At 42.9% G+C, this 566929-nt stretch overlaps 2 protein-coding genes and 1 long non-coding RNA gene across 11 annotated transcripts; 1 reads left to right on the top strand and 2 right to left on the bottom strand.

Moving 5' to 3' along the window:
- Window positions 1-105535: 105535 nt before the first annotated feature.
- Window positions 105536-145392, top strand: LOC308555207. The gene is made up of 4 exons (XR_013998519.1): window positions 105536-105774; window positions 107425-107542; window positions 134121-134231; window positions 145099-145392. It is a non-coding gene; the product is annotated as an uncharacterized lncRNA (long non-coding RNA).
- MRTFB (myocardin related transcription factor B) lies at window positions 120866-383601 on the bottom strand. 9 transcript variants are annotated; one of them, XM_081133187.1, is made up of 20 exons: window positions 383427-383584; window positions 382879-382962; window positions 296509-296572; window positions 282564-282601; window positions 246165-246381; window positions 239393-239455; window positions 171811-171876; window positions 169682-169737; window positions 168514-168589; window positions 163704-163865; window positions 161884-162062; window positions 150605-150742; window positions 147357-147604; window positions 142366-142498; window positions 140620-141663; window positions 138964-139101; window positions 136271-136429; window positions 135856-135993; window positions 129106-129166; window positions 120866-126654 (listed from the first exon to the last, which is right to left on the bottom strand). In XM_081133187.1, the coding sequence occupies exons 4-20, from the start codon at window positions 282567-282569 to the stop codon at window positions 126119-126121; spliced, it is 3420 nt and encodes a 1139-aa protein (XP_080989313.1). In that variant the 5' UTR covers window positions 282570-282601; window positions 296509-296572; window positions 382879-382962; window positions 383427-383584; the 3' UTR covers window positions 120866-126118. The 9 variants fall into 9 exon arrangements, with proteins under 9 accessions (XP_080989313.1, XP_080989317.1, XP_080989321.1 ...); XM_081133191.1 differs by lacking the exons at window positions 239393-239455; window positions 282564-282601 and having other exon boundaries at window positions 383427-383601; XM_081133195.1 differs by lacking the exons at window positions 163704-163865; window positions 239393-239455.
- Window positions 383602-390892: 7291 nt separating this feature from the next.
- ERCC4 (ERCC excision repair 4, endonuclease catalytic subunit) lies at window positions 390893-418022 on the bottom strand. The gene is made up of 11 exons (XM_081133255.1): window positions 417782-418022; window positions 416244-416424; window positions 412785-412980; window positions 411670-411877; window positions 409415-409595; window positions 408302-408430; window positions 406789-406899; window positions 404337-404934; window positions 402540-402632; window positions 395705-395817; window positions 390893-392712 (listed from the first exon to the last, which is right to left on the bottom strand). The coding sequence occupies exons 1-11, from the start codon at window positions 417986-417988 to the stop codon at window positions 391979-391981; spliced, it is 2751 nt and encodes a 916-aa protein (XP_080989381.1). The 5' UTR covers window positions 417989-418022; the 3' UTR covers window positions 390893-391978.
- Window positions 418023-566929: the final 148907 nt, after the last annotated feature.

Here is a 566929-nt window from a genome sequence, read left to right as displayed (position 1 = left end):
CAGGAATTGAACAGCGATCTCCTGGATCCTAGGTCGATGCTCAATCGCTGAGCCATGCCTGGCTGGACTGACTATATATACATATATATATATATATATTTTTTTTTTATCACAGATTAGTTTGACCTCTTCTAGGGCTTCATGAACGTAGAATCGCTCTCTGAAGTGAGGCCTTCACTCCGCCTGTGGTTTTGAGATTCTTCCCTGTCCCTGCACGTATCAGTGGTTCCCTCCTTCCTTTTTATTGCCAGGTGCACACCTACCGGTGATTGTTCGTTCATTCTCCGGTGGGTGGACACTTGGGCTCTTTCCAGTTTGAGGCTACTCTGAGTAAAGCTGCTGTGAAGATTCTAGTACCAGTCTTTTGAGAACAAAAGCTCTCATTTTGGAGAGTAACTATCAAGGAGTAGAACTGCTAGATGATGGGATAGATACATGTTCAGTTTTATGAGAAACTTCCGGATCTTTTCCCAAAGTGGTCGGATCATTTTTCCTCTCATCCAGCAACGTATTGAGAGGCCCAGTAGCTCCGGTCCTTGGCAACACTTGGTGTGGTCCGGCCGTCCCGGTGCGCATGCAGCGTTATCACTGCAGTTTTCCTTTGCGGTTCCCTGATGACTGAGGATGATGTGCTTATGGGCCGTTTGTATATAATCCTCCGTGAGGCATCTGTTCAGCTTGCTTGTCTCTGTATTACTGGGTTGTTTGTGTCTCTGCTATTAAGTTGTAGGGGTTCATTATACATTCTGGACATCAGTCCTTTGTCATAGTTGGAAATTTTTAGTCCCAGTCTATGGCTGGCTTGTTTCTTTTTTTCCAGGCTCAGTAAGATACAGCTGACATATAACGTTGTGTAAGTTTAAGGTGGACAACGCGATGACTTGATACATCCATATGTCACCGAAGGATCACCTCCGCAGCACTAGCCAACACCGCGGTCACACCACACATCACTGCTCCTTTGTGGTGGGCATACTCATGATCCATTCTCCCAGCAACTTGCTTCTTTCCTTCACAGCATCTTCTACTGGGCAGATGTTTTTAATTTTTAATGAAGTCTATGCTGTCAGTTTTTCTTTCCGTGTCCTTTCTAAGAAACCCCCAGGTTGTACAGATACTCTTTCATGTTTCTTCTAGAAGCTTTAGAGTTCTAGCATTTGTGTTTAAGTCTACGGCCCACCTTGAATTAATTGTTTGTGTGTGTGGCGTGAGAACAGGAGTCGGGGTCCTTCGATTCCACGTATTCGAATATCCAGCTACGCCAACAGCGTTTGTGGAGAAGACCTTTCCGATTGGATTGCTTTGGCGCCTGGTGCAAAACTCTGTTGACCCAGTAACAAGTGTGGGTCTTGAGTAGGTGTGTGTTTAAAATGTGCTGTTTTTATTGCTGAACATCCAGACAGAGGGGATCTCATCATTCCTATGTGTGCAGTTCCCACTTGGATGGTTTTGCAGCCTTTCTCATCACATGGAGAGGAAAATGCTGTGACCCTTGGTTACTGCTGAGGCCAGGTCACTCTCTCCTGACCTGGGAAACTAGTCAGTGTTAAAAATAGTGCAATCTTTTGGAATCCTTTTTTGTTTTTAATTTCATGACTTAAGTTTCATGACTTCAGCTGAAGTCTTTCATGCCCCAAGCGATTCATGGAGTAAAGCTACGCGTCCGATTTTGTCGAGGAGGGGAAATAGAATACCTGAGGGCCAGTTCGTGTTTCTCTTGCTTGTCAGCCAGCCACCCGCTCCCCTAAGCTGTCAGGTCCCTGCTGAAAGCAGTTCAGTTTGTCTCGGTCTCCTGCTTTTTCTAGTCATGCCATGAACCTGAACTTGAGAAAGATACTGGTGCCACTGGGCCTGGTGAAACCACCACCAGCTGAGAGGATCTTTTAAAATCGAAACGTTCAAGATGAGATAATCCCATCGAAAAGGAAGGACAACGAAAAAGAGCCCTTTTATTGGGGGGAGGGCTTAATATTTCATAAGAGAAGAAATTGAATTTTTACTAATCCTCATTGGAGGATATTTTTTCCATTGATTTTTAGAGAGAGTGGAAGGGAAGGAAGGAAGAGAGAGAGAAAGAGAGAGAGAGAAACATTGATGTGAGAGACACACGGATTGGTTGCCTCCGGTGCACCCCAACCAGGACCGGGAATGACCTGGAACCGAGGTACATGCCCTTGACTGAGAATCGAACCCTCAACCCTTTGGTTCATGAGCCGATGCTCTAACCACTGAGCAACACCGACCAGAGTGAAATTGAATCTTCATGGCTATTTTTTTTTTTTTAAGGGAAATATTAGACCAGAAAGCTTGAAGCCAAAGAACCTTGCCTGGGTGCCCACATTGTGGACTTACCCAGATCCCTGCCTGGCCCGTGCAACGTGTCTGCGGAGACGTCTTGCCGTGTTTCTGAGACCAGCCAGGGGACAGACCAGCTTTTGACGCTTGCCTCCCCAGCACAGGACAGGCGGGGGACAGCACTCCTCCCTCCCGCTGCCCTCACAGGTGCTCTGCGCCCGGATGGCCGAGCCCTAGACCGAGGGGGTTCCCCAGCGCGTTCCCGTTGGCCACGAGGAACGCGAAACCTCTTCCCGCGTGCCCCCTCTGTGCCCTGCGTCCAGCTGTCCCAGTCTTATTGTCAATACCCACGATCCGGGAGTTCAGAGTCCTTCGCTTTTCAGGAAGGACTAATCTCACCCAACAGGCTGTCCTTCACTTGTTGAACGGGGCAAAAATGAAACAGCGCCTCGGAGGCTGTGCCTGTAGGTTCCCTTGACAGATGACTGCGCCTGTGACTCAGAAGCTTAGGCTCTGCCCACTTTTGGAGGCTGGGTCTAAGTGGGGGGGATGGAGGGTCTTTTGGGAGTGTGGTGGCTTTTACGACTGCCTTAGTTCTCCATTGCCCACTTGGCTTCATCTCCCGCGGCGTGAATCAGCAAGCACGCAGCGCCCCGATGGGTGGTGTGACCGGAGCACCCACCTTACGCAGCCTCGGAGCCCTCGTTGTCCCCCTTTTCCATTCGCTCATTTCCACTGAGCCTCTTGAAAGAGTTTCCATTCATCACAGGGACTGAGGAAACCACACGTTAGAGGCAGTGTGCTGCGGTGCTCCGCGCCTGGACTGGGGACTGCCGGGGCCTGAGCTCAGCTGTCAGCTATTCCAGCCTCCTCGGCTGTCAGGGGAGGGCATGGCCACCCTGCTCACAGGGTCACTGTGAGCTGCTGAGACAGCAGGAAGCACCCACGGGGAGTGAGCGCTCGCGGAGGGCTTTCCCCGCTTCGCCGCGTCTCTCGTTCACTTACACTAGCAGAAAGCAAGAGGCTCCTCCTTGCAAGCACAAAACCCCCGCTCTCCAGGGCTTTTCCTTTTCTTGTAAACCCACCCTCCAGTATTTAATACTTGCTTTTTGAAAGTAGATTTTCCTGTCCACTCCACTGTGTGTTTTCTGTACTAATAACAGGAAAGGTATGTTAGCACCATACTGTGATTTTTGAAGTGTAGGTTCCCTCTTTCCCTTGAAGATAAAACTGAGGCCCAGGTGGGCTCAGTCTCTTGCCCTGGAGGTCATGGTCAGGGGCAGAGCTGGAATGCAGACCTCCGGATGTCTGACTGCAATGGCATGTCCCTAACCAAGACTTGTTTCTGCCACGTGTCCATAGGAAGGGAGACAAAGAAATGACGGCAGGAGACATGCTGAGGGACTCGGGGTGTAGGAATCCCTCTGTATCCCGGAGTCTCACCTGTGTGTGTCCTGATTATGTCAGGATCAGGGCCCCGGGTTGGGCCCCGAGTCCCTATCTTTGCACACTCTGCCCATCCCCAGCTCCAGGAACCGAGAGTTCTGCACAGACCTGCAACCTCCCCCTCACTACCACAGGCGATCAGAAGGCTCTGTCCGTGTCTTAGACTCTTTCCTACGGGACAGCTTCCCAAAAGAGGGGATCTCAGCACCAGGGAGCAGAAATGTTTTAAAGACTCTCGCTCTACATTGCCGGATTGCTTTCCAAATTACCCTCCTTCCAGAGGGCTACAAATCCTGAGTGTGGTGTCTTAAAACCCCCACCTCCTGAGCCAGGGAATCATTTCACTACAGAGGAGGCCACGGAGGCCCAGCTGTGAGCAGACACACCCAGGTTTTTGAAGCTCGGGTTCCCAGCAGCAGCAGCAGCACCTGAGAACTCGTTAGAAATGTAAATTCTTGGGCCTCACTCCAGTCCTACTGAGTCAGAAACTCCAGGGGTGGGGCCAGTAGTCTGGAAACAAGCCCTGCAGGTGTTCTGGTGCCGGCTCAGGTCTGGGAGCTCAGGTCTGGGAGCCCCGGGTCTTGGGAAAGCTGCCTGGGCTGCAAGAGAAAAGCACACACTTGTTATAAACCAGAGCCGGGGCCGCTGGGAGCACACCCAAGGGCAAGGTCACAACCGTCTCTAGTTTGCGTTAGGAGCCGGTACCTCTGAGCTAGTTCGCATCTTTAGTTTGGGTAATTGGAAGCATGTGAGAAATGTCACTCTTTCTCTGATGTTGAGGGTCTAGCTCTCGTTGAGGCTTGTTATTCAGACTCAGAGGTTCGTTATGTGCCGGCTGCGTTACTATTACCCGTTTCGTTCCCTCGGGCGGGAGGGGAAAGCTTGGAGCAGTTTAGAAACATCCTCAGCTCACGCAGCTAGTGAGTGGCAGGCCTGAAATTGGAGCTCTTCATGGCCGCGCTGCCTGAGAGAAGGAATTGAGGTACATAATGTGGGGGTCTTTCAAATAATTATTATTGTTCTGGAATCTTTTGAAGCTGTCTTAAGTGCCTCCAGAAAGCAAGTGGCTTTCCCCTGCCTCTAACCTCGGACTCCGACAACCAAAGCCGGTCTCGGCACAGGTTGACAGGTTAATGAGGCGATCTCTTATCTTCCCCACTTATTTCAGTTCAACTTGCGGGGATTGCTTCTAGAGTGTTCCGACTCCAAGCATCCCCTGGCAGGTAAGTGTCTCAGTTGTAGATCACTTGCTCATGACACTTCATATGACGAGTTTTCAAATCCTGTCTCAATGACAAGTGGGGGCCAAGGGCACTCGGAAGGGTTGGGGGTCTGGGGGGACAAGGACACTGAGTTGTGGGTGCCGGTAGTTGGTCTGTTTTTCCATCTCATTCAGGGCTGAGCCTGAGTTTTGGTGCACACTGGCGCTCCGGCTACCCTGGGGCTTCGCAGCTCAGCTTCCGGGCGTGGCGGTGGGGTGCACCAGAGGCCCGAGCCAGAGTCATCGCCGCCCCAAAGGAATCCCCCTGGAGAGCCTCAGAGGTGCCTGCAGTCACAGCAAAACAGAAGGGGCTCCAAATAGTCCCTTTTGAGGCTGGGGAAGGGAAGCCAAGTGAAATGTGAAGAGGTGTCTGAAAGCCCGGAGGAAACCAGTAGGCCCTTCCAGAAGTTCTATTTGTGGTAAGGAACCTTGGCATGGGGCAGCCAGCTCGACTGCAAAAATAGACCGATGTGCCGAGAAACGGCTCAATTCTGGAAGCAAGTGTCCCTCCGCAGAGGGCTGGAGCTGGGACCGGAAAGCTCTGTCCCCCACTTCTGCTTTCCTCTGGACCCCAGCACCAAAAAGAGAGAAGAGAAAAGCTATACGTCCTAAAATGGACCCCTGAGTATAGCATGACTTTACTGTCTTAAATGGGGCAATGGAAACACAGGGCAAAAGGAAGTTTTCAAGTAAATGCCTGGAAACCAAATGAACCTACAGCCCATCCCTGGGTCTGCCAGGACCGGCTCTCCTTCACTGTGTTCATTCTCTCCTTTGCCTCCAAATGGACGATTGGCTAAGACAATGGGGTACAAGAAGCAGCAGGAGGGAGTGTGGCTCGACAGAAAATGTAGACCTTGGCACTGATGCAAGACGGGACCCCGACAAAAGGTGGTCTGGAGACCGTCCTTTAAATCACCAGGCTGACAGCCTAATTGGGGTGGGGTGGGGGTGGGTGTTAAGATGTGTCTGTGAAAGAAGAAAACAGGACAAGATAGACTCCTGGGGGCCACCCTGACTCTGGAAAGTCCTCCACTGGCATGGTGTGTGCCGGGCGCTCACCTGGACATAAACCTCCTCTCTCAGGAGTGCTGCCCGGGCTCCACAGCAGCAAGTAGCTGTACATGTTGACCAGCTCCTGACGTCACTGGAGCCACGCCTCAAAGCTCTCTGGGTGGTCCAGTAACCCTACCACATTTTCCTGCCCTGACTCCTGGCCACGCTGAGTGGAGACACAAATGTGGAGGGTCACCGATAAAGAGGTGTGCTCCTTGGAAGGGGAGCTTTATTTAAGGTGCAAGCAGTTTGCGGGGGGAAAGCATAAATGAGCTATTACCCAGTGTGTCCTCAGCTAGAACTGAGGTTCATCAAACAAATTAGATCCACTTTCCCCTTCTGGCCCCAGAAGGTGGGTGGGATCTGCACACCCCCCCCTTCTCTCTTTGAGGCCAAGAGCTGTCAACGTCCAGCCACGGCTTTACACTCAGCCGCCACTCAGCCATTGGAGTTGAAAGGTCAAGTGTCATCTGAAATTGGCAGCCCGGCTGACCAGCAGCTCTTCTGTCTTCAGAGGCTCGAGGACAGCTCTCAGAGGGCTTGGGCAGGGACTACAGAGGGAATTCCCTCTCTGCCAATAGAGAGGCTCACCCTTGGTTGGAGGGAGAAGGGCAGATACTGACCCAGGAACTTTATAGCTGGTGGGTAGGATCCCCGTGCAAACAAAAGAGGCGGGAACATGAGGGGAGTTTGTCCGGCAGACAGAAAGCAGGGCACAGGGTGGTGAGGCGGGGGAGGAATCAGGGGTGGCAGTGCACCGACAGATCCTTCAGCAAGCTGGTTTCGGAAGGGCGCTTGGTTCTGCAAGAGTGTGCAGGAAGATATTTGCAATGTTGGACTGCAGTAGAAACAGGCTGCTTTTTTTCTGGAAGCACCCGTTTCTCTGAGCCCAACTTCTTCAATCACATGATTCTGGTAGGGCCTGCCCTTCAGAGCACCCCACCCTCCTAGCCGCAGGAGGCGGGCACATGATCCAGGCCCAGCCAATCAGAGGGCCTCCTCTCCCTGGTGCTGGAAGAACTTGATCTGGGGTGGCTGGCAGCCTGTTTCCAGTGCACATTGAGAACCCCGTGCAACAGGAGAGACGGCCAACCCAACCTGACAGCGTATGGATGGCAGCATTTGGGGCCTGGATCCATTTGTGCCCAATGCTAGATCCACCCCTTCCTTTCCCGTTACGTAAATCAATAAACCATATCATTCCTTTGCTAATCTTAGTTTGAGTTATGTTTCTGTCACTTGCTACCACAAAAGCCCTGGCTATTACAGGAAGTATTTGGATACAGGAAGGGCCCTGCAGATTGTGAAGAGACTTGCTAGTACAGAGTATTGTAGACTAAAACAAACAGTAAAATAGAAATGTTAAATATTTAGCTTAACTTGAGAAAGTCAAGTCTTTTCAGACCCTTGAGAAGCACTCATTGGCCTATGGCTGATAGGCCAATAACAAATCCTTCAGAAAGGTAGGTTCATGAAGGGGGTTAATGTTCCGTCTGCCGGGACTGCTGCAGGTCAGGGGAGTAAAGGAAAGAAGAAAGTTCTAACACGTGAAAAGGCTGCACAGACATTGAGTTGATGAGCGTCACTCCACCACCAGCTGAAAGCTGGTTTCTCTGGCAGGTCCTGGGGTTTGAAACAGAATTCCCTGGTCAGGGGATGACCCATCTCAGCCAGAGCCTCCAACCAACTCTAGTGGGCGTCTGGTTAGGCTCTTCTCCAGAGGGAGGTGGCTTTGTGCCTTGGAGCATTTTTTTGTCCCTGCTCTGAGAAGGCGTTATTAAACACTGCCTGTAGCCTGAGACAGCCTGCCTTCAAACACACACCATCTGTTATCCAGACCTTTTGCTCTTTAAGTTCATCCTTCCCCATCACTTATTCTGAAATTGGGAACGTTTCCCAAACCAACAATTGCCCAGTCCACAGTGTTCCTTGCTGAGTGTCCCCAGGAAAGACGGGGAACATGGTGAATTAAGCAGCAACCTTTGCTCCCTGGCCTAGTAAAGGGATTGTTTTGCCAGGCTGCTATCCCATACCACTCCTGTCCCGTTTGACATCACATGGTAAAGATTGTCTAGAAGATGGGGCAGGAGCTCCAGATGATTCTCCCCAATAGATCTCTCTCTAGAAGCCTTGGAAGAAGGATATGTATTGTAATGAAACAAATTATAAGTCAATACCCAGGCTCAACCACTTAATTGCTTTTGACCTTGGATAAGTTCTATGTACCTATGAACCTTGGTCTTCTGTTCTGCACAGTGAGGATGATAATACTGCAGTGTTTAAGACTGGGCTCAGCTGTGAGAGACAGAGCTCTGGATACGGTGGCTTAAAACACTGATATAAAAGACTCCCAAAGCAGGCAGTCAAGACTGGCGGTGTGGGTCAGTGAAATCATCACAGACCCAGTCTTCTTTAGTTTTCCTATGTTAGCTCCTATGCCAAAGGTCACATCATGGTCTAGGGTGGCTTCTGGAGCTCCAGCCATTGTGTTCCAGACTTCAAGAAAGAGGAAGCACATTCTGACTCATTTTTTTAGGAGTCTTTCCAGAAGTCTACCACAAAACTCCTGCTTATATTTCACTGGCTAGAATTTAGTCACATGACTATATCTAGCTGCAAGGGAGTCTGGGAAAGGTAGTGTCTAATCTCTTCCTCCTGATATTCACTTTGTTGTGTAATTCCCTCCTCTCAAGTGTGGGCTCAGCCTAGTAACTTTCTTCTAATCAACAGAATTTGGCAAAAGTGATAGGATGTCACTTCTGAGATTAGGTTACAAAGAGATGGTGGCTTCTGTCTTGGGCACCTTCTCTTGCTCTCTTGCTCTGAGGAAAGCCAGCTGCCATGTTGTGAGCTGCCCTATGAAGAGGCCCATGTGGCAAGGAACTGATGTCTCTGGCAAACAGCTAGTGAGGACCTGAGGCCCTCAGTCCAATGACCTCATGAGTGAACTTGGAAGAACAGCCTCCCCCAGCCAAACCTTCAGATGACTGACGTTCTGGTGAACATCTTGACTGTAATTTTTTTAAAATATGTGTTTTATTGATTTTTAGAGAGAAAGGGAGAGAGAAAAACTTCAATCAGCCACCTCCTGCACACCCCCTACTGGGGATCAAGCCCACAACCCGAGCATGTACCCTGACTGGAAATAGAACCAGCAACCTGTTGGTGCATGGGACAGTGCTCAACCAACTGAGCCACACCAGCCAGGGCTTGACTGCAATTTCTTGAGAGGCATGATCCTGAGGACCCACAGAAACTGTGAGATAATAAAGTTTCTTGTTTTCAGCTGCTAAGTTTGGGGCTTATTTGTTATACAGCAATAACTAACTAATACAGTATTTTTCCAGATGCACACATTCCCAGAGTTCTGTTAGTAAGAAGGAAAGGAAGGGTGGAGATTGGGAGGCAATCAACAGTTGCTACCATCTGCACCTGCCTCTCAGGACTGTTGTGAGAATGAAACGAGGTAAATTTATTTAGTGTCCACCAGAATCTGCCAGCATCCAGAAAGTGCCCAAGGAGAGGTGGTTAGTGAAGGAGCGCCACTACTCACAGTCTACCTCCCAGGCTTCTCACCAAGCTCTTCTAGGAGACGCAGCTGTGCTGTGTCTAATATGTGATTTTACCTGGCTCCCTCTCCCCTTTTATAATTCAGACACTCCCTCCCAAATCAAAGAATGGCACTCCTGCAAAACCAAAGGTCCCCAAGCCAGCTGGTAGGCTCCCAGAATGGTGAGATTTAGCAGGAAAGGGGCTTAGAGCCTCTCTATTCCAGTCCCCCATTTATAATGTGAGCCAGGCACTTGCTGAAGGTCCCCCAGCCTCAAGGTAGAGGTGGGAGCTGGACCCCCTCTGGAGAGATACCCTAGCTCTCTGTTCCAATTTCCTTCCCCACTGCTATCGCTGAGGCAGAACAGTCAGGGGTTATTTGTAGAGTTCCTTATCAAAAAAAATTGCACTAGTTCAACCCAGTTTTCTCTCCCTAAGAGGAGTCAAGGTCAGGTTTATGGGACATGAGGTGCTTTTTGAATGAAGGAGCATCATATTTCCCTTCTGGTTTTCTCTTAGGCTACTGGGACCTTTCTTCTTGTCTGTTTAAAGAGGCTGAAGTCCTGCAATCTCCCAAGAGTCTTCCCCTCATGGGCGTAACTGGGAGAAAAATCTAGAGAATGTCCCCTGGGTCCTGTGGTGTCGTGTGCAAGAATTGAGTGAGCCCCTCCTTGGATTACCCCTCTTCCCCCCGGAATGTAGGGATCTCGTCATCCTGGAAGAATGTGGGCGCCTGGAATCATTTCACATATAATCAAATCCCAATTTTTCAGAATGGAGTGAAACCAAGGCATGTCAGTGAAAACAAATGTTCTGGGGAGAAAAACATTGACGTTAAGTCCAAAGACTTATTTTTCCCCTTTTAACCACCATCAGTAATGATGGAAGAGAAAAATTGCCAGTATTCTTGCTCCTAATTTTTATTAGCGAACTAGGATGTATGAGAACTTAATAAAATATTCACAGAAGGTTCCACTGCATTATTAAAAATCTCCTTTACCATTTTTTTAAAAATTTCATAAAACAGCAATTTATTTAAAGGGGGAGTGGGTGCATACCTGGGGTACTGTTCTTGTTTAATGTTGCATGAGCAAGCTTTTATAAATTTTAAAAATTGACCTTAATAAGTTTTTAGCGTGAGGTTGCAGAAGCTCCTCAGGATCCTGCTTGTAAAGTGCAGAGGAACCCTATGGGTGTGAAAGCCGTGTGAGCAGAGGCTGGTCGCCAATGTCCCCGTGAGCGCTTAACGTGAGCAGGCCCGCGGGGACTGGCGGGATGAGGCACCGAGAGGCGGGGCGCTCTCAGCTTAGAAAGTTGTCACAACAAAATGATGCACAGAGAGTTTGAGCACCTTCTCCCTCTGGAGGGAGAGCAGCCTGAGCCGAAAGCACTGTGTGTGCGTGTGTGTGTGTGTGCATGCGTGTGTGTGTGCGCACACGTGCGCATGTACGTACATAGGGGAGCTTTGGGTGGGAGGAAAGCGTGAAGGAGGAAATTAACTTTTTCTGATAAGGAGCAGGAGCATGTATTAAGCATGTGGGAGCTGGGGCTGTGTCCTGCTTGAGGTTTCAAGATGAGCGATCGATAGCCGTTTAGCGACAGTTACAGGCTGGCCCCTGGGTGACTGTTTTTCTTGACGCCGCCCTCTGCGGTTATATTCTCTATTAGGAATTTGATATGCTCAGAAGATACAGTGAGTTGGCTGTTTGCTAACAGCCGGCCTCTTTCAGATGGTGTTGGCCACAGGAAACATAACCAGGGTGTTTTTTTGTGTGTGACCCTGGCATCGCTATTTAGCTGGTGGCAACTCCCTGGCACTCAGCTTTTCTGACCTCGGGGGGTGGCCCAGAGCTAAAGCTGCATGCACAAAGGTCACGGGTCACAGGGTGTCAGCGTGGGGACCCAGGGCACACCAGGATTCATTTGGGACGGTTTCCCCCTCAGCCCGTTCCCTGGCCCCTGCTCTGCGTGCCCACCTCTGTCCTGCCCAGGAGCATGCGTTTGCAGTGAACTGTGGTGCTCTCCCCTCTGTGTCTTCAGACTGGGAGAACCGGCCTGTACTGGAAGGTAGCCGGGGCCTGGGGAGATGGCTGTCTCCGGCGGGGTGGGGCTATTGGGGGTCAGGGGAGAGAACATGGTGGACTCGTCCTTGCTCTTTGGGGGCAGAGGAGGTCACAGGATTCACTGTGTGAAGCTGCGGAAAAACCTGGGCCCTGAAGAGGCCCTAAGGAGAGGCACCAGCCTGGGGATGGCAGGAGGAGACGGGCGGCCACTGGACATGGTTACTAAGAGCAGTGGCCTGAAGAAAGTGAGCAACGACAAGACGGCTGCTTGGTCCTCAAGCCAGTGGCCGGAGCGGGGAGGTTAGTGATAGGATGTTCCTGAGACTCACCCACACAGCTTTTCATTTCTCTCCTTATGCATTTGAAAGAAAACTCATCGATTTTCTTTTCTGTCATATGCTCAGCACTCTAAGAGATTTTTTTTTTTTTGGTCCTAGGAGGACATGCTGGTATTTTACGCCCCACCTGAAGCTTGTAAAGGACTAGATAGATCACAGCAGTGACAGGGACAGGCGCTTCTGCAGCTGCGCCGTGAGCCGGGGTGGTCCTGAGGCCTCTGCAGGTGTAGCAGCCGGTCCCTGGCCGAGGGCAGGCAGCCGGAGGGCCCTCAGGCTGGGGGGAGCCAGCTGCCTTCCTGTGGGATCCTCCAGCGCAGGTGAGATGAAGGAGTTTCAATCCACAAATGTGGGTTTTTTAAATGTCACAATTAAAAAAAATATATATATATATATCTTTATTGATTTCAGAGAGAGGAAGGGAGAGGGAGAGAGAGAGAGAGATAGAAACATCAGTGATGAGAGTCATTGATCGGCTGCCTCCTGCACGCCCCTGACTGAGGATCGAGCCCCCAACCCGGGCATGTGCCCTGACCGGGAATCGAACCGCGATCGCCTGGATCCTAGGTCAATGCTTAACAGCTGAGCCATGCCGGATGGGCTAAATGTCATAATCCTTAAAAATTTTTTATTTAAAAATTTCCAGCCGGGCCAGGCGTGGCTCAGTGGTTGAGCATTGATTATATTAAAACAAAAATTTCCAGCTTTATTAAAATATAATTGACATATACCGTTGTGTAATCTTAAAATGTACATGTTGATTTGATACACGCATATATTGCAAAATGACTGCCACCGTGCGTCAGTTAGCACTGCCTCATGTCATTACCCTTTCTTTTTTGTGTGATGAGAACATTTAAGATTTACTCTCTCAGCTACTTTCAAGTACTGTACAACACTCCCCCATTATCTGCGGTTTCAGTTCCCACAGTCAGCTTCCATCCAGAATTATTAAATGAAAAATTACAGAAATAACAATTTACAAGCTTTGAATTGAGCCCTGTTCTGAGTAGCATGATGACATCTCTCACCGCCCTGCTGAGGTGTGAATCATCTCTTTGTCCAGAGTATCCGCGCCGGAGACACACCCCACCGGTGAGTCACACAGTAGCCGTCTTGGTTATCAGATCGACTGTCAGTATCGCAGTGCTTGTGTTCAGGGAGCCCTTGTTTTACTTAATAATGGCCCCAACGTGCAAGAGTGGCGATACTGGCAACTAAGAGAATGCCCGAGAAGAGCCGTAAAGTGCTTTCTTTAAGTGAAAAATTATGTACGTATAGGAAAAACAGTAAATACAGGGTTTGGTACTTTCCATGGTTTCAGGAATCCACTGGAGTTTTGGAATGTATCCCCACAGCTAAGGGGGGACTACTGTATGTAATACAGTATTATTAACTACAGTCACCATGCTGTATATTAAATCCCCAGAACTCATTCATCCTATAACTGGAAGTCTGTACCTTTTGACCAGCATCTCCCTATTTCCCCCACTGCCCATCCCCTGATAACCACCCATCTACTCTGTTTCTAGTTCAGCTTTTTAAAATTCCACATATAAGGGATATCGGGCAGTGTTTGTCTTTCTCTGTCTGATTTATCTCACTCAGCATAGTGCCTTCAAGGTTTATCCATATTGTTGTAAATGACAGGATTTCTTTCTTTCTCATGGCTGAATAATGCTCCGCTGTGTATATAATACACACGCACACACACATATGCTGGTCTCAGTATGACATCAAGCGCCACTGAGCCATCCCTCACCACCAGCTCCTGGCCTGGCCACTGGTGCACCTTCACCAACTGCTCCTCTTTCTCCTGCCGGGTTCACCCACCTTCAGCCCAGCGCAGGCCAAGGCAGTGGGCAGGTGGAGAGGGGGGCGGGTATTTCAGCGCTTGGGGGCCTGCCCCTGCCCCAGCTTCCAGGCATGGTGCAGGTGGATCCCTTTCCACAGGAGGCTCTGCTGAGTTGAATAGTGTCTCCCCCGCATTCATGTCTACCAGCAACCTGTGACTGTGGCCTTATTTGTTAGTAGGGTCTTTTGCAGATGTAATCAAATGAAGATCAGGTCATGCTGGATTAGGGCGGCTCTAAACCCAGTGACCGGTACCTATTAGAGGAGGGAAATTTGCACAAAGATACGCACAGGGAGAAATGCCACATGATGACAGAGGCGGAGATTGGAGTGATGCTGCCACAAGCCAAGGATTGTTGGCAAACCTAGAAGCTGGAAGAGGCAAGAAAGGACTCTCCCCTCGAGCCTCAGAGGGAACACGGCCCTGCTGCCGCCTTGACTTTGGACTTCCAGCCTCCAGGACTGTGAGAGAATATCCTGTTGTTTTAAGGCACCCAGTTTGTGATTCTCGGTGACAGCAGCCCTGGGATTCTAACACGGGGCACACACAGTTCCTGTCCCACCCCCAAGGACTTCAAATGGGAAACTGGCCCTCTTCCAGGAGGAGAAGAAGATTTTAGCAGAAAAGGCCACATGTGTTTGCAGCGGGGCCACCTCAGAGGGAAGACAGCCTCTCATGTGCCTGGGGACAGCTTTGGCCAGCATCGGACTCATTCCCCTATGAGCTCTCCCCAGGGCTCTGCTGAGAAAGTGGCTTTGGGCAGCGAGGCTGGGGTGACAGCTGGTCCCTGTGCACTGGAACTGCCCTGCATCCCGAGAGCCCCTCGGTTCTGAGCAAGCCAGGAGGGCCAGCTCCCCTGCTGGGGCTGGGGTCGGTTTTATTTCCTTGGGAACAAGGGACAGGCTCAAACACTGTGTGTCCTATCCTATACGACCATAGGCCTTTATGATGTGCCCGTTTGTGCCTGGTGCTTTGTGAACTGTCCAGGCCTCGCCGCATACCTGAGGATGTCCCTATTTTACGAGCTCGGCCCCAGGAGAGGGGAGCCCCAGGTGTGCAGACCGCAGGTCCTTTGCCAGCTGCATCAGCGGGCCGGGCGGCTTCCTCATTCTGTGCCCTGCCCATTGCACTGACTCACTCGGGGGAAATGCTGACTCCTGCACCCTTTTGGTACCTACTGGATCCTGTCTCCTGTGGATGGAAGTGGCACCTCCCTTCAACATCTCCCTTGCCTGTGATCCCACCTGAGGCTCTCAAGTGGCATCGTAGCAGCAAGAACTCAGGAAGCTCATTGCTTGGGTTTCATTTCGAATTGGCCTCTTGCTGGCCCTGTGACCTTGGGCAAATCATTGCTTTGTGCTCCAGTTCCCTTGCCTAAAAGATGGGGGGATTTGGCAGCATCCTCATCGAAGGGCTGTGTGGGTTCTAGCACAGGCGTTGGCATTATTGAGAGGTTAGGAGCTGAGAGGTGTGGACCTCAAGTCTCGGAGTCTGATGGAGTCACGTGCAAATGGCAGTGATTCTGGGCACTTTATCCTGAATTTCCCCGCCCCCACCTGTAGGGTGGGGATCAGGCAGCACTCTCCTCAAAGATGAGGGGGGGCTTGCTGTTGCAGGTTACCCTTGCCAGCTCCAGGGCCATCACCCAGCAAATGTGTGTCATGGACACTCGGCCAAACCTGTGAGTCATTTAAATTGTTTGCAAAGTTCCCACAATTGTTTTCCTTCTGATCCTTCAGTGGCCCCAATGCACATGTTTTGAAGTGACCTCAAGCTTGTGAGAGGACCAGCACCGGGTGGAGTTGTGAGAGTTGCTGCTGCCAAAGGTTCAGAGGAAAGGCCAGGAGCGAGGAAGGGGTCAGGGCGCAGGAGATGAGGGTTCCGGCTCTACCCTGGCTGACCTCACGCATCCTTGACTTCTCAGGCCTCGGTTCCCCATCTGTAAAATGGGCAGAACTTCAGATTCCTTGCCTGGGGCTTGGGCTGGAGATAAACTTACCAGTCGTTCTCTAAGGTGACTCTAGAGGTAAATAGTTTTCAGTATTCGTCATTCACTCAACCAGGGCCAGCTTCACGGGAATGTAGCCTGTGCGGTCAGGGTCCCCTCTCAGGAGGGCCCGCACTTGGTTGAATGCTCTGCTGTTGCCATCCTGAAATTCTTAATTTTTGAACAAGGGGCTCTGCATTTTCATTTTCACTAGTCTCCACAAATTACATAGCCAGTCTTGTCTTCAACAAATATTTACTGAGTGTGGAGGGAGTGTGAGGTTGTGTGGCAAGTACCAGGCTACCCTGATGAGAATAGTTGGCCACTGTCTCTGTCCTCATGGGGTTTAAATCTAAGAGGGTTATAGTGGGCTGAGCAGTGTTCCTCCCAAAAGACACACCCAGTCCTAAGCCCAGGCAGCTATGAAGGTGACCTTATTTGGAAATAGGGTCTTTGCAGATGTTAAGTTAAAGATCTTAGGACGAGGTCATTCTGGCTTTAAGGTGGGCCCAAAACCCAATGGCTGGTTTCCTTATAAGAGGAAAGAGAGAGATTTGAGACACAGACACAGAGGAAAACACAGAGGGAAAGGCCAGGTGAAGACCAAGGCAGAGATGGGAGTGATGCGTCTACCAGCCAAGGACCCCCAAGGACTGCCAGGACTGTCAGCAACACCAGAAGCTAGGAGGGAGTCACAGAGACTCCAGGAGGAACCAGCTCTGACAACACTTTGATTTCAGGCTTCTGGCCTCCAGAACTGTTAGAGAATAAACTTCTGATGTTTTAGGGTTACCAAGATTGTGGTAATTTGTTATAGCAGCTCTAGGAACTGAATATAAGGGTAGGCAGACATTGATCAACTTATCACAAAACCAAATGTGAAATTGCTAGTGTGACAAGGGAGATGTGGGTGCCTGTGTTGGGAAAGGCTTCTCTGGGACTGGAAATCTGAGGAGTTAACTAAGGGGGCAGGAAGGGCATTCCATGTTGAGAGAACAGCATGGGCAAAGGTCCTGGGGTGGGAGGCACTCTGTAAAATTGAGGGGAGACACATCTAGCAACTTTCAAGCCACATGGGTCTCTCTGAGGTGTTGTCGTGGCCACAGAGGGCTTTAAAAGCCGTGGAGCTGGACAGGTGTTCCCGATTGCAGCAGCAGCAGCAGCAATTTGGCGCCCGTGGTTTCAACCCCTCTGGTTTCACATGTTTATGTTACTAGATTGGCCGCTGACAAGAATGTGTTTGCCAGGCTCTGACCTGGTGGAGCCTGTGCCTGGTTGCCCAGCCTGGAACTGTGGGGTGTTTGCTGTTCCCAACCAACAAAGGAGAGAGTTTTCTGCTGCCTTTCATTGCCCTGGGAGAGCTCCACGAGACCTGGCTCAAGATGTGGCTGTGTGAAGGGCCTGGACCTGCCGTGTGGGGAGAACTTTCCTTGCAGGAGCCATGATGCCCTGTGGCTGCAGGGAAGGGGCCCCTAGGCTGCAGGGAGGACATAGGTGGGGTCAGAGTGGTTTTGGTTCCTGCAGGAGGCCAGCAGCATGGCCTCCTAGACACCATCCCTATGCCTTTTTTTTTTTTTCCCTATCAGTAAATCCAGAGAAATTATTCTCATCAGAGCCTCATCTGTAAAACAGGGTTCATAACTATACCTCCTGGGTAAAGCGGTTGTGAGAATTAAATGAGATGATTTGCTCTTTCATTCAACACATATTTTTTGAGCAGCTATGAGGTGCTAGGCACTATTCTAGATGCAAGGGATACTGTGCTGAACAAAATCAGACAGAAATATATGTTCTTCAGAACTGACATTCCAGATCAGGGCTCTGCAAACTACTGCCCACAGGCCAAATCTGGCCCAGCGTTGTGTTTGCATGGACCATAAACTAAGAATGGTTTTACATTTTCAAATGGTTCAAAGTAATCAAAAGAAGAATAACATTTCCTGAAACGATATGGAATTCAAATGTCAGTGTCCATAAATAAAGTTTTATTGACACTCAACCATGCCCATTGGTTCTTGTATTGTTTATGGCAGACTGGAGTAGTCTCAGCAGAGATCACAAGGCCCTCGAAGCTGAACATGGTTACTACCAGGTCCTTCATAGAAAAAGGTTGTCAGCCGCTCATCAAGATTCCTGCTACTCGCAGTGTGGTCTCTGGACCACAACATCAGCATCACCTGGGAGCTTGTTAGAAAGCCAGACCTCCTACGCCAGAATCTGCACTTTAACAAGACTCCCCCGAGGATGTGTGCACATTAAAGTGTGAGATACGTTGCTCTAAAATGATGCAGCAACACGCTAAACACCGGGCCTGGCACTGAGAGTCCAACAAATATTATCTGCTGTGGTGGGCTGGGAAATGGGCCCCAAAGATGTCGCGTGCTCATTCCCAGAACCTGTGACTATGTTCATTCACGTGGTCAGGGCCCTTGCAGACGTGATTAAAGATCTGGAGATAAAGGTAGATCCAGGGTCTTCCAGGTGGGCCCAATGTGTCAGTGATCATCGCCGCCTTCTGGAGGAGGCAGAGCAGCTAAGGAGGCAGGGCTGTGAGGTGGCCCAAGAGGTTGGAGTAATGCACTGCGCAGGTGGAGGAAGGTGCTGGAAGCCAAGCTGTGCAGGCGGCTTCTAGAAGCTGGAAAAGGCAGGAAATGGACTCTCCTTTGGAGCCCCCAGGAGGAGCGTGGCCCTGCCGACACCCCGATTTTAGACTTCTGGTCTCCAGAACTGTAAGAGAACCCCTCCGCCCTGTTTTAAGTCCCGGGTCTGTGCTGGCTGTTGCAGCAGCCGTGGGAGAATGATGTAGCTGCTGTTACTATGACCATCGCTGTTGTTACATGTTGAGCGCTGGCTCTGCCATCTACCCATGAAGTTGTTTCAGGTGTTGTTGACTCTCTGCAGAATGGATGATAATCTTTCCTCCTCGGGTCATTGTGGGCTTAGGTGAGGTGTGTACAGTAGCTCAAAGTGTCAGCTGCCATAATTGTTGTTGGCCTGATATGAATAGAGGTAGTGGCCAGGGCTGGCTCTGTGTGACTTTAGGTGAGTTACTTAACGTCTCTGAACTTTAGTTTCCATGCCTACACTGTGGCGTCTATCCCCGGGTGCAGCAGCTGTGAAACCGGGCGGAGACCATGAGCATGATGCGGGACCAGGCCTTGCGTAAGGAGGGCGCTGCTGCTTTGGTGGCTAAACTGGGGAAGGGGAATCAGATCTCTGAACGGGGTGGGCCCCTCTGAGGTGCCCTGATTCAGGGTGTCTGGATCCTGGCCACAGCCAGCTGATGGGAAGAAGAATTGTACTCCCTCTGTTGGCTTTGCTCTTCCCCTGAGTGAATACCTGTTGCCTTTTGCTGTGGCTGCTGCAGACCCTCTGGTGAGACTTCTGCCCTCACAGGGCCAGGGGTTCACGCTGGCTGACTGAGGAGGGGCCTGGGGCTCCGGACTCCAGGGTCTCCCTGCGCTGAGGCCCTGGCTCCTCTGGGCCCAGGGGGAAGCAGCATTCTGAGGCCTGGCTCAGCTTCCTAACCAGGCTGGTGGTGTCAAACTTTACTACTCCAGGTTCCCTCAGGGCATTGGTTCCACTGGGTTGGGACTGTGTCTCTGGAGGGGTTTCCTTAAAGGCAAGGACCTGCTAGATTTAATGGGTGGGTTCCCTGTACCCAGCACAAGTCCTGACTCACAGAAAATATTTCCTGGAGCAGCAAATGAATGACCAAAGGGACTGAGAGGCTCTGGTGCAAACAAAAGGGAGCTCTTATTAGTGGAAGCTCTGCCAGTCCTCATGAAATGCTGGTTGACCAGGCGGCCCAGAATCTGGGAGTCACTGAAGTGGACTTGGAGCTCTAAGGAGGCAGCATTTACTGAGCACCTACTATGTGCGGTTGTGATGCTGAGTGCTGATCTCATCCCGGCCTCTCCACTGCCCCATGAGGGGCACTTGGTGCCCTATGTGTCAGGATATGAGGCTTGTAGAGGTTAAATATGCACCCAGGGGTCTGAGGCAGGTGCTGGCTGGATGCCCAGCTAAGGACTCGGAGGTGTTCTGTAGGAAATGAGGGCCACTGAAGGCTTACTAATATGGGGGGACAGGGTTGCTACTTACTTTCCAACATTTTATTATGAAAATTTTCCAGCAGATAGTAACACTGATTCGTTAACATTTGAGTAAACTTGACTTATCATGGACCCATCCATTCCTCTATCCATCCATCAATCCATCCTATTTTTGGTGCATTGTTTTTAATTTTATTTGGAACATTTTCAATATATACCAAATAAGGGAGGTAATGCGACCAATTCTGATATGCCCAGATTCAAACACATCGACATTTTGCCTTTTTTTGTTTCCTCTATTTTCTCTGTCCCCATTTTTTTTCTTCTGGAGGATTTTAAGCAAATCCCAGACACTATATCCTTTTACTTGTAGGTTTTTTATGAAAAGGCTTGCTATAGAATCTCTTTGGTGACCTCCAGGTAACTGGGCTCCCAGGGCCTGTCAGGGGTTGAGAGCCCAGAGCCCACCGGCCTGGAGCGTGGGCTGAGCTGACTGGCCTGCACCGAGCGTGGAGTAAGGGAGGCTGAGACAGCAGGGCCCACGCGGGTCAGACTGTGACCACCCACCCGGGGGGGCTGCTTTTGCACCTGTCCTGCAAGCCGGCCCTTGGATACCTGCACATGGAGACAGGGCCACGTTCAGGTTGAACTGGGGGTCTTCTCACTTTCCCTCTGCTCAGCCACACTATTACTTCCTCATTTTCTTTTGGGGACAGGGCTGGTCTGTCTTGTTCCCTGTTGGATCCCCCTCTCTGACACTGAGTAGTTGCTCAGGAACTGTTTGTTGAATGAATACAAGTGAGAATGACTTACTGCTCTCCTGCCAACCCCTCCCCTCCCCGCACATCATGTTTCAACATTTCTGACTGACTGAGGGCTTCTTCTGTGCCAGGCGTGTGCTAAGCCTTTTATGTAGCAACCCTCTGGTGGAGGTACCCCGAGTCCCCACACTTCACAGATGCAGCGGCTGGGGCTCAGGGAGGTGAGGGGACAGGCCCCAGATCACACAGCAGTGGAATCTGACTGAAGTTGCGCCAGCCCCGAGCCCATGCTCTGAGTCCCTACCCGGCCACCCTGAGGTGAGTCCCCATCAGGGCCCTGCCCTCTGCAGAGCAGGAGCTGGAGAAGCCCGAGCGGCCCAGGGGCCCCCTGGACAGCGGCCTGGCTCAGAGGAGACCCACCTCCAGGCTTACGTTCCGCCATTCCTCACTACCTCCCAAATTAGTTCCATGTTTAGCCCAGGGCCTGCAGTTTCTACTTGTTTTCTGTAACCAGAGCTTCCCCAGTGCTTGGCGCTGAGGTCCAGATTTTGGCTTCAGCTCAGGTTCCTGATTTCCTTGGATGTCGAGATGATGTAAAATTATTTCACTGGCGGAGAAAAACCCAGCTGAGGGTCAGCGGGCAGGTCATACTCAGGTAAGGAAGGAGCACACTGAATCAGCAGTGCCTCCTTTTCTCATTTCTTCCTGGCAATAGATGCTCAGAGAGGTTGGGTGATTTGCCCAGTGTCACACGGCAAATAAGTGGCAGGGCAGAATTTGCACCCAACACCCAAGCTCTTCCTCCCAAGTGCCTTTCCAGCTCCAGGCTGCAGACAAAACGACCCTGGGGACCCAGAGTGACGAAAACCCAGACCTCGCCCGCAAAGCGCTCAAAAAAAGACCAGATTGAGTGCAAACAGTGATCAAAGCAGAACTGGTCAACATGAGACAATATGTATTTTTAGACAGAGAGTGAGTCAATCCGTGATGATTCACAGGCGGGCTGGGCTGGTGGGGCAGCTCCCGGCCACCAAGGGCAGGGCAGGAGATCAGCCACCCCAGGGGCCGGGAAGGCCAGGAAGGGGCCGGGGCCACACCAGGTGGAGCCCCCTGTCCTCCTTCATTCCGTCCAGGGTTGGATCCTCACTGATTTGTCTGGAAGATGCATTTTTCAATAAGTGCTTGAAAATATATCACGTTTACAGAGCTAGAGAAGGATGTTCTAAGCAGCTTGCCATCACTTTGTAACCATCTACAGTGGGCCGGACATTGGGCTAGGTGCTTTGGAGACGGCAGAGAACAAAAGCAACAAAGCCAGAACCTCCTGCAACTTCTAAAACAGGTGCAGGCATGCTCTCCCTGTGAAGGGCCAGATAGCAGTAAATATTTGAGGCTTTGTGGGCCATACAGTCACTATCACAACCACCCAACTCTGCTGTTGTAGCAGAAAAGCAGCCATAGACATTATGTAAATAAGTGAGTGTGGCTGTGTTCCAATAAAACTTTATTTATAAAAACAGGAAGTGGGCCAGATTTGTCTGGGGAGCCCTAGTTTGCTGATCTCTGTTCTCAAAGATGCCTTCACCCAGCCCCTAGTTCCCCTCATTTGCCCTCTGCACTGTGACTAATATATACCCTCTCCCACCATGAGCCTCCTGAAACTTCTACCTCCCAGGTGGCTTGCTAGTTCTGAAGGTAAAAACTATAAAACTCTACTTTCAATGAAAAAGGGCTTTTGTTGGCCTCATGAGTTCCCTACACTCAGGGATTTATGAACCATATTGGATTGTCGCCTCCTGGAGCAGCAGAATCCACATATCACTCTGTGTCCAGCCTAGTGCTTGGGACATAGTAGGGGATGGCCCAACATTTGCAGAATGGACACCCCCAAGGCTGTGCCCAGCCCTCTCTATTTTTCACTTTAGTTAGAAACTAGCAAAAATAAAAGAGGTATGGGGGTATTGTGACAGACTAAGACCCCCTTTGGTCTTCTCTGTCCCTAGGGGGTCTTTGTACCTCAGTGTCCCTTCCCCACCCACCCCATGTTCACACAACGAGAGTCCAGCAGGAAAGCAGGCAATGGGAAGGACCCTGACGCCGGACCCTAGTCAGGTCAATGGTGGGCACTCAGCCCTGGGCCTCAGCTTCCTCCTCGGTGAAATGGACGGGGTCAGGCCCATGCCTCTCCCTGAGCTTGTTCAGAAGTGAGCGTGAATCCCTGTGGCAGCTCCGCCTCTAAAATTCAAGGTGCACTGTCCCAAGCGTGCCTCTTGGCCCTTCTGAGCAGTGGGGTCAGCTTCACTCTTATAGACCAGCTAACAGGAATTTGGGGCATCCAGTGGCTGGATTGAGGGGCTGGCTCAAGGTCACAGCCAGCTAGTGCAAGGCAAGTTTCAAACCTGGCCTCTCTGGGTCTCCCTTGACCCTGAGCCACCTTCTTGAGTCAGTGACATGTGACTGGCCACCTGTGAGTCTCCCTTTGCTGGCACCTGCTTCTCCAGGCAACAGACAGCTTTTTCTCTTACACCCTCTTGCCCCCCAACCCCAATCCCTACCGTTCAGCTGGGGCTCCTCACCACCTGGTGGGTGTTTCCAGAAAGAAACAGCAGCATGGTTGAGCAGTCAAGAGGAGCCCCACCCCCAAAGGTTCCAGAAGCCTGCACTCTGGGGGAGGGGCTGCAGAACTGGCATCCACAGGCCTGGGTTCGAATCCCATGTCTGAGGATGGCTGGCCTCATGACCTTGGAAAGGGACTGAACTCGTCCAAGCCTGTTTTCTCTCTGCATAACAGGAACGGTAAAACACACACAGACACACAGACACACAGACACACACAGACACACACACACACACACACACACACACACACGGTTCTTGTTACTCCCCTTAGTTATATTCTATAAAGTTACTGTGAACACTGAATTAGCAACTCCTGAACCATTGCTCTTAGGGGAAGCACAGGGTTAGGTTCCTGAGAGCCTCTGGTTACCTTTTTGTCAACTGGCCAATATACAACCTGCTTTTATGTGTGTTTCTGTTTCAAGACACCTGGTTTACTTTATTTAAAATACATCGTTGATTCATTAACATTGAACTCACAGCCAACAGCTCTGTAACTTGTACCTGAAAAAAGTTTATCTGATATGTATTTTCTCTGTAAAGTGCATCCCAGCCTCCTGGCTCTTAGGAACACTAGACAGCAATTCAGCACTCTGCGCGGAGCCATTTTAAATATTGAAATCAGCCCTGGCAGGTGTGGCTCAGTGGTTAGAGCATCAGCTTGTGCACCAAAGGGTCACCAGTTCAATTTCCGGTCAAGGGCACGTACCTGGGCTGCAGGTTCAATCCCTGGCCTGGGTCAGGGAGCGTGTGGGAGGCAACCGATCAATGTGTCTCTCTCACATCAATGTTTCTCTCTCTCTCTCCCCCTCCCAACTTCCTCCCTCCTTTCCTCTCCCTCTCCCTCCCTTCCATTCTCTCTAAAAAAATCAATGGAAAAAATATCCCCTGGTGAGGATTAACAAAAAACAAAACAAAATATTGAAGACACTAACAACAAACATACACAAAAATGCGAAAAACATGCTAAGTAGATTTTTGCTCCCAGCGTGAGAGCTGAAACAAGGCCGAGTGTGGCTTTGCTTAGACCCAGCCGGGATTGTGCAGGTGGGTGACTCAAAGTTGTTGCCATTTTGCACGTGTCTGTGGATGGCCACAAAAGCACCATGAGTATTAATTTGGGAGTTGTAAATAAATTCTAATGAGGTAGGCAATTTTGCAAGTACAGGATTTGCCATTAAATAATGAGGATTAATGATATGTGTATACATATATGTGCATAAATATAGGAGATATATAAATATGGGCTATACATAACTATAGTAGTATTCATCCCCCTTAGGAAGAAGCCTTAGTGGTCCTGCTGCACTAACTCATTGGTTAGAAGCAGCCTATGAAAAGGTGACCTGCTCTTTCTGCATCTAAAAAGCTATAACATTTTTGAGAACTTACTTTGTGTCAAACTGAGCCAAGCCCTTCACAGGCCTTATCTCATTCAGTCCTCAAATGGTCCTGTGAGTTTGGTATTATTATAATCAACATGTTACAGATAAGGCACAGAGAGGTTAAGTAAATTCCCCGTGGTCACACAGCCAGCAAGAAGGATGCAAACCTGGGCAACTGGGTACCATGGGCAAAGAACGCCTCATTGAGTGGTAGTAACAATAGCTGACACGTTTTGGCCAGGAGTTGGACCCAGACCCGTCTGGACACAAACGTACCATACAGTGGGAAATGAACACGTTATTATCACCGAGAAATTTAACACCATTTCGGGATCACCTAGTAGCCAGTCCACATCCAGATGTTCCCAGCGGTCCCACTAAATAAAAAATATTTTATAGCTGCCTTTTAAAACCAGGATCCTGTCACACATGGTTCATACCTTGCATTTCGCTATGTCTTTTCAAACTTTTAGGCTATTTTCACCCTGCCTTCCTTTTCCCCCAGTGACATTGACCTTTAGAAGAATCTAGGTCTTTCATCTTATAGACAATCTCAAACTCTGTATTTGTCTAATTATTTCCTCATGAGGTCATTTGTTGTTCCTCTGTCCCCTGTATGTCCTGTAGCCTGGAAGTCAGACCTAGAAGCTTAACTAGACCCTGACACAGCGTTTTTAGCAAGAATGCCCCCTGGGAAACATTGCTACGTCGCATGTAACATGACATTCGGCGATGCTGAGTTTATTGCTTCATTTAGGTGTTGCCGGCCGGTTTCTCCGATTGTAAACTCTGTTATCTGTCCCCTGTGTAATAAGTAACCTGTGGGGTGATGCCTTGGCACCCAGTGAGTACCCTGCCCTCAAACGGGCTTTCCCCACCCCCGACCCCGCCTCTCATGGCCCGCAGCCGTCCAGGCCTGCGTCATTACTGCGCTGGCCTTTACTGTGACGTTGCTAACGTGGCTTCTACACGTTCAGCTGGTGTTCTTCTGTGGAAAAGAGCTTTTCCACCACTTGTGTTTTTTACATACAGTCAGGTCTCATTACTTATGTTCTGTAGAGTCTCCATAATCAGTGAACCTCTGCGCCTAGAGGAAATTTAGGGTTAGGTTCCTGCGAGCCTGCGGTCCCATTTTCATCAACCGATCAATACTTAACCTTGTTTTATGTGGGTTTCTGTTGAAAGGCATCCCATATGTGCTGTCGATGGATTAGCATTGAACTCATGGCCACCAGCACTGTCATGTGCGCCTGAAGGAAGCTTCTCTAGCACACATTCTCTACAAGGCACACCGCGGCCTCCTTGCCCTAGGAGTACACAGCCCTGCAGCACTGTGCTCGAGGGCCACATTAAGCAGCAAAATCACCAACAAAACCCACAAAAAAATGCAAAACTCATGGCAGTAAATAGACCACAAAAAGGACTTTTGCTTTCGGCTTTCCGTGTAAGAGCTAAAACAAGAAGCAGGCATGGCCTTGTTCAACCTCAGCTGGAAACATGGGTGAGGCAACTCGGGCCTTTTTCTGCTCTGGGTGTTTCAGTGAATGACTGAAAGTATTGATTCTGAGGTCGCAGATAAATTGTAGCAAGTGGGCAAAGTTGCAGACACTGAACCTGAGAATTATGGACTGTATACAGTTCATTATAGTCACTATTCTTTCCGATGTTCAAAAGTCCCAGTATGGCCGAGGGGAGTCCCTTCCAGCCGGTCTCTGTGTCCTTTGGAGGGGATTCTTTCAGGTTTTGACAGCTTTCTCACTTTTTGATACAAGCTATCCTAAGCTCACCTGCAATCAACCAGGCCTTCAAGAAGCCTCAGTTAAGAGGACATGGTATTTAGAAACCAAGACCCGAGTAGTAGGTGTGCTCATTGCAGTTGTCACTGCTCCTTGGTCATTGCAGTGGATGGAGACAGGACATGTATTTGTAAAAATCGTGTATGCATATTAATAAATTTATACATGTATACACATCAGTATTTCCAATTCACATTTCACAAAGCAAGAGTGTTTTCTTAACTACCTTTTTTATTGCGGTGAAATATATGTAACATAAAATTGACCATCTTAAATATTTTTAAGCATACAATTCAGTGGCATTAAATACATTTATAGCCCGGCCGGGCGTGGCTCAGTGGCTGAGCGTCCACCTAGGATCCAGGAGATCGGGGTTCGATTCCCGGTCAGGGCACATGCCCGGGTTGCGGGCTGCAGCCGATCAATGACTCTCTCATCATTGATGTTTCTCTCTCTCTCCCTCTCCCTTCCTCCCTCTGAAATCAATAAAGATATATTAAAAAAACACAAACATTTATATAGTTTTGCAACCATTACCACCATTCATTTTTTTTTTTTTTTATCATCTCAAAGTGAAACTCTATACCCATTAAATAATAACTCCCCATTATCTTTTCTGCCCGGCCCCTGGTAACTCCCATTCTACTTTCTATGAATTTGACTACTACTAGGTGCCTCATGTAGGTGAAATCATATAATGTCTGTCCCTTTGTGACTGATTTCTTACAATTAGCATGTTTTCAAGATTCATCCATGTCGTAGAATGTGTCAGAATTTTCTTCCCTTTTAAAGCAGAATAATGTTCCATTGCATGCTTTTACCACATTTTGTCTATCCATTCATTCATTGATAGAGATTTGGGTTGTTTCCACCCTATTTTTAAAAAATTATATGTTTTTATTGATTTCAGAAAGAAGGGAAAGGGAGAGAGAGATAGAAACATCAATGATGAGAGTCATTGGTTGGCTGCCTCCTGCCCGCCCTCTACTGGCGATCAAGCCCACAACCCGGGCATGTGCCCTGACTGGGAATCGAACTGTGACCTCCTGGTTTATTGGGCAACACTCAACCACTGAGCCACACCGGCCGGGCTGTTTTCACATTTTGACTGTTGTGAATAGTGCCGCTTTGAACATGGGTGTACAAATATCTGTTCTTTTAAACTATTTTTATATTTATTTGTATCTCTTTTCTCTTACACTGAAGATTTCGTTTCCTAAAAACATTAGTATTTACTCTCTGCTTTATCATACAGTATGCAGAAGAGAGTTCCGAAATGATAACAGCGGTGGCTTCTGAGAATATGTGGAGGACAGGAAGCAGACTGGTGGCTGTCAGCGGGGGGGAAGGGACAGTGATTGCTTAATGGTTATGGGGTTTTATTTGGGGTGATGAAAGAGTTTTAGAACTAGATAGTAGTTAGTGATGGTTGCGCAACATTGTGAATGTGCTAAATGCCGCTGAACTGTAAACTTTACAATGGTTAACTTTATGTTTTGTAAATTTTACCTCAAGGTAAAAAAATCCCTACTGCGTGCTCTTTAAGATTTCTCTGCAGTTCTTTGGTCCTTAAATGGATCACTCTGAGGAGATGCACTTGAGTTGTGAGAAATGCTTTGTCCAGTGTGGCTATGCTGTCAATTTGATGTACAATTAGGCTTGCTTGTTTCTCTTTTGCGTTCACTTTGGGGGTTGGAGTTCTTTTTCTTTTTTTATTTTATTGATTGATTATGAAACAATACATGAATAAAATAAAAAATTAAAAGCCCACTCCCATCCCTCTTCTCCCTACCCCAACCCAAACAGCTCCCTCTGAGTGACCGTGTTCTTTAGCTTCTATTCATTTTCCTTTGTTTCCTTTTATAAAAATGAAAGTGATAGGTAAAGGTAGATACTCTTATTTCTTCTTGTCTGACACAAAAATAAGGTACCGTATGCCCTGCTCTATGCTCTGTTTTTCTGCACTTATAATAACAAGAGATGATAGCTTATCAGATGCTGTGAACATGTTTGCCAGAGTTTGGGCCTTGCCTTTCCTGGTGTATGTGGCCCATCTTACCCTTTGCCTTGAACGGCTTCTCGCCCCTGGTGGGCCCATTTCCTTTCAGCTCTTCTGCTGTGTCTCTTTGTGTTTAAGTGTCTGTTTGCCCCTCGCCAGTGGTTCCTAGGTGCACGAGGGCCCTCACGTAGGTCATCTTCCTAACTGGCCGCCACCGTGAGCGATGCAGCCTTGGCGGGCTGCCTGGGATGCCGCTCCCTGCAGACTCGCTTCTCTCGGACCCTTGGGTCGTTCTGGACTCTCTCCCAGTCCGTTGATCTGTCCATTCATGTGCTTACAGTTGTTGCCGCTCTCTGTCATGGGTTCTCTAAACGCCCCCCTGGCGCACAGAGTCAGGGTGCTGGGCCCACTTAGCGAGGGTCTGGTTCAAATTAACCCACAGGCTCGGGCCACCCGGGGGGCGTCCCTGGCAGCGCTTCTGTCCGGGCGCTATTTTCTAGGCCAGGGAAACGGAGGCGATGAGGCAGGTTCCCAAGGCCATCGTGGATGGCTGCTACAGGGTTGGAGCTGAGTTTTGAAAGTTCAATCGAATTTTCTGGATGGAGAAGAGGAAAGGGCAGTTGGGAACAGTGTGTGGCAAAGCAAAGAGGCATCCAAGAATGGGGTTCAGGACCAAGTCCCTAATTAATGCTGACACAGGGGTGGGGGGGAGGGGGTATCCCCAGTGCTGGGTACAAGGGAGACACTGGAGGTGTTTTTGTTGTTAATCTTCACCTGAGGATATTTTTCCCATTGCTTTTCAGAGAGAGTGGAAGGGAGGAAGGGAGGGGGAGAGAGAGAGACATCGATGTGAGAGAGACACATTGACTGGTTTCCTCTTGCACACGCCCCGACCGAGGGCAGGGAACAAGCCCACAACCCAGGTATGTGCTCTTGACTAGCACTTGAACCCGTGACCTTTCAGTGGGCAGTCTGAGGCTCTAACCACTGAGCAACAATGGCCAGGGCAACCGCTGAAGGTTTTATAGCAGCAGAGTGGCCTGGGGGATCTGGTTTGGTAGGATGGACGCAGGGCTAGAGAGCAGCTGCTCAGGGGGCAGCCCAGGCCTGTCTGAGAGGTCCCTCTGGGCCAAGGTCAACTCTGGTGTGTCCTGGGGCCTCTCCCTCCCCTCCACTACCTCTGGGATGGGTTAGGTACCATCTCCACCCTGTGGCCTGAGGTCTTCTCCCCACATCAGCCACCCCAGGGCCTCCCTGTACCCCAGAAAGATCTAGGCCCAGTTGAAGGGCCTTTGCCATCAGGCTCACACCTCCTCCTCACTCCTTGGCAGGAGCCTTGACGTGTGTCCTGTGATGGGTTCCTGGGGCCCTCCCAGTGGGGCAGGGCATAACTCCAGGCCCGGAGGCACTGGGGGAGTACCCGGAGGAGCTGTCCAAGCCCAGAGCACCTCCCCTGCGACTCTTTCAAAAGGACCAGGAGACTCAGTGGGCAAGGCCAGGAATTTAGCCTGGGGACTCGCCCAGGACCCTCAGGGATGGTGAGTGCAGGGCAAGACTGGCCTCAGGCCTCTGCGTGGGAGTGGACAGGAGAGGTGGTTGGCTCCTGGGTTTCGAAACCATCTTTTGTGAGAGACCACAGTGGGCCCGGAGCAGGGTGGAGAGGGCCGCCGGGCTCTGACTGGATTCAGGGCCCCTGTGACTCATGGTCCCACCACTGGTTTGCCAGCCTGCCAGCTCAGCGGAGAGATCCCCTGCCCGTCCCACCCGCAGCCTTGGTGAGTGGCCCTTTCTCAAGGGGAGGCTGAGTCAGCCCGGGAGCAGGGCACCCCTTCCGTCTGTGGGGTCTAGGATCGCATAAGCACAGCTCCGCTTGGGGCTGTGTCCTGCCTGTTCCATGACCTTGGCCAGGTGAGCCCCTTCACCTTAGTGAGTCTCTCATCCTCTGTAAAATGAAAGGGTATTGGACACGCCTGGGACATAGCTCACCTTCTGTCTAGTCTCAGGGATGTCCACAGGGTTTCTTCCCTGGTAGAGATGAAGGGCACTGCACTGCTGGAAGGATCGGGGTAGGGGTTAGGGAGCCTGCAAAGAGCTCCCCAGCTATTCAACCAAGAGACATCCACCATTCCTGTCTTCCCACCACCCTCCAGGTGAAGGACATGTCGCACTTGCCATACCCTTCCTCAGGGCCAGCAGGAGATCCAAGGTGGGGACTGAAGCCCTGAGTGACCCTGGGCAAATCTTTCCCCTCCCAGCCTCAGTTTGCTCATCTCTAGGGACAGAGTTGGACCCAGTGGCTTCTTCCGTGTCCAAATTCCAGGATTAAAAAAAAAAATAACAAAAAATAACAGTTCTATTCAGATATAACTCACATTCCATATATTTCAGTAAATTTAAAGTATAATTCAAAATGTGGCTTTAGTTAATATATGTGTATATAAGTAAATGTGTTTGTTTATGCACATACAAACATATATTTTGGCTCAGCAAGTAAAGTATATTTCATACTGTATTTTATAGTTAAAATGTTTGAAAGTCACTTTGTCTGTTGGGTGATGACTAATGGAATTGTGAAATGACAGCTTGGGGGAAAAAAGCACCAGCACTGAAAGGGCTAATGGAAATGTTAAGACCTACTAGTGCATCCTGAACCTCTCATGGGTTTCTGTTCCCTCCACTGCAGTTCTGACTTTAAATCTTTGATCATTTCACTTGTGGTGTTGCATGGCCTGTGCTACCAGAAGTCTTTCAGAGCACAGCGAGGCCGCACCAGTCGATGAACAGGAAGTAGGCTTGATAGTTTAGACTGGATCGGCTTCTTCCCAGGCACATAGTTTAGCAGACACCAGCCCCTCCCATACACACTTGCCAGTGACTGACACAAAGCTAAATCTTTTAGGATGCAAAATGTTCAAAAGTTCATAGTGTGCATGAAAGTATTAAGATACAAAAGAAGTTGAAATCCAAGATTGAATGTTATGTAAGCTAGCAAAACTACTTTCTACTCACCCTGTATCTTTGGCTGGACTTCCCTAATTGAGATGCAGTAGTCCCTTAAAAAAAAAAAAGTATAATTCAATGACTTTTAGTATATTCACGGATACATGCAACCATGAGTGCAATCAATTTTAGAACAATTCAGTGTCTCGAAAAGAAACCCGGTGCCTGTTAGCAATCACCCTCCTCCCTCCCCCGCGCCTTCCCGACAGCTCTAGACACCCACTAATCCATTTTCTGTCTCATAGATTTTCCTGTTTGGACTTTCATACAAATGGAATCCTGGAATATGTGGCCTTTTGTGTCTGGCTTCTTTCATTTAACATAATGTTTTCAAGGTTCATCCATATCATAATATGTATTGGTACTTAATTCTTTTTTATGGCTGAATACTATTCCATTATATAGATATACCACTGTTGTTTATTCTTGATGGACATTGGGGTTATTTCTACTTTTTGGCTTTTATGAATAATGCTGTAATGAACATTTGTGTACAAGTTTTGTGTGGACATCTGATTTTATTTCTCTTGGGTATATACCTAGGCATAGAATTTCTGGGTCATATGGCCAAACTCTGTTTAACTTTCTGGAGAATTGCCAAACTGTTTTCCAGACTGGCTGCTCTGTTATTTTACATGAGGGCTCCAGTTCCTCCATCCTCACCGACATTTGTATTGTCTGTAGTTTTTATTCTAATCATCCTAGTGGGGGTGAAGGGACATCTCATCGTGACTTTGATTTGCATTTTCCTGATGTTGAGTGTCTTTTTGTGTTCTTGTTGGTCCTTGAATATATTTTTTGAAGAAGTATCTATTCAATTATTTTGCTCATTTTTTATTGGGTTATTTGTTTTCCTATTGGGTTGTAAGAGCTCTTCATATATTCTGGATATAAATCCCAGGAGGGTATCGAATGTCTGTGTCCAGTGTATGCCCAGGCTAGAGGGTGGTAAGACCCCATAGTGGGCCTCTGCCTGGACCACCGAGCCAGCTCCTTTCAGAGCCGGAGACCCATGCTGGCTCAGCTGGAGAGGGCTTGCAGGAAAACCTCAGGGCCCCGGCTGACTTGGGATTACAGTCAGAGTGGAGTGGGCTGGGTCTGTCCTCTGACACCTAGGAGGGGGAGATCCTTACCTCTGGCCCTGACCCCTCACCCTTCTCCCTTCCAGGGACGGGGCCTCCCAAACCTTGCCCTTGTCTACTTCAGAGCCTCCAAGCCTGACCTTCACCCTGGCTCTCATCAGAGGGCCTCAAAGTGGCGTTTGGAGTTCATTCCCCAAAGAAAGCCCCGGGTGGGGGGGCCATCAGCTTTCCAAGGCATCCTTTCTTCCATCTTCCCCCTACCCCCGCCCCCCCAGGCGTTAATTTCGGGGTGAGCCCTGATTGTTGTGGCCCAGCTGGTTGAGTGTCATCCCATGCACTGAGCGGTCCCGGTTTGATTTCCAGTCAGGGCCCATGCCCGGGTTTGGGACTTGATCCCCAATAGGGGGTGTGCAGGAGGAAGCCTATTGATGTTTCTCCCTTTTCCTTCCTCTCTCTCAAACAAAAAAAAAAATAAAAAAAATCAATAAAAACATATTTTGTTAAAAAACGAAGATTTCAGGGTGAGCCCAGAGGCAACCAAACCCCATTTCAGAAACAGACTTGGGGAGAAGGGGTGTGTCTGTCCCTGAGGGCAGCAGGCTACCCTTCCCATGGCGCTGGGTCCTGTGAACACGTGACTCTTTGCTGGAGAAATACCCCCTCCCCCCAGGAAAAGAGTCTTTCCTGGGCCTGAGCAGGAGGCCCGGCTTTGGCTCTGGTGCCTGATGTGAGTTGGCTGAGAGTGGCAAAGAGAGGCTCCCTGAGCAGAAGACACAGTCCTTTCCCATAGTGATGGGCTCAGAAGACCCGTCTTCATATATGTTCCCTGCCCCGGTGGGTGAAGCCATTAGCTCTCTCCATGTGGGTCTCCTCTTTGGCAAAATGGGACCTGATTCATCTCACAGCACTGGCCGTGGTCAAAGAATTAGGGAGTCCAGCTGGCTGAAAGATAACCGACAAGGCACTTCTGGGGTGTCCCGCTTCATCACCTAGCAGCTCATCCTCGAAAACCACCTGGGCATCACCTCTATCACCCTCTCCAGGTTGGGCAAGGGAGCTCCCCTCTGGATTTCTGTGGCCCCATGTGTGGCCCAGGGCCCAGCACTGGTCACACTGTCTGCCCTAGTGTGTGTCTCCCCTGTGGCTGATCCAGGGCTCCTTGGGGCAGGGATGCCACGGCCACCTCTGTGTCCCCAGCTTCTTGCTGGGCCTATCCTGGAGCAGGTAAGCCAACAGCCCCTCCTCCCATGGTGGTCTGGGTTCCAGGATTCAGAAGGCTAGACCCGGGGTCTCAGGGTGGGTGGGTGGCTTTCATCCTTTCTTAGGTAGCCGGGGACTGTGCTGGCCTGGGCTCAGGGCCAGCAGGGGAGGCCTGGTGTGTTGGCTCCCTGTCCCTGTTGGTGTGTGGGGGTGGCACACGTGTGTGTTCGATTTTCTTAGAATAGGCTCACTGCCCCTCTGGGGCCTGGGTCTCACCATCCCAGCTTGTCACTGATGAGAGTTTCTCACCCAGCCCCGCCCTGGGTGGCCCACACCCCCTCCTTATCAGACTGGGTTCCCAATGGGATGCACTACCCCACTGTGGGGTTTGCTGTCACGACTCTTCCATTCCTAAAATGGGGAGAATCCAGTGGGAAGGGGACTGGGACAGGGTGAGTTCATCTTAGATCTGGCTGTCCCTCTCCGGGACCTCAGGTGGAGGTCCTAGAGTCCCTGTTCCCATCCCAAACTCAACAGGTGCCATGGCCCCATTATGCTCTGGGTGTTTCCTGAGCCATAAAGTTCAGGGCAAACACATGTTACTCACCAGCAGTCCACACCCCTGCCCCTCATACCCACTTGTGTAAGGTGAGGGACCTGCAAACATCTCAAAATGCTAGTGCTGTGGCTAAGGCTACTCCCCCCCGCCCGCCACCCCCACCCCCAGGAGCTGAGCCATCTGGATTTGAATCCAGCCTCAGGCATTTGTCAAATGACTCTCTGAGCCTCAGTTCCTCACCTGCTTGACTTTCTTGTGAAGATACAAACATTTAACATGTGCTCAGTGCAGCACCTGGTCCATTAATAAGTGAATGCACCCCCGGCAACAGCGGAGGGGGCCCAGCAGAGCCTCGCTGTCTAGGCCTCCCTCTGTTTCCTCTGTGTGCTGGCTGCTGCCTTCAGTGCCCTCCCCCATGGAGGTGAGGTGCCAGCCAGCCGCAAGGGGGCCACCCGCTTCTTGTTCATTGTCCTGGGGTGGAGGTGGGAAGAGTCCTAAGTAGGGTTGCCAGATGAAATACAAGGCACCCTGTTATTCAGATAAACAAGGAGTACAATTTTAGTATAAGTATGTCCCGAATATTACATGGGACATACTTATACTAAAAAAAAATAAAATTTATTTCTCATTGATCTGAAATTCAAATTTAACTGGGCTCCCTGTATTTTTCTTTGCTAAATCTAGTCCTGATTACCCTTGACCCCCAGCCTGGGCTTTGGGCCAGCTCAGGGCTGAGTGATTTAAGGCTGAGTCACTATAGATCCAGGCAATGTTTGAATCTCAGTCCCTCCTTGCTCCTGTTTAAACAGGAGTCTCGTCCATTTCACAGATGGGGAGTCAGGCGGGAGCCTGGGCATGGCAGTGGCCAGCTGAATGGGTACAGCGGTGTCTCATCTGACATCTCTTAATCTGTTAGTGTCTGCGATGTTTCCAGAGCTGGAACGGTGCTGCTCACTTCCATGAACTACGAGAGCATGAACAGCCCCCACTTCTGTCTGGTAACGGGGAGTCATCATTGTGCCTTACTAGGGGTCCAAGATGGGCCAGCCATCCTGGGGGCTATAGAGAAGCAAAATCCCCTTTGGGAGGCCATTCCTGCTTGTGGTGGCAGCCCAGATTAGCAAAATGACCAGCCCAGGCCCCAAGGAGACTCAGCCGCAGGCTGGGGCTTGAACTGGGGGCTCCTGGCTTCTAATCCAGGGGGACTTCTTTCTACTCAGCAGCCCACACCAGCTGGGCTTGGTTTCACAGGCCCTTCCCAAGAGAACATGGTATCGCTCAGCCCTGCAGCTGCACATCTCATGCTTGCTGCACTAGGGTCGAAGGAATGTGCTGGAACCTCCCCCCTTTTTTTGAAAGCCTGGGAAGGAAGCCTCCCAGGTCTGGGGTGCAGAAGGGAGCGACCGAGACCCTCTTCCTGGAAGTTGGCCAGAACAGGGCACTTGCACTCCTGGTGAAATGTATGAAGGTTTTGGGGTGCACTGGTGAGCCCTGTTTTATTTTTAGAGTTATTTATTTACCATAAAGCCACAGGGGGTGAAGGGAAAGAAAAGTAGCCCCTTGGACTATAATTTCACCAGCTATTAGTAGAATATTTCCATTTCAAAATGTTTTGATTGATTTATTTTGGAGAGAGAGGAAGGGGAGAGAGGGATTTATTGTTCCACTTATTTGTACGTTCGCTGGTTGATTCTTGGACGTGCTCTGGCCGGATCGAACCTGCAGCCTTGGTGTATCAGGAAGAAACTCTAACCAACTGAGCTACCCGGCCAGGGCTGGGATATTTCCATTTCAAATGAATAACGAATATTTGTTTGAAGTGGCTCTATTGTGAAGAGTTTTAGGCAAGTGATGGAGATAACAGATGCGGTGTGGCATAAGTCAAGGGGCTGGGGAGCCTGAGGTGAAGTCTGGCAAATGTGGCCTCCGTGGAAGTGGCTGAAAGCAAAGGCCCACAGTCTCCTCCACCCTGCACCTCCCACTGTGGCTGCAGCCAAGCTCTGCTGATGGGGTTGGAAAGAGTGACTCCCAGCTGGCCTGCCTTAGAGGTCAGGGTGACCGTGAGCTGGGCCCCATGCCCGCCACTCAGACACACCCACCCAGCCTGGCCAGCAGCTCCCAAGCCCCTGGAGCTTCATCCCCATGACCCTCCTGTGGGTTCCCTGGGCCCAGTCCCCATGGAGCAGACTCCTTCCGCTGACAACTGAGGAGCCCCTCAAGGATGAAGCGACTCCCATTTGGGACCCCCCCCACCCCACCCCACCGCTTGTGTAGCCTCAGCCGGGTCCACATGCACAGTGTCATTCTCTTGGCAGGGCTCTGGGGGGGGGAGGGGTGCAAGCTGTCACCCATTTTACAGATGGCCCCTGGCCAACTGGTGAGTGTAAAGTAGGGTAAAGTTCGGACTGCCAGGGACTGACTGGGGTCCCCGGCCTTCCACCTCCTCACCAAGTGTCTCTGAGGCCTTATGCAGATTAAACAAGATAAAGCAGGAAGGCACTGCTAGCAGGGCCTGGTATACAGTTAGTGCCAGATAAGTGCATATTTTGGTGTTGCTATTTTTCAGCCTCTGGACACCCAACCTGTGAGTCTTCCTTTGTTCTTCATTCATACCCATTTTGGGAGTGTGTCTAGATAAGAGGCCTCAGGCCTTGGATGTGTGCACACAGGCAGGTGATATATTTGCGGTCACAGGTGACAGGATGGCATTTCCACCATCTCAGCCCCTTCCTTGCTCTAGCCTGTGCCAAGCCTGGGTGACAGGATATGGTGTCGAGGAGACCAAGGAATGAGACAGAGACCCTGGGGTCAAACACTCTCTCTCTCCCTTTTTAAAAAAAAATATATTTTTATTGATTTCAGAGAGAGGAATGTGGAGGGAGAGAGAGACAGAGAAACATCAATGATGAGAGAGTTATTGTCCGCCTCCTGCACACCCCACTCTGGGGATCAAGCCCGCAACCTGGGCATGTGCTCTGATCCGGGATCGAACCACGATCTCCTGGATCATAGGGCGACGAGCAACCACTGAGCAACGCTGGCTGGGCTCAAGTGCTCTCTTAAAGGAGGGTCAGCTGGCCAGGGGAAGGGGTCACCATGTCAGAGATTTACTCTGAGGGTCAGAGATGCCTCTTCCAGGGAACAGGTCCCCAAGAAAAGGCTGGGAGGAAGGGGGGGCTCCCTTGGGCCTGTCCCATGGGTTTGATGTCGGCTGAGGGCAGCTCTCTGGGACGCGTCAAGACCTGGTGTGCCATCCCCTGGACACCGCACAGTGTGCCGTCCTTTGTCCTTCCATCATGGGAGTGTCTTCCTGATAACAAATGTGCCCTCAACTCCTCCCATGTGTCAGGAGCATGGCCAAGGGCTGCAGATGAATGCACTGCTAAATGGGATCCACTGTTAGAAGCACTATGATAGAACCAACCTTGGGGGTACATAGGGACTAATTCTACCAGGGGAGAGGGGCAGGAAGGAGTCAGGGACAGTTTCAGGGGGAAATGTCTGCAAAGGAGTTGGGCTTGAGACAAAGAAGAGAGGTGTTCCAGGCAGCGAGAGAAGCCTGTGCAAAGGCCCTGGGGTAGAAAAGAGCCCATGATGTCAGCCCAGTCCGGTGGATTGAAGCCCATTAAGCTGTTGTTGCCTTACAGATGGGGTAAGGCTGGGGTTAACTCAAAGTTGGGCACTGTGTATCTCTCTGCTCTCGCTCGAGTTACAAGATTGCTGGTTTCTGCAGACCTATCTCAGTCCCTTCACCTGGGGTCTAAAGAAGACAAGACCGAGTCTCTTCTTGCTTCTTGCATTTAAAGACCAGCCAGAGGGCAGTCCTTCGAGTCTGGGGGCAAAGATCGTGTCCCCTAGGGGCTGGCTGTCCCTGGCCAGACCCTGCTGATCCACTGCTGGTGCCTGTGGATTACAGCTTTGCCGCCTCCGCAGCACCTCACAGAAGCTGCTCCCTGGCCTGGGCTGGGGCTGCCACGGGAGGGCTCTCGGCTTCCAGCTGGTCCTTTTCTCCTCCCCTTCTCCCCCCACCCATGTAGATGTGGGGCTAGGTCCTGAGCCTTTTCTGTTGTCAGAAAAGATGGGGTCCCAGCTCTGCCCTTGGAAGGTGCGTGACTTTGGGTGTGAGACCTTTGGCCGAAGTCCCTGGCTTAAAAATGAGGGCAATGCTGCCTTTCTCCTGAGTCTGTCACAAGTGCTAACGGAGGCAGTGTTTGCCCAGAGCCCACACAGCTGGACTGGGGACCCAGGCAGCTGGCTCTGGGGCAGATGCTTCACCCTCTGTGGAGGGAATGGCCTGGAAACTGACATGGAGCCACCGCAGATGCCTCCTGGCCAGGTCTGGCGCCGGGCACCCAGAGGAAAACAACACAGGCGTGTCCTCTCCTGGTGCAGGGCACTGAGGAGGCACATATTTCAGACACAGTATTGTCTTGCCTCTAAGATGTATTTTTTTCTCTGATGTGAACAATTTCCAAAATCGGAATGCCTTCCAAATAGCATGCCTGTTTGATGGACATTGGTATCATGTGCGTTTACTGGCTCTCACTGATGGCAGGTGCTCACTCGTGGGTCCCGTAGGGGATGGCGCAGGGGACAGATGAAGCCCCTGGCTATGTGGAACCTACATCCATGGGGGGAGATGGTGAGAAAGAAGTATGTTAACAAGATGATGTCAGGGAGCCCCAAATTCCAGAGCCCTGAATAAAATAAGGTAAAGGGGTGGAAGTAACTGGGGACCTGCCCCTGGAGAGTTTGGAGGGAAAGCTTCTCTAGGGAGGTGACTTTTGAACTGAGCCTTGAAGGGGGAGCATGGACACAGGGTTTAAAGGGGTGAATTTTACTGGAGGTGGGAGAGGAAATGTCTGAGGAGGAGTTGGTCTTGGGACAAAGTGAAAACAGACATCCCCAGCTGAGGGAACTTCCTGGGAAGAGGTCTCGAGTTATGAAATGGCTTGTGATGTTGGCCTGATTGGGTGGCTTGAAGCCAGTGAAGGTGTCACATTACAGAGGAGTAAGGTTGGAGTCTGCTGAGAGATGTGTGCTCCCCCCATATTCACCCCCACATGCAAGCCCTGGCAAGACCTGCTGGGAAAGCATTTCAGGCAGAGGGAATGGTATGTGCAAAGGTCCTGAGGTGGGAGGGAACTTGGCACTTTCCAGAGCTGAAAGAAGGTCAGTGAGGCTCTTGCAGAGTGAAATGGGGGAGGGGGTAAAATTCAGAGGCAAGGGCCACATCACACTGGACCTCTAGGCCTTGGGGATAAGTTGAGACTATACATATATGGTCTCCCTAGAATCAACAGTGGCTTAGAATAGAGGAAGAGAGTTAATTCAGTCCCACGTGCTACATGCTTTTAGTAGAGGCCCCCTAGGGGCCCCTTACCCTAGGGAACCCAGGGTACATTTCTATGGGCAGCAGAGAAAGCCGGAAATCACTGGGTGTGTCCAGGGAGATGCTGCTACTTCAGGATTCCTTGAGGGCAGGAGAAAGAGGAGAGGGACCTGGGGAGGTGGCCAGAAATTGGGCCACCAGGGTTCCACTTTATTTGAGTCCAAAGCACAGAGCTGACCACAGATAAGCTTCGTGTGGCTTGTATAGCACCTAGATTTCTATTTTTGGGGGAATTGCAATGTTTAGAAATCAGGATTATAAAAAACAATCCATATTTCCAACTTGCCTGAAGGAGCTCTGGGAGTCCTGAATTCACATTCCCCCATGGCAAGCACTAGTTGCAGCTGAGTGACAGCTGCTGTGTTGGGGACCTGTGATCTCCTGTTATCCACAGTCTCTACCATTCCCTATTATCTCCCACCAGCCTCCATAGCTCCTTTGTCCCCAGCCTGGATCCTGAGGGCATGTGATTTATGGTTCCTGCCATGGACAACACGTTAGGATGGGCCATTGAGGCTGGAGTGGGGGCTCAGAAGGGACAAGTGCCAGGAGCCCAGGGTGCTGTGGTCACCCCACCCCCAGGTGCCAAAAATTCTTGACCTCAGGCAGTGGGTGCGGGATGGAAGGATGGCTCACGCCAGCCTCTGTCCCGGACTGGTCCTGCTGGGCTTCTCATGATGACACTCTGAGGCTTTGTGTCCTTTCCCCACGCCTTCTCTGTCCCCTGCCCCATCACGCCCTTCTAGCTGACCTTCTATCCCACAAGGAACTTCTCCATGTCTGCATCAGACCCTCCATAAATTAAGCCGGCAGAAAGGTTGTCATCAGCAGTAATTGAAGGCTTTCCACCCGGCTCCCGGGCTCCCCTTGTGTGGGAGCCTTCACTCCTGGACTCGAGGGTGGCAGGAGGCCTCTGTAAGGTCCCCAGGGCATTGCTATCCTCGTGTTTGCTCTACGCCTGCATGCACCCACTTCCCTTAGTCGCAAACCACTGACCTAGGTTCCCGCGGCTCAGCACCCGCCCTGCCAGCGCCCGTGGAGACCGGAGCTCCTCCGAGCTGTGTGCACCGAGGCTGTAGGGCCCGCGGTGGGGCTTCAGTCCAGCGCCTGCTCAGCGCCGCCGTGGAGGGCCACAGGAGGGAGCTGAGCGGAGGTCAGACCGTGTGTGGGTCTCACCCTGAGCACAGGTATTCTTGTCCCCACCCGGCTTCGGGGATGGAGTTCCTGCCCCTGCCAGCTTGGGGGCTGGAGGCGTCGCTTCTGGTGGCTTCTTGCTGTTAATCAGCCTGCACAGGGCCAGAGCCCTTCCATTCTCGCTGAGAGGAAGAAGTGCTTCAGCAAGGCAGGGACGGCACTGACGGCTGTGGGGTGCTGTGAACAGATCTCAAAGCCACCTGAGTGGTGAGCCTGGCTAGCCCACTGCACAGAGGGGGAAACTGAGGCTCCATCACATAGTGATGAGCAAGGGGTCCTTGCTTCTGAGCTGGGCAGCCATGAGTCCGCCGCCCCTGCCGCCATCCCCTTGCTCTGTGACATGTGACACGGAGAGGGCCAGGTACTGTGGTGGGCTGACTGAGGCGCCCTGCTTGCCCCGCAAATCCAGCTTGCCAGAAGGGACTAGTCCTTTCTGGTGGGAGTGTTGGTCTGTGGCCCAGGCTGGGGGCTTGGGGCTGGGGCCTGGGCTTAGCCAGGCCCTTCGAGTCCCCAATCTTTCCAGCCGGGACCAAGCTACTGGCAGGTCTTTAAGTGGGAACAGAGAGGCATCTACCTTGGATTTCCCTCCCAACAAGTGCTTCAGCTACGAACATGCTCTGCAATTTAAAATCATCATCATCACAGTTACTGAGGGCCTTGAACTCAGTGCTCTACCTGCAGGTTCAAATCACAGCTCTTCAACCCTGGACGCCTTTCTCAACCTCTTGTGCCTTAGTTTTGCTTCTGGCAAATGGGGGTGTAACCATGCTACATGCTGAAAGGTTTAATATGCACAGTGTCCTAATGCAGGGCCAGATGCTTGAGTCAGCTCGGTGCATGGCTGTGGCCATTGACCTTCCCAGCAATCCTGGGAGATTTGTGTTGTCATTGGACCCATTTTCTAGGTGAGGAAGCTGAGGTTAAGAGCAAGAAGTGACTTCCCCCAAGGTCAACTCATCATTTTAAAATCTCTTGAAGTGCCCGGCTGGTGTGGCTCAGCGGTTGAGCTGACCTATGATCCAGGAAATCAAGGTTCGATTCCCAGTCAGGGCCTGGGTTGTGGCTCGATCCCCAGCAGGGGGCATGCAGGAGGCAGCTGATCAATGACAACTCATTGATGTTTCTCTCTCTCTCTCTCTCTTCCTCTCCTTTCCTCTCTCTGACATCAATAAAAAATAATAAAATAAAATCTCTTGAAGTAATTAAGCTGTTGAGGGGATCAGGCAAGGTGATTGGCACTAGCTGCCTCCCAGGCACTCTGAGGGGCCACCCCCACCCAACAGTGACATGCCACCCACCCAACCTCCGCCTGCCTGGGAGCCAGCTCCTCCCCAGCACCCAGACTCTGGGGCCCCTTGGGGAAAACACTATATATCGCACATCTTCTGGGGAGTCTTCCCTTCCCAACACCCTCTCTCATTAGGAGCCATCGCAGTCACCCACCCCCTACGCAACTTCCAGAAAGTTCTCTCTGGGAGTTCAGACAACCCTGGAGCTCTTTCGACCCCACCCTACAGTTGGCTTGACAAATGTGTGACCTGGCGTGGCTGGATTCCACAGCAGAGGTTAGAGGTTGTGTTATCTGTTTCCCGATGCACGTGTATACACGTCCAGCTGTCTGGAGAATCCCTGGCCAACAGTGAATCTGAGTCAGCGCTCTGGGCACAGGCCTGCGCACAGGTGTCTGGGCAGACCCGAACCCACCCCTGCACATCAGCATTTTTCTTTTTAATCCTCACCTGGGGATATTTTTCCATTGATTTTTAAAGAGAGTGGAAGGGAGGAAGGGAAGAGAGAGAGAGGGAGGGAGAGAGAGAGAAAGACACATTGGTTGGCTGCTTCCTGCACGTGCCCGTGATGGAGCCTTGACCAGGAATTGGACACGCGACCCTTTGGTGCAAGGGCGGGCGCAGGGCCATCTCAGCATTTTTGATTTAACACCATCAGTATGGAAAATTTCAAAAATGAACAGAAGTGAGAGGACCAGACAGTGATTCTGGCCTCCGCACCCCTCCATCTCACCATCCACAATATTTTGCAATCTTGTTTTGTCTCTTCCTTGTGAGCTCCCTCTCCTGCTTTCTCCTCAGTTTGGCTGGAGGGTTTGAAAGCCAACTGCAGACATCACACCATGCATGTCATTTTTAAAAACTTTTAATTTTGAAGGTACAAAATGTAGAAACTTCCAGTTCTAAAATGAGTCCCGGGGCTGTCACGTGCAGCATGGTGACTATCATTAATAACACTGTATTCTGTATCTGAAAGCTGCAAAGAGAGTAGAACTTAAAAGTTCTTAGCACAAGAAAAACCCTGCAGGATTGGGGGCTCACCACCCAGCCCTATCTGCGCCTGGAACCTCCAGTCCTGCTCTGTCAGCCTGAGAAGCTGTGGGCACCACACAGAAAACCCGTCCTTCGCTTTTAATCCTTTCTCAGCAGAATCTGGGCCTCTACCCTCCCGGCTGTGCTGTGGTGTCACCATGGTGCGACTGGCAGCGAGGATGCTAAAACCTACCATTTGTTGGGCACTGTGGCTGGTGCTTGAATATGTGATTTTGTGTGATTGGCTTGACTGCCCTGCAGGCATGGCAATTACCAGGGCTTGAGAGAGAGGCAGTCAGAGGCTCACCCAGCTTGCAAGAGGCAAAACTGGGGTTTGAAACGGGTCCTTTGACCAAAACCTGGGTGTCTCTCAGTTGAGCCAGTTAGGAAGGTCTCTCACCAACTCTGCTGGAAACTTGTCTTTCCTGCCCAGGATGGGGCACCCTGGGACCCCAGATATCTAAACTTGGCACAGTGGCCCATTTGTGGGTCTTCGGTGGTCCAGGTGACACAGAAGGGCCCTTGGGATGAAGTCTCTACCCCACCCAAGGTTCCAGGCCTGCCCTTCTCTCCAACTGGCTGCCCTTTACCTCACACCTCACCTTCCTACTTGTGTGAGGCCAGGCAGGTGACTTGGGCCCCCTGACCCCCCTTGTCTCCTCTGTGTGGGAAAATCAGTCTTTCCCCTCTTGGGCAGGGCCTACCTATCAACAGATTCCTAGCCTCAACACCCCATGGTCAGAGGGAGGACAGCAGACTGGCAGGTGAGGTCCCTGCACTGGGGTCCCAGCCCTGGCCCTGCTCCCAATACCCGCTGTGGCCCTGGGCAGGTTGCTTTAGCTCAGGGCCCCTGTTCCCACTCAGCAAAGGTGGCTATTATGATGGGATCTGCAAAGGTGACTCATGTGACAGCTCTTTGTGAACCATGAGACACAACATAAATATGGGGCTTTTCTGTTCCATCAAGCCCAGGTTCAGAGCTCTGTGGCTTCATTTCTGAGCCTGTTTCTCTTTTATGGCTCTGATTATATTACTTAAAGTTGATTGGGTAAATGTATTTCTGATCTAATCACATAATCTGTACACCCGGGGAGTGGGGAACAGAATTCCTTCCTCCTGCACTTGGTTTGGTTCAGCGGCATTTCCTGAGCACCGCTGTGTGCCAGGCTCAGCGTTGGGGACAGCAGGGATCCAGCATGGTCTCTGCCTTCCAGGGACCCACCGCCCACTGGGGAGTCAGGAGGGAACAAACAGACCATCACGATACAGGGTGGTCTGCGTAGCGATGGAGGGGTGCTGTAGTGTGGAAACCAGCCCAGGCAGGCTGGGGGTGAGGCTTCCTGGAGACACAGAAGCCTGAGATGAGTCATAAAAGACTGAATGGGAATTGGGCAGAAAAAGAAGTGGAGATGGTGTTCCAGGCAGAAGGAACAGCACAGGCCAAGGCCTGGAGGTCTGTGAATGCAGTTACATACTCCACCCCTTCTCCATGTGCCCCAAGTGTGTGATTGCCCAAATCACCCCCCACTGTGCTCTCTGTGTTGGATGCTGAATTTTACCGTAAGACTGGGCTGCTTGTATCATGCCCCGTTTGCACCTTAGGCCTGCAAAAGGTCCTTCTCTATCTTTAAAGAGTTACAACTCTACCTATCCATGCATCTACTTGTCTGTGTTTGTCCATCCATCCATCCATCCATCCATCCATCCATCCATCCATCCATCCATCCATCCATCTATTCATCCATGCATCCATCTGTTCATCCATCCAGACATCTATTCAGCCAGCCAGCCAGCCAGTCATTCCTTCAACAAGTGCTTACTGGGTGCTGATGAAGGCCAGGCCTCACTGGGCAGAGTCTTCTCTGGGGAGGTGCAGGGCAGGTGATGAGCAGCCGTGGGCTGAGGTTGGCTTCACTCCCTGCTGGGGCCCTGCCCACAACGGGCACAGACTTGCCCTGGAATCCCTCCCCATGCTGGGCTGCCTGGTCTTGTTAGGAGGGAGGTGGCCCTCGCCTCTAAGCTTGGGAAACTGTCCTTGACAATCCGCTCTTGAGATCATTACCTCCCCAGATGGAGGGTGAGAAAATCGACCCAGACCACAGGCTCTCCAGGCTGTGGGCCTCCTGTCACCCCTTCTGAGAACCCCGCCCCACCTGCCTTTGTAGGGCTGTGAACGCTGGGCAGATTTAGTCATAGCTTGTCTCCCCACCCCAGGATTGTGGGCTTCCAGACAAAACTTCAAATGTCCACTCTGCCATCGGGCATCTCCATAGCTCATTCCCAGCTGGTCCCAGAGGCCAGAAGTCTGAAATAAAAGTGTCAGCAGGGCATGCTCCCTCTGAAGGCTCTAGAGAAGAATCCCTCCTTGTTTTGTCTTTTTTTTAAAAATATATTTTTATTGATTTCAGAGAGAGAGGAAGGGAGAGGGAGAGAGAAATAGAAACATCAATGATATAGAATCATTGATCGGCTGCCTCCTGCACCCTCCCATGCTGAGGATCGATCCCAAAACCTGGGCATGTGCCCCGATCTCCTGGATCATAGGTTGATGCTCAATTGCTGAGCCACTCCTTGTTTCTTCTAGCTTCTGGAAGATGCCAGCAGTCCTTGGTGTCCCTAGCTTTGTAGCCACATCACCCTGCTCCCTGCCTCCATCATCACAAGGCCTTCCTCCCTGTGTGTTTCTGTGTCTCTTCTTATAAGGACCCCAGTCATTAGATCAGGGCCCACTCTAATCTAGTAGGACCTCATCTTGGCTTGATTACATCAGCAATGACCCTATTTCCAAATAAGGACATGTTCACAGATACCTGGCATTAGGACTTCAACATACCTTTCGTTTGGGAAACAATTCAGCCTATAACACCATAGTATCTCACTATGTTTAAAAGGCACACATGCCTGGCTGGCGTGGCTCAGTGACTGAGTGTCAACCCATGAACCAGGAGATCACAATTCAGTTCCAGGTCAATGCCCTCTTGTGGGCTTGATCCCCAGTAGGGGGCGTGCAGGAGGTAGTTGATCCAATGACTCTCATCAATGATGTTTCTTTCTTTCTCTACCTCTCCCTTCCTCTCTCTGAAATCAATAAAAACTTATTGGAAAAAAAATAAAACACACATGCACGGTTGTGTTCTGTTTCTTAATCTGGGTGCTTGTTATGTGAGAGATTTCATGCTGAAAATTCATCAAGCTAAACAATTATGATCCACGTACTTTTCTGTACATGTGTTAGATTTCAACTAGCATATTCACACATATACACAGGCTGAAAACAGAGACTGGCAGCTACTGTACCATGATATTAATAGAGTTTTCCCCTGGGTGGTGGGTTTATGGATTAATTTCATTTTCCGGTATGTCCCAAATTTTCTGCTATAAACATGCTTTACCTTTATCAAATAATAAATCCATGCATATCATAGAAGGAGAGCTGGGATGGAACCCTACTCACCAGTCCTTCCCTGTCCCCAAAGCAGGGGACAGGAGGTGGGGGTCTGAATGGGAATTTGACCTGCCCTGAGAATCCCTTCCAAATAAATATTTTTAGCCACATGACCCACCCCCTTCAAACGTCTTGCTCATGATTTGTGGCCCTGATGATGCTGCGGAGCTTGGGCTTGGCAGTTACCTCACCTGTGTCCTCTCCAGGGGGATGGCGGAGGAAGGTAATAATAGAACTGACCTCATGGGTGGCTGGGAGGCTCAGTTGGGATAATGCACGTGAACCCCTTTGCAGGGGGCCCTGGCACAGGGACCGGCTGCCACGAATTCCCTCCTGATTAGAAAATGTCCAGAGGACGTGGCAGGCCTCTGATGGTTCAGCTAGTGGGGGAAAGTCCAGGAAAGGATACCTCGCCCTGTTGCATAGAGTCATCCCTGGGGGACGGGCAGGGGTGGCGGAGGCTGCCCTTTCCAGGCGAGCTTTCTAGCTTTGCTCCCTTTTAACACATCTTGGAACTGTCCCCGGTGGTCCCCCTCACCTGCCTGTGTGTGTGCTGTTTCACGGCGTGCGCGTGTAAGGCAGTGGATCCCCAGGGCGGTGAAGCCATCCCGGGAAGATCTAGAGGAAGCAGGTGGGCGGTGAGGGGACGGGCGGGGGCGGGGGTGGGGGTGGGGGGCGTTCTCTCTGCCCCGCAGACCCCGCCCCTGCCTTGGCCCCGCCCCGGACCCGCCCCCTTTCCCTGACCACGCCCCTGCCCCGCCCTGCTCCCACAAGCTAACACCCCCCACCACCCACCCCCACCCCACACCCCGGGCTTTGGAATTTGGGCTGCGCTGGGCTTGGAACTTGGTCTCCTTTGGCACTATGTGTCCAAATTACAAATGCAGGAACCCTCTGTCCCAGCTGGGCTGCTGCCCGACAATAAACCTACAGATAAACTGGGACTTGTGGGACATTATTTAAATACAAGGTTATCTTTTGCAACACTGTTTGTAGAAGGGCAACCAAAAGCAACGGAAACCGCCAGCAGGAGGGGGCTGGCTGGAGAAACCGGCCCAGCCCCTGTGCTGGGCCACTGTGTGCGCAGTCGTGCAGAACCACTTTAGTAGGTGAGAAAAGCAAGGTTCGAACTGTATGTATCTCTGCATGAAAAAGCAGGGTAAGAATATATATTTGTATTAGCTAATATTTGCATAGAGAAACTGTGGCTACCCACTGAATGACTAAATATTACCTGAGGAAGTGGGGGCAAAACTTCATGCTTGGGGGACACAAGGAGGGAGAGGACACCGATTTGTTCATTGCCTTGTTTCTTTATTTGGACCCATGAGAACTTACTACTTTTCAAAATCTCAAATTTACAACAATGTAGTATCTTTGAAACAAAGCATGTTTTAAAGCAGCAGCTTTGGGCTCAAGTGCCACATTAAGTCTTGCTTCAGCCTCTCCTAGCTGTGTGACATTGGGCAAGTTACTCAAGCTCTCTGTTTCAGTTCCTTCATTGAAGAAATGGGGGATAAAAACAGTTCCAACCTTAGGCTGTGGGAGGGTTAAATGAGATCAGCTGTGCTCAGTGTCTGGTATGCAGCAGGCAGGCAACAGGAGTGAATCAGTGGTGGTGGTGGGTATCCTGAAAAGAAACCACAGGCCTCAGGCGGCAGGATATGAACCCCAGAGCTCCTCTGAGTCCTCTGTCTGGTGTCTGTGTCTTCCCTCTGCCGCAGGGTCCTGGGCCTGTTGGGAGCGACTTGCTAAATGACAGTGGGGTCTCCTCCTCTCCTTCCCTTGCTCAGTGAAGGCAGCTTGGGGAGACTTCTAGGCTTGAGTCCTGAGTGTGCTGCTGGAAGCTGGGGAAAGGAGTAGAGTCAAAGGCACTGGGGTGTCAGATTGCTGGGGCTCTATGCTTGGGCCAGGGCAGTTTCTATGAGGACACAGAATGGTGAGTCCTCCTTGGAGCCAGCTCTGGCCTCCTGCCCTGTGTGGTCCTTTGGAACCCCAAGAGTGAGGAGCCCAGCGTGTAATCCACGGCATCACACCTTGTGACTGTCCCCAGCCCTCATGTTACACCAATGACACCAGCAGAGAGGGGCGCCAAACTCAAGCAGTGAACAAACAGCGTGCCAGACCATGGCACTCAGCTCCTGCTGAGGCCATCTCAATTCCTGCCCCGCGAGGGCTTTTTCCAGAAGGTTCTATCCATCATGGCTTTGGGGGCTGGTTTTACTGAATAAACAGCTTCTGTACCTCATTTGTTTACCTGTAAAACGAAGGGCGATAACCATCCTGCCTCCTCCCCATGAGGACAAGGCAAGGCTGGCAGTCACTTTGGAGGGAACAGGGGCGAAGGGGCCTGCAGTCTTGTTTGTGTGTCTGCCTTTACCCAATGGAGATGTTCCTGAACTATGAGTCAACGTGACTCTGTCATGTGATTGTTCATTAAAATAAGGTGGACTTGGGCAGGTGCGTGAGACACAGCTCCAGACTTGGGTACGTTGAAATTCGAGTTTTGTATAAACTCATTTAACTTCTGCGGAAGCCTCCCTCCTGCCAGGCTGGTGGGAAAGTCCGCCCTCTGTATTTCCGGGCTGATCTACCTCTCGGAGTTGACACCGTAGTCCAAGTGCTGGCCCTGACTAGGAGAGGTGACTCAGGGGCTTAGGTGTGTCAGAGGTTCCTCAAGATCTGGACGTCTGGGGCTGCTTGGGACAGGACACTATGGTCAGGGTCCTCCCTTTTCCTTCTTGAGGCCTCTGTCACTCAAGAATCAGAATGACTGTCCCCTTCCTCCCATTTTTTCCCTGCTCAATGTCATCTTTACCCTTTTGCTTCCAACATGTTCCTGGCCCCAATGTGGTGCCCTGGCCTCAATTCCCTGAAGCCCCAAGGGCCTGGACAGGGGCCGGCAAACTTTCTGTAAAGTTCCAGATAGTGGATATTTCAAGTTCTTTAGCAATGACTCAACTCTGCAATTCTAGGTCAAAAGCAGCCCTGGGCAATACGTCAATAATTGGGCATGGCTGCATTTCAATAAAGCTTTATTTACAAAAACAGTTCAGCAAAAGAAACAATCAACTTGGAAAATGGTGTGGAAGGTCCTAAAAAAATTAATAATAAAACTACCATATGGTCCAGCAATCCCACTTCTGGGTATATATCTGAAAAAAATGAAAACACTAATTTGAAAAGATATCTGCACCCGTATGTCCATTGCAGTAATATTCACAATAGGCAAGACATGGAAACAACCTTTGTGTCCACTGATGGATGGAAAGATAAAGAAGAGGTGGTAAATCTATACAATGGAATATTATTCGGCCTTAAAAAGCAAAGGAGCCTTGAGGACGTGATGTTGAGTGAAATTAGCCAGACACAGAAGGACAGATACTGCATGATTCCCTTACATGAGGAACTGAAACAGTCAGACTCAGAGAAACAGAGAGTAGGATGGTGGCTGCCAGGGGCGGGGAAGGGGAAATGGGGAGTTATTCATCAATGGGCATAAAGTTCCAGTTGAGCAAGATGAATAAATTCTAGAGATCTGCTGTACGCATTGTACCTACAACAATACTGTGGTGTTCACTTAAAATTTGTTTAGAAGGTAGATCTCATGTGAAGTGTTCTTACAACAACAACAATAATAATAATAAAGGGGGGCAGCGGGCTGAGTTTGGCTCCCAGGGTGTAGTTGGCTGCCCCTGGCCTGGGCCTTGGAAGCGAAAGCCCCAGAGGCCCAGTGTGTTTGTCCCCCTCCCGTCGCAACTCTCCTGGAAGCAGTGAGGGGGGCAGGCTCTCTGTTCAGTGACAAGAAGGAGAAATGCCCAGAGGGTTGAAAAGAGAACCAGATACTCAACCTTGAACACAGCTTATTCCTGAAGACTTTATAAATCAAATTTCACTCCCCTATTTACCTTGCGGGGAAGATACATTTCCCTGCGGGGTTTACCTAAAGCTCCTGCTGCTGGATGCGGCCAGGCCGCAGGATTCTCCACAGCTCTTCTGTGAACATCTGAGCCTTTGCCTGTGCCAGGCACTCCCGTGTGTGGCTAGGGGCTCTTGCCCCGAGGTCCTGCTGGGCTGGGGTGGAGTCCTGGTCCTGCCACTTTCAGCTCGGGTGACCCTGAGCAAGGGATTCCTTATCTCTGGGCCTTGGTTGGCTAATCTGTAAACTGGGAAACACTCACCAGTGCTCAGGGTTGTCACAAGGCTCCCATGACACAAGATTTTCCAGCTGCCCAGCACTGGGCCTGGCCGAGGTGGGCATTTAACAAATGGGAACTGAAAACCCAGCGTCACACTCCAGTTGCCATAGGGAGAGAGTTGGGCAAGTGGAATCGTTCACATGCCACTTAATCCTGTGTTCGTAGGCTAGCTGTGTAATTCTTGCCGAGCCTCAGTTGCCTCCTCTGTGAAGCCAGGGTAATTAGTAGGACTAACTTTTTGAGGACTTCAGTGAGAGAGTGCTCAGTGCCTGGAATGTAGTAGGTGCTCAATAAATGGGGAGCCATTTAGTGTTTACCTCTGCTGGGTCCCTTCCTCACTGCCTTGTGCTTATGTTGACCCATTTAGGTTTCCCCACCAGCCAGTGACGCCTGAGGACAGGATCTGGGTCTCGGTTGGAGCAGGGAGGCTGCTCCACCTCTTAAATCACTCGGGGAGAAGGTCTTGTGCTGGGGCACCACTGGCCTGGAGCCCGGACACCAGATTCGGCCGGAATTTATACCATCGCTCCATCCACATGTCTCTACTTGATCAGTTACCTTCTACTGATGGCCAGTGGCCCAGGCTGTCCACTATGATCGACGTGTGATGAATCCTTTAATAACTTTTTTTTGGTGAGAAAAAAAAAAGAGTTTGTTTTAAAAATATATTAACCAAAGAAAGAGGCAAACTGATCTATGACTCAGGTTTGGGAAGCCCTGGAGTAGAGTAGAAAGCAGGATTGGCGGTGGTGGGGGTGGGAGGGTGTGATGGGAACCAGATTTAAGGAGCGGGGCAGCCTGAAGGCCCTGTAGTTTCTTACCATCTCTGGGGCTCAGTTTCCTCACCTGCAAAATGGTGACAGTGATGGTGACAGGAATTCATCGAGGCCAAGCACAGGGCCTGGAACGCCGCAATACTCAGGTATTAGTTTTACGGATGGGAGGGGGAGCTAAATGCCATGTGGTACCCTGGATTGGGTCCTGGAAGAGAAAAAGGGGCATTGGAAATATAGGGAAATCTGAATAAAGTGTGGAGCGTAGTTAATAGTAATGTACTAATGTTACCTTCTTAGGTTTGATGAAAATACTGTAGTTATGCAAGATGCCAGCATTAGGGGAAGCTGGGTGTGGGGGGTGTGGGAATTCTCTGTGCTATCTTTGTAACACTTCTGTAAATCCAAAATTTTCCAAAATAAAGTTTGTTTACAAATATTAAAATAGATGGGGGCAAAATGCTGTAGTTAATCAAGGAAGGGAGGTGCTGAGTCCTGCTTAGGAAATTTAGGAAACATTTTCTGGGGAGCGGGAAGGCTGAGTCTTGGAGGAGAAAAGGAGAGAAGCGTGGTCCTCATGGAGGGCATGGCTGTCTCCGGCTGAGGAAGCCCGGGCCAAGCTGGCCTTGCAGCCACTGTTCCCTAGGCCTGGAGCACTCTTACCACGTCCAAAGCAAGTGTCACTCCTTCAAAGAGCTCTTGGGTCCCATTCACTGTCACACACTCTGAGGGGCCCTATCCTTTCACTTCTTGGTCTAATGTCACTATCGTAATGAGCTGGTTCTATATGAGATTCAGGGCCGGCTTTGTGGGTGCAAAACCTGTGCGGTGCACGTGGCCCCCCACTTCAGTGAATGTTCTGCTGTCACTGTTTTGAAATTCTTTTTTTTTTTTTTTTAAATATATCTTTATTGATTTCAGAAAGAGGAAAGGAGAGGGAGAGAGAGAGACAGAAACATCAGTGATGAGAGAGTCATTGATCAGCTGCCTGGCCCGCAACCTGGGCATGTGCCCTGATGGAGAATTGAACCCCAATCTCCTGGATCCTAGGTCGATGTTCAACCGCTGAGCCACGCCTGGCCGGGCGAAATTCTTAATAAGTTTTGAGCCAGGGGCCCTGCATTTTCATTTTGTGCTGGGCCTCTCCCCCAAATTACATAGCCTGCCCTGGCGGGGCTTGTGGGCTGAGCGTCTCCCCCTGCTAGACCATTCCATTAGTTTCCTGTGGCTGCTCTAACAATTTTCCTCAAACTTAGGAGCCTAAAACAACATAGAGGTTAGTATCTTACAGTTCTGGAGGTCTGCTGTCTAACACAGGGCTGCAGGGCTGGCTCCTTCTAGAGGCTCAGGGTGCGGGGAAGGTAACCTGTTTCCCTGCCTTTTCCAGCCTCTAGAGGCAGCCTGCGCTCCTTGGCTCATGGCCCCTTCCTCCACCTTCAAAGCTGGCAGTGAGGCATCCTCTCCTCTCTGACCTCTGCTTCCACCCTCACATCTCTCCGACTCTGACCTTCCTGCCTCCCTCCCTAAGGACCCGTGATCAGGCTGTGCCCACCCAGATAATCCAGGAGAACTGCCCCATCTCAAATCTCTAATTTATTCTCACCTGCAAAGTCCCGTTTATCACGTAATGTAGCATAGGCACAGGCTCCAGGGATTCGGATGGGGACATCTTTGGGAGGCTATTATTCAGTCTGTCACAATTGTGATAGCTGGGAGGGCAGGGCCTCATCTGCTCACCACTGTGTCCTCCTGGCCTAGCATACTGCCAGCTTATAGTAGATGCTCAACAAATAATTGATGAATGAATGAATGAATGCATGAATGAGGCACTGTGTATGACTGGAGCACCCGTGTGAGGACTGGGAGGGCAGGAGACTGGCTTGAGCAGGGCCCAGTCACTTTGCTGGCTGGAACTCTACCTGGTGTGGGCAGGGTCCACCAAGAAGCTGGCCTTAGGCGACAGAGCCCAGTTGTGGGGCACGTATGGTAGTCCTTGGCCTTTTCTAGTTGGCCCTGAAGGCCTTGAATGCCTTTGGCCGCCTGGGGAAAGGACACATGACCTTTGCTTCCCTCTCTCGACCCTGTCACCTCCTCTTCACCAGGGTCACCCCTCCTCTGCCTTCTGTGGGGTGGGTGGGGGTGGGAGCAGTGAGGCAACCAAGATATGGCAACACCCTGCTCTGAGAGGTACTGCCAAGGGAGTTGTGTCATTGCAGTGGGGAGGCGACCCAGTGACTCTGAGGTCATGCCCTAAGCCCCTGGCCCTCTCCTCACACCAGCTGTGGGATGGTTTTTCTTTTGGTTACATTAATTGCCGAGCACCCACCGCGTGCGCAGTGCCATGGCCAGTCCAGGAATAGTACAGTGAAAAAGCCAGCGAGTCCCTGCCCTCCTGACGCTCAAAGTCTCCTGGGGGACACTCGGCACGGTCCATCTCATGGATTAGAGGAAGAGGCAAGGACACATTTCAAGGTCATTTCAGAGAGAGTAAAGTGCTGGCTGAGGGGTGAGGGGTCTGAATGAGACAGGCTCACGCAGGCCTTTCTGAGCAGGTCCCGTTTGAGCTGAGCCCTGGACAGAAGTGGGAGCCCAAGAAACGGATTCAGGCGGAGGGAGTGGCAGAGGCAAAGGCCCCGGGGCAGGCATGAGCAGGAATGAGGACAGGTGGTGGGGGGGGGCCAGCCCTGCAAACAAGGGGAGCTGGGCTCTGGGAGAACAGGGCAGGGGAAAGTGCTTGGTGGCCAGCTGGGGGAGGTGGCTTTAGGGAGAGCTGCCAGGAGGCTGGGAGAAGTGGGCTTACTGAGAACACATTCTGGAAGTCAGCTCACCACGACTGTTAAATGGGAGCCTGTTTCCCTCCGAGACACTCCCCTAGGGTCCTCCAGCCAGGCCCCCATCCCAGTGCCAGGCCTGTGGGGTGTGACACAAGAGCCTGTCCCTTTCCAGCCTCAGAGAAGTGCTGGCACCAGGGAAATGTCAGCTGTTCATTCTGAGGCAGGGCCACCGTCCCAGGCCAGGGTGGAGGGCTGTGTCCCCTCCCCTACTTCTCTACCTCCCTCTCCAAACCATTTGTCCCTTAAATAGATGCTTTGGGGACATTGAAAGCCATGGGCTCCAGAGAGGGCTCCTTCCCATCTCACCCTGGGTAGACAGAGAGCACCAGGGGCACCTGGGGACTCCTAGAGTAACCTCCCCTCTGGAGGGTCTCAGTGGCCTCCAGCATCAGCTGTGCTTCCCCATCACCCCAAAATAACCCTCCCAGGGAGGGCACAGCAAGCTCCACCAGGGTGATGCCAGGGAGCAAGCTTGAAGGTCTGACCAGGGGGGAGAGCCTGGCCTGGGTATCCCCCAGGACCTGGTGATCAGCTAGCTAGGGGCCCCTGGCATAAAGCCTTTGCCCATGGCAGTCCCTCCTCTGGGCTCTGTCTTGCAACACTGCTGACTTGGGTCACTTTTGTTCAAATATTGAAATACTTCCAGGCCATTGGCCAAGAGCTGCAACCCAGTGACCTCCTGGAGTGTCCTGACCAGCCCAGCCACCCTGGAGCACCCATGACGCAGCACCGAAGGCTTAGTGCTCAGAGTGGCTGGGGGCCCCAGGGTGATGGTGATGCCCTGATGATCATCTGTACTGTCAAGGTCAAATACATCCAGTACCACCCCTGTCACTGTCCCCTCCCTGCCCACCTCCACTGCCTGCCTCCCTGCCTCCCACCCCTCCTCCAATGGCTCGTCTCCTTGTCTTGCCCGGGCAAGTCCCTGGTTTATTTTGCTCCCAGCACCTCATGTGTTTGAATGAATGAAGGAAAGAGATCGTGCAGGCCCTTCAGTGCTTACTCTGTGCCCAGGGCTTTCCCTACCTCACCTTGTTCTGGACTCTTGGGGGAGCCTTTGCAGACACCTCCTTTCTAATGAACCTCTTCCCCAACTTCCTGTCGGAATGTGGGCCTAGTGCTGTAGCCCAATTCTTGTTTATTAGTTGTACCGTTATTCATTTATTCATTCATCCGACACAGACTTACTGTGGGCCTACTATGTGTCAGCTGCTGTTCTGGGGGCCGAGCTTCCCGAAGTGAGGGGAAGGGTGCGGCGGTTAGAGAGGGCAGGCTTGGAAACTGGAGGGCAGAGTGCAGCTGGTGAGGGGGTGTAACTTCCAGTTACTGGTCATAGGAAGGAAGGGCTGGGGTGTAATCCCAGGCGTGGGTAGTGACACAGGGTGAAGGATGGCACGCTGGGGCCAAGGAGATCAGAGACCCTAGAGCTTCATGGATGGTCGCCAAGGACTATGGCAGAGTGGAGGCAGGGAGAGAGGCGGGCTGGAGCTCCTGGCACCAGCTGCAACCCACCGCCTCTTGCTAAATCCTCCCGGCAAACCTTGGAGGGTGGGACACGTGACTACTCTCCCCATTTCACAGATGTGGAGACTGAGCAACTTGCCTGAGGCCACGCCTTAGTCTCTCACTGTGTGAAAGTCCGCCGACACCTCTTCTGGGCTATGGCGCTGCGCACACTCAGCCTGCACCCGACTTTCTGGCCCCTCAGGTCAAAGAACCTTGTTCGGAGGCCTCTCTGACCACCCGCTTCCTGGGGCAGGCGGCCTTCTGCTTTCTCCATATGATCTAATCTTACGTGCATTTCTGCTGGAGCCACCGCCTGTCCTCCGGAGCACTGGCAAGGGAGGAGGGTGACATGTGTCTTCATGTGTGTCCAGCCTGGAGACAGCCACGGGACCAGCCTGGTGCCCAGGAAAACCCAGACGTGGGGGCACCTGCAGTGCTCACGGTGCGCTTGGTTCTCCGCTTCTCCAGGGCTTTCCCAGGCTAGCGCACAGGCCCCCCCCCCCTCGGTGGGTGCAGCTGTGTCCCTTTGGTTGACTGGAGTGGGTATCTGCCCAGTGCTGAGACCCTAGTGGGCTTGTGGAGAATAAATGCCCAGGCTCAGTCAGTCACTCAGCACACTCGCTGAGCAGCACCTTTTAAAATTAAAACCATAAAACAGCACTGTGCCCGTTGATCCCCTGACCACACTTTGGGGTACCATCCTATAGAAGTGAGGAGACGGACCTAAGGGTGCCAGTACAGCGCGGTTGGTCGAGTGAAGGACTGGAAACAGCCTAAATAGCCATTAGTGAAGGATGGGCTGATACCTTGGACTGCGTGGAGGCTCATTGCCAATGGGGAATGTTAGGAAGCTGCTGAAAAGATTGAGGTTGGTTTCTGTTGCAGCGGCCTGGGAAAATATGGATGGAATTAGCTCATTTCTGTAAAAATGACACAAGTAAACCACATGTATGCAAATGTGTGACTGTGCAAGGAGAAATGTTTGGAAGGACAAATGCTCAGCCCCTCCCGGGCACGTGGGAGTGTGGGAGGGGTTCGAGTGAAGGGAAGGGAGGAGATTTGGCTTTTTTTCTCTTCACCTCTGCTGTTGGGCTTGTTTCAAGGAGCATGTATTGCTTCTGTAGCTGGGAAAGAAGATCCAATAAAACATATTTTTAGAAATTGACCGCACCGGGCTCTGTGCTGACAGCAGGGCCTGCTGCATCTGTCTGCGCTCCCTGCCCAGTGCTGTGTTCAGCACTCACACACCGCATGAACACTGTGGGCGGGTGCTCTCGTCACCCCGATTTTTCAGCTGAGGAAACTGAGGATCGGGGAGGTTGAGTGACTTGCCCAAGAGGACACAGCTGGCAAGCGTCAGAGCTGGTGCCTGGGGACAGAGAGGTCTTCCAAAACACTGTCCAGTGACCCTATTTGGGGGCCACCGTGGGTTGAGATGTAAGAAGGGCCTTGGCTATCTCGGGGTTGGGTGGGAGCACCTGCTTCTGTGGTGTCTGCTGGGGGACTGGGCTGTCCCACACATGGTGGGAAGGGAAGGGCCATTCATATTTGATTGAGGCTTAAATGTTCCAGCCTTCCCACTCAGCTTAGGGTCTCTTAGCATGTCAGTGTTCATGCAGCCAGGAGGAGAAAAGCCACAGTGTACAATCCTTTCCTTTCCTCAGCCCCACTCCAGGGACTTGCTCAGAAGCCATGTGGGTCAGGCTCTGGCCGGGTGGCTCAGTTGGTTAGAGCATTGTCCCGATACACCAAGGTTTCAGGTTCAGTCCCTGGTCAGGGCACATACAAGAATCAACCAATGAATACATGAGTACGTGGAACAACAAATCCATGTTTCTCTCTCCCTCTCTCTCTCCCTTTCTCTCTCTTTCTCTCTAAAATCAATCAATAAAATTTTTTAAAAAAAGAAGCCATGTGGGTCTGGGAGGCAGAGCTTCCCTCTCTCCCCATCCCACATAGCCACAGGATCCCAGTGCCCAGGGTCCAGCCAAGGAGGGCGATGCCAACAGGGCCATGCCATATGTAGCTCCAGGAAGCGCGGTGAGGTGGACTCAGCTGTGGCGGTGGTTGTCGAGTTCGACTTCTCTCCAGAGCCTGGGCAAATGGTACTAAGGGGGCTGGGTCATATATAAGAACCATGCCAACATGCTCACTTCCGGATGGGGCAAAATTAGAACTTGGCTGTCATCAAGAATGGTTGGAAATATCTAGCCCTGGTTAGAAACCATGTAGGGAAGTAAGGTCTTTTGCCACTACTATAATAATTCATTTACTATTTTGAGTGTCTACGACACCTCAGGCATGTCGTAGACACTGCCTACTGTGTATGGTGGTGACGGAGAGTCTCTGCCTCATGAAGCTTATATCCCCATGTGGGGAGGCAAAAACACCCACCACATGGACAAGTGAGTAAGTTGGCATTTGAGTTGAGACATAAATGATGAGAGGGAATCAATTCTGCAGGGAGCTGGAAGAAATGAAATTCCAGGTAGGAGGAATGGCACATGCAAAGGCCCAGGGGCAGGACTGAGCTCGATGCACTTGAGGAATGAATGCGCACCAGTGCTGGAGCAGAGTGAGCTAGAGGAGAGTGGTAGGGGTTGGGGTTGGAGATGTGGGCAGGACTTGGTTGTGTGAATTAGTGGGCCCAGGTAAGAGCTTAGAGTTTATTATCACAGTGGGGGGCCACTGAAGGTATAAGCAGGGTGGGACATGCCTGGTTCACCATAAATGATCACTCTGGCTGATTTGCAGAGAATGGATTGAGGAGACCAAGGGTGGAAGCAGGGAAGTGAATTGAGAGGTTGCTCCAGGCAGAAGGTGGTAGGAGCTTAGATGATGATGGTGGCATCAAAAGCAGAGAAACTTGGTTGAATTCAGGATATTTTGACTCAATAGGATTGGACTTTGGGGTGTGGGAAAGAGAAGAATTTCATGAATGACTCCTGGGTTTTCAGTCTGAATGACAGCATTGAATGGACAGTGGAGCCGCTGGCCTGGGGAAGAGCAGGTTTGGGGGCTGGGTGTCCGAAATAATGCGATCCAAGTCCAGTGACAGCAGGGCTGCAGTGGGGCAAGAGAGAGCCACTGAAGTGGGGGAAGGATGTCAATAGACCATATGCCTGACAGCATCTGAGAGCCACAAGAACCTAGAACTTACTTCCACTTGTTCAAACCAGTAATACAAACCATTGCTGATGGTGACCCGCCTGCATCCAATCAGCCTGTCCTGCTTCAAGGGCCCTGGCCTGGCTTCCGACTGTAGCACCTGCATTTCTTTGCCTGAGGACATTCCCTGGTTGCTGGAGCCTGCTCTGCCCTCCTTACATGGCAGGAAAGGGTGAGGAATTAACATGCTCTGGGAACAGCCCTCAACCAGTGACTGGAGAGACCTGGTGTGTAAATACCCCAGCTCCCTCACGTCTCAGGTGGATCCGCTTTGAGGTGTGTGATGCCCAGTTGCCCGCAGACATAGCTTCCTTCGTGGCAGGCCCTTCCGTTTCCTTTCTTGTCTCACTTCCCCCCTCCCACCCACACTTTCTCCCTGTCTTTAACTGCGTCAAGCTCATTCCTGCCCTGGGCCTTTGAATAGATTACTCCACCACTCAAACCCTTGTCTCAGAGTCTGCTTCTCGGAGAGCTTGAGCTGCTATCTGATATTTCTTTCATCCCCAATCCAATCTCTAAGTCCTATCGGTTCTTCTTCCAACACACATCTCAAATCCCTTTCTGGTCCAAGCTACCAATGTCTCTGCCAGGACAACAGCAGTGACATCTTTATTAATATCCCTCCTCTCATGGGCTTCCTTCAATCTGTTGCCCACACAGCGGAGGTATAGATGAAAACCTATGTAAAATCATGGCCCCCCTTCTGCTCAAAACTTCCCATTGCTTTCCTAACATGTGTGGAGAAAATTTCCAATTCTTTCCCATCCCCTCTGCTATAGACTGAATGTTTGTGTCCTCTGAAAATTCATCTGTTGAAATCGAATCCTCAATGTAATGGTATTAGGAGTGGGGGTCATGAGGGTAGAGCCCTCATGAATGGGATCAGGGCCCTTATAAAAGAGACCTTCTGTTTCCGCAGAAGGACATGGCTGTAAAATAGAAAATGGGTCCTCACCAGACACCGAATTGGCCAGCACCTTGACCGTGGGCTTCCCAGCCTCCAGACCTGTGAGAAATAAATTTAGTTGTTTATAAGCCACCCAGTCCGTGGTATTTTGATTATAGCAGCCCAAACGGACTAGGACAGCCTCTGTGGCCACACGACCTGGCCTGGCCCACTCTCCCTGACCCACTCTGCTCCTACCTTCCTAGAAATTCCAGTCTCTGTTCTTCCTTGGGACATTTGCTCATGCAGTTCTTTCGACTGGGGTTATTTGTCCTATAACTTTTTGCATGTCTTTTTGTCATCCTGGTGGACCCACTTAAATATCACCCTCTTGGAGAGATCTTTCCTGGTCATCTTGTCTAATGTCACTCCATCCCCTTATTTTCTCTCCCCAGGGCCTCTTGGTTTCTTTCACAACACTCTCCACAATTTTAATTGCTTGGTTACTGGTTTACTTTTGTCTGTCTTCTTCCTTAAATTTTAAGCTTTGTGAGATCAGAGATCATGTCTGTTGCTTGCTGTCACCTACTATAGTGACTGTTGCTTGGTAGGTGTGCAGCAATTGGTTGCTATATAAGTGAAACACATAGGCCAAAGTCCTGGGAACCCACCCACTGGGACACACCTCCCTTCTCCTGGATGACCCAGCAAAGTCTTTGTTGTAGAGTCTGTTCCCCAGAGTTCCCCACACTCAGCGGCTGTGTCCTCTTTAGCTCTGTGGTCAAATCTCTGCCTCTGGGAGGCCCAGATTCTAGAATTGGGAGACCTGGTTTGGCCTCTTACAATGTGTCTCAGTGAGCCTTGGCTGCATGACAAACAACCCCCAAAACATAGCAGCTTAAAACAACAATGTATTATTTTTCATGATTCTGAGGATTAGCTGGGTAGTTCCTCTGCTGGCTACACCTGGGCTCACTCGGTTAGAGGGTTAGTTGGGCTGGAAGGTCCAGACAGTCTCCCTCACATGTATGGCAGCTGGTGTTGGCTGTTGGCTGGGTGGCCTCAGTTGACCTCTCCTCTTCCAGTAGGTGAGACCTGCTTCCTTTTTTGGAGGCCTCAGGTCAGCATATCAAATCAGCAAAGACAGAAGCTGCCAGAGTTCTTGAGACTTGTGGCTCGCACAACACTTCTGGCACATTCTATTAGTCAAAACAAGTCATTAGGCTAGCCTAAGTTTAGGGGAGTGGAAAAATAAACTCTACCTCTTGGTGGGGGGAGCAACAGAGAATATCTGACTATATTTAATCTACCATAGTAGGTTGTGAAGTCTTAAGCCAGTGATCTAACCTCTCTGCGCCTCTCTGTGAATTGGGTTTATTGGCATCTATTTCTTATAATTGTTTGTGAGAATTAAATAGATGATGCATGTGAAGTGCTTAGCACACAACCTGTCTCTTAGAAAGTGCCCACTGAAGAGGAACCATTGTCATTATTGCTATTGTTAATACTATTACAGTAATTATAGTGTGAACTTAGCTATTGGATAGGTGAGTGGATGGATTAACAGACAAATGGCTTTTGGCATTCAAATAGTATATAGTCCTGGCTTATCTGATGAGGAAAAGTCATCACAGTTCATGGAGTTTAGAATAAACAGCAACTCTGCTGCTGAGTTCAAACACTTTGACTTCTAAAGAGACCTGACTTCTTGCTCATCTGTATTTGGGAAGGGGTGGTGGTCAGGCAATTCTGCTGCAGGCTTTGTGCACAAGAGATGATATACAACTCTGTCTCTCTGTCTCTGTCTCTCTCTCTGTCTCTGTCACACACACACACACACACACCCTCCACGGCCTTGGTTAAACATAACCAAACACTAACAATTGTGACAAACACAGCTTCCCACTGGAAAGCTAAGCAGCAAACCACATGTGGTTGGAGCACAGAGAGTTTGTTGACACACATTCCTCCAGGCACTGGCTGCTGGCTGGGTGAGGCCGGCTGGGCAGCCGTGAGGGGCTCCCCCGCTGGCCCTTCAGGGACCAGGCAGAGAAGCCTGGAGCCAGGGCACTGCCATGGGCAAGTGTGGAAAATACGGCCTTTCAGAGCATTTTGGCTCTGGGGTTGACCAGGTGAGTTGTGAGGTGGTGGGGAATGTTGCCACCTGCTAGTGACATCTTTCCCTGCACCAGGCTGACATTAGTTGGGGGCGTGGCCAGGAGAGGGAAGGGCTGGGGAGCGAGCAGGGAGGTGCGTTCCTTTGCGAGGGCTGCCACGACAGACTAGCACAACCCTGGGGGGATAAAACAACAGAGACTTACCCTCTCACAGCTCTGGAGGCTAGAAATCCAAAATCAAGATGCCAGCAGGGCTCGTGCTCCCTCCAAAGGCCCTAGGGAAGAGCTTTTCCTTGCCTCTTCCTGGCTTCTAGTGGCTTCCTGTAATCCTTGGCTTCCTTGGCTTGTAGATGCATCCTTCCAATCTCTGCCTCTGTCATCACACCGCCGTCTCCCTGTGTGTGTCTCTGCGTCCTCTCTCTTCTTAGAAGGACACTAGTCTTTGGATTTTGAGCCCGCCCTAACCTAGCATGAGCTCATCTAACCTTCACCAGGACCTGCTGGACTGCAGGCAGACTGACTTCCCAGCATGAGCACTCCTAAACTGAGGGGGTTTGGGGCAGCTGGTTGGGGGACTTGGACTTTTGGGCTGGGGTGCCTGTGTGTGCACAAGGCCCTTCAAGGCGCAGAATGGAGGAGGCTGCGGAGAGAAGGGGGTGCTCTGTGGAAGCCCAAGGAATCTGGGAGAATTTTGAAGTCAGACCTGGCCTTCCAGGTTGTAGCCAAGGCATGTTTGTCGGGGAGGGAGGTTGGAACATCTTTTATTTACCTGGCTTCTTAGCTTGACTTATAACTTTTAAATCTGTAGTCGTACAGTACATGGGCCTCCATTTTCACTCTCTCCCTGGTCCCCACGTAAGCTGAGTTGAGAGGGAGGAATCTGGAACCTTCCAGACTCAGAGTCTGAGAATCACCCTTGTCCCATCACTCTCTGAACTGTGTGTGTGTGTTTAACTTTTCAGCTCGTTTTTGCAAGTCTCTCTCACTAGCATATAAACTCCATGAAACCAGGGATCTTTTTCTTCCCATCTGTTAAATGGGATTAATAATAGTCATGGCTTCAGAGGGCTGCTGGTGGAGTGAGCGAGGCAGTGGACGTGAAGCGTAGTGCGCAGGGCCGGGCCTGCAGCTAGTGCACTGAGAGGTCCGCTCGGGTTGCCCTGGTCATCCCAGAGCCCCGCACAGTGACCTGTGCCCAGGAGTGCCAGCAACCACTTGTGGAATAAATGATGGCCTGGCTGATGGATGAAGGAAGCTGTGTCCTGCCTACTCTTAGGCCTTCAGACTTTGTGCTCGAAAGTCGGGTGGGAACGAAGGGTTGGGTGATTCTCAAAACATCTCAGAGGCAAATGTGTACCATCAGATCATCAAAGCCAGCCTCCCCCAGCAAGAATATAGGATGATTGGCATTTTGAGAAAATTCCTGTGGGTGTCCAGGGGAGCCATAGTGGAGGAGAGGGGAAGAATGGATATAGGAGAGCCAGGAGGGAGGCAATTCTTAAAGGCCCAGGTTTGGGGAGATGAGGCTGGGCTTGGGGTGAAGAGGTCAACAGAGAAAGAAATAAACTGCTTCCAGGGCTGCCGAGGAGGTTAGTGGACAGGACTTCCTGACTCTTGGGTGTGTCAGTGAGGGATCAGGAATGACGTCTAGTTTCTAGTAATCGCCGCCAGACTGAAGGGGGTGCTGTCCCTGAGAAGGGGGACCCAGGAGGGAAATCATGTTGGAGGGGAGGCTCTTGGATTCAGTTTTGGACAAGTTGAATTTGAGGGACCACCAAGACATCTAGGAATTAGACAGCCTAGTATGTCATCCCTGAGCACACACTGGCAGTATTATCTGGGCAAGACTCCTTCAACTTCTCTTTGCCTCAGTTTCCCCATCTGCAAAATGGAGTACCTCACCACGTGATTGTGAAGACCCTATGTGGAATGTATGCAATTTGCCCAACCCAGAGCCAGGAACCATGAGGAGAAAGTGCCTGTCTGTGCTATACTCTGTCAGTTACACACAGGGACACACGGGACAAATTGGCTTTAACAGACAGAGAATTGACTGTCCCTGTAACTAAGAGCCAGGGAGTAGATCTGACTTCCCCTGTCTGCACCTGGGGCTCAAGCGTTGTCACAGGGGCTTTGTATGTCCTGCAGACACCTTCATTCCACGTATGTTCACAGTGGTCCCCAGCTCAGCAGATCCGCTGGCAGGCGTGTGGGGGGCTGTGGATGTGCTTTCCTATAGTCCTGGCAATAAAGACGGTTCACGGAAGATTCTGACTGGCCCAGGTCATGTGCCCACCCCGGAGCCAATCACTGTGGCCAGGCCTGGGTCGCCTGGCTCCCCTGATGGGGACTAAGGTGGGAGCAGTACAGTCAAAGCTGGCAGACCTCCAGCAGGCTCAGTCTGTCCCACGGGAGTTTCAGGATGGCAGATGCGTACGTAAAGTTTCTGGCACAGTAGCCAAGACATGGAAGGAACCTAAATATCCAGTGATAGATGACTGGACAAAGAAAACATGGTAAATACATACGAAGGAATATTATTCAGCCATAAAAAGGAAATCCTGACTTATGTGAGCACATGGATGAGCCTGGAAGATGTTATGTGAGTAAAATAAGCCCGTCCCAGGACAGTATACTGTTGATTTCACTTATTATGAGGCACCTAAAATAGTCCCTCTCATAGAACCAGAGAGTAAAACGGGGAATTGCCAAGGGCTGGGAGGAGAGAGAAACGGGGAGATTGGCCAAGGGGCGCAATGTTTCAGTTGTGCTCAGTGAGTAAGTTCCGGGGCTCTAATGCACAGCATGGGATGGCAGTTAGCACTGGACTGTATATTGAAAATTTTGCTAAGAGGGTAGATCTTATGTCAAATGCTCTCATCACAAAAATTAAGACTAATAAGGAGGGCAGGAGGAAACTCCTGGAGGTGATGTTTATGGCATAGGTTTAGGTGATGTCTTCACAAGCGTGTGCTTATCTCCAAGCTTATCAAGTTGTAGGCATCAAATATGTAGTTTTGGAAGTATTGAAGTAGATTTACTTCAATAAAGTGGTCTAAAAAATGAAGTTTCTGGCGCTCAGTTTCTGGTGGCTGTTTGCATTTGGATTCTGGAGGTAGAACACCACGATGGCCCTCCATCCACATGTCCTAAAGTCTTCCACTGATGTGGACTCCACTCCAACCCCCCCCACATCCTTTGGGGTGCACTTTTCCCCAGCCTCCTCCAGTCTTTCACCAAGCTCAGCTCTGGGAGTCTGAGCCATCCCGAGCCCACGGCAGGGCATCACACTGTACTCTGTGTTCAGCCATGAATGGGTCCAGGGCCCCTCTGTCACCTGCCCCCAACCAGGCAACCCAGGGACACCCTGTTAGCCCAGGGGGCATTCCGGGACCTCTGGTATTCCCCCAATAGCCTGCAATCCAGGGAGAGGCAGACAAGACTGAGAAAACAGGTTTTTCAGAGTTAGACAAAGATCTTTATGGTTCATAACGTCAGCGTGAAAATTCCAGAACCCCCCGGGCGGGCGAGCTGCGCCGCGGATGCTCCTTTCAGCAACCTGCCTGTGACTGGAGCTGCCCGGGAGCTCCCTGCCAATTGGCATGGGTGCTGTGGAAGCTGGAACTTTACAGCTTAGCAATGAGAAATCTGGAGGAACTCTGGAATTAATTTCAGGGAAGGGGAAGAAAAACCAACAAGGTAATCAGTAGCCAAATAATCAGGCTGCGCAGTTTCCTTATTACCTTTGCAGCCAAAGCAAGTCGTGAGCATTTTCAGTGCTAATTACAAGCAGAGAAGGAACCAGCCAGCTCTCTCGTCTCAAACTCTGCAGCTAACGTTTTGTTTTGTTTTTTTCCTGAGCTGGTGCTGGGGTGGGAGTGTGAACAGAGCCAAGACAGAGTATACAGACAGGTATAACAGTTAACGAAGAAAACACACTGCTCCCGGCTGCCATCGCTCCTTCCAGGAGCCCCTTGGCCAGTCTTTTTCTAGGATCATCTCGTCGTGTGACATCATGGACACCAGCCTGTCTCTCATGGAACCAGAGGTCAGGGTGGCTCTACAGGCTCTGCGATTTCAGAGGGAGGCCTCGTCAGAGGTGACGATGGCATTGGTTGGTCCATTCAATGACTGCTTATTTTTTTATTTTTACTTTTTAAACCCCCACCTGAGGATATGTTTTTATTGCTTTGAGAGAGAGGGGAAGGGGGAGAGAGAGAAACATCGATGTGAGAAACATGGATCTGTTTCCTCCCCTACGCCATCCTATGGGATCGAACCTGCAGCCTAGGTATGTGCCCTGACCAGAAATCAAACCCGCAACCTTTGGGGGAGGATGGGACAACATTCCAACCAGCTGAGCCACCTGGCCAGGCTGATGACTGTTAACTGAGCACCACTCATGTGTCACCACTGAGTCAGGGGCTGTAAAACAGAAGTGAACGTCACATCCCATCCCTGTGGGCTGACAGTCTAGCCAGGGGCGGGAGAGACTAGATATTAATAATCCGTTAAATATACAAATAGCTATGTGATTACAACTGTGCTGATTCTGTGGGAGAAAAGGGCGGGGTGCTGGGAAAAGGGTATGTGGGTAAGGGGGAGATGGTTAGGTCTCTGGCTCTCCTGGTCCTGCTTGGAATATCATAGCGGGAGGGTGGATCAATAGGGAAGCTCCCTGGGCAAGCCCACCCAGGGGGCCTGCAGGCCTGGGAGGTTTCCAGTTTGTCCTAAAGCAAGGGGAAAAATGAGGAACTATTTCGACTTGTAGACTGAGGCATGGGGCAACTAGATTTACAGTTCAGGACGACCATGCTGGCTGTTGGGTGGGGAACAGACTGGAGAGGTGTAAGGAATGATGCTGGGTGACGGCCCACTCCAGAGACCACGGGCATGACACATGGGTGGTACCCCAAGGGACCACAGGCGTGAAACTTAGCGCTTCTACACGGCCTTGTTGGTGGTTCCATCCCAGGGCCTTGTGTCCTGGAAAACATCCATTTAGACACCTATGAGACAGCGTGACCAACTCATCCTGGTTAGCCCAGGACTTCCCTGGTTTTAGCACCTAAAGTCCCTGGTCTGAGGACAACCTGGATGATTTGTCACCACACTCTGGGACAGGATTAAATGGGGCAGTAAGAGTCAGCTTCCCTCACTGCATGGGGCTTCCCCTCACCTTCTCCTCAGGCAGGCTGAATACAGGCTTAACAGCTTATTTGCTGTGTGGCCCAGGAGAAAGTTGCTTGGCCTCTCTGGGCCACTATTTCCTCATTTGTAAAATGGAGTTTGACCGGGAGAGCTTGTTGGTCTCCTAGCTTCTCTGATTTCCCGGCCCTCCGGTTGCATTTCAAAGCTTAGTCAACACAGAGGGCCAATTGTAGAAGACAGGGCCAGTACCCTTGGCATAGCCTTGGGAAGGTCCCCTTGCCTCTCCCTGCTTACTTTACTCCTCCACAAAATGGGAATACTAGTACTTAGGGCTGGAAACGTACGTGCTAAGTGAGATTATTCTGTGTATTTACATAGCCGCATACTCAGTAGTTAGAAGTGTGGATACTCTGGTTAATGAAAAGTATGATTGAGAGGTATGGTATTTCCTGTGTACTGACTGCCAGTTTTCAAAAAAATTAGGATGTGACTAACCACCCTTACATCTCACATTTTATAAAATGAGCTTTATCATGGTACTTATATTCTGTTAAGATTGCCTTTCACCTCTGAGTGTCTAGTTCCATGTGGTGGAGACTAGGTCCTTTTTGCCACTACCCCCCTCCTCATAATATTTATTTAGTTGAGGTCACATTATGCCCATTTTACAGATGAGAAAAGTGAGGCTCAGGATGGTTAAATGTCCTGCTTTTACACGGGGAAGTCAGAATTTGAAGCTAAGTCCGATTCAGGGTCCTGTTCTCTCCACTAATGGGCCTCTATTTCCTGAAGGGGTACATAGGGAGGGCAAGAGTGATGGGGAGGGGGTGCAAGGAGGCAGGTCTGGTGGGCGTGCCCCCTGTGAAGATCTAACAAGGACTAAAGAGAGCCCTATGGTGGGCCTGGCATGACACTGGCAGCCTGGCCTGATCCTCAAGAGGACAGGAACCTTTTGGATGCTATCTCACCTCACTGGTTGCCATGGAGAAAGGAGGAGGGGTGTGTGTGTGTGTGTGTGTGTGTGTGTGTGTATGTGTGTGTGCTGAGATGTATGTCAAATCTGCTACCCAGGTTTGCCAGCAGTGGGTGGGCAGACCAACCCAATACCTTTGAGAGAAGGGAAGGGAAAGGCTAGTCTTCACTTTTTAATTTATTTTTATTATGAAAAACTTTAGGCATATACAAGAGTAAAGCATATAGTATAATAAACCCCAGTTACCCATCACCCAGCTTCAACAATCACCAACTCTCAGCCAATCTTGTTCCACTTATACCCCTTCCCTTCCTCCTTCATGTCAGGTATTTAGAAGCAAAATCCAGACAGCAGTCATTTCTTTTGCAAATATTTTAGTATATGACTCCAAAAAAGGGGGTGAGTTTTTTTTATCATTGTCACCCCTAACTAACAGTATTGCTTTAATATCAGCAAATATCTACTCAGTGTTCAAATTTCTTTGGTTGTCTCATGTTTTCTTTACAGTTGGATAAAATTGGGATCCATACAAGTTTCATTTATTGCGATTGGTTGATGTGTCTCTTACGTCCCTCTTATCTGTAGGTTCTCTCTCCCTCCCCTTTTCTTCCCTTGCAGTGTCTTTGTTGAGAAACTGGGTTGGTTGGTCTGTAGAGTCTCTTTCAGTTTGGATTTTGCTGATTGCGTCACCATATTGGTATTAGACGTGTTCCTCCCCCACTTATATTTCTTGTAAATCAGTAGTTGGATCTAGAAGCTACTTAGATTAATGCTTGTTTTTGTGTGTGCATGTTTTTTTGATGACTTCCTAGTGGCTGTTTTGTATTTCCATTTGAAGGCACATGTCTGGTGATGTTAGCAGCACTGACGATCACTGTCTGGACCCATTAGAGGTTGCAAAATGGCAACAAATAAATTCTATTCTTCTTTGTGTGTTAGCTAGAATACTTCTATAAGAAGAAACTTCCTGTATCAACTATTTGGTTACTGGAAGGAAATAATGAGTTGGTTTTTCAACATCCCCCAAAGAAGACAAATGAGTTCATGCTTTTTTCCTAAGAATCATTGTGAACGCGTAGATTTGGATCTATATAACACATTTCGGTCCAGAGCAGTTATTATTCTTATTGATGCTCAAACTGTCCCATCTGGCCAGCTGTCCTATCACACTGTCCCCTCTCTCTTTTCTGACATGACCCAGAGTCTTTGAGAGCTTCCACGTTGCCTGGGTGACAGGATGTTCCAGGCTTGTCTTGCACGTGTCCTGCCTCAGACCTGGAATCAGCTGTATCCGCATAGCACTCGATTTCTCATTAGAAGTGGGGTTTAGAGACTCTAATCCAAGGGCTGGCGGTGCTCACTGCTACTGAATGGGTCATGACTTCCAACGTTTTCAGTGGACAGGGCCAAGAAACACTTGCTTTATTCTATAAGGCAAATTATAGCATGAGTTCATCCCAAGGCTTCCGATTCAAATTTGGGACTGCAAGTTCCACTTTGTCTCTGTGATCTTACATCCCCACCTCCTTCCTCCCATGACGGCGTGACAAGGCCTTTGTCTGCAAGCAGAGGCTCCTCACTGCGTCTCCCATCAAGCAGGAAGTGTGTGAGGAAGCACTCAATTCTTTCTGCAGAAATGAACCTGAGCTGTCTGATGAAACGCTTGGATGTGGCCCTAGGGGAAGTGTTCCCACATCTGGGTCCACAGGGACCCCATTCTCATGGCGGATGAACCAGTTCTTCTCATCTTACTGTGTATGGACCCGCACTTCTAGCTGCTCTCAATTCTGGCTGTGCACATGGGGAATTATAAGAACCCCTCATGCCTGTCTCCCCCTCCCCCTGATCACAGTTAAGTCAGAATCTCCAGGCCTGGGACCCTATCATCAATATTTTTTAAAGCAGTTCAGGTAATTTAAAGGTGCGGCCAGGGTTTAGAATCACATATCTAGTCCTTCTCAGCCAAAGGAAGGGAGGAAAGAAGCAAAGGGTAATGATAGAATAGCACTGCCTCTGAAGCCCATTGGCTCTGGTTTGAATTCTAGCAGTGCTAGTTCCTACCTGTGACATCCCTGGAATATCACTGATCAGTAGAACTTTCCATAGTCATTGAAATGGTCTACACCCGAGCTGTCCAATGTGGTACCCACTAGCCACACGTGGTGAGCGGGCTCTTGAACTAGTAACTAGTGCAACCTAGGAAGTGAATTTTTTTATTTTTAAACTTTAAACTAATTTAGACATAAATAGCCACAAGTGGCTAGTAGCTACAGACTTGAACATCACTCTGGAAAATTACTTAACACCTGCAAACCTCATATCTGTAAAATAGGGGCTAATAAGAGTTACTTCATTGGGCTGTTGTCAGGATTAGAGATAACGTATATTAAGTGCCTGGTGCACACAAGGCATTCAATAAAGTGGCGCTTACTTCCTTTCATTCCTAAAAAAAATTTTAAATAAAAGACTTGACTGGAAAAATGAGTGCTCAGAAGCTACCCTACCACAGAGACAAAAAATTCTAAGCTGTTCCAGAAAAATCCTTGGAAAATATTTCTTAATTGTCAAGTTCAATTGCAGCAGGAGGTTATCAGTTGCAAGGGCTGTCTTTCATTACAGATCTTGCCACAGCTCAATAAATTAAGCAATCACTCACAATAACATGTTGCTTTAATCCCCTCTTGGAACTGTTTCAAGTTGTTTGGTTTTTATATTAGCACAGCCCTTGAAAGGCAACTCACATTGGCCTCGTTTCTTTTCCCTCAATTCATCAGCTCCTCTGGATATATCTTTGCGTCTCCTGACCAGCAGGAGGGAGGATTCGAAGCAGAGCAGACCTCCTTTTATCAAAACTGGAGCGTTTTCCATCCTCTGGCTTTTACATGGTCCGTGTTTCATTCGCTGAAATTACTGGCAGGTTTATCTGCAACTAAGACAGAAAGCGACACCTCTCAGCGGCCCAGATCTCAATGCAGAAAGCTAACTTGCCACGGCTTTTCCACTCTCCTCTTCTCTCTAGCGGTTTATAATCTCACAGTAGAATTTCATTTCCCCTAGAAACTTGGCACCAGAGGTGTCAGCCCGGGAACATATTTGTTTGTGTAAATTAAAAGGAAAATATGTTTTGACCATATTTAAGTTCTAGCTGTACAAAAGAAATAAATACTGAGTTACAAAACGCTTCTCACTGCATGATCCTGGCTCACCTCCCCAAACTCTGCCTTGGTTTATGAAACCCAAGCTAACGAGAACTCTGAACAGCTTATTGCCTCAGAAAACTACAGGGATGACCTCAGAGGCGGGTCCACCCCCACCCAGGCCCACATGGCAAGTCTACTTACCTCATTTGGGATTTGCTTCCCCTGACACACGGCGTCCTTGCCAGGTTGTGTGAGGGCTGGAAACAGGCACCCTCACGCGTGCATGGTTTATGGGTGTGGGGATGATACCAGCGTTTTGAAGGATACTGGGCCAGAGCTGTAGAAATTAAAAATGCACACATCCTCTGATTGAGAAGCTCCACTTCTAGGAATGTATCCTATGGGTACACTCGAGACGTGTCAAAGAGCATATATTTTATAGCAGCAAAACCCTGGAGGTAACTGAAGTGTTAGCCAGTCGGGGGCAGGTTAAGCAGGTGCAACACTAGAAGTCACTAGAAAGAATGAGGTGGGTGGGAGGGCTGTCTTGTCTTCAGGATATATGGTAATGCCCCTGATTTTCTTAACTTTATGAGCAAAGAAAGTGTATGCCCTTGAACATGCTTAGGAAATGGATGAAGATTAGGCTAACTGCCTACAGTGGTTACTTTTTAGAAAGTGCAACTGGAGTTCAAGAAAAATTGCAAAGGGGCTCCTTTATTTCCCGCATTATACTCTTCCGTACTGTTTCTCTTATCATAAGCATGCTGTGATTTTAAAAAATTGGGATAATTAAAAAACATAAAATGGTATTTTAAAAATCATTTCCACGCTCTGATTGGAGCAACATAATACAACAATAATACCTTTTTGTTGCTGTTGTTAATCTTCACCCAAGGATATTTTTACCATTGATTCTGAGAGAGAGTGGAAGGGAGGGAAGGAAGGAGGGAGGGAGGGGAGAGAGAGAGAAACATCGATGTGAGAGACACATCGATTGGTTGCCTCCCGCACGTGGCCTGGCCATGGCTGGGGATGGAACCTGCAACCTAGGTATGTGCCCTTGACCGGGAATTAAACCCTCCATCCTTTGGTGCACGGGGTGACACTCTACCCACTGAGCCACACCAGCCAGGGCAATACAATACTCTTTTCATTATGTGTCTGTCAGGCCAGTGGAGTGGTAGTGGGAATCTTTGCTTTTCTGGTCTTTGTGCAAATAACCTGTAGTGGGCTGAATGGTGGTCCCTAGAGTGACAAGACCATTTCCTATTCCCCGGAACCTGTGCATATTACCTAATATGGCAAAAGATGAGACTAAGTTAAGGGTCTTGAGAGAGGAGTTGTTAATCCTGGATTATCCAGGTGGGCACTAAATGCAATCTCGCATACATCCTTAGAAGACAGAAGCAGAGACAGGCACAGAGAGAAAAATGCATGAAGACAGAGGCAGAGATTGGAGTGATGTGGCCACAAGTCAAAGAATGTTAGAGCCACCAGGAGCTAGAAGAGGCAAGGAATGGATTTTCCCCTGGAGCAGCTGGAGGGAACGTAGCTCTGCCAGATTTTGGACTTCTAACCTCCAGAACTGTGGAATAACAAATTTCTGTTGTTTTAAGCCACTTAGTTTGCAGTACAGTTGACACTTGAACAATGCAGGGGTTAGGGGTGTGACCTCCTACAGAGTCAAAAATCTGTATTTAACTTTTGACTCTGAAAAACTTAGTTGTCACTCAGTATTCATGGGGGGATTGTTCCCAGCACCTCCCCCATGGATACCAAAATCTGCAGGTGTTCCCTTCTATAAAACAGCATAGATCAATGCATACACTTGGCCCTCTGCATCTATGAATGCCCAACCATAGATCAGAAACAGTGCAGATACTTACTGAAAAAAATAAATGTATAAGTGGACCCGTGCAGTTCAAACCCATGTGTTTAAGGGTCAGCTGTCATGTGCTATGGCTGCCCTAGGACACGAATACATCCCTGACTTTCTCAACACCTGTAAAATGCATGAAGTGCTTAGGCCTTTAAAGAAACAAGTTTAGTAGAGCTGTGGTTTGGGCGAGCACAAAGAATTCATGCATTCATTCCAAAGATATGTATTGAGCATCTACCAGGTGACTGGCAGAGTTCCAGGTGCTGAGGGTACAGCAGAGAAGAAAACAGAGATGCCTGCCCACCTGGAGGTGACATTTCAGCGAGAGATAGTAAGTAAAAGAAATGGAATGTAGAAAGAACTGAAGGTAGTAGAAGGCGCTAAAAAGAGTAAGAAAGCATAAAAGAGGGAAGGGGTCAGGAAGGGCCTGGGAGAGTGCAGTTTACTGGGAAGGTGACACTGCAGTAGAGGAAACTAATATAAAACCTGACCTTCCGAGCGACCCATTGGTTGGACCAGAATAAATAGGGATGAGCTCCCTTTCTCCCTTCTTCCTCCCCTGCCTCCCTCCTTCCCACGCTTGCTGCCTGCCTGTGGTGTGCCAGCAGCCGCGGGTGCAAAGATGAGTGAGACCTGGGTCCCCATGCTCAAGGTCCCCACTCATGGGGGGAACACTCATAAACAAATCGTTGCAAATATAACATGGGGGGCATCAGAGCAGAGGCCAGGAAAGGTTCCTGCTCTGTCCATGGTGGAGACCAGGGTGGGAGGCGTGGGTGTGTGCTGTGGATGCGGTTGTGGAAATGGAGACCAGTAGGACTAGGGTGGGAGTGTTTAGCTCTGATTCAGTGGGAAATTAATTGGGAGGGGCCCATGAAGTTGTGTCTAGGGATTTTCTTTTCTTTTTTTAGCATTTTAAAATTGATTTTTAGAGAGAGAGGAAAGGAGAGGAAGAGAGAGAAACGGTGTGAGAGCGAAACATTGCCCGGCTGCTTCCTGCATGCCCCCTACCGGCGATCGAGCCCACAACCCAGGCTGCGCCCTGACCGGGAATCCCACCAGCAACCTTTTGGTGCACTGAGTAATGCTCAACCAACTGAGCCACACGGGCCAGGGCTAGGGATTCATTTATTCTCAAGGACAGCAGGCACACCTAGAGGAGAATTGAGTTCTGAGGATAACCCACCCTTTTTAATTTCACACAATCAAAGAAGGAAACAGTCTCCGAGACCGGAATTGGGATGCTTTGGGCCACACAGAAACCAGGGTTGACCTTATTGGGGTAAAAAGGGGGAATTTATTCACTTGGGAAGCTATGATGAAGAAAGAGAGAAGCTGAGCTGATCCAGGGACTGGAAGGCTCTGGGGTCGGAACACAGCACTAGTCTCTGCCCCTCTCCTCTACCTCCACCCCATCTCTCATTTCTGCTCCCCTCTGCTTAGTGGCCTCAATATCTGGGGCCACAGGCAGCTCTGGACACCCTAGAGAGGGAAAAGCAGCCTGCCCACCAGCTCCAGGTAGGACAACCCTGGGCTGGCCCTGCTCGGGCCACACGACCTCCCCTGGACCTATCCCTGCAGCCGGGCTCAGCAGTGGGCTGCTGTGGGCGGCACTGGGTCACGGTCCGCGCCTGGACCGGTTACTACCGAGGGATGGGTGTAAGGAGCCGTCATCTTCAGCCACTTTGCACCCGGAGTGGGAGGGAAAGTGCAGGCAAAACAGAAACACCAAAAAGCGAAAACAGAGCCACCTACCTGTGGAGACGTCTCCTGGTGGCGCTGCTCCTACTGTCGCTCCACTGAGCTGGGCTTCGCTTTAAGGTTCACTCTGGCCGTCTAGAAACCCCAGAGCTGCCAGAACTTACCTAGACCTCGTCGTTGTAGCTGTGTTTGTAATTGCTACTGCATTCCTTTAATCACACTGAAAATGTTTTGTTCATCTTTGGTTTATGATTGCCTCTCCTGCCTCGACGGGGAGGGGCTGTGTCTGTCTTTGGTTACTATCCTGCTCACGGCCAGGACACAGCCCCTTGTGTATAGAAGGTGCTCAAATAACTGATCCAATGAATGAACATTCGCTCGTTCATTGAGTATCCCACAGAGAACAGGAGGAGCTGCAATATCTTTATCTGTTCCTGCCTCGGGGAGTCCCTCTCCTCCCGCTTCCCAGTCATGACAAGGCCGTTAGCGTAAGTGCATCCTTGGGTGACACCCTGACACTGAAGGCTTGGAATCTCTGGATGGATTCTTGGGTTGAGAGTCTAGACAAGTGCAGGAACTAAGGTTCACTTGGTTGGTAGAGGCTACTCTTTGAGGAGGAGAATGAAGCTCTGTCTGAGCTGGGCGGGATTGGGTGCCATGACTGTTTGTTTGCCAATGTCTGCCACGGCCACCTGCCTCTAACGGGCATTTCTGGTCCTCCTGCTGCTCTGGGTTGTTTGCTAACCAGCGGGCCTCTGTTCTGAAGACTGCAGGCCTGTCATCTGCTGTGATATCAGAGTCCACTCAGAGTCCAGGGCACAATGGTGTGGCCAAGTCAAACAACTGGAGGCCCTTAGGGAAGAAAGCTTAAGACAAGTGGCTATTTTTTTAAAGTACGTATAATCCGCATGTCAGCTGGGGTCATCTTATTTTTGGAGACTCAAATGCAATGGGTTTAAACCCTGTCCCACATGCCATGGGAGACCCAACTTTCTTTGGGATTTTTCCAGGGATTGGGGGTGACGGGTGCGTATGTCTCTCCCTGGCACCAAAGGCTCTAAATTCCTGGGTCCAATGAATCAGCCCTGCTTGGGCAGCCTTTTGCTGGTTTCACGTGTAGGTGACCTGTGCAGTTACACAGGGCCAAAGTGTGGTTTTATGCTCTGCTGTTGTCATTTTAAATTATTAATAATTTTTGAATAAAGGGCTCCACACTTTCATTTTGCAAATTATGTCACCAGTCTTGCTTCACTCAGGAAATATTCCTTTTCCACCCCACACCGACCCACTCTAGACTCTGCTCCAATTCTTCCGTTCTCCCCAAATTCCATCCACACAAGGATGGCGGTGTAGGAGACTTGAACTGAAGGTTTGGGGCAAAAGAAAATGCTGACCTCTCAGACGAGTTAACAGCATAAAGTGAAGCATTTAAACTGGCATCCAACCGCTCAGTGGGAAACAAAGTGGAGAAGAAGAGGCTGAAGAATCAATACGGACAAAAGGTTGATAATTATTGAACCTGGATGATGAGTAGGGGTGCTCGTGCTTTCTCTGCTTCCAGTGGTAGGAAATTTGCAGAAGTGGAAATTTGGAAAAGGTGATATAAGACGTGCCTCTGGCAGTTCCCCAGAAACTTAAACATGGAGTTAGCATATGACCCAGCAATTCCACTCCTAGGTATAGACCCAAGAGAAATGAAAACATATGTCCACACAAAAACTTACACAGGAATGTTCATAGCTGCATTACTCATAAAAGCCAAAAAGTGTAAACACCCGAAATGTCTACCAACTGACAAATGGATAAATAAGAATGTAGCTGTTATTCGGCCATTAAAAGGAATGCAGTTCTGATATCTCCTACAGCATGGGCAAACCAACAGCACTGCGCTAAGTGAAAGAAGCCAGTCACGAAGCACCACATAATTTATGATTCCAGTTAGGTGAAATATCCAGAACAGACAAATCTACACAGAAAGTAGATCAGTGCTTGCTTAGGGCGGGGGAGGGGGTGAGCTGGAGGATCAGGGTTGAGGGCAATGCCAAAGGGTATGGAGTTTCTTTTTGAGGTGATAAAAATGTTCTAAAATTGATCATCATGATGGCTGCCTAAGTCTAAATACACTCAAAGCCACTGGATTATATACTTTCAATGGATGAACTATATGACAAGTGAGTTATATCTCAACAAAACTGTTTTAAAAAATCATGCCCTTGGGGCCTGGCCCTGAAGAACACTTGCTTCTCCAGGCCTCTCCTGTCCCTCAAGTTCTTGGAAGCAACCACATTGTGTTTTAGCTCCACACTGTGTGACAAATAAAACTTACACTTAAAAAAAAAGAAATCATGCTACACTTAAAAAAAAAGAAATCATGCCCTCCCCCACCCTCCTGACAGGAACCCTTAAGTGCCAGACTCCTGACTGTTGGGGAAATCCTCCCCCTCCTCCTGCTCTATCCTTTCCCCACACACCCAACAGCCGTCCCCACTTCTGGTTACCTTTTTTTGTGCCTTAAGATGTTTTTCATTCTCTGAAGAGATGATATTTCCACAACCCAAGTACCCACTGAGGTATTTGCCTTAACTGCGACACTTTCTACTTTGAAAGTTACTCAGTTGACAGCTATTAAAATTACAATTTAAAATCCCCATGGTGGCCCTGGCTGGTGTGGTAGAGCGTTGGTCTGCACACCGAAGGATCATGGGTTCGTACCTGGGTTGCATGTTTGATCCCATGGCCGTGGTCCAGGTGAGTGCAGTAAGCAGCCAATCGATGTGTCTACCCTCTCACATTGATCTTTCTCTCTCTCCCCATCCCTCCTTTCCACTCTCTCTACAAATCAATGAAAAAAATATCCTCAGGTGAGGTTAAACAACAACAAAAATCCCCATGGTGTTCCTTTATGGCAGTCACTAGTAAAACATAACAGTTGTAAATTCCAAGAGCTCCATAATTTCTTCAAGGACAGAGAGGCCTACTCAGCCTCTCCAGAGCCAGCGGTCTTTGTTCTGAAACATAATTCTTAGTCCGCTCACAGGTGGGGAGAGACAGTGGCAAAGAATGTTGCCAGGGCCAAGTTCTTCCTAACTGGAAGGCTGGTTTTTTGGATCTGGAACACGGGAGGGCAAACTATAGCCTGGGGGCCAAATTCGACCCACTTCCTGTTTTTGTAAATAAAGTTTTATTGGAACACATGGACACATCTGTTCATTTACATATGTTTATCTATGGCCAGTTTCTTGTTATAATGGCAGAGCGGAATAGCTGGGGCAGAGACCGTATGGCCTGCAGTGCCTGAAATATTTAGTTGCTGGCTACTGGGATAGAAGATCCGGGATTGAAGCCCAGCTCATCACATGCTGGATGTGTGACCTTGGACAAGTCAGTTCCCCTTTTGAAGTGTGTTTCCTCATCATAAAGGCAGAGATAACAACGGTGCCTCCTTTACATGGTGCTTGTGCAACTAATATGACTTCATACGTGTAAAGTACCTGGTACTCAATATATGTTGGCGATTGTAACGTTGTTTAGAAAATGAGGATGGTAATTCCTCCTTCACAGGGTTCTCTGAAGCAACTGATGCCAAAAACCGGCTAAATGTTGATTATTGTTATAAATCTCTTAAAGGTTTTTTGAGATGATTCTTTGCTTAGTAATTTTTGAGAGTGTAGAAGAACTCTAATTTCAGAGGAAAAAGGGACATTTAATCCAGAAGTTTAAACCCGTTCATAATCAGTTCAGGCAATTGTGCTCCCTGACCCCTGGCTGGGACTTGAACCTGCCCAGAATGAAAACTTGAGTATTCTTTCAGCTGAGCACTGCATTTTCCTCAATCACTGGTGCTCAGGAATCCAGGCCCTCACGCCTTTAAATTCATGTTGTCTCTGAGCTCCTCACAAGAACCTGTTAAACAGTAATCTGCTACAGGCTTTTGGCAAACAGATTTGGGGCAGGGAGAGGAAAGAGACCTGTCTCCACACTCTTCAGGGGCTCTCCAGAGCCTGTTGAGGTGGCCACGGCTGACACTGCACCTGCTTTCCTGGAAGATGTCATTTAAATAGGTTTGATTCCAGAGCTACATCAGCCTCCCATTCTTTGACTGAATCACAACTATTAACTGAGCAGCTAATACATGCTAGGCCCTGGGGATATAGCAATGAGTGAGTCAGGGTTCTTGACCTTGGGAATTGCCCTGCCTGCTTTCTAACAAGGGCAACAGACAAATACGTAATCGGACAATTCAGCCCCATAATAAATCTTCATATTCTCCCAAGAATTTCAACCCCACACTAAACACTGTGCTGATGATCTGGAAAATGACTCTGGACCCGGCTGCATGATGTATGGATGGTAGAAGTTCAGCTATGAGTGGCAGATTTGGAGTAAGTCAGAACTGGGCAAAACTGGCTCCATAATTTGCAAAATGAAAACCCGGGGCTCCTGGTTCCAAAATTATTAAGACTATCAAGAATAACAACAGTAGAGCATTAAAGCCAGAGCAAGGCCCCCAACCATGAAGCCGGCCCTGCACCTGGGGTCAAAGACACATTTCTTCACCTGCCTGAGCCCCAGTTTCCTCATCTGAACAGATGTTAAGGCCCAGCTGCAGGCTGGTTGTGGCTAATCAGTGAGACCAGGCACGGAAAGTGCTTAGCGAGGAGGGTGGGCTCACCGATCTTACCAGTGTCCTCAGCCTGCTGTGACTGTCGCACTGCCGCCTAGAAGGATCGTGCGCATTTATCATTCTCAGAGAAGAGCTGAGACTTGTATAGCACATGGTGGATGCCAGGCACTGCCCTGAGTTCTTTTGGGATGTTTGCTTACTTCATGCTTGCTGCAGCTCTACCGCATAGATGCTTTTATTCTAGCACCTAGACAGGGAACCTTGGAGTGAGAACTTGCCTGAGGTCGCCTGAGTTCACATACCAGTCGGTGGAAGAATCCAGATTCAGACAGGGGACATCTGGCCCCAGGTCTGTGTTCTTAATCTAGCTGTGTGTCCCAGGAGGCGACACATTACTGACATGCACATGTGCACATGTAGGCATGTACGAACCCCCCCTCCCTGAGGTGCTAACGCCAAGCGTAGTGTGGAATTTTCTCTGCAATGTGGGATTCCTTCTTTCTTTGCCTACTCTTTCATCTGTCTCCCCCAACCCCACTGGGAGCCCCAAGAGGGCAGGGGTTGTCTTGCTCCCTGCTGTACCTCCGGCACCTGTCACAGTGGTTAGCACACAGTAGGTCCTCAGCAGACAAGTGCCCAGTGAAGGAGGCAGAAAGTAGGTGTCCCATCAGAGAGCTCTCATCCAGAATCAACAGAAACCATCTCACCCCCTTTCCTGGCTTTTCTCATTTGAGGGTCTCCCCACTATGTGGGATAGATGCATTTAAGGGGTTGCCCAAGGGCCCAGCCTCTATCCTGGCAGGCTGCTGGCAGGAGTGGGTGTGGGTTGTGCTCTGGTAGCTGGGCTGGCAGCTGTCTCTTGGCCTCTAGGCACCCGCCCCAGCTGGCAGCTGGGCCCCAATGCCACCCCCCACCCCATGACACAGCAGAAAGTGAAACTGGACTCTGCCCCTGCCCAGCGGGGACCCAGTGCTTGCTGCTTCCCCTTGAAGCCACCACCCAGGGGTGGCTGGGAAGCTGGTGCCAGTGCAGGAACAGGGTGGCCTGTTTGGGGAGTGCCCCTCCAGGCCAAGGTTAGTGCTGTGTCCCCTGCCCATCCCAGGGCTGCTGGTGCCCCTGTGAACCATCTGCCTGGTGGAGCCCCTGCTCTGAGACAGAGGGTTTATTATTCCATTTTGCTGAGAAAACTGAAGCCCAGAGAGATGCTCTAGCCAGGAAGAGGGTGCTGGGGCATCACGGTCCTAAAATGAGAGACAAGTAAGAGCTACGGGTGTGTGTAGGGGCAGAGATCTGAGGGGTCTCCTTAGTGTTGGGGAGCAAGGAAGGGGTGGGCATGGGTGCGCCCACCCCATCAAGGGAAGACAAGTGACAGCCAGGCTGTCATGGGTGTAGCCCTCCACAGATTTCAACTGGCGACCTACCCCTCTGTCCGACCCCTCCCCACCCCAACTACATGGGGTCATCTTGAAAATCCCTAAAACGAAGAACTCTTAAGTGGACCTAGGAAACTTTACGCACTACCATCTTGATTTCTGCTCCATCCTCAAACCACCTGTACTCTTTAATATTTTTTTTCAAGCAACTCACCCTTCTTTACTTACATAAATTGATGTAAAAGGGAGAGGGCTTATATCTCTACCTGAAATTGAAAACCAATCGATTGCCATGAATAGAAATTAGCTATACAAAGAAATACCTATGAGAATAATTTAGCCAGGTGCACATCAGGCTTGTGAAACTTCTATTCCTAACTGTGGGCTTCCTGTATGAGGGCATGAAGGCTCAGGGAGATTGGGCCACCTGACTGGGGTGACACAGAGAAAGAGTCGCAGAGCTGGGGGTGGCTGGTTCCAGAAACCAGAGCTTACTGCGGGGTTGCAGTCTCCCCTCCTGTTTGAGCTATCTCAGCAACTCAGGCAGGTATTAATAAATAAATATCAGCACTAACACCTTCCTGTTGAATGCTTTAACCGCCCCATTTTCAAAGCACCTTCGGAGCTAGCATACGCCTTGAACTCATTATAACATTGGGAGCAACCGAGAACCCTTTGAGACCAGAGCATGGGGTGTTGCCCCTCCCTTGGCAGATAGGGAAACTGAGGCAGTGAGTGGGAAAGTGGTCTGTCTCAGGTTGCCGGTGAGCAAGCCAGGACTGCCCCGGGCCCCTGCCAAGGTGAGGATCCCAGAGGCCCTGCTGGAAGGCACCAGGCTGAGTGTGAAGTTCGCCTGGTCAAACAGGTGGCACTTATTTCTTGCCTACTTTCCCCACCTTCCCCCAGGAACCCCCATTGCGAACACTGACGGTAGCCACAGCCGCCCGTATCCCAGGCCTGATATCCAACATCCTGCCCGGTGTCTGTGGATTGTGGTAACCGCTTCTGAGCGCTGTGGGGGGAGATCTATCAGGGACCAGGAGGGAGAATTAGTGCAGGGGGGGGGGACATCTTCCTCTCTTCCTTTAGTTGCTGGAGGAACTCAGACCTGCCATCTTCCCAGCCGTGCGGGGCCAGCTCAGGGACCCCCGAGGAATACTGCAAGAGCAATAAGGATTTTTAGGGGCATTATGATAGTGGAATGGAAACACATCTGCCCCCAAAAGTCCCTCATTTTCCCTGCGGTAATGAACCAGCTGGGCAGGAAGTGGTGGCTCTCTGAGCACCAAGAGCCAAAACTAAAAAGGAAAAAATGTACAAAGTTAGAGCAAATTTTCAACAAGCCAAGGCTTTAGTGGTATACGGTGGCTCCACCCAGGCTCCCGAAGGCTGATCGTGATTGGCTGATATTTGGCTAAATGCATCTACGCACCTTGGCCTCACTACAGATGTGCCTCCTCTGTGCCCAGAAAACCAGGATCTGGAACCCCAGAGCAGGTTACAGGGATCATTCCCTAATGCCAGGCCACTTGCTGGAGCTGGCGACACTCCCCAAGACGCCCAATGGTTATTCCAAACTCTCTTTAATGATCTAAGTGAACCATGATTCCAGACCCCCTGCTCTGGAATGAGGGAAAGTGAGTCAACTGGGAGACCCAGATGAAAATATCAGGAAAGCGAGCAGCTGTTTCCTCGGCTGTCCAACCAACAGAAGCGTGAAGGCTCAGGCAGGGGAGACTAGTGGTTATCACCGATGGGGCAAAAAGGAGAATCACTGCTAAGGGCCATGCGCTATCTTTCTGGTCGCACCACCAACGACTGGGGGCTAAGGAAGGAGTCCAGGGCCGTGGCTCCCACGGGGCATGTGGCCTCTAAGGTGTCTAGGCCGGGGGCCCCTGTGCCCGCCAGCACCCCAGTCTGTGAAAGGGTTAACCCCTCCAACAGTCACTGACACCCGAGGAGGAGCCTGCTCACTCAGCAAGCTGGCTATCGCACTGGGCCATCGCAGAGGAGAGGGACTGAAAACAGCCTCTGTGCCTTCTGTGAATGGAGGCGCCCTTATCGCCAACCGAACGAAAATGGGGCGAAAAGCTTCCCGACACAGAACCAACTACCCGGGCGCTCGTTGGCTCCTTGGCACCTGTCGCGTGGCCCTGGATCTCTGGCGGGGACTCCAGCACAGATGCCAGCGAGCGCTCGGCTGTCTGGGCCAGGCCTGTGAGCGAGCGAGCCACACTCGCCATGTGACAGCTGGCAACCAGATCTGTTCTTTCAAGCAGCACCTAAAATATTCTTTGGGTGAACCTAAGGCTAAATATGGCATGGCCTGTGAGTGCCCTGTCCAGGCCTTTTAATGCCAATCAGGAACCCACGAGGCCTTTTGGTGGCCTGGTGTCCAGTTACTGGGGCCAAGTGGGAGTCCCATGGGAATGGCTGACTCAGGACTGGGTGCTACTTCCTTCCCCAAGCGGGTTCATGCGGTGCCAAGGCAGAGCAGGCTTCTTTCCCAGACGCTCATCCAGCTCTCCCTCCCTCTCTCTCTTTCTGGACAGGGGGACTCAGACGGAAGTCCCCTTATCTGCCCAGCTGGCCCACTGAGGGTCCCCCAAAGCCTTCTCCCACTCCAAGGCTACAACCCTGCCCTCCTTGCCCGGGTTTTCCCCAGTGATGAGAGGACTCAGCTCCTCCATGGACGGGAAGCCGGCTGGCTGGAGAAGACAGGAGCAAACCCCCGCAGGCAGCGTGCAGTTGGCTTAGCTGTGTGCGTGCTCTGTTGCTCCCCCTGCATCTCGCCCCCTTGGGCCACCCCAAATGAAAGGATCTCTGGGGAGCCCTGTTGCTAGAGAGCAGAGAGCCTGAGCCTGGGCTGCCAAAGCACAGTTCTGCTCCCGAACCTTCGAGACTGGAGTCTGCTCCTGCACAGGCAGATTTGCTCGGAGCCCTTAGGACCGCCCCATCTGCTTCCCTTGAAGCATCTGGGAGACCTGCTTCAACTCTGTGCTTATTTCGCAACGTGGATTCTGCCCTCACTTGAGCCCACGTGGTAACCAGATAGTAAACCCTGCAGAGTCTCAGAGGAGGCTGTCCTGGGGAGCCAGACACCCCCCTTCTGGCCAAGAAATGCTGTGGGCTGGGTCCCAGGAGAAAAGACCCCAGGGCACCTGTCCAGGGCATGTTTGGGCTCCGGTGGTGGCTCTAAGGCCACGGTCAGGCCTGTGCTGGCAACAGTCCAGGCTGTCTTGGGCAGAGATGCCAACAGGCCTGGGCACTGATCTTGCCCCTGATTCCAACAAGACAGCCTCGCTTTCGGCACACCTCTGAGGAAACTTTCACACCAGGCTGCACAGCTCACCGAAAGCTCAAGCCAGCCACGCACTCCTTTCCCTGCCCAGGGCCAAATCCTCAGGCAGAGGCTGAATCTGCCCCCATCTTCCCAGTGCATTTTTAAAATGGCTTTCTGGTGACACCAGCATGAGTTTTCATTTCCTAGGTGTGTCTCCCTTTCATCTACTGGTGCAGCCATTCAAGGACAGAGAAATGATTTGGCTTTGTGGGTCCTTAAGCTCAAATGTTTTATATAAGGAAGATGATGTAAAATCAGAAACTTTCAGGCTTTGTAAATATTTGCTCATGCCCCCTACAACCGAGGATGCTGAGAAAGCAGCATCTGATGACTGGCTGCTCTGAAAAGAGACCACGAGGAGGGCTGTGGGGCTCGGGGTGATGGAGGGACCCCCCAATTCCACTCCTAAACTCTCTTCCGCACCCACCCTTTGGCCTAAAAAGCCTGCGTGGCCACTAGGCCTGAAAAGTCCATGGTTGTTTACATGATGTTTATGTAGCTGTCTTTATTCAGGGTTCATTTTCACCTCCTTCCAAAAATAAGAAGCAAAAAGGACTTTGCATTTTCCTGAGTTTGGGATGCTGGGCGAGAAAGAAAATTCCAGCTTCAATAACTCTACTCAACAATGTTTTCTTTTGTTTGTGGGTGCCCCTATTTTCTGGCAAGTGATTCTAAGTACGTAGTCAGCTTTAACTTTTCCATCAGACTAATTTCTATTCTCACGTCTAAAATAGCTGTATTTACTCTACAATCCCAATTAAAAGAGGGTGAGCCAGCCTATTAGGAAGCTGTATGTTTATTACCTGGCAAGAATCTTCTTTCTGTTCTTAATATAAGGTGGGAGGGGGGCCTGGGAAACAAGAAATAGAGGGAGTGTTCCCTCGTGGGGACTCTTCCAGCTTTCATTGGTTTGAGTCACACATGCATGTTTTATTTTTAAGGAACTATTAGTTTCACTGCAGCAGCACCTCTAAAAATTTTTCCCTCGGCTATACCATATTGTTTCTCTCAAAACATTTTATTTTTCTCTAAGAAATTCACTATGGCTTGTGTATAGCTAAGAACAAAATTCAGAGTTGCTATTTTTTTTTTCTAAATCCACACTTCTTGGGGGCAGTGGGATAGCAACTGCTTAATGACATTTTATGCAGAGGAGAAAAGGCAAAAGGTAATCAGTGTGTACATCAGTTCCACCATGAGGTTTTTTCCTTCTTGGGTGGGGGAGGGGATGGCGGTCAGAATTTGAAAAGCAACTGTGATTCTTTGCCGAATTAATGACAACTTCTCACTTGCAAAGTACTGATTTATAATCTCTTCATCATACTGCTTCGCCTGTTTCCAGAGTTGGAGGGGGAAAGTCTGCTAAAATGTATTCATAATTACATGCCTGGTTTCAGAGGGCTGAGTTGAAGCAGGGGCTGTACTGAGCAAACGCTCGCCTTCACGTTTAGCACCGAATCCTGCCTGACTTTCCACACTTAACAATTCAGTCATTTCAACATACGGCTTCATCGCCTCGATTATAACTCAGGATCTTGGCGCAGCCCTCGGTGTTCCGGCCTGGGTAATTCACGGAAAAAGCCCTATTTGTAGAAGTATCATTAAAGGCTAATTCGGTGAGATATCCTTATTTAGCAGAGCAAATAGGATCTGACAGTCAGCTCGCCGGTGCTCCAATGGCGGTGACGATTCAGCAAAGCACAAGCACTATTTTACAACGCGACAATTTCCCATCGCCCAAGCTCGCTGCAACTGTGGGCTCCGGCAAATTGTGCTGTTTCATCGCGTCCCGTAACAAAGAGAAAGAACTCTGGAAGTAAAGAAGTGCTTTTGTGAAGGCCCGGGAAGCGCAGCTCTCTGTCCTCTGTGTGTCCATGTGCCCTGTCTGCTAACCTAATAGCAAGGACTTTGTGTTCAAAAACTTTTCAGGTACAGCTCACTTTTCTATTCCCTGTTGTGAACACTCGATTAAAATCCGGGTTTGCACATAAACTTAAGGTGCATGGATATCTGAAGGTTACAGATGGATGGCAGGTGTGTGTGTGTGTGTGTGTGTGTGTGTGTGTAAATTAATGCAATTTAATAAGGTTCATGTTCTGGGAGGGGTATTTGTCCCCCACCACCCCTGCCTTAAAAATTCCCTGTGACCACCTTACGCAAAGTTTCTTATAAAATGACTTAGACTGAGGTAGCAAAGAATCGCAAGGAAGTATCGTGATTCCACGTGGAAGCAAGCAGAGCGCTGCTCCTCTGACAAATCTAGAGGCAAATCTAATATAATTATGACTCTCGATTTCAGCAGTGCTTGATTTTGGGGGTGTCAAGGGACCAATGTGCTACTGATTTCCTGCAAATCCTGTCCACAAAGACATCTCATCCAACCATTGGGGGAAAAAATTGTACTTTTGCCTTTTCATATCTCCTTTTGGCCTTCCAAGCAAAGAGGCCCTTGAAAACACAGCAGGTTCAACAAACCGAGAAAAACACACGCACACACAGGACTATCTCCCCAAACAGCCTTTCACTTTTACCAAAAGTAGTAAACCTCCCCACTTTCCTCTGACTTTCCAGGCTGACGTGCAGCCTGGGGGTGTCAGCTCATTCCCTCACATTCCAGGGGCTGCTGGGACCGGAATCCCTCGCTGTTGAGAATGACCCCAAAAGCGGGACTTTGTGGGCCAGTTGGATAAAACATAAACTCATCTCGCCCTCAAAACCCCGATTCTGGGACCACAGCGTTCAACATCTTCTGGAGAAGGGACCCCTGCCCAGCTCACAGCACTGGGGCAGGCTGTGTTGGAGACAGGGTTTGGGAGAACCCTGGATAATTGAAGGAATCCGTATAGGGTTTTTCTGCAGGCAGGACAGTTTATCGCAGGGAAAAGCTGGGGTCCTGGTAGGGAGAGGGTGTATCCGCCTGCCCCATGGAGGGATCTTTTCCCTCTCTTGCGTCCAGACCCACAGTTGGGCCTGAAATTTTTCCCAGGGTAAGACACTGGGTGCCCAAAGCGTCCCTTAGCAAAGTGCAAAAGGACTGCCCGGTACACTTTCACCCCGCACCACCACCCCCGTCAAGCTAAAGTTTAGGTATTTGTGCCCTTAATTGTCTCTCATTAAAGTCAAATTTGCTGCTTGCCCAGAATGGGGGAAATTATTTCCATCTTAATAGCTCAATTAGCTTCTGGGTTCTGAAAGGCCACCCGGTACTTACACCTTTTCTCCCCACCTTACACCTCCTCCCTTTTCCACAACTTCTCCTAAAAATAAATTATAAATATGGATGTGTCCTCAGAGGATCCGAGCGGCACATTCCAATGCTCCTCGGGAGGGGACTGGAAGCCAGAGAAACCAGAAACGCCACTCCCCCACCCCCAAATCAAAATGCCTTTTGCTCCCCCCCCCAACTTTTGCCTGAGCAACTTGATTGGTCTCCGGCCCTGACACCCCGATCTGCACCCCGGAATCTAATTTTATTTTATTTTTTGACTCCTGCCCAGCAAAAGCTAAAGTCAACGTGCTATGGCCGCCTGCTCCTGGGAGGAAGGGAGGGACGGAGGGAGCGGGCGGCCAACTTTACTTCGGGGAGGTGGTAACTCTCCGGGGACTGTGCTCCCCGCTCTCCCCGACGTCCCCGGGAGGGTGGCGCGCGCCCCTGTCGGTGCCAGCGCAGCCCCGGGCGCACGTGGAGCGGCGGGCGCGGGGGGCGCGGACCGCGAGCGGGCGGCCTGCTCTCGCGGCGGCATTGATATCGGGGTCACGCAGCGAGTCAGTTTCCCGAACGGGCTTTCCGGGGTGGGGGCGGGGTGGCTGCCGTTCGGATTGCCTCGTTCATTCCCCAGCCTGAGCGTCAGCGAGGCGGGGGGCTGCCTCACCCCCATCCCACCTCCTGGTCTAACACACCCCTCTCGGGAGCCGGGGAGGGGGCCGGGGTGGTCCCCCCACCGCGGCGGGCGGCGGCGGCGGCGATCGCGGTCCAGACAAGCGTCTACCCCGGTCCCGGGAGAGCGGCGCGCGGCTCCGGCCGCCACCTCCCCGCGCCCGTTCCCACCCACCCCGGGCAGCCGCCCCGCACCCCTCCCAGCTCAAGGGGCCTGGGCACCCACCTGCCGAGGCCCCTGCCCGGCCCGGGGGAAGGGTGCCATGAAGCCAAAAGGGGAGACTCACCGCCGCTGCCTCCTCCGGGGGTGCAGGGGGCCCCCCGGGGCTGCGCCTTCCGGGGCTCCGGGAGGCGTGCGCGGAGCGGTGTGTGGGGGGTGCCCCGCGGGCCCTGCAGCCTCCGCCTTGATTGGAGCCCAGGCTCAAATCCTTCTTCGGGGGGGGGGGGGGGAAGACTTCCAGAAAAAAAAAAAAATCCCACCCCTCCCACACGAGATCCAAGTGATGGGGGGGTAGGAAACCCTTTCCTGCAGAGAGCAGGAGCCGACGGGGCTGCACCCGGCCTCCACGGTCCGCTGCCGCCACAAAGCCGCGCCCCCGGCCCCCCCTCCCGGCCCGGCCCCCCTCCCCCGCTCCCCCCACGCCCTACGGCCGGCCCGGGGCGGGGGCTGGGCCAGCCGGGGTTGGCCGTGCCGGGGAGGCGGCGGTGGCGGAGCGGGCTGCGGGGCGGCTCCTCCCCGCGGTCCGGAGAGGGCAGGAGCCTGGAGCCGGCGCGCTCGCCCGCCGGGGCGGGGGCTGCGGCTGGACCGGGGGTGCCTTCCTAGAAACCCTTGCCAAATATAGTCAGCGGATAGGGGCATTCCTAGAAATGCGGCGGCGACGTCAAGCCTCTACCCGTGGGGGCAGAGGCTGGGGTTCTCCAAACTGGGGTGCGGATGAGGGGGGGGACATTCCCCACTTCCAATACCCTCTTGCCCGGGAGGAGGAGAGAGCCCAGGCTGGGCCTCCTTCCTCAGGGGTGGGCAGGATTCCACCAAATGCGCTCCAGGGATCCCTCAGATGGGGTGCAGGAGTGCCCGAATGGGGACACAGCTACTTAAGATTCAGACCCGCCCCCAGATCTGCCTCCCCATTTCGGCAACACCGGTGACAGTGCCAGCAGGCGCTTTTAGCCCTTCTTCCAATTTTCAACTCTCCCCCTACCCCCATGAACCAACAGTAGAAGTTGAGCAGCACCCAGACTGTCCCCACACCTGCCACCCACCCCTTGGTGGCCTAACTCCTTTAGGAAGACCGGAGTCCCCTGGAAACTTCAGTTTGAAATAGGACAGACATCTCTGTTCCCAAGAACTCCCCAAAATACCAACCCACCTTGAGGCCAAAAGGTAAAGTTGTGGCTTCCCCTTCCTCATTCTAATGTTGCTTTAATGCTGCTTTCACAGACTTGGGCTCTGGGAGATACTTGGGAAACTGGGGGTGGCGCACGAAGTTGCCCTCTCCACCTGGCAAAAATCTGGCCTCTGGCGCTGACATCCCCCAAGCTACTCCCCGCCATAAAGTACACAAGGTTCCAACAGTAAAGCCACACTCAGCCACCTCCTAAGGTCTGTCCCAGCTGCACCCCTTGCCTAGAGACCCCCAGATCATGGTAGAAGTGTCCCCTCCTGCCTAAAGATGATCCAAATAACTGAAATAAGACTTGTCCCCCTAGACCGCCCAACCTCTTTTCAAGTGAACGTGACTGGACAGAGCTTCCAAAGATCATAAAAAATGTATGTGCTGTCCTCTGTTGGCCGATGGGTGTCACACTCAGAAAACACATTACCCAACCCAGTGGGCATTCCTGATGCCAGCGGGAGGGTCCCATGGACCCCAGCCAGAGGGAGTGGTCCAGTCAACCCCCACCTCTCCTTCTGCACCAATTGCACTCCTAACCCCCCCCCCCATGGGGCAGGGGAGGGGTGGTCCTGGCTTGCATCCACTACACAAAACGTTGACCCACTAGCATTGCTAATGCTCCTTCTCCCTTGTTGAGCCTTAATTCCAGAAGCCTGGAGGACCCTGCTCAAGGGGTGGCAAGAATGGCTGCAGTGGGGGTCTCTGAGTTCACTCTGGGCTGGGGGACTCTTAGGGGGTGGTTTCTTTAATAGCAACATGGAGGGGAAATGTGGCAGCAGGGAAATGGGTCAGACCCCTCTAAGACAAAGGACCGATCACTGATAACTATTTCTCTCCATTTTTTTCTGAGGACCTACTATGTGCCAAGCACATGAAGTATACTATCTCACCAAACTCACCCTATTGTTCAGATGAGAAGACTGAGGCTTAGAAGTCGGTTGTTCACTGAACTAACACTTGCTTGCCCTCCATGTGCCAAGCACAGAGCTGGTGCTAGGGCTACAGTGGCAAACAGGACAGGTCCCTGCCCTCAAGGAATTCATGGTCTCAGGGAAAGACCGAAATCAGCAGGTGATTACCATGCTGCTCTTGTGGTCTGGAGCGCAGCTGCCTTGGCTCAGGGCAGCAGGAGAGACCAAGGCTGGGCTGGGCTGTCCCACCTGGGCCCTCCCTGCTGGTCCCACTTGAGTGCTGTCTCCATTAAGGCCACATTGTCCTCACTTTCCTCCTGTCCACTTCTCACCAGCTGGGTGACCCTGGGCACTGCTTAGCCTTTCTAGGCCTCAGTTTCCTCATCTGTAAAGCAGGAATTAGAATACCTGCCTTTATAGAACTTTCAGGGAGATTAAATGAGACAAAGTTCGAGGAGGGATATTTGGCAATTTTCCCCCCCTTTCTCCTACACATATTTTCTTTTTATTTATTCTGTGTTTAGAAGTTGCAGTTCAAGTACTATGAACAGAAAATACATAAAAGCTTCCTAACAAGTGAAAAACTAATTACAAATGCTGGAAGAATTGGCTTTATTAACATATTTAGACTTGTACTTAATACATACTCCATTGGAAATTGATTATATGCATTTATACAAGCATTAATATTTCCAACCCACCCTGAGCAGTGAGCACTTCAGCTCTTTACTGTCTATCCCCGATGTAGAAAGTCACCCAGTTTCTGGGGGCAATACGGACAAGCGGCATAAATGGTCAATCTGAAATACTGTTGACATATGTCCTGTATTGACATATGTCCTGTATTGTCCTACCCCTAAGGATGCTTCTGTTGTGTCCTTACGCTTCTCTTTCCTCTCTGTTCTGCTCTTCCTTCAGCTTCAGAATTATGTTTTGGATTTCTTCTCTTTTTGTTCCCATTCTCGGGGAAGGAAGTCGGTTTGCCAAATTCATAGGTAGCTCCGAATTGAGAATTAGATTATTCTTAGAATTTGAACGACATTTGACCAAGAAGGGCCTCTGAGTGAGTTCACAAGATGGTTGTTCTTGGTATTATTACCTGGAGGAGGGATTGGGGGTGGGGTTCTGAGCTGACACTGGAAAGAGAAAAAAACTGGGCCAGCGGGAGGGGTGGAGTCCAGGCAGCAGGGACAGCACGTGCAAAGGCCTCTCTCACAGCTGAAATAGCTCCTCCTGTCTGAGCAGCAGTGGCTCAGGGTCCTGCAGGGGCTGATCCCCACCCATGTCAGTGCACTGAGCCACAGGCTCTGGAAGCTCACCTCGTCCCCCCAGTTCAGGCTGGATGCAGGAGGAAAAAGGCTCTGGGGCCAGCAAGGGCCCTGGGCGAGGCCCCACTGAAGGCAGCCAGGGCCCTGCCTTTAGCTTCCACTTTAAAAGCCTATAAGACCTGGCCGGGTGGTTCAGTTGGTTGGAACATTGTCCCATACACCAAATGTGGTGTGCTCGATTCCCAGTCAGGGCACATACCCAGGCTGCGGGTTCGATCCCCAATAGGGGTGCATATGGGAGGCAACTGATCAATGTTTCTCTCTCATGTTTCTCTCTCACATTGATGTTCCTATCTCTCTCCCCTTTCTTCTCTCTCTAAAAACATCAATAAAACATATCCTCAGGTGAGGATTGAAAAATATATATATTCTCCCCCCAAAATGTATGCACACACTTTGAATACGTATCAAGGCAGTGTTTATTAAAATACATTTCATTTTCAAAATTGAGCTATCGGCTGTTAAAGTGTATATACATTTTTTGGGACACCCTATATACATATATAAAAGCTCCCAACAGATGCCCCCGATCCCTCCGAGGCCTGCCCTTGCCTTGGCTGGATTTCTCATGACTCAAGCTAGTGGCGGCCTGAAAGCCAGTTAAGCACCGGAAGCGCCGCCAGACTCCGGAAAACAGCCCGCTCTCGCCGGAAGCCCCAGAGGCCGCCCTGGCCTTCTCCCAGGAAGGGGCCCCACCCGCACCCAGGTTCCTGGCGCAGGGATGATGCCAGGACCTAGGCCAGAAGCACAGAGAGGCCACACCAGCCAGGAGCAGCCTCTGGGAAAGGCCTGGACTCCTGACTCCCAGGCAGAGAGAGAGGAGAGAGAGAGAGATGCAGGCCTCTGAAGTGTGCCATCTCCTGAGACTTCAAGAATACAAAAAATGAAAAACTTCCAAAGTAGGCATTAAAAAATTCTTGTGCCGTAGATTTTAAATGCTTGCATTAAACGAATGTATGTGCTTAAAAAACAGACACCCTATTAGTAATGCAGTAATAGCAATGTAGTGATGCTAGACAGGGGATAATGGCAGGATTTACAGCGGGGTTCATGGGACACAAATCTGAAGTGGCGTGAAGCCGTCTTCCTGTCCCAACCCCACCAGAAGGAGGCTGTGGCCACCCTTGTGACATCTTCTGGAAATAATGTTAAGAATCTAGCCTGAAAAAATATTTCTGACAATGAGGACTTAGGCCAGATGGTCCTTACAAGTTAGGTGCCCTGAAAACCAGAGGTGACCCTACCCTCACCCCATCCTAGCTTCCAACACTTGACAGGATGCTGAGTGGTGGGAGCAACTCCAAGTCCTTTTGTTTTGCCCTGCCTGGCCCCCTGTAGGAGACAACAGAAATTGGGGTCAAGGACAGTGCAGGGAAACCACAGTTTCTGTGGAAACCCGGCCCTCAGGCTCTGTGATGTTAGGTGGGGAGGGCTCCTGGCCAGCCCAAGTTTTCATAAGGCCACCCGGAGCCACAGGCCCCTGTGGGCCTCCAGCCTCACATTTCTGTATAAAAGAAAGAACATGAGCAACCGACACCCCATCTGTGAGGATGCCGAGGTCCCCAGGAGGTGGAGAGCTCTAGGTCTGAGGTGGACAGAAAGACAAACTGCCTTCTGAGGGGTCTGTGGTTCCTGGTGGGCTGGGAACAAGATCCTTACCTACCCAGGGGATCATGACACAGGCACTCAGAAGGCTGATTGAGAAAAGCTTTGCAACGAAAAGAGAAGCCAGAAATCAGGCTGCGATCTGGGGCAGATCCTCAGCCCTCCTGAGTTTAGTTTTCTTGTTGGCAACAATGGGGCTGTTAAAAGGATTAAACTGCATGATTTGCTTGTCCGGGTCTGGCACATACTAAGCACTCAATAAATTGTAGCAGTTATTACTAGTTATTAAGTGGAGGTGATGAACCAGCCATGCCAATGGATGGTGTGTGAACAGATATACAAGAGTGAGGGGTTCTCCCCTTCTGTTCTTTAAGATGTGGTTGGTGTCCCTGGCACCAGTTTCATCCTTGCTCTTCAGCCCCGTGGAACCAAAGTAGAAGTGGCCCCGGGGTCTGAGTGGGTGGGCCAGCCTGGCCCAGTTGGACCTAGTCACCTAGAAATGCAGAGTTGGCTTCTTGGAGTTTCAGCAGGGCGACCAAATTGTGGCAAGAAACTAGAAGAATGCTTCACCCATCCAGCCCAGGGGGAAATGAAAGAGTTGATCAACATGTCCATCATCAAAGACCTTTTCTCTGGAACCCACATGACTATGGGCCTAGCACCACCTCTCAGACCAACACCAACTTAAAATCAATGCTGTTGGCTTTGAGCTTTTTGACCAGAGGTTGCAACTGGCAGCCCACAGGCCAACTGGAACCCACAGATGTGTTGTCTTTGGCCTGCAGAGCATTTAAAATTGTAATAATAAATTTGATTTGGTTGCCAACATTTTTAAATCCGGAAATTTCATTTTGAAAAAATCCAGATTTCTGGCTTCCCTTAAAAAAAGCAGCCGATCAAACGATTTGGCAACACTGGGCCTGCATTCCCACAGGGCAACAGCTGGTCAGAGCAGAATAGTGGGAATAGAGTATTCGTTAGGGAAGGCTAGCTGCTGTAATGCACGACCCCAAGCTTTCAATGGCTTACCACAATGCAATTTTATTTCTTGCTCATATCCAAGGAAGTGGGGCAGGGTGGGGTGTCCATAAGTTTCTTAGGAACGCAGGTGCCTTCCACTGCATGGCTCTGACATCTTCTATTATTTAATTTTTTTGGCATTGAGCTGGGAGATGGAGAAGGAGGTTGTGAGGAAAGCAGACCAGCTTTTACCTGTGTCAGCTAGGAAACATCTCCACCTTGGTGGGAACCAGTCATGAGGCCCAACAGGGACCCAAGGGGGCTGTGAAATGAGGTCCCTGGCTCAGGAGCCTTAAAAACACCAGCATCTCTATTTCAAGTGGCTGCCCTACACGCTTCCTCTATTGGACGTGGAAGTTCTATTCTTCCCATTGCCCTTCCTCTCCCCACCCCAGGACAGTCATTTGGCTCAGGGGAAACCACAAGTCATTGGCTGAAGGATGGTCATATGATACAATCCCAACCAATGAGAAAAGATGAATTTGGATGTGATGTCTGGAACTGCAGCAGCCATTCTGGGACCAGCCTTGGGTTGAAGCCAACACAGTCATGGCAGAGAAGACCGAGGAAAGGAACCTGCATCTCTCGTGGCCTGATGGAGTTGCTCAAACAACCAATCCAGAAACCCACCCTAACTCTATACATCCTGATGAATGCATAGTAAGTTCCCTTACTGGGTAAGTCAGTTTGAGCCAGGGAAGTTCCTGTTCCTTGTAAAATAAAGTATCCAAACTGATAATAGAGCAGTCCTTGCCTTGCTGGAGTCATATAGGTCACCTGCCTGGCCATGTAGGTATTTGAGTTTTGACTCCTTGACTTAAAATTCTTTCTACCTCAATGCAGAGCTGAGGTCAGATTGGCCAGCCCTGACCTGCATGGCATGGAATAGAAATTACCCAGTGTCTACCACCTGAGGGTGCAGTGTGCAAGTACTTGTGCTCCCTAGGACAATGTGGAGCCATCCAGGCTCTGGATCTCCACCTGCATCGTGGAGACACAGCAATCCACGTGTGACTCTGACCACAAGATGAACAGGTGTGGATTTGAGCCTGGGCTACGCCACTCCTTAGCTGTCTGAACTTAGGCAAGCCAGTTAACCTCTCTGAGCTTCAGTTTCCTCAGCTGAACATGAAGCTAGCCCTTGGATTGCTGTGATCATTGCCAGAAAGTTCAATGACTCGACACATAGGGACTCTTTCCCAAGGCTCAGCACACAGAGAGTTCACAGTAGATGTTGGCTGGCAGTGTGGTCACTGTCCAGCAGCTGAGACTGCTGAGTGATCACATGGTGGGAGGTCTGCTGCCAACTACTCGGTCATTAGCCCTAAAAAACGAGGCCCATATGTTGGAACAAAGTTGATTTTAGAGCCTGGACGGAGGTGGCATTAGATAGTTCTCAATGACCAAGTAGAAATGTATTCCCTTCTTGCTTTCCTTTTACTCCTCCTGATCTTGGGAAGGAGAAAGTCTCAGTTGGTGTTGCTCCCTGTTTAATACCTTCCCAACGCTTCCCAAGCCTCTGTTAAGAGAGGGAGCTCAGGCTTCTGGCTCAGAATATGTCATCGGTGGCAATATTGAGATGGCATGTATGAACACTGTTTTGTTTTCGCTGCATTTAAAAATAACCATCTATTTATGGCAGATGGTGCTCTTTTTTCATTTGTGAAAGTGAGATAAAATTTTTATTTGAACTAAACTTGTCCGGGTTATAAAGGTGAGTTAAGTTAAATAAAAATATTAGTGGCATATAGTGCAGGAGGTACATGGTGTGGCAGAAATCTAGAAGTTGGGGTGTGAAAGACTCACACTTGGGCAATCATCAGAGAGAACCACGGGGGCTGGGGGTCCAGTGTGGGCAGGGCCTTCCCACGTGGTCCATGGCTGTTGGGCATTCCTAAGAGGAGTGATGAGAGCTACGAGAGCCAGTCCCCAAACCTCTTAAGAGAGTCCCTGAGATGACACGCAAAATGGCTTCGTTTGGAAGGAAGCACAGGTAGGACGACCCATCATTGGGGTCACGGGAAGCTGAGGGGTTTCCAGGGTTATTGGACTTTCAGTGTTAAAACTGGGATAGTCAGTCCAGGTAAACTGGGGCAGTGGGTCATCCTACCAGTCCTGAGCGGGGGATGTGGGGGAGCAGAGCATCGCTGGTTCAGGTCTGTGAGAGTGGCCGTCACTGTGAAAGGACAGAAAGGAGTCTCTTTTGAATACCCACAGCCTCCCCCCAAAGGCCCAGAAGAATCCTCTTAGCATTGTGAACAAGGCTTGACATGCACATAAGGATAATGGGTGAGGGGACCAGTACAAAGGAACGTAGACAGGCTGGAGGTACATTGGGACGGGACAGAGAGTCTGAGGGGCATCGGGCATGCATGTGACAGTGCGGAGCTGTCACAGGAGAGTCTGCCGGGCTGGGTTGGAAAGGAGCCTGGGGACAGGCCAGAGGTGGCTTCCTATTGCGATGGGCGGCCATGGAGAAAGAGGAGAGGAAGCATTTTTAAAGCCATTGAGTTGTGTTATGACTGGAACCCCTCCCTACCAACACCCCCTCTGACATCTTCTGGAAGTGCATAGTGGAGATTTAAATGGCTGTTCAGTTCCTTTCTGATCTTGAGCTGATGTGGCCCTGGGATGCCACACTCTCCAAAGGTCTGTCTGGATAAGTCTGACCAGGGAGGGCTGGTTCTGGGGCCCACACTTCTCCAACCCTGTACCCAATACCAATGAATTCTCCAGAACCTGGGAAAGCACCTCCTCTCTCTTTCTTTCAATTACCCCACTTGGAAAATGAAAGCAGTATTTTTCTCATCATTTATGTGCCAGGCTCTGTGCTGGTTCAGGTCTATGAGAGCGGGAAGATGTGAGTTAGACCACAGTAGACCCACTTTTTCTTCTTTTTTTTTTTTTCTTTTAATTATGAGATATTTCGGGCCAACAAAAAAATAAATTAACAGCTCTGGCCGGTGTGGCCCAGTTGGTTAGGTGTCATCCATCCCATGCACTAAAAGGTCACGGGTTTGATTCCTGGTCAGGGTACACGTCTGGTTTCAGGTCCATCCCCAGGAGGGGTGTGCAGGGGGCAGCCATTGATGTTTCTCTCTCATGTCAATGTTCTCACTCTCCCTCTGCCTTCCTCCCCTCTAAAATCAATAAGAACATATTAAAAAAATAAAATAAATGAACAAACACTCACGTGCCTACCAGTCAGCTTAATTAACACATGAGTCAAATCCAGATTCAACTAAGACCCCTGTGTGCCCTTTCTCCAGCTCAGCCCGTCTTCTGACATTCCACTGACAGCACCGTCCTGAATTCAGACTTTAGCTCTCTCAGTTGGGTTTTGAAGCTTTTCTTACCCGTGTAGCCAGAAGCAACAAGTAGGGCATTGTGCCTATAACGTTGACTCTGTATAAATGGTGTCGTGGCGTACCATCTTTCTATGCTTGCCTTTTTTTGCTTCCACACTTTGTGAGTTTTTTCCATGTCGAGTGATGTAGTTATAGTTTATTCATCTGAACTGCTGAACTTAATTCAACTCTGTAAGCACACCACAGTTTGCCCGCCCCTTCTCCTCAGTGCTGCTGTGTACACGCGTGAGAATTTCCACGGGGCTTCATCTCAGAGTAGGATTCCTGGGTCTGGTCTACATGGGGTTTTCAGAGACGTTGTGGCCTTTAGCCTGGCACTTCTCTCAAGTTTCCCTCAGTCCCCAACTAGGCCCTGTTGTCTTATATTCAAGTGGCTTTATGTTCACATGATCAGTCTGGCTCCTGTGGGCATTTGAGCTTTCAACCTCTGGTCTCTAGGGAGATAAAGTGGGCACGTAAGCTAGTAAATGCAGTATCTTGTGATAGGTGCTACATAAGCGATAAACCCAAGGTGCTGGTGGTGTGTAGAGGAAGCAGCAACTAACTCTGACTGAGAGGTTGAGGAATGATTCGGATTAATAGTTAATTTAGTAATAATAGTAAGGTAAGGTTTTGTGGCATAAGTAGGAGTTTTCCAGCAAGATGAGGGTGAAGAAAGGACCTTAGAGGCAGAGGAAACAGCATATGCACAGGCACAGAGGACTTAGGAACAAACAGGTGAAGGCATAACACAGGCTAGTGTGCCAAGAGCAGGGGGAGCGTGGCAGGAGGCACAGGTGCCTCGGAGCGCCATGCTGAGGGCTTGGGGTTTATCCTGGTGGCGGTGGGCCTCCTGTGAAGGACTGAAGGATGAGAGGGACATGTTCACTGCTGTGTTTGAGAGGGGTCAGGTGACAGAGGAAGGGGGATGGAAGAGAGAGGACTTAAAGCAAGGGGTGCTAGTTAGGAGTCTGTTGCCATAGTCCAGACACCAGACATCAAAGAAGAAATGGCACAGTGAAGGTTGGAAGCAACACAGAAGTGACTGTTTGGAGCGAGGATTAGGTGGTGACCAACTGGATGAGCAGGTGAGGATGGAGGGGTGAGTCAAGGGTTGGGGCAGGCAAAATAATGCTCTCCCAAACACCTCCACCTCGAATCTCTGGAACTTATTGTTTCATGGCAAAAGGGACTTTGCAGATGTAATTAAGGTGATAGAGACTTTTTCTTTTCTAAATGTGACTCTGCTTGTGGACATGCATTTTTAAAAAAAGACTTTTTATTGATTTTTAGAGAGAAAGGAAGGGAGAGGGAGAGAGAGAAACATTGATGTGAGAGCAAAACATCCATCAACCGCCTCCTGCATGTCCCTGGGGATTGAGACCGGGAATGGAACCCCCAACCTTTCTGTGCACAGGGTGATGCCCAACCAACTGAGCCACACCAGCCAAGGCAAGGTGATAGGCTTTTTTAAAGAATATGTTTTTATTGATTTTTTAGAGAGAGGAAAGGAGAGGGAAAGAGATAAAAACATCAGTGAGAGAGAAACATTGATCGGCTGTCCCTTGCACTCCCCATGCTGGGGATCGAGCCCACAACCCAGGCGTGTGCCCTGAATGGGAATGGAGCTGGTGACCTCTCGGTGCACAGGATGACACTCAAACAACTGAGCCACACAAGCCAGGGCAAGACTTTTAAATAGGTATCTTAGTCTGGATTACCTAGGTAGACCCAATCTAAATCCACGAACCCTTAAAAACAGAAAATTTCCTTTGCCTTGCGTGAGAAAGGGGCAGTAGAAGGGGAAGTCAGAGAGATTTGAAATGTGAGCCACAAATGTAGGGACACGATGTCCAAGGACTGGAGAAAGGCCTCTAGAGGCCAAGGGGACAGAGAACTCAGTCCTAGAAGTGCGCAGAACTCAATTTGGCCAACAACCTGAGTAAACGTGGAAACAGATTCTTCCCAGAGCCTCCTGATGATGGCCCCGCCAGTCAACACCTTGACTTTGGCCTTGTGAAACCCGGAGCAGAAAAGCTGGCCAAGCCAACCTGGGCTTCTGACGTGCAGAAACTGTGCCGCTAAGGCTGTTGTAAGTTGGTATGGCAACGGTGGAAAATGAACACAGGGATGCAACCCAGGTTTCTAGCCAGGCTGTGGGCAGATGTTGTCCTGAGCCGTGGCGGGACCTGGATGGAAGGTGAGATTTTGGTGTAGTTATCTATTGCTGCATAACAATCTTACCACAAACTTAGCAGCTTGCATTACAAATAAACAACACACATTTATTAGCTCCTAGTTTTTTGGGCTAACCTTAGGCACAGGTTAGCTGAGTCCTTTGCAAGACTGTAGCTGAGGCACTGGGTGGGTTCACCCCTGAACACTCAGGCAGTGTCTTCGTCAGTTTGGGCTGCAATACCACAGACTAGGTGGCTTAAACAAACATTTATTTCTCACAGTTCTGGAGGCTGGGGAGTCTGACATCAAGGTGCTGGCAGATTGAGTGTCTGGGGAGAGCCCTCTTCCTGGCCGGCAGACGGCCGCCTTCTCACTGTGTCCTCAGGTGGTGGAGAGAGGGAGAGCTTCGTGTCTTATTCTCTTTTTACAAGGCATTGGTTCTACCATGAGGACCCCACCCTCCTGACCTCATCTAGCCCTAATCACCTCCCAAAAGCCTCACTTCCAAATACACTGGAATTAGGGCTTCAACATATGAATCTGGGGGAGACACAAGCATTCAGTCCATAGCAGCCAAGGAAGGACTTGCTTTCAAGCTCACATGGCTGTTGACAGAATTCAGTTCCCTGTGGCCTGTTGGGCTGAGGGCTTCAGATTTTCCCCGGTTCTTGGCCAGAAGGTGCCCACTGTTTCTGTCAACATGGGCCTCCCCATCACGGCCACTTGTTTCACCAAACTAGTAAGAGAGACAGCATGCTAGCAAGATGGGTGTTGCCATCTCATGTAACAGACAAGTGACACCCTGTCACCTTTGCTGTACTCTCTTGGTTGGAGGCAGGTCACAGTCGCACTCACACTAAAGAGGAAAGAATGGCACAGGAGCGTGACTACCCAAGGCAAGGATAAGTGGGGATCTCTTAGAGTCTATCCCCAACACTTCTCAAAGGGAGAGGCGGGCTTCTTATCTGGGTATGTTTCAAGAATTGTTAAGAGATTTTGCATCCAGCTGGGCCTCAGGTTCAGAGGCTCTTTTTGGCCCCCAGTCAGTAAAAATCTACTCCCCTCACCTGAATTTGAAGGGCAGGGAGGGGGCCGAAGGGAACGCAGCCTCGAGAAGTGTTTGTCCTGCGCCCGCCTGGTGATTTGCTAAGCAAAACTCAAGTTGATGTGACATAAACAACGTCTGCTGCTGCCAGAGGCCTGCCACAATATTTTCCTTTAAGTGCTACTCATGCCTGAAATACGCTTCTGGTTTTGAAATGTGGTTCTCAGCTCACGCACCACAATAAACCACTCACTCACTTGTTAAGAGTCCCATTTCTTATTCTTTAATGTTGGTTTTCTAAGCACGTGATGTCAGCCCAGAGGGGAGACGTGCCAGGGCAGTGGCCCGGAGGCCCCTCCTTAGAGAGGGTCAGTTTGGACGACAGGAGCCAGCTTTTCCACTGCAGACTTGGCGTCTGACCCATGCACTGCCAGCTCCGTGTTAATGCCTGTGCTCTCCAGAGCCCTGACATCTGCTTACGCTTTACATTTTCTCTTTTTTGCTATTGTTAACTATTTCCTTTTGCTGCAAAAAATGGTGAATCTGAAAGTAACATAGATTCTGTTTCCGATATCATGATATTAGGAAAAATTAGTAATTTTCTGTGCAATTCCTCTCCAACCTCTCACCCCACCCGAAGGTACTCATTGCCAATAGCATGGTGTGGAAGCTTCTGCGTGGGGTGTGGACTTTACATTCTGAGAAACCAATGTATACATTCTTATGTGTAGTGATAAATATGCTTATTTACCTTTACAAAAACAGGACATCCACTAAAGTAACTGTGATATAAGATGAATACATTCTAGAGATCTGCTGGAAAACATAGTGCCCATACCTAACAATGCTGTGCTATGTGCTTACGCATCTGCTAAGAGGGTTGAGGTCAAGTGTTCTTATCACATATGCAAAGAATGCAGAGGAATGCACGAAGCTTGGAGGTAATAGTTGTGTCCGTACCTTGGGTCATGGTATCACAAGTATATGCATGTAGCCAAACTCACTAAATTATATACATTAAATATGTGCAGTTTTTTTTGTTATATCAAGTATACTTCAATAAAGCAGTAAAAAAACAAAAAACAAAACACAGGACATCAACTTTTCTTACTTAATTGTATCTCATTACCACCCCTTCAGATCAATAAATCAATCATTCTTTTAAAAAAAATTTATTTATTGATCTTAGAGAGAGGAAAGGAGAGAGGAACATTGACTTGTTCCACTTATTTATGCATTCATTGGTTGATTCTTGTATGTGCCTTGACGGGGGATCAAACCCACAACCTTGGCATATTGGGGTGACACTATAACCAACTGAGCTACCCAGCCAGGGTATTCTAACAGCGGCCCATGATGCCATGAGGTGGATGGATCAGCATTTACATCCTGGCCAGTGGATGTTTGCAATGTTGTAGTCAGAAGAACTCCATGAGAGGGGAAGCAGTGAGTGTGTGTCATTCCAATTTTAGAATGGGGGAAACTGAGGCACAGAGCGGTTCAGTAGCGGGCCTACGGCTCCCACTGGTTCCTGGTAGACGTGCCGCAGGGAGAATCCATCTGGCGTTGCTCTGGCTTCATGCTGCCACAAGGCCGCACTGTTAACACTTGCTCCTCCGCAGCCTCTCCTGCCAAACAGCCCCTGCTGACGCTGGGATTCTGGTCGTTCCTGTTCGGTTTCAAAAGTCCAATTAAACCTTTTTCTGCCACTGACCGTCATGATCTATTCTTACAGGTCTCCCTAACTTTGAATAACAGGGATATGGGTTGGAAAAGTTTAATTTCTCCTTTTCCAGAAAGCCCTGGGCTCCTCGTGCAAATCCACTTTCTCCTCGATGGACAAGTTTGCACAGCAAGGTCTCAGAGGGTCCCTCTAGGCTCAGTTACACCTGCCTCTCCTCCCAGCCCCAGCATCAGGGGCCTTCTCTCCCCTTTACGTATCTAAGGGAGACCAGGGACTGATTTTTCACAGAACAAAGGCTGCCGACTTCCAGGTGACTTTCAGACATGAAATTCATACAAAAGTTGCAGAAATCCAAACACAGCTTTATATGTCCATGAACACAAGCGGCTTAGATCAACATATAACGTCTTGCTTATTCAGACACATCGTCGGCTTTCCCCATTTAAGTGTCTACAGGACCCGATTCAGAATTTTGCTCCCTAGTTTCTGATTCTGCAGCCTGTGCCAAATTGGTTTTACAGCTCTGTGGCACCCCCAGCTTTCAACCAGAGGTGACGTTTTGAGGTTCCTGTGTAATTTCAAAACAAAACAGCAAGCAGGTCTCCACACAGGAATATATACCTTTAGATACCTTGTGCAATTTCTCTTTTGGCATAAGCGGTGCCTACAGTACATTATGTAAACTGCTTTTTTCTAAAGTCCATTCACCTGGGGCAGAGAGTGGGGTGGGGGCAATGGTGGGTGTGGATGACAACGGGCGTTTTCCTAAGATGGTATCACAGGGGAGTGCTGCTTCACTCTGGGACACGAAGATCTGTGTGGACATGCTCCCTAGACACTGGCCTACCTGTGAGGGGCAGTGTGGTCCTTTTCATTTTTATTTTTTAATGGGGAGGACTACAAGTGCTCTTTTGTGGCACTTCTTAAAAAAGAAATGAGTGGATGCCGTAGTGGAGAGAAGAGAACACTCAGTCACTTATCTGTCTTAATTCTGGATGGTTTTAATTTGCCTGCTTTCTAATAGGTTATCTTTGTGTTTGTGAGCCTTGAAGGTTATTCTGGAAAGAAATTACACGTAATAGAGTCATCTTGAAGAAAATCCAAACAATGCGAAAATTTACAGGGTAAGAAATCCTTTCAACAGCTCCCCACACTCCTTCCCTCCCTAGAGGCAAGGACTGCTACCCTGGTGTGGCTCCTTCTGTCCTCTGGCTGCTACTCAGTGAGGGCAGGGACCAGCCACACCAGCATAGCTCAGATCAAAGTTAGAAATGCAGAGTCTTGGGCTCCACCCCAGACCAACAGAGTCAGAACCAGCATTTTAACAGGATCCCCAGGTTGAAGTGTGAGGACTGGCGTTGACTGTTTTTATGTCTTAATTTACATATTTGTATACGTGCAAACACACATGCTCCGGGGTTAGAATGTGGCTTTAGTTATGGCTCCTGGGACGCTAGCAACAGCACCACCACCTGGGAGGTAGGTGGACATGCACAGGATCGGGCCCCAGCTCAGAACTGCAGAATGCAGACGCAGTGGAGGGGGCCCAGCGATCAGTGTTTTAGCAAGTCCTCCAGGGGTGCTGATGAACTCCACGTGCGAGAAGCACTGCAGAGGAGTCAGGACTCTTACTCTCTGGAGGATCCTGCCAAGCTCCCGCCTCCCATGACCCCCCCCCCCGCCCCCAACGGAGAGAGCGCATCCTGATCTGGCTGCTCCACCGAGGTACCCCCAGATCCAGCTCCGCCAAGCATACACTGGGAGCTCCATTAACGCTTCCTTCAATAAGGCATCTCTGGCTGATACAGGTTTCCCCAATTTAGGTCAGGCTGGTTTTCAGATTATACAATTTCTGGAGGTTGATTGAGGTCCTGGCATAATTTCTATAAACTCATTCGAGCAGGCCCGTGTGCATCCTTTCGTGGTGCAAAGGAAACAGGTGCTATAGGACCCGTAGTCCATTTACTTAGGCCTTTCTCCTTGACAGCTGCTTCACCAAAGCCAACGCTGGCAAGAGACCCATTTTACATAGGGGCAAACGGAGGCCCAGAGAGGGTTCAGTTTTCATGCCAGAGGTGCTCCAGGCTGGGCACGATTTCCTCTCTGTAGTGCAGGGCCTGCAATGGATTTTCTTTTTAAAAGTGCAAGCCAGACGCCAGTTGACTCTGGGTGTGGGCCCGGTGTTAAGCAACAGCAGTTCTCCATAGGATAAACCTGGACTTCAGTGTGCGGAAAAGTGCTTAGTGGCTCTTGGGTCAAGTGCCACCCGCTGTAGGTGTCTCGCCCGAAGGGTGTTGAGCCTCCGCGGGGCTCACGGCTTCCAGGTGACCCCTGGGGCACCGGAGTCCTCCCCCTTCCCCAGAGGACCAGGCGCCAAGGGACTGAGGGGCCGCGGTGCCCGGCGGGCCACCCGGGGTGCAAGGGCGGGAGGCGAGTTTGAACGCAAACTGAGTGAAAAATAGTCGGCCGGGTCGGGGCCGCAGCGCGGAGATCGGAACGCGGCGGGCAGGGTCCGCAGACCGCTGACGAACACGGTGAAAAGGAGATTCACCCTTAAAAAGTCTCCCCCGCGGGAGGAAGACGGGACCCTAGGCACGGACGGGGTTCGAACCCGTGATCTTCGGTTTACGAGACCGACGCCTTACCACTTGGCCACCGCGCCTGCGTTAGAATGGCGGCTCGGCGAGCTCTATCCTGTCTGCACTCCCGAGAGCTCGCCCCGCGGGCACGAGCCGGAGCTGCGGCGAGCGCGAGCGCGAGCACGGGCGCGAGCACGCACGCCCCGCCCCCGCAGCCCCGCCCCGCAGCCCCGCCCCGCAGCCGCCGGCGGGATAAGGCGGGGCTCCAGCGGGCTCGCGGCCGCCCGCCCGGCGCGGAGGTTTCCCCGGAGGTCCGTGGGCTCCCGCTTGTCGCCAGGACGCGTCTCCCGGGTCCCCGTGGCCTCAAGTGGAGGCGTGTCTGGGACGCTGCCGGCGTCTGCAGAATGGCTCGGCGCCTTCGGACGACCGGCCCCGCAGCCTCAGTTTCCCCGCTAGGGCGAGGCCGCCGGAGGCGGAGGTAGGGTGGCGGCGCTCCTCGCCAGGACCCCGAGCGGGCGCTCTGCGGTGGTGGTTGAGTGAAATCAAAGTTTTCTGAAGTTAAAAGCCGCGACTCGTGTCCCCGCCCCCCCCCCCCCCCCCCCCCCCCCCCCGGTTGCCGGCGTGGCCCCGGGGTGTGCTGCCCGGGACCCGCAGCCTCACCTGCGGCCTGTCGGAAGCGCGGCTCCCCCCGCTCACGCGGCCCCGCGGCCCAGCAGTCTGGGCTTCAAGGCCTCCAGGTGGCACTGAGTTGCGGGAGAGCCGAGCCCCGCTGCTCCGGATAATTGACACGCCTGTTTCTGCTCGTGCGTTCAAACGTGCCCTCTAATTTTTAGCCAAATGGGATGACTTGACCTTCTCTGCACTTTGATTTTTCATGAATTAATGTACGATGTGTTAACTAATACAGCGGCCTGTAGTACATAACACAATATAACAACCTTAAGTAGTAGCATAATTTATTTAATAAATCACATTCTATTCTTTAATGGGAACAATATTGTATAGTAAATTATATATATATGGCACTATGTACTATAATGTATTATGCATGGATGCGTTACTTTTATTCTCTTTAGTAACTGCATGGTGTTCTACTGAGTGGCTGTATCACAGTTGATTTAATCCGTTTCTGGGAGTTAGGCCTTGGGTTGTCTGCCGCTTTTTTGCTGCGCAGAACATTCTGTTACATGTGTCTTTGCTGCCTGGCCCAATGATGCTTGTAAGGTATACGGAGACATATCAAGAATGCCCGCAGCCCACAGCCAGGGCTGTAGGCAAGTAGGAAACTTAAAAGTACCAGGAAGTTGTGTTCACCAAGTTGCTCTAAATGTCAAGGTTTGGGCAGGTGGGTGGGAAAGGCCCTGACATTTGCCTTCAGACACCGGACGGGAGCCCTGAGACACTGCACCTGGAGTGCTTGAGATCTGCATGCAAACCTCACTGCAGCTCCCTAATTTAAAAAAATTGAAGGTGCACTGGGGCGGGGGAGCAGACAAAATTGAAATTGAAGACCATTTCAGGATTGAAAAATGCATTACTAAGCATTGCTTCTGACTAGTTTATAAACTTGGTTACATTGTCCTCCCCCCTTTTTTGGGGTGTTCATTGAGTTGAAATTATTGTGCAGAAAGTGATGGGCTTATAAAAAGTGAAAAGAAATTAGCAAATTAGCTGAGCCCAGAACTAACTGGCAGGTGGAATGGGAATCAGAGTCTAACAGGTGCTTTTTCAGCTTTGTCTCCTGAGGGAACGGAGGGAGTTGAATGATCAAGGTGCATTTGCACTTTGATGGGCGGGTGGGATGCCAAAAGTATCCAGGGTCTGGGGGTCGCTCAGATAGGCTGATCCTCTAACCTTCTGTGAGCCCTAAAGTAGAGAGTACAGCCTGGCTGGTGATGCTCAGTGGTTGAGAATCGACCAGTGAACCAGGAGACAGCAGTTGGATTTCTGGTCAGGGCACATGCTAGGGTTTCAGGCTCGATCCCCAGTGGGGGGCATACAGGAGGCAGCCGATCAGTGACTCTCTCTCATCATTGATGTTTCTGTTTGTCTGTCTATCCATCCATCTACCCCTCTTTCTCTCCCTCCCTCTATCTCTGAAATCAATAAAAACATTTGGAAAAAAAAGAATACAGGTGCTGGGCGCTCTGACCCTACTTATCTTCTGAGAAGCCACAGATCTTGGACACCTGGATGGAGGATCTGCTTGTCCTGGCTCCTGCGTCTTAGAGTGGTGCTTGCACAAGGTAGGTCTTTAAAAAGTATTGCACAAGGAATTAACATGTGGGGTTCCTTTCCACCTGGTCCTCCATGTGGTTCTGCAGGACCTTCTTGGCCGGCAGCCTCCAACCACTGTGCCAGGACAGTCTGGCATTGAACTTCCTCTAAGCCCTTCCCTGACATAGCAGAAACTTTTAACTTCTTGGTGATAAGATGTTCCATTGTCCCCCTTTAGGGAAAGAAACGTTTTTTACCCCCCCTTACAGAGTCCCTGGGGCAGGTAGGTGCTAATGGCACACAAATAATTGTGACCCCATCCCAAATGCAAGGGTGAGAAACCAGGGTTGGGTGAAGCAGATGGTGCTTTGAGCCTGGGAGGGTGACGGTTTAAGTGAGAAAATGTCTAAACTAATCTGGTGACAAAGGTGACACAATAGAATACTTTTGATCTTTTCGTTTCATCTGTATAATTAAGTTGCCTAGATATGAATAACTTATAAGCATCTACATTTCTTTTGTGTTGAAACTTGGTAACTTTTTTCCATTTTAGAAAAAAAAAGTAGTTTTCAATCTTTTTTTTTTCTTCACCTGTTTCTTTGTGCCTGTCTCCAAATCAGGAATTCCTAGCCTGCACTCAAGACCAGGAAGTCACCGAATTCCCCAAGAGAATGTAGAATGGGTGTGTGTGTTTCTGGGAAAGAGATGGTGTCACATTTTTGATCAGGTTTTCAGAAAGGCCTCCTGAAGGTCTTAGAAGGTTTTAAGTGTTTTTACTTCCGTGCTCCTCTTTCTATGGTTCGTGACTCACCCAAACCCCACTGAAATGCAGTATCTTAGTTGTTTAGCCACAGCGGAGGTTATTGAAAACGAATGAAGATGCTTCCCTCTCCTGGGACGCCTCCTCCTGCCCGCCCTGCCCCACCTACCGCCTCCCCGGAGCGAGGAGAGCATCGGTTTAACCTCCCCCTCCGAGGGGCTTCCACTGTGGTATCAGCTGTGGCCCCACCGTGCTCCTCAAACCTGTCATGAAGGTGCAGGCTCATCTGGGAGGTCTGGGCTGGGCCCCAGGTCTGCCTTTCTAACCGCCTCCCGGGTCATGCTGAGGCTGCTGTTCCTGCCCTGGCTCTGACCACAGCTGCTCTCAAGTATTCTTGGAGAAATTCATTTGCATGGGGAAGAGGGGGGTGGGGTGACATGACACGCTCAGGCTTAGATAGTTAGGCCACGTGAGGGTAATGACAGCAAGCTTTTTACTAATGACCTAAATCAGGGCTTCAGCTCAGGAAAGCTCACTTAGCCACTCATAGCATCCCAGTGAGCGCATTGTTAGCGATGGTCGATTTCGAATCCAGGACCGGAGCCAGAGAACACAGTCCCCTTTCATTGCTTGATCTGATCAGGTCAGTGATTTGGAGCAGGCTGGGCACTTCAGATGCTAGTGAGGCAGGCAGGTTATGTGAACCTGCCTACTGATCGGGTGTAGGACAGGGAGTAAGGGGCTATTGTACATTCCACCAAAAATATATGCGACCCGGTGACTTCATGTCTTTCTCATCCTCTCTTTAATTTTAGCTCTTTTGTTGAGTATATGGTGGTATCTCTAAATTGCGTTTCCCTGATGACTAATGATGTCAAGCACCTTTCCATGTGCTTGGTAGCCATTTGTTACATCTTTTGTGAAGGGTCTGCTCATATCTTTTGTGCATTTTTATAGCTTGTTTGTCTTCCTATTATTGGTTATCAGAGTTTGTTGTGTATTCTGGATACAAGTCTTTTGTCAGGTGTATTGTGAATATTTTCCCTTCTCTGTGGCTTGCCTGTTTGTGTTCTTAATTGGGTCATTCAAAGTGCCAAAGTTTAAAATTTGGATGAAGTCCAGTTTATCAGTGTTTTCTTTTTGTGCTTCTTGCTTTCTGTGTCCTTTCTAAGAAATCTGTTTACCTAGGTCATGAAGGTTTTCTCCTAGAATTTCGATAGTTTTAGCTTTTATGTTTAGATCTGTGATCCATTTTGAATTAATTTTTGTGTATGGCGTGAGGTAGGGCTTGCTGTTCATTTTTTCCCATACGGATATCCAGTACCATTTGTTGAAATGGCACCTTTGTTAAAATTCAGTTGACTGTGTACGCGTGGTCTGTTCCTGGAGTTTGTGTTGGTTTCCACTGATGTGTATGTTTATTTTTAAGCCAGTTACCACAGTCTTGTTATATTTTACAGGGAGTACTGAAATCAAGTATTATAAATCCTCCAACTTTGTCTTTTTATAAAATTGTTTTGCCTGTTCTAGTCCTAGGTGTTTCTATGTAATTCTTAGAATTACATAGAATTCTTAGAAGCTCATTAGTTTCTACAAAATGCTGGCTGGGATTTTGGGATTGCGTTGATTTTGGGAAAGTTGCTCTCTTAACTCTACTGAGTCTTCCTATCGAAGAATATTTTAGTTTGTTGCTGGTGCCAATGAGTCTTGGATTATAAAGTTATTTCTTTAGCATTTCATTACGTGAGTTTCCTGTGGTAGAGTAGCTGGAATGTTCGTGGTAACCGTGTTCACCTCCTTTGGCTCTCTATCCAAGCAAAGATCCCTGCCACATGTAGGAATCATGTGGGGCCCCCACAATGCCCCAAGGTGAGGTGTGAAGCAAGACATGTAGCCTGTGTAACCACTGTGACCAAATCAGAAGCAGCAAAGGTCTCCCAGCTTAGGGAGAGAGGTGATGATTGTTTCAACTTTTTTTTTTTTTTTTTTTAAATCCTCAACTGAGGATATTTTTTCCATTGCTTTTCAGAGAGAGTGGAAGGGGGAGAGAGAGAGAAACATAAACATCGATGTGAAAGAGACACATCTATTGGTTGCCTCCCACACTTGCTCCGACTGGGGTCGGTCAAGCCTTCAACCAAGGTACATGCCCTTGACTGGAATCGAATCCGGGACCCTTCAGTCCACAGGCCGATGCTCTAACCACTGAGCAAAACCAGCTGGGGCTGTTTCAACACTCTTAACACGTCATGCCAACCATATACAAAATGTAAAGATGAAAAGTAAATTTTTCTGCAAGAGAACGACAGTTGTACAGAATGCCCAGGTGTCACCTCAACAACTCAATCTTAGAACCTTTAACCTTGGAAAGTGTGCTTTAAGTGGTTCATTCTGGAGCCAGAGTAAGATCAAGTTGGCAGCTATGAATTATACAGTTTTGTTCTTTTTTCCTGTTTATATTTTCAGATAAACTCTATAAAGGCCAACCAGGTCTGAGATACAAATTGGCAGGCAGAGTTGACGATGGTTTATGTAAAAAGCAGTGGACAGTGGCAGGGAATGAAACTGCTGATCTCTCATCCCTCCTGCAGCTGGCAGAGGGTTCCCAATCTCCAGCTCTCACTTCCCTCCTACTCCTCCCTCCTTTCCAAAGTGACCACTATTATGAGTTTATTTTGAATTTTTCCATTTTTTTCTTTGCTTTTCTGCTGTTACATGTTTATACAAAGGAAATGTAGTGTTTTGGGTGGGATATTTCTCCCCACAAATGGTATCATATTGTACATGTTTTGTTTTGTTTTTGACTTTTTTTTTTTTTTTTAACTCGACAAAGCATTGCAGGCCCAGCCCAATCATTCCTTATTTTTTTAACTGCTGCGATCTAGCCTGCTGGGTGACGGTAGCAGAGCTTTTGATAAATCCCGTTGCCGGCCACCTAGCGTGTTTCTGAGTTTGCTGCGTTACGAACACAGCTGCTCGTCCTCTCTGCACATGCCCCCTACGCACACGCGGGAGGGTTCTTCAGCGGAGATGCCAGGCGCATTGCTTTCCCAAGGTAACTTTTCTGCTGTATGTTAGCAGCCTTGAGCACAGTTCTGCAAATACCTGCTTGCTGGTTATCGGGCCCACCATCAGTGCCACTGGACTACAGGAGGGATACTTGCTCTTGTTTGTCTTTTTAACTTTGTGTGGAGTTGGCTGGGGGGAGGCAGGAACAATGAGCCGCCCACTTTGTGCGACGGCAAGGCCGACTGTCGTGGTGGAGCCGCGTGTCATGGGTGTGAGTGTGTTGGTATCAAACTGAACAAATTCCTTGGGATCTTTTCAGTATTACGAGCTTCTAAGGAACAATATGCAAATGTCCCAAATTGGTTTCTATACGTGTTACCACTTTCTATAAAGTAGCTCACACGTGAATGATACATGAATGTGTTTCCCAGTACAGCAAAGGATCCTTTCTTTCCTGTAGATTTATTAGTATCATATCATATTTCAAAAACTCAAATCTTCACTCGTATTAATCAGGAAGTCAGTCTGATAGACATATAGATTGATAGTGATCTCTTTGCTAGGCCTTCTTTTTTAAGATTGTTATATAAATGACACTTGACCTAATTTTAATCTGACACTTGCAAATTTTTCTTAACTAGTACAAAGTTGTGATAAATTAATGCTTGCTATTGGGCATCTTCCACATACATTCCCTTCCCCCGTTTAAAATCTGGGAGTTAATGCAGCATATACATGGTTAAAGGAATATATATTATAAAGTGGAAAGTGACTATTTAAAATGCCATTTCCCATCATCAGATGCCAATTATCCCGTCCCAGCGTTTGGTGTGGGCGATGATTATCCCCAGGTCTGTTCTTGGCAACGCGAAAAAGATAAATGGGTGGAAGGAAATGAGAGCAAATGTGATGATAAATTGACTTGCAGAGAACATACCTTTCACATTTCCCCCGGTGGCTTTGCTTTAAGTGCTATTAAACCACAACTGTGTATGTAAAACTCAGGTGCGGAAGTGTCTCACCTGAAATACGGCTTTTCCCTTTCTCCTCATTCTGTTATACACACTTAGAATTTCTTTTGTGGAAACACAAACAAGATTTTATGGGAAACATTTTGTTGTTCTTTCTCGTGTCACCATTCTTAAAACGCTGTCGCTGTGTCCCTTGCAGCGCTTTCTGCCCCGTAGCCGCTTGTCGGGCCAGCAGGGCGCCCTGGAAGTGAGTGGTTCCCCTCGTGTTTCCCTCTGCGTGCCTGCCACTTGCCACGATATATTAGTGAGCACTGCTTAATCCTATGTTATCTTAAAAACAGCACAAGGGGAAATATTTAGAGAAAGTGTAGACACGACACCCAGAGCTCATCCTATCTAAAATAAAAGCCCCTAGTTCCATCCAGCTGAAAGGTCCTATGGCAATCCAGGCAGCTTTTCTTTTAAATGCGCTGTTTGATTTATTTGGTTATTTTTTTCATGCCCTTTTGCAGACCTTTGCTCCCACCCCCACAAAACCACCATTCTGCTCTCTGTCACTACATGCAGGTTTGCATATCCTAGAATTTTATATAAGTGGAATAAAACAGTATGTTGTTGTTTTTTTTTGGCTTCTTTCACTCAGCATAATTATTTTGAGACTCGTCCATACTGGACATTATTGTGTAGCAAGAATTCATTCCAAGTCATCACTGCGCGGTGTGGATATTTGAGTTGTTTCCTGTTCTAGGCGATTATAAATAAAACTCTCAGATTCATGTACTAACCTTTGAAAGGACACTAAAAGGCTTTTGTTCCTCTTGGGTAAAGTAATAGGAGTAAAATGCCTGGATCATACCTTTATCTTTTAAAGAAATTGACAGGCTGTTTCCCAAAGTGGTTGTGCCATTTTGTATTCCCATCAGCTTTACAGGAGAGTTCCAGTTCCTCCACATCCTTGCCAACACTTGGTTATGGTCAGTCTTTTTATTTAGCCATTCTAACAGGTGTGCAGTGGTATCTCATTTTGGTTTTAATTTGCATTTTTTTTTAATGACTAATGATGTTGAGTATTTTTTTCATGTGTTTATTTACTATTCATCTCTCCACTTTGGAGAAGTGTCTGTTCAAATCCCTTGTGCATTTTTATTGGGTGGTTTTCTTATTATTGAATTTTCAAAGTTCTTGATGTATTATAAATAAAAACCCTTATTAGATATATGATTTCCAAATATTTTCTCTTGGTTTGTGACTCTTAAGTTGTTTTTTTTTTTTTTTTAAGAGCAGAACTGAAATTTTTTTTTTTTTTTTTTAATATCTTTATTGATTTCAGAGAGAGGAGAGGAGAGGGAGAAAGAGAGATAGAAACATCAATGATGAGAGAGTCATTGATCAGCTGCAGCCCGCAACCTGGGCATGTGCCCTGACCGGGAATCGAACCCTGATCGCCTGGATCCTAGGTTGATGCTCAGCTGCTCAGCCACGCCCGGCCGGGCAGAACTGAAATTTTGATAAAATCCTATTTATTTATTTGTTCCTTCATGTATCATTCTTTTCCTATGTCTAAGATATCTCTGCCTAACTGAAAGTCGCCAAAGTTTTTTTCTTCTGGAAGTTTTATGATTTTAGATTTTACATTTAGGTGTATGATCCACTTAAAGTTAGTTTTTATATGATGTAAGTTATCACTGTTAAGAATTACTACTATCAAGCTAATTAACACAGCCATTACCCCACATGGTTACCCTCTTTTTGTGTGTGGTGAGAACACTTGAGATCTATCTTAGCAAATTTCAATACAATACAGTATTATTAACTATAACCATGCTGTAGAGTAGATCCTTAGAACTTATTAATCTTATATCTGAAAGTTTGTACCCTTGACCAGCATCTCCCCATTCCCCACCACCTCCCAGCCTCTGGCAACCGCCATTCTAGTTTGTGCTTCTGTGAGTTTGGCTGTTAGGTTCCAGATAATGAGTGAGGTCACACGGTATTTGTCTGTCTCTGTCCGACTTGCTTCACTGATCACAATGTCCTCCAGTTCACTCATGTTGTGTGAAATGGCAGGATTTCCTTCTCTTCTGAGACTGAAAAAATATTCCATCGTGTGTGTATACAGATGTATATACAGGGTGGGGCAAAGTAGGTTTACAGTTCTTATGGAAAATAATACAATAATTAATAAATAATACAAGAATAAACTGTTTTTCATACAACTGTAAACCCACTTTTGCCCCACCCTGTATGTATGTGTGTGTACATGTATGTATATATGTGTATATGTGTTTTCTTTACTCATCTGTTAACAGACACAGGTTGTTTCCATATATCTTGGGTATTTTGAAATGAGCATGGGGGTGCAGATATCTCTTTTAGATACTGATTTCATGTCTTCTAGAAATATATCCGGAAGTAGGATTGCTGGATCATATGGTAGTTTTATTTTGAGATTTTTGAGGAACCTCCATACTGTTTTCTATAATAGCTGCACCAATTTACATTCTCACCAACAGTGCCCGAGGGTTCCCTTTCTTCACACCTTTTCTGACACTTGTTATGTCTTGTTTTTTTGGTAATAGCCATACTAACAGGTGTGATGCATGCAGTAGCTCATTGTGATTTTGATGTGCATTTCCCTGATGATTAGTGATGTTGAGCATCTTTTCATATTTGTTTTAGCCGATTATATGTGTTATTTGGAAAAATGTCTATTCAGGTCCTCTGCCCAGCTTTTAATCAGATTGTTTTTTGCTATGAAGTTGTATAAGTTTATATATTTTTGATATCAACCCTTTATCAAATATATGGTTTGCACATATTTTCTCCCATTCTGTATGTAGGCTCCCTTTTCATTTTGTGTTTCCTTTGCTGTGCAGCAGCTCTTTAGTTTCATGTAGTCCCACTTGTTTATTTTTGCTTTTGTTGCCTGTGCCTTTGATTTTATATCCCAAAAAGTCTTTGCCAAGACCAATGTCAAGGAACCTTTTTCTTGTTTCCTCATAGAAGGTTTATGGTTTCAGGTCTTACATTTAAGGCTTTAATCCATTTCGAGTTAATTTTTGTGTTTGGTGTCAGATGAGGGCCCAATTTCATTGTTTTGCGTGTGGATGTCCCGTTTCCTGACATCATTTATTGAAGAGACGATCTTTTCCTCATTGCTTGTTTTCGGCATTCTTTTCAAAGGTTAATCATATGTATATGTGCGGATTTATTTCTGGGACCTCTGTTCTGTTCCATTGGTCCGTGTGTCTGCTTTGATGCCAGTACCTTACTATAGTTTTGTGATACACTTGGAAGCCGGGAAGTGTGATACCTCCAGTTTGTTCTTTCTCAAGACTGTTTTGGCTGTGTGGTCTCTTGAGGGTCCATATGAATTTTAGGACTGTTGTTCTATTGTGAAAAATACCATTGAAATTTTGATAAGGATGGCATTGAATCTGTAGATTGTTTTGGGTATTATGGGCATTTTAACAATATTAATCCTTCTAATCCATGTACATGGAGTATTATCGTACCATTAATTTGTTTTCACAAATTTTCAATATCTTTCGTCAGTGTCTTACAGTTTTCAGTGCAGTTGTCTACCTTCTTGGTGAAATATATCCCTAAGTACTTCACTCTTTTTGATGCTATTGTAAATGGGATTGTTTTCATAATTTTTTTTTTGGATAGTTCATTGTTAGTGTATGGCAATGATACCGATTTTACTGTGATTGTTTTGCATTCTGCAACTTTAGTGAATTCATTTATTAGTTGTAACAGTTTTTAGGTGGAATCTCTAGAGTTTTCTATATAAAATATGTCATCTGCAAAACAGAGATGATTTCACTTTTTCTTTCTGTTTTGGATCGCGCTTGCCTAATTGTTCTGGCAAGGACTTCAGTACTGTGTTGAGTAGAAGTGGTGAGAGTGGGCGCTTAATCTTGTTCCCGATCTTCGAGGAAAAGCTTTTAGCTTTCTGCTGTTGAGTATAATGTTAGTTGTGCGCTTGTCGAATATGACCTTTATTATGTTGAGGTACATACCCTGTATTCTCCGTTTGTTGAGAACTTTTGTCCTGAAAGGTGTTGAATTTTGTCAAGTGCTTTTTCTGCATCTACCAAGAGGATCGTATGATTTCTATCCTTCATTGTTAGTGTGGTGTATCACATTTATTGATTTGCGTGAGTTGAATCAGCCTTGCATTGCAGGGATAAATCCTACTGGATGGTGGTGTACGATCCTTTCAAGGTGCTGTTGAATTTGGTTTGCTAGCATTTTGTTGAGGATTTTTGCATCTGTGTTCATCAGGGTTATTGGCCTGTAATTTCCCTTTTTTTTTTTAATGTCTTTATATTGCTTTGGTAGAGGATAATGCTGGCCTTGTAGAAGGAGTTTGGAAGTGTTCCCTCCTGTTCAGTTTTTTGGAAGAGTTTGAGAAGGATCGGGATCTTTCTTTAAATGTTTGGTAGAATTCACCTGTGAAGCCACCTAGTTTGGGGCTTTTCTTCGTTGGCAGGTTTTTAATGATTGCTTCAATTGCTTTACTTGTTATTGGTCTGTTCAGATGTTCTGTTTTTTCATGATCCAGTTTGGGTATGTTGTATGTCTCTGGGATTTTATCCAGTATTTGTAGGTTATCTAATTTGTTGGTGCATGACTGTTGATAGTTCCTTATGAACCCTTGTATTTCTGTGATGTGTAATATCTCCTCTTCCATTTATAATTTTATTTGAGCTCTGTGTTTTTTTTCTTGATTAGTCTAGCTAAATGTTTGTCAATTTTATTTATCTTTTCAAAACCAACTCTTGGTTTTATTGATCTTTTCTGTTCTTTCTAGTTTCCATTTTATTTTTGCTCTAACCTCTTTATGTCTTTCCTTCGGTTAATTTTGGGCTTAGTTGTCTGTTCTTTTTCTTAGTTTGTTCTTTTTTTCTTGAGGTGTAAAGTTAGGTTATTTGAGATCTTTCATAATTTTAATGTAGGCATTTATCATGATAAACTTCTCTCTTAGAACTGCTTTTGCTGAATCCCATAAGTTTTTCTATTTTTATTTTTTAAATATATCTTTATTGATTTCAGAGAGAGGAAAGGAGAGGGAGAGAGAGATAGAAACATCAATGATGAGAGAGTCACTGATCGAGCCCTCAGGCATGTGTCCTGACCGAGAATTGAACCCCGATCACCTGGATCCTAGGGCAACGCTCAACCTCTGAGCCACCCCCGGCCGGGCTGTATCCCATAAGATTTGATACGCTATTTGCATTTGTCTCAGGATACTTTTTAATTTCCCTCTTGATTTCTTCTTTGACCCACTGGTTGTTCAGGAGTGTGTTGTTCAATTTTCAAATGTATTTGAGAATTTTCTATTTTTCCTCCTGGTATTGATTTCTAGTTTCATGCCACTCTGGATGGAAACATATCAATTCAATATACTTAAATTTAAGACTTGTTTTCTGGCCTAACGTATGATCTACCTGGAGAATGTTCCATGTCCACTTGAGAAGAATTTATCTATTGCTATTGGGTGGAATGAGCTTTGTGTGTCTGTTAGGTTCTTTATATATTATGTCTTAATTTTTAAAAAAATATATTTATCATCAATTTCAGAGAGAGGAAGGGAGAGGGAGAGGAAGACAAACATCAATGATGAAAGAGAATCATGGATTGGCCGCCTCCTGCACGCCCCCTGCTGGGGATCGAGCCCACAGCCCGGGCATGTGCCCCGACAGAATGGAACCGTGACCTCCTGGTTCATGGGTCGATGCTCAACCGCTGAGCCACGCCAGCTGGGCGTCTTCCTCCGTTTTTATGTTCCTGATTTCTTTGTTGAAGTTCTCACTAAGTTCATCTTCCCCTGAGTTCCTTGAGGAACCTTGTGTCCAGTGTTTTGAACTCTGCATCTGGCAGATTGCTTGTTTCCACTTTTATTTCTTTCTCTGGAGCTTTGTTCTGTTCTTTCATTTGGGACATGTTTGTCTCCTCATTTGGGCTGCCTCCCTGTGTGTGTTCCTGTGTATTAGGTAGAGCTGCTACGTCTCCCATTCTTGGTAGAGTGACCTTATGCAGTAGGTGTCCTACAGGGCCCAGGCGCGTAGCCTCCTTGGTCACCCGAGCAGGCTGCTCCAGGTGTGCCCCCATGTGAGCTGTATGCACCCTCCTGTTGTAGGCCCTTCAGTGGGAGGGACTGACCCCCCAGGCCAGTTGGCTGTGAGGACTGGCCACCATGGAGGAGCTGCTGTGCAGGGGCTGACCTGATGGGGCAGGACTTACTTCATCAGGACTCTGGTGCCTGCTGAGTCTGCCCCTTCTGGGTGTCCCTTGTGGAGGATGCCGGGTGGCGCTTCCACATGGTCTGGAGCTATCCACCAGGTGTGCTGGCTCTGGGGCCTCCTGGGAGGTGCAGGCCACGGTCAGCCACTGCCTGTGCTCTGCCCTGGGCCATCCAGCAAGAGCTACAAAGCGACCGGCAGATGGCTGTTGCTTGTGCTGGGCTTGGAGATGCCTGGGAGAAGCCAAGGTGCGAACCAAGGCCAGCTGCTACCAGTGCTGGGCGGGGGCCTCTTAGCCAGAGGTACCGGGCACACCGAGGCCAGGTGCTGCTTGTCTGAGAGGTGTTAGGAAAGTCTGCAGCATGAGCCGGGAGAGGACATTTGTAAAGAAAAGCCACTGGAAACGGCCTTGGTGGGCCAGAGAAGTTGGGTAGGGCTGGATCTCAGGGAATCGCCAGGGCTGGATGGTGTTAGCCAGGCTGATGGAGACTCAGATGTGGTGTTCCCTGCTGGCTCTGTGGGCAGAGGGCTCAGGAAAGGAACAAAGGACTCTGCCGGTACTTCTGCCTGGGAGAGAGTTGCTCCTCTAGCCCTTGCCCCAAAGCCAGACAATTCAGTTCCTCCCCTTATGGCCTGGGTGCCTTTCAAGCTGCTGCCCCCACCCTGGAGCTGAGAGCGCGCGAATCGGACCGAGTACGCCCATGCACTGGCTCTTTAACAGAAACACAGTCCCTGCTGGGGTTAACCGCCTCGGCCATCTGCAGGTTTCCCCGGCAGGACCTGCCACACAGTCCTATCCAAGAGGAATTCAAAAATTTGATGAGTGCCCGTGTTTTCTCCTAACCATACAGTGTGGGTTTAGTTTTAATAACTTGCCATGAAGTCAGCAGGAGACAGTGAGGGTGTCAGGATGAGGTTTCTTTCTGAAGTTGCTACCCATCAGAAATGGAGATTAGCTATTTGTAGGCGGAAGGGTGAAGGAATGGTGATTAGGGGACTTGGGGCATCTTCAGGATTATGTGACACATGGAATTGTTGGTGCCACTTAGTTTGCATGTCCTGAAGTTGGTCTTGTGTTTTACTGTATTGTGGCCCAACTGTCATTCATTCCTGCAGTCACCGTGTGGGTGTGCCTGCCCTTCCAAGGGCTTTGGTATTCACCTCAGTTCTAGAACAAGTTGCTGCAGAGGGCGATACAGATGCTAATGACGACTGTGTCCAATGTATGAGCTTCCCAAGGGCCTGTACTACCCAGTGAAAACCGCTAACTATAGAAGGTGCTGCGCCTCCAAGGACTGGGGTCCTTGGGGCCCGGCTGTGCCCCACCTTCCCACACGGTGTCTCAGCACTTCCTGCGTGGGTTGTCCTGTGGCTACACCCCAGCATCCAGCCGGGCAGAGCAGGGCCTCACCTCAGCCACGCTGCTTTCTCTGCTTAGAATGTCCTCTCCGTGTCCCAACACCATCTCTTCCTGCTCAGTCCCTGACTTTCTGAGTGCCCTCCCAACATCAGTTTCTCTCAGATGAGTGATGTTCGTATTTTCTCTCCCTGAGGGCAGGATCTTGGCTGATAATGTGTGATGTTACAAGTGTTTTAGCTCCTTGAAAGTGTAATCCAAGGCTGCTCTCTTGGTCTCTAAATATCATGGATAATGAACATTTTGTGGTATTTAGGCAATCAGTGATCTTTTCTCTCTTCCTGTGGTTGATACAACACTCATTTTCCTAATCAAATATTGATGTGAAAGTTATGGTTGTCAATAAAATTCACTCACCATTTTATTGCATCAAAGCAAGGAGGAAAATATAATGCTGTTCTCCTCAAAACTATTTTAACCATGGGCTTCTGGGTTGAAAATTAAATGCCATCTTACAAAAAAAAATACTGAATTCTAAAGACCCTTTTGTATGCTCTATAAAAACACCTCACATAAATAGCTGCTTTTGGAACTTGGCTGCATTGAAGGGTTATCTGGGTCTTCCAGGAATTCTGTTGGAGGTGCAGTTATTACTGTCAGAGCATGAGTCAGTCTTCACCATGCATGCACGTGTCTATAGTTATCATGTCTTTTGTTCAGTTTCCTTATGATGTGGAAGAATGTGATTTTGGTGTAAATCTTGTCAGGTTCAAGTTCAGCCAGTACTTGTTTCTATTGTGTGTCCCTGGGCCTGGGCCTGGGCGGCTTCCTTGATGTGTGATCTACAAAGCCAGCCTTGATGAGTCCATTTGTTTTGTGTGGTGACTGTCTGCTGTGATGTGTTCTAAAGGCAGCATCTCCTCCCAGCCCCCACCCCACAGGTCTATAGTGGCTCTCCTGACCCAAAGATAGGGTGGTCTTTTCTCTGTGTAGCAAGAATCATAGTACATCAAAATGCTTTTTATTTGAGACACAAAAATGCAAAATTGCTGAGATATCAAACATTTTCCAATCCGCTACAATACTGCCACTATGTACAAAATTTCTGATGATAAATGTGCACACATATAAAAATACAGTATGCATTACTATGTACAGTACATGTGCAAAATGTATGGCATTCAAACATGATATGGAATTGATTTCAGGGGTGCAAACAGCAAATACAAAGGCATCATGGTTCTTTTAGAAAACAACATAAAGGCAATACATGAATGGACCCCCGACTGCCATAATTTTTTGTTTCTTAAACGAGTGCTTTAATAAGCAGGGCTCTGTAGATTGGTATTTTCTCCTTTTTTTCATAAAGTGAGATGCTAAGACATAATGTGACAATGAAAATAAGAGGAGAAACACCTATCACGTTGCATTTCTATTGCAAGCAAGAAAAGTAATTTGTATGTAGAAAGGAAAAAACTTTGTATTACTACTAAATATGTACTATTCCTAAACCAACAAAACAAATCTATACTATTTTACATGAAAACAATAGAGAACTATCTACACCTTTGTGAAAATTATAACCTTAAATGGATAATACACTTTTGGGACTGATTTTTGAGAGCTCATTAGTCTCAAATTTTAAATAAAAAGTGCCTCCTTTTGGCAAATACTTGGCAATGCCTTTGGTTCCTTTAAAGCAAGTTTGCATTACTATTGGTTACTTGAGGTTAAGTACTTTTGGTAGATACTAAACCCTTTCCTAAATGCTTCTCCCTCCTATCGAATCAGCACGTTTCTACAGCGTAATGTAGAGAGGTAATTGTTATGAGTCTCTGTGATTCGTGAACTTGGTTAAAGCTTCGTTTTAGTAGTTGGCACAAAGCTCTGTTAAACATGACAGCTGTGTCGATTATCACTGGTGACATATTTTATCTGATTCCAGACAGCACCTTGAGGATCTGAGATTGCCATCCTGTTGTTACAAAGCTGTGACACTTTTTCAATGATTCAGAGCAATGTGTTTGCGTGGAGGGTTAGAGCGCTTTGTAAACATGTGCAGCTTTTTAAATTACAGGCTCCAAATCAAAGGTTCCCAGGAGAAACGCTTTTCAGGGATGCATTTCCTCCAATGCTGAGAGAAGGGCGAGCAGGGAAGACATACACTGCCATGCAGCCACTTCACATGTAAAGAGTAGCCTAGAAAGATCACTGAGCAAGCTCTCCAAAGTTTGAGAAGGAATTACTACATCTGAATTAATTCCAGTTTTGACCGAAACCACCGAAAAGATGAGCTGCACTGCAGGTAGGATGCTCTCCAAACCACACAGGTCTGCACTTGTAAGCTGTGTTTCTTGATGACCCTGACCTTCCAGTTAAGGTTTTTGATAATCTGGGCTAACTCTGTGGCCTCTAGGGCAGTGGACAATCTGTTTGGTGTCTGCTCAGCTGCCCGTAGCCAGGATTCATGTTTGCAGTGATGGATGGAAGAGCGGAGGGTTGCTTGTGAATGTGGTTAATGGACCTGTGCTGCTCGCTGGTAGACACCCAATAGCTATCCTCCCTAACATTCTCTAAAAGTCCCCAGGGGTGCTGGACACCCCCACCCGACCGACAGCGGCATGGGGAAGGCCTGCCACTAGGCGGCCCCCGGAAACGGTGTGAGGTGTGCCCTGGTCGCTGCCAGAGAGCTTTACCACTTCGCTGCGGCCAGTAGAGGGACTGTCCTGGCACTTGTGGGGACAGCTGTCTTGTCAGCTGCTGTGGCTGGTCAGTGGGAAGTCTGAAAGGATGAAGCTCTGTGGCCTGGAATGGTCTGGGGTTGAGGGTGAAGAAGCCTGCATCAGCTCTGGTGACAGAATGGGTGACATGCTCTTGACATAGCTCAGTGTCACTGACTGCAGTTCTGTGGCGCTATCTTATTACCATGACTTTGCCTACAACAGGCGCAGTTTGGAGGCAACACCGGACTGCCTTGGCCACTTGTTCTTGCTGACCAGTCACGAGTATACCCATGTTTCTGTGTCTGAATGATGTTGACTGGTCACGAGATAACTCGTGTCTGTGTGTTAATTTAAGTAATTTCAAGGTCTGAAAGCAGTGTAGAGTTTTCAAAGAGCAGAAAAGTAGCCTGCCATCTGGGCGAGTTCTGGCTCGAAGTAGCTGGTCAGCAAGGTGTTAAACTGCACTTACAGGAGTGTCAGTTACATGGGCCACAGAACTGTGCAGTTTTTAAAAAGGAAATTTAAATAAGATCTCTTTAGTATTATAAAAATATTCATATAAAACAGATATAGTATCTGAACGAGAAATTCCACGAATTCAGAATATATCTATGTACAAGTACGTGGCAAATACTATACAGTAGATTGCACAGTTCAGGAAAAACACTAGGACCTGAACCATCAGCACTGGGCCTAAGGTTTTCTAGCACATGCTTTGCTGAAATGTACAAGATGACACACCCTGGACTTCCAAAGACTGTGTAGAAGCTTTGGTACAACTCCTGTGCATCCCATCCCATGACATGACCAGACACCTATATACACTAGAAAGGTAAGCTTGACACTGCTGTGTTTCAGGAATATTTAGGGAAATAAGACTGATGTGAGATAACACATTTCTGGGAGTTGTTTGGCAATAGGATATTCTGCAAGATGATCCACAGCAGTACCACCTCTAAACTACACACTGAAAATCCAGCTGGCTGTCTGACCTGGGTTTTAAAGGCTGTGAACCTCACCTCCAACACCACAGTCCTCTTTAGCAAACACACGCCTTTCCCACTACATTTACCTCTAAGTACACTGAGTGAGGGCAAAGGAGCCTGGATTACAGAGCATCATCTTTGGTCACGTCACATGCTGCACGTGGTCTGTGTCCTCACTCTGACCTGGAACATGTAGATGGGACCCGGGAGAGCAGCATGGTGCCCAGCTTGCTGCTCAGGCCAGGCCAGGCGGGCCCAGTGGAATGGTGAGAGTAGGTGGCTGGTAGACTTAATAACCAGTCTCCTTGCCTGCCTGCCTTTGAAGGAAATTCTGGTACATAAGGTTTGAACACAGATGTAGAGTGGGCACAACAGCAACATAGTCCAAAGAGCAGGCTAGTGAGATGGCATTCTTTGCACTGTGGAGTATGTTTGGAGAGCAGCCTTCCTGTGGCATGTGTCAAACCCTATTTTAAAAAGGCAACAAGGGGGCCTGAGGGCCAGGAAACGATCTTTGCACACAACTCAGGAAGATGGAAACAGAAAGTTCTTTAACGAAAAGTTCTTTAACAAGAGTCAGCAGCACTAGTGTTCAGTTGCCTCCTATAGTCCCACTGATATTTGGTGCTAATAAGCCATTTAAATCTGAATAAAGATGACACGTAGAGTCCAAGTATGGACCAGATAAGCTCCAGAAAAAACCCATTGCTAAGACCTGCCCTAAGAAAGTACCTTTCTGAGTCCACAGCCCTGCCCTGGAGACAGGCCCTTCTGAAAGGAAATGACTCGAAGATGCACATCGTGCCCACGACAGAGCTCTCGCTGGGCTTGGTCAGACGGCAGCGTTCTGGGCCCCGTGCACAGGATTACCGACTGCTAACAGTTAAACTACTCACCCGGACCACACTGAACACCGCCTCTGCCCGGAACCGTTCAGAAGCCTTCGAGTTGGGAAGTGCCATTTAACAGAGGGCTCCAGGGTTCTGGGTGACTGAGTTCTGGAAAAACGGACTTTTCTTACATGTAGTGAAATTTACAAACTGAAATAAAAATTTGAAATAGTATCAGCTCTTAGGCAAAACACAAACCTAGAAATGATTCACAAATTCTTTCCAAATAATGGGTCAGGTTGCCTCTCCATGACCCAGAAAGAGCAGCCCGACCCCCAGGCTCACACAGGCGAGGTGGAGAGCACGAGAATACTATTTAATGAAAACCTCCACACTTTTTGGTAGATTTCAGGATTTTTTTTCAGTTATATACATTTTGTCATATGCTTAAATGACTATTTTGAAATCATTTTGGAAATCCTGTGATAGTTGGCATTTTAGAAAATTCTTAAGAAACTACTCAACAAGTGTGATAACTTTCTATATAAAAAAACTAATAAAACCTCCAGTTTTTTGATCTTCGGCTTGATCATATAGCGAGAACTCAGGTATGTCCAGTTCCAAGCCTGTAAAACGATGACCAGGATGAGCGACAGAGAAGAGGGCAGCCAGAGCTGGAGTCCACAGGCCAGTCTAACCTGTAACCGTTGTGGGAATGTCCTGGGAACGAGAGACTTCTCCCTTGCCTCGTTTTGCGACTCACCAGCTCAGAAAGATATTTTACACTGAAGCCTTTTCTTGGTTCTTTGAGATGGGTCTGGTTACCTGAAATACATGTGGCTCAAGTACTCTAGAAACGTTCGCGTTATTAAAAGAAGTAGGGCCACTGGATACCCAATTCCTTACCCCAATGCAGGCTGTACAAATCTCAACGCAGAGTGCAGATATAAATGTCTAATTTATACATTAAGTCAATCTAATCAACCCAGAGGGATGCTAACAGAATTTTCAGTGTTATCAATAGACCTGGACTTTTTACAGGAGATTGTTTTTGATAGTATTTTGAAGACACTGTCTGGTTATGGTGAAAGAACTTACATTTAAATTTAAATTTGGAAATCTAAAGATTCTAAAAACCACAAAATAAACTACAACACAAATTACATTGGTTTCTGAATGGAACCAAGTCTTCAGCTGGAAGCTGTCGCTGGACTGGCTGGTGCTCTCCGCGGCCTTGGATCCCTGCTGTGTCTTGGGCCGGCTCAAGCCACGTCTAGAAACACACGGTGGTGATCTCTCACCTCCCTCACACCGGCATTCTTGTTTCATTGGAGCTGTCTGCCTTGTATTTAGGGCCTGAAAGTGACCACAGAGGTTTAAATGTAGTTGATTACCAGAGAATCCGTACTTGGTTCTCCTGTGCACATTACTCTGTTTTTATCTAAAGGTACTTTTCATTCTTTACTGGTTTGGAGAAACAGAGGTCTTCTTTGACTAGTGATTTTTCAGAAGGCCCTGTGCTATATAAAACCGTAGACATTCACTGCTGGGTGCAATGAACGTTCTCAAACTTGGTTTCCAGGCTGTGACCATCTATCTGTTCTTTCTGTGACAATATATTTTCATTGCAACGATGCAACTATGGATCTGTCTCTTAAAAACTGACCTTTTAGACTCATCCTCTTAAACCTTGTGACCTCAGACAAGAATCTGTGATGTTAGTCCCATGGCAACGGCAGGTCTTGTGGGTCTAGAAAGTCAGCAGAGAACATGCTTGGGGCAGTGGCACTGAGAGGTGTGAGTCCCGACGAAGTGTTGGGCATGGTGATGTCTAACCACTCCATGTTGTCCAGGTTTGAGTCAGAGAGGTCAAGTGACAGACAGGGAGTACTTGCGGCAAACTGGGCCTCGGAGGTTTCCATGGGTGAGTGCGAGTGGTCCAGCATGCCCGAGTGACTCAGCAGGTCATTATGGAGATCCTCAATTAGGGAGAAGGGCTCTCTGTCCTCGCCGCTGCTTTGTAGTGGAGTAATTTCATTGGCTGAAGGTAAAGTCCCATCCAGGAAAGCTTCTAGTTGGTTCTCTAAGCTGGCAGATAAACTGCTCATAGGTTCTAAGGATATGGGTGGTGCCATTTGGACTTGGGGTGGTGGCCGGGACACCACTGTGTTGACTGGCATTGTGGTGATGCTGGCTGTCACTGGTCTCATTTTGGAAATAGGAGAAGGCTCTTCCTTTATAGGGAGGGAAATCTCTGTGCAAAATGAAATAAGTAATTAGTAAAGATTTACTATTTAAAATTTGTATTACTAAGACAGCTATTTTTGCACTGACTTAATACACAGTCCATCTTAGAGGTAGGAAGAGAATGCTATTGGTCCTTGATAACCTTTAGGATGATGGGTCATTTTAGTTAAATATTTACATTGATAACATTTTGATATGCTTTTACTTCTTTTTCATACGAGTAAGCATTAAAAGCAGTTATATCCCACCAGGCAGGAGTTGCTGGTTTTAGATGATCTGATCACTGGGTCCTATTCTTGGTAGTTTTAGGTGTAAGATAGCGCTCGAATCTGCACCACGAATCTGCGATTACGGCAGCACACCACCCCGAAGGGAATGTGCAAACGTGTATCCTCAGTGTCATGAAAGATCTAATTATATGTGTTCTTTTTTATCATTGTAGTTGAACTGTGTATCCCATTTAGCTATATAAATGCTATATAGAGTTCTGAAAAGATACAGTGTCATCTTATGTCACTTTTCTTTCTTTTTGTTAGTCTCCACCCGAGGATATCTTTTCCATTGATTTTTGGAAAGAGAAGGAAACATCAACGTGAGAGACACAGTGATTGGTTGCCTTCCGCATGTGCCTGGACTGGGGCTGGGGATCAAACCCCCGACCCTTTGGTCCACAGGCCGATGCGCTAACCACTGAGAAACCCAGCCAGGGCAATCTTATTTCAGAATTAAAGCTAATGGCTCTTTTGACCTTATTTAAGATGAAGTGGGTCACCTTATTTTTCTCACTTTTTTGTCTTGTTTCTTGAGTTTATATAAAATCTTGAGGATTTGGTAAATGTGGCAAATTAACGGACCATCTGCTATAGATATCAGTGTTCACTTAACTACATATATTTAAAAAGTGTATTTTTCACTCTTATGAGTATCTGATTTCGTTTCATTTATATGTAGACACACTAAAAACTTGACTTAATAATAGCTCTTACAACTCAATGAATGACTGGGATGTGTAAACAGGTGAGAGAAAACATTGCAGATTTGATCCCTCTGTGTAAACCATCAACTGTGTGCTGTATGCGCTCTCAGGACAATTTGTTACTTTTCAATATCTGTGAGTCATCTATAGAATTGTTTTGAAAGCTGAAAGTATAATCTAGGTAACTAGTCTTATAATCAACTATTTAAATCTCTGTTCTCATTGTTACTGGTATTCACAATAAGATGAAATAATATTAGATACTCTGCCATAAAAAATCATTCCTTTGAGCCCTGGCCCGTGTGACTCAGGGGTTGGAGTGTTGGCCGGCACACCCAGGTCACAGGTTTGATTCCTGGTCAAGGGCATGTACCTGGGTCACAAATTCGATCCCCAGCCCTGGTCGGGCGCATGTGGGATGCAACCAATCAATGTATTTCCTCCCCCTACCCCTCTCCCTCCGAATCAATGGAAAAAATATCCTTGGGTGAGGATTCACAAAAAAACCAAACCAAACAAAAATAGTCATTTCTTTGATGACTGTCACATTTTAATTTCCAAGTTTAAAAATTATTCTTTTTAATCATTTAAAAAGGTACTTTCACCAGATTTGGCAAAAAAATTTTTAAAAATTTTAAATTCAGGATATGGAATGTCTGTTTCTCTAATTATAGTTTAGATATTTAATGATTTAAATTATTTTCCAAGGCTAATATATAGTTCTTTGGAGGAAAAAAAAAAAAAAAAGCTATTCATGCTATTGGTACCCATAGATCTGCAGTCAAATATCAAAAATTTTCTATATTATGCCAAACACTGTGATGGGATCATTAATGTCAAAATCAAGTAGTACCTTGTATGAATGGAGAAATTTTGATAACTATTTAAAAATCTGAATAAAACTCCTTTCCCTGGGAAATTTAAGACTACTTTAAAATAGTTCAAAATAGCATTTTAATTTTTGAAGTATTTGTAAGCTGAGGCAAAGATATCTTTGATTTTGTGTGGTTTATATCCCTTTTTAAGACGACACATGTAAAATCTAAGATTTTCAGTTATATGTAGAAAGTTAGTTTTAGAATTGCCTTGGCATATTAATAAAGTTACTAGACCCCAAGCTAGGTAACTTGGTTGTCTCCAAATTAACTCATGAATTGGAATGTTTTTATCCCATTGCAATGACTGATACAACATATGGAATAAGTTTTGAAGTTTGCAATGTGGAATTTAAATCTGTCTATTTTGCTATTTTGAGATGGTTTATCTTTTTCAGCAGGTATGTACCTGTGAGTAAATATAACATTATCTCACTATTTTAACCTGAAACAATGGTTCTTCCTCCATTTGTAAGTAAGTTGTTTTAATGGCCTAAATTTAACAGATTTTAAAACAGTAAATTCAGTTAGAATATGTGAGCTCTAGAGGAAAACTTTCATAAACTTGTGATAAGGGATTAGGGGTCTGATGTGGCTTTTGACTTACCTCCACTCTTAATGAGGATATCAAAGAGGTCGTCCATCTGCTGACTATGTGCATTGGAAATCTACAGCCAAGGAGAACATAAATTAGCTTTCATACAAACCCGAAGTGTTACAGCACCAAGGGGCCTTACAGATCAGCTAGTTCTTATCAATCCATCATTTTGAAAACACTGAGGTCCCCTGGGAAGTGAAACCATTTACCCAAATGTCACAGCTTGTTAGCTGACAGAGCAAAAATGGGGCTAATGCCCAGCTCAACTCGGCTCAGCTCACCTTTACACTGACTTGTACATTGATTGCATTTTGAGAGGCTTCTCATATTTTAAAAAATGTTTTAGTTCACTTGCATTCTGGTAAAAATATACAGTATGGTATAAATGTGATCATGCTGTATTTTTTCAGCTTTACTGAGAGTAACTTGACATATAGTAAATTGCAGTTATATGAAATACACAATTTGATAAGTTTTGACATGTATACAGCCATTAAACTATCAGCAAAATCAAGACAATATTCCACTGCTCCTAGTTTCCTCATGCTCCTTTGTGATAGTACTTCCTTCATCCCTAGGCGACACTAATTTGATTTCTTACATTATAGATTGGTTTACATTTTCTGGAGTTTTATACAAATGGGCTCATATAGTATGTACTCTTTCTTGGGGGTGTGTGTGGCTTCTTTCACTAAATATGATTTTGAGGTTTATCCATGTTGTAGATTATACCTTAGGAATAATTTACTCCTTTTTACCACTGAAGTTTTTTATTGTAAGAAACAGAAGTCTGACTGGGTTGTTACTTGATTTTGGCCATTACAGATAAAGCTGCTATGAACATCTGTGTACAAGTCTTTGAACAGACATATGCTTTCTTCTCTTGGGTAAATACCAAGTGGTATGACTAGATCATAGGGTAGGTGTGTTTAAGAAATGGCTGTTTTCCAAAGTGACTGCACCATTTTACAGTTCCAACAGCAATGTATGAGGTTTCCAGTGGCTCTACATTCTCTTCAACACTCGGTACAGTTGTCCACTTTAATTTTAGACATCTAATAGGTGTGCTGTGGGAGTTAATGTGTATTTCCCCAATGACTTGGTGTTGCATCTTTTCATGTGCTTTTCTGCCTTCTGTGTATCTTCTTTGGTGATGTGTCTGTTCAAATCCTTTGCCTATTCCAGACTTTTCATGCTTACTGTTTTTATGGTATGTTTTTCTAACCATTTATTTTCAACTTGTGTCTTTATATTTAAAGTATGCTTCTTGTAGAAGCACACATTAGTTATCTATTGCTCTATTATAATTTTTCTAAAACAGTGGCTTAAAACGCTAAACGATTACTATCTCACAGTTTCTGTGAATCAGGAATTTAGGAATGGTTTAGATGGGTAGTTCTGGTTTGGGGTCTTCCACCAGGTTGTAGTCAAAATGTTGGCCAGGTTACAGCTATCTCCAGGCTTGGCTGGAGAATGTTCTTGTAAAGGTGGCTCACTACACGACTGGCAGGTTGGTGCTGGTTGTTGATGGGGACGGGGGCGCTTCAATTCCTGTCCACATGGCCTCTCTCAGATCTGCTGGACTGTCCATGTGGCATGACAGCTGGCTTTCCCCCACAGCCAGCAGTCCAAGAGGGAGCAAGGCAGGAGAGGTGTGCCTTTTATCAGTCTGTTTCAGAAGTCACACACCATAATTGCCTATTCCATTCATTAGGTGCCAGTCACTAAGTCCAACCAGGGAGGACTATCAGAGAATTTGCAGACATATCTTAAAACTACCATACAGCATGTAGTTGGTTCTGTGTTGTTGTTTTTTAACTCATTCTTTATTATATTGTTTACTAGTGTGTCTTGTGTAATCATTGCTATGGTCAAGTTTATATTGCTATTTTACTGTTTCTGTTTGTCCTGTTTTCTGTTTCTCTTTTCCTGTCCTTAAAAAAATTTTTGATTTCTTTGAATTCTAAATTTTCATTTTTAAAAAGCTATAGTTCTTAACTTACTGTAGCTATGCAATATACACCCTTAATTTTTCATAGGCTACTTAATGCTGCATATAAAATATAAACCCCTGTAACCATATAGATCTATTTATTTCCTGCATCCTTTATTAATTTTAAGTAAATATCATACCTATATATTTTATAAAGCCCTCAGGACATTATAATACAGGTTTGCTTGATCTGAAAATATCTCTAGTTCGCTTACATTTTTCAGGGATATTTTTACTTGATACAGAATTCTGGGTTGATAGAGGGGAAGAGGTGTGAGGGACTAAGAACTTTCAGGATGTTTTTCCACTCTTTTCTAATGACAAGTAGACCACAAATCAGATAGTTGTTTCCCTGTGTGTCCTGTATTGCTTTTTTTCTTGATGCTTTCAAGATACACCCTTTAACTATGGCTTCAATAACCTGAATCTGATATGAGGAGACCTTCTATTTATCCGGCTTGGTACTCACTAACCAGCTCAAAGCTGTGAACTTGTCTTTCATCATATTTGTGAAAAATCCAGCCATTATTTCATAAAATATCTTACCTGCCTCATTCTTTCTCTCCTCTCCTGGAACTTCTATCATACTATGTTGGATTATTTGATACAGAATAACAGGTTTCTGAGTTTCTGTTCACCTTAAAAGTTGTTTTTTCTCTGTTATTCAGATGGATAAGTTCTACTGATCTATCTTCAAGTTCACTGACTTTTTTTTAACCTCTGCCATCCTCATTCTGCTAAGATCACCTATAATTGTTCCATTTCAGAGACTGTATTGTATAGTTTTAGAACTTTCATTTCATTAAAAAATAATTTATATTTGCTTACATTCCCTATCTTTTCTTCCCTTATGAATATAGTTTCTTTTAAAAATATTTTCCAATTACAGTAGACATACAAATATATTAATTTCAGGTGTACAACATAGTGATCAGACATTTATATAACTTACAAAGTGATCACCCCAGTAAGTCTAATACCCATCTGAAATCATACGTAGTTATTACAATATTATTGAATATAGTCCCTTTACTATGCTGTACATTCGTGTGACATCTTAATCCCTTCCCCCTTTTCACTCATCCCCCCAAAGCTCTTCCCATTTGGCAGCCATCAGCCTGTTCGTATGAGTTTTGTTTGTTCAGATTCCATATAAGTGAAATCATATGGTATGTGCCTTTCTGTCTGACTTATTTTACTTAGCATGGATGGACTAGAGGGCGTTATGCTGTCACAAATGGTAAGATTTGGTACTTTTTTTATGGCCAAATATCCCATTGTGTATATGTACCACATCTTTATGCACTTGTCTATTGATGACTTGGGTTGCTTCCATATCTTGGCTGTTGTAAATAATGCTGCAGTGAGCATAGGGGTGCACATATCTTTTTGAATTAGTGTTTTGGATTTCTTCGGATACATACCCAGCAGTGGAATTGCTGGGTCATATGCTAAGTTCTGTTTTTAATTTTTTGAGAGAATGCTATACTGCTTTCCACAGTGGCTTCACCAATTTTCACAAACAGTGCATGAGGATTCCCGTTTCTCCACATCCTCGCCAACACTTGTTTGTTGATTTATTGACAGACATTCTGACAGGTGTGAGGTGATATCTCATTGTGGTTTTCACTTGCATATCCTGATGGTTAGTCATGTTGAGCATTTTTTTATGTGTCTATTCGCCATCTGTATTTCTTCTTTGGAGAAATGTCTATTTAGGTCCTCTGTCCATTTTTTAATTAGATTGTGTTTTTTTTGGTGTTAAGTTATATAAGGCCCTTATTGGATGTATTATTGGTGAATGTCTTTTCTCATTTAGTAGGATGTCTTTTCATTTTGTTGATGGTTTACTTTGCTGTGTAAACCTTTTAGTTTTTTTCTTTTGTTTCCCTTGTCTGAGGAGACATATCGAAATAAATATTACTAAGAGCAATGTCAAAAAGTTTACTGCCTATGGTTTCTTCTAGGAGGTTTATGGTTTCAGGTTTTACATTTAAGTCTTTAATCCACTTTGAGTTTATTTTTGCATATGGTATAAGAAAGTGGTCTAGGTTAGTTTTATTTCTGTCCAGTTTTCCCACTACCACTTATTGAAGAAAATGTCTTCACCCCATTGTATGTTCTTGCCTCCTTTGTCATAGATTGACCACGCAGGTGTGGGTTATTTCTGGGTTCTCTATTCTGGCCCATTGATCTGTATGTCTATTTTTATGCCAGTACTATGCTTCCACCCTGGAGAAAGCTGCCCTCCAGCTCTCTCCCTGAAATGAGTTTCGTTCCTTCCTGTATACCCCTGGTGCTTTTTGAGCTGCTGCCCCAGCACAGGAGCTTGAAGTGAGTTTGTGAGCAAGTGAGTCAAAGGCATAATCTCCTTACAATATATAACATTTCCTAATGTCTCTTAGCACCAGTAGCCAAATTACATGGCCATGACCATCCCGTTTTACATATGATACTGGACGTTCTAAATGACTTATCCTCACTCCCACCTCTCCAAGAAAGCAACTGCTCAAGTGTCAGAATGCAAATGAAAACCCAGATATTTTCCCCTCCAAATCCTGCCCATTTTCCATAACAACAATGGCCAATTTGTAGCAGCCAATTTTTCACCTCTTGTGTATATGTATTTATTTTCTTATAACTAGCTCTAACCATTTCAGTTTCAGGGTATTGGCTCTCTGCATATTTCCATAATCATCACCATAACAGCTACCATTTATTGAGTGATTGAAATTGCTAGACACAATACAAGGTGGTTTAAAATACACTATCTAGTTTAATTCTCAACCCCGTGTAGAAGGTAATATTATATATCTTAAAGATAGAGAGACAGAGATACCATTGGAACACTGACCACAAGCAGGCCTGACAAACTCAGGGACGGGAAGTAATCATACAGGACAGTTGATCACAATTCCGTCAGAGCAGGTAGTTACGTCCTAGCCTATAGCAAAGGTCAGTGAAATCTGTCCATTGTTTTTATGCTTCTAGGATAACATATCAGAGCAATTTTCTTTTCCTCCTTCTAAAGACACAACCATTGGCAGCAGCATGAGACCATGGAACCCCTCATTGTTACCTTGTCCCCGCAGACCATCTCTAAGTGTGAATTAACTACCGTTTACCCACCAACGTAAAAGAGGTATGTGTTTCTCCATATGATTTCTCCCACCTCCTTAACCTACCAACAGTGGATTGCAGGTTGCTCTTTAATTTTCATCCCTTGATTCTAATGTATAAAATAAGCTGCAAAACTACTGTTCTTGTGGTGATGAATTTGTAAGTTATAAAAATATGTAATAAGTGTGTTGCATACCTGAAAGTAATATAATAACGCATGTCAATGTGAATAAAAAATAAAATAAGCATTGCCCTTTCCAATCCATGGAGGTTTTCATACCTGGCATCATGTGTTCCTTGTGCAGGTAGGTCCTCTCCTTCTCCCTCCCACCTTCAGTAATCAACTACTATATGATCCCACTTAAATGTAGAATTTGAAAAAATCTAGAAACAGACTCACAGATAGAGAGAACAAGCTGATGGTTGCCAATAGGGAAGGTTTGGGGAATGGAATTTAAAAAAATGTAGTTTCAATAAAAGAAGTTACAACAAAATAACTACTGTATATAGTCCATCCATTCAATAAACATTTAAAAGATTGAGTTATGTTAAAAAAAATTCTACGGACATAAGAATGGATTTTACATAGCAGAATGTTAATAAAACGACTCTGGGGCTGGAATGGCTCAGTGGTTGAGCATTGACCTATGATGCAGGAGATCGAGGTTCGATTCCCAGTCAGGGCACATTCCCTGTGTTTTGGGCGATCCCCAGCAGGGGGTGTGCAGGAGGTGGCCAATCAATGACTCTCCTCTTTCTGAAATCAATAAAAAAATATTTTTAAAAAAGACTCTGGGTGGTAGGACCACTGGTGATTTTTTTCTATTTTATATTTTTCTGGGATTTCCAAAATTTCTGAATGAACACGCAAAGATTTTCAAGAGACTAGATGTGAGCAAAACATAAATGTTAAGTGAAACATCACTAACAACTCTTCAGGAGCACAGAAATGAAAACTGGCATCAGATTGTTTTAAAACCTCAGACACATCAACATGTCTCTAAATCTATGAGAACTTAGGAGACATGGTCAGAGCTGAATTCAATTTTTTCCTCACTTTTCCATAACTATCAACTTGTCAAGTTCCCCTAAAGGAGGATCTCACATAGGGAAAAATGGAAAAAGAGGGACCTGAATAACAATCATATCTATCCTAACATGACCCATTCCTTGGCCCCAAAGAAAAAGTTAAAAGACAAACCCTAAATTTCCGAGTAACTGCAGGTTACACAGCTGCTGGAACCTGCTTGGAAGTCTTCATAGGAAAGGATAGTGTGATTTTAAATAGCATTTAAAATGTAAACAAGGCTCCGAGCCATGAACTTAGTATTTCTTTTCTTTTTTTTTTTTTAAATATACTTTACTGATTTCAAAGAGAGGGGAAGAGAGAGAGAGAGAGAAACCAATGAAGAGACAGTCACTGATCAGCTGCTTCCTGCACAACTCCCACTGGGGATCAAGCCCGCAACCTGGGCCTGTGCCCTGACCAGGGATTGAACCGCGATCTGGATCATGGGTTGATGCTCAACCACTGAGCCATGCCGGCCGGGTGATGAACTTAGTATTTCTTTTGAGGCGAGTCCTTCTTAGAAAAGGGATTCAATTTGAGGATTACAGACAAAATAGAAGCCACTGGCCTCACTTACCTCTGGAAGTGAGGGCTGGGCACTGCGTGTCTGCTTGATGGCCTCCTCGTAGCGGGGAGGGTCTTTCGTCTTGGGGACTGGGCTCCCAAACAGCGAGTGCTGGACAACAAACTGCTGGGGTGGAGGGGGCGAACTCGGCTGTGGCAAGCAGAGGAGGAAGTCAGCTCTGGGCAGTAAGCTTCCTTCCACGGCAGACAAATCATGGACCTCCTAAGCCGGTGAGGCTGATAGCACAGGTGGGCCATCTTGTGTGGGGAGGGCCGTCTTCACTGTGATAACAGCTAAGCTGCCCCTCACCAATGTCACCCCAGTATTTTCTGAACACTGATCTTCAGTCATTCCAAGCCTAAAGCTCTGGGCTTTGGAATGGTCTGTACCCAGTCAGTGTGTCACGCTGCAGTCACCACAGGCTTACCTTGCTAGGAGGGCTCGGTCCGTTTTGCAGGGATGGAAGGGGTGCACTTCTGGGTTGGAGAACGCTGCTGGGTGTCTTGTTAACAAAGGGCTGCTGGGCCGTTGGAGCGGGTGGTCTCTGATGTGAAAGAACTGCACTGGATGCCGAGCTTGTGAAAACCTGTAATGAATAAATATTTCCCCATCAGTTTGTCCTTTTGCTCTTAGTACTAAAGGAAACCATGTTTTAAAACGGTCGGCACACTTTTTCTGCAAAGGGCCACGGAGTATATGGTTTAGGGTTTGCAGGTCCTGCTGTCTCTGTGGTGACCGCTCCCCTCTGCTGCTGTGGCACAGAAGCAGCCTGGACAACGTGAAAATAAATGCGTGGGGCAGGGTTCCAACACAGCTTCACCCACAAACAGGCGGGGATGGATTTGGCCCTCAGGCATGGTCTGCCACCCCGTCAAGTGTCAGTGGCCCCTCCGCTCAGTGGCCCATCTTTGACGGCAGTGGGGACAGTGCTTTGTGGGAAAGCAGCACTTCCTAGGTGTGGTTTCCCTTGCGAATGAAGCTGAATTTTTTCTGTTCCTCACTAAGGTGATCGCATCTACTCTCCTTGCTTTACTGTTCACAGTGCATCTAATGATCCCCAAGCCAACCTCTCTCTTCTAGCCTTGTTTCCAAGTTTGTAAACCACATTTACAAACGTACATTTGGGACATTTCAAATGTAATATCTTCCAAACTAAACTTTTCCCTTTCTTCCCTTCACCCCCAGTCTCTGAGGGAAAGTAATTCCTGGTTTTGCCTTCATGTTCTTTTAAACTTCAGTAAATTTTAAACCAGTCTACTGTCTCCTCCCTTCAGAGCTCATACTCCTTAGAAATGGCTCTTGGATCAGGCCTCTGTTCTGTGCTGTCCTAATCCAGGTCCTCACTATCTAACACTGGATTCCTGCCAGAGCCACTTTGCTGTGCCCCCACCTATCAACCCTCCACCGCAAGTACAGTCTTGGCATGCGCCTGACAGCTCCGCCACACTGACCAGCTTCTCTGTCTTGAGGGTAAAAGTTAACCTTTGGCTGGTGTGCAAACCTTCTTACTACCGGACTGGCCCTTTTCCATCCTACCCAAAAGGTTACACGTGCTGTGGACACACTCAGGTTTCCAGTTGCTTGAAAACCTCCAAATCCTGGCAAGGCCCTATTTAGAATCTGCCCCTTCTGAGAAGCGGTCTCTGCTCCGTCAGGCAGAGGTGAGATTTGTTCCTGTGGGACTACAAAGTTCTGTTTAGCCCCCAGTGAGAGCCAAAGGCTTCAGGACTTTTTACAAATGTATGGCCAGACTACTGGTATTGTAACGGTATTTCACAGAACTGGTTTGCTCATAAAAATATTTAATATACTTTATGCCACTAACATCCCGAGAGAGAAAAACATATCCTCTGTGTTTTTATTATAAATATACATAAACATTTCTTAAACGTGCAAGTATGTGTGTGTGAGCGTTTATATTCCTCCAAACAGTATGATGTCTCCGGGGTGATGAGTTCTATAAATATATCCCTCTTTTAAAAGGTTGAATACCCTAATATTTGGTAAAAACAAAATTCTTCCTTTAAGTTGGAAATAATGATTCCTAATTCTAGTGTTTTGAGAGTCAGTGAATAAGTCCTTATTTATCCTGTCCAGATGTTTTTCTCTTTCCCCCTAAAACAGACAACTGTCTCAACATTTGAACATTCGCTAAGCTTATTACTGCACTAAAATGTTACTTTGAGCCCAAACTAAGTAATATGCAACTAGAACTTACGTATTTCTCATAGGAGAGTCCAAAAGAGAGCATGTGTGTTAATGTCTTTCTCACCTGAGAGGTGGTTTCTGTCTGTCCCTCAAGCTGTCTCAGCCCAGACAGCTTATGGAGCATATTCTACAGGTCCATCTAGTTATCCAGGTCCCTTTATGTAGAAGATGGAAACTCTGGGACAAAGACTAATTCTCAAGGTTTGTAACAGTAAGTCCTACTTTTGAGGCCTTAGGATTTTCCTGGCAAGGATATGTGCACACAGCTCCACCTACTGGATGGTGGGAATTCTGGTAACTTTTGGGATTATTTAACATCAGAACTTTTGGGTGGAACTCGTATAGAGGACACTGAGCCCTAGATCAATACCAGACTTTTAAAGATGAGGAAAGTGACACTAAGAGAAAGAGAACTGTGCACAAGGCCCACCACATAGGTGAACCAGAATGATAGCCAGACCCAGGCCTTCTGGTTCTCAGTCCGCGAGATGGCAAACTCAAAATAAAGAAGGATCTTACTCAAGAGACACATTTCAGGAAGCACCTTTTTCATTTTCAAATATCTCTTCCCAGAGAACAGCACTTTTTTTGCCCTACAATAAATGGTTAATTTCAGAGTTTAGACCCCGGAAAAATTCTATATATGAAGAATGAAAAAATACCTTTGAAACTTTTACTTAGGAGTTTAACTGTTAACATGATCTATCTTTTAGCGATAAAAAACTCTTTCTCTTTCCCAAATAACTGGATAATCTGTAGCCAAATGGCATCTGACCTGAGCCTTCCGGGGTAGGAGATGGATTGTGGAAAGAACCAAGGGAGCTCCTGGAGGAGGCTCCTGTGAAGATGCCAAGTGGCCGAGCAGGTGAGGGACCAGTTAGCAATGCCTGTCACCCATTAGCGTTCACCAACCTTTCTGATTTGCTGTGGCTGACCGAGCACGTGTGGTGTGAACATGCCTGGTTGCTGAGATCCAGGCTGGGCCAAGCCCGAGGACAAGGTGGTAGTTGCTATCTGAGGCTGAGTCTGGACGCTTGCTTGTGGGGGAGTCTAGGAGGAAAAAAAAAAATTTGTCACAGTCAAAGTCAGAATCAAGAGTCATTTGATTCTGGTCATTTGGGGATCATATCTGGAATAAGGTAAAATGTTCAGATACACACTTCAACTCATAGGCATCTAAATTTGAGCCTTAACAATTCTAAACCATAGAGTTAAAAAGATCAGTTATTTTCATGCTCTTATTCCTTAAGTGATTAAGGTGTTCACTTAAAACTTTGTGGAAATAAGAACCTGTAGCAGCTCTACACTTAATAGGTCAGGTGTTACAATAATTTTACTAGCAGCAAGGAAATCTGTGATGCTAAGAGTCTAAATCCCTGCGTTTAAGCTGCAATGAGTCCACTCTCTGGGGACAGTCAGCCATGTGCCGGCACACACAAGCCCAGCATGAAATGCAGTTCTCCTAGGTCAACTCCCATGGAAGATTTGGACAGAAAAAAAAGTTTAGAAAAGCTACATTAAAGAGAATTTCCATTTCACAGTCTAAAGATTAAACATGGGAATTAGGATTTTTGCAAATGCCAAAGGCCTGTGGGTCATGCCTCCTAGGCCAGGGTATACTCTGCTCAGGATGTCTGGGCAGTCAAGGCTGAGGAGCACTGCCTATGGCCCACATTGTGCGAAAACCTATGGAAGTCACGTTACATAAAAACAACTTAAAGTCAGTGCAAAGGTTATGGGGCATAAAGGAAATTCCACCAGTAGCAACTCAACATCTTTACTCCTAACCTCTGGTCACCTTTTCCTTAGTGTGTGCATCTTTGCATGTATAATGCCTTTCAGGGATGACATACAGGAGGCAGAACATAAGAGTGGACATGAGAGTAAGAGCTCTGGGGTCAGAAGGCCGAGGTTTAAACACTAGTTCTGTCCTCAGGCAACTTGCTAAGCCTTCAAGGGCCTCAGTTTCCTTATCTAGAAATGGGCTTCATCACCTGGGTCTTTCGGGAAGGGAGGGTTAAAGGAAGTGAGCCATGTAAAGTGCCTGATGCTGTAGCGTGTGCATAGAGTCCTCGGTGATAGGAGCTATTATCATCATAATGTCAGGGGTGTAAAAGGTGCCCTGGCTCAGTGGCATTGGCTCGAGCACTGAAGGGTCACAGGTTCGATTCCCGGTAAAGGGCACGTACCTGGGTTACAGCCCCCCCCCCCCATTGGGGCTTGTGCGGGAGGCAACCAATCAATGTGTCTCTCACATCTCTCTCTCCCTCTCTCCCTCCCCTTCATCCCTTCTCTCCCTCCCACTCTCTCTAAAAATCAATGGGAAAAATACTCTGAGGTGAGGATTAACCAAAAAAAAAAAAAAGTAACAAATAGAAAAGCACCCCATTTTTTACTACATAAAAACAGTGCTGATGGCTCAAATTTTAAATCCCCCCCCCGCAACAGTTTTCTGCCACTGTGAAACCTGATTTGGATGCATTTATGAAAAAGCTCAGGTGTCTGTTACTAGCAGTGTCCATTCCAAGCAGGCTGCAAGGCAAAGTAGTTAGAAGACACACTTCACACCTGGAGTTTGAGGCTGCCTACAGGGAGCTGCACGGAGGTGACACTGGAGCCCTGGATAGATACGGGGAGCAGCAGCTGAGCAGTTTGCGTGGTCAGCAAAGCCTGCGGCTGAGCGACAACAGCAGGCGGTGGCTGTCCCTGGGAACTCACGTAAAACTGCGAGACAATGCTTGGCTGCTCTGCCTGGGCCACAGGGACCTCTTGCTTGATCACTACAGCCTTTTTGGCAACAAGCGTCTGGCCACCCGCAGAAAGAGGCTGGCCCACAGAGTGGCTGGCCCCTGGTACAGGCTGCCTGGGGCTGGAGCAGTCAGTGAGCGAGGTCTCATCTTTGATGGAGGATCCCCCGCTGCCCTGCTTCTGCTCTGCCTGACTGACAGAATTAGCTGGGGCGCTGGGCTGGGGGTCCAGTGGTCGCCGCTGCTGTTGCTGCTGCCCTCGTTTTTCCACCTCCAGTTGCATTTTCAGAACTTCCACGAGCTTCTGCTCTTGTTCCAGTTTCCTTTTCAGCTCTTCGATCTGCTTCTCTTTTTCCTGAAGCTTGCGATCCTTCTCAGCTGCATCCAGTTCCAGTGAGGACAGAGTGCTGCTGGTGGGACTTAGGCTGTCTTCGTTACTGGTCACTCTCAAAGGAGATGAGCACAAGAACTGGGACGGAGACATCATGGTCATGATCTCGGTGAAAGTGTCGGCCATGTTTGTGTCCTCGGTGCTGAGGCTGGACTGTTCGGAGGGAGACGGCGAGATAGGCAGAGGTGAATTAACATTTTCCACGTGGGCCACATTGCTGGTTCCAGCAGATGGCAATTCTGGCTTGACAGTGGAGCCCGGGCTCGTCACACAGTTATGCAGTGTGGTGACTGGCACTGCCATGGTGACTTCTGGGTTACTGGTGACAACGGCAGATGTCGACACCGCTGTGATGCCATCAGCAGCACCACTGCTGTTCATTTCCTGGTAAGGTTTCAGGCGCTCGATAAGGTTCGGTTTGGTGCCCGACACAGGAAGACCCCTTAACTTCAGTTCTGTCTTCAGTTCTGATACCTGGAAGTACAAACAAATCAGCTCTCTTTATGTGGCATTATAGCTTTCTAACAAGTCTACAGGACACCTCTGTGACCAGGAAAAGTGCCTACATCTGCCAGACAACTCCATATTACCGCATAGCTGAAAGTGGGAGTTTTTCTTTTTAGCACACAGAAACACACACACTACAGACCTGAAGAAGTTGAAAGGCAGTAATAATAAAGCAAGGGTTTTTAGAGGGTAATTCCTCTGTTATATCAAAGAAAAGATTTACTACCAGAAAGGATACCAGCTACATTTACTGAGTAATTACTATGTGCCAGACACTGTTGGAAGTGCTTTATTCTTTCAGTTAATCTTAACATGAGGTGCAGGTATTATTATTCCCATTTTAAAGACGAGGAGATAGAGGCAGAGAGAGGTTGAATCGCTTTTCCCAAACTTGGTAATGAGCAGGGAAGAAAAAAATCTGCCTCTGGAGTCAGAACAGGTATGGTGCCACAACACAGTATATGCTCAATAAATGAGAGTTATTACTGGTCATTGTAATAACATTATAAAGTAAACTTAATGGACGTAAAAGGAAAGTACCTCTATCAGAGTTATCATATTGTTGGTAAAGTTGAATGTCTACTGAAAACCACCTGCTAGACAAATCTAACAAGTCATTTACACCTCCGTGTCACTGATGGGTGAATAGACTCTACTTGGAATGATTACCTTTAGGTCGTCCAAGCTGGAAGGCAGAGGCCCTGGTTTCCTCACAGGAATGGACGTGTTCTGTCTTGGTGTATTAGGTGTGGTACTGTTCAAAGCTGAATTCCCACTGGTGTTATTTTTGTCATTGAGTGGCCTTCAGAAGAAAAAGAAAATTAGTTTTTAATAAAATAATTTCTGGATTTGACATCGCATATGCTAAAAATTTGACTATTAACTTAGGAGGAGAAAAATACCACGGTTATGATCTAGAAGACTCAATATGGTAAAGATGTCAATCAAATCAGGTCCCAATAAAAATCCCTGCAGCTTTTGCTTGCTTGCATGCTTTGTAGAGATTTAGAAAGTGACTCTAAGCTTTATATGGACATGCAAAGGACCAAGAATGGCCATGCCATCCCTGAAGCAGCAAAGCAAAGTTGGGAGAGCCATACCACCAGATACCAGCACTTATTACAAAGCCAGTGGTTCAGATGGTGTGGTGCTGGTGCAAGGACAGAACAGACATATCGAGAGACCAGAGAATGAGAAACAGACCCCCACATACATCGGCCTTATCACAAAGGTGACACACCACTGCAGTCCCATCAGATAGTATTGGGCCACACTGGATATTCATACAGGAAAAAAACAGCACTCTTGATTGACCCCCACACCTCACATCATCCCCCAAAACCTAAATGTGAATTTTGAAAACAATAAAGCTTTTATGAGAAAACTAGTATAATATCTTCGTGACCTTTGGATAGGAAAGATTTCTTCAACAGGACACACAAAATACTAACGAAAAGGGACACCTTTAAAAGGGTGAAAAGTTAAGCCATTGGAGAAATACTTATGTTTTTCTTACAAAGACCTCATATCTACAATATACAAAGAATCTTGCAAATCAGTAAGATAAGACAGAAAACCCAATGGGAAAATCTTGAATAAGCATATCACAAGAAAGTATATCTAAATGGTCAATAAACATGTCAACAAGGCCTTAACCTCAACGGGTATGAGGAAAATGTAAATGAAAAGCACAAGAGAACAGCATGGCACGCCCAGAAGGACACTGCTATACCAACACTGCTAATACCAACTACTCAGAACAGCCAGGACTCTCCCATACACAGCCGGCAGAACTGTGCACTGGTACAACCACACTGGAGAACTGTTTCATAGTATCTCCTAAACAAAACCCCACTCCTCTTCTCTGACTCAACAATTCTACTCCTACACAGACACCTGACAAAGACATGTATTTGTCAGGCAAAAGATGTAGGCTATCTATTATGGCATTTTTCATAATAGCTCCAATTGGAAGCAACCCAATTGTCCATCAAGAGTATGATGGGTGGATAAATTGCAGAATACTAGACAGCAATAAAAATGAACTCCTATTTCCACCAATGAAGATGCATCTCACAAACATAATGTTGAGCAAAAGCAGCCAAACATACGTGTACTATAGGGTTGCATTTATACAATGTTCAGAACAGGCAACAGCAATCTATGGGCTAGAAGTCAGGATAGTCACCGAAAGAGGGACTGATAATGTTCTATTTCTTCCTTTCTTTTTAAATTTTGATTTACTGATCTTAGAGATGGAGAGGGAGTGAGGGAGAAGGAAACAATGACTTGCTGTTCCACCCACCTATGCATTCATTGGTTGATTCTTGTATATGCCTTGACTGGGATCGAACCCACAACCTTGGCGTATTGGGATGATGCCCCAACCAACCGAGCCAGGGCTAGTGATAATGTTCCATTTCTTGATTTAGGTGGTTACAGGGGGATGCTTACTTTGGTGTCAATTTTCACTTATGATTTACGGAATTCTCTGTAAGTTATACTTCATTTTAAAAAACTTTATTTAAAAATGTTGGTTAATCAGTTGTCAAGTTCCAAAATTAGGTGCTTTTGAACTCATTTCCTTAAATGCCTGTCCACATCAAACCAAGGTCCCCTAACTTCTTTCAACTGTGATATTCCTGCCAACAATGGCATTTCCTTTTCTGGTGGCTGACACCTATTAAAGAGGGGTGACATGGTGGCTGACATTGTACAGTCAACTCCACTGCAGCCCAAGGCTTTACTATCATAGAAGCCCTGGTACTGACGCCAACGAGACTCTGAATTCCACCTTCTGAAATGGGTCTGAGGTGACGTGGTGTATGGGGCGAGGCCCACAGTTGGATGAGCTTTCTCAAGGGAGTTTTAGGAAGCCTGTGCTTGAAGCCAGTTCTGGCCTTGTCAACAGCTAACTCTTTACGTTCGAGTCTTTTCAAATTTTGTCGAAGTATTTGAAGTATTGATGAAATGACAAATATTTCTGTTATTCTCCTTTCTAAAAATTCAACTCTTAAATCTTACTTTTGAATTATGAAAACATTTTATTCAAATCAGTTTCTCAATCTTATATTTAATATTGTTTCCACAAGGAGCCTTTTTAGAAACTTTTTTCCTAATTGCTCTCCCTGTGAAGTTTTAATTCCATAGATATACTGCATATTTATGTATTTTATCTATGTGCTGTATTAAATAAAAAGTGTAAGATTCCCCTCAACCAACTTGTGCGCCCTTGTGAATGAGATCGTCTCCTTGAGAATGCATAATTTCAATGAATTATTCCATTCATGCTCTTTTTGGTTGAGATCCTACAATATTCTTGGTTACTATGATGAAGAGTTCAGTGTTTAATTCAACCTTTAAAATAACAGAAATAAATTATCTATTTTTTCCCCAAAACAGGAGGAAAAAAGTGGGGTTTGGAGGGCTGACGGATGTGATCACTGTGTTGGTGAGAAACCTGAAGTTGAGAGAGATGATGTGACCTTCTAGGACCTTTCAGCCAGTGTGTGGCCACACCGGGACTATAGCCCTGTGTCTTCAGGCTCTTGGTCCTTCCATGGTACCAAAGGTGCGTCATCAAGAAAATTCCACTACTGTGGGTGCTACAGGACTTCAATAGTTTCTTGTAATGGAGTTTTGGTAAAAATAAAGTGTGTTAAAAGCACCTCTACTTTTAGGACCTGGAAGTTAAGCAGAACTGGTGTTCCGTCTTTGTGTGGTGAAATAATACTCAAAAATGAGTGGTCCTTCCTCCTCCTGGTCCCTGGATCTTTTTGTGTGATATTTTCCGTGGGCAGGTTGGCTTGGTCACTTCAGCAGTGGGAATGTTTGAGGACGGGGAAACTGAAGTCTTGATGGAAAGAGTTCAGAAACCCCACTCCTCAGATGTATTCTTTCCATCTACAAAGCCGGCCCCATGCAGCCAGTTTCTTTCATTTCAGGAAAGGCTTTCATAGAGCAAAAAAAAGTCCTTTTATGGGGTTTCAGTTGAACAGTTTCCTCATCTGGGAGTGGGGTCACTAATATCAATCCTCATAGACTAACTGTGCGGATGATGATGATGTAAGTGCTGAGCACACTTCTTGGGGTATCGGAAGCACACACATGTGAGCTATCGCTGCTGTTCTTGTCACGGTGCCCAAGGCTGGTGGTGGCAGTGGGGATGCCTCCCTCGGACCTGGACAAAGCTGCAAAGCAGTGCAGTTTGTCTCTGACGCTCTTTCAGCTCTCTTGGCCTTCCTGGTCCCCTGCCAACGTCGACAGCTGTCTGAAGCCTGCTTGCTCTTAAAATAACAACACGCTACCAGATTCTTCCCTCCTTCATCTCTGTGCCCTGATGTTGCAGATTTAAGTGCTTCACAGTAAGGGCTGAATGACTAATTGGTCTAACCTTCCTTGACATATTTGGTTCTTGAACGAAAACAGTGAACTGATAATCATTAGCATATGAGGAGATCTTTCTTACACAGAAGCTTCTTAGAGGGTCTTAACTGTTTTCTCCTCCTAGAAAACAGGGGCTCCCCATGGAGGAATGCTTAACCTGCATGCAGAAAACAAGTACAGTGTCTACGGACCATGTGATTATACATCGAGGGGTTTGATCACAGAGAATGATTTTTCCTTGTATGAGATTTGATCATTTCTAGATTTTCTTTTCTCAAGGTAATGTAAATATCCCTTTCTCCTAAAAAGTGAACAAAATGAAGAACAGGGGCTTTGCATCTTTACCTGTTTCCCAGAAAAAACACATTGAGGATGTATAACTAGAAGTTTTCTTTTATTACATAATTAAAATAAGCTATGGATGCCTTGCTATGGATTCAATTGCAGAAACTATCAGAACTCACCCCCACTCTCCCTCCCAATTAGGCTCAAACTTTGGAAACATATTTCTTCTCCACAGTTGTTGGTCACAAAGGCCTTTTATTCACCGTCTTTTGGAACATCTAGCCTGTTTCTTCCTTTCTACTATCAGTGCCCTTTCATCTTCTTGCATCTACTTTACTGCAAAATTTCTAACTTGTTTTCCGATTTCCAGACTCCCCTTCAGTTCTGGGGTCAAACAATTCTTTCCTGCGAGATTAGATAGTCGGCCCAACTTCAGATTCCTCCGGACATTGGCTCTACTCAACTCTGTCCTCCAGTTTTCTTAAAAACTAATCATATTCATTACTCACCAGGCCACAATTCAACAGGCATTGCACTCCGTACCTCCACTCGCATCATTCCTGTGCTTGGAGGGCCCTTCCCAAGTTTCAGGTTCTTTCCCACAAACATATCTTGCCCTTTTCATAAAACTTCCTTTGACCACTGCAGGCTTTATGGTCACCTTTTTTTTTTTTTAAAACTGTTTATACCATGTCTTATACTTCTTATGCTTTTCTCACAGCACTTAATACTAGGCAAATCTTTCTTGGATGAGTAATTGTGAAAAGTCACTTCTAACTTGAAAATTCAGAACCAACTTTGGGGACAAAAACCAAACAGCATGAAGGCTACTCTCACTATGTTCACTTTAGACACTGTCGAGAAGCTTTGATGGCAACAAAATGAAAATGGTCATTAAGCACAAATAAATCACAACATCCAACCTTCAGAAACTAATGGGTCCTCATAAAAAACCCACAGTGAAATCCACTTTAGCCCCCAGCCCGTACTTGAGTGGTGCAGGCAGGATGGTCTGGTAGTTGTAGTGCTGCTGCTGTTGGCTCAGGATCTGTAGCTGCAGGAACAGCTGCTGCTGCTGGAGCAGGCGGGCGTAGTTGGAGTCCAGCTGCGGCTCGCTCTTCTCACCTTTCTGGTCTGGTGGAATGTACTGGTGGTACTTCAACTTCTTTACCCGTGGTTTGGGGTCTTTGCATTTTTTGCTACGGTGCTTGTCATTCGGATTCTTGGGATGGCTTTGCTATTTGTGAGAAAAAGGGAATAAGAACATTTTAAGAGACACCACCGTGTACAATCTATTTTCCTGTGCCCCAGTGATTTGAAATGAAAAAGCATCACAGCTCTGGAACTAGTAGAGCCACTTTGGAAAGCAATGTACTAGATACTTAGTCCCTTGACCAAGAAATCCTGCTCCTAAGAACTCATTTCTCCTGCTGCCTTGTTCCCTCAGACTACGGGCAAGATGCTCAACTTAGCATCATCCATTCAAATTCAACAACATTCACTCTGAGTCTTCTGTGTAGACACACTGCCAAGTGCTTACATATATTATCTCCTAGTGAAAAACAGTTCATACATTAAATATACAAATATAGAAAAAAGATTAAGTATATAGTTCACTAGAACTATGTAATATTTTAAAGTAAAAAATTAATGGAGACTATGCAAAAACAGAAAAATGCTTATAATGAGAATAAAGCAGAATAAAAGGCTACGTATTTCTATGAAAAGTATACACACAAAAAATACTGAGCAATGTGAATATGAGTTAAAAAATTTTTTTTCAAAAATATATTTTTATTTTGAAAATGGGGTGTGAGACTCATTCTTATGATTAAGACTCAGATGACTCTTTCCTGAGGTTCTTTCTCTTCCATTTATAAGTTATCAGATCACTTTCTACTTTTTTAGTGTTCATATTATAACTTCATCTGAAGATATATATCCATAAAACAAGGTATAAAAAATTATTCCTAAGCTTCCTTAGGTAAATACTCAATAAGAAGGCCTTGAGAAGTAATACATTAAATATAGTTATTGGTGTGCTTGTTATATATGTTCATATTCAAAGAATTAGGAAATTAAAAAAAAATAATAAAATAAAAATCACCATATTCTACAGACCAGAAATCATCACTATTAATACTTATTTTTTACCTGCAGATATCCACATGGCAACTCCCTCACCTCCCTTAGATCTCTGCCCAAGCACACTATTTGAAATAGAAACGTCTCCCTTTGTTTGCCTGGCAGCCCAGTCCTCACTTTATCTTCATGGCCGGCCCCTCTGTTTTGCTCTGTTTACTTCCCACTTCTAATCCAAGTGGGGTGCTCTGTGATGTTTCCTTCACTGCTTTACTGATGCTCGTTGCCTGGCACATAGAAGGTGCGAGATAGTAGCTCCTGAATAAGTTAATGATGAATGTGTATGCAATTAGAAGTCACTTGAATGATCAGGGACTTTAAACACATGACACTGTCAGAAAATATCCTTGCCTGCTAAAAATCCTCCTATAATCTCACAATATTAATTCACTGTCATCTGCTTCTGTTATCAATAATATATTTTATTTCTAGTCTTTTCAAATAGCTTAACAATGAATGGGGTCTGGGTTCCAGAGGTGTGGCTCTAACTGTTATGTAATGGTAAAACACTGACCCGGCTGCAATCAGGAAAGGACCTGCTGACAGGGGAGGGCCCACAAACACAAGAACCAGTGTTCCGCAGACCAAATCTGCTATTACCTATTAGCCGGCACAAGTCTATTCTCTCAGGAAGTAAGGATGGGAAACAGCTTTCCTCATAGAAAAAGTCAAACAATTGTGTGGTCTGTTTCCTAATACATACCGTCCTTTCTTCCACTGGCAGAGTCCTAGGGTTCCCTCCCCAGCCTCTGAATCTCACATTCTTAAACAAAGCCTCCTGCCCTAGAACCAAGGCCCTCTTTAAAGACAGACACCAGCGAAGGGCAGAACTTCGAAGATTAGGAGAGGCAGAGAACAAATTTTCAGTATCTGCAAGGAGATGGTTGGCATACAAACGCTTTGTGCCATTAGTGGTACAGGCCTGGGGATGTGGGAAGTGGAGGTAAGAGCTGATTTTATTGAAATAGTTGCCACTTGGCACCCTCTGGAACTTCTGGCTTCAATACTAAACAAAGAAAGAAGGTGAAATATGCTGCCAGATGCCCTTGAAGCCACACAGACTCGGCCACACTGACAAAGAGAGCCAGGAGTAGAAAGAGAGCCTCTGTCTAGGAAAGTCAAGGACAAGGACAGGCAAGGAAGGGGACAGACAGAGAGGAGGACTATGCACAGGCCAGCTGCCTCAGAAGAGGCCTGCAATGGGCTAAGAAGGCAGAGGGAAGGTGGGCCTGGGCCTCCGAGGGAGGCTGCGACCCGCCTGGCCACTTCTTCACTTCTCTGGGTCTCAGTCTCCTCATCTGAAAGGTGGTGAGAGGCTTAGCTAGCTTTCTAATGTCCTTTTTTAGTTTGAGACCTGTGTTCTGCTTGTTTTGGCAAAAGCCACATCTGAAATGATTACACTATCCTGCAGGTTACTCCCCCCCCCCCCTTTATTTAGCAGTTCTAAGTACACTTCAAAAAACTTCAAAAATGTATTATATATTACAAATTTTAATCTTCTTTGGGACTTATTCTAACTGAATTGTTTTGACCAAGTAAAATGTAGGGAATAGTGCCACAAATCTGCAGCTTATCTGAAGAACAAACCAAGCTTCATCGAGCCAAATCTACTAAATCAAAAAAATGTATTTGCTTCTATAAAACCTTTAACCTATCATGTAATATATCTGGATACCACTGAGTTCAACCTTGTGTAGAAAGTTCAAAATCATGTTACCATTAAAGACATCTGTTTGTGAGGTTCAGGACTCAAGTGCTGTGTGAAAGCACCTCCATCTACCTATTTCCCCTGGTTCCGCCTTCAGGGCCTGGATGGGGGCAGAACTGGGGAATGCTGATAGAACCTTTCTCACTGCTCGAGGAGTTTTATACACACTATATTTTGTGCTGTTCTGTGACTGCAGAACAAGAGGTCATGTGCTGAAGGTGATAGTTTCGGCCTGGTCTAGCAAGTCTTCCCATGGTTTTGTTTTCAAGGCTTCAGGCTAAAAGGCAGGCTGGGCAACGGGGACACATGCCTTTGTCTTCTATGTGTGCGTCTACAGACAAGTCATAAGTAAAAACATTCAAACCAGTGTGTATGCGGGGTACCCACCTTTACCAGTGCAGGCCCAGGCTTTGCTGAGGACACAGTGTTTGTGGGGAGCACAGGAGCTGTGGACCTTGTGGGGGGCTGATCTGTAGTAGTGGGAGTTTTCAAGAATTCAGGAACTGCTGGGGACACTGTAGTAAACTGGTGGAAAAGGCAGAAAGGGAACAAGTCTGTGAAATCAGTGACAGTAAAAATAGAAAAACCAGAATTATAAGGGAGTGACTTCATTTCTTAAAAAAGCCTACTAGAAAAGAAACAAAAGGAAAGTATACTATTATGTCTGAGACCCAGATGGAAGAATAACATTAACATGCCTTACCTCCGTGAAGCCAATTATTTAGTCTTTGCCCCAATAGTATCCAAAAGCTAATGCTAAAAAGGGTTAGATTGACTAAACTGTAGTGTTTTTTCAGGAATATGGTCAGAACCACCCTTTTTGGCAGGAAAAAAGTACAAGACTCTTGTAAAAATTATCAAAACAATACATGGTATTCATAAGGTTTTCTTGCCATACAGGTCACACTAATCCGGGCTAATTCAAATGTCATCTTTAGTCTTTGTTACAGGGCCTAATGAACCCCACCGCCATACCCAGATCAGTCAGGAGGCACCACGAGAAGGCTCCCGCTCCCTGCAGGCCACCCCACCCACGTGTTCCTAAATGTGCCTCAGCTTATGTGCCTACCTCTAAACCCAGCTGGTACTCATTAACCCCCATGTCTTGCAAAGAACAAAATATGAAGACTATATTCTGGTAAGAATGACCTGTTTCACTGACAGTACCCTCACACTTAATGCAAGAAGCTAATCTGTTACCTGGGCAATTATCCAATCTCAATCTGGAAACATATTAACAAGAAACTGCAGAAGGCTTGGTTAGGTTTTTTATCAACCACCTAACAGCCTACTCCCATTAGCAATCTACTTTAAAGTATTCATTTACTGGAAAGAGATATTACTGTTACAAAAGGAAGCTGTATGTTGCCTATTGATTACCACTTGGACTTACTATTACCAGCCTAATCTTAAGGAAAAATGTCTTTATCACTCACAGTTCTCTGAACAACTCTCAAATTCATTACAACAATCAAATTCAGTTCTCTTGTTGAAGTATTTGGGTTTAAAAATAGCAAACTATATTTTCCCTCCTTAAAATAAATGACCTGAAAAGTCAGAGGGCTAATAGTCGCAAGAATTATGAAGCTTGGTGCATACTAGATACTCAATAAATATTTGTTTAGTGGGTGAATGGAAATTCCTTGTGGCTTTACTCATGCTAGGTCACACTCAAGCCTGCTGGGACTGTATGTGTGTAAGTGTGCAATTAATTGTGTGTGCCCGTGTCAGCTCTCTCTAAGGTTTTATTTCACCATTGACTTTAGCTTTTAAGTAATTATCAGTAATCGTAAGTGCTGACAATATAAAAGACTTGCCTTTTTAAAAATGGCTCTACTCAATTTCATTTTCAAACAGAAATGAAGAACTTATGTAAAGTTCTGACACGTATGTTCCAGGCTGACTTTTGCCCCTAAATGGCCTGAGACAGCCAGCTCCTCAGTGAACCTCTGACATGATGTGAAAGATGACAGCCAGCTGATCACTGCCTAAAGTACAGGGTTTTATGTTATTTGTTTTCCTTTCACTTTGCACATTTTTGGGAAATGATACTTATCTCTGGGTCAGTTTTCACACAGGGGAAAAACATTCCTTGGCTATTAAATAATTGGCAATTCAGATATTTGAATTTTAAAATATATATTTCCTTGCAGATAAATTCTACTAACCTAGCAGCTATTTTACCAGTCCAGACCTCACTGGCTGATTTGACAGCCAATGATGCATTTGAGAGCAGTCAGTGTTAATAATCTGAAAAATAATCTAGGAACATGAATGTGGTATTAACCGTAATATCTATGAGAATGTTTTGCCTATATTTTGAGACCCTGCCTAACTGACTTCAGCCCTGAGTACTAGGATTCCCATCTTCTTAGCTCTTCTGGTACTTCAGTGTGACTTTGCAACCCAGAAACCTCAGACTCCAGCATAACACAAGAATAACTACTGAGATACCAGTGATTAACTTTACCTAACCTGAAAACAAATTCTGGTCAAAAAGGGAGAAATATCTAAACTTTGCTTTACATTTTGCCAGTCTTTTTCATGTGCCTTAGAAAGGACACTCCAAAAAACCTTGGATCATATCTAGATGTTCGGATCCTAGTGGCTAGAGTTACCAAAAAGTAAAAATAAAATTCTAGGTATTAATGCTTCTGAAATGACAGTATTCCAAAAAGGATTGAGAATATCCAAGCAATAAAAAAATACTACACTTACTTTGTTTCACAGTAGGTTGAGCAGTATGTTAAAATCTTAAAAGAATGCTTTAAATATGTTTAAATTGCCACTGAGACCTAAGCTCACCTTATGTATTATCAAAATTCAATCTCAAAATGATTCAGAATCTTTTCTCCAAAGAAACAAAAAAGCTGCCAACTTTGCTTTGTTTTCCTGGATCTGATCATTGTTCCTGACACAAGTAACAGGTCTCATGACCACCAGAGTTCTTTGTTATCATAACGTTGTGAAAGGAAATGTCAGGAAACACTGTTGTTTAACAGTGGATATTTCTGCGTTAAATAAAATTCAAAGGAAAGCACTTCTGATCTTAAAGATGGACTTCTCTCTTATTAGAAACTGCTATGGAAAAGTACTGATACTAAAGAAAAAAACAAGTCGGAGCAAATGTTTAAGCTGACTAAAGTTTCATAACACTGAAGGCGTCTGCACTGGTTCCTTTTGAAAAGATGATATACTTGCCAAGGACCAATCACTGTTCTCTGGTAAATTCCTTTTTTATTAGAGTTTCTTTACGCAATTTAACAGGACAGATATAATTTTTTTTGTACTGTTGATTTAAAATCTATAATAAATGTGTTTTTAATTTAGAATGCAGCAGAGATCTTAATTATGATGGTAATATGCAAATAAATTCAAAATGCAACTATTTTAAAACTACTGTTTCTATATTCTAATCCCCAGACAAAAAAAATGAACATTAGTCAATTAATGAGTTGAATATAAATAAAAAATGTGCTTTGTATATTTAATAGATGGATTGACATTTTATGTTTATGTTTAAACATTTCATCTGTAGAAGTAGTAGTTGAACATTAAAAGTGAATTAACCTATTAGCACAACATCTAGTGAACAGTTAGTTGTTACTTGATTTCCTAGTTAGTAGCGAGGATCTGCAAGTATCCCTCCCATTAAAAAATATTTTTAAAATAAATTGTGGTAAAATATACATAACATAAAAATTTCCATTTAAACCATTTAAAATGGATAGTTCTACGGACTTAAGTACATCTACACTGTTCTACAGCCATCATCACCACCTATCTCCAGAACTTTTACTGAAACTCTGTACCCATCAAACAACTCCCCAGGCTCCCCTTTCCCCAGCTCCTGGCAACTGCCATTTACTTTATGTCCGTATGAATTTGACTATTCTTGATACCTCACACTGTGGAATCATATGACGTGTTTCATCCTGTGGCTGGCTTATTGCACAATGTCCTCAACGATCCTCCATGTTGCAGCGTGTATCAGGCATTCTCGAAAGTGTTCGCACCATTTCACAATCCTTCCAACAGTGCACAACGTTCTAGTTTATCCATGTCCTTGTTGACGCTTGTTCATTTATGTCCTTTTGGTAGCTGCCATTTTAATGGTGTGAGATGAAGTACTATCTCATTGTGGTTTTCATTTGCATTTTTTTTAGTGATTAGTGATATTCAGCATCTTTTCCTGTGCTTATTGGCCATACGTTTATCTTCTCTAGATAAATGTCTATTCCAGTCCCTTTTTAAATCATGTTTTGTTGTTGAGCTGTGGGAGTACTTTATATAGGCTGTCCCAAGAAAGTGTATACGCACTTTAACAGCTGATAGCTCAATTTTGAAAATGAAATGTATTTTAATAAATACTGCCTTTATAATTATTCAAAGTGTGTATACATATTTTTGGGGCACCCTATATATTCTGAATATTAACCCCTTATCAGATATATGATTTGCAAATATTTTCTCCATTTTGTGGGTTGCTTTTCACTCTGTTGATATTGTCTTTTGATGCACAGAGGTTTTTAATTTTGATGGAGCCTGGTTATCTATTTATTTGTTGCCTTGGTGTCATATCCAATAACTCACTGCCAAATTCAATGTCATGAAGCTTTACCCTATGTTTTCTTCTGAGGGTTTTATAGTTTTAGCTCTGATGTTTACGTCTTTGTCCATTTTGAGTTAAACTTCACATATGGTGTTAGGTAAGGGTTCAGCTTCACTCTTTTGCATGTGGATATCTAGTTTTCTCAACACCATTTGTTGAAAAGATTGTCTTTACCCACTGAGTGATCTTGGCACCCTTATAAAAAATCATTCGACCATATACATAAGGATTTATTTATGGGCTGTGTATTCTATTCCATGGGTCTATATGTCTGTCTTTATGCCATAATCACACTGTTTGATTACTGTAGCTCTGTAGTAAGTTTTGAAATCAGGAAGTGTGAGACATTCAACTTTGTTCAAGATTGTTTTGGCCATCAGGGGTCCCCTGAGGTTCCATATGATTTTAGGATAAATTTTCCTACGGCAAAAAATTGTCATTAGACTTTTGATAATCTCTGAATCTGCAGATTGCTTTGGGAAGTACTGACATCTTGACAATACTAAGCCATCTAATCCATGAACATGGGATACTTTCCATTTACGTGTTTGATTGATTTTTTGTAGTTTCTCTTTTCTCATTTCCTTTGTGGTTACCATGGGGATTACATATAACACCCTAAAGCTGTGACATTTATCTTATATTGATACCAACTTCAGTTACATAAGAAAACTTTACAGCTACATCCCCCCTTTATATTACTGATTCACAAATTACATCATTATATATTGTGCAGCCATTGACATAAACTTAAAATAATTTTGTGCATTTGCTGCTTAAATCATGTAAAAAAAAAAGTGGAGTTACAAAAAAAAAAAATTATACCCCAGGAGTCTGTGGGGCTACAGTCCCCCTGTAGTTTCACATGCCATGGCTTCTAGTGCCTGAGATCCAAACCATGCACTTTTCCCTGAGTTCTGAGTCAGACAAGACAGAAACCAGTCTCTCAGGCAGCCCACAGACAGACCAGATTGTTGCAAACAAGTTGTGCTCTGCTCCTTTCATCCTGAAGGAGGGAACCGGGTATTGGGCCACTTCTTTCTGACTATGCCATGTTGGGGAGGGGGTGGGCAAGGGTGAGTAAAGACCATGACATTTTCTACCTTCTTGAATGTGGCTTTTTCTTGATTGGATATTGTTTGGTTGGTATAGATTGCTGCCTGGTTTCCAGAGCTCTTCTGAAGTCTTTTTAGTCAGTCTGTAGTTTATTATGCTTCTGTGGGAGAATGAGAGCCTGGACCTTTCTATTCTGCCATATTGTATATAGTGAGATTTACTATCACTTGTGAGACAATGGTAAGCATGCAAATATGTGCACAAAAATACAAAACGTGAGTTTTCATTTAGTACCTGTTTTTTTAATAGTTTGATTATAACCAATACTACAACAACTAAAATAATGCCACAAAACAGAAGGGTGACTAGTCAGAGTACCACCAACCTACTCTAACCATTAATGAATCTATTACTTTTGGTGGTAACTTCACAGAAGGATTAACATAAAAATTTCATTAATACTTTAGATCAACTGTGAAAACCCCAAAGCTAGCCAATGTCCATCTTATTTAAATATAGTCCTCTTTATAAAGTTGTCACACATATTACCTATTATATTCTCCAGAATCATGCAGAATGTCTATTACAACTGTGGTGTGATCCTGTTGGTAATTCACAAGTTAGTGAAAGTGGCCATTAGGGGTCAGAATGCAGAAGCATAATAAATACTAGAATTACTATTATTCAATTTTTTGGTAACTGAGTTATAATACCTGAGTGGACTACATAGCTGAGGAAACAATGTTATGCATGCATTTCCTGAGTAATACAAGTAACAGTTGTCACTATGAGTCATAACAGGATGACACAGGGTGATGTGCTGCAAAATGGTCTAAAGAAAAATCTCAAACTGTTGGCCTAACAAGAACCAGATCATTAGTTCAAACCCTGTGTGGGCCTGACAGATGCTCTCTTTTCATGACATCTGCCCCAGGTAGCTCAGTGCCTGGTTCAAGTAAGTGCTTGGCACATGTTGGCCATTATTTTTTATCATCAACTCAATTATATTCAAAACACATTTATTTACAAATAATCGAAAAGGTCTGTTCTGATTAATGCCCTTTTTTAAGGTACTTTCCTACTGGTCATAGGAGAATTAAGAATTGGGATGGAACACAACTTCACAGTTAATGCTGGAAGCTAACTCAAAATCTAAGTATTAAGAGGGGCAGAGTCCTCTTACGGCAGAAGTTAAACAAAGCATAACTGAAAGGGTAACAAATAGAAATTACAGTCAACATCTTTGCTATTCTATTCAGGCCTGTATTGGTAAGTATTTGTAATACAAGTTAGAGTAAAGCTGATTATTTAATGCATGTGTGCATGGCTTACCTATTAGAGCTTACATTCTCTCTGTTAAATTAAAACTAAGGTTTCTATATTATTTGGCAAAAGGTGATCTACCTGAAAGTTATTGGTACAATGAAGAAAAATAGATAATAGATAGTGTACTGAATTTTCCTAAGGTTGTCTTTCTGAGAATACAGAGTAACTGGCCAGCAAGGTTCCTTTCAGCACTGCTTTGAATTCAGCATGGGCTTTGTCCTTATAGCACAGGCTTGAAAATGAACACATCTTGTCAGGCCACACTTATAGTTAACATCTGTGTTTATAATAATTAATTAAATGACTTAAGAAATTGTTGAGAGAAAAGAAGACTTGAGAGGAAAAGAAGCAGTATAACAGCTCCTGGTACCCACATGTGGCTGGCTGTCCTTAATTTTCTACAGCTTTTCATTGTTCAAGAGCTGCTCAAGCACAAAAGAAACTGAGCTCCAATACGTGATGTGTGTTCCATTTATATTTCGGTAAATTCCTTTCCAGCTGTACTTTAATCAGAATTGAAAAGACAAAAGTCCAAGGGAAAGCAGTTTTAGTCTTTTACAGACCACACAGAAATACATATTAAAGAAGAATCCTTTTCACTGTAACAATCTACATTTTAAACGAAAAACATGGTGGTGTACTGTACTGTCCACACTGCAGGGTCATTAGCATTTCAGCACTGGGATTTCAAGAAAAGTGCTTGGAAAATCTGTTCTTTACTTAGATATTATGTGTTAAAATTTTTTTGGTAAGGAATGCTTCTTTTATTTGAATACTTTACTGTAGGACTTAATCCTCTGGCACCTCTGCTCTGAAAAGAATTAAGGAGACTACATGTCAATAGACATTTTGAAATAAAGCAAAGCCTTAAGAAATCTTGAGCTTAATTTTCTCTCAAATAATTATCTGTAAATATAACTTTTTTAAAATAAAATTTTTAATGTATTTTTGTTTTGTTAATCCTCAATGGATATTTTTTCCATTGATTTTTTTAAGAGAGAGGGGAGGGGAGGGAGAGAGGGGGTAAAGAAAGAGGGAGAAAGAGGGAAAGAGAGGGAGAGAGAGAAAGTAACATCCATGTGACGGAGACACATTGATTGGTTGCCTCCTGCATGTGCCTTGACAGGGGCTGGGGATCGAACCTGCAACCCAGGTATGTGCCCTTGACCGGCAGGCGAACCTGTGACCCTGCAGTGCTTGGACCTATGCTCTAACCACTGAGCCCACTGGCCAGGGCACATTTTAAAAATGTTTTTATTGATTTTTTTTTTTTAGAGATAGAGAGAGGAAGGGAGAGAGGGACAGATAAAGAGCAGACTGTTAATGGTTTGTACATAGCTGGCAGAACTGGTGCCATGGTAACACTGAAGGGTGTTATAAAAACTGTTTAAGTTCAGGAATGACCCAAGGCTTACTGTGTTGCACTGGCAATAAATAGAGCATATTTATTCTTCAAGAAACACTGCTATTCCTTTTTTCCTTCAAGGAATTCTGGAATGTCAGCCCACTGGGTGGAACTGTCTCTGGTTAAAGTTTCTGACTTACAAACTTAGTGGGAGACCAAGTTTCAGGAGCAAAGTAAAAAACCTAATAGTATAAGCATGCTGAGAAAAGGAGAATGCCAATCTCCTACACAGGAGGACCTGTCCTGAAGCCACTACCAGGTAGGCCGCTGAGCCAACAAAAATTCTGTTATTAAAAGCTAAGGCCATGCTATTGTCTGATATCCTGACCTACTCAGAAGCAGAAAACAACCCTAATGGATAAGTAGAACTGTTTTTTATGTTATTTACTTGCATACTTGACATTCTTTTTAGCCCTATTTTTAAAGCTCAAAACCAGGGTGCAGCAAATACGTGGGAATACAGTAGGGTCTGGTTTCCCCTTGCTCTCCCTCTCTGCCTGCTTAGACCTAGGACCGTGGGCTGGTCCTGACCCTCATTCTTCTAGGCCAGGTTCCAGCAACGCTGAGGGGTTAGTCACTCTTGCCCTGTAAACTCTGACAGGAGCATAGGAGCTGTAGCTACCCACACTACCTTTGACGAATCCAAGCTGGAGAGGCTCTGCTCCCAAAGGAAGAACACAAACATCACTTCTACAAGCTGATGTCAGTTAGCTTCATGGTGCTGAATTCAGTTCAGTGTTTACTGAGCACTTTTCCTGAACCAGGCCCTGTGCTAGATATTGAAGATAGACACACACACACACACACACACACACACACACACACACACACACACTCTCACACTCTCTCTCTCTCTCTCTCTCTCTCTCTCGGCTCTTGTCCTCCAAGAGTCAAAGTCCTTCTCCTCATAGGCTCACACTTTCACATTTTATTTAGAGGCGTAGACACAATAAACAAATTAATATATTTCAGATTATAGTGATTAGTACAAGGAAGAAAATAATGCTGAAAGACACAGTCCCTACCAAACAAGTAGATCTTCATCAATGAGAAGAAATGCTATAAGAAAATATGCAAATATTTTTAATCCCCAAACTTCCATATCTCTCTGAATCTAGGCCTCCCCTGGTGTAAGAGTTAAGGCAAATGATTGCTAAATTCCTTTCCAGCTTAAAAATTCTATGATGCTAGGCTTTAACAAGTACATTTTCTACTGAATTCAACCAATCCCATTACATAGCTCAATAGTTTGACTTTAAAATAACAAAAACACTATTAAAACTTCAGTAAGTAAAAAACACCATGTGAACTCTAAGAAAGAGGACACCTACTAAGAAAGGCACTTGGTGGATAATGGCTCAGTTTTTAAAAAAACAGAGCCTAGGGGCCATTTCTATAAAGGGACCTCTCATGCAAACTGCACTTCCAGAGATGCCTGCACTGAACTGCCAGCCTGCCCTGTGTTCCTGCTGCCTGAGCCCACCCTTATAAAGGAGCTCCTGGGATCCTATTGCAACCAACAGGACTGAGGCTCTCCCCATCCAATCAGAGCTGCACAGCTATAGCCCCATCAACATCCTCAGTGACCAATCAGAGCAGCTCCATTCTGACCAGTCAGTAAAGTGTCTTCTGAACCAATCAAACTTTGAGGATTTGAAGTCATCATCTGCATGAGGACAGACCAAACAGGAACCAGGGGCAGGGACTTCTGTCCATATAGGCCAGTTTTCCTCTGGCTCTGAGAGTCTACTTTCCTTTTCCACCCGAGACTGAAGACTGCATCTCCCTCGCAGAGCTAAAGCACCAAAGGTGTCTCAGAGCACAGCATAGCAGAGCAGAGCAGAGCAGCACAGCACACAGCTGACCCGCAAGCAGCAGAGCAGAGCTGTCTAGTTGGAGAGGGGCCTGGCCCCAGGGCTCCTCACAGTCCTGCTGTTTTCACAGCCATGCTATATCAATTGAGCTGTTTTGCACTGAATAAAGTTCTCTTCTTCACTGCGCCCCAAATTGACGCAAATTGTAGCAAATATGTGAGAATACAATGGGGCTCTTAGTGTGTGTATGAATGAAAAACAGAAAACAACTCCAAATAACCAACAACAGAGAACTAGTTAAAAGAGATACCAGGATATCAGTTCAATTGAATACTATGTAGCAGTTCAAACTTTTACAGCTCAACAATAGAAAAACAAATAAACTGATTAAAAAACGGGCGAAAGACTTGAACAGACATTTCTCCAAAGATAATACACAAATGGCCAATAAGCACATGAAAAGATGTTCAACATCACTAGTCATTAGATAAATGCAAATCAAAAGCACGATGAGGGATCACCTCACACCACTAGAATGGTCACTATTAAAAGAACATAAATTAACAAGTGTCAGCAAGGATGTGGATAATTGGAACTCCTGTACACTGCTGATGAGAGTATGAAATGGTGCAGCCACTCTGGAGACCAGCACGGAGGTTCCTTAACAAATTAGAAGTAAAATGACCATATGATCCAGCAATCCCACTTCTGCGTATATGCCCAAAGGAACTGAAAACAGGGTCTTGAAGACAGATTTCCACACCTATGTTCACAGCATCAGTATTCATAATAGTCAAGAGGTAGAAAGCAGCCCCATGTCCCCTGACGAATGGATAAACAAAATGTGGCAAATCCATACAATGGAATATTCCTGAGCTTTAAAATAAAGGAGATTCTGTCACATACAACATGGATGAAGCTTGAGGGCATTATATTAAGTGAAATAAGACAGTTACAAAAAATAAATACTGTATGATTCTACTTATATGAAATATGTAAAGTAGTCAAATTCATAAAGATAGAAACAGAATAGTGGTTGCCAGGGCCTGGCGGGGAGGGAAAACTGGGAGTTATTTACTGGGTATAGTTTCAGTTTTGCAAGACGAAAAAGTTCTGGCAATCTGTGCACAACAGTGTGAGTATATTTAACACTGCTGAACTACAGACTTTAAAAGGTAGACTTTACAGTATGTGAATTATATCTCAAAAAAAAGTTATGTGAAAAAAATTTGAGTCACAAAACTGAAAATAAAAATGTGTATATAGAACAGAAATAAAATGCAAAAATCTATTGAAAAATGTTAACTGGTTACATTACAGGTGAAAAATGGATATTTCCCCACATTTTCAGACTTCTTCTGGTCAGAATGTGCTGATACATAAAATATAAGATACATATTTGATATACAAAGGTACTTTCTCTATTTAGGGGTGAAAACAAGAAGGATGATACCTGGGCTGGAGTGTTTGTAGTCACAGGAGACGGCGACTCACTAACTCTTGGCTCACTTGGGGATGCGGCTGAGCCCTGAGACTCCTGGCTGGCAGGCTGATCTGGAGACAAAGCATCACTGCTGTCTTCGTCAAATGAGAAATCGCCCTGAGTTTGGGGATAGCCCTCCTTCCCAACGCCTAAAGAAAGAAATGATTTGTAACTGATCTTGGTCTTGGAATACCAAGCTTAAAATGAAAAAGGAGAAACATTGTTTTTCTGTAAGGACAGTAAGAAGCTGGTTTAAAAAAAAAGAACATCATGTACTTCCCAATGGAAGAACCCATTACTACCCACCATAAGTAGCTGGGAGGGAAAAAATCAAACCTGAATAAGATCAAGCCTTTGGATTCAACTACGAGTTTTAGAAAGTACAGTAGACAAGAAAGTTTTTAATGACACCTGGGGATGCAAATGCTTCCAGTAAAATCTGTGGAAATGCTACAGATAAAACAAGCACGTTCATCAACAAATACACAGTAAAAAAGGAAAGGAGGAGGAAGACCCACCTCAAAGGTTAAGACTTAAGAGGCTGGATCAGCCAAAGGCAATGTGTGGACCTTGTCTGGATCCTGATTTGGAATCCAACTGTTATAAAACATTATGAGGCAACAGGGAAAGTGGGGCGATGACTGGCTATCTTGGTAAGTCCCACCTCATGGAGCAGCCCATTATACTGACACCCTATTTTTGGGAGCCCATTTCCTTGGGATTGAAAGGAATTATGGTTGATAGTACTATTTCAAATTATGGACTACAAATTGCCTAAGATTAAAACTCATACTAATGCAAAACAGACAGTCCCCATGAGTAATGGAAACTATCATAGTTTTTCAAGCAGAATATTAACTTTTAAAAATTGCTTGCTGAATAAGTGGCATTATTCAGGATTTTTTTTTTTTCCTGCTAATGCTTATGCCAGAAAAAAAGTGAAAGCATTGGTAACTAAGTATGATAAGAGCAAGATAAAATGGATAAATACTACCATTGATAATGAATGTATCTATACTCATCTGTTTACCTTGCCGAACTAACACTCAACAAACTATTTTTTATTTTTTTTTGAAAGTAAATAGAATGAAAATAATAAAACCGTTAAACAGAAAAACAGAAACTAAATAGTACAATACAGTAAGTTTAACTTAGAAAATGTGATAATGAAATCAGAACTTAAAGACTTAAACCTTGGATGTAAGGATAATCTCTGTATTAATTGGTAAGAGATACTATTCTTACAATATCTAATATACAGTCGGCCCTCTGTATCTGCAGGTTCTGCATCCACAGATTCAAACAACCCAGATCAAAAACATTCCAAAAGAAGTCATGTTTTTGCTCACATGTACTATGTAGTAGGCCTAACATGGTTGTGTCTGTACTGAACAGGTACAGACTTTTTTCTCAGTCATTATTCCCTAAACAATATAGTTCAACAACTATTTACATAGTACTTACACTGTATTAGGTATTGTAAGTAATCTAGAGATGACTTAAAGTGTATGGGAGGATGGTGGGTAGGTTAACTGCAAACACTACGGTATTTTATTTACGGAACTTGAGCATTCAAGGATTTTGGTATCCATGGGGGGTCCTGGAATCAATCTACCTTGGATACAGAGGGACGACTGTAATAACAACAGTAATAATAGAACCAGTGCAAGTGTTAATTTCTAATTCACCCAGAAAACAATACTTATGATTGGTGCTGGCCTTTTAAATTCAATTTGTTTTCTCTAAAACTGCCAAGGTTTTTCCTCCCAGAATAATGTTTAGAGTCTTGCCTATAATTGCTTCCTTAACACTGGAGTCTACAGGCAGGATGTTTTTCTCTACCAGTTCCATAGGACCAGGTCTCTGAGCAATCTTTTCATTCAGATCATCAGCTAGGCGAGCTCTTTTCAACTTCATCTGAGTGGCCTGCAGGGATGGCTCTGCAAATGTTTCTAAAAGAAGAAACACAGTTTTAACCATTACTTGAATTACTATCTCTAGTCCATAACGCTATTTCAGGCCAAGTAATTTAAGTTAAACTGGTTTGAACATATTGATGTGTTCTTAATGTATTTATGGAAAAAAAAAATGACTCTTTAAGAATGTTCCAGTATACATTTTATGTTTTTAGCCCTGGATAGCTTTATACTTCCTATATAATATGGATAACCAAAGACTCAAATTAATATGAACTCAAGCCAGACATGGGGTACTGCTATTGTTCCTTTATGGCAGGAGGGTCATATTCACATTTATTACGTATTGGGGATACAGAGGGTGAACAAGACAGATGTTGTCCATGGCTCAAGATAACTGTTTTAGATTTAGCTTCACTGCAAAGTCAATTCTTAGAAGGAAAGACATTGTATCTTAGGATAGAAATTTCTCTGCAAGAGTCATTGAGAAGACTTTCAAATCATATTCTTTTATTGATTCCTGTGTGTCTCAGAGTTGATCATCATAATTAAGAATTTGGGTTTATTTCTGATACATAACTTGTGTCTGTTAGGAACATTCAATTACTGTACATAGTTAATTAATGGTCATATGGAAACATCAACTCATCTACTTATAAATACATGAAGTTGTGAAACAGATACTATAAATATCATAACTTGCTCATTTGAGTAATTCTGTCAACTACTTGTGTTTCTCATAATTCTAACATTTTATTTCATTGATCTAAGTAATGTTTATAATTGATTAAAAATAATGATGAGGTGTTAACGCAAAATTCTGAGTTGAAAGTTGCTTGCCTCTTAAATTACACAAGAGAAGGTCTTTTAATGAAATTCCCCATAAGTATTCCTCATTTTGTAGGTAAAATGTCCTTGTCGAAGCCCGAAGGACACTGCAAGCCCAAGGCCGATAAACTACACTTGGCACATCTGACCCTTGACACAGTAAAAAATCCACATATAACTTTTGATTCCTTAAAACCTTAACTACTAATAGCCTACTGTTGACCAGAAGCTTTACTGATAACCTAAATAGCCGATTAACACATATTTTGTATGTTATCTGTATTATATGCCATATTCTTATAATAAAGCTAGAGAAAAATGATACTAAGAAAATCGTAAGGAAGACAATATACATTTATAGCATTTACTGATAAAAACTGTGTGTAAGTGGATCTGTACAGTGCAACCTGTGTTGTTTATGGGTCACTGCACTTCTCTTTCCACCAGCTAACCAAGAGTCACCCTTGATTCACCACAAAATAGTTCGTATCTGTTGGAATTGCTACTGTGAATAAATACATCATACAGCTAAATGTTATAGGGAAAGACAAACCTCAAAAATAAAATGATTATTTCTTGGAAACCTGTATAAATGCTTTGGAACAACTTGATAAAGGTGAGTCATTAAAAAAAAAATCATTGTAAAATGAGGGCAATCAATAACTGTAAAAGATTTGGGGGAAAATTGTGAAACCTAGGATTTTAAAAGCACTTAAAAAGTGCTTTTTAAGGTCCTTTAAGTTTCTCTTTCACTGTAAATGGAAATTGCAGACAGTGTACAATGGTTGTGCTTTATGCAAGAAAGATGAAGAGAAATCCATTCACTAAAGCCTTCCCCAAAGTGAAGGCCCTAGCCCTCAGTCAGAATTTTGGCAAGTATTTGCATGTTTATATGTTAAAATAACATGTGTGGTCATCTCTTTATGATTTTTTTGTATAACTAACTGTGGCCCCAATCATGCCACACTGGAATGATAGGTGGGAGAAATTAGATCATGCAAACCACCCTTAGGTTGATATTTAAATGCTTCTGTTAAGATCCAGGTAGGATGGTCTTTGGCGTTTCTCTTTCCCATCAACACCATCTAAGTGATCAGGAATATGTTTGGAAAGAAAATATTCCAAAAATAAATAACCAGAGGCTGGCATTTTGGTATGTTTCTGTTCCCAGTCTTATTACCGCCTCATTTCCATTAGGCTGAGGCTGGATTTTAGCTGCTGAACTTCAGAAGATAATTTAGACTTTTGCCTGCCAAATATCCAACCCAATCAAAATTGGGATAATGGTAAAATAAGTTGGGGGTGGTTTTAAGGTATTTTAAAAATTGCAGATGACACATTTTTTCTTACTTCAGAAATCCCAACTTGAGAACAGATGTCCTAAAAACATCACTTACAGTTCATTCATGTACATGATTAGATTTTTAAATGTTGGGCAGCCTTCTTTACAGAAAGCATATATGATTGCTTTTGATACTTAAATGTATTTGCCTTGGTTTTAATTATATTAATAAAGCCTGTTACAGTTAGGAGGTAAGTTGAAACAGGCAGCACTGTTCCTCCAAAAATGTCCCTTAGAGGTCAAGATATTTGCAGGCAGAGAAGGAGCCATTTACCTAGTCACTTACCAGTAAATTTACTTCTTTGGAGATTCATTTATCCCTGATGGTTGGTAGCTGCTTCTACCCTATCACTGGAGTTCTGGAAAAGCCTTTTTAGTCCAGTGGACTTCTGAGAACGCAACCCAAAGTAGAGTCTATTGGTCGGGGGCTCTTACTTCTTGCCCCAGATATGAAATAGTCACATAATCATAGATTCTTCAGACTAGAAGAGACCCTACTTGGGGTTACAGAGGCTAACTTCATACTTGGAACTTTTTTACAACATCCTTAATGTGGTGTTAGCCTGTGCTTATTGCCTATCACAGCAGCCTGTTTATTCCCTATAGAGCACTTTTCTGATCTGTAATTCATCTGTTTTGTCTGTTTATATGTCTGTGCCATTAGAATGCAACTCCATGAAGACAGGCTCACCAGCCAATGAATAAACACCTTTGATAACAGCAACCATGTGGCTTCTTGAAGATTTTATATTTGGACATGTCTAACCTTTAGGATATTATTCCTTATGTTGAGCTACAACCTAATACTTCATAATGACAACCTAATTCTAATACTAAATCTGTCATCAGGCCAGAGAGATCAAATCTAATCTTCCTTTTACCTGATAATTGCATCTAAATATTTGAGAAGTTTTCAGATTCTTTCTGTATCTTCTCAAAGTTTAACACACCGAAGACTATCACAGGGTCACATTCCTAGTCTTGCTCAATAAATTAGAGAAGCAAAACAATGAAAGAAAATGTAACTTGAGGAATTTATGGTTCAAGAATGCTCTGTCTTCAGCCACTGTGGAAAACAGTATGGAGGTTCCTCAAAAAATTAAAAATGGAATTGCTGTTTGACACAGCGATCCCACTTCTGGGAATATCTTCTAGGAATCCTGAAACACCAATCAGCGAGAATATATGCACCCCTATGTTCATAGCAGCATTATTTACAATAGCCAAGATCTAGAAACAGCACCAGTGCCCATCAGTAGATGAGTGGTACAGCCCTGGCCAGTGTAGGTCAGTTGGTTGGAGCACCATCCCATACACCAGAAGGTGGTGGGTTCAATTCTCGGTCAGAGCAAATACCCATGTCGTGGGTTCAATCCCTGGTCAGAGCATGCAGGAGGCAACCGATCAATATTTCTCTCTCACATTGATGCCCCCCACCAAAAAAAGTTAGAAAAAAAGTTGGAAAAAAAGATGTGGGACATTTACACAATGGAATATTATGCGGCTATAAAAAAGAAGGAACTCTTACCCTTTGCAACACTATGGATGGACCTTGGAGACTATTATATTCAGCGAAATAAACCAGTCAGAGAAAGACAAATACCATATGTCTCACTTACATATGGAATCTAATGAACAAAATAAACTGATAAACAAAATATGACCAGATGCATGGATACCTGGAACAGACTGACAGGTCTCGGGGTTGGGGGGGGGGGGGGAGGGAGGAGGGGAGGGCTGGAAGAAATTAGCCAAAGAGCTTATATGCATAGCTTATGGACACAAACAACAACGTGGTGAAGGCCAGAGGTGGGGGTTGAGTGGAGGGAGGCAAAGTGGAGGGAAAGTGGGGGATATCTGTAATAGTGCCAACAATAATAATACAAAAATAATTAAAAAGAGAATGCTCTGTCTTTACAGAGAAAAACATCCTGGCCTTAGCCATGCATTTCACCAAAGATGGAACAGAACTGTCCCCACCAGCTTCCTAAGTGATGAGGCCAGATCATCGAGAAAATCTGGTGGGCTGAGTGGAGGGTGTTTAAGATAATGGTCAGATCAAGTTGGATTGTTGTGGACAAATAGCAAGAAAGAGAAAATGTTAGGTGTGGAATTCGTACCAGGTAGATATAATAGAGTCCAAGTAGCTGAAAATCTATGGTTAGACTTGTGGTTATTGTACCCTTTTATAATTTAATGAGTGGGCACAGGTGCCTCACTGATGAAGAAATCCTCTGGACTGAAAATGTTTTTCCAGAACAGTACAGTAGAGACACCTATGACACCAGCTGGTGGGGAGGAGTCAGTCAGCCCATTAGTTGGTTATCTGGAGAATCAAACCTTCCTCATGTATCTAACATAGCATTTAACTTTGGATGTTCATGTTGCTGTCCAATCTGGAGGATTTCAGCCTGAGGGGCAAAAGTTATTAAAATGGGAATAAACAGAAAGGGTGGCATTCTCACTTATATTCTTGAGAAAATGCAGTAAAATAAACAGAAATAAAACTTTTACCTTCTAAAATGTGCATCCTGACAAGTTCAGAACGATCTGGTCGGCTTCGAATCTTGTGCTTCAAAAAGTTTTCAGTCTTAAAAAAAAAAAAAAGAAAAGAAAAGAAAAGGAGAAAGTCTTACCATAAATTGATTATGACTTATTGTGGTTTTACATATTTTTCTCTCAAGGTACTCCATTTAAATTAATTGATACCCTTTTGGTCATGATTTTGAGAAGAAGAAAACAGAAGTTAGTACTTTGAGAAACTATTATCCAATATACGATTTAAATTGCAGCCTTCAACATTGTACAAGGACTTAAAGTAACCAATTTATAGACCTTTACTTTAAAACTTGGGAAAGGCAGAGGCTCACAATTTTGAAACTGATTTTTGAATAGACATAGAATTTTGAACATTTAAATATAGAAAATCTAAGCTTCAGGACAAATAAAAAAATCCACCTAGATAACAAACTTCCTAAAAATTTCTCATGTATCTCCTTTGATGAGCTCATACCCTTGATCATAGTTTCTTATTCAGAACTGTGCTCAACTCTAAACAACAGGGTTTTATATTTTACAAGACTCTAAGAGATCATTAGCGCATCTTGAGAAAATTCTAAAGGATTTTTGGAATATGCTTTTCATAAAATATGTCAGAAGTTTTCCCTAAAACAAAAAGAAAAAGCATGCATTATGGTACTTTCAAAGAAAAATAAATATAAATTTGGTGTGCAACTATGATGGAATCAACTCAAAGAATAAAGCAGACTGGAATGTGGCCATGCTCCTTCACTTGGCCAGATTCTCCTACCCTTGGTCAAATGTACAGGTAACATAGTAGGGTCTGTGTCCATCTGCTGGGGTAACAAATGACAGAATCTATTCATTAATATTCTAAAAACTGTGGTTATGCCCAGAAAGCAAGAAAGTGAAGAAGTATCATTTGTCCTGTATGTACAAAATTAGTCACTAGTTTTAAAAGAAAAATATTTGAATGTCAAGTATTTTCCACCAACCTCCAGGATAAAATTACCCCAGAACAGATTACTCTGTATGCCACGTATCCTGAAAATTCACTGGATTTCCTCTTTTGACATTTTTAGGAGTAAGACTGATACTTGTCCACAGGTACTTTGAAATAAGAGAAGCAGAGAAGTAAACATTTTAAACGGATATTTCTTACTCTGGCTCGTTCCAAGCTTTTTATCTGCTCATGGAATGCCGCTGGGCTCTTCAAAGCTGTGAGAGGAAAAAAAATTGGTTCCGAGGTATAAACAGAGGAGTTAATACTTCAGTCAAACGTTACAGTATTTCTTGCTGATGCTCCTTCTTAATCTTATTAGTTTGCATTTACAGTTCCATTTATTTACTAGTTTCTTTAGGAGGTCTGCAAAATTTGGAACCTTAAATATTTCCGAATTAAAATTATGTATTTCACAGGGGCATTTGAGATCTTGATCCCAGCCATATGTCGTAAGTTTGGCTCAAATAAACTCTCATAAAATTTTTAAAAAATAAATGTATTTCACAAATAAAACAAGCAAACATTTAAATGGACTAGTATATATAATGACAATCAAATATCAGGTTAGACTAGTTCCAACCAATAGCTGGAGCAAATTACCATCACCAAGGAACTGATTTCTTGACAGGTCTTTGGTTTTAATGACCATATAAGCTACTGGAAAAAGCCCAAATGTCCTCAGGACATTGAACCTTAACTGATCTAACCTTGAACATGAGGACATGTTGCACTCCATGTCGTACAGATCTGATTTATTATTTACTGAGAACCCACAACAGTCTAAGCCCAGTGCTCTGTGGTCAATCACATGTATATTGCTGTTGATCATCACAACAACTTGCAAGGTAGGCATCAGCCCCAGTACAGGCAAGACTCCAAGAAATAAAATGAATTCCTGAAGTCAATAGCTAGATGGTGGTCAAAGTGGGGTAAAAATCTAGAATTCTGAATTTGAAATGTTCATGCTCTTTCTACCACACAATGCAAGTCACTCTAAAGACACAGTGATTCTTTTAATACCTTAACTGCTAGTACATTAAATATTCCAGAATCCCTCAGTGAGGGTAAGCAGTGCTTATTCATTATAACAATGCCTATTGCAGTATTTCTATCAATTATCTTTTCAAAATCTTTTGTGTGTATGCCCACCACTGTCTGCTAACAACCTGCACTTATGACTATGGGCAGTCAGATAATGTGGGTGAGATATAGGACTAGGCTCACTTGGGACGTCATCTCTAAAATTTGGCCCATCAGCTCTGGTACTTGAAGCGCTGCAAAGACTCCCAGCAGCCCAGTCCCAACAAGTTTGACTAGGGACCAGCTTCTAAAACCAGACTACAGCTGGCTTAGCAGTGGTGTCTTAAACATCATAATTTGATCCTATTTGACTGATCCTGTTCATAGTCAGGAACGTAGTGGTGGAGAAATCTGGCAGATTATTAAACCAGCTTTGACTCTGTCACAATGCTAGCTTTAAATACTTAGATAAATGCATTCTGTAATTTCGTGGGTTTTTTTGTTTGTTTGTTTTTTAAAGCCGAATAAGTTACTTCTTGGAGAAATCAATTTTTAGACAAACTCCATATAAATAATTCTAATGGCCTACACAAAACAATCACTCTTCCCCTCTAAAATATAACATCATCTTCAAATTTGGTGATTAAAGCTAAAGAAGACAACCTGGACAAATATTCTAAAATTAATCAGCTCTCAAAAATGAAGGACTGAAGCTTAGAGATAGCTAGTTGGAAAATATCTGTACTTCGGGAAGACATATTTTATTAATTATAAAGAGAATGTTTATTAGTCCTGTAACTGAGACACACTTAATATTATAGCCCATTCTATAACATCAAAGATAATTTATTTAAATTAAATAATGTAAAGTAGAATAAGGTTTTGACTTAATTTTATCATGCTACTTTTGCAAGTCTAAGTAACAAGGGATTCATTATGTAGAACAATTACTTCAATTATTTAAAACTAATACAAATGTTGCAGTTTGAAGAACTGATGTTAGCCTAATAACAGTTTTAAAGGTGTTCTTTTTATAATATAAAACTCAAATCCATCTTTTAGATGGCACTGGGTTTTCAAAATGTGTTTTAAATGACTCTCTTAGGTTGGCAATGCTGAAGCCTGGTTTTTCCTTATGAACTTATCTGGTAATTAATTATATATTGATTACATGGATACAACAGCAAGTACAGTGTGATACAGGTTCTTCTTGGACATGCGCATTTTGTTACATCACATTAGAGATGACAAGGACACTTAAATCTTACGTGGCATGATGCCCTGGTCCACTAGTTGTTCTCTTGTCCTCCTTTGTTGCAGCCTCAGCTGGAGCACTGTGAAAACAAAATAATTACCATTGGAGTTTAGAGGCAACTGCAGAAGTCAACTTTATTAAACATCTTCTAATTCATAACTGAATAAGAATACTACCTGGTACCATCCAAACTGTAAAAAGAAAAATCAGTTCCTGACTTCTGCCTGGTTTGGTAAACTCCAAAGTTCTCTCAGAATACTTTTTGTTTAGTTATTCATAATCTTAATTTGATGAAGAAAGTGACGTACTTGTTGTTTAAATACAATCACAGAGTACTTGGCAAATAAGCAAATATAATTGGCTCATACACTGTCTTTTTTTGTAGGAACAGAAATGTGAGATTCCTTGATATTCCTTAGGTTTTTTTTTTTTTGTTAAAAACAAGTTATAGCAAAAATGTATTTTAAGGAAAGGGTGAATTATTTGGAGGGATTTACTCCATCTGGAACAAATTTTAAATAGCTTTAATGAAGGTCAACTGCATAATAAACATTAGACCTATGAGATACTACTAACAATCCAAGGGGAAAACCTCTAAATTAAGAATTTAGAGTTTAATAATCTTTGCACAAACAAAACACCATATCTCATTCTACAAGTTCTAAGAAAGTCACAAATCAATCAACACCATATCATTTTAGTAAAAAGAAGAAACAAATCATTAGAACTTGTAGAAAACAAGGTATACATAACAAAATGTGGAAATTCAGTTTGCCAAGTTAATAAAAATAATTTTTTCTCCTCAGTTTTTTAAGCAGATTCCTTTCATAGCATTTCTGTAGTTTTAGTTGGAAAATGAGCCAATTTCAAAAGAAGAATATATAAACTAACTTTAAAAAATATTTTCCGCGGTTTACCTTACATTAAATTTTAAGTTTCCATTTTTATTTTTGTTTCAAACCCTGGATGAAAACCAAGGTTAGGATTATTAAGTATCTGTTTAAGGGTTGTCAATATGCAAAAATAAAAAGTAAAATAAAATAAATTTCCATGTGTATTTCTTAAATGTACAGAAGGAAGACAGAATTTTCTAGCAAGGGGGTGATGGCTGGAACAGGGGCTGGCTTAGACCAGTCTCTTACCCAGGCTCAAATGCAATGCATGTAACGGCTCCTACTTGCAACAAGCCCGAGGCCTGAAGACGCAGGGCCCGTGGCCCTCACAACCTTTGTTTTTTGCTTGCCCTTGTGCTGACTGTAGAGCAAGACACAATCTTAGAAATACTTCAAAAAAAGGCCAGGCTGTAAAATAGCTTTTTATATTTTTAAATTCACTGCTAGATATGAATGTCATTCTTTATTAAGTACTGAAGGAATTTTTTTGCTTCTTTTGGGGGGCCACAGTATCACAAAGCTTCACGACATTCCATTTAGAACTTAAGCAACTAACATAAGATTCTATTACACAAGCAAAATTTAATGAGTCAAAAAAATATATGTACGTTTCTCACATTAAAATGCTTTGTGATACTTTGGATCAATTATGCTCTAACACAAAGATCTTTTCCCTGATAACTTACAGTTTATTGAGGATAGTATGTTCCCACTGTACTTTACTAGGAACAAAAATAACCAAAGAGTTGACCTGTTAATCTGATAGTACCCAAATGGCTGCCTACTCTAACATTCTTCTATGAATGCTAAAGTTAATGCTTGTCTGAAATTAATGGTCATATTCAAGAAGTAGAATCCCAAGAAAAGGAATACTGAGAGGAGAAAGGGGTCAGAACAAAGTCCAGTTCAAAGGCTGACACTTCTGGAACACGGTGGTCCACGTCTGTTGGAGAATCTCTAGCAGTATCTTTCCTTTCTCCCAAGGAAGTCCTCAAAGAAAGGAGTAAAATAGAAAGGGTAATGCAAACATCAACAGCCCCCTTCTTTGGTTTAAAACAAACAAACAAACAAACAAACAAACAAAGCACCATACTTGTGAGACAAATGTATCAAACGCAATATATATTTTTGGGTGATGGTGTCTTGGAAAGATGGATACATTAGCAACAACCTGATTTGTAAACCAACACTGAAGACAACAGCTCGTTAGTCTGGAAGCATCTCCGGAGTGTGCACTGGTCAGCTGCCCTCATGCACCTTGACCGCAACCCTGTCCACTATGTCATCCTTGATTAGAAGTCATGCTTTCATGCTGACGTGTAAGGTATCCGCTACCACAAGGGTAACACACAAAATTAATGCATGTTACCAATTAATTGTTAAAATAAAACAAAAACCAAACGCAAAAGAGTTGTGTTTTCCATTCAGTTTGTTTGATGGCAAAACAATCTAACTTATGTAGTATCGCTTGAAGATAGGAGAGCAATCTTCCCAATCAATGCTCTCATCATGGCCTGTATGTTCTTCCCAAGAAGCAGTATCATTACACTACAAGTATTACTCAGAACAGTATGGCAGGCAGCCTTCCCCAGGCATGTTCACTTATTAAGACATTAGGAAGAACATGAATGGAAGAGGAAGCATATCACTAGTCATGCTGTTAAGACTGTTGATGACCCTGCTTGATTTAATCTATACCAATTTAATCTATACCAATAGGTGGGCAGTATTGGACATATTACAATGAATATGAGGCACAATGCACCATCAAGAGGCTTGAATAATTGCTGCTTCGGGTAAATGTTAAAACACAATTATAATATTCATTCATATTAAATATAACCAGCCACTCATAACTTGATAGAGGTTCTTCTGAGAACAACTAATGGTTATAAAGGGTACCGATCAAACAGGTACAACCTTGTAATTCTGGAAATTATCAAAGTTTCTTTTAGTACTTCCCACTCATCATATTCATAAAAGAGTTAATATACAATAAATGACAACTGATATCTGCGTCTTACAGAACATCAAAGGCCAGGAAGAACAAGGCTTAACTGATGTGGACAGTTTCACTGTCCCACAAAATTGGAAAACTGGAGTTGGGCAGAACTGGGTGGTGCTTATCCAGGACCGTGAAGGGAGACCAGGCTCTCAGTGATTCGAGGCATTCACGGCTGTGGGATCAAGGTGCTTTCTCAAGTTTCCCTGGGACATTTATGAATTAAGCCTGGAGATCATCTTCCTCCCTCTGTAGCCTCCATATTCGTGTCTGCATGGAGGGAGGAAAGGCCCAGGTCACCGAACGCTACTGGCCTGTTGCACAGTTGGAGTCTCTTAGGAACAGTGAATAACCTGGTGCGCTGGCTGATCTCTGGAAAATGTGCCACTGCATGTGTCAAGATAGCACTGCTGGAAGCTAAAGACCAGGCACTGGTCCAGCACAACTTTTCTGCAGTGGCAAATGGGTGGTGGTACAGCTGCCCAAGAAGACAGCTCCCTGGGCAATGGCCTCGTGTCTGAAGACTGAACCCAAGAGCATTCTCCCATGGGTGCCTAGCTGAGTTGACAAACTATGCTACTGGGCTGACAAGGCTTCCATCCTAATTAGGTAACTGACTAAAATTTAGCATCCTCCATGGCCATCTTGCCAGTAATTACAAAGAAAAGAAAACATGTAAATCTATATAATTCTCAGGGAGGAAAAAGTTCAAAACACTAAGAAGCTACATCCTTTCAAAAAACAAATGACACAGAAATAGAGTTGAATTAGAATTCATGCTATAATTGTTCATATTTGAACATTTTCAAAGAATGTCTTTATCTTTGAAAAATGTATAAACAAAAATAATCCAACTTATGGCCCTAAGAAGTCCTTAAGTTTAAAATGTTTGGGTTTAAGCCTGTTTAATTTTCTCCAAAAAGGGGGGGTAGGTATAAAGTATGTGCATCTCATTATAAAGCTAGCACTGTATCCTCTGCAAAAACAGTTCCCATGAGTTAACAATTCTTTAACAGTCTGTATTTCGTGATGATAAAACTCACAAGAGGCATGCAAAGGCCCTCATCAATAGAACGAGATGAGGCTCCAGAGCCACTTGCTTACCATATATATGTATCACATCTTTAACTGGCCTGAGTTCAAGGCTTTATTTTTTAGTAAAAAAAACCCTTTTCACCTATTATAAAAATGAGGTATTTTGTCTATTCCTATGTGGTCCATATAAACCATGGCCATAAAGGAGACAAATTTCTTTGTGTGCAAACCATCACCTTTGAAATTACAGATGTGTGAGAATATAAATACTACTTTATATCCACTGCATTTAAAGATAAAAATTTTAATTAATTGTTCAATTTTTTCAAGATGTGTCATATTATCCCTTAGGGCTAACATTCATGGAGCCCCATTACATTTCCACAAAGAAAAATACATGTAATTTTGAAAATTCTACTTAATGTTTCTTCTTGTTAGAACACATAAAAACAATGCTGTGTCAACAAAGTGTTTTGAACTTGCTTTATTTTATACAGGAAAAGTAAAAATTCGATTTTAACTACCAGTCCAAAACATGAAATGTGGCTTATCTAATGGTAAAGATAAAATGTCATTCTTATTCAGAATGATAAATTGTTCAGATATTTAAAAGTACCTTCTTTTAGGTCCTTCCCCTGCTTCTGAAATGGTTTAAAGTGCTTTTAGAACGAAATTTTAGGATTAGTTTCCAGTATGAAAAACCTTAAAATACCATACTGCCTTTCACATAATACTTTTACCCCACTTCAAAGTTTCCAGCTGGCTTGTGAACCAAAATGATAGGTCTATTCTTTTTTGTTCCTATAAGTAGAATGTTTCCTTACTGTGACGCAATTAAAGTGCTTTTTCACTCTAAAGAAAAAGAAAACCCTATTGTGCAGCATTTTAGTAACATACAGCAATTTAGCATGAGTTGAATAAGCCGAAACAAAGCACAGTTTTGGCCCAGGGTTGCAAGAGGACATCTGAGGACGGTATATTATAAAAACAAGGCAGAAATGACACTTTCTGGGAAGCAGTATGGCAGGCAGCCACGGTCTTGGAAATTCTTTACAAATAGCTAGTGATGGGGTATGAAGGAGGGTGGGATGAAGAGGGAGGGGAGATGAGCAGCTGTCTGCAAGCTAGAGAGGGGATCCGGTGTATATCACTTAATTATAAAGATGCTGCACAGCCCCGATGGGCGTGGCTCAGCGGTTCCAGGAGATAGGGATTCGATTCCCGGTCAGGACACATGCCTGGGTTGCGGGCTAGGCAGCCAATCAATGACTCTCTCATCATTGATGTTTCTCTCTCTCTCTCTCCCACCCTCCTTTCCTCTCTCTGAAATCAATATGTTTTAAAAAAAAAAGATGCTGCACAGAAGAACTGCAGAATCATGAGGGGTGAAAAAACAAAAATCTGAGCAGTCAAGTGACAGCTGGGTAAGCCCGAGGTAAAAGCAAGGATGGAAAACTAAAGAAAACCCTACCCTTGGAATTGACTATGTATTGACTCTGAAGTCAATACCAGGCAAAAAACAGACCCTGGTTTCAGGTTTTTGTTTGTTTGTGTTTTGTTTTGTTTTTAAATATTTTCAAACAGATATTTGAGTAGTTGAGAGAATATAGTGGTTGATTGGTAAAAATTTATTATGTACTATTTAAGTAGCATTAAATCAGGGGCCTGGGTCCTATAAAAACAAGACAATTTAGAAAAGCCATCGTTCTCATGTTATCTTTTGGACTTAGCTATAGGTGGGATTAACCGGTCCCTAAGTAACACCCTAGGACAGTTAAGTTTGAGGCCCTACACCATCCTGGTTCAGTGTTTTATCATGAAGTAGTTTAGCAGTCAAGCTTACAATTGTATTTGTTTACACAGGCAGGGGCAAATGCCATCTTAAAAATTTCTACTGAAAGGGCAGATAGTAAGAAGTTGAAGTTTTTAAAGCTCCACTATAAATGAATAAAAAAATAGGTATTGCTCTCTATATAGTGAAACTTTCAGTATCCAAAACAATTAGTTGTCAGTAATTTTAAGATATTTATAATGAGTTTGTCAGGGCAACAGATCTAAAAACAAAGAAGGCAACATATTTTAACATTTTCATCACACTTAAAGTCCAGGAGTGTCTCACACATGAGAATCACAGATACATTCTCAATAAGGAAATTTCTTTTTTTTTTTAAATTTATCTTTATTGATTTCAGAGAGAGCACAGGAGAGGGAGAGAGAGAGATAGAAACATCAATGATGAGAGAGTCACTGATCAGCTGCCTCCTGCACGACCCTGACTGGGGATCGAGCCCGCAACCCGGCATGTGCCCTGGCAGGGAATCGAACCCTGATCGTTTGGATCCTAGGTCGATGCTCAACTGCTGAGCCATGCCCGGCCGGGCAGGAAATTCTTTATGTAAATAATAATATCAAACGAAAGAGGTCTTTAAAAACATAAAAAGTTTATTCTAGGTAAAAACCTTGCTATTTCAAAAAGATACCATTTTTTCTTCCTATTGATGGGAGAAAATTAAAAACTCAGTGTGGGCAAGGGTATGGAAAACAGGACCCTCATGAACTTTGCTGGGGGTAGGGGTGAGGTGGGAGGGTGGGCGGTAATAAACTGGTAGTCTTTACAGAGGGCACTTTAGCCATATGTATCAACATTTAAAATGTGTATAATCTGCCCAGCCAGCATGCCTCAGTGGTTGAGCATCAACCTATGAACCAGGAGGTCACAGTTCAATTTCCGGTCAGGGCACATGCCTGGGTTTAGGGCTCAGTCCCAGTAGGCAGTATGCAGGAGGCAGCCGATCAATGACTCTCTCATCGTTGATGTTTCTCTCCCCCTCTCCCCTCCTCTCTCTGAAATCAATAAAAACATATTTAAGAAAAACAAAAGGGCAAAAGACTGATGAACTGCCTTTCCTTTACCTTAAAAATAAATGTTAAATTATTATTGTTACTATTACTACTATTACTTTAGAATACTTACTGAAGGTAACCACTTTTGTTTTCAAATATAAAACCATAAGGATTTTTTAAAATGATTTTATTTTTTTTAGAGCAGTTTTAAGTTTACAACAAAACTGAGGGGGAGATACAGAAGTTTTCCACATATCCCCCATTATCAACAGGTACAGAGGTTTTCCACATAGAGAGCCTCCCCCATTATCAACAGGATTTTTAAAAAATGTAATTTTACCAAGACTCATGTATTTACAGTTCTTTGCTGTGTATGGTTTATTTTGCGGTCAAAGTGTAAGTCACATCCTGAAGGGTTTACTTCTGAGCCTGGAACTCAGAAATACTCTACTATATGTACCACTAATACCTCTATTTAAAAATCCATGTTTTAGAAAAAAAATTCTATTTATTTATTAAAATGACTGACATATGCAGATAAAAAGGGATTAAAAAGAAAAGTGAAAGTCAATCCATCTACCCTAGAAGGCCAGTACTTCTCCACAAAAGTAACCACTGTTAAATTGCTAGGGCTCCAGAGAATGTTTTGTGAATATTCTATTATTAAATATAAAATATGCAAAGGAAATAAATACATGCAGTGGGATCAAACTAGTCATGTACTTTGTGGTTTGCTTCCAGAACCATGAAATCTAGTTCATTCTTACTGGCTGTATTAATGGCTATATTTAACGCATGGATGCATCAATCACATACTCTTAAGTTTTGAGATTTTTTGCTATTATAAACAAGGCTGCAATGATCTCCTGATTCATTCTTGGCATCTTTTGAGTTTATACATACACACACACACACACACTACATTTCTAATAATTTAAAATTTTGATAGGGGCGCTTTGCAATACAAATGGTTATATCAATCTATATTTCCACTTACAAGGTAAAAGAGTACCTTTGTGTTCATCCCTTCCCCACAATGTACATTATATATTTTAAAGTAACTTTAAATTCACTTCCTGTTACCTAAAACTGGCACTATAATCCCCAAATAATAGTAAAATTTTTTATAATAAGCAAGCAGTAAGGGACCAAAAGATATCAAAGGAATTAGTAAGGTGATGGGGCTAGGTTTTTGACTGGTTGTCAGAAGCTTGGGTTAAGCTTTCTCTTGTAAATCACATATTTACTTATAAATTTGGTAGAATTTTTCTGATGTTCCAGGGTAGAAAACTTAAGCATAAGACTTCTCATTTTTTTTCTTCATCTCCAACACAGTGGAGAGATATAATGGCCAGATTTGAAATCTATTTAGAATAAAACTAAAAGTATGTGGGGTAAGGAACTGGATGTTGTGTTTGAAGGAAAAAGAGAAAGACGACTTCTGGTTTTCTGGCTTAAGCACCCGAGTAGACCATTTGCTGAGATAAAGAACACAAGCTGGCAGTTAGGGAGTTTAGTCTTGGACATGTCTGAATTGGAAGTGGAAATGTGCAAGTGACAACTGGCTCTATGGGTCCAGATTTCAGAAGGAAGGTCTTGGCAGGAGACTGAAATTTGGAAGTTGTCACTTTTGTAGTATTTGCTGAGGTAGAAAATATAAAAAAGGTTAAAAAAGGTTAAAAAAGCCCAGGGCTGTGCGGTTAGGAAAGTTAACAACTAAAAGCCCATTTATAAATCAACTAAAAAATGAAAGATCCAACAAAGAAGTCAGAGGAAGCTGCTTGGGAGGAGGAGGAGCCTGAAGGGTTGTGTAAAGTGTTTCTAGAAGGGGGTCAGGATCATAGGGTTAATGGCTGCTGTTTTACTACATGGAGGAGCTACTTTTGGAGTGATGAATGGAAGTCATACTGGAGAAGGTGAAGGAAAAAAGAGGGCTAAGAGTGTGAAGATGTTAATGGAAGCAACACTTTCAAGATGCTGCCCATGGAGGGTGGGGAAGAGAAGGTATGGAACTTCAGGCTGGAACAAACCTGAGCAAGGTTATAAGCAATGCAGAGTGCGAGAGAGGAAAGCGGAAGACAGGGAAAGGAAGGGAAAGAATGGGAATGACTACGGATGAGAGTGAACAGGAGACAGAGGCAGCAGGACCCTTGAAGGGGAGGGGGCACAGAGCATACAGGGACAGCCTTTGGGAGGGCAACAAGGATTGCATGTAGCTGCAGATAGGTTTACAGATTTGGTCTGGGACATCCAGGGAGTTCCCAAATGATAGCTTTTATTTTCTCAGAGAAGGAGGAAGAAAGGTCATCTATTGAGAGTGAGATGAAGGAAAAGTTAGTTTTGAGGCCAGTGAAGGATGTTTGAAATATCACTGCAGACTATGATGAGCAAGTTGAAAAGGAACATGGTTATTTAATGCAGAAAAGCCCCAACTAATAATGGCAACAGCTTCGGGGCGAGCAGTCAGTCAGGGAACTGGCAAGTCACTCCCTGGCTCTGAACTGTATCCTTTTTATAAGAGAAGACAACCACAAGATCAGAACATGTGGCAGTTTTTCTAAAGCTCATTATAAAAATTTTAGTTAAGAACAGCTGCAGCCCAGCAATTCCACTTCTAGGTGAACTGAAAACTGGTACTCACATACATGTACACAGCAGCACTATTCACAATAGCTAAATATGGGAACAATCAAAAAGGTAGGAAAAGATCCACAGATGCATGGATAAACAAAAGATGATCTATCCATACAATGAAATGCTATGGTACATGCTACAACACGGATGAACCTGAGAAACATTATGCTAAGTGAAAGAAACCAGACGCAGAAGATCACATATTATATGGTTCCAGATATGTGAAATATTCGAAATTGGTAAACTCACAGAGAGCTCAGGAAATGGGGGGGAAAGGGCATGGGGGTAAATGCTTAATGGTGACAGGGTTTTCTTTTGGGGTAATGACAATGTTTGGGAACTAGATAGAGGTGTGGTTGCACAACATTGTAAATATACTGGATGTCCCTGAATTATTTTATTTTAAAATGGTTAATTTTATGTTATGTGAGTTGAACTTCAATTTTAAAAAGATCAATTGCTAGAAGAGAATTTAAGAAACTAATTACAGCCTGGCTGGTGTGGCTCAGCCGTTGAGCACTGACCTATGATCTAGGAGATAACGGTTCGATTCCTGGTCAGGGCACATGCCCAAGTTGAGGGCTCGGTCCCCAGTAGAGGGTGTGCAGGAGGCAGCCAATCAATGACTCTCTCATCACTGATATTTCTCTCTCTCCCTCTCCCTTCCTCTCTGTGAAATCAATAAAGACATATTTATTTAAAAAAGAAACTAATTACACAGTAATTAGATTTTCTTATTTCCCACCCACCCTCCCTCCCACCAAATTCCATTAAACCACAAATAGTTGCTTCACTTTTTAATGATTTGATAACTACAATAACAACTACATTATATATTCCTGGTCATACTGAATTCTAGGTTTTGTTGGGGGTTTTCTGGCCTCTATTTCCCCTTATAGACCTCATTCTATATTCTAGTACTTTCTACAATACTCACCATATAGAAGTTTTAATAAACATGCTTTACTCAATTTTGCATGGTATATTTACTAATTTTTTGAGAGAGAGGAAGGGAGAGGGAGAGAGAGAAAAATATCGATGTGAAAGTGAAACATTGATCGGCTGCCTCCTGCACACCCCCTACCAGGGATCAAGCCTGCAACCCAGGCATGTGCCCTGACCAGGAATCGAACCAGCAACCTTTCCATTACGGGATGGCGCCCAACCACCTGAGCCACACCAGCCAGGGCTGCATAGTATACTTAAAGTATATAACCGAGTTACTATTTTCTAAGGAAAGAGAACACTATGCCCAATTTAAGAAAATATCACCAAGAGGATTTTCTATGAGCAAGTGATTATCATGGTGTGAACCAACACCGTTTTGCTTTGTTGTATGAATCTGAGGCTCGAGGTATTTTTGAATTGATGTTGATGGCAGCACACAAGATGAAATCTAATTACGTTGTTTTGAAGGGTAGAAGGCGGCTAAAAAGGGCAGGCGAAGGGAAAAGGAGTAAAGAGCACCATGAAAAACTGGTAGGCAGTGATTTCTTTTGATCTCCACTTAAAAATAATGTGAAAATCATGCTGCATTAGAGAAAAAACACTTAAGTACTCTCATAGATGATAAAAAGTAGCAGCCAAAGATTACAGTCCTTTGGTTGTATTTTCAGGGGTCTAATTTGCCAATTAAAAATAATGTACTTCAAGTAATTTTAAGAAATGGAAAGCAAGAGGCCAAAACTAAAACAGTGGTTTGTCCTGTAAGAGCCATGCTATCTGTCCTGATAGCAAACTTCCATCACCACTCCCTGCCTGAAGCAGACAGCAGTTACAGTGTGCACATAAATCCAGACCTCCAACATGACGAACAGCAAACTGCATTCTGATCAGGAATTTTCATATTATGATTACTTTCAATTTAAAAAAGGGAGAACATAAAGTTAACCAAAAAAACCCCACCAAAAACCACTCAAATTAGTGGTTGGAAAAGTTAGGCCTTACACTACGTAGAAAACACTGCCTTTCGTCCCAATGTCAGGAAGTCTACTGCACCTGTGTGAAGCCCACTGGCGTAGGGAGTGTGGGGGAGGCAGGGGGTGCAAACTGCAGATTTCCAAACCTCAGACCAACCCTTGCTGGTAAGGAGGTCACAGTCCAGAATGTAGCATTTACCCTCTATTAGGAATTAGCAAAAATGAAGTAGAAACTAAAAAGCTGACAGTCCACGCTAACACACTGTAGGTTTCCTGCATTAATCTACAGCATGAGGTCAGGAAGACTATGTTTTTAATACTGTGCCTTGGAAATTTACAGGCACTTTGAAAACTCCGGTTGGCTGCTGCTTCTGTTACCATGGAAACAGACTGCTAAAAATGGGGCATATTTCTTTAAACTGATCATACCTTCACACAAATTCCCTTCTCCTTTTTGTCAAAAGTTGGAATGAACTTAAAGTATGCCTCTCGTGGTATGACAACGTGATGTCAAGCCAGGGGGCCTAGTACAGAATGGCAGGGATAACATGAGCCTGTGGCAAACATACAGAAAGATACTATACATACATGCACTTTAAAAAATCTCATTTGGTTAAAAAGTAGTGAAAATAAATACACAGTGGGATAAACTGAAGTATAACAACACAAATAACATTTCAAAAGCAAAATCACCCACTTAATTGCCTGATCACCAGCAATGCAAAGAGGTTAAAGCAATACTTGATTTTATCTGAAAATTTTTAATCTGTTGAAACATGCTGGTTCTGCACCCGAACTTCTAGATTTCTTATCCTATATGATTCCAAAAGAAGATAATGTTTATTTTTTCTTATTTTGGGGGCAATCAGAAATTCTATATTTTACTCCTATATTAGAATTCGAGTGTGCAGCTATAGATAGAGGTGCTTATGGGTTAAAGCTCTTTCCTAATTCCTTGGAAATGGGAAAATGTTATGTTGTATAAAATATTCTGAAATGTCTTAATGTAAAATTCCTAAGGGAAGCTCCCTGAAGGGCAATTAACAATGAGATAGGAAATTAATAGAATGCTTTTTACCTCCAATTTTCCCCAGAATGTAAGTATATGCTACTCTCTTGAGGTCACTTCACCCTGGCTCATATCTTGGTCTTTCTTCCCATTTTGTGGATTCAGGAGTGGGACTCACACACACGCACATGCATGTCCACATATAGTTATTCATATATATATCTACATGCACACACACACACACACACACACGCATGCCAATCTGCCCACCAAAACATAAAGAGAACCTCAAACTGTCATAACTTGTGTGCTATCCTATTATCATAGCAACCGTTCATGATGATGCAGGTGGAAGGGTGAGCTGCAGTTGTTCAGGCCAATGGGATGGGTTGGGGGTAGGGGGGGCAGGGAGAGGCATTCTGGGGGAGAGCAGCAATAGGGGGAGAGAAGTACCACATGATTTCTAGACAGAGGCAGGGCCTCAGTAAAGGGGCCAGAGCGGGTGGGGAGGGATCAGCTGTAGGTCTATCTCTACTTGAGTAAAGATTTCTATGAAGACTCCATGTGAGGAAGGGTGGTAGCTGTGGTGGAACGGTGCTGTGGATAAATGAAATGTTTTTTGAGGTAGAACTGACAGGTTTGGTAACAGGATTTGGTGATGAGGAGGAGGGTAAGGAAAGTATCAAGGATCACTCTCATTTAGGCTCCTGGTGTGAGCCAATGGGGAGACAGAGGTGCCATCAATTGAGACAGGAAACCCTGGAGGAGTATGTTTCATGGAAGTAGTATGGGGCCCACTGGCCACATCAGGGGTGTAGATGACTATACAGGCCTGGAGCACAAGAGACAGGCCTGGCCCCCAGTCTGGAATCCTCACTCATTTGGACCAAAGCATACATGGTTCTCTTCTGTATCTCCCTTATGTGTGTGCATATTTCAACTCCTATATTATCACTTAGTTTCTTGACTTTTAGGCTGTGAGCTCCTTGAATGTTATGGCTAAAAGAGATTTACAACTTCTGGCATGATGCTGTGTAGAAGCACTCAAATTTCTGCCAAATGAAATTATTTCTAATAAAAAACTAAATTATATAATTTCATCTCAAAAGTAGCATGCTCCATTTAAAAAAAAAACCACTGAATCATGTCTGGGAAGAGGAAATGTTTTATAAAGATGACCTTACTTTTCAACTTTATTTTTAAAAAACATTAATTTAGTGATACCTCACTTGTACAACACTTCAATTATGAAGAACATTGGCAGAAAGCAAAGAAAGAAGAAATTCCCAGAGAGATAAAAAATAGTTGTAAAATTCATGTGCCTATGTGACTGTTTCCCTGCTATTGCTCAATACATTGTAGCTGAATCAACAACAGCATCAGGATTCCACTATTACCTTTTGTTAACTGTTGCTTACTTTAAAGAAGATTAGAAGGAGCAAATCGGAAAAGGGAGAGCAGCCAAAAGTGGCAGATGACAAATACCAAACAATAAATAACAGTTCTAGTAATCTAGTAATGATCTAGGGATCGTACTGTGCAGGGGCAAACTATTTTATACATCTCAACAGTGCCTTAAGGCACCTATACTTTACATTTTGGGCTAGCCAGTAACTTATAAATGAATTATAAATTTTATCTGAAGGTAATAGTTCAAATTATATTCTGTTTAAGAAGGCAGGAAGGAGTATAATACTCTTTAAATACTTCTGCATAATAATAATGTGTCTGTGAGATGCAGGACACTGGGGGTCAGGTATTAAATGAGCCAAATAAGGATTCTATCTCCAAGAGATACTATGGTCTAATAATGAAGACAGTACAGATATAGATCATAATGGCAAAAGGTGAAACATCTTAAAGAGATGCAGATCAAGTTATCAGGAATATACAGGAGAGAAGAAATTATTTTTAGCTAATAAGATCAAGTGACTCTGTAGGAAATGGCATGGGGATTAGGTTTAAAGACACTTCAGATCAGCAAACTGGGGTGAGAAGAACATTGTGAGCAAAGGCACAGAGTTTGAGGAAGTGGGGAGCAGTGCTGTCCAACAGAGCTTTCTGCAGTGATGGAAATGTTTTATAATCTACACTGTTCAATAAAGTAGCCACTAACCACATATGGCTATAGAGTAGTTGAAATGTGGTTCATGTAATTAAGGAGCTAAATTTTTGAAAATTATATTTTATTTTAATTATTTAAAATTTAAATTTAAATAGCCATATGTGGCTAAAGGACAGCACAGGTAGAGTATGTATGAGATAATTTCCATCCCTTAAAAAAGTTTTGGTGCTTCAATAAAGGTCTTTATTTAATCTATTTCCCCAGGTTGGATTACTCCGAATATGTCAGACAAAGGTACATTTTTTTCATAAACAGATCTACTATAGCCATGTTCCAGGACACCATGTTACTCTACTACACTGTCTGCTATGCAATGCACCACAAACATTGACATATTTTCTCTCAGCTGTTATTAACCAGCCTGTGCCAGATCAGGAGTGTGGCCCTCCAAATCTGAGGGCCAGATCCCCAAGTCACTTCTTGGCGGACAGCTGACTAAGCTGTCCAATCCACCTTCGACTATGTTTTGAGCAAGAAATCACTTTGATTGGCTAAAAAACACTGAGTTTAGGGGTTGTTTGTTAGAGCAGTTAGTTTAGTCCAGGTAATTAATACACAACCCAGTTTTCTTTCTGTGGCATTTCATTTTTACCATTAGAGAGCTCTGTATATTGAACATCAATACTTCTTTAAATCCATTTGCTACCATTTTGTCTTGATAAATATGGAATATAACTAGGTGGTAGCACTGGTATTATGATTCATTATCTTAATGACTCATATTAAACCATTTATCTGAATTAAATAATCTCAATTTATTTGATTTTCCCTAAAATTCATAATTAACTCTTAAGTCATCAAGTCAATGATTTTGTAATATCCTTCTTTAGCTGCAGAATCAGAAATTAAACTTAAATCTCATCCATGTTGAACATTATCTGAAAATGTTTCTAACCCTTTTGTGGCTAAGGGAAAAGTTAGGATTGCTCATCGCTGCTTTGACAAAAGAAAGTAGTCTAAGGAAAATTCCCTATTTTGAATTTGATCAGCATTCATGGCATTTATTGCTATTGTCACCTAAAGCAAAAAAGAATTAAATTCTCCAACTACACACATGGGTTGATAGTTATCAGAAAGTTTATATAAGCATTAACAAAACTGTGAGGTGATATGCTTCATTATCCAAGTGGTATGCGATGACAATTCCTCATAGGCAGCAGACACAAACATTTTCAATAGGTATTACTAAATTTTCTGATGAGGTGTCACATAAACTCTTGAAACCTATGATTGCTGCTTACAAAGTCTGTTTTTCCCCCAATAATAATTTCAGCTAACTAGTACTCTCAACAATAATACGAATTCCAAAATATCCCAATATAAGCAAGAACTAGACCAACTACTTGAGAAGCAGAGTGGACTTCTAACCTCTACAGTAGGTATGTCAGAAACACCAGTGATACCAACTGTGTCTCTGATTAGAACTAAACGGACCCAAATTTATTCTTTCTTCATTACCTAGAAACTTATGATCCAGACATTAAAAATAATCTCAAAGGTTGTTCTTTCAAAACAAACAAAAAATAATTTTGCCAAAAATGAATGGAAAACCAAACAGTGTTGATGTGAAAGATAATATTTTGTGTCCCTTAACAGATGAGGCATAAACCATTAGACATCACTAATAGTCATGTATATGTTTGTCTCTTTTGACAAAACAGTATAGGATCTAATTAGACTCTAGGGCATTTTAGTGTTCCAACAACTGCAGCCAACTTGTGTACATTAATACAACTGATGGCTGACCCCATGCTTAAAAGCAGATGAAGCTTGGCAGTCAGTGGCTTGTCCCTTGTTTTATTCTACGAGTCTGACAAGCTGACCACTGGTGCTCATCTGTAGGCAGTAACTGTGACACACTAAACTCCAAGAGTTCAATATTGCGTAGGAACCAAGGTATTTTCATACTCTTTCAGTAACAGATCACCCTTCGTATCTCTGTATGTTTTTTTGCCCTCAGTGCTATCTGTACCAGAAAGTGAGTAGAAATACAGTCTGTTAGGATATAAGTAAAACTTGGTTAGTGCAACTGTGGTAAGACAGATGAATTTTATCATCCAGGAATTTCTGTGGAGTGTTTTAAAATATGAAAGTTCTCTCCCCTTACCTCTTTATATTAATGGATTTACATGAAAGTAAAATATAGAATAGTTCTTTATTTTGTCAATATATATATAAGAATTTATATATATATATATATTTATTTATATATATATTTAATTTTAAACAGGGAAAAATAAAGGGTTAAAGAAATAAATAAGCTGACATTAAACCAGGCATCTCATAAAAACACTATGAAGTACATATTGTTTCTCCTCATTGTACAAAACTTGTCCAGGGTCACAAAGCTAGCAAATGGTATGCCTGGGATTTGACCCCAAGTCTATATCTCACTTGAGAGTCCATGCTCTTGCTCTTCTGACATTATATTATCGTACATGTATAAATGGAAAGCGTGATCACGGTTGTTAGGGCAACAATCTACACATTATGTAATCATCTCAACTCTACTTTGCTGTTCCTGTTGATAGTTCCCCTATACCCTGTTCTTATATTTTTAATCCTTGCTTTCTATGCTCCTTTATCACATTCTGCTGTTGTGACATCTTTTTCTTCTTCCTATTCCATTTTCCTCTACTTTCTCAGTTTTTCAAGTAGCACAAAAATTATTTTAAATTTAAGGTAGTTATAGTAGCTTAACACTTGAATTTGACTTAAATGATGTATAGATCATTCTAAACTTTTTTTAAGTGAATGATTTAAAAAATTTTAAGTTCCCCTGTAAGTCTCCGGAATGTGTCCTAAAAAAATTCCACCGGTATTTCTTCTATAACGACCTACGGTAAGGCGTGCTGTGCACAAGCTGAGGCGACCCATTGTTTGGTTCCTGGCAACAGCTATTTATACCTCATTGTGTGTCCTTTGCTTCGATCTAGATGTTTTTCTACCCATACCTAAAAGTAGTTCAACTCTAGCAAGTCAAGTCCAACTATTGTTTCTTATTATTATCTTTTAAATCTGTAACAATCTATCATGTTCATATTCTAAATGAGAAAAAAAGGAGGGATATCCTTTTGGAAGAAGCTTCAACTGCTACTTAGGCAGATAACTCAACATTTACTCTCTGGGTTCCTATAAGATGAGCAAGAGCAAGTGGAGAGGTGAGGGGGTGCAGGAGCTGAAAGCAAATCAAATGAAAAAGAGATTATTGTGGGTTTTTTCCTCCCAAAGAACACTAGAAAATCAAATTTCAAGTTAAACAAGGATTGAGAGAGGTGATTGGCATATCTCAAATTTAGGTAAAACTTATTCTCTGTAGATCCTGAATTTCTTGCACCATAGCCTTTGATCCCAGCTGCTACAGTAAAGGACGCCATGCACTAGTCCTGCCACAGTTAGTAGGCCAGGACACAGGACAGCAATGCCCATACCTTTGGCCATTTTCTTAAATGAATCAGCGGGGTATCTGTGCAGTGGCCACTAACAATAATTGATGGTATCCGTAAGCTTATTCTTTACTTTGTTACAAAACCACAAAACTATGCAATGTGCATTTAAATACAAAATAATGCAGTATGCATTATAACCAATTACACCAATCATTTAAATATATAATTAAGAAAGAGTTAGCTACCTTCCTTGTTTTAAACACTAAAAACCATAAACATGTTAATTAGAAAAAATTAATTTCCCTGGAATTATGTGTTTGTAAACCTAAAAGAAGCAATGTTCTGAATAATACTGAAATGGAAATGGCCTCTCCTAAGGAGGGAGGGGGGACAAAAATTTGGAGAACATGAGAAAACATACAACATGAACCTGGAAGGATTTTAGTGAAATGAGGATTGGCTTCATAAATCCCCTTACTGTACTAATTTTTGCAAAATCCCTAGAGCTCTATCAGTTAATGAATCTTTAGAGAGAGCTACTGAGAACAGCATTAAGCTTTCATTTCGAAGAACTTAGACCATGTAAGGCACAGCAGGGAACAGAGAGAGACATGGCATGGTAATCAGACAGACACGCTCAGCCTGGTTGAGGGGAATAGGAATTTGGCAGTTTTGGCCCTTTCCACAGAAACACTGACCTTCCTTGAGACTTTTCTGGTTGCTCCCCTCAAGGCATTCCTTTTCTTTTAATGGCTCGAAATCCCCAGCAGTTAAAATCTCTGCGAACCCCTGTTGCTGCTTCTTGGAGCTATCGATCATGGTGAGAGGCTTCTGGAGACAGGCAGCATCAAGCAGGAGAAGAGCTCAATTTGCCGATCAGCAGAGGCTGGCACTCAAAATACTCTGGTCCCTGGGTCCTGCGCGCTTCGTCACAATACACCAATCACCAGTGGGCAATTATGTCTTTAAGCAGCTGAAGGCATCCATCAATCAGCCTTTGGTTCCCGGCCTGACCTGCACAGACACTCATGCTGCTGGAAGCCCTAAACTCTCTCCCACATTGGGAGGCAGAGCCCTGGAGGCACGATGCTGCTGAAATCCCACCCCTTTTCCCAGCCAGCCCCTTTCCTCTGCCATTCCAGCTTCCCCCGCACTGGGCACTTCAATCTGCAGTTTGATGGTCCGAATCATCTGACAAACACTGAGTCAAGCAGTTAAAAATAAATCCTCTAGTTGTTAAAAGAGAAGACTTTGCCGATACCTAAGACGACAAATTGCTGCCTGTGGTCTCTCTCTGGCTCTCTATAAACACAGCCGCAGTCTGTGGAAATACTTTCTATCAGCCAGACAAGCACATTCATTACTCATTAAGTTCCGCAGCTAAACAAACAGGAGCCCAGGGCATCTGAAGGAAGCGGGTCTTATCTCAGCAGAGGCACCAGGCTGAATAAACACGCTACTAGCCTATCTGGAGAAGAACAGAGGCACTGCACTACCAAAGTTCTTTTGTGCTGTGCTTTTTGCTGCGTCTAGCTCTCCCTGGCAAAGCAATGCTCTTTGTAATAGGGACATGTACTGTCATTGTGGCTTTGTGCCTCACAGGTTCAGACCTGAGCAGCATTTTTCCTCTGTGCCGCTAGTCGGCTGAGAGAGTTAACATCGCCATGATTGTTCTAAGGAAAAATCTCTCCCCCTGTATTAAAAGCAGAGGCACCGAGAGCTTCTATTTCTTAACAGATTCAGCCAGAGACCAGCCCAAGTACATTTCACAAGCTATCAACAACGGACACCTCTTTTGAAGATCACAGACTGCTGTCCACTAGATGCGAGGGATACTGCTTGAAGAAATCTCTAGGGATGGCAATTCCAGGCAAAGCGTTTTAGTACACCCCAAACATTTATCGATCTACAACTGTAGCCAAAAGAATATATATTTTTTAATGACTCAAAGTATGCTCCTCTGCAAAGAGCTCCTATAAAGCCCATCAGAGGTTGTAAGGGCAACAGACCAAATCCTCTTCCAGGAGGGACCTGTTTTGTTCATGTTTTTATAACCAACATGTAGCAGGGTGCCTGGAATACTAGTTCTCAATAAATACTTGTTGCATGACTGAGTGAGTGAATTAAAGCAGAAGAAAGTGCAACAGGAAAACTTCCTTTAACAATACTCAAGAGGTTTAAAGAAGTCCTATATCAACCATCAAGAATCACTAATTTTAGATGAACTACTAAATGTTCTCTAAAGGAGGCACATTTTCTCTTTAAAAGAAAACACTCTGACACGATCCTTCTGTGGGATAAAGAAAGGCTTACATTTTTAGAGCCAGAAAAGTCAATATTCTCTCCACCATTTAAACATAGATGGGAACTAGATGAAGTCTATCCTTTGTCCCTGGTTCCAAGCCTGGTGTGCGTGAAACCGGTGCTGTTCTAGAAAGATAGTTATCAGGCCTTCTCCAGCGTCTCTCGAGAATGGGATTACACAACACATGACATGTTTCTTGTCAACTGAAATTCCTTCTGCAGCAATTTAAGCCCAGTGCTGGTAGTCTAAACCTCTGCAGGAACAAAAAGACACAGCGAGCTTATCACGCTTCTCAAAAATGCCCTCCGATGCTCAGCTACTATTTCTGCTCCTAAGACCTTTATTTTTCTAAACTAACTGTTCCTGCACCTTTAAAGAAGTAAGAAAAATAGCCATCATTTTTTAAAGACATTATTTAGGGTGGTCCTTCTATTAGTATTGTGAAGTTTCTCTCATTTGAACCCCATCCGTCCTTGCGATCCCTATGATTATTTGTATATTATAAACATTTTACAGACTAAGACCAAAGTTACAATGCTGGTAAGTGGAAGGTCTAGAATTTAACCAAAGTATGAGTTCTCCAAAACCCAAGTCTTTTTTCTGTTGCACTGCAATGCCTGCTGTCTTTTAATATGCTCCATTTCCAGGCTTTGGTTTGATCTTGGGACAGGTTTAATAGCTGAGGACATAACTTTGATGGCTTCCTACTAATTCTCCTCCTGGCGAGGGAGAAGGAAGCCAACATAATCATACAAGAGGGCTTTTATGAAAGCATTTAACTTTTCCTGAAATAATAAAGCAGCAGCCAGCTTTACTTACTGGTACTTACAGTGCACCATGGTCTAAGTGCTTTGCATGTATTATCTCATTTATTCTGTTGACCCATGAGTTCAACATTATTATCCTGATTTACAGATGAGAAAACAGAGGCCTAGAAAAATCTAGGTTATGTCTTACAAATTGTGGCCAGAATTCCAAACTGAAAGCTTGGCTCCAGGGCCTACATTCTTAATTACCTTGCAAAAGGAACAAAAACAATAAACTCCAACATTCTCCTTTTCAGGATGTTGCTTTTTAAATCCTGTCCACCTGATTTTAGACCACAAGTTTAGAAACCTGAGTATATATACACAGTTACACCCGTCACTTTCAAACTCTTTACTGGCTTTGTGTTTTTTTGTTATTTGTTGTTGTGTGTGTATTACAAGTGTGTTGAATGGATCCTCTGTAAGTTTATCATTTTTGTATCTGCTAAATATAAAAAACCTCAATAAAAAAACCACATTGTCCTGCTGTAGGTTTATACCAAAAGTTTTTTCTCTGCAGTTTTGAGAGGAAATAATTTCTTTCGTGATGAATATGCCTGACAGAACATTTATTTTGCTATTTTTAAAATTTTGAAATAATTTCAGGTTCACAGAGCACTTTTTCCCTAAACCATCTGTGAGTAGGCTCTGCTATGATACCTCTCTATCTTCAGTACTCTGGTTAATCCCCACAAACAAGGATATTATCTTATATAACCATAACATAACCATCAGTATCAGGAAATTAACATTGATATATCATTACCACCTAATCTACAGTCCATTTGAGTTCCACCAACTGTCCCAACAACATCCTCTATAGCAAAAGGATCCAAACCAGCACTGTCTGGGGCACTGAATTATCAAGTCTCTTTAGTTTTCTTCCCTTCCATCTTTCCTTTCCTTTCCTTGAACTTTGAAGATTACAGGCACATTATTTTGTAAAATTACCTTCAATTTGAGTTTGTCTAATGTGTCTTCATGTTTAGATGCAAGCTACAGCAGAAATATATTTGGCAGGAACACCACAGAAGAAATGATGTGTTCTTTGTATCCTATCAGGTGGTGCACAAATTCAATTCATCTCATAACTGACAATATTTATTTTGATTAATGATGCCACTTCCTCTTCATAATTATTTTGTGGGGCTAAATTATTTATGACTATGATGATTGTCAAATGGTGATTTTGAAAATTCTATCATTTCTTCTACAATTATTAATGGTACATCCTACTATAAGAGAAAGAATTTTCTTTATCCAGTTTACGGTATCTTTTTCTATCAGCATGTGCTTATGGATTTCTATTTTATTCAATTGGTTATGGTAGGATCCTATCATCATTTATTTTGATGCTAATTATTCCAGATTTGGCCAGTGGGTACAGCTTCAAGTTGGTTTCAGTTTCTTACTGTCATGACCCCATTACCCTCTGAGCACTTTCTTCCTTTCTGGACAAGATGTTCCAGGCTCACCTTTTATGTTTTCTGCTCTGCTGAGAAACCAAGATCTGAATGTGAGGTGTGCTCACGGTTATTAGGGTGTTACTATTCCCTTCTCAACCTTCTCTGTAGATTCAGTTAGGGAATATGTCTATGAGTTCCTGTGCATGTACATATGCGCACACACACACATCTCTACATATTAATAGATATAAAATATAAATCTATATTTAAATATACACATCTACAGTTATCTGCATACACTAAAAACCCTGAGTTCACCCTGATGGTTCCAATTCTAATCCAATGCCACAGGTTCACTTAATTTTCTCTCCTTTCTATACTTGTAACCCTCTTCTCCTATAACGAGACCCTTGTCTCCCACGGTCTCTGCTACCTTACTCATGAATACCCTGCTCACTGGCACTGCTACAGCCAAACCCTATACAGATGTCTCCCCATCCCATGCAGCCTCTGAAGCCCTATACTGGGTCACTGCCTCACTCCCACAGAGCCACTGCCTTGCTTGGCCCCACATAATGTCTTTGGATTGTTAAGGAACAAAGGACAGGAGGAGACTTGTAGTCTCTGAGTCAGGGAAGCCCACAGTTGTCATATGGACTACTTTCCAGTAGGCCTGCCCTTGTTTCTTACTATACATGCTACATCATCTCCAGTGTCATTTGGTTCTATTGTCATGAGTGACATTTAACTTCAAATGATAGGTGATTAAAGTCACTTTGGCTATGATAAATTTGCTTCCACAGGGTTTGTGTGTACACACACTAAAAAGAGCTGCTTTAGTATAAAAGAGAGTACCATAAATCAAGTCCATTTTCTCACTACAGATATTTAATAAGCGTGAGAAAAACTATGGCTTGGAGACTAGGAACAATCCAAGAAAGGCTTCAGGGAATCAGAACAGAAACAAACTTGGCTCAGGGGACCTACACTAAAACTTGGCAGAGTCAATCTATGCTAACAGAACTGCTGATAAAAAAGATTATCGCTGTGATGACGCTGGACTTCAATAAGGAAAAACTTTAAACTTATTGCCAAATGGGCAATGTTCACCAATGTGAAAACATTCAAAAGTAATGAATAAAGTAATTAGTAACAGAATGGAAAGAGACTGCTAAATACTGAGTCTTGTTTCTCCTGTGGCATCCCTGACACTGTGATTGAGAGGCACTGCCCTTTTTCTTTCCATCGTCCACGTCTTGCTACTTATGGGGGTGCACTGTGGGACTGCCTTCACAGTGTGAGCCACAGTATTACAAAATTTATGTAGACATGGTCAATTAGATTGGACGTATTTAGGAAGAAAAATTTCAGTCTAGGTTACACCTATATGTTTTCCTAATGATACCGTATTTTTAGTAAAATATATATTTGATCCTTAATTTATCCATAATAAATATCACTATAAATTATATCTTTAGATAATTACTAAATGGTAATGATAAATCCCAATAATTTAACAATTATTAAGCCTAATTTAATAATCCTGATAATTTAAAATATTTTTTGTAAAAAAGGAAGCTTAAAGGGTGCTATATCTGAAATCAGACAGCATATCTTATTAAGTCCTTCATTTTTTACAATTTTTAAAGACACATGGATATCAAATATGTAGTACTTCAGATATAAAAAAATTAGCAAATTAGTTCTTATGAAAGCCACTATTACATGAGGAAGGACAAATTTTTCTGCCATTTCTAAGATAATGAGATTTTGAAGGAATATCAATGATCTGAGCAATTAAATACTGCAACATAACTGAACACCACAACAGGGCGAACAGCCTGATAATTTGGTCTGTAGTCTGTGCTTTTCATCAGCTGTCATCCTAGAACACGACAGTCGTGGCACAGCTGGCACTACCCTCTTGGGTTTGCTTCCCCCTCTTGAAGATGGGAGCTGCGACCCTGGCCAGGTTTTTCAGGACTGGAATATTACCATCCACGCGCTGGCGAACCTCTGCTTAGATGGACAGAGAACTTTCTGTGGGGTGTGGCAAGAGGCAGGTGAGGCAGAGGAACACTTGTCCCAGCTCATTCTCCATCAGGATGACACATTATGACGGCATCCCTCAACTGAAGGGATCTGACTACACATCCAGAAATGACCAGTGCCATTTGTCTTCTCCTGCCCAAATCTTCGGTATGGATAATCAACAGATGACAGAATACACTTTATCAGCTTTAAAAAGTCATTCAGGTCCTTTCTCTATTTCTAAGCTTTATAGTTAGGACTTATAAACATACAAATACAGACAACTGGCTGGAACATTGACAACAAAGAGCTTTCCTTAGATTATGTATCTTCAGCAGTCTTCCTCCAATCCCGAGTCATGAGATATAAGGGAGAATGAGATGACTACAGCGCGAAGTTTAGCAGAGACAGACGAGGGTAATGAAAGGAAGAGGGTCGGATCCCAGCAAAGTCTAGAAGGCACATCATTAAGTTCTGATCAGTGTGATGCTGAGGTCAGCACTTGTAATAAAAAAACTGTCTACACAGCATTTCTGAACCATTTTTACTTCATTGTCCCTATCTCCTGACCTTTTTTTATAGAATTGTTTCCTAATCACTTTGCATGAAATTTTAATACCACTGATTTATCATATGTCTGTTTATGCACTGTGTGTCTATGTATCTACACACACACACACACACACACACACACACACATATATCTACGCCTTATACGTGAAAAAATGATGTTTTTGCCTGGTCTCCAAAAACCAATTTTCCCCCTTTGAGAATATACAAGAAGGAAAGCCAGTATTTCCTATTTTGTTGGGGAAAACATAGGATAATAAAAGTGAACTATAAGTCGGAACCCACAATAAGAACAAACGTTCACCACCTGTGATAAGGATTTTAGGTTACAAATAAAGTCAGAGTATCTTTTGAGAATCTTTTGCTCCTCAGCAGCTCTGAGGAATGGGAAACACGTTTTGACATTTGTTTTACTAAGAAAAAAAAAGAAACTGCAGCTCAGATATGAAGCGATGTGCTTTCAAGTTGCTTTACTGCTGAACACAGATCTTTAATCCTGGGTTTCTGAATCCAACATTCTTTTCACCAAAAGCAAAAGCCTGTACGTCTTTTTTCTCCATTTTACTAAATTTATGTGTGATTTTCAGAGGCATGTATTAAGAAAAATTGGTCATTTAACTTCAGATGGATAACACTACAGGCAGATTTATGAAGGTGAGAGGCAGGATAGTCTTGTGGAAGGACCACGACTTCAGAGTTAACATAATTCAGTTGTGAGATCTATGAGATCTTGGAAAAGAGGCAACATCTTGTTCTGTGGCTGCCTCACCTACAGATATGTACAAACAACAACAGATGTTTTCTGTGATTATAAAAATCAGGAAAAATGCATTTAAAATACTCAGCACAGGCAAGACAGGCACTCCCCAAATAGCAGTGTCTGTTAGGACTCATTCTGGAATGACCTCCCTTGTCTGTTATCTTCCAGGGCTGCATGTTTCCTAGGTCTGGGGTTCTCCCATCAGAGACAGAGACAGAGACAGAGACAGAGACAGAGACACACACACACACACACACACACACACACACACACACCCCGCAAGCACACTGACCACACCACCACACACATGTTCTACATTTTCCAACCACACCCTTTAAGGCTGCAGCAGGGTGCAGGTAAAGTTCATTATTTTCTGGTGTGGCACTCAGTACCTTCTGGTGACTTCCTACTACTTATTAGGTTATATATGCAGAGAACCCTGCTGATACTTTTTCACTTCATTGGAATAATGAAATAGAAAAACTGCCCCAGGTGACTATTCACAGCTAAGTAATCAGCTATTGGGTCTAAGAATTGGGTAGAACAAACACTAGGTCACCTTCAGTCCAGATGGCAAAGTAGGTAAACTCTGTGCTCGCCTCCTCCCACAACCACATCAAAATTACAACTAAATTAGAGAATAACCATCATTGTGAACCACCTGAAGATTACCTGAACAGAAATTCTATTACTATGGATATAAAGAAGCCACGATGAGACTGGTAAAAGGGGAGAAGACTTGAAACGGGCTGGTCCCATACATACGGTGTGGTGATTAAGAATAGGGAGGGATATCTAGGCTGTGGAGGTCCCCCTTGAGGAATGAGGGGTCCCAGAGCAGGGAAGAGGAGTACACACAACATCTGGCTGTGCAAACCGGCGAGTACTGCATCCAAGTGAGCCAGAGGGCTGGTAGAGTCCCAGATTTTCCTTTTGAGGGGCCTGCACATGGACTCACCTGGTCACAAACTCACTTGCTCTGTGCTACAGCTGAAAAAGCACCAGGGAAATACAGGGAGGAGCTGAATTGACTTGCTTAAGGGCAAGGGCTCAAGGGGCAGGAGTCAGAGAAACTCCCTCAGGGGACGAAGGTGTTGGCTGGTGCCACTGAGCCTTTGTTGAGTCACCCCAACCAGCCAGAGGGTGAAGGTGGGAGACAAATCAGATCTTTCCATTAACCTGGCTAACATGGTCCCACCTGTGATTCCTTGAGACCCGGCCCCGTCCAACTCATGTGCTCAAGCTGCTTCCAGTGGTTTTTCTTTTCTTTTTTAAAACTGTGGTACATTTAAAAAACATATACATGTCTTTATTGATTTCAGAGAGAGGAAGGGAGAGGGAGAGAGACAGAAACATCAATGATGACAGTCATTGATCAGCTGCCTCCTGCACACCCCTACTGGGGATTCAGCGCGCAACCCGGGCATGTGCCCTGACCAGGAATCGAACCACGATCTCCTGGTCAACCGCTGAGCCACGGTGGCCAGGTGTTCCAGTGGCTTTTCAACACAAATGGCCTGCCTCAGTTCACGCTGCAGACTTTCCTAAAATCACTCACAAGTACACAAACCCCAAACAAGCACCAGCTGGCCTTGGTGTGCCCTGTACCTCTTACTAAGAGGCCCCAAGTCTGGCACAAGCGGCAACCAGTTTCAACTTGAATGTAGCTCCCATTGGGTGGGCCCAAGCCTGGCATAAGTTGCAACCAGTGTTTGCTTGGAACGTAGCTTCAACTAAGCAGCCAAATCCTGGCACAAGTTGTGGCTAGCCTCAGCTCAGATCATGGTCCACACTAAAGGGTCTCAATCCTGTCACTAGTGGAGGCTAAACTTGGTTTGTAGCACAGCCTCTCCCAAGTGCCTCCAAGTAAAGCACAAGTGTCAAACAGCTACAGATCACTTTGTAGCTGTGACCAGGTGGCCTCAAGTTGGGCACAAATGGCAGTTCATCTTGACCTGCACAGAAGCCCCTCCTAAAAGGCTCCACAATCAACACACCAGACAGTCCGCTTCAGACTACACCCGATCACCACCTAACCAGCTCAATAAATGACATATGTGAAGGACGGACTTGGCTGTTACCAGAGCCCTGCTAAAAAGACTTCTTCTATGTGGGGTCAGCGGCCCCCAAAAAGCTTGTCTGCTGTTTTCACAGCTAGCCCTCACAGCCATCAGCCTAAGAGTCAACCTCACCCAGTGATGTGCCAACCGCTATCAAGGCTCAACTAAAATAGGAGCGCACACACAACCCACACAAGGAACATTGCTAGAGCACCCAGCTCAGGTGAACAGAGAAAGACTGTGCCACTGGGCGCCATACAACACTTAACATAAGGCAACTCAGCCAAGATTGGGAGATGTCGCAGATATACCTAATACACAGAACAAAGAGACAAGGAAACATGTCCCAGATGAAAGAGCAGGACAACACTTGAGAAAAACAATGAAACAAAATGGAAACAAGCAATCTACCAGATACAGAGTTCAAAACACTGGTTATAAGGAAGCTCAATGAATACAGCGGAAGAACAGATGAGCTCAGTGAGAACTTCAAACAGAAACCGTAAGAAAGAACCAGTTAGGAATGAAGAATACAATAATTGAAATAAAGAGTACATTAGAGGGCATCAACAGCAGATTAGATGAAGCAGAGGATCAAATCAGAGATCTAGAAGATAAGAAAATGGAAAACACCCATTTTAAAGAGGATAGTTCAAGGGATGTCTGGGATAACATCAACACAACAACATTCACATCATAAGGGTACCACAAGGAGAAAAGAGAGAGAAAGGGATTGAAAACCTATTGGAAGATAAAATGACTGAAAATTTCCTTAACCTGGTGAAGTAAATAGACATTCAAGTCCAGGAAGCACAGAGAGTTCCAAACAAGATGAACCCAAAGAGGCCCACACCAAGACACATCATAATTAAAATGCCAAAGGTTGAAGACAAAGAGAGACTCTTAAAAGTAGCAGGAGAAAACCAGTTAGTTATGTACAAGGGAGCTCCCATAAGACTGTCAGCTGATTTCGCAACAGAAACTTAGCAAGTCAGAAAGGGATTCACACAAAATATTCAAAGTGATGAAAAGCAAGGGCTTAGAGCCAAGATTACTCTACCTAGCAAGGCTATCATTTAGACTCAAAGGAGAGATAAAGAGTTTCCTATACAAGAAAAAGCTAAACAAATTCATCACCAGTAAACAAGTATTACAAGAAATGTTAAAGAGATGTCTTTAAGAAGAAAAGATCTAAATATGAATAAGAAAACATAGGAAAGAAATATAGGATAAAGGCATATACTTAGAAAAAACAGTGAGTCAACTGACTATAAAACTATTACAAAGATTAAAAAGCAAAATAGGAAGATCATGTGCAATTGCAACAATAAATTAAGGGATACATACAAACATGTACAATCACAAAAAGGTAAAAAATAGTGATTGAAACATAAATGTGGAAGGGGAGAGTAAAACTTGTAGTGATTTTAGAATGTGTCTGAACTTAAGAGGGCTTCAACTTAAAATAGACTGCCAAAAATGTAGTTTGGTATATAGGAAGAACAGGGTAACCACAAACTAAAACTCTACAAAAGATACACAAGAAAGAAAGAGAAAGGAATCAAAACACAACACTATAGAAAGTCATCTGCATACAAGAGGGCAAGTGAATAAGAAAGGAAGAGAACTACAATCAGCAAACAATTAATAAAATAGCAATAACTACACACCTATCAATAACTACATTATTATTTTTGTTTTGTTAATCCTCACCTGAGGATTTTTTTCCATTGTGTTTTAGAGAAAGTAGTGAAGGAGGGAGAGAGGGAGGGAGGGAAACATCAATGTGAGAGACAAACTGATTGGTTGCCTCCTGCAGGTGTCCCAATGGGGACCAGGGATTGAACCTGCAACCCAGGTACATGCCCTTGACCAGAAATTGAACCCAAGACCCTTTGATGTATGGGCTGATGCTCTAAATGCTGAGCCACACTGGACAGCACTCAGTAATTACTTTAAATGTCAATGTACTAAATGCTTCAATCACAAGACACAGGGTTTAAATGGGTTAAAAAACAAGACCCATGGATATGCTGCCTACAAGAGACCCACTTTAGAATGAAAGACACACACCAACTGAAAGTAAAGGGATAAAAAAGATATTTCATGAAAACGGAAATGCAAAAAAAAGCTGGAGTATAAGTATTTATGTCAGAGAAAATAAACCTGAAAACAAGAGCTGTAAAAAGAGACAAAGAAGGGCATTTCATAATGATAAAGGAATCAATTCAACAAGAGGTTACAACTTTCAAAAGTATCTATACACCACACAGGAGCACCTAAATATATAAAGCAAACATTGATGGACAAAAAGGGAGAGGTCAACAGTAATAAGGTAATAGTAGGAGAATTTAAAACTGCATTGACATCAATGAATAGATCATCTAGACAGAAAATCAACAAGGAAACAGTGGTCTTAAATGACGCATTAGAAGAGATGGACTTAAAATTGAAAACACATCAAGCATCTACTCCAATTACAAAGCTATAAAACTAGAATTCAATTACAAGAAGAAAACTGAAAAACACACAAACATGTGGAGGATAAATAACATGCTACTAAACAATGAATGGGTCAACAATGAGATCAAGGAAGAAATCAAAAGATACCTTGAGACAAATGAAAATGAAAACAGAACAACCCAAAATCTATGGGACGCAGCCAAAGAAGTTCTAAGAGGGAAATTTATATCAATAAAGGCCTCCCTCAGGAAACAAGAAAAACCTCAAATAAACGGTCTAGCCTTACAACTAAAGGAACTAGAAAAACAACAACAAAGCCCAAAGTGACTAGGAGGAAACAATAAACATCAGAGAGGAAATAAATAAAACAGAGTGTAAAAAAATGAATCTCTAACCACTCTGATGTATATCTGAAACTAACATAAATATTGGATGCCAACTTTAATTGAAAAAAAAACACACCTAAAATTAACAAAAAATAGAAAAGATAAATGAAACCAAGAGCTGATTCTTTGAAAAGATAAACAAAATTGGCAAGCCTTCAGCCAGAATTATCAAGAAAAAAAGAGGGCGCAAATAAATACAATCAGAAATGAAAGAGAAATACACAGGATTATAAGGAAATACTATGCACAATCATATACCAACAAATTGGACAACCTGGGAGAAATAAAGAAATTCCTAGAAACATACAATCTTCCAAGACTGAATCAAGAAGAAACAAAATCTGAACAGATTAATAACAGCTAATGAAATCAAATCAGTAATAAAAGAACTCCCAACAAACAAAAACCCTGGAATTTTATTAAACATTTTATTTTTATTGATTTCTTTTTTTTAGAAAGAGGGGGAGGGAAAAGGAGAGAGAGAGAGAAACATTGGCTGGCTGCCTCCTGCACACCTCCTACCAGAGATCGAACCCGTAACCAAGGTATGTGCCCTGACCAGGAATCGAACCAGCAACCTTTTGTTGCCCGGGAAAACACCCAACCAAGCCACACCAGTCAGGGCTACATATTTAGGTTTGTGAAACACTATTTCATGGTGCAACACAAATGGGGAGAAGGGACCCATTTACTTCACTGGTTGGCTTCTACAATGGTTCCTGAGGTGGGGATTAAACATTTACCTCTGTTTACCTAATCTGACTAGGTACCCTATTTTGCCATCTTGGAAGTCAGGACAAAGGTGGAGATAACACCAAGCATGGCTTGAGAACTTAAGGAGGCAAAATGACCATCATAATCTAATATAAAACCATGTCATGATCTCTCACATGCTCCAAAATGTTTGTCTCTTACTGAGTCTACTTTGACTTAACTGTGCCAATATTCCAAAACATTTCCATTTCCCTCAAGACTGCACCACATTACCACCCTCAGTAAGTAACCTGAGTGTCCATATTAACTCATATTGAAGTCTTCAGACATTAAACTCTGCTCCATTCTCTCACTCCCATTCTATCTCCAGTCTTTAAGGAAAAGGTAATCTTTTCTTTTGCCAAGGGGAAACTCAGACTTTTTTTTTTAGGTGATAGTTCTCTCCCACCTACTTACAAAAATATGATCAATAAATTATACTTCTCCACTAAGATTTTTTTGTGTCTACCAAGATGTTGCAGTTCCTCTGTTTTCTCACTTCCTCCCTTATTAGTCTCATCCTTTGCACTGGCATCAGCTATTAATTCTAAACATCCACCAATGCACACACAAACACACACACCCTACCTCTGGATCAGGCACTTCTTGCTTTCTCAATCTGCTGTAGTTAAGATACTCTTGATTTTAAAAATATATGGTATACTGAGGACTAAATCATCTATAATTTTATAAGATAGGCTTTGCTTGACTTTCATGAAAAAAGATTAAAAAAAAGGGGGGGGGGCTCCAGACAATGTATTTAAAAACAAGCCCATACTGTCTTACTCACCTTTGCAGCCCCAATGCCCGGGACACTATAACCACTCAACTAATGTTGCCACATGAATAAATGAATGTCACTTAACTGACTCAAAATCACCTGGGCCTCTTCCCTACTTACTAATTCTGCCCACATTTCTTTAGCTTGGTATACAGAGTCATCAGTGTTTTGTCACCCATTTTCTAGAGCAGTATTATTAATCCCCTACATGTTCCCTATGTTTCAGCAAAATCAAACTGCTTAATATCTTCAAATATGCTAAGTTTCCCTTATCTTTGCTCAAATTAAAAAAAGTTTTTATTGAATTTATTGGGGCGATATTGGTTAATAAAATTATATAGGTTTCAGATGTACAATTCTGTAACACATCACCTGTATGTTGTATTGCCGTTTTTTCTTCTGCCTAAAATTCCCTATTTCTGATCTCTGCCTGTGGGAACTGTAGTCAAGCAATCTTCAAGAACTAGTTTCAGTACTGATTTCTCTCAGAAGCTTTCCAGGATGTCTGTCAATTCCCCCAAAGAGTCAGGTCTTTTTCCTCTGCACACTCTGTGCACTCATACCTATCATGAGAGGGCACAGCATTCTGTGAATGATGATGATGACGATTCTGGTCACTAAGATTTATATGTCACTTACTGTGTACTGGAGCATATTTATGCATGGTGCTAAGTGCTTTCCATATATTTATTCAGTTTCCTCTTCTCAATAACTCTATCTATGACTGTCTCCACTTTATAGTGAGGCACCGAGAGGTTAACCTGTCCAGCTACACTGCTTTAAGGAACAGAAGATACTTTTAACCTAAGCAGCACAGTAGTCTACTTGCTTTTTTCAATGGGTTCAGTGAGAGAACTGAACTCTAATGCCCGAAGCGTCCACTGTATAGGATGAATTAACTTCTCTCCTATGTATCTAAAATGGTATTAGCTATGTCATCCTTGGGATAACTGAGAAAATAGTCACTCCAATCACATTTGTAGGAACTGCACAGAGCCTTGGTTGAGAAAGACTGGGTGCTTTTAACCATTTATCTAAGCTTTCTCTCAGCACTTGTCTGAATACTTTTCATATTCCTGATATCCCTTCTCCATCTTAGTAAGTAAATTTTACAATCTTCAAAAGCTAGAACTGCAGTTCATTCATCTTTTTATTTCCTATGAGCTCTATTCCAGTGTTTTAAACATGTGGATATGGTCAAGATTCTCTTTAATTAAGTAAATTCTTATACTCAGTAGTCCTAACTAGATGATAAGCACCTTCCTTATAATAAACTAATAACAAAAACTATGTGTTATCATTATTTGGTTGTGCCTGACATTTACAAATGATATTACTGAGAGTATAAAGAAAATAAGATACATCCCTTTAAACTGTATAATTTGGTGGGTTGTGATGGAGGTATACACCTGTGAAACCACGGTCACACTTGAGATACAGAACATTTTCATCATTCCCAAGTTTCTTCTTGCCCCTTTGCATACATCCTTCTAATACACCCAGCCCCAGTTCATCACTGATCTGCTTTCTATCACTATAAATTAGTTTGCCTTTTCTAGAATTTCAAGTAAATGAAGTCATACAGTATGTAGTCCTTTGTTTGAATTCTTTCACTACACCCAATGATTCTGAGATTCATCCATATTATTGCATATAATTGGTAGTTGGTTCTTTTCTACTCTCGAGTAGTAATCCATTGTATGAATATACCATATTTTGTTTATCCATCTGTTGATGGACATTTGAGTAGTTTCCAGTTTTGAGCTATATGAATAAATCTGTCATGGACATTTATATAGATATTTGCATAGATACTTATACTCCTTTCTTTTTAAAAATTTTATTATTTTTTTAATCCTCACCTGAGCATATGTTTTTATTGATTTTGAGAGAAAGAGGGAGGGAGGGAGAGAGGGAGGGAGGGAGGAACACTGATGTGAGAGAGAAACATCAATCAGTTGCCTCCTATATGTGCCCTGACTGGGGACTGAACCTGAAACTTAGGTACGTGCCTTGACCGAGAATCGAACTTGCAACCTTTTGGTTTATGGGATGATGCTCCAACCAACCGAGCCACCCCTTTCTTGTATGTAAAGGCTTTGTCATATAGTAGGTGAATGCTTAGCTTTCGAAAAAGCTATGGTTTCTTCAACAGAATTTGACTGGCAGTTTATTTGTAATAGCCCAAAACTGCAAATAACCACCCATACCTAGGCGAATGAATAAATAAATTTTGGTATATCCATACTAAATACTACTCAGCAATAAAAAAGAATAATATACAACAATATGGATAAATCTCAAGATAATTATGCCAAATGAAAGAAGTCATACAAAGAAGAGCACATGTTTATGTTTCCATTTAAAAAAACATATAGAAAATGCAAACTAATGTATAGCGACAGAAAGGAGATCAGTGGTTGCTTGGAGCCTGTGCTGGAAAGAGAAATGGATTACTAAGGGGCATGAGGAAATGTTTAAGGGTGATAAAAATGGTATCTTGATTGTAGTGATGAAAAAAATTCCTCAAGCTGAATCCTTGAAATATGTGCATTTATTGTATGTCAATTACATGTCAATAAATTTGTTAAAAAACACACACACAATGGTACTTATGGGAACAGACAGAAAAATTCCTTTATGTAATATGATAACTCTGAAAAAGTCTCTATTTACAAAACTTTAATGCAATAGAATTATCTGGGCATCTAAAATCTGAAAGCAACTGAGCAGCAGAATTTCTCTAAATAATCTTAAAAGAAAAAACAAACAAACCAACAACCCTATTTATCCATTTAAAATAAATAAAATGTGTAATCACAATGATTTCTCAAGTACATGCTGTGGTGTGACCTGGTACACCATGACCAATTGATGGGCTGTTACGATTTTGGTGGACTGATATGTGTTACATATTAGGATGGTAAAGGGGTAGTGTTCCTGAACACAGAAACATAGAACTCAAGGAAAAAACATTACATGTGACAAAGAAGGATATCTTTTAACGCTAAAAACCATAATTGGTAATGAGAATATACCAATTAGGATTATGCCCAAAACAACATAACGAGTGTTACAAAACAAAAATCACAGGAGATGCAATATGACATAGTGAGAAAGATGCAAACAATAGGAGACTTTAATCTCCCACTCTCAGTACAAACAGATGAAGCAGTCAAAAAGTAAGGATATATATACAAGGCCAAAACAGCATAATCAGTAAAAAGATCTTATTGATAATAGTGAACTTTACATCTTGTTGATAGAGAAGATACCTTCTCAAATATACATGGAATATCTAAAAACAATCATATATTAGGTCGCAAAGAAAAACTGAGCGTGTTCCACAAAATAAAAAATGTTACAAACAACACTCTGATGTCAATGTAATAACACTAGAAATTATTAAAATAAAAAATTAAAAAGGTCTGTCTATATAAAAATTAATAACATCTATTAAGTCACAGAAAAGAGGAAAAATTTAAAAATGTAATGAAAGAAAAAGATAGTTTTTTATATAATTGGAATATACAGCATATGTTAGAGCAGTGAACAGAGAACAACTCAAATCCATAAGCCATTCCATCAATGAAAATGAAAATAAACTATGTGCCTAAGGGAAAAAACACAGAAAAAAAACAAAGACAAAGAACAGACTCACGGGACGATAGCAGGTCTATCTTATGTACAATTGGAGTTCCTGAAGGAGGGCAGAGAGAGAATGAGGCAGAAAACATATTTGCCAAACTAATGCCTAAAAATTCCCCAAATTTAATGAAATACACAAATTTACAGTCAAGAAACCTGGCAAACTTCAAGTGGGATAAATTAAAACACAAACAGAAATCAATAGCCTTTAGATACACAAACAATAAGCAGTTAGAAAGTAGAATAGTAGAGAAAACCCCATCAATAACAGCAACAGAGATAAAAACTCAGGGTTATACTTAACATGAGATGTGCAAAACTCCTGAAAAATGCAAAAGTAGGCTTGAACAAACAGAAAGACAGTCCTTGTTTTTTAATAATACATCATAAAAATGTTGGGTTTTCTGTAATTTACAAATTTAATGCAAGCTCAATAAAAATACCAAAAAGTGTTTTAATGGAGCTAGATTAGCTGACACTTAAGTTCATATGGAAAAAAATAAAAACATGCAAGGGAAACCAGAAAGCACAGAGGAAGAAAACAGTGCCATGTAGGGGAGGAAGAAAGATCCTTATTAGATAAAAATAAACTCCAAGTGGATCAGGGATAAAAATGTCTTAAAAAAAATCAGACCATATAGTACTCAAAGTAAATATTGATGGATACTTCTACAATGTAGATATGGAAAAAAGCTTTCTAACTATGACCCCAAAACCAAAGCAATAAAAGAAAAGACTGATAAATTTTGGCCATGTTAAAAAAAACAAAACAAAAGCATTATAAGAGGAAGGGTAATCTCCCCACTGCAAAGATGACTTCAAAAATTAAAACGTTTAAAAACCTGACAGAGAAATGAACACACAATTCACATTCTCCTCCAGAAAAAGAGTCTGAAATAGCCCTTACATATATTTAAAAATGTTCAGTCTTATTCATAGCGAGAGAAAGGCAATTAAAATCACAACCAAAGCCAGCCGGGCGGGGCTCAGCAGTTGAGCATCGACCTAGGATCCAGGCTATCAGGGTTCGATTCCCGGTCAGGGCACATGCCTGGGTTGTGGGCTGCAGCCGATCAATGACTGTCTCATCATTGATGTTTCTATCTTTCTCTCTCCCTCTCCCTTCCTCTCTCTGAAATCAATAAAGATATATTTAAAAAAAAAAAAATTACAACCAAATACCTGATGGCAAAAAGTGTGACAACACATTCTGTTCGTGAGGCTCTGGGGGAAATAAATATTCTCATACTCTGCTGTTAGGAATGTAAAATGGTATAACCCTTTGGGAGAGAAACTTGGCAATATCTAATAAAACTACAAATGAATTTACCTTTTGACACCACAATCCCATATTTAAGAATTTACCTGAGTATTATGCTAAGTGAAATAAGCCAGTCAAAGAAAGGCAAGTATCATATGACTTCATTTATATGAGGAATCTACTGAACAAAATAAGCTAAAAAACAAAATAGAAACAGACTCATAGATACAGCAACAGACTGACAGCTGTTAGAAGGGAAGGTGTTTGGGAGGCTGGGTGAAAAAGGTGAAGGGATTAAGCAAAACCAAAACAAAACCTCAACAGCCACAGACAACAGTATAGTGATTACCAGAGAAAAAGGGCGGTGGGGGCAAGGAGAAGAGAGTAAAGGGGGGCTAAATGGTGACGGAAGGAGACTTGGCTTCGGGAGAACATATAATACAATATACAGATGATGTGTTATAGAATTGTACACTAGAAACCTATATAATTTTATTAACCAATGTCATCTGAATAAAATCTAAAAATAAAAAAAGGGGAAAAAAAAGAATTTACCTGAAAGATACATCTCCAACATTATCAAATGGTACATGCCAAAAGTTCTTTACTGCAGCATTGTTTGTAGCTACCAAATACTGGAAACAATTGAAACGCGCCCCAGGAGCCTGGCTGAATGAACCACGGTGCGCCCGCACCAGGGAATGCCACACAGCCGTGAAGGGACTAAAGGCCTCTACAACTGCTAGGAAGGGTCTTCTGATGTCACACGAAATGAGCAAACAGAAAAACTCTATCAATGTTACCTCTGGGGCAAGAAAAAAAAACAACAAAAAAAATATATACTTATAGCTGCTTACTTGAGGGGAAAAATGAAGGGAAGGACAAACTGAAAGTCATCTGTGGGGAAACAAGGCAGGAAGGCCTGGGGAAGGGAAGGGAGGGCACAGGAGAGGTGGGCAGTCAGACTTCCCTGAGGACATCTTCTAAAAATCTTTTATCCTCACCTGAGGATATGTTTTTTTAATTGACTTTTAGAGACACAGAGAGAAGGAGGGAGAGGGAGGGAGAGAGAACGAGCATGAGAAAGAGAAATCGATTGATTGTCTCTGACCAGGGATTGAACCCGCACCTTTTGGTGTACGGGACAACGCTCCAACTAACCAAGTCACCCACCAGGGCTCTGAGGACACCTTTTTTCATGTAGCTTTGACTTTTAGAACCTTGTTAATATATTACATACTCTAAAACAAATTAATGAAATCTGCAAGGATAGGGTACACCCAAATTTGAATACAAACACAACAAATGAGTTCAACTGTTTTCAAATAAATAACATGGATACCTTGAAGAGGGGATAGAACCAACCTTATCAACTTTTGAATACAATATTTTAACTATATAACTTTGGGCTAAAGACAAAAAAGAATATAAACAAATATTCAACTCCAGGTAGTATTTTTAAAACAGCTTTACTGAGATACAAGTTACAGACTATAAAATTCACCTGTTTAAAGTATAGTAGATTTGTTTACCATAATGGTATGAGTTAGCAATTCTGAAACTAACTTAAGTGTATTCTAGAATTAAACACATAGGGAAATCTATTATGGATGATGGGAGCAGGGCTTCTCACAGTCAGAGAAGTGAGTTACAAATATGGAAAAAGAAAAGGCTAGAATAAACACTGTGATGCTGGGTTAGAATTGGAAGTATCAGAAAGGCTGCATGCTCTTTAATATATAAAGTCATGTAGGTAAACAGGAACAGATAGAGAGGTATGTGCATGTATGTGAATAAACATGTAGTTCCTATTTCTGTCTACTGACAGGATCTAAAAGCCATGAACAAACAGTAGCAATGAATACACCTAGCTCCCAAGATCTAGGTTTATAAACATTCCACTAAAACGAACCAGACTTCCCAGGAGAAAGGGCTGATTCCAGGGCTAGGGCAGAAAAAAACAGAAGTTGAGCTTAGAACATCTTGCTGTGCCAGAAAGCAAATAAGTATTCAAAGAATGACGGGAACCTGTCAAAAGAACATATAAGCCAGCCTGAAGGAGTTGAATCTAGGATAATTTGAGCATCGAAATAAATAATAACAGTAACAGAATTACTATCAGCAAATAGTGTTATTTACTAATAAACAGAATAAGACTCCATGATTCCACACAGATATAAATTAATAAAGGGGGCATACAGAAAAGCTTATCTTTAAAGTAGAATGTCATCTAATAAATGTCATTTTCAAATGGCTATATTCTTAATGTTTAAACAAGAAATGTCAGGCATAACTTATTTGCCAAATAACACAGAGAATGACGATAGTGTGTATTATATCAGAGTCATTTCCTAGAACAATATCAGAACTACATGAGGTAAGGAAATACCTATTTTGCAATGAGTCAGAATATAATGATTTGCTGACAGTTCTCATGAAATGAATTACTCATTTCTTCTCCATCTTAAAACCTTAGAAATGCTTTAAAATTGCTGAGTACTTTCTCAGTAACTGTCTTACTTCTTTTTATAACAGAGGTATATATTTGCTTATTTGTAATTATAATACCTTAACATTTGTTTTAATGAATTGTAGACAGGTCATTACTAAGAGGAGACAGTTTGGATTACCAATTCAAAATCATTTCAATTTAGAAAATATCTTTTTTCATTATAAATATAATGCATGCTCATTTTACACTTAGACCATTTTTAAAATTCAGAAAGCTAAAAAGAAGAGCACCTAAGTAAACTATAACTCCTGCCTCTCAGAGTATTTTGTCCTGATATATTTTCATTTGTGTAATTTTTAGAAAACACAATAGGGATCATACTAAACACTACATTTTTTATAAACTTCTTTTCTCCTCTCACCATTAGGATGAACATTTTGCCATGTTATTAAATATTACTCTGAAAACAAAATCACTTTTTACTTCTTTGGTTCATTGTAAGCCCCTAATAACTATCTTTTAATTTTGAAGTAATTATTTTATTGGTTGTACATTATTTTGTACGTGCCATATTTAATTACTCCCTTGTTGATTCATATTTGCTGAGCTTTGCCATTATGGTTAATTCTGGGATAGACAGCACTGCACATAAATCATTATACCCCCCCGCCCCCATATATATGTTCCAGAATATTTCTTTAATTGTAGATAGTGAATTACAGAGTCAGAGTTTAAACCTCTTTCTGGGTTCTTTAACATATTTCCAGTGGCTTTCTAGAAATATGATACCAGCTTTTATTTAGTTACTGGTAGTGTTTGACAGTATTCACAGCATTCTTATCTACTTGAAAAAACTTGAAAAATTTTTGTCATTAAAATTTTAAAAGTTGAGCTATATTTTAGACATGCTAAATGCACATATCTAAAATGTACAGTTTGGTGGCTTTTTTAAAACTTTATTTTTAAATTATTTCTGACTTACTATAAAGTTGCAAAAATAGTACGAAGAATTCCTATATATCCTCTACCCCAACTTGCTTTATCATGCTCTTTCCGTATCTACACACAACGTTTTCCCCTGAACCATTTGAGAGTAAGGTGCAGACAGGTTGCCTTTTTACCTCTAAACACTTTGATGTGTGTTTACGAAAAACAAAGATATTCTCTTATAAAACCACAGTACAATTATTTAAATCAGGAATTGACACTGATGCAATACTATTTAGTAATCCCAGACCTTATTCAAATTATGCCAGTTGTCCCAATGACATCCTTTAAAGCAAAAGAAATATGTTTTCCTGGTTTCACTATTGAGTCCAGGATCACATGGTGCATTTTACTGTCACGTCTCTCAGTCTCCTTTAAAATGGAACAGTTCTGTAGTCTCACTCTTTTTCTTTTCTTTTAATTAATTATTTTTTTAAATTTATCTTTATAGTTGAGACTATTACAGGTGTCCCCTTTTTAACCCCACTGATCCCCTCCACCCCACATCCATCCCACCCTCAGGCTTTCCCCCATACCAATGTCTGTGTCCACAGGTTATGCTTATAAACATATAAGTTCTTTGATTAATCTCTCCCCACCCACACCCCCCTCCTGGCCTTCCCTCTGAGATCTCTCAGTTTGTTCCATGCTTCTATGTCTCTGGATCCACTTTGTTCATCAGTTTATTTTATTATATTCCGCATATAAGTGAGCTCATGTGGTACTTGTCTTTCTCTGCTTATTTCACTTAGCATAATACTTTCTAGTTCCCTCCATGCTGTGCCAAAGGCTAAAAGGTCCTTCCTCTTTATAGCTGCGTAGTACTCCTTGGTGTAAAAGTGCCACAGCTTTTTTATCCACTCATCTACTGATGGGCACTTGGGCTATTTCCAAATCTTAGCTATTGTGAATTGCGCTGTTATGAACATAGGGGTGCATAAGTTCTTTGTGATTGGTGTTTGGGGTTTCTTAGGATATATTCCTAGAAGTGGGATCACTGGGTCAAATGGCAGGTCAGTTCTTAAGTGTAAGACATGAAACCATAAAAATCCTAGAGGAAAACACAGGCAGTAAAATCTCAGACATCTCTCATAGCAATAGGTTTGCTGATACATCTCCTAGGGCAAGAGAAACTAAGGAGAAAATAAACAAATGGGACTGCATCAAAATAAAAAGCTTCTGCACAGCAAAAGAAACCATCAACAAAACAAAAAGGGAGCCCAGTGTACGGGAGAACATATTTGCCAATGACACATCTGATAAAGGGTTATTAAGCAAAATATATAAGGAACGCATACAACTTAACAAAAGGAAGACAAACAATCCAATTAAAAAATGGGCAAAGGACCTAAATAGACACTTCTCCAAAGAGGACATACAAATGGCTAAGAGACATATGAAAAAAACACTCAACATGCAAATTAAAACCACAATGAGGTGTCACTTCACACCTGTCAGAATGGCACCATCAACAAATCAACAAACGACTTGTGCTGGCGAGGGTGTAGAGAAAGGGGAGCACTAGTGCACTGCTGTGGGAATGCAGACTGGGGCAGCCACTGTGGAAAGCAGTATGGAGTTTTCTTTTTTTTAATCCTCACCCGAGGACATGTTTTTATTGATCTGAGAGAGGAAGGGAGAGAGAGAGAAATGTCGATGTGAGAGAGAAACACTGACTGGTTGCCTCCCGTGCGCGCCCCAACTGGGGATCAGACCTGCAACCTGGGCATGGGCTCTGACCATAATCGAACCCACAAGCTTTTACTGCTTGGGATGATGCTCCAACCAACAGAGCCACACTGGCGAGGGCGTATCATTCTCTTTTTCTTTTTTTCTAATCCTTTTCACATATTTGAAGAGTACAGGTCAGTTATTTTATGGAACGACACTCAATTTGGGCTCATCTCTTGGTTCTTCACGATTAGATCAGGTTATGCTCTTTGGGCAGGAATACCATGGAGGCGATGCTGCGCCTTCTCAGTGGCACAGGACATCAGTTTGATCCAATACTGGTGATGTTAAGTTTGGTCACATTGTTAAGGTGATGTCCTCTAGGTTTCTCCACTGTAAAGCTATTATTTATCCCTCTGTAATTTTGTAATTAATAAGTATACTGTAAGAAAATATTCTGGCATTACATAAATATCCTTTCCTCATCAAACTCTCACCTATACTAAATAGTTTTAGTATCCATTGGTAATTCTTGCCTGAAATAATTATTATGCTGCTAATTGCTAAGTCATGATTTTCTAATCTTTCTGAATCTTAAAAATGGTCTAAATGTAAAATGAGCATGCATTATATTTATAATATAAAAAAAGACTAAACCCTAATAAGATATTTTCTAAATTAAAATTATTTTGAATTGGTAATCCAAACTGTCTCCTTATAGTAACAACTGTATGTAATTCATTTAAATAAATGTTAAGGTATTATATAACAGCTACTGAGAAAGCACTTAATTTTAAAGCATTTCTACAGTTTTAAGATTGAGAAGAAATGAGTTATTTCATGAGAACTGTCAGCAAATCATGTTCTGACTCTCTGCAAAATGGGTATTTCCTTACCTCATATAATTCTGATATTGTTCTCGGAAATGACTCTGTATAATACACACTATCGTCATTCTCTGTGTTATTTGGCAAGTAAGTTATGTCTGACATTTCTTGTTTAAACATTAAGAATAAAGCTGTTAGAAAATAATTAATAAGATAAATAAAACTTTCCTATATAGCATGGATTCCACCTAGCTTTACTATCTGAGGGACAGTTGGAAGACATAGTACACCAGCAACCCCAAAGCTTTATTTTTGTAAAGCAGTCTTATAACGCTAGACAAAAACATGTTAGTGAAGTCTATGAAAAACGCGTTAACAAGCATTCCAGAATTTCTAACTACAAAATTAATTTACAATAAGAGGACTTCCGCCATCTCACAAACTGAAATTCTCTCATTTACTATGGAAACATATTTTGATGACCCACTCAAACAGAGGAGAGGGCATAGTAGGCGTAATATATAAATGAGACTAGATTTCATTTTAACTCCTTTATTCCTGTAAAATATAAACAATTCAACAATTATTCCAGATTTTTATTTAGCACTGTGTATAAGAAACTGTGCTAAGAACTTTGTTTCATTTCATTTAATTTCCTCAACAACCCTAACAGGTACATTTATTACATTTTCATCCCAATTACAGATGAAGAAACCAAGAGTGGTAAGGTTAGGATTCTTAATCTTAGAACTGTCTGTGCCCAAAGTCCATGCTCTTAGCCAGGATAGACACCTTAAAATGTTATCCAAACTAATGAAATAAGGAACACTTTAAGAAATGGAACTGAAAATGTTTTTTAACAGGTTCAAAAGAGGTAGTACAAAGATTAAGAAATAAAGAAATAAAAACAATTTAAGTGTCCAAGAGTAAGGATCTGGTTAACTGTGCACTCACTTGAGCTAGTATGCAATACTTAAATTGCTGCTTATAAAACAAAAATTTTTTTTAAAATTACAAAAATGTAAAATTGAGGGGGAAAAAATCAGGAAATAAATTTACATTATTGACTTTTAAAAAACAAAAGAGCCTATACAGAAAAAATATTAAATGGACACTAAGAAGTTTAACAGTGATTATGTGGGTAGTAGGAATACGTATTAACTGTTTTGTCTCTCCTTTTCTCCTTTCTGACAAATCTGCCATAGTATATAGTAGTACAATTTTAGAATGAATAATCAAACTACCTTTTATTTACTTATTTTTAATCCTTGCCTGAGGATATTTTTTCCATTGCTTTTCAGAGAGAGTAGAAGGGAGAGAAAGAGAAAAAGGGGGGGGGGCACACAGATGAGAGAGACACATTGACTGGTTGCCTCCTGCGTATGCTCTGACCAAGGGCCGGGGATCAAGCCTGCAACTGAGGTACATGCTCTTGGCTGGAATCAAACCCCGGACCCTTCAGTCCTTGGGCCAATGCTCTAACCACGGAGCCAAACCAGGTAGGGTTCAAACTACTTTTTAAAAAGCTAATAGGCTAAGTAGCAGAAAAAGATAAAAGAAAACGCAAAACCAAGAATGAGAAGTGCAACAATGATTGACAATGAAAACACTTCTCATAAAAACTGATATCAGCTATTTGTGTAAGATCACAACGGTTTTCCAGAGTTGTGTTTCTTGTGATTTCAATTTTTCCCTAACTATTATTTTTGAAAACAAAGGTTTTTTTTTAAACCTTAGAGGACATTACTTACATGTTAATAAGAGCATTTGGAAGTTTCAAAGAGGAGGATGACAGCTTCTAACAAGGAAGAGAGAAACAGGAAAGAAAACAGGAAACAGGGCAAACTTACCTAAAGCATTGTCAAGGAAAAACACTTTCTTAGTCACAACAGTAGAGACCACTCATACACAGAATACAAATATAAACAAGAGTTTCAAAAGAAAGCAAGAAGTGGGGTATGAGGTATATTCAAACTATATTAAGAAGATTTTATATATACACATACACACAAGCAATATTTAACAAGGAAGAACAAAAAACTTTGGGAAATAACATGACGAAGTCCATCTCTATTGTTTTTATGAGGTTACATACAATTTTCTTTTTTTTGTTTTGTTTATTTTTGTTTAAAATATTACAGATGTCCCTTTTTCTCCCCAATGACCCATTCCACTCCATCCCATCTCCTTCCCCACCACTGTCCGAGTCCTTGGGCTGTGCATATAGAGGTTACATACAATTTTCAAATAAGCCAAAAAAAAGAAGGCTGGAAAACTGGAATATTATAGAAACAGTCTTAAAAATAACAGGGCAATTTCACGAACATAGAGATCTGTAAAGTGCTAAATTGTGTGGATAGCTACATAAATGCAGCTTAGAACTATATTAATTTCACCAATGACCAATTCTTTTCAAAATGAGATTCATTACCATTTCAGAATAGTCATAGCAGCGTGGAACAGCATCTACATGCAACTAAATAGATGCACATACTCTCTACGGCCTAAGCAGAGTCTTTTCATTTCTAGAGTCTGGTGCTAGTACTATGAGTCATGAAAAAAAAAAAACCCACAGAAAAGCTTATTTCCTAAAAGCATGTGCCAGTGACCGCAATTTCAGTCACAAATGGCAAGGCTGCTGGTAGATGTTCACTGACTGTATATAGGGTCATACTGAAGCATTGAAACAAGTTAAAATAATGAAAATAGTATATGTTCAGTAATAATAAAGAGGCCCTATTTTTATCAGATAAGGAATATTTCCAAAAATGTGGATTTTTATTGGGTTTCTTTATATTTGGTTGCTCTGTTTCTATAGCAAGTACAACACCAACGACTCTTATCAATGGTTATGGAATGAACTAAACTGCTGGGGACTGTTCCTTGAGAAAGGAAACTATGAATTTCCCCATTTGCAGCCCTTAAATCATATATGCTACATCAATAAACAATAAAAAAACCAGATAAGTCAAAATGCATCCACTGACAATGATGGTAATGTAACAGTTATCTATTATTTTCTTTAAAATACACATATCTACAAACACACTTATATATGAGCATAACACATAGGCACAAATAAACTCACTCTAGGAGGTTTCTCAGAGTTTTGGCAGACATAAATCCTTATCTGAATTGATGCAGAAGAAATGTCTTTCAAAGGGGTTTTTACGTGATGCTCCACAGAAGCATAAATTAATACGTAACTTCCTACATCAATGACAGTTAAGAAAAGGTTATTAGAAGTCTACAAAATCACCAGCAAAGCAGAGCAGAAAGCAATATTTAGGACATAAAGTCAGTGTCTAAAATGAAATTTAAAAACCAATTTCATTGACATCACTGTCAAAAATAGATTTATGTACAAGACCTCTATACTAAAAACTAGAAAATTCTGCTGAGAGAGATTAAGGAAGGCCTATATAAATGGAGAGATATCATACTGATGGACTAGAATTAAGATGTCAGTTTACCCTAAGTTAACATACAGATTCAACATATATACCCAATCATATTACTGCTAGTTTTTAAAATTTTTTATTTATTGATTTGAGAGAGAGAGAGAGAGGAAAGGAGAGAGGGAGGGAGGGAGAGAGAGAAACATCAATTTGTTGTTCCACTTATTTATGCATTCATTGGTTGATTCTAGTATGTGCCCTGAGTGGGGACTGAACCTGCAATCTTGGCATATAGGGAAAACGCTCTAACCAACTGAGCTACCCAGCCAGGGCCCTGCTAGATTTTTTTAAACAAGCTGATTCTAAAATAGAAATGAAAATGCAAAGGACCTAGATAGAACATCCAAAGCAATACTGTAAAAGGAGAACAAAGGTGGAAGACTTACCCTACCTGATTTCAAGATGGACTGTAAAGCCACAGTAATCAAGACAGTGTAGTGTGGGCATAAGGATTAAGAAACGTGGAACACATAAGATTAAGATCAATGGAACACAATAAAAAGTCCAGACACAGATCCACACTTAAATGATCACTGGATTTTAGACAAAGGTGTCAAAGCAATCTAATGAGGAAAGGGAGTTTTTTAATAAACGGTGTTGAAACAACCAGACATTCAAATGATAAAAGATAAGCCTCAACCACTACTTCATAGTAGACACAAAAGTTAATTTGAAGTGTATCATAGACATAAATGTAAAATCAAAATCTATAAAGACTTTAGAAGGACATAAAAGAGAATACTTCCATGGCTTGGGGATAGGAAAAGATTTTTTTATGACACAGAAAGCAATAATCATAAGATCTGATAAATTAAATTACATCAAAAATTAGCACTTTACAGACAACAGTGTGGTGATTTGGGGGGGCAGTGAGGTGTAAGTGGAAGAGGGTATGGGAAGATAAATGGTGATGGAAAAAACAAAGATTAAATTAATATTTTGCTCATCAAAAGATACTTTAAAAAAAGAAAAGAATAAGGTTCCAATCAAGACGGCAGCATAAATAAATAACAAACTCGCATCCACCCACAACCACATCAAAACTGCAACTAAATTAGAGAACCACCATCATTTAAAACCACCTGAAATCTAGTTGAACAGAATTCCCATAACTAAAGGTATAAAGAAGAAGCCACATGGAGACTGAGACAGGTAGGAGAAGCAGAGACACTGTGGGCTGGTCCCACCCCCACAAGGGTGGATAAAAATTGGGAGGGGTATCTCAGCTGTGGAGGTCCTCCCTGAGGAGTGAGGGGGCCCCAATCCTACCCCAGGCCCTCCACCCCAAGGTTCCAGTGCCAGGAAAAAAAGTCCCCATAACTTTTGGCTATGAAAACCAGTGGGGATTGAGGCTGAGTGGGATGGAGGGGTGCTGGAGTCCCAGGCAGTTCCTCTTAAAGGGCCCAGACATGGACTTATTTGGACTCACTCCCTCTGAGCTCCAGCATTGGGGCAACAGTTTGAAAGGTACTAGAGACATACGGGGAGGAAATGAATTGTCTGGCATAAGGGCAAGAGATGGAGGGGCAGCTTTATGCCAGACAAAAGTGCTGACAGAGCCCATTGTTCCTATTCTGAACGCTTTCCCCACAAACCCAGCAGACAGACACCCTATCTAAAACTCTACCAACTTGGCTCACACTGTTCACCATGCCCTGGTGATTGCCCAACACCCAGCCCCAGCCCCATCCCACTTGCTGGCCTATGCAAGCTGTTTCCAGTAGCTTTTCCATTCAAATGGCCTGTCTTGGCTCATGCTTCAGACTTCCCTAAAATCTCTCAAACAAGCAGCATCTGGCCTCAGCACGCCCAGCACCTTTTGCTAAGTGATCCGGCACTAGAGGCAGCCAGCCTTGGTTCACAGTTTGGCCTCTCCTGGGTACCTCCAAACACCCAGCATAGGTAGCAGCCATCTGCAGATCACTTTGTAGCTCAGCCTGGGTGGCCCCAAGCATGACGCAGGTGGCGGCTGACCTTGGCTTGCAACTCATGGGACGCCCCAGAGCCAGGGTATCTGGTGAACAGCTTCAGACCACATCGAAACACCACCCAACCACTTCCGCAAGCAACACACTCAAGGGGTGAACTTAGTGGGTACCAGAGCCCTGCTGAAGTCAGTCCTGCTCCTGGGGTCAGTTCTTGGCACAGCTGATCCTCCATGGTAACAGCCAGTCCTTGCAGCCAAACAGCCTTCCATTTATGTGCCAACAGCAATCAGGCTCAACTATAACAGTAGAGTGCACACAGCCCGGGGGGAGGGGGAGAGCGCACCTGCAGTACCCAGCTCCAGTAAATGGGGAGGCTACGCCACTGGACGATACAGGACACCTACTACGTAAGACCACCCTACCAAGACCAGGAGACATAGCAGCTCTACCTAATGCATAGAAACAAACACAGGGAGGCTGACAAACTGAGGAGACAAAGAAACAGGTCCCAAATCAAAGAACAGAACAAAACTCCAGAAAATGAACTAAACAAAATGGAGATAAGCAATCTACTAGATATAGAGTTCAAAACACTAGTGATAAGAATACTTAACGAATTTAGGGGAAGAGTAGATGAACTTAGTGAGAATATCTACAAAGAGAAAAGAAACATAAAAACAGACCTAGAAAACAAAACAGAACCAGTCAGAAAAGAAGAATAGATGAACTGAAATGAAGATTACAGTAAATCAACAGTAAAGTACATGAGCAGAGGATAAGAAAGCAGAAAACACCCAGTCAGAACAGCAAAAAGAAAAAATTATCCCAAAAAATGAGGATAGGTTAAGGAGCCTCTGGGTCAACGTATGCATCATGAAAGTGCCAGAAGGAAAAGAGAGAGCAAGGAATTGAAAACCTGTATGAAAAAATTATGACAGAAACCTTTCCTAACCTGGTGAAAGAAATAGACATACAAGTCTAGGAGGCTCAGAGTCCTAAACAAGATGAACCCAAAGATGCCCACACTGAGACAGCATAAATAAAATGCAAAGGTTAAAGAGAGGGTCTTAAAAGCAGCAAGAGAAAAAAGCAATTAGTTACCTACAAGGGAGCTCTCATAAGACGGTCAGCTGATTTCTCAACAGAGACTTTGCAGGCCAGAAGGGACTGGCACGAAATATTCAAAGTGATGAAAAGCAAGAACCTACAACCGAGATTACACCACCCAGCAAAGCTATCATTTAGAACTGAAGGACATATAAAGAGCTTCCAAGACAAGAAAAAGCCAAAGGAGTTCATCACCAGCCACTTTGGAAAAAAGTCTGCAGCTTTTATAAAACTAAACAAACACTCAGCAATTCCTCTCCCGCATATATACCTAAAGCAAGAAATACTTATAGAAGAATATTCATGGAAGCTTTATTCACAATAGCCCCTAAATGAAATAATCCAGGTTTCCATTAAAAGGAAAATGGATTAAACAAATTATGATACACTTATACAGTGGAATAACACTGAGCAATAAGAAAGAATTGTGTACTGATACATACAATGAACCTCAAAAACATTATGCTGAGTTCAAGAAGCTTTACTTACACAAAAGAGTACATACTGTATAATTCTACTTATATAAAACTCTATCTAAAAAGATAAACCTAATCTGTGGTGAACAAAATCAGAACAGTGATTGTTTCTGAGGGGCTGGGGTGAAGGCTGGTTGGGAAGGGGCACAAAGAAAGTTTCTGAAGTGACAGCGATGTTCTGTATCTTGATTGATAAGGATGTGTATGCAAAAACTCATCTAATGGCGTACTTTAAATTTGTGCACGTCATTATACACACACGTAAATTTTGCCTTAGTGTAAACCACTACTGAATTTTACATAATAATGCTCATGTTGAAATGTTTGGAGGTGAAGTATCTACAACTTTTTTTAAAGTACACCAAAATACTGATGGAATGATAAATGGATAAAGGATGTATACATAATAAAGCAAGTATAGAAAAATATTAATTAGAGAATGTAGGTGTCTACATATGGGCATTTGGGGTACAATTCTTTCAACTTTTCAGTATGGTTGAATTTTTTCAAAATAAGACGGCCAAAATATAAAACAAACTAAAAACCCAGGTTAAAACTCAGGTTATCCTTTAACTTCTGTAATAAGTAATATGTCATTCTACACTTGTTAATTTTTAAACAAGACATGTGTAACTGGAAACAATTGCTCTGATTTGCATAGAAAGCAAGTATCACAATTTCTTTCTTCAAAGTTATTATGCTCTACTTCTTACTTTAAACTATGGGGAAGAGGAAATAGAAACAGCTTTAAATGCAGAAAAACTATGCCTCTTGTCATTTCAAATAAAACACTGAGAGAAGGTTAAATTTAAAAAAAATAGTATCTGCACTAAATATTTTATATGACGAAGTGTACCGGAACTGAGAAGACACACATAATGGTAATCACAAATTCAGGTTTAACACTTGAAGATTGTTAACTGTTTTTTGGTTTAGAACAACAAACTAACGAAGATATATTCTAAATCATCTCTTTGGATGAAAGCCATTTATGGTACAGTGCAAGAAGTAGGAGTGTTGGAAGATGGTGCCACACGAACAAGGCTGTGGGGGTGAGAAGGGAGAAAGGCAAGGGCAGGGAGAACACACACAAGAAGGCAGAGAGGAAAACAAGTACAAAAATCGTGAATAATGTATGAGAAGGGGCTAGTAGGGTTCAGCAAGGCCAGAGTGCAGGTGTGAAGGGCACAGGAGAAGACTGGATAGCTAGGCAAGGTTCGAGGCATAAAAGGACTTACAAGTCCATCAGGAGTTTGGCCTTTAGCCTAAAGGCAACATGCAGTCACTCCTCAGTGGGCAAGGGTGCCATGCCTAAATATGCGCAGTAGAAAGATCACCTAGCAGCTGGGTAGAGTGGAGGAGGGTCAGGCTCCAGAGGAACAGACCAGTTAGCAGCCTGTTACAATGCTCCATGGCAGCAACATGGAGGAGGGACACATCACACATTTTCCTGTGGTTTTTCAGATAATCCTTATATTATCCATGTGGTCTATCCTCTACTGGCAGTGCTGACTAAACTATGGAGTGATATATCAAGTTTAGATTATCTAAACTTACAACCTACTAATACTATACCTCCCTATCTTAAAGGAAACTCAGTACTGGGACAAAAGGTCAGTAATTCATCACGAAAACTACATTTCCAGGGGCCAAGAGAGCAGCAACAATCTGACCTTTTTTAGCCTGAAAAGAAATGCTAAAATCTCAAAGCTGAAACCTGAAAAGAAAGGAAGACATAATTCAAAATACAATTTTCTTTGTCATTAGTTTTTCTCTTTTCTTCTTTCTCACAGTCAACTCTAAACCTCAATTAAAAGGGATTTTACTTTGAAAACAGGAAAAATGCTTATAACTGAAAATCTGCCGTGGAGTCATAAAGATCTGGGTTCAGACAAATCCCAATCTGCCACTTCCAGCCACACCACTTTGGGTAGGTTTCCAATCTCTCAAAGCTCTGCTTCTATTCGCTCCTTATTTGCAAAACAGAAAAGACAGCTCTTGCCTATCCTGCAGGATTCCTGGGAGGATTAAACGGGGCAATGCAAGTAAAAAGCAAGTGCAGTGCCCACCACAGAAGGAGCCATCACTAAACATGGGTATACGTTCCATTTTCCCAATGTTCTGTTTTCTAGTAAAAATAACTAAGAGGCTAAAGGTTTGTTCATTCATGTGCCATGCAAATATATGTGAACTACTTGGAAAAATGTTTTTCACATGGCCTTTTATCACTTAAACATTACTGAAGAGTAAACACCCTCATTTAGTAAAAATGTAGCTTGGGCTTAGATTTAGGAAAAATTGATACATAATGCTAAAATAGTGGGAAATGTGTTAATGACAGAAGTCAAGACTGTAATGACTACTGACTTCCCTGCAAATTAAAATATTTTGTCTTATTTGAGAAGTTGAACCACCTCTTTAAAAAGTCTTTTTAAATGGTTATACTTGACTTGCTTCCAACTTGGTCTCAAGAAAATTTATCCAAAAGAATGAAAGTATAAAATGATAGTACAGTATGAAATCTGTTATTTATTTCAATAACAACAAATAATGTGCAAGGAATGATAATTTTTTTAAAAAAAAAAGCAAAAAGGGGTAACTGTGGGTGGGAAAAGAAAAGAAGGGAATGAGTCCTTTTGGGTTATCCTTTTTAAATACTTCTGACTTTTGGACCATGGTAATTTTTTACATATTTAAAAAAAAAGTTAAATCAATAATGATGGGGAACAAATTAAAATTGAATAGAAATGGAAATGAACCTAATTAAATACCAAACTGATAACATCACAAAAGAAAGAATCCAAGATAACTTTAAACACAGTCATGATTGTACACCTTCAATGGGAGATAGTCTAAGGACAAAACAAACTGCAAAGAAATCTTGAACTTAAAAGGTTTCCTGTTAGTAGTATTGGATGAATCCTGAAATTAGCTTGTATATTGTAGGACTGAGCAAATGTAATGCTTTGGGAATTAAGGTTTTCATTTTGGAGAAAATAGATACAAATAAAAAATGAGGGAAAGGAGAGGGAAAAACCTATGGTGTTGGATTAAAATTAGGTTTAGGATTTTTTAACTTTTAATTTTAATGTAAAATATATACAAAAACCCCAAACATTTCTCGTACTCTAAGAGCTCCTGCTTTGTGCTTCTCTTCTAGTCATTTCTCCCCAGACAAGGTCTAACTACTATCCTCATTTCTAACTCCACAGAGTAGCTTTGCCTGTTTTTTGTACGTTATATAGATGGAAACATACAGTATGCAGTCTTTTGTGACTAGCTGCCTTTGCTCAGTCTTACTTTTGCATGATTCGCGCATTTTCTTAAATGGAGCTACCTAATGTTCACTCTCATTGCTATAGTCTACCTGTGACATGTCACGTTGATTTAACCGTTCTATTGTAGGTGGACATTTGGTCGTTTCCCGTCCTTCCCTATAACAAATAGTGCTGCTCTAAGCATTCCAGGAGATGGAACCATATGAAATTGCTGACAGTGCCTACAAAAAATGGCCATTTCATGTAATTCAAATAAAAACGTCATCTTCTGAGGAACATATGTATATATTAGTGTTGAGTAAAATTTAGAAGTGGGATTGCTGATACTTAGAATTATGCAAAACAATTTTCTAAAATGGTTAGAGCAGTTTACATGCCCACTGATTGCTCAATACCTTGATACACCTAGTGCTTTCTTTTTCATTTAGCCATTCTTGTAGGTATGTGGTTTTCATTTGCACTGATCTGATGATGAGTTAATACATATCCACATATATGCACACCATTTGCATTTCTCTTTTGTGAGGTTTGTGCTAAGGCTTTTTTGTCCATTTATTTTTATTGGCTTGTATCTGTCCTTTCCGTATTCTGGAGAAAAATCTTTTGTTAAATATATGCAATTAAGAATGGTCTCTTCCCACTCTGTGGGCTGCTCTTTCTCTCTCAGTGATGTCTTTCGGTGTACAAGAGTTATTAATTTAAATACAGATTTTTCTTTTTATGGGTAGTGCTATTTGTGTCTTATTTAAGAAACTTTTGCTCACTCCAAGTTTATGGAGATATTTTCCCCTAAAGTGCTTTACCTTTCATAGTTGGACTTTTTGGGTATGGTATGAATTCCAGATAACTTTCTTTCCACTGGATATTAAACTAATCCTGACCTGTTCATTTAAAAAGACCACCCTGTCCCCACTGCATGTACATGGCACCTTTGTGATGAATTAGGTAACTGAACAATACTGTTTCTTCCTGGTTCTCTATTGTCTTCCACTGGTCAGACTACTTATCTGTCTAAACTACTATCGTGTTATAGTACATCTTGATATTTGGTAATGTGAATCTTCTAGTTTTGTTTATCTTCTTTAAGACTACATGGCTATTCCTGGCTGGAATTCATAATTTTTTCTTTAAAAAAATTTTTTTTTATTTCTGACCACTTAAAAGACCTAGAAGCAATCACACCCAAGTAACAACAGCAGGTCTAGTTCTCAGATCTTGGTTTCTAAAAACAACGCCTCACTAAAGGAACCAGGAATCCTTAGAGAAAGTGCTAATTCCAGGATTGGGGCAATGGGGCATAAAGGAGATCCTGAAATGACCAAAATTTAAGAGGGACGGGTCAAAGGGAAACAAAAGCCCCCTCAAACAGGCTTTCATTGGCCAAATTTGGGACAATCTGTGCATAAAAATGACAGTAATGGATAGCACCTTTCCAGTTTTAAAAATAAACAATCTACAAGTTCATAGGGATACTTCTCTTAGAAAAGAAGATTCTTTGCAGAGGCATGCCAGGTAGCAAATAGAAAGGGAAGTCAGGATTAGAAAACCATAATTTCCAATTATTTTTACAATAATTTATTTCGGTAAGAATCATCATTAAAATCATGGATGAAAGATAGCTAGGAAACAGAATAACCAGTCTCAAAGTACTACCCCACATACTACTTTGTATTGTAAATAATTATTAAGTACAAAGAAGAAAAAGCACATTACATAAAAGAAATAGGAGGTGAGGGGAAGACTATCTTAACCAACTGATCAAACGGAGTATCACCAATAATGGGACAAACTGTCGTGTGACTCCTGATGTGATTCACTGAGGACACAATGTCACCTATGTAATATTCCCACCAAAATCAGTTCTAACCTGGACTGATCATAAGGACACAAACCAACAAATACAAAATAACTGGCCTGAACTCTTCCAAAATGCCAAGTTGTGAAAGATTAAAAAAAAAACACAAAACTGGTTGGGAATGCAAAATGGTACAGCCACTTTGAAAAAGTTTGGCAGTTTTTTATAAAACTAAACATACTATTACCATACAGTCCAGTAATCATGCTCCTTGGTATTACCCAGAGGAGCTGAAAACTATGACTCTACAAAAACCTGCACAGAGATGTTATGTTTATAGCAGGTTTCTTCATAACTACCAAAACTTGGAAACAACTGAGGTCCTTCAGTAGGAAAGGGAATAGATAAACTGTGGTACATCAGACAATGGAATACTGAATATCAGCACTAAATGGAAATGAACTTTCAAGCCATGGAAAAGACATGTAGGAACCTTAAAAGAAGCCAATCTGAAAAGGCTACATATCGCAGGATTCCAATTATGTGGCATTCTGAAAAAGGCAAAATATGGAGACAACAGTGGTTGCTAGGTTGGGAGGGGGGTGTAAGGAGAGTTGATGAACAGGCAGAACACAGAGGATTTTTTTAGGGCAGTGAAAATATTCTGTAGGATATTATAATGATGGATACATGTCATTATACATTTGTCCAAACCCACAGAATGTACACCACCAAGAGTGAGCCATAAGGTAAACTATGAGCTCCGGGTGATTATGATGTGTCAATGTAGGTTCTTCCTTGATAAAATATGTACCATTCTGGTGAATGATGCTGATAATGGGGGAGGCTATGCATGTGTTGGGGGTAAATGGGACATCGCTGTACTTTCCTTTCAATTCTGTTGTAAACCCAGAAATGCTCTGAAAATATCAAGTCTTTTTTTAAAAAAGTAGGGGAGCTGTTCTAGAGGAGAGTAAAGAAGGTACATGACAGCTAAATGCAGTAAGTGATACTTACTTAGATCCTGGACATTATTGGGAAAAGCGGGGAAATATGAATATGGGCTGTATACTTATACACTACTGAATCAATGTTCATTTCTGAGGGTGATTATTTTATTGTTGGTAACTGTATATTTTTATTCTTAGAAGATGCATGGTGATATATTTAGGCATGACTGTAGCTTACTCATAAATGATTCTTAAATAAAAGGTCAATAAATTGCTCTAAGTTCAGGAGTTAAAAGGAACATGTAAAAAGATTGTTACCCTGCTGTAAGAAATTAAAGAGAAAAATATCCAGTTCTATTTTTTTCTACGGAAAAGATACAATTGATTTATAGAACAAGTAAAAGTAGATTTTTATTTTAGTTTTTAAATATCAAAACTTTATTATGAAATAAATTGCCATTAACAGGTTGATCTCTTATTAGGCTCTCAGTTTTACTAGCAGATGTAAAAATAATGTTTAAAAGGTTAAAAAGAATAAAATGACTAGTTGAACATCTTCCACTAGAGGAATTTATCAAATTTCTTCATTTGTTTGGCTGAGTATCTTCTAAAGTACTAGGTCAGAATTAACAGACACACAAAATTGACTAGAGTTCTCACTTCTAAACTACAAAGGTGCCTGGCTGTAATTCCTCCTGGCATGCAACCCCTGAGAGGAGTGCAAAGTGCAATGTGACATAAGAGTCACGAACGTGCCTGTGCATCTCTCTGTATTTGTGTGAATGTCCACGTGAATAAACTTCACCTAGCACCCATTGTGTATGTTGGTTAAACAGGAGGCAATCCTGACAAATTCAATGAGGTTGGTGGTGACTGTAAAATATCTTAATTGTCAACAAGCTTTTAAGGTAAAACTGTTCTGCTCAAGCAAAATTTTAACATTTTACATTTTAGTTTCATATGTGGTTACATTTATACCTTTTGTAACTACTTAATATAAAAAGTAAAAGCAATAATCTATCTTAAAACAGATTTTAACTCTTTAACTCTTTTAAATAAAACTTATCTTTCCTATTGTAATAGTACTCTTTATAACCTTGGAGGTAACCTTAGAGCCAAGAATATCTTTAAAACTTTATTCCTTTTTAGCAGCTTGTCCTTGCATTAGTTAATTTCTGTGACCCTCAGAATATGGATTTTATAAAATGGAAACCATTAAAACCTACCTCATAAGGTAAAATGCCATGATCTATTCAGGGAATCAAACCTCTCTACTGGTAGAATTTAGTCCTTTAACTTGGCTATTTACCGCTCTAGGTTCTAGGCCCACTGTGTGGGAAAGGGGGAAGAACGTGTAATACGCAGACACACAGAAAATCGAACACAGTGCCTTGTTTGTAGGTTGATACAAAAAAATGTGTGTTAACTGCTTATATCATAGAAGAGAATGAGAAAAAAGCGGCTTGTTTTTGTGAGAAGAAGGTCATAATATAGTTAGTCGAACCCCTTATCTGTAGGGGATATGTTCCAAGACACCCAATGGACACCTGAAACCATGGATAGTACTAAGTCCTACATACACTGTTTTTTCCTACACATACATACCTATGATAAAGTATAATTTATAAATCAGGCACACTAAGAGATTAACAATAATGAATAATAGAATAATAATAATACATTATAATAAAAGTTATGTGAATGTGGTCTCTCTCAAAATATTTGTACTGTACTCACCCTTCTTGTGATGATGTTAGATGATGCAATGACTGGGAGATGAGATGAAGTGAGATGAATGATGTAGGCAGTGTGACATAGTGTTAGGCTTCTATGAGAGTCACTTGAACACAAGCACTGCAAGACTATAAAAGTTGATCTGATAGCCAAGATGGCTACTAAATGACTAAAATGTGGGGAGGGCATACAGTGTGCATACATTGGACAGAGGGATGATTCACATTCCAGAAGGGACAGAGGGGATGGTGCAAAATTTCATCCTGCTACTCAGAACAACATGCAATTTAAATTTTATGAATTATTTCTGGAATTTTCCGTTTAATATTTTTGGGGCACAGCTGACTGCGGGTAACTAAAACCATGGAAAATAAAACCACAGATAAGGAGGGACTACTATGTATGTGTTAGGTATTTAATTTACATAATTATATTCCTTAAAAAGCAAAGGTGGGGGGCAGCACCTTATAAAAAAATAGCTTAAAAATAAAATTTTACTGGAAAAGTATCTGCAATAGCATATTTAAACCACTTTACACATTAATTCAAATAATTATGTTTTCAAACATTTGGGCCAATAAAATGCAATTGTATATATGAAACTTACTTGATAAAAAACCAAATATAATATATTCTAAAGTGTACAGTATGAGTATATATTAATGATTCTTATTTGCAAAAACATAATTACTCTCTTACTTTCCATGTCTTTGATGGTGTCTTATTTATTTGGTTTCCATCTATTACTGACAACAGGTCACCCGGACCATATAAGAGTGAGAATCAAGCTCCATGGCTCTTTAGCGGAGCTGCACACCTGCTCCAGGCTCTGTCTTCTGTCTCTCTGGGGTCAGTTCTGACAGGAAAGCCTCATTCACCCTGATCATTACTGGTGACTTACACCTGTTCTTTGTCTCCTAACCCACTCAGGCTTCTCAGTGACAGTAAGATAGCCACACAAGGCACAGATGGGTCACCAGGGTGGCCTTGAGTACTGGGGTAGGAGCCTTCAGCCTCTTGGCCAAAGGGAAAAGCAGGAAGTATAGACCACAGAGCTTTTGATCAAATTTTGTTTCTATGATTCCCAAATCTCCTCAGTGATATTCTACTTTATTTCTATTACAACACTCAAAACATTATCAACGTAAATTCCCCTTCTAAAGCTGTTTGCCAAAAAAGGATGAGAATTTGTGGTGTTTGTTGTGTGGATTCACCTTGATATTTAGTTGGCTCTAAGTAGAATTTCTCGCCAGTATCCTAATATAATCATGAGCTACTAAATCATGCTGATATTCCCCATTATATAATATGGTATTTTAAAAAGAAGGTTTTTTATTCCTTCATTAGTGTAAAGTACTATAAGTGCATTATGAAAATGCAAACTACAGGGAAAAAAGCAGGCAGAGTAGTGTATATGTATGTAAATTGCCAAAAATAATTTGATACAATTCATTCCAGGACATTCCTGCCCCTAAGCATAGGCTTCCTGTATTGGAGGGAGGTGGAAAGGTCGATGGGAAGATACAGAAAGAACAGTCAGCTACACTCATAGTAAATCTACAACTCTATGCTTTTTGGCCTGATATAACCTATATATTCCTGACAAGAAAATTTCTATTACTACACATGTGAGAAGAAAAATATAATCTTTAGCTATCTCTTATAAAGGCTGACTCTTTTGCCGAGTTGAAATAAATTCAAATACTGAGTCAAAATTTTTTTCTTAATTTTAATATTTTTGTAAAGAGACATTAATATCTAGTCAGTCCTTTATTAATGAAGAATGGATTCTGCTAATCAGTGAGGCCTTTCCTTCTTGATGATCCCCCCACCACCAAAATGACTTCTTGAACCAACTTACTAACTATGCCATTGGCTCCAAGTGACCCAAGAGGCCCTACCATGATTTCTTTCATGAAAATCTTGATCATTCTGTGCCCACAGCAAAAGCTGGAAAGCTACTTGCCAAGAGAACCAACTATTGCCCGGCTGGGCGTGGCTCAGTGGTTGAGCATCGACCTAGGATCCAGGAGATCGGGGTTTGATTCCCCGGCAGGGGCCATGCCCGGGTTGCGGGCTAGATCAATGACTCTCTCATCATTGATGTTTCTATCTCTCTTTCCTTTCCTCTCTCTGAAATCAATAAAGATATATTTAAAAAAAAAAGAGAGAGAACCAACTATTATTATAGGCTTCAGTCTCTAATCAATAATTTGGTTTCATTCATTCATTGATCAAAGCCAGGAGCAGCTTGGTCTGCCCAGTAAGGTCTGAGGGTTTGGGTGGACCCAAAATTAAATGACCCCGCTGCTGTAGTTGAGTCAGAAAGCTGTTACGTGCACTTGGAAAGGTGTTTCAGTGGAACAGCACAGGCCTTGTGTTAAAATCCCAATTCCATACTCAGCTAAGATAGACTTCACTTTCTCTCTCACCATAAAAAAACTAGAAAACTGGACAAAGTACTTGAAAATTTCCCAAACTGCTTTGGGAAACAAGCAATGCAGGACTCTGACTCCTAACAGGAGAATAAATTAGATAAGCCTTACAACTGTCGTAGCTTTCTGCCTGGAGGGAATTTCCAGACTGAATCCAAGGAAGGGTAATTCAAACACAGCTAGTCAGGCTGGCTGAGTTAAGGAGACAGAGGTGAGAGCATGGCAAGCTAAGGCAGCTGGAAGCTGCAGGGCAGATTCTGAAAAGGAGAGACCAATGATGAAAAAGAGCTCTAGAAATCTGCATAAGGGTGCCTTTGAGTCTGCTGAGTACTAAGTTATAAGTGCATAGCGTGAAACTTCACAAGGCTGGGCAAGAAATGAAACATAAGCTCACCACCACCCGAAGTGCACACCAAGTTGGGGGATATTCAAGCTCCCACCAGCCAGAATGAAAGTTCTCCCTGGGGGATTTAGTGGGTATTCAGCAGAGATTCCAAAGGAGGTCAAGCCCTAGTAGTTAAGGCACCATCTTTGGTGTGAATGCTACCCTACATCTTTTCTAAGGAGTTTTCACGAGGCCTTGATAGCGATCCAAAAGTCCATGATTTTTACCAAACCGAAGTGCAACACTTTAAAGGAACACAGCAAAAGAAAAATCCAGCCACTCTGCAATGTAACATTCACAATATTACACCCTGCTTCCCCCCCCGCCCAATCACTGACTTCTTGCCAAGAGGCAGGAAAATGTCTCTTTAATAAGCAAAAAAAAATTTTCAATAAAAACACCCAGAAATGACAGAAAAAAAATGGAACTACTAACAGCTATTATAACTATGTACAAGTATTTAAAGGAAAACATGCATATAATGACAATAGAAATGGACAATGCAGAAAAGAAATGGAACTTTTAGAGATAAAAATATCATACCTAAGATAAACATTTTATTAGACAGTATTAGCTTATTAGACCTGCATTAGAAAAGATCAGTGCATTTTTGAAAAAAAAATACAGTTAAGATGTAAAAATAATGAAATGATATATTGTACTAAAAAAGTAACTTAAAAAGGTATGAAAAAAAGAATAAAGAAACAGAAGAGGCTGGATAAACACACAGCAAAATGACAGACTGAAACTCAATTATGGTAGGTAGTGCATAAGACAGCCCCCAGTGATCCCTGCCTTCTGGTATTTATGGCCTTATAGAATCCTCTCCCCTTGAGTAATCTGCTTCTAATCAATAAAATTGGGCAATGTTGAGGAAATGTTGCAAAGAATTGTTACTTTGTCTTGCTAGCAGACTTTATCTTACTGGCTTTGCTAAAGTAAGCTATCATGTCGGAGAGGCCCACGTGGCAAGGGACTGCGGGTCCAAAAGCCCTTAAGGAACTGAATCTCACCAAGAACAACGCAAATTTAGAAATTGATCCTTCCCGGAATGCAGGCTTGTGAGAAACCTTGAGGCAGAGGTTCCATCCACGCTGTGCCTGAATTCCAGACCCACAGGAACTGTGAGGTGATAAATGTGTCTGTGTTACACTGCTAAGGTATAAAGTAATTTGTTACACAGAAGTAGATAACCACTTTACCAGACACATCACTAATTACCTTAAATGCAAACCATCTAAACTCTGCAACTGAAAGACAGATTGTCAGACTAGACTTAAAAAAAGATCCAGTTCTATGCTTCTAAAAGAAAGGTACTTTAAATATAAAGGTACAGATGGGTTAAAGGTAAAAGCTGGGAAAAGATTTATCATACAATGCTAAACTTAGAGCAGCTATATTACTATCACACAAAGAAGACTTTGATAGAAGAATAATTACCAAGGATGGAGGAACATTTCATAATGTAAATGAGTCAATTAATCAAGAACACCTAATAGAGTCTCAAAATACAGGAAAGAAAAACAATACTGAAAGGAGAAACAAACAAATGCAATATAGTAGGTGGGGTTTTCAACATGCTTCTCTCTAAGTCATTGATAGTACGAGTAAAAAGAAAACCAGTAAAGATATATATAAGATGTGAACAACCTTATAAACCACCTAGATCTAACTGACATTTATCTCATCCTCAAGGGTACATGAAACATGCATGGTCATTTAAGAAATGTATGTGTACATTTTCATGAGAGAGTATACCTTAAATAGTTTTAGTGTGATAGGTGAAGAAAACAAAAACCGAAGTACAGTTGACCCTTGACGAATGTGGGGGTTGGGGATTCTGACTCCTGGGCAGTTGAAAGTTCACAAATAACTTAAGTTGACCCTCTATATATGTGGATTCCAAACAGAGAATAGAAAATTTTGATTCATAGAAACATGAAACACTAATTCAAAAGAATATATGTACCCCTATGTTCATTGCAGTATTATAAGCAGCCCAAGTGTCCATCAGTGAATGAGTGGATAAAAAAAGCTGTAGTAGATTTACACAAGGGAATACTACTCGGCCATAAAAAAGAAGGAAATCTTACCATTTGCAACAGCAGGGGTGGACCTGGAGAGCATTATGCTAAGTGAAATAAGCCAGTCAGAGAAAGACAAGGACCGTATGATTTCACTCACATGTGGAATCTAATCAATAAAATAAACTAATACACGAAAGAGAAACAGGCTCACAGATACAGAGAAAAGACTGACAGCTGTCAGAGGGGAGGGGATTGGGGTGAAAAAGGTGAAGGGATTAAGAAAAAGAAAAAAAAAATACCCCTCATAGACACAGCCAACAGTACGGTGACTACCAGAGGGGAAGGGGGTAGCGGAGAGTATGGGGTGATACATGGTGACGGAAGGAGATGAGACTTGGGGTGATGAACACACAATACAATATATACAGATGATGTATTATAGAATTGTATATCTGAAACCTATATAATTTTATTAACTAATGTCATCCCAATAAATAAAAAAGGGAAAAAATGAAATAATTATAAGCATATTCACAACAGAGGAGAAAATATTTTAAGGATTCTTTTATAATGTTCTTTTTAAAAGCAAATAAATATGCTTCTGAGGATCTGTTAAAAAATAAAGAAAGAAATAAAGAAAATTTCTATCAACAGTTGGTTGAATCTACGATATGAAACCTGGGGACACAGAGAGCCAACTATATATTTATTAAAAAATCCACATGTAGTGGAACCACACAGTTCAAACCTGTGTTGTTCAAGAACCAATTGTGCTGTCTAAAACTAGTGGATTCCAAAATTCAAAGTTCAGAACTAAGTACTTAGATTCTTTTTTTTTTTTTTTTTTTTAAACATATCTTTATTGATTTCAGAGAGAGGAAAGGAGGGGGAGAAAGAAGAATAGAAACATCAATGACGAGAGCGTCACTGATCGGCTGCCTAGCCCGCAACCCGGGCCTGTGCCCTGACCGGGAATACCGGGAATCAAACCCCGATCTCCTGGATCCCAGGTCGATGCTCAACTGCTGAGCCACACCTGGCCGGGCAGTACTTGGATTCTTAAAAAAAATTTTTTTAATTGATTTTAGAGAGAGCAGAAAGGAAAGAGAGAAAGATTTGTTGTCCCACCTATTTACGCATTCATGGTTGAATCTTGTATGTGTCTTGACTAGGGATCGAACTCGAAACCTTGGTGCATGGAGATGACACTCTAATCAACTAAGCCACTCTAATCAACTAGGGCTTGAGTTTCTTTAAATTTCAATTTGTTCAGTCCTAACTTGATCTGATTGGTATAAGTTTAAATTCCTTTATCTGGAAAATTCTCCAAATTATAATATTTGAGTGTCCAAATAAAATCTTCAACTTTTTGAAGGTGTAAGCATTTTGTTTCTGTTGAGTGTTCAGAAAGCATTCAGCAATCAATCAAGCAGCTACTCTCTTCTATGCACACATAAACAAGCACACAATTATGCAACCAGAGATTTTACTAGTTTATCAGCTAGTTGCTATTTAACCAAATCCATTTATTTGAAAAATGAAGAGACTAGCTAAGAGAAATAGATAACAAAAGTCTGAAAAAACCTATGTTAGAAAAATATAGTATCAGAAAAGTATTACTTTCTTATATTAAGAGCATGTCTAGTTAAATATCACTGTTATTCCTGACCTGAGAAAACAGTAACATAAGCATATATATATATATATTTCATTATATATATTTTATACATCAATCAAGAGCCACACAATTTTTAGTACATTCAATAACTATTTGTGATCAATTACTAAGCAACTTAATATTTCACATTTGCTTCCATTTTATTTTACTAAGAGACCTCTGAAATATCCTGGGTTCCTGACAAGTTATTAGAATATTTATAATAAAACAAGTTTTATTTTTACTACCGATTTTGAGAGGCTTGGTTGAGATCATGTATCAATTTACTTGCCTGTGTCCCATTTTTAAATCTGTTCAAAACATAATCCTACAACAGAATGAGGTATCAAATCATAAGAAATGTTTCAATGTATAAGGACTCTTTCAATTGCTAAAACTTTGCATATTCATCCAAAGGATTATCTCATTGAAAAGAAACATGCAAGAAGGAAACAAACCATACAAAATCTGCCAATAAACCTGATAACAAGAGCACTCCCTTCAAATGAGGAATGCTCTTCACCTCTGGAACTTCACACATGCTACTCACAGACTTCAGACTTGGACAACCATGAGGCTGTGGCATTTAAGGCCAACTATAAACCAAGTAAGTCCTAATTACCCATTTCCTTAAGTTGTCCAGGCTCCAAATCTCTTGGGTTCTGACCTTCTCATTTATTTTTAGGAGTGTATTCTTTTTTTTAAAAGAGAAATATATAATAATACACAGTGAAATATTTTTAGAGGATTCAGAGTGATTGAAAAACAACTTATAGATTTTCCCCCACCCCAGTAACCTTAAAGCCTCATCTAAACAGCTGCTATCACACCAAGATTTTGCAGGAAATTTCTACCACACTAGAACTGTTTGTTTTCACATATCCCAAAGGTCACTGTGAAACAAGTAATCATATACATATTTTCATGTATGTTTGTTTTATAAAAGATTGTTTCTGAATTTAGTCTATTTCTTTGTTAAATAATTGGGTTAATAATGAACATTTTTAGTTTAGAGATATGGTTATGACATGAATTTTCTGGAATCAAAAAGAAAAAGAATTTAAAAGACAACTCAGAGCAAGAAATTTCTTTCAACATAATAACTTTTATTATTTCAAAATACCAAAAGTCTTCTGTATAGTACTTATCATATACATCAAATACCTTATAAGAATCTCAGCAACCATATCTACTATCTTAATCTCTTCAGAACAAGTACATAAGGAGAAAAATCTGTAAATCAGTCCTCGATGACAGAGCGTTTGTTTTGGAGTTTACCAAATGGAATGACCCTGCTGGAATTCCTTCAAGCAGCCTGTGAAAATGTCAGAACGGAGTCTGTTTTGGAGGTCGTAGTCCCTAGAGAGCTCTGAGTTTTGGCCTGTTTGTCTTTTCACATGCTTTAATATTTGAAAATCATTCCTTGTAGACACTGACTGATGCCCAGGGAATGCTAGGATTGTGGGAACTGGCAGTACCAACAAGAGAAACGAACTTCATGGGAAATCAGTGCCTACTACATTAGCCCTCTCAGCTCTCATCAGATAAGTTGCTCTTCAAATGTTCTGCAGGCACACAGTGAGACATTAAGAAATTGCATGTCACTCTGACGTCTTTAAAAAAAACAACTTGCAGAAAATGGGGGCAAAAATTACTGGGATTATTGAAAGAAACATTAAGTTATAAAACACCATGGCGGAACCCTGACAAACTATATTCACTTAGTATGAACTGAAATGCTCCATTCTCAAAACATACATATTTAAAAAAACAGTACGAGTGTGCTAATTATATGCCCACACTGTTCTAAATACTTGACTTATATGAACTCATTTAATCCTCAGCAACCCTAAGAAGCAGGTATTAGTACGATCCCCATTTTGTAGATGAAGGATCAAGGCAAAGAACACATATCAAATTTGTCTAAATTCACATAACTAGTGGTGTTGTAGCCGGGATCCAGACACACAGGGCGGCTCCAGAGTTGGTGCTCTCCACCCCTGTGCCTCTTCTGGAATGTTTACATCAAGCATGCAATGCTGACTGACTGACATGTACTAATGATGTGCTGGTTACTATAAATGCTTTATTTCATTTAATCCCCCAACAACCTATATGGTACATCTAACATGGTTACTATTTATAGATGACAGACTTTGTGCGGCCTGACACCACACACCTAGAGCTACAGAGCAGGCTCTAGGCTTGACTCTGCAGTTCTCTTTCTTTAAAACTAGGTTTTTCTTCCTCTCAGTTATCTGCAAGAATCATCTCTAAATTAATTTTCTGTATATAGTTGAGGGAATTACTTTCAAAGATCTGTGTGTCCAACAATTTTATGAGAGTATACTAAATTTTGAATTGCCAATATTGTACTAGAGGCTTAATTATTTTAAGGTAACAGACACAATGATCATTCAATAAATGTTTTCTAACAGTAAAAAGTATCCCCATTTCTACTCTTGAATTTTTTTTAATACTTTAGGAGAGCTAAATATTCTGATATGGTAAACTTTTTTTTATATAGTACTGTACATGTTGTTTGATTACTCAAACTGATAAACTTCTTAACGGATCTGTTGGGATCAAAGCTTCTGTCAAAGGGGGTCTCCTATTTTGTAGCTATAAATCTCAAATCTGCAGAGTGCTGAATAACTCCAAAACTTGTTAGTTCTTAAACTTAGCCTACAAGAACCAATCACAAGTTGTGAGTCAGACTTTTTGCTTTTCTTGTTATATCATTATTAAATAGAGAGGTCGTATATCAAAAATTTAAGTTGGTGAAACAGGCACTCAACTATTAACATTTTCTTAATAAAAGTAATAACATAAATGACCAAAAAAGAACGTGAATAATTTGGGCTTAAAAAAAGAAGCTAAAATACTGTCTTTTAACTGATAATTTAATGCTATTATAAAAATGTTAACACATACCTGCCAACCCTTGAAAACCATGAATAGGAAGATATGGCATATTCTAAATTAGATACATCATTTTTCAGGATAACACAAACTTAGTCAATTTCTGCTTCCTTTTCAATATGGGGGAATGTCTGACCAGTTGAGAGAGCTGGCATGTATGTTTAATAATATATCTGTGAGGAGCGTATTTAACAGCAACATTACTAATTCCTATCTATAGAAAATTCCATCGGTTAACTGAGATGGAAGTTACCTTCCATTCTTTCAATTTCTGCTGCCCAATGAATAGCACAAGGCAAAAATGGTAATGCGAGATAAGAACACATGATGCAATGAGGGAGGGCAGCCAGAGAAAGACACATGGGCTGAAAGCTACCACACGAATTTACAATAAGCGTACCATGACAGAGAGCTTCTGAGACTTACCCATGCTCACAGACTGAGTCAGCAGAGGAGACTGGAGTCCTGACTCCCAAAAGACTACACTTCCTGTTAATAATAGTGAGGGTAGCAGGTGAGGGTAGCCAACAGTATGGATTACTTAAAGGATTTAGAAAAACACTGGGTATGATATTTATTAGTTAGTCTGGGTGATTATTAACTACAAACCCAAGAGAAAATTCAAATACATTTGTTATTCCGACATAACTGTCTTGTTGCTTTCTGTCACAATAACACTTTATTACTGATGTCTTAAAATAAAGTAATAAAGGAAGAAAATTAATCATGGATCACTTTTTTCCCAGTACATTCCCTATGTCTATCCTTTCTCTTCCTTTTTAGCTAGAAGAGGTGACTGTGGTTGGGTTAGATGGCTGATACAAGTAAAAAGAGCATTGACTTAATTTGAACCAAGTCTCTTGGCCCAGCATAGGGTCTGATTCAATTATTCAACTATAAATTATTCAATTCCAAGTAGCCCTAAAAGGTCTAAGGAGTTAGGGGATTGTAGTTGAGTAATATTTATTAATTAATCATTTATATTTTATATGTTACCTTTTAAAATTGCTTCCTGAGAAACAGGAGACTAATAACTCTTGAAAAGCCTTGTAAAAATTTTAGGCAAACATTTTTATAAGTTTAAAGTAATGTGGTCTCATGTTGGATTAAACTGCTAATTATGTTCTAAATCTTATTTTTAACATAAATATGTTAACTGCTGGTCCTCAGGGTCTTTCTGGGACAGGACACAATCTAAAGACTGAATTAGCTCAAAATGAGGCTTCGGGGTGTTACATAACTGGGGCCTATGGTCTTGCTGATGCACTTCGGAAGCTGTAAGTGATAACCAAAACACGCCTTTGTTAGTGTTCGGATCATGCCAGCTCTCTCTCTCTCTGCTTGGGTGTGTTCAGCAATCCACTGAAGCAAACTAAATCCTCAGTAACAGCAAAACTACCTAAATAAGAAACCGCGAATAGAAGAAAGAAGGTGGAAAGGGTTATAGGTGCTTATTTACATTGTGAAACAAAACATGCTATTTAATAGATTTTATAAAGCCCAATGTGAAGGGACAGCACCTCACCTTTAAGCTACTTACCTGGCTTTTTCATTCGACAGGGTTTAAGAGATTGTCACAAAAACAACAGTATGAGAGCTGCCACAATTAATCAAGGACTTCATTTTGCAGTTGTCAAGAGGTTCATAGTTGGCTCTTAAACTTTATAATTATGGTTAGTATAAGTCCTAAAGCCTAATTTTAAAAAATATTCAAAACTAACTAAGGAAAATATTTAAGGAGTATATATTTCTCTTCTAAGTCTAAATATTCTTAAGTAACTCCTGAAAGCAGGAAAAGAAATTATCTAAATATATCAGAATATTTACTAATATCTTTGAGAATTTTAAATATTCAAGTTCCTAAATATGTTAACAGTAAAGCTAATGACAAGACAATTTTAGATAAGAGAAAGCAAGACTCCATAGTTCCCTGTCTCTAATGATTTCTTTTCCATTTATGACACTGAGAATTTTATGCCTGGCTGTCTGCTCCAGAGAAAAACAGCTTCTTCCTCTCTTTCCCTCACCAGTCTCCATTAGGCCATACCACTCCTGGACATTCTAAGGAGCAAGGTCGTGCTCAAGACAAAAGCTCATCACCTTTAGACTACCAGTAAGCCTAACAGGTTAATGAGGGGTGGGAAATGTTTTCAAAGTAAAACCCCCCAAAAAAGACCCACTGCAAACATGTGCCATTTATTTTCCATGGTACAGGGCAGGCAGTCTTTTTGGCTGGGTTCCATGGTGAGGCAAAGTTCATGTGACTGTTTGCGAATGAATTAATACCATATTGGATGCAACACAAAGAGCCACCCTGTATTCCCTTGTGTGCAACAGACTTTTGAATAAATTATTTTCTTTCTAGTAAGAACAAGAGATGGTCTAAAATTGTTCAGTGTAATAAATTTAACAGATGGAAATTTTAGGAAAAACACTTTTCAAGATGGGACTATAAGCTCAAAAACCTAACAACTGTAGTAACTAGTAATACCAAAGTTTAAAATAAGAACAACAAATAAGTCTCCTTTTCACTGAGGCCTAAAACATGCTATTTCATAGTAAGTACAGTTTCAAAAAAGCCGGTTAATTTAGGAAGAGGAGTTAATTTAGAGAGAAAAAGGTGGCAGGTGCTTATTTGCCACGTACTTGACACTAATACTAACAGCTGGCCTGGTATATCTGTGGCTGTGTTAACATGATTGAGCCTCATCTTCAGAGACATACCAAGAAGTAGTGAAATACCAAACAGTTTTATAAAAGGGGAATCTGTATCTACTTATCCGCTTACTATATGATACTGCTGGCAATGACTTAAAAGCTTAAATTCACCAACCAGCATAGATTAGTCTTGCAAATGGCCTCATGAATGAAAAGCTTCTTCTTCATCGTCTCATCCACGTGTGGATCCCAGCAAAGGGGCTGCAGCTCTTTCAGGTATGTTGTCTCCATCAACTTTGCCTTTTCTTCCTTTTATAAAGCTACACTCAATTTACAGCACCTGAGCTTTCCTATTTAAACAATAAAAGGACTGATTTCCCCTGACTGATTTCCCTTTAATTCCCACCATTTGAAGGAATGTTAATACTGAAACACGAAAATGAGTCTGCTGTGTGTATAAAATGTCAAAACAAAGCTCAGTACCCGTGTGTGCACTGTCTTGTAAGGTACATTAGTTATGTGTCTCTGCATATCTACTTCCTTTTATGAAGGACTCACTTGTTGGGAAGAGTTAACTGCCTAAACGGTTGCCTTACTTTTGAAGTGCCACTAACTCCAGAATTATTTTGGCCACATTCACAGATAAAGGAAACCCTAGCTTATCTTTTCTAAACATCTATCATGTTTACTCCAGTAGTGGGAATATTTTGCCAATCCACTACCAATGCCAACATAAATATTAATAAAAAATAAGGGGAGATCCTGGAATCATTACTTAAATGTCAAGTTCACGTTCCTTGTAAAGTTTATTTATAAACTATTTGGTGACATAATCCTTCTACACACTAAACCCAAATTGAAATGTCATCATTTTCCCCCAACAGAAAAGAAAATAATTCTAACAAGTGAAATTCAAATACTTAGGAATGACAAAACACAAAAATCAAGAAAATATCTAAACCTGATTATCTCAAAGCATTTAAACTGTACTTTGTATTAATTAATTTTTAGGCTAATACCTACATTTTGTATATGATATGATTTAAACATGGCATTAAGAAGACCTAAAAAATGAAGAATAAACTTGAAAAAGCATTAAGGTAAGAAAGTTATGGTTCTTCCATCTATATGTTATTCCATGTACTCACATAACTGCATCGGAAACCTAGACTTCTGATAGCTGTACAGGGATTCCATTTATGCTTCGTAATGTATACATGAACTAGGCTAATATAGCATAAACCTAAAATTAGAGTGTATGCCTAAGTATAAGGTAAGGTTTTTAACTTCCTGAAGTCACTTGTTAGAAAAAAGGAGATTATCTCATATTTGAGTGCTTATACAATATTTTATATTATGAGATGCTCTTTCATTTACTTAATAGTAAACAAAAAAGTATTTGAGAAAAACACATTAGCTATGGAAAACAACATGGAGGTTCCTCAAAAAATTACAAAAAGAGTAAAACATTTATTCGTAAAGATATATGTATGTAGCCCTATGTTCACTGCAGCATTATTCATGGTGGCCAACACATGGAAACAACTGAAGTGTCCTTCTATAGATGACTGGATAAAGAAATGTGGTACATATATACAATGGGATAGTACTCAGCCATAAAAAAGATGAAATACTGCCATTTGCGACATGTATCAATTTTGAGTGTATCATGCTAAGCAAAATAAGTCAGATAGAAAAAGTCAAAAACCACATGATTTCAATCATATGTAAGATATAAAGGTGAAAGTAACAAATGAACAAACAAAACAATCGATAACTCATAGACCCAGTCAATAGTATGGTGGTTACCAGAGAGAAAGGGGACTGGGGGAGAGGTAGTAAAGGGTAAAAGGGGTCAAACATATGGTGATGGAAGGAGATCTGACTTTGGGTGGTAAACACACAATGCAATATACAGATGATGTATCAGAGAATTGTACGCCTGAAACCTATACAACTTTATTAACCAATGTCACCCCAACAAATTTAATTAAAAATATATATTTAAAAAAAACTTTTTTTTATTGATTTCAGAGAGAGGAAGAGGGAGAGAGAGAGAGAGAGAGAAACATCACTGATTGGCGGCCTCCTGTATGCTCCCTACTGGGGATGGAGCCCACAACCTGGGCATGTGTCCTGACCAGGAATCGAACCATGACCTCTTGGTTCATAGGTCAATGCTCAACCATTGAGCCATGCCCGCCAGGCTAAAAAATTTTTTAATCCACTTCATTAGAAGCTGGTTTTAGGATGTTTACAGAAATATCTTAATAGAATCAGGAAAAAAAAGTGGGAGGAAAAAAATCAACAAATTATTCCTAGGGTATAACCTTAACATTCAAAGTGTTGGATGCTGTTACAAAGACTTTCAAAACTGCTTTTAAAAATGTCATCAAATAGTATTCTCCAGAAGGGACACAAGTGAACAGTTGCTAATTCTGGGGCAGGAACTGGGTAGCTAAGGGACAAGACTGGGAAGGTGACCTACCTTTCACCATGTACCCATTCGTAATCTCTACTTTTTAAACTCTGTGAATGTATTACTACTTTAAAAAAGGATTAGATTCAGAAACAGAAACTACAGCCCCTTAAAATATTATAACAAATCACAGATGAAACCTGAGTAATTATGTTATAGAGATTATGAATATATAACTATAAGACACATACAAAAAAACAAAAAAAACCCCTGCAGCCCCACTGTTTTGTAAATGATACTTGTGGTTTACACATAAAATCTTCGGTGTCAGATTATGCATATATTCAACAACTGCTGTAACTCAAACAAAGGAGACAGAAATGAAGATGCACCCTGGATTTTCATGCTAGATGGATGATGCAGAGGTTCTACTGATGATAAAAACACCACAAAGATTCATGGACAGAGCTTGAGCAACACTCATTTTATGAAATATGAGCGTGGATAAAGCAATTCTTCTATATTATTGTACTGCTTCATAAAATGTGACTTAAATTATATATATGTAACTAAATTAGTTAAAACTTTTACCATTTCATCTACCTCCCTGAAAGTTTACAAGCAGAGACCATCTTGTCTTTGAGCTTACCTTATATTCAGGCATACATACTCAAGAGAACATTCTTGCAAGAGAATGTGGTGAGCTGGATCAAATAAATCCTCACAGAGTAGAAACCTATTCCACACACTTCACTTCTCTCCTCTGCTACACATGACCACTTTCTTGAGCAACTGTATATTAGGGCAACTTTATATCTGCTCAACTCTCTTTTTTGTCAGATAATAATTTGAGCATTATTATACTGATCCAAGTGTACTGTGTAAATTTGATCACATTTAGTCATGTTTCAGAAAATGTGATTCTTCTCTCTCAACCACTAAGATAAAGCTAGGCCCTAGCTGATGGAAGGTTCTAAAGCCATCATCCGTCAACCCCAGCTTCATGAAGGCTTTGGCAGCACCTTAGCCAAAATATTGCTGTATACCAATTAAACTGCACAAGGGCTGTGCCTAACAGCAAGTATCACATATAAGAATCAGATATCTTATTTGAAGGGAGAGCAATTTATACTCCAAAGACATGTATTAAAAAACTAAGACTAGTAGGGTATGTATATCTTTTATCCATTTTCCTAAATAAGATAAGGCCAATAATGAAAAGAATTGGGAAACACTAGGAAACAGAAAAATAACAACCTAGTACATATGGAAGTGTTTTACAGGGAAACTTTTCTTTCTTTTAAAAGTGAAATTAAAAAAATATATTTGTGAATATAAGGCTTATCAGAAGTGAGAAAAGCACAATAAATCCAGTTGAAAATTCTTAATTCTGCACTTTTAATATGCATATGTGTAAATTTTAATATTTTATATTTGTTAGTTTTTATGTTTTAAGTATTACGTTATATCATCTCTCTCCATTTATGTTAAAAATTGGCAGTATTGTGTTTTCTGGAAACTCTGGGATGCCTCTGTGATCAATGAAAATTTCCTGAACAGATAACAAATACATAGAAAATATTTATTTTATATACAAGGATGAGCCAGCCAAGGACTGGAAATATGGCCATATCTTATACCGATTAATATAAAAAATACTCAAATAAAACACCCTTGTTTTCTTAGTGATCATTAAGATAGCTCAAATTCTGCCAATTCTGAAATTGAGCTGCAACACATTGGAGATGGGAAAATTGGGAAGGAAATCTATTTAATTCCACAATCTATCTTCCCTGGAATCACCACAAGAAGCTACTTTCCAATACCATTCTAGCATGAAATCTGCTGCTGGTGTTAAAATGGTTGAATCTAAAGCTCATTTCCAAAGAGAATGTTGCTACTAAAGACACTGGGGAAATAATGGAAGAATTGGATGGAAAATGAAAATCTGCCTATTACTCAAAATCAGGTAGTACCCCTATAGGCTCTCTCCTGTGTGACAGACTGTCAAATGTAACTGGCAAAAAAAAACCCAAAAAAAAACCAAAGAAAAATAAATTGGGCTCACAAAAAGGTTAATCTTCAAATCAAAGTCCCCATAGCACATGCTGAAGAACTCACCATTCTTCCTTTCATTCAGAGGGGGTAAGTATTGACTGGACTGCAAGGAGAGTTCCTGGAATTCATGAGCAACGGCTTCACTTTGAGGACTTGGAGCAAGATGGGCTAAAGGTCCCAATTCATCCTCAGTGTCTAGTGCCCCTGTGTGATCCATTGTGTTCCAGCCACTGGCAATAGGGAGTCCGAGACACCTCTTAAACGTGGTCTGTTGAAAAGACTGTCAAAATAAAGAATGTGTAAGCACGTGGTACATTTATTTTTCTCTAATTTACACAAAAGTATTAAAATGGGATCCCTTGGTTCTAGTTCAGTTTCACTGCTGTGTGATAGCTGCCGTCTCTGGACTTCAGGTTCCTTGTACAACACACAGATATAATATATTTCCCACCTAACAACTAGATAAATAAAAGTTGAAAGTATTTTGTACAATTTTTTAGTATAGTGTAAAGAGAAGTTATAGTTATTGGTGTCATTAAAGATTTTAATGCATCCTAAGATGAGACAAAAGGCAACTAATGCTGATGAAAATAAAAAAGCAGTCTGGCTTGAAAATCTATCTTAACTGCTATAAATTAACCTAATTGACAGAGAAATCAGTAACTAAAGTGCCAAAGACACAACAAAAACCCTAAATATGTGACACTGGCTTAGAGGCTGAGTGGTGGCCAGCAAGAAAACTACTATGGGAAGCTAGAAGGATGGTGGTCCATATTATGCAGTGGCAAAACATTTGATAAAAGTGTTGCCTGCTCAGTAGCATTTCATACCATAGTTTGTTTATCCATTTATCTATTGGTAGACATTTGAGTTGTTTACAGTTCTTACTTAATAGAAAATAAAGATGCTATGAACATTCTTGTACAAGTATTTATATGGATACATGCTTTTACTTCTCTTGGGTAAATATCTAGAAATGAAAGGGTTGAATCATATGGCAGCTGCATGTTCAAATTTTAAAGAAACTAGCAAACTGTTTTCCAAAGTGGTTGTGCCATTTTGCATTCTTACCAGCAGTGAATTACAGTGGTATTTCATTGTGGTTTTAATTTGCATTTCTCTAATGATGTTGAGCATCTTTTAATGTGCTTGCTATATGTGTATCTTTGGTTAAGTATCCGATCGAATATTTTCATTTTTAAAATTAGGTAGTTTATTTTCTTATCGTTTTGAGAGTTCTTTATATATTCTGGACAAAAGACCTGTATCAGATATGTAACTTGCAACAATGGCTTATCTTTCTATGCTCATAATAGTGTTTTGTAAAGAATGGATGTTTTGAATTCGATGAAGTCCAATTTATCAATTTTTTCTTTTATGGATCATGTTTTTAGTGTTGAAGCTAGGAAATCTTTGATTAACCCAAGGTCACAAAGATTATCTCTTATGTTTTCTTTTAGATATTTTACAGTTTTTGTTTTACATTTAAGTCTACAATCCACTTTGGGTTAATTTTTACATATGCTGTGAGATCTGAATCAAAGTTTTCTGGTTTTCTTTTTGACATAAGGATATCTGATTGCCTCAGCACCATATGTTGAAAAGGTAATCTTTTCTTCATTAAACTGGCTTTGCACCTTTGTTGCAAGTCAACTGACCATGTATATGTGGATCAATTTCTTGACTCTATATTTAGTTTCCAGAAAGGAGAAAGCCACAAAAGAGGAACCCCTAAATTCTGTGTGTAAACTCTGCTCAAGCCTCTGGTTGACCCCTAAAATTATGCACACACAGGGCAGACTCCTAACAGCCCAACTAAGGCAAAAAGAACAGAATTGAGATTTCAGCTGCTGCTCACCATAGGAAAGATGGAGTTTGCAAAAGTGAGTTCAGCAAGGTTAACTGTGTGTTAAAATATAACAATACTCTTGAGAGGGAACCTTACAAAATCCAGGGTCTCTTATAACTATGCATCCAAAATTCCACATCCAACAAAAATACCCTTTAATAGTGAAGGCAAAAGTGTCACTAGCAGACACATACTGCAAGTAATGCTAAAAGAATTTCTTCAGGCTGAAGGGCAGTGTTACCAGATAAAAACTTGGATATTAGGAATGAAAAGCATCAGAAACAGTAAACATGTAGATAAATACCAAAAACTAGTTTTCCCTCTTCATTTCTTTAATATTATGATTCAAAGTAAAAATTGTAACAGTTATAGGGTTTATAAGGTAAATAGATGTATATATGGCAGTTATAACATAAAGGATGAGAGAGAGGTGACCATATTACAACATTCTTACATTTCTATACATTATATAAAAGTCGGAAAATTTTAACTTAAAGTAGGCTGAGACATTAAGGTTGTATACTGTAATTCCTACAGCAACCATTAAAAATACAAATCTTTTTAGTTAAAAAGCCAATAGGGAATTAAAAGAAATTCTAAAAATATTCAATTAAGCTAAAAAGAATAGAGAAACAAACAAATAAAAAATAAGAAAAACAACAAACACAGTAAAATATTAGACCTAAATCCAACCTTATCAATGATTATGTTAAATGTAAATTAACTAAACACTATTATTAAAAGACAGAGATAAACAGAATAAATTTTTAAAAGTCTAACAATACATGCCAATGAGTGACATACTTTAAATAGGAAGATATAAATAGGATGGAAGTAAATGGTTAGAAAAAGAGGTCATGCAAACAAAAAGCCCAGAAAGGCTGGAATCTCAAAAATATGTGTTAGGTAAGTGAGTATGTAAGTAAAATGACTTACTTTTCTAGGGAATATAAAAATATGATTTCTTGATTTTTTTCAAAACTATGAATTTTCATTTCAAATTATTTATTCATATAGAATAAAGTACATTCACAGAAAATTAATTCTAAGCTACAAGTACCATAATGCCTTATAATGTTAAGATGTACAAACTGTCACATAATTTCAAAGATCCTTTAGGCACAAAATTTTAAAATGTCTCCATGGAATATTATCTGTTCTTCATATTGAATAATTTCTTTCACCCTACTATTCCTTGACATTATGCTCACCCTAAACTCCCACACATCCCTTCAAGTTAAGAAAATTATAAACTAAGAAAATCTTTACAAAACGTAGCAAAAGGAAAAGAATAAGTGTTAGCCTATTCTGAAATCCTACTACCAAATTTGCAAGCTGTCACCTAATATCTACTTAACTGCTTGATTTTATTTATTTTTTGAAACAGAAATCAAACATCAAACATAAAGAAACACTCCCTGTCCAATAGTCTCTGACTGAGATGTTTAAAATATGGCATTAGAAAAGATTTTTTCATTGGGTCATAATTTAATTATAAAAGTAAAGCAATCATGTAGCTTTAACTAGACAAACTGTGATAAAATATTAATTTGTCTAGAACTGACAAAATGAATATCAACTTAATATCTTACATATCCCAATAGCATAACTTCATTCTAAAATGAAACTAATCAAACATTTATCTAGCACTAGATTAAAACACAGCAGAATAGGAATATCAACCTGGCACATGGCTTCTACTCTCCAAAAACAAACCATTGTCAGATACTACACTTAGAGACAGAAAATATAATACAGGAAAAAAACAAGAGGCATCACATTTTATTTGTTCATCTATTGATTCACTCATATCTTTTTTCTGAATGGAATCAAGATAACACCAATAATGATATAATATTTAAAAAGATGCTAGGCTATTAATAGGCTAAGATAGTCCCAAAACCAGTGCTAACATTTAATTTGAATCAAATGAAGTCTCAGGGCAAATCTCTTTCCACTGTACTTTATTGCTCATAATGACTAATTTACATGAAATATTAGTAAATAAAATGATTTGTAATCACTGTTATATTAAAAATGCTAAATAAGCCCGGCTGGGCGTGGCTCAGTGGTTAAACGTCGACCTAGGATCCAGGCGATCAGGGTTCGATTCCCGGTCAGGGCACATGCCTGGGTTGCGGGCTTGATCAATGACTCTCTCATCATTGATGTTTCTATCTCTCTCTCTCCGTCTCCTTTCCTCTCTGAAATCAATAAAGATATATTAAAAAAAAAAAAAGCTAAATAATAATGGAATTCAAAGAATGTCAATATCAAACTACAGAAGTTTAATATATAATCAGCCAAATGCAGACAGGTAGGAGATCCAAACATACTCAACAAAAAATGTTTAGCAACAACAAAACTGTTGTCTCTGGCCTTTAAAGCGTCCCTGAATTACAAACAGGAAAATATCTGCCTGACAGCCAGTAAAAATAAATTTCTAAATTCAAACAAGATAAAACTTGGATTAAGAAATCCAAAGGCAAAATTTTCCACACACACAAAGTAATTTCCTACATTAGAAGAGTGTTTACAATGAAGTCCTATGATCAAACAAGTTGAAAATTTCATATTAAATGCACTTTTGAGAAACAGAATTATGTGTCACTGGGTTGGGTAAATTACTGATGTCAACACTGTGTTATTTTATGTTATCTGTTCTTCCTTCAAAGCTCCTGGTGACAATTGTTAAATATTAAATGTTAGAGTTCAAAATTAATATTAGAACAAACTCTTGTTAAATGTGTGTGTGTATGTGTGTATGTGTGTATGTGTGTGTGTGTATTCTCTTAATAATATTGGGGGGGGGAAGAGAATTGCAGAGAGAAACACTTTAACCAATCTGGCCATATTCAGTTTTAACAATTATTACAGAACGAAAAAATCAGAGCTCTAAAGTTACATGTTTCTACACAAATATTATTTCACTACCTACTACTTTTCCTTAACTATTATCATAAAAAGTGTTTTTGTTCCCCTATTTTTTCTAATTTAATTCCTGGTTTGATTAGTCGAATGTTCTTATATTTCAAAAGACTATGTAAGCCTGGCCGGGCGTGGCTCAGTGGCTGAGCGGCAACCTAGGATCCAGGCGATCGCGGTTCGATTCCCGGTCAGGGCACATGCCCGGGTTGCGGGCTCAATCCCCAGTCGGGGGCGTGCAGGAGGCAGCCGATCAATGACTCTCTCATCACTGATGTTTCTGTCTCTCTCCCTCTCCCTTCCTCTCTCTGAAATCAATATATATTTGAGAAAAAAAAAAAAGACTATGTAAGTTCACAGAATAACAATATTTTAGCTGAAAGGTACCTTAGAACTAAGGTCTAGTATAAGTGGTTCTCAACCTTCTTCACAATATGATAATCATTTGAGGGGAAAAATCCCTGATGGGTGCGGGCAAAGGGAGAGGATCTGCAGAGATTTTGATATAATTGGTCTTAGACAGAGTGATTCTAATGTGTAGCCAGGTTGAGATTCATTCATCTAGTAGAACCACCCTCCCCCCCCCTTATTTTATAGAGAATAAGTCATTTGCCCAATGAGGGAAGAGAGGTCAGTAGCAAACTATTCCAGCATGTGTGAAAAATCATAGAATATAAATAGGTATGAAGTGCTATGGGAACCTAAAGAATTAAACACCTAATTTTATTTGGGTAAACTAGGAAAAGTCTTCAAGGATGAATAAGAGTTGGTAGGCAAAGAAGTTTTTCTCATCAAAGCATAGTGGCATGAACAGTTTTTGCCTACCAGCAAAGGTTTGATGGGGCCAGTGTAGAAAGGGCATGGCATGGAGGGGCAGAAGATAAGGCTGATGTGGTAAGTTAAAGCACAATTGTGAAGGAATGTGGACTCTACAAACAGTGATATGATTGGATTGGTATTTTAGAAAGATAATTCTGGCAGAGGTAGGTGACTGGTAAAATCTCATGCTAAAATGCTGAGGGACTAAGTTAAGATGGTAGAAATGCAGAATAGGGAATAAATTCAAATTAATATTTAAGAGGCAAAATTTCTAGGCTTGATGACTGGCTCATTTGAAAGGTAAAGGAAACAGAGAATTGAGAGTGGTGGAGGTTCTTAGATTTGGGCAGTTGGAAAGGCTGGAATGAGTAGTAGGAAAGATGAATCTACAGGCCCCTTGGAGGGAACTCTAAAAAAGGGTGTGGCTAGAGATTTTAAATTTTGGCAAGTCACTTAACCTCTCAGGGACCCAGTTTCCTAATTTAAAAAATAGAAATGACAAGTGAAAATAAGAAAAGGGAAGAATATTTACTACATTTCTACTAAGCTTGGCACTAAGTCTTGTCTATGCCTTCCTTAATTTTGCCCTAATGAACTCTCTGTAGGTAGGGTACGTATTATTCTCATTTTACAGATGAGAAAACTAAAGCTTGGAAAAATTAAACAAATTTGAGAGAATAGCATCAAAGCCAGGATTCCCAACCTTAGAGCCCATATTCTTTCACAGTAACACAACATTTTTGTGCCAAAAATGTAAATAAGTTGGAGCAAATTAGGAGACAGAAATATCTGGGGGATGAGGGAGTCATGAGAAAGTGGGAGGTAAAGCTGTGAAAAGATCCATTTGTACAATTCTTTAACATCCCATATTGAAAATAAATGATTCTCAGAGAGTAAGAATTGATTGGGGAAAGCCTTAGGCACTGGGATGGGCATTGGGGTTCCCTCATTATCTCCTAGAGGTCAAGACTTTGTCAATTAGACAATTATAACATTAGTGCTTAATAGGAGTTAGTAGCACATGTTTGCTTCGTGACAGGTGAAGGAAACCCTATCCTCTTATTGTCCCATTTTAGAAAACTCAGAGAGCGTAACTGAAATTAAACTCCAGGCCAGAACAAAAAGAAATCTACAGCTGTAGATGTACTGAATATAAAAGGACATGTATTTGACATCAGGTTAAAGTGTTTCAAATAAACAACTTCTAAGCAGGATTCTTATTTGTAGCGGCTGGATTTTTATGTTATCGCCATAAAATACATAGCAAAAATGTACTATACCAAATTCTGATAATACACTATATAGAAAAAGTTACATAACTGTTCTATGCTTGAAGTGGCTGTTATAGTTCTAAAAATATCAGTGAGATGATTTATTTAACTTGTTTACTGTAGATTTGTTTCAAATGAACAGGGAGCAAATTTCATTCTTAACATCCTAAAAACTGATGCATTCTTAAGTACTATAACTAATACTTAAGTAAACAGTATTTCTGAAATATTCATTGTGATCAATCTCTAAATAAAAATTTGAATTAGCAAAATTTAAAACAAATGTGGCTTTTAAATTGGCATATAAAAAGACAAAGAACTAGAAATTTTTATCAGTTCTCCAAGTAAAATGACCAAAACCCAAGTCTTTTAATAGCCTGAACAGCATTTTCCAAGTTTAGTGAAAATAAATGATTCTCAGAGAGTAAGAATTGATTGGAGAATTAATTTTAAGCTAAGATGATTTCCATATTTAGCAACTATTGGGTTAAAAACTCTAATTTTCTTGAAAAAATTACCATCTGATTTAAATGGGAAGTAAATATTTGCAACTACATTAAATAAATGCTTTATTTAACAGATAAAAACTACACTGTACTCCAGTTTCCCAGATCTGCAAGGCAGGGAGGAAAGGACAACGGGAAGAGGGAAGAGAAAGAAAGAAGAGAGAGACACTAAAAAGAGAGAAATCTCTTTGTTTTCTAGTTCTTTACTCTTCTTGATATTAGGAATTATCACAATGTAAACAAAGGCATTTTGATAAATTCAAAAGTATTGCAAAATACATGAAAAAAAGTTAAAGTTTAATTTACTTGTCCAAATTACTGTGGCTAGTTAAGTAGCGGAGGTGGGACCATGAGTCCCCTAAGTTGTACTCCTGTTCTTTGGTTTCTAATTAACCAGAGGAGAAACCCTCTTATCTGAGGCAACCATGCCAGGTAGTTCACTGGTAAAGTGAGAAACTCAGTTAGAGGAGTCATTAAAAATGATATACTAAAGTCTTAAAACATTTTCTTTTAAATTAGACTGCATAAATGTCCATTTGTCTGCCAGTCTTCCAATACAGGGTCAAGACTTTCTCTTTCTAGACGTGCCAGGTCACTAGCATAAACCATGACTGACTGTAATTTCTAGTTTCCATTTCTTTCAAGTAGAACAAAAATTTAAAAGATTTTAAGCACAGAATGCATCATTTTTATAATTTTTAATCCAATATTTTTAGTTTCTCGCCCACACTCAATTCAATAGTATTAAGTAATGTGTTTCTATGTTCCCAAACATTTAACTTCTTTTGCACTCTAATTTCATCAGTTTACAAAATATTTAGTCAAACTACATAATTATGATTACTACAACTACTGGCATAAACAGATTTAGAAATAAACACAGCTGACTTTTGGTTAGCATACAAACTTAATTAGTGAGAACAGATGTGTCACCAGACTTCAGTGTCATTTCCTAGCCGTGACCATTCACTATGTCCTGGGACAAAGGGACTGAAGAGGGTGGTAATTCAATAAACTGGAAAGGTGGAAGATAGATAAAAGGTTCTTCCACAAAGCATTTTAAAGATTTATGTTGATGCCAAGGACATCTCAAATTAGAAATTTGTTTTTTTTTTAAGTTTTCTGGAATCTGGTAATACAAATTACTACTTAGCTATTATTTCATTACTGCCTAACTTTATGCAAATGTGTTAATATTGTACTCTAAACCAACAGTTTAGCCTGGCCGGGCGTGGCTCAGCGCTTGAGCGTTGACCTAGGATCCAGGAGATCAAGGTTCGATCAGAAATGTGAATAAGAAAATATAGGAAGAAGTAAATTCTCACTGACAAAGGCAAATACTTAAAAAATGCAATTATTTGACCAACTATAAAGCTAGTACAAAAGTTAAAAGACAAAAGTAGAAAGATCATGTGTAATTACAACAATAAATTAAGGGATAGGCGCACACACACACATAAAAGAAGGAAACAATAATGAAAAAACATAAATATGGAGTGACTAAGTAAAAACTGTAGTGACTTTAGAATGGTTCTAATTTAAGTGACCATTAACTTAAAATAGACTGCTATAAACATAGCTTGGTATATATGAAGCACACACTAACCACAAACCAAAAAAACTACAAGAGATATACAAGATATAAAGAGAAAGGAATCCAAACACAACACTACAAAGTCATCAACATAAAAGAAGAGAGCAAGAGTGTAACAAAGGAACAGATAAGAAATACAAAAAGAATCAGAAAACAACAAAATGGCAATAACTTCATACCTATTACTTTAGCCCTGGTTGGTGTGGCTCAGTGCTTAGAGCATTGGCCTGTGCACTGAAGGGTCATGGGTTCAATTCCCAATCAAGGGCACATACCTTGGTTGCAGGTTTGATCCCAGCCCTGGCTAGGGGAGTGTGCGGGAAGCAACCAATCGATGTATCTCTCTCACACCGATATTTCTCTCTTTTTCTCCCTTCCACTCTCTCTAAAAATCAATGGAAAATATATCCTCAGATGAGGATTAAAAACAACAACAAAATAATAATAATTATATTACTTTAAATGTAAATGGACTAAATGCTCTAATCAAAAGACCTAGGGTGGTTGAATGGATTAAAAAACAAAACCCATGCGTATGCTGCCTACCAGAGACCCACTTCAGATTAAAAGACAAACACAGACTGAATATAAAGGGATGAAAAGAGATATTTTATGCAAATACAAACCAAAAAAGGCTCAGGAAGCAACATTTATATCAGATAAAGACTTTAAAACAATGGCTATAATGAGACAAAGAAGGGTGTTTCATAATGATAAATGGATCAGTCCAAAAAGAGGCTACAACTCTTGTAAACATTTTAAGCACCCAATGTAGGAGCACCTAAATATATAAAGCCAACATTAATGGACATAAAGGTAGAGATTGAAAGATACAGTAATAGTAGGGGACTATAACACCACATTGACATCAATGGATAGGTAATACAGACAAAAAATCAACAAGGAAATAGTAGCATTAAATGACACATTATATCAAATAGAGGTAACTGATATTTTAGAACATTTCACCCAAAAGCAGCAGAATACACATTCCTTTCAAGTGCACATTTTCCAGGACATACAACATGTTAAGCCACAAAGCAAACCTAAATAAATTTAAGAAGACTGAAATCATATTTAGCATCTTCTTGGATCATCACGGTATGCAATAACTCTCAGCAAAGTGGGACTAGAGGAAACATATCTTGACATAATGGTATATATGACCAGAAGAAAACTGAAAAAAGGGGGGGGGGCTAAATAACATGCTACTAAACAATAACTGGGCTAACAATGAAATCAAGGAAGAAATAAAAAGATACCTTGAGACAAATGAAAATACGACCCCAAATCTATGAGACACAACCAAAGCAGTTCTAAGAGGGAATGTGTATCAAGCAAGCCTACTTCAAGAAAAGAAAGAAATCTCAAATAAACAATCTAACCTTACACCTAGAGGAACTGGAACTAGAACAAGAACAAACAAAGCACATAATGAGAAGGAAAAAAGGATAAGATCACAGTGAAAATAAACAAAATAGAGTCTAAAAAATGAACAGAAAAGATCAATGAAACCAAGAGCTGGTTCTTTGAAAAGATAAGCAAAACTGACAAACCTTTAGCTAGAATCATCAAGAAAAAAACAGAGGGGGCTCAAATAAAATCAGAAATGAAAGAAAAGTAACAAATGACACCACAGAAATACAAAAAGACTGTAAGGAAATAAATGCCTACAAATTGTACAACCTGGAAGAAATGGATAAATTCTTAGAAACATACAATCTTACAAGACTGAACTGGAAAGAAACAGAAAATCTAAATAGACAGATAACTACTAACAAAACTGAAACAGTAATAAAAAAAACTCCCAACAAAGAGAAGCCATGGACCAGATGGCTTCACAGGTGAATTTTACAAAACATTCAAAGAAGAATTAATATCTAGCCTTTTCAAACTATTCCAAAAAAATAAAGAAGAGGGAAATTCCCAAACTTATTTTACAATGCTAGCATTACTTTGGTACCAAAACGAGATAAAAATCCTCAAAAAAAAATTAGTAAACTGAATTCAGCAATACCTTAAAAAGATCATCTACCGTGATCAAGTAGGATTTATTCCTGGGATACAAGGTTGGTTCAATATCTGCAAGTCAACATGATATACCACATAAACAAAATGAAGGATAAATAGCATATGATTATATCAACAGATTCAGAAAAAGCATCTGACAAAATCCAGCATCCATTTATAATAAAAACTCTCAGCAAAGTGAGACTAGAGGAAACATACCTCAACATAACAAAGGGCATATATAACAAGCCCACAGCTAACATCACACTCAATGATGAAAAGCTGAAAGCTTTTACTTTGAGATCAGGAAAAGACAAGGATGTCTACTTTCACCACTTTTATTCAACACAGTATTGGAAGTCCTAGGCAGAGCAATCAGACAAGAAAAATAAATAAAAGGCATCTGAATTGAAAAGGAAGAAGTGAAAGTTTCCTTATTTGCAGATGACATGATACTATACAGAGAGAATCTTAAAGAGTCCACCAAAAAACTAAAAACTATTAGAAATTAGAAATGAATTCATTATAGTAGGATTCAAAATTAATAATATTCAGAAATCAGTTGCATTTTTATATAGCAATAACAAACTAGTAGAAAGAAAAATTAAGAAAACAATCCCATTTACAATTACATCAATAAAAAACTTAGGAATAAATTTAACCAAGGATGTAAGAGACCTGTACTCAAAAGACTATAAGACACTGAGGAGAGATATTGAAGATACAAATAAATGGAAGGCTATACTGTGCTCATGGATAGAGAGAATTAACATTGTTCAAATATCCATACTACCCAAAGCAATCTACAGATTCAATGCAATCTCTATCAAAATGCCAATGGCATTTTTCACAGAACTAGAACAAATAATCCTAAAATTTATATGGAACCACAAAAGACCCTGAATAGCCAAAGAAATCTTGAGAAAGAAGATCAAAGGTGGAGGGACCACAGTATCTGATATCAAACTATACTACAAGGCCATAGTCATCAAAACAGCATGGTACTTGCATAAAAACAGACACACAGAACAATGGAACAAAATAGAGAACCCAGAAATTAACCCACCCCTATATGGTCAACTAATCTATGACAAAGGAAGCAATAATATACAATGGGGTTAAAATGGTCTCTTCAATAAATGGTGATGGGAAAATGCAACAGATACATACAAAAAACTGAAACTAGACCACTTTCTTATACCATATACAAGAATAAACTCAAAATGGATTAAAGGCTTAAATATCAGTCTTGAAACCATAAAACTCCTAGAAGGAAACACAGACAGTAACTCTTTGATATTGCTCATAGTAATATTATTTTGGATATGTTTCCATGAACATGGAAAAAAAAGAAAAAATAAACAAATATATCAAACTAAAAAGATTTTACACAGTGACGGAAACCATTAACAAAACAATAAGACAACCTACTGAATGGGAGAAGATATTCGCCTAAGCCATTTAAATGTATAATCACTATGTTTTACATCTGATTGCTTCCAGGCTGATAATAGTGGCCTATATATTGTATGTCAAATATAATTGAAAAATAAAATAAAAAATTTAAAAAATAGGAGATAAGTTAAATTATTGTATATCCATACAATATAATTTTACACAGTCAGTTATAAGAAATAATGAGGAAGTTCTCCAGGTAACACTGATACGAAAAAATATTGCTAATAAAACAGTGCATTAAAAAAAGAGAAAAAGAATATAAATATATTCATTTTTGCTAAAATAAAATTCTGGATGAATATACAAGAAAACAGTAGGGCATTCTGAACTGTGTGACTGAGATAATGCAATGAAGTGGTTGCTGGCAGAGGTGAGAGTGAATTTTTTTATTTTAGAGGATATTTATTAAAGCTGGGGACAGTGAAACAAAGAAGGGCCTAGGATAACAGGAGGGGGAGTAGGTGGGGAAATGAGCCTAGGCTGGGCTGCTGTGGCTCACTAAGAAGTCAGAGAAAAGGGGGCCTTGGGGACAGATTCAGGGAGTTTGCCCAGGATGAACGGCTGCTATGCATTGCTGTCCTAGCTGCAAGCTTCTTGGGGTCCCTTAGACTTTAGGAGATGGAGGGCTGTGGGGGAAGGGAAGGGGGATGGGGAGGGGAAAGGTGTGCATGTGCTCCTGGGAGGGAGAACTCGCTGAGAATGAATTTTAGTATTGTTTTATTATTCTCCCTGAACAAGTAAATGTATTAATTACGTGTAAAAAGGAAACAAATCAAAAACATCTTTTTCAATACTGTCCCATCCACCAATATATATACTCACTCAGTTTTTTGACAATTGAAATTTGTCTTTTGTATATTCGTCTTAGTCAATAACTAAAATATTAAACTGAACAGAGCTCGGCAGGTCTTTGCAATAAACTAATAAAAATCTTTCCTATCATTGTTAACCCATTACTCTGCACTATCCCAACTTCAGAAGTTACAAGAAGCACAACTAAAGGCAAATAATTAAACCTCCCTAACCTCTTTGTAAAATGGGTAAATGTAATATTTCCCTCGTAGGGTGGAAATGAACTGAGACAATATATACAAGTGCTTGGAATCATGCTTGGCACTGAGAAAGGCATTCAATAATTGCTCATGGGCTTCATTTTCAGTTATGGTTGTTTCCTGTCTGATGTAGTCACCTAAGTGCCATTACATTCAGCCCACATTTCATGACAGACCTTGTCACATAAGACCTGTGGTGCTGGAAGCTTTCTCCTTTGTTTGTCAGCCTGCGAGGATTTAATTTCCAGCTCTGAAATTTTCTACTTGGTGGGCAAACCACTTAAACTTTCAAAGCCTCAGAATCTTTTTTTAAAAATGGGGGTGACAAAGGTACTCACTTCACAGGATTAAAGGGAGAATTGAAGAAATATTAGATGTGAGGTGCTCAGGAGAGTCTTGGGCACATAGTAAGTAGTCAATAAATGTTAGCAATTACTGTTATTATTTTGTCAACTACATTTCTGGCTCCCTATTATGTGAAATAACATAAAAAGTATTTCAATTATGAATCTAAATTTTGTTTTTAAAACCTCATGCTAAACCTCATTTCTAGCTTGTCTTAACTTTCTAATTGTACTTCAAATTTCCAAATAAAAAAAGTTTATTCCTACCAACTTTTCTGACACGCACACAAATATTCTGATGAATAAATGATGATAGGCTTAAAACTTTCCCTAACACAGGCATAATACAGGCTAGTTCTGAAAGTAGGAGAGGGTGAAATCAATATCAGTATTTTTTTTTTTATTGTTTTCTCTATAACATTTAGGATTTAACAGGCTTTGGATTTCTAGATATTTGGCAATATAGCATGGCTATATGTATAAACTAAGGCTTCCTGAAAGAAAAAAACACAACTCTGATTTTTAAAGAAAGGGTAATTTTCCTATAGTTACTTCTTAAAACTAAGTATGCAAACTAACCTCAGCAGATTACAAGAATTTCCCAAAGTGTTGTTTTTTTACTACAATCAGTAAAATAAAAGCTCTCTGTATACTTTTATTCCTTATAACACTGTCATCTCTTTAGCTTTTTTGTAGGATTTTGAATTTAGTCCTTGAAAGTAATTATTTAAGGGCTACAATTTCTGTACTGGAAATGACTAAACTAATGAAGGGGAAGGCGAAGGCGGCTCAGATTTGTGTTCCATGAGCCCTTTGTTTTTCAAGCAGCATTATTTTAATTATTTCCTATAAATACATCATTGTCCTTAAGGAAAATATTTTTCAGATAAACATAAAAATCTTTAATCATCCCTTGGAACATCACTTGGAAATGACCTCAGCATATTATAAACCTTCAAAGCAGATTTAGTGTATGAAAGCCCATTTGCCAAATAAGAAAAGTAACTATTACATGAAATTTCATTAAACAAGTTGTTTTAGAAAGATGTAAGGGTTTTTCTCAGATGAGTGGCAACAAAATATTTTTAGAAAATTCTAGGACATATGGCCAAAAAAATCACCAACTGCACAGAACTGAGGTGCTGGCCAGAGAGGGATTCTGCTGACCCCCACCCACCCCTAGTGCTACCCTCAACTTCTCTGAGGCTCCCCCTCCAAGCTGCTTCCTTTGATGGACATGACTATTCTCTTTGCCAGGCCAGGATTTCAATTAGACCTTGGGTAGGAATTAAGACTTCCTTCTAAATCCAAGAGAGACCTGGAGCCCCAGGTATTTTTCCCCAGTGGAATTCTGACCATGAAGAAAGATGGAGGGGTTGGACAGAGGGTGTGCCTGCTGACGCCTTCACATACACCCTTGCCAAGGCGGCCTCAGGAAATGTGGAGGCTATTGCACCTGGCTGACCTGAGACAGACAGCAATGGGCAGACAGTCATGTCAATACAGCATTCTAGCCTCTTTCTCCTCAGCACACTGCACTGTTAAAGACTTGCAACCTTAATATGGCCCATGAGGCTGTAGGTAAGTGACTCTAAGAGGGGTCTTTATTTGAAGTGCTAAGGGAATTTCAACAGGTACCAAAGCACACAATGAAAGGCAGATTTCACAGTGTTGAACAACCCAACCCCATGCACAACAACAAAGTAAATATTCAAAGAACACACAGGAAAAAGTATAATAGGAATAACTGTAGTTAAAAATATACATATATTTATAGTGGGAAAAACTGAAAACAACCCATTGCCCATCAGGTTAAATAAGTACTGGTATATTCCTTCCACTGAAATTATGCTATAATTGAAAAAAACAAAACAAAAATCCTAGATAGAATTATATGTACTGAAAAAGGAAGCTGTCCATGATATATAATTAAGCAGAAAAACCTGCCTACTGAACAGAATGGATTATGTGTGTATATAACACATATACAGAAAGAGCAAGAGAAAGAATGAGATAGGTAAGGAGAGCAGCAGGTAGGCTGGCAGACAAGGGTAGGCAGGGAGAGTATGTGCAAGGCAGGCTGAAAGCCAAAGAAACAGAGAGAAGGTGAGAGGAAAAAAGATAGGTAAGAGACAGAAAGAAGAAGTGGGCAGGAGGCAGACAGAGACCAACAGATACATAAGGACAGACAAGGAAGCGTATGCGCCAAAATGGCTATCGCTCTGAATGTCCCATACAATAGCCACTAGCCACATATTAAAATGGAATTAATTAAAATGAAATAAAATTTAAAATGCCATTCTGCAATCTCACTTGTCACGTTTCAAGTGCTCCATGGCCACACGTGGTCAATGGCTACTATACTGGCCACACAGAGAAGAACATTGCCATCACTGCAGAAAGTTCTGCTGGGCAGTATTGTTCCATACCCTTTGGTAGTGTGTCAATTTTTTGTACTTTTACAGTCTGTAAAGAGAATAAAGACATTTCCAATTTGGAAAAATATAGTTTTTGTTTTACTCCCTCCCTCCCCATTCTGCATCTCTTTTAACAGTTCTTTTTCAAACAACACAGAAGCACCAGAGGTTTCATAAGGGCTTAATGGTCTGTATATTGCCCATTTTCTCTAAGTCATTTGATTCTTACTAACTCAGTTCTACTTAATAAGAGTTCAAATGCCACCAAAACAAGAAAGATGACATACATTTGGAGCATCGTGACATCGCTCTTGTTCTCTAAAATCAAAAAAAGGTCATGTTACTCATTCTTAGTAGCAGCAGCACAGCTGACAGAAACCCCCTGCAGTGTAGACAAACATTTTAAACTGAACCTTTTCTTCAAAAGAATAGCAGCATTTAAAAATAGCATTCTTTTTTTATGACTCAATTCAGTACAAAGTAGAAAAGAAATAGACGTTAAGTTAAAAAATAAAAAAAGTGCCGCATTAACTAAAAAAGAAATGGCGATGCTAAGAACCAGTTTTCAAATGAAGGCTGTAACACCAAAGCAATGAATGTTCATAATAACCAGTTTCTAAAGGCTTTCTCAAATGATGCAAGTTTGAAGCATCTGGTGAGGTTTTAAGAGGGTAACATTCTAAGAAAAAGTTAACAGAAAGGTCTACAGAAAAAAACATAAAGCATATATACAAGTTTGTGGGGAATGCGCAAATAACAACATTTTGATACTCTTAGACCCCCTCTGAAAAAACCACTGGTTGGTGCTGAAATATCACAGCCCGGTTCCTATTGCTATCCCCACCAGCATCCAGTGACCAACTGGGCCCCACTGTGTCCTCAAAGTTCTGCTCAAAACCATTCACAATATCATGCCCATCTATTTTCCTAATGCAACCTACCCACTATTCTATCGCTAGAACCTAAGTTCCAACCATAACCATCTATTTAAGGTTCTTACCACAGGGCCTTACATAATATATCAGTCTATAAAGCCCAATAAGTAAGACAGTGTAGAAGTGACACAAGAATATATTACAGACCAATGGAGCAGAATCCATATGCATATTGAGCAAACTGACTGACTGCAAGACTGTGGCATTACAAATCAGCAGGGGAAAAGATGGACTATGCATCAGACACGCTGGCTTGTGCAACTGGTTTATTCACATGGAAAATCGTTCGTTATCTCATACCCACACACAGAAATAAATTCCATGTGGATTAGACTTACTCTGAAGAGAACAAACTTTTAGGAAAAAATATGGTAGAATCTCTTTATAACCCCAAAGTACTCAGAGTAAGATTTATTAAACATGATGCAAAAAGCACCAACCTATAAACAAGCAGACTAATAAATATGACTTGATTAAAATGTAAAACTTGAACACAACAAAGCACACAATAAACAAAGAGGAAAGATGAGTTACTGGGAGAACATATTTGAAGTTTCAAATACCAACAAAAGATAACTAACCAGAATATATAAAGACATAAAGACATATAGAAGGGGGGAGGCAATCTAATAGAAAAACATACAAAACAGGTACAAAACATAACAAAAGAGGAAAGTGAAATATCCAAATAAACATAAGAAATCATGCCCAAACACACCAGAAATCAAGGAAATACAATATTTCAAATTAACAAAAATCTGAAAATACCAAGGCTTGGCAAGGATATGGAGCAATAGGAACTCCCAGACAGTGATGTTAGGTGCTGGAATTTGTACAGCTCCTCTGGAGAATGATCTGGCAACATCCAGTGACCTCAAGGATGCAAATATCCTATGTACTGGAGAAGCTGTTAACCATGCACCAGAAGATAACGTACCAGAGGTTCAGAGCAACATTGTTTAATAGCAAAGCATGGAAATATCCAAAATTTCCATTGACTGAATGAATAAACTATAGTATAATCCTAGAATACCATACAGCAAAAATGAAGGAATTACTGCCACACGAATCTGCATGGATATATTTTATACAGAATGTTAAATGAAAAAGCAAATTGCAGAAATACATACACAGTATGATACCATACTGTATGAAGTTTGGGATCCTCAAACTAAACACACTGCTTATAAATACTTATGCATATAATATAAGTGGAAAGTCATGCAAGGGAATGACACACACTTCAGGACGATGGTTCTTCTGCAGAAGGAAAAAGGGGAATGGCATCTGAAGGGGTACACAGGGAGCATCCACTGTATGTGCAATGTTTTGTTTTATACCATTTTAAGCTTTTTGTGTAAAGCAAAGATAATACTATAGTTATAGTGTATAGAGGTTATATTATTCTATTTTTCTGTATTCATGAAATATTTCAAAGTATGAAGCAACTTGTATTTTACAGAATGAGAAAAAGCAGAGGCTGAAATTTACCAAAGTGGCTGCCTCCTGATATTGAGCCTTTGACTATGAATAGTTTTTATTATTTTTCCTAGCCTTCTATATTTTCTAATTTTTTTCTTTCATAAAGCCAACCCAGATACTTCTAGCCCAACTTATTCTCCAATTTTATTCCAGAATTCAACACTGTACTTTCTTGCTCGTTTGGTGGAGAACCTGGCAGTGAGTATGCATTGTCTCCTCCACTTTAACATGAGTTCTTGGAGGGCATACCACATACATTCTCATTTTTATATAAATTATGTACTGAATGCCTACAAGGTGCCAGTTACTGTGCCAGCAGCTAGAGAAACATAAATGAACAAAACAGGCATTTCCCTTCCTCCACAGAGTTTAGTCTCAATGAATAGAAACATTAAATAAACACAGAAAAAACTATATAATTAAAATTGTAAAAAATGTTATGAAGGAAAAGAATAGGTGCTGTGGGACACACAGTAGAAAGGCCTAATGTAATCTGGATTGGGTAAGAGAAATAGAAACAAGTCAGGAAGGGAAGGGTGGAAGGGCCTTGTGGACAGATACACAAAATCCACCAGTGTCTTCATCATTGGGCCCGAGCACACGAGGTAGGAAATGCTGATTCACGTCTGTACCCATTATTTGCATGGTGCTTAACAAATACCTCCTGGTTGATTCTAAGGCAGTCTCTAAGCAATCCAGAGATTCTGTGCTTGCAGCTCTAAGGCAGGAAAGCAGTCCTTGGGGGATGGCGCCACAGGCAAAAGGATTAATCACTTAAAGAGGCAGAACAGAATCTGAGTCCACTGTGTGTGGTAGCTCAGCCCCTCAAAAAGTGCTTGCTATACGTTCTCTCATCCCCACATCATGAGAGAGCTCATCTACATCTTTCTTCATCTGTCCATTCATCCCCTTCCTGTCCAGTACCCTCATTTCCACCTTATTCAACAATTTAATTCAATACATTTAAGGGGACCTATCTATGTGTGCCAAGCTAGGGATATGAAGACCCACACAAGCACAGCCTCTGCCTCAGAAAACTTTCCTCCTAGACCAGTAGATCTCAACTAGGGGTGATTGTGTCCCCAGGGGACATCTGACAATGTCTGGAACCATTTCTGGTTATCACAGTGGGGTGGGGTGGTGCCATTCGCACTGAGAGGGTAGAGTCCAGGGATGGTGCTAAACATCCTAAAATGATGCTTATAATGATGGCCCCCACAAAAAAGGTTTATCTGGCCCCAAATGTCAGTAATGCCAAGGTAGAGAAACCTAGTACAGGTTATTTAGAACCATGTCTAGAGTTGACTGCCAAAAGCAGGGCAAATGTTAGAGCTCAAGGACCAGAGGCAAATAGGTCAAGTGTCAGAGGAAAGTATTAAATATCAGGTCATTAGATAAGCATATAAAAAAATCCATAGTGCCCAGGCTGAGAAACCTACTCCAGAGAACTAGTGACATAATTATATCACAGTATAGCAAGAGTATAAGGTGTTGACCAAATACAAAGGTGGGGCATCTATTCTAGATCTGGGGTAAAAAAAAGCTTCCTTAGAAGTGACATTTAATTCAAAACCTGAAAAAGATGAGATAGAAAGGGATGTAAGGATGGAGGCAGGATAAAGGGGCTATTCCAGACAGAAGGTACAGCCAATAGTAAGGAGGACTATGGAATGAAAGATACATTTGTACAATGGAAACAAGGGGGTGGCTATTGAAGAACTGAGAGACAAACAGCCCAGATCATAATGAGCTTGTACGATATAGGTTAAGAAATGTGGACTTTATCTTTAGGGCAATAAAAGCCACTGAGAGGATTTACACAGAGGAGTGATATGACCAAAACTTGTTTTAGGATGTTGACTCTGAAGAATGGATGGTTAAGGAACTGAGCAGGAGGAGACTCCTGCAACCTAGGTGACAGCTGTGGCTTGATCTAATGGGGGTTCTGAGGATGGAGGGGAGGCATTCAAAAGATTCTTAGACAGTCAGCACTGCACCAAGATGTGTGCCAATCATGGCGCTCTGCCTAGTAATTCCAAAGCCCCCAAACTCCCAAACCTAAACTTTTTTTCATAATTCATCAGCGGCCCAATTTACCTAGAATTATATGGCAGCAAAACCAGAACCTGAACTGACTTGAGGCTATTTATAGTATATTTATCCTATTTTATGTGAGTATTTAAAGGCAGAAGTATTAATGTTTGGTTATGGGGTCCTCCCCCGCCCCGCCCCCCCAGGTAGCATATTAACTTCCTGATGTTCTGGAAGGTGCTTAGCACCTAAACATAAAATAAATCTGGGGAGTGGGGTTTAAAACACTTAAACATTTATTTTGTGCTCATTTGGGCTGGGGCAAACAACCCTTCTGTGTAATAAAGCACACCTAAAATGCACTGCAAATGGATGAAATGACTAGCCTATACTGAAACACTTAGAACACTTACAATGAGTTTGAATAATTTATGTCATCAGCAATATGCTGGCACCTTTGTAATGCACTAGGGTCTGGCAGGGTGTTTTAAAATAAATTGATCAGAAACATAATTGAGATACTCAGATGTCAACTGGGAAGATTTTGGCGACATTAAAGTTTCCAACCACATACTCTCCATTTTGAACTTATGACAGCTTGAAAAGCAAATGCTAGTACTCTACCTCAAAGATCCGAAGGAACTAGCACCAACAGCAACCAGTGTTAGCACATTTTAGTTCTAATACCTTTGATGCTAAAAAAATTCAAGAGGCCTACTAAACTAAAAGTGTTCACATTTAACTAAATGCACTGGGGAAAACTGGAAAATCAAGCTTGATGTTAAGGGAGAAAACACTTCACATCTGTTATTGAGTTTCTTTGTGGATATGCTGCTGCTTCTTTTTTAAAAAACTGTCTCCTCCCCCAATATTTATTAGTCATCTACTGGCCACCCAGACCCTCCTAAATTCCTCAGTCACTGGGCCTGATTGGCAGCTTCTCTCTGCGCAACCTCCTGCCATCATACTAGAGGAGTTGGAATTCCCTCTACGTATCCAGTGTCCCAGTAATTCAACTTCCTCAACAGCAGGAACCTTCCCATTCTCTCCAAACTCCACAATAACAATCACATCCTAGACCCACCCTAGAACCTGATTTCTGAAACCACCTCCTCTGAATACATCATTTCCTCCTCCTTTATGCCTCCTGCACCTGTTTGTTCATCCCTCCCACATTCAACTAATATTCATTAAATACCTGCCTTTTGCCAAGTCTCTTCTAGGTGCACGGGGGGAAACATTATTAAAAAATAAAGATATAACAACCAGGACAGAAATCTCTGCCCCCATGTAACATATAAATAAGCAAATACGTAAAACGTACACTATCAAATAGTGATACACGCTGTAGAGAAAAATAGAAAGGCGGAGAAGGGGGGTGTTAGCACTTGGCAAGAGGAACACCATTTCAGAGAGGGGGACCAGAAAAGCCCTGAGGAGGAGACATGTCAACAACCCTAACCCTGAAGGAGGTGAAGGATCAAGCTATAAAGAATACTGTGAATAAGATGGAAATGAGAAAACTGGGCTTCTACTGTGAAACGATCACTCTGGCTGATGAATTAGGAACAGTCTACGGTGGAAGAAAAGCAGAGGGAGGAAAACCTGGCTCACCTTGCTTCCTTTTCGGCCCTTTCACGTGGTGGTTTTTTACCCTTCCCACAGCCCTCATGCTACTGGGCTTGGAAGGAGGACAGGTATCATCCTGCTCATCACTGCTGTTTCCAAACCACTCTCTCCCTCCTCCCTAAAGTCTCTCACCTTTGAAACTCAGATCATCAGACTCCATCACCTATTTTGAATGTCATTGTCATCAAACTCTGTCACCACTATTATGGCTGTTATCCAACAACCTCTCACCCAATTACCCCCATGATCATTCACTAAACCAAGAATATGCCTCCATCATTGCAAGTTCCTGCACCAACTAGATGACCACCTGCCCCCCCTAGATTTCCAGCTCATTGTCTTTAAAATTCTGGACCCAAAAATCCATTCACCTTCCTGAGGTCTCCATGCCACTGACCCTACAACCTTTATACTGTTCCTTGTTCCTTGATATGGTCTCTTGACTCTTCCACTTCACGTCAGTCACTTAAACTCCACTGCTTCTTTGTGCCTGTTTGGCAGACCCTCAATACCGGTTGACTACCAATCCACCTCACTCCACACCTGCCCCTGAATAGGGAAAATTTTGGGGTTGGAAGGAAGCCAACAAACAATGTTCTTGAGTTGGTAAGAGGGGACAGGCGCAGAGAACGCTCACTGCATTAAGAGGAGGGAAGGCTGAGTGCAGGGCACAGGTCTATGCAGGTGGGAGAGTTTGGCAGAAGCTGGTGGGAAGGCCTGGCAGAAGCCTGAGGGTATTTTCTTCTGGTTGTTTCTATATTCTCAGTGAATGGGAGCAAGGCCATCAAATGAGTGTGAGGTGAGGAAAGAGGTGTTGGAAGACTGAGAAAACAGAGGGGGAGAATGAGTGGACGTGGTACCTCTCTGAGGGTGCAGCACCTCTCTGTTCTAAGTTAACCAGTCCTCTCCTGCCCTCACCTGCCCCTTTATCCAGCCTAGAACCAGGCAGGGTGTGATAGAAGGGATATAAAACTACTTCAACAATACCAATACCAACTCTGGGTCTCCCTACTCAGACCCCTAAAGCCAAGGGCTGCTGAACAAATCCAGAAAACTAATATGAGTCCATCGCACACATGTTAATTCATTTCAACTGGATTCTCAATGTTTCTCAGTAAATCTTTTATTCATCTCTGGTTAATGCCCATCCCAAAGCCCACTATCCTCACTAACAACAGTATGAAATGTCCAGATTCCCCACATATACATACCATATGATTCATTTTAGTGAACTTTGCCTTAAAGACCTAGAAATTTGGCATGTGATCCTAGCAGACTCACAGTAGTGAGATTTGGAGATAGAACTAAAAAAACTTATTTCACAGAAATTTATTTATTTACTTCATAATTCCTCCTCCTGGGACTGCCACACAGAAAAAAGAGTTAGCACAGCCACAAACACAGTAGTGACCTAACTTACTCAGCAGAGGAGACCTGGCTCTTTCTGTACTTGTGTCAAGTACTGCAAATACTTGTGTCAGATGGTCACCGGCCACACAACTGCAGTGGCAAGGACGAAGGGCCCAGGACTCATTCTCACTCATTCATTCCTTCACTCAACACCCATCTGTGAAGAGGTTTCTGTACTAGGCACCGGTTATTCTAGGTGCTGAGGATACAGTGATTCATGAGACAGACATGGACCCTCAGAGGTAATGGATTTTACTGGGGCACATGGACATAAAGCATATAATTACAATAAGGAGTAAAACTTATGATGGGAAAGCATAATGATCACTATATAGAGCAGAGGGATCGAATGTCATAGGAAGGAAAGAATCTAGAAAGATCTGAGAAAGTGATATTGAAACTGAGAGTACTTAGCAAGTGGGAACTTTCTACTTTCTCCAGGTCTTTAGCAACTCCCCCCCCCCCCCCCAAGTCACTCTGAATAGATGAACTTGGTTTCTATTTTATGGAGGGCAAAGTCCACTTAATGTGAGTGAGGGTCTTTCAAAACTTCCTTCCTCTATTAACCAATGTCACCCCACTACATTCAATTAAAAAACAAATCAAAAACCAGACTTCCTTTTTCTGTGACTCAAAATCCCTGCATGTTAACATTTACTTGTCCTTCCCTCCTGGGTCCCAAATGTTCTTCCTTCTGTTCCATGGCTAACCCCCCCCACCACCACCACCATCACTCCCATGCCTAATCCATAGAAGTTTATTCAGTCATCTTACCTTCCTTGAATTTTGAATTTGTTAAATATACAGGTTATGAAGAAAAAAAGAGTATTCCAGATGTAAGAAACAAAATGAACAAGTTATATAACTCGGAAAGAATAGGGAATATTTATGAAAGCAGTGATGAAACTGGTCTTATTGCATAGCAGGGTGCGTTGGATGGTGATAGAAAATAAAGGTAGATGGATAGAGGGTGGGACAGATTACAGAGTATGTTAAAAGCCACACAGTGTAGGTTGATGGTTTTTGAACAAGAAAAAGCTCATGATTAAAGTAATATTTAAGGGAGATTCAACTGGGATGGGACTGGGATGGGATGGGATGGATTGAACCTTGGAACAAGAACAGGATGAGGATTAGGGGAAGGGAGCGTGGAAGGCAAGAGGGTGAGGCAATCATCCTGACAAGTATATTGAGAACCTGCTAAATGTGTAGATAGTGAGAAGGAAAAAAGGAAAAGACAAAAGACGTTTCCCAGAGAAATGGACATAACCTGGTGACTAACAGCATACTGTGGATCAATTTCAACCTAAGTTCTTGGAGAGAGGCAGTGTAATTGCTACAAGATGGAAGGCACAGTGTTATACTAGTAAAGTTCCTAGAATCCTAGCACTTGGAGGCTGGAAGGGGCCAGGACCTCTGAGATCATGTGATTCAGCCCACTCACTTTATACATTAGGAAGCAGAGGCCCAAAGCAGTGAAGTGATTTGTCAAAAGTCACAAAGCAAGTTGCTGAGAGAGCTGGGACTAGAACCCTGCCTCCTGTCTGCCTTTGGAGTTCCCTCCACCACACCCTCCTGCCTCTCCTAGACCCCATTCTCAGCTTCCTATTTGCCCACTGAGACCCTCAGGTGCAACACTTCCATTGATAAAAGCCATTGATTTCGGCCTCTGCACATATCTGGTCCGGGAGAGTTAACTCTCGGTCATCTGGGCTTCAAAGCTGCTATACTGACTCTACCCCAGGACCTTCCTGAAGATAAGCCTGCCCTGTTCTTTCATGAGGAGCTCAGCCCAGACTGTGCTACATCTCCAGACACTGTTTTGAAATTTCTAGTAAGTCTCAAAGCAATAGAGTAAATAAGATGCACGCCTTACTCAGAGCATTAAAATGATTTTGGGACTAAAGGGCAAACCATATTGACCCTTATTGTTTCCTCCTTCCCCTCCTATTCCGACTCAGTAACAGAATTTAAGATGCTGTTTGCCTCATCTGAGATGTAAATCTCAAGCCATGTGTATGATTCCTTGGCAAAGGCTGGAATTTGTGTTTGGTAATCTTCATACTGCCAGTTCACAGAACTCTGCTGATAATAAAAGTAGTCTATTATATTTCTAGCGGAGCTTCTACATTTTTTTCCAGACAACATTCACTAGTAAAATAGGAGTTTCTAGGTAATTTCCTAGTGAACTTTGAGCCTTAAAGTAAGTTAACATGAATACAGCCTCCAATGTGTTATGGAAACCAAGTATGATAATTTATACTAAATAAATATGGACAACTTGGCTATCTCATTTCCTCTGTCTTTATCAAGAAGACCTTTACCAAGGTACCATGGACTTGACCACGCATCCATATTAAGAGAGATATTTAGATGGAAACAGCCTAAGTGCCGATCAGTAGATAAGTGGATAAAAAAGCTGTGGCACTTTTACACCATGGAGTACTATGCGGCTGTGAGGAGGAAGGACCTTTTGGCCTTTGGCACAGCATGGAGGGAACTAGAGAGTATTATGCTAAGTGAAATGAGCCAGTCAGAGAAGGACAAGTACCAAATGATCTCACTTATATGTGGAATATAATAAACAAAATAAACTGATGAACAAAGTGGATCCAGAGACATAGAAGCTTGGAACAAACTGAGGGATCTCAGAGGGAAGGCGGGGAGGGGGGTGTAGGTGGCAAGAGATTAATCAGGGAACTTGTATGTTTATGGGCATGGCCCATGGAAGTGGACATTGGTGTGGAAAAGGCCTGGGGGTGGGATGGATGTGGTGTGGAGGGGATCAGTGGGGTTAAAAGGGGGACATCTGTAATGGTCTCAACAATAAAGAAACGTTAAAACAAAAAATAAATAAAAATAAAATCATCTTAATTTCATGGTAAATTAAGATGTTAATACATTCACATAAAGTTAAAATAAAGTTAAAAATTAGCTATCCTAAAGGTGTTATTAGATAGCAGTTGTTCAAAAGCCATTTAATGTACTCTCAGTAGGATTTTTAAAAGACTGTTTACATTTTAGAAGAAAGAGCCTCTTAATAAATATGTGCTTATATGTTGGAGAGGTAAGCTTACACATAGAAAGTTAATGTGGGTTAAACAATTTATTTTAATTATCTTATGAAACTTACTGTAAAATAAATAAAAGAGATATTTAGAGTGAATTGTCCTGAACTATTTGAACTTATTAACAGCTGCCTGAATAAAGTCAATAGATAATACCAAATAACTTTATAATAGAAATATTTAATATTGTTTATGTTTTCTCCTCTTGCTTTTTCCAAGAGTTGCAGTAAGAACATTTTTTAAAAGAAAGAAAAACTATAAAATATGCCAAATCCTTCTTTGGGAAAATATTGACAATTCTATGTTTTGAAGGGCAAAATTTCCAAAGTACCAGTACACAATTCAGGTACCAAACTTGACCCCTTGGCTTATGTTTTCTTCTAACTTTATTTCCTCATACTATTCATTTTGACATTTTTTTTTTTTTACCACATGCTTTGAGCATCTCAAAAGCTTAGACTGAGTACATCTGTTTGCTTAGCAGCTTTAAGATACTCTCTTTTATGACTAAGCGGCAGGTGCTGTTCAGTTTATTATCATGCATGTAAACTAAGCCCTTGAACTTGGAGTGAGGAAAAGCATTCCACTTAAAATTTAGAAAGGAAGGAACTACACAACAGCTTCCTTTAGAACAGCCTGCTTTTTCAGCTTCCTGTATGAAAATAATATTGTATTTTTACAGGAATTTCTAAAAACAATGAAGAAATTATATTTAAGCCTTTAGACAGTTAAGCTTCAAATCTTTTAAAGAGCAAGCAATTTCTTCTAATAACTTTGATATTTAAATCAAGCCAGGAACAGAAAAAGAGATTAATAAAATAGAAATGTGGTACAAAGTTTAAAGTGGATTATACAATTTTCAGATTATCATGCGTTCACGTTTTCTTCCAGTAAATGACAAACATTAAGACTTTGGGCTTTAAAAGCCCCAAATATCAAGCTACTGTATTTGGTAGAGATGATGAGGGAAAGATTTTCTCTGTTGGTGTGGTTGCTGCTATTGCTGTTATGAAACAATTTTGATTAAATCACAAATACACCATGTTTATTATTAAACGCAGTTTCTCAGACTCTAACTGAACCGGAGAAAATTGACTATTCTCTTTAAAAATAAAAATAAAATGCATGCAGAACCTCAAATTCCAGGGGAGAGAGCAGTAACCTCCTCAAAGCACAGACCTTAAATGTTCTTTCAAACTTCTATGAAGTCACCAAGTTACCCAGCAGGCTGCTTCCATGGCCATCTCTCACATAGGGATTTCCACAGCTCACGTGTGTAGAGTCAGAAAGATGATTACGCTGTCCATCAGCGCTAGGCTCTCTCCGTGCATAATTCAGCCTGTCACTAGTATGCATTTAGAAATTTTCTATCAAGGGCTGTTAAATGAACTAAAAGCTAATCATGAAATTCAACCTATCCTTACAGTACTCTTTCTTGAATGCTAACATTTCATCTTATTCAAATAGTCAAGATCGAAGTGTGTCAGAAAATTCCAATCACTTGGACTGTTTAGGACAGAGCAACACAGATGTGGGAAACTATAGCTATAGAAACTATAGTTTCCTGGATGTTCTCTAACCCACCCCAGTCTTACCCCTGCAGAGCATCCAGCATCAGAAGCAGCAGCTGTTGCAAATCCAGGGCTCAGAAAAGCATATGGCGCTGGCCTAGGAGACCAAAGCCAGATGATTTGAACAGAAGTGGTGGCGGGTGATGTCTGGGATGAGAACTCAGGGCTTCCTGTTCCTACCTGAAATCAGACACGTGGAGGAGACAGCAACAGAAAGTGTGTCTTCAAGAGCTCCCAACATCCCTGACTGTGCCCCCTCTCCGGTGCACTCTGCACGATACTGCCACTGACCTTTTTGCACCTCCCCTTTCCAGTAACTGCCATCCCATGTGCACTACATTTATCTGTGTATCTTTTTATCTGCCCATAAGATTATAAGGTCATTGAAGAGAAGGAGCTCATCTTTTCATCTGTATCTACCGCTAGTTTCAGGAAGAGAAATTGGCACAAAGCAGTCATTCAGTATTTGTTCTTGAACCTTTAGTCGGAGAGTTAAGAGAGCAAAATAAAGTCTGTCTTCTAGTATGTTCACACCCCCACTCAACTGCACCTCATCCCTACTCTATGCCTAGTATTCATTCCTTATATCTGATCAAAAACTACTATCAGGAAAGGATATAATAAATCTATTCATTCTAAAAGGAAAAAGATATGTGGTTGACCTCTCTCAGTGGCCCTGCAAAACGAAGGAATTCCAATGATCTAGATGTGAGATTCCAGGTGGTAGCCCTGGAATCACACCAGGCAGGTCCACCACACAGAAAGGTTTTTAAGTCTTCAGCTAAGCCTTCAGCTCCTTTGGGTCTGCCTAACAGCTATCTCCATCTGCTGTCCTCTCTCTGGTAAGCCATGCCGGGACTCCCCTGAAAACAGGAACTGGGCCACACAAGCAACCATACTACTTTAATTAATATATTGAACACGCATGCAGCCATATAGTACAGTTCAGTGTACACTTACTTTATTTCATATTTGCCCATTTTCTTTCTCAACTACGTTGGAAGCTGCCTAAGGAGAGGAGCTACATATACTTCTCCACATTGAGTCCTAGTCCAATGCTGAGCACATAGTAGGTAGGTATTCAGTGGTGTACTACAAATAAAATTTGTAATCCAGCAAGCACAGAAAATGTTTTGCATAATAACTTTACTGTTACAAAAGCACTCAAAATTATCAGCAAGTTAGAATGAACAATGGTAATACTGAGGCTGTTAAAAAGCAAATCACATTTATTAAGAGTTTATTAAATGTCAAACTTTGACCTATGCCCTTCACAGGTCTCTCATTTAATCTTTATGAGGTTTGGAGACCTTACATACCTCCCAGTTACACTGTCAAGTGGGACAGAAGGCAGGCTGATTCCAGACTCTATATTCAACCAGCTCATCAATTTAAAAATTTAAGTTCCCCAAATATTTCCTAACAGTATGGCTAAGAAGATGTACAGTGATTTCAAAAAACTGTTTTAAAATAACTCTTTGCCTCTTAGCCCCTACCCATGCAGTTTCTTCTGTGGGAACATCTTCGTTCCACCTCCCCTCTATTGGGCAAATTTCACATCCTTAAAGTCATCTCAAGCATTCCTTCCTGCAACACCTCTCATTGCACCTTGCACACACTGACTTTCCACCAACAGTCCTGCTCTAATCCATGTGTCTGTTTATTATTTTCCCATGAGAGTCTGAGCTCCTAGAGTTGAGAACCTTGTCTTTTCATTTGAGTACCTAGGCTCTAACAGAGTGAGTACCTAATACACAACAAGTGCAAGGTCAATATTTTTTCTTGAAATAGGAGTAGCATTAAGATTCTTAGTTTGCAACATCTATCTTTCACAGCAGATCTGTATCAAGATCTACATTATAACTTTCAACTCAATAATTTAAATTTGTTTCCATAGCAATGAGACAAAGTGCTTCTTATTATACTGAGAAAGGCAAGCTAAAACTTAAGGTTCAACCCACTGAAATACTTCACAATCACCTGCTTTTGTTCTTAGTATGAAGAGACAGAATGACAGCATTTAACTTTCTGTAACTTCCTCTCTCTTCAAGAACACTCTAACTTTACCACTAACAATAAACCAAGACTTATTTTTTCAAACATAACTACACTATAATTTCCATTAATAAAAGGACAGCATCTTATTCCTTCACAAATCTAAAATGTCTGCAAGAGAACAATACATCTAATCAATCCACAGCTCTATTTCAGACTCTGACAAACCAAAAGATATTTTTAAAGTAAACATCACTCCTTCTCACAACTGACCTTTTAAGAAAGATGTCATGGACAATTCTATAAGAGAGAGAATGCAGGGGAGCCCTCTCTGGGCTGATTTAAAACATGGTCTAAATTAGGCAAGGGGGGGTGCTATAAGAACTTCTCAAGGCCTGTTCCAGCTCAGTAATTTTAACTCAAAAGAAAAGAAAAATGGGTTCAATTTTTCATTCTTAATTAGGCTCCTTACTTTCTGAAAGTCTGCTGAATTCCACGATATTAAATTTCAATTTCTGGACATTTGTTTACATCTTTCTTTAAAGAAAAAAAAAAAAAAAAGATTGTCTCCTTCCTTCCATCCACTCCCTCCAACCCTAACAGACCAATAAAAAGCACTGGTGGAACCTAGACAGGCCTGCGTTCTTATGAGGATAACAAAGTAGAAATGTAAATATGCCTCAGCTCAAGGGAAGAAAACTAACTACACTCAGCTATAATCTGTTCAGCAAAGAAGCCAATGAAACATAGATGGTGATTACACATCCTAACTGAGAAAGCTACCCAGTGAAAATGGACTGGGGTGCCTAAGGCTCTGAGTTCATTATATCCTAAAAGAAAAGATCTCGTCTTAAATTTACCGAGTCTCTCAAAGCTTACATTAAAAGAAAAAATCTTTCTCAAAATTTACTACTGGAAAAAATATTTATAACATTAACCAAAACAATTCTCAGTTTTTGGTTTTGCTCTTTCATGATAAACAGAATGTCTTCAAACAAGACTGAGACTTACTGATATGTTTAAAAGCTAAGATTCAGCTAAATCAATAAACTAATAGCACTTCCCTATGTTATCCTGCTGAAAGCAAAATATCAGACATTCATCTACTTATCAAGACTCACTTGTCACGTTCATTCATCAGCATCTCTGCTGCTTCTGAGAAGCATCTGGTGAACATAAATTTCAGGAATAAATGAGGAGAGTATCAGAGAGTCCCTATCAGAACCTCTAAGAAATGGTGAAAAGGGAAAGAATGAGGAAATATGCTCAGCCGAGACAGTCAACAGATCAGGCCTTTAGAGGTTCCTCCCTATCTGAGTAGGCAGACAATGTTCAGTCTTTCTGGCTAAGTTTCGGCAACACTCTATACCATGAGTATAGTATATCATGACAAATGAATATCAAAATTAAGTTATTTTTCCATTCTGGTTGAAGAGCTCATTTTGAGAAAACATTGTCAACCATTAACTAGGTAGAGTACACGTTAATTCATGTCACATCATGATGTGGTTTCAGTATTTTTTCTTCCAGTATTACATGTTAATAAATCATGGTTTCTATGCCTCAGTGTCCAGAGACCAGGCACAAACCTGTAGGGAAGTTAACCATTTACCTGATCCAGTACAACAGAGCTTTAATTCTCTATATTATTATTCTATAGTGCAGAAAAGGGAAGCAGGGGCCAGGTGCCTCTTTAAAAGTGCTATTCTTTCAATTTTGATAATTTCCAATTCAACACCTAATTTACTGGAGCTTTCTGGATTGGCTTTGTGAAGGCACTGAGAGAGACTGTATTTGTAGCCAAATGGTCTATATGCTTAAATGCAAAAATGTAGCTGCATCACTGCAAGATTCCGCTGTGATCACAGCAGTGGAAAGAGGAATCCATGGATGTAACCGGGGTTCTGCAAAGGCCCCTGGATCTAACAAGCACTGAGCAATACCGCAAAGGGTGTGAATGACACTAAGAAACCCTCTGAACTCATTCTTGTAGCTCAAGCATTTCCTTAGTGAAAAAAACAAGAGTCTGGAGTATAGAAAAAATATCTTTGTTAGAGAAATAGTATATTCTTATTCTCTGAACAGAATACATCAAACTCAAGGCTTCCTATACAACACAACTTCCCTGAGCACCTTAATCAGGAGTTTTGCTGGGTGCTGGGATATGGAGATGAGTAAGACCAATTCCCTGACTTCATGATTTGTCAGACAGACAGACAAGAAAACAGACAATCACAACATAGTGTAGAAAATAATACTAGATGACAGCCAGGTATTATGGGAGCATTGGGGGGTGAGGGCTTTAGGGTCAGCAAAGGGACCCCAGAGGAAATAAGGAATGCAGCTAAATCTTAAAGAATAAATTAGGGAAAGCATAAGGAAGTGAGCAGGGAGGGAGGGAACAATCCAGGCACAAGGAACTGATGTGCAAATGATCTACTTCAAGACTTTTTACCACGCAACATTCTCCACTCAACATACTCCTTTAACCTGAAGGCTAAAGCAACAGGAAGCTCCCAAATAGAGAAAAATGCACAGTCCAAGTACCTTCCTTACAGTGTGTGACTATTATATAAACTTAAAGACTTGTGACATGAGAAAAAGCAATATTTGTGTTAGGACATACTGTTTGCTGGACACATCATTACAAAGTTTGAGGCCAAACAAAATTGAAACATTAACAGGTTTAAAAGCAATGATAAAGCATGGAAATTCAGCTGCATTTGTTCAATTAGAAAAAAGTTGCAGTAGATGAGTTTTTAGGAAAAACCCTAAATTAAGCAGCCTCTTATCTGCACATATGACCCTTAATTATTTCCTTGAGAAGGGAAAAATGATTCCCTACCCAAAATAGTATCAAACATTTACTGAGTGATAACTCACCCATTTTATCATTTAAACCACAGCCAGAAAAAAAGTACCATTATCATCTCCATTTTACAGATGAAAGAGGTGAGGCCAAGTTCATGGTCACACTGAGTATAAAGGAGAGAGGCAGGGTTAGAATGCAGGTTTTCTGACTCAAGAGTCTTGGTTCTGGTCCTGGCACTATCACAAACTTGCCACTTAATCCCACTGCTGTTTTCTCCTCTACAAAAGTAAGGAACTGAAAATTTTATAATGTTGAGAAGCAAACTGTTTAAGGGTTAGCTTGCTCTTTCAATGATAAATTTTTAAAAAAGGATCAGGTTCACATTGCCGTTATTATTATTATACTAAAAGAATGCACATAGCCCTTGGCCCTCATGGCCATTTGAAAATAACTCCTCTATTTTTTCCCCCTTTTGTTTCTTCCCTACAACTGACCACCAGCCATACTGGTGCATCCTAGCAAACAGCTGTTATGTATTTTCAAAATTCCTAAATATAGTACCTTGATTCAGATTGGAGAGAAACTCAACTTTCTAATATGGATGCTGAGATGATGTTATTACATTACACTGGTTTCCCTCCATTTGTAAAATAATTATAGAAGGCTTTTTAATAAAAAATACTTTTATAAAAATTCTAACGTGTTAAACAAGGAACAGTTTGTTAAATATTCATTTCTAAGTGAGACTAAGTTTGCAGTGAAATACTGATGTAAATCTTTAAAACAATCCCCCACATTCCACCCCCAGATTTTCCTCCTATTCAACATAATCCTGTCAGCAACACCTGCCACTACTGTTACACTATAGTTACCATGACCACTGCTAACAGTCTTAATAGAAATAAAAAGCAGATTTGACAATTAAACCCAAGGGAACATTAGCTGTATGCAGAATTACTTTTGGAGTAAGTCTCATTCTACAGAACACAATAACCAAAAGGGAGATCTGCAGCCAGTGAAAAATAAACTTTAGTAACTAACCCTTGGACTTGGTCTCATAGATTTATCCTAGACTCCAACAAAATAAGACCCTTAGACATTGACTTCTCCCCAAAGACCCTCTTAGCCCACTCTGTATAGGCTGAGCCCCCTCTTATTCAATGTGCACTCTTCCTGGGCTTCACTACAGCATTTACTCCACTATAAGAATATAAGGCTGTGCATTTTAACTGTCTGTCTCTCTTAACTTCTCTGAGCCTCAATATCCTCATTTGTCTTGGGGAAGAAATAGTTTAAACCAAAACCTTAAAAGAACCATATTGTATAAAGTTAGAAAAATTTAGCAAAAGAAAAAATAATTAAAATTATACACAATACAGTAAGCAGAAGAAAGGAAATAATGAGGATCAGAACAGAAAATCAATGAAATATAGAGAGAAGGAAATGAGAAGGGACATTATTATGTCCCTTATGAACACAGATGCAAAAATTTTAAACAAAATTTAGCAAATCAAATCCAAAAATATATAAAAAGAATAAATACATCATGAGCAAGTAGGGTTCATCTCAGGAATGCAAGGCTGGTTTACCATTCAAAACACAATCAAGGTAATTTACCATATTAACAAACTAGTAAAAACCATGTAATCCTAATAAATGCTGAAAAATATCTAACAAAATCCATTCCTGATTAAAAAGCAAACTAAGAATAAAAGAGAATTTCCACAATCTGACAAAGAGCGCGCACACACACACACACACACACACACACACACACACACACCCCTATAGTTAACATCACACAATGGTGAAAACCTAAATGATTTCCCTCTAAAATGAGAAACAAGATGAGGATGTCCACTCTCATTTCTATCCATGACTTCTATAGTAGAGGTTGGTGCAATAAGGCAAGGACAAGAAACACAGGCATCCAGATTAGAAATAAATAAATAAAGTGTCTTCATTCAAAAAATAACATGATTTATATAGAAAATCCAGTGAACTCTACAAAAAAGCTACTAGGGCTAATCAGTGAGTTTAACAAAGCTACAGGATATAAGATCTATATACAAAACTGAATTGTATTTCCATGCTAGTAATAAATAATTTTATATTGAAAATTTTTAAAATATGATTTATAGTAATGCCAAAAATCTGAACTACTTAGAGATAAATCTGACAAAAGATGTGAAGATCTATACTTTAAAACACTACTGAGAGAATTTAGACATAAATGGAGAAAAATAACATGTTCATGGGTTGGAAGACAATATTGTTAAAAAGTCAATTCTCTCCCAAATTGATATACAGATGCAATATAATACCAAACTAAATCTCAGCAGGCTATTTTGCATAAGTTGATAAGCTGATTCTAAACTTCATATGGATATTCGAAGGACCTGGAATAGCCAAAACTGGGGGGGAAAAAGTTGGAGGAATAACACTACCAAATTTCAAGACTTGTTATAAAGCTACAGTAATTAAGACAGTGTGGCACTAGTTTAGGGACAAATAGGTCAATGGAACAAAACAGAATTCAAAATGACCTGCACATATGGACAATTGATTTTTGACAAAGGTGCAAAGGCAATTCAATGAAGAGAGGACAGTAATTTCAACAAATGGTGCTGGAATAACTAGATACCACATCCAAAAAATATGAACTCTGATGCACACCTTGCACCACATGCAAACATTAAGTCAAAAGGAATCGTATTCCTAAAATGCAAAACCTCAAACCATAAAAATACTAGAAAAAAACACAGGAGATAATCTCTGTCATTTAAGATTAGGTAAAGCTTTCTTAAATATGATACCAAAAGCATAACTCACAGAAGAACAAATTAATAAACTGAATTTCATCAAAATTGAGAACTTCTTTTTGAAAGACACCATTAAGAGAATTAAAACACAAGTCAGACTGGGAGAAAATATTTGCAGATCATATATCTGATAAGGACTCTATATCAGAATATATAAAGAACTCTCAAAACTCAATAATAAAACAATCCAATAAATAAATGCAAAAGAGCTAACACTGCAGAAAGAAACGGTGAACACATGAAAATATGCTTAACTCAATCATTAGGAAGATGCAAATTAAAAACACGAGTTACCACTAAACACTTATTAGAATGGTCAAAAATTAAAAAGACTAGCCATACCAACTGTTGACAGAGATGTGGAACAACTGGAACTCTCATGCATTGCTGATTGGGTAAGTAAAAGGATACAACAACTTGAAAATAACTTGCTAGTTTTTACAAATTTAAACATACACCTACCATCATACGATCCAGCCATCCCACTCCTAGGTATTTGCCTAAGAGAAAAGAAAGCATATGTCCATACAAAGATTTATATATAGCTGTTCAGATCAGTTTTATTTGTAATAGCCAGAAACTGTAAACACCCAAATGGACATCGACAGTGAACAGATATACATATTGTGGAATATTCATATTCCTCAGCAATTAAAAGGAATAAATTATTGATATACTCAGCAGGGATGAATCTCAAAATAATTATGCTGTGTGAAAGTCAGATAAAAAAGAGTACATACTATACAAATCCACTTACATAAAACCCTGGAGTAGGCAAACTAATCTATCGGGACAGAAAGCAGATTAGCTGTTGCCTAGAGATGGAGGCAGAGGGGCATAAGGGTAAGATTACAAAGAGTTACAAAGAAACTTTGGGGGAGATGATAAATATTTTCATTATTCTTATTGTGGTGGTGGTTTTATAGGTGCATATATGTGTCAGAACTGATTAAACTGTACACTTGGAAGGTGCCATTTACTGTATGTCAATTACGCCTCAATAAAAATGGGGGGGAAAAATAACAGCCTAAGCTTTATAATATCCATTTTAAATTGCCCCCTTTTCATCAGCACCTAAAAATCATCATAGCAAAGCAACTGATGTAACTGTCTCAAATACACCCTTTCCTTTGACCTTTACTCTATATAAACACAATTGTAAGAGTAAATTACTACTGGATGGAAAAGTGAACAAACTGGTCTCTCTGGATTGCACAGTGGTCTGTTTACTGGCTTCCAATGAAGCCTGAATATTTAGCTAAACTACCAGTTCTGAAAGCTTGGTCACTTAATATTGAAAATATTACAACCACAAACTGCCCTAGAGCAATTCATTAATTCAAATAAACATTTATTGCACATGTATTCTGTCTGGCACTGTTTTAAGTGTTGGATTTCATGCAGAACATTCAGCATGAAATCAAAGAGTCATTCCCTATCTACTCCGGGAATAATTTGTAAAGTTTTAGTCACTGCATTTAAATAACACGACTAAAGAATAACAATGGAAATAAGCTGATTCTTCTAATACAGTGAAAGTTAAAATAATAAATGCTAATGATAAGATGACTAAAGAATTGTATATTCACAGCTTAGAATTCCAGAAGAAAGAAAACCTAAGTGAATTCAGGACAAATATAAAAAAGTACTTCCACACACAGCCACAAGAGTGGAGCTTCTCAGTGCCAAGTCCTTCCAGCACGGAAATTAAAAAAAAAAAAAAGTGTGAAAAATCTAGGCAGACAGATCCAAAATGATATGTATATATATATAAAAAAATAAGTAGGAAGCTTTAAGTAAATCCCTAAATGTTGGTATCAAACACAACACTCTGTGCCACATCATATTCTTTACTGTCCGTTTTAGGGAATTCTATGCTAACTGGACCAAGGAAGGTAATTACACCTGATAAAAAATGTAAACTTATTTACTTATCACAAACAAAACTCAAGAGGTCTACATATCTGACCACAGATATATAGGATATTTTACAGTTTATCAAGGGTAAGCATTTGAAAACCTTTTACAATCTTTTTTCCCCCCTGAAGTGGTATTTCTCTTTTAGGCTTTTTCTATAAAAGAATCAATGAATTCATGCAACAGACATAAAATCAAATAAATATCCCTTGTCAGAGATAACTGTTGATAACCCTGTGCTTCAGATTCCCTTAGAAATTGTATTCCTTTAATAAAGTGCTCAGGTTGCCTCTGAACTGTCACATTTTGTGTCCTCAAAGGAACAATTTTACTAAATAAGCTTTTAGTGAATTTTGACTGACACAGTGATCCTGTATCACATGTTCTAAACAAATCATACCCAATTCATATCCACATTATAAACCACTGCTAATATTATAAATATTCAGTAATCCACAGCATTCCAGAACACAGGTTGTGAGAGCACAGTCTGTAAATATTCTCATTCCAATAGAGAAGCAATAACCGTTAAAACAAAAGGTGAAAAACAAACCATAATACTCAGTCATTTTACCTTCTGTTTTTGTTTTAGGTAAAATCATAAGTATCCAGAAAGTAGAAGCATCCAATAGCTCATAGTTAACATAAAGTTCACACTATAAACTTTTCCATCTCATCTCCAATATTTACTTTAATTAAATCATAAAATGACACCTGATGAAGTTTGAGTTTCACTCAAGCTGGAAACCAAACTTGTGCTTCTTTATGACACCTCCACTGTCAATTATTGCCCTACTATTACATTTCCTTTTGAAGGAAAATATTGTTTTATTGTCTAACATCTACTGGTAATTTATAATGTGCCTGGCACTATGCTAAATACTTTATATGCAACATTTCCACTCACCCTCCCGACAACGCTATGATGGAGTATTTTACAGCTACTTAGTGTTAATGACCGTAAGAAGTTGCCCAAGGTCACAGAGCTATTTCACAGTATTAATAGTAGAGGAAATCATGAACCCTTTAGCAGTGAGTGTCCCAGGCCAGGCCCCAAGTGGGACCACACCTGCCTGCCAACATGGACTCATATAGCCAGGAGCACTTGGTGTATACTTATTCTCCAAAGGGCTATGATTCTCCAATTCGCTGTATGCCTTAATATGGAAGAGAAATAACATCATGACTGCACTCAGTGAATACAACTTACCTTCCATGCTTTGGCTTTCAGGTACTCCTTATTATAATCTTGCAAAGTCAGGCAAGTCCTCTTTTGTAAGAAGACGAGACCATTTTAAAGCTATTGGGTAGCCTAACTAGTAGTGTGATTATTAAATATTTAAACAATTCTGATTTAGAATCATATCAGTGTTTGCCAAATAAACAATACAGTATACAATTATAACAAATGGGCTACATGAATAATTTATCCTTTGTTTCCCTTAAGATTTGCTGTTTCATTAATGACAGCATGGGACAGTGGTTTCAAATGATGTTCCCAGTGCCCCTGTGGAGTGCCAGTCTAGCTTTCCACTGCCCCTGAAAATACACTGGAGTTTCATGGATAACATACTCATAAAATAAGTCTACAAACACACACTCCCCAACCCTTATCGAATTTCTGTACACTGTTTTGCCATCTTTGAAATGTAGACTACAACTTTAGACTTTAGTATCAAAGGAGCAAAAACTGGTTGACTAGCTTTTGCCTTCTCTTTGTTAAAGACTATTCAGTAGGGAGCATAAACAAAATTCATCAGCTACTTCAATGACAGCAACTACAGCTGAAGCACATTAGGAATGCTTGACACATACAGAATACATATATATTACTTAGAATCACTTATCAGATTCTTTATAACTACAAGGCAACACATTAGCCTAAATTCTATACACACCTAAACAGAAGTGCATTTCAATTGTTTTATACTTTCCATATTTCAAACAAATTCTTAATTAGACTAAATCTACATAGAGATAAAATGTTTGGCCCAGCCGGGCGTGGCTCAGCGGTTAAGCATCGACCTAGGATCCAGGTGATCGGGGTTCGATTCCCGGTCAGGGCACATGCCCGGGTTGCGGGCTGCAGCCGATCAATGACTCTCTCATCATTCATGTTTCTATCTCTCCTTCTCCTTTCCTCTCTCTGAAATCAATAAAGATATATTTAGAAAAAAAAAAATGTTTGGATCCCCCCCATTATTTAATGTTCCTTTTTGAACTACATTTATCAGTCATAGAAAAATCCAAAAATCAAATAAGTGGAAAGACTTATTTGTGGAAATAAGTGGAAATCAAATATGTGAAAATGATCTTGTTGTCTTAGGTGGTACATTAGAGGAGTGATCCTGACAAGCCCAGAAATCAACTACAGGAGGATTCAGGACTCTTTCTTCCGAGACCCCCTGTTTACCACTGTCTGTAAGAGCTGCTTACTACCTTCCTGGCATCTAGGCTGTAACCTTTTCTCTTCTGAATAAAGCTACTTTTGAAGAATTAATCAGTAAAGAACGAAGCTAACTACCTCTTAAGGATAAAATTATTTCAGAATACAGAATAAGCTATACAATATTTTAACTATACATTTTAACTATTTTTTTCCAGGAGCTTATAAGGGTCCTTCAAGAAATCAACATTCTTTAATTTCAGCTCTGATTTCGAAGGGATACAATCTGCAGGGGTTTGAGGTCTCAGCACCAAGATTTTCCATGTAATCATGTACTTAACTAATTTGTGCAAGAATTAAATATATCTTATGGTAATTTCAAAAGCTGAGATAGTATAATCTACTCAATCTGAGTTCTTAGAAATGCTCTATTAGTTACAACTTGCTAAAACACTGGCCTACATTTGGAATCAGGCAAATTTAGTGGAAATTCTTTAGCAAAAAGTTAAATAAGCTTTAAAAAATGGTTCACATCTCTGCTGGGGGGGGGGGGAAGGAATCTAGGCAATAAATTAAGACACTTAAAATATATGTAATTTACTATAATATCTTGTCATATGGCAGGGTGGTAGGATGAGAAGAGTGTTCAGCCTACAAAAGCAGAACAACAATATTTATGCCTTAAATGCTTCTCCCAAGTGTGAACATAATATTACTACTTTATATAAACATGACTGTGTTTTTCTAATATTTAAATAATATTATGGCATGTCCAAACTATCAGTGGTTTGGTTTCATGAGTATAGAGGGAAGACAGAGCTGGAAGCACACTCACCTCAAAATTATGGGTAAAAAACCAAAGTCAAATTCCATTTCTAGACTAGTGTTCCAGTAGTTATTAAGAGATCAGAATCAGGAGTCAGATTTCAGGATGCCAAGATTTGAAATCTGCAATTCATTTTCTTTTTATATAAAAGATGAAACCAAGATAACATCTGCTATTCAGAATTCAAAATTTAAGTCTTGACGTGAACTGAATCCCTACTTTTAAGGTGAACTTCCAGTCCTTTCCATTCACAAATAGGACTTGATTTATTAAGTTCCCTGCTTTGTATCTCCAGAGTTGATCAAAGCACATTTTCTTAGTACAATCTGTATTGTTCCAAGTGTTTTATAAACATCTTTTCTGAGCGTGTACAGGAGTGATCTGAAATCATATCCAAGATTTCATCCCATGAGTCAGTTATTCTTAAAAGGAAGTAGAATTCTCTCTGTCTTTATCACCTTTATTTCCCTATCTATCAAAAATCTAATTCCGCCTGCCAGCGTGGCTCAGCGGCTGAGTGTTGACCTAGGATCCAGGAGATTGTGGTTTGATTTCTGGTCAGGGCACATGCCCGGGTTGCAGGCACATGCCCGGGTTTTGGGCTTGGTCCCCAGCAGGGGTTGTGCAGGAGGCAGCCGATCAATGACTCATCATTGATGTCTCTATCTCTCCCTCTCTCTAAAATCAATAAAGACATTTAAAAAAAAAAATCTAATTCTAATCTGTCATAAACTTAAAAAAAAAAATCATTGACAGGATTGTCCGTAGGTAATTACTGGCATTAAATACTAGGCAGGGCAAAGCAAAAAGAGAAAAGGCACAATTTCATTACCTGGACATGAAAATTATAGGTCTACACAATATCTGAACTTTCAGTCCCTTAGCCAGTACGGACAACTCTCAGGCTTATCTACCATCTACCCCTACACTGATAACTCCCAAATCTGTATTTCCTGTCCTCACCTGAGATCCAAACTGTCTATCCAGCTTCCTGCAGGAAATGTGCACTTGAATTCATTCATTCACATTGATATTTACTGAATACCTACTATTGCCAAGTACAGTATGCTAAGCTCTGGAAAGTGATAGAAAAGAGGACAGTCCCTGTCCTCATGGGACTTCTAATGATGAAGGAAGCCAAACCAATCAACAAATCATAAAAATAGGTAGCATACAAACTGTGATTAGACCTATGTTTCAGTCTAGGCTGGTCTAAAACTGAACTCAGTTTACTCACTGCATTCTGACCTACTTGTCCCTGAACCCTTATTCTTGGATGGTGCCATCACAGGTTACCAAAGCCACAAACTTGGGAGGCACTGACCCCCACTTCCTCCTCAGATCTTCTAATCTCTGGGTCTGGTCTGTATTTCCAGAGCAGCCAGACAGGGTTGGCTCCACCCAGAACCACCTTTCCCCCACTTCTTTTGGGCACTCCCAATGCGATGGTGGTAGAGAGCTTCCTCAAAGACCCCGGTGCCTGATGAAGGTACAAAGCCCAAAGCCAAGAGAGCCCCTAAGGTTTTAAAAGCTATAGCTGGGAGGGAGATGATCTTTCTTCCTCCTGATTGGAGAGTGTGAAGATGGCCGCTACTCTGTGGAAAAGCCTGAGAGAACAGAGATGGGGAAAGAGCCCCTGTGATAACAAGTACCTCTTCTAATCCCCAACATCACCGGTCTCTGCAGCATTTCATTTCTTTTGTGACCTTCTCCAGAAACCCTCCAGTTAATCCTCCTTTTAACTTAAGATAGTTTGAGCAGGGTTTCTGTTACCTGTAGCCAGGATTCCTGACTAATAGCTCCTAAATGTTTCTAGTCTGTCTGTCGTTCAACACAGCCACAAATGCCCTAGTTCAGGTCCTTATCAGCTCTTACCTGGACTAGTGTAACAGTCTAATGGGTCTTCAGTGTCCAGTCCTGCCCCTTGCACCCAGCATCCATGATACAGTAACAGCACGACCTCATCTCTCTCCCCCTCCTGGACTCATCAATGGTGCCCCATCAATATGGGCAAAATCTGAATTCCTTAACTGGACACACCCAATTCTCTATACTCAATCTTCCTCTCCAGTCAAACAACTGTTACTCCCTGCCTCAAATTTTATGCTCCGACTATATGAACCTACTTGGGCTTCTTCTGCTTAGACACACACAACACACGCACACGTGCACACACGCATGTGCACACACACACACCATGGTGAACTAATTAGACCTAAAGAAACTGGTTCCTTCTAGGCATCAAAGTCATCACACCTACATTGACATTTTATTACATCAATAATCCTAAACCCAGCTGTTATAAGATATCTGGCGCAGGGAACATGGCAGACATAGCAGCAAGTAACCAGACGAGAGAATCGTGGACCCTAACAAAAAGTCTGAAAGCTACCTATCTTTGTGGACTGAGCACAAGTGTCTCCTCTGAGGGAGGCATTCTCACTCAGATGGAGGAGGAGAGTACTCCCTCCCCAGCTGCGTGCCTCCTCTGCACATACTTGTGAGTGCCTGTTCCTTGAGGACAGGGCCATGTTCCACTCACCTCTGGATCCCCAAGCCCAGTCAAGTTCATAGAATGATGTATGCATTCTGAGCAAGGCAGAACACTGAAAAGATATCTTTCTAATTTAAAATTAAAAAGGTACACTGGGTGTTAGATTAGGAAACTTGGTGTTCTTACATTGAATTAGATGAGAATATCTGAAAACACAAAAGGTGCTTCATACCTCTAACCCACTATATAGTTAACTAGCTGACCATTCAATTTTGCACCAATTTTTGAAATGGGAGATGTCCAGAAATAAGAAATGATTTTAAAAATTATAGAAAATTTCAAACAGAGAGAAGGCTGCACAAACCACCAAAGAATAGATAAATTGAACTTCACCAAAATTAAAAGCTTTCTGCTTCAAAGAACATCAAGAAAGTGAAGACAATCCACAGAATGGGAGGAAATGTTTACAATTCATTTATCTGATAAGAATATGTGTGCACATGTGTATATCCAGAATAAAGAACTATTACAACTCAACAATAAAAAGACAACCCAATTTTAAAAATAAAAAAAGAATTTGAACAGATATTTCTCTTAAAAAGATAAGTGGACAATAAGCACATAGAAAGATGCTCAACAACATTAGTCATTGGGAGGGAAGTGCAAATCAAAACCACAATGAGATACCACTTCACATACCCATTGGGATGGCTACTATAAAAAACAAACACCCAGAAAGTAGCAAATGTTGGTAAGGATATGAAGAAAAATCTTCTAACACTGTTGATGGGAATGTAAATTGATGCAGCCACTTTGGAAAACAGTTTGGAAGTTCGTCAAAAAGTTAAACATAGAGTTATTGTAAGACCCAGCAAGTCTACTCCTAGGTATATGTTCAAGAGAAATGAAAACATATGTCCTCCCAAAAACTTGTACATGAAAGTTCACAGCAGCATTATTCTAACAGCTAAAATGTAGAAACCACCCAAATGTCCATCAGTGGGCGAGTAAACAAAATGTGGTCTCTCCATGCAATAGAACATTATTCAGCAACAAAAAGGAATGAAATTTCCGATACATGCTACAACACAGATGAACCTCAAAAACATGCTAAGTGAAAAAAGCCAGACACAAAAGGCCACATACTGTGTGACTCCATTTATATGACATGTCCAGAAGAGGCAAGTCCATAGACCAAGAAAGTGGTTTCCAGAGGCTAGAGAGAGGAAGAATGAAGAGAGATTGCTACTTGGGTATGGGGTTTCTTTCTGGGGTGATGAAAGTGTTCTGGAATTAGAGAGTGGGGATGAGTGCAAAACTCTGTGAATATACTAAAATCCACTGAATTCTATTCTTTAAATGGGTAAACTTTATAGTATGTGAATTATATCTCGCTAGAGCTGTCATTTAAAAAATGACTGAAAAAAAATCATATAGTGACACCTTTGTGCAGGGACCTGGTTAAATGACTCTGCCTACTATAGGATAACCTGCTGTAAAAAACAGTCTGTTCAAAGGAGGAAACAATTTCTTCTCCTACCACTACACCCCTACAGCGACCAACCATAAAACCAAATCCGAAGTAAAAAGAAGAAAGAACAAGGGCAAACAATTTGCAATTCCCTCGCAGGTATGAAACGGAATGAGCCAGACTGCACAAAGAAGTTGTTTATCAGAACTGTTCACTTCCCTTTGATTACGCAGATATAAACATCAAAATCCCTTTTAATGCATGAGAAAATGTGCCAGCTTCTTTATTAGCAAAGAGCAAGGAAAACAAGCATTCTCTCCTATAACAAAATTAACATCCCACAGAAGGTCTGTTTGTACTTGGCCGTCATGAACCTTTCATCTCAGAGCACTGTTAAATTAAACACGCCTATGGTGCATCGAACGCTGTGAGCCAGACACCCTGGCAGGCTCCTAAACTTCATCAGTTGATGTTGAAGAACGACAGAAATAAAGAGGATGGTGAGAATGATGGTGATGGTGATGACAAAGTAGCTTTATCTTCATTCTGCCCAACATTTCAATTATCTACAATAACGGAAACATTCTAACAACTGCCAGACCCCTTTCTTGGTCAGTGTAATAAGAAGCATGGACTTTGGAGCTTGAGAGATCTGAATTCAAGTCATTGTTTTTTCTAACCTACTTAAGCTGTGTGCCCAAGGAAAAATTTCAAAACTGAGGCCTTCTTTCTCTAAAACTGGGGTGACTGTATCTGTCTTCTCAGAGTTGAGAACAAAATGAGGGAATGCACACAATGGTTAGAGGCCCAAGGCTCAACATGTTTATCCCACCATAAAAATCCTCACTGCTCTCAACTCTTTAGAGCACATATTCATTTTACAGCTTATATCATCATATAAGTAACTGCCATCAGCCATCCTTCTTCTACCACTGACATCTAAACAACAGAAAGATTCTATGAAGATTTCACATTAAATAAATTATCCCCCTTCCCATAAAATTGAAGGTAGGAAAGCCATCAAGAAAGTCTGTTTTAAGTGTGTTAAATCAGGGCATGACACAAAGCACTCATTCACCTAAGAGGTATTTAAAAGCACTGAACTGAGAGAGACATACCAAGAGAGACACTTATTAGAGAAAATGCATATTTTTCAGTGCAATAATTGGTAACCTTTCCATAAAGATTGATGCAATCTGATTATAATTCCCAAGTGTCAGTAATCAGTTCTTAAAAACTGATTAAAGAAAAAGGAAGTGGGATGGTTTCAAGCACTCCAAAAAAGATGTAGGAGGATATCCTTTCCCACTGACAGCGATTAAGGTTTGAGTGATGGCTGCTAGAACATTCAGACCAAAAAACTTTATTACATTAGAATACACTGAAATCTATTTAAAACAAAACTTACTGGGTTTAATATACACAAACACAATCCTCACCATGAACTAGGTGTCCTTACTGAACAAACTGGCATGAAGGAAAAACTTACATGGATTCCCATATTTGTCATTATACCGCTATGATACCGGGGAAATGGTGGTGGTCAGCCATAGTCCCATGTTGGAAATCTATTTAAAGGGAGTATCTGACAGCAGTAATAGGCAGGCAGACGTCCTCTGCCCAGCTCCACATACATAGCCATCATGCCACAATGAGGGAGGAACACTATTTCTCAAGGAGGATGGGACAGTCGAAGGCTGAGGATATCCCTAGGGAGTTTCACTGAGCACTGCGCTCTTTAGGGAGCTTGTGGCCTAAAGCTGTTCCTTTTTTCTAAAACTCAACCCTTAAAACTCTGAGTTAATAAGAGCTCTATTAGAGATCAACTCAGTACGATACTATAGAAGTAAGCCCAGTGCTGCCTTTGCTAGGGATCTATTATCCACTGTATACAAGCACTTAAAATTTTTTCCTTCCTACTACAGTTCTATACTCTCAGCCCGATCATAAGAGTTTCACCTAAATATTCTGCACCACAAATTCTGTACATGAAGACAGAACTTTTCTTTCCAACTTTCCAATCAAATAACTGCTTATACTCCCAGTCTAAACTTTAAGCTTGATGCCTAAAATAGGGGAAAAAAACTGTTACAAATACACAAAATCCAACCCACTAAATACGTAACAATATCTTAAAATCTGTTTTAATACAGTATAAAAAATTTTACAAATGCAGCTAAGAGGAGAAATAAATGATAGTCTTAATTTTAATTGAGATTTCAGTTTAACTATTACTACTGGTAATTACTCACTTTCCAGGAGTATTTTTAGAATCAAGGTTTAAACAAATTAACTCATCAATGAAATGAAAGCTATCAATAAACAAATTTCTATACTGCCACAGAAAAGAGATTCAAGAGCCCAAAACTGTAGTTTATTTTAGAAAACAAGTTCAAGATTATACTATTAGCCACAATTCAGAGGGAAAAGTCTAGGAAATGTCATTAATTTAGTTCTAAACTAAAGAACATTCAGTAATTTCAAGTCTGCCTACATTTAACTTTGGACTATTTTTAAGGAAGGAGTTGCTAAGCAAATTAAAATACAAATAAAAACTGCTAGGAGATTGAATCGATTTTAAAAATTGTTATATGCAAATAACAAACTAGCTCATCCATTCCCTTATTAGAATCCCATATTCCAGTGGAAATCAAATGTCTGAGACAAGAGTCCACAACACTGCTAGAATGTATTAGGGCCCTGGCCGGTGCAGCTCAGTTGGTTGGAATGTCATCCTGTACATCGAAAGGTGGTAGGTTCGATTCCCAGTCAGGGCACATACCTATGTCTGGGTTTGATCCCTGGTTGGGGTATGAACGGGAGGCATCGATTGACGTTTCTCTTTCCCATCAATGTGTTTTTATTCTCTCTCCCTTCCTCCCTCTCTAAAATCAGTGGAAACATGTCCTCGGGTGAGGATTAAAAAAAAGTATTAGATAATTTTCCGTCTCCTCTGTTTATTCTGGCTGTGAAAGACTGGCGGAGGAGTCAGAAAAGCTTAACGGGCAGGATATGGGACAAAGATTCATACATTCTCAATTGCTGGCAATCCATATCTCTACTTCTATTTTTAATAAACGTCAAACCACACAATTAAAATACAGCTCCACTTACCTCCATTATAACTAAAATATACTTGGGGGCATTCCTTTATCCTTGTCAAGTAACATACTGAACAAGGCTCCTCTGTCTGTAGTAGGAAACGTAAGCAGGGTTTCTTAACAAGGTCTAGTATATTACCCAGTTTACATACTAACAGCAACAACAACAAAATGAAAAAGCATATATAAAACACAGTAATGTCTGTGAATCTGAAATGAGATATAATCCAAATCAATAGTCTAAACAGAACATCCCAAAATGTTACGGCAGCATGTGTCACTATAATTACGTACATCTATATTTATGAGGATTTAAAAATCACAGGTGCTAGTTTTATTCTCCAAGAAATTAAATTTCTTAATTAAAATTTAAGATACTTCTCTTTTACATTTTTTTAAAATCTTCACCTGAGGATATTTTTTTCCCCCATTGCTTTTTCAGAGAGAGTGGGAGGGAGGGAGAGAGGAAGAACGAGACAGACAGAGAGAAACATCAATGTGAGAGAGACACATGGATTGGTTGCCTCCTGCACACAGCCAGGGTCGGGGATGGAGCCTGCAACCGAGGTGCGTGCCCTTGGCCAGAATCAAACCCGGGACCCTTCAGTCCATGGGCCAACGCTCTAACCACTGAGACAAACCAGCCAGGGCTCTTTTACATCTTCATTCTAACTTAATGACGATATACACCAATCATTTACTCCTTCAAAAATGGTCTGCGTGTCTATCATGTATGTTCTAGGTATCATAAGAGCTGCTGGATAAGCTGGTAAATAAAATACTCTTGGTCCTGGCCTTGATGATGTGAACTTGGGCTGAAAAGCACTCACATGAAAGGCAATCTATATTACAAGAATATGCATTTTATATATAGCAAAAAGATAATTGTTTTAATCCTCACCCAAGGATATGTTTTTACTGACTTTGGAGGGGGGCAGAGAAACATCGATGTGAGAGAGAAACATTTATCTGTTGTCTCTTGTACACGCCCTGACTGGGTACTGAATCTGCAACCTAGGTATGTGCCCTGACTGGGAAGTGAACCCACAGCCTTCTGGTGTACGGGATGAGAGTTCAATTGGCCGGGCCAGGAAGAGATCAATTTTAATTGGTTTTGTATCAAGTCAAAGAACAAAGAGTAGGTCAATGACAAAGTTGGTGTGTTCCATGTGAGACCTTCCTTAAATAACCCTTTTGATTGAAATAAAATCTAAAACAAACATAAAATTAGACTCAGAGATGTTGAAGCATGAAACAGACTGTTTTATCTCAGAGGGAAGAGGGAAGGGGGTGGGAAGAGATTAACCAAAGAAATTATATGCATATATGCATAACTCATGGTCACAGACAATAATCGGGTAAAGGCCTGGGAGGAGACGGGAGTGAGGTGGAGGGGGTCAATGGGGGGGGGAAAAATGGCACACCTGTAATACTTTCAACAATAAAGATAAATAAAATAAATAAATAAACCATAAAATTAGAGTTCACATTGATATCAGCAACAGGCAAAATACTTTGGACAGATGAGACTCAACATCAATACTCATAGGTTTACATGTGAAAGCATATTCACATAGTTTGTGTAACTCAGTAATATTCCATTATCACCCAAGTCTGTAAATCCTATTTGGTACACTCTTCTGCAACTGTATCCATGTTAGAAAGATACTAAGAGGTTGAAGTTTTTAAAGCTCCACTATAAATGAATAAAAAACAGGTATTACTTTCTACAGGGGGAAACTTTCAGTATCAAAACCGATTAGTTGTCAATAATTTTAAAATATTTATAATGAGTTAGCAGGGCAATAGACCTAAAAACAAAGAACGCAACATATTTTAACATTTTCATCATATTTAAAGTCCAAGAGTGTCTCACACATGAGACTTCAAATCCCTTCAACTCCCTATTTAAAAAGCAGTTTTCACTGAATGCTGCAGATCATACACACACACACACAATCACCAAACAGGTTTCCACCTGCCAGACCTTCTCAGTAGCCTGCTCTAAAACACAGAGATAATAGGAATCTACATGGTCTTATTCAAACAGCCCACGTTCCCAGGACCCACCTAAGAATCCCAGGTTCCATGAACTGAAACACTCCTAAAACAATCTCCCTCTAACATCTTAAGAAAGCAGGCTGTGGAGAGGAATTAAAAACAATAATAAGAGAGGTGGTTTTTAAACAAATTAAATCACAAAAAGACTTACCTCAGTCAAATATTTAATTATTTTCTTGTCTTACATTCTCTTTGTTAGCACCTTTATTGTGAACCTGGAGGAGAAAATAAAAGTGAAAATTACTTTTTACTGAACACAAGACTTATAGGCATGGTGGTCAAATAAAGCCTCCCGGAGAACATGAAGTCTGAGATATCAGGAAGAACAAAATGGAAGTTACTAAAATGGGATGGTTGGGAAGGAAAGCAAGAGTTGCAAGTGTAATTAAACAACTTCTCCTAAATTTTTCAAGGAGCTACATAAATGACTATATTCAACAGACAGGCTTAAGCCCTGAAGCAGGTCAAGAGCTGGGTTGCTAGACTCAGAACATCTGCACTGGACCCCAGCTCTACTGCTTCCTAGCTTGGTATCTTCAGCATGTCCCGAGCCTCTATGTGCCTCGCTTTCCCTACGTGTATAGTAACAGTACCCAACTCAGAACTGCGGAGGGTTATGTAAGGTAATTCACATCAAGACTTTACAACAGTTGCTGGAACATAATAAATGTTCAATAATGTTAATTACTGCTTTTATTATTACATGCTTTTATATAATAAAAAACCTGCTTCTCATCCTGTACCACCACCATTATTATATTGAGAAATGGCATAATCTTGTCTTCAAGGGGCTTATGGGGTACTGGGAGAGAGAAAAGAGTTACCCAGACATATAAGACAAAAGAAAAATCAAAGTAAATTATTATTCATTTATTTAACAAATGAGAGTCTACTCATTGCCAGGTATATTGCTGAGCATTGTTTGGTGGACAGGATAGACATATTTTCTCTGCACAGTTTCCAGTCTATCAAGGGTCACGCTATAGGAAGATGAGCCACACGAGGAGACAGATACTGTTTTTTACTGGTATGGGGCAGTATGTATCTGAACTGGTAGAAATGGATAGCAGAACATTCATGACAGGAAATACAAGACATCTGGGGAGCCTCACGGTCAGGGTGCGTCCAAGAGGGCAGTAAGCAGTAAGGATGGAAAGCAAGAAGGACCTCAAATGCTGCTCTGAGTCTGTTCTCTGTTTTCAAGTATGCTGATTATCCTCCTCGAATTGAACCACTTAAATTTTAATCTTTCTTTGTTTTAATTCCAATTCTAGTATCTTTTTATTATTTTTCTTCATGGTTTCCTTTTTTTTCCTTTATTTTATTTTATTTTTTAATATATCTTTATTGATTTCAGAGAAAGGAAAGGAGAGGGAGAGAGAGAGACAGAAACACCAATGCGCCCGACTGGGGATTGAGGCGGCAACCTGGGCATGTGCCCTGACCGGGAATCAAACCTCAATCGCCTGGATCCTAGGTAGACAGACGCTCATCCGCTGAGCTACGCCCAGCTGGGCCTTTTTTTCCTTTTAAAGGTGAGAGGGGTAAGGGTAGGGGGGAAAAAAAGAACAATTCCAGCCCATGTTGGCACTGGCGGTGATGGTGAAAGTGGCATTACATGATGAGCTTTACATGTTCTTTTTTTAATTCTCCCAGTTGCCTAACAAACACAGAACTGCTCCTTTTACAGATCAGGAAACTGAGGTTCAGTGAAGTCAAATATCCCCTCATGTCCACAGAGCTAATAAATGCAGACACAAAATTAAACTGCAAGCTTAACTCCCAAGTCTTTCTTACTCTTAGGAGAAAATATATAAGGGATTCCGCAAAATTTAAAGTCTGTTAAAAATGACTTAAAACTTCAGGGTCTATCAATTTCTATACTTACAAAGAAATAAACAGCCTTCATACAGACACTCAAAATCACTTAGAAAAGATAAAGAGTTTACTTACAAAAACAACAAGATAAAATACGTAAGATAAATTTAACAAGAAAGGGGCAAACCCTATATGAGAAAAACTCTTTAAAGCTTCAGAAGGATTCAAGAATAAAATCAAAGAAATGAAAAAATACACACTGTTCTTGGATAGGAAAATTCAACACCAGGAAAATATCAATTCTCCCTATGTTAGTTTATAAATTTAACATGATCCCAATTTTTTTTTTAAAAAGTTCCCACCCCTGAAACAAGACAAAATGATTCTAAAGTTCACATGGAAAAATAAACAAGCAAGAAGTGCCAGGAATATGAAGGGCAACAGGGGAAACTAGCTTTATAAGATATCAAAACACTTTATAAAACCAATAATGTATACTGGTGTAGGAATAGAAAGACTAATGGAATAGAACAGAAAGTTGAGAGGTGTACCCCAATACATCGAGAAGTTCAGGATACAATAAAGATGTATTGCATTCTGAAATAAATGGGTAAGATAACTGGTAGGAATATGGAAAAAGACAAAGTTGAATCTATACATCACCCCTGAACACCAGAATAAATTCTACATGGATCAAAGATTTAAATTAAAAATGAAACCATAAATGTACTAAAAGAAAACAGGGACAAATTCCAAATTCTTGGAGGCCTTTCTGTGTGTGACTCAATCCAGACACTGCAAAAGATTAACTACCTAAATTTTAAAGATACAACTTTTAAGCCTGCTCTATACCAAAATACATGAAAGTAAAAACAAAAACAAACAAAAAAGCAAAGCAAATGACACCTGGGGGTAACTGTAACTCACATCACAAGGGCTAATCTCTAGAATTTACAAGTAGAAATTGACTAGAAAAAAAGCAATGCAAAAGAAAATGCACAAAGGACAGGAACAGATAGTTCATAGAAAAAGAATTAGAAATAGCCTTTAAGTATTTGAAAAGATGCTCAGCCTTATTCATAATCAAAGTAATGCACATTAAAACTACACCAAGTTATCTCTCACCTATCATACTGATATAAATCCCAAGGTTGGTAAATGCAGTCGGTTGGAGAGGCTACGGAGAAACAGGTGCTCTAATGCATTATTTTCAGAGGTTCAAAATGGTACAACCCTGAAGGAGGGCAGCATTCATCAAAATTATAACTGCATTGCTCACTGACTCAGCAATACTACTTCTAGAAAGATATGCCACATAAACACCTTACATATACAAAATGATATGCGTACAAGGTTATTCATGCCAGGGTGTCTGCAATTCTCAAAAAAACTCAAATATGCATCAGTGGAAGCTAGTTCAATAAACAGGCATACAATGGAATATTCTGAAGCTCTTAAATATTTGTTTTCTATACACAAATATGGAAAGATTCCAAAGATATATTAACTAAAAAATGCAAAGTGGCAGAATAATTCACACAGTATGCTACATTTTATATAAAAAGGAGGAAGTGTATACTATTATACTGGCATTTGCTTCTATCTATACAAAGAAACAATAGGCATCTACAGGAAACAAAAGAGGTTTTCTGTGGGGAGAGGAGGAAAGGTTAGACCAAGACAGTTGTTAAGACTCCTCAAAATATGCTATTTTAATATTTAAATATGAACATTTTATTTATACAGAAGGAATTTTAAAGTGTTAAACGTATAACTCATAGAAAGAAGAGAAAGAGAACTACCAATAAATCAGAGTCAAAATCCAACAAGCATTAAAAAAGAGATTTTTCTCTGAAATTAGATATTGACAAGCAATTTTAGTTTGGACATCACTAAAAATTATAAAAGACTATTTTTTTCTTCAACCAGGCCAAAGCATGTGACTATAACAGTTTATTTAAAAGTTATTTCAAGGGGTGAGGAATTAGAAGAGAGAACGGAAGGTGCAATAGAAAGGATGCTTTAATCTAATGGTTCTCAAAGTATGGTCCTTGGACCAGCAGCATTAGCATCACCTGAAATCTGTTGAAAATGTAAATTCTCTGAACCAGAAACTCTGAGAGCAGTAGATAGCAATCCCTATAATACACACTCAATTTTGAGAGCCATTAATCTGGTACGGTGCTTCCCACACAGTCACCTGCATCCCTTGGAGGAGGATCATATTAAAATGCAGATTCTGGTTCAGTAGATCTGGGGTGGGCCCCGGAGTCTGCATTTCTCCCAAGATCCAGGATGCTACTAGTTCAGGGACCACACTTTGAGAAAAACTGACATCCACCTGCGGTAGAAGGTAAGCAGTATTCATGTGGTTGAGTTTCCTATGAAACCTGTCCTCAATATCAGACAGAAAAAGTCCTTAGGTTTCCTGGCTAAGAGATACCATGTAGTCTCCCATATAAATCCAACTTAAGGATGTCCCATTTCAAAAAACTTTCATTTATAAGTGGACCTATGAGCTGTCCAGAATGATAAAAACCGAAAAACCATATTCATATATCTGCCTGATTATACTGTCTGATTCAGTTTACCTCAAACACATTAACCGCACCATCTGCTCGCCATGAAAATCACCAAGCAGTTTGTTTCTTATATTTACAAATACTGATTCTCCATTTGTCCTATATGAGAATAATCTTTATAGGAATCTTCTGAGTAAAGAACTCTGGTTTAGACAGAAAAATCTAGACATGTTGTATATCTTCATTTTGCAAGTCATCCCTTGAATAAAGTTTTTGGTGTTAAATCGATGTGCTGAAATTTCTATATATTCCTTAATTAAACTGAATCTAAGATGCCATCAATTTTCAGACACACTATAGTTGCCAGTTTAAACCATGCCAACTTTAGGATACCATTCCACCTTAGATATGCATCTTTAAAAAAAAAAAATCAATGAAGTTGCTTAATTAAAAATCTCAGACGTATAATAAATTACTTATTTTCATCCATATAGGCATGGATTTTTGCCCATTCAATAATGTATCCCCCATTGCCTAAAAATTGGAACAGTTTCCATATCTATGTAAATCATATTATTTGGTTCAGTTTTGTACAGATGAATATGAAAAGTAGTAATTTGTTTAAAAAGTAGTAAAGGAAAAAAAAAGGAGTGACCTTTTTTATTCTGGAACATATTGGTTGCTCAAAGTAATAAAAATTAATTACTCTCAATTTGGATAATTTTCCAATCCAAAAGTATTCAATGTATCTCTCTCTAATCAATTTAAAATATATCCTTGCCCTGGCCCATGTGCTCAGTGGTTAGAGTGTTGGCCCTCCCACCAAAGGGTGGCTCTCGTTTGATTCCTGGTCAGGGAATGTACCTGCTTTGCAGGTTCGATCCCAGGCAGGGCTGGGGCACATGCTGGAGGCAACCAATCGATGTGTCTTATCTCACAGAGATGTTTCTATCTCTCTCTTCCTGTCTCTCCCCATCCCTCCCTCCCTTCTGCTCTCTCTGAAAAGCAATGGAAAAATATCCTCTGGTGAGGATTAACGAAATATATACATATACACACATATATGTGTATGTGTGTATATGTATATATATATTTCTATTTTGATAACCATCTTTACTTACATGTTTGTTTCCATTGTACCTTTCAAAAGTAACGACCAATGAACATCTTACAAGGAGCAATTTATCCATTCAACAAAAAGGAAAAATAAACCTGCTTTGTAGTTTTAATAAGAGTTGAAGAAATATATAATGTTACACTGTAGCTATATAATAGTCTGAGTTGAACTTTCTTAACTCAATTTGCATTTTCCCCTAAACTGCATCACTAAGTTTCAAGTAAAAAAACAATTTCTAACGAATCATACCAGAAGGACTAAGGATTATATATGACTCTGTCATTTTAATTTTCACCTCTGTACATATCCACATTTTCTAAATTCTCTAACATGGATATTAGTACATAGGAATGAAGGTTATTTTAAAAGAGGTTATATAGTACTAATTTGTATTTTATTTAATTCAGGCCTTTTCAGTTATTTACACATTATTGCTGCCACTTCCTAACTCCATTCTAATCTTGAACTGCTCACCGATTCAAGAGTTTAGTTGCCAACATCTCTAACAAGAATTTCCATTAAACAAAGCAAATTGTTCAGACAGAGGGACATAGGCACTAACCTTGTCTTCCACCTGAGGTTTTAGAATAAGCAATGCAAGTGTCAGTAGCCAAGGGCCTGATTGGGACATTTCAGAAAGAATAGGGAAAAGTTTTTTCCAACAAAAATTGTTAATGTCGGTTAAATTCTGCCCCCTTTTCTGTAATAATTGGAAAGATAATGAAGACTGTTCGTTATAGGGGGTTGGTACTGTCTCCTAAAGAGACATGATTAGTTAGCAAAGTGACTGGAGACACCACTTGCATTTAGTGTTTGGGGGCCAAGATGCTGGACTTCACAAGATGCATAGAACAGACCCATGTAATGACTCATCTCGGTCCTGAGAATCTTTTAAATATTGAACCTACATAAATATATATCCAGCCAGATTAATCACTATAAACTGGCATTACTTTAGGACATAACACTGAAAGGTTGTTTTTCCTTCACTTTTTTTTCTTTTAAATATCTCTTTATTGATTTCAGAGAGGGAGAGGGAGAGAAAGAAACATCAATGAGGAGTCATTGATCAGCTGCCTCCTGCATGCCCCCTACCGCAGATTGAGGGTACAACCTGGGCATGTGTACTGACCAGAATCAAACCTCCATCTCCTGGATCCTAGGTCAATGCTCAGCCACTAAGCCACGCATGGATGGGCACCACTTAAAGATTTTTATAAGATATTATGGAAAACCCATAGTAATTTAGGAGAATATAGCTAATGTGAGGAAAGTTGAGATAAAATAACTAATGTCTTAAAAATCAGTGGCCATTTTTTTCACATTACATATTGTTAACATATAATTGCAATGTCATAAGAAAGCATATCTAAACTAGTGAGATACTGGCATTGAATCCTTAAATTTCAATCTTGTGATTTTATTCATTATTATCAATAAGCAGCAGGAATCCAGTATTGTGCCTCGAAGTAACAGCACCTCAAAGCTTGTGACATAAAAGGTGCTGTACAATGTAACTTGAAAGTATGGCATCCACGGAGGGGTTGTATTAATATATTATGTATGTGTTGATTGAGATAGTCTGCAATTTATCTTGGCATTTTGTCTGTAATTTAATGTATGTGTTTCTCTATTATCATAAACAGGTTATCCCATCACTTAGGTGCCCCCCCCCCCAATGTCTGTCTATATCGCTGGCCCTTCTTTTTCATGTTATAAATAGCTCCTAATACGTTTACCGCCCTTCAATCCAAGTGCATTCATTTGAAGCAGGTGGGAACACCCAGGCACGTGCTCTCTTCTAACACAGTATGTGCTACAATGAAATGGCAACGCTTGTCATAATTGTTCTTTTCGTTCTCCCTTAAACTGGAGCATCGTAAGGATTGTGTGTATTTCATGATACAATTTCACCGCAGGGCAGCCAAGTGGGCTTTATAAACGTTTGCTGCAAAGGAGAAGGGCCTTGGTTCTGACAAGTTTGAGCACCACTGCTCCAAAGAGTGGAATCACGTGCCTAGCAAAAAAAATCAAACTTAAAAAGCTTCCTTTGCCTAACTAAGGCAAGCCTGGGGGCTCCAATATTCCAGTTCTCTTCGCCCTGACACCCCACGTCCGGCACACACCGCTGCTCTAAGCCCGCGTCTGTTCTCCCGCAGGGCCAAACAAGAGTTCTTAGCCATTTGGGGATCAAGGACCCTTTGGGGAATTTGACAAAAGCCAAGGACCATCTCCCAAGAAAGTCACATCCCACGCTGCATTCAATTTCGTAGGGTGAGGAGGGTAGGGGCTCCCAGGCACACCCTCTGCAGCCCCATGGGGACCCGAGGAATACGACTCGAGCCTTAAAGCCCCGCGAGTGGGGGTGGGGAAAAGGGTGGGAGGCCAGGGCGGGCGTGGGCGCCGGAGTCAGGGTGCCCGGGTTTGAACCCCCATTCCACCCTTCCCAGCAGAGAACTTGGGGCCGGGAGCTTCACCTCTCTGTGCGGCACCGGAGTGGAATCGCGCAAGCTAAGTGCCCAGCGGACAGTAAAGGCTCAATGGTGTTGCCACAGCCAGCAGCACCGCGTCTTCGGCGCCATACCACAGCCAGAGGAAACTGAGGCGGGCGCCCCGGTGGCACCCGAGCGCAGGGACTGTCTGCAGGGGGACCTGCCCGGGCGGCCCCGCGGCCCCGGCCCGGCCCGGCCGCCCCGCCCCGTCCCGTCCGCGCGGGTCCCGGGACGGGGCGGACCGGGCGGCTCCGCTGCAGCCGCGGGGCGAGCTGGAACGGCCGCCCGGGACGCGAGCCACCCGCCCGGTCCGCCCCCCCGTCCAGCCCTCGGTCTCCGCCGCTCTCACCCCCTCCTCAGCCCCCAACGGCCGCCACTACCGGCCGCCGCTCACCTCCCGGGTCGCTGCCGCCACCGCCGCCGCCGCTATCGCCGCCGCGCGCGATCTCGCGAGATTTCGCTCCCCTCCGCGCTCCTCCGCGCTCCTCCGCGCTCCCCCTCCCTCCCGCGGCTCGGCGCGCGCGGACCCCGGCCAGGAATCGGCTCCGCGCGCTCCCTGTAAGCCGCCCCTAGCTTCGGGCCTGGCCTAGCCGTGCTCAGCGGCGTGCGTCCCGGTCGCTACATCCGTCCCGCCCACCTCCGTGACGGTGAAAGGTAAAAGCCAGGTGCGAGACGGCCGCCTCCCTCTCACCTGGCCGGCCGGTGCGCGTGCGCATGCGCGCGCCTGGAGCCCGGGACCTGCGAGGCTTCGCTCAGGCTCCGTCCGACCGCGGCCGCGGCCGTGCCAGCAGCCGGCCTGGCAGTGCTCGCTGTGTGCCCAGCACTTTTACAGCTCCCTTTGGGTCCTTGCAACAGCCCCCAAGATATGGGTGTTGCCACGCTCCCCCTTCCAGAGAGGAAGAAACAGAGGCTTGGCATGGTTAAGTCACTAGCCCCAGGACACACACCTAGGGATTGGCATCCGGGGTTGTCTGACTCCCAAGCCAAAGCCCCATTTCCCCCTCCATGACGAGCCCCCCAGGCTCAGTCCCTGTCCTCCCTTCCGCTGAGGGCGCCCAGTCTCAGGGCCGGTCTTTACTTGCCTCCCAAGGTTCACCCCATGAGAAGAGGCGCTTCTTGGCGGCTAGTTGCTACAATCCCTCTGGTTTTTCGGAGCTGCCTTCATGAAAATAACTTCTCGCCCATTACACGAACTTCCTAAGGCCTCCCTGTTCCACACCCTGTGCAGAGCCCTGAAAACTATGTGAATATACTCTGGTCTATCCCCTCTTCAGACCAGGGGCGTTTTGATGGTAGAGAGCACAGTAGTTCTATGGGATGCAGGACATAGAACCAAAATGTGCATGATATTAGGGGGCCCAGGGAACCATGTGACTTCTTAAGGGTAAAATCTTAGAATTATAAACAGTAGTTTCCCCTTACCCAGGGTTTCGCTCTCTGCAGTTTCAGTTACCCGTGGTCAACCACAGTCCAAAAATATTAAATGGAAAATTCCAGAAATAAACAGTTCATAAGTTTTAAAGTGCGGGCCATTCTGAGTAGTGTGATGAAATCTCCAGCCTTCCCGTTCTGTTCTGACCAGGGCATGAATCATCCGTGAGTCCAGCGTATCCACGCTTTCTATGCCCCGTCTCTGTTAGTTCCTTAGTAGCTGCCTCCCTTATCTCATCAACTGCCTCAGGATCATAGTGCCTGTGTTCAAGTAACCATTCCCTCATAGGTATGTATGTATAGGAAAAAACATAGTATATATAGGGTTCGATACTATCCGAGGTGTCAGGCATCCACTGGAGTCTTGGAACATATTCGCCGCAAATGAGGGGGGACTACTTGTAATTGTTTCTAAAGATGAGGGGCTAGCATGGATTGAGGGCATTTCAAGGTCACTACCAATAGTCTTCCAAGTCTCCATAGGAAAATGGAGACTCAGGGAGATGAAGAAATTGGCCTAAGTTTCTGTGTGAGACAGGATTGGAGCCTGGGCCTGAGCTCAGAGCAAAGTACTGCCTTGTACTCAAGTCCCATGAGCTAGCGTGAGCTAGCTGGTCTGGGCCAACAAACTGTTGTAAAATCAGGAGACTTGGAAGTTCTAGTTATCCCTTCACCATGCATCAGGGCCTTACTCAGCCCACCTGACAGTTACATCAATGTCAGCAAACGTCGGCCTGTCCACCCTCCAAGCCTATCCACTCCCTCCAGAAACAATGCCACTCTCAAAGGTCATAGGTGTCCCTCCATGTTCCAGCATCACTCAAAGCACCCGATGGAGGAAGTGAGAGAAGAAAGATAATCACTTCTGATGGCCAGCAGCAAGGTGTCAAATACTACCCCAGGTGCTGTCCATTCATTAACTCATTTAGGCCTCCCCACGACCCCATGTGGAAGGTATGATTATACCCATTTTAAAGTTAAGAAAATCAAGGAACTAAGAGGGGAGAGAACTTGCCAAGGGTGCTCATTTGGTAAGTGGGCTATCCCCCAAACCACATATTTTGACCTTAGAGACCCACAAGGTTCTTCCCTGCTCTCAAAAGCCTGTGTCTTCATGAAACTGAAAACCTAAAAATCCCCTGAGGTGAGGACTCCAGTCTGAGATACTGTATATTTTCCTCTGGGTGGACCTCAATATTCTCATCTAAAATAAGGATATAAATGGGTTGTTGGGATGATTAACCAAGTTAATATTTGTGGAGCATGTACTGAAGTGCCATGTACAGATTAAGCTCTCAATAAATTATAGCTATTATTATCATGGGGATGTCTGTGATATTTTATTCTTTCCTTATCTCAATATAAACTCCAAATCAGTTTTGAGAGATGTGACCTTATCTGCTCAGGCATGGGAATAAAATTAGTTTCTAGCATACTGGACACAATAAGTGTTCTTTAATGGACAACATTACCCCTGTACTTCCTCCTGATCATGGAAAGAGACTAGACTCTTCTGAAGCTCCTCCCAGTTTCCTGGGAGACTGGCAGCTGGTTTTACAAAAGGCTCTCCTTGTATAGGAAAAGTCACCCAAATATTTTTAAGTTGTTGGCAAAATCAAACAAACAAACAAAAGTGAAACTTTTAAGAGAATTTGGCAAAGCTGGGGGTTAATACAACTACAGTGATATCATCATTGGAGGGGAGGTTTTTATAGGAACTGAAGCTGCCACCACCCTGAGGCCACGGTACCCTAAAGTAAAATTTCTACCCTGACACAAGGCACTCACACGTTCCCATCAATGGCAATGTCTCGCTGTGGAAGTGATCCTCACCATGGAGGGGTGGACATAACAGGATCCACTAAAGACATTACAGTTTGACAAACAGAACAAAACAAAACAACTGGAGTGATTCTAATATGCACGCCTCTACAGGCTCAATGTACAGTTCCCAAAAAGCGCTATTAAAATATCTTTTGATCCAAGAGGAATTTTATAAATGCATATAATGGATTCATTTAATGCTCATTCATTCATTAAAAACATTAAGCACTTAAGTGCCAGTTACTGTGTGAGTAGCTATGAGTAAGACAGATCATGGTCCATGTTCTCATCACCTTTATGGCCTAGAAGGTGAGAGAGGTTTTAATTAAATAATTAAACCAATAAGTGTTGAAATGGTATGTGATAAATAGAATGAAAAAGAAGAGCAAATGACTCCCCCCCCCCCCCAGAAAAAGCCTGGGTGGAAGGGTAGGAAAGAACTTGTTTGAATTAAGTTCTGAAGGACGCGTTAGAGTGAACTAGGCAAGGAAGAGAGGGGAGAACATTCCAGAAACAGGGATAGCATGAATCAGCAAGGAAAAGGTAAGTGTTGGTGGCTGGGAAGACAGGAGGATGGTGGGGCCTCTCAAAGCATCTCAGACATGTATGTACCCGGAGCACATGGAAGAGAGGAGAGAACCCAACTGGAGGCAGAAAAGTGACTTGAGGAATGCCATTGGTCCCCATATACCCATTCTGCCCTGTTGGCCAATCCAAGCTCATAATGGAATCCTACCACCTCTGTCCCATCAGTGCTTGGTCAAGGATGACACAGCCATCATATCCCTAGCCGATCTGTATTTGAGGATATCGAACATTATAAAGTCTCAGCACCCCAGATCAGAAATCCAGCTGCAAATCTCCTGCCTCCCTTGCAACTAGGACAAGGGAGATGATGTAGGTCTGCCGGCCACAGGCACCATGTGAGACTGAGCCTGGGTTCTGTTGATGTGACCAGTGGCCAAAGCAGCCAGCTTTGGGGGGGGTGGTTACAGAGTTGAGATCCCCATAGAAAAGCTGCACCAGTGCTGAGTGCTGACAGCAGTGGGTCAGTGGTTGCAGTGAGAGCAGACTGGGGTAGGGTGGCAGCTAGCTCACTAGACCAGGCCTGCAGTGTGGTTTGGGGCATTTTTCCTCGAAGCTTAGCCTCAGGTTCCTTTCTCTAGCCCTCCCAATGATTCTGTGGGATATCCAACTTCCTTTATTACATTCTCCTTTCTGCCTAAACCAGCTAGCATTTCCACCAAGAACACAGACCCTTCTCAAGCCAAAGCCAATTGAAGCCAATGAGACCTGGAGAGAGGCTTTCTAAGGTTAGTGACCAGGGGAACTTTCTCTGCTGTGAGAGCCTGAGAAATCCAGCTCACTCTTCCTGACTGACATGGACCTCAGTTGCCAGCAATGGCTCTTCCCACAACTGTGGGATAAGATAGGGCCTGCACAGCACAGAGCAGAGCGGAGAAACCAAAGGACCCTGGGTCCTTAACGACATCAGCAACCTGCTGGTCTGACCCTAGACCTACAAGGCCCAGATGCCCCCTTCTCTGAGCTGATGCATGTGGTTAAATCAACTTGAGTTGGCTTCTCTGCCCTTTGCAGCCCAAACATTCACACCGGTGCAGGGAGGAAAGGAGCAACTTATGGGGAACAGGCATGCATTCTCCCTGGCTGTGTCAGGAGCCACCTCAAATCCTGGGCGACTTTTTACATCTATTCTCCCCCAACACACACACACACACACACATACTGCCACCAATATCAGTACCACTCAGGTAAGCCCCACCTGGCTTCAAACACTTCATTCAAGAAAACACATCCTTCCTTAGCCCTTCCCAAATTTTGATCATTTCTTTGATGGGCGCCATGTGGTTCTGTTACTTGCTCAGCTCACACATCTGGTAAGTGGCAGAGCTGAAGCTCTGGAGGCAGTCCAGATCCTAATGTTTAGCCACTACATTTAATGCCATGTACCATCTAACCTCCTTTAATTAAAAAAAAAAAAATTATGGCCTTCAGCCAGGGGGGAAAAATACAAAAGGAGCTCAAATCCAACTCCATATTTGCTACCTGGCCTTCAGCAAGCTTCTTAGGTCTCACTTTGAAGTGAAAATGAAGCTGGTGATGCCAGCTCCGTAAAGTCTGCCAGTCATCTGTGTTGTTTGCCTGTGACTTCTGGCTTCCCACCTTCTGGGCACAGTCAGGATTGCACTTCCTGGTCCACTTGGGTGGGGTCATGTGAGTGTGAGTGGAGGGAGTATGTGTCACTTCTGGGCTGCTGCTCTATTGAGCAGAGTCCCCAGCCAATCCATCGTGAACATATAATATAAGCAAAAAAAACCCCTAAACCTTTATTGTTTTAAGATGCTGAGCATTGGAGGTTGATGGTTGTCATTGTACCTCCAGGCTACAGTCCTGAAGATTCTGGTGCCATATGTCTGGATGGGGCCCAGACCTCTACAGTTTGGGGATTCCTGATACACCGGCAAGCCTAAGACCCTTGCTAAACTATTGGCCCACCATGTGATGGTGCTCTAGGAAAAGCGTCTATCCTTGAGGGCCACATAGGCTGGGCACGACAGGTGAAGAGACAGAAGAATGACAATGCCGACATGAGTAAGTGATCTGAAACCTGTGAAATTAAGCAAGAATATAGCGGTGCTCTGTGAAGTATAAAGCTGTATGTGTGGTAGAAAGTAGACTTGCATCCTGGCAAATTCATTCGTCAGCTCTGTGACCCAAGACCAGGTTCTTAGGCTCTCTGAGCTTCGGTTTCCTCATCCTAGCAGACATAGTATCATTTGTCTCTGTTTTCCAAACATGAAAAATTGACACTCAGCAAAGTTCTAAAAACCAGCCCATGGTCAGGCAGCTAGTAACGGGATGCACTGAAATTCACCCCCAGGCCCTTCTGTATCTAGAGCCCATGTTCTTAAACGCTGGGCTTAGTTGGTTCATACAAGGTCCCTGCTTATCTCTCCAATGATAGCTCCTGTCTCCCTTTCACCTACCATCTTATCTTCCAGCCACACCAAGCTGCTTGTCATTCTCGGCCTACACCGTGTTATTTCATACCTCCTGTGCTTAATATACCTTCCCTCCATTCTGACTACTCTGCCTCCAAACACCGGCGGAACCCCTGGGCTCACTTTGGTGACCCCATCCTTGGCTCTGTGACCATCCCCCACCATATGGTCCTGCAAATGGCCTTGCATGTGCCTCCATCAGTAGACTGCAGCCTTGTGGATGGTCTTTCTCTAGACCATCTGACTAGCATTGTGGGCACTTGTGCTAAAGCATCTGTCACAGCTACCTGAAAACAACCAGCTCAAGCAAATCCAAAACCCTACAGCTTATAAGACAGACCCTCCCAAGAAGACCACAGAGCAAAGTATTTCAGAGAGCAAGGCTGAGCTGGCTCATGGCTCCAAGATAAACACTGCTTCTCACAGAGAGCAAGGTTCAGGATTTTAATGCAGCCTTCACCGCTTTGTGGCTCTGTGACCCCAAGCACCATACTTAATCTCTTCTAAGCCTCAGTTTCTTAGATACAAAATGGGACTAATGACAGTACCTGCTTCACACAATTGTTGCGAGAGTTCAATGAGATAGAATGTGCACAGTAAACTTATGCACACTGCCTGCCTCATAAGGAAGAACTGAATTAAATTCCAGCCACCTTCACAGCTGTTATAATTGTCATCATTGTCTACTTATTGTTATTATTATTATTATTATTGCTACCACTACTACTCAGCGTGTCCCCATAGCTATCATTATTACTCACATTCTCCCTCCCTTTCTTCCAGCTCTAGGTGACTTTGCTAAGCATTCCTTCCAGGAAAGGATAGTATTCTTGGAATTCCTGAAATGAGTTCTTCATTGTCTCAATGATGGTTCAGTGCCCACAGTGATTTCACACCCCTGGTGCCCCCAGGAAGCTGCCCAGTTGGCTCCTCAGGAAGTTTGTGTCTGCCAAGACCTTTCCATGCAGGCTTCCTGGATACAGATAAGAAAATCTGAGCTCTCCCGAGGTTGCCCCTCTCACTGACTCGACGTCATCTCACTCTGGGGTATTCTGAGTACAGGCCTGGTCAGCCCAGGCCACTGCGAAGGCGGCCCCCACCCCTGGCTATGGGAGTGGCAGGATCCCAGTCAAACAGGCCTGTGGGCTTCTGTACTCATTGATAACACTAAAAGGAATAATACCTGGAATGGGCTTATTTCTTTCTAGAAGAGTCAGGCCTTTGAGTTTCAAATAAAAAGTGCTCCATTACGCCATCAGAGTGAGCAACTCTTGCCCCTCCGAACTTATCTTCCACGTATCCGGAGCGTGGTGGGCAACATTTGGGTTTTCAGTAAAGCATTCCTTGAGGTTTCATGCGGAAGAGCTCCAAGCTGTTATGAAAGGACGGAAGAACAGAAAATTCCCCCAGGAACAGGGAACCAAAGAAAAAAACCAAACTTCAGACAACAAAATAAAGGAAAATGTAAACTTGGCTTTTCTAATAGAAAAGAGTCTGAAGACCCAGCCACGAAAGGTTTCTGCTAAGACCTGCTATTTGGTGAGAATTCACAGTCTGTGAAAAGGGAAATAAAGATGGGAAGTCAGAGGGAAAGAGAACAGCATGTATGTTGGGAGGGGAGGGACAAAAATCAGTGAGGAGATAAGAAAGCAGCCAGCAAGAGGCAAGGTGCTTCCCGGAGCAGACAGTAGTCCAGGTAAGAGGACCATTGGGTAAGATTTCTCCAGGGGGCTGGAGCAGAAAACAGGAAAACTTTTTTTTTTTTTTTTTTTTTTTAGAACCATGTTGATACACAACTGCTCAAATAAATTTGCATTCCCATCTCAACTGACTCATTTGGCTGGAACAATGAGCTCACATTCCAGAGCCTGGGCTGACCCTCGTGCACCCCACTGCCGATAAAACATAAAGGGTGTAATTAGTGCTTTTTGCACCAAGAAAGACCATGCAATCTGCTGGGTTCTCTTTTGTCTAGCTTTTGACAGTAACATCTAGTAATGCTGTGTTCTCATGTCTGCCATTTCCAGGGAAGAAAGCATAAGGCAGAAACATTTTTTATAATTTATCAAGATTTAAATATCAGCCCTTCAAAACAACAACAACAAAATTATAAATAATAAAAGTTATAAATAAGGAAGGAAGCAAGAATGACCCTGTGGTGATAAATTGAAATCAGTAGTGTTTGCTATGAAAAATGAAAGTTTTCTTAAATATCTAGAGAGATAGATACAGATATAAATATACTAGATGTGTGTGTATGCATGGATTGGTATACATAATATATTTCCAAGCTCTCAACACTGAGAGGGCCTAGAAGCAAGGATTCCCCAGTAGCAATGAGCACATTTGCCACCCAAATCTTGGTTTCTAAACACCATTTTCCAATAAAAGGAATCAGGGCTCCTTAGAGAAATAGTTGGTTCCAGAGCTGGGGGAAGAAAAGTACAAGATGGACCTAGAACAAGAAAATAGGGAATTGTGGTGCCAGAAAAGAGGCAGATGCTCAAAAAAAGTTGGGGGCTTGTTGAAAATATATGGGAGTTAACCAATGGCCAAAGCTGGAATAATTTGCACAAAAAATAATGATGGTATTGGATTAAAGCTGTAGAATAAAATAAATACCCATGATTCCATATTAATTACAGACACCACACTAATCAAGTGATTGAGGTTAATATCACTAGTAATAAGCCATGTTGTTATGAGCCCCTGATATAAGTTAATGAAAAGGGCACTTCACCTCTGTGGTACCCTTCCCCAGAATCCCTGTCACATAAGAAGAAAACATCAAACAAACCCAAACTGAGGGATATTCTACAAAATACATGACTAATATTTTTTTAAGTGCTAATGTCATGAAAAACAAGGAAAGACTGAGGAATTGTCACAGATTGGAGGAGAGCAAGGAGACATGATGACTAACTGCAATGTGGGACCCTGCACAGAAAAGGACATGAGAGGAAAACACTGGTGAAATCTGAATCAAGTCCATGGGTTGGTTAATGTTGTACCCATGTTAATTTCTTAGTCTTGGTAATTGTACTATTGTTATAAAAGACACTGACATTGGGAGATGCTGGGTGAAGAGTGTATGGAAATACACTGCTGTGTCTGCAACTTTTCTGTACATCTAAAATCATTTTAAAATAAAAAGTTTTTTAAAATGAGGTGAAGTTTCCTGGTTATTGCTGATAGGATTTTCTAGGAGCAACCTAGAAACCATCCATTCCAAAACTGGTAAAACTGTTCATCACTGTTACCCCAATAAATTTAATTGTAAAAACTGGTATAAGGAGTAAGGCCCTTAAGAGCTATCCAATTCTTGGGTGAGAAAGATAAGGGGGAGTTTCCCTCAACAACAAATGCTTATTAAGTTCTGCACTGGGCTCTGGAGAGCTTACCATCTAAGGGACATGGTCCCCGTCCTCAGAGAGCTTACTATCTAAGGGAGGAGAACAGGCCAAACGTAAAGTACAAAAGATAAATAAAATAACTGTGAGCTGTGACAAATGCCCTGAAGGAAATTAATGAGGAGACTGACACCTAAAGAATGAGAAGGAGCGAATGAGAGAAGAATCCCAAGCCGAGGGAACAACACGTGCAAAAAAACCCTGAGCCAGGAAAGAGCTCGGTGTGTTTGGGGACATGTGGCACAAATGACCATGAGTATTAGGCCATGTGTTGACTGAGAATAGAACCCTAAATCCACCACCACCACCACATCTAGTGCCACCATATTTCACGTGGCCCTCCCAGCAATCCCGCCAGGGAGAGAAGAGTGAACCCATTGGCATCACCACCAATACAAGCCCCTTCCAAATGGTGATAATAAAACGGAGTGTAATCATGTGCTGTGTTCTAAATGTTTGTGTGCCCCGCCCCCTCCCCGCCAAAATTCATACGTTGGAACCTAGTGTTGAATGTGATGGTATTTGGATGTGAGACCTTTGGGGGCGATTAGGTCATGAGGGTGGAGCCCTTATGAATGGGATTAGTGCCCTTATAAAAGAGACCTCAGACAGCTCCCTCACCCTATCCTGCCATGGGTGGACACAGTGAGTAGACAGCCATCAATGAACCAAAAAGTAGGCTATTACCAGATACCAAATCTGGTAGCTCCATGATCTTGGACTTCCCAACCTCCAGAACTGTGAGAAATGGATGTTTGTTGTTTAAGCCACCTACTCTGTGGCATCTTTGTGATAACAGCCCAAATGGACTAAGACACCAGGCTAGTATTTTAAGGTTGGATGAGGGCATGTGGCATAACTCATATCAGTGGGGAAATTAATCTCTATGCTGCTCTTTTCTCCTGGCGAAACCTGATCAGAGAGGAAGAGACCAGACTGGACGGCAGAGCACATTCATGAGACAGGAGACGTGCAAGGCAACGTCCAGAGCAGAGTCTGAAATTAGTTTAGAAGAAATGAGTTGTTCTGATAAGAAAAAAAGTGGAGAAGAATATTTGGGGTGGGGAGAGTAAAAGAAGGGAGGAAGGGAAAGATACTCAGGGGACCTTGAAGGAAGATACTTAATGCTCACTTACAAGTTGTTTGCATTGAAAACTCCTTCCAGACTCCCAGACACTTGTAAAGTCTGCCACACACTCAGATATGGTGTATCCATGTGTGTCTATATGTCTGTCTGTGTGTATGTGTCTCTGTGTCTGTCTTCCTATGCATGTATGTGTGTGTCTGTGTGTCTCTCTGTGCATGTACTTGTGTGTATCTGCTGTGCATGTGTGTGTCTGTGTGAGTCTGAGTATGAGTCTGTAAATGTTTCTGTCTGAGTCTGTGTGTATTGCTGTGCCTGCCTACGCTTGGGTGTGTCTTTATTTCTATATGCCTCTGTGAGTTTGTGTGTATGTCTGTATCTGTGTGTCTGTCTATGTCTGTGTGTGTGTGTCTCTTTGTCTTTGTCACAGCAGGGGACTGAATGCCTGCAGAGTGAAGACAAATGTATTGCCACAAGAGCCAGAGAGAGATGAAGAAGTGGGCAGAGACAGGAGGAAGTCAAGGCCCAGACGACAGTGGGAATGTAAGGCTCCAGGAATCAGATGACATCTTTGCAAGGCCATTGGAATTTCCCCAGGACTGGGAATGCGGGTGGGAGTAGCAAGTCAGGTTAGTATTATCTAGAGACTTCAAAGGGCAGGGTGGCCTCCCCCCCGAATTGGCACCTGGCTTTCTGGTGTGTTATCTCCTTTTTGCAGCTGAGAAAACTGAGTCTTACGGGTAGGACTTTCATAAGACTGAGGAGAAACACCCACGACTGATCTTCCTGGGTAGACTGACCCTTGGCTGAAAACGGTGAATCACGGAGTGAGAAAATCATCCCTCTTTCAATTTGCTTTCAATCCTGCTGAGAAAGTTTCTTGTTGGTGCTACTCTATCTTTCCCTAATACTTGCTAATCTTTTTTTAAAGAAAACATTTTTTTCTTTATTATCAATCAAGAGCATCCCAGTCTCAGGCACACCGACTGGGATATATTCCCTCATGGCTTTACATAACCACAGCTCTACAGGTACCTGATGTTACAGCAACAGAATAATTCTAGGATATTCGGGAGTCCATGTGGCTGTGTTCTCAACATAAATGTGATGGTGTGGAAGATATTTTTCCATTTGGTAGACATCTTAATTTTTGTTAACTATTTTGGGAGCAAAATATGAATTGTCCAACTCATTAGAAATGAGTATTGAAGTCCTCCTGAGCTTTTAAAAAATTCAAGGCTTTTGTGATATTAGGGATACATTCAGGAGAGGTCTTTTGTTTGTTTTCTTGCTGTTAGTTTTTACTTCGCAAAAATCCAAACCTACAGAAAAGTTGCAAGAACAGCACAATAAACTTGCATGCTCTTTACCTAGATTCACCAACTGCTTACATTTTTACCAAGTTTGCTTTCTTTGTGTAGGTACGTGTGTGCTGTGTCTGTGTATGTGAATAAATGTGTGTGTATATATACACACATATACATATATATACACACACACTTTTTTTTTAATCCCAAGGATACTTTTTTCCATTGATTTTCAGAGAGAGAGAGAAACATCGATGTGAGAGAGACGCACTGACTGGTTGCCTCCTGCATGAGCCCTGACGCGGGCCGAGGACTGAGCCTGCAACCGAGGCACATGCCCTTGGCTGGAATCGAACCCAGGACCCTCAGTGCACGGGCTGAAGCTCTAACAGTTGAACCAAACCGGCTAGGGCCACACAACACTTTTTAAAAAAGCACTTCAGAATAAGATGGCGAACATCATGATCTTTTCTTCCTAAGTACTTCATGACTCTCCCAAGAACAAGGACACTTCCTTACATAGCCATAATATAGTCACTAAATTCAGGAAATTTCATATTGATACCATGCCAGTATCTAATATGCGGTATCTAATATTCCAAGTTTGCCAATGTTCCCAATGAAGTAATTGCAGAATTTTTCTGATCCTGGCTCCACTCCAGGATTCTACTGCATATATCTGTCATTTCGCTCTAGTCTGATTTAATCTGAAGCAGTTCCTCCATCTTTCTTAGTCTTTTATGTCATTGACCAAACTCCCTTTTTAACAAAGGGAAACTCAGGGCTTTGAACTAGGAACAATGTCCAGCTAGAATGTAATCGGCTTTTGTTTTCTCAGTATTTATCTTTCCAGTTATCTTCTATTTATGGCAAGTAACACTGGTTTCTTATTTATGGTAACAATATATGGTTTTCTTAAAATTTTTTAAATTTAAAATGTGAATTAATTTAAAGGGAAATATTAAGGAAATGATAGAACAGGTATGTAGATCTAATTCAGGACCTCTTAACCTCAACCCTAATGGCATTTGGGGGCAGATAATTCTGTATTGTGTGGGGCTGTCCTGTGCAATGTAGGATGTATAGCAGCATCTCTGGTCTCTACCTACTGGATGCCAGAAGCATCCCCCGCACTCCCTCTGGTTGTGATGAGCAAAAATATCTCCAGACATTACCAAATGCTCCCCTGGGAGGCAAATTCGCTTGGTTAAAAGCCACAGATCTGGCCAAAAAACATGAGAGTGGAATGTGAGTGGTCGATGCTGGGGTAGAGCGCTCCCCTCTTTCTAATTCAGCTCAAATGACGTCTACACTCGGCTTGGCCTGTGCTAGGTACTGGGGGGAGGGGGGTGGCAGAGATGAGCGGGACACAGTCCAGCTCTCCGGGAGCGGCTGTGAAACACAAAGGAGGCGAAGGAGGTCCAAGGGGCAGAAAAAAGTAAACCCGAGAAAAGGAGCTTGGAAAAACTATACCATCACCTAGAATTAAGTCTCCTAAGCCTCGTGACTCTCACAGCAGTTCTTCTGCCCCAATAATTCCTTTCAAGACATGAATCAGATTATTTCGCTCCCCTGATTAAAAGTCTCCAGTAACCTCCCATCACATGTCAAATAAGATCCAGCCTCCTTCTAGGACCTAAAAGGCCTGTACAGTCCAGCTCCTGTCTTCCCCCTTGGCCTTTATTCTTCGGGCTCATTATTCTCATGCTCCGCCCTCTCTGGACCTCCCCCCCCCCCCCCCCATGGTCTCACCATGCTTGTTTCTGAAGGAGACTCTGCTTTGCCACGTTCTCTGTGTAACATGCTCTGTCCCCAAGTATTTGCAGGGCTGGCCCCTTGTCATCGGGTCCCCTGACCGTGCTCTGTACAGGAACCCTCTCTCCCGTAGTCCTGTTTGATTTCTCTTTAGTGACCATCCCAGCAGAGGTGGCCACCTGCCCCCGATCTGGCCAATGAGAGACGCTGGCACTCTTTCTTCCCCCTATTCCACATTCCTGCTGCCTCACAAGGTGATGGCCGGAGCTGTGGAGCCATTCTAGGGCCATGCAAATATCTGATTCTTGAGTCACAACCAGCACCAGCATCTCTTACCATCTGCTGTTCTAGGGAGTAAAATAAATCCCTAGGGCTTATGCCACTGTAATTGGGTTATCTGGTACTTGTAGTCAAAAGCAGCCCTAATTAAAACACATTGGAAATGACTGTTAATTTAGCTGCGTGTATTTGTTCATATCCCTCCACTAGACTCTAAGTGCCATGAAACAGGAATTCATATGTGTCTTGGTCACTAAAACATCTTCAGCCCCCAGGCAAGTGTCTGACTCATGATAACATTCAATACCTATTAACCAACCTGTTCCCTCACATATAAAATAGAGAGTCACAACACCGTGAAAGATTGTAAGGATTAAATGAGTCAATGCACATGTTTAGTGCTTAGAGCAGTGCCTGGCACATAAGCATTACTCAAAGGATTGCTATTATTTATTGACTTAATGGCCTAATTAAAGTATGAGAGAAAGGGTTCCTTCCCTGAGTGCTCTGCAGCAGAACCCTTCCGCTCCTTCCTTCTCAAACCGAAGCTGTGTTTACTCGGTGCTGACAAGTCAGGCTATTGATTAAGAAACATGACCGTGGCAGTTGGAAGAAATTCACACCATTTACGGTGAACTGCCGGATTAGCACCTTCACGGGGTGGAGAGGGAGACAGACACTGGCACACAAAAGGGCAGCGTGCATAAAGCCTGGCATATTCCAACGTTCAGGCCAAGAAATGCTGGAAATGAAATCCAATATGAGATTTTGATGCTGTGCACCGTGGGAAGCACACAACTGTGCAATGCAACTGGGGCTCAGCCGAAGCCACTTAGAGGTCAATTGGAGGTTATAGGGACAGAGATTCAAAATTGGGGTTAGGGGTGTGGCTAGAGCCCACTGGGGTCAAAGGGATTCATTCATTCAGTATGCCACAAAATATTTATTAAGCATGTACTACGTGTCATGCAAAGAGGGATCTGGCAAGAAACAGTGAGTACCGCTTTGGCTATGTGACTCCAAGGGACCTAACAGTCTTTCTTCACTAACTGCCTTGCAACCAAGTAGATCCCAGGCCAAACTACAGATCCCATGTGACACAGCTCATGATCAACACTGCACTACCAACTAACATTTCCCAGTACTTCCTCTATACTAGATACTATGTTGAGAACACTTTACCAGCCATGGCAGAAACCATTTGCTACGAACCTGCTCAACATCCATTTCCTTCCTCCTAACTAACAAAAATCCTCACTTTTATTCAAGTGGCACCAAAGAGCACTTATCCCTGAATAAAACTAGCACCCAATATTTATTATTTGCACCCAAGCACACATCCTAATGAACACAGGGGCCATTATTTTATTTATCTCTCAGGAGTCAGTGAGGTAGGGGTTAATATCATCCCCATTTTACAGTTGAGCAAACTGAAGTTCAGAGAGTCTAAAGTCAGACAGCTTCTAGCTGGTGGAGGTCGAATGTAAACCCAAGCGGTTTGATTCCAAAATCTACACTCTTTCTATTCTTTTGGTGTCTTTGCATGTGAACAGAAGCACATGCCTCTAACTTAACCCTTGGAATAGGTCAGATTTTCAAATATCAGCCGACGTACATTCCCTGATCGTCAGCTGGCTCCCCTCCTTGAACTGCCTGCCCCCCCACTCCCGGGCTAGTGGAGCGCAGAGTGTGGGAGAAGAGGGAGAGAGGCGGGAAGCAGTCAGCTGCGCCCCAGTACCCATCTAGGCAGCTCCTAGAAGACTGTTAGGGGGAAAGCCAAAAGCAGAGAAGCCTCTGCATCATTTCCCATATGGGATTCCAGGAAGAGACAACATTAAAATAAAATCAGTACACAATATGGTTAGGCAGAGGGAGGGCTTCAATTCTGCATCCAGAAGGTTCTGTGTGCCTGGGGAGGGATACAGAAAGTAGCTCCCAGTGCCAGTGGGTGAGATTTTGCTGTGAGAGGGTGAAGTGGCCCTGAAATGGAGAGCTACGAGGTGACTCTAGATGACTTGGGGAAAATGAATGTGGCAGCCAGACCCCACAGCGAACTTCGGCACTAGGAAGAGCTGAGGAGGGCTGGTCGGCTGGGAGGCACCCTGAGTGGGCTGAGCTGACTGCCAGCTGCCTAGGAGTCCACCAGCTGCAGACCCAACAACCACAACCTGCTGGAACCATGGACTATGAGGATAAAATGAGGAAGAGGGCCATGAAGGAGCGTGACATTGGCCACACGCTAGACATGGGACTTCAAAACTGGTCCTCCCTTCCATTCAGCTGTTTTGTCATGGATGCTGCCATCAGAGGTGCCCAGAGCTGCTGAAACCTGGATCGTGGCTCAGTGACAGGACAGAGACAAACAGGCTTCATTTTAATGCTTGGGCAGACCCTGGACTTCGTTTCCTGGGTCAGATTCATTATGTCACCAACTGGTGTTTATTGGCACTTAGTAGATTGAATGAATGAATGAATGAATGAATGAATGAATGAATGAATGAATGATAAGGCCTTTGCCAGGGACTACGGGAGTCATGAAAAACCTTTAAGATGATAAAGAATGGAGACATTCATAGTATTTGAAACCATACTACAGGAGAGAGGAAATAAGGAGATTTCCTTCTTCAACACAGAATTGAGGGGGTTTGAGAGAGAAGGCCAACCAGGGCTGTAGCAGATAGGAAAGGCCTTACACCGGACATGGCCACCAACTAGTATCATGTGAGGCTCTGGTATGCTTTTGTCAGCATCACCTTAATAGCAGAGGGAGTCACTTTTCAGTCTCAGTTCAGATGTCACCTCCTCCAGGAAGACATTCCTGATACACCCAGCCTGGTTTAGGTGCCTACTCTGTGCTCCTCTCTAACACCACCCTGTATATGCTCATCTGTTAATTGTGGTCCTCTCACTTGAACATGAGCTCTTAGAGACAAAATTGCATCTCATTTCATCTTCCTGTGTCCTTAGCATGTGGTCTGACCCAAGGTGGGCTGTGAGGAAATAATAGGAACCATTTATTGAGTGCTTCCCAGGCACCTACCCCTGTACTATGTACTTTAGCTACCAATGTCCTTGACTTTCTCAATAACCTCAGGGGCCAGGGTGGCCCTATTTTTACATTGTACAGTAAGAAGGCTGAGGCTCAGAAAAGCTAAGAAGCTTTCTAGCTCTTCCTTCTTTCTGCATCCTTCCCTCTCAGAGAGCCTGTCCTAAATTCTTGAGGTTTGAGAACAGCGTGGAAGCTCAGGGTGATGGGGCAGTCTGGCTGGTGGGTGGCTGGGTGTGTGGGTAGGAAGATGGAACAATAAAGAAAGAGCACATGTTAGCAATTGGTATCTGTACCACATGCCAGACACAATGCACTCTCCTAGACCACCCGAGGAGAGATGGCTAGTGGCCTCTGAGTGGGGGCAGTGAACCCGGCCCTCTCCAGGCAACGTCTGCTAACTGATTTGGAACAAATGGATGCAAGGGAGTCTGTGCTGTTAGGTGTATGGTGCTTCTGGCAGAAAGAATTGAGGGAGAAACAACCTCAAAATTCCAGAAATACTTGTGGAAGTGTACAGAGGTGAGTGACATGGGAAGCACACAGTGACATGAAAATATCAGCTCCAGGGGCCAAGAGGAAAGAAAAACTCCACCACACTGTTGCTCATCCACTTTTTAAAATCAATTCAAAGAGGGCCACAATTTTTTTTTCTGAGGAAGCCCAGACAGACTCCTAAAGTCCCCCAGGGAACCTGTTCCTTTGTAGCCTTTCCTGGCCACACTCTGGGCTGCCCGTAAATCTGACCCTGTCCATGGCCAGGAGGCTGCTGGAGCTTAGAGACTCACCGGAGCAAACAACTTCACGAAAACAATCTGTCCCATAAACAAAGTCAGTGGAAAGCGTCCAGCCCCACACAATAGAGCTAATCTGCTGGGCACATATTTCCCGTCCGGGGTATTAGCTTAGACACCGCTTCCTCCTAGGTGGAGGTAACGCCACTTGGCCTGCAGATCCAAGAAAAATAAGGCTCGTAGATTCCTCACTCATCAGAGGCACAACAGGCAGGAATTCAGAAGCCAGAAGCCACTTTCCCCCCTCCTTTATTTTCTTAAAGAACCACAGCAAGTTTAAAGGCAGGGTCACACATTGGAGAGAACAGGGGCACACGGGCCACATCACTCTGGGTTCTGATTTGGCTGCACCACTGACTAGCCCTGTGCTTTGGGGGAAGTGATTTAATTTCCCAAGACAATAACGTCCCCTGTTCAAAAGCAGTGTGTAAAGATGTCCAACCTTACTCATACTCAGGGAAAGGGAAGATTAAAATGTTGATTGGCCACTATCAAAAACCCAGAAAATAACATGTGTTGATGAGAATGTGGAGAAATTGGAACCCTTGGGCACTATTGGTCGAAGTATAAAATGATGCCACTGCCATTGAGAATAGTATGGGAGTTACTAAAAAAATTAAAAATAAAATTACCATATGATCAAGCAATCCTACTTCTGGGTATATATCCAAAAGAATTAAAAGAAGAGATACACATTCACCCATGCTCATAGCAGTGTTATTCACAATAGTCAATAGGTGTAAGCAACCCAAATGTCTATTTCTGGATGAATGGATAAAAAAAATGGATATACCCACACAAGGGAATATTATTCAGCCTCAAAAAAGAAGGAAATCCTGCCACATGAATGAATCTTGAAGACCTTATGCAAAGTGAAATAAGACAAGCATGAAAAGACAAATACTATGTTTTTACTTCTATGAGTTATCTAAGGTAGAATGGGGGTTACCAGGGGCTTGGGGGAGGGAGAGTGGGGAGTTACTGTTCAACTGGTACAGAGTTTCACTTTTTTAAGAAGAAAAAGAGAGCTGTTGCACAACAGTGTGAGTGTACTTAACACTACCAACCCATACACGTAAAAATGGTCAAGATGGTAAATTTTATGTTATGTGTTTTTACCACAATTAAAAAGGTAAAACATTGAGATACCATTTCTCTGCCCATCAGGTTGGAAAAAATGAAAATGTCTGGCAATGACAAATGTAAGTAATATTGTGGAGAAAAGGAAACATTCCTAATTTGAAGGAGAGAGTAAATCAGTGTAACCGTTGTAAAGAACAATTGGCCCCCAGCTAGGAAAATATAAAATACACATATTCTAGAACCCAGCCATCTCTCTTCTCATTATCTATCCCAGGACATGTACTAGGATGTTTGAGTCATCACTGTTATAAATACAAAAAACTGGAAACAATCTAAATGGTTATTAATAGGGGAATGAATAAATAAAAATGGTATGTGCTTAAAGTTGAAGGGAATGTATCATATCTATTTATATCAACACAGATTGATCTCAAAAAACATTGAGTGAAAAAAGCAGGTTGTAGATTTATACATAGCATATCACTCATGCAAATTAAGAGCACAAAGTACTAATACAGGATAGGGCAAAAGTAGGTTTACAGTTAGTTGTTTGTATTGATAATAATAATAAATAATACAAGAATTAACCCTGTGTTTCACATACTCACAACTATAAACCTACTTTTGCCCTACCTGTTTATAGTTTCTGTGTATACAAATATAGATTGGGTAACCAGAAAACTAGTTAATCAGAAAATATAACTCTTTTCTAATTTCTACTGTGTCGGTCTCTGAGTTAGCCCCCAGTGATCCTCGCCTCCAGGTATTCATGCCCTGTGTGGTTCCCTCCCACACTGAGTGAGGCTGACCTATGCCCTATTCACTCCACAGTCTCTTAATTGGCAGCGTATGACTTCTGAGGTTAGGACATAAAAGACTCTGTGGCTTCCTCCTTGCTTTCTTGTTTTCTCCACTGCTCATTCTGGAGGAAGCCAGCTGCCATGTTCTGAGGACACTCAAGCAGCCACGTGACAAGGAACAGAGGGCTCCCTCCGACAGCCAGCACCAACTTGATTCACCTTCAGGTTGTATATCCATGGGTCCCAGTCAAGCCCGTATGTGGCTGGACCTCATGGGAAACCTTGAATCAGAAGCACCCAGCTGAGTTGCTTCCTGACCTATAGAAACTGTGGTATAATAAATGTGAACTGTGTTAAGCCGCTAAGTTTGAGGGTTAATTGTTATGAAGCAATGGGCAAGTAATACAGATATGGTTGCCTGCCTAAGGCTCTGTGCCTGAGGCCCGTTCTCCGTTTGCTCTGGCAGGTGTCAGAAAGGTTACCAGGGGCACATTAGTACTAAACCAAACATTTTCTTCTTAAAGTAATTAGAAGACTGGATTGTTCTTCAAGGCTTATTTCTGCATTTGATATAAAGTCAATTCCACCAGCAGCAGAAGCCCATACTTTAGGAAACACTGATCTGGTATGTTAGGGGCTGAAATATGCCCCCCATTCATATGTTGATATCCTAAGCCCCACCCAGTACCTCAGAATATTACTCTATTTGGAGATAGGACCTTTAAAAAGGCAATTAAGTTACAATGAGGACATTGGGGTAGGCCCTAATCTAATATGCCTGGTGTCCTTGTAAGAAGATTAGGAGAGAGACATACACAGGGACAACCATGTGAAGACACAGGGAGAAGATGCCATCTATAAGCCAAGGAGAGAGTTCTCACCAGAACCTGACCATGCTGGTACTTTGATCTTGAACTTCCAGCTTCCAGAATTGTGAAAAAATAAAATTCTGTGATTAAGCCCCCCATCTGGGGTACTTTGTATTGCTAGTCTTAGCAAACTAGCACACAGTCCAACACACTTGCTTTATAAATAATGACCTGAGGTCCAAAAGGTGGAAGAGACTTGGCCAAGGTCACAGAAAGAATGTAAAGCAGAATAGCAATGAGAGCTCATATCTCCTTACTGGAGCCCAATGGTTCTTCCAATAAGAGACCAAGGCCCCACAGTGGAAGAGAATTCTTAGAAAATGCTTGTTGGCATCGTTTGAGCTCCTTGTTCACAATGGCAAGTGGGTGGCCTCTGTCCGCAGCCTCCATCACCTCTGCCTCACACACTGCAGTTTCTCTCTAAGAACCAGCCCCAGTTAGACTTTCCTTTTTCAGGTTCACCTGCCATTGCAAGCACAGTCAGTTCCAGAAATTGTACTATTTTCCAGAAAGTCATGACAACCAGCCTTCAGAGTATCCAACATGGAGGGGGTGGCCAGAAGCCCATGAACTTTCAGAACCCTCAAAAGTATGTGTACAAAGAGTTAAACCAAAAATCTCACCTCTGTGTAATGACAGACTCTCAGTGGAAGATGCCTCCCGTATGAAAATCTCCTGCCCCTACCCCTATTGCCAATGGTCCCTAGACGTCTCCATCTGGGTGTCTTCTCAACACCTAAATACTGACACGCTCAAAATGGAATCAGTTTCCCTCCAACATCTCCACCTACGATAGCCCTGATTTCATTTAATGTCACTGCCGTAACAGTAACAGCGATCTGCTATCTGCTGAGCGCCTGCAATATGCCAGGTAATTTACGTGAATAGTCAGTCACTCAAACTCAGCCACGCAAAGTGAGGATTATCACCGCCCTTCCACGAATGAGGACACCCAGGCTTCCAATGATGATGTGGTTGCAGCTCTAGGAAGTGGCAGAGTTGAGGCACAAACCCACACCTACCCGACGGAGGCAAACTGGTGTCCCACCAGCCACATCTGGTCTGCAGATGGGTTTTGTTTGGCCTTGACAGTGGGTTTTTGTTGCTTTTTTTGTCTTTAATCCTAATTAGTTGCTCACATTAAAAAGTCAGGACATATCCCATAAAAAAAGCCAGATTTCTGGAGTCTCCAGAATAAAAAAAGAGAGATAGTCTGGCTGGGTAACCTTGACAAGATCATTAACTTCTCTGAACTCAGTAGGGGCAACAAAAAGGGGGCAGCTGCTGCTCAGCCCTGGAGAGTGTTGGGGGTAGGGTGGCGAAGGGCCCAGGGTGTCATGAGAGTAGAAATGGCTAATGTTTACTGTACACTCATCAGGGCCAGGGGAGTGTAGAGTGGAGCTGGGGTTCTGTCCCAGGCCAGACTCCGAAACACCAGGCCCATGCAGCCCTAGACTGACGGACTTCGGTAGTACTAGTTACCTGGGATTGGCCTGTGTCCCCTGCTAGATTGTGAGGGCGGCTTTCAAGCTCACTCATTTCCCTGTCTCCCCAGGTGCTGTCCAATACCTGTTTGTTAAATCACATGGACTAAGAATCTAAAAAGCAAAATAAATGCGCACACACAAAACAGGAGCGTCTCATGGATAGAGAAAACGAATTGATGTTTGACAGATGGGAGGGGGTTGGGACAGGTGCAAGAGGAGGGGGAATTAAGATGTACAAATTGCAGATATAGAAACAGTCATGGGGGTGTAAAGTACAGCCCGGGGAATATAGTCAGTAATATTGTAATAACTATGTCTGGTGCCGGGTGGGCACTAGATTTATCGGGGTCATCACTTTGTAAGTTATATAAATGTCTAATCACTATGTTGTACACCTGAAACGAACATAATATTGTATGTCAACTGTAATTGAAAAAAAAGAAATTGGTCACTAAAGCAAAGTTAGTTTATAGACTGGTTGCTTACTAAAAGGATAAGCAAAGAATCATGGTAAAGATAAAATAGCACATACACACATCCTTTGACCCAGCAATTCCACTCCAAGGCGTTTATCTAAAAGATACAGTCACATGCATGCGGAAATCACACATGGACAGGGAAATTCACAGCAGTGTAAGAATAGCGAAGAATTGGATGCTGGTCAAACGCGCTCAGGCCCATCTGTCAACCAGACACTCCTGTGGAGATTGTGACACAGCGAGCAGAGCACAGACTAAGAGGCCAGATCTCAGTGTGGTCTCAGGCAAGTCACCACGGAGCCTCAGTTTTCTCATCAGGAAAATGGGGAAGGGGTAATACCTACGTCCATGAGTCACTGAGGATTCACAGAGGATAAACATTTAGAAAAGAGCGTGGCAAACATTTTAACCAACATGATCTAAGCATATTAATAGGAGTAATAGTAATCATAGTAGTATTATTACTTCTCTATAGCCACCAAAAGGCAAGATGGAACTCTGAATTTTGCACCCTATCTATAGAAACTTCCTATTCAATAAATAACTAAATTTTCCAGAGAGAAAGGCAAGAAGGGCGCTATGGAGCAGAGCAGTTAGACTAAAAGCAGAATTAGGGTCAGGAGATTCCTGCCTGGGGATCTGCCACCTGCCTGCTGTGTCCCCCAAACTCCTCTGCACCTGATCTCCTGGTTTATGGGAAGGAGAGTGCACTTCAATGCACTCTCCACAAAGTCAAGTTTGGTGTAGGGGCTGCCACAGCTGTTTAGGGTATAACTGAGCATACTCTGATGGCTTCAACTACTCTAAGGTTTGGGGGAGCACATCCTGGAGTACAACCACCCAAGAATGAGGTCACCAAAGGGCAAATATGGACTTCCTGACCATATTTCTGTCTCCATGGGGTGGAGGAAAACATACCCTTCCTGGAACCAAAGGCGGGTTTGACCCAGCAGAGAAAATGTGGAGGAGATACGGGCTAGGGAAGCGGGCCTGGGGTGGTGGGGTCCTCCTTCTCACTCACAGAAACAGGCCTGTATGGGTTGAATTGTGCATCCCCAAAAGATGCTGAGGTCCTAAAGCCCAGGATCTGGGAATGTGACCTTATTCAGAAATAGAGTCTTTGTAGATGGTCAAGGTAAATGTGGTCACTCTTGATTAGAGTGGGCCCTAGTCCGTAAGATCGGTGTCTTTGAACAGAGACAGACACATACAGAGGAAAAATGATGTGAAGACACAGGAAGAGCACCATCTCCAAGCCAAGGGATGTCTGAGCTACCAGAAGTCAGGAGAGAGGCCTAGAGCACATTCTCCCTCCAGGGTGCAGAGGGAACCAGACCTTGATCTTGAACTTCTAGCCTCTGAAACGGTGAGACAATAAATCTGTTGTGTAAGTCACCCAGCTGGTGGTACTTTGTCACAGCAGCCCTGGGAAACCAATACAAGGGCTGAATGTCAAAAAGCAGCAACAAGGCCTTGGGTCTTGGTGGGTCTTGGTGGGTCATGGTTGGGAGAAGGGCAAGGTAGGACCACCTGTTGGTGCTAAGACAGGCCTGAGCTCACAGCCACAGAACAGGGAGGAGTGACATGGAGCATCTTCCCTCCTGCCCCCATTGTCTATCCCCTTCACATAGTGGTTTTCCCTTTTTAGCCACCTTGTGCTTCCAGAATGATTTTTGGGACCCAAGGTTCAGAACTTCCCAACTGTGAGTCATGTTCCAATAACCTTCCTGATTTTTGCATTCCCATTTACTGCTGGCTCTGTTTACTTAACATTTCCTATCCACTTAAAAAACAAACTTAAATACTTCCCTTACATTTATCTTAAATGGAACATTCACTTAATCATGGAGCTGATGTGCTAGTTATTTTTCTAGTGTGTATTAAATATATAAACTATTAAAATGATAAATGTTGTTTCATGCACCAGAGTTTGGAGAAGACCGACCTCAATTAATCCTAGTCTTTCTTCCTTTTCCCCCCCTAAATGACCAAAGAGAGGCCCAGGACTACACGAGCCTTGCTTAGTTCTGCAGAAACCCTGGACACCCTGTCCCAAATGTCTCATTTCATCAAAGGCTTGCCCTTGGGTCTGTCCTCACAAGACAGTTCTTTGCTCCCTGGATGTTTGTTAATGTACAGGTCTCTCATTTGGGAGTTGCTGGCATTGGAAGCAGGCTGATTCTTTGTGACAGTTTGTCTCATGCACTGAAGGACATTTCTCATCTTGGGCCCCCTCCCATTGCCTGCCAGCAGTGGGCCTGTCATCATGACAACCAGAGCCTCCCACCTCCATTTCAACTTAATACCTGCACATTCACATTGTCTGCTGTGTCCAACATCTTATTTCATTCTCAGAGCATGAGGTTCATATTATGACTCCATTTCACAGATGATGAAATGGAGGCATAGAGTGGCAGCCTCTGCAGCTTTACCTCCCATGGCAAATACATGATGGAACCAGGGTCTGAACCCAGTTATATCCGGATCTGTATCAACATGGGGAGAGGAGAGCACGGAGCTGGGAGCCGGGAGGCCAGGTTTGGGGAGCTGTTTTGCTCCGGCCTGCCTATGCGGGGACATCACCAATCCTCTGTGGATCTTAGAGTCCTCATCAGAAAATGAAGGCCTTGGGCCAAATGCTTTCTGGGGTTTCTGCTGACTCTTAAGACCTATATTTTCTGTGAGCCCCAGACAGCTGGAGCAGAGGGGAGGTCAGCGGCAGGCCCTGCAGAGGCTGCAGAAATCCACCCTGCAGGACACAGAGTTCTCGCTCCTCACCATGTGCGGTGAGGCCGCCTGCTGGCTGATCACCAGGCTTTCACCCCGGCCCTCCCCTCCTCACGCCCAGGCATCTACCGGACTGCACTCAGGGCATCTGAGGACGTGGAGCATGTTATCTGGCCCAGAATGCTGGGCCCAGTTTCCGGGGAATGAGTCAGGTGAGGCCGCAGGTAACCCAGATAGCCACTCTGCGCAGTCCCCATGAGAACTGCCATGCCCAGGGGACAGCACTCAGTGGCAGTTGCCTCAGCTGGACATTGATTCCTCCCGACAGCAGCTTTGGGGGTGGAGGAAGAGACAGTTCCAGCAGCTGCAAAGACCTGCAGATTCTACAATGCCATTCCCCGTGTGTGATGTGCATAAAAACAATGAAGACGACAGAGATATCAGTAATTATTATCCCTGCCATCTACTGAGGTGCCCCCAGGCGTGGGGCACAGTGCTTTCCACTTAGTATTTTTTCCTTTTTAAATATTTAATACTCACACAGCCCTCTGGGCCAGGGGCCTTTGTCCCCACCTTAGATGTGGAAACTGAGATTCTAAGACCTTAAAGAAGGTGCCCAATGGCTGATAAAGAGCAGAGCTGGGATTTGAACCCAGGCAGCTGACTCACCGCCAGCTGCTTGCCACTCTCACTAAAGCCCTGACCACAACCCTGTCCCACTGGCTGTCCTTTAAAGGCTTCCATGTCCCTTTGAGAATGCCCTGGATGCTTGTTTTAACTTACTTTCATCTGGACGCAAAGGAGAAGTCAGTGGAGTGGATCAGAGGGAAGAAGAAACCCAGATGCTGGGCCCAACCCTCTCCATTGGTGCCCGATGAACATCATAAAGAGGAAGGTGAAAGGCATCACGTTCCCTGAGCATAACTAACCTGCCTAGCCCTAAGCCCTGGGCCTGAATAATCTCAATATCCACACAAGAGTCTAGCAAGCTAAGGAGATGTTATTCCCAATTTACAGATGGAAACACTGAGGCTCACTGAAGGGACTTGTCTCAAGATCACGCAACTAGGAAGCTGCAGTTGGGATTGAAACTCTGGCCTAAGAGGCTTCAAGGGGGACAGTAAAATTTGAAGGGCTGCAGGAAGTTAGTTCAAAGCAGCTCAAAGGCTAAGTGTGTGCCAGGAATAGGGGGTTCTTTCTCCATAGGGCCATCTAGCCGGACAGGAACCCTGGAAAGGTTATGTCCCCTGCTAGGCCTGGGCCAACGCTCATGTCCTCTGCCCACTTGCTTATTGCTTGTCTCAGAATCCCCAGCTTTATCACTCGGCCTCACAGACCTCCCTCTCCAGGCTCCAGGAAACTTGAGCCTCCTTGCACCTGCCCAGCCAGGATCCCAGGACATGGCCTGGGGGAGGGGAAGTAAGGAGCATGAAGACCTAAGTCTGGACTCCTTTCTCCTACCTTCAGAATCAGACTAGGACAGACATTGCACCAACATTATTCATTTATTCCCCAGTCACTTATTAAGTTCTGGCTATTTGCCATGCACAGTGGTGAGCACCGGGGAAGTGATAGTAAATAAGATAGATGCATCTCCTAGGGCAAGAAAAACAAAAGAAAAAATAAACATATGGGACTACATAAAACTAAAAAGCTTCTGCACAGCAAAAGAAAACAGCCTCAAAATACAAAGAAAGCCAACAGTCTGGGAGAACATATTTGCTAAGGATGCATCTGATAAAGGGCTAATTTCCAAAGTGTACAAAGAACTCATACAACTCAACAAGAGGAAAACAAACAACCCAATTTAAAAATGGGCAAAGGACCTGAATAGACACTTCTCCAAAGAGGACACACAGATGGCCAAGAGACACATGAGAATATGCTCAACGTCGCTGATCATCAGCAAATTAAAACCACAATGAGGTGTCACTTCACACCTGTCAGAATGGCTGCCATCAACAAATCAACAAACGACATGTGCTGGTGAGGGTGTGGAGAAAGGGGAGCCCTAGTGCACTGCTGGTGGGAATGCAGACTGGTGCAGCCACTGTGGGAAACAGTATGGAGGTTCCTCAAAAGATTAAAATTGGAGCTGCCTTTTGACCCAGTGATCCCACTTCTAGGAATATCTCCTAAGAATCCTGAAACACTAATCAGAAAGAACTTATGCACCCCTATGTTCATAGCAGCACAGTTTACAATAGCTAAGATCTGGAAACAGCCCAAGTGCCATTAGTAGATGAGTGGATAAAAAAGCTGTGGGACATTCATGCCATGGAATACTACGCAGCTGTAAAGAAGAAGGATCTCGTACACTTTGGGACAGTGTGGATGGACCTGGAGAAAATTATGCTAAGTGAAATAAGCCAGGCAGAGAACGACAAACATCACATGATCTCGCTTATATGTGGAATCTAAAAAACTTAATAAATGAACAAAATAGATTCAGTGACATGGAAGCATGAATCAGACTGAAGAATCTCAGAGGGAAGGTGGGGGTGGGGAGAGATTAACCAAAGAATTTATATGCATATATGCACAACCCAAGGACACGGACAATAGTGTGTGAAGGCCTGAGGGGGGTGGGGAGTGGGTGAAGGGTGGAGGGGGTCAATGGGGAAAAAAGGGGACATGTGTAATATTCTGAACAATTAAAAAAAATAGTAAATAAGCTAGAACTGCTCCATAAAGATACTCCACCCTTTTTTATGGCTGCATGCTGTTCTATTGCTGTCCCCAGGCTTTTATGAGTAGGCCCCTTTAAAGTTTTCTTCTACCTTTTTATTTTGAAATAACTTTAGATACACGAGAAGTTCAGAAATAGTAGGGTCCTCAGGTACCCTCACCCAGCTTTCTTCAGCGCTAACATCTTACATAACCACAGTACGATTTCAAATCCTGGAAACCACACACCTTATTCAGATTTCAGCAGTTTTCCCCATGCATTCATTTTTATTTTTTACAGCACTCCAAAATTTCAAAATGTGTAGATTTGTGCAACTGACATCACAATCAGAATAAAGAATTATTCTATCACCGCAAAGAAAGTCCCCTGTGCTACTCTTTCTAGTTAGATCCTACTCCGCCCTAACAGCTGGCAGCCACTGATCCCTTCTCCGTCTCCATAATTCTGTCATTTCAGATATTACATAAATGAAGTCATAGAGTAGGTAACCTTCAGGGATTGGCTTTTTTTTCCCCCTCAGCACAATACTCTTGAGATCCATCCAAGTTTTCTGGTATATCAATACTTCATTCCTTTTTGTGGCTGAACAGTAGTTGTATTATTTGCCTGTTGAAGGCCACTTGGGTTGTTTCCAGTCAGGGGCTATGACAAATGAAACTGCTATGAAAAGTCACGTATAGGTTTTTGTGTGGACATAACCTTTTCATTTCTCTGGCATAAATGTGCAGGAGTGCAATTGCTGGGTCAGATGGCGAGGACAGAATTAACCTTATAAGAAATGGCCAAATTCCTTTCCAGAGTCACTGGTAGGAACATACCATTTTATATTCCTACCAGCAATGGAGGAGAGGGCCAATGCTCTACAGCCTTACCAGCGCTTGGTATGTCAATGGTTTTTTGTTTTGTTTTGTTTTTTCAATTTAATACACCTTTTAATTAACTTGAGCCTCTCTGATGGGTGTATGGTTATATCCTATTGTAGGTTTATTATTTCCCTAATGGCCACATCTTTTCATGTGCTTTTTTGCCATTTGTATTTCCTCTGCAGTGAAATGTCTGTTTTTTGTCCATTGTCTCATCTGAATTTACTTTTTCTTTCTTTTTTATTTGGCTGTTGAGTTTTTTTAAAGTCCTTTATGTATGCACACTTTAACAGCTGATAGCTCAATTTTGAAAATGAAGTGCATTTTAATAAACACTGTCTTTATAATTATTCAAAGTGTATGTGTACATTTTGGGGGGACACCCTATACATTCTGGATCCAAAATTTTGCAAATATTTCCTCATAGTCTGTGGCTGTCTTTTCATTCTCTTAACTGGTTCTTTCATAAAACTAAATTTCCAAATTTTGACAAAGTCCGACTTAACAATATTTTCTTTTTTATGTATAGTGCTTCCAGTGTTATGTGTAAAACTCTCTACCTAATCCTAGGTCACAAAAAGTTTCTCCTATTTTTCTTGCAAGTTTTATAGGTTTATGCTTTAGGTTTAGATCTATGATGCATTTGGGGTTAATCTTTGTACAAGGGTGTGAGGCTTAGTTCGAGGACCCTATTCTTGTGTATGGATGGCCAACTGTTTTTGTGCCTTTGTCAAAAATCACTTGGGTATCCTTGTGTGGGTCGGTTCCTGAGTTCTCGATGCTGTTGCATTGATCTACGTGTCTCGCTCTGCTGATACCACACAGTTTTGATTATCTGACTATATAATAAGCTTTAACATCAGAGTAAGCCTACAACTTCCAATGTTTTCCTTCTTTTTCAACATTGCTTTAGCTATTCTAGGTTTTTTGCCTTTCCATGAAAATTTTAGAACCATATTGTCTATATCTGCAAAAAACACTGCTAGGATTCTTTGTTTGTTTGTTTGTTTAAAATATTACAGATGTCCCTTTTTCTCTCCACTAACCCATTCCACCCCATCCCAACCCCCTCCCCAGTCCCTCTCCACACCATTATCCGTGTCGTTGGGTTGTGCATATATGCATATGAATTCTTTGGTTAATCTCTCCCCCACTACTAGGATTCTTATAGAAATATGTTAAACCTATAAATCAATTTGGTGAAAACTGACATCTATACCATGTTGAGTTTTTTGATCTATGAACACAGTATGCCTCTTCATTTATTTGGATCTTTGTAAATTTCTTTCATCCAATATTTTGAAATCTTTCACATATAATTTCTGTACATGTTTTGTTGGGTTTATACCAAGCTTTTTTTTTTTTTTGGAACAACTGTAAATTATATGCTTTTAAAATTTCTTATCCAGCAGCTTGTTGCCAGTATATAGCAAAATGACTGGTTTTTGTGTACTGATCTTGTATCCTGCAACCTTGCTCTACTCAATTAGTAGTTGTAGAAGTTGTTTTTGTTTTGTTTTTTTAGTTTCTTTATCACTCTTCCAAGAATCTCCAGCTTTGTCACGCAGCCTCAAAGACCTCCCTCTGTAGGCTTCAGGAAACCCGAGCCTCCCTGCACCTGCCCAGCCAGGAGCCTAGCACACAGTGCCCGCAGGAGGGGGAGCGAGGAACTCCAAGGCCTAGGTCTGGGCTCCCTTTTCCTACCTTCAGAGTCAAACTGGAGCAGACACTGTACCAAGGCTACTAGTTTATTTCCCTGTACTTGATGAGTTCTTATGTGCAAGGTGCCTCGGGAAGCAGTGGGGAAACAAAATAAACAAGACAGAACCGGCCCATAAAGACCTACTTCATCGTTTTGATGGCTGCACACTGCTCTGTGGTGATCTTGAAACTTTCGTAATCAAGTTTCTTTAAAGTTCTGAACTTTAAACAACCCTCAGTTGTGGCATATTCCCTTTTTACACATTAAGACATGAGCTACTATAGGAATGAATATATTACGCACATCACAGAAAAGGAAGAGCTGTTTAGCATAGTAACTACTCTCACTTCCTTGGGGATGACGGCCTGGATTCAGACTCCAGGTTCACTGGGCAGCCTTGGGGAAGTTACTAAACTTCTCTGTGTCTCAAACAGGGATAATAACTGTACCCACTTCATAAAGTTGTTGTGAAAATTAAATGAACTAACAAGGCCTCACTCGTAGCAAGTTTGTTCTTATTAAAGCATGTAAAGTACAAACAGAAACATCAAATTTAATCATAGAGATAGAAGTTCTACATTTACTTTTGTAGCGCCTCTCTGGAGGTGCTGTTTTATTTAACCATTCCTCTTTGGATGAATGTCCAGAATGTCCCAGTCTTGCTATTATGAAGGACAGAGCAACGAGCATCCTTCTCTGTGGCTTCTTTGGCTTATGTGCCAATGTGGCTCTAAAGTGTCTTCAGGGAAGTGAAACTGCTGAGTCAGGAGAAATGCCCATTTTTAATTTTAATCGCCACCCAGGCTGTGCTCCGCCAGGGCCATATCAGTTTACAATGTCTGGGCGTTTCTATTTCTCCCCCACCGCAGCACTTGATATTGCCAGGCTCTGGGCAGCTTCTCTCCGGGGAGGAAAGAAGGGACTGGTCGGATTCAAGGAGACATTACCTTTATCCTCAATGTTCCAGTTTGTTTACAAAATGAATTCTTGATGATTTGTGTAATTAAAAATTAATTGTAAATTCTTTCAACAATAAAGATAAATGAAAAAAATAATTATAAGCAACTCCCCTCAACATAATAGTTCCGATGGAGCTTACATTTATTGGTTGTAAAATACACTGAGTGAACACACAGACAAAAATTCTGCTTGCAAATGGTAAAAAGGGCCACGAAGGACACCGGCAGGACGTGGTGATGTGGTTGCTGGTGACAAGGGGGATGATGGTGCTGATAGCTGCTGCCACGAGGTGCCAGGCACAGCTCCAAGCACTTTGTCTATGTAAAATCATTTACTCCTGTAATGACTCCGTGGAGCAGGTGCTGCTCTCTCCATTTCACACATGATAAAACCGAAGCACAGAGCTTAAAAACTTGCCCAGGGTCATGCAGCAAATAGAGGGACCAGCAGTGAAGCACAGCAATCTGGCTCCAGAACCCAAGCTCTCAACCAGCTCTGGCAGAGTTGTCCCTTCCTGCTGCAGAATTACTGAAGGAGCCAGAGAGGGCACCACACAACCTAAGAGCGATTATAGTCTCATGTGATATAACAATAATAACAATGACTTTTATGTGTACGCTGAAGTAATGAAGTACTTTTGCACATGTAATTTTATTTAACCTGAAACAGTAAAATTGGATAATGACAGAGTTGTTAAATGTTAGCTCCCATTCCTCTTCTACAGACGGTGAATTGAAACTCAAGGGGTTAACAGGTTTGCCCACAGTTAGAGTGTCAGAGCAACGGTGCAAATCCCATTATACTGCCTCCTTGCTGAGTGCAGTGGGCAGAATGGGTCCCCAAAGATGTTCACACCATAATCCTGGAATCTGTGAAGGTGTTATATTACATGGCAAAGAGGACTTTGCAGACGTGATTAAGGTTAGAGACCTTAAAATAGGGAGAATATCCTGGTGAGTCCAATATAATCGCATGTTTTAAAAAAATCCTTTGAAGCAGAGATCTTCTCTGGCTGGAGAGATGGGGCAGATGAAGTCATATTTGAAGCACTGTTGCTGGAGGGGGGCACAGAGAAAGCACGAGAAGGAACATGGGCAACCTCTGGTTACAAAGACCCGCCCCCAGATGTAAACAGGGAGCTCAGTCCTACAACCACAAGGAACTGTATTCAGCTAACAACTTAAATGAGCTTGGAATCTAATTCATCCCAACAGCCTCCAGAAAGGAATGCAGTCCCACTGACATTTTGGTCTCAGTCTTGTGAGACTCTAGGCAAAGGACTCATGGAACCACACTGTGCTTGAACTTCTGACCTACACAACTGTGACATAATAAATAGACGTTTTTAGCTACTAAAATTGTGGTAATTCATTACAGTAGCAATAGAAAAATAACACACCAGTGCTGGTGTCCCCATACCATAGGCGACTTGCAGGGCCTGAATGCTCACTTGGTTTAAAAATATCCCTTCTACTGACCTCCTACAGTGACTGATATTCCTGCTATCAGAGCCACCTCTCGAAATTGAGGCATTTTTCCTTCAAGAGACTTGTTGGTAAGCACAGACTCTACCTGAGATGAAGTAATATCTTAGCAGCCTATCACTAATGGACATGCAACCAGCGGTGTTTCCCTTCCACCTCACCCATCTCACTTCCTCTTGTGTCTGGTGGCACTGGAATTTCTGTGGGCATTTTTTGGATCTAGCTAAGGGAAGTTGAGTCGGGGATGCTTCTAGTTGGGTTGAGTGGGCTATATTTCTGCAGTTCACAGCCAGCTGTCCTCGTGTAGGAATAGTTTCTGGGAATACTCTTGCTATCCACAAGCCCATGCACCCGCAACTATGACATACAGGTGCGTGGCACCGTGAAGATACCCTCGAGTACGTGGGGGGAGGAGGGGAAACAAGGTTTGACACGTACGGAGTCAGAAGCCAGTGTGCGGAAAATGATTCCAAACCTTTCAGCACAAACCTGAAAGAAAGTAGACAGTGCTTTCCCAAAACTTAACAATGGCTCTAAAAATGTATTACCAATAAACAGCTGTAAAGCCAACAGAAAGTGTTATCACTTATCAGCCATCGAGAACCAAATCCAATCAACATGCTGTAGGAAAGACCTAATAATCTTTCTATTCTCTCTCTACGTCATGATATTTTGAAGTCATCGTCAGATGGAGAGGCCAAGAAGGGGAAGAGGGGAGGCACATGGGCCCCGGGGGTCATGAAAGTCAACTGCAGGGACGTGACGGGGGAGTCAGAGAAGTGAGATCGCCCGCCCAAAGCCAAAGGATCAGACAGTGAGAGGGGGCGGGAGACAGGACCTTGGGGATCAGCCTCATTTAGTCACAGGAATGGGATAAGTGTTGTTGAGCAACTGCTGTTTACCACACACTGTGCTAATGGCTGGGTGTTTATCCAAACCCCCTGCAAGGGAAGAACGTTGTGCCCTTTCCATGGACACAGCAAGGAAGCTCAGGAGAGTTAGGATGCAACCAAGGCCTGTTCAGCTCTAACGCCCATGCCATTCCCGCCGCAGGAGGCGGGAGATAAAAAAGCACAGTGGCGCCTCGGTTTCCGAACGTCTCCGTGGACGAACATTTCGGTTTATGAAGGCCGTAAACTCGGAAGGAAATGCTTCGGTTTTCGAACACGCCTCGGGAATCGAACATACCCTGCGGCTTCCCCTGAGGGCAAGATCCCGAGGCCTAGCTGTCGGCTGTGGAGCCCTCGGTTTTCCAACGTTTCAGGCCTCGAACGGTCTCCCCAAGCGGATTACATTCGAAAACCGAGGCACCACTGTACTTTGGGGCAGTGCCAAGGAAGCTGGTAGGAGACAGAATGTGAGGAGGAAGCAATGGCCATGGTTACACATTGTGCAGAGGCCGAGATGAAAAACCCAAATGCTCGCAGGGGGCAGGGCAGTAAAGCAAATGAGTGGAGGTGTTTACAACATAAAACTCATAGGCATCGTCTTTTCTTACACAGATTAACTTACACTTCCTTTTTGAAAATCTATGGCCTCCTTGGCTTAGCTTTCACTCTCCTGGCTCCAAGAACTGTTTCTTGTACCCAGGTTCCAGTGGTGGGGACTGTGGCAAACTGGAGAGCCGCTCGAACGACTCAGCTCCAGCCCACAACACCAGGTAGAAATGCAGACCTGGGACTGGCAGACCCGATTTCTCCAGAGAAGCCAAAAACCCAGAATTCTGTGTGAACTCTTCATTTCTAAATGTTGTCGAATTTATGATTATTATTAGAATAAGGTATAGCCAACAAGGGCACAACTGTGAGTCAGGTATGGAACCATGCTTGACCTAAAATTAATGAGGTTGGTGAGAATAATAAACAATGAAACTCAAATAATAATGACGGTAATGAACATGTGAGCATTTAATACATGCCAAGTACTGTTCTCAATGCCTGACCTGAATTAACTCATTTAAGCTTCACCACAACCCTGTAAAGTTAGATATGATTAGCCCCTTGTTATAACTGGGGAAACTGAGGTCCAGAGTGGTTCCTATTCTTTAGCCACGAAGGGTGGAGACAGGATTTACAAGGAGCATTCTGACTGTGGAACTTGGGTTCTTCCCCAAAGCTGGTTAAAAAAAGACCTCTGGATTTCATGCTCAGGGGCGGGGCTCCTGTCTTGGGGACTGAGGCTGGGGTTGAGAAGGCACGTGGACTCCTGAAATTACTTCCACATTTTTACGTGGATGCAAGGGTGTGTTTGCATTGGAAAGGAAGCCTATAGCTTTCATAAAGTGCTCGAAGAGACCCCAAAAAAGGTGAGGGATGACTGATTTAGGACCCTGAGTAACTCTGGGGCTGGAAAAGCCAGTTGCAGATTAAGGGGCAGAAGCTGGATGGCCAGGGGTTAAAAAGAGAGTCCTCTGTAGAAGCGGGGTGTGAGCCCTTTTTAGAATATTGGCAGTGAAGGAAGAGAAAGAGGGGAGAGAAACTTGAAAATAAAGCAGCGGTAAGGGAAGATTTGTAAGATAAGAGAGACCTGGGCATTTTGTCCACTGAGGCAGGGGGCCAGAGGAGAGGGAGAGACTGAGGGATTTATGGTTCTCACAAAGCAAGGATGCTTTGGAAAAGGGCCATGCCTTAGCTGCCAAAAACAAGGATCCCAAAAAGGCTGGTTGAGCTGAACTAAAACAAGGCTTCACAAAGGGAGAGCAGCTTTCCTCCTCTTTTCTGGCTCCCCTAGAAGTAAAGCTGGAGAACTCTTCCCACCCACCTACCCATCCCTTCCTGCTCTCCAGTGGGGCTCCTGCCAGCAGGCGAGCTCACGATGCAGAGCTGGGGTCAGTGTGCCCTGAGGATCTGCTAGTGCGTGTCTCTTACACAGCCACCCAGCTGCTACTTCCCTCCAGGACTGGGGAACCATAAGTGCCCCTTTGCTTTCTCCGAGAGAAACAGCCTCCCCATGCTACTTGTATATGTCTGTTCTTCTGGCATAATTTTCACTCAGATTCATTTGATCCCAACAATATATGAGAATCACTTCTAATAGGCAAAAAAAAAGTGTGATCATCTCTTGGGACAGAAATCTTCTGAAGTACGCTCTGACATCAATCTAGCATGTTCACATCCATTCATTTCATTATTTTACCCAACAGCGATTTACAGAAGGCCTGCCATGCCAATAGAAAGGGGCCAACGGATACAATGGTGAACAAGGCAGGCGGGTTTCCCTGCTTGCCTGAGATTTCAAGTCCAGTAGGAAAGACTGAATTTAAAATATAGAAACTATGATAAGTAGATGACTTTAAAAGAACAAGATGCTATGGGTGGATGTTATAGACCGAACGTGTCCCTTCAAAATTCATATGTTGAAACCTAGCTCCCCCAAAAGTGGTATTAGGAACAGCCTGGGGAGTGATTAGGTCATGAGGGTGGAGCCCTCATGAATGGGATTAGTGCCCTCATAAAAGAGACCCCCTGAGCTCCTTTACCCCTTTACCGTGTGAGGGGACAGTGACAAGACAGCTGTCTATGAACCAAGAGGTGGACTCTCACCAGACACCGAATCTGCCAGCACCTTGATCTTGGGCTTCCCCACTTCCAGGCCGGTGAGAAATAAGCTTCTGTTGCTCAAGCCACCCAGTCTATGGTATTTTTGTTATAGCGGCCTGAACAGACTAAGACGGCCTGGAACTAAGGATAGGAGTCAGAACAGGCTTTTCTGAGAATATTGTTTTTGAGGTGAGACATGGGGAATAAACCAAAGTTCATTTTATTCAAAAGTGAAAAGGTGGAAGGGTGGTGGTTGGGAGGTAAAGGGCAACCCAGGAAGAGCGAACTGCGTGGCACTGAATGGAGAAAGAATGCCCTCCGTCAGGGGGCAGGGGCAGACCAGTGAGGACCGTGTGCCGTCGCAGGCATAGACACAGGTCCTGTGAGAACACAGAAGCACCTAACTATGAGTAGGGGTCAGGGGGTGGACGAGTTAGTGGCACTGAGGGTGTCTTAGCAGAATTAGGAAGTTCAATGTAGAATTTCTTGTGCTTTTGGCTACACCCCTTTCATACAATTCCTAGGTTTGGAAAATTTTCCAATTTAAGCTTTTCTTCTTCTAAAGGTAGAAGCCAGAAGCTCACTTTCCTGGATGCCCTTGCAGCTAAGATGTAGGTGAGGCTCCTGGCTCTGTACTCTCCAAGCTCAGTCATCTGCTCCTGCCGGAGATTCTGCCAGTTACCTACTACAATCTAACATTGTCTCCTTCTTTTCAGAATAAAATGGATTCTGTTGTTTGCAAACAGGAACTCTTGACAAATACAGGAAGGATGATTAAGTCAGTAGAGGAAAATGGGAGGAAAGGAGGCAGGAAAGGAGACTGTGCACAGAGGTGCAAAATCGTATGATGTGGTAAGGAGAACAACAGTTTAGGACGTAAGTTTTCCCGGAGTGTGAGAAAAAAGTATCTTCAGCCAGGGAGCAAACAAGCCCTGGGGTTGCTTTTCTATTCCTGACACTTCTGGGAACTTGCTGGGTATCTGCTACTCCAAACAAAAATGAGGGCTGTGGGGACCTGTAATGAAGCTTTAGGAAGGAGCTTCACTGTTGGGTACAATGAACACAGCCTCTTGTTCATGAAGTTAGGGTATTACCTGTACCTCCTCAGACCCTTCGATCATTGGCCACAGGTATTTATGAAAGAGCACACTCTTGAGAACCAGAGGCCTGGGCGGGAGACCACAGCCTGTTAACTGTGTGGCCTTGGTATGAGGTCACTGCAATTCTCTGACTGTCTCCTCATGTAAAGTGAGGGCTCTTTGACACAGCACCTGTAAAAACCTTTGTAAACTGTAAAGTAATAAATGAATGTGATAGATGGTTCTCACCATCTGTGTGGTGGCAAAATACATATATATAAAAAAAAGAAAAACGAGATGAATCATTTCAGTGGGGCAGTAGGTTCAGATGGGACCTGAGGCCACAGGTGGGAATTAGTCCCCATCAAGGAAGAAATAGCTTTTGGCAAAAATGTTAAGAATACAGTAGTCAGTCAGGACTTTCTCTTATGACTGCAAGTGACATAAAACTTGTGCAAAAGTGGCTTCAGGAAAAAACACACACATCTCTTATCGTTAACAAGTTCAACGATTCAGGCACAATTGGATTCAATGACTCTAGTAATAAAATCATAACTCTGACTCGCTCCATCTCTTGTTCCTAGACATTTTCAGACAAATTATCTCTTCCTGCTGCCAAGAGGCCTGGAGCAGCCTCAGCTCCATGGAAAGCTAGGTTCTAAGGTGTTTGAAAAGAACATGGTTGCATCTCAGAGTTTCCTGTAAAAGCCTTCTTTGATCTCATTGGCCCAAACTAAATGACATATTCTACCTGAACCACTAGCTTACGACCAGGAGAATATGATGATCTACTTGGCCAATTCAGAGTCGCATGACCACATCTGGAGCCAATCAGCATCACCTCACTCACATGATCTGGGAATGGGGTACAGCGCACATGTAAAAAGGAGTGGCTTAAAACAATTGAAAACACCCACCACATATAGTTATTGACACAGGGTATTTACTATGCTTTGAAGAATCGGAGTGGGACCTGTCAAAAAAAAAAAAAAAAAAAAAACATGCTTGGAAACGCTGCAAGTTCCACACGTTATTTTGGGTTGGGAGGAGCCTTGCTTACTCCAGGAGCTTCTGGGAGTTATGCGTCCTGAGGGTGACTTGAATCCAGCTCTCTGAATAGACATTTTACATCTTACACTCATCCAACGTTCCACAGAGCTCCCAAATCTGCCCCTTTATTCTATCTAAATTCAACAGCAGTCCTCTAAGTCAAAGAATTTAAGAAACTTGCTTAAAGTCCCACAGTCAACCCGATTTCTGCCTCCTGTCTTATAGACAGCCCAGTGGGTCTACCCAATCTGCTCCTGGTTACTGACAGATATTACAGGCAGGCTAGGGGAGGGGAGACGCAGTCATACAGGCATTGAAACATGAAGGATTATGAAAGCAGAAGGTGAACCAGGCAGATTGGGTCTCTGTAGGCATAAGCTTGAAGTCTAGTGTGGATACAGACAAAAAAGTCTAGTGTGGATACAGTCATACAGGCATTGAAACATGAAGGATTATGAAAGCAGAAGGTGAACCAGGCAGATTGGGTCTCTGTAGGCATAAGCTTGAAGTCTAGTGTGGATACAGACAAAAAAGTAGACCATCCCATTCTTATGACACAGAGAAGCACAGAGCCACCTGGGAGATCCTGCTGATTTTGATGGCGACTGTGGTCTTCAAGTGAAGACGGGACGAGCAAGTCTGTGTCTTTAAGGATCACATAACCCCCATTTTAATTATTAACTTGCTGCATTATTAACCGACCAGCTGTGTGTGGCAGAAAACCAGGGGTCAGAACTCCGCAGCTACGATTCATTCCCGGTGGAACCTCCAGGTCAGGGGCTCTGAAACCTTCTTAGGGAACATTAAGAACCTGATGAATGATGGAGACCTCCCTTCCAGGAAAACACATGATTTGTCTGCAATTTCAGGATTTAGCTAAGATTATGGCTCTAGGTATTTCCTCCCAGTGTCCCGGGGGCTACCACACCAGGTCTAATGTTGTCCCAGGTGTCTTTCTGAATAACACCCAGCTGCCATCCCCCCAAAGGCAGCCTTGGGGAAGGAGGAAGAGGCGGGGGTTAGGAGGTGAGGCTTCGCACAGACCTACATTATTTGGGGAGAAGAGGAAAATAAAGTTCTCTTCATGGAATTGCCTGTCCCAAGGCACAGGCTGAAGAGAACTGGAGGTGGGCACTCCCGCGGGTGAACGTGTGCACACCGGCTTCCATCTGCGCACACGCATCCCCCCCGAGCTCCAGTCAAGCAGCGGCCGCCTTCCACGCATTTGCTTCACTCCACCTGCACTGTTACCATTTTTCTCTAAAGCAGTACACTTGACCTTAAGTTCCTTTTAAAGAGAAACTTCCTATCACCACCATAAACAGAGAACCACAAATGTTATTTGAAAAAAATTAAACGCTCAGAAACAGAACAATGTTATTTAATCCTAGCTAACCTGGGTAACTGTCCTTAGCTCTGAGCCCAGAGATGTTCTTTCTGTTAAAAAATAAAATAAAAATAGGCGGCAGGGTGGGGGGAGAGGGAAATAGCAAGTGTCAAAGAGATGTTAGAGACACATCCACACGCAACCTCTTCATGCTATTAGAACCGAAATGATAGCAACATCAATAACTTTCTCACGAAATGGTTCAAACCTCCTTCATTCTCTGCCTGAATTGGAGAACACCGTGGTTTATTTAAAAAATGTTTATTGAGTTGTCTACAAAGTGTTCTTGACCCTGGAGGAAGGGGGTGCGTGACTGAGAGACACGGGTCCTGCCCTTCTGAAGGGAATATTCTCAGGGTGGAGACAGACAGCTAAAAGGAAAGTAAAACAATTTCAAGTTGGGTTGAGTACAACGAAAAAACCAAACAAACCAAGGAAGGCTTACAATAGCGAACTGGAGGGGCGCGGGATGGGCCAGGGTGGGCTCCACAGGCTGGAGCCAAGATCATAAGGCAGTCTGGTCCTTGAGTGAGTGAGACCTGAGTTTCCAGTGGAGAACTCAAGTTCAGGATCAGAGTCTAGGGAGTGGGAAAGTGGTTAGCAGCTGTAATTCGATATCCCAGGCATAATCTGAAGGACAGTAGAGAGACCTGCTCTTTGCCCCTGATTCAATCAGAAAGCAAAGCAGATGTTGTCTTAATAGTTTTCCAGTCCAATGGCCAAGAGAAAACAAAATATGTCATACATGTGGTTGTAGTTAAAGACAAGACTATAACACATGTTCAACAAATGCTTGTTGCCAGAGCAGGGGATTCCATCTGTAAACGCAGCTGAGTTAATAGAATTAACTGTAAATGAAGACGCCTGTTTTCAAGTTCAGCCAAAACAGTCACAAGTACACAATATTGACAATGTCTTCCCCTCTCCTCTCTTTGTAAGGCCCCGGCCTGCAATCCTGTCTTGAGATGCCGAAGGGCTGGTGACATGGCCTGGGGGTTTCTGTTTGCTGTGTGGGCCCCATCACCACTGAGGCACAGGTTCAACGCCCTTAAGAAGTTACCTCTTTTAAAATAAAAATCACTGCAACTGCTTTTGGTTGCAACTGATCTGCATCCGGTCCCAAAGTGGAGATTGCACAATCCACCAAGGACGCACTACACTTACAGAATTCCATGCTCTGCACCATGCCCCCTCCCCCTTGCCTGAAGCCCGGGCTCCCACCCGGCCAGCCAGTACCTCTGTGCTTCACTCAGAGGGCTCTAGCTGGATGGGAGTGAGAGGCTCTCAAAACCAATTCCTGAAAGCTCAGGCTCAAAACTGGTCTCCTAACTGCAGGATTCCCAAGGGAGTGGGGGGTGGCATGTGGCCAGGATGAAAGACTGATTTTAGCTCTACTTCTGGGGCCTCTTGAGCCATCTTTGTTGGGAGGCTGGAGAGAATGAGGCTGGTCAATGGAGTATGCTCATGCCATTCAAAAGAGCTCACTCAGATGTAAGGAAAAAGCAAAATGATGACAGTACTAGGTTTACAAACCACAGTCTGCTTTCCCATCTTCTGCAAGATTAAAGTCCAGGATCCTCACATCCTAGGCTTCCTGAAGCAGAAGGGTTAGGCTATGGGGCTCTGCTAGCCCTGGGTTCAAAGTCCAGCTCTATCACTTACTGCAGGTCGAAAAATGTGTGTGAGCTGCTTAACCTCCCTGAGCTTCAGTTTCCTCATCTATGAAATGGGCATGACACTACCTGCTGATGCATATGAAACCTGCCTCTCAGTGCTGCTCTGAGGATGGGAGCTGGTGCATATGAAAATATCAAGGTCAGCACCTGGTGTGTACTTTATCTGCATTCAGTAGCAACAGCCTCTCTCTGCCACTCTGTACCTTCCCCAGATGTGCCCTCTTCCCTCTCTTCTCTGGTTGAGAAGGGCTGCCTCAACTCTAAGCAATCTCTATGATGTCACCCAACCCAGATCTTTCAAATTCTTCCTTAGGTCATACATTTCTCAGAGGCAACTCTGGGTGACAGCCATCAATCCAGGTTACAGCAGAGAAGTGTTCCATCCCTGTGAACAGCGATTCCCAATTGGTTCCATGGAGCAGTTACTAATGCCTGTGAGCATCCCTTGGGAGAATTCAAGAACAAAATGGAATTCTGTGGTCACGTCAATTTGGGAAATGCTGAGAGATACACAAAGTATGCATTTAGCATATTAAAGGCTCTGAGGAATCCTGCAGCAAATAAACCCATTTAGCTTTGTTTACTTGAACTTTCCCACTTTATCTGACCTGGTGGTGTCGTGTGACCCCTGGTCTTTTCTCTATGTGCTTTCCTTTACATCCTCTCAGTTCACCCTCCCAAGAGTCCGCCTTCACAGATGCGGAAATGGGGTTCAGAAAGGTTAAATGACTTGCCCATGATGGTCCAGCTGGGTAGTGCTGGAACCAGCTGTTCTCTCTCCAAGTCCAAGGCTCTTCTCTACACCAGGAAGAAACATCTTAATATGTTCCTTTCTGGCTAAACAGCCAAAGAATCTATAAATCACTGGATGGGCTCTGAGGATTAGATTGCCCAATGATTTTATTTTCTTGGCAATGAGAAAACTAGAGAGGAACAGTAGTTTGTCCAAAGAATTAGGGGTGGCAGAGACAGAACTGGTACACAGCCTACTAACCTCCAGGCCTGGCTGCCTTTACCTTATGCCCAGGGCTCAGGGGTCTGGCTCAAGCTCCTCAGCCATCATCTTTAATTCCATGCCCTTCTCTTTAAAACCACAACAATGCTGTCCAATAAACAATGCTGTCCAAAATAATGACGGAAATGTTCTATACCTGGGCTGTCCGTTTTAATAACCGCTACCTACATGTGGCTATTGATCACTTCTAATGGATCTAATGCAAATGAGAAACTGGATTTTTAATGCTATTTAGCTCTAATTAATTTACATTTAAATAACCACATGTGACTAGAGGCAAATATATTGGACAGGGCAACTCTAGAGACAAGAAATGATATTGAGTCTATAGACACAATCGATGCAATTATCATGTAAGTAGAAGATCCTTGTAATAACAGTCAAGTCTATAGTACTTGGACCTTATTAGGGGCTACATTCAGTGTCATTTAATGACAGGGCACAACCTGAGACATCTTTGCTTAAGCTCTTTAGTCCTGCCCATTCTTCTAATCTCAGCTCAAAGGCATCCTCTGCTGATCTACTGTCTGTCATCAAGCAGAGTGAAGAAATCCTTCTACGGAACTTGCACTCTCTTGTAATTATCCAGATGGATGGAGAGGTGAGTTTTTGCAGAAAGCCCTCTGCTGAGCAAGTGGAGGAGAGAGTTTGTCTGGGGAGAGAGAGTTGTAGCAGGGACATTTGGGGAGTGGTATGAGAGAAATAAAGAAGATGGAATTAAAGGAGATAGGTGATGTGTGAACTAACCTTTTCCTCTATCTCTCCTTCCAACTGTATCTTTTACTTTTTATCTTCAGTAAAAGTAGACATTACAAACTATAGTGACATGTGGATAAATCTCACAAATAATGTCAACAGAGAAATGCAAATTACAAGCGTCACAGTAAAAACATTCAATGTTCTAGGAGTTGAAGGGAACTTCCTCAGCCAGATAAAGGGCATCTATAAAAACAAACACCCAGAGCTAATATCATACCAAAAGTCTAAGTTATCCATTTTTGGTAAAGACTAAATGCTTCTCTCCCCACCCCGCTCCTACCCTAAGATCAGGGACAAGACAAGGATGACCACTCTGGCCACTTCTAGTCAATATTGTACTGAAATTTCTAGGCAGGGCAAGTATGCCATCTCCACTCCCACCCCACTGCCTAAAAAAAGGCATCCAGATTGGAAAGGGAGAAGTAAAACTATCTAGATTTTCAGATGCATAATCTTCTGTATAGAAGATCCTAAGGAATCTACCAAAAAAACCTATTAGAGTTTCTATATGAGTTCAGCAAAGTTGCAGGATATAAGATCACTATACAAAAAGTAATTGTATTTCTTTTATATGTTGACAACGAGTAAATCTAGAATGAACTTCAGAAAACAATTTCATTTACAATGGCATAAAAAAGGATAAATACTTAGGAATAAATTTAACCAAAGAAGCACAAGACTCTTGAACTAAAACTAAAGAAGCACAAGACTTTTGAACTAAAAATACTTTCAAAGGAATTAAAGAAAATTTAAGCAAATGGAAAGATATCCCATATTCATAAATAGTCAGATTTAATATTGTAAAGAAGGCAATACTCCTTGAATTGATCTACATATTCAATGCAATCCTTATCAAAATACCAGATAACTTCTTTGCAGAAATTGATAAGCTGATCCTAAAATTCATATGGAAATTCAAGCAACCCAGAAGAGTAAAAATAATCTTGAAAAAGAACAAAGTTGGAGGACTCACACTTCCTGATTTCAAATTTTACTACAAAGCTACAGTAACCAAGACAGTGTGGAATTGGTATAAGAAAAGACATATAAACCAATAGAATAGAATTGAGAGACTAGAAATAAACCTTCACATTTATGGCCAATTGATTTTCAACAAGGGAGCCAAGGCAATTCAATTCAACAAATGGTGGTGGGAAAGCTGGATAGCCACATGAAAAAGCATGAAGTTGAACCCTGACTCACACCATAAACAAAAATTAATTCAAAATGGATCAAAGACCAAAATATAAGAGCTAAAACTAGAAAACTCTTAGAAGAAAACACAGGAGTAAATTTTCATGACCTTGGATTAGGCAGTGGGTTCTCAGAGCACAAGCAACAAAAGAAAAAAAATAGATAAATTAGACTCTTGCCAAAATGAAAAGCTTTTGTGCTTCAAAGACAACATCAAGAAAGTGAAGATAATCCACAGAATGGGAGAAAAAAAAAATTCAAATCATATATCTGATAAGGAACTTCTATCTAGAATATATAAATATTTCAACTCAATAATTAAGAGACAATTAACCAAAATTTAAAAATAGGCAAAGAATCTGATAGACACTTCTTCAAAGAAGATAAACAAATAGCCGATAAGCACATGAAAAGATATTCACTGTCAATAGCTACCAAGAACACTCAAATCAAAACCACACTGAGACACCACTTCATACTCACTGGGATGGCTATAATAAAAAAGACAGACAATAACAAGAGTTGGCAAGGGTATAGGGAAATTGGAACCCTGAAACATTGCTCATGGGAATGTAAAGTGGTGCAGCTGCTTTTGAAAACAGTTTGGCAGTTTCTCAAAAAAGTTAGGTGTAGAGTTATTGTATGACTCAGCAATTCCACTCCTAGGGGTATGGAAGAGAAATGAAAGCATGTCCACATAGTGGTTCATAGCATTATTCATAATAGGCCCAAAGTGGAAACCACCCAAAGGTCCATTAACTGATGAAGGAGTAAATAAAATGTGTTCTATTCATACAATAAAATATTAGTTGTCAATAAGGAAACACCGATACAGGCTACCACATGGATGAACCATGAAAACATTATATTAAGGGAAAGAAGTCAGGCACAAAAGCTAGTAATTCCATTTATAAATGGAATTCCATATTTGGAATGTCTAGAATAGGTAAATCTATAGAGACAGAAAGGAGATTAGTGGTTGTTAAGGTCTGGGGGGGATGGAGAGATTGGGGGTGATGGCCAAAGAAGGTGGCAGTGTTCTTTTTTTGGGGTAATAAAAGTGTTCTAAAATTGATGGTGATGATGGATGCACAACTCTGTGAATATACTAAAAGCCATTGGCTTGTATAACTTAAGTGGGTGCATTGTATGGCAGCAATAAAACTTTATAAAAAGCAAGTTGTGTATGGATACACACAACATGATACCATTTATATAAAAATACTGACAAATACAAACATACAAATGTAGCAAAAATACAGGGTGGAGCAAAAGTAGGCTTACAGTCATGAGTATGCTAAACACAGAGTTTATTCTTGTGTTACTACTTATTAATTACTGCATTATTTTCTAGCTGAACAACTGTAAACCTACTTTTTGCCCCACCCTGTATAAAGACACACATTGAGTGAGAAACACACAAATCAGGATGGTAGTTATTAGCCAGGTTGGTTAGTGAATGAGATAGACACTGGGTGCTTAAAATATATTTGTAACATTTCCTTCTTAAGCTCGGTGGTAGAATGTGGGTGTTCTGGGTATTATTCCATATACCTTTTTTGCTCTCTTGAAATGCTTTGTGAAAAATTTTCATAGACATTCACTAACAATATGGAAGTTGGACATAAAAATATGTTTGCTGTGGTGGGGTGGGAGGCCGGCCTCAGGGACTGGGTGAGCACGGGGCTGAACCGAGGGGAGCCGGCACCTGCAGGTTTCCCACACTTGGTGCATGGTTCCTAAATTGAATTCAGCAGAGCACCACCTCTGGAGCATCATTTCCCCTGGGTGGAGTTCTGCAGCAGAGAGCTTGAGCTCTGCACTCAGTCAACCCCTGGTTTGAATCCCCACTCCGCCCTTATTAGCAGTGTGGCCTGGAGCAGATTACTCAGCCTCTCTGAGCGGTACTGTCCCATCTCCCAAACTGGAATAATACCACCTACTCCTCAAAGCGGGTGTGGATTCAACGCAGAAGCCCCCCTTGTACAGGCCTCCTTGCCTGGTCTTCCTGCCTGAGCCCCACTCACCTTCCTGGCCCACGTTGTGGGGAGGTCCAGCGTATGCTGGCTCCTTCACGCCAGTGCATGCAATTGGCCTTCAATGAAAACTTGCTCAGTAGAAGTGACTTTAAGGGCCCTACCTCCCTTCCTCTCTTCCTCACTCCTTTCAAAAGGCCTGTGAGAAGAGCTCCCTTCACTCCTCTTAAAAACCAAGGAATGTGTAAGTAAACTGGTCCTGTCGTTCTCTACAGGTCATTTCTGTGTTCCCAGTGTTACTCATCAATTCTTGGAGGCTCTCAGGGTAGGGCCAGACCCCAGGGGCTGCAGGAAAGGACGCTGGTGTGTGTATATCTGCAGCCTTTCCCTGTCCAGCTGGGTGGGCTCTCTCAGCCTTCTTAGAGCCTGAAAGGTTGGATGCGGCCCAGGCCCTTGGCAGGTAAAATCTGGGTGCACCTCAGCACTCCCACCAATGGCAGCCCGGCACCTGGTCCAAGAGCTGGGCCCGTGCTGCAGGCTGACCAGGGCAGGTGGAGGAGCTGCTGGGGAACAACAGAACCTGGGAAGCATATTCTTGGAGCTTTGGGCTCAAAGGTTCCTCCTGCAAATGCCAGTTCCTGCACACAGAGAGCTTTGGCAGCTCCATTTCTTTGCTCCCTCAGGGACTGGGCTGGTTTGTTTCTGGAGGGCTTCAGTCTCTGTGCCTGGTTTGGGTCTTGCTGCCATCCAAAGCCTTTGCTGCAGATGGGGTAGGGGAGCAGGGGGGCAGGGCCCTGTGGGGCCCAGTGGGTAATGCCCTGGCCAGTGCGGAGAGCCTGGTCTCAGAGCCCCTGAATGGCGCCCATGCAGGTCAGACCACATGCCCCATTCATTCCACTTGCCACTGACCTGCAGTTACCCCACTGTGATTCCCTGTGGTCCCAGCTTAGCCTGGAAAGTGATGCATCACTTTTAGCTTCTCCTGTGGTCCTTTGGGAGAGCTTGTGGCCACATCTGTCCAGTGACTGACCCTAATGACCTCAGTCTTCCTGGCCCAGTGTGGGAGAGAACAGAATGGGATGGGTGGCTTTGGGAATTAAGGGAAAAGTCACAGTCCCTTCTCTCCACTCCCAAGGATTTCTCTGGCATCCAGCTGGGCCACTCTCCCACCTGCCCAAATGAGGGTTCCCCAGATATCAGGGCTCAGGGCGGCCACCAAGCCCTCTGCCTTTTCTGAGGCGCTCCTAGGAGTTGCTGCTTGCTGCCCACAGCCACCACCCTCCTCCCACCCATCCTCCACTCAGCTGCCAAAGCCATCCATCTAAAACTCAAACGGGATTGTGTCGCAGGCCTGCCTTAAAACCCTGCTTGGCTCCCCTCCATGGACTGGAGGCCTACAGATTTTTTTTTTTTTTTCTTGAGCTGTATTTTTTTTTTTTTAATTGGGAAGTTTTGCATGAAAAACTGGAGACACCAAGCCATGATTCCTGCATAACTGCAGTTGGCTGGAGCTGAGCACTCCTAGGTAGGCACTCCTTAGGGAACAGTCTCCACCAGTCCCTACTGCCTCACAGCTAGCCTCCTTCCCTCATCTGGATGCACCAGATGACCTGTCCTCTGTCTGCTTTCCTGCTCACCCCTCCATTCCCTCCCTCCTGGCCCATCAGCCACACTAATCTCTCCCTGGTCACCAAACTAGCCAGGTACCAGCACAGGTCCCCACCATCTGCATTTCTGTGTTCTCATTCAACAGATATATATTGAGCACCTACTATGCGCGGCAGGTCTGGGCCAGGTACTGGGGACAGGATAAGAGGATCCAGTGTACTAGTCTGGGTTCTCCAGGGAAATGGCACCAATGGGATAGGTAGATAGAGACTGTTATAAGGAATTAGCACATGTGATTATGGAGGCTGAAAACTCAAGGTCTTCAGTCAGCAAGCTGGAGGCTCAGAAGAGTTGATGATATAAGTTCAAGTCTGAGTCCAAAGGCAGGAGAAGATCAATGTCTCAGCTCCAAGACAATCAGCCAAGAGAAGGAATTCTTTCTTACTCTGCCGTTTTATTGTATTTAGGCCTTTAATGGATGGAAGGAGACCCACCCACACTGGGGAGGGGAGGGGGAGGGCGCAATCTGCTTCACTCGGTCTATGGATTCCAATGCTGACCTCACCCAGAAACACCCTCAAGACACACCGGATATAAGGTTTCACCAAATACCTGAGCACCCAGTGACCTGGTCAAGTTGAAACATAAAATCCAGCCCTTATTCTCCTGGAATCTACAGCTTAGGAAGGTACTCAGAAAGGCCTGAAAATAATTCCAAAACTAAACAGCAGGTGTGGGAGGAGTTCTCACTTATATTTCCAGTTTCACCTTGAACCGAACTCCTCCAAATCTTTTCTGATGTTCCCACACAATCAGCAACTCTCTTGGGTGCTCCCGGAGCACATATATCTTGAAGAGATGCTCTCTCTCTCTCTCTCTTCTCTTCCCTTTCTCTCTCTCACACACACAATTAAATGTTCAGTCTACAAAAAGGTACAGAGATGATATAGCAAAGTGCCATGTACCCACTACCCATCCTTAAAAGATAAAGCCTCACAGATACAGCACAGCCAGTGGGGCCAAGTCATCCCCATCTGTCCAGGACCTTCTGATGTTATCCTACATCCTGGACCCCTCTGTCCTGGGCAAACCCAGGGGGTTGGTTACCCTGGTGCAGCCCCCCTCTACCCCCACCCCCCTGCATACCCTGCCTCAAAATCATACCCCCAACCCCCATCACAGGAAGACACTGATTTAAAATGGTGGGTTACCCTTTGTGTGTCTTCATACTTTGACTCGTCCCTAAATGATGTTAAAGCACTCTTTCTACACACACTCCCCAGATTGGGTCCAGATGACCCAATTGGATGGATGACCCTTTCCTGATGGGCGGTGATGTTGTGAGTATGAAAAGTAGTGGATGAAACTTCCTGCACGTTTAAAGGCAAAAACTAGAAGATGAATGAATTGCACAGCACAGACACCGAACAGGGGGAGGTCAGGGAGCAGGGATGATGTGGGAGCTGGGGACTAGGGAGAGGGTTTCCTAGGAGGAAGTCCGAAGAGCACCAGAAAGGGGACCCAGGGCCAGAGAAGGTCTTTGGGAGAAGATAAATGTGCAAGGGGTGTTGGAGAGGTTGCTGCAAACTTCCTCTTTAAATGCTCCTGTGATGCACCCAGGAGAATCTACAGCCCTCACTGCTGTGTGGGGGCCAAAGGACGCTTTCAGGGGCCCGGGGAAGAGGAGCCTGCACACGGGGCAGCTGCCACTCTGCGTGCTCCCTATGGTGTCCCCCACTGTGCTCCCCGAGGGCTCCTGACACGTGGAAGGGGTTCGGTATTATTTGTGGAAGGAAGGGCGGAGGGAATGGTAGAAGGAAGGAAGGGAGGGAGGGAAGAGGGAAGGGGGCCCTCAGCTCTGCTGGGGATCCCTAACAGTCCCTCTGCGGTCTTTCCTGCGGATCCGAAGCCTGGTCTGCAGAGTGGGTGGGAGGCACCTCCACAGGCCGCGGCCCCTGCTCTGCTGTGGGCTCGGAGCTGCTCGAGGCTCAGGGACTGTTGTGTGATTTCCAAACCGACAGCAGGGAAGGGCCCAGTGAGCGGCCCGCGGGGGTGGAGGGTGGAGGGTGGGGAGAGGCGGCAGGCGCCTGCTGCTTAGCAACCACGGGAGACGACTTAGAGAAGTGACAGGACCATTTCTCCCGGTGCCTCGCGGGGAAGGGTTTTAAAGCTCCCACGCCTACACTGGCTGCTCTTGCCGTGGCAGCTCTGAGTGTCGCCGGATGCGGGCTCCTCTAGAAGTCAGGGCCCGTGCCCAGGAAGGCTGGCGGGCCACGCGGGCTGAGCGAAAAGCTGCGGAGCAACGGCTCTCAGTCACTCCGAGAGGGACAAGGGAAGGGCACCAGCCTCAAAGAAAAGATGTAGGGACACAGCCTCCCCCTCTTCTCAGCTTTTCTCTGCCTCCAAGTTCCCTCAGCTGCCCCCCAAACCTCTGGGCTTTCCTTTTCTTCCCCCCAGGACCCTATGAGCAGCCCCAATCCTGTCCCTTCCCCTGCACTGAGAACTCTCTCTTGCTTTTCTTTCTTAATTTGATTCTCTCTGGCTCAGAATCGAGATCAAAAGGAGAAATTCTTTCCAGCCTTTTAGGAATAATTCCCAGAATCTCCCACTGGAAATGCATACATAATTATTTTTACAAAATCTCTCTTGCTCTCTTGGCCATTTCTTTTCCATCTCTGCTGCAGGCCCCAGGAGGAGGGGAGCAAGGGGAAGCTCCAAGAATGTCTTTTGTGGCTGCAGGTTGACTAGCAGTAATCGTATCCTCACAGGCAAAGTGTGAGACCCACGGAGCTCCCCGGCCCCCACGCCCCCCACGCCCCCCACGCCCCCCACGCCCACTGGAGGCCGTGAGATGTGCAGGCAGTGAACAGGCAGAGCGCCTCGCTAGCATTAAACGCCAGGAACCGCCTGGTGGGAAACCAGTCCCTTTCTAATCTGCTTTGTCTTCATTTCTTTGAGTCTCAAGTTGGTGCGGGCTCGTGGTCAGCACCTCCCCGACACTCACTACCCTTCCTTTACCACAGCCCAGCAGCAGTCCTCAGGCTGGGAGCACCCAAGAGCAACCCGCTGCGATGCAGTAATAGCGGGGTTTTCACTGTGCTTGTTTTCCGTGCCCCACGAGAGGGGCTTTTCACTTGCTGCTGGCTCCCTTTTCAAGGAAAGACAAATAATTAGTGAATAGTAACTGAGGTGGAGCACGGATCCGGTGCCTGGAAAAGCCCCCTGTTTGTCCAGGATGCTAGCTCTCCACCCGGCAGGCTGTGGGTCAGGCCCAGGGAAGGATCCTGTTTGAGGTCAGCGGGTCCAGCTGGTCAGCAGCTGGCGCTGGGCCAGCCTTAATGAGAGTTTTTATTTTTGTCGGAGCCACTCAGCTGGGCTTTGCAGCTCGGTTGTAGCTCATTCTGCCCCCCGGGATTACAGAAGCCGACTCATCAACCTCCAATGTGGGACACAAGGCCGTAGAGGGTGGGCGGCTGCCAAAGATACCTTTTCTGTTCGCAGCCATGCGCGATTTCCCTCCCGACAACCACTGCTCTCTCCTCTCACAGCTGGGGTTTGCGTGGAGCAGACCCAAGGCTGGCTCCAGGGGCCATCCAGGCCTGACTCCCTCTGGGCATCCCATTCCGCTGGCCACAAGGATGGATGGGTTCAGGGATGCGCAGTGAGATGCATGGAGACTTTTGCTGGGAATGCTGGGGTGGACTCTTTCCCACTGGCCTTGATCCCAAGAAGAAGAGACATGGGAGCTCCTACAGCCATTTCTGCCACCATGAGGAGGGAGCCAACAGCGAGGGAAAGGGGCTGAGAAACTGGGAGAGAGAGAGAAACCTGATCCTGATGGTATCATTTCCATCCCTGGATCCAGCTGTGCCTGAAGTTAGCCTCTACCCTTGGCCGCCTTTCGAGCTCCCTGCTGCGCCAACAAATTCCCCTCTCATGTTATCTACTTAGGATCGGTGTTTCAGTGTTTCGGTCACTTGCAACCACAGAAGTCTTAACTGATGAAATGGCTCAGTGCAAATCCTTGGCCACTGAGAAAGAGCTCAAAGGCCCTGTTCCACTAGCACGAGTGGCATTGTCACTATATACAAACACTGGCACAGGAAAAGCTATCCTTGCATCAGAAAGCCCCAAATTTCACATTACCACGTAGTAGACACAGGCCAAGTGTGTTGCATGCAGTAGCTAATTTAATCCTTGCAACAGTCCTAGCACGTACAAATACTGTTATCACTAGGCTCGGGGAGCCTCTGCGAACCTTAATGGCAAAATCAAGGCTTGGTCCTCAATACTGTGCAGTCGCAGTGGCGCTTCTACAGTCCACATGTAGATTGCTCACCAGCACATACAAAACTCTGAGAATGGGTGATTGGAGGGGACCATGGGGCGGGGCTGTTGGGCAGCCCAAGATGATGTCACAGGTGATGTGAAGGCTCCCCCCAGCAGTCTGATCTGAACCCAGCCTCCATGGCTGTACCTGGCACCTGCAGAAAGGGAATCAAACTCTTTTTGCCCCAGGTCACAGACAAAAAGGTGGAAAAGGCCCCGAGTTCAGATCAGAACAAGTTACTACTCATTTGCTGTGTGACTTTGGACATTTCATCTTTTCAAGTCCCCCCCACCCCATTTTTCCCATCTGGAAAATGGGGACCCCAGCCCTGGCCTTGCTCATCTCACCCAGCCAGCCAATGCAGACAAAGATGTGAAAGATTATTTGCAAACTAAAAAGTGGGGCTCCGGGATGGTGGGAATCACTCGCCTTCCCAGGATACGCAAGCACAGGCAGATGTAAACCAACCACCTACACTGCCTCCTCCCCATCCGGGGTGGAGAGAGAGAGAGGCAAGCCTCGCTGTGACCTGAAAGGAACCTTTCTGTCCCCAAAGCAGGGAGATAAGAACTGTGAAGCCAGAGAAGCAAGTGCGACTACAGGCGCTTGGGAGTTTATTTTTACCCTGTTATCTCTATCCTAAAATGTCAGGCCTGGAGCCACCTCTCTCTCTCACCAGCGCCTCCACCCTTCCCAACCATTAAATGTGGCAACACAGCCTGGAAACAGGCCCCTTCCCCTGTTCCTCTGCCTTTCCAAGAGAGTCACAGTGCTATGGTGACGGGAGGCATGGAAACCCTGAAATAGAGAAGTGGGAGGTGAGACCTTTTATTTGGGTTCTGGAACAGGCTCACTTCCTCCTAGAGGCTCTGGGGTGAGGGGAGGCCCTTGGCACTGGCGGGTACCTATTCTAAGGTTTGCATCATATGGGCTCTGTACGTTGCAAGATGCAGAAATCCCTACTTAGACTGGTTTATATAATAAAGAATGTTTAATTGGCTGAGGCCACTATAAAGCCTAGCAATAGGTCAGGCTTCAGGTGAGGCTTGATCCAGGGGCTCGATGCTGTCACAAAGCCTTGGTTCTCTCCATCTCTTGGCTCGACCTTCTGTAATATTGGCTTCATCCTTAGGGACCATGTTGTGCTCCCCACAACCACTAGCAGTCCCAGAATCTACCCCCATAGTAACAAATGGATACAGTGGTTCTAGACTTTACAACCTCATACTGGTGGCTCCCAAAGAGAGAGGAAACTTCTTTCTGCCAGAAGGTGCCAAGAAATGTCTTCTTGTGTTTCACTGATGCTAACTGTGCCCATCCCCAAGCCAATCACTTTGATATAGGGGAAGGAGGTAAAAATATTCTGACTAACTTACTCCAAACCAAATTCTCAAGAACAGGGAAGCAGTGGTTGGTTTCCTAAAGGAGATCTGATGGAATGGTTGCTGAGCAAGAAGCAGAAGACTGTTTCATGGTTTATTCACTTGGCAGTTCCATTCTTTCCCACCCAGGAAAGCCTCCAAGATTAGGGGTGACTGAATAATTTCTTCCCTTTCCATCCATAGGATTACAAAGTGTTCTGAGTTCTAAGACTCCCAGATCTGTCACTCCCAAAATTTCACCAAGGCAACAGGATCTCCCTTGGGTAGGTAGGTAAGTACAGGTTGAAATGCCCTCTGTTTACCTGCCAAAGGCTTCCCCTGCACTGCAAATAAAATGCACACTCTGCACCCTGGCATACCCATCACTCACCCCCTTGCTACACATTTAGCCACGCCAGCTTCCTGCTATGCCTTAAACAAGCCAATCACCTTTGGGGCCCACCTGCTGTTTCCCTTGCTCTTGAATGCTCTTCCCTTACATCTTTTCAGTTGACTCCATCTCATCATTCAGGGCTCAGCTCAACTGTCATGCCTTCTGAGAGGTCGTCTCTGACCAGCCTAGCATGTAAAACCACCTGTTCGTGGATGGTTTGGGTACCTTGCTCCCTTCACTAGGCTGTGAGCTCTACAAAGCAAGGACTGTGCCGTGTGGACCTTCCAGTTCTTGGTTGGGTGTCTGGCACATGGTAGGTCCTCAATCGATATTAGTTAAAGCAATGAATGAAATTCATTCTTTTCTGAATGGCCTCGGAAACTTTTAGAGGATAGGGCAATTTCTTATATTTTTCTTGGCTTTAACATGGTACCTAGCAAAACACTGGGCATAAAAGAGACAAAATATACCAGCAATTTTCAACCTTTTTCATCTCATGACACATAAACTAATTACTAAAATTCTGTGGCACACCAAAAAACTATATTATATTTTTTGCTGGTCTGACAAAAAAAGATATAATTTTGATTCATTAACACCATATGGCTATAGTTCTGTTGGCTACTGTCATTTTTTAATTTAACAATCTAAGGGGAAAGAGGTCAGTGCCCCTGACTAAATAGTCAAGTACTGCATATTTTAAAAATTCTTGTGGCACATTGGTTGAAAATCACTGACATGTACTAATATTTTTCAAATGAAGAAATTGAGCTCTCTGCTAAAGGATTTGCTCAGAGTTGCACCCAAATTAATACAGAAAGATATGAGGCGCTCACTGCTTTTTTGCAGAATTCCCTTTCCAAAGCCAGTGCATGTGAACATTCGAAGACCTGACACTGCAGAGGGGAGCGTGGGGGCATCTTTCTGTCCAGATCTCTGAGTATGGCGGCAAGACCACCCTTCACAAGTAAAAGCATGAAAACAACACATGATGATGAATTGCTTACTCCTTTGCCCAATGAGGCAGAGTGAGAAGAATGTCCCATAAGACAAAGAATATTTCATCCTGTCCATTGCAGACTAATAAATCAATGTCAAAACCTCAATGGGCTGATGACTTGGAAGGAACCCCCATGGTCTCTGTGGACACAAACTCTCCCCAAGGCTCCCAAGACCTCCTCGCCTGTGACAGTCCTCAGGACAATCAGGGGAGAGTGTGGATGGCCCAGCACAGCTAATGGAAACTCGAAAACGTACCTCCTACAGATAGACATCAGTTGTCTCTGTGCTCAGCAGACACGACACCGTCTGGGGCAACTCAAGTATTCTCAGTTGTTGCTAATTCTCTGCTCACACAGCCAGGCTGATCCCTCCCTCTGGCTCTCACATGCCACCCTGAACTTGACTCTACAGGACTCCCCAGTGTTGGTAATAATTTTTATATTTAGCCAATTAGTTGATTGACACCCATCTTCCCCACTGGATTCCAAACATCTTAAGGTCAAGGATGAATCTCCTTAGTTCATTAGTGTATCTAGTCACCCGGCCCTGTGCCTGACATGGAAAGCATGCCTCATAAATGCCTGTTGCATGGAATGATAGATAAATGAATGAAACTCAGGGTCTGCTGGGAAGCACCTCACTGTCAGCCTGAGCAAAGAGGCTGATATTTTTCAATGTAAATCAGACCTTGTCACCACATGACCACAATGTCCTCTTCATCAAGGCATCTCCTGTGCCTAGAATAGTATCTGGCACACAGTAGAGGGTCAACAGATACTGGGACAATAAATAAATGAAGAGGCTCTGTTCTCTCCCTTCCCAGAGAAGCCTGGTTACCTTCTTAAAGATAAATTCCTGGAAAGGGAGGACGGAGGGAGTGGCAATATGCAAATACGCGGAACCAAACCCAAAGGTTCCACTTAAGTCGCTTCCTTCAGACTCAGTGGGTCTGTTGGAAATGACCTGTTTAGCACAGAGTTGCAAAACCAGCAGGTCAGCACAGGGGAAGCTTGGGACAGAAACTAGTTTGCTAGAGACAATGCTCCTTTGAACTGTCATGCACCAGTTCTGGGGATAGGTACTTAAAGCTTGAGTTATGGCTCCTTGTCATCATGATACGCTCTGAAAAAATAAAACCCGTATCTTATGAGAGAGCCTGGCTCCAGTCTTTGCTGCCAGGTCAGAAGGGTGCTGGAAGGACAGGGATATTCCTTCTCCAAGGCCACATCCTCTTACTGAGGGACATCAGTGGGTCTCTCTGCATCTGAAGTGTAACCAACCAAGGGCTCAAGACATTCAGTCTTTGTCCCTCCTTTGGGTGTCACAAAGAGGTCCAAGATCTGTTTTTCAATCACCAATCCAAAATCAAATGCCAAAAAAGCTCCCCAAAACCATCATGAAAAACCACCATAAAACCAAATCTCCAAACACGCCTGGGTCTGAAGCCCACCCCAGCCCAGCAAACGCAAGTGGCTCACCTTCGAACTACAGAATCCCTTCCAGAACCAGAAGGAAACGGGAAGGGATTTACGGGTCGTCTCAGAGTTGTAGGCTCTGGCCTGTCCCCAGGATGAGTTCATTATTTATTCTTAGAGACCGGACTCAAATTAAAAAAACAGTACCTATAAATAGAGCGGGATACACTCAGCTCAGTGTCACCGAAAGGTCCTTTTCACAGGGACAGACTCACTAAATGGGTGTTCTCGGGTTACCCTGCTGGTACTACGTGGGGAAGGGTTGTCCCCTTCTGTTTTAAGTGTGGTCCAGGATGGGGAGAATAAAGCCGGGTGAGTCAGGCATTGGGATTCGGCCCGATTCTGTCTCCATCTCCTTTTCTAAATGCTCATTCACATTATAAACAAGAAGAAGCAGTGGAGGGAGGATGGCCCGCTGTCAACACCCTGGAGGGGCAGTTTGGCAGTTCCCTCTGGGAGTGAATGGGTCCTGGTTCAGGCTGTATGTGACACAGTGTTCTGGCCGTTTAGATTAGATTGCAAACCCCCTAAGGGAAGGGACCAAGTGGTAGGATTTCCTCTTGGCTTCCTCCATGTCGCCAAGCACAAGGATAGCTGGGCAACAGGAATGAAAAGGACCCTCCCTAAGCATGGCCGTGCTTGTTCCAGGCCTGGGGTAGCTTTGCTCTGAATGGCACTGAGGGGTGTGCTTGAAGGGTGGAGTAATCACATCACCAAGATAGATGAGCCGGGGGTGGGAACGCCTGCAATAACTGAACACACATCAAGCGATGGGGCAACAGAGTCACATCAACAGAGTAACGAGAGCCGCCATCGATTGCGCGCCTGGCCAGGTCATTGCAGGTGCTATTCTAAGCACTTCGGGGAAGCTCAGTAATCTTTCCAAAAACCCTACAAGGAGGGGACCATCATTATCTTTATTCTACAGCGGAGGAAACTGAGGCACTGAGAGATTGTATATGTTGACCAAGGTCACAGAGCTGGTAAGTCAGGACTGGAAGTCAGGCAGTTTAGCAACAGAGCCTGCTCTTCTGTAGTAAAAATGAAGTATTTGGGGTACATATCTGTTGGCTTTACTGCCTGGTGCTGACCGAGCCCATGGCTCCCCATCAACGAGAGTCATGTGGGCATGGCCATGGGAGCTGGATCAGGCCGGTGACAGTGCATCTCCGGACTTTGCCGAGAATGCTGGGATGAAGACACACAGAAACTCCCTCTGGATCTGCACTGGAGACAGGCAGCCTCAGGAAGGGCCATCGCGCTACTCCAGGGGGAGCCTGGCTGAGAGTGAAATCAGCCCCGGGAGGAGGCAGAGCTGAAAACCAGATCCTGGTGACATCATCTGAACCCTGAACCCAGCTGGTCCTGATGCTGGACCTTACTCTTCCACTTTGGATTTTCATAAGCCAAGCTTTCCCCCTCGCTGTGTAGACTGGCCAAAGTGGATTTTCTATTACCGGCCGCTGAAAGATCCCTAACAGAGAGGCTGCCCCATAAGCAAACAGGGTTTTAGAGCCCTATTGGGCTCTTCCAGAAATACAGGCCATTCTGCTTCCTCCTCTGTTGACTGAAATCCCAAATCCCACCTCCCTGCTGAAGCTTCCTCGGGTTGCCAGGAGTCAGAATTACCTACTGCTTCATTTGTTGCCACAACACAGAGCTTATATGCTGATTTAGCACTGATTTTATTCTGCCGTGAAACACAGTTAGTTCTTTACAAGTCATTCGTTAACATTTGCTGAACACTTCCTGTGTCCCATCCTCAGCCAGGTGCCGGGGATCCAGAGCAAATCGTATCAGCATCTCTCTGAGGTCTCTGTAACTGTGTGCACCCTGCTTTCACCTCACATCCATCCATTACATCATTGCATCTCCTAAAAACCCCACAAGGTAAGTGTGAGTGATATCTCCCCTTTACATGCAGCAGGTTGGCAAATTAGAAAGTGAAGGTGAGACACCAAGACCAAACAGATAGGAAATTGCAAAATGAGTAACCAGATGAAGATGGAGCTTTTCAAAGCAAATACTTTAGAACTAGTTTTGCAACTCTAATCCTTGCAGTTTCATAAATCCCCAGTCCACAGAGGATATAAATACTCAACAAGTATTAAGAGAGGGCTTTAGGGAGACTTTTTTTTGTGGCAAATCCCATGCTGTCATTCACCTTCCAACACACACACACACACACACACACACACACACACACACACACACACACGGTGGAGATGTTTAACCTGTTCCTGCAGCTCATGTCTGATGAGAGCAGCTTCTTCGAGATCCTGTGGAGGTTGATGAGTGGCCCCTGTAGCTGGGGAGGTGGAGGCACAGGGACTGTGCCTGACTCTCTCCCGAGCAGTCCAGAGGGTGAAAGACGTGGTTAGGAAGCTGACATCCGCTTGCACGCCCACAGCTCATCCCAGAGAAGAGCATGAGTGTCTCTTACAGATCGTCCATGAGCCAAGCATGAGCAAGCTGGCCAGCAGGTCATACTGGATGGTGTCTCACAGGCCGGCCTAGAGGGGCAATGGGCTCTCATCAGACAGAGGCTGGAGGTGGATCACCAGGCTCACAGGAGCATGGAGGGGCTGGTGGTCTAAAGAGCGCTGCCCCAACCTTGGGGTCCTTCCAATCCCGGCCTGTTACCCCATGTGGTACATGAACATTCCCAGGGGGTGCAATGCCATCTTTAGACTCTCCCAGTTGAGCAAGTGCTTTCTCCCTCCCTCGCCCTATTTGTCTCACATTTTCTCTCTTCCAAGCCCTTGAACAGGTATGTGGGGAAGACGCCCCCCTTCCCGGAAGGCAAGCTCAGTGGGCACAGGTGGAGTAAGAGGAAAAGAGGCCTACCTTTAAATAAAGTCTAAAGTATCAATCCACCTATCGGATGGGGCTTTCTGATTTTTAGAAACGAGACTAGTTTACGACTTAGAAATCATAGGACTTAAAAAAACACAAAAGGGAAGGTCCTGGTGCTTACCTGAAGTGTTCACCCAGCGCCAGGACAAAGACTTACCCACTGAAATGGCAAAGAGACAACAGGAGGCAAAACTAAAGTTGCCTGATGTCGCCCCATGAGTTCACCTAGACAGAGGGCCAGGCAGGTTGAGTGACCTCCTTAGAGTCCCAGAACTGTCAAGAGGCAGAACCGAGTCCTCAACTAGAGCGCTACGCTGTTTCCACCCCCAAGGAAACGACGGTCTCTCCTGTCCCTGACTGGCCTATTCTTACCCTAGTCTCTCACTCATCATCTTTCTGAATTCCCTTCCCTTTCCTCAACTAATTATAAATGGCCCTGAACCAGTGTTGACAGAAGTAGGGCATGTGAGAGGTGGGTAAGGTCATCCAAGGGTCATTTCAATCAAGCATATGACTCAAAGACCAGCAAGTCCCTGAGAACCAAATCTGGAGGACATCCCACTGCCTCCACCTAACGGCTTGGCCGGTGTTGGTATTAACACAATCTCCGAGGCTCACCGAGTCCCCGGCACCATGCTGAGCGCTCTTCACACACTTTCTGATTAAATCCTGGCAACCCTGTGAAACGGATTTTTCATACAGGAGGGAACTGGGGCTTGGAGGAGCACCTTGCACAAGTTTTTGTAGCCTGTCCACGGAGCCAGGTCTTCAAACCAGGTCTGATGCTGGAGCCGGTGCTCCTGCCCACAAACTACACTGCACCCAGCACTCAGCTGTGGAGTAAACACCACAGTCACCCTCCGTTCATGGCATCAAGCCTGCCGAGGGTTTCCTACTGCAATGTCCTAGTCACTAAAATGGAGCCTTCCCCAGTGTTTTTGCTGCTTTCTAATTAAGAAGTTTATTTTGTCAGATCCAATCACACAGGGCTCTTGGGTCTTGAGCTTTTTAGAGCAAAACCATGCTGCATACATGGTGGGTGGGCAGAGGGGTATGATTTGTAGTTCAGAAGGTGGTGACAGGACCAGGGGTCTTCTCTACCTTTTCGAAAATGATTGTGTAGACCCTAGTTTAAGGCAGGCACCAATATCCAGTAGAACCTGGTGACTATAATGAGGATCTCTCTAGACCTGTGATCTATCCACTATGGGATCAAGCATAGCCTACTGTCCCAATGGTGATGTCTCAAAGATCCATCTATAATCAAGTGTCTCAATGAAAACTTTAATGGAAAAGTTGAGAATACAAATTTGATTGCCTTGGTTCAATTTATTAATTATCTACCCTCCATCAAGGCACTTAGGCTCTGAGCTTTGGTTTCCTAGTCTGTAGAATAGTGATGATCGTATCTTCCTCTCAGTAGCTGTGAAAGGCATTAGTCTATTCACAACTATTTTAACTCCCCCTTCCCTCTAGGTCCATGATAAATTATTATTATACTTTTCATTCCCTTTGAAATTAACCATGACTGTATGACTTGCTGGCCAGCAAAATAAGAGGGAAAGTGGTTTCTTGCTACCAGGTAGAAACCTTCAGAGTTGGTGTGCAATTTGCCTTTCAATTCCAAGAGTTTCCAGCAAGCTGCATCCCTGAGTGTCTTTGATAGCCCCACCCCACCTCCCCAGTTCTAATCATTGCTGGACAGGTAGCATGAGTGAGAAATGAATCTTTTTTTGTTTTAAGCCAATAAGGTTTAGGGGTTGTTTCTTACCATAGCATAACCTAGCCTATCCTGACTAATATAAGCACAAGATAAAACTAAGATATCGCTATATACTCACAAGAATGGCTATGATAAAAAACAAAGACAGACAATAGGAAGTGTTAGCAAAGATGTGGAGAAACTAGAACCCTCATAAATTGTTGGTGGAAATGAAAAATGGTGCCACATAAGCTTGTTATATTACTCGGAAATTCCACTCCTAGATTTCTATCCAAAAGAAATGAAAACATGTGTCCACACAAAGACCAGTAAGTAAATTTCACAGCAGCATTATTCATGGTAGCTAACAAGGTGAAATGATGTAAACGCCCATGAACTGGCCCATAGATACACAAAACGTATACATACAGATAATGGAATACTATTTGGCAATAAAAAGGAACAAAATACTGATACATGCTACCACACAGACAAACCTCAAAAATGTTACACTAAGGCAAAGAAGCCAGATGCAAAAGACTTCGTAATGCATGATTCAATTTCCATGAAATGTGCGGAAAAGACAAACTCGTAGAGACAGAAAGCAGTTCATTGGTTGCCTGGAACTGAGAATGGGAATGTGGATTGATTGAAAACAGGTTTGAGGGAGTGTTGGGGGGTGATGGAATATTCTAAAACTGGATTATGGTAATGGCTGCACTACTCTATAAGTTTTCTGAAAATCACTGAATTGTACATTCACAATATGTCAATCCTTTGGCATGTAAATTCTATCCCTATAAGGTTGTTTTAAAAAATTAAGCACAATATCTGGCACATAAGGAAAGCTCAGTAAATGTTTATTATTTATCATTTTAGGAATGAAATGCTAGGCCTGAGATTCTGCAATGAACTGATCAGGACCGAAGATCTGCATTCCATGAAGAAGGGACGCCCATCCTTCCATCCCTAAATTTTGTTTTTCCTCTGTGCTGACCTCCACCTGCAAAAGACCAGTGGATATTTACATTGTCCTGCACTAAGTTCCCCTTAGAGACCAGGGAGCAGGGTCAGGCATCCTGACCCCAGTCCACTGCTGTCCTCTGCTGAGGTTCCAGGGAGCCTTCTCAAGACCTCACTGCAGGCCGACTTAGCCCAGTCTGAAAAATGTGTTTCACTCCCCACCGTACACCTATCCTCAAACCTGTACTGACAACAATTCGAATTTTCAATCAACAGTTGTCACAGGCTTCCTGTTGTCTTTATCTTAATGCTCCTTCATGAGTCCTTGCACAAGTTTCCCCAGAGCTAGAGAGATTATTAAGGAGGTGAAAGTTAGGGTGGGGGAAGGATCTTGTGCCAGGGGACAGGAAACACGCCCAGGTCATGCAGCTGGCTGTCCTGCAGCATAGCATTCTCAAGCTGGCTGATGCAACTCCAGACATCCAGCATGGAGCCCCACCCTCCCCTCCCCCAAATAAGACAAAAGTGCTTCAGACAGGCCTTGAATCCTACCGGATAAAGTCTGAAGGGTCGCAATTACAGTATTACTGCCAGAAAGACGGAGTCCAGCCCTTCATTAGTGTCTTAGTCCTTTCCAGCTGCTTTAAGAGAATATCATAGACTGATGGATAGTTTATAAAACAACAGAAGTGTATTGCTCACAGTTCTGGAGGCTGGAAAACCAAGATGAAGGGGGCAGGCAGATTGGGTATCTGGTGAGGACCCTGTCTCCTGGTTCATAGATACTCATCCTTTCACTGTTGTCACATAGCAGAAGGGTGAGAGCTCTCTGGGGTCTTTTTATAAGGGCACTGATCGGATTCGTGAAGGCTCTATCCTCATGACCTCATCACCCCCCAAAGGCCCCACTATCACACTGGGGGTTAGGTTTCAACATATGAATTTTTTGGTGTGTGTGGGGGTCACAAACATTTAGTTTCTAGCAACTAGAAGCCACCTTGGCTCCCTAGTTAGTATCCAGCAGGAAGCAACAATAGAAGAGAGGTAATGCATAAAGTAGCATTCTCTGAACAACTGGTGTTTAGGTTGCACAGCCAAGTTCCAGCAGAGATGTGTGTTTTTGATCTTTTCTAATTCTGGCCCTCTCTCCTAGCTATGACATTCTCACAGTGCATCCATCTCTCTGGCTACTCACTGGAGAAAAGATATAGCTTAAATGGTTTTGCGAGTAAGTAAAAATGAAGGGGGAAAAAAAGAGCAATTAACTTAAAAAACTGAGGTTAAAACTAATAAATCTAAGGACAGCAGAAGGAATGAATGAAAGATAAAAGCAGACATAAGCAAATTAGAAAACAGAAAAAAAAAAATAGAATTCATGATAAATCAAAGAGCTAGCCCTTTTAAAAGACCCATAAAAGAGACAAACCTCTGGCAAGGTTACGCTAGAAAAAACACACCAAATAAACAGCACTAGAATATAAAAGGGACTAGAAACAAAAACATGGACGAAGATTAAAGTTAAGAGCATACTATGTTTAAATTTATGCTAATAAAATATTAAGCAAAATAAGGTAATATAATTCACTTGAGAGGACGTAGAAAAATCCAACTGGAGGGGAGATCCAAGACGGTGGTAGACAAGTGGAAGCTACCCTCACCACCTCCCAGGGCCAAACTGGAATTCCAGCTAAAATATAGAAAAATCAACCTGAATAACCAACTGAAGACTAACTGAATAGAAGTCTTATAACCAAGGATTTATAGAAGAAGCCACATTGAGACTGGTAGGAAGGGCGGAGAATTGAAAAGGGCTGGCCCTGCTCCCACAGTCGGTAGCTGAGATTCCAGAGGGATATCTCAGCTGCAAAGGTTCCCCCTGAGGAGCACGGGGTTCCAACTCCGCACCGGGCTCCCCAGCCCAGAGCACCAGAGCTGGGAAGAGGTGCCCACATAACATCTACCTGTGAAAACCAGTGGTGATTCTGTCTGCCAGGGAGAGACAAGAGTCTGCTAGAGACACAGGCACCCTCCTAAAGGGCCAGCATGCAAAATCTCACCTGCAGCCACTCACCCTGGGCTCTGGGGGAGGGAAGGTAGAGTGAACTGGAGTTGTGAAGAGACAGGGGTTTGTAGCTCTGGGGAGAGAGCTGAGGGCACAGCTGCAGAGACCCCTGTGCTAGGTCACTCTCCCACACTGCAGACACTATCTTTTTGGGTGGAGCACTCTCCTCCACACAGCATCAGCCTGGGGGAATGCAATAGCCCCACCCTCTGGACTCCCTATCACCCCACCTTGTGTTGCTCATGCCCTGCTGAGAAGTTAGCTGCCTGGGCCAGGGTGTAGAGGTCTGGGAAGACTCAGGAGGTGTCAGTGACTGGGTGATGTGTCTTTGGGGGAGGGGCCATTCCCCCCACTTTCCTGTGAACCTGACTGGCACCTCCCCCTCAGGGGAGATCCTCTAGCCCCACCCTCTGGGATCCAGGTGGCCCCACTCTGCCAAGGTCTGGACAGAATCTGGGACAGACTGATTTGTGCGGCACTGGGCCAGGGACCACTCCTCTCACCTGCCCCCAAGCCTGACCAGCACTTCCCTCTAACAGGAGATCCACTAGCCCCACCCTACTGACTCCCAGCGGCCCTGTCCTGTTGAACCTGGGCTCCTGGCAGAATCTTGGACAGACTGAGTTCTGTGATTCTAGGACAAAGGCCATTTTTCCCTCACACGCCCAACCCGTCCAGAGCTTTGTCTTCACATGACCAATTCTTAGTCTGTTTGGGCCTGATAAACTCTGCTGACCTCACCCTGATGACTCCAAGACCCCACCCCACCACACAGGTGTGCAAGTACCCAGCAGGAGGCAGCCAAACTTGGTATACCGTGGGACATTTGCTGAGTGGCCTCAGACCCAGCACTGGCACTGAGTTTGAACCTGTATCAATCTGGTGAACACCACTCATCCCTACCTGGTGATTCACTGAGAACCTACCTCACACAACTCAAGTACAGCCAGAGGCTCTTTTAGTGACTGAGTCTCTCAGGCAGCTGGTAGGTGAAGGCAAGAGAGGATCTTAGGGTGTCTTGGGACTTTTGCTGACCTGCCCCTGGGCCTGGTGCTGGTAAGGTCTGGCCTTGGTGAGCATCTTGGTCCTTCCTGAGTACACCCAGGACCAACAGAGGCAGCCACAAACTGTGGATTGCTTTGTAACTCCAAACAGGTTGCCCAGGGCCAGTCACAGGGAGTGTATGACACTGGCCTACACCAGAGTCCCTCCCAAGAGGTACTAGAACCAATACACCCAGCAGCCAGCTTCAGGCAACATCAGAACAGAATCCAATTAGCATCACAAGTGGCATATCCAAAAGGAGATCTTGGCAGGCACCATACCCTGCTGAGGTGAATTCCGCTTTGTGTGGTCAACATCTGCACAGCAGCTCATACACTGTGGTCAGGTTCAATCCTCACAGTCAGCCAGCCTGAGGGTTGACCCCACACATGAATGGGCCAATAGCAATCAAGACCCAATTACAACAGGAGGGCCCATATAACTGACATAAGGGACATTCCTGGAGCACCCAGATGACATGACCAAGGAGATGGCACCACTGGGTCCCACAGGACACCTACTACATATGGCCACTATTCCAATATAAGAGGTCCTAGCAACTCTACCTAATACATAGAAACAAACAAAAAGGCAGCCAAATGGGGAGACAAAGAACTATGCCCCAAATGAAAGAGCAGGAGAAATCTCCAGAACAAGAGCTTAAATGAAATAGAGGCAGGCAATTCACCAAATATAGAGTTAAAAAAATAGCTATAAGGATGCTCAAGAAACTTAGTGAGAACTTCAACAGCATGAAAAAGGGCATAGTAACCATAAAAAACAACCAGTCAGAAATGAAGAATACAATATCTGAAACAAGTATACACTAGAAAAAAAAGATGTTTAATGCAAATTTTTAAAAAGCTGGTGTATCAACACTTTATCTGATAGCTTAGACATTAAAACAAAGGCTATAGTAAGAAACAAAGAAGGACAACACATAATGATAAAGGGAGCAATTCAACAAGAGGATATAACCCTTGTAGACATTTATTCACCTAACATAGAAATACCTAACTTTGTAAAACACTTTTTTAAAAAAATTCCTCACCGAGGATATGTTTTTACTGATTTTAGAGAGAAAGGGAGGGGGAGAGAGAAAAGGGAAGAGAGAGAGAGAGAGGAAAACATTGATGTGAGAGAGAAACATTGATTGGTTGCCTCCCATAAATGCCCTGACCAGGAACTGAACCCTCAACCTTTTGGTGTTTGGGATGATGCTCCAACCAACTGAGCCACCCAGCCAGGGCAAGCAAATCTTGATGGACATAAGGGGAGAGATTGACAGTAATACAATCATAGTGGGGGATTTTAACAGCCATGTGACCCAGTGATCCCACTTTGAGGTATATCCTAAGGAACCCAAAACACCAATCAGAAAGAATATATGCACCCCTATGTTCATAGTAGCACAATTTACAATAGCTAAGATCTGGAAACAGCCAAGTGCCCATCAGTAGATGAGTGGATAAAAAGCTGTGGGACATTTACACCATAGAATACTATGCAGCTGTGGAAAAGAAGGATCTCTTACCCTTTGGGACAGCATGGATGGAACTGGAGAGTATTATGCTAAGTGTAATAAACCAATCAGAGAAAAACAAGAACCACATGATCCCACTCATATGTGAAATATAATAAACAAAATAAACTGATGAACAAAACAGATCCAGAGACATAGAAGCATGAAACATACTGAGGGATCTCAAAGGGAAGGTGGGGGTGGGGGAGTGTGTGGGGAGAGATTAATCAAAGAACTTATATGCTTATATGCATAACCTATGGACACAGACATTTGCATGGGGAAGGCCTGGGGGTGGTGTGGATGTGGGGTGGTGGGGATCAATGGGGGAAAAAAGGGACATCTATAATACTTTCAACAATAAAGATACAAAAAAAGAAAAAAATAGAGAAGACCCAAATAAATAAAATCAGAAATGAAAGAGGAGAAGCAACTGACTCCACAGAAATACAAGGGATTATAAGAAAATATTACGAACAACTATACGCCATCAAACTGGACAATCTGGATGAAATGGATAAATTCCTAGAAATATACAATCTTCCAAAACTGAATCAGAAAGAATCAGGAAATCTGAATAGATGAATTACAACTAATGAAATTGAAGCAGTAATTTTAAAAACTCCCAACAAAGGTCCTGGACCAGATGACTTTACAGGTGAATTTTACCAAACATTCAAAGAATTAACACCTATCCTTCACAAACTATTCTAAAAAATTCAAGACTCCCAAACTCATTTTACAAGGCCAGCATTATTCTAATTCCAAAACCAGATAAGGACACTGCAAAGAAAAAAAATTATAAGCCAATATCCCTGATGAACATAGATGCCAAAATCCTCAACAAAATATTAGCAAACTGGATCCAACGATACATTAAAAAGATTATACACCATATCAAGTGGGATTTATTCCAGGCATGTATGATTGGTACAATGTCCGCAAATCAATAAACATGATACAACACGTAAACAAAATGAAGGATCATATCAATAGATGCAGGAAAAGCATTTGATAAAATCCAGCAACCATTTATGATTAAAATCTTAGCAAAGTGGGAACAGAAGGAACACACCTCAACATAAAAAAGGCCATATACGATAAACCCACAGCCAACATCATACTCAATGGGCAAAAACTAAAAGCATTTCCCTTAAGAACAGGAACAAGACAGGGATGTCAGCTTTCACATGAGTGAAACACAGTACTGCAAGTCCTAGCCACAGAAATCAGACAAGAAGAAAAAATAAAATGCATCCAAATTGGAAAGGAGGAAGTAAAACTGTCATTATTTGCAGATGATATGATACTGTATATAGAGAACTCTAAAGATTCCATCAAAAAACTACTAGACTGATAAATGAGTTCAGTAAAGTAACTGAACTCATTTATACAAAATAAATATCCAGATATTAGTTGCATTTTTATACACCAATAATGAACTATCAGAAAGGGAAACTAAGAAAACAATCTCATTTACAATTGCTTCAAAAAGAATAAAATACCTAGGAATAAATTTAACCAAAGATGTAAAAGACCTGCACTCAATAAATAATAAGATGCTGAAGAAGGAGACTGAAGAAGATACAAATAAGTGGAAGCATATACCATGTTCACAGACAGGAAGAATTAACATCATTAAATTATCCGTACTACTAAAAGCAACCTAGATTCAATGCCATCCCTATCAAGATACCAATGACGTATTCCACAGAACTAGGACAAATATTCCAAAAATTTATATGGAACCACTAAAGACCCTGAATTACCACAGCAATCTTGAGAAAGAAGAAAAAAGTTGGAGGAATCATGCTACCTGATATCAAACTATCTTACAAGGCCATAGTCATCAAATGCATGGTACTGGCATAAAAACAGACATACAGATCAATGGAACAGAGTAGAGAGCCCAGAAATAATTCCATGCTTTTATGGTTGCTTAATATTCGTGGGATAAAGATAGTCTATTCAGTAAATGGCGTTGGGAACATTGGACAGATATGTGGGAAAGAAAAAGGGAAGGGAAGGAAAGGGAAGGGAAGAGAAGGGAAGGGAAGGAATGGAATTAGACCGCCTTCTTTTGTTTGTTTGTTTGTTTTTTAAATATATCTTTATTGATTTCAGAGAGAGGAAAGAAGAGGGAGAGAGATAGAAACATCAATGATGAGAGAGTCCTTGATTGAGCCCACAACCCGGGCATGTGCACTAACCAGGAATTGAACCCCGATCGCCTGGATCCTAGGTTGATGCTCAACCGCTGAGCCACGCCTGGCCGGGCTAGACCACCTTCTTACACCATACATAATAATAAACTCAAAATGGATTAAAGACTTAAATGTAAGACTTGAAACCATAAAAATCCTAGAAGAAAGCATAAGAAGTAAAATCTCTGACATTTCTCGTAGCAATATTTTTTCTGCTATATCTCCTGGGGCAAGGGAAACAAAAGAAAAAATAAACAAATGGGACTGCATCAAACTAAAAAGTTTTTGCACAGTTAAGGAAACCATCAACAAAATGAATAGATAACTCACTGAATGGGAGAACATATTCACCAATGATACATCTGATAAGGGGTTAATATCCAAAATTTATAAAGAACTTACAAACCTTAAACCCAAAAAATCCAAACAATCCAATTAAAAAATGGACAAAGGACCTGAACAGACACTTCTCCAAAGAGGACATACAGATGGCCAAGAGACATATGAAAAGATGCTGACCGTTACTAATCATTAGAGAGATGCAAATTAAAACCACAATGAGATATCACCTCACACCTGTCAGAATGGCTATCATCAATAAATCAACAAAGAACAAGTGTTGCCAGGATGTGAAGAAAAGGGGATCCTTGTGCACCGTTGTGAATGCAGACTGGTACAGCCACTGTGGAAAACAGTACGGAGTTTCCTCAAAAAATTAACAATAGAACTGCCATTTGACCCAGTGATCCCACCTCTGGGAAAATATCTGAAGAAACCAGAAGCACTGATTCAAAAGAATATATGCAGCCCTAAGTTCATGGAGCGTTATTCACAATAGTCAATTGGAAGCAGCCCAAGGGCCCATCATGGATGAGTGGATAAAAAAGCAGTGGTACATTTACAAGTGGAATACTATACTACTTGGCCATAAAAAAGGAAATCTTACCCTTTGTGGCAGCATGGATGGACCTGGAGAGTATTATGCTAAGTGAAATAAGCCAGTCCGGGAAAGACAAATATCCTACAATTTTACTTATATGTGGAATCTAATCAACAATATAAACAAATAAACAAAACAGAAACAGGCTGGTACAGAAAATAGACTGGCAGCTGTTAGAGGGGAGGGAGCTTTGGGGGGCTGGGTGAAAAAGGTGAAGGGATTAAGCAAAAAAACCCCCAAATCCCATAGACACCGACATTATGGTGATTACCAGAGGGAAAGGGGGGTGAGGAGAGATAAAGAAGGTAAAAGGGGGATAAATGGTGATGGAAGGACATTTGACTTTGGGTGGTGAACACACAATACAATATACAGATGATGTATTATGGAACTGTTTACCTGAAACCTATATAATTTTATTAACCAATGCCATCCCAATATATTCAATAATTTTTTTTTAAATGAAAAATCCATCTCGACCAAATGTCAGTGGATAAACTGATCAAGAACTCTCTGCTACTTTGGTGAAACATAAGGGCTCAGATGACTGGGGGCAGGTGGAGGTGGATGTGGGTAAATTCTGTCAAACCTTATGAGCAAAAATAATATCTATATGGTTTAGTTGCTTCCAGAGAATAAAAGCAGTTTAAAAGTATCGCAAGTAATTTTACAAAGGTAGCTCAACCCTGGTAAACAAATACTGAGAAGACAGACAGAGGCAGAAACACCAAGGGAGAAAACAAGAGCAACATAGACCAAACTTATTTACGGAGAGTGTACTGGGTTGAGGTGTCCCCCCCAATCCACATCCACCTGGAACCTCAGAATGCTACCTTATTTGGAAACAGGGCCTTCGCAGATGTAATTATTAAGATGAGATCATACTGGACCCTAAATCCAATGACTAGTATCCTTCGAGGAGTAGAGGACACACAGAGATACACTCAGAAGGAAGAAATCCATGTGATGATGACAGCGAGACTGGGGCGATGAAGCTGCAAGCCAAGGAATGCCAAGGATTTCTGAGAGCCACCAGAAGCTGGGAGACAAGGAAGGATTCTTCCCTAGGGCTTCTTGAGGGAACACAGCCTTGATTTTGGGCTTTTGGCCTCCAAACTGTGGAGAACTATGAGAGAATACATTTCTACTGTTTTAAGCTACCCAAGTCGTGGTACTTTGTTATGGCAGCCCTGGGAGACTTGACGATAGACTTTAGCTGTAGGTGACGCCAACTGTGTTTAAAATTTGTTTTAATTCTACCTTGATGAATATACCTTCATAACCACTTGAGGAGCCAAGTTTGAGCTGAGAATTCTCCCAAGCTCCTTGGCATTCTAAGATATTACCAGATGGCATAGGACAGTTGAATACCCTTTCCTTATAGACCCCAGCTGAGCCCTATATCATAAAGGACTTTGTGGAAATAGCGTGGACACTCTGGCGCACGTTCCAGGCTTTGTCCACCCTCCACACAATCAGGCCTCTTTGCTGACTCCTCAGGCCTAGAAGTGCGAACGCCTGTGGTGCGGTCCTCTCTTGGGAGAATGGACCCAGGGGAAAAGCCTGCACAGGCCCTGGGTCCAGGCTTGCTAAAAAATTCTGGGGTCCTGAGTATTCAGAACATGGTCTAGAAGGCAGGGGGCACTGGACCCAGGCACCCAGGGACCACAGAGTCCTCAACCTAAACAGCCTGCACCCACTTCCAGGACTGTCTCCTTGGCCCTGTGGTCTCCGCACCTACTGGGGGAGAGGGTGGCTACAGGAGGGCCCTCTAATGCAAGGGCAGGAGCCGTCCTCTTCTGCATCTAGGGTGATGCTGTTTAGCAGTTTGTCACATTGCAAAGAAAGAACCAACTCTACAGCACACTGAAGACAAATGGAAACTAACTTTGTTAATAGCTTTGTGGGACATCAGAGAAGGAACCACATGCAAACCACAGCAGACATTATTAGACATCCTGGTCCCCTCCCCTGAGTTATTTCCCCCAATTCCCTCAAAGAGCCCCTGAAAAACCCCCAAAACAAAGCATTTCTTTACTGTGAACAATCTAGCTTTAACCTTTCTCTCCCAGCAAAACAAAAGCCATGTCTGGGTGGATGTGATGAAGTCTTATTACCTCTTCCTTTCCTCTAAGAGACTGTCACACTATTTACCCAAGAAAATGAGTAGGCGATAGCGGTGGCAATGGAATAGAGAGGAAGTGGGTGGGTTTTGCTGCTAAAAATGAAACAGAAAACCCCCAAACTTTCTTATTCCTATTTTGTAATCATTAAATAAAACACAATATGGAATACCGCAGTATATTTAAAAGAATGATGTAACATGACTAAGTATAGCTCGCAAATCACATGTGCAAGGATGGTTTGATATTAGAAAATTTATGGATTCATAACATTAATAGGTCAAAGAAGAAAACCATACCAGCTGATAGAATTCAAATTCCTCTCTTTCTACAGCAATCCTGTTAAACTGGAGACAGAGGCTCAACATGAAACATAACAAACCAAGAGTCTACAAAACAGCTAATTGGTCAAATAATAAAAGCATTTTTTACTTAAACCAGGATAAGGCTAGAACGCCTGGTATTCCAACACAGTGCATGCTTAAATTCTGTAAGTTCTAGCCAAAGTAGGGCACATTGTGAGGCTGAGTTGAACCTGATCATCAGATAGTCTATATTTGACTTGCCTGATGTTTTAAAATTTTGAATTCATTTACAACATTGAAAAGGCTTATATATTTCACATTTAAAAACAGATCTTCTTTTATATCTCTTTTTAAAAAAATCTGACCATCTGTCAACACCAGGCCTATTTCCCGAATGGCAGAAATTGGCTGGAGCTGAGTAAGAACTTCCCTGTTTAGACAAGACCTGTGCTCTCCCATTTGCAGAAGACCTCCCCTGGCCCAGTTCACTCAGTTATGTTATTGCCTGGGCCCCATGGGCATATGAATTCACAAACCTGTGCTGTAAGGCAAAAGACAGAAAAACCTGTGCTGTAAGATACAACGATCACTATTAGTTTTGAATGAAGTGATGCCCGACCTGCAACAGCCAAAAGAATCAACTGAAGTAACATTGAAGCCAAAAAGAGTTCCCTAAGATGCTCAGTTATAAAATCCATAAAATATAGCAGAATGACGAGGGGCTGGGGAGGAAAGAGAGTTTAGTCACAATTTGCAATAACAACAAATAACTCTGACCCGAACTGGCAAGAAATGCGCAACATTTATGACTCAAACTACAAAATGCTATTGGACAGTGGCTTCAACACAAACTAAAACACACCATTTTCTTAATATTTGTAAGGATATCCATTATTACCAGTGTAATGTAATGCAATTCCAATAAAAGTCTAAACATGACCTTTTGGGGGGAAATTTGACCGAAAGAGTCTTAACTGTTCATCTGGAAGACTACTTTAGGGTAGCAAGCTAAAAGGGTAAATGACCCCAATATGCAAGTCACAGGAGAGAGAGACATATATTCAAAAACAGTCAAGAAACATGAAAAAATTTAACCTCAATAGTAATTGATGAAATACAAATTAAAATAGTGAAATGGCATTTGAACTTGGCATACTGATGATAAAAGGCAAAATGATATTATTCTTAGTGAGGGTATAGAAAAAATAGGCTCTATTATACCCTGCTAATGTGAATATAAATTGGTAAAAGCTCCTTGGAGAGCAACACAGCCGTATATGTAACAAAAAGTTAAAACATGTTTTGACCCTATGGTTAGGGATTCCCACTTCTCAGAATTTATCCTGAAACATTACCATGGATGTGCACAGAGGTTTAGTATAAAAGCTTCTCATATCATCATTGTTTCTAATAGGAAACAATTGGAAACCAAAGGGCCCACAGCAGAGAAATGGTTTAGTAGTGCCCAGGGCTAATATGGGTGTGTTTGATCAATAACCAGAAACCATTTTGATTATGGCTGGGATGCACATTTTATAGATATTTTAGATTTCACCCACACAAGGAAATACTCTATCACCCAAATCATGATGTGGAAGAACATTTATCACACTGAAAAACCATACAATGTTTGGTAAAAACTTACAAAATAGCATATATAGAAAGGTTCCATTTTAAATTATGTAAATTATATACGTAAGTAAAGCCAGAAAGCCAGAAATATATCTCTGGCTAGTAAAATTAGATACAGTTTTTTTGGCCTGCCCTGATTTTCTAACAATCACAGAAGATTTTAAGTGTAACTTCTTTAACAGACGTTCACTGCTTTTTTAAGGTAACGGTCAACACTGGTAGAGGCTACTCCTAGGTCAAGGAGGCGATGCCTAGAAAGTGTCCGTGGCCAGGGTCAGGGTCCTGGTGACCAGGTAAAGGGTGAGAGGCTTTCAAGAGAATAAAATATGTGTGTATCAGGAGACTTGCATATGAATAAGTATGGAAAAAAACCCGAGTGATGGGATTATGGTTTTTTTAATCTTTTCTACACTTTTCCACAGTCCAAATATGATGACATTATGTTTTCTATTTTATGGCCAAGGGAAAAAATACAGTTGACCCTTGAACAACACAGGTTTGAACTGTGCGGGTCCACTTATACACAGGTTCCTTCCAATAAATACTATAAATATATTTTATCTTCTTTATGATTTTCTTAATGACATTTTCTTTTCTCTAGCTTCCTTTCTTGTAAGAATACAGCATATAATACATATAACACAGAAAATATGCTTTCGTCGACTCTTTATGTTACCGGTAAGGCTTCTGGTCAACAGCAGGCTACTAGTAGTTCAGTTTTGGGGGGGGGTCAAAATTATAAGGTAGATTTCTGACTGTGGGGGGGGGTCAGCCCTCCTAATCCCCGCATTGTTCAAGGGTCAACTGTACACAACTTATTAGTATTGCAAAAGCCTTCCATTAGTATTGCAAAAGGTTTCCAACATGCAAACCAGGACCATAAGGAGGCACTAGCTTCTGCACAGCTGATGAACAAAAATGAGAAAGTGTGACATTAGCACGTGTTGGAGACGGCGTGGCTCCGTCCGCTCTCATGCTCGTGGTCGACGGGGGGGAGGTTGGTGCAGCCGCTTCAGAAAACAGCTGGGCAGGTGCCCCAAAGCTGAACATACACACATGCTACCTAACTGAACAAGTTCACCTGCAGGTCTGTACCTAAGAGAAATGTTTGCACATGTATAAGATTAGGTACAGGATGCTCATAAAAGTGCTGTGTACATCACGTGAGGAAGCTGGTCATCTTTCCCCCTTCCCCACAGAGACACCGCTGACCTTTCTTGCTCCATGTAAATCACTCTTGTGATTTGAGGCTGTGGGACCAGCAGTCACCCAGATAGAAGCACAGTGGAGAAACTGTGCCCCTGCCCAGGTGACGCAAGAAGAGTTTTTTCTACCATATGACCCGGCAATCCCTCTGCTGGGTATACGCCCAAAGGAAACGAAATCAGCACCTCATCTGTGTTCTTCACAGTAGCCAAGATGAGGAAACATCCTGAGCGCCCGTCCAGGGATGAATGCATAAAGAAATCCTGGTGTGCATACACAATGGAATATTATTCGGCCTTGGAAAAGAAACGTGGATGGACCTGGAGGCTATTATGCTGGGCGAAATGAGCCAGGCACAGAAAGAAAAGAGCCACATGGCCTCATTTGTATGTGGAATATAAAAAAAGTTGAAGCCATGGAAGCAGAGAGTAAAAACGAATTGAGGTGGGGAGGCGGGTGACATGGGGAGATGCCGGTCTAGGGGCACAAAGGGGCAGTTATGTCTGAGGAATAAATCTCGAGATAGCAGGTAAAGCACAAAAAAATGCAGTATTGTTTACATTATCAAGAAGCCATGAACAACCCAAATGGTTGGTAACGAGAGGGTTGCTGAGTAAACTGTGGTATGTTCGTAGAATAAGACATTACAAAGGAGCCAAGACAAATGACAGCAACCTGCGACAATACGATTATTGACATTATTAGTCCTGCAAATAAACATTCATGACATCTTTGCTATAAAGTTAAGAACAAGATACATACACATACACACTTTTTGGAATACATATAAGAAACAAAGAGACTAGACAAAAAAGAAAGCAAGAAGATACTGAACACAATCCAGGAGGGTTGGGAGAAGCAGGGAAATGAGGGGGGGGAATCTCTAAGGTTATATGTAAGTTATATTCTTATCGGTAAGGTTCTAGTTTTTTGGGGGGCGGTAGCTTCATGAGTTCTTTCTGGATTTTAAATATAACAAGCTAAAGAAATAAAAACAGGATCAACTGTGAGCATGTTTCATGAACCAAGAGTTATGGTGGCTCTAATTCTGTGCGCCAGTGGTCCCATAAAAAACAACTCCTGTTAAACGAAAGTTAGACTAGGACACAGGAAACGAGACTGTAGATTAGAGGGAGCTTGGGAAGCCTGAATCTGGGTGACAGACTGAAGCTTCAGTCTGAAGGGACAGATCCAAGGTTTGGAGCACCAACTAAAAGCCACATACAAAGGTATCTCCTAAACTGCTCGAAGGAAGAAGTTAAACAGACCTACCTGGAGAATGTCTTTCCTTTTACAAACATTTTCTTCCATTTCAAAAGTACCCTCTAGCACCACTCAGCGAAACCAGGGAGGAGCCCAAAGATCTTCAACAACTGAGGACAGGGGTCCTGCGGCTTTTCAAGATAACTAAGCTCTCTCGTCTGCCCCAGAGACTCGTCTCACACTATCTTATTCCTACAAGGCATTAAATGTGAAATAAGGCCTTGCTTGGCGGTTTGCCATGAAGGATACTTTTACAACTTCTGTAACCTATGCTCATAGCACCCAGAACACTGTAATGCATATTACAGTGCTTTGAGGCTTTGGCCATTTCCAGGCAATGAGTGTGCTTTTTAAAATATAAGTAATCTTTATTTATATTATCATACAAACACAAAAGCTGGGTCTGCTTTTCAGACTCTGTAGGATCTAGAAGAAACAATGGCCTGTATCTCCACCCTCTGGGCTGTGTTCTACTGTTCTGGCACACAGTAGGCACTTCATGAATGTCTGTCGAGTAAACGCATTGTTTTCCAAATAATTTTGAAGACCCTGGACTCCGGGAGAAAACACTTGTCGAGTGAAACATTCTTTCTATATATCACATTTTATACCACAAAAAGTGACCTAAAAAATGTCTTTATGGGGCTCTGTCAAAAGAATAGTTGAAATTTGGGACCATCTCAGGAAATTAAGGACACAGCCACTGTATGTGAGATCAGCTGCAGACGCTGTGGCAAGGATATACCTTCCAATATATACAGAATCCAGGGAGTCACAAAATAACATCTCCTCTCCTCCCGATTTAGCAACAGTGACCAAGTGATGACAAGGTTAAGACAAAACCCTCCTACATCTGGCCCTGGCCAGGTAGCTCAGTTGGTTAGAGCGTCGCCCCTCTATGCCAAGGCTTCGGGTTTGATGCCCAGTCGGGACACATACAAGAAGCAACCAACAAATACATAAATAAATGAAGCAACAAATCCATGTTTCTTTCTATCTCTCTCAAATCAATAAATAAAAATTTAAAAAGCCCTCCTCCGTGAATGACCATCTCGGTAAGGTGACAGTCAAATTCTCCGAGTCACTTTGCTGTGTGTATTGAATCCGTTGACCAAAGGACAGCAGCAGGACAGACACGGGGGAAAGTGGAAGCAGCAATTCCGACCTTTCCCATGAGGTTATCGGTCAGAGGCAGGCCCTGGGGAGAGGACAGGGCCAGAGGAAGATGAATCACATTCCACCCACTCGGGGCTCACTATCTGAAAGGAGCAAACTCTCACAAGCTCTGCAGAAGATCACAACCAGGTCCGTGCATAAACACAAGCTCCAACTTTCCCAACTGAGGCCCTTTCCATCAAAAACAACAACAACGAAGCCTCTGGGCTACCCCTCGCCCGGGCCGCTCCTTCTTCCACCAGCCCCACCTGCCAGGCGACTTCATGCCTCTTGCCACCCAAGCACGTGCTCACGTCCCCCTAAATTACTCGCTCGCTGCTTTGCGAGGTTCCAAGCGTTAAGTCATCTCACGTGCGCGGGTTCTGCCCGCGCAGCCATCACCAAGCTCCTTCTCAGCTCCGTCACGCTGCTGGCTTGACCCGACTTGTATCTGCTGAAATGTGAAGGCACCTCGGGCGTAAACAGACTTCGCCAGGCCGGGCTGCCAGGGAGAGCGTGGGGCAGACCCAGGAGAGGCGCTTCTTTTGTCCTTTGCTACCCAACAACTCCCCACACTACAAATGTGTCGCCAACCTATGCTTCGTAGGCCTGTCCCCGCTGCCTCCATTCAGGGAAAACAAACAACTCACCTACCAGCGCACGCTCCGGGAGTCCGGGATCAGCATGTCAGTCCTGGGTGATATGGCATCGTGAGTCCTTCAGGCATGTCCCCTTTGTCTGTTTGCACCCGAAAACAAAGCAACGGAGGAAGAAATGAGGGTGTGTGCAGAGTTTCATGATAAATCACAATAAAAATAGGTTGGCCACCCCCCCCCCCACTAAACTGTTAACTGTATTTTCTTAAGAAAAGCCTCTGAGGCATAATTTACATACAATAAACTGCACATACTTAAAGTTTACACTTTAATGGTTATTGGCATCTGAATATGCTGTGAAACCGGCAGGATAGAATTTCTAATAACCACGTGAGTGTGGCCAGTTTTTTTCTTCAACTTGGAAGCCCTTTAGGTTGTAAGGGAATCTGACCTCACCTAGGAACCCAGGGCCTGCCATGGGGTCACTTGTAGTATTTAAGAAAGCAATAACAACCCCTCGCCCCCCTCCCCCCAGCCCACCTCTTCCGCAGGAAAAAAAAAATCTCTGCAACCAACAAAAGACTTGCGACTTGCAGTCTGACTCACCCTCAGTCCTGGGGCGCATACTCGTCTGATAAGAGGCAGTCAATCTGTCCTCTCTTTGTTTGTAATGAGTCATGCTGGAAATCGGGCAGCTATTTTTTTTCTCTCTCCCATGTCACGGTTAGGCAAGAGGCAGAGGCAGATACACCCCCATTCAAAGTGCAGCCACCCTTCAAGTGTCCGGTGACTCCCGCGTAGCCAGGGTAGGACCCGTGACTCAATGGGGACGCCTACCGGCGGGGACGAGCAGCGCACGGCTTGGCGTTGAAACCTGCCTCGCTTCCCACACCTCAAGGACAGATCTCAGCGAGCTGCAGATTTGCCAGAGGCATGGGAAGAAACAGCTGACTTTTTGTGTGTGCATCCTGTTCCCTCTGCCCCCCAATTATTAGTGACAGAACGGGGCGTGAGTCATAACTTTCAGGCTATGCCCACACCGGAGCAATTAACCACATAATTGCTTCAATGATGAACCTTCTCCAGCTGCAGCCGCCCCTGTGGTAGAGCTCCGGGCAGTGAGCCAGCAGCACTCAGTGGTATGAATTGTGAAGGCCCCAGGTTTAAAAAGCCAAAGTTGGGATTCTTTTAGGCATTGGCACCGATTCGAAAGTCCTACACACACGTCCTGATGGGAGCATGGGGGATGTTTCACCCAGCATCAGTGTCACCATCAAGTCAGCATAAAGTAGATTCATCTGCGGTTTCAATGTATTATGGCAAAGGGCTGTTTTGAGAACAAATCACCATAGCAACTCAGCCACCCCGGTTACAGTAAGCTCAGTACCACCGAAATAAAAATCCTTACTAAGCCTGAGGATTGGCTAGTGACTTTCAGTTTCCAGGAGACATTCGCCAGCACATATTTTGGTTTCATAAATTGCTGAAAAGTGATGCTTTAGATAATAATAAAACTATACAGCCAGGTTACAAACAGAGGGGCTCCAGGCCACGCCCTCCGCCGGCTTAAACACGAGCAGGCCTCACTGCCGAGCAGCAGCATTTTGTTGTTAAAATAGAAGCCTTCAGAGAAGGGCCCAGTGTTACTTAACTGTGACTTACCAGTTCCGTTCCACGTCGGAGGTACATGGTACTGTAAAGGCTTGTTTTTAAGACAAGACAAATCAATACAAAAATAGGTTTTCTGTTGACATGAAAGGAAAAAAGCAAACCCACTCTTTTTTTCCTCCACCCCCAACACTGGGTTTTGGTTCCATGAGTTATCTGCTCTCTTTCTAGCATCTTCCTTCTCTCACCCCACTCTGTTCCTTCCTTGTGATCACCAGCAAACAAAGTCACCTTTGACGTGCCACTCTGCTCACCCACTCTCTCTTTCTGCATCCACAGTCTCGTGGCTTCCCAGCCCCTCAGTCGGGCGTGTGCCCGGGGGCTCCCTGGCCCATCATCCAGGGTGCACGGAGATCTCTGCAGGGCTGTACCCCGAGGCCACCAGTGTTCATGCTGTTCAAGTCCTAATCCTGTGAGTCACTCCCTTGAAACTCTCTCCTGTTTTTGTTCCTGGCTGTTGCATGATTCAGAATCATCTAATAGTCTGCCTCCTCTATCTTCTCACCTCCTAAATTTAGGCACTTTCTAAAGTTCTGCCGGTTTCGTTTTCCTTTGCTGTTAACCAGTTATCTGATGCCTTCGATTCTCACTCCTATTCAGACGCCTACTTCATCTTCAGCTGAGACTGTCTGCCTGATTATTGGTGACCTCGAAGTCAGCTTGATCAAACTGAACTCAGTCATCTTCCCAGCACAGGCAGGTTCTTCTCCAGACCCTGCTTCTGCGAACAGCTCGGTCGTTCCCTGAGCCTAGGCTTAAAAGCTCTGTGTTATGTAGACTCTTCCTGGGCATATATTTTTATATTTTCATTGCCACATCCCACAGACTGTCTTCTGATGCTTCTTTATGTCCTTTCCATTTTCAAAGCTATAATCTTAGCCCTGGCCATCGTCACCTGTGGCCTAGATAGTTACAATGGCTTCAAAGACGGTCTTTTCACCTCTGGTCCTTGCTTCCAGGTAGCAGGTATGGTAGAAAGAAAGCGGGCATGGCTCGGCAGTTGAGCATCTACCCGGGATCTAGGAGATCGGGGTTCGATTCCCGGTCAGGGCACATGCCCGGGTTGCGGGCTGGATCCCCAGTGCGGGGCCTGCAGGAGGCAGCCGATCAATGACTCTCATCATTGATGTTTCTCTCTCTCCCTCTCCCTTCCTCTTTCTGAAATCAATAAAAACATATTTTAAAAACAGAAATACTTGCTCTTCTTTAAGACGCATCTTGAATTCTGCCTTCTCTCGGAGGCCATTCCTGATTCCTACAACTGAATGTGACATCTTCCTCTGACCTCCAGGGCATTTTTATTATTCCATTTGCTCATGTTCTTTGTGTGACTTCTCTTTACAGCAAGACTTGGGGCCTGATGGCAGGGACCATGCCAGCCTCAAACCTGGAGCCCTCTGCCCTGTGCAATGACTGCCTAATACCAGCCTCATTCATCCTAAAGTAAACCTAAAATAAACCTGCCCAATCACAGTTCCCTCAGTCTAGGAAACCATCTTTTTCCAGACGCTTCTGTTGAGTGTCACCCTTCCCAGAAACTGCTCAGGGAAGCAAACCTCTTTCAGTGAGGGGCATTCTCTCATTAACACCAAATTCTGCAGCTCATAACTACAGAAAAGTGCCCCCAAATATCTCATATAAATGGTGCCACCATTTCAGTGGACCTGGCTTATTTATTTTCGTGAGTCTCTGGAAACCCCCTTGGTTGAAATCAGAAGTTGATTTTGTTTACCTGTCTCCTGGGCCCTGAGGGAGCAACATTCTTTTGATGTATGAACACCTTCGTTATACAAATGGATCCTTGGGAATATCTAAAATTCCTTTTCTTTTGATTCATGTGTCAGTCTCTTTAACATGGATAGTCAATGGCTACACAGAAAAAACCCCCTCAGATGAATCAGTTGTGCTTCTGAAAACAAAATGAGAAGCAGGGGTCCACTGAGTCAGCATCTTAAAATGAGTCCACGGTTCTTAAATATTTGATCAATTTATAGTCTTTAATATTGAGATCTCTATAGTCTTTAATATTGTCAAAGTACAGTTCTTAAATATATATGTATATATGTGCAGATGTATGTTACCCATCTTCTAGTTTACAAAGTTTAACTTTAGGATGAATGAGGCTGGTAATATGGTCTTATCGTTATGAGAGCTCACACTGCCAATACCATTTGCAAAGTATAGTTTTCAAAAAGTTACAAACATGACTCATACAAATAGAAAAAAAAGGTCAAAGATTTTATTCAATTCAATTAATGAGGAAACCAGTAAGATGTTAAGATGGATTCAAAGGAAAAGTCAGGGACCCAGAGATTTGTAGTTGGTCAATCAAAAGGAATGCAGAAATAAAAATACAAAACTAATTGTCCCATGAGGCAATACTTTTGTGACACTATTGGGCAAGAACCACTTACTTGTACCGGTTTCCATCCCCGCCTGAAGGCAGAGTGTTCCTATGAAACCTTCCATAAGCTGAAATGGCATAAAGCGCAGAAGCAAATACCATTAATTTATATGGAAAAAATTTTGAGCACCCCCAGACCCAAATTCGACAGATGCACACCTTTATTTTGTGCAACACGATCAAGACAATTATGTCCAGTTTTTCGATAAGTGCAGTACCCTTTCAACTCTCAGGCTTTTTCAGACACCTTAAGGCCTCATCTTGCTAATGGACGCACAGAATGGATCCAGATGTAGCTCAGGTGCTCACAGACACAGCTCAGAGCTGTGGCCGGTGGATGCTGACAGCTTGGTGATTCCTTGGGGAAGGAGCTGATGGGGCCACTCTCACTGCTGGGTCACCTGCTGCCTCTGTGACAGCTTGCTGCAAAACAAATGCTAAACGCTATTTTTGCTTTTTGCCTTTTTCTGTATAAGTGAAAATCTTTGGATTTCTTTCGGTTAATGAAAACAGGTACTATTGAAGGTCTTTTGCAAAAGCGAAGTGGCATAATGTGAACTTTTGAAAAGTGGGAGATACTTGTATTGCTGTGGGGAGGGGATTCTACCAGTTAACCTACCTTACAAAGTTGCAAAATAGTTCCTCATCAGTCAGCAAAAGGTTTGCAGCCGTAGAAAACCATATAATCCCCAGGAAGCAGGCTATGAGACACCCAGTCTTCACAGAAAGGGTACCCAGTATTCCCTTTGACCTCTTTCCGAGTTTTGCATACTTGCTCTTGACACTGTTAGCTAAGAGGCGCATGAAAACAAACAGATCTGCTTTTTTTTATGACATATCTGTAATTAGACAGATAGAAGTGGACACTAGCCAGTCTCTCATGCTCTCCTCTCACCACTCGCCACCAGTGTTTCATCAGGGACCATGGAGTCAGACTCTAGGGTTCAATGGTGGTTCCATCATTTACTACTGGGTGACCTTAGGCAAATTACTTAATGTCTCTGTGCCTCAGTTTCACCAGAGTAAAAGAGGAATTTAAATAGTAGTACCCTTTTAGCTTTGTTATGAGGATTAAATGAGGTAACACATAATTCTCAGTAAATATGAGTTATATTATTACTACTAAGCCAGGGTTAATTATTCTAGCAAGGTCTTTACTACATTACATTTTGAGAATAACCTGTCTCACACCTTATTAAAAAGGGATTTGGTTCTACATTTTAAAGCAGAAGCAAAAATAATTAAATCACAGAAATGAGCCAATTAGTTAACTAATAATTAACTTGTTAAGGGATAACAATAGATTCTAGATGTGTCAAAGGAAAATTCACTTCTTTCGACTTTGACGTTAAAGGAACAAAAATGTATGAGTCAGGGGTGGCAGGAAATTGATCTCTGTTAAGATGTCCAGGCATTGTGCTCACCACAGTCACTACATGTCAACAAGTCAGTATTTTCAGGAGAATAGTTTTTTTCCCCTTCCTTAAGGAGAAGTGCTACAAAATAAAAAACAACCAAAAGAAAAATACGCCAAAGCCTTAGAAAGTGGATTTACCAAGCACGCCAAACACAAAGCAGTGGTTCAAAGAGCAGTTCAACTTTAATCATTTATTCTGCAGAACAAAAAAGAAAACAAATACTCTCTGAATTCAAAATCACATTTACTAACACAATGGTAAATATAATGCACTAGGAATTTATGCCCCTTCAGTATATATTGTTATTTTTACTTTACCCACTGAATGCTGAGGAAAATACTGAATACACATTTTATTAAAAACACACAAACTGTTACAAATTGATATAAATCAGTCTCCACTCCATCCAAACTTTGGCTTACATACCCTTAAATAAAAAACAACAGTGCTGTAGGCCACCAAAAACCTCTGGATAAAGACAGTAAATTAAGTACTAAAGTTGACAATCAAACAGGAAAGAGCTATAAACCAAAACACAAAGTGAAATAATGAAGAAAAATGACAACTCGTGCGGAAGTCTGGATAAATTTTTATATACTCAAGCCTGAGAAAAGAATTTCCCTACAATGTTGGTTTTTAAGAGGACATTTCTAGGTTAAACTAAACACCAAAGAGAAGGGAATTTCCCTAAAGAGTTTTCTGAGCCAAAGGAAAATCAAATTATGCTTGAAAAACAAAAGCAAAGACTAGTAATGTCTGCCTCTTTGCCCCAACCCACTTCAGATTTGCTTCGGTGTAGGTTTTCCTGCTCAAGGCCATTTATAATTTTATGCTCTCAATACATCCAAATCTAGACTTAACCCTCTGTGCTCCCAATGGGTTGATGAATGGGACAATTATATTTAGTCCCTCATGAGTTGGGAAACTGCATCCTGGATCTAATAAGACATACATAGACATACTAAGCCTCAGATTGAAGAAACAGCAACTTATTGACAAAAGGACATTATTTATGGCCACTATTAAAAAATGACTTCTTCTTGTATAATTTTAAGGAAACATAGAGGCACAATGATTTAAACAAACAATTTCTCACAATATTTCGTATGCTCACATTTTTATGTAAAAAACATAAAGCAAATAATGCTGACCTCAAGTTTTTAAAAAAAGTTTTAAAAAAGCTAATAAGCATGAGTTCATATATATACTGGATATTTATGATTTTAAAAGAAAAAGAGCTGACAAAATGATGCTAGAAAATAAAGTGACATAGTAAATTTTCAACTGTGCATTTCTAGTTCCTTTGCCAAAGACTGTAAAAATTTGTAAAAATATCTGATAAAAGTAAATACATGATGGTGTACTAAAGGCTTTCCACAACTGGAGACACATTTAAAAATGTATATATTTAGTTGGAAGAGGAAGTAGCAGGAAGAGCCTTTCACCTATAATGACCATGTTAGAGTTCATTAGAAAATATCGTTTATGAGTCAAATACACGAGACCTATCTTCAAATGTCCACTAGGTACAATGGCAAATAACAGAATGTGAGAGTCAGGGGACACTGGCTTTCTAAATACAATTAACACTGTTATCTCTGTTGTACTAATAACTAGGATTGTTTAAAATGGTAGCTTTAAGAAAAGCTTATTTTTGAAAACATAACTTAATAAAACCCTTATCAAATATTATGGTAGGTTTTTCCTTTTATATGGTGAAAGAACAAAAAAAAGGCAAGTGGAATTATTCAAGAAGAAATAATAGAAATTATATACCTCAAGCAGAAGTGCTAGAATAGGGTGAAGAAAAATGACAATAACCATGACTATTTGAGGTTGTATGGCTATTTTAATGTACTTTTAACTATGATTTTAATGTACTTTTGTATGTATTTCTTAAATAAATACATATGAAAGTGAAAGTTAACATACGGATATCTGACATTTTCATTTTCTATTCTCAAGGGTATATTTTTAACCCTGGGACAAAATTAGTAGCCCAAATCTTTATTCTCCCTTAGACTAATTTTTGTTCTTGTCTTCTCTACTCTCCAAATCTGTGTGCAGAGTTCTACAACAACCAGTAGGGCTCTTTGATGCCCCTCCATTCATTCCTGTAGCACCCCTGGATAGAGTTCAATATCCACAGATACTTTGTGTTAACATACGTTAACATACCAAGAAATCAAGGTGTCAGTATGGTTCAGTTTGGAGAGGACAGCTAAAAGCAGTACTTTTGTTAAAGTTGGAACCATTTGTGTTACATGGCCCGCTGTCTCCTCTGAGTTCAAGCATGTGACAAACAGAAACACGGCTGACACTGATGAAACAGTGGGATATGGCTGGCGGAACTGATGTCTGCATCAGCTCTTGAGGTAGAAATTTTACTATGCACTATTAAATACGTGAATAATACCTACGTTAATAATGTTTAAATATAAAAGTTTAAAAACTGCACAAAGATGCTATGAATGCCCCTTATGTACACCTCAGTAAAAAGCTAAATGAAATCAGTTGGAAGGTTTAGAATGAGATTGCTTTCTTAATGAATTTTTTTAAATGTTTTTTATTTTTATTTTTTTAGAGAGAGCAGGAGTGGGAGGGGAGGGAGGGGAGAAGGGGAGAGGGAGGGAGGGAGGGAGAGAGAGAGAGAAAGAGAGAGGGAGGGAGGGAGAGAACCATCGATGTGAGAGAGAAACATCATTGGTTAACTACCGCACGCACCCCGACCGGGGATTGAACCTGCTACCTGGGTATGTGCCCTGACCGGAAATTGAATCCACAACCTTTCAGTGCACCAGACAACACTCAACCCATTTAGCCACACTGGCCAGGGCTCTTTATGAATTTTTAAATACATATATATTTCTTTAGACTTTTTATATAATCTTCTATACATTGATTTTCAATTTATTTACAGTCCTTTTATCTCAACTTAAGGAAGGAAAAACAAATCTTTAGGAGGTTAGCTATCTCAGTAAAAACTGAGAATTCTAAGGGTTCCTTCCTCACCTATATCATAAAATTCTGTAAATTCATTTTTTGTTTTAAAATACTGGTTTTGAACAACTGAGTGCTACATCTACATCTCTTCAGATGACTAGAAAACTAACTAGCCAGCTTTAGAGGTGGTTGTCTTAAATTAGTAAGGGGACATCCCCACGAGTTTTTCTCAGAGGCAGACAGAGGGAAGAAGTATGTATCTGAGGAAGATGCGGTGGAGAGAAACTGGTCAGGGACAGCAAAGAGGTGTTTCCTTCTCAGTGTTCCAGGGGCTCCTCTATGACAGAGGGTGAAAACACAATTGTGTGTTTTGTCAGTTTGTGTAGTAGACATAAGTTTTGGCTTGTCTCAAAAGTGGCCTTCTATAAGCACTTACAAAAACTTTACCTGATCCTGACACGCCTCATTTAAAACTTGAACACACAAACCCTGGCATGGACAGGGCAGGGAAGGAGGAGAGCTGGCACAAGAAAGTCAAGACGGTGCTTAAATGCAAAGTTCAAGAAGGAATCTTGGCTTCTGATCCACTGGACTAGGAAACAGCATGATCATTAAAAACAATGGAAGAGAATGAAATGTTGAGCTAATAATTAATAATGACCTATGATGCTGGTAAGGAACAGTTGAAAAGCACAGTCACGGGACAAGAGAACAGCCACTACTGTTCACTTTTTCATTTTCCCTTTAGAAAGAATCTCTGCGTAAGGGGTGTGAATGAAGTCATAAAGCTGCTTAGCATTTGCAGCGTTCCCCAGAACACCTGCGAGCTCCTCTTGTGACAGGCTTGCTAATTCTGCAATGTTCTTAACGTGGTTCATCAGGGAGCGACAGTTTTTGGCATTCACCCCTGGCATTTTTAACAAGAAGTCCTGGGGGCCAGGGTTATACTTTTCTGACTCGGGGAGGGACTCAGAATCTGCTGTAACAGCCATGGCTGTCGCTGCATCAGGCTGTGGCTTATTCTGTTTCAGCTCCTCAAACAATTCCGCGGTGGCATGGGGGGAGGGACACCAGAGAATCCGGAGTCTGGGGAAGTGAAGGGTGAGGAGAGTGAGTTTGGAACTGATGTCATTGCTGGAGATCTCCTGATGGAAGGCACCTCGGGCAATGAGAGAGAAAGGCTTGCTGGGGTCAAACTCGATCAGAAGCACTGGTCGTTTGTAGTAGCGGGACATGGAGATGCACTGGCTGTAGAGGCGGCCGTTGTTCAAAGAGCCAATCAGATCACTGATGCTCTTGCGCTCCACACACATTTCTGGAGTCAGAATGTAATCTCCAACCTCTAAGGTCACCGGCTCAATGTCAATGCCCCGACGATGGATCAGAGATGGGAGTTCACTTCGAAACTCACGCATATCTACCACTATAGTTTGCTGTGTACATTTCTGTTCTTGGCCACCTATTGAGAAAAGGTAGCATTTTAAGTAATATCACTGAGGAAGAACTTGCAAAGATGGAATATAACTATTAAAATTTAAAATTATGCTTCTGTTATTAATCTATGATGCACAGTTACACCGTACTGTGTTATTATTCCATAATTCTATATATTTTCAAAAAGGCTTATTTACAGAGTAATTAAAGGCAATTTCTCCTAAGCTAAACAGAGGAGGAAAGTGAGAATCAAAGGGCGCTTCCTTTCTTATAACGGCTCATAAACACTAGCTATCACGTTCCCTCTGTAGATCCCCCTATCGTCTCTCATCATTGCACTGGCATTTTACTGGTCACTGTATTCCCAATTCCTAGGGCAGAGCCTGGCACACTGCAGATGCCTAAAAATGCTCATTGAATAAACTGCCTTATGAGCTGCTGTGATTAGTTTTGGAGCTTTGAGTGCCTGTATCAATGAGTCCAGAAATGGGAAAATGGCAGAAGGTAGGAAAAACAGGAACACTGTAGAACAGAGCTTTTCACACTCCAATATGTGTGTGAACCACCCAGGATCATGTTCAAGAGCAAATTCTTCTTCTTTTTTAAAAAAGAAGTAAATCTACTACCCAGATTTACTTTTTTTAAAAATTAAATTTATTGGGGTGTCATTGCTTAATAACATTATATAAATTTCAGGTGGATGATTCCATAATTCATCGTCCGTCACCATATATTTGACCCCTTTTACCCTCTCTCTCCTCCCCCCACCCCATCCCCACTGGCAACCACCATATTGTTGTCTGTGTCTATGAATTTGTTTGTTTTGTTTTTAGTTTGTTACTTTCTGTTTTATATCCCACATATGAATAAAATCATATGAAGAGCAAATTCTATACACAGGTTGGCAAAAATAGGCTTACAGTTGTGAGTATACAAAATAAAGTTTATTCTTATATTATTATTTATTAATTACTGTATTATTTATTTGTATTACAACTACAACTGTAAACCTACTTTTTTTGTCAATCTCAGATGCTGTCTGAGGTAGGCTCTAAGACTACATTTCCAACAAGCTCTCAGGCAATGCCAATGCTCCTGGGTAAGGACAACACAAGGGCTGTGGTAGCAGAATAATGGCCCATTGATGTCCCTGCCCTAATCCCTGGAACCTATAAATATGTGACTTTACAAGACAAAAGGACTTTGCAAATGTGATTAAATTACAGATTTTAAGATTGGGAGATTATTTGGGATTGTCTAGGCAGGTCCAAGGGTCCTTAAACATGGAAGAGGAAAGTAAGAAAGTTAGAGTTGAAACTGCTGGCTTTGAAGGCAGAGGAGGGAGCCATAAGCCAAGGAATGCAGGCAGCCTCTAGAACCTGGGAAGGAAAGGGAGTCTCCCGTGGAACCCCCAGGAGGAATGCACCCCTGCCAATACCTTCATTTTAGCCCAGTGAGACCCACAGGACTTTGAAATTGTAAGATAATAATTGTAAATAATAAATGTGTCTTGTTTCAAGTCAGTAAGTTTGCAGTAATCTTTTACAGCAGCCATAGGAAACTAACACAGGGCTTAGAGGACTGAATTCAAAAGGATATACTTCTGTGAGTAGCCTTCTGAATGCTATCTACATGCTCAAATGTATCGTCCTTCATACTGCCTTACATTCTGAAGTTCTGTATGAAATGTCATCAACTTGTTCAAGTTAATAGGAATCTTCTTCTAAAAGACCTAGGTAATCCAAGGACCATGTCCATCAGAAGCCTGAGAGGCTGACCCCATTTCAGATCTACTGAACTGGAATGTCTATGAACTAAGGCCTGTAAATCTACAGTTTTAACAAGCATCTGAGGTTATTTTATTTTGTTTTTTTGTAATCCTCACCTGAGGACATATTTTTATTGATTTGAGAGAGAGAGGAGAGCTGGGGAGAGAGAGAGAGAAAAACATCAATCGATCAGTTGCCTCCTGTACACTCCCCAACTGGAGATCCAGCCCACAACCTAGATAAGTGCCCTGACCGGGAATCGAACCTGCAAACTTTTGGTGTTTGGGACGATGCTCCAACTAACTGAGCCATCAGGTGAGGGCTGAGGTTACTTTTTAATTTTTATTTTTTAAAAATATATCTTTATTGATTTCAGAGAGAGGAAAGGAGAGGGAGAGAGAGAGATAGAAACATCAATGATGAGAGAGTTATTGTCCACCTCCTGCACGCCCCACCCTGGGGATCAAGCCCGCAACCCGGGCATGTGCCCTAGACCGGGAATTGAACCCCGATTGCCTAAGATCCTAGGTCGATGCTCAACCATTGAGCCACGCCCAGCTGGCTGAGGTTATTCTTAATTACGCTAAATTCTAAGACCTACTGCTATAACTGTGCTTGACCACACAAAAGGTTAAATCAACTCAATCATATTGCATTTCTCCTGTCACTTGGCTGATCTCAGCTGCTGCTGTGGGGAAATGGGATGTGGGGAATTGGAAATGGTTATTCTTTGATCATGGTGTGCTTGGACTTCCGAAGGTCTTGGTGGTCTGTTGCAGTTTGGATACTGTGCAGCACCACCAGTACTGCACAGCTGGGATCTAGAGAAGTGCCAAGAAGCAACAAACGAATCCAGAAAGACAAGTAGGAATGTCCTTAAACAACTCTTATCTATTTATCTCTGGTTCAACTGGCTTCTTCTGGTTAAGATAACAACATAATTACCATTTACAAAACTTTCTTTGCAAAAGTACATTCAGAGTTTCAACCAACCATATTTAAAAGCAATGCTGGGACATGACTAATTTCCAACCTGGGGTGCATCAACCCCCCCCAATACACACACTTATTTTACAGATGAGAAGCCTTAGATTCAGGAAGGACATCGTGGTTAATAAATGGCAGAGTTGAGACTAGGGTATGGGAGTAGACATTCATTTTTAAGTTTGTTGAGAAAAACCAAGCCTCTGTATAGAAACTCTGGAACCTCACACCCTCCTTTAGAGGCAACAGGAGGGCAGGACTCACCTGCTTTCCGAGTGTCAGCGGGATCACCTGTAGACACGGAGCCTCTCACCAGGTCTAGGTTTGTTTCACTTCTGCCTTCTCGTTCTTCAGGGACAACCATGCTAGCCTTTTCTCTAGGAGAGAAAACAACTTTAAACATATTTTGAACTAATTGTGAAATTTCATACTTTAATCTTTTATAAATTATAATATAGAAAATGACCTACATGACTGTAGTGGTAAAAGAGAATATAAGAAACACATTGAAGTCAATGTGCCCAGACAAGCGGTGGGTAAAAGAAGGAATGTTTTGGCTGAGTATTACTTCCCATCTTCCAGAGTTAAAAAAGCTGTTTATTTTCTATTCTACATGTCCTGCAAACACTTCCAGACATGAAATAAGCATGTAAAGAAATGCTGCAGAGGTTATTGAAACTTTTTATAAAAAACATGCTAATGTGTTATTGAGCGTTAACAATAATTTAAATCATTTATATGCCAATATTTTCAGAGTAATCATAAATAGGGATGGTTAAAAATCAATGATTTTAGGAAATGAAAACATACACAATAGAACTTTGATTTTAAAAAACTCCATTAAACACTGTCAATTTTAAAGGAAAATCAGGGTTAAATCAAGAAAGCAAATTTCCGACAGGGATTTAAACAAAACGATCAACATCCCAGGTTATGTGGTAGAGCAGCACTGATTCACTCACTGGTGCATTTATTTAAAAATGTTTATGAGTGTTTCTCTGTGCTGTGCTAGGTACTTTGGGTGCAAACATAGTTAGGTGATAATTCTTGTCTTCAAGGTAGCTCAGTACCTTATCCTGGATCAACAGGACTGCACATTCGTAACAAAGATTTGTAATCAGGAACTACAATCATGACAAGATTGTCAATAATCAAAGAAAAAGTATGCTATATTCAATTCATGAAACAACAAGTGCTGTGTGTTCAATTAGTGCAAGGTATGACAGAAAAGATGTATAAGGCTGGTCTCTTCCCTTGTAGAGCTTGCAACTGAGTTGAGGAAACAAAGCAACCACGGGGAGTTGGGGGGATGGGGAACACTGAACAAACTGCAATAAAGGAGACCAGGGTAAGGTGAAAAAGAAGAATCTTCAATATTAACCAATAGTTTCAACAAGGGTTAAAACACCAAAGATTTTCCAGTGGAAGAAAACGAAACCAGATGGACCAACTCTCCAACCACTCTGGATGGCAAAGGAAGTTTTAGAGCAGGGCACCTAAATGATACTACTAAAGAACAGAAATTATATATTTTAATTTCTATACTATTTGAAATGATATACAAATGCACAGTGATAATCAGTACAACATTTTATACACAAGGTGGTAGACAATAGTTCCAGTTCCATTTTTCCTCCTTATGCTTAATATTAGTGTCAAGTGTTGTCTACTGAAAAATTCTGTGCAATGACAATGGCTGTGGCAGCCGCTCATTACTGTTTCATTACATCTACTAGACTCTAGTTAAGGACCAAGGACCCATCATTCAAAAAAATTATTGCTCTTAAATTACTTTTTCTTTTAACATTTGGGTTAATGTTGGGGATTTTTCTCTCTCTTTATTCCTGTTCTTTACTGGCTAGGCTACGTATCACATCTGGGGGTACCCCAGTCTCCTGATTAATTTGTAAGCTGGAGTGGCTGGACAGCATGGTTACAGTGCAGACTCTGGATGATCCTTATTTCCTGGGTTTGAAACTACTTACTGGCTGTGTGGCCTTAGGCAAGTCATTTAATGGCTTAGTGCCTTGATTTCATCTGTATAATGGGGATGATAATAAGACCTGCCTCAAAAGACTGTTATAAGGACACACATTCTATGTAAGGCACTCAGAACAGTGCCTAGCATGTAATAAGCACTAGGGAAAGGTCAGCTGTTATTATATGTGTACCTTTCTTATAATGTGGTAACCTCATCCCCTAATTATCCATGATTATGCTAAAACACTGAAGATTACTTTCAAATGATTCCACAACTGCTCCAATTAATACTGTTAAATAAAACAGCTAGTTTACCATGAAATGTTATAGCATAACTGTAAACTGAATCTGAGAAAGTATAAACTCCTGAAACCACGGTTGTGAAGAAAATAATGTCTTCTTAACCAGTAACTCAAATTAACAGAAATTTGCCATAATTATAAATATTCTGTCCCTTGTTTTCAACATTTATCATAGTTATTCAAGTTAATCTATGTGACAGACACAGTTAAAAAATTCAGATTCCTATTTCCACTCAATGTAAAGTGCTGAGGTTTCTTAGTTCTGCTTCAACATCTTCAGTGACACTTGAACAGCTTGTACATGACAATACAGAGAGGAGGGGCTGAACTAGAGTCTCTTCCAGTGGGAACTTATTCAAGCCCTCGGGCTAACCCATTTAGTGATCATATTTTCTAACTGTAACATTTCAGATAATCTCAGCCCTTCCTTTGAAAGGCAGTGACCTCTCCAAAACTATGTATACTCAGAATGTTATTGTTAATTTTTCAACCCAGGGAGCATTTTATTATCAATACTTAAAGGGGCAATCTTTCTTCTCTCTACTCATCTGTAATCTACTGATCTTCAGTCCCGTCAAACAATCTTTTCAGCACCAGCTTGCTTGATTCATTCTTCTCTGCTTATTTTAAATAGTGGCACTGCTTTTGCTCTTACAACATCACCATGGAGGTCCTGGCACAAGCACATTATCTGACTCTGACATTAAATTTTTCTGCAAGTGCAGGTTCAGTGCAAATGCTCTCTTAGCAATGCACCTCACATATATTTTGCTTTTCAAAACAAACACTTCTCAAATTCCCCAGGTTTTTTGGGAAAGTAAATATCTTAAGATTCTAAATAGTATAACTCTCTGATTGCTATGTAATATGGGAAGATCTAACTTACAATAAGTAGACAATCACCACTGAGAGAGTTTAGAAAATTATGCCAGGCCACAGATAAAATTACATTAAAATCTGCTATGGAAACTATTGTATAGATTGAAACGTAGGAGACAGTCCACATTTGGGGTTCTGCTGAGTAAGATTTCCAGTTAAGTGCCAGGCTTATCTACACCTCTTCACTGAGCCCTTTGATGTGTAGAATCATTTATACAAACCAGGAATGACATGGGGTTCCCAACACTGCTATAATCTACTAAATGTACTCTCTTCAAGGCTGCATTCCCTGACATACTGGGGAAGAGGCAGCCTCATGAAGGAAGCCTGGAGCATAAAAACTCACTCCAGAGGTACCTTTCTCCCCACATTAGACCAGTTTCCTCAGGCTACAACACTGCAGGAAAGCGTTAATTCAGGAAGCTTGGTCTGCTCAAACCTTGCACATTTCCAAGAAAGGGTCTGTCTCCTTAGGACTGGCCCTTGGCCAGCTTCTGGGAGATGAGCTCTGAGTCCCTGGAATATTCTGCCTGGTGTTTGTATGCCTGAGGCCTGGGGCCACACAGCACCAGTTGGATCAGATGCTTTATGCTAAAATGTGTTTTTGCTCCTGGGGTGGAGTCTGTCAGGTTGGTACTCTGTGTCCATGTGACTGACCCCCACCAAAGGCTTAGGGGAGTGAGCGTCCCTGTTGACAACCCTTTGTGTGTGCTGTCATGCACTGCTGCTGGGAGAATTGTGCACGTCTGTGACTCTACTGGGAGAGGACACCCAGACGCTTATGCCTGGCTTTTCTTGGGCTTTGCCCCATATGTTCTTTCCTTGGCTGATTTTAATCAGTATCCGGTTGCTGTAATAAACTGTAACTGTGAGATACCAGTTTTTCTGATTCCCGTGGGTCCTTTTAGTGAATCACCTAGCCTTGTGGATCCTCGACATGAACACTAATGTGTGTAACCTAATCTGAATATTTTAGCTTTATGTGCTCACTTGTAACTTGGTGACAACTGCTTTAATTAGAGAAGGCTTAGGCAAAGGATATTTTAAAAAGAGTGAAGGAATGGTTAGGAGGTACTAGCGCACATCCAGTATCACCAATTCTCTGATTCCATCTCCTAAATATCTATTAAATCTGTTCCTCTCTCTTCATCAACCAGATCTGGGCTACTACCTTTTCTTATCAGACAATTGCAATAGCTTTCTGACTATTTTCCCTGCTCCATCCATTCCTCAGCTTGATGCCAGAGAGAGCCTTTAAAAATATACTTACATTACTTTTCTATTTAGAACTCTTCAATGGTGTCTTACTGCCTTCAGAGTCAAGTCTTTTTTTCTTGTTAATCCTCAAACAAGGATATTTTTCCATTGATTTTTAGAGTGGAAGAGAAGGAGGGAAGGGGAGGGAGCGAGAGAGGGGGGAGGGAGCGAGGGAGGGAGAAAGGGAGAGAGAAACATCGATGTAAGACACATCGATTGGTTGCCTGCAGCACTTGACCCGACTAGGGCCAGGGATCAAACCTGCAAACCAAGTTGTGCCTGTGACTGGGAATCAAACCCGCGGCTCTTTGGTGAGCAGTCCAACACTCTAACCATTGAGCGACACCAGACAGGGCCAGAGTTAAGTCTTAAATTCTTTTTTTTTAAACAATTTTGTGGGGTCTCTACAGTAAACATTTTTTATTTTTTTAAAAATATATCTTTATTGATTTCAGAGAGAGGAAGGGAGAGGGAGCGAGAGATAGAAACGTCAATGATGAGAGAGTCATTGATCTGCTGCAGCCCACAACCCGGGCATGTGCCCTGACCGGGAATTGAACCCTGATTGCCTGGATCCTAGGCCAATGCTCAACCGCTGAGCCACGCCCGGCTGGGCAAGTCTTAAATTCTTAACGGCCCTCTTGCACCTCTGAGCCTTCACACACACCTCGGTCAACACAACCCCCTTGTCCACCTCGTCTACCTAGTAACTAGCACACATTCTTTATGTATCAGCTTAAATATCACTTCTTCAATGAAGCTGTGTCCCTCATCCCCACACTGGGTTAGATCTCTTTGACATGCTCTCTTATTATACCCAGCCAGCAGCACTCTGTACACGTCTAGTTACTATAATATTAATTGAATGCTTAATTATTTAATGTTTGTCTTTTCCACTAGAGGACAAGCTCTGAGAAGGCAGAGCCTTTTTCTGCACCACTGTAACTTAAGTGATTAAAATCAGCACAGGGCTTGGCACATAACAGATGATCAATAAATATCTGTTGACTGACTCTTGGGAGAATGAAAATCCAGGACACAGAGAGAAGCACTAAAAACTTTGGATAAGAACAGATAGCCTATATAATACCTTATTTGTTATCACTCTTTCTGAATTATTTTTTCAAAACACACATACCCCATATAAACCATTCCACAGAGCATGTTAATAGAAAATATATTTTCATAGGCTGAAAGGACCAACCAATAATTTTATGACTAAAAGCTGGAAGAATCCATGAATTAGGCATGCTATAACTGCAGAGGAGTTGAAGGGAAGGGAAAGATACTCTCCATGCAGTATGCTGGGCCCCTCCATAAAGACTCAATGGCATTGAGTTAATAAACACCTGTTTCCAGGAATGTATGCCCTGGACAAACTGGGTATGTGTATATTTTATACATATATTAAGAGTCCACAACCAGTGTGGAAGGATGGTTGTCCACTTTGAAATTTTGTCTAGGGCCTGGCAGGCTAGCTGCTACTAAAAATGATCACTGCCTTCCCATTGTCATTGCCCATGTCTGAGGCTTGGAAGACAGGGATGGCCCAGTCACACTCAACCCAGGTCACAGCCCCTTCTGGTCTAACCTATTCTCTGCCTTGGCTCAAGGAAGCTGTGTCCAGCCCCTTCCCTGGCTTCTGAGGTCCCTACGGGATCATCTGATCTATCTTCCCTCACCAAGCTGCCATCTCCATCTCCTTAACAACATTCCTGGTGGGAGGTTATCAGATTTCTCAAACACCTGCAGAAGTGAGAAGTAGCCATCTAGTTTGTGAATATCTCACTTAGAAACATTTTCCTTATATTAAACTTAAAAGCTTTTTTTATTTGGATATAGAACATTAAAGGACATTCACTCTCGAAAACATTCACGTATGTTCAAATGTCGCACCTTTTCAAAAATATTTTCCCAGAGCAATCTATGGATCTGAACTAAATGGGATGTAAAAGTATTTCCCAGTAAATAGTTAAGGAGTCACCCACCCACAGACAATGGAAATTGTACAGGGAGAAAAAAAATCAGAATTCAAAGAAATGGGAGAAATCTTGTGCATGGGAGAGAGAGCTTTAAGAACGTATTTCTTAGCCCTAGTGGATTTTGCTCAGTGGTTAGAGCATCAGCCCGAGGACTGAAGGGTCCTGGGTTTGATTCTGGACAAAGACATGAACCTCGGTTGCAGGCTCAACCTCTGGCCCCAGTTGAGGAGCGTGAGGGAGGCAACCAATTGATGTGTCTCTCTCACATTGATGTTTCCCTCTCTCTCTCTTTCCCTTCTACTCTCTCTGAAAAGCAATGGAAAAAATAGCCTTGAGTAAGGATTAGAAAAGAAATTCATGTGAAGTAAATGTAGATGGATAAAAAGAAAATATATTTCTTAGATAAGGAGTGTTTTAGTTATATTTCTGGTGTTTTAGGTTATATTTCTTTACAAGCAGAAAAGCAGTTCTCCTTACACTTTGAATATCCTAGTTAACCACTGTAGGCAACTGGCGACGGTGAGGAGGGAGAGAAAAGCAAGCATGCGCTGACCTGAGTCCTGGTTTACCCTGATGGGACCCTCCACCTCCTTCCCCTCTCCACCCTCCTGGGTGGCGGTTAGACATCCCCAGCCAGAGAGGCCGCTGCATCTGAAAGGCCTCCAGGAGTTTGTGCTTTCAGACTGACCTACACATTACCTTATGAGTTTTTCAAAAGCTTCCTTTTCCTTCCGCAAAGCAGTGAGATAGCGCTGTTCCTCAGTCGAACCTCCGTATATAAGAAAGTAAACCCTGCAAGTTGGGACAGAACTCTTTTAGATTGCAAAGACATAACTTTTAATCTCCGAAAGGAAGAGCATAGCATTTGAAATCAGCAACCTGAAGTGCTCAAATAATAACTATTTGACTAAGGATGAAAGGTTCCATTATCACATACTGAAATTAAGCTACCTAAACCCCACCCGAAGGTCTCATTACTACTTGGGTCTTTTTCTTTTGTGAAAGGAGGGACAGAATTCAGGCAAACACTGAAATACAAGAGGGGTAGAATAATTCTTTTCTTAAAACTATAAACAAATCAGAAAACACAAAATCTCAGTAGCTTCTCTTTTTTCAAATTTTCTTTGCATCTCTGCCAAATAAGCATTAAAAGTTGGATAGCTTATGAAAGTTCATGTTAGTGAAAAATAAACAAATGAAATCTATATGACCTTTATCTTCACAAGTAATTCCTCAGTTCTTTTTTTATTCATGTCTTAACAGCACTGAGTCATCACATACTTTTTACATAAGCACACAGACACTGAAGAATATGGATTATATCGGGCTCCTCATGCCTGGTACATGCTTTTCTCTTAGAAAAGGTCTGCTTTTCTATCTTGTTTGTTGCTAAGAAGACGAATTAAGCACCTCTTCTGTTCCTTTCCTTCACCTTCTATCAGAGACATTTCCCCTTTTCAGCCCTTGATTTTTCTTTTAGCTTTCATCTCCTAGATTCTTTGACGCATGCTCCAGGAAGAGACCATTGCACAATGAGTCCAGAGACCTTAGCTCTCTCATGAATGTGCCATATGGCTGAGGGCAAGTTATTCCCCATTTGTGGGCTTCAGTTTTCCACTGACAGAGTGAGCAGTTGAACTTCCAGGTCCCTTCTGATTCTGACATTTTGTTTGCAAATATCACACTATTTTATTCTTAGGCAACAAAGAACAGACAGGCTATCTACAAAGTTGATCAATAGCACAGTATGAAAAATTTACCAGCCTATAATTATTTTACCAGCTTCATCTAATCTCTTCATTCTGCATTATTTCTGACCCACTTCCTCCATTCATCTCTACTCTGAAAGGCTGCATTGAACTTGCTAGAAAAATTTCTTTTGGCTCTCTTTTTGTGTTCAGGATATGAATTTTGCTGTTCATTTCCTCCTCAGGTAATTGGAGAGCCAGAACACTATATTTTTTGAGAGGCTTCATTTTCTCACCTGATATTTCTGAAGATTGTTCATCTGATATTTCTTGAAACTCAAGAAAACTTGGTACAACAATTCCTCAAATATTTTAGTTTTATGTGAATGTAACTCAGAGTTACTTGTTAAAACTTATAAGAAAGACATTTTAGAAGATTAAAATTACTTGGCCAAGTCACAATTATATTAATTTTTGGGAGAAGTTAGGATGTTATAAATCTCCTAGACGTGTTCAGATAGAGCACCCCATAAACTACAAACCAACACAAAAAGAATGTGGAACATAACAGCAGAGCAGCAAGTGGTCCCCTGGATTCGTTGTTATGTTACATTGGATGTCCCTCCTATGCAAACTTCCCAGATCCATCAGAAAGCAAAATAAGGTTTCATAAATGTAACCAACATCATAACAATGGAATGTTAAAGATAAGAAAACCCACATGCGACTGGTATAGTTTCTGTGCTAAATCCTAAAGAACCGTGAACTTGAAACCTTTAAGATACAGTTCATACTCTGTATAACTTGCCTGAGAGGTCTTCCGGGCCTACTTGCCCTGTAAATTTCGAGCTGACGAACGAACGTTAGCTCTGCATCATACAGAACCACATATCTTGGCTCTACTTCATGGAGCACCCTGGTCAGAGCGTAAGGGTCACTACAACCCAGAAGTGGGTGGATGATAGTGAGGGGGTCTTTCAGAATTCCATAAGCGGCATCAGAGGACAAGTTTAAATCAAACTCCTCGTGCTTAATTTCTTCTAAGCAGCTTTCTGGGCTGCTGCATAAGTCTCTAGGATATCCTTCCTTGCCATCCCCTTCCTCTTCAAGTTCTTCAGGTTTCTCCATCATCTGAGTTAACGTTAACTTCTGTTTTTTCTTTTTGAGAGTCCTTTCCTTGGTAGAAGCTCTTTCTTTGCTTTGGGGGTCTTTGGGTCTTTTGTTAGACTTTGTAATTCTCTTTGAGCCGTCCTCCTTTCTGAAATTCATCCACACTTCCTCAGCTTTGCTCTCCTTCTCAAAGGCTTTCCTGTAGAGTCTCAGCAAGAAAGCCTCTGCTCCGATAGTGATATACTCTTTTAGCTGGGAACACGTTCGGTCATCGCTTGCACAAATAAGTACTTGACCTAAAATTAGAAAACAATGTTATGTTTCTATTCCCCATGGGCCCCCTCAACCCTTTCCTCACAAGGAAGACACATTTTACTTTTTGGTGCTAAAGATACATTTACAATTTGTTTAAAAAGGGTCTTAGATGCAGGATTACATAAAGCTTTGAGTAAAGTTGAAGCCAGAAATATTTAATCTTATGAAAGTATAGCCATGGTATAATGGAGGCTTTAAAGAAGCTATTTTTAATTAATAATTTCCAGAGAATCTTATACACCAAAATAAATTCCAAGTGGATTACACAGTCAAATGTTAAATATTAAATTATAAAACAAGGTGACTATTTTTCATCTGTCCAGCTACAGATGATTTCTAGACTTAAAAACAACAAAAGAATTCTCAGAGAAGATGGATATCTGTAACTTAAGACTGACTCTATAAGAATAAAAAACTGAGCATTAAAAACACTAAAGACAAAAAAATAACTTTATGTAACAATAAATGTTAATATCTTTACTATATAAAAAGCTGATACAAACTAAGGGCATAACCTAAATTAGTAAAGGAAACTAAGTTCACAAAAGAGAAAATGCATTTGAGAAAATATTGAGCTTATCAAACATCAAAATTTAAAACAGGATAACATTTTTCTCCAATCAAATTAATAAAATTATTATACATATTTGTGCACACACACACACAGACAGACATTCTAGTCATTGTTAGCTAAGTGAAAAAGAAATAAACTCTTGCCCGGCCGGGCGTGGCTAAGCGGTTGAGCGTTGACCTAGGATCCAGGCGATCGGGGTTCGATTCCTGGTCAGGGCACATGCCCGGGTTGCGGGCTCGATCAATGACTCTCTCATCATTGATGTTTCTATCTGTCTTTCCCTCTCCCTTCCTCTCTCTGAAATCAATAAAGATATATTTAAGAAAAAAAAATTAAAAAAAAAAGAAAAAAAGAAATAAACTCTCATACTGCTAGAAGAAATGAAAGGTGATAAAAACTTTCTGTAAATCAATGTGGTAATGTCTCAAGAACTAAAAAATGTTAGTATCATTTGACTCATCAATTCTATATCCAGAAATTATATCTACATAAGATTTTAACAGTGTGAAATAGAAAATACAGGATAGAAAACCTGGAAGGAAATATGCCAAAGTTAATAGTGGCTGGTGACATAATATTTTTCCTTCTCTTTTTTCTTTATGTTTTTTACTTTTTCTAGGTAAGCATGTATGACTTTGGGTGTTAAATCACAGCACCATAAGTTCTGGGATAATATTACCAGTGTATTTGCTAACACAAGGATTGTGTGCTTGCCTTTACTGCTTTGGAGGATTTCAAAGACTCAACAGATACTTTTAAAAAAATTGAATTTCCTTTTTTTTCTCTATTGTTTTATTTTTTAAATTTAGTTCAGGGTTAGTCTATGTTAATCTAGTATACTCATGTGTAAAGAGAGTATCCCTAAAAGTTGTAATTTTTGTAAGGCTAGGTCAATGTCACTCCATATAATAGTTTAGGCTTCTTTGGAAAGATCCTTGCTGAGAAAATAAAACCTAACATTCCTTGGGGATTCCAGATTTCAAGCCTGGTAAGTATAGGTGTGGAGATTAGCTGTATCTTTAAAAAGAATTCCTGAGAACCCAACCAGTAAAAGAACCTGCTTTCATGAATATACAGTGATTTAACCTGGAGAAAATCACACCAAATGAATAGATAGGGGGTTGCTGCTAGGATTTCAGTGTTCATCTGGCATTTATTCTTCCACATTATATAAACAAAATAGTAAACTATTTTTAAAGAGCTAATCAAAAAGCCTCATTTGCTTGGTTTTGAAAGCAGATATCATCTCCTTTTTTCCTACCTGGACCACCAAGGGCTTCACTCTCCAAATTTTCTGCCTCGATTTCTTTCAGTACTTCGGTCAGCGCTTCCCACTTTGGGTTGCTTTCTAGGACCAGTTCCTTTTTTGTTTCTGTGTAGAAATAAAAGATAATCTCATTCTATGTGATAATATTTATCCATGAAGTATTCCGAAGACTTTCAAAACATGTAACACAAGCACCATTCCATAAGCCCATTACTTTGAACTTCCCCCATAATGCCAGAGAGAGTCTGCTTCCTTGAAAACGGTCTCCTTGTCGTTTAAATCAAAGGCACTTGAAACCGACATTAATACAGGTTTCATAATACCTTGACAGAAAGTGATATTCATGGCCACTAATAAGAGATATTCTGTGTTATTGTCAATTGTGATGCTATATATGACCTGCTATACAAAATAATCTGTAGAAAGTAAGTTACTTATTGTTTCTAAAATCCCCATGATTTTCACAATCCTGAACATGGACTAGACATAGACAACAGTCAAACTTTTATTTCACATCACTAATAAATATATTTAATTAAGTTTTAAAATAGACCTTTGAACTAGAAAGAAAGTAAGCATTAACCTTATCCCATGCCTTAAATAACAAATGATATATTTGTTGTTGAGTTGTATGAGTTCTTTACATATTTTGGATATTAGCCCCTTATGGAAGATATCATTTGCAAATATCTTCTCCCATTCTGTTGGTTGCCTTTTGTTCTGTTGATGTTTCTTCTGCCATGCAGAAGCTTTCTAGTTTGATGTAGGTTGAGAGTATTGTGCTAAGTAAAATAAGTCAGATGGAAAAGGACAAGAACCATATGATTTCATTCGTGTGTGGGATATAAAGCAGAAAGCAACAGATGGACAAACAAAACAAACTCACAGACATAGACAATAGTATGGTGGTTATCAGAGGGGAAGAGGACAGGGAGAACAAAGAGGGTTAAGGGGGTCAAATATATGGTGACGAAAGGTCACTAAACTTTGGGTGGTGAGAACATAATGCAGTATACAGATGATGTATTATGGAATTATACACCTGAATTATACAATGTTATTAACCAATGTTACCCCAATAAATTTAATTTAAAAAACAATAATATTTATTATACCTAGTAGATGAGTATTGGAATAAAATTTGCATTTGCCTCATTCTAATAGATGTTCTCTAAAAACTAAAGGGATGTTAAAATGTTCCACTAAGACTGTAAGTGCCCAATACAGTAATTACTCTGAAATAAAAATAAAAATCTATAGTTCTTTTGCAGCAGTAAAAATACACTTGATTGATATTTGGCATTTGTTACTTGGAATTCCCTGGTAATGGATTCTAAGACTTACCATGGCGAATGCTTTCAACATACAGTACATGTTACATATAACCTACACTAACAGACAGGCACACATTTTTCACATGGCCAAAAAAAGATTTAAAATTAGTGTAACTTGATAAGCAATTCCATACCAAATATTTAAATAAAAGACACACTTAAAGCTAAGGTACCTTGCTCTTCTTTAATCTCCACTTTTTCGGTTATTTTGCCTTTTTTACTCATTTTGGCATCTGGAACACGATAAACCCTTGCTCGAGCGTTTACAAACATTGAGGTGCTGGAGTCAAGAAATAGCCAACCTAATATAAAGAGTTAAAAAAACAACAACCCTTCAATTTACAGTTAATTTTAAAGAATATTTGATGGTCACATGATCTATATACACACCTGGCCGCCATCTTGTTCTTCCCTGAACCACGCCTTCTCCCTTACTGTGGCCTCCGTCATGGTTTGATTAGACTAGTGGTTTTCAAAGTGTGGTCAACATATTTTCAGGGAGGGGTCTATCTTCATAATAATACAACTATTGACATAATAACACTAACTCATTATTTGACTTTTTCCCACTGTGTTGACATTTCCTATGATGGTGCAAAAGCCTTAGTGGGTAGCACTGCTGGTGCCTGAGCACGAGCAAGACAGTGGAACCAAAGTGTACTAGCCGTTAATATATTCTTCATTTCAATGCATTTGCAGTTTTATCACTCAAGAACGTCCCTGATGAAGCAGTAAAAATTAGTAACCCTATTAAACCTTGGCCTGAGGGCCCACACTTTAAAAATCACTGGCCTAGACAAGCAGGGAGAGAGGTCACAACAGTGGGGGAAGAATGTGATTGACAGGAAAGCAAGAGAGTGGCCAGTCATATGTGCATGTTTCCTTACAAATCTCTTATCTTTGGTCATCAGCACTCCAGCTGATGAAACCCCATACTGCCTTACTGTTTCTGCGGGGAAAATGAATTTTAAATTCTTAACAACTAAACTTCCAGAATGCAAGCTACTTCTAGGTTGGGAACTGCCTGTATTATACACTGTCTTTTCTAGAAATAAAATTGCCCAAAATGGATATGAATATTATTATTATACAGAACAGAAGTTAAGTAGGAAGAAACATTAGCTATCAATAAAACCTACATCTTGTGCTAGGAACACAAAATGTAATTTGAAAACTTAGTATACCATGTAGGTGAATATAGCATTCCCCACACCTGATTCCTCAACAAAACCCAGAACTATATTCAAGTCAGCTCCTAGGATAACATTAGTATTTTTATCTCCCACCTGAATTTTGACCAAAAGCCTTCTCTGTTGCTCTCAGAGATTCCAGAAGACTAAGAAATGTGATACAATCATACTGAGAGAGATATTGCAGTAAAGTCCTTAATATCTTCAAATCCTGAACCAAGGATTTAGTCTTGGCTCCAAGCTGGTGCCACAAAGGATCCAGATAATGGCGGATTGTCTAAAACAAGAATAAAATTTAGTATTGCTAAAATATGTTCAACATAGCTATTATTAATACAGATTATACTTTCTACAAACATCATCCCCTATACACCTAAAATGGTTAAAATGATAAATTTTGTGTTATGCACATTTTACCACAATAAAAAAATATCCAAAATACTATTTTCCAAGTAATTGGATAGAAAATTTCAGTTCATAAGACTCTAAAAATAAAGTTTAATTTTTCAAATACAATGCAGAGTGCCTTATCAGTAGAATCTTTATGATCACACAGACTCAATTCATAATTATCCATATTTACATTATTAGTCAGAAGAGGAAAGGCCTGATAAACATAGATAATCAATGATTTCTTTTTAGGAAGAGTCAAAGCGTGCAGCTTGGATATTCAATTTCTGCCAAATTTGGCTGTGACCCTATCCTGGATTGATAAAGTTGTGGGATCCAGTTGGACAATGGAGCAGAGAGCATGAACCAGGGACACATATGGCATTAAATTAAGTAACAATGTACCTTAATTTGTTGGTGTAAAAGAGTTTAGTTTTTTTAAATGTGATTCATGGATGGGAAAATGTTGTTAAATTACCAATTGACTAAATTGTTAAATTAACAAACTGACAAAATTTGAATATTTTTTAAGATTCTAAAAAGTTGCCTAAAACACACAACATCTTTAGTACTGTAAATACAATGTACATATCTACACATCCATAGCTACACACAACACACACACACACACACACGCGCGCGCGCGCGCGTGAACATTTCCTTCACAAAATGATTCTGTAACTAAAAAGGATAGGACTGGTAGTATAATAGGGAAGCAGTATCACTATATGGCATCTATCTAACAAATTGAATACTGTGCGGGTGTAATATCTGGAGGACCATATAATTTATAATCCAAACCAGGACTCTTGTAAAAATGAAATGATACTATTAATAATTATTTCATGATAACAGGCAGATACCAGAACTATCCTAGACAAACTGGGACATACAACTACCCATCTCTTTCTCTCTCTTTTTTTTTGGTCTCTTTTGCAAAATCATCTACAAAAGTTTAATTTTCTAACAAGATGCAAGTTATACCTATATTTAGATTTGGTTACTAAAAGAATACCTAAAACAATATTTTGACTTTTACTAGCCAGGGGAAGTTAAACAGAGATTTACTGCAAAACATAATTAGACTATGTTTTGTTTTTATTGAGGATATAGACATTCTATTAAAAGAATGTAAAGGGTTTTTTCTGTGTTTGTGTGGTTTCACCAGGCATTAAATTATAATAAGCTTTACTTTACTAATAGAGGAATTTCATTTTATGTATCATGAAATTAGTTCTATGTATCATTATTTCACAGTAAAATAAATGATTTTTTTGGAAGAACCAAAGAAATGAGGAATTAAATTTTCCCTTTTTAAATTAGTCTGTTATTTCCAGTGACAAAGAGGCTGATTTAGACTTTTAAAGAAAGGAACTTAGTCTACTAAAATATGGGGAAAAAAAGTTGCTTGGAATTATTAAAATGTAAGCATTTTATGGATCTACAATTCAGTCTTAGACATTTACCTATTTGTATTAATATTAATCTATGATGAAGAAAATCAGAATAAAATTTCCTTGAACTAAAGTTTTACCATTTTCTCAATTCAGAATGTAATTTTTAGATAACAAATTTCACATTCCTCAGTAATGAAAACTCATTCAAATTATTTTTACTCTAAACAAGAGATGATCACTCTCAAGCATTTTATATAAAACTCTTCTACCTGTAGATATCCAAATGTTGTTATTTAAGAGCAAAAAGTTTATGTTTCTCTTAATTATATTTAAAATAAGAGATAATCACTGCAAAATCAGAATTGTGCTTATTTGCTAATCCACATATTTTACTACAAATGATTACTTTTCAGTAAACCAAAGAAGCTATCTATACTTTAAATCACCTCCAATTTAATTATAAACAAAAGTAGATTCTTATTAAGATCACTGCAAATATTAAAATAACTTACATTATTTAAAATTATAACAAACTGTGCTTAAAAAGGAAAAGAAATAGAGTACCTTGTCAAAGGGTTTTCCAATAGCATTTTCTAAAGATAAATCTTCGACTTCCAGTGACGGGTTATGGCATTTTAGTTCCTTTAGGCATGCATTTATAATGTCCAGTATAGCAGTCTGTATGGCAAGCATGGCAGGTGTCATAGAAACATGGATTTCTACGACTTCAGGTTTGTGTTGCTCTAAAAATGAGTTTACTGCTACATGGAACCTAAAGAGACAGATATTTTTCAAATATTAATTTCAACAGCTATATATTTCTGGGCTCAGTTTAATATTCTAAAGTTTTGTTTTATAAATGCAATTAAGAAACAAACAAAATAGAAAGCAAAATGACAATGTTTTCAGAAATACTTTTAACCTCCATGAATGGAATTATTTAAATAAGGCAGGGGTCAGCAAACTATGGTCTGGGCTAAATCCAGGGCCAATTTTTATAAACAGTCTTAGCAGAACACAGCCATGCCCATTGTTCCTGCATTGTCTATAGCTGCTTTCATGCTAGGACTGTAGAGTTGAACAACTAACAGACCACAAGGCCTGCAAAGCCTAAATCTTTACAATCTGGCCCCTTCCAGGAAAAATTTATTGATCCCCAAAATAGGGTATAATCAAGAAACAAAAAAGACTACAAATACTCTTAAATACCATATAGTATAACTAAAATATCTATTAGCAGAGCTTGCAAAATATTTGAAAAATTGAAACCTTGTGTTTTTCCTAGAAATTTACAGAAATTCTTCAAAATCCTTGGGCATTATTTCCCTGATGGGTAATTAACAAAGTGGAAGTGGGAGTCTTAGCCAGTAAATCTGTAGTTCACCTACAACTGCTGTTATGTGAGTCTAGATAGATCGCTGGGGGTTTTGCTAAGTGGATAAGAAAAGATAATGTGGCTGTATTTGATGGGCTACCAGAAAAATAACTATCAAATCTCTCTCTCCTTTCAAAAGAATGATAAATGTGGTGACCATATAGTACTTATATTTGGATGCATTTGCTATGAACCTGACTAGCATGTATCAAGTCTAATTACAGTAAATTTTACATTACATTAAAGTGCAAAATTAAATTACACTAGATTCTCTCTCAGAAATTGATCACATAGTGCCATTTACCTCGGCCACAGATACAGCTTCCTTACGAAAAGATTTCTCATCACTCTTTCCACATGACAAAAACCAGTGTCAAAGGCAACAGCGTTGTCTGTGAAAGCTTTAATAAAACCACGTTTGTTTTTCTGGCGAAACAGGCGCAAGATGAATGCTTCTTGACAAGACTCGATGATTCTGTGAGCTCTATACACCAAGATGCCTGAGGGGGAAAATTATAATTTCAATTACAGAATAGACATGTAATTTTCAGGCTCACTTTCATTCATCACATTTGTCTTGAGTGCCTACTTGAGCATGGGCAAGCACTGGTCTAGGCTGGGGATAGAGGCTCAAAGAAAGCATGTAGTCCTTATGTCACTTACATTAACAATATAATAACAAGTAAAATACTCAGTAGGTTATAAGGTGATAAGAGCTGAGGAGAAAAAAATAAATCAGAGGAGGAGAGGGAGTAGTGTGAAGGGTGGTGGTTTGCAATTTTAGATAGAGTGGCCTCATATGAGTAAAGGCCGGATGGAGATTAGGAGGTAAACCTTGCAGACCATGCGGGTCAAGAGAGTTCCAGGCAGAGGAAAAGATATGAGCCAAGGCCCTGGGGTGGGGCATGTCTGGCATAGTGGAAGAAGAATTTCTGAAAGCTAAGTGGGTCACTAATTCTCCTTCTATATGTGATTCAGATGTGAACTTCACAAAATTGCTACATTTCAGAAGTTTGGGCAACATCTGCATCACCTATTAGAATAATTTAATTTTCAGAATCAGAGTATTCAGTCGAGAGGTAAATTAGTTCATTTAAAATAAAAACATCTAATGTTTAATACATATGTGTTTTTTTATGTGGGTGTGGTGATGACACCTCTAAATCACAAAAACAAAATTATACATGTTTCCTTATTTATAAAACAAATACTGGACCAGATGATCCTTAGGATATATATAGAATTTTGATGTGTTGTGATTACTGATAAATTAGGGAGAGACATGAGATGACATAAGAATTCATAGACATCATTTCTAGATCAAAAACTGAATTATTCTATGATGATTCTCAGTCTTTTACATGTAAATCAAGCCAGTTACTTATATATATATTTGCTATAAATGTACTTGCATGTATTTGCTCCAGCTGTCATCACTCCTAGGTTCTGGAAAATGACACCAATAGTAATTTATGACCCCTTCTAGTACTTAATAAACTCAATTCAGATTCTACTATTTTAGTGTTTAAATTTTGGATCAAGGTGGGTGGAGCTAACATTTATTCTACCTAAGCAAATTGTTTTTCAAATATGGTAAAAATTAATAGCATTATTTAGGAATTTGGAGACAAAGGATTTTCAATCAACCCAATACATGCACATAACTAATTTACTACTCAGAAAACATTCTGTACCTAGTAGGTGGATTTTTCCAAGTACTCTACTGGGCCACACTCACTGGCCTAGATTGAAATATTACCTAAATTTAAAAATAATAAAAATAACTTCTAAAGAAAAGATGATCCTCAATCTAAGAAAATGCTGTGCTCCAAAAAGGTTGTCATTCTTTTGGAACCCAGAAGGAGGAAGGAGAAAAGAATAAAAATTATATCTGAGGCCCTGGGGTTAGGTACTTTTATAGAGTTTTATTTCATTTAATCCTCATAATAATTCTATAGGGTAGGCATTTTTATGATACCAGGAAAGGAAAGCAACTTAATCAAGGTCATCCAACAAATAATGGGAGACCAAAGGCTCCAAATCATGTGTGTCTGGGAACAAAGCCCAGTTTTTCCTACCAAGTGCCACCACCTGAGAGCCTACTCCCCTTTAAAAATGAATGAATGAATGAATGAGTGAATGAATGAAAGCAACAAATTTCTGGGGCAATTCTAGTTCCACAAAAGGCTACTGAAATTTTTTGTGCTCCCAGAACACTTCATATCTCATCTCATACTGTATTATAAATACTTCTCTACATCAGTCCCCTCCACTAAACTGCCTGAGGACAGAAACATCATAACACATATTAATCACACAATGTTTATTATGTGCTACGCACAATGCTAAAAATTTTACATAGGTTATCTCATTTCACCCTGACAATAATCCTAGGAGGAAGTAGTATTACTTTCAATTTATAGATGAGTTAATTGAGTCATACAGAAATTAACTTTTAATTAGAAACTACCTGTAAGCTCTACTTTGGACATTTTTTTTGACACAGATTGCTCTCTGCCTAAGTAGGTTGAACTGTTATTGAAAGAGCAATACTGACATCTAGTGGTAGTTTCAATATATTTTTTTCATTTTATCAAAAAATAAAAATAAAACTTATAAGGAGCAAATAGTAAAAGACTTGATGATGTATCAAGACCTCTGGTTATAAAAAGGCAATACATTTTTTGCTATTATTTAGTAAGTGTTTACTATGTACCAGGCGCTAATACTAAACAGTGAAGAAATGAGAAAACTGATGCTCAAGAAAAAAATTAATGAAAAATCAAGTAACTTGCTTGTAAGCATTACCACTCAGTCAGGTGATTCTGACTGTATGGTCTATGCCAAGGCTTATGACAATTATAAATGTCATATGACAAAACTTTCCTCAATCAGTTCACCATAAACCATATAAAGAATTCATCCACATGTTTATTCATTAAATAATATTTTTTTGCTGGTCTCCTAGGTTCAGGGCAATATAGACAAAGTGGAAAGTACAATTATGAATTTCCTAAGTCTCTCTGCCCTCCAGAAGTTCACTACAAATCACAATATATCCATGCATCATTCATCCAACGAATATGTGTTTAGTATCTGCTATGTACTAGCTACCTGTAGCCTGAGATGAACAAGTTGTTCCTTGTGCCTACAAAGTTTGTTATTTCATGAATGAGATAGACAAATAAATAGCCAAATTTTATGTGGTGTTCTGAGTGCTACGAGAAGCACAAGGTAACCTGAGGGCACAGAGGTAGAGCCTCTAAATTAGTTTTGGGGAAATCAGAAAAGGTTTCGAAAAAACAAATAATAATAATTCATTTTCTATATTAATTCTAGCTAAAATTGAGCCAGTCTTCTCAAAATAATTAAGCAACTATTTGGTTTAATTCACATCATGGGAAGAATACTCTTTCCCATGAGAGGAAAACAAAATATTTTAGGATATATACAAAAAATATTTATAAACATTTCAAGTTTGACTAGGTTCTAAAAGCAAATGCCACCCAATTATCATGTATTTACTATGAGCTTAGAACACAAGGAAAAGTCAACCTAGCATTTATTTACTTATTCAGGTCACAAATATTCATTGAGCATCTATAGTGTGTCAGATAATGTGCTAATGGCTGAAAGGACAATGTTGAGCAAATACATGCCACTCACAAGGTTCTAAATTTAGAATTCAGCAAAGGGGGACAGGCCAAAAAAAGGGGGAGGGGGAGTGTACAAATTTATATATAATAAGATTTCAAATTCTTACCAGTAATTAAATCTGAAGGTATTCTATCAGTCAAGAAATCAACCACAAGTATTCGACTTGTCGCAAATATCACACCTCCTTGTGTGTAAACCTCATAGCGACTGTTACTTGCGATTTCATTCGTTACTCGTCGAGGGAGGTGTTCCACTCCTTCTATCTTCAGTTGATTGATAAAATACTCCTAAAGCAAATGAAACTTGATTAGTAGGCTGTTTAATACAGGGGGCCGTTTTTATCGGGGTGCAGGCATTTGTATTTACAACGATATGCTGCCTTTCTCAGAGATAACGAAATTAATAACGAATATACAAACTAAGTTACTACTTCATGTTGATCAGACAGCCAGTCTACACTTAACTAGGGCTTTCTTGTTTTTGTTTTAAGGTTTACACTAAGGAATCAATGCACTTGTTAGCATTTTAAAAAAGGCTTTTAAAAAACCCTGAGTTAAAAGACTTCTGCTACCTACAAAATAATTCCCACCAGCCAGGTTTGTACCACGTGGAGAAGAGATCCGGGGGATCCTTTTCCCAGGCAATGTGCAGACTATTAGTTCTGTCAAGACCCACCCTAGAGGGAATTTCATCCTGTCACTGGGGCCCTTGGCCCTTGCACGGTCAGTTCAATCCCCCCAGTACTGCCGTCGCTGGGGCTGGGGCTGGGGCTGGGGCTGGGGCTGGGCTGGGCTGGGGCTGGCGGCTGGGCTGTGCTAAGCTATGCCAAGCCCTGGAGAGACCTAGGTCATGGAACAGGACCCCTGCCTTCAAGGAGACTGCGGTCACTCCTCGGCGGGCGTTTCCTCCTGGCCACCTGACTTGTCGGACCAGGCTGAGTCACCTCTCAGCACCCCCAGCACATGTGTGTCACCTCTCAGCACCCCCGGCACATGTGTATCCCCCTCCTCAACCCCAGGTACCTTCCCCAATATCCTCAGTTCCAGCCCCTTCCCTTCTGATGCTATGCGCTCCGTGCACAGCTCTGGCGAACCCTCGCAGCCTGGCCCCTTCCCTCCGAGGTTCCCCCCAGCCTCAGCACCTTTCACGTCTCCCCTTTACCCTCAGACATTCCTCCATTCCCTCCGCACCCCCGCTTTCACGGATCCCACTCCTTAGACCCCGGCAAGCCCTTCGAATATCCAACTTTGGGATTCCCTCATTATTCCGATCCTCCTACAAACATCCATCTCCTTCAGGAGCCTCCGACCCTCCTCTCCGTCCCCCCTCTTCCTCAAACGACTCCCCTCATTCTCAGCGCCCCCGCATCCCTCTCACTGTCCTTGGTCAGGGACCAGCATCTTCCTCGGGGCCCCTCCCATCCGTCTGTGCCCTCGCGCGCCTGTCAGGGACCCGCATCCCCCTCGCGTCCTCTCGCATCCCAGTCAGGGATCTGCCTCGGCCTCAGGGACCCTCATCCAGCGCCTTCCCACCCGCGTCAGAGCCCCGCACGGCCCCGAGACCTCGCCTCCGCGCCGGGGCCTGCACAGCTCAGGAGGCCCCCGACGCTCTCGGGGTCCCTCAGCCCCGCGCCGGCGGCCGCACCTCCTCGGCCGGCTGCGTGTTGAGCACCAGCACCAGGCACGCCGGGTGGCAGTGCAGCCGGAGGAAGTGGTAGAGGAGCCTGTCCGCGCCCAGCCCGCGGGCGCACACCAGCAGCCCGTCCGCGTCGAGTAGTTCCAGCACCAGCTGCCGCTCATATTCCAGCAGCGGCGCCATAGCCGTCGGTCGAGCGGACAGACCCCGCTCCATGGGCGCCCTTCCGGGCCGCGGCCGAACGCAGACGAAGAGAGCCGAGCCCCAGAGGACGAGCGTCAGCCGAGCTCCGCCGAAGAGGAGCCGAAGGGAGCCGAGCCCCAGAAAAGAGCGGGCCGAAGAGGAACCGAGGAGGGGACGAGAATCTCCCGAACGCAGCCGATGAGAGCCGAGCCGCAGAACGCGAGTGCTGGCCGAAGTCAGTAGAAGAGGAGCCGAGTGGAGCCGAAGATTCGTAGAGCCACCCGGAGGTGCCTGCGCTCCCGCCAGGTGTCCCCTACGCGTCTCAGGCTCCTCCCCCAGCCTGCAGTCCTCCCACTTTATTTAGTGCCCTGGATGTGAGAGTCGGCGTCCTAGCCCTAGTCCTAGAACACAAGCTACTAAGAAATAAGAGAATGAAATCCAAGGAACTTAAATCCCCGACCTTGACAACTGAAAAAGTTCATTGTCAATCTCCCAAGCGCGCCTAGAACGAAAATGTTTTGAGTAAGCAGAATAGCTTACTAATTTCAGGCCTCTTGTTTCTCTCAGAAAGTCTCGAATACAATAAGCTATTTAAAATAGTCTCAACCATGTGTTCAGCAGCAGCCCTGCCCCACCTTCCACTAGAGGGACCCCTTCGGTAGTATTTGTTCTGTATCTAAGGAGAGGAATTACTCTGTGTAGAAATTCCTCTTCCCCAACCTTTATTGTTAGAAAATAGAAAATATAAGCAAGCCAAAATAAAACTCACTTGTTATTCTATTACCCAGAAATAACCTATGTAACATGAAGTCTATATTTTTAGTATATATACAAATATATACACATTCTGTCACCAGAGTTCTCATTCTGACACAAGAAGTAATCCTGATTTAAACCCCAAGTTTGTCACTAACATTTGACAAACTTCTGAACGTGGTGGTTAATGTCCTTTCACAAAATCCTTTCAGAGAATGAGATTTCTGTAATGAGGATATATAGTACTTATTTACCTAATCCCTTATTAGTGAACATTTAGCTTGCTTTTTTCAAACAATGGTCTTTGGCACCAATTCAAGGTCAACAGGAACACCCAATTTGCGGAAGGGTGAGGAAGGAAACTTTATTCAGTGCAAACAGATCAATAATGTTCCAGCAAGGCTGCGGAACTGCATCTCCGCGTGGAAGCCCTGCTCCACCCCACCTACTCTGGATTGCGAGATGTGGGGCGTTTCAGCTCCACTCACTAGCAGAACCGAAAGCTGCACTTTAAGCCACCGGGGAGCTGACTTATATACAGAGAAAGCTCTACTCTTGATCTCTGATTGGTCCATCCTCATGCAAATGAGGACTACAAATCCTCACCGTTTGATTGGTCCAGAAAGCACTGTTCTGATTGGTCAGAATGGAGCCTCTCTGATTGGTCTGTGAAGGTGCTAATGATGATATAGCTGCCCAACGCTGATTTGACAGGGAAGGTCTCAGTCCCATTGGTCTAAGCGTGATTCCCGGAGCTCCTTTATAAGGGTTGGCTCAGACGTTGGGAACAGTGTAGGCAGGCAGCTCGCGGGGACGCGGGCCTTCTACTGCAGGCTTCTCTCTGAAGCTGGGCTTGGGCGGGAGGCCCCTGTTTAGAAACAGCTGCTAGGTTCTCTTTTTAAATTTGAGCCCAGTGAGCCATCTACTAAGCTCCTCTTAAGTAGGTATCTTCTTTCTCAGAGTTGACGGTTTCCACCCCAGTATTATAGATAATATTTCACTTAACATCTTTGTACATAAATTCACCCATGCCCCTAAGCTGCGCTTTAGAAGTGGATAATTACTAGGCTAAAGAGAAAAAACATTTATAAGGCTTTTCATTGCATTCGCAGCGCCACATTACCCTGTACCACTCTGCATTCACACCAGCAGTTTACAAGAGCATCTGTTTCTCTACCTCGTTACTGCTTAATCCAGCATTTTACTTACATTTTATAAAGATTAAAACAGCATATAATAATTCCTGAAGGCTGGATAAATGGAAAGAGGTATCTGTAAGACATTCTTCTGTCTACATCTGTATAGCATTTTCTATGAGACAGGTATTAATCTCTCCAGCTCTGCAAGCGAGAAAATGGAAGCTCAGGGAGGATGTGTAGCTGGGGCAAGACCACCGAGCTAGTTAGCATATTTCTTTGATTTAGTTCAGGATATGGTAACTAGGGACTCAACACATAGTTAGGATATGCAGCTGAAGTGACAATGCTGGAATTCAGACCTGATTCCTAAGCTGTGGTATGCAGAATAATGGCTCCCCAAAGATGTCCACACCCCAACCCCTGGAACCTATGATTATGTCCCTCCTGTGGCAAATAGGACTTTGCAGATGTGATTAAGACAGAGATTTCAAGATGGGGAGATTATCTTGGATTATCAAGATGGTCCCAGTGTAATCACAAGGGAAGGGGGGAGAAAAGAGAGTCAGAGAAGGAGATGTGACGATGGAAGCAGAGGTTGGAATGATGTGGAAGGGCCGCGAGCCAAGGAATGCAGCCTTAGAAGCTGGAAAAGGCAAGGGAGTGAATTCTCCCCTAAAGCCTCCAGAAGGAACACAGCCCTGCCAACACATTTTGGACTTCTGACTTCCAGAACCAGAACCAAAAGATAGTAAATCTGTGTTGTTTTAAGACACTGAATTTGTGGTAACTTGTTACAGCAGCAGCAGAAAACTAATACACAGCATTCACTATTTCTACCATATTGAGATGAATAAAACAAAACAAAGCAAAACAGATGGGAGTAGATAGTGAAGCAATAATTTTGGAGGGTGATTGGTCAATATATGTAGAAATTTAAAATATCTGTATAGATACACATACACATGAAGATATATTCACCCAGCGAATGTTTATTGGGCATCCACTACGCGTCAGGGACTGTACTAGGTGCTGAGGGTTCATCAGTGAGCAAAGCAAACAAAATCTTTGCCACCAAAGGACTTATATTCTAGTAGGGACCTTGTGTACAAAGATGTTTATTCAGTACATTATTTTGTGAACTATCATTATTTCTCAAGTATTTCTCCTAAATGTTCATTATTAGGAAATCCATCAGAATTTCTTCATGCATCGCTAACAAGTGGGGTATCGTGCAACTATTAAAAGCTCTATGTTGCAAGATACACAATACATACTACTGTACACTGAAAAAAGCATTTGCAAAACAATAATGCATAGTATCCTCCCATTCGCCCCAAAACATTAGTGAACAAACAATACTTTCTTGTGACTGGACAGAAAAACTGTTAACAAAAGCAGCTGTTTTGGGGGAGGTGAAATGAGTGGTTGGCATCAGGGTAAGACCTTTATATCTCAGTTCATTCTCTTCTGTTTGATTTTCTTCCTATGAACTTATATTGCTTATATAATAAAAATAAAAGAAAAAATTTCCCAGGTGCAATATAAATACTTCATCATCACTAAAATATATTACCTGGTGAATTCTACATTTAATATGTGTGTGGTGGGTAATACTTAATGTCAAAAGTTGGTATCTGGGGAAGCAGACTTTTGTAGAGTCTAACAGATTGTGTCTAGACATTTTAGTTTTTCCATGGGGAAACGTAAAGGGATTCTTTTTTCCCCCTATGCCACTGTCACAATAATTCTCCAGACCTTTCCTTCTGTTTTCGATGTTCTGATTACCAGAACCTTCTCCCCACCAGGTAATTTTGCAAGTATCAGTTTTGCCCAGGAGGACACAGGGCAGGCTGTCATCTTTTGGCCTTTGGCTTCGGGCTGAGAGTGAGATTAAGCATTATTTTCTTCCTGACCTGAGATAGACCCCAGCACACCTTAGTTACCCTTAGCTTGGCTGCCATAGGCAGGCCACTGTAATTTCTCTTAGCAGCCTCTGGTCTTTCACACATATATGTGGAATGCCTACTAAATCCAGAGGCTGGCTAATGCTTCCTGGGATTAACTCCTTTCCTAAGGCCAGACCACTGAGCGTCTTAGAGTTTGCTTGTGTGCTTTAAAGGTTCGGGCTCTCAGCTTGGCTGCCTACCGGCTGTGTGACCTCATGCAAGTTACTCAACCTCTCTGTGCCTGAGTTGCCTCATCTTTAAAATGAGACTGATAATATGACCAACCTCATGGGGTTGCTATAGATTAATTGAGATGAAGAATATAGCAGGATATGGCTATTCAACCAATTTTGATTCAGAAACATAATGACAACTGCTTAGCATGATCCAACCTATTCTAGGACATGAGGCACATGTGCCTCTAAGGACTGAAACCAAACATCCCCCCTTATTCTAAGGAGCCTTTGATGCCTGGATGCTCCCTACCATCTAATACAGAGAAAGCAGTTTGTGGTTGTGAGTCATTTGAGCTCTGGTTTTAAAATGTCTTAGAGATGATTGGGAGAGGAAAAGAGGAAATTAGGAGGTTTTATGTGGACGACTAAAGAGTGTGGGTTAAAAACTTGAAGGAAGGCTGGGATGTGGGGAGTGAGAAGCAAGCAAGGAGGTTTCTAGGTGGGGCCGGAAAGTCCTGGGACCAGCTCTCAGAGAAGCTGTCTCGCCCTGTCTGGAAGGGCAGGACTGAGAAAGTGGCCCCAAGAGGCCACGTGTCACAGTCTCGCTTGCCCAAGAACCTTCCTATCTCTCCTGCCTTCTTAGATGCCTGACGCTGCCAGGCTTTGAATGCCATCCCGAATCAGTTAGGCTTGCACATGTGTCTCAGATGGTCCCCATCCTTTAACATAAACTCAGAATACTCTTGGATCCATCCCTCACGATGGCAGTCAGAGTTTTGTGTCCATTGGTTGCGACAATACTTGTAAAAGGCCACTGTGAATTCAGCAACACTTGCATGTAGATTTGGAACCTATTAATCCCGACAGCATCTACAGACATTTGCAAAGCTGCAGTAAATAACCTTGAGAAGTTTCTTACTGATTCGGTCTGCAGGCAATGGTTGGTGCACACAGGACTGGGGAAGCAGTTGCCATACCTGTAGAGTTCTGCCAGGACCTGACACCCATGGGAGAGCCACTGGTGTGTGTCACTTACATTAATTCTCTGAAAATGAAGTCACCTGCGTACTAATACAGTACTAATGCTGCATCCTAAGTCCACTGAGAGAAGTAGTATTTTGTTAACTAATTATCCCTCGTGGAGGCAGAGGGAATTTAATCATTAAACTAATCTTTTCTTTTGGAAATAAGGACTTTGATGACTGTAATTAAAATAAAAATATTTTCACTGTTTGACAAGCCGTTCATCATTAACAGAAAAGAAAAAAAAAAAAGTAAGAATGAAGCTGAACATGAAAACCAATTACGTGCCCCGCTTTGCAACAACAAGCAGGCTCTTCTGAAAGGGAGGGTGGTTTTTATGGATTAGGCAATTAACCTTTTGTGGGGATTTACGAGCAGCCCAAGGAGGCTCTCCCATGGGGAAAATAATCCTCAACTCGGGCAAGCCTTGGGAAGTGTGGTTTTTCCTTATTTGTGGATTTATAGGGACATTCCTTTTCCTTTACTGCATCTTCTCTCTTAGAATGTCTTCTGAGAAGGGGCAGAGGACAGGACCAGCTACATACATTGTGGGAACCAGCGCATGATGAAAATGCAGGGCATCGTGTTGAAAAATTATGGAGAATTTTTAAGATGGCAAGAGCAGAGCAGTCAGCCAACCCGAGGGCCCTTCTGAGCACGGGCCCTGTGCGACTGCACACGCCTGGGAGCTGGACCCGGCCAAGAGCCCTGACCACGCAAACGACGGTGTTCTTAGAGTTGCCCGTCTTTGTCAGCAGGCACTGGTGACGCTGTTGTTGTGAATATTTGCCTGACTTGGAGTTAGAGCTCCTGTGGGAGAGGGCAAAGCTGGTGGTGACGGGGCGGGGGGCATTTCTCTGGCCGTCTTATTCACAAGGGGATTTCAATGTAGATGCTGGAAGTTTTCTCTCAATTTGGTTCCACCTGCGGGCTCACAGAAGCACAGATGGGGGAGAAGCACAGGTGGGAGGAGACAGGAAGTTCGGGCCTGGTTACTGGGCCACGCTGCTTGCAGTGACCTGTGACTTAATAGTCAAAGCAAACAAATCATGTCATTTTAATCGTAGGGCCTTGTCATTGAGGTGGAGTATGTACGCAGGATGAAAGCTATAAATGAAAAGTAATAGATATCACCCCAAGCATACATGCAATGACACTGTGATTATCAAAAATACCTGAAGTAATAGTATTTTGCTGCCAACCCTGTGGTTTCTCGTTAATCAGAAACAGTCGATTCTGTTAAGTGGAAAAGGCAACGTGCAGAGTGATGTATAAGATACTTTTTGTGCGTATAGATTTATGCTGGAATATACATAAAGAAAACCTGGCAGCATGTATAAGAAGCCAAGACTGTTGGTTTTCTATGGGAAGAAATTGAACAGATGGGAATGAGAATGAGAGAAAAAAATTTTTCCCTATTGTTTATCTTTTATTTTTCGAGCCATATAGTTAAAAATATATTAAAAAATAAATAAAATTAACATAAAAACTGAATTAAATAAAAAATAAATAGATTATTATATATTGCACTAAATATAAAAGCACTAATTTGTTAAATAGATAAATCTAAATTATAGCCTATTTGAAAAAAAATTCTGCCCGGCCAGGCGTGGCTCAGTGGTTGAGCGTCGACCTAGGATCCAGGTGATCGGGGTTCGATTCCTGGTCAGGGCACATGCCCGGGTTTCGGGCTTGATCCCCAGTGGGGGGCGTGCAGGAGGCAGCTGATCAATGACTCTCTCATCATTGATGTTTCTATCTCTCTCCCCCTTTCCTTTCCTCTCTCTGAAATCAATAAAGATATATTTTTAAAAAAGAAAAAAAGAAAAAAACATTCTGTCTTATAATTTTTTCACGGCCTGGTTCTTTCCTGACCTCTAAGATGCTTGATTTGGAGTTTGCTGCTTATATTTTTCTAAGGAATGCCTTGAGGTGAATGCTTTCTCCATAAAAAATAGGTTTAGAAAATTCGAAGTTGACTCATTTCACAAGTGGAATCAATAATTATTTAATGTAGACCTAAGCATTGCCCAGTTTTGCCTTCAAAGGGAAATATGGTATGTGGCATTGACATTTAGTGCAGAAATTATGCTTAGAAGTCAAGACAGCTGCTTGGAATGACAGAAAGGAGGAAATTGCATGATAGTTTCTGCACTGCGTCTGTGGGAGAATTGAGGCGTGGAATAGCTTATGTGTGGGAATTACTCTTTAAGATAAATGAATCAAAAGGTTAGTTCTTGACCCAATCTGGAAAAAAGAAAGTAAATGCATTCTTTCTCTTTTTATCTCCTATGCCAATTTCAGATAAATCCTTGGTTTTTCAACCAGGAATTTTATCAAAGAATATATGGGTCAGTCAGTGTAGTGGATGCTGTGAGGTGCTAACCAGACCCCCCTCCCCACGGTCTATTCAAAGCTAGCATATTCATTTTCCTGTCTGCTGGAAAAGCTGGAGGCCAACAATCCTCACCCGAGTCTCTCTCTAAGACTTGCTCTCAGCTGAAGAGAGCCCCCTTGCCCAAGGTCACCTCTCCTTCCTGGGCCTAGCCATGACTAAGTGTCAGGCACATATTTGGTGGTTGGCAGCCCCCCACGTTAGTTCCTTGGCCTGTGGACTAGAAACTGTCATAGTGGGAGCAAGTCAACAGCAAAAAGTGTCCTCCCCTTCACTATAGCCAGGTAGTAAATAAAAACCAGCATTGCAGGGGGAGCCATACTCATCACATCTCATTTAATTCACTCGTCTGTCCTCTACAAAGTCAGATGAATCATCGTGGCTGAGAGCAAACTCAACACAGTAGTGGCCCCGACTGCAGTGTGTGGTGCTTTGGAAACCTACTTGCAAACTCTCTGACATTCTCCCACCAATAGGTGCTGTCCAGATCCCCGTCCAGACCCGCTATCCCTGAATGCGGATGGGACTTGGTAACTCCCTGGATGAATAACATGTGGCAGAAGCGGGGACGCTGGGTGACTTCCAAGGTTAATTTAGTAAAGGTCGTGCTGGTGTCTCTTGGGACACTCACTCTGTGGGCCTTCAGTTGCCATGTAACAAGATGTGTGTGTGTGTGTGTGTGTGTGTGTGTGTGTGTGTGTTACACAGTGATAGATAACTGGAGCATAGCTGCAGTGCCCAATGTGGTACCTTTTGAAAGCCTGTAGCAGTGTATCTGTGGGGTGTCCTCACAGTAGCCAAAGGAAGCCCCATTCAAGGCGTTTCAGCCCAATGTACTGTTGAAACAGGCTCCGGAGCCAGACAGCCACGTCTTTGAGCCCTGCTTCTGCATCTTACCAACTGCATGCCTGTGGGCAAGTTTCTTGAGACTCATACTTTTTCCATCTATAAAATGGGTATACAGAAATGAAAAGTAACTCAGGAGAATGTCAGAAGATTGACCAAGTTAACCTGATGCACGGTCAGAGCTCAGAAAACATTAAAGAGAAGGATATTTTTGAATGAAGTGGATCCTGCAAGAGCAGAGCAGTTTGGTGACCATAGATGTCAAGAGACAGTACATAGGTAATTTTGTTTCTGTGAGATGCAGCTTCAAAGAACTATATTTCATATCAAATTATCAGCTCTCTGAGGAAACACATATTTCTCCTCCAACTTTTTTCTTCACCGCACAGTTTGTCCTAACACCAGTTGCATATTTAAAATATATTATCAAAATTAAGTAAAGAACATACATTAGGATGAAAATTTTCCTCAATTCTTTTTCCAGCAAAATTACTATGGTTCCAAAGAAAGAAGATAAAAATTAAATAAATGGAAACTGAGTATTATTATTCAGGTGAACTTCTTTTGAGTAAGCAATAAATCCCAGGAAAGGAACTGAAAATAGATATAGAGGTTCAATTTGGCTTACATGTAGATGCATTTTTAGAATATATGTGTGTGTGTATATATATATATATATATACACACACACACACACACATATATACATATATACAAACATCCACGTATAGCACTGATGTATATATAATTAGAGCAATTAGTTTGTGCTTTGTCAATATATAGCATACAGAGTATGTGTAAATAAGGCCGCAAAAACTTGACCTTGATTTCTGTGAATATAATAATTAGGATGCTTCACTATTTTTGTTCTAATTGACTTGCATAAGTACAGATTTCCACCTTGATGGAATCAGCAATAAATCATGGTCTTTGTCATATTTTCATGCCCTATTCCCAAATATAACTCCACAAATATAGATACTGTTAAGCATCTTTTTGGGATGCCAGCAATTGCTTGTTTATTTTGGTGAAGGGAATAATTTACCTTCCCTTAATATTAGTGTGAGTCCCTCATCCCATCAGATAAAGAATTTAAAAGACTCCAAAATGATGCAAGACTAGTTAATAGCATCTTAATGATCTCAGATCATTTTTAGGAAAAACAATTGTCCCTCTGGGGATACTTGGTCTCGGTAGGAAGACTGGCTGATGAGGTCTAGGGAAGAGTGGTGTATTTATGTCGCTAATTCTTGCAGAAGAAATACATGACTCAAGTCTCATATGTTGGCTGGACTCGGGGGAGGTGAGAGGGGAAAACACTGGGTATCAGGAGCGGGAGGGACAGGTGTCAGGGACAGGGTGGAGAGGGCCGGTGGGTGAACCGTTTCCTCTCCAATGGAGCAAGAACGAACAGTTGAATCTCTGGGAGAAGTTCCCCTTACAGGGGAGGGGAAGGGATGGGAGGGGGGGCAGGAAAGGCTACCTAATGTTGAACCAGGAGGGGGTGAATCAGGTTTAACTCAAACCCTGAGCCGGACAGACACACACTAGCTCCAGACGCAATGGCTTTGACATCCCTGCCCGTTGCCACAGCTGCACAAGCACATAAGAAAAACCAACCGACAGAGGAAAGGGTCCCGGATTTCAGAGTGGGCCGAACTCTGCAATCCCAACAGAAGTCGCCTGGGGAACTAGGGGTGCTTCGAGAAATGGGGGACTACATAAAGTTTAGAATATTTCTAAATTATGTTTCAGTACAGTTCTTTGGAGCATTACATTTGTAAACACTGCATTTGCAGATTGTCTTAAAGAGGCAAGAGGTAGAGATTGGGAAGGCTTGTGTGGAGCAAAAATACATGACAGATAAATTAAAATCTGCAACGGACACAGCTGTCTATGGCTAGGTCATCTATTGCAGAAAATGGAATCAGTGAAGTGGGCTACATGCTAAAGAATAGTTTCCAAAACTAGGAAGACAGGATAAAGGCATGAACATCAACTTAAGAAAAAATTCTTTTAGCTGCATAAGGACTTGGGTGTGAAGTTATGGTTTACTGGGTGTGGGAAAATGGACTAATGAAAACCGACTAACAGACTATAACCCATACAGCACCAAGGCTAAGGAGGTTTTATGCTTGATTTTTTCCAGCACCTGTGCACATATGTGTGGACGGGGTTTGCTGACGGCATCTTGTACTGGCTCACAGAGCTGACTGTGCACATCTCTTCTCACCTCATTTGGTGACACCACATTGTTTTTGGAGAGCTGGTTTACCAGCACACCACTGTATGTACTTTAAATCTTTTCTGCATACAGATTTAAAGGGGTTTGCAGAGTGGTGACACTACTGTTCGGATGAAATAAAATTTTTAAGGAGAAGAAAAAGAAGAGCTTTGGCCGGTGTGGCTCGGTCGATAGGAGGGTCATCCTGTACACAGATAGGTCCCGGGTTCGATTCCTGGTCAGGGCACATGCCTAGGTTGCGAAAAAAAAAAATCAATGAACATGTCCTTCAGTGAGGATTAAAAACAAGAAGGTAATGAGTATTCAGACAGGGTGAGAGACTACTTATTAAGGAAAAAAAAAATCTAATACTTTTCCCATCTGCAAAACCAGTGATCAAAGACAATAGAACAACTTGTGTGGGATTTGGAGAGGAAAAGATATTGAATTTAGATCGTGATACCTGGCTCCTCTGCTGTTCAGGTGAAAATGCAACAAAAAGACAACCTCAGACACGATCAAGACGTACACCTTGAACATATTCTTCCTGAAAATACTTACCGTCATATTCCAGACAACTAAGAAATAAATAAAAGAAATTAAGGATGTGGAATTCACGGTATAAGATGACTGCTTACATTAAATCTAAATAATTATGGCTAATATAGCTGTAAAATAATTCAAATGTTTAAAGCATTTTTAAAGAGAAGAGCCCAATGTATAAATGTATTAATCAACGTTCTCCAGAAAAACAGCACCAATAGGATATGCATATATATATAGAAGGAGATTTATTATAAGGAACCAGCTGCCATGATTATGGAGACTGGCAAGTTCAGATCGGCCTGTGGGCATCAGGCTCCAGGTCCAGGAGAGCCAGTCACGGAGATGAACTCCAAAGGAAGTCTGTTGCAGACTTTCCTCTTCCTTGGGATCATTTTTTGTTTTCTGTTCCAGCCTTCAACTGAATGGATTATGCCAGCCTATGTTCAGGAGGGCAATCTGTTTTAGTCCATTGATTAAAATGTTAATCTCATAAAAATACCCTTGTAGAGACTTCCACCCCAATGAGCAATCATCAGGGTACCCCAGGGCCTACAGAAGCTGACACATAAAATTAACCATCACAGTAAACTAAGTTCTTTAATGATAATAACCAGGATTTAAAAGGAGAAATTTTATTCATAAAACTGGGAAATGTTGAGGAGTGGAGTGAAGAAATGTTGAGGAGTGGAGTGTTCTTTGAAGTCCCAGAATAAAAGTAGTGTGTTGGTAAACCTGCCCTCCAAAAACAATGGGATGCCGCTCATTTATATTTATTGTCACAACAAACATGTTTGGTCTTATATCTGATGATTTTTTCATGATCACAATGCTTTTGTACTTGTATCTTTCAAAAAATTTCTTTCATTGCTTTTTTTTCCTCCTCAGATATTTTGGAGGGTTTTTAAAGCTTGTTCTCTATGACAGTTTCCTACAGTGTCCTTTCTCCTTTAAACTACCTCCAATGTGGATTTTAATTCTTCTCTTAGAATTTAAATGCTTTAAAAAAAATTTCATTTGCTTTTTTTTTCTTGTCTTCATCTCTTCTCACTCCCTACTTTTGTTTCATAGATTATTCTTTCCTTCCTCCCTCCCTCCCTGCCTCTCTCCCTCCCTCCCTCCCTCCCTTCCTTCCTTCCTTCCTTCCTTCCTTCCTTCCTTCCTTCCTTCCTTCCTTCCTTCCTTCCTTCCTTCCTTCCTTCATCTACAGATAGATAGATATAATATTACTTACTATTTATACCAAAAAGTAGTTTCAAAAATTCTGTCCATTTCTTTTAGAAAATCACTTAATTTATGCTTTTTCTCTGATCTTTAAGATAAGGAATTCTCTTTCCTTATGCTTTAGTTCCTTTTTTATAGGCCTCCAATATGAATAATAATTTTAAGAAAGCAGATCGTTGCATCATTTAGTTAACTATTTTACCAAAGTATGGCCTATGAGCAGTAAGATATGTGATATTTTGTGACAATGGATTATGAGTCCCAAGTTACAGAGCACTCAAAAGAAAATATATCCTGTGTGGTTTTTGAAGTCCCAGAATAAAAGTAGTTTTAAAATAACTTATGAGCTGCCCGGCTGGGCGTGGCTCAGCGGTTGAGCATCGACCTAGGATCTAGGCGATCGGGGTTCGATGCCCGGACAAGGCACATGCCCGGGTTGCGGGCTCGATCAGTGCCTCTCTCATCATTGATGTTTCTATCTCTCTCTCTCCCTCTCCTTTCCTGTCTCTAAAATCAATAAAGATATATTTTAAAAAAATAAAATAAAATAACTTATGATCTGTAGAACTTATTTTCATCTACTGAGAAGAAATTCTCAATATAAGAGGGGTAGTCAGAAATTTATATAGAAAAAAATACTTAGTATAAAATCACCTCATTAGGTAGTAATAGTTCATTAAATTAAAAAAATTAAATTTTATTTGACGTTTCCCCCAATGGCCTACCTAGAGTTTGATATTTAATCTTAATTCATCGCATTTAGGGTATTAACAACATAAAGCAATTTGGATATTTTCAAATCTGTTGAGTGAAGAGCCCTCAGAAAAAGCAATGCTTATTCACAGTTGCCCGGCCCCTTCCTGCCTTTCTCAGGAACAGTGAATTTTAAGTGCATCAGCACCATATATTTATGAATATACAAATATCTATGCTCACACACCAGACTTAGCAAGTGCCTTGTAAAAGTGGAACAGCTTCATATAAGATGTATGCTGCTTTCCAAATGTTGTTTGTTTCTGAGTGTTCCTATAGAGAAATGTGAGAGGTGTCTATTTTTACAGCCTTACAAGGCACATACATTTTGGGCGCTGGGAGTGAGAAACACCTGCTGGTGTAGGAAGAGCCAGAGAGAGACTCTATTTTGACTTCAGACCAGCCATCGCTATTCGACAAGAGCACCTGTGCTGAGAACTAGGCAGTTTCTGCTCTCAGATGCGCTGCTCTGCGATTCTCTGCAATGGTGACTCTTTCTTGTGGCCAGTGTGCAGGCAGGGGGGCCTAATTAATGGCCTTAGGTATTAAATATCATTCTTATACATCTGGAGGAATTTCTGCCAATGTGCCCCAGGTGAGTGTGACCCAGAAGTTCCTCTTAAGTCACTGCTTTGGGCTAGCTCAGTATCTAAAGTGGCAGCGTGCTCTGGGGACAGAACATGGACTTCAGTCGTGCAGATCTGGACTGAGATGCAGCATTGCCTTAATTTACCCTGTGGTCTTGGTAAATCACATAGCCCATCATTTATTTATTTTTAAAAATTTTATTTATTGATTTGGGGGGGCGGGGTCGATTTGTTGTCCCACTTATTTCTGCACTCACTGGTGGAGTCTTGTATTTGCCCTGACACGGTATTGAGCCCACAGCCTTGGTGTATCAGGATAACGCTCTAAACAACTGCGCTACCTGGCCGGGGCCAGCCCATCATTTATGAAGGACTTTGTCTCAAGTCAGAGTCCCTGGAATCAGGCCCTGAGGTGACGATCCCTGCGTGTGTCAGCCAGGGTTCAACCCGAGAAGCAGAGCCACGGGGTAATGTGGGATGAGGGGTTTACTATAGGCCGAAAGGTAGAACAACTGAGAAATGATAACCAGGAGCAGTTTCTTCTGCGTCTCCCTGACCTTACAGTAAATTCGGGATAATAATACCTTCCTCCCTGTGGCTGTCAGGGAAGACTGACGGAACATGCTAAACAGTACAAGGTGGGTGCTCAAAAGTACACATACTTACACAGCAAGATCTAGGTGCAACCATTAACTAGATCAACAGCTCCCAGAATTCATTTTTTTATAGATGGACACAGTAACTTTAAAAAAAATGGGGAAAGTTACGGGTGGCTGCCAGTTTTTTACTTTGTCAAATGAAGGCATTAAATAAGCAATTCCTAATTATGGTCACCATCAATTCACAAAAGTAATTCCGTTTTAAAACTAAAAAAAATGTAGGAAAGCCATTCAATATTGTCAGCTTAGCAATAATGAAGGACCACATTGTCAATTTAGCTTCATAATAACATGCTTTTCCCCTTAGAAGACGGGTCAGTGAGCAGTGTCATGGGCATGCATTGACGCACAGGTACATTTTGAAGAACTGAACTGAATTCAGTCTCCTCTCTTTCACTTAATGCGCATCTTTTATTCCTCTCTGCTGCCTCCTCATTTGCTTGCAGGAAATCTGTTTCCCCCTATTTTCCCCCTGGAAGGTATCACACTATGTGACAGTCACTATTCCCCATCTCCAGGCCTCTTCCTTGACACCTAAAAGACTACATTTCCCAGCCTCCTGCGGTGGATAAAACCGTGTGACTAGTCCTGGCCAATGGACTTGGTGGGAGTAAAAGTGTCATCTGTTACTCCTGGGTGAAAGCACTTAAGAGCCAGTGTGACACACTCCACACTCTTGCTCCCTTTAGAGTGAAGCATCTGTCGAAGTGGAAGTGCCACAAACGGAAGCAGCGACAACGTGGAGGGCGGAGCAAGAATAAACTTGTATAAAGCCCCTGAGATTTTGGTATTACTTATTACTATGGCATATCTTGGCCTGCTCTAACATCAGCATCAAGACCTGTTTGACCCAAGCCAGCTTGCATCTGATTTTGTTAATAATTACTACACGGAAATAAATGTCGATCTGAAAAAAAATCCTGATTTTCTTTTTTTTTTAAACTTCAATATTTTCTTCCAATACACACTGGGAAGCTAGGTTGTAGTCTCTTGTTGATGATATAAAGGGGGGTGGGGCGGGAAGAGATTAACCAAAGAATTTATATGCATATATGCATAACCCCTGGACACAGACAATAGTGTGGTGAAGGCCTGGGGCGGGGGTGGGTGGGTAACGGGTGGAGGGGGGTTACTGGGGGGAAAAGGGAGGCATCTGTATTACTTTCAACAATAAAGATAAATTTAAAAAAATCTCATAATTTAGTTGGAGGAAAAAACTTCAGCCAGCCCCGAATGTCCTTTATTACTGATCAGGCTTGCTTTTAAAGTTGCTTTGTTTCTGGGCAGTCTCAGAGAGTCTGGATAAATGGCTTCCCTCTTGCATTCCCCCAGGGCCTTGTTATCCTTTTAAAGCTCCTGTTACCTCGGTGCCAGGTAAATGCAGCATGATATATGACTTTCGGTTATTTTCAAACAGTGCAATTGCAACAGTGGAACACTGTAACCCACCCTGCCATTCATTTGACATTGTTTCTGTAAATGCTGACTCTGACTAATAGGTAGCTTGTAGATCAACAGCCTGTTTATATAAGAATCCTAGGAACTAACTCGGGAAGATACAGATCCTGACCTTCAGCCATCCCAGTTCCTGGAGATTTGCTGACCTTCAAAAGTGGAGCCAGGATGACGAAGACCAGCATGCTGCACACCCGACATCGCTTGACCAGTTTCTAGGTCCTTGTCGGAACGGACTGTGTGGGCCTGCACGTAGCGGACTGCTGAACCTTTCCCCTTGACTCCTTTGTTCTGCTTTGCCTCTCCCTCCTTATAGAAACCTCTGCCGGCACTGAGATGTGGAGATGGGCTTTGTGACAAGAGTCCCCCATCTCCCCAGATGACTGGCACGTGGATAAAACCACTTTCCTTTTCCACCAGCGTTTGTCTCACGAGTTCGGTTTTCATGCCGCAGGCAGCTGAACCTTGGTTCCAGTTACCCAACTGTTTCTTAGTTGACTTGGTCCAAGCAAGCAGCTAAGTTTTAGACCACTCATTTTTAAAGATTAAATTGTTGATTGCTGCTTATTTGTTCGTTAGGCATTTACATGCACCTACTGATTTTTGGTGTCCGGTAAAAAGAGATGAAAGATGGCAGGTATGCCTGAAGTTCAGGATGCCTTGGAGTCCTACAAAGGACTTTGGGTTTTATTCTGACAACAACAGCTGCATGGGCACATCCTCATGACTGAAAAAGAGAGTGTCTTGTCCCTTTAGTGGGGAGCAATTTGTGAGAGTCACTCTCCTTGGACACTGAGACATTCTGGCTAGAGGAAGAGCGTCATGCTGATTGGCCAGGCCTCAGTCACATACCTACCCTGAACTAATCATCTAGGGCAGGAGACAGCAAATCACAGTCCGAGGACAACCTGCTTATTTTATGTTAATAAAGTTTCACTGGAACACAGTCACACCCATTCATTTTTGAGCGTTGCCTATGGCTGCATTAATGCTACAAGGGCACAGCTGAGTAGTCATCACAGAGCCTGTGTGGCCCACAGGATCTAAAATATTTATTGTCTGGACCTTAAAAGAAAAAAGTTTGCCAATCCCAGGGCCAGGGGTGTATTAGTTTTCTTGGGCTGCCGTAACAAAACCACAGTCTTTTATTGTCTTATGATGCTGGGGGCTGAGAGTATGAGATTGAGGTGTCAGTAGGTTTCTTCTGAGGCCCCTCTCCTTGGCGCGTAGGTGGCTGAATTCTCCTTGTGTCTTCACATACGGGTTCCTTCTTTATGTCTGTGTCCAACTTCCCTCTTCTTATAAGAACACCGGTCACATTGGACTAGGGCCCACACTAATGACTTCATTTTAGACGAATTACTTCATAAAAGACCTTATCTCCAAATACAGTCACATTCTGAGGTTCTAAGGACTCTAACATACGAAGATGAGAAGGGGGCGCAATTTAGCCCAAAGCAAGGTGAACGGGGGCTCTGATTGGGCCACATGTTCCACTGTGAGGGGAAGGGCTGAGAGTGCGGGGAGGTGATTTTTAAGTAGAAACCAGAATGTTATCATCAAAATACAGAAGAATGGATACTGGGTGGTAAAAAAAACAACATTGTTGAGTGATGTATTACTATTGGCTTGAATTATCTAGAACAGAAATATGGCCCACTGGAAAGAGCTCTGAAGAAAAAAATTCATGTTTGGCTATGGGTGAAATGACCTGCTCTATGAACCAAAATACTATGTTAGTGGGAAAAATACATACAACTATGTTTGAATGCAAAAGAAAACAGCAAAAGCAAAAGCCATAAACATAAAAATTCTTCTTTTTTTTTTTTGCAACACTACTTTGAGCTATTTTTTATGAACACTCTGGCATTAAAGACCAAAGGAAAATAGAAAATGTATAATATAAAGTGCTTGCAAATTGTGGGTTTACATTAATTGCATGGATCTCTGCCAGGACCGAGGCAGAGTTAGCAAGTTAGCAAGCGCTCCTATAATGGTAGACTTGGAGGGGCAGGCTGCCAAAAAGAAAAAACTCAGGCAAAAGGTACAGTTTGTTATGTCTGGGAAAGGAATTCTTGGGCCAAAAAGCCAGAAAGGGAAGGACAAGAATGACTGAGTTCCCAGTGGCTTGTTTCTTCACAGTCTTTAAGAAGAGAAAATTATGCAAATAAATTAGGAATAAGCCAATTTAATGTTTCTCAAAGTGTGGTTCCCAGATCATCAGCATCAGCCTTACCTGGGGCTTGTTAGAAGTACAAATCTTCAGGCTTACCTCAGAGTGACCAAATCAGGAACTCCAGGGATGGGGCCCAGCAATTTGTGTTTCAACAAGTCAACCAGGGACTGATGCATGCTAAGGTCTGAGAAGCCCTGAGCTAGTGAACTCACATTCAGAATGAAATCTTTAAGTTAGAGATTGCTGTATCAGTTAGGATAAGGTTCAGCAGATGCGTATAAAAGAAAACCAAAATAACAATGGCTTAACAAAGAGAGGTGCTTATTTTTCTTGTTCAGGTGTAGGTAGTGTGGCTTCATGGTCATCAAGGACCTACATTCCTTAGATATTTTTTTTGCACCACTAAAATGTAAGCTGTCATAGGCAAAGTGCCTCACGGTTCAGAATGGCTGTTGGAACTCCTGCAATCACATTAACTTTCCCAGGCAGGAGGTAAAAAGCAAAGAGGAAGGGAAAAAGCTACATCTTCTGGGTAAATCAGCCTTCTTTAAGAAGCCTCCCTGCAAACTCCACTTAACTTATTCTTGTATAATATTGACTAGCCCTGGTGGTAAGAAAGGCCAAGAAATACTCGTTCTGAAGTTCTTTCAGTAGAGAGGGAGGGAAGTGAAAATTGTAAGACAACTAGCAGACTCTTCCATAGTTGCAAACTGACTCAGCCTTAGAGCATTGCAAATTGGGGAGAGGGAAGTATGTCCATGGAGGGTGTTCTTTCTTTTTAAGAAAAGAGTGGCTCTCTCTCTTCCCGCTTTCCCAGAAAGGTTGAACAGAGAGATCTGAAGAAAAAATTTTGGGGGAGAATTGCAGACCTGAATTAGGGTAAGCCAGATCAGAGCAGGGAGGATGCCACCTGAAGAATTTGCTACTTGTGAAGGATTCGTGTGTTTACGTGTTGTTTTTGTTTTTGTTTTTGTTTTGTTTTTTACAACTCAAAGAAAAGCCCTAGCAGTGAGGGCTTGAAACTTTTCCTTCCTATATCAAAGTTTCCTTGTGCACGTGACCCAGGTCTTCAATAAAGAATGCCACAGTACTGTGACTGCACACTATGTGGGGTGACCTTGAGGAGGGTGGGAGACACTGCAATAAGGGGAAGAGAAGTGTTTCAGAGCAGACAGACTCAGGAGTGACAATTGTGCACCCATGTACTTGTGGCCGAAGTGTGTAACATGTACCTCCCATGGCACATGAGATAACTGTAGATGGTGCACAGAAGTAACATCAATAGCACCTAAAATAAATGAGCTCAATGGAATCAGCTGAAATGACACCTTTTGCCCTTCCACCTTTCCTCATTTTTTTCTGCCTGGGTACATGGATGTGACATCTGGAGCTCTAGCAGTCACTTTTTGACCATGAGGCAACATTGAGGATGGAAGTCTTATGCTAAGGACAACTGTGTAGAAAGAAAGCAGAAGCTTAATTTCATGATGTATACCTCTGGGCTTCTTTTAGGTGTGCAAAAATAACCCCCAAATTTATTTAAGCCTCTGTTATCTTTTAGGGATTTGTCACTAGCTGCTGAATGCATTTCCTAGCTGATGCAGAGACATTTTCCGCTGTCTCTGTGATGTGCTTATAGGCACATTAATCACTATTGTCACTAATATGAAAAGATGGCAGTGTTTTTATTAAGGGGGAAGCAGACTCTAGTAGTAAGCTAGTAATATCAATAACAGGCATTTGTAGCATGCTCTGAAGTTAGCTGCAAACTGTCTTTACCCTAACAGAAGGCGACCCTTCCAGCTGCAGCCGGGATCCGTGCTCTGGGGTCCTGGCTGTTCGAGAGGTTGTGCAAACTTGGGTAAACCCCTGCTGCCTTTGAGAGGCTTTTGTGCATAAAATAAGATGATTTCTTTAAACAAAAATGGTGCCTGTCAACGTGAGAACAGGGTCACAGGGGCACTTGTGTACAACAAACTGGGAGTAAAAGTGTGTGGCAGGTTTCTTCTTTCCACAGAGCAGGGGAGGTGAGCTCAGGCAGCAAGTCGGAGGAAATGGACGAGGGGACTTTGCTTTACTTCTCAACAGGGTCACTATTGCCTGCGAGGGGACAGATCCTGGTTTTGGGGGTGTGTGTAAATAAATCTTATGCTTTTTACATATAAGGCACAGGTACAAAAACTTTTATTCAGGAAATCTGTGATAATAGCACTTCATAGAGGGAGGGGAGATTAAAAAAAAGTCTAAAAAGGGTGATGGTGGGGGGTGACGATGAAAATAAGATTGAGGAACACTGATGTATCCAGTGTGGTAGATTACATTAGTGGTCCCAATTCTTTAATCTTTCACCCCATTTTCTGACTCTGGGTTCAGCTGTATCATTTGCTTTCGCCAGTGGAATGTCACAGAGGTAGAGGCTTACAATGCACTTGGATAACAGGACTTGTCCTCTTGCCTTCTAGTGACCATGAAGCCACTGCTGCTTCAGTTTAGGGCCCTGCAGCAAACCTAAACAGAGGGAACTTAGAGCTTGGCACCAAAGCACCCGCTGACTGAGCCTAGAGCAGCAAACATCCAGTGAACAGGCTCATGAACACAGAATAAATGCTTGTTTTGTAAGCCAAGGAGATTTTTGGGGGCGGGGGAGGAATATTGGTTATGCAGCATGATTGTGGCAATAATCGCCTGAGAGATCTGGGGTTCCACACAGTGGAGTCCTGCTTTCGGAAATAATCAGTTCCACTTTTCAAATTTGGGTCACATTGCAGCAGAATTAGCCAAGTTCTACTTTAAACTCGACAGAGTCATCACCTCCCATGTAGAACAGGCCTGGCGGTATTTTAGCCTCTATTTCCAGCTCTGGCCTGGGTTCCACGGGAGGCTGCCACTAATTACACTGAAGTGGGCTGTGATTTCCTCGGGATGTTTGGGTGCCTCGTGGCTTTTGCTGGCTTCTTATTTCTCTTCGGATGCTTGAACTCCTGCTTTGTCCGTTGATGTGGTCCCCATCTTTACTTGTGGGCAGGCTGTGGAGTGAAAGTTAGTCATTTGCCAGGGTGCTTTTCCCTCTCTGTCTTCAAATATGCAACTCTCCCAAGACCCGACTCAGGGTAGACAAAACAGTTTTGCTCCAGATGTTTTGGATATCACAGAGACACGACCACATAATTTCATCTTTGAAGAGTCAGTTTGGAGAAATTCTTCAAAAGAATCGCTGATGCATTGGTTTCTAGCAGGAGTTATTTATCACCAAATTTTATGGCCTTAAAATATTTTGTGTGTGGCAGAGAAAAACAGTATTACAATAGATTATATTTAAGAACGCAATCAGTGAGTAGTCAAATGAACAAATGTATTTAAAACCCTAACCAATAAAACCCAAAAGCATGATATATGGATTTTGCATATCCCTCTAAGCAGGATTATAACATAAAAGAAGATTCTAAATTAAATTCAAAATCACAATAACTATAATTTATGACTGGATTATGTCATGGTAACAAAAGCATGGAGTCATAAAAAAAAAAGGATGGCATTTGCAACCCAGCAATAAATTTTAAAGATAGAAAGATAAAAACACAAATAAGCTTAACTTTATCTTCCTGAAGTTCTTATATAGTCAGGGGCCAAACTTTTCTCATTTTCTAAAAGCTTCCCTTGCAGTGAAGTGTTAGAGAACCTCATTTGTTTTTAAAGTCAGTTGATTGGGGCTTTACGTCCTGCAGGCCAGGGTTTCCTCAACCTCCCAGCCTGCGGCCTCATTACTGTCCAACCCTTGACTATTAAAAGTAGGGCCCATGGACCTGCAGCATTGGCCTTACCTGGGAGTTGATAGAAATGCAGAATGTCAGGCCCTGCCCAGACTTTTTGCATCAGAATCTGCATTTTATCATTATCCCCAAGGGATTCCTGTGCATGTTTAGTGAGAAGCACCAGAATCAATTTTTACCACTCTTGAGGTTCCTTCTATGCCCCTTGCATGCCCATTCTTATCTAAAGACATCCTTATATAAAGATGTCTTTAAATGTCAGGTACACTGAAACAAATGCTCAGCCACATGCCTTGATTTGTAGGGCCTTAACTTAAACAGGAAGGCAGAGAACTTGGACCTGGCCCTACTTCCCTGAAGGAGGCCTGCTAGGTAGTATAGAGAATGTCCCTCTGGCTGCAGATTACTTTGTGTAGAGGAAAACTTGGCCTGCATGGGCTGGGCTTGGGGTGGAGGGATCTGTACTGCAGCTACCACATAGGACTGGGCTGACCGCTGCGGGCCCACCTTCCCCTACGGGGCCTGCTGTCCGGGGAAGGGCGTCGGCAGGGCAGACATACAGGCTGTCTAGGGCTGAGGCGCTGTTAAAGGGCTCATCTTGAGACACTGGGCTGAACTTGAGCCTTTTGGCTCAAGACGCCATGAAACAAGTCTTATAAAGTGTCTCGTTTATTGAGCACCCACTACCTACCAGGCACCAATCTAGCTGCCTTCTGTATATCATCTCATTCAACTCGAATCCTTCTGCAAGGTAGCTCTTACTATTATTACCATTTTATAGATGAGTACACTGAGACTCAGAGTGGCTGAGTGGTTGTGCAGGAGAGTGAGATATAAACTCAGTAGTCTGACACCAAATCTAGGATCTTCTTATGCCATAAAGAACTAAGTACCTGCTCTTTTCCAAGCAATGAGCTAGGGCTTAGGGCTTCAGGGTTTGTGGCTAAGGTTGCCCCACCCCCCACCCCACCCAAAAGACAGTGGTCAAGAGGGAAGTGAAGTGCAGGCTGCTTTAATGGGGGGCACAGTGCCTGGCGCATTCTTTCCTCTGTCCCCACAGAAGTGGACTTCTCTTGTATATGTGCCCAGGTGTGGAAGCCCAAGAAGGCTTCCTGCATTGCACTCCCTAGAATTCATAACGGCTAGTGTGTGAGCCGCTCTGGGGCCACAGACTCCACCAGACATTGCTGCTTTGTTTTTTTGCCTCATGACAGGGAAAGAGATACAGAACTAGGAAGGGGGCCCGCCCTGCATGGGCACAGAGGAGAAAGAGGAAGGTTCTGGCTGGCTCCTACCTTTATCACAGAACCCTGCCGACTAGTCAAATGTCCCCCACTGACTGTCTTAAGCTGTCTCCATCCAGTCACAGCAAGTCCTCCCATGGGGCTGGCTGGCATGAACACAAGGGACAGAACTGTTGGGGAGAGAGTCAAATGTCCCGCTTCCCTAAATATTGAGGCTTAAACACTCCCTCCTCCGCAGACAGAGCCCTTGGGGGGCAATGCCAAAGAAGCTGAAGACATGCTCTCTACCAAAATGGGAAATGTTGGTTCTAGTTGGAAAGCAGGCAGTGAGGGGAGGGCTTGCAGGAGCCAACTGCATGTGTCCTTTCCCATCTCTGCAGGTGGTGATGTCATATTGGTAGCCTGACATAGGCCACGGTGGGAGTGTTTACACCATAGTTATTGGCAAATGCTACACACCAGGGCATCTTATTCCCAGAGAGCCCGTTGTTAAACACTTAGCAGCACGCCTCTGAATGCAGGTATGCACAGGCATAAAAGATCCACAGAGTGGAGCTAGAGAGTAGTTCATCAATAGGCTATATTTAATATTCAAACTAAAACCTCTCATAGTCCATACGCAGCAAGAGAAATTTCTCAAATAGATTTCTAAGTTCTGACAACTGGCCTTCTGTTTTTTCAAAAACAATTTCAGTAAATCTAGCATTTGTCGGGAAGGGAATTGATGTGGATGATCCATCAGGCACTAAAAGAGATTAGGGTAGTCGTTATCTGTCACCCTTGAGGCGGCCTCAGAACCCTCTGGATGGCTCATTAAGACTCCGATTGCTAGTTCAGATTCAGCAGGTCTGGACTAGGGCTTGAGATTTTGCATTTCTAACTTGTTCTCAGGTGTGCTGATGCTGCTGGTGGTCCGGGGACCACACTTCACACTTTGAGAGCTGCTGGATTGGAGTCAGGGAGCAATCCTGAAGCATTTCAGCAAGAACTTGAGTGAGGCCAGGGTTAGAAGGAGGGGGGTGATATGAAGGAGTGAAGGAAGCCCCCCATTTATTATTAATCACCTAAGTGCGTTGTATTTTACATGTGTCACTTCCTTTAACATCCTCCCTCATTAGGAAATGCATTCGCAGAGAGGATGTCATGGAAACAAGTAAACACGGAGGTCTGAGGAATGCCCATTTACTTAACTGAGAAGGAAAGTGGCAGAGATAAGGCAGGAGAAATTAGAAGGTTTTTTCCCCTCTTGATTCCTGAGCTCGGATAATTATGTCACAACCTGAAATGGGCAAAACACAGAGAAGCTGAAGAAATGTGACCTTGAATGTCAGTCAAAGGAAGGGTGGCCCTCGCCATCTCCCAGTGCAAGCCTTGTCCTAAAGAGTCCATTTTCAGTCACCACTGCACTCTAACCTATGAAATTCCTTTTAATTTTCTAGGTACTGTAATTGTAAATGAAAAGAAATATTGCAACACATCCAATTATAACCACATTCCTGTCCCCCAGGACACATCAAAGAGAAAAAAATGTATTTATTGCTGTGAGGAGCTATTAATCTCTGTACTTACAGCTTTGAATGTGGAAGTACAGCGGCTTTGAGATGGGGACTGTCTCTCCCTCTCTTTCCTTTCTCCAGCGATGCACTTTATCAAGTCTTAGCTGGGCGTTTTATTATAAGTTAGGGCCTGAAATATTGGTTTCATAAGTGCCTTGGCGAAGATCCACTGAATCAGATTTCTTCTTTGCTCTCCAACTCTGGGACCATCCATCTTTTCCAGTGGGATGTCTCATTTGCATGAAACTTCTCATTGACAGTCAAATGCAGTGTTTGTTTGGGGGGAATCAGAAAGGGGGCAAACCGTCCTTGGAAACTGGAGAAATGAAGCATTTTGCAGTGCTTGCCTGTGTGACTGATTGCTCTCCTGGAATTATTAGAAATCTACTACAAGTCATTTTATTTCCCTTCCTTCTTATTGAGACAGTCTCTTCTATATTCTCCCTGTTAGTTTATGTACGTTAATACTTAATACATTAATACTTAATGGAATATCACTTAATACTTAGTGTATTAACACTTGGTACATTAATATTTAATGTGCTAGTTATCTTTTGCTCCATAGCAATATTACAATAAACTTGGCAGCTTAAAACAATTCATATTTGTTATCTCACAGTTTCTCTGGGTCAGGAGCTTAGACATGACACAGATAGGTTCTCTAGAAGACTTCAATCAAGGCGTCGGCTGGGGCTGTGATTTCATCTGATGTTCAACTGGGGAAGGATCTGTTTCCAAGCTCACTTGGTTGTTGTGAAAAATTCAGTTCCTTGCTGTGAGACTTCATGTTCTTGTCCTCAGTTCATAGAGGCTGCCTCTCATTCCTGTTGACATGGAGCTTCTCAGCATCATCTCTTGCTTTCTCAAAGCCAACAAAGGAGAGAAAGGCTCCAGCAGAACAGGTGTTACAAGCTTATGTCACATATTCATGGATAGCCGGTCACCTTGGCCATATCTATTGGTTATAAGCAAGTCGTGGGGCATTTCTACACTTAAGGGAGGGGAGGGGAACACACAAGGATGTGAATACCAGGAGGCAGGGATGACCAGGGCCACCCTAAGAATTTGTCTGCCATGACAGTCATAAAAAAATAATGACAATAATAAAGAATTAGCAATAATGACTAGTATTGCTACCTAAACCACACATTAATTTTTGAAGTATCATCACTCTCACTTTAACCATTGAGAAAAAAGGAGGGTAAGAGATTTGGTTAAATTCACACATCTTTTAAGTGAGGAATGGCAAACTCAAAATCCTGTAGGGGCTGGCAGAAAAGGTCTATTAATGAAATGGAAAAGGTAGGACTTTCATATGCTAAGGAGACAGCTTCTGGTGGTTCCCAGCTCCTTGTCATTCTTCAGGTTATAGTTAAAACTCTCTAATTTTTTGAAAAAGAATTTTTACTTCTTGGGGGCAGTTTTAGGTATACAACAAAATTGAGAGGAAGGCACAGAGATTTCCCGTATCCCCGAACACATACACAGCCTCCCTCACTATCAACATTACTCACCAGAGTGGAACAATTTTTACAGGGTGAACCTGCATTGAAACATCGCTTCACCTGAAGTCCATAGTTTACCTAAGGGTTCACTCTTGGTATTTATTGTACATTCTATGGGCTTGGGTACAAGTATAATGACATATATTTCATTATTATAATATCATATAGAGTATTTTCACCTCCCTAAAAAACCCTCCCTTATTTAAAAAAGTTGGGCACTGATTAAAACAACAACAAGAAAAAGGTCCTGGCAAAAATAAATACAATTGCAGGGACAATTCATTTAATGGGCCACTGTTTGGTGACTTAGTTGGTAGATTGAACACAGGTTCGTTGCCCTACACTTAGCCTATTTTTCAGGAGTTTTTGGTTGTGAGTGACACAGATACATTGGACATGGCTGCTCCCAAGGAGACGGTGCAGATCAAATCAGAGACTTCATACGGGGCTGGGAGACCGCGGCAAAGGGCTTCATTCCCCCACTCCATCCCTCAAAAGGAAACCTGTCAAACTCCTCACCTCCATCTCTAAAAGCGCACTCGCTTGGAGCCACTTCAGGAAGGAGGCTGCTGGCTGTCCTCCCTCATCCCCTTGAGAGAGACTTTAATCAGGGTTTATCCGAATGCTCAAGGACTCTTGAGGCCAACAGCTTTGTCAGCTCTCAGGATGTCCCCCCTCCCCCGTGTCTCTCAAACCAGTGAGGCTTGCACTGTTGGGTAGGCTTTCCTGACCACCGGGGACACATTCTGCCTCTTGAGAAATAGCCCCCTTCCAATGGAGAAGCCCTGGGGACTAATCACGGTCATCATTCCTCCCCTGCCTGGTTTTCCTGGCAGGTGGAGCAGGCGGGGGGCTGGAAATGGGAAGGGAGGTGCTGGCAGGGCAGACAGGAGGGCAGGACGTGAAAGGCTGATCTTATAATTCTGTCACGGCTCCCAGCGCCCAGTCCTCCAGTGTATCCGCTGCACTGCAAATGAAGACAAAGGCGCTGGTTTGACAGAATTAAAGCGATTGGTTCTCTTTATACAATTTGGGCATTTGGGGCCACATGTTGAACCCAAGGCTGGGCTGGAAAGCTTGCTCAGATAGGCAGCATGCATCGTTCATGAAGGCTTTGTCTACAACTTCTAAAACCCTTTCATGATCCTTCTTATGGAACCCCAGGCATCTCTATGTCTTATTCCCCCACCAATAAGAAATAAGAGTAAGAGCAATAAAGACAATGATTGATGATGGGGAGGCATCTCTGGCTTGGGGAGATGACACAGACCCACATCTCCAGAGACCTTAAGACCTTAACCCAGCTCTTAGGTCACGGGGTTGAGAGCAACGGGGGCAGGTGCTACTCTGTGAGTCTCCCATCACACGCAGCCTTTTCAGTGCATTACTGAGAAATTGAGCCTCAGATGAAAACCTGTAGTAGAATTTCCTCGATGCTCTTCCTAGGTTGCTAGCACCTATGGTAATGGGGGCAGGGCAGTGGGGAACCTCACGCTCCCTCAGTCATCCAGCGGCACTTCTCACAGCTTTGGGAAAAACAACATCAAAAGTTTCCTAACTGCTTGAGTACTTTAATATTTTAATTTTGGCCCATCATAGGAATATTAATATGACTCATCTTAATAAACATCTAATTCACAACAGTTATGTGCCAGGCATTGTGCTTGGTTCTGAGGATATAAAGCTGATGATGACGACGATGGTGATGGCGCTAACGACTAATGTCCTTACCCTGTGCAAAGCAGTGTTCTAAGCACTGTTTTCATATCAGCCAATGGACTTCTCACAACAACCCTAGGGGGATGGTATTATCATTTCACCAAATTTATGAAGGATGAGAACACTGAGGCACAGAGAGGTTAAGTAATGTACTGAAGTCTCTCAGGCTGACAAGTGGCAATGTCACGACTGTAACATGGGCCCATGATCTTAACTGCTGTTGAACCTCTAAGGCCTTAATATTTAGTTTCAGAGGCAAACACATATGATTGCAATCAGTAGGCAGAAGTTACTGGTGACCTAGACAGTATTTAAAACATTGAAAAATTAAATGCCAGTATTTTTTAATTGAGGGATTTCCCTAGTTTTCTGGATTACTGGTGTACTTGCCAGGGTTCATCAGAGCAACTGAACCAATAAAATATGTGTATATATAGATATATAAAAAGATATTTATTATGAGGGAATGGCTCATGTGATTTTGAAGGCTGAGAAATCCCACAGTCTGCTGTTTGCAAGCTGAAGGTCAGGAAAGCTGGTGGTATAGTTCCAGTCCAAACCTGAGGCTGGAGAACCAGGGGATCCATGGGTGCAAGTTGCAGTTGGAGTCTGAAGGCTCAGAGCCAGGAGTGCTAATGTCTGAGGGCAGGAGAGAGGGACATCTTGGTTCAAGCAGAGAGAGCAAATGTGCCCTTGCCCGCCTTGTGGTTCTCCTTGGATTGGACGATGCCCACCCACATTGGCGAGGTGATATTCTTTGCTTAGTCTACTGATTCAAATGCTAGTCTCTTCCAGAAACTCTCTCATTGAAGCTTGTAATCCCTGCACTCTGATGCATAATGAGTGCAACAGAGAGGGTAAAACCAGAGTCTTTGGAAGCACAGAGAAGAGAGTTGGAGAAAATGTCATAAAGCAGACCGTATCTGAGTTGGGTCCTCAGGGAGTGAGCCAGCTTATTAAATGGGAAGGAAGGAAAGGCATTCCTGGAGGAGGGAGTGGCACATGCAGAGGTAGACAGGTTTAGGAGAATGCAGAATATCACTCTCTTCTGTCATGGCGTGTGTGCAATTTGCCATAGTTAAAATCTATTAATTTGTTTGATACCAAAGGAAAAAAAAATCTGTTTCCTTTAATCACTATACCCAGCCTGGGCTTTTGATACAGCTTTAATTTCCCTCTTGTTCTATTGATCGAATTTTTAAAAAGTTTTGTTTGTTTTTTTAAAAAGATTCCATTTTGCTTTCTTGTCTGATGCTTGCTTTGAATAGAAATTGATTTGTTTTCTTTCCAGCATGCTGGGGGATTTACCTTCCCTGCCCTCATCTCGGTTTATACCACAGCTTGAAACGCCCACGTTGGAAGCCCAGGGCAGGCTTTCCAAGGAAGAATGTGTGCAGACTGCCTGGCTTTGAATCCTGTCTCCATCTACAGCTGTGTGTTTCTGGGAGATGTCCTTAACCCCTCTGAGCTTCAGTGTCCTCTTCTGTAAAATGGGAATGACAGTAGTCCCTATCTTTCATAAGGGTTTAATGAGTTACTTCATGAAGAGCACTTGGAGCAATGCTGTGGGTACACGTGAGCTGTTATCACGGATGCTACTCAGTGCCTGGCTCTGTGCCGGGTGTCAGGGCCCCAGGAGAGATGTCCCAGTGGCAGGGAGCTGACCTTCTAGAAGGCAGGAAGGCGTCAGGAAGGTCTGAAGGGACAAGAATATTTTACTTTGTAAATCCTTTGCTTTTTCCTCATAGATGGAAATGCCAACATCCCCCAGCCCCAAGTCTAAATCCCTAAGTTCAGAAATGTTCCTCTTCAGAGAACTTTGCTGGAAACTTCATGCTGGGCAAATATACACATCGGCACACAGGCATTGAGTCCTTTTACAAGGAAATGCTTGGCTGTGGTTGGCATTTTTTTATGATTTTATTATTTTTTGTTGATCTTCACAGGAGGATATTTTTCCATTGATTTTTAGAGAGAGTAGAAGGGAGGGAAGGGAGAGAGAGAGGGAGGGGGAGGGAGGGAGCAAAGGAAGTGACTGGTTGCCTCCCGAACACACTCGGGATCGGACCTGTAATCCAGGTATGTACCCTTGATCTGGAATCGAACCCACGACTCTTTGGTGTGTTGACTGAGGCTCTAATCACTGGGTCCCACCTGGCCAGGGTTGTGTTTGGCATTTTTTCACCCCCTTTAAAGGGAGCCCAGCTGGCAGGAGCAGGAGTGGGGGGAGGGAAGGATATATGGGAGTTCATATTTAACATGGCCCAGTGATGAATCGGTGTTTTCTTTGGCTATAAATTTTTGCTTTTTAATGGCATAGTCAGAACAGATGTATTTACAGCAAAACAAAACGAAACTGCAGAAGGAACAAAAGCGAGGTGGCCATCACCCCCTTTGTCTCTGCAGCGAGCCCCAACCAAAGATTCTTCAAGATGCCTCCTGGTTCTTACTCCAACGGGGAAGCAACGCCCTCAGGCCTCCTTTCTCTCCCCTCCTCCTGTTGCTTTTTCACTGTGGCGGTGCTTTTGCTGTCACCTTTTGGTGACAAATGTGTACCTCGTGGGCGCTGGACTTATTCAGCTAGTCCGCCTGGGGAGGGTTGCAAATGAGGAACTAGAGTAGGATCTAAGGAACACTTGCAAAGGGGGACAGGCGTCCTTAGAACGGTGCTGGGGGGCATCTCCTCTAGCGAGGCTCCTCAAAGGCAGCGGCATGGATAAATCAGTTCTCGTTACTCCATATTTACAAAACGAGGCCAAGGGCACTGGGAAAGGGACATGCAAAGGCTCTGCCGGAATAGCAATTATGGACAATCAGATGTGCACTAAACTGATTAACCAGGTACTATTTGGAATTAATCTGCCATTTCGTTCGCACTTGTCTCCGACTTGTAAGCCTGGAAGTGGAGGATGGGTGGCAGGAGGCAGTGCCATGCAAAAAGAATTCTCAAAACAAGCAAAGCCAGATGAAGGATGCTCTCTTTTCACCGAGAGACTTGACATTCAAGAGGCAATGGAGGGATAAGAAATGCAAACAGCTGTTACTTACTGGGCTGTTGACAATAAATCTTGGTCCAAACACTCAAAAGTCAGAGCTGTGTGGGAAGGCTTCTGCTGCGGGAGGGGGAGAAGGGAGACAGGAACTCAGGGTGAGATGAAAAGCCCCTGAGCCCGTTCTATTTCCTACACTGATGTTTGTTGAAAGGCACCGAGATGGGGAGAGAAAAGACCCGCAGCCCATCGTAAAGCCGGTTTCATCACAGCTCTTCTTTACTGGGTATCTGTCATGTGCTGAGCACTTGGCTTATGGTATTATCTTTAATTATCACAATATCTATCAGTTAGGTGACATTATCTCCATTTAAAAATAATCATTTAATTTTGGAAGAGTTTTAGACTCAGAGAAAAGTTGCAAAGATAGTGCAGAGATTTCCAGTGTCCCCCTCACTCAGTTTTCCCATTGCCAATGCCCTGTATCACCGGGGAGCTTTTGTCAAAATGAAGCACCTGACATTGTTAGGTTACTATTAACCGAGTTCCACACTCTATTTGGATTTCACCAGTTTTTCCATTAATGTTTTTGCCCTGGTCCACTTGGGCTACTCTAACAAAAATACTGAAAACTGGGTGGCTTAAACACAGAAATTTATTTCTCACAGTTTTGGAGGCTGGAAGTCTATGACCAAGCTGCTGGTAGATTTGGTATCTGGTGAGAGCCCACTTTCTAGTTCATAGAGGGCTGTCTTCTCACTGTGTCCTCACGTGGTGGAAGGGGTGAGGGAGGTCTGCCAGGTCTCTATTATAAGGGCACTAATCCTACTGATGAGGGCTCCACCCACATGACCTACTCACCACCCGAAGGTCCTACCTCCTGATACTGTCACTTTGGGTGTTAGGTTTCAACATAAGAATTTTGAGGGGACACAAACATTCAGCCCATAGCAGCCCTCTTTCTGATCCAGGGCCCCATCCACGGTGCCACGTTACACGTGGTCACCATGCTCCCCAGTCTCTGGTCTGTGCCAGTCTGTCAGCCTTTCCTTGCTTTTTGTATTCATGATAGTCTTGAGAAGTATTCACTGTCTAACACATCAGGAAATTAATCCTCAGAAATGTTAAATGACTCAAGCATCCAAATTCAGACAGCTCAGAGAGGCAGTGCCGGATTTCTACTAAGCCGGCTTCCAGATCCGTTTCTCAGCGAGCTGGCGTTAGAATCACCAGGTGGGCTCGCTGGAGCTCAGGCTGCTGGGACCACCCACAGAGTGTCAGACTCAGCAGCTCTGGAGTGAGGCCAAAATTTGCATTTCCAGCAAGTTCTCAGGTGATGGCGATGCTGCTGCTGGTTCAGGGACCACATTTTTAGAGTCACTGTATTAAGCCAAGTCCCACTTGAGCTGTTTACCCAGATCAAGTTAATGAGATAGTTGTCAAATCTCCATTTCACTTCCTGAGGTATAGAAATGAAATTAGGCTCTGAAATAACTTTCCCTCCCTCCCTCATTCCCTCCCTCCTTTCTCTGCCATTTTGAGCATCACTGAACTAGGCACAAGGAATACAGTCAACGGTAATTCTTGCCCCGGGTAGTAGAAAGGTTGTGTTTCCAACCTGCTAGAGACTGATCTGCGCCTCATTCTGTCATGTCTGAAGCGACCTTATGACTTCATGCGAGTCTTTTCATCTTGTCTGAAAGCTGTTGATAACTAATTTCCGCCCTAGACATGAGCTGAGGCAGTTATTGAAGAAGAGGAGACCGACAGATGAGGCAATGGAAAAATGCATATATTCCCCTGGAAACATTCTCTCTTTCTTCTTGAGAAGGGTTCCGTATTAGAGATTCAAACTCCATTCTCGCCTTCCTGCCTTTAAAAAAATATGCTGCTACCAAGCTGAAATGTGCCAAAAGCAAAATCTGGAGTTTGTTAACTATTGATTTAAGAATTAAATCACTAAGGGGAATGGGCGCGGGCCTACTCATTTATTAAACTAAAACAGTGAATGGCAACGTAAACCTTTATGCCCGGGGTGATAGCTCCCGGTGGCCTGGCATTTAATGAAGCCACAGGTAAGAATTACCACGTCATTGTTAGTTACTTTTAAACACACATATAACCCCCCTGTATTATGTGTTGTTCTCTGAAGCAGTTTCTAAAGGGAAAGCTCAAAACCACATTCCTTCCTTTCGATAATCTTGACCACGAGACTATTTTAAATATTTCTTTAAAAGGATCTCGAGGGGGATAAAAATAAAAACACGACCTCCCAGCGTTATCTGAAGAAGTGCTGCAAATTTTCGGAAACCCTTGAATTCCTAACCTCAAGTACTTCTGTATTAATGATTAATATTATTTTCAGGCTCTCTCCTTATTTCATATTCTGATTAGAAGCTCAGTCTGACTTTTAAGTCAGGACCAATAGACAATAAAATATGAAACTTTGGTTGTTTCATTTGTTATCCTTCACATCTCTGCTCCTTAATCATTTAAAACACTTCCAAACAATCACAGGTTTTCTAAAACAAAGTGCAGATCATCACACACACACACACACACGGGCCTCGGGGGCAGAGAACAGAGTTCTGTGTGTTAGCATATTTAATCATGCCATTTTGGGGAAGATAATCTGTTTTAATTTTCTTAAGACTGTGCTCGCTTGCTTTCACTATTTCCTTTGCTTTAAAGATCAACTTGACAACTACTTTCCTTCACAACAGGCTTATGTGTTACTCCAAATCCATCTGATTTCATGGCCTTCAGGGTTGCTTTCATGTGTTAAGAATTTCTCCACTGGCAATGTTTATTAGGTGGAAACTTACAACTTTTTGTAGAAATATTATCTTGCAGAAACTGTTGCCAGGGTTTTCTGGAAATATGGTGTTTTTAGAGGAAGACTGAGGAATAGTTTGCTAAACTTACTCAGTAATAGTGTGTTGGATGATGTTTTGAGAGGTGCACTATTTTCTTTTTGACCCTGGTATTTCTTTCTTACCAAAGCCACTTAAGCACTGAGTCGCTCTGTGCTTCTTGCCTCAGGCAGGGTTTGTGGGAGACCCTGCTGCTTTTACTGTTTCCCACTTTAAAAATCCTAAACCCATTTATGAGAACAGAGTTTAACCACAGAAGGCTTTTCCCCGGGGACTTAGACAAGGGGGCCTGGTAAAGATTCCTGGGTTTTCTGAGCTAGCAGAGCAGAAGAGAGTGCTAGTAGATTTTGAAACTGGAATCGCATATGACCTCAAGTAACAGAGAACACTGTCTCCTAATAATCAGTGGCTTAAGTCCACAAAGTGATCTAAACAAACACAAAGTTCAGAGGCAGTCTAGAGCTGGTGTGTCAGTGACACAAAGTTATCAGGGACTTGCATCTTTTTGTTCCTCCATCCACACTTTATGGTTTCCATTCTCAACGTTGCCTCACATTCCAACATGGCTACCAGAGAACCAGCCATCACATCTGCATCACATCTTGGCAGCAGAAAGGTTGAAACAGTGCTTCTCCCAGGCAAAGCAACTCCTTTTGCAAGATCTATTCCCAAAGTCACATGTAATATATCTACTTATATCTCACAAGACAGAACATAGTCGCATGGCTGTACCTAGCTGAAAGGGAGACTGGGAAGTTTAGTATTTATAATGGGGTGCTGTTCCTAAGGAAGAATGGGAGATGGATATTTGGAAAGCAACTAGCAGCACATGCCACAGACCTAACGGGGTTGAAGCCAAGTGAACTTCATGCTTGATGGGATCAATGATCATGGACTAGATGTTGTGGGCCCTCTGTCCTCTTTGACAAACTGGCACAATATAAAACCAGTAGAATTTTATCACAACATTGGGGAAAGGAGTGGGGAAGCACCTAAGACCTTCAGGCCAAAGGAATGAGGCTTGTAATAGAAATCAAGCAGAGTTATATAAAGTAAAGAAAACTCTGATTTCTTAAACAACTGAGATTGGACTGAGATTTGCAATTATTATTGGGGTAGATCATCTAAAAGTTCAAGCTGTGATTCAAATACATTTTTTAAAAAGTTGAGTACCAGCACTTGATTAAATTGCCTTTGCTGTAAAAATGCAACATGTTGGAAGACATCAGCAGTATTTTTCTAAAATGATCCACTAATTGCTGAGGACAGGGACTGTATCATTTCTCCCTGCACAGTGCCTGACAAACTTCATGTGTGTTTGTTAAGTGAACGAATAAATCATGGTAATCTAGACTATTTTGATCTCTGTATAGTCAGACTCCTCTTTAGCTTGGTGCCTGGTCCTGCAGAATATACTGCTGGACCTGCTGTGGCTGTTGATCTTCATGAGTTTCCACTCCCCTATGCAAAGCCCTCTGCTTCCTTCCTTACTGGCCTGTGGCCACCCTGATTTTGGAAAGGCACATGGAAAGCAACCTGTCAAGGAGTTTGAGATGCCATCTATCTGGTCCTGGTTTTCATCCTTGGTATGGCCAGATTAGGGATCTCTTGGGGCAGAAGAGAAGCCCCAGGCCCACTCAGATATTTGGGATGATTTTGGATGGAGTTCATTCATTCAACTATCTATATGACACAATGGCTATTTGCAGGCACTTTCTGAGACACTTAGCATAACTCAGTGAAGGAAGCAGACACAAGCCCTGAATGTCAGTTTTAGTCAGAAAATCAGACAATCACACATCGTTTGACTTCATTTCTCCATATGTCACAGATGGTATCCTCACAGCCTTCTCTGCATCTGGAGGCATTTTCCAAATGCTGACCATAACAATGGATCACAGGTCCATATGAAAAACTGAGTGATCTTTGAGGACAGAAGAAGGGCCTCATGTTTGTACAGAACATGGAGTGTGGGGGAGGGCATGGGGTTGTGGGGGAGGTGGGCCTGGCAAATCCTTGGATTTGGCCCAAGCCTGTGTTAAGGTGTGGCCTCTTCTTTTCTTTCCCACTGCAACTGCTGGTCCTGTCCTGGTGCCCTTTACCTTCAGCTTCACTATCACTGGCCTGTGCCATACAGAGAACAGGCAGCCAGACTGTGAAGTTCAGCTCCACAGAGTCAGTTGTGCAAAATCTGGTTAGAGCTTCCTGATGAGAGCCAACCCCCACTGCCATTTCTCTTTTCCAGTTTTCTCCCCACTCTCATTTATATAAGGGATCAGTAAACTATGACCTGAGGACCAAATCCAGACCACTGCCTGTTTTTGTAGATTAAGTTTTATTGGAATGCAGCCCTGCCCATTGGTTTACATGTTTTCCCTGGCTAATTTTGCACTACAGTGGTAGAGTTGAGTTGTTGCAACACAGACCATCTGGCCCTCAAAGCCTAAAATAATATACTATCTGGCCCTATACAGAAAGAGTTTGCCAACCCTTGATTTATACAATTTTAACTACTTCCACTTATGTTTAAAATAATTTATAATAAAAAATTTAAATACAATGAATGTAAAAGATGTATGTGGTTCCTACAACTACGACTATAGAACAGTGTTCATCTACTGACACTGTCTCAATCACATTAAATCACAGATGAAATGCATGCCACACATAATAAATTGCTAAGATATCTGTGAGATCATTCTTCTATAAAAATTTATGATTCTGTATAGATGAACTTGGAAATGTATTTCCTCTATAAAGTAATTTTGGAAGATGTCCTACTTCAACAATGTTGATTCTTTTTATCTTAGGTGGGTCAGAATAGTCTGGGTTTAATTTTTCAGTTTATAGATTTTGATGGAACAGTGACTTAAAATTAGCCTGGAGAGGTAAGCAGGGACTTTCAGGCAAAGCTTTGCAAAAATTTGGTCCCATTTTAAGAACAAAGGCCAGTAAAGGGGTTTCAATAAGGCAGTTGCACAATCGGATTTTAAATTTCAAAGATTTCATGTTGCCTTTCTTATCATGGGAAAAGTGCTCTTCTAAGTTTCTGTTTCTATATCTATAAGTCACAGAAAAAAAATCTATGTTTAGAGTTTGAGGAAATCATTTGAAGAGTAATATCCATAATATGCTTATCCCAGTGTCTGTCTGGCATATTATATGCATTTATAAATAAAGATAACATTATTTTTTGTGCATATCCATTCAAGCTATTCTTAATTTGTGATTAAGCAGTAGTTTTGTAATTCCTTCACGTAAAAGCCAGATTATTTTTGTAAAGGTCATTACTAGATCCACATATACAATTTGGGGAGTAAAACTTCTGTACATTGTTGGTTTGTGGGAGAGCTATTGATTTCTGTATATTTATCTTGTATCTAGCCATCTTACTGAACTCTTTTTATTAATTCCTATATTTCATCAGCTAATTTTCCTGATTTTCTTTGTTATTCAATCATATTGTCTTTACAAACCATTATTTGTGAATTACTTTCAACTTCAATTTGTTTGGAGGATAATATTTATCCTTGGAATCCAAGCCAGAATTGCGTATCACCAAAAGATTGTTTGATGGAGAAGCGGCCCACAGTTTAAATCACCTCGGCAGTTGAATAGGACAGTAATTGCAACGATGATGACATAAAACGCCATTTGGAAATTAAAAGTTGGATATTTAACCTGCCAAGTGGAGTTGAAAACAGGCTATTATGTGTATGGTGGAGTTTAACGTGCTGTTTATATGACCTTCATATTCCCCATGTGAAATCATGCATTTATTCCATATGAACCAAGGGAAGGTCAGAGAGGTATAAATACACACTTCTCTCCTTTACACCTTACTGTTGATTTGGAATATAAAATGGGTTTTGATTTATAGAATTGCTGATCATGCTTTATTATTTAAATGTAAATCAGTATTTGGAGGGCATATAATTCTTAGTGTAGTTCCTGACACATAAGAAGTGCTATAGATTGAATGTTTGTGATCCCCCCCAAAATTTGTATGTTGAAACCTAACCTTCAATGCGATAGTATTAGGAGGTGAGGACTTTGGGCAGTGAAGAGGTTATGAGAGCAAAACATGCATGAACTGGATTAGTGCCCTTATAAAAGAGACCCTAGCCTGGCTGGTGTGGTTCAGCAGTTGAACATTGACCTATGATCTAAGAGATCTCAGCTGGATTCCTGGTCAGGGCATATGCCTGAGTTATGGGCTCAATCCCCAGCAAGGGGCATGCAGGAGGCAGCCAATCGATGACTCTCTGATCATTGATGTTTTTATCTCTCTCTCTCTCTTCCTTCCTCTCTCTGAAATCAATAAAGATATATTTAAAAAAAAGAGAGAGACCCCAGAGAGCTCTTACACCCTTTTCCATCATATGAGGGCACAGCGAGAAGAAGGCTATGAACCAGGAAGCAGGTGCTCACTGGACATCGCATCTACCAGCGCCTTGGTCTTGGTCTTCCCAGTCTCCAGAACTGTGAGAAATAAATGTTCGTTGTTTAAGTCACCCAGTCAATGGGCTTTTTGTTATAGCATCCTAAACTGACTAAAGCAATAGGCATACAATAAAGCTAACTTTACCTCCCCTCTCTTTAAAGGCACATGTTCAAGAACTGTAACCCATTATTTTCATGTAGACCGAGACCTACTAGGTCTTCTTCTACCACTTTTTCTTTGCTTCCTTCACTCTAGCCCCGATGATCTTGACCTTCTTTTAACCTTTGCACTGGCTGCTCCTTCTGCCTGGAATGCTGTTCCCTCCATAGTTACATGGCGCTCTCTCTTCCTGGTTTAATCCAATTCTTTAATCAAATGTCTGCTCATCAGAAACGAGAACTTCCCTGACCATCTTATCATTCCCTTCCTTATCATTCTCTATCCTTTTTGCTATTTGATTTTAGGCATAACACTTATCACTAGCTGGCACATTTTATATTTATTTTATTTGTTCCTGTATTTATTGCCTTCCTCAAACCCCTAACTCACTATTAGAATGAACTATTAGAATGTCAACTCTACAAGGATGGGGATTGTACCTGCCTTATTCTGTGCTCCATTCCCCATGCCTAAAATAGTGCCTGGTACATAGTGGGTGGGTAAATGAATAAATGCTCCAAGCTTTAGTACATTATTTATGAGGATGAGCAATAAAATGATCATTGATTTAGCAGAATCAGACAAATGTTGATATCTCCTGGGCGGGGGTGGGGTGTGTGTGCTCCCACAGGGGCTGAAGTCTTACAGCTTAGGCATTGCTATGGACTGAATCATGACTGTGAATTTCCAAGCTTAGACCTTCAGAGACATGTAGGTATATATCTTATTTCTCTGGAAATTTTCCTACCTTTGCCATGAGAAGAACATGCTCCAGGGAGCCACTGCTCCTAGAAGGACAAGAGACACATGGAAAGATGACCAGAATCTAAATGCTCTGCTAGTTTGCCTGGATCAGTCAATCTAAGATGTATGAGTTAGAGATAAATGTTTCTTTTTGTATGCTATTGAGGTTTAGGGGTTTGTTATGCAGCAAGAGATGACTAAAACATGCAACATTTCCCAAATGTCTTTGATGAAGAAATCTTGTTGTCTTCTTGGAGTAGTTTTTAAGACAAATTTGAGTCTTTTCATTTGATGATCTACTTATCTTTCAAACAACCCTATCACTTTACTTCACAAGACTTTTGGTGAGAGTTGGACAGAAAAAAGTCCTACTTAGAGTTTAAGTTATGGAAAATTGTTTTTTAAAATTATAAGGTAATTGATCTCTTAAAAATATACTTCTATTTGGAGTTACTATAAAGTTGAATAGGAAGCGGGAAATAAAAGAGAGAATCAGTCATGCACATTCAGCTTGCCAATTAGTGAGATTATATACTCTATGAGAAGTGGTTACTGGCATGGATTCAGTGGCTCAGTATTGTCAGAGTTGATATATTTACAATTTTCTTGCTATTTTCTTTGCAATTACAAGACGACTCCAGCTCCAGCCAGCTCATCTTCAAGTCCAGCTTCTTTTTTCTCTTAAAGGCCAGTATACTTTTTAATCATAAAAACAAAATCTTTCCCAGAAGATCTACTCAGTATCTTTTCATTTGTATCTGAATTGTGTCCCTTGACCACTTGTAGCTTCAAGGGAATCTGAGAAATCAAGGTATTAGTTTTTCCAGGCTCTATAGTAGGACAGGGCAAGAGCTGGAGAAAGTGAGTTGTGAAAATCTACTTGGACAGTCAATCAGCTGACTGTTAGTATAAAAATTGGAATTTCTACCAATATTTTAAGTCCCTGGGAGAACATTCTGGGGAGGAAGATTCATCCTTATTGCCATGGCTTAGCTGCTTCTCCTTGTGGGTGAAAGAGTAGCTTACCTGGTTACTGAGAATGATGAAGAGGTGCCTCCCTGTCTATGGTCCCTGAAACATGCTTTCTCTCGCCTCTTCCTCTTGTTATCCCTCCTACTGTTTTTCAGATACTCTGCTTAAGCAAAGACAAGAAAAGACAGAAATCTTGGGTGTGAACAAGCAGATCAGATTCAGCTACCACTGATGAAGCTGATGTTCTGGCACTTCTTATCTCATAGTTTTCAGTAGGGTCAAATTTTGGGGTAGAGTTGAGCACCCCCGGACCCAAACACCATTATTGTGCTTTCCCAGTTTACATGACAATTTTACATCCACTTAACAGTAACTTGATGAGTTGGGCATCACGGGAATTCTTTAACCCCACCTTACAGATGAAGAAACTGAACCTGCAGAAGACAAGTGAGATACCGAAGTGAGATACACACAGCTGGCGTTGGCATAGCCAGAACACAAGCCTGCCCTTTCCACTTTGGTATGTGACACTGCTGTTCCGTTGTCATTTATTCTACATTCCCTCTGTGCAGTCTCATCAAGTCTGCTCATCCTGGAGTATCTGTTTTTGCATCCTGTTGTCATTTATCCTGCATCACCCTTCAGCCCAGAGGAGTAATGTCTCAGCAATAGGTCAAAGCTAATATGCCAGCAATTTCCCAGAGCTGGATTGTTGAGAAGCCTGTCTCGATTTATTATTCTAAGTGTGTTGCTTAGGCAACATTGATTTATGATCAATTTCTACATTACAAAGTAATCATAGGGCCTGATGAAACTGTACAGGAAGCAGAGGTGGCCTCTGGAGCAGGAATGAAATGCTCAGCCTTATACCATATTCCCTGTGGCTGACATTCTACAGATTCTTAGTTGATGCTACACTGACTCTACACTTGGTTTGCCAGTCTTTTCAAAGTGATATTGGCCATCAGGTTACAGTTTTTTGCTTTGTTGCCTATGAGGGCATTTTGGAGTAAGGTCTTGTCAAGTGTAATAGAATAGCTTTTGGCTCTCAGTTCTATTTTTTTCCAGTGGCAAGTAATGCCTAGCAAACAGTAGGCTTTTAAATGTTAGGTGAACAAATGAATTAATGAATACACCTTTTGGTAGTATGTATAGATTTCTTGGCCCTGGCTGGTCACAACTTCTTTCTGAAGGTTTCCTTGACATTCACATACAATGTAAGGATTCCAAGAGTCTCCCTGACTCTATAATGATTGAGTGGCATCCATTCACTTTGAAAAATTCCTGGAAGAAGGCAATAGAGCACTACTGTTAGTCATCTCTGAGGTCTGACGGCCTAAGTTTGAATCCTGTCTCTCCCTTCCTGACTCACTAGCTAGGAAAATTTTTACCCTATTGGGTCTCAGTTTCTTTATCTGTAAAATAGGAATTCTTTCTATTGTCAATACCTAATTCATGGGTGGAGCCAGATTAAATAAATTAATGCATGTTGAGTGCTTTAGCACATTCCTGGCACCTAATAAGTCCTCTTATTTCTCATTTCTGTTAATTCAAGACTTAATGAAGACAACATTAACATTAGCTGAGCATGACTGCGTCCACCTGATGGAATGAGAACTCGACAGAGTTTACTATAGCATTAGTTCAAGTCAAATATTTACAATAATCATGAAGGAAGTACAGAGGGATTACCAAGACAATTAGTCTGCTGTGGCTAACAGAGCTTACTTTGTTGGCTTGGAGCATTTGCATTTCTCTCCCTGTACTTGGACCTCCTGGTCTGTATTGGGTTTATGTTGATTTTTTTAGAGAAAGTGGAGGGGATGGAGGAGAGAGAGAAAGGGAGAGACTTTGATGTGAGAGAGACACATTGATTGGTTGCTTACCGCATGCGCCCCAACCCGGACAGAGGATTGAGCCTACAATCCAGGTGCGTGCCCTTGACTGGGAATTGAATCCATGACTTTGGTCTTCAGGCTGATGCTCTAACTACTGAACCAAAGTGGACAGGGCTACATTAAAAAACATTTTTTTTGGACTTATTTGTTTATGGACCTTCATCTCAGTCTCTGCCTTGCCAATTTGTCAAAGTTTACATTTCTAACAACAAGGATGTTATCAGCTCTACTCCCAGAGACCTGGCCTTCCTCCAATTCACTCTGCAAAATGTCTGCTATATTTTGCCAAGAAAGTTTTCAGTTTTTCTCTTTGCTCATCTCAACAGCTCTTCATCTTGTACCAATCTTGGGACTTGCACTTTTGCAATTTTTTCTGGTACGTAATTATAGAGAATAAAATGCACAGATTTTAAGTGTACAGTGTAATGAGTTTGGCAAATATTTATAGTTATGTCATCCAAACTCATATCAAGATATTGAGCATTTTTAGCACCCTAGAAAGATCTATAATACCCATTTCCCATCAATCCCCCTCTCTTTCAAAGACAACTGTTCTGCATTTTATCTTTATAGATTCATTTTGCGTGTTTTTGAACTTCTTTTGCTCAGTCTATGTCTGTCAGATTTACCCTTGTTGCACGGGTTAGAAATTCATTCCTTGTTATTGTTCAGTAGTGTTCTAGTCTATGACTATTCTTCATTTATTTATCCATTCCTGTATTGATTAACATTAGGGTTGTTTCCAGTTTTAAACTATTACGAATAAAGCAGCAATTAACATTCTTTCATAAGAATTTTTGTGGACATATGTTTTCATTTACTTTTGTGGAAATTGGGGTGCAATTCCTGAATCATAAAGTAAGTGAATGCTTATAGGAACTGCCAAACTGCACTCCAGAGTTACTGCCCCATTTTGCATTTCCATGGCCTTCAATTGCTTGGCGTCTTCAGCAGCACTTGGTATGGTCTGCCCTTTTTATTTAGGCCATTCTAGTGGATAATGACTAGTGATGTTGACCATCCTTTTAGGTGCCTTGCATCTATAGCTAGTTCACACTTCTCCTATTGATGGGAGAGTAATTTCCAAAATGGGGTCTAAACTGAACACCATTTCCCCCTGAATCCAGATAATGGATATCACCTCCTTTCCTGTAACTCCTCTAATGCAGGAGGGCCTCATCCAATCATTTGAAGGGCTGAATAGAACAAAAAGGCTGACCCTTCTGCGAGTAAGGGGGAAACTCCTATTGCCTGCCTCCCTTTGAGCTGGACATCAGTTGTTTCCTGCTTTCAGACTTGAACCAAAACATCAGCTCTTCCCGTGTCTTGAGACTGCCAGGTTTTGGAACAGAACCTAAACCTTCAGCTCTCCTGGTCTCCAGCTTGCCAACCGCAGATCTTGGAACTTGTCAGCGTGCAAAATTGCATGAGCCAGTTCCTTATAATAAATCTCTTTATATCTATGTGTCCTAATGGTTCTCTTTCTCTGGAGAACCTTGACTAATGCACACTGCTTCCCCTTCCACCACCTTCTCCCAAAGTGCCCCATTTCCGCTCTATTTCTGCACAAGCATTTATACAGAGCCCTGTGCTGTCATCATGAAAGTGGTCATAAACATGTGTTCAGTACTTTCATTTAACGTCTTTGGGATTGCAATGAAAATTCTTGCAGAAAAACTTATCTGCAGTTACCTTAAGTCATTCAACACAGCGACATTCAGAAGTGATGACCTCCCGTTAGTATCGCAGGGGAGAGAGCCGCTGGTGGTGGATCCCTGGCTCTTTCGCTGTTGTTCTTCAACGATATTTCCTAACTGAAAGATATGATCTGACAACACAAAAATGAAATGGTTCTTGCCCTCCTAATAGCAGACCGACTAATAGAATAACCGGAAGGATGACAAGCCTCCGCGGAAAGAGGGTGATTACGGATGCTGATGGATGCAGAGGCGCTGCAATAGAGATCTGTCTCCCCACTGCAAGACGGATGTAAGCCCTTTTTTCTGCGATGTGAACTCAGGCATAACATTCTGGAAAGCAGAACTCACATTAATCGAAGGTGGGCATGCAATGCCTCAGAGACTCGAAGGGCATGTTGTCGTCTCTCTCTCTCTTTTTAAACTTCCTGTTCAGTTACTCAACTTGTTTACTTATCTCCTAATTTATTCACTTGCTTATCTATTATATTTAATGTTTATATATTATTTATTTATTCACCTGCTAGAGATAACGTTTATTTATTTATGAACAGAATGGTTACTTCGCCAGATGGGAGTGAAGTATAGCCCCTCTCCTCTAATTTTTCTAATTAAGCACCCCGCATACTTATTATATTAAAAAGTCCAATTTCTTCTCTCTTGAGACCTTCAACCCTTCTCCAAATTATACATGAATACAAAGTGGAGGCTATGCAGTATGAAGGGGATACTTTGGTTTCCAAATGCAGGCAAAGAGAGAATTAGCGATTTGGAATCTAGCCCACCCAGCTCGCTGTATCTTTTGCTCACTGCTGAGGGTCCTGCTTGACCTGTGCCGTGAGTCCCGCCACCTCCCTAGTCTGCCCTCAGCCCAGTAATTGTTTCCAGTGCTGGACTAAAGCCAGCTTTTCAACACCTGCCTCCAGGGGCTGGGTCAGAGGCGCTTGTGATGAGCAGCCCCTTTGCAGCCTTGGTGTCTGTTTCCGACACTCACATTCTGGAGATGCTAGTAGGATTCATCATCATCATCATCATCGGAGGAGGAGGGGTCGCTCTTCACCCCTATCTTCTCAAAACACCCACGGTCCCCTTGATGAATCTTCCCACGCCCTCCCCAGCCGCCAGGTCAAGGGTATTGGAAGGGGCAGCACTTGCCAAGCCATGAGGGTCTCATTACTCCTCCCTCCAGGGCAGTGGGTGCCTGTGAACCTGAAACCTTCCCATCTAGGAGTTCGGGGGGTCTTCTCTAAGAAGTTTCCTGTGCCTGCACAGCCAAAGTGACAAGCCTTCGATTTTTTTACTGCAACATCTTAAGAAATAGATCACCAGGCACTTTGCTATGCAAGTAGTGCTTGTCCATTGCAGGAGATTTAAGAAATACAGATAAATAAAGAGAGAAAATAAAAGCACTCACTCACCCCATTGTTCCACCATCTAGAGTTACCCAGTGTTCACATTCTGTACATATCATTTCAACTTTTCTCCATGTACCTAGAGACACGGGCAAGATTGAAAGATTTAGTTTTGTGTTGTAATTTGTTTTTTTTCTTGATATTACATTACTCAAAAATTCATTCAAAGCTATATATTGAGTGGCTACTATGTGCTAGGCACTGTTCTAGGCACTGAGTATACAATACCCACAAATCCCTTGCCCTCAAGCATCTTGCTTTCTAAGTGGGGTAGGAGCAGATGGAGACGAAACAAAACAAATAATAATATGCTAGTTGTTAAATAATAAATATTAAAGAGAAAATATAAAGAAAGGTCGAGGGATATGAAGAGTGCATGTGTGAGTGTGTGTGTGTTGGAGGAAACTGAAATTTTACATGGGATGTCTCATGAGAAAGGTGGTTTCTGAGGAAAGTTCTGGAGAAGATGAAGGAGAAGGGTATTTCCAGGGAGAGCAGCAGCCAGTGTAGCAGCCAGAGTCCACAGCGTGCCTGGCCTGTCCCTGGGTCTGTGAGGAGACCCGCCAGGGAGAGTGGAGAGAGCGAGGGGGCGAGGGGGGAGGTGGGGGCAGAGCCTTGGGGTGAGAACAGCGGTGCATGAAGCCACCTTGTAGCTCGCTGGTTTTCTAAGAGGATTAGTGAGGGCGGCTTCCTTACAGGCCCGCATGTGTGTAGACCACTCCCCATTACTGGGCTTTCACGTAGTTTGTAGTTTTCCAACGGGAGGAACTACTTGCTGTGGGTTTTCACTCACCAAGTGTCATGCTCTGAGGAAGAAAAGCAGATGGTAGGAAATGGGTGCTGGGGGTCAGCCCATTTCTGCACGTGGGGTGAAATTTGGAGTCATTGCCCTTAACTCCCATTCATTTTGGGTTTGAGAGGGCACAATGCCATTGACCTCTGCGGCCTGGGATGGTAGCCTTTCTGTCCCTGACCAGAATCAATGGGGTGATGTAATGTCTGGTAGATTTACAAGACAGAGAAAGGACGCAAAAAGGGAGACATAGAAAAGACAAGAACAGAGAGAGTCATGCAAGAGAGGACCTAGATGGGAGAGCTGGAAATCTTTATAAAATTAGTACTGTTTTTGTTTTTATGATTAAAAAGTAAAGCATGCACGTTAAAGAAAATTTGAAAAGTTTACATAACAGTTTCTCTAGATATAATGAGGCAACTAGTCCTGTGAACATACACACACACGTTATATATATCTATATATCTATATATCTATCTATATATACATACAGTTTTGGAGTTTGCTTCTTGTCATTTAAAACCATGATTTTTAATCACCATATAATATTCTACCAGTATTGCATTTAATGAATTAGTTAATGAACCAGTATATAATTAATGCTATCATTTCCTTATTGTTGGATGCTTTGGTTGTTTTAATATTATGCTGTTATAAATAATGCAGCCATGCAATCCTTCCTCCGGCGCCTTTGACTGTATCTCTGAATATTTTATAGGACAAATTCCTAGGAGTAAGATGACTGGCACAAGCAGATGAATTTTTCTATTTTAAATACCTGAAGCCTTGGAGGGACGTGGTGGATACTTTGTGCAATAATATTTGATTTATTTAACCAATCATGAACAGGTGACTGGCTGTTCAAATCATGACTCCATAATTTTGGAATTACTACCTACTTGGTGGCAGCTCCTCAGATAGTAATAACAATATTTGGAGGAAGCACAGGGAATCGTTGGACTTGATAATTTTTTTTCTTTTCAAAAAAAAATCCAACATAGTTAAATTCATAAAAATGGAATTAATGTAACAAAAAAGATTTAAAAGCATTGTGTGGAACTTAATTAATTGTATCTGACCAAAAAAACCCCCACCATGTTAAAATGTATGATATGTATTAGATAACTAGACATTTGAATACTGATTTAATTTTGACAATATTAAAATGTTATTGTTAACTTTTTAGGTGTGATGTTAAAAAATGAATCCTTATCTTTGAGAAGTATATATTTAGAGACATTGAAGACGAAATTATATGATATCTGACATTTTCTTCCAAGTAATTTGGAGGGTCAGTTGAAGGGGCAGTATTGGTCTAGGGTTGATGGTACTTGGGGCTAGAGGACTGGTCCATAGGGGTTCATTTATATAAGGGACCAGTAAACTATGGCCTGAGGACCAAATCCAGCCCACTGCCTGTTTTTGTAGATTAAGTTTTGTTGGAACACAGCCCTGCCCATTGGTTTACATATTTTCTCTGGCTGATTTTGCACTACAATGGTAGAGCTGAGTTGTTGCAGCAGAGAGCAGCTGGCCCTCTAAGCCTAAAATAATATACTATGTGGTTCTATACAGAAAGAATTTGCCAACCCTGGATTTATACAATTTTAACCACTTCTGTTTATGTATAAAATAATTTATAACAAAAAATTTAAATACAATGAATATAAAAGATGTATATGGTTCCTACAACTACTGCCGTAGAACAGTGTTCATCTACTGACACTGCCTCAGTCACATTAAATCACAGATGAAATGCATGGCACACGTAATAAATTGCCGAAATATCTGTGAGATTATTCTTCTATAAAGTGTATGATTCTGTGTAGGTAATAGATGCACAATACAAGATTCATAGGGCTTGCTCTGGAAAGTAAGTCTCCTTCCCTGCCCTGTTGTTCATCCACCAGTCCACCTCCCTGGCATTTCTTGTTAATTCATTCAGAGATAGTCTCTGCATGCACAAACAAAATATAAAGATATTATATATATATATATATGTGTGTGTGTGTGTATATATATATATATATATATATATATATATATAAAGAAAATTATATATAACTTGTTTTTTGTCAGTGAATAATATATTTGGAGATATTTCCATGTTAGTAATGTACTCATTCCTAACTTACATATTTGTACATAATTATACATGTGTGCATATGTATATTCCTAAAGTATATATATATATATATATATTATAATATATGTGTATCCTTTTTGTTCTCAGCTTTTGGAAAGAATTATGGGGACACAGAGGCACCAGCCATGAAGCTGAACCCTGGAGAGGGTGTGTGTGTTGGTCAGTAGGAGAGGCTGGCTGGAACATCTTTTATTATACTTCCCCATCTCAATTCTGAAGGGTAGGTGCACAAAGCATTCAACAAGTTGGAGTGTGCTGAATATTTGGAGTGAAGGTCTGTTCTCTTTTTCCTCCCTTAAAACACCAAAGACAGACAGAAATATCAATTAACAAATCATGTCTCCATCTTGAAAGTATCTGCAGAATCTGAGCACTCCTCACTCTTTCCATCCTGGTCTGAGACCTGTCACCTCTCACCCGGTGGCCAGGACCGTCTCCTATATTGTGTTCTGCTCTTCCACCTGGTCGCCTCCAGTCTGCTCTCACCAGAGCAGCCAGCATCGTTCTTCTAAGTGAAAGCCAGACCAGGTCTCCCCGTTGCTCAGAACCCTGCAATAGCTCATTTTATTCAGAATGAAAACCAAAAGCCTCACAAAGACTTACAAGGTCCTGCCACAGTCCCCCATCTAGGATCCCCTTTCTCCCTCTCTGCTGCAGACGTTGGCCTCCTGTCTTGTTCCCTGGAAAGCTCTTGGCCTGCCATCCAGGTGGTTTGTCTCTCACTTCCTTCAAGTCTTTGCTCAAATGTCACCTTCTCAGACGTGCCTTCCCCAACCCCCTATCCCCTATTTCAAATCCCCACTTCCCAGCATTTCTTCTCCCCTTTCCAATGTTTTTTATTTTGTCATCCCTTCTGTATTAGTTTCCTGTGGCTGCTGTAACAAAGGACCATGAGCTTTGTGGCTTAAAACAACAGAAATGTATTGTATCACAGTTCTGGAGGTCAGAGAAGTCTGAAATCAAGGTGTTGGCAGGCAGGGTTGGGAGTCTCTGAGGGAATATTGATTCTGTGCCTCTCTCCTAGATTCTGGAGGTTGCCATCAACCCTTGGTGTTCCTTGGCTTGTAGATACATTGCTCCGATCTTTGCCTCCATCTTCATGATGTCTTCTCTCTGTGTTCTCCTCTTCACTTCTCTTATAAGGACACTTGTTGGATTTCAGGCCCACCCTCATCCAGGATGATCTTATCTTGAGATCCTTAATTACATCTGAAAAGACCTTTGTCCAAATAAGATCACATTCACAGTTTCTAGATAGACATCTTTTGGGGAACTACCATTCAACCTATTAAGTCCTTCTAGCCCTCATATATTCACTGATTCATTTCGTATTTGTCTGCTTCCCGCCAGTAGGTTAGAAGCACCAAGAGGGTTGAATTTTTTTTTGGCTCCCCCCCTCACCGCTCTATTCTCAGTGACTAGACAATGCTCAGCATATAACAGTAGTGCAATAAATATTGTTTGAAAGTGAAGGAATAAATGGGTGAAGTTTTTTGCCAACAGTGATAGTACTGAGAATTGTAGGATATCATGTTTTCTCTCTGCCAAAGACGCCTTGGTTAAGACCTCACTTACCAATAACGTAACTCGGAATATGAGGGTTTGGTGTGAAATGTGCCCTAAATAAATGGGTGACATGAGTCTAAAATAATCACAGAGTCCATTTATAAATAGAAGCTCTGAATGCGGAAATCAGCACTTACAAAGAAATGGCAAAAATCGCAATCACCAATCATTTCTTCACTGAAGGTCTGCATTGCTTTAAAAATTCCTGATTTCCTTTAGGCTCTTGTTATTTGTGACTATGTGAACTTGAAACAGAGTTTTGAACTTTAAGAAAAAAAGTGACTTGTATATACTTTGCCCTTACAAAATGTTGTATGATCAGAGACTGGATGGTGGCTCAAAATTGGCATGTTTAGGCTCCCAGGACAGAGATGGCCTGGGGCCCTGGGGTTTGGAGGACCATTTGTCTCTCTTCCTGGTCAAGGATGAGAGACGTTTCCAGAAACACTTCTCTATATTTGGAAGGAACAGAGAGAGAAAAAAGGATTTAAATTTTGACTCAGGGCTTTTGGTCAAAACAGGCTCCTGGAACCCTCACAACTGCCTCCCCATTTGAGTCCCAGACCTTCTCCCAGAGTCTCCTGTGGGAAAATTATTCCACTTTCCTCAAGCGTATTAGCACGTTGCCTAAGTCCTAGCTGCAGACACGTCCCGTGGCTCTGCTCCAGAAAAATGTTCCAGTTTTCTTTCCCTCTAACTGCCTGAGAGGGTCACAGCCCAGGAGGGAGCCTCAGTGAGCTCTTCCGTCCTTTACAGTTTATTATTCTCAGAGATGTTCCCAGCTTTTAAATCCCAAACAAGAGAAGAAGGGGCATTGGGCATTCTTCTCTGTGGATCTTTTTTTCTCAAATATATTTCCCCCCCTGATTATCTAAATAATACAGCTTGTTCAAAATCTGGGAAATAAAAAAAGAGAAGAGAGTGTTCAAAAGAAAGTCCAAATCACCAATAATTCTACTACCGGAAATAACTACTATTATTATTTGGGTTTATTTTATTTCAGTATTATCTAAATGTGCAAATGTCTGTATGAATATAGTCACATTTATATGACTGCAAGTATATAGTACAAAATTATTACACTTTGCATATACTTTTTTACATTTTACTGTGAAAGTATTTTAAAATATACTGAAAAATGGAACGAAATGTACAGTGAACACACATGTACTCACCATGTAAATTCTGCCATAAACATTTATCTTTAGCTTCCCTACCTCTTCCCCTCCTCTTGTTTCATCTGCTCACCCCTCCCTCCATCCCTCTACCCACCTATGTCTTCATCCGAGCCTCCCTCCATGCCTGCACCCATCCATTCCTCTCTCTCCCTCTACTCCTCCATCCAGACCTCTAGCCATGCACCTGACTTTTGTGGTGCTTTTCAAACTAGGTTACAGACATCTGTACAATTTACCCCTAATACCTTTGTACATAAAACTTTTATTTTTTTTAAATCCTTAAGCGAGGATATTTTTCCCCTTGCTTTTTCAGAGAGAGTGGAAGGGAGAGAGAGAGAGAGAAACATCGATGTGAGAGAGACACATCGATTGGTTGCCTCCAGCACATGCCCTGTTGGGGCTGGGGCTCGAGCCTGCAACAGACAAACGTGCCCTTGGCCAAAATCAAACCCAGGACCCCTCAGTCTGAAGGCCGACGCTCTAACCACTGAGTGAAACCGGCTAGGGCTTTACATAAAACTTTTATCATGCTTCTTCACTTAACATAATATGAAGTTTCCTATGTGTTCAAATGTTCTTCGAAAGCACTTTAAACATTAGCTGCATAATATTCCATTGCACAGGTGTACCATAGCTTCTTGTTTCAAATCCCTATTATGGGAAATTTTAATTGTTTCTAATTTTCCACTTTAGTAAATAATGCTGCCCTAACGATCTTTGAACGTGAACCCTTGGGCTGAACCTCTGATTATTTCTTTTTTTCTTTTTTTAAAATATATCTTTATTGATTTCAGAGGGAGGAAAGGAGAGGGAGAGAGAGGTAGAAACATCAATGATGAGAGAGTCATTGATTGAGCCCACAACCTGGGCATGTGCCCTGACCGGGAATCGAACCTTGATTGCCTGGATCCCAGGTCGATTCTCAATCGCTGAGCCATGCCCGGCTGGGCGAACCTCTGATTATTTCTTTATAGTAGAATCACAAGAGGAATATTATTGGGTAGAACAATATAAAAGTTTAAGAAAGCACTTGAAGCAGCATTTCTAGTTTTCTTTTCAGATAGGAACTTGTTTCCTAATATATTCAAAATTCCTCTGGTGCTTAGGTGGATGGCTTTATGTAGCCTGCGGCAGTGGTGAGAAAGGGGTAGGGGGAGAGCATGACCTCAAATTTAAAAGTCTATGGCTAGGCTGTGGGTGTGGGGAGGGAAAATGCCATCGTTGGGGGTTTCTCCATATACTTCTTCCTTGAATAAATAAGAGACACAAGAGAATTTATTAAACTTTGTTTGTGCTGAGTCACAATCCAAAATAGAGTGCCTGGTGTGGATTGTGGTTAATAACATTTGACAGACATGGAGGAAGGCATAGGGTGTTATGAGGTCCCAGAACAGACCTTGAAAGATGAGTAAGGAGTTTTCTGGGTGAACAGGAAAAAAGGGAGGGTCCCAGCAGATGCAATAACATGCGCAATGTCAAGGAGGTAAGGAGGAAATGTTGAAATAAAGCAACATCAGAAAGGTTGCACAAACCAAATTCTTTAGTGTCTTGGCCAAACCACTGATTACTTTCCCCAATACAGCTTTACTGAGTGTACACCTAGAAGTAAACAACAACAAATATATATATATATATTTATTATATATATAGACATGAACAACAGTATGGCCATAGCCAGAGGGAAAAGGGGTGGGGGAGGTGGGAGTGGGGCAAAGGGGGGGTACATGGGGACGGAAGGAGACTTGCCTTTGGGTGGTGAGCACCCGATGCAGTGTCCAGAGGAAGTTTTATTGAGTTGTACACTTGAAACCTATATGGTTGTATTAACCAATGTCACCACAATAAATTCAATAAAATAAAAAAAGAAATTTCTAAGGTTCCCAACCTTTTCTGAAAACAAAAAAGATGAGCCGCTGGACTCTGGGTCAGGAAGCTGTAGAGGGATTTGTTGAGATATGGCCCCATTTTAGAGAGAAAATCTGGAGAGAACATAAGTATTTCCTTCTCTTCTCCTAAATGGCAGAAAAATGTGCACAGGCCCGGCTTTGGAACCCCCAGGACGCTCCTAGCTTGGAAAGCAGCGTCCTTTCTATTTTTTACCAGTAGATGTCACTCGGACGCCTGCCTTGGAAACTGGGGTGGCTGGAGAGAGGGCTCTTTGGACGAAAGCAGAAGCAGAAAGCCACGGCTCTCATCCATATTTGCTTTACATTTCTATGCTGACAAGATGCGGCAATTTTATTCCAAATGTGTAAATATTATTGAGCTTGCCAAGGATGCTTGCCTGAATCCGGGACAGAAGACAGACGTTTGGGGCCAAGAGGAGAGGGGAGAGAGAAGCAGGTGGGGAGGATCGGGAAAGCTTGCCCACCCTGGCTGGCTTTAGCAGTGAATTCCATGTATTCATGCATTTCGTGTTAACATGCTGCAGTGCGGATTTCTTTGGGATTGTGGCTCCTACAGACTCCGTTCTCTAGCCTCTAGCAGGCTGCACTGCTGGTGGTACCCAGGCCAGGGTGAGGATTTCAGAAGCAGAGAGGTGATCGCCCAGACTGTGGTTTGCCTTCTCTCGCGTCTCCGATGGCTTCATTGAATCCTTTCCTTTAGATTATCACCTGATACCTTGTTTAATTGAGGGTCCAATTGTCCTTGAAGGTGAGACCTCAAGTGTTCTCCACTGTAATGAATACAGGCCACATCTTGTCTCGGCTCAAGTTAGCTAACCCCCCTCAAGGTCTCACCTGGGGTTCTTGGGTCTTATCTGAGTTGCAGAGAAGAGGAGGTGCCAGAGGGACTAGGTTTTCCCTTGAGACACTGTCCTTTTCATCTGTCACTGCTTTGGAAAGCTGAGCTCCTCACATGCCAAGGACACGCAGAGGATTTCCACTTTTGTAGTTTTCCCCCCCTCCAGCTCAGTGCTTTCTTAGGAGTCCGGAGGCCTGGTGTGTAGTAAGAGCTCTGTGAATATCTGACTGAATGGGTGGAGGGTGGGTAGAGGGATGAATAATTGAAGCCCTCTATTGTTAGCTGAAAGAGTATTGTATGATTTCATACCAGTTGAGTAGGTGAAACATTAACTTTCTTTTATGAAAATTAAAGGTCACCTTTAATAGTTTCTATTTTTAAGAAGCATAGAGTCTTATAAGGAATTTGAGATATGCTAATAAGTATTAAGTTATTATAGAAACTACCATCTTAGAGCACCTGCTGTATACCAGGTGTATATTTTATATTATTTATATTTATATTTAAATATATATGTTTATAATAGATCTACTTTTTAAAGAGTATATAAATATATGTTCTTATATATAACACATATAAACTTATAGGAGTTATATATATTTATATGCATTTATAAGAAGTCTGATATTTAATGTAGTGGTTACCACTGTGGTCTTCCCAACACTCACTGTTCCCTTTCTTTCTCAATAAAATTCTTTTTTTTTACAGTTATTTTCCACCCTATACTTAGCTGACCCTTCCCTTCCCAGCTCCATATTAGGTCTAAGCCATTATGATAAATTCACCCCTCTTGCCAGTGTTTTGTTCCAGAGCCAGGTTTAAGACAAGTGTGTAGTGTTCAACATTTCTCTGGATACTTATTGATCCAGGGGTGAGTATGTGACCCAAGTAGGTGCAATGGGTCTAAGGGAAGAACAGCCCTCACCCATCACCAGATTGGAAGGAAAGCTGGCTCCTTCTGTGGGATATGTACAGAGACACCTGCAGCTGAGAGCTTCCTTATAACTGGAAGGGAACTGACCTTTAGATGGCACTAATGCTTTGGCTCAGTCCTTAATGACATCATCAAGGAGCTGAATCAACCAGCCCCGAAGCCCACTCAACCTCTGGACTCCTGCTAAATGAGCTATTAAAAACACCTGTATTGTTTATGCCCGACTAAGTTAGTATTTTGGCTAGTTTTAGTAATATTATTGCCTTTTTAAAAGATAAAAAAGAAATGGGAATTGAGAGAGGTTAAACAACAACAATAGAAACAGCAACAACAACAATATTAAGTGACAAAGCCAGTTTTGTAACCCATGACAGTCTGACCTTACAGCCCACACTCCAAGCCCTAAATCCAAGCCCCTGGCATTGCCTCTCAGTGAATATAATGTAGAAAGTGTCTGGGAGTTGGCCAGGGGTTTGGGACAGAGGGAGAGAAAGCACTTATAAGGAGGGAGGGGAAGCTTCAGAGTACTGACTGAGGCTCATTACTTCCATAGAACATGGCATAATAGACATGGCACATGGGAAAAATCGGTTTTGAGAAACTTCATAGGACTTGAAATTGGATATAAATTAAAATTGATGCTTTTGTATATTTTTGGAGGGAACACACTCCCCCCTTTTATTATTTTCTTTAGTTCTATTTCTTGCTCTGTGATTAGGGCATGGAAAGAGATTATTTTCTTATTTAAAACCAAAGGAACAAGCCCAAATCCCCAATGTCTCATTAGTCCAGAATGAAGGACAGGCTGACAACAGACGACAACTTGATTTTACCCTTGCTCCTGCCTCCTGGAGCATGAAATCTTGGACCTTTGCCTGAAGTTGGATTTGCCTGTCACTTCAGATGTTGCAAAGAAGCTTTGCAAAAACTGCTCTCAAAGAACTTGCTGACCGAGGAACGAATGATGCAATTGGGGCTAAAATTTGCTGAGATGAAAAACAGTGAAACGTAGGTTGTCAGAAATATCAACAAAGTAACTTTCCTGAAAAAAGTAGCAGTTTTAGTCAAGTAATAGGCTCCATTGCATGCTGTCAGACCTTAAGTTTTTATTTTGAAAAGTTTTATTTATTTATTTAATTAATTTATTTTAAATACGTTTTTAATGGTTTTAGAGAGAGGGAGAGCAAGGGAGAGAGAGAGAAACATTGATGTGAGAGAAACATTTATTGATTGCCTTCCCCACCCACCCTGACTGGTGATCGAACCCGCAACCTGGGCGTGTGCCCTGACTGGGAACTGAACTGGTGAACTTTCAGTGCCCAGGGTGATGCTCGGCCAACTGAGTCACACTGACCAGGGCTATTCTGAAAAGTTTTAAAAATGCAGAGAGCTTGAAGACACATTTCTCCAGAGACGATATACAAATGGCACATGAAAAGATGCTCAGTAGGGAAATGCCAATGAAAACATCAATAAAACACAACTTCACATCTATTAGGATAGCTATACTTCTTTTAAAAATGAAAAAGAACAAATTTCGGTGTGGCTGTGGAGAAATTAGAACCCCCGTGCATTGCTGGTGGCAGGCAATGTAAAATGGTGCAGCTGCTATGGAAAACAGTATGGTAGTGCCTCAAACTGTTATGTATAGAGTTAGCCCATAACCCAGCAATTTCATTCCTAGCTAGGCATATACTCCAGAGAACTGAAACAGGGACTCAAACATAGTTGTATGCCAATGTTTACTGCAGGATTATTCACAGTAGCCAAAACACAGAAACCATCCAAGTGTCCATTAACTGATGAATGGATAAACAAAATGTATTATATGCAGACAAGGGAATACTATTCGCCCATCAAAAGGAATGAAGTTCTGATACATGCTAACCCTGAAAACATCACGTTAGATGAAAGAAGCCAACATAAAAGGGCAAATATTTTGTGATTCCACTCGTATGAACTATCGAGAATATGCAAATTCATAAAGATGGAAAGTAGATTAGAGGTTAGCAAGGGCTGAGGGAGAAGGGGAGGAGTCACTGCCTGATGGGTACAGAATTTCTCTTTAGAGTGATGAAAAGCGTTTGAAAATAGATAGTGGTGACAGTTGCACAACTTTGTGAAAGCAGTGACACTTAAAGAAACAAATGCAGAAAACACAAAAGTAGAAAAGTACAGAAAAAATTAAGCAACAACAGAATATATAACAATTACTTGTGCCCATTGGATAGAATGAACAAATATGAATGGTTTATTATGTTTCCCTTAGATATTTAGAAAACAAAATAAAACATTGCTGAGAAAATTATTCCCTTGTAAGGTGTGTGATTAATGTCCCTGCCACATCGCTGTGGCCAGTGTCTGGGTCTCCTGAGGCTGCGGTGGCCAGTCTGGGGCATGCTGTCTGCTACCTCAACGGCGGCCTCCTTCGGATCCTGTGGAGGGGGGCTCCCTCCAGGGGCAAGGAGGGCTACCTCGAAGGGCCCAGAGATGCCATGCCCACAGGGCAAACCAGAAGGGCCCAGAGATGGCATGCCGGAGCCCAACTCTCATTCGATGGGAGATGAGAGCTGGGATGCAGGTATCCCAGATTCCTCATCAACTCGTGAATCAATTAATCCTGAGGTGTGTTCCCTGTGGGTCTCCAGCAGGTTCCCAGTGAGAGTGAGCCCAAGCAGCCCACAGTAGTAACCCTCAGATTAATACACACTTTATTGACTTTTCTCCCCTCCCTGTCTCTTTCCCCACATCCTCTCTCTGTTTCCTGCAATGGTCACCCCAGCAAAATATCTGGACCCATCTCCTTATTTCAGGCTCTCTTTTCAGACAAACTAGGACACCCCCTTTCTCATCCCCCTCTTCACTCATCAGAGACGATCGCGTCATGAAGTTGGTACAAATGCTTCTGATCTACATTTTCAAAAAACTTGTGACTAATACACCAACAGTATACACTTTCATGGGTTTTAAATAATTTTATGAATGGTATCATTGTGTGTAAATGGCTCTGCACCTTGCTTTTCTCACTCAGTTTGTTTTTGAGATTGCTCCATGTGTTGAGAGATCTGGTTCATTATTTTTAACTGCTGTGTGCAACTTTACTTAGCCACTCCCTCCATGATAAGCATTTATGATCTCTCCATTCATTTTGCTATTGCAAACAATCGTTTCAGCCTTTTGTTCTTACCCTAGAGAGGCGATATGCACAGCGGTTAGTGCCCAGTCTTCGATCCCCTCATCTGTAAAACAGTAATGTGACCAGGTTACTGTGAGGACTGGATGAGTTGTCTATGGAGCATTTAACATGGTGCTTTACATACGGTTCACTCTTAACATCCCTGAGACTTAACACCACAGTTAACTTCTGTTAGTTTGAACACTTACTACATACAACTAAGAGCATGGCCTTGGGAGCCAGACTGCATGTGTTTGAATCCTATCCCCACTCTCTATGTGGTCTTGGATAAGCCCCTGGTCTTCTCTGTTAAATTTTCACATCTGTGAAGTGGAGGTACTGACTGTACCTGCTTCACTGTGTAGCATTAAGGATTAAATGAGCTAATGTTATGTATAGTTTCTAGACGCTTTGGGCAGCAGCAGCAGCAGCAGCAGCAGCCCAACACATTCTCTCTTAAATCTCACACCAACTCCGCAAGACAGATGATGCTATCCTATTTTACAGAAGTGGAAACTGAAGAGGGGGACCCCAGATTTGAACTCAGATACATCCCACTCTTCTGCCTGTGCCCTCTCCTTTCTATCACTGCTAAATAATTCTTTCCACCTGTGCCTTCTTTCAGGCCTGCAGAATATTTCAGCTTCCCTGCTGCCTGATTCTGTGTATTATTTGAGCTCCAAATGGCAGCCCAGAGCCCCTGCTTCACTTTTCTTTTTTATTGCAGTGGTAGAAAATGAGATGGGTCCCCTTGCTCTGGCAATTAGGGTGGAAAATATTTTTCTTGAGCACCGGGACTTGAATTTCTGCCTGTGTAACTGCTGTAAATTGATCTTCCCTCGCCTTACATTATCACTACTTGGAATTGCTTCTTTTGGAAAGGGTCTGTGAGAAATAAATAGATGACAGGTAGATAGATAGCTAATAGATAGATGATAGATGATAGACAGACAGATAGATGATGATTGATAGATAGATAGATAGATAGATAGATAGATAGATAGATAGATAGACAGACAGATAGATAGACAGGCAATTCAATTGGCACTGGCCCAGGTTAAAGCTCCACCCACTGGCTACTTAGCCTGATTACTTGTGGGCCAGGCATCCAGGAGCTTTTTGCAGGAGCTCTTTGGGCCAACGCTGGTGTGTTGTTAGGGAGGGGTTTGCCATGTGCATTATGGGAAGAGAGCTCTGAGGTTGGAAAGGACAGGAGGAAGCAGCCCCTATCACTACACAGTTTAAAGCAGACCATTTCCAGCACAGTTAATAGTAAAGAAAAAGGCTTCTGCTGCAAAAGCAGGAGTTTTAGTAAATGCCAATGAACGAAACAGCCTACTTTCAGGAGAGCTCTCAGGCTGGTTCTCTTTGCAGAGCGTTTCAGTAAAATGTTTGTTTAAACAGCTAGGCTGGGCCCTAGTGGCCTTATTTACTGGCCATTAGCTGTTCGAAGGAGAAGATGGGGAACAATAAGTTGAGAAGCTTCAAATTAAAAGTTAGAAAATTTGCCATTGAACATAAAGAAATGGATGTGAGGAATGTCTAAAACCCCAAGGTAAATTAAGCACAAAATTTTAAGAAAACGGATCCTTTTAATCCAAATTCTACTTATAAGCAACCATTTTCAAAGCTTGGCAGACACTGTGCCCTCTGCTCGGACCACTTTTTGCAGCCACATCTTTGCCCACCTGATCTACTAAGCCTTCTGTCTTGCTGCAGAGGCATCTGGAACATGTGGCCTCCAAACCTTCCCAGGCAGGGAAGGGAGGCACAGAATCTCTTAATGGCCTCAACCGGGAAGTGACGTGTGTTTCTCCGGCCCACAGTCTATTGGTCAGAACTAGTCATGTGGTTCCATCCTAACGGGAAGGAAGCTAGGAAAGGTAGGGGAGACCATGGGATATTTGTAGGGGAGACCATGGGACCTCTGCTACATCCCCAAGACTAGGTCGAGTGTCCTTCCTTTGTGTTTTCAAATGATCCAATCACAGAACTTCTCTCTCTCTCTTTTTTGGAATTGCCTGTTTACTAGCCCACCCAAGTCCCAAGCCTATAAGCTCATTGAGAGAAAGGACTAGAACTCATTCCCCATTAGCATCCCTTGCACCTAAGCCAACACAGTACATGGTGGGGGTTCACTGAATAGCTATTGAATACATGAAAAAAGAGGAACAAATGACGCTTCCAGGAATATAGCCATTAAAAATTATGCAAAAATTATATGATTGCTTTTATGTAAATTTCTCACCCAAGAGGTTGAACATTTCATCTGTGGGTCAGATAGATTTTAATCTCCTAGATGTCAATCAGGTTCTTTAATCTGCGAATGTTCAGACAGGAGTGTTTGAAATCTCCCCTCCCTTAAACTTGTATATGTGGTGAATTTAATACTAGGTTCCATTTAAAGTTTCATGGCGTTATTCTAGCTTGCCTACTAATCATATCTTGGTTTATGGTTTCCTATGATGCATATGCAAATTAGAAAGGATAAGATCATGACTTTTTTCTCCCACACAGGACCAATGTTTTGGTAATATTATTATTTATGTAAAAATAATATATGCTTTCAGAGCATGTATTAGGGTGATGCTAGCTGATATAACAAAAAAATTTCATAAATACTGGTGGCTTGTTAAAAAATTTGAGCTTACATAGGAGTCCAGAGTGGGTTTCTCAGCGGGCAGGAAGCCTTCCATGAGTGAGTTGGGGAAACGGCCTCCTTTTGTTTGTGTTCCTCCTTTCTCTAGGGCCTCTGGATCTTCTGCTTCTAGTTTGGTTTTCTTTCTTTCTTTTTAAAAAATATTATTTAAAAAAACTACCTTTTGGTTATTGTTGACATACAGTATTATATTAGTTTCAGGTGTACAACATAGTGATTAGACATTTATATACCTTATGAAGTGATGACCCTGCTAAGTCTAGTACCCATCTCATGTTGGTTTCCATTCCTTTAGTGAGAACTAGTTATATGGTCCAACCTTTACACAAGTCATGCTGGGAAATGTCGTCATGACTGGCCAGCTCCTCAATAGCAACAAATATTGCAGGAACATTGCCTGGTTGCCTCTGTAGCGTCCATTTGTCACAACAGACAGCACTTTGACTGTCCTTGGTGGATTCACTCTCTACCATTCTCAGGCACGTGATTTAGATGGAGTTGACTCTATTTCTTGCCACAGTGGATGGGCTATGCTCCCTGTAATCCAATTAGCAAATCACATACCATGTGACTAAGTTAGTGATGGGACGATCATATAATTCAGGCCAATGGGAAAAGTGAATCTGCCGACTTGTGCTTGAGCGGTCAGAAAGACCCTCTCTTTTATCTTGTGTGTGAATCTGTGATATCTGGAACAGCTTCTGTTATTTTCATTTTGCTATCAGGAAGGAGCCACCTGGAGGTGTGTGTGTGTGTGTGTGTGTGTGTGTGTGTTTAAAGCAGAGTGGGAGGGAGAGTCAAGACCACTGCTTAGAGTCAGAGGATAAAGCCAACATTTGGAAAGCAGATCCCTGAGACAGATAGAAATCAGCTATTCTTGAGGCTGGATTATGTGTTTCCTGCAACTCACCCTACATTTTGAACTTTCGGTTATGTCAATAAATAAATTCTTATTATTGTTAAGGTGGTTTGAGTTGGGTGCTTTATCACTTGTGATTAAAAACATACTAACCGATATGGAGTATTTTGGTTAAATAAAAATAGAGAAAACATTTGGCAAAGTATAAATGTGGCCATGGATAATTTTTCAATGTTTCCATAGGAGGCATTTTATTCGATTTTACATTGTTAAGATTATGATGCATATTAAATTTAATCCTGTTTTTTTCCCCTCCCTTAGCATGATGACATAAGCATCTCTCCATGTCACTAAAAGCTCACTGTAGCATTATTTAAATGGCTTGCTTCATATCCTAGTTTGTGGTCTCTGACAAATTCTCGGCCTTTAGGTTATTTTGAGTTTTTATTTCCTTGATTTTTTTAAGGATACATTCCTAGAAGTGTAGTTGCTTGGTCAAAGGCGGGATCACTGTCCAGAGCTTGCCGGCAATTGCCAGATTGCTTTCAGGAAAAGACGGGCCAATTGTACTCCCTCTAGTAATGGGCTAACATCCTGGCCTGCACCGGCCTCAATGTAACCTAATAAAGCATCTAAAACCATCTTTGTGAAAGCAACAGGCCAAAAGTGGGCCTTTGTTTTAATTTGCTTGATCGCCAATGACTTTGGAGGTTTTTTTTTAAAAACACACATCTCTTGAAGGAACAACAAGATGGCGGCGTAGGTAACAGCTGCACCCGCGGACTCCCGCAACCACATCAAAATTACAACTAAAATACAGAACCACCATCACTCAGAGCCTCCTGAGATCTGGCTGAACAGAAGCCCCACAACCAGGGAGCTGAAGAAGCACCGAGACTGGGAGGAGGGGCGGAGACGCGATCAGATCGGGGCTGAATCACTGAGACGTGGCCGCGGGCCCACACCTGGTGCCGCGGTTGAAACCCAGAAGGGAATCTCGGCCTCGGAGGTTTCCCGGAGGAGGGAGGGGTCCCAGCCCCACAGCAGGCCCCCAGCCCAGGGCTCCAGGGCCGGAAAGAGACGTCCCCTCAACTTCAGGCTGTGAAACCAGCGGGGACTGTCACTGAGGGTCGCGGAGGCTGCGGGAGCCCCAGCAGCTCCTCTTAAAGGGCCCGGCACGGACTCACTCGGACGCTCCCTCTGAGCCCAGCGCCGGGCAGCAGCCTGAAGGGACCTGGGACACTCGGGGAGGAACTAACCTGCCTGAAATCCGGGTGAGAGGTGGAGGGCGGCTTCCTCCCAGGCAGAAGGGCTGGCGGAGGCCATGGCTCCTGTGGCGAGTCCTCCCCGCACACAGCCGGAAGGCAGGCGCCATGTTTGAATCCCAGCACCTGACGCACACCTTTGGCCCCGCCCCGTGATCCTGGAGGCCCCGCCCCTCCCCACCTGCGGCTCATCCAGGCCATTTCCTGGGGCTTTTCTATGCAAGTGGCCTCTTGAGCCTCATGCTTAGGACTTTCCTAAAATTTCTCAAACAAGCAGCAGCGGGCCCCATAGGGCTTGATAAGTGGCCCCAGGCCTGGCACTAGCAGCAGCCTGCATTGGCTCATAGCTTGGCATCTCCTGGACACTGCCAAGCCCAGCACAAGTAGCAGCCAGCTACGGTTTGCTGTGTAGCTCATGCTGGGTGGCCCTGGGCAAGGCACAGGCACAGGCTGACTTTGCACCTCCGGGAGGCCCCAGAGACAGGGCACCTGGTGATCAGACTTGACCACGCTGGATTACAACCCTGCCACATCCACGAGTGACACTCAAGGGGTGCACTTGGTGAACACCAAAGCTCCACTGAAGTAAATCCTGATCCATAAGGGTGTCTCCAGCACAGCAGCTCTCTGGCTGTAGCTGCAGCTGGTCCTCACAGCTGATTGGCCTGGGGGTCAGTTCCTCCCAGGGACGCCAACAGCAACCAAGGCTCAACTACAACAGGACAGTGCACACAGCCCACACAGGGAAGCACCTAGAAGGCCCAGCTCAGGTGGCTGGGGAGGCTGAGCCACTGGACCCTACAGGACACCTACTACACAAAGCCACTCTACCAATTCCAGGAGACATAGCAGCTCTACCTACTACATAGAAATAAATACCTGAAAGCAGCCAAAATGCGGAGGCAAAGAAAGATGTCACAAAGGAAAGAACAGAAGAAATCTCTAGAAGAGGAACTAAATGAAATAGATCCAAGCAAGCTAACAGATACAGAGTTCAGAATTTTGGTTATAAGGATGTTTAAGCAGACTGTTAGGGAAATAACTGAGAAAATTGATAACACAATAAAGTACCAATTTGAAATGAAGGCTACAGGAACTGAAATGAAGAATAATTTACAGGGAATCAACAGCAGAGTAGAGGACTCTGAGAATCAAATCAGCACTTTGGAACATGAGGAAACAAAAAACACCCAACCAGAAGAGCAAAAAGAAAAAAGAATCCAGAAATATGAAAATAGTATAAGGAGCCTCTGGGACAATTTCAAGAGGCCTAACATTTGTGTTATTGGGGTGCCAGAAGGGGAAGAAAGAGACCAAGAAATTGAAAACTGATTTGAAAAAATAACGACAGAAAACTTCCCCTACCTGGGGAAAGAAATAGACTTACAAGTCCAGGAAGCACAGAGGGTCGCAAACAAGAGGAACCCAAAGAGGCCCACAGCAAGACACATCATAATTAAAATGCCAAAGGTTAAAGATAAAGAGAGAGTCTTAAAAGCAGCAAGAGAAAAGCAATTAGTTACCTACAAGGGAGCACCCATACGACTGTCAGCTGATTTCTCAACAGAAACTTTGCAGACCAGAAGGGAGTGGCAAGAAATATTCAAAGTGATGAAAAATATGGAACTACAACCAAGATTGCTCTACCCAGCAAAGCTATCATTTAGAACTGAAGGTCAAATAAAGAGCTTCTCAGACAAGGAAAAGCTAAAGGAGTTCATCACCACCAGACCAGCACTACAGGAAATGTTGAAGGGCCTTCTTTAAGAAGAAGCTAATGAACAAAAGAATCTGATGAACTAAATAGATCCAGAGACATTGACTCATGTAACAGAGGATCATATTTCAGAGGAAAGAGGGAAGGGGGGTGGAGGGTGGGAAGAGATTAACCAAAGAAGTTATATGCCTAACCCATGGACACAGTTAATAACGGGTGAAGGTCTGGGAAGGGGGTGGGAGGGAAGTGGAGGGGATCAATTGGGGGGGGGGGAATGGTATACCTGTAATACTCTCAACAATAAAGATAAATTTAAAAAGTAAAAAAAAAATAAAAACACACATCTCTTGATCTGGTGTTTAATATACTGCTGACCTCCTGGTATTTGACCTTCTTCAGAAGTCAGCTTCTAGACATGGTCCTAAATACCATACATAGTCCAGGGTTTCTCAACCTGGGCACGGTGACATTTGACTAGTGACACACATATATAAACATACATATGTAACTAGATAGCTAGAGATCTCTATCTCTGTCTAAATTATATATATGTTTTTGTTGTCTATATATTATGTTCTGTCATCTTAAAAAAATCTTCCTTTCTGACTAGGGAGAAACTAGCCCTCCCAGGCCAGCCAGTTCTTAGATATAGCGAAGGCCCTAGCATGACTTTGACATGTAAACTAACCAATCCAGAGCCATGCCTCCTCTCTCTGGCCCTCACACCCAGGAGACAACATTTCTCTGCCTTAATCGTCCCAGGATCAGGTACCAGGCCACTAGAGACCTTAAGAATGATTAAAACTAGCCAATCCTAAGCTGTTTACCCTGTCTTGCCTTGCTTTTTAAAAAATAGTTTTATTGATTTTTAGAGAGAGAGGAAGGGAGAGGGAGAGAGAGAAACATCAATGTGAGAGAGAAACATCAATCGGTTGCCTCCCACACTCAGCCCCACCAGGGATAGAGCCCGAGACCTGGCATGTGACCGGGAATTGAACTGGTGACCTTTCGGTGCCCAATCAACTAGATGATGCTAAACCAACTGAGCCATAGCCAGGGTTTGCCTTGCTTTACTCACAGAAACTTCAATAAAGGCCATGGCCCAAGAGCTCTCCTCGCTACTGTCCTTTGTCTCCTAATATCTTCATCAAGTGACCACCCTGATGTTTCCCTGTGACTTTGTGTCTCATATATGACCCCCCTCTCTAGAGCCTATGAGTCTAATAAACGTTCTTCTACATGCATTTCCTGTCTCTCCCACGGCCGCAGCTGACTGGCCGTTTTGTGAACGCAGAGGACAGACAGTTTTAATAACTCACTGTCCATCTCGCCTACTGGTTTTCTGGCTTTGTTGAAACCTTGCCTAATACAACGGATTTGGACTCTATTTCAAGGGCAGGCCAAGAGGTGTTGCTGATGGTCTGAATGAAGGGATGTGGGATGGCAGCTGATGAAGGAGGGAGGGTGCTTTCAGCTCGCACGATGATCCCTCACCCACCCTTTCAGCGTGAACCAGGGAAGTTTGGGCCAAAGTCAGGGCTCCGGCGGCTCACCTTGCACCCTTCTAACTTATTTCATCATATCTTTGTTATTTTCCTCCAGAGCAGGGTCCACGTGCTCAGACCCTATTTACTGATCATTCCTTACAGGGTTGGTATGCTTTCCTGGCCCTGCTGAGTTAGCACCTTAAGGGCAAAACTGCTGGAAGCATAGGCATAGCTCCATGAAGTACAAGCGAGTGAGCATTTTCAGTGCCAGTGGCTCCAGCCCCCAAATATCTCTAAAGGTTTTTTCTTCTTTTCGCCTGTGGTCCATCATCTTCCCCTGTGCTAAAAGGGTCAGGGACGGCGGGGGTGGACTTTGAGGCGTATTTTTATAGAAGGCCCCAGACGAGGGGAGACTGATGGTTCTAAAGCAGAATTTCCATGTGGGTGGCAGGATCCCAGGTGATATCTGAAGCCTTTTCAAAGGAGTCCGGCAGCCACAGTGCTGATCTCTGGGGAGAGGACCATTCCTTGTGGAGGACTCCTGGGGAGATTGCTCGGCTAACCACAGATCCTCCTGGAAATTTCTAGATGCAATTGAAAATCCCTGCTGTGTGTGGGCAAAGTGCATCCTGGGAGTGGAAAACTGGGGTAAATGCCCCCACTGGGGCCTGGAAGGGGGTCTGCAGTTTTAGATTCTTTTGAGCAAGAAAGTGATTCTAGGCTGCAGGCACAAAAAGTTTAAAAAAAGAAGCCAAGCTCATTTATAGTCAGACAGCTCATGACCCTTTTCCTCTTTTCCATCATGAAGCAAAGAGGAGGGTGGTTTCCCTGTGGCTCCTGGCCAGTTCAAGGCTTTCCATGAAAGTCACAAAAAAGCAGGAGAGAGCCCTCCACTGTTGAAAAAGCCTTATATGCTCATTATAAAAGAATTCACACAGTACAGATATAAATATAAAGAGGAAAGAGGAAAACTTCCCTACTACCCAGAGATAGTCTCTGTCAACATTTTGATAAATATTCTTGTGGATATTTCTAAATATACATTTGCATTCACTCTCTCACACACACAGACACACACACTCACAGACCCACACACCCACTTCTATGCAAATGAGATCACATCCTGCCTGCTCTCTTGTTCTGTAACCTGCTTTTTTATTTAACTTTATGCCATGGCCCTCTTTCTGGGTCAGCATATTTAGAAATATCTCATCAATTTTAGTGGCTGCTTAAAATTCCACTGCATGGTTAAAATGTTCAATATTTAACCGGCTCCTTATTGGTGGACATTTAGGTTGATTTCGATGTTTATTGTTAAGAATGTTGCTCTGAAAATCCCTGTGGCTACATCTTGATCCACATGTATAATTTATTGCTCATTTAAACATCTCTTTCTTTTTAAAGTACTGTACATAATAGTCTTTTGGGGGCTGAGATGAGAAAATAATGTGCCATTTTCTGAGACTTCTGAATCCCCCAGGAGAGTTCTCAGCATTGAAATGAAACAGAAGAACCAGGGCTAACTCAGAGCTGCCCAGACTCCCCTGATTATAAGGACCAGGGGCATGGGGTACGGGGAGGGGTGGGGGACACATGCTAAAAGTCCCAGTTCCTGGGCAACCTGTGACCTATTGCATCAGTCTCCTTGGGGGCTAAAACACAGGCACCAGGCAGAGATGGCTACCCAGGGGCAGAGAGAAGCAGGAGGAAGCCTTGGGAACTCACAGAAATCATTGGCTGTATAATTGAGGTTTGTACTCAGTTTAAATACCTGGGAGGGGCACAGGGAGCCAGGAAATTACAATATGGTAAAATTAAGGGTTAAATACAAATACAAGATGTGTTGGTAGGGCCAGAAAGGCTCACCAGCTTTTGGAGGTCTGAGAAGGCTTCCTGGAGGAAGTCAACTCCTAGTAAGTGCTCCAAGGTGTTTGAGAAATGGCCAGTTGATGGAAACATGGGTAAGCATCCTAGGAAGAAGGCAAAGCTATTATAGAGGCCAGGTGAAGAGAAAGACATGGTCCTTGCCCACACTGAGCTCTGAACCTAGACAAACAAAGAAACAGGTAAGTTCAAAGCAGTGCTAAATATGATGGCAGTGGGGGTCGTGACCCACACTGGGGAAGTGCTTGGGATCTGATGAAACTTACTGAAACCTGGTATTCTCCTGAAGGGTGTTTCTCCCTTCTTGCCTTTGTGGACCAAAATTACTTTTCCTGTAAACTCAGAAAACAATACACTGGTGTTTGCTTCAGTGCCCAATATCATTGTCATGAAGGGTCTTCATTTTCACTTGGCCAAGAGAGTAAGTGAAGTAATTTACCAGACAGGGGACAGAATTTGAGCTTGGAAACAAAGCCAGGGTTGCTTGGTGATTACTCCTGGGCTTAGAGAAGCAGAAAACAGCTTTGTAGATGTCAGTAGAACTGAAATTATGAGACGGAAACTGGGAGAAAAGGTCATTTTAAGAAACTGTGGCCAGTTTCTCCCAGTTTCCCTGGCCGGTGTGGCTCAGTTGGTTGAGCGTTGTCCTGTGCGCTGAGTGGTCACAGGTTCAATTCCAGGCCAGGGCCCATGCCAGGGTTTCGGACTTGATCCCCAGCAGGGGCATGCAGGAGGCAGCCAATTGATCTCTCTCTCTCTCTCCCTCTCCCTTCCTCTCTCTGAAATCAATAAAGATATATTTTTAAAAAAATTAAATAAAAAACACATTAAAAAAGAAGAAGGGAGGAGAAGGAGGAAGGGGAGGGGAAGAAAAAAAACTGCAAAGCCCCTAAAAGTTCATTTGACAAGAGCTATATCACCTAAAGGCTCTGGAACTTCAAAAATTCCCTCCTCAGCCTGTGGTGGTTCATGGAATTTCTCCCTCTAGCTTTGCATGGAGTGAAGACATGAATGTGAACGATGACTTATATATCACAGCATGGTGAGGGCCCTGCCTCTACGAGTGTGGTTCATGAACCACGTAATTTAGAACCATCTGGAAACTTCTAGAAGACTTGCAGGCTGCACTGTCATGATGGGGGTATCCATACATCAACAGGACCACAGCTGGCTGCAGATCTAATGGCTAAACAATTGTGTTAATGAAGCTACTGCCTCCTACAGTCTTACTCAGCTGCTCACTCCCCCTCCCTTCCCATCGACAGGTCCTGTTGATTCCGCCTCAGCAAAACTTTCATATTAGCACCCCCCACCGGCAGCTCTTCCCCCTGCCACTGGACTGTTAGGCCAGGCTTTATAATCTCTCACAGGAGCTATTGTCATAGCCCTTAGCTACTCCCCTAGCCTTCTGCTTCTAAATTCTCTGCATTCTTTAACTGGCCATCAGAATTCTTTAATTGTCTTTGTAAGAGACTCCTTCATTCTAAAGAATTCCCTTTGACATTAACTAAATCGTACTGTAGCTCTTTTTGTCTCCTGGTTCCCATCTTTCACTTTTTAAACACAATCACAAATACCTTCATGAGATAAGAGCTTTTTAAGACTAGACTCCACGTGTAGATTCTAGGGGCAATTAGGTAAGCAATGATGGATAGTAAAACACTGGCAAATTTTAATTATTATTATTATTATTATTATTATTATTATTATTATTAATCCTCACTGGAGGATAGCTATGTTAGGCAGTTCTTGTTCAAAGGGGTTTGTAGTACTTGATAACTTTTTCTGGGACTTAATATTGTCTTCTGAACTGGTAACAGCACACCATGGATTTTCTAGTTATTGAAATGTCCAGCTCAGGTGCCTGAAACCACCCCATTTCTGCCATTTTCTTTCCAGTAATTCTCAGGCTCCTTCTCTGTAACCACTCTAACTAAGCAAGAAAGGCATTTGAGAAACCCTTTCTGATGAGGCACAAAGGAAATTGAGTTTTCAGTGGGGTCAGCTAGTCCTCTATTTCATTTTAAGATGTTTTCTTTGACTTTGTTTCAGAGCAATAAGGTAAACTTGATTTTTCATTCTTAATAAGGCAGCCTTAAAATTGTGTTTTATTACACTTCTCCAAAGAGAACATACACAAGGCCAAGAGGCATATGAAAAAATGCTCAACATTGCTAATCATCAGAGAGATGCAAACTAAAACCATAATGAGGTGTCACTTCACACCTGTCAGAATGGCTCCATCAACAAATCAACAAAAGACATGTGCTGGCGAGGGTGTGGAGAAAGGGGAGCCCTAGTACACTGCCGGTGGGAATGCAGACTGGGGCAGCCACTATGGAAAGCAGTATGGGGGTTCCTCAAAAAATTAGAAATGGAGCTGCCTTTTGACCCAGTGATCCCACTTCTAGGAATATCTCCTAAGAATCCTGAAACTCTAATCAGAAAGAATATATGCACCCCGATGTTCACAGCAGCGCAGTTTACAATAGCTAAGACCTGGAAACAGCCCAAGTGCCATCAGTAGATGAGTGGATAAAAAAGCTGTGGGACATTTACACCGTGGGATACTATGTGGCAATATGGATGGACCTGGAGAATATTATGCTAGCGAAATAAGCCAGGCAGAGAAAGACAGATATCACGTGATCTCACCTATATGTGGAATTTAAAGAACATAATAAATTGATGAACAAAATAGATTCAGTGACATAGAAGCAAGACTTATCTCAGAGGGAAGGTGGAGGTGGGTGAGTGGGAGGGGAGAGATTAACCAAAGAATTTATATGCATATATGCATAACCCATGGACACAGACAATAGTGTGGGGAAGGCCTGGGGTGGGGAGTAGAAGGGGTTAATGGGGAAAAAAGAGGACATCTGTAATATTCTCAACAATAAAGATAAATTTTAAAAAATTGTGTTTTATTGAGGGTTAGGGTGGCCTGGTCTTTGAGAGAGCAACAGAAAGCCAAAGGGTCAGGATTCTGGCTCTGCTTTTTATATGTTCTATGACCTGGGACCGTGTGTTTAATCTCAAAGGACTCAAGGTTGTGACCTGTAAGAACAGGAGAGTGCTCATTTGTGAGGAACAGCGAATAGATTTCAGCTCATTCCGTGGCTGATGGTGCCTGGAGATCTGTGTTGAGCAGACTTTGGAGGCTGAGCACCATGATCAATCAGTGATGCCTGTCACGGGTGCAGGAACGGGAGAAGCAGTCCAAATGCTGTGCAGTTTCCATCCTTTCTATACGACCTTTAAGCTGCTCTTCTGGGCTGTAAAAATCGATGCTTCTGGCCTTAGAAAATAATGAACCACTCGAGTGCCCTGTTAAATGATCCCCAATGTGTTGTTTACTAATGTAAACTTGAAACAAACTTTGATCCTGGTTGAGCCACCACTGTTTGGAGGAGTGAACTGTAGAGGATCTTTGATATTTGGGGTTCATTGTTTATCTTTCTGTGCTTAGAGGCATCTTTTGACATTTTACTAGTTGGTGTCAAAGGTGCTGGCCTCACTCTTTTTCCTTAATTTTAGTTATTTAGAGGTAATCATTTTTAAAAATCCTCATCAGAGGACATGTTTCCATTGATTTTTATAGATTAGGAGAGAGAGAGACAGAGGGAGAAAGAAACATCAACGTGAGAGAGAAACATAGATTGAGTGGCTGCCTCCTGTACTTGCCCTGACTGAGGATAGACCCTGCACAGAGAATGCTCAACCACTGGGCACACCGGCCAGGGCCAGAAGTAATCATTCTTAACAGAATCACAGGGATGCTTTTTCTGAGTCTTTGTGAGCTTGTAAGTATCTGGGAACTTGTGAAGAACAAAAGGGACCTTAAGGTGACAAAGGTCGAGTGAAATATAAAAGACAAAACCACAAAGCTCTAAATGACACATAGAGCTAGATTAAAGCTCCACTTATGAGCAGACTGCGTGGAGGCAGAGGTCCTCAGAGATCAGGGGCCCCCTCAAGACTTTGAGACCCTGGGAGGTGAAGTAATCCTTCCAGGATCCTGTAGCTAATCAGTGGCAGAGCTGGGCTCCTGACCGCCAGGAGAGAAGGCTCTTACTCCCACACCATGCAGCACCTTCCAAATGGCTCCAAAACTTCTGATCTTTGTCATAAATGTGGGGTGCAGATATGGTTATATTGTTTTATTTTTTTTAACTTAAAAAAATGAGTAAAAGCTTTCATGTGAGAGATTAGCAGGAAGTTTATTATCTATTTTAGGGGCTCCACCTCCACCCCTTCATGAGTTGGCCAAGAAAATTGGGGACTTATACAGTCTAAGGGAGAGGTATTCAGCGGGGAGAACCCGAAGCCACAGCAGTTTGCTATTGCCATTACCTCTCACTGTCACAGGGTGTCACTGTGGAACACCAAGCCACAGCCTGATGGACAAAGCCGGTCCGGGCTAATTCAGGGCTCCCTGTGGTCCACATGAATCATCTTCCTTAGATGACCTGTTGGTACCAAATCTGGCTGAGGACCTCACAACTTAGCACTCAGTACATTTGGTTTCTAATACAGCTGCACTGCTGATGGGTGGCACAGGGGACCTGGGCATCTGCCCCTTATAGTCTTGCCACCACTCCCTCTTCTCCCTGGGGACCCATACGCCAAGGGTGAGGCAGTGTTTCCTTTTAAAACTCTCAAAACCAAAGGATACTAATACCCTTCTTTCTCCAACAATAGACACCGATCACCTCCAGGCCAGTGGCTCTCCACAGGGGGCGATCTGCCCCCAGGGGACATTGGCCAGATGCCCAGTCCAGAAACAGAAGGTGGTTTGCTCAGATCCATTTGCATGTGTCTGAATTTGGGGTGCCTCCCTCCTGTAGAATCACTCCTAGAACCTAAGGGGAGGGTGTTGACCTCAAATATCTACCAGGGTCGATGGTGAAGCAAATGACAAGGCGGGCAGAGAGGGGGCCACGGAGAACTGCAGGGTGCCCGCCCACCCATCCAGGGCTGCTGTGTGGGGAGGGGAGCCCAGGGGGCAAACCTTCTAATTTTTTTTAAGAAAAGCCATACAATTATATTTTCATTTGAAACAGCCCCCACCCCTTAAAATATTGACAACTAGTTAAAACGTTTTAGACACTGTGTGGGGAAAAAGGAGACAAAGAGAAATCGAAGGGTTTCCTGAGCACTTGTCCATGTGCTGCGACAAGAACTCCATCTCCTTTAAAAAGTCCACGGCAGCTGCCTTTGTGGTGTCTGTCTGTCCTGAATAATCCACGGACCCTTCTGAGACACAGTCAGCCGTTAGTCAGGATGGAAGAGAGGTGTTAGGCACAGATTTCCAACCAAAATGTTCACTTTACTTAGCAGACACTTATGTACTGCTTACTATGTTCTAGCCCTGATCTAAGCCCAAATATCAGCTGGTTTCACCCTCCTAACAACCCGACACGGAATTACTACTATCACCCTATGTTACATGTGACTCACTGAGGCCAGAGAGGCTGTGCAACCTGCAGTCGTGCAGTTAATAAGGGATGCAGCCAGGATTCAAGCCTCTATTCCAGCAGCTTTTCATGACAAAGCAGCAAACACCCACCTTTGCTTTCTATTTAATGTAGGGTCGTCCAGGGTCGTCCTTCAGATGGAGGAGTTGAGGAAAGAGAATGCAGATGAGCCAGGCTGATGGTAGTGAGGGCTTCGGGAAGCTCGGGGAGGGCCCAGCTTTTTCCTTCTCTGTCTCTGTCCCGGGAAGCACCCTGGGGCCCCAAGAAGCCCCTTCATCAAGCGCTTTCTGATGGGGCTGGATTATCACAGGGAGGGAAAATGGCTGCTAAGCCTGAAAAGCAGAGAAATTAGGTGAGGATTAGTCTTTCTATAAAAGATAATTAGACCCAGAGAGATGATTTTAAAGGCTACCTTTAAAAAAAATGCATTTCCAGTTATCAAAAGTGCTCTTCGTAATGTGAGCACCAGGGAGGTGGAGGGGCCAGGGATGAAAGTAGCCTGCTTACCGACGGCTCACTCCCAAAGCTCCAAGCTCAGGAGCGCTGTGTGGCCAAGAGGGGCAGCCACTTCTGTCTGCTCGAATGTGTGGCCAAAACTGCCAGCTCCAGGGGTGTTACTGTAATAGACTGAGAGGGGAACCTATGCCATTTTGCCAAGTGCAGATGAAGCTTCTGCAGGGATGTTGGGGAACCAGTGAGGGTCTCCAAAAATGGGAGGCATCCAGGTGGTTGAGGGCTCGTCCTGGAGTCTGAGATCATGAGATTCTTGCTTTTCTTTGTTTGGTTTGTGTTGGTGGCAATGAAGGTGAAGCCAGATAGCTAATGGTTTTTGTTATTTTTTTAATCATCACTGGGATATTTTTTCCATTGTTTTTTCTGAGAGAGGGGAAGGGAGAGAGAGAGAGAGGGAGAGAAACATCCATATGAGAGAGACACATCGATTGGTTGCCTCCTGCACACGCCCCAACAGGGGCTGGGGATCAAGCCTGCAACCGAGGTACGTGCCCTTGACTAGAATCGAACCCAAGACCCTTCAGGACACAGGCAGATGCTCTAACCCCTGAGCTAAACCGGCTAGGGCTAGCTAATGGTTTTCACACGTGGTGTGGGAAAGACGGGTTTAGTGCTCTTACAAGTAAGGGCTCTGGGGGTCCTGGGAGGAAAAGCCTGGTGGGAAGAAATGTTGGGGGTTGGGGAGAGAGTCGACTGACCTGGTTTAAGTTGCATCTCTGATTTCGTCTGCAACTGAGTTGGGATCTCTGAACAGATGCCCTGAAGCAGCAAGAGAAGCCCAGGAACGCCTTTGGGAAAGGAGCTCTGGTCCATACATCCCAAATCTGGGCTGGAGTGAGGGATGAGCTGGTCCAGGGATGAAAAATACCTAGTGTGTGTGCTGCCCTTTCCTACCCCGCGCCCATGGCAGACATTGCTAAGCGATCACTATGGGCCGCCCTGGGAGCCTGGATGTGGCTTCACAGCCCTTTCAGTACTGCGTCCGAGGCCGCCGCTACCGGTCGAGTGGACTTGTCTTGAAAGAGGAACTGGGTTGAGCTTCCTCGATGCCCTTCCCAAGATCTCACCCGCCTCCCCTTCCAGATTTCCACCATTTGGAGGGGGGCAGTAAAACACGTTAGCTAGGGTTCTAGTATCAGACCACTGGGCTTTGAATTCCAGATCCACCTTGACCCCGTGTGATCTTTGTCATGTTGCTTATCCACACCGAGCCTCAACTTCCTCTCCTGTGGAAGGGGGGCAACATCGGCATCTACCTCAAGGGAAATGTTGTGATTATCGTAATGGGGTGTGTGCGTGGATGTGTATAGACGATGTATCTAACACAACGCTTGGCTCGATGCTCCACTATATGTTTTCCCTATAAAGAATCACACAGATGGGTTTGAGGGATGGGCCTGCTGTTGGCTAGAGGGTAGAGTGTGAGAGGTAGAACAGAAATGGAAGGAGCTGCAGCAGTTAAGGGCTAGATCATGCAGGGCCTTGAGGTCAGGGTAGGGCCTTTTGCCTTATGCTTAAGATCAAATAGAGCAGGAGATGGACAGGTTTGGATTCTCAAAGTTTTTCATGCTCCCTCTCACCAGAGGGCTTTTGTTCAAGCTTGTCCCCGTTGCAAGAATGCTCTTTTTTTTTGGTTTCCTGTCTCAAACCCACCTTGCGTCTAGTTAACTCCCAAAGATCTTTCAGATGGCTCTCAACCATCACCTCCTCAGGGAAGCCTTCCCTGATCTCCCACCCCTTTCTATTACTTGCTTCCAGGAGTCCACATTCTCAGCCTCCATCCATCCCCCACCCCTCTCCACACACGCACTTGTAGTTTCACATTGATTTGTGCCGTGATATGACAAAACCAATGGCTTTGCTCACCATTCTCTGCCTAGAGCTTAGCACCTTGCCTGATGCATGGCAGATACCTAACATGTTATTTACAGAATAAATGAAGGATACAGGTCAGTGTTGTGGTCCAGAAGTGTCGCTCTGGTCACATGGCAGAGAGGACACTGGGCCACAGTGGAGGCAGGGAGACCAGTGAGGAAGCTGATGCTATAACCAAGTGAGAAATCCAGGTGGCCATGACTAAGAGAGTGACAGTGCAGGTGGAGGGGAGTGGGTGATGCCAAGAGCTAGGAAGGAAGCTTTGCGTTAATAAGTGACTGGCACGCACTCTTCTCACCCCTCTTCCTCCTCTGCGTTTTACAATTGCCTTCCTGCTTAATAGAAATTCCCAAAGAAGAAGAAGAGGGAAAGTTAAAATATACACTTTTGCAAACTGGCCTGCGGGTGGTGGTGCTTAGAAACCTCCTGCTAATCCGAAGTGGACAGAGTCTATCTGGCAACTCCCCCCCTTTCCTCTGGTCCCCCAACAAAGGTCGTTACCAGCCTTTGAAATCCGCACGTTGCTCTGCCAGCTCGCAGCTCAAAATGCGCAGCCCGAGTGTCCTAGGAGCTCAGCGAGTTAACTGCCGAGTGGGGCAGCACAGGCTGGCGGAAGGCGTCAAAGCCAGTGCGTTTGAGCTGCCTGGGGCCTGCTGAGCACTATGAATATGCAGAATCCCGGGGGAGCCGGGGAGCCGGGTGCGGGAGGAGCAGGCGGGGGAGCCTCTCTGTAAAGTCCCAGCCAACGGAGGCACGCATTTCAACCCATGCAAACGCACACCGGGCTGTTCCAGACGCTCCTGAAAAGGGCTTTCTATTGAGGAGTATCTGGGGGACTTTTAATATTCTTCTTTGTAGCAAGTTTCCCAGGGGCAGGTGGGTGTCTCAAAGGACTGGGTGGCGGTGGAGGGCAGCAATGCTGCGGGATCGGATCCCCCCCATCGGGACTTTCAGAAGGCGCTTTTCTCCATTTCCAACTTCTCTGTCTAATGTCCCAGATTCATTTAACACTTTTCAGTTTGATGGTCTCCACTTGACAGCGTCGCCCATATGCTTGCTGCTTTGGATGGAAATGGTTCTGCTTGAATTCCTTTATTTAGTTTTAATTTCCTAATTTTAGGTTCGACTCTGGGTTTTTAGTCACTTGGGAAAGTATTGAATGGCTCCCTCTCCTGTCCCAAGCCTCAAGGGAACGCTCCCTCCGTCTCCCCGAAGCCTGAAGGTCCCGCGTGGGGTAAGCTTGGAGGTTTCTCTGGGAAAGCTGGTGCTGAGCAGCCCTCGGGGCCAGTCACTTAGGCAGGAGACGCCTCCCCGGAGCTCCTCCCACGGGCGGCAGCAGACACTGTGATTTTCCAGAATCGATCTTAACGTCTTCTCTCTTCCTTCATTTCCTTGGGTACCTGTATCTTATTTGACATCGAAGTCCACAGGAAGCTTCTATTTCCACCCTATTTCTAAATAAAAAACACTTAAAGCAAAGTAACCCCAACCCTTGGCTGCCACTCATCTACATTCTATCTCTAAAGATTTGTCTATTCTGGACATTTTATATAAATGGAATCATTCAATAAAGGCTAAGGTGATTGAGAACTTTCTCTATATGCCAGGCACAGCATTTGAAGAGTATTACTAATTTAATCTTTAACAACTAGCCTGTCAAGTGGAGACCTACCATACCCATGTGGCAGATAAGACCGAAGCACAGAGAGGTTAACTGGCTTCTCCAAGGTTACACAGCTATTAAATGACAGCTATTTGTTGCCAGGCAGTCTGCCCCAAATGTATTCTTAACCTCTACTGACTAGTACTGAGGAAATGTGAAAACTTAGATGATCCTGAGCCACATTCTGGGACTTTCCCTGACATTTGCTCCATTGGGGTGCTCGGTGGTGGGTAACCTCCATGTGTGAGAGCTGATACCTTAGAATTGTGCTCTCAACAGGGAATCCCTCTGAGGATTGGAGCCCACACCATGGGGGAGAGGTCGCTCTGTGTTCAGAGAGCCCATGCTCCACCAACAGCCAGACCGTTGGCCGCTTGAGTGAGCCACTCCCTGGATTGTCTATTTCCTCATGTGTACAATGAAAACGTGGAACTGGCTCAATTCTAGGGTCTCTTGTATCTCAGGGCATCTTTGACTATTTTCATCACTATCCTGCTCTCCGGAGAAGTCTGTGCGTAAATAAATTAGCATCAATTCCAGCACAAAAATGCTCCTCTATCGGGACAGTGAAAAGCCTGTGTTTGTTCTAGGTTAGTTTTGCAAAGTGAATTTTGAAAAACACAGAACCCATGGTTTCTTATTATGGGATGTTAAGTCAATTTGTAAGCAAAATAAATTTGTTTTTATAAAATATATCTTTATTGGTTTCAGAGAGAGGAAAGGAGGGGGAGAGAGAGAGATAGAAACATCAATGATGAGAGAGTCATTGATCAAGCCCTCAACCTGGGCATGTGCCCTGACCGGGAATCGAACCCTGATCGCCTGGATCCTAGGTCGATGCTCAACTGCTGAGCCACGCCCAGCTGGGCAAAATAAAATTTTTAAAAATTGGAAAAGAGGGTCATGATCTCGTGTGTTCGAGAAATATTGAGTTAAGTAAAATTGTATAGGTATCTTTACTGCAGGACTTTTCAGTGCCTTTAATTATAGAAGATTATAGAACTATAATCTTCACCACGGTGATTTCTTCACTGGAGGAGACACAGTGGGACACACTCCAGTGTGGGATACCCAGCATCCCTTGCTAGGAATTGCTCCTGTCCTTTGCCATATGCTGATAGTAGGAGCAGGTGTGTAACAAAGTCCTGTGGACACAGGAAGCAATTGTCTGAATCAAACTGGAAGAATCACAATATGCCATCCCCTTGAACTGATGAGCTCATTCTCCTGGAATCTGTACTTGGACCCTAGAGCAAGGAGAAGAGCCTCTCCCCAGAATATACAAAATCCAGGAGCTCTTAGTATATTGTACCAAGTACTTAGTACATGGTGCTTTTCAGGATGGGAATCAAGGATGCAGCATATCTCAGACTTCTTTGTACTACCATTTCGAGGAGAAGCATCTTGCAGGATCACGCTCCACTAGATCCATTTGGTGGCATTCTCATGAGGTTCAGGATACCCCTTCAGACTATATTTTTCTCCTGTAATGAGAATCCTAAATGTAGGCAATCGCTGGTATTTCTTCAATGGTTTTTAACATCCTGAAAGGGTGAGTCTGGGAGTTGACGGGGGATTGGCTAGTTCAGGCTGGCTTCTTCTGGGGAGATCGGGCAACTGAGTTCTGCTCCAGGTGACTCTTACCCCCCAGCCGACCAACGTAGAAGTGTTCTTGTGGTGACAGCAGACAAGATTCTAGAGAGAGAAATTTGCAAATCTTTTCAAGCCTCTCTGAGTGTGTATATCACACTTGCCTACATCCCATTGGCCAAAGCAAGTCACTTGGTCAAGCCAAAGATTGGGCAGGCACTGCAGAGTCACATGACAAAGGGTGCTGGCAGACCTGGGGGACGGGGTGGAGAATTGGGGCCAATTTTTCAAACTTCCACACCATAGGATAATGGCTTAGAGAAGGATGTTTTTTGTTGTTGTTTTTTAAATATATCTTTATTGATTTCAGAGAGAGAAAAGGAGAGGGAGAGAGAGAGACAGAAACATCAATGATGAGAGAGTCACTGATCAAGCCCGCAACCCGGGCACGTGCCCTGACCGGGAATCGAACCCTGATCGCCTGGATCCCACGTCGACGCTCAACCGCTGAGCCAAGCCCGGCTGGGCAAGAAGGATGTTTTTGAATAGTCCTCAAGCTAAGAACAGTTTTACATTTTTTAAAGTTTTAAATTAATAATAAAATAAAAATTTGTGACAGAGACCATCTGTATCCTGACAAACCTAAACTATTTACTATCTTGCCCTTTACAGAAAACATTTGCCAACCCCTGGGTAAGAGCATGGATTCTAGAGTCAGTCCATTTGGATCCAAAACCAAGCTGTGCCACTCACTGGCTGTGTGGCCTTTAGCAAGTTACTTGACCAGTCAGATTCCTCATTTATAAAATGGCTTCAATAACACCTACTTCATAGGATTGCTGTAAGGATTAAACGAAATATTGTATGTAGAGTCCTATTCCAGTACTTGGCACATGGTAAGGCCCATGTAAGTTCTACCTTATTATGACTCCACAGGGCGCTGGGCGGACTAGATGGAGTTAGGCAGAGCTTCTGTTACACCATATTGACTAAGCTTCGGCATGTATGCTTTGAGCTTCGAGTCTGTCTAAGCCAAGCTCTGGTTAGCCCCAGGTGTTTGATGTACTGTGTTCTTAATCACACCTACAGTTGTATCTATTTATGTACAAAAACATCACAGAGAAATGCAGGTTGGCCTCATGCCAACAGAACTGCAGGTAAATGGACGCTTGCTCCAGCTGACTTATCTCCAGGGTGTAACTCAACCCGCCCTCGGATCCCCTAAGCGCTCCTGTCTTGCTGCGGCACTGCATGGTTTCTTAGCAAAGTAAGGAGGAGCAGCTGCTTCCAAGGCGTGTTCCAGTAAGCTGTGTTGGGTTGGTGTCTGGCTGCAGCCGCTCGCTGTCACTACTGCACGTTGAGTCACCACCTGCTCTGTCAAAGCTGAGGTGCGCAGAGGTTGGCACCAATTCAGGAACCTCCAGAGAAGTCATCACTTACTCTTCTTAGTGTTGGGATATAGAGAACCTTTGAACAGGCGCTACAGGGACTATTCCAGGACCTTGTGGACCATGGTTACTTATTGGAACTTGGATGTATGTTATCTTAAAGCCATTTAACCTTCCTCAGCTGGAAAATGGAACAATGATGGTTCTTGTCTCCTATGGTTAATGGTAGGATTATGAGGGAATATTCCAAAGCAGGGGTCTGCAAACTACCAACTACCATCTATGAGCTAAGAATGGATTTTACATTTTTAAATGGTTGAAAAAAATCCAAAGAAAAGTAATATTTCATGACATATAAAACGTATATGAAATTCACATTTCCTTGTCACAGATAAAGTTTTATAGAAGCACAGCCACATTTTAAGTCCTTTACATATTGCCTCTATGAAATTAAGCTACAACAGCAGAGTTGAGTGGCTGAGATAAAGACGGCTTGGCTCGCAAAGTTGAAATATTGACTACTTAGCCCCTTCCAGAAAAAGTTGGTTGACTCTGATGGAAAGCATTATCTTGATTTGGGCTCCCCCAGAGGCAGGCCTTGATACAGGATTTGAGCACAAGTACTTATTTGGGAGGTGATCCTATGAAACACCATTGGAGCATGACAAGGGAAGGCTACCAGTAAAAGGCATATACTCCAGGTGGGTCAAGGAAGCTTAATCCCACTGGGCTACTCTGGGAATCAGTGTGGAATATGGCCTTTGATTCTACCTAAAAAGTAGAATCCTTCATCGACTGAGGGCTGCTTTGGGGAAGGAGGACAATATTGATTTCCTGCCATTTCTGAGAAGAAGCTAACCATCTGGAATGTAATCAGGGTTCCATAAGTAGTAGCTCTTAAAAAAAAAAGACAGTCAACTTTGGAAACCGGCAAAGTATGTTGGTTGAGTCAGACTCTGAGTGACCTTGGGAAAATACTTACCTTCTCTGCACCTCATTAAGACTGCAGTCAGGGTTAAACGAGATAATGCTTGGCACCAAGTAAGCGTGCCATAAATTTTAATTACTATTAATACTTATTGGATTGAAATATATTCACATATTGAGTCAGGTTCATAAAACTTTTATGAAAATTGTGTCTGTTTCTTTTAAAATCCCTAAGCATGTAATAAGATTCTGTAATTAAAATATTCAAGACATCTGAGAGCCAGAGAAGTCAAATATTAATGAGTTAAGAAAGGGGAACATGGGCTGATGGTGTCATTCTGTGGGAGTGTTACCGAAGTGCATGGGTGCCTGTGTCTGAGAGTAGAAATGCCCCAATACTTAATTAGTACCCAAGGTCTCTGCTGCAAATCTCATTGTTATGGAAGTAAGAAAGCTCAGGAAGTCAGGACACATCGCAAAAAATCCTTTTGGTGTCCTTGAGAATTCTCAAACCAGTTTGTCTTGGTGCACAAGGGATCGTCATTGGGTTAGGAACTGGTCCATGTGCTAACCAAGGTGAGGTCTCCATCTTCAAGGCATTCTTAGCCTGCCTGAAATGTTCTTACCGTGAACACATCAGCTCGACTAATGCTATTGAATGTAGAAAAGGGAGGTTAACTCTGAGCATGAGAGTCAGCAAAGACGGCCCCAAATTGGTGATAGGTGTGGATCTGGAAGGAGAGACAGATTTTATAGTCAGAAAAGGGAAGAATGGACAGGTAGTTCCTGGCAGGAGGACTGCTTGGTGACAGTGCTTATTCCATTAGGAATAGGGCTTGGGCCAGGAGGATGGGGTTGATGTCATACTGCAATGGTGTCCCCTCTTTGAATTTGAACTTTATTATATTAACACTGGGGAGTCATCTAATGTTTTGGAGAAAAGCATGATAAAGTGTTCTGCTAAAAATTCTTCTGACCCAAGCATGAAGGATCTAGGTGGAGAAGAGTGGAAAGCAGGAAAGAGATGCTTTCAATCAAAGATCCAGATAAGAGGCTGGAGTTCGGTAAGTATTGGAAGACACAGAAAAGCGGGCATGGGGCGATCTGAATCTATTAGTAAAGAGATTTTCCTTGGGGGCAGAAAGGAGAAACAGAGGCAGGGGATGGATGGAAGGGCGTATATTTGTAGTTTTAGTTAGGGCTGCTGTTGTGTGTAAGACACCCTCTCTGCCTCCCTAATGGGACCTGCCGTTCTCTTCGACCACTGGTTATTCTATGTGAAAGGTTTGGTGACTCAGTCTTTTGGCTTGCTCTTCTGGGTGAGTTGGTGCTTGATGAGAGTTACTCACACTTGAACATGGACCCAAAAGAAGTAATGGGAGGAGAAAACAAATAGAAAAATAGCACTAGGATATTTTTTTAAGTGATGTAAACCATTTAAAGTTTGCAACTAGTAGCATTTAGTCCATTCTCGGTGCTGTGCAACCGTGATCACTTCTGTCTAGTTCTAAGATATTTTCACTATCCTAAAAGGGAAGCCTGCGTCCATTAAGCAGGCACCCTCACTCCCCTCTCCCCCCAGGCCCTGGAAATTACTGCTTTTGTCTCTACGGATTTGCCTATTCTGGATATTCATATAAATGGAATAATTCAGTATGTGACCACGTGTGTCTAGCTTCTTTCACTTAGCACAACACACCTCAAAACAGTTATGCTAGGTCGCTCCTTTGATAAGAAGTCAAGTATATGAATGTTCCAGTCTCCAGGCATTTGCACTCTCTGTTCCCTTTGCCAGGAATGCTTTTTCTTGGGTGTACATGTGGCTGACTCCCTCACTTCATTTTACATCTCCACTCAAGTATCACCTCCTCGGTGGGCTCTGCACCAGAGGGATTGAGGATGAGTTGAGATGACAAAGAAGACCTCAAGACAGACAGACTTGTCCTGTAAGTAAAAGGAGAGTCCCTAAGGTCATTGTCAGGGTAAATGAATATGCTCTGTGATTCTACCTTGTCTCTGTTGGTTTTATGTGGTGGCTACTCTGAGACCAGAAGACTAAGATCTCATGGACTGGTGACTTTTGGCAGATGGCTGAGGCTGCGTTTTAAAACGTAGGCTTTATTATTATTTAGGTTTGCCAAGGCCAACAGATCAAGAGACAATTGCCATTGAAGACATAGCCAGAGCCTTTATTGGGGTTTCTGCGGGAAGGACCGGATGAGGCAGGATAAGCAGGTTTAGGATTGGCTAGTTCGAATACTTCCTGCAGGCTCTAGGGTGAGGGCCTGACCCTGGTTGTCTGGTACCTGGCCCCGGGGTGATTCGGGTGGGGAGAGGTGAGTGGCCTGGAGTGTGAGAGCCGGGTAAAGGAGGCTGTTGGGGGTCTGGGTCCTGGATTGATGGGTTTACATATGAAAAGCACACTCAGTTGTTTGCTATCTCTAGGAACTGGCTAACTTTGGGAGGGGCAGTCCCTCCAGGTCAGCGAGGCCCATATTTCAAAGCATCAAAATACAGACAATAAAAATAGTTCATATAGGCTGTTTTCTCTTGTGAGGACTTGGTACCTTATTGTTTTTCCTGCCCATTGCTTCCTCCGAGGAGGGTTAAGCCCACCCAGAGGGGTCTGGAAAGAGAAGGGAATCAACACAGGAAGCCACATTACCTGACAATGGTTTTTCTCTCAAACACCCCCCCAGTCTCTAGCGATGCACTAGGCAGCCCCTACCCGCGGATGCTTAGAGAAGCTCTAGCTCTGTGTGGGTTTTTTAGGGCTCCTGGAACCCTGGGAGCTGTTTATCTACTGTTTCTTCATTTAGGGGAGATTGCTCTTTCGCAAATGGCTTTGTGGTGACGGCTGCATCTCCTTCCTCTGATTAGTCCTGCTTCTTGGAGACATTCAAAACTCTTTCCCTCCTTGAGGTACCATATGTTTTTCTTCTGAGTATGTAGTATTTTATGCTCAGATTCTGGAACTGTGATGTGACATCTCCCGATTCCTAGCAGGTGGCTTATCTCAGCAGCCAGTCATGGCAGGGGATGGGGTATTAGGGAGAAATCAGGTCACGCTCATCTCAGTGTGCCTGTAAGTCCCTCTTTAACTCCCCCACCCAGACACTATTCCCTTCCCGTGTCTCCAGTCCTTTCAGCGCATCTCTTACATGTGCTGGCATCTGCTGTCGCTTTGACCTCTATTCAAGGAATCCATATCTGTCTGCCCTTGACAGAGACAGAGGCTTTACAGGAGGTCAAGGTCATATTGGAAAAATGATAATGAAAACATTTATTGCATCCTACTGTGTGCCAGATATCATGCTGAGCCTGTTCCATTCATTAACTAATTCATTCTGCCCAACAAACATTTCAGGTAAGTAAATTATTATCCCCATTTTACAGATGAAGAAACTAAGACCCAGAGACTTGTTAAAAATCACAAACAGCAATTTTCAACTTTTTTTCATTTCATGGCACACTTCAACAAATTACTAAAATTCTGTGGCAGCCCGGCCGGGCCTGGCTCAGCAGTTGAGCATCGACCTAGGATCCAGGCGATCGCGGGGGATCGAGCCAGCAACCCGGGCATGTGCCCTGACCAGGAATCGAACCGGCTCAAATAAGACTAAAAGATTGAAGAAATTTAGGGAGCAAGGGGAGAATTTACACCCCTTTCTCACCCCCATTATGAGCCACAAAGAAAGGTGGGATATGATTTTTCTCTTATGATCTGGTGATGGGAGGTGACAAGCAGTCAGCTCTCTTTGGTTTTAATAGGGCCTCACAGCATGGGTTTGCCTGTGATGTAATTTTCCAGTCTAATTCCACTTTGTTCTTGAGTGGCACATCTGGTGACTGTAGGACATAATCCTCTATTTTTCATGAGCTACTAACCTTGGAGGGGGGCTTAAAGAGAGACGGTGGAGAGGAAGCTGTAAGTGCCTGAACTAAAGGGCCTCCATGCCATTCTTTCCTCACTCACTGGTTATTTAATGAACTCCTGTGATGTGCTGGGCTTGGTGGCAGGAGCTGGGGATATGACAGGCCTGGGCTCTGCTCTCAGAGAGCCTCTACTCGGTTTGGAGGAGCAGGCATCAAGTCTGATACTGAAAAGTTTTGTTAAGAAAACAAAACAGATTGAATGCAAAGGGTGACTTTAGGATGGCCTGAAAGGCTGCTCTGAAAAGGTGACATCAGAGCTGAGACCTCAATGGCAAGAAGGAGCCAGCCGTTAGGACAGCTTGGGAAAGGTGTTTCTGACAGAGGGAACAGTAACTGCAAAGTGCCTGAGGTAAGAGCAGAGTTGGTGTGCGATGGGGACAGAAGAAACGCCAGAGTGGCCAGAGCATAGGAGTGGGGAGAGTGGTGGACCGTAAGTAAGATCAAAGAGATGGGCAGGGGTTAGCAGATCCCAGTTTGGGATCTGAATTATATTTTAAGTGTGATAGTCCCCAGTGATGAGTTATAACCAGAGGAGTAGCAGACTCTGACTTAGGTTTTAAAATGATCATGCCAGCAACTCTTTGGATAAAGAGTTTGCTATGGACTGAATTGTGTCCCCCTAAATTTATGTGTTGAAACCCTAACCCTCAGTGCAATGGTATTGGAAATGGGATGTAATCAGGTTTGGAGGCATCAGGAAACTTGACCACGTTCACCAGCTAGTAAGTAACAGAGCCAGGAGTTGAGCCCAGATGAATCTTGAGTCCAAATGCAATTTCCTTTCCCTAGTACATGCTATACTCACTGTAGCCTACTGACTAAGAGCCCAGGCTGTGCCAGATGCCTTAGTCTGAATTCTCGTTTGCTATTCAGTAACTTGGACTTAATGTCTCTGCACTTTATTTTTCTAATCTGTGCAATGGGGAGATAATAGTACCTACCTTGCAGAATTATAGTAAGGATCAAACAAACGAGTTGCTCCTTTGAAGCACTTAGAACAATGCCTGGCACACGGTAGGCTCTATGAACATTGTTAAACAAATAACAGAAGAAAAGTAACATCCAACTCCAGCATCCTGCTGTGCAGATGCACACTTAGGTGCCAGAGGGAAATTACAGGATGTAACTGTGTTGGGCACCTGCTAGATCTACCTCTTCGATTCTCTTGGGTCATCCAGCAACCACTCTTGATTGCCTAAGAATTAATTTTGAGCACTAGAGGCAGCTTTCTCCTCTCCATTCCTTAGGTGGGTCCCAGGAATAAGCCAGAGAGGTCCTGGAACAAAGAGGCAACATTCACTGATTCTCACATGTGACAATGAATGGGACATTTTCACTTGTCAGAACCGGGGTGGTATGCAGCTGGTATCAGATGGGTAGAGACAAGGAATACTGCTAAATGTCTCGCAACACAAAGACAAAAAATTATTCAACCCTAAATGGCCATCGTGCAGAATTTGAGAACCCTGACCAAGTCTGACCTTGCTTTGATCTTGATAAGATGGCAGTTTTTGAGATACATTTGGTCTCTTCTGAGATACAGAGTCATTAGAAATCAACAAGCTTGAAAGGCCCTTCAAACCTCTCTACTCCCAGGTGAGGCTATTTGAGCTGAGCACCTCTCTACGTTTCTTCTTTTTGTAGAAAATTCTACAGATAGAGTTGGTGGAAGTAAAAAATCCATCAGCTCTCATTTTTACCAGGCACTTAGGAAAATGACTTTTCTCCTGCAGAAGAAATTACATGAATTATATTAAAATTGGTGCTAAGGTAATAAAATTACATGCTCAGGACTCCTCTAAAAAAATCTCTTTGTCTGGCAGGGTAATTTGAGTACGGGGAAGACAATCTCCCCAGCCGCCACACTCTCACATAAAGAGGGAGCAGAGGAAATTGGCTTGATCCTGCTCTTGCTGCATGTATCACCCTGTGAAATTCCAATTTTTTTTTACATCTTCAAATTTAATCACTAGGCAAAGTTTTTATGCAGATCCATGAGAAGAATGATACTTTTTTTTTCTTCTTTTTTAATGCATACTTCTAAGAGAAAATTTCAAATCACCAAATGCATTGTGGTGCCCCAGACAAAGGCAGACGCCTTGGAACTGGGCAGAAATGGACTCTGATGTCATGCAAGTCGTCACCATTTTTGGTGCCAGTGTCCCACTGGTTTGAAGGTAATGTATAGAAATGCACATGTGATGAGAGAAATCACTTTCCCTTCCTGTGTGCTAAGTTAACAATTTTAAGCTCACAAGACAAAAAAAAAGTCCTTGCTTGAATGTACGAGAAAACCAAAATGACAAGGAAAGGCGACATCTGTTCTTAAGATTCCCAGTGAAAACTTCAGTCATTTAGAGGCAGGTTGATGCCTGTGATGTGGAGGCCATGAGGGATGAGCAGGCAGCGAGGGCAATGCGCTTGTGCTTGATGGAGTGGAAAGAGGGTAGACCAGGAAGACAGAAGCCCGGTCAGCATCCTCGCTCATGTGAACTTGGAGTTTGACCTTTTAAAACAGTAGTTCTCAACCAGGGGTGGCTGTGCTCTCCCAGGAGACATTTAGAAATATCTGGAGACATTTTAAATTGTGACATTTGGTGGGAGGGTTCTTATGGCATCTCGTGAGTAAAGGCCAGGGATGCTGCTAAATATCCTACAATGCACAGGACAGTCTGCACAACAAAGAATTATCTAGTCCAAAACATCAATAACGCTGAGGTTGAGAAACTCTATTTTAGAGCTTCCATCCCTTCCTCTGTAAAATGCGAGTAGCTGCTGTACTTCTTTCACTTTGCTGTTCTAGGTGTTAGAGATGGTAATACATGAGAGAATGCTTTCCACAAGTGGCGGCCATCCTCACTGGTTATTGAGGCCTCCAGGGCACAACGAGATTTTCTTTTTTTACCTAATCTACCATAGCCACAGGGCTCTTCCTAAAATGCAAATATGACCCTTCCACTTCTCTTCTTGAAAGCTATTTGTGGGTGTGTTTCTTTTGTTTTTTTTTTTTTTTTTAATATATCTTTATTGATTTCAGAGAAAGGAAAGGAGAGGGACAGAGAGAGATAGAAACATCAATGATGAGAGAGTCACTGATCAAGCCCGCACCCCGGGCATGTACCCTGACCGGGAATTGAACCCTGATCACCTGGATCCCAGGTCGAAGCTCAACCACTGAGCCACGCCCGGCCAGGCATATTTGTGGTTTTCCATTGACTCCTGCAATATATCCAAATTGATCTTTGCAGCCTCATGTTTCAAACCCTGCCCTCCTCCCCTGCAACTCCGGCCAGGGATCCATATGCTCTCTCCCACCATCTCTGCCTTTGCATCTGCTGTTTCCTTTCCTGAACCCTCTCATCTCAACCCCTCTCATTTCACCTAGTCAACTCCTACTTGTCCTGATGGCCTTAGCTTCCATGTTACCCCCTCCAGGAAGTCTTCTCTTACTACCTCAGAGGAGAGAAGGTGTCTATTATCTGTGCTCCCACAGTGCCATGTGCTCACTCCTATCCCAGAGCTTCTAATACTGTCATAATTGCCTTTGAAATTTTTCCATCTCCTGCCCCAGACTATGATATCTTACTGTTATATTCTCAGTGCCCAATAAAGTACTGGACCAGCTAGGATAGTCAGTAAATATTTGTTGAAGGAATAAATGAAGCAATAAGATCTTTGAACATTGCTGCTTCCAGCAGAAAATTACTCAGTTTGATTTGTGTCCCTTCTCCTTCCTTGGGCCTCTCTGTTAGGGTCATGCTAATTAATGAGCGATGGTCCAAAGGGTCAAGATACTCTTTAACCTTGACCAGTGGCCTTGACATAGTCTGGAGGAAAGTGTTCTTGCATGAAAATAACCACCTTTGCCTTTAAAGTGAGTTAACTGCTATTTTCTGGAAAGTATATTATCAGGAAGAGGTCAGAACTTAGTGAGTTGCTGTAACTCTGGGATTGTGTGTGTGTGTGTGTGCTCCAGATTATTTTTCATCATGTGTTTATAGAAATTTCACATCCTCTGCTGCATAATTAAGCTTCTGGAGGACAGGAACAACCCCTGCTTTGTCTCATATGATCCTGGGCATCTTGACTCATACCTGGTTCAAGTGCCTGGGGAAGAAACCTTTCAGGTGAAAACCTCTCCATAATCATGTGCAGGGGTCCCTGTTTTGTGGACAAGTAAACAGAATATCCTTAAAGAGGGTAACTGTGTCTACACTACACAGTGAGTTAGCCACAAAGCCAGGACTCCAAAAGATGACATAGCTTCATTGAAGACAAATTACAGAAGCTCAGTGTCATTAAATTTAGGAAACAAAGTTAGCTGCTGCCAGAGTGGCGAGGCACTATTGACATCTTCTGAAAGCCGCTGTTCCCATCCAATTTTATCCTTAAAACAGGAAGCCAAAGCTCACGGGGACGCTCTGGTGCATCTCCCTTCTATTCATCAGTATTTTTGCTTCATTATATCCATGGCCTACTTTTCTTGGGCTCTTTAGATGTCAATGAGCGCATTACACTAGGTATTGTCCTTGAAACTTTTTGAAGTTCTTTAGGCATTATGAGCAAGGTCTTAAACTCCAGCTGAGTGCCACTGACTACTTTGGCTCTGCTCTAGTTCCTTAAGAAATCTAAAGGATGGTATTGTCATTTGCCAAAGCAGAAACTAATAAAGGCTGTCCTCATACTGAGATTTCTCCCCCTTTTTCAGAGGCAGCAGAGCAGTTGCAAAAATTGACTTTTATTGTGCAAGATGCTACTGTCTTCTAACGAGCAGAAAGCAAGCTGATAGCTTTGAAGAAACAGGGTATGATTTGGGGGAGGTAAGATGACTGGTGCTGAACCCAGCGGCAAAGATAAGAATGTTCTACATTATAGACAGGCTTGATAGGACAGAAGCCAGCTTACCCGAGCTTCTCATGTCCTAGGCACATGGCACAGGGATACTGGACTCAGACTTTGGATCCAGATCTCTGGTTACTGTGGGGCTTTCAAAAGGAGATTTGGGTCTCTGTTTTATTTTTTGCTCCGAGCTCTGTCTAACCCAATGTAAATATGATTAGCAGTTCTCAGCAGACTCCCTCAAAGACAGAGGGAGGCATCTTGCAGGGTCAGAGGGGAACACGGAGGGATTTTAGCTCCAAAGTTCGAAAGGGAGTGTGTTGAGCTGAGGGCTTGCTCCTGAGTGGGAGGAGTGGGCTTCTGTGATCTAATTTAAGGGACTCTAAGAAGACCCACTCAATCCCCAAAATATCACCCCTTCAGATTTTGGAAATGTCAGCTTTTGCATCCATCCCTACGTGTCCATCACATCTTTCCACAGCTTCCTGTGAGGGAGCAGCACATTAAGTCTGTAACACTTCCATGTGGGTGGTTTTCTTCTTGACTGTGCATAGGAGATGGTGGGGTGAGGAATGGAAGCCAAAAGTTACAGAAGAGTGACTGCCACTGAGGTACTCATTGGAAGCTCTTTCAGTTGCCTCTGTGTATCTTTTACATATCAATGTTTATAACCAATGTTTGTGTTTCAACAGGTTGGGGGATAACATAAGCTTGTATTCCTCTGAACACTCAGCTTGTTACAAGTGGGGGATCTGGAGTGAGCCAGCATGGCTTCATATCCCAGCTCTATCATCTACAAGCCTTGTGACCTTAGAAATTTTACTGAACCCCTTAGCATCTCAGTTTCCTTATCTGTAAATGGGAGCACTGACACCATAGGCTTATTTGAACAATCATGTTAGTAATACACTTAGTAGCATGGCCTTTCTATTCTAGTGCTTTTACATATAGATGAAAAAGTTATTATGACACCCCAATGATGGTGGTATGTTGAAGGGACGGCGGGACCCACCCAAAGGTCTCCCAATGGTAAAGCTGAACACTTAGAGAAACAAAATAAATTCTTGTTGGATTATAACCCAAAGTATAAAGTAAATATCTCTGAGTCCATACTGACATAGAGAGACAAGTCTCCCCCTGTACAGAAGAATTCTAAACAGTTTTTGTAGACACACCTTCTGAAGGAGGTGCACAACTTCCCGCTTCCTAAGTGTGAGCTACTCACAGTAACTTCCTTCCAGAGGGGACAGTATCATGGTGGGGGAGCAATTTTACAGTGGAGAAGTTGACAAATACCACCCTCATCCAAGTCAAGGTTGAAATCAACAGTGATAAATCATGTTGACATTATGTGCCCTTGATATGATGTGATGAAAATGACAATATTTCTCTGTGGTCTTCTGCCCCAAATCCAAATCCCCAGTCTAATCATGAAGAAGACATCAGATATATCCCAACAGGGGGACATCTTACAAAATACATGACCAGTACTCCTCAAAACTGTCAAGGTTTTCAAAGATATAGAAAGTCTAAAAACTATCATAGCCAGAAGGAGCCTAAGGAGACAGCAGTTAAATGTGATGTGGTATCCTGGATAGAATCCTGGAACAGAAAAAGGACACTAAGTAAGAATTAAGAAAATCTGAATAAACCATGAACTTGAGTTGATAATAATGTATCAATATTGGTTGATTAATTGTAATAAATGACCAAACTAGTCTGTTAGTAATGGGGCACTGGGCTTAAGGTATATGGGAATTCTTTGTGTTATCTAATGAACAAAATAAACTGACAAACAAAATAGACTCATAGAGAACAGACACAGCTGTCAGAGGGAAGGGGGTTTGGGAGCCTGGATGAAAAAGGTAAAGGGATTAAGCAAAACCCCCACAACTCATAGACACAGACAATAGTATGGTGATTACCAGAGGGAAAGGGGGGTGGGGGGAAGTAGGAGAAAATAAAGGGGGGATAAATGGTGACGGAAGGAGACGTGACCTGGGGTGATGAACACACAATACAGTACACAGATGATGTATTATAGAATTGTATACCTGAAACCTATATAATTTTAATGTCACCCCAATAAATTCAATAAAAAAAGTAATAAAAAATAATAAAAAATGTTCTGAAAAAGTCTGTTTTAAAAAAGTTATCATCATCATCAATAATACTATTTTTTTTCTGGAGTTCTCTCTCCTATGAAAATTCCAAGGCTCCCAGAAGGACCTGTTAGTCCAAGACATCAGTCCCAGCCCCCGTTGCCTTTGTTAGCCAACAAGTCCTGCTCTTTTGGTTATGGTTGGTGTGTCTCCCACATGGTACGACTTGCGTGATCTGGTTGTCCACGTGCTCATCTAGGGAAATACATATTAACTCTGAAAATGGTAACCTAGAAGCATGACAGAACTCATGTCCAATGAAAAAAGTGTTAAGGTAAGTTAGCTTTCATTCTAGGCAAAATTGATCATTTCTCTCTCTGCCAACACTTCCTGTACATACCTTGGCTGAATCACTCATCACATTGAACATCCTTTACTCATCTGCTCTACTCATCTGTGAACTCCCCAGTGGAAGAGAGTTTTCTCATTTATCTTTGTACTTCTAGGACTTCATTCTATGCCCAGCATAGATGACTAAAATAATGATGATTAAGTGGAGGAGCGACTAACAATGTCCAAACTTTCAATGCTGAAATTCGATTTGATTGCTCATGCCAAAAGAGAAGAGGTGGTGGGGAAGATTGGACTTTTCAAAGATGGCCAGAACAATATCTCCCATCCCACAGGCTCTTCTTTCAATGGGACCTTCACACCTCTCATAGCATGATGAGGTCTATGTCCTTTCCCCATGAAATGGGCAGACCTTTGTGACTGCGTTGATCAATAGCAGATGGCAGAAGCAGTGCCATGTGAGTTCTGAGGTTGTATCATAAAAATTCTGTGCACTTCTTTGTCTTGCTCTCTTGGAATGCTCACTCTTGGAACCCAGCCACCATGTTCTGAGCATGACTAAGCATGGGTATAGAGAGGTACCCACGGGGAGAAACTGAGGTCCTGATCCACAGCTGAGCTTCCAGCTGACAGCCAATACCAACTTCCAGTCATCTTGGAAGTGCATTCTCCAGCTCCCAGCCAAGCTACTCCAGCCGATGGCATGTGGAACAGAGGCGAGCCATCCCATTATGCCCTGCGCAATTTATGAGCCAAGTCAATGACTATTGTTGTTTTAAGCGACTTTGTTTTGGAGTGTGTTATGCAAGACTAGATAAACAGAACAGACAGGCAAATAAAATCCCCAGGTGTTGGAAAATAAGACTTGTGAGTTATTTTACCTTTTTTCTTATTTAGTACAAAAAAATCTTCTGACAATGGAGTTCTTTTTACTGTGAGTGGCAACCTACTAGGAGGGGTTTAGCCACATTTGAAAGCAGGTAACCACAAGATCTCCAAGCTGATAATTTAGTTAATGTATTAATCAATCAATTAACTGATTCAGCAATTATTCGACTTGTGGTCTAAGTACCTAGCTAAGTGGTGGGATATGTCAGTGAATGAGCTAGACATGATCCTTTCTCTTGAGGAAGCTTAACAGTCAGAAAACTAAATAAACAGTCACAGAATTATTTTAAAATAATAATTAATTTAATCTTTGTGGTTGAAAGAACTGAAGGATATTTGTCCTAGAGAATAGTTTCTCAAAGTATTTAAGGATATGCCATGGTTTATTCACATGGCCTGAGCTTCTCATAGTATGGAAGCTGCTGCTCAGTTCACAACAATCTTCCCTTCTCTGGGATGCTTGCATTTGCCTTAAAAGACAGGTGGGCAACTAGCACCAAGCTCTGCAGGAGGTGACTCTACCCCCTGCCAGAGTTGATCGATTCAGGGGTGGACACCTGACTCAGGCTGAAATTGTCACACTCTTGTAGCTGTGGGTAAGGCCTGTTAATGGTAGTGCTGGAGACCAAGGTTTGATGACTCCTGATAAGGTTGCTCCTGAACTGCCCTGGTTCCTGCCTTTCCTGAGGCTGATTCTTCTCTTTTCCTCTCCCCAGCTGCTCCCCCTCCCCCCCTCCTCCCTTCTGCTTCCCTTTCCTCCTCTCTCTCTTCCTCCTTCCTTTCCAGTTGATTTCCTTTAATGCTAAAGCTTCCCAAAGTTGGTTTTTCTTACTTACAATAAACCAAACCTCTACTGTTACGAAGTGCAGGAGGGATCATCCGTGTCCTTTTAAGACTCCCAAGGGACAGAACTAAGACCAAGAAGCAGAAGTCACTGTGGGAGAAATTTCAGCTGAATACATGAAAGAACATTCGAAGAGTCAGAGATATACATAGATGCAGATAGTGAGCTTCCTATCTTTGGAGATTTTCAAACAAAGGCTGGTCAGCCACTTACATCTGATGTTGTCAAGAGGATTTATGCATTAACCCCAGGACTGAGCTGGTTAATAATAGTAACAATAATAATAATAATAATAATAATAATGGCAGCCAACAGCTTTGTGCACTTGCTGTTGTCCGGGCACCATGGTAAGTGCTCTCTCATTCAATCCTCACAATTACACCCTGAGGACATGTTATTACCATCACCACATGGCAAATGAGGGACTTAGGTAATTCAGGCAAGGTCATTCACCCCATGAGCCAGATTTAAACTCAGACTGTGTGAACCCCAAAACGATACTTTCTTGTCTTAAGTGAAGCTTATTCCGCTCCAGCCCCAAAAGCTCAGAGGATTTCACCTCCTTTTCTTTATTCCACATTCCAGAAATGGCCCAAAATAAAAAAGGTAAGGCAAAAAATCTTGGATAGTTGGACCATGAATAATAGAGTATTTTATATTTAAAAAATTCAGGCATACTGGACACACTACTTTCAGAATATGATGAAAAAGTGGTCCTCAGAGCAGCGCACTAAATGTGTAAGTGCGTCCACCCCGGTCACTGGGTGGCTTTGTTCTTTCCTTCTTGTGTTACCCCTTCCAATTTGAACGTTTACCTGAATCATTTCTACTCTCTCTTTCTGGACCAAATTAGCTTAATAACAATAATGACTATTATTATGATTATTGCTGTTGGTTTGCTTATCTTGAAACACCGAGCATCCTACCCTTTCTGAATGATTCATTCTAAGACGACACAGCCCCGGACAAAGGGTGTGTTTGTGCGGGCGAGATGATTTGAATTGCCAGTGGCCTGCCTGATGACTGTTTCCCAGAAGCAGTCATGATTGAATTCAGCAGAAGCTCCTCTTAGAAATGTGCCTTAAAAAAAATCCCCAAACTCTACCTGATTATTTATGATTATTTTGAATCAGAGGGGAAAATTGAAGGTTCCTATCATTTCCTTAATTGAATAAAGGAGGCAGACTGGGAAGGATTCTATCAAAGGCTGCACAGACTCCAAGCTCCTAATTTAAGAATTTACCTGCAGAGTTTCCTTTGCAGAGGAGGCGCTGAGCCCTGCTTGTCTCCCCACCTGTTTCCGATGTGTTTTTGCAGCCTAGCAGGTTAATGCTGAGGCAGGCCCAATGCGTGCTTCTTCGATAGAATACATAAGCGTGCTCCCGTTGTGGGGTGAACAGCAGATCTTCTAAGAATTTCCCGAGCTTTTGCTAAACCTATTATGATGATTGCAAGGAGATGGAGTCCAACAGAAGGCAAAGGGCTGTTGTTATGTGTTGTCAGGAGCTTGTTTACAGGACTGGGTTTGAAAACTCAATTCTTTATTATTTATCTCTGGTTCCCAGACCAGGTGGTGCTTGAGTATGAGAAAAAATTGTGTGCCTTATATGTACCATGAATCCGAATCTTCTTTTTGGCCCTCAAATAAGCTATTTCAGATAAATAAAGAGAAGCTTGTTAAATTCTCCAGAACGGAGGGTCCTGCTGGCTCGATGTAAGAGACACTGGCTTCTTAAACCTCTGGTGAAGTTTGACTTCCAGGCAGGGGATGGTGAATACATCTGGGGGCTCCTGGATGATGCTGATAATAATAGCTGAAGTTTATTGAGTGCTTAAACACATGCCCAGCACTGTGTTGGGATGGGGGGAGCACAGGTAAATATCACTCCATTGTTAACAGGGGTCTCTCCATCTCTGGGCCATAAAGAATCTGCTCTAACCACAAAGAATAAAGCTGTGACTGTCACAAGCCATGTTATATTTCCTGAAAACACAGAGCACTGATTTTAGGAATAAGGGAACCCCTGAAGTTGCAGGCAAAAAGCAACAAATTCCATGACCCTGGGAATGTGTATATATATATATATATAGTTAACAGTTGATTTCTATTACCTGACTTAGGGTCTTTCATATAGCACAGGAATCAGCAAAGTTTTTCTGGAAAAAGGCAGATAAAAAGTATTTTAGACTTTGTGGGCCATGTGGTTGAATGACTTATCAATGATTCAACTCTGCTCCTGCAGTGCAAAACCAGACATAGACAATAAGTAAACAAAGGGCGTGGATGTGTTTCGACAAAACTTTATTTACAAAAGGAGGTTGTAGGCTGAGGATACAGCACATAAATATTTGCTGAAAAAATAAATCTAAAGTAGAAAGGTCAAATAGTAGGAAATTAGAACACAAACCCAATCTTTATAAAAAGTTCATAACAGTAAATACTTGCTTATTGAAGAAATTTTGGAAAAAATTAAAAAGTACCCTAAGAGAGAAATAAAAATCATGACCAAAAGAAAACTCCAGTTAATAATTTGGTGTCTTTATTTCCTTTTAGTCATTTTCCTGTGTATGCCATATTTTTTAAAAACAGGGTAAATAACTGGAATTTTAGAATATTATAATATGAATTTGTTCTATTGTTAGGGGAAGTGTCTGATGAAACCAGCTTCCCTTGGGACCATATCAAAAGGAGTGAGTCTTCTACCTGAGGTGATTAAAAGATCTTTTCAAATCAGCTCAATCCCTCCATCCTTTAACATCCCAAATCAGATTTCTGTCTATGACCCAGGTTTTGCACAAACCTGACATACTTTTTGGATCTCAAAGGAAGAGTTAATGGAAAAGCTCAGTAGAATTTCAGCATTTAGCACTGCGTGGTCTATGGGGTGACTCTTAACCAAAATGTGGCATTTCATTTTCTACTTCCAGATACTCAAAATTGCCTGGGATGCTGTTTCCAGAGGCCAGAACATTTTGAGAACTTGTTACCCTAAAATGGGACAAGGGCTGCAATGCATGGTTGAGTCATAAGAGTTAATAACTTGGTATGAGAAAGAGGCCTCAGGAACTTTTATTTCTATGAGATGGAGAGTAGTGATATCCCAGTCTTGCTCCCCCAGTGCACACACACTGAGGACATCCCTGCATGCATCTTGGGGGGTATTTGAGCTGCCTTAGTCTGGTAGTTGTGACTACAGAGGCCTCTGTTCCCTTACATGGCCATTTGCCCTTCTGCCCCTGTCTCTTCCCACCATTCTCCTGGCCCCGCACACATATAATGAGCCCCGTGTTGCTCATTTTTCAAAGCCAGTAAGCACGTGGTCATCTAAAAACAATTGCAAAGGATGCTGAGAAGCATTTAGGGCTCAGAAGGCCTCTTACGTGGCCAGGCCAGTGATGATCACCCCCTCCCAAACTTGGGAATGAAAACCAGCAGCAAACCTTTATATTTCAGAACTTTTAATTTATGGATATTTGACTTGCTGGGCAGGGAGGTGGCTGAATCATGTGCATGAGACACATTGGATATGCGTCCATCTGTGCTCTTAGTATTTTTGACAATGACTGTGGAATTCTACCACTTACCCCAGACACCTCCTCTGTTCTCCTCAAAAGCCTTTTATGGCCAAGTACTAAACATATTGTATCATGTCCTCTTGGTGCAGCTGGATGCTCACTCTGGGAGCCTCCCTTTTACACAGGGAGGAGGAGCACCAGGGAAGAGAGAGAGGGAGGAGTAAAGTGTCCATCATGTTACTGGAGCTGTCCATTCAGGATCTGGGTTATTCTACCCAACAATGCTATTAGTATGTGGAGCAACTATATTTTATGAACTGAGATTGACTCTTTTTGTTGACAATGACCACATGTCCACCTCTTGCATCTGCCCCCTTTAGAGTACTTAAAACAGTGCCCTTGTGGAACATGAGTAATCTGAAAGGCTGTGCATTACCTTAAGAGATAATTTAAACTATTGCATTCCACTGGACTCAGATTTATTCTTTTGTGTCTCCCCCCGCCCCCCCTCCCGCTATCTAGTAGGTGGGGGCTCATGAGGAAGAGCAGATCAGTAATAAAGTAAGTTGCATATCAGAGGGGCAAAGTGTGTGAACTTGATATCCCAAATCAGTTGTAGGCTCATTTATTTGAAGGGACTGGGAGCAATGAGCATCCTTAGTTATTATAAGATTCTCTAATGGGTATATGACCTGAAAAATTAATTTTCGTGCCTGTCATAAGTAGCAATAGGCATGTTGGGGCCATGGCAATCAAATTTGTCTCCTTTGAGGGCAAAGGGGAGGTGAATGGGAGAGGTTTCTTTATTTTTATTCATCACTGATAGAGGTGTTTTTTAGGTAGCATCTGCACCCACCAAACTTCTGAAACACACCTACATGCTGAGCTGTTTGGACCAGGACCACTGCCAAAAAGTGAGATGCATAAGAACTGTCTCGTCTGAGGGTGTTTTTACTCCACTAAATTCTTGATGAATGTACTAACTCTTGGGGCAATAACAAATCATCCTATAGTCCAAATATAAACTTAAAAAAAATCTTTGCCCAAAGATCCATATGCTGGTCTCTTACTATAACATTGTTAGTAATGGGAAAATATTAAATAAAACCTGCTCATTCATCAGTAGAAAACTGGTAGAAGATTATGGTTCATTCAAATGATGGAATAGTAATACTTATAATAATAATGCAGCTATTAAAAAGATGACACAGATCTATGCATACTGAAATGAAATAATCTTTAGGATCTATTATGAAGAACTCTGCATGTAGAATGCTTCCATTAGTAGAAAAGTGAGTCTAATATTTATTTTGTTGATGTAAGAAATGTCCAGACTTACAAGAAATTTTTATGAGTGTACTTGAGCCAAACTAACGACAATTGCTGGAAGCAAAATCCCAATGGACTGAGAAAATGCTCTGGAGAGTGGCAGTTTTGCAGGTGATTTTATAGGTTAGACTCAAAGGAGGAGGCATAAGGAGGGCTACGTGAAATCCACTGATGGTGGATTAGGGAGGTGGGAGAAAGCAAAGCAGGAAAACCTCTGAGACTGGATAAAAAGTAAAATGAGACAAATACTTCTTTTACATTGGTGGGTATAGGGTAGTTGACAATGGGCATTAATAGCACATAGAGAGTGTATTTGGGAAACAAGATAGCAATGAGCGCCCGGCGGGTGGTCTCCTGCTCTGGTGGGAGACTGCACCCTGAGGAGTCTGGAAAAAGGGATTACTCTGACATTCCAAAGGTATGTTATCATAGCTGCAAAAGACAAAAGACAGGCTCAGTTAAGGTAAAGATTGACTTTTGTCAGGGAAGACACTGGCCTAGGACATGACTACCTGCCAGGACTCGATTTTAGTTAGGAAGTTTTAATTTCCGACCATCCTGTGTGGTTACTTTCTGTCTGAGTTTGTAAGGCCGCCATTCAGGCCTCCCCTGAGCTTGCCTGGTTTAGTATGCAGCCCTGTTTTTGTCCACAATATCTATATTTGTATTTTTATCTGTATCTATACCTACACCTATAGCTATATGCATCTAGAACCATGTTTTATTTGTTTTGTTTACTTTTATAAATAGAATATTCCTGGCAAGCTTTATAGGAATGCGATCCCCTTTGTTACCTTTATGGAGGAGAACTGGGAAGTGGGTGGGTGAGAAGTCAGAAACAAGAGGAGAATTACTTTTCACCTGAAAACTATTTGCATGTATTACTTAAAATATTTTTAAAATTAGAAACCATATTTTAAAAAAAAAGCCAGCCACACACAAGCACAACACCTAGGATTGGGGTTTAAAGTTAATTTGCCAGGCAGAATCTGGTTTTATCTAAATTGCAGCTTTTTAAGATTTTAATCTGGTTTTCTAAACTACCAGATACAAAAAGAGACCCCACTGGTTCAATCAAGTTCAGTTATTCTGAAATGGTGGGGAGGGGGTCCAATGGGAGGGAAGGCAAGAGACTTTGATTCCTTTGTCATGTTAATTCACCAGTGAGGCATTTTCTCCTGACAAGACCAAAACTTGCTTGAAATCACCTGAGGGTGTGATAGTGGGGAAAGGAAGCAGTCTTTATTAAGTCTTTTTAGGTTTCAGGAACTTTCAAAGGTATTTTCCTTAATTCTTACAACACCTCCACTGTGCATATGAGGAAACTGAGGCTCTGAGGGTAAAGCAATTTGCCCAAGGTCATCCAGCTAGTGAGCAGTCGAGCGAGGATCTGAGCCTGGGTCTGTATGGCTCATTTATTCTATGATCCTTTCACTTCACCATGATTTGCAGGTTGTCTAGAGTAGAAGGGATGAGGCCAGCATCCAGGCAGAGTGACAAACCATAGGATAAATGAGACCCAATTTCCTGGAGCATCATTTGTTTCTGATGAAAGTAATAAAAAAATTTGGCTTATGTTAAAATGAATACAGAATGTAACACAAAGTCATAGGCAAAAGCCACATGAGCTTTAAAGATTAAATTGAAGAGGTCAGAAAAATTCCTTGCTTGGTTCAAAATCCTTTCCGCACAGCATCTTAAATGTCTGTTCTTTGTGGTCAGCAAACAACAGGGCATTGCATGGTGTCACCTCTGAAAACCAGCGAAGCATGTTTGGCAACACGCCCATTCTCCTAAATGGTCCTGTGGATTGTTAGTCCACCTTGAGAGCAGACTAAGAGAGCCATGGAAACACAAGTGTGAGTGACAGGTACAGAAGTCAAGGGGGCAGGAGGGAGAGGGGAAGCACCTCAGTGTGCAAATATGTAATGCGAATTCCTGGATAGAGATTCTGTAAAGGCAAGTGCTTGATCTAACCTGTAGGGGGCTCTCTTTAGAATCAGACAGTGCTGAGAAGCAGTGTGGTGAAAATAGGACAGAAATGCAAACTGTGTGCTGGAACCATATGACTGCTCCTAAGCCCTGTGCCTTGGCAGACATTGCTAATGAATGATAGCACACTTTCTCCACTGATCGTGTACCCCATCTCACCTCTTTTCCCAATATAACCCCTCAGATTTCTACTGAGTAAGTGGAACTGACATTGCAGTGAAGCCTATCTGCCATGCAAGAATTAAATGTAGTGATTAGAGTGCACATTGGGAACCAGACTGTCTAGGTTTGAATTCTTGCTTTGAAACTTGGGAGCTGTTGTGCCCGTGGTCTGTGTGTGTTTGGTTGACATGTAGGAGGTGGGACGCTAAAGAAGCAAGAATGTGGGGTTGGATGAGGGGGTGGGTTATGAGCAGGGGAAGATTAGAGAAGACTGGGGACTCAGGAGGTTGGCCTTCAATGAGAGAATGAGTTCCTTCTTATTCTTGGGGAGAGGGTGGCAGGAAGCAGATGAGACAGAGTTCTGTGCTGTGTTTCATTATTGAGTGTGTTGGAGGGGAAAGGGACACCTGGGAACCCAGTTTCATAATCACCTGGACCTTGTGGATATAAGTTGATGGATAATAGGTGAATCATTCACTCACCAGGAGACTGGGGCTTCCAAAATAAACTATTTTCCTTCCTACCATTTCCGGCAAATGCCTCTGTGTCCCTGTAGTAGATTGCAAAACTGGCCATATGCTCGTCTCATCAAACAGTGGAGACTATTTTTTTTTAATCCTCACTCTAGGATATGATTTTTTCTTGATTTTAGAGAAAGAGGAAGGGGGGGGGGAGAGAGAGAGAGAGAGAGAGAGAGAGAAAAGCATCAATCAGTTGCCTCTGGTATATGTCCTGACAAGGGATCGAACCCAGAACCTGTGTGTGTGTCCTGAATGGGAATTGAACCCACAACCATTTGGTGCATGGGACAACACTCCAACCAACCGAGCCACCCAGCCAGGGCAGAGCAGCTCTACTTTTATTTGCTTATATATACATTTATTTTGTTAATGGCAAATGACACTAGATGTTAGACCTTGGTTCTTGAGTTTGGCTAAGAAAGAATTCAGAGCTAAGGCTCAAATACAAGTAATAATTTATTTAGAAAGTCACAGAGGTAGAATAAGTGAGCCATAGAAGAAGTGAGCTATCTGGGCTGCATGGACTCAGGAAACCAGTTACAGAGGCAAAAGAAGGGCCTTTGGAGCTTAGGAGAAAAGAAAGGGAAAGAAAACATACCTGAGGGAAGCAAAGGCATGAGTGTGCTCAAGAGAGAGGGCAAGCCTTGGGTCATTCATCTTAAGGGGTTTTATCTGTTCTCTAAAGGCAGGATTTTAGGGGAGATCTCAGGGGAGGATCTCAATAGACTATTCATCAGTTTCCAGGTATGTCATTTCAGAGTCATGGTCTCTACTGATTGGTAGGTGCTAGGATAGGGGGTCATTAGTCATTGCATCTGGTCCTGAGGTTAGCCATGGAATTGCTTTGTTGCTTCATCTGTTTTTGCTGCTTTTGTGATCCTGGAGCTAAAACACAACTGAGGCCTAGGTGTTATATCTAGTTTGACCAAAATTCTGTCTCTGTGGTCAACAAATGTGAAGCTTTGCTCCTAAGATTATTTGATGTGGGCCAGAACCTCATTGTCCTGAGAGCTTAATACTTAAGGGAGTGGCCATGCTAGGGCTTGCATGGGAGTAATATGAGGCTATTATCTGGCCTCCTTGTTCCTCCTCTAAGGGGACCTACTGCGTGACTAGTGACATGCCAGGAGAGGAAAGGTTAGGGGAGGGTCCGAACCACATGACCAGCAATATGAAATCAGGGGCTCTAAACCACATGACCAGCGATATGCCCTGGGAGGAAAGGTCACCCTGGGGGTGAGGTCCCACCTTACAATTGTTTGTTGTCTGGGGCTTTCCACTCTGGGTAATCTCCTGTACCTGGCCTATCCTTCCTACTCTGCTCATGTCTGTCTAACTGCCTACTATATCAATTTTATTAAAAAAAAAACCCCAACATTTTGTGTACTCCTTCTGTTCCAGTCAAATACATTTTAGAATCTCTGATTGTTAGACCATGAAATGATGAGCATGCTTGTTTATTGACAAAAAGATTTATCTGCTTTTAAAAAGTTTGAAATCATCTACTGTGTGCAGTATTTTCTCAGTGCCCTTTTCCGAAGGTGGAAGCATTTTCCTGGAAAGGTAATTTTGGCTGTAGTTAAGGCAAGCCATCTGTGTGTCTGCCAGGAGGCTGATCTGGTGGGAGGAGGGGCAGGGACTGGTTTCCTTGAGGTTTGGGAGGGTGGTGAGTGCAGGACAGAACTTTTAAGAGGCTTAACTAGTTCACAAGGTCATTTTAGGGCACCGTCCTCAAGTCCACCCTTGTAGGTGGCAGGGAGTCCTGAGCCCCAGCTCCTGGCTTGCCCCCAGCTGCTTCCTGGCACTACTCCCCCTCCCTCTGTGCACCCAGAACATTCCTCCTGCCAGTGGCTGCAGCCAGAATGGAGCAGGCTTCCCTGACAGCGGGGAGTTTGACTGCTTCATTTTTCCTTCTGCTCCCACATAACATTCTGTCTTTTTTCCAAGACCTGCTCCCCAGCAGCCAGGCCAGAGAGGGGAACATCCACATTCCTACCCCTTGTCCTTTCTCTTCTTTCATCTTTTTAGTGATGGATGATCTGTTTTCTCCCATTATTTCTTGGGTACCCTCACACACAAGAGGTAGACACTGGAAGAGTGTTCAGGAGATGGGGTCAAGAGACCAGCTCTTTTTCCTCAACTGTGAAAACAGGGAGTTGGCTCCAGTCCTCCCCAAACCAGCCATCTGGAGCCACCTGCTCTGTTTGGCCACAGACACCACATCTAGATGGAGCCTGTCCAAGCTTCTCTCCTGAGGCTTGCTCTCTCTATTAAAAAGATTAGCAGGTGTTAGCCAGGTGTTAAAGATGGAGTAACACCAAAATCTGACTTTGTTTTATATAATATGGGTTGCAGAGAATTGAAGGGGAGGTAAATTTCCTATTTTGTGAATACGAGTTTTAATGTCTTGTTTGTATCCTACCTGAAATGATTAATGCCATAGGGACCTAAAGGGAGACTGGGGTCAAGACCCTATTAGGCCTGTTTAAAATTCCAAGCTTCTATAATTATTTAATGTCTGTACTCCGTACTTCTTCCAAGTCATTTAAATCCCTCTTATTTTGCTGGGCACTGTGTCAGTCCCAGCCCAATGCCACCACAAGTGCTAAAAGAACTTGGGAACTGGTTTCTGGAGGGTTCTAAAGTTCCCACGTGAAGTTTCCCTTCTCCATTCTGTACACTGTTGTTCCTCTGACTTCTATGGATCCTAAGTACATGTACAGTAAAATACAAGCACATTTATGTTATGTGAAAAAGATTTCTTAAGATTAATCACTTTTAGGCTCCACAGTGAATATGCAAAAGGTGTTCACCAGCACCAAACAAATTCTTATTGGTACTTATTTTGAGACTAGCATTGCTCCAGATGTGGGGGAAACAGCAGTGAGGGGAAAAAGGTTCCTGCCCTCACAGAGCCACTGAGGAGATGGACAACAAGAAATGGGGGCCCGGCTGGGGGTGGCTCAGTGGTTGAGCGTCGACCTAGGATCCAGGCGACCGGGGTTTGATTCCCAGTCAGGGCACATGCCTGGGTTGTGGGCTCCATTCCCAGTCTGGGGTGTGCAGGAGGCAGCAAATCGATCACTCTCTTATCATTGATGTTTCTATCTCTGTCTCTTCCTCTCCTTTCCTCTCTCTGAAATCAATAAAGATATATTTAAAAAAAAAAATGGGGGAGTGGGTCGTAAAATAGCGCCCCCCCAAGGGTGTCATGTCCTAATCACCAGAACCTGTGATTATATTGCATTATGTGGCAAGTGGGAATTAAGGTAGTGTTAATGGCAAAAGGCACTAGATGTTAGACCTCAGTCCTTGAGTTCGGCTAAGAAAGAATTCAGAGCCAAGAACTCAAATACAAGCAAAAATTTATTTAGAAAGTTACAGGAGTGGAAGAAGTGAAGCAGCTGGGCTGTGTGGACTCAGGAAACAAGTTACAGAGGCAAAAGAAGGCCCTTGGAAGAAAGGGGAAAAGAAAGGTGTGGGTGTGTTCTGGAGAGAGAGCGCACACCTGGGGAAAGATGTGGGGTGGGGAAGGGTGTGTGAGGGGGAGAGAGAGAGAGAGAGTTGGGTTCTTTATCTTAAGGGTTTTTATCTGGTTTCCAAAGGCAGGGATTTTAGTGTAGGTCTCATGGGAGGAATCTCAATAGAATATTCATCAGCTTTCCAACTATGTCCTTTCAGGGTCATGGTCTCTGTGATTGGTCAGAGCTAAGGTAGGGGGTCAATATCATTGCAGCTGGTCCTGATGTCAGCCATGGTGTCGTTTCCTCTGGTTTTGCTGCTTTTTTGGGTCTGGAGCTGAAACACAACTGAGGCCTAGATATTATCTCTAGTTTGACCAGAACTCTATCTCTGTGGTCAACAGACCTGAGACTTTGCTCCTAAGATTATTTGATGTGGATCAGAACCTCATTACCCTGAGGGCTTACTGCTTAAGGGAGTGGTCATGCAAAGGCATGTATGGGAGTCATATGAGGCTATTATCTTTCCTTCTTGTTCTTCCTCTAAGAGGGCCTACTGCATGACTAGGGATGTGCCAGGAGAGGAAAGGTCAGGGGAGGGTCCAAAGCACATGACCAACAATATGAAAGGTCAGGGGCTCTAAACCACATGACCAATGATATGCCCTGGGAGGAAAGGTCACCCTGGGGGTGAGGTCCCACCTTACAATTGTTTGTGTTGTCTGAGGCTTTCTGCCCGGGGTGACCTTCTGTACCTGGCCTATCTTTCTTACTCTGCTCATGTCTGTCTAACTGCCTACTATGTCAGTAGCAGACGGAATTAAGGTGGTAAATCAGTTGACCTTAAAATAGGAATATTATCCTGGATTATGCAAATGGGCCCAATGTAATCATAAGGACCCTTAAATATGGAAGAGGAAGGCAGAAATTCAGAGTCAGAGAGATAACATATGAGAAATACTAGACAGGCCATTACTGGCTTTGAAGAAGGAAGGGAATGGTGAGCCAAAGAATGCAGGCAGCCTCTAAAAGCTGAAAAATGCAAGATAATGGATTCTCCTCTCAAGCCCCTGCAAAGGCACATAGCCTTGCCAACACCTTGATTTTAGCTCAGGGGGACACGAATTGGACTTTTGACCTCCAGAACTGCAAGACAGTAAATGTGTTGTTTAAGCCATTAAGTTTATGGAGAGTTGTTACAGCAGCAATAGGAAACTAATACAGATCATAGTTCGTTCCTCTCCATTTCAAATATTTTCTTCTTCTTCCACTTGCAAGAGCAGTGTCCCAGGGTCTTTAGAAGTCCTCACCATTCCTGGAAAGAGGCAGGCAGATGCATCACTGTAGGAAATAGGAAGCAAACCTTGCTGTGGCTTCTAAAAAACAACAAAAACACCCCCAACCCTGTAAAAAATCCCAAACCAAAAATGGATGTGATCTTAAGTAGCACTTCGAATCTCATTTTTTTCTCAGTGCCTCAGGCTCCCCCACTTAAGTGCCTTGCCATATGGCAGTGTTTTTCTGGGTTCCTGTGATGCAGACAGCCATTTGACAAAAGCCACCCCACTGCCGATGCTTGAGGCTGGGTGTACTCTGAGATCTGTTTTAAAAGGTCTTGAACCACAGCACTTATAGCTGTGCCTGGTGCCTGCAGCCCACAAAAGGGAGTTAACCTGTTGAGTGACCAATGGGACTGGGATGGCACAGTGCCAGCTGGAATGTAACAGGCTGAATTTGTTTTTAAAATGCCTTAGATGTTTCTTCTGCTTTCTCTTTATGCAAAAGCAAAAAGATTTTTATACATGTTAAAGTATAACACACATTCAGAAAAGTGAAAATAACCACACATGCATAGCTTAATGAAATATCATGAAACAAACACATGTGAAGCCATTACCCTGGCTAATGAAATAGACCATTTCTGGTACCCAGAAGCCCTCCTGTGCCCCTCCCTAATAACTACTCTCCCCCTCCTTCCCAAACTTAACTACTATTTCATCCTCTTACATTTTTTACTTTTTAAAATTTCGTGAGTGATCTTGAGCCAGAACCACTCAGATAAGCTGCTCCTAAATTCTTGACCCTTAGAATATGTGTGTGATAATATATGTTTGAGATTTTGGGGGGTGGGAGAGGAATAATTTGGTACACAGTAATAGATAACTAAAACACACATTTAAATAAAATGGTCTGGCTAGTTAGTATGAGTAGCTCAGTGAATAGAAAACGTGACACAAGGATAGTTGGAGGCAACATGGCAAGTCTTTCTCCTATTATGCAGAAAGTAGAATATAAAACACACAAATGGATAATAGCTATCCTATATAAAAAGTTCCTATAAATCAATATGCTAAAGATTTACTACACAACAGAAAAATAGGTCTGTGGCCTTGTGTAAGTCACTTAGTTTCTTCATTTGTAAAATTGGGATAATCGATTGACTCTTTCACAAAGTTGTCATGCCTGGCACAGAGTAAGTACTATGTGTTTGTTACATTAAAGAGATAAGTAATTTCTATAGGGAAATACAGTGTGGTCTCACTTATATGTGGAATCTAAAATAGTCAAACTCAAAAGTAGAGAGTAGAATCGCAAGTACCAGCTGTGGGGGGTGGAGAAGCGAGGAAAATGGGGAGATGTTGGTCAAAAGTACAAAGTTTCAGTTACGTAGAATGAATAAGTTCTAGAGATCGAATGTCTGCATGGTGATGAGAGTTAACAATACCGTACTGTATACTCGAAATTTGCAAAGAGTATAGATCTTCAATTAAATCTTCTCAACACACACACACGATGGCAACTATATAGAGGTAATGGATATGTTGATTAGCTTGATTGTGATGTGTATATATAAGTATATATGTACATATATAGGCAATGTGTATATATACGTTCAAAATAGATATATATGTCAAAATAGCGAGCTGTATATTTTAAATACATATAATTTTATATGTATAATGTTTCTCAAGGAAGCTGTTTAATAAGATTAAATTGGTCTGTGAAAATAAAAAATAATAAACACCCAAGTATTTAGAAAAATAGCTATAAAATAGCCAATACGGTTATGAAACGATGCTCCATGTTGGTAATGATCAGAGAAATGCTGAGTCCAACCGTATGTGCTGAGGATAGTGCCCAGCACATCGTCGGTGCTCAGTCGATGTTTGTGGAATGAATGAGACTTGAGAGATGGGAGGGAAAGCATATATAGTGTGCCCACGTGGTGAAGGACTCCGGGCAGAGGGAAGGGCAAGGTGAATGCCACAAGGAAGGAACACGCCCGGCTTATTTGAGGACAATCAGGAACGCTGTGGCTGGAGTGCGACGAGCAAGGGAGAGTCCGAGGTGAGCCTCTCAGGTCCCTGGAGATGCGGACAGGTTGCCAGCCATTGGAAGGACTTTGGCTTTCACTCTGGACGAAATAGAGAGCCAGTGGAGGGTTCTGGCAGAGGAGCGAGGTCACCCATTTACTCTGGCTGCCGCAAATCCACCAAAGGGGCAGAAAGGGGACACAGGCCAGGCGGTTAGCTGTGGAGGTGGTGACAAGCGGTCAGATTTTAGACATGTGTTTGCAGGTGGAACCATGGGCATGTGGCCTGTGAGGTCACACCGGTCTCTAGCTCAGAAGGGCCTCATGCTTGGTTTCATGCTTTGCTGTCACCCTTTTGAAATTCTTAATAACTTTTGGACAAGGCACTGGGCCCCTCAAATTGTGTACCTGGTTCTGAGTAGGACTGACAGGATTTGTTGACAGATTGGGTATGAGTTATGAGAGAAAGAGAGGAGTCAGAGAGAGCACCACAGTTTTTGGCGTCAGCAATTGAAACCGGAGTTACCTTTGAGTGAGATGAGAAAACCTGCAGGGTGCTCAGGACTCAGGGGAAGAAGGACTCATGAGAGAAGGAATTTTCTAGAACATTAGGGCCACGTGGGAACTAGACTGGAGTCCTCTTTGGGGAGCGTTCTTTCCCTCCAGGGTTCTAGCAGGGAAGCGTCTCCATCCCTGTCTGCCTCTGGCCTGACTGGCATGAAAACAGCACCAGCAGCTGTGTCCTCCTGGGGGGGGGGGCAATGGTCTGACCTCAGAGGGACTGTGCATGCCACTGACTTATTTTTAGAATTTCTCATTTGTCCTCAAAGGCAACTGGGATGTCTGGATAAAAAATTCTGAGGCTGGATGTGAATGGCTGAATAAAAACCCTTAATTAAGAGCTAAAGGCTTCAATCTGCTTATAACTTGGTTTTATTCCTAAATCCTACAATTTTCAACAGAAAAAGAAATCGAGAGGACACAAAATGCCACCCAATACAAAGCCATGACGTGGTGAGCGAAAATAATTGTGATCTCTTTGGCAATTAAAGTGCCCAGTCTTCAGATGGGCGCAAGGAGACGTGTTTTCCCTCCCCATCTGAACTGCAGAGTTTCCTCCAGGCTTGCCGATTCCGATTCCGCGGACTCAGCACAGGCCATACCCCTGCTCCCTCCCCGCAGATGTCCCCATGCGCCGCGGTCTGGTCCACTTCTCTCTTCCTCCATTGTCCCCTTCTTCCCGGGTATCCTAGATAAGCCCTCTGACTAAAATCAGGCCTCGTTTCTTTTTATGGCCAGTGAAAAATGGGGGGAGGGCGCAGGGAGAAAGCGCACACACTTCTTTTTTTAAAGCTGCAAATGTCCCCCAGTTTGTGGGAAGGAGGCAGGAGCTCCTGACAGGGAGGAGAGTTGTGCTGCAGGTGCCATCGGCTGCGAGGATTGACAGGGAGAAAAAGCCCTTGAGTTTGTCAGATGTAAAGAGTTTAAGGTGTGGAAGTGCTCACCTTTGGACCCACTGGAGTTGTTGGGAGCTTGTGCAGTGGGGGAAAGCAAAATCGCCGAGACAGGAGGCAGAACAGCAAAGCAAGCTCACTGGCCTGGACTTCATTCAACCAGGGGAGCAGCTGCTGAGCACGGCAGAGGAAACCGGCGGGTTCAGGAGAAGATCGGGGCTCCCCAGGTACACAGGATCCCGGAGGTCGATGACCCCTGCCACGGTGAAAGAAAATGAAACCAATAAACAAACAATATGAATGCAGTTCTTACTACCTACTAGATAACCTCCTAGGTTAGTAGTTGGCACATGTTTTCTGTAAAGGGCCAGACAGTAGATATTTTGGGCTTTGTGCCCATATGGTCTCTGTAGGAATTGCAGCTACTCTACTCTCTTCCTGTGGGGTAAAAATAACCTGGACAGTATGTAAATGAATAGGCGTGGCCGGGTTCCACTAAAACTTTATTTATGGACATTGCAATTCGAATTTCACTTTTCAAGTGGCATAGGATATTATTCTTCCTTTGATTTTATTCAGCTCTTTAAAAATATAGAAACCATTCTTAGCTGGCTGGCTGTACAAAAAATAGGCAGCAGGTGGTATTTGGTTCTTGTTCGAGACACTTTGTATCTGTCAACTCTTTTAATCCTTCTAACCCTGCAATAGTCACTCTGACAAATGAGAAAGCACAGAAAGAAAAGGTAATTGCCAACGGTTGCTCCCGTGCATTGAATGGTGTCCCCTTCCAAATTCATAGGTTGAATTTCCTAATCCTGTGCCTCAGAATGTAACTTTTTTTGGAAATAGGGTTGTTGCAGATATAATTAGTTACGATGAGGACATTAGGGTGGGTCCTAATCCAATATGACTGGTGTCTCATAGATGCATGCAGGGAAAACTCCGCACGAAGATGAAGGCAGAGATTAGATTGTCAGGAAATTCACTAGAAACTAGGTAAGACACATGGAACAGATTTCTCTCTTATAGCCGCCCTCACAAGTTACCAGCTGAGGTGTCACACCTTGATTTTGGAACTTCAGAACTGTGAGATGATAAATTTCTGTTGTTTAGGCCACCCAGTTTGTGGAGCTTTACTACAGCAGGCTAGGAAACTAATACAGTTGCACAGCCAATAAGTAGCATAGTTAGGGTTTCAAGATGCTTTGATTCAGAAGCTGGGTACTTAAACATTGAGTTATTTGTTTTGATTATAACTTTATAATAAAAATTAAATAAAGTGGGGCTTTAGAACCTGACAAAACTAGATCCAGCTCCTGACTACAACTTCTATATGCTGTGTGACCTTGGGCAAGTTACTCAATCTCTCTGAGCCTTGCTTCTCTCATCTGTAAAGTGGGTGTTACAAGGCACCCATTTTATAAGGATATGTGAGGATGAAGATGATATATAAATAAAAGATGATCTAAAATACAAATAATAAAAAAGCACATGGCACATAGAAGATGCTCAATGGTTGCTAGTTATTTTCGCTATTTGCTCACATATCCTCAAATTGTTTTATTAAAACTTTTCCAATTACATAAGATGCCATTTTGTAGCCACTCTTCAGGCAGGCTCTTAGAGGCTCCCCTCCACTCCTGACCCAAAACAGTATGGCAGGTTTATGCTTTCTGTTTGGCTTATATGTAGTTATGTGACATTAGTCACATTGACCTCATTGACTTCATCTTAACGAATTATATTAGTTTCTTAGTTCCTGATGATACTGTTGGGGGAGGTCATCCAGAGGACGTGAACTCTGGTTAACCAGTGAGCGGGACCCGAGCAATCGGAGGCTCCTCCTCACTCCCCTGTACTTGAAATGTACACTCTGTCCACTGTCCTCACAGCTGGAGCCCATTTCCAAGGACACAGCCTTAAAAGAGCCAGGGCTATTGAGACCATCTGGACTGTATATGTGACCGGACCCAGTTAAGGCCTCGGTATAAACTGTTTAGATTCTGGCGGGCACGTGTGAGGATCTCGTCTTGCAGCAGCCAGCCTGGTGAGTAAGGTCCCTTGCTTATTAAACTGCCACCTACCATTCTGCAGTGGCCACCCTCTTCCATCTGTCTTGGTCTCTGAGTAGGAGCCCAGATTTAACCCAGGAAGCTCCCGAGTTTGTGAACCAGCAATTGGTGACGCAGTCAGGCCACCGAAGAGATAGACCTTGGGAAAGAGGCGTCCGCAGGGGACACCCTGAGCCGGCCATGGCCCCTTTGGGGGGAGGAGAGGCCACAGGTCAGATGTGTGTGGGGGCTGCATGCGAAAGTCGCTGAGCTGCTGGCTGGCCTGGCCAGCCCCGCTCTTTGGGGAGCTGCACTGGGCACATGTGTCGGGAAGGGACGCACATGGCTGCAGGGAGCCGGCCTTACTGTGTGCAGTTCAGCTCCACTGATGCCCAGCTAGAGGCAGAAGCTCCAGTTAGGAAGTTGGAGGAAGAGCTGAGGTTTGAGAAGGAGGTGCTGTGTCCATGACTCTGCCAGCTCCCAGGCTGGCACTGGAAGCCTTAGCGTGCTGTTTTGCAAACAGGAGAGTGCAAGTCGCAGCAGGATGAGGTCTGAGAACTTGTGTAAAAGCCTGATTGGGATGCTAAGAGGTGGAATCCTGGGAAAGTGTTGGAGAAGGTCATGGAGAGGACATGACTGCCGGTTAACCAGCGAGGGAGACCCAGGCAATGGGAGGTTCCCCATCCCCTCCCCTGTCGGTGGGGGAATGTCTGCTCTGTCCACTCTTCCCACACTAGGAGCTGTTTCAGGAACCAGCCTTGGGAGAGTAAGGTGGTGTTGAGACCATCTAGACGGTACACATGACTGAGCCCAAATCACTCTCTCCTTGCTCTCTAGGTAAGTGGCCAGTCTCAGATTTCCCCTGGGAAGTTCCTGAGTTTTGAACCAGCAGATACCCTTGGCGCTATCACAGAAGATTCTCTGCTGCTCACACAGTAAGGCACAATGAAAGCTACTTGCTAATTTGATCTGCTCTGTTCATTGCTTAGGGTTTGCCATCCAGAGAGGAGATGAGGGGACTAAAATGGAGAACTTGGGAGACCTTCCTTCTGGCTGTGTCTGTGGAGGCCTGAGAGAGAATTGGGTGAGTGCCCCAGTTACAGAGAGAACTCTTGGATGATCTGTGAAAGCTTTTTCCAGGGAGCACTCTCTTTTGCTCCCTTGTCTGTTGTCTACGGTCAAATCAGGGTCCTTGTTTATTCTAATTCTCACTGGCGTTCCAGTCTGGATTCTTGAGACTAAATGGAAATTCACTCATTTGGGTTAAGATGAAGTTCTGTTCTCCCATCCCCAATCTGTAATTCCTGGCTGGAATTCTATCAATCAAGTCTTTTCCAGTTGGACAACCAGCAAAGAATAGGGCATTGGTGGAGCCAGGCCTGAGACCCAGGAAGGTAAGTTTGAATAGAGGCTCAGAGTGGGCACAGTGACAATGGCCAAAACAGAGGCAACTGCTTATGGAGTTAAGGCCATAGACATTGACAGCAGGAAGGACTTGGGTACCTAATGGGGGGATGTGCTAGAGAAGAGGAAGGGAGGCACATAAAGGGAGAAAAACAGCAACAAACTTGGCAGAGGCCAGGTAGACCCTTGCCACTTAGTAGCTGTGTGATCTTGAGGAAGTTACTTAACCTCTCTGAGCCTTGGTGTTATAATCTTTACAATGGGATTAGTAAGAGCTACTTCATAGAGTTATTGTCAGGGTTAAATGTGAACATGGGAATAATAATACTAATCTTTCAGGGTTGTAAAAAGCCCAGCAGGACACCTGGTTCAAAGTAGATGCTTCATAAATGAGGGTGAGAGATGCAGTTGGTGCTCTGCCCGGCTCCATGTGGATCCCATTTTGGGCTTTGGTTGACTTTTGCTTCCAGCAGCTCACACCTGTCAGTTCTCTTTTGGAGGACTGCTCTTGGGTTATTGGAGCCTGAAAAGGAAATGCCTGGGAATGTGGATTTGGTATTAGGATAATGTTGCCTAAAAAATGGGTAGAAAAGTCTTTCCTTCTTTCCTATTTTCTGGAAGAGTCCGTGGAGACCTATATGTAGATGAGTATGGTCTATCTTGGGGAAAGTTCTGTGTGTACTTGAAAAAAAAGTGTATTCTGTTGCTGGGGCAGGGGGTGTTTTTCAAAAGTCAATTATGTCAGTGTGGTTGGCTATATTGTTTAAATCTTCTTTATCCCCACTGATTTTCTTCCTGCTTGTCTTATCAAGCAGCTCTGAGAGAGGAGAGCTTTAGCCTCTCTCTACTTGTATTTGTGTATTTATCTATTTTTCCTTTTACTTTCATCAGTTTTCACTTCATATATTTTGAAACTCTCTTGTTATGTACATACACACTTAAGATTGTCGTGTCTTTTTGCCAAACGGATCCCTTTATTGTTTTTAAAAAAATTTTTTTTTCTTTTTATTGAATTTATTGGGGTGACACTGGTTTTCAAAATTATACAGGTTTCAGGGGGCAATTCTACAACACATCGTCTCTACACTGTGTTGCGTGTTCGCCACCCCAAGTCAAATACCTGCCCATCACCATTTATCCCCCTAGACTCTCCTCCGCAACCCCCGCTAGGCCTCCCCCCAGCAATCACCACACTGTTGTCCACGTCCATGAGTTTTTTCTCTCTTCTTTTTTCTTTTTTGCTCAATCCCTCGCCCCTTTACTGTCACGTAACTGTTTCATGGCTATTTTTCTTGTGCGCTTCCTCCTGCTGCAGTGGGTCTCGGCCTGTGCCCTGCACTGCTCCCTTGCTCCTGTCCTTTTGAGGTTTTAGTTCTGTTGGGGAGAAAGATCTGGGTGGAGGTTTTTGCATGTACCCCCGTAGCACCAAGGACGCTCTTTGCAGAATCCCGTCTGCTGCTGATCTTTCTCCCAAACACCCTCTGCAGGCCTGCAGAGAAGAGCCTGTGCGTGTGCCTGAGCTTCCCCCGTGTTTGCGACTCTCAGGGGTTCTACGATCTCAAGCTAGCCCACGCTTGAGGGCTAGTTTTTGGAGGTGTCTAAGAAAAGTTACGAGTTTTGAAGTTTACCTGCCTTTTTCTTCTTCTTAGGGTGGGAGTGAAGCTCCTCCCAACTTTCTGCATCTGAGGTGGAAGTGAAACTCTACATGATTGATCATTTAATATGTTTTTTTTTTCCTAAAGTGATTCTTGCAAATTCCCAGTATAGAAGAGGTCGCCTCAGCATTATGTGAGAGTAAAGTTACTTTAATTAAAATAGAAAGGATTTTAGTTTGGTGAATGCTAGGAAGGATTGATTAGTGCTCTTAAAGGGTGCATAATTTAAAAACGGTATTTTGCAAGCTAGGTTTTAGCCCACAGAAAAAATCTTAGAGCTAATTTAATAAGCCACTGGAAAGCAGGTTTATTCGAAAAGTGCTGATGTGTCTTTCCTGGCATGGTGTAATTTGTTTAACTGAATTTTTGCCATAATCCCATAGCTCTAGCAAAAGGTGTTGCCCTACTAGGGGTATCTGTCTGTCCTTCGCATTGGCAAATCCCAGGTGTCACTTCTTACATAGCACACCCTTTCAGTAATTAAACCTCACATTCAGTGTGTTGTCATTTCTAAGGGCGTAGAGATCACAGGGAAAGAGTGAACACTCAGGCAAGGCACGGAAAGGGCGAAGGCATAGGAGTTATGGAAAAGAATATATTGCTTTTAATAAAGATAACAAAGAAGCTTCTTCTTTATCCAGAGTTGTTAATGAGAGGCAGGAGATATAAAGCAAAGACAATGCTTCTAGCACAGGATTTCTATTTCTGAGACTTCATGCCCACCCAGGTCTCAGTGATGGTACCAGTGCCATTAGTTAGTTAATGTAATTTTTCTTAAGGAATGCTGGCTTCAGGAAAGCCCAGTGGGGCATACTGGAAGGAGCTTTCAGGATGTCTCCAGGAGCACTAGTACCATCATAGGCTATGTGAATGGTGTCACGCTGATGGTTCTCGGTTTGGACAAACTGCGTTTTAATGATGGTTTTTCTTTTGGTGACCTTGGACCAGTCACTTAACTTCTCTGATCCTCAGTTTACTCACCAGTTAAATGGGGCTAATAATATTTATGTTTTAGTGTTTTTTGATGGATGAAGGGATAAGATTTAGAAACCCTTGACACAAGGCCTGACACTGAGTAAGTGCTTAGAGTGAGTCACATCTCCTGTTCCCTTCTCCATAGCTGCGCAATGAAGGGGACATGCAGTGATAGTCCACCAAACTGTCCCATAGGGTCTTGATTTTGTGAAAATACACAATTTTACATGTGCAGTATTAGGAACCTGCAGGCATTTTTGTTGAGTGGATTGAATTTTGCACTTGTGCCCTAAGGTGATTTAGTTGGATGGGCTGCGATTGTATAAAATTTTAATAAATGTTTGTGTTTTGCCACTTGCAGGTCAGAGCAGTTCTCCCCTTGACTCAGTGTGGCTGTATCTATTCCTCGGCGAGGGCTGTGTAACTGGGGTCAGGGATTATAACGGGCTTGTATTTTTGCATTAACAGTTGATTAAATTAATTGAGGTTGTCTGGCTCAGACTGACCTAGGTTTGAATCATGGGCTTGCCAATTCCTAGCTGTAGGACCTAAAGTAAATTCCATTTTCTCTCTAAGTATGTTTTCTTGGTGACAAATTGGAGGTAGGGCTGCACTACCTACCTCATAGAGTTGTGATATTCAGTGAGATCATGCATATCATGCATCAGAAGTGTTTATATAAACAGTGTATCAAATGTTTACTATCTACTGGCCCTGGGCTGAGCACCTCATATGGCTTATATAGCTTAATGCCTGCCCACCACAACTCTGTAAGGTAGGTGATATTATTATTCTTAACTCACAGGGGTGGAAGCTGATCTATGGGGAAGTAACTCAACAGAGCCAGGACGTGGTGGTGGTGGGATGTGAACCCAGGTCCACACTCTTAACCCCATTACTATGCTCCCTTCCGTTTTCTTTAGTTTCTGCTTCTCCCAGGCCACTGTGGAATTCAGAAATAAGTTTTGGTATTTAGTGACACATTGGCAGGTTGCATGCCTAATGTTGCCTTCTGAGAACATGTTGTGGAGCTTTTCAGCTACTTTCAGAGTGGAGAAAGCAGCAGAAGATATTTTGTGGGGCAACCTCCAGATATGGTCCCTCTTAACAGCCTGGTGTCTTAAGCATGCGCGAAGCCTTAGGTTTGTAAGTTCTGTTTGAGAATGGGGCAAGGACTCTGGCCAGTCGCTGAACAGACTGTGGGCATGCTCCCCACGGACCACAGGAAAGATGAATTTATCAGGGGAGCAGAATGACCAGCAGAAGCTCTGTCTGAGGCCTTACCTTAGTAGAAACACGTCTGAAGCTCATTCTTTATAGAATGAGCTTGATAAATGGATGGGTGTGCTGCAGATGGGAAAATAACCAGAAGCTTCTGAGCTTAGCATACAGTCTACCAAGAGGAGATGACCTTTTTTCCAAGTTTTTCTTACTGTTTTCCATCAGGACCTAATTAATAAACAGCTGGAACTTTGAAGTGCAACAGACAATTATTCTTTCAGCCTCCAAAGGACTGTCTCCTAGAGAAGGTATCTTGGGGGAAGGGAGAGGTTCATGGGAATGAATCCAGGAGTTATAATCTACACATGTATTTTTGACAGTCTTCAAGTTTTTTCTAAAACAATGTTAATGAACAGGAGTAGTACTTAGACTCAACATGCTGGACATTGAATGCAATGAAAGCACCTGACCCACAATTAGAGAGGTACTCTTTACCTAGACAGAATCATTTATAGTCTTTCTTGAGTCCCATTGTAATATATATTACCCATGTTACACAGCCAGATTAATGATGCAGAGGTAACATCCGATGTTCTCTATGTAAAATTCACTTCTTTGTTGAATTAAAATCACCTTGATGACTAAAGCCATAACCCTCTTAAACAATTGATCCTCTATATGAAGGAATGCCATAGACCCTTCCCAGAGAAATGGGCCTCCCAGGATAAGGCACCAGATCTTTACTGCTTGCCCTCAATATATACTCCTGACTTTTATAGGCTGTTGGTGATAAATGAGCAGAAGTAATAAAATCTCCTTGCAGTCCTCTCAGATTTGTCGCCATAAGCACAATGATGACTGTTTATTGCACATCTATTTTAGACCAGCAAGCTAGATATATCTTCTAGAATATTTACAGCTCTGAAGAATAGATATTATTTACTCCACTTTTTAAATTAGGGAAAGGGTGCTCAGGAGGGTTAAGCAAATTGCTTAATATTATGCAGCTAGTGTGTTGTGGATCTAGAATTTGGACTCAATCTGAATTACTTCAAAGTTTCTGCCCATCCTGTTACTCTCTAGCCACTAGAGGGTATTGTGAAGGGAAATATTCAGTTCCTTTCATTCAATATAGTTAAGGATCTAAGACACAACCATCATAATGAAAGGCTAAATTCACTGAGAACATACTATATGTCAAGGACTCTGCTAAACTCTTTACATAGGCTTCCTCGTTTAATTCTCTCAACCCCTGAAGTATATAGTACTATATCCCAAGTTGACAGGTGATGCAAAGTAGCTTCCTTCATATGTTGAATCTGAGCTTCACACCAAACAGTCTGGCTCCAGAGTCCATTCTTTTAACCACCATTGCTTCCCAAGACAGCTGCCCCGGGACACAGATGGTACAGAAGACATTTTAGTTGAAGCCAGGCTAAATAAAGGGTCAGGCCACGGGAATAGAATCAATGGTAGCGGCCGTCAGGGAGGTAAGTGTCAAGGCAGTGACAGGTGGTAAGTTGCCCAAGGCAGTAGAACTTTCAGAACCACGGACAGCTACCAAGAGAGTAGTTTTTTCCTGGTTTGTCTAAATCAGGTATAGCTGTTATCTTCACACAAGGTTAATATAAACAATTCACTGTCTTTATTAATTGGCTTTCATTCATTTCCTGTTTGACTTAGCTTCTCAGAATTCATGGAATTATTTTCAATATCCTCAAGAGCTTTTCACGTCCATAGTTGATGTGAGCAATTATATGGAGCTTCTGTAGGCATGTAGAACATCCAGCAGTGTGACTGGGGATGAATGGGGGTTGGAAGGCATGGCAGGGGAGGAAGGGAGAATTCTGTCATTGAATCAGTTGGTTTTTCCTCTAGCAAGCCATTTTCCTCTAATTCAGGGTAAGGTTAAAATGAAGGTCAGGACCCTGATGGTAAATGTGAACAGTTAAAACAACTCAGTTGGAGAATACAGGTGATGCCATGGGAGGCTCGTGGTTCATGGCCAAATGGAAGGTACAGCCAAGTGCCGCTGGAGAGTGAAATTGCCCTAAGCTGGAATAGCTGCAGAAGACAAGTGAAGGATGTGTTTGGATAAGTGGAGATCAGGAGAGGGGTATTCCAGGAAAAAGTAAAGAGCACCTAAGAAATTCCAGAGACAGGGAGCTGTAAAATGTCTAGTGGAGAATAAACAGGCTGATTTTTTTCCTGGAGACTATGATAGTCTCATACTTGTGAGTGGTCAAATTTGATTCTTATTGTATGTATTTATGCAAAATATCACCAGGATGAAGAAACATCAGATATGCTTCTGAGCTATTGGGGCGCAGTTGTAGATGCACAGGATTCATGCACCTCTTTAGCCAGACAGCTCTATTAACATTGCATTTCTGCTACAATTATAAAGCACCATTGGAGACAAGCTGTGCAGTAACATTTCTTCCCAAGCAACTAGGGAGCTCGGAGAAGCTGGATTGTCATTTGCAGGAGACAAATGACAATGATCCCCTGAGATGTAATGTGCAGAAAAAATACAATCCTATTATGAGACCATCATTGCACAGGTTTCTCCTTGTTCCCAGCTCAGACAGAGGAGGGAGACAAGGTACCATGTTAACAATAGGACTGAGATTTCACCCAGAGTACAGAGAGATCAGCAGATCCCAGCCATTTCTGAAAAACAATCCTTTGAGGCTGAATCAAACTGAATGCTTGAGGGAAAACATGTTTTGATGTTCGAGAAAAGCAATATGGCTTAACAACCGAAGGTCCACTTCTCATGGACCTGGGGAGCCTGGGTGATGACATTTAATTTCCACATTTTTGAAGACACCACGGACTCCACTGTGCAGTGAAGAGGATTCTCGAGTGGAATTCTGGAGTTCTGACCATTTTTTAGAGATTCACTGGCTGGTAAGGGACATGGGCCTTAATTTTAATGAGAAAAAGAAGAATGCGTTACTTTGGCTTTGTGTGCTGCGTGATGGGAGATAGAGGGCTATGTCCGTTCAGTTCATGCCGTGGGGAAATATGTGTGAGTGTATTGGTGTACATACATATGCCAACTTTGGTACATAGCATGGTGATTATTAAGACATTCACCAAGCAGTCATCCAGATTATTTCATGCCTGATTCCTTCTATCAGTAAAGCACCAGCATGGTATATAAGAAAGGACAGGAGCTTTGGCATTGGAGAGATTCGGGTTCAAGTCCCAGCTCAACCTTTTTCTAACAGTGTGACCTTGGGCAAGTTACTTAACCTCTCTGAGTCTCATTTTTCTCATCTGTGCAAGGAGGATGCCAGTCCTCTGCAAAGCACTTAGAAGAGTGCCTAACATAGATTAAATGCTCAACAAATGTCCATCACACATTCCCACATTGTCATCAGAAGCAGTTATTTTATTGCTTCCTTGGTGAGGTGGACACTTCTTTTATTTTGTCTTCTAGTATCTTTTCCCTCCTCTTCTAACACCACTTTGATTTTCCTTTGAAAAAGCCACCTATCCTCCCTTCTCGGTCCATGTGGTTTGGGTAGAGAGCTCTCCTTGCTGGAGAGGTAGACACACCTTCCCACCAATCACTGTGGGAAGGTATTCAATTTTCCTTCCCACAAGGATTGGTTCAGAGATGGACATGTGACCCAAGATGGGCCAAGGAGATTCAATCTCAGTACTTCTCTTTCTCATTAAGAATGTGTTAGATGGTTCCTCAAAAAGTTAAACATAGAATGATAACCTGACCCACCAATACCACTCCTAGATACCAAAAATAATAATAAAAAAACCCACAGATGTTCAAACAAAAACTTATACAGAGGGAAGGGGGTGGGGGTAGTAAAGGGTAAAGGAGGTCAAATATATGGTGACAGATTATTTGACTTTGGGTGGGGGGCACACAATGCAATATACAGATCATGTATCATAGAAATGTACCCTCAAAACCTACATAATCTTATTAACCAATGTCACCCTAATTAATAAAAGGAAAAAAGAAAACTTATTCGTGAACGCCCATAGCAGCATCATTCACAATAGTCAAAAGAGCAAAACAGCTCAAACGTCCATCAACTGATGGCTGGATAAATAAAACGTGGCCTCTCTACACAATGGAATATTACTCAGCCATGAAGAGCAGTGAAGTACCGATGCGTGGTGAAGCACTACGCCATGGATGGACCTTGAAAACATTAGTGACCGCTTTGGAGATGCCCACCTCCTGCTCAAAGAAAAAGTCTAATAATGCTCTTAAAAGAAATGGAAGGAAACTATTTCCAGGGCCCAGACAGCTCCACCCTTCCCACAAAAAGGAAGGCAGGATGCTCTTAGACCTCTCCTTCCCCCAACACACATTGCTCTGTCCTCATGCGCTGTCTAAATAAGACCCAGCTCCAAAGCTGCTCTCTCTGGGAAGACGTCAGAGTTGAACTGAGTTAGTCCCTGCCTTAGGGAGAATTCTTTTTATTTTTCTAAATGTCTGTTTCCATTCCTAGGATGCAGGGCTTAGGGGTATCAGCCATGTCTTGTTCTTATTTACATCCCTCCCCTGCAGTGCCTACTACTGTGCCTGGCACATAGCGTTTGCTCAATGAACACTTAATTTAAAGAGGGCGCGGGTCATAATTGTGCATGAGAGCTACACGTAACTGTATTTTGTATCTAGTTTTATTTAGCACTTAGTGTGATTCTTTAAAAGATGTACTTTAATTAAAGTATAGCTATATGTTTATCTACCTACACCTATATCTGCATCTATATTTACATCTCTGTCTGAGTGATACTACCGGGGGGAAACTGAAACCCTTCCCTACCTATAAATCCACTATACTACTGACCGTGGGCCACGGAGTATACTATCCTGCATATCCCAGAGGTCATTAAACTATTACAATACCCCCTGAGTGGAAACCTCTATGCTCACCTTCAACAACAATAGGATCAGCTTCCAGCTCTAGAGTATTTGCTTTGATCCGGGATCTCTAAGTTGCTCCCCTAGGTAATTTTGTTCGACCCACATAGCAGCCCTTAGAGCCAGGTTCTGCGATTATCCTCACTGGCCTGGTACGCCCAGGTGAGGGAGGGTCAGCAACTTGCCCAAGGTCACGCATTCCATCGGAGAGAACTAGGATTCAACCCGTCTGACCTCCAGCTCCCTGCTCCTGACCAGTGCTCTCCACTTTCCATGCATTTTCAGTTGTATTTTTTCTTCCCACTCCCTTTCCCGCCACCCTGGTTCCCTGATCCTATGGCAGCTGCCACAGGGGAAAGTCTGCTCTAGCTGGATATTCACTTTCTCTCCCATATCCTGCCCCTCACTACCTCCCTCTGGGACTGAGGGTCCTGAGGACAAGCATCCGAGGAGTCTGAATCCTGCTCGCACACCCTCTCTTTATGTGTGTCTCCCCAGCTTCCCGCAGTTATAATAGGGGATCAGTTTGGGGCAGTTCTGATTTGGTAACTTCAAGAATCCTGAGCGAGTGGGAGTGATCGTATGTTCTTGTCCATGTCACTACCTGTTATCCCTGGAGACGGGCATGCCAGGCCCTTCCCCCATTATGTGGAGAACGATGTGGGAGATGACATAACTGGGACAAAACCTTACATCCCTTTAGTCTTGCTGGGCACCACCATCTGTCATCATCTTGGTGGCAGTCTCAAATGACGAGAAATTTCCTCTGGAAATCAGGCTCAGGGAGACACTGTCCTCACATTTCTAAGCCCTTAGGTGGAAGGGGAGCTGAGTGACGCACCTGGGCCATCTGGACCTATTTGGACTCAGATTCATCCCTTGCCCTCCCCCTGCAGATCATGGTTCGCAGGCTCCCACATGGGCAGACTGGCAGCTGGGTTTGGCTGATAGGAGGCACCGGTGGGAGACTGGAAGGCGGGCAGAGGGGGATATGCCATGGTAGTTTTTCCTCTCCTTGTCTCCTGTGGAATCTCTGTTTCCTCTGTGGCTCCTGATGCTGTGGGAAGGCCCAGCTTTAGTCCTGGGCTTCGATAACATTCACCCTCCCTCGGTCCCTTTTCCTAGGAGTTACTGTAGATTCCTGCTGTTTATTCAACTCCAGCACGGCTGGGACTAGGATAATTCAAGTGAGGCTGCTTTATGCGAGTGTGGGCTTGGATCCTACCTTTATTTCCAGTTTTGATATTATTTTCATCATTGATTTTTTTTCTGCATCAGTCTAGACTTCTAGAAGTATTGCATTAAAGTAGGATCACCTCATTGTCTCATTTGACATCTTGGTCCTTTGACACCTGTACAGCTAATTCCTTGCATTAAAATCCTGCTGTTTTCAGTACTCAGGTGGGTTCTCTCTCCTGGTTAGACACTGATGGAGAACCTCACACTGATGTTGACTTACACATCTCTATGAGGTAGGCATTTGTATTGTATTCATTTTACAAATGAGGAAAGATGCTCAGAAACCCTCTGTAACCTGTCAGTGTCACTGAGTTAGGATGGAGCAGGAATGGATCTTGAACTCAACTCTTTGGGACTACAGACTCCACACTCTTAATCATTAAGCTCTGTGGTTTGATGGTATATATTTTCAAAGGACTCAGCTAAGAACAGAAATCCCTTCTGATAAGGAGAAAACCTTTTGATTGTGGAGAAGTCTCTTTAAATCATCTCTATCTGGGCTCTTTCAAACTTGAAATTTATATGCAGAGAATATAACCACGTGAGGATGGGTGACACTGGGAAAAAATTGGGCAGGTTCATAGTCTCCTCGGAGCTGATTTGTCTCAGTAAATCCCCAGAAACTATGACTTGTCTCATTTTCTTTCAATCCCTTTGTCTGAATTTGAGCTGAGAATGCTTTTTTCTCTCTCTCTGTAAATTCTCTTGATTTTGGTTATGTAACAGGGCCAAGCAATTGCCTTTGCTGAACAAAAGTCTCAAATGAATAGATATCAATGGTAATACCAATAATTAACAGTTTCTCTCTCAGTGCCTGTCTGAAACTGCTTTTATTGATTTATTTTGACTCTGTTCCATATAGGACAATTTTTCAGCTTACACAAACATATGCTTATCTCCTTTTGGTTCCTACTGTTCTGGGCTGTTTTTAAACACTGTAGCTCCTCAGGAAAGCTCCGACAGGGGAGCAGATGGAACAGGACTGAGGCACCTCAAATTAACTGTGACCTTGAAGGGTTATCAATGAGAATGAAGTATAGAGAACCTCTTAGTTTGAGGTTGGGTTTTCTGCATTTCCTTTCTGATTTGATTTAATGGGAACTTGGAATTACATGGAGTTGTGTGTGGGGAGAGGAAAGGGGGATGGGAGGGGAGTCATCCAAGCAAATGTAGGCGTCAAAGAGGAGAAAAGTGGGGGAAGGAGAACCAATCGTGATCAATCCCAGTTATGTTATTTCCTTTCCCTCAATCAAGGGAAAAAAGCAGAGTATTAAAAGGGCAATGTATTTGGATGGCTGGGTATGTCAAAGTTATTACTTTTGCCCTAGAACTGAGCCCTTTTATTAAGTTTTATATAGAAAATTTGGATGGCACAGAAGTAAAGGAGAAAGAGGAGGAGGGAGGAAACTAGTTTAAAATATTTCCAAACATTTTGTGGTCCTAAATGCAGACGCAATCTACACATTCTCCTGTTGTTCTTTCTCCTTCTCTGTCCCCCCTCTCGCTCCCCACCCTGCACACACAATACATTTGAAATCCTACTGAACATACCTTCAGAATAGAATAGTACTGAACATTCTATTCTGTGACCCATTTTTCAAATTAGTGATGTATCATGGGACCCATTTTCATGTCAACAATTATACCTACGTACCATCATTTTTCGTGCCTGAATAGTATTCCAGTGGATGTATGTATGTATATAATGTATTTAACCAATTGCCTAGTGTTGAGTATTTAATTTCTTTTTTTTCCCTTTGGTCCATTTTATAGTCTCTTGCTCCTTTCCTTTGTCCCTTTGCCTTTTCTAATTAACCATTCTTAAATAAATATCCTTGGTCTATTTGCATGAACATGAAGCATATGCTTAGAACAAATTATTAGGTGCAGATTCTTGGGTCAGAGAGTGCGCCCATGCCTTAAGCTTCTGATGCATTTGCTACTCTACCTTCTGAGGAGAGTGTAGGCAGAGACTATGGCAATTTTAACCCCAGAATTACACCTTCCAGCGAGGCTTCTCTGAGGGTGTAATGTTTGCACTGAGAGCTCTAGGACGGGTATGAGTTAGCCAGGCAAGGGTAAGGGATTATGATAATGGTGATGGTGGTGACAGAACACATTCCAGGCAGAGAAACCGTGCGTACAAAGAACACTTGGTAGGAGGAAGTAAGGGACCTTTAAGGAGGCAGATTGAGCACAATGACTGAGGGTATCTATGTATTATTCAGAGTTCTCCAGAGAAACAGAACCAATAGCATAGCTATATCTCTGTATCTTTATATCCTATATCTATAGCTATATCATCATCTATCTATATATAGTAGTATAGCTATATCTGTGTATTATCTATCTATTATCTATCTATCTATCTATCTATCTATCTATCTATCTATCTATCTATCTATCTATCATCTATCTATCATCTATCTATCATCTATCTATCTATCTATCTATCTATCTATCTATCTATCTATCTATCATCTATCTATATCTATCTATCTATCTATCATCTATCTATCATCTATCATCTATCTATCATCATCTATCATCTACCAATCTATCTGAGAGATGTATTATAAAGAATTAGCTCATAAGATAATGGAGGCTGGCAAATCCCAAGACTGCAGTCAGCAAGCTGGAGACACAAGAGAGCCAATGGTTCAGTTCAAGTTCAAGTGTAGGAAAAGGAACTTTATGCCCTAGCTCAAGGCAGTCAAATAGGAGGAGTTTTCTCTTACTCATGGGGTCAACCTTTTTGTTCTGCTCAGGCCTTCGACTGATTGATGAGGCCCACCCACATTAGGGAGGGCAATCTGCTTCACTCAGTTTACTCATTCAAATATTAATCTCACTCAAACACCCCCTCACAGACACACCCAGAATATTGCTTGATCAAATGTCTGGGCATCTGTGGCCCGGTCAAGTTGACACATAAAATTAGCCATCACAGGGGTAACATGACAGGAGGTTTAAGAAGTGGTCAATGGGGGAGGGACTTGTGAATGGAAAGAGAACAAGATCATATAAGGCCTTGTGGACCACATAAGGGGTTTTATTTATTATTTATTATTATTATTATTTAAATATGTCTTTATTGATTTCAGAGAAGGGGAGGGAGAAGGACAGAGAGAGAAACATCAATAACGAGTCATTGATTGGCTGCCTCCTGCACGCCCCTCACTGGGGACCTAGCCCACAACCTGGGCATGTGCTCTGACTGGGGATCAAACCTCAATCTCCTGGATCATAGGTTGATGCTCAACCGCTGAGCCATGCCAACCAGGCTAAAGGGTTTTAGTTTTAATTTTCAGAGATATTGAAAGTCACTAAGTAGTGTTAGTAAGGCTGGAGGTGCAGTGACATAATTGCATTCATGATAACTCTATGAAGTATGTGGGGAAGGTATTACTCTTTCAAAAGATACTTGAAAAGATGGAGCTAGAAAGTTTAAAGAGTTCACATAGGGCCTCTCTCTTCCCAAGTACATTTGAGGGTTCTTTTGGCCATACTAAGTTGTGGATAGTGGGTCAACATATGCACAGAGAATCTGACAAATGATCCCCAAATACACTGATGGCAACTACTGTAGATGCTCTCAGTGCTTTCTTCACTTCCTCTGGCTTCAACCGGGACATGTCAAGGAGTTTTCACCCCCGGGAGTCACCCAATGTCAGATGGGGAGCTTGTGGATAAACACTGCAGCCTTGCAGTCCCAGGTTGGGAATAGTTCCGAGGCATGTTCCACAGGGCCTTTCTAAGTTCCTACTGGGTCTGTGCTCCAGTTGCCCAGAGCAATAATTTTTGGATAACACAGTCTGCAATGGCTGTTTTCCTACTCCCTTAAGGGGGTTCCCCAAGACTACTTCCCAAATAAATAACTTAAGTCCTTGTCTCCTGATCTGCTTCTGGGGGAACCTAAGGCAGGGACACTCCTTCCATTGGACTCCTACTTCTGTGCATTTTTACCATGAGCACTTGGAGCTTGGCAGGCACTTAAGCTCTGCAGCTGGAAGTTTTAGTGATGAGCTCGGTGCTCAGAATCTCACTGTTTGTTCCTCCCTCCCACTCATGACCACAAAGCTGGTGTCAGGAGACGACCTCTGTGGGCAGTGTGTGTAAATCTTCCCTGCAATGCATTTCTGCCGAAGGCACAATTTGACAGTGGCTCCCCTCTAGCCTGCCAGCAACAGTGGTGACACCGCGCATAGGGCTGCGGATTAATCACCAGCCCCTGCCAATTTCAGGGTAACACCTTTGCCAGCTTTTTACCTCTGACACCTCTGCTACCCAACAGATCCCTGAGGCTGCGTTAATAATTCATATGAGAACTAACAGCACCAGGAAGGAGTCTGGCATGCTTTCCAGCAGTCAACAAGATTCTGGCTTTTTTCCTACCTTCTGGGGTAGGACTGGAGCTCTGTTCTCCTGAACCGCAGGTGGCATCAGGGGAAGAATTATCTTCAGGCTGGACACTTGCTGTCATTTCCCAAGGATACCAGTACTGGGGAAGTGAATTAAATGCTCATAATTAGAAGGTGACTTTCTGCCAGGGTTCTTTAGGAAACATTTCACCCTCACTCTATCTGATATTCCCATGGAGATGAGAGGGGAAATTCATATCTGGCAGCAGGCAGTGGTATTGGAAATAATGGCTGGAGGCACCAGAAAAATGTAATCAATATTTACCTGCTGAGAGATCCCATGATGGGAAGGAAATTGACTCTCTTCCCCGCTGCAGATATCCCGTTTTGGTGTCCTGCTTTCTTTGTGTATTTGACAGAGGGGAAAATGCATAATCTTGGTTCTTCAGGGGAAAAGAACCCCATGAAGCCATTACATCATCAGTCTGTATAAGATAATCCATTACTGAGGGATGGAGAGCTTAAAATATCCAGGCAGTTCTCTTGGTTATCTGCCTGGTTTCTGTTTATTTGTCCCCAAACTACTGCAGCCTGGGACACACTCTTTTTTTTTCTTCCTTTTTTCCTTCTGCCCCTTGCCCAGAACAAATAATAATTGACGACATTTGTTTTATTATCTGTGTCACTTCCCTGGAGATGTGTCCTAGAGAAAACAAAAAACATACTTGTGTTGATAATGTTTCTCTGGACTGTTTTATCATAGATTTGGAGGTCTGAGTATAGAGATAGATCTAAAACTCCAATGCATATCTCCCAAATCCTTCTTTTTCCTCAGCAGAAGTGTGCTGCTCCAAGTTTCTGGTTGCAAACAAAACAACAGAACGCACGCTAGTGAAATGAAGCAAAAAGAGGATCTATGGTTTGGAAAACAAGTAGGAAGCACTGGAATCTTAGTTCCACAAGAGCAGGAATTTTGATCTCCTGGGTTCATGGCTAAATCCACAGTTCGTAGAACAACGCCTGGGACAAGGTAGGTACTTAATAAATGTAAGTCGAATGGATGAATTAATGAAATGGGAGGGATGGTTTGGATGTTGGCCTGCTCCAAAGGATAAAGATCCATTACAAGAAATATTTTTCATTCTTTTCACTCTTAGCAGCTAGCTTTTTGTTTTTAGCAGGACGAGACAGTGAGGCACTCATGCATTACAGAGAAAAATGCTGTGCCTCTGTGCAAAGTTTCTAGCCAGGGCCCACTGGCCTCTGTTTGTCTCTAAAGTGAGGCATCGAGGCATCAACAAGGATGATTTATGGACAAGCTCATCTCTTCCTACCTTGGGCAGGGGATGAAGGGGGAGCCTATTTCTTTTGCTAAAGTCTTTGGAGACATGGCGCTCCTTGGCATTGGGCTTGCAGGGTGGCAGCTTTGTGGGAGAGGAAATGTAGGCTTAGTTTAGTTCCCCTAACCTGCCCACATGCATGAGGGCCTACATTTATTGAGCACCTATTATGTGCCAGGCACTCTTCTCGGCACTCCACATATTTGTTTGAATCCTTTAACCTACCGTGCTATTAGCCCCACGCTGCAGCTAGGAAACTGGAGCACACTTGAGATTTATGCGAGCTCTGCCAAGTTGCAGGAGAACTTTCCCCCTTTCAGAGTCATGGAGAGGGACCCAGCTGCAATACCAAGCCAGGCTAGCATCTTCTGTGGACAGGAGAGGAAAGTGCCAACCTGAGAGGCCCCCAATCTACCTGCATCCATTTGCCCTAAGGAGGTGTGTTGTCAGAGATTTGGCCCCATGGATTACCTGCATTTGCTGGCATGGGAGCATGCAAGAATAAGAAGTTCAGAAAAGAGAGCAAGATTTGAGAAACAAGGGCTAGAAGATTCTAGAAATGCTGATGATTACCTTATAAAGGGAATTTTTTGTTGCTTTCACACATGGGATTTGGAATAAGATTACTGAGGTCCATACATTGCTTCTGCCTCTTATCCATTGCCACAAAGGAAACACCTCTAATGTAGGTCATTATTGTCCTTAACACATGGGAGTTTGGGAAATACAATATTTTCCCTTGTTATGACACAGTGCTAATGGAACCACAGTTGACTTTCTCTACAGTGGTGTAGTTGCTGCAATTAAATAAACATACATTCAAAATGTGTCTCTATTCTGGGACCAAGGAATTAATTAGGTGTGAGTTAGAGAAGAATTAAGATGCCAAATGCCAGATAAGATACAAAATGTCCAGATATGTCTGAATTTTAGATAGACAGTGAATTATTTTTTAATATAAGAATGTCTCGGGCAATATTTGGGACATACTTATACTAAGAAATTATTCATTGTTTATCTGAAATTCAGATTTAACTGCGCGTCCTGCAGTTTCCTTTGCTGGATCTTGCTAGGAAGGACAGGAGTATTGCTTTGAAGCTGGCTATTCCTGGCCTTAGAAGAGCCTTGTTCTACCCCCATCCTGCTTAAATGTGAAATCAGAAGTCATAAGAGGCTTGACAGAATGACAAGAATTTTAATGGCATAAGGCATTAATTCATCCTTGACAGGAGACATAGCCAATCTATTTAGGTTCAGTGATCTGAAACGGCAACATTTCCCTATTTCCCACCCTCCCTCCATTCCCCACCAAGAACCAGGATGAACTGGGGAGCAATTATTTCCATTCTTGGGATATTTGAGGGAAGTTTTCTTCTTAGGTAGACGGCAGGGATTTAAGTCCTAAAGGTCTATGTCAAGTGTGAATTTCACTCTCTTTTCACACCGTGCTAATGTCTTTAATAGTCATGAGCGTGCAGGTGCAGCTAGCCACGTGGAGAGACACGTCCTAAATCTGAGTGATTAAGACACGCTTTCTCATTTCCACACTGTAATTTGAGGTGTTCTTGATTTCCATTTCTGCTAATCATCAACTAGCAGTGGCACCAAACATTTTACTGTTTAAAACCTCTGCCCCCACCTACCAGACTCTCTCAAGCAGTATGTGGTGTCCAGATACCCACTGGGTCATCCCCAGGCAGACAGAGGTTAAAGGAGCCCTGCAGCGAGTCCTTACACACACTCCGAGGCTCCTTTGTAACGCTAATTGCCCATCGTCCCCATTGTATCGATTTTGTACATTTTGAGGCCTCTGTATTTTGACTTTTGAAAAGGCGGGATGTTCCTGATGCCAGCGATGTCTGGACCTCAGTTCCCCCTCCTTCCTTTCTTCCTGCCCTCTCATTGCCACCCCCCTCCTCCTCCATCCTTATTTTTGTTCTAACTACGTGATTAAACATTACAGCTCAGGGCAGCAGTCTTCAACCTTGGCTATATTTGAGAATTTCAGGGGTAATTAAAAAATATATAGGGCCCGGCTGAGTGTGGCTCAGCGGTTGAGCGTCGACCTAGGATCCAGGAAATCGGGGTTCGATTCCCAGTCAGGGCACATGGCAGCCGATCAAGGACTCTCTCATCATTGATGTTTCTATCTCTCTCTCCCCCTCTTTTCCTCTCCCTGAAATCAATAAAGATATGTTTAAATATAGGTATGCACAGACACATCCCCAGAGAATCTGATGTAAATGGTCTGAGATGGGGTACCATTATCAATATTGTTTATAGGCTCCTCAAGTAATTCTAACTGCAGTGAGGATTGAGGGCTACCAGCCTAGAGGTAAAAGAACAGAGAATTTGAATGGAGGGGGTCTGGATGCTCATCCTGCCTCTCCAACGTAGGAGGTGTCTTTTGGCAAGTTACCACTTTCCTAAGACTCAGTTTCCTCATCCATAAAATGGGAATAATAATACCTGCCACGCAGGAGGTGGTTGTAAGGATGAAATGAGGTAGCACAAGTCAAGTCCTTAGCACACAGTGATCCCTTGTTAATGTTGGTCGTTATCTATGCCAGAGGGTCAGCCAACCATGGTGTGCAGGCCAAATCTGGCCCACTGCCTGTTCTTGTTAATACTGTGTAATTGGATCATAGCTATACCCATTTATTTACGTATTGCCTATGACCTCTTTTGTGCCATAGCTGCAGAGTTCAGTAGTTGCAGTCGAGATCAAGTGGTCCACAGAATCGAAATAGCTTCCCTGACCCTTTATAGAAAAAGTTTGCTGTAACTTTAACAGCATAGTACAAACCTGTAACATAAGCCTCATTTTTGCCCTCATGGAGCTCAGTCTAGTGAAGGGAGCTATCTTAAGTACCTCCCAAATATCCCAGTGGAGACGCAGTGTGGCATCATAGAAAGGGCCTGAAATAGGTTTCTTTCCTCAAATCCTCTCCAAACCATAATTTAACCTTAACCAACTCACTTTTCCCTCTGAGCCTCAGCTTCCTCGTTTCTAAGGTGGAAGGGTGGGAGTAGATGATCTCTAAGGGCTCTTTCATCTCTAGAATGTTCTGATTCCATCCCTAGCATTCTGTGGAGCTCTCAAAGCTCTATCTGTTCCATGGGAAATGAACCAGGAGACCTTCTAAATTGGAGATGGGGAAGCACCAGGCCTTCTGTGTTCCTCACTCCAGCTGTTTCACAGCAAATCCATACAATTCTGCATCACAGCCACTCCTGCTTCTCCAGGGGTTCAGAGGAAGGTTTATAAAGCCCTCTGTGAGACGATGAATGATGGCCCCCAAAGATATCCAGGTCCTAAACCCTGGAACCTGTGCATGTTACCTTCCACGGCAAAAGACTTTGCAGATGTAATTAAGAATTGAGAAGTGGGGAGATTACCTGGGATTAGCTGGGTGTGCTCTATGTGCAATCACAAGTGTCCTTATAAGAGAAAGCAGCAGAGGGGGAGATTTCACCACCGAGAAGGCAGTATGACAGCCTCAGCTGAGAGCGATTTCAAGATGCTAAGTTGCTGACTTTGAAGTTGAGAGAGAGGGCCCCAGAGCCAAAGATAGCAAGGAAGGCAGCTCTAGAAGCTGGAAAATTGAACTAACTGGATTTTCCACTCTGTAGACCTCCCTGGATTGTTCCTCAGAGATAACCTTCAAACATCTTGCCAGCCTGACGCAAAAGTCAGGATCACTCACTAGTTGCAGGTGAAGAGTTTTCTGCTTCTTTCATATAAGTTTGTACAAGTAAAACAATAAAACATGTTATGAATATAAATACATATACTTTAGCCCTTTCAACAAGTGTGGCATAGATGAAAATTGGAATATCTTCCTGTCATACAAGGATTTCCTTTTGTGGCTGTGTTTGAACCTCGATTTCTCTTTATACTAGACCCAACCACTGATCCCAGGGATTGGTGATGTCCTAACTGGGCCCAGTGATTGGACTGAGGGACAAGCACATGACAAGAGTTGGCCATTTAGAGTCCTTGTTGGGAGTTTTCACCCTGGAGCTGGGAGAGAGGGACTCTTTGAAGTTATTCCAGAGCCACCAAGCCTCCCATGGGGAGCAGCAGGTTGGAATAAGGCCACCTTGCAGGAACACCCAGACAAAAGGAGAGCTGAGAAACAGAACATACCATGTTGGCTTTAGAATCTCTGGTTCTACTTACCGCTGCTTTTATCTGTTCTTTGATATAAAGTGTATGGTTCTGTGATCCAATATCCTCTCCCTCGTTTCCCAACCCCCAGCTTTAATAAGATATAATTGACATATAATAACCTGCACATATTTAAGGTGTACAATTTTGATATCCATAAAGATATCATCGCAATTAAGGTAATGAACATATCCGCCACATCCCAAAGTTTCTTCAAGCCTTTTTGTAATCAATCCCTTTATCCCCCAACCCCAGACAACCACTTATTTGCTCTCTATCACTATAAATTATTTTTTATTTTCTAAAAATTTATGCAAGTGGAATCATACAGTCTGTACTTTTTTGGGGGATGGGTGGTCTGGCTTCTTTCACTCAGCATAGTTATTTTGAGATTATTTCATATTGCTGCCTGTATCAATAGTTCACTCTTTATTGAATGCTAAGTATCCTATTGTTTGTCCATTTACCTGGACCTTTTCTTCCCCCAGTTTTTGATTATTTTAAGTGATCAAGTTATGACTATCTGGGTTTAAGTCTTTGGTCATATGGTTTCGGTTTCATTTCTCTTGGGTAAATACTTAGAAGTGGAAAGACTGGTTGCATGGTGTCTATGTTAAACTTTCTAAAAAACTGCTAAGCCACTTTCCTGCTTTCTGTCATGGTGTACCATTTGTGAGGATTTGAGTTGTTCTACAGCCTCACCAACGTTTAGTGTGGTCAATCTTTCTCCGCTCTCTTTTCAGCCTAAGTTAGTTATAGTTGGCTTTCTGTCACTTGCAACCAAAGAATTATGCAACCAGAGAACTTCTCCTGTAGGACTTGCAAACTTGGATATTAAAATAATATTTATTGAGAACAAGCAATACCCAATAGAATCTATGCAAAAGCTTAAAACATGCCCAACATGACTTAATTGCAACAGCTCAGGACTGGGCAAGACTGGATGATATTGATTCCTTAGACTGGGAGAAATTCCAGCCAATAAGCAGTATTATTCATTGTCCTGATCATGTGATTTGTTATTTCAGCCAGCAAATGGAACTCAGAGACTAAAAAGGAGTAATGGTTGATATGGTTAACTTAAGCAATATGGTTTTTAAAAATCCCATAATGAGATAATAAGAATTTAATTATATGTTTATAATTGTTGCCAACATGCCTATGATAGGGAAAAATGCTTTGACAATGGCAGAACGTTTGCACTATGTGATGCAAAATATAAAGTGATGTGAAAATATAAAAGTAACAGCTTGCCAGTGTTTACCTGGGGCCTTTCCAAGTCTAGGACCACCTCTGGCTGGAGAGCAGATGCAGGCACAATAGCAGAATAACTAAGAGTGATGGCTCTTGACCCAGACAGCTTTCTTGAGTCTTGACACAGCCACATACCAATTATGCAACCTCGGGCATGTTATTACATATGCTCTGTGCCTCAATTTCTTCATCAATAAAATGGAAATATCTATCTTTATAGGGTTGTTGTGAAGATAAAAATGAGTAGGGCCATGTGAAGTACTTAGAAGACAAAGCTTAGTACACACTCAATAGGTCTTATTATCAATGTTGTTTTATTAGGTTGCTGATGGACAGCTTGCTTATTTATTTATTTATTTATTTGTTTGTTTGTTTGTTTATTTATTTATTTATTTCACCACATTCCTGGTGAAGCAAACTGATTATTCATGTTACTATACTAAGATGTTCCAGGCACTTTGCTTTGTAACGGTTATCTCATTTCCTCCCATAATTAATCATTATTTCCATTTTTATGGGAGAATCCTGGAATTCAGCAGGATTAAGAAGCAGTAGGTGGAGCCAACGTTCTAACCAGGATGCCAAGACTCTAACACAGATGCTCATTTGATTATTTTAAGCTGCTCTCATGAGAAGAGGGGTCAACCCCAGGGGAAGAGATTGGTGCCACCGCAGGGAGGGGAGCCAACGTTCCTTTCTGCCCCGGCTCACCTGGCGCCCAGGTGCAGAGCTCTGCTCTTAGGCATTAGAGGGAAGGTGCTGCTCCTGCTTTCCTTCTGCCCCTTAAGGCCACAGGTCTGGGTCCCTCCTGTGCTGATCACATAGGCCTCCCACGGCGCTCTGAAGCACCCTCACCGGGTAGAGGGATTGTGACCTTCTGAGGGCTTTTGGCAAAGGAGATCTTGGGTGCTTTTCTTTTTTGTCTTGGAAGCACATTTCCCACTGAGCATAAGGGCCAGTGAACCCACTGTGGGTGAAGAGGGTGTTTTGGGGGCAGCTCCCCCAGGTGTGTAGGGTTTTAGGAGATGAAGCGGAGACCCAGTTCATCTTCTCTCGGAGACAGCTGCTCCTGCAGTTTAACGGGCAAGGGTAACCTTACCAATCAGGTACTTTGTGATTCAGGGAAAACCACAGAGACATAGGGAGTCGAAAAGACATTTAGCAACCTGTCTCCATAAACCCTGGGAATAGATCTCTGAGAAAATGGGGGAGAACCGAAAGGAATGAAGTAAATTGTTGAGGGGGGGACAAAAATCTCAACCAAACCAAGAAGAAAAACTGTGCCTTGCTAAAAAGACCCAAAGTAAATGACTCATATTAGAATCAAGACATCCATGAAGGGTAAGCTTGATGAGAGATACCGGGAGTGGGAAGGTGGCGGACCCTGTCGTGTGTTTGCTGGAGTAAGATGGATGACAGCGGTGAAGGTGGCCAAATGGGAAATATGATAAACTCTTAAGTGCAAGCAAGAGAGACTCAAGTAATGAGAACTTCAGACAAGACAAATGCAAAAAATAAAACCCACTTTAGAGCAAGACGGATCGGCCGGATGGAAGGCATGAGGGGGGAATGTGAGCATGAAGGAGACAATTCCAACGAGGAGAATGTCTCGGCCGCTATGGCTGTCAATCGCTTTGACAAGGGAGGCGACGATGGACAATGAGCGGCTGAGGCTGGTGGACAAATCCCAGCCCAGAGTCACAGAGCATCAGAGGGATTTGCTTTGTGGCTCGTGACCACCGCCACTCTGGGATGCACACAAGGACACATTCAAAACTCACGACACCGATTCCTTTCTGTTTGGGATTAGCTCTGAGGTGGAAAACTCTAGAAATCAGCTATAAACTCTCAGAAGTCAACACTGTGTTTCCAAATTTGCAGTCCTGAAAGGGAGAGCTCTCTAGTCTAACACTGAAGTCCGTGGAATTTTTCCTGTGGAAGTGGCCTCTCTGATTTTCTTTTTTTTAAAAAAATTTTATTTTTCGATTACAGTTTATATTCAGTGTTATTCTATATTAATTTCAGGTGTACAGCATAGTGTTCCCTTTGTTTTTAAGTCATAGTTTTTAATTTTTGTCCCAAGCCCTTATTGAATAGAGCTTGGTAGATACATAAGCAAACCTTGGCTATCATCAGATTGGGTTAGAATCTTAGCTCCACCACTTACTGGTCTCAGCTTTGTCAGATAGAGATCATCACTGGGTGGCTATGGGGACCGACTGAGGTCAGCCGAGTAAAGTTTTCAGCATTGCGGCAAGGCTGTGGCTGGATGCAGAAATATGGAACAAGACGCAGTGTAGCTCCTTGTAGCCTCTGGATGTGAAGTGGGGAAGGCGCGCTAACATACACCTTAATAAAGTATGAGAAATGCAGCCATGGACTCAGCTCAAGGCCTAGAGACGGCCTGGAGGAGGGCTGTGCTGCACTCTCAGGGTGTGATTGAGGCCACGGAGAAGCTGTTAACTTATAACCTGGGGTTTCCTGGTTTTTGACTTGTAACCCAGGGTTTCCTGGTAGGAGAACATCATAGGACAAATCATGCATGGTAAGAGTATGGAAGTGTTGGGAACCCAGACATGGTTTTGTTTCTGAGGGAAAGAGAAGATACCATGTTTAAATGAATTTTAAAGATTTTAGACTAAATAAACAAAATGAGCTTTCTTATTGGAAGACTTTTAAGTGTCTTCAATTCTACCCCTGCCCCCCTCCCCCGCCCAAATGATAAGTAAATTGTAAAAAAAACACTTTTATGAAATGTTGACCTCAAGTGCTAAGATGACTATGGGTAGATAACTTACTCCCTTGAAAAGCAATGTTGCACTAACAATTGAAATCTAAGACAAAAACTGTCACCAAATTTGGGTGACATTAAGCGTAATTAAGGTAGGTGAGCAGCCTGTACTCCATGTATGTGACAGGGCACAAAACAGAAGTCACCAGCAAGTCTTCCCGGCTTTTGTTTTCAAAAAGTCTCACCCTTAGAGAATTTAGAGGTGTTGTGAAAGAGGTTCATATTTGTGACGAAAGTGTCTTAGCCATGCTAGGCTAGTGTGGGGCTTCCCCACCCCAAGATTAGAGAATTCTTTGGATGTCAGTGGGAAGAGAAGCCAGGGCTACTTCTTTGTAATGCAACTGGGTGGCGTGAAGACCCAAGCAAGTATGCTTGGCTGGCATCTCAGGAGAGAGGATGAATTAGTTATCTAATGCTGCATAACAAATTGCCCCAAACAATAATGGTTTAAAAGAGCAAACATTCAGCCTAATGTGCAAACATAAGAGGAGGGCTTTGGTAAGAGGAAAAGGAACATCAAAGCAAATGCACAGTTACTGAGATACAGTGGTTACTGTGCTTTGTACTTTATGAGTTCAGTAAACATCTGTTTGAACAAATAGAAGAATAAATGAGTGGTTGCAGAGTTATTGCATTGGTGGAAAACAAATACAAATAAACAGCTTGGGATTTTTTTTTTAAAAAGTCAGCAAAACTTACATCATAGTTTCTGTAGGTCAGGAATCTGGGTGTGGCTTAGCAGGATCCTTTGGCTCTGGGTCTCTGACAAGGCTGTGATCAAGGTATTGGTCAGGGCTGTGGTCATCTCTGGGCTCAACTTGGGGAGGATCCATTTCCAATATCACTCATGTGGTTATCGGCAGGAATGAGTTCCTTGTATGCTGCTGGACTGAAGGCTTCAGTTCTTTGCTGGCTGTTGGCCAGAAGATACCCTCAGTTCCTTGCCAGATGGGTCTTTCCATAGGGCAGCTCACAACACAGCAGCTGGCTTTATTAGAGTGCATGGGAAGTGCCAGAGAGAGGGAGAGAGTGCTAGCAAGACAAAAATCACAGCTTTTGTAATTGAATCTTGAAAGTAACAACCCATCAGTTTTGCCATATTCTGTTTGTTAGAACAAGTCACTAGGTTCATTCTATAACCCAAGGAAGGGAATTACATAAGAGCATGAATAAGAGGAGGTAGGATCTAAGAGGTAGAGACTATTAAGGGCCATGGCAGAAGCTGCCTACCATAAAGGACCACAGCCATCCCTACAAGACTTCTATATAAGTTCTCTAAGCCTGGATCGGAGGCAGCAGAGAATAAAGTTAACCAAAGGTAAGACAACAGGGATATCACTGGTAGTCTGTGTAGATAGTTGGCCAAGCCCAGAGGAGGCCTACTGTGTACACTGACATTACATGAGATTCTGGAATCATGATACAAGTATAGGGAGTTATGGGGAAAGTCCCAAGAATGCTTGGGTTGAACTGGAGGCATATTTACAATTTTAGTAGATACTGGCAAATTGCCATCCAAAAATGATGTACCAATTTTCAAGAATTCACAACCCTTCCTCATGTCCTTTCTTTTTACTGGAAACTTGTCATGTAGCTGACTGCTGAGTACAGTAGAGTAGAAGTGATGAGAGTAAAATGTTCACGTTCGGTCCAAGTCAGTGAAAGATGAATCTAAACGTTACTGAACAGGAAAAGTATAGTTCTGAGATTAGATTTAGTGAAGCTCAAGGAGGGAGAGCGACTTGTCAAACAGTAAATGAAAGTCAGTTTGGGAAATGTTGAAGAGAAAGAAATGAAATTGACTAGAAGAAAGACTTTGCGTTCAGTGTGGAGAAAAATCCAACTCTGAATCCCAGGCTTACCCAAACATTAGCCTAAACTAACTTTAAGGTCATTCATTCATTCATCTAATGACTATTTGGTTTACTTACCATGTATTGTGCAGGACACTGAGGATACAGGATATGAGCTAGATCAGGCATCTGAAAACTATGACTAATGGGGTCTTTCACATGATCTTGTAAATACATTTTATTAGAATACAGCCACTCTTATTAATTTGTGAATCACTGTGACTGCTTTTACACTGTGACAGTAGAGTTGAGTAGCTGTGACAAAGGTTGTATGGCCCACAAAGCCCAGAATATTTATTATTTGGTCTTATACAGAAAATGTTTTCCAACACTTAGGCTAGGTAGTTGTGGTTCCTACTCTCATGGAACTTACCATCTACCAGGAAAGATGGACATTAATCAAATAATTTCCTAAATGTATAATTACAAACTGTGAGTAGTCTCTAGAAAAGTACATGATGTTGTGATAGAACATAGCACATGACACTTTTGACAGAGTAGTCAGAGGATATTTCCTGAAAACATGGATTATTTAAGCAACTTGATGGATGAGAAGGAGCCGGCCAACAAGGAATGTGTCGAAATCCTTTCTCTCAGAGGAACAAAGAGGAGGCCAGTGTGGCTAGTACACGCAGAGTGAGATGAGACTCAATCAGAACCAGATCCTCAAGGCCCCCCAGGTCATGGTCAGAAAACTGGATTTTGATTAAAATACAATGTGAAGACACTGACAATTTTTAGGATCAGTTTGATGAATCTCAAAGACCATTTGTTCTTATTTAATTAGCTGATTTGAAGAGATCGGAGAATAGAGAAATGTTTAGTACACAGATCCTCTTTCTTATCTGCCTTGATGTGACAGTTCAGGGTGTGTGGACAGAAAAGGATGGTTAATTCATGGATTGAAGGGGCATATCAGGTTTGCCACAGAGGAAAGAAGTCCACAGAGGCTGCCAGAGAAGTTGGGCGGTGCAACCTGGCTCTGGTGGCAATTCTGACAAGTGTACCCTCTAGTACACTCTGGAAGTCACATGGCTTGGGTCACACAGGAAAGGTCTGAACCATAGGTCTGTCCCAGAACATATGCATCATGGGACTTTTGCAGTGAAGAAAGCAGCTGATGGTTTTTAAAACTACTAAAGCTGTAATTTGTATCACATGTAAATGAGCGAAGAGTCACAGGCAACTCACACTCTCTGTAACAAGCCCACCTCCTCCAACTCCTCCTGTCATTCCACTGCAGTGTCCTCTCACAGGGGGTGAAGCTATCCCTAGTTTGGTCTTATAATTGTTGCTGAAATTGTTCAGGCTTGGAAAGAACCAGCTAAACAGAAGAGCTCTATGTCTCTTTCCTTGACATTGAGCAAGGAATCAATTCACCTTTTTCAGATTTTACCTTATCTTAATGTCTTTTTAATCTCTAAGAAGAAACATAACAATTTAGTCCTGAGTTTGAAGAACTCTAGTCAAAACCTTCCCTCAGTAGGTAGCTGTGAAATTGAATAAGATTTTAAGGTGTCTCCTAGTTTTATTAAAAAGTTAGTATTAAAGCCACCTAAAATGATGTCACCTTTTATAAATCACCCCACTGCACAATGAGAAAACCAAGGGGCAAGCTGTTTAGGATAAAGTGTGAATAACACAGTCTTTGCTGATGTCTTTAAGTCGTGTGATTATAAAAATGAAGCCGTGAGGCCCAGGGCATGGCTCAGTGGTTGAGCATCCACCTAGGATCCAGGAGATCACAGTTAGATTCCCAGTCAGGGCACATGCCCGGATTGCAGGCTCCATCCCCTGTAGGGGTCGTGCAGGAGGCAGCCGATCAATGACTCTCTCTCATCATTGATATTTCTCTCTCTCTTTCTCTCTCTCTCTCTTCCTCTCTATGAAATCAATAAAGATATATTAAAAAAAATAAAAATGAAACCATGTGTGCCCAGATGCAAACCTTTTTTCCCCATGGGTTGTCATGTTTGACAAAAGTATATCATAACATATAAAAATGTTGTGTAAAAATTCCGTGGTTATTTTATAATCAAGAATGATCTAAGTTAACAGTTAATATAATTAACAGCCTTTAAGACATTATCATTATCATTAGAGAAAGTAACTGCAAATGGCCAAACCATTAGTGAACATGTTTTTCATTCATCTGTGGGTTAGAGATCTGGTTTCTTCCTTGAGGGGATGAAAAAGAAGATGAGGGGGTACCAGGGCCTAGAAGCTCAGAAAAGAAGGGCTGTAGGGCTAGCCTTGGGAATGTTGAAAGAAGCTGGAAGTTGCAGCTGGAATGCTGCTGATAGAAGGAAAATAGAAAGTAACTCTCTTATCCCTTCCTCCTCTAGTATCTCAAGCCTGGGTTCCTTTTTATCAGAGAATGGTATTTAGAGAGCAAAATCTGGGCATTGTGTGTGTTCATCTAAAACACTCATCTTAAGTAGGTATATTTGGCTACAACCCATATTGCCTACGTTTATAATTGTAACCTATCACCAGTTCAGGAGTTTTGATGGGGAGGGGTATTTTTGTTTTTGCGGTCAGTCTTTTGTGGAAAGAATTTATTCCAGTCTATTTCAGATTTGTCTCACCAATGTGCTTGTTTTCAATGGCTTCATGCTTAGGCTTCAAGCTTCTGGTTTTTAAATGCTGAGGCATACTCCAACTTGACAATGTAATTTGTAAGTTACTATCTGCAAAAAGGTACATGAAGAGTGACACTAAAATCAATCGCACAGACAAAAAATAAGTCTTGGTATATTCATGTTATCAGTTGCTCACTATTGTGGGAAATGGGTGTAAGTTGAGGAAATAAAACATTAAGTGAATTTGTGGCAAGAATGTGAATTATGAAAGCTATGGATTTTCTACATAATTAAATCATTAAAAAACTGATGCATGTAGTAAAAACCTCATTAAAATGTAGCTGGGCAGAGTTCCTCAGAATCATGCAGCGACATCCTTGCTCAAGCTCATAAATCCTTTGGAAACCCAGTGACATTATCATAATCTTTGCTCCCTCTGTAGACTCTACTCATTTTAATGCATCTTCAGATTATACCCTAATAACCAAAAGCACCAAATTATCCAATTGCTTCTCTGCACATAAAAGTTATATGCATCATAATTTCAAATGTGTAAAACTCCATTACATTGGCCAACCTGGAAAAATGATTTTCAGATCATTGTGCTTGGGTATGCCTAGAAAAAACTTTCAAGAGCTCAAAAATTTGAAAACATGCTTCCCAAATCTGTGAGTAAAGTGAATGCTTCAGGAAGATGTACATATTTTTTCTGTGGCTTTAAGAAACCTCCCAAACCTAAGAACTCTACTTTAAAATGTATTGAAGGATAGGGATTCTGAATAATGTTGCCTGCTACTGTCCCGGTTCTAATCAGAAGGGGACTCTCACAGGGAGCTAGATGGAGAAATGAAGTATTATATTTATTACTAAAGGCCAAAGACCTGTCAAGTGCCAGAGAATGGGGTTCCCGGCTAAAACCAGACTGGAGAACACGGCTTGGATCTGATGTCTTCTGTTACCTTCAACATCTAGGTCTTGGACCATCCATTGATAGCACTGTGTGGCAAAGCAGCTTCGGAAAAATCTCACCCTGTCAACTCAATGGAGGATCATCATCTGCTTTAGCATCTTGGGATGTTCACAGAAGGGCCAGAGGGGACCCTGGGGCTGACCCGGGGTGTTGACTGCCAGGAAGCAGAGAAGAAGCCTGGCTTTCTTGCCTCAGAGCTCTATGTGGGCCATTGAACCAAGAGGGTGGGTGGAGCCCTGTCCTTGCTTAGGCAAAACTAGTCTGTCCACTGGAGGGCAAATCCTCAGGAATCTCACCAATCCGATTAGTTACTCTCGCCCTGTGGGAGGAGTGAGGACAGGTGGAGTTAGAGTTTCAAACTAACTCTTTGGGGGCCTTCCCAAAGGGTGGCCATCTTGATAGACATTCTGTTTTGGAAATCTGAGGCCAGGGGAATAAGTCATTTTCTCCTTTGAGAGGCAGGAGAATTCAAATGCCTTCAGAGGTGAGGGGGCTGTTACAAGTAAGTGAAGGGACCAGGTAGGAACGAGGGACCTGGGGACACATCCCTGTCCGAACCCCGCAGGGCCCATCAGGTCCAGCTGATGTTGGCATATGGGAATATGGGATTAGTGTTGTTGGACCTTCTAATCAGGAGAAGCCAGAAATTAGTTTTTTTAATACAAAATTTTCCAATTTAGAAATTTTGGCCAGTAATTCAACTTTTAAAAAATGACACGAACCCTGGCCTGGTGGTTTAGTTGATTGGGGAGCATCGTCTCATACACCAAAAGGTTTCAGGTTCCATCTCCTGTCGGGGCGCATACGGGAGGCAACTGATTGACCTTCTCTATCTCTCTCCCCCTCTTACTCTCTCTCTAAAATAAATAGAAATATATCCTCAGGTAAGGATTAAAAAAATGTCATGAAAGCCAAAAAGAACATATCTATGAGCTGGACTCAGCCCAGGAGCCATTGGCCTGAGATGTTTGGTTTGTCGCAGCATCAGAAGTATTTTTTAATTCTAGCTGGGCTGATGAAATGAGCCATACTGCCAAGGATTACAATAAGAAAAAGGAAAATCCTGAATGTGTTGTGTGTTAGTATTTCCTGGACTCTCTTCCATCTCCCTGCCCTCCCTCTGTCTCAAGACCACCTTGGCCTCTTTCTCTAGCTCTGCTCCTTCCCTTGGTACCATCTTCATCTTTAAGTCATGAGGTCCTGGCACCACAGCATCAACACACTGACTCTGGCTGAAGTCTGCTGTCAGTCTGATCAGCAAGTGGAGGAACTCCTAGGAGTTGACAGATGAAACACGGAGCCCCATTTTCAGGCCAGGGAGGCCAAGCCATCAGCCAGTGTTGGTACAAATGTCACTCTATATTCTGCAAGGGCTGGAACCAAGTGCATGGGACAGCTGTGGACAGAGCCCATCTTTAGTGTGTCCGTGCCTCTGTGAGGCTGGTGATGGTCTTGAGATGCTAAGTGCAATTATAGGGCTCCTCCTCAAGTCCCCCTGACAGTTTGCATCTGTCTCAGAGTGCTTTCTGGGCAGATAAATGTCAGACATTCATTCATCATTCAACAAACTTTAATTGAGTTCCTGCTATTAGCCAGGACTGTTAAGGCATTGAGCATTCAGAAGCAAAGGGATAAACTCTAAGCCCACTGAAGTGAATCTTGTAGACAGCAGTGTCCTTCAGTCTAGCTGCTGATTGGCTGTTAGGCCTGAGGAGTAGGGAAGGTACTAGGGACAGTAAGCGAGACTTGGCTTCCTACCGGCTGAGCCCAGGGAGTAGCCTGCCTATCTCATTACAGCCACGCTGTGGTGATGGGGAAGCTACTGGCATCTAGCGGGTGGAAGCCAGGGACTCTGCTAACCATCCTGCAGTGCACAGGACAGCCCCACAACAAACAACTGCCCAGCCCCCAAATGTCAATAGTGCTGAGGTGGAGAAATCCTGTTGTAGAGTTAAGTTACTTATTGAGATTTCATTGTTCCTTCTGAAAGACCTTGGGGAGAAAGAAACCTGCAGACCAAAGGTTTAGCTGTCCCCATTTCCCAGGAGCAGCTATGCCCCCACACAGGGAGCTGATTGAAATGTTTTCTTGGCTAATGTTTCACACGTGGGCATCTTCAGGCTTTCAGAGTTGTAATTCATAGAATAATTCCTGTATGCTTAGATATGCAGTTTTTTTTGTCGTTGTTGTTTTGAGGGAAAGAGATGGAGTCTTTGTTTTGAACGAGAATTATAAAGACAAAAGCACCAATGTTGCATTTTTCAGTCATTCAGGATTCCTAAAACTGTTATCCTCTCTCACGCTTTGATATGGTGGTTCTCCTCTGTTCTCCTGGACATGGGATTTTCCCATTACTTCTGTAAAAAGAGCTTGGTGCCTGAAGAAAAATGAGGTGACTGAACTATAATCTGGGTCTCTCATACAGATTCAAAGGCAATGTGGCATTTCTATATTGCCCAAGATGTGCCTGGGGGTAGAAGGTGAAGGGCAATTATAGAAGAGAGAGAATTAGGTAGAAGTCAGAATTTTAGATCCTTAAGGAACTTGAGAAATCATCAAGTCTGACCTCTTTGCAGCAAGATGCTTTAAACTTCAAGAAAATCACAACTGGCCTCATACTCTCCTCCAACTTTGGAGGACTACCAAAGACTGCATGAAAAACTTGAACAGGGATGTAAAATGGGTCTGAACTTTCTGGGTTTGGAGAAGATTGGCTAACAGGTATTTACTATGGAGGAAGGTGGAAGAGGAAGACTATGGCATAAGCAGGATTCTGTTGCAGATTATTGAAGACAGTGTTAGTATCTAGAGTCACATGAGAATTAAGGTAAGGGCACACTGGAGAATTTTTTTCATTCTCCAGCAGACTTAATCCCTTAACAATGCCTGCACATAGTAGGCGTCAGTAAATATCTGTTGAGGGAATGACTCAGGGAAGCTGGTGAAAAGGCTAACTTGGCTGATTTGGGGTGTGGGGGGAGTAGCTTGGCCATTGAGAAAGATGATATTGCATTCCCTAGTCTTTGCCTAAGGAGATATTTCAGAGACACGGATGGTTAAGAGGGACAGTAACAGAAAGTATCAGATGAATTGTACTCAGCTTCATGAAGCAAAATACCTAAAAAATAGTGGTTTAAATAAGGAAAAATTATGTTTCTTTCATGCCATGAAAAGTTTGGAGGTATCTAGGAGATCCGGTCCTGGTGTGGGGATCCAGAAAAATCTGCTAGGGACCTGGGCTCCTTTTGTCTTTGTTCTTGCAGATACCTTTGTAAAAATGGGCACGAGATGGCTTTTCTATGTCCAGGCATTGTGCTCTCCCTCCACCGGGAAGAAAACAAAGCATAAGAGTTGTAGAGTTCATTTTATTTTTGTTAGGAAAATAATAGCTTTTGCAGAAGCTCCACCCAGTAGACTTCTATTTACATGTCATTGACCAGAACTTGGTCACATGCTCATTCCTAACTGCAAGGGAGTCTGGGAAAGATGTTTGTCAGCCACCCAGGAAAAATATGGGTTCTGTTAGTAAAAAAGAGGTTTTGTTTGTAAAGAGGAGCATGGCACACATTCCTAAGTACCACGGTTGAAGGGGACAAGGCCCTTGGTGGGGACCCGACTTGCCTGGTCCTTTCTAGTGAGTGCGAATCCATGTGAAAGCCTCATTCCAGTCTGTATGACTTAGCTTGAAAACAGGATGCAGAGGAGCATGGAGCTTCAGTAAAACATCATCTGTTGATCACCACCTGGGCACTGGGCTTCGGTTTCTGCTGAAGGTCACATGGTGGGAGCCAGCAAGTCCTCGGGAGTCTGGGAGATATTAGTGCCAAGTGAGGCAAAAATCAATAGAGCTGTGACTGGGGCTGCTTCTTGTCACTGTGAGCCCAGTACTTACCGCAGACATCACATATGGCCAAAGGAAAATAAACCTGAGCATCATGCTGAGCCCAATGGAGCAATTCCAGACATGACTGAATTTTTTTTAGTTCTAGAATGCAGCCGACCAAGTGAGAGAAATGGTTTGCTCACACTAAGCGTTCAGGAAAGGATAACTGTGGTTATTATTATTTAATGGGTATTATTGACCAAGAGGGAAATCTGATGCATTGTAAGATGGAATTACATTAGGGGAACTAAGCAGGATATAAAATATGCGTGGATAGGAGGTTGGGTAAAGTATAATTATAAATTTTCATGCATGTGGAGAGCCTGGAAGGAAAGAACTGAAGTTGGAGAGAATTCTTTTTCTAAGTGTGCAGGAAAACCATTGGGGTGAGGAGAGGGTGGTATCGAGCAGGGGAATCACATGATCAGATTTATGTTTTAAAAATATCACTGCAGTGTTGGGAATAGACATTGGGGAATAAGGGTGACAGCAGGGAGACAGAGGTTATATCGGTAGTGCAGGTGAGAAATGATGGGTGTTCGGATCACAGGGCTTGTAGAGAAAGTAGTGAAGAGAAGCTATGTTGGGGATATATATTTTGAAGGTAGAACAGACAGGAATGACTGGTGTATTTTATGTGAGACTTGAGGGAAAGGTGACTCTTGAACAACTGGAATGATGGAGTTGCCATGGACGGAGAGGGGGGCAGCTGACGGACGAACAGGTCTGGGGTTAAGTGGTGAGATCAATAATTTTTTGGCCATGTTAAATTTGAGATGTCTATTAGACACCCAGGTAGAGACTGAGCTAGGTAATTGGAAATTTGAGCCTGAGGTTCAGGATTGAAGTTAGGGCTGGAGGATCATATTTTAAAGACCTGATTGTGGAGATGGGGTTTAAAGCCTTGATGCCAAATGGGCTCATTGAAGGAATAAGTGTAACGAGAGAAAAGAAGAGGTTTATGACTGGATCCTGGGATAGTGAGGAGCAGCCAGTGAGGAAGGGGGAAACCAGGTGTGGTTTCTAGGCATTAATGTGGAGAAGAAACCAACAAGGAGAGCATCGGCTGTGTCAAATGATCCCGAAAGTCCCGCCAGGAGAACTGCGCTGACCTGGCGCTGGCGTGCGGGGTCACTGGGGATGTTAACAGGAGCAGCTCCATGTGTGTGTGGGAGGGGAGGGCCTGCGCGAAGAAGAGAGTTGCAGTGACTCCTCCGGGGTTCTCTGGGAAGTTTCATGACAAGATTGGTTTGCTGTGTAGAGGAGTCTGAACTTCATCATGAAGGCAATAGCATTTTAGCAAGAGGAGTGACATGGTTAGATTTGCATTACAGAGAGATCTCCCTGGCTGGTAGAGGGGAGGTGAACTTGAGTTATATGAGGGTGGCCAGAGCAAGTCTAGTGGCAGCGGAGATGGAGAGAATAAATTGATTTGAAGGAGATTAAGCAGATGGAACCCACAGAACTTGAGCACGAGTTGGAGGTGGAGGTGGGAGAGGAGGTGCTCTTCCATTTGGTAGCTCTGTGACTTTGAGAAAGTCTCTTAATGTCTCTGTGCCTCATTTTCTTTCATCTGTAAAATGAGGCTAATAAGAGTATCTACTTCATAAGGCTGTTCTGGGATTAAATGAGATCACGTGTGTCAAACGCTTAGCACAGCGTCTTACAAAGGGGAGCTATTGAAAACTGTGAACAGGATCTTCAAATATTTTAGATGTTAATCACCCTCTTCTTGGGGACTGATACCTTCTTCAGCAATAAGGAGCTGACCTGTTCCATTGGAGGAAGGCAGCACTACTATTTGCAAGAATTCATAACTCAGTAGTCTCTCATTTTTGCCAGGAAGATGACATGATTCTTATTTAATACTAGGTAGCATATAAACTATACAATATTATTTTCTTTTTAAAAATATATCTTTATTGATTTCAGAGAGAGGAAAGGAGAGGGAGAGAGAGAGAGATAGAAACATCAATGATGAGAGAGTCATTGATTGAGCCCACAACCTGGGCATGTGCCCTGACTGGGAATCGAACCCCCATTGCCTGGATCCTAGGCCAACGCTCAACCTCTGAGCCACGCCCGGCTGGGCTACAATATTATTTTCTGTCATTAGTGGGACTCAAACATCAAGAATCACTTTGGCTAAAAGGATTCACTCAAAAAGAGGTGGATATGATTGACTGTCCCTGTGATTGACATGCAGTGACAGTTAACTTTAATGGGACAAAAATTTTACATGCAGGTTGATTGGCATATATCGTGCCTTCAATTTGCCCACACAAATTGGGCACTTAGGTACACAATTACCCAGTTACTGGGAGTCATTTCCTAACTGCAAGGGCAAACGTGATAATTGAGCCCTCAAATGACTAAGCACTCACAATTTGCTTTCTTTTAGGAGAGGTTGCACTTTTCAGTTTGTTGGTGGAATTGAAAACATCTGACAGTTAAGAATTCCTTTTCTAACTGGATGGTGGTGCCATTTCAGCACAGGCTAAACATAGTGCTTGAGAAAATTAAGGTGCTATTAGTTGTAGAGTTTCCACATGGAGATGGCTAAATTTTACTAGACATCGTGTTGGAATTCCTTGTTCTGAGATGCACCACCAGACCATCACGAGTTTTGTCTGCAGATGCTATAGTCTCTGCCTATTTTGGGAGTCACCTTTGCCTTGGTGGGGTAATAACACATCCCTCTGGCTTGTGCTTCTTTATTAAGAGAGATGCTCTTGCCTCATAGGCAGGGATGCTCTCTTTATCCATCTGGCATTCCCTTGTGTGTCACTGCACTGTTCCTGGCATTCAGATAGACTCAGGTTCAGATAGGGAGGTTTCTATTTCTGTGAAGCATAAAAAGAGCTCCTTTTTGGGATCAGGATAT

The sequence above is a fragment of the Miniopterus schreibersii genome, assembly GCF_964146895.1.
Source record: "Miniopterus schreibersii genome assembly, chromosome: 3".
Taxonomy (NCBI): domain Eukaryota; kingdom Metazoa; phylum Chordata; class Mammalia; order Chiroptera; family Miniopteridae; genus Miniopterus; species Miniopterus schreibersii.
This window is presented reverse-complemented; position numbering and strand designations above follow the sequence as displayed.

Bases quoted from the DNA above. Each gene is read 5' to 3' on its own strand.
- MRTFB (XM_081133187.1), bottom strand. The intron at 139,102-140,619 runs GTGTGAAGTGTG...TTTTCCTCCTAG, and splicing joins TAGGCAGCCTCAAACTCCAG to ACTCCCCCACAAGCAAGCGT. The intron at 135,994-136,270 runs GTAAGCCTGTGG...TGCTTGCCACAG, and splicing joins GACCGAGCCCTCCTAGCAAG to CCGAGTTCGCCCCCTCCACC.
- ERCC4 (XM_081133255.1), bottom strand. From the start codon at position 417,988: ATGGAGCGGGGTCTGTCCGCTCGACCGACGGCTATGGCGCCGCTGCTG. The intron at 411,878-412,784 runs GTAAATGGCACT...CTGTCTCTTTAG, and splicing joins AAGCTGTATCTGTGGCCGAG to GTTCCATGTAGCAGTAAACT. The intron at 409,596-411,669 runs GTACTCTATTTC...TTCTTGTTTTAG, and splicing joins TTGGAAAACCCTTTGACAAG to ACAATCCGCCATTATCTGGA.